The sequence below is a fragment of the Myodes glareolus genome, chromosome 9 (assembly GCF_982192425.1).
Source record: "Myodes glareolus chromosome 9, mMyoGla1.1, whole genome shotgun sequence".
Lineage (NCBI taxonomy): Eukaryota > Metazoa > Chordata > Mammalia > Rodentia > Cricetidae > Myodes > Myodes glareolus.
In genome coordinates, this window is record NC_142034.1 from 46,918,915 (window position 1) to 47,359,275 (window position 440,361).

The 440,361-nt window shown below is 46.7% G+C and overlaps 9 protein-coding genes, 2 long non-coding RNA genes and 1 pseudogene across 15 annotated transcripts; 6 read left to right on the plus strand and 6 right to left on the minus strand.

The window, feature by feature from the left end:
• Positions 1-11,262: 11,262 nt before the first annotated feature.
• On the plus strand, positions 11,263-155,299 carry Nxn (nucleoredoxin). The gene is made up of 8 exons (XM_085695345.2): positions 11,263-11,699; positions 136,110-136,227; positions 139,912-140,045; positions 140,675-140,775; positions 142,271-142,377; positions 149,291-149,470; positions 150,874-150,998; positions 153,744-155,299. The coding sequence occupies exons 1-8, from the start codon at positions 11,340-11,342 to the stop codon at positions 153,924-153,926; spliced, it is 1,308 nt and encodes a 435-aa protein (XP_085551471.1). The 5' UTR covers positions 11,263-11,339; the 3' UTR covers positions 153,927-155,299.
• On the minus strand, positions 82,177-82,539 carry LOC125390828 (small nuclear ribonucleoprotein Sm D2 pseudogene; annotated as a pseudogene).
• Positions 109,005-116,804, minus strand: LOC148120887 (uncharacterized). The gene is made up of 2 exons (XR_015738809.1): positions 115,467-116,804; positions 109,005-110,989 (listed from the first exon to the last, which is right to left on the minus strand). It is a non-coding gene; the product is annotated as an uncharacterized LOC148120887 (long non-coding RNA).
• Positions 155,300-163,060: 7,761 nt separating the features above from the next.
• On the minus strand, positions 163,061-170,947 carry Mrm3 (mitochondrial rRNA methyltransferase 3). Its single transcript, XM_085695346.2, has 4 exons — positions 170,613-170,947; positions 170,162-170,406; positions 166,805-166,972; positions 163,061-163,853 (listed from the first exon to the last, which is right to left on the minus strand). Exons 1-4 carry the CDS (start codon positions 170,924-170,926, stop codon positions 163,327-163,329), a joined length of 1,254 nt encoding a protein of 417 aa, XP_085551472.2. The 5' UTR covers positions 170,927-170,947; the 3' UTR covers positions 163,061-163,326.
• Positions 170,948-170,972: 25 nt separating this feature from the next.
• Positions 170,973-194,551, plus strand: Glod4 (glyoxalase domain containing 4). Its single transcript, XM_085695347.2, has 9 exons — positions 170,973-171,131; positions 175,734-175,783; positions 176,854-176,974; positions 178,568-178,712; positions 182,195-182,331; positions 182,721-182,807; positions 183,454-183,567; positions 183,656-183,742; positions 192,959-194,551. The coding sequence occupies exons 1-9, from the start codon at positions 171,042-171,044 to the stop codon at positions 193,022-193,024; spliced, it is 897 nt and encodes a 298-aa protein (XP_085551473.1). The 5' UTR covers positions 170,973-171,041; the 3' UTR covers positions 193,025-194,551.
• Positions 194,552-195,978: 1,427 nt separating this feature from the next.
• Positions 195,979-197,012, minus strand: LOC146893074 (diazepam-binding inhibitor-like 5). Its single transcript, XM_085695351.2, has 2 exons — positions 196,876-197,012; positions 195,979-196,419 (listed from the first exon to the last, which is right to left on the minus strand). The coding sequence occupies exon 2, from the start codon at positions 196,371-196,373 to the stop codon at positions 196,110-196,112; it is 264 nt and encodes an 87-aa protein (XP_085551477.1). The 5' UTR covers positions 196,374-196,419; positions 196,876-197,012; the 3' UTR covers positions 195,979-196,109.
• A 33-nt stretch (positions 197,013-197,045) lies between these two features.
• On the plus strand, positions 197,046-204,118 carry Gemin4 (gem nuclear organelle associated protein 4). Of its 2 annotated transcripts, none has more exons than XM_085695342.2 (2): positions 197,046-197,140; positions 200,775-204,118. In XM_085695342.2, the coding sequence occupies exons 1-2, from the start codon at positions 197,131-197,133 to the stop codon at positions 203,939-203,941; spliced, it is 3,177 nt and encodes a 1,058-aa protein (XP_085551468.2). In that variant the 5' UTR covers positions 197,046-197,130; the 3' UTR covers positions 203,942-204,118. The 2 variants fall into 2 exon arrangements, with proteins under 2 accessions (XP_085551468.2, XP_085551469.2); XM_085695343.2 differs by lacking the exon at positions 197,046-197,140 and adding an exon at positions 197,246-197,802.
• Positions 204,119-205,242: 1,124 nt separating this feature from the next.
• On the minus strand, positions 205,243-233,355 carry Tlcd3a (TLC domain containing 3A). Of its 3 annotated transcripts, XM_085695348.2 has the most exons (6): positions 233,067-233,355; positions 211,988-213,082; positions 211,634-211,717; positions 208,998-209,199; positions 207,392-207,487; positions 205,243-206,735 (listed from the first exon to the last, which is right to left on the minus strand). In XM_085695348.2, the coding sequence occupies exons 2-6, from the start codon at positions 212,107-212,109 to the stop codon at positions 206,466-206,468; spliced, it is 774 nt and encodes a 257-aa protein (XP_085551474.1). In that variant the 5' UTR covers positions 212,110-213,082; positions 233,067-233,355; the 3' UTR covers positions 205,243-206,465. The 3 variants fall into 3 exon arrangements, with proteins under 3 accessions (XP_085551474.1, XP_085551475.1, XP_085551476.1); XM_085695349.2 differs by lacking the exon at positions 211,988-213,082; XM_085695350.2 differs by lacking the exons at positions 208,998-209,199; positions 233,067-233,355 and having other exon boundaries at positions 206,598-206,735; positions 211,988-215,444.
• Positions 217,053-219,161, plus strand: LOC146893072 (uncharacterized). Its single transcript, XR_015003690.2, has 2 exons — positions 217,053-217,362; positions 218,586-219,161. It is a non-coding gene; the product is annotated as an uncharacterized LOC146893072 (long non-coding RNA).
• Positions 233,356-233,424: 69 nt separating the features above from the next.
• Positions 233,425-369,856, plus strand: Vps53 (VPS53 subunit of GARP complex). The gene is made up of 22 exons (XM_085695344.2): positions 233,425-233,646; positions 240,591-240,671; positions 250,558-250,607; positions 252,811-252,877; positions 277,153-277,239; positions 281,678-281,793; positions 286,162-286,281; positions 296,627-296,705; positions 300,220-300,363; positions 300,778-300,920; positions 302,076-302,217; positions 314,625-314,726; positions 321,625-321,719; positions 331,437-331,679; positions 332,837-332,984; positions 336,885-336,967; positions 337,420-337,498; positions 350,136-350,284; positions 354,086-354,155; positions 367,522-367,659; positions 368,967-369,071; positions 369,565-369,856. Exons 1-22 carry the CDS (start codon positions 233,560-233,562, stop codon positions 369,733-369,735), a joined length of 2,499 nt encoding a protein of 832 aa, XP_085551470.1. The 5' UTR covers positions 233,425-233,559; the 3' UTR covers positions 369,736-369,856.
• Positions 369,857-386,033: 16,177 nt separating this feature from the next.
• Positions 386,034-394,969, plus strand: Rflnb (refilin B). Its single transcript, XM_085695341.2, has 3 exons — positions 386,034-386,381; positions 388,822-388,931; positions 391,451-394,969. Exons 1-3 carry the CDS (start codon positions 386,172-386,174, stop codon positions 391,779-391,781), a joined length of 651 nt encoding a protein of 216 aa, XP_085551467.1. The 5' UTR covers positions 386,034-386,171; the 3' UTR covers positions 391,782-394,969.
• A 17,513-nt stretch (positions 394,970-412,482) lies between these two features.
• Liat1 (ligand of ATE1) lies at positions 412,483-416,729 on the minus strand. 2 transcript variants are annotated; one of them, XM_085695340.2, is made up of 2 exons: positions 416,438-416,729; positions 412,483-413,047 (listed from the first exon to the last, which is right to left on the minus strand). In XM_085695340.2, exons 1-2 carry the CDS (start codon positions 416,640-416,642, stop codon positions 412,569-412,571), a joined length of 684 nt encoding a protein of 227 aa, XP_085551466.1. In that variant the 5' UTR covers positions 416,643-416,729; the 3' UTR covers positions 412,483-412,568. The 2 variants fall into 2 exon arrangements, with proteins under 2 accessions (XP_085551466.1, XP_085551465.1); XM_085695339.2 differs by having other exon boundaries at positions 412,483-413,050; positions 416,438-416,726.
• Positions 416,730-440,361: the final 23,632 nt, after the last annotated feature.

The following is a 440,361-nucleotide window of genomic DNA, read 5'->3' on the forward strand; positions in this document are numbered from 1 at the left end:
TTATATAGTTAAACCTTTGAGGAGAAAGAAGGAACCAACAAATGAGCTGGGTGGTGGTGGCACATGTAATCTCAGCAGAGGCAGGTAAATCTCTGAGTTCAAGGCCAGCCTGGTCTGCAGAGCCAGAGCCACACAGAGAAACCCTGTTCTGAAAGAACTAACTAAATAACTAAATTAGTTGGGGGTTGTGGTGGGGTGAGGAGAAGGGGAAGGAGAGCATGAGGGAATGAGGGACTGTAGTAGCTGTAATTCTGATCCAGGTGCAGCAAAAGCTCTGCCACCACACTACACCTTCAGTCTCAGGCTGACAATTTCTTTCTCTGTCTTAGCTAAGACAAGCACTCATAAAAACAGAAATGATTACAGATGTGTGTTTGGTGTCTAAAATCCTCTGCGTTCTTGTTTCTGCCCCCACCAGGCCACCAAGCAAGCTAAGTCTGAAGTTTCCAGTGGTTTCTTAGCTGTCGAATTGTCCTAAATCTCTCACATCGGCCACTCTCTCCTTTGATGTCTTGTCAGGGCTATTTTTGAAACATTACAGTGTGTGTGCGTGTGTGTGGCGTATGTATGCGTGTGAGTGCATGTGTGTGTGCAGGTGCCCACAGAGGCCAGAAAAGAGTATCAGAACCCCTGGAGCTGGAATCCAGGTGGTTATGAGCCACATATTCGTGCTGGGGACTAAATTTGGTGGAAGAACAGTAGTTCTTCTTAGTTGCTGCGCCATCTCTCCAGCCTGAGTTCCTCAATTCTGATTGAGCTTTCTCTCCTACTTTTGCGGCAGCCTCTCCAGTTGCTCTTAGACTTCTTCGTACACGACTCGGACACTTTGCTATTCTTCCGGGTTCATCCTCTGCTGATTAGTGTTTAGTCACTTCTAAACAACTGTGAGCCGGGACTCCAGTTCATACTAAGATTTTAAAAATCAAAGTTGGAGCCGGAAGTGGTGGTGCACACCTTTAATCCCAGCACTCAGGAGGCAGAGACAGGTGGATCTCTGAGTTCAAGGCTAACCTGGTGTGCTGGGGAATATTATTTTAAGATATGTTACTTTTGTTTATGTTGTAGTTGCTTAACTCTGTGAAGCAGTGTTACTGTGCCTGTCTAATATACCCGATGGGCTACTAAGGAGCTGAATGACCAATAGCGAGGCAGGAGAGAGAAATAGGTGGGGCTGGCAGCCAGAGAGGATAAACGTGAGGAGAAATCTGGGAGAGAAAAGAATCTGGGAACGAGAGAGGAAGGTTGAGGACTTCAGGGGCCAACCACCCAGCTGCACAGCCAGCGTGGAGTAAGAAGGAAAGAAAAAGTATTCAGGAATAGAGAAAGAAAAAAGTCCCAAGCTGGGCAGTGGTGGCGTACACCTTTAGTTCCAGCACTCGGGAGGCAGAAGGAGGCAGATCTCTGTGAGTTCTAGCCCAGCCTGGTCTACAAGAGCTAGCTCCAGGACAGGCTCCAAAGCTTCAGAGAAATCCTGTTTCGAAAACCAAAAAAGAAAACCCAAGATGGTAGCTCAGGGACCATGTGCTGAATTAGGAGAAAGCCTAATTATGTCTTCCCCGGTATTTATAAACCCCTAGCTGATTTGTGATTCTCTCAGGTGCTGTCTGCTGCTGAGGCTCAGAAAGAAAAGAAATAGCTCAAGTTGCGAAAGTCCATGTTGGACCAGCTCTGGTGGCGCATGCCATTAATCCCAGGACTCAGGAGGTAGAAGCAGGTGGATCTCTGAGTTTGAGGCTAGCCTGGTCTACAAATTGAATTCATGCTTAAAATAAAAACAAGAGAGGGGGTAAGTGGGGAGAGAGCGGAGGAAAAGTCCAGGCTGAGTTCAGAGTATTGCATTTGGGCGTGAGCTGCATATGCCTATGCTATCAAGGGAAAGTTTCACAAGCCCCGTGACTGGCAGAAGGTATGTGCCAGCCGATGCTGCCTAGCTGATTGAGCTGTTGTAGACAGTTGGTACTGGACAAGTGCCTTTAGTTTTAGATTTTATTTATTTTAAGTTTATGCCTATATGTGTTTACTTGAATGTACATCTGTGTACCAAGTGTGTGTAGTACCCTGCAGGCCAGAAGATGGCACCAGATCTCCTGGGACTGGCATAGACGGCTGTGAAGCCAGGAACTATGGAAAAGCAGCTAACACTCTCAACTGCTGAGCCATCTCTCCAGTCCCTGGACAGATGAGTTTTCATTTAATGTCCTCTGACACTGGAGAAAAAAATGGGAGCTACAGGAGAACTAAGAACTTCTTTCTCTCTCTCTCTCTCTCTCTCTCTCTCTCTCTCTCACACACACACACACACACACACACACACACACACACACCGATTTTTTGAGTCCACTCCTTTGCTTTGGTACCCATTGGCATGGAAGGTGTGTTATCCCCCAGCATTTCATGGTCAATAGACTGCTACTTTCTTGCCTCCTGCCCAAGTCTTCAAACCATTCCCAGAAACATCTTTTAGCACCCAAATGAAATTGCATCTGCTGCCTTCAGATTCTTGTTGCGGAATATTTCTTTACACTGTGTGAAGATGTGTCACTGTGATTGGTTTAATAAAGAGCTGAAGTGGCCAATAGGTAGGCAGGGAGAGGTAGGTGGGACTTCCAGGGACAGAGAGGACTCTGGGAAGAAGAAAAATGGAGTCGTGGGTGAGACAGAAAGAGGAAACCAGTGGTTCAAGATGGAAAGGGGGTGATATCAAGTGGCAGAGCACAAATTAATATAAATGGTTTAATTTAAGTTGTAAGAGCTATGGGCTGGAAAGATGGCTCAGAGGTTAAGAGCATTGACTGCTCTTCCGGAGGTCCTGAGTTCAATTCCCAGCAGCCACATGGTGGCTCACAACCATCTGTAATGAGATCTGGTGCCCTCTTCTGGCCTGCAGGCATACATGGAGGCTGAACACTGTGTACATAATAAATAAATAAATAAATAAATAAATAAATAAATAAATCTTTAAAAAAAAGTTGTAAGAGCTAGTGGGACCAGCCTAAGGTAATAGCTAAGCTTTTATAATTAATAAGAAATCTCCACGCCGCTATTATTAGTAGTTTTTCGAGGCAGGGTTTCTCTGTGAAACAGTCTTGACTGTCCTAGAACTCACCAGGCTGGCCTCAAACTCACAGAAATCCGCCTGCCTCTGCCTCCTGAGTGCTGGGATTAAAGGCGTACTGCCCAACTCTCCATGTCATTATTTGTGAGCTGATGGTCCAAAGAAAAATTCAGCTACAGAACCTCTGCTGTGCTGTGACACAGATCTTAAGTCCCCGCATTCCTTTTATGATTTGTGTCCACAAAGACACACGCGCTTCAGTCCAAGCCCAGCTCTTACTGGAGCATTCCCATGCTCACAGCATGCTTTCCATATTCTCCCCACCTTGGCCCCACCCACTCCAGACAGGGTTTCTCTGTGTAGCTGTCCTGGCTGTCCTGGAACTTGCTCTGTAGGCCAGGCTGGCCTCGAACTCACAGATATCCACCTGCCTCTGCCTCCCAAGTGCTGAGATTGAAGGCATGTGCCGCTGCCACCTGGCTCCATATTCTTAATTAGACTCCATATTCTTAATTAGACTTCATATTCTTAATTAGAACTGATCTGTCAGAATCATTCTTGTCTTTTGCTGGGTGTCCCGACACTAGAGAGGCAAAAGCAGGCAGGTCTCTGAGTTCAAGGTCAGTCTGGTTACATAGTGTGTGCATGTGTGTGTGCGTGCGTGTGTGTATGTGTTGCACATGTGCTCTTAAACACTGAACCCCAGCCCCCTCAGAATCATTCTTGGGGTTTTGTTTGCTTGCTTTTGAGACAGAGTCTCACTGTGTGACTCTAGCTGATTTGGAACTCTCTATGTAGACCACTCTGGCCCTCAGCTCACAGGGCTGGGATCAAAGGCATGTGCCACTATGCCTGGAACTCAGACTCATTAATGTTCCGTGGTCTTTGGTGTGAGAGAAGTAAGTCTGAACTTCCGGATGCTCATTTCTTTGTAGGCTCCATTCTTGTACTCAGTCAATGGTCAGGTATTAGAAAATGATGCTCCTGCGACATTCTCCTTTTGGCACTGGCTTTAGCAGTGGATCCATGGTTTCCTCACTGGGAACAAAAGTTTCCTGGGCTGCTCAGTGACAGACCCTTAGATTCTAGCTTGTTTCTGGTGGGTAGTCTAATATTCCTGGATCAGAATATATCAAGATATGAGAGTTAGTCAGTAACTAACTCTCTAGAGATAATGGGCCAGGCAGTGCTTAAATGAATACAATTTGTGTGTTGTTATTTCTGGGACTAAGCTAGCCGTGTGGGAGCCGGGTGAGGCGAAAAGCAGGCCTGCCCGCAGCCCCTCACTACAGATGGCGCCAACGTGGATAACTGAATCCACAGAAAGCTTGAGAAAGCTTGGGAACGAATAGAGTAAAGCATGTTTTGTTGGTAGCAGCAATTTCTCAGGTCTGCTCTGTTTGCTAGAGGCAAGCAAGCACTCTCATCTAAGGAAGGCTTCCTGACTCAGCTTTAGCTGCAAAACTTTGTAGCTCATTAAGAGGTCCTGCCACGAAACACTTAAATGGTGTTGGTGAAAAACTGAATGCATGCTTTTCGTTTTTCAGTTGTAGCAGGAAAAAAAAGCTGTGCTGTTTTAAAATGCCGGCTTTCTGGACTGTCCTGCCAGGGCAATCTCTGACTCTTTCAGGCAGGCAGTCCGACTGAGTGTGGTCTGTGAGCAGAATGTTGCAGTTTGCTTGCTGGCAAGCACCTTGAAACGCCATAGAGTTGTGGCAGTGAACACAGCTCTGGCTGGTATCTCAGCCGTGAGGCTGGAAAGTTAAGAAATGGGCTGGATCTAGCTGTCAAAGTCATGGCTTTAATCCTCTCCTTAAAGACTCATGTGGTCAGAAAAAGCGAGATATACAGTAAAGAAAGATTCAAAGATGAAGAAAACCTCTAAATGTTTTACAGTGTGTTAAAAATATATGCAGTATAAAAGTTAAAGTTCTTAAAGTTAAAAAAAAGGAAGAAAGAAAGTAGTTGGGTGTGGTGGTACACACCTTTAATCCCAACACTTGGGAGTCAGAGGTAAATTGACCTCTGTGACTTTAAGGTGTGGTAGAACACGCCTTTAATCCCAAAGCCTGGGAGGCAGAGACAGACAGATCTCTGTGAGTTCAAGGTGTGGTAGCAAACACCTTTAATCCCAGCACTGGGGAGGTAGAGACAGGCAGATCTCTGAGTTCAAGGACAGCCTGGTCTAGAGTTATTCCAGGACAAAGATATACAGAGAACCTGTGTCAAAAAGTAAAAGTAAAAATAAAAGAAATAGAGGTTAAAAATAAAGTTGCATAAAGATGGAAAATACACAGAGAATCTTGATACTGTATGCTATTATGCTCTCTTTGAATTGTTTGAATGCTGAGGAAGGAGCAACAGTTGCTAAAAGATATTTGTTTATAAATGCTGCTGAACTAATCCAAGATAGATATTTTGAAAATACCTTGACTTCAGAATTTGGGTCTAAGAATATGATGCTTTGGAAAGGAGGTCCTTCTTTTGTTTTCACAGAGGATGAGACCCTGTGGATTGCTTCTATCCCAATGTGGTATGATAGACCACGTGCTCCTGAAAGGTTGCTGTGAACACCCTCAAAAAATTACTTCACTCAACTGCCGACTGAGATGAACCTGGCAGACAGGTTATACCATGAAAGACCTGATTAACTGTGCCTCTATACAGCAGGAAGAAGTTTGGAGAGAAATAACTACGTCCATATTCCCAAATATTGTTTATAAACGTTCTTTTACATTTAAAGGGGGATATGATATAGATATGAATAATTTCATTGGTATGGATTTTAAGGTCAATTTTGTTATATGTATATATATTTCTGATCTTGATTGATGTATTGTGATTGTATAGTTCATTTAAAAATGCAATGTATGATTAAAAATATAGGTTGTTAATGGGTAATCATCGATAATAGTCAAGCTTGTAGTAATGTTAGTTTGATTTTCTAGATGTGCATAGATATATTTCAGAGAGACATTCTTCATATCTTTCAAAGACTACAGAACATAGCATTTAATGTTTTAATAACTTAGGACAATGAGACAAGTCTGCTCCTGGCAGCACCAATCTACTTCAAGAGGAAGATGGGCATCGAAGAGACTCCTTATGGAGTTGGTTAGTCATTTGGGCAAGAAACTGCTCTTGCCTGGACTGTTATATAAACTGGACACAGAGAACTCGCAGAGAGAGGACTGCTGAACTTGCCTAAAGGTGAGATGATCTTTTGGGGTTCCTGATTCATGAAAGAGTCTGCGAGACATTCTGCAGGACACAGCAGATAGTGACTGAATTGCCTTGAAATTTCCTGCTTCATGGAAATGTCTCTGGATACTATGGGCCTGTAGGGTGAAGATGGATGCCCCAACGATACAGAGGAACTTTGGGTGACTGTCCAGGCAGTGAGATGTCTCTGTCATTTCTAGAGTTTTGGAAGTTGCTTACTTCTTGTTTACTTAGGTAATATTATATCCTTCTGGAGTCTTTGATGGAGTTGAAGAATGGATAGTCATAGTTATAGTTTTCCATTATTATGATAAAGATATAGTTATAAATATTGTGACTGTAATTCTTGCTTGATAACTGTTTTGTTATATGTAATTTTACTATGTTAAAATGAAAGCCTTTCTTTTTTGTTTAAATAGAAAAAGGGGAAATGATGGAGGAGGGTTATCTGTCTATTGTGTTATTTTCATTGGTCAATAAAGAGACTGCCTTGGCCCCTTGATAGGACAGAAAATTAGGTAGGCGGAGTAAACAGAACAAAATGCTGGGAAGAGGGCTATGAGCCAGACGCCATGGAACCAGCCACCAGGTCAGACATGCTGAATCTTTTCCGGTAAGCCACCACGATTACGCAGATTATTAGAAATGGGTTAATATCAAGATATGAGAGTTAGTCAGTAACTAACTCTCTAGAGATAATGGGCCAGGCAGTGCTTAAATGAATACAATTTGTGTGTTGTTATTTCTGGGACTAAGCTAGCCGTGTGGGAGCCGGGTGAGGCGAAAAGCAGGCCTGCCCGCAGCCCCTCACTACAAGAATACAAAAATGACTTGAGAGGTTTTTTTCTTCATTTCTTGTGTGTGAATGTGTACACGCTATGCGAATGTAGGTGCCTGAGAAAGCTAGAAGAGGGCACTGGATGCAGTGGGACATCCTTTAATCCCAGCACTCGGGAGGGAGGTCAGGAAGGGCTGAGTTAAAGATCAACCTAGTCTACCTAGCAAGTTCCACGCTAGCCAAGGATGCACAACAAGACCTTGATTCCAAATAAATAAATAAGCAGATAAATGATAGATAGATAGACAGACAGACAGACAGACAGACAGACTCAGAATGGTTAATTTTATGAGTCATTTGAGGAGGCCATGGAATCCCCGATCATTGGTTCAACTTGATTCTGAGTATTCCTGGATGAGATTAATATTTGAATTGGTGGACCAAGGACTGTCTTGAGAAAAAATATTATTTTTGAAATAAATATTTACTGACCTTGAACTCAGGATCCTCCTGCCTTGCTTTCCTAAGTGCTGGGATTATAGGTATGCGCCACCATGCTGATCTAGGGATCTTTAATTGTCTATTTTTTTTTGAGATAGGGTTTTTCTGTGTAGCCCTGGCTGTCCTGGAACTTGCTCTTTAAACCAGGCTAGCCTCAGACTCACAGAGATTCATCTATCTCTGCCTCCTGAGTGCTGAGTCTAAAGATGTGTGCCACCACTGCCCCAGCAGGATCTTTAATTTTCAAAAATTATTTTCTGTGTATGGGTGCTTTGCCCATATGTATTTCTGTGTACCACCTGTGTGCCTGGTGCCCGAGGAGACCAGAAGAGGGCATCAGATTCCTTGGAAAGGAGTTATAGACAGTTACGAGCCATAATATGAGTGCTAGGAATTGACCCTGGGTCCTCTAGAAGAGCAGCAAGCACTTCTATCTGCTGGCTGAGTCATCTCTCCAACCCCCAAATTTTAATGTTTTAAAAATTTGTGTGTTTATGTATGTATGTATAATGTATATATGCATGATATGTGTGTGTGTATGTATGTATGATGTGTGTGTGTGTGTATAGACATGCACATGCAAGTCAGGAGACAACTTTGTGGCACCAATTCTCTCCTTCCAGTTTTACATAGGTTCCAGGGACCAGACTCAGGTGTCTAGGTTTGTGTGGTGTGCTGGCTGGTTTTATGTCAGCTTGATACATGCTGAAGTCATTTGGGAAGAGGGACTCTCAGTTGAGAGATGGAAATCCTAACCAAGACACAAGGCAAGCTCCTTTACCTGCCGAGTCATGAATCAGCCCTGAGTTATGAATCTTATCTTTGCAGTACTAGGCAATGAGCCTACGTTCTCTGGCAGGCTGCACAGCCATTCTACCCCTGAGCCACCCCTTAGCCTTGAAGATGTACGGATCCGAAAGGTGGCAAACATATATTTGTTCTGTATGTATTCTGAATGATATCATACGCCTCCGACTGTAATTTTTCAAAAGAAACTAGTATACATCCCTAACAAAATCGGGCATGTTGTGGTTCTTTAACACAAAATTTAAAGCTTGCGGAATATACTTAGTCAAATCCTGGCTGCAACAGCTTCTTTAAGTGTGTCTCTTAGTCTCCACACAGAAGACAGTGGCACTTCCCTCAGGCCAGAGAACATCGGCTAATTCTTTACAGGAAGCCAAGTGAGTCTTGTTGGCCTTCTAGTAACAAACACCGCTGGAGTTGTGAGTTTGGAGTAATCTCCATTGCAAATCCCCTCCTTCTGCACTCTTTGAAAGGCAGCTGCACACTTTGGCTTCTCACCAATGCATGCTGCACCAACAATTCTCCAAATCAGATTCGTATTTCACGTGCAGTATGTTCGAACTCTTGCTTTCCCAGGTGCCAGATGCTGATTTGGACGCATTCCAGTGGAAACTGCTTTCCCATAAAGTAATGAAAGGAGAACCCTCAACAAATCACCTCTTCGCATCACCCTTGCACCTAGTTTACCCATGCTAAGCACTCAATAATGACTTCACTATTTCCCCCACCTCCCAGTCCCCCAGAGCCCCTCTACACCTGTGTCTGATCCTGATGCTCTGTTCCTTGGCTTTCATGAGAGGCAAGTGCATAGTCTTTTCACATTTCATTTTTTGAGTCAGGGATTCACTACGTCTCCATAGTAAGCCTAGACCTTGTTACATAGACCAGGCTGGCCTTGAACTCACAGAGATCAGCCTGCCTCTGCTTCCCGAGTGCTGGGATTAAAAATGTGCGTCACCATGCTTGGCCTCCTCACATGTTTTTAGAAATTGTCTGATGATGTCTGAGCATCATCATGAATTTATCTGTCTGTCTGACATGTTTTCAAAAATGTGAAACCATATACCCACTCAGGAACATTTCAAATATAACTCAGGTTGGAAGAGAAAACATTTTGATCCACAGGACTTATTTCAAAACAAAAGCTCCCTCTGTCACACAGGCTAGCCTGGAATTTAGGATCCTCCTGCTTTCGACCTCCAAAGGCTGGAATTAAAGGAATGCACCATCACATCCATCCATTTAAGGCTTTAAAAACAGGGTTCTACAGGTGCTAGAGATATGGCTTGGTGGCTAAGAGAATTCCTGTTTGGATCCCTACATTTACATGGGGTGGCTCACAGTGTCCTATACTACCAGACACATGCACACACACATGAATAAGGCAATAGTTATTTATTTAGTGTTTTGAGGCAGGTGCCCCTGCATAGCCCTAGTTATTGTAGACCAGGTTGACTTCAAACTCAGAAAGATCTGCCTCCTGGGTGCTTGGATTAAAGGCATGGGTCACCATTCCTGGCACCAGTATGCAGAGCATGCCAGGTCACTCTGCCTTTGACTTATTGACTGTCACTGGTTTGTGTGAAGACATTTTGTGGACCTGACCACTTTCACAAGTCTTCCTTCCACCTTCACACACTGAGAACCTTGGGAGCATTTGTACCAGAACTCAGGGTTGTGTTCTGACGTTTAAACGTCCTCCCGTCACGCCCTTTGGGGGGGGGTGTAGTGGAGGAAACCTGTGTAATTAAAGTATTCTTCTGTGGTGTTCAGCTGGTTAATCTCTGGCCCCTTCTGTGTGCTGTGCTGCGAGGAGTTTTCTCTTTCACTCCTCCATTAGATGGCAGCAGATGCGAAAGAAATAACTTCCAAAGCCTTGGAGGGTGGCCGGTGGTTGGGTTTTCTTTTTAAAATGCTCTTGGTAGCTGAGCTGATACACACCAGTGGTCCTCTTGTGTGTGTGTGTGTGTGTGTGTGTGTGTGTGTGTGTGGTGGTATACATTTTGCCCTGTGTGCGGTGCCTAGAGGTAATGGGAGGTCAGGAGACTTGCCATAAGGCCATTTGTTGAATCAAGGTTCTTCCCAAGCATTGGAAAGCATCTTTCAACATGGGGGGGAAAAATACTTAGAATTCCCTCAACTACCAGCAGACCTGAGATAAGCTATGGAGCCGAGTCAGGAGAGCAGCCAACACTGATTTGGAGACGCTGCGCCATCTGTTGCGTACATTTACGGAAATGGAAGAGAGCCATTTCCCATCAGGGAATGGTTCCAGCGACCTGTGGACTGAAATCCCACACTGGGACTTGTAATCAGCCCACAAGTATTTATGAATTCTCTCTCTTGTGCCTGGCACAAGAAACAGAGGTGGCGCCCACCAGTCTACTTATAGTAGTAGCAAGCACAAAGCACACATATGACTTGCTGAATAAGACCTAGCCTGATACAGTGATATTGGACGGTGAAGACGTTAAATACTACAAATTTTATACGAGGTCACTGGGGTTTGATATGGCTTGAGGGTTAGTTTAGGGATGGGAGCAGGAGAGGCGGGAAGAGAACTAGAACCTGTGCAGAACTCCAGTGTGGAGAGGGTTTAGAAGTGGAAGGCAAGAGAAATTAGGGGCCCGGATGCGGCAACCTCGGAAAGTGTCAGTTCGGGGGACCCTTCTCCTGCCTTAGGTCCGGGCATTCTGGTCCTGGTATAGAACCCGGGTCAGGTTTCTTACTTTGGCCACGTACCGGAGGCCCCCGCCAAGGCGCCAGCTGCTGCGGACCTGCCCGCTTAGCGCGGGCCAACCACGGAGGGGGCGTGGCTATGGAGGGGAGTGGTTGGGCGGCCCGGTGGGCGGGGCTCCCCTCCCAGCCTCCGCGGTCGTCTCTCTGCCTCCGCCCGCCGCGCGGACCAGCGAGCGGGGTAGCAGCCGTGAGCCTGCCCTCCCGCGCGCCCGCGTGCCGGGGCTGCGGTGGGCCAGGATGTCGGGCTTCCTGGAGGAGCTGCTGGGCGACAAGCTGGTGACGGGCGGCGGCGAGGAGGTGGACGTGCACTCGCTGGGAGCCCGCGGCATCGCGCTGCTGGGGCTCTACTTCGGGTGCAGCCTGAGCGCCCCCTGCGCGCAGCTCAGCGCCAGCCTGGCCGCCTTCTACGGCCGCCTGCGAGGGGACACGGCCGCTGGGCCGGGGGCCGGGGCGGGGGCGGGCGCGGCCGCTGAGCCAGAGCCCCCGCACCGCCTGGAGATCGTCTTCGTGTCCTCGGACCAGGACCAGCGGCAGTGGCAGGACTTCGTGCGGGACATGCCATGGCTGGCGCTGCCCTACAAGGAGAAGCACCGGAAGGTGAGTAGCGAGGGCCCGGCGGCGCCCCCGGCCTGCAGGCGCGTACCACGCTCCAGGAGCCAGCTGCTCGCCGTCCCCACCCGCTGTCCTCAGGCCTGCCTTCTCTCTCTTGGCTGCCTCCCCCCTCTTGCCCCATCCAGGACCCCGCCGGGTTAGGGCGCTCGTGGCAACTCCTAGGTGCCAGTGCCTCACTGCGCCCACGCTAGGAAGTTTGACACCCCTCAGGTCCACGCGTTGGGAATCGCGTAGGGGTCGCGGTGCTCTGCCCTCCCCACTCCCCGACCACCACCACCCTCCTCCAGCTACTTGACTCCCCGCAGATACCTGTAGTGTGTGGGGGGGAGGGCACTAGCCCCCTTCCCATAATGCCCACACCAGGAAGTTTCCTTTCTTTCCCAGAGAGATCTTGCCTTCCTAGGGCCCCCTCCCCTATGGCCAGGCACCCGGAGGCGTCTGCTGACGGTGTACTCAGGGAGAGAAGGGAGCTCAATCCTTTCCCCCTTTCTTCCCTTTCCGCCCCTGCCCCGCCCCCTGGGCTGAGTTAGTGGCCACCGGGGAGCTTTTCATTGTCTGGCTGTCCAGCGATCTTCCCAGGCCCAGAACAGCCCCGTCCTTGTAGATGCCGTAGTTTCGTGGTGGGCCGTTTGCTGTCTTGGTAGACTTCGAATTAGATGCAGAACTGATCCCATCCGTACAGATGAATGACAAGACAGCAAATGGCCCACCGGTTTGCTGATGAAATTAGTTTGGGTTTCAGGGTGTATTTGTTGGGTGAAGGCGTCTGTTTAATAAAATAAATTCAAGACGTTTTGTAATGAGTGGTAACTGGAAAAGTTTTGGCGTGCCTTTGCTTAATTCGCATGGCTAATGCAATGTATGAATCCGGCCCTTTCGTTTTCCGAGGGGTGTCTCAGTTTATGGGGCGCACAGGAGAAAGGCTATTCTGGGGGCATTTAGGTTCCTCCAGGGAGGGTGGTAACACATGCCACGTGTTCCTCTTATGTGTACAGAATCATGTTGTGATGAATGATTTAGATTTAGTGAGAGCAAACGGCTTATAATTTGACCTCAAAATGTCCTGAGTAAATCATTCATCTCAAAACAGTGTAAGGCACAGATGTGAGATTTAAAGTTTGAAATATAGTTTAAGAAATACAGTTGATAAATTTAACATTGAGAAAACATCAGCCCACTAACCACACAGAAGCAAGACTTTGCATCTTAACTATTCTTTTCAAGTTATTACACCCCTATTTGATTTATATGCCTGCTAGGCTATGAATATGCATGAATAGTACTTTTTGCTTAAAAATATGGAAATCCTTTGTTTTCTTTTGGGTGGTTGTTTTGATGATCCTTTAGGGAAGAAATAACACTTATTGAAAAAAATTTCATCATCATGGCGTGTTTCTGTTGTAGACTAAAATCTGTTTAAAACAATGTCTTTATTGGGCAATACAAATGATTTCTAGCTTTTGAAAATATACAGTGAATGGCAGAATGTTCCAGACTTACGGCCTATTGTAGTTTTCCAGAAGGGGAAATAAAACTGCTGGGCAAAAATACTATGGCGCAAACTGAGATGTTTTGGAAATGCCTAACGCTCCCCCTCCCCCCAAGTAGGGATATATTTGATATGACAGAGGCTTACTCTATGCTGGCTTGCCTCTTTGCATGGAAAATAGTGTTCCGTAGCCCTCGCCTGGTCTGCCTGGTCCCACTCAGATGAACATCTGGATGATACAGGCCTGCAGGCTCTTATTTGAAAATACAGTTCAGAATGCTGGATGTGCCTAAATCATAAGCCAGCATCTTCAACATTTAGTTTGATTTTATTTATTTATGTATTTATTCATGTATTTATTTTTCTGTGGTGCTAGGCGTGTAATCCTTGCACATGCTAAGTAAGCATTCCTTCTACCCCTGGGCTTCACGGACCCTGCTTCCCAAATTCATTTTTGTGCTGTTTTCCCAACTCACACCCTACAGTTTGTTTCTTTAGGGACCAGTCCTAAAGCCCTCCCATGGTGGAGAGTAGGCGACTCAGTGTCTGGCCCCAGAAATGTCTGTGTTGTGGTGATATAGTAGGTAGCAAAGGTCCCCCGTGGGTTTCTTGTAGAAAACATCCTTGGAGATTGGAAGGGCTGTGACCTCACAGTGGACGGGACCATGTCCCACCTTGGAGATTGGAAAGGCTGTGTCCTCACTGTGGAAGGGACTGTTTCCCACCTTGAAAGCAGAGAGGTTTAAATAAAACTCAATTGCTCTTCTGTGGCCGAGTCTTTGCCTTTTGCGGCTTGAAATCGAAGTGCACAGAAATCAGTGAGTTTGCAATTCCAATTTCACCCTAAGGAAAGTGGAAAATGAGGGTGCCCCAGCTCTGGACACTTGTGGGTGGACACTTAACTTTTGTTGAAGGACCCGGTCAGGCCGTTTCCCCAACTCTAAGAATAACTTTAAAGAAGAGTGCTTTGTTTTATACTGAAGGGAAACCCAAGTTCCAGATTACATTTTGTTTTAAAGTTCTCATTAACATTTGGTCCTTAAAACCATTTGTGTGTTTCTTCCCGTTGGGATAAGAAAGGATATGGTTCTAATTAGTTATTGGCTGGCATTTCTCTACAGAAAATTGAAAAATTATGGTGGGGAATGAAAATGCTGCATGGTATTTCTTTTTCTTCTTTTATTAATTTCTCCTTAATGTAGTAAGAAAGTCTGGGGCTGGCCATGTATGTTCAGCCTGCATTTCGCCTCGCTCCCTCACCTCCAGTGGAGGGGTGAGAACACACCATGTCAAGGAGACCGGCATCTTTTCTTCCTCCCTCCTTTTTCTTTACGGAAAGTTGTCTTTCCTGTTTCTGTTTGTTTTAGTGGTAGGACTAAAGCAATAGAAGCTTTTCTTTTTCCTCCCAGAACACACACATTATTATATAGCTGTATGGAAATTGTAATTAGATGATAACCAAACTTTGAATGCGCTTATGGGAGCGGCTGTGTCAGGAAGCCTGTAATCCTCACATTAAGGCGGTTGGGCTTGTTTTACTAAGTAGGCTAGTGGACGTCTTTCAGATTTCTGAAGAACCAGAACGTGATGAACAGTTGGAAATTGGTGATGATTTAGACTTTTAAGTTAATTGTTGAAACTGGAGATCTGGCTCCAGGATCAACTTAGTCATGCCAATAGTGAACACCAAGTTTTGGTTTTAAAGCCACAGGCTCTGGCTTTGCCTGGACTGGGTGTCTAGTGCAAAGCATTTGGTCATGGGTGTTCTGACATCAGGGGAGCAAAACCACTGATGTTTGGGCTGGGCAGATGTATTGGACTTTGATTTGATCTGAAAATTTTCTGAATGACAGAATCGTGTAGAGGAAGTTGGAATGGGGAAAAGGAAGTCAGGATGGTAAAGCGGTAGAGTTGTGGGTGACTCTGACCCAGCCTCCGACTTTACTTGCTTTAAACAGAGTCAGTCGAGTCGCTCTGCAGCCGTCCAGGGTGGGCCGCTTGCTCTGGCTGTTCTGGATGGTTCTTTTGGTGTTGTATAAATCAGAGCCATGGCCTGGACTTCTGCTGAACTCTGTGGGTACTTTGGACGTGACAAGATCTCGTGCCAACCCAGTCTCTAAGCGCCATGTCCTCTGGTCTTTCTGCTATGCCCAGGTGAGAGAATGCTGACACACACTTCCGGCTTTGCCTCTCAGCCCCTGTCAGGACAGCGAAAAATGTCCCCAAAGATACAGCTCTGCATGTTAGAGGCTTTTGCCTTGTTCCTAAAAAGCCTCAACCAGCCGGGACAGGCTCTCATTGGGGACTGTGTTTCCATCTGAATCGTTCTAATAACAGACAACAGTCCAATTAAAGCAATCAGAGGCATATTCTTGGAGAGGCTTTCCCCCTCTTTTATTATTTATCATGTGTGTTTTAATCTTCTCCGTGTAATGAAATAGTCTAGTGGCTAAGAATCGAAGTTCTTTTGCCTTTCTTCCTGGGTCCAGGGCCGAATCTGGTATTTATTAGCTGTGTGTCCCTGTGCAGGACCCCGCATCTCTGTGCCATCGGTTCCTTATTGGTAAAATGGGGATAATAGCACCTGCCCTATAGGATTGTTATAGAGTCTGTGTGACAATATGCCCATGCCTGACATAATGGTACATACTCAATAAATGATGCTATCAATTATTAATAAATTATTACAACATTGAATAATCCATTATACAGCTTGACTCTGGCCTGTGTCACTTCACAGAATTGCAAACCTGTTGTGAGGTCTTTCTTTTTTCTCCCTTTTTTCCTTTTTTTTTTTTTTTGAGACAAGGTTTCTCTGTGTAGCCCAGGCTGTCCTGGCACTTGCTCTGTAGACCAGGGTGGCCTTTTTGGTTTTTTTAAAATATTCATTTATTTATTATGCATACAATATTCTGTCTGTGTGTATGCCTGCAGGCCAGAAGAGGGCACCAGACCCCATTACAGATGGTTGTGAGCCACCATGTGGTTGCTGGGAATTGCAGGACATTTGGAAGGGCAGGCAATGCTCTTAACCTCTGAGCCATCTCTCCAGCCCCCGACCAGGGTGGTCTTAAACTCAGAGATCCACCTGCCTCCTGAGTGCTAAGATTAAAGGCATGGACTGCCATGGCCCAGCTTTTCTTCCTTCTTTAGGGTTCCACTCCAGCCCAGGCAGTTCTTGAACTCACTGTGTAGTTGACTATGACTCTGAACTTTGCACCCTCCTGCCTTGGCCTCCCTAGTTGGGATCACAGGCTTGTGCTACCCACCAGGTTTATGTGATGCCAGGGATGGAGGTGGAAGCTTAGTGCATTCGAGGCGAGCGCTCCGCGTAATAACTGCTCTAACATCTCCTATGATGCACTTTTTAAGCTCTTTAAGCCTCTCACTTTGGGGAGAGTAGTTTGAGACCAGGTTTCTCTGTAGCTCTTGCTGTCCTGGAACTCACACTGTAGAGCAGGCTGACCTCTAACTCAGAGATCCACCTGCCTCTGCCTCCCGAGTGCTGGGATTAAAGGTGTGCGCCACCTCCTCCAGGCCAAATCTATGCCTTATAACCATAGAAGGGGGATGTAGTGAAGGGATTGAAAGAATTGCCCTGTAAGTGCTAACAACTGAGGAGAAAGATTCGAAAGAATGAAAACTACAAAAACAAGTGAATGCCAGATTACACTTCTGGAAGGTACCGAGGGTCGCTGATCTCACTTCCTATAGTTGCCAGCGCCTGCGGTTGATCCCTGCAGCCTCAACATGGTGAAGGCTGTCAACTCAAAGATGACCAGGTTACCACTCTGGAAGAAAGAACAAATGTTGGTTTTGTTTTATGATTTACCAGAGCTGCTAGGCACCTCTTTTGGCTGGCTTTAGCCACCTAGTCTAGGCAGTGTGGGGATGCTCTTTCACTTCGGAAATGGACAGTGGGCCTCTGAGCTGTAGGAACTCACCTCCCCGGGAGTCACCTCCCTTCCCTGCTCTGGAATTCTGTAGGCTAGGTGTGCCCAGACTCCTCTCCATGGCTGGATCAGTCCCATCTTCCAGGTAATGACTGTGCACAGCTCTTTTTAATGGATTTGTCTTCCCATTTGGGTTGGAGCAGGAACCAGAGCACAGAGCAAGGCAGCGGAGGTTGAAGTTAGGACCACTGATTTCATTCGCCCTGGTTTCTCTCCAGCCCTCTGTGTCATGCTTCCTTTCCGTAGGAGGCTCATTTTACTATTTGCACAAATTGGAAGGATGCTCTGTGTTGTTTGTTGCTGGGGCAGGGCTTGAGAAGGTCCCGTGGCAGCCTTTTTTTCTAAATAGGGCTTGAGGGTTCTGAAGTTCCAGCTGCCCCTGTTCTGAACTAGGTGTGGTTCCTGGCCACACGGCTTCATTTGGGGGAGAGTGTAGACTTGGCCTTGGCTGTGTTTTTCTTTCTTCTCAGTCTGAATTCCCAGTGGTACCCTGTGTTATCCACCAGGGTGCTTAGGTTTGTGCACTTCATTAATTTGCCATTATGCTTATTCCAAGGCACTCAGGGGAAATAGTTCTGAATTTGGAATCCCACGAACCCTCGAGTTTTTACGTATTCTTGCTGTATATCTTGCCATGATTCTCAAAGTTATGGAGAAATTTTGAATACCCGGAGCTACCTTTCATTATCTTCTACAGTGCATACCCTGAAGGCATGGGCTCTAGCTAATCTGAGCTCTTTAGTCACTGACAGCTCTGACCCCGACTCCCATACCCATTCCTGCAGTCAGCAGGTTCTGAGTTCCCATTACCTACCAGCTGCCTTCTCTAGGGAACCCTGCTTCTACTCTTCACCCCTCAAATCATTTTCCAGATCAGAACATTTTACTTGGTCTATGCAAGCATCCTTTTTACATAAATACATTTTCAGTCGTTCATACACTGGTCCTACTTCACACAATGCATACCGGCTGCTGTCCTGTTTCAGTGGATGAGACCACGGATCACCAACTTGTACACCGATGTTTTGATGACATGCCGTACGCATTTCTAATCGTCTGTTCACCACTTCTGTACTTGACCTTCTTGTGGACCACCACTGTGCAAATGTAGTGGAACAAGCAAGTGCCAGGCCTCTGCCTCTATCTTGAGCAGGACCTCTCTAGGCTGTTCTAGAACAGAATGACAAGTTCAGAACTGCAGTTCCTGACTGGACCTGTATGGCTTATCTAACATTCGGGAGGCTCTGGGCTCAACTCCCCACGGACCCCTACAGTCCATGAAAAAAGAAACAGCTTCACAACGCCTCAAGTCCAAAGTCCGGCTGCTCATCTCTCACTCCGTGGTGCCCCAGGACTTCTTCATTTGCATTTCTGGGCTATGCCACGGTTTTCTCCAACCAGCTTGGGTTTGGAGCTTTCTGAGGTCCATCTTTTAGAAGCTTACCTATCCGTATCAATTTGTTTTAATGAATTAGTATCTTGTGGTATGCTTTGTAGCATGTGGAAGACAACTTGTGCCAGTTGGCTCTGGCCTTCCACTATGTGGGCCTCGGGGATGGAGCTTAGGTCATTAGGCTTGGTGGTCATCACCGTGACCCTCTGGGATATCCTGCCAGCCTTTATTGTGTCTTATAAGTGTTTCTCAGATCGATATATTTAGGGTTTCCATTTTTACTCAGTGATTTTTACAGGCTCCCCCTTCACTTCACTCAGACATCTATTCAGGGTCCTACATGAAAGGCGGTCATCTTGAATGGACCCCAACCATCACAAGATGGACCGCGAGTCATGGATTCTCTGACAGTGCCTCATTACTGTCACATGTCTCCAGAGACACATAGTAACAACACACATCCATGGGTGTGGTGTGATGTTCCCTGTCACTTTTCCCTCTAGGAAGACTGCTCTCCTGGAACTCATTATGTAGACCAGGCTGGCTTCGAACTCAGAGATTCGCCTGCCCCCTGAGTGCTGTGATTAAAGGCATGTGCCGCCACTTCATTGCGCCCATAGACCTTATGCATGGGTTTTTGGAAGATTTCCTAGTGTTTTCCATCAGACTATAAGCTCCACGAAGACAGGATCCAAATGAAGGAAGGGGGGGGTCATCTGTGCTAGGTGCTGGGAAACAGGCTGATGTCACAGAAAGCAGGTCTATGACTTTTCAGATTGATAGCTCATGGTGGTTTCCAGATCGTGTGAATTGAAATATGCTAGTTTGCCAGGTGTGGTGGCACACACCTTTAATCCCAGCACTTGGGACACAGAGGCAGGCGGATCTCTGTGAGTTTGAGGCCTGCCTGGTCTACAAGAGCCAGTTCCAGGACAGCTAACACAAAAACAACAAAAACAAATGTGCACTTATTTCTGCTACTATGTAACTTCATTCTTAGTATTTGATGTTGACAAGTGGGCCTTACCTGAACGAAGTAAACTGTGTATGCTCTACAGTTTGTAGTGGTTCTTGTTTGTTGCTTTGTTTGTTTTTAGTTTTTTGGGCTTTTGTTTCTTTCTCTTTTTTAAGGAAAACTGGCTATAAACTCTGGATCCTCCTGCTTCTGCCTCCTAGATGTGGGAATTCTCATTTTATTTATTTATTTACTTACTTATTTATTTAAGTCTCCAGCATCCCTCTTGTTAAAAAGATTTATTTATTTATTATGTGTACAGTGTTCGGTCTGCATGTGTGCCTTCAGGCCAGAAGAGCGTGTTAGATCTTATTTTAGATGGCTGTGAGCCACCATGCAGTTGCTGGGAATTGAACTCAGGACCTCTGGAAGTACAGCAAGTGCTCTTAACCTTTGAGCCATCTCTCCAGCCCTTGTTTTGTTTTTTTGAAACAAGGTCGCGTTGTCTAGCCTCAGCTGGCCTAGAACCTAATATTTAGACCAGGCTGGCCTTGCACTCATAAAGATCAGCTTGCCTCTGCTTCCTGCCTCCTGTGTCTGGGATTAAAGGCATTTGCCACTGCATGTAGTCTCTTTTTCTAATTTTAATGTTTTTATGTGTGTGTCTTAGTGTATATTTGTGTGCTGTGTGGATACAAGAGCCCCTAGAGGTCAGAAAAGGGTGTTGGATTCCCTGGAACTGAAGTTACAAACAGTTGTGAGCTGCCCCGTGGTTGATGGGAATTGGACCAGGTCTTCTCTACAAGTAAGCACTCCCTTCACTGTTGAGCCATCTTTCCAGCCCTTTTGTTTGTTTGAGTCTTCATGAACTTTAAAGTGTGTGTGTGTGTGTGTGTCTGTGTGTCTATGTCTGTTACTAGAGATCAGATCGAGGGCCTTGCTCACTCTAAGCAAACACTATCACCGAGATTTCAAAAAGTCTTTGATGGGCAAATAGATGACCCAGCTGGGAGAATCAGTAGCTTCTTGTGCAATTGCTTTGCCCTGTAATTCTGCGTTCAAAAATAGGAAAAAACATGACTCTCCCTTTTTGAAACGTTGACTTAATGCATTAAAATAGTCTCATATGCAGACCTGTCATTTGATGCTTTTATATTTCATAAATGCATTTCTCTAGTGCCGTCCTTCCCAGGAGCTCAAAATGCATGTCTAGTCCTCTGCCAGCTACTAGTAATCAGGGTGGTGGATACTTAGCTTTAAACATTTCCAAGTGAGTTAAGGATCGGAGAATTAAAGTAAAGAGAACCAGTGATGAGAACTGGGCTCACGGTGTTTGCCTGCTCTCTCTTCAATTTGAGTCTTTTCTTTCTGTTCGTGAAAATCTATCTTGTGAAACACTTGCCTCAGATGGCCCAGGAGGAGGCGGGCTGGACTGATGAGCGTTCACTCTGAGTGTGCACGGAGCACTCCTGGATGAGCCGGGCGCAGTTAACTACTTAACACATTTGCTAGCAGTTGGCAAGGCAGGAGAGCCCAGATGTCTCTTCCGCTGCTGCCCTTTCTGTGGCGGTGATTTCTAAGCCCCCCTCCTTCTTCCCCCTCTCTTTTTAATGATTTGGCTTTTTTTAGTTCAGCCAGTGAAGTACCCCCAACTCCCCTTCATCCTATGCAAAGCCTGCGGGGTGGCTTTAGTGCTTTTGTGCAGTGACAAAATTGAACTTGAGGTGTCCTGTGGAGATCTAGGACTAAATCAGTCCTCCCCTTTATGAGGCTTTCAGCAACGGCTGCTCCAACTTCCAGCGGAACCTCAAACATGCGCTCTCCGCTTTATGACAAGAAGTATAGTAATTGCGTGTTGTCCTACATGGTTCTTCTGGAGGGAAACCCTGCGATGGAGATATTTGTTCCGAGGCATCTGTGATTAAAAGTAAAATGTAAATATTCTGTTGCTCGCTGGCCATAACTCTCAGGCCAGAGAGATGGTGAATTTTTTTTTCTTTGTATGAGCTACACATCAGAAAAATCCCTTTTCAGAAACAGTTTAAACTTAACATTGAGCTTTCCCTTCTGTTGATCTGTCACCCGCACCCCTTCCTTCCCACACGACTATGTCTGTAAAGATGCCAATTTCAGATAAATCCAAGCACTATTTTTCACATTAAGGATGCCTTCGTCTGAGATCGGTCATGAAGAGTCACGAAGCAGGGTGTGGCGAGGTTCGCTGGACTATGTGGCAGGGGTCTTTTTTTTTTTTTTTTTTTTTAACTTTACTTGGAGAATTTTCTTCAAGTCCATCCTACTCTATAGCTTTTGTTTGTCTTTTTGGGTCAGTATCCCTGGGATAAAAATCTGAATGGATCTAGTCCTGCTTAAAATCCTGGATGTGTTGCCTTTTTTCCCCTTTAGCCGTGATCAGGTCAAGAGAACTTTCATTTGATCGTGGTGGCTCTGAGCGTAGCTGCCTCATCTCTTCATCATTTCTAGGGTTTGATGTAAAATCTAAAGATTGGGCCGAATAACTCACAACAGGAAAACAATCACGGCATGGCCCTGGGAGCTCTGGAGGGGGCGGGATGTGGGTATGAGCGAGGGATTTTCAGTTCCAGGTGTGACTTGCCCGTTACTTCCAAGGTCATTTATACCCATGGGCTTTCAGAAATGCCCCGTCACTATAAGTGAGCTTTTAAAGTATAATAGAAAGAATATAGACTCGGAATTCAGGTTCCTAAGTTTGTGTCCTGGCTTCCACTTTAGCTTAGTGACTTTGGGGCAGGTTACATGGTTTCTGTGTCTCATGTTTCCTGGTCAGTAAATGCAGTGAGTTGTAGCCATTGGGTACATTGGGTTGTTTCTGAGGGTTAAATGAATTTATGTATGGAAGGTGTGAACAGTGGCTGGCATGGAGTATTCCCACTTAGCGTGTTATCCCAGGCGTTTGATAGTTCTTTCAATACTTTATGTTTATTCTCATTCTAGACAGGAGAAATTCGTCTTTCCTTAGACACACTTCCTCCTTCCAAAGTATCCAGCGCTCTGTCATGGTACCTGGTTTCTCTCTAGTTTGGTGACTGGCTTGTCTGTTGTTGTTCTGGTGACATACTGATATGTTTGTGTGTGCTGGGGACTGGACTCAGGGCCTCATGCATGTCAAGCATAGACTGTATGTGTACTTACCCTATATCCTTATTTTAAAAGGAGATTTACTTAATCTTTACTTATGTATGTGTGTCTGAGTCTATGCCTCGTGAGTACAGTTGCCCTCCAAGGCCAGAGAGGACATTGGCTCCCCTTGGAGCCAGAGTGCAGGCAGTTTTGAGCTGCCCAATGTTCAGGGAGCTAAACTCCAGTCCTCTGGAGGGGCCACAAGTGTTCTTAGCTGCTGAGCCATCTATCTGGTAGTCCATATCCCTAATCTTGAATGTGACTATATTTCTAGACCAAGTCTATGATAATGCAGTTATATACTTCATTCTATTGATTGGGTCTTGTTTCCTCTTCCACACTGGGCATGAGCAGAAGAGACTCTGGACACATTTCTCTTGTTCTTTATTTGTAAACTTTCTGTCAAAGCAATCCTTACACATCACACAGGCAAGGAAAAGTGGGGCTGGAGAGATGGCAGAGTGCTGGCCTCGTAAGCGTGAGGACTGGAGATCCTTAGTAGCCAGATGAGGCCCGGGCAGTGGTCCTTGCCTATGGTCTCCATGCTGGGAAGGTAGGGACAAGAGGATCCTGGGGGTTGTGGGCCAATCAATTATAAGAGTTTGCAACCTCCAAATTCAGGGAGAGACTCTGTCTCAAAAAATAAAGTGTTGGGTCATTAAGGAAGGTACCCAGTGTTGACCTCTGGCCCCTACCTGGATGCATACATCCATATTGATACACAAGAATACACACACAAAACAGAACAGTGAATTGCCATGTCAAAAAAAGTTGTGGACGTTTTCATTGTGTATATTCACTGTATGTGGTGTTTATTGTGCGACCTAAGGAGGCTCCCATACATTCATTGTGTCCCCCACCTGCCTTCCCTTCTCTTCCCTTCCCCCTCCTGCCGCTTAGTCCCCTTTCTTCCCCTGGACTGTTTTACTCCCATGTCCATGTCCTGTGTACACAAGTGATTTTGTGTATCTCTGTAAAATCTAGGACGCACAAATGGGAGAAAGCATTCCATGCTTGTTTTTCCGAGACGGGCTTAATTCATGTAATGTGGTTATCTCCAGTTGCATCCACTTCCCTACAGACTCCATTCTTCCTGATGACCGAAAAAAAGAGACGTCCACTGTATATACAAACCACATTTTCTCCGTCCAGTCCTCGCTGGCGGACATCTGGGTTGGTTCCGTGACGTAGCCATTACGAGCAGTGTTTTCTCAGTGCTGCGTCTTTTGGAGCCCTCTCGGGGAATGCCCTCGCTGACTCTTGAATGGTGTAGCCACAATATCATTTCTCATAAGTCGTACCCTCCCCACTCTGCTTGTTTGACTCCAGGGAAGGTCTACGGCTGACATCTCATCAGTTTCCTTCGTCCCTTAACCCGTAGTTGCTCTCCCCCATCTTCATGCAGTTTGTTCGTTCTTCTCTTCCTCTTCCTCTGGCTCTGCCTCCTTGCTGCGCTCCTGGGCTTTTCAATACTTCCTTCTTTTTCTCAGGGTGGTTAGTAACCCTGGTTGGAAAGGATACTTCTTAGCCCCTAGAGCTGAGAAGTGCAGGTGTACATTGCTTTGCCGCCTAATGGCTTCCCACCCTTCCTCTTTGTTGTCTGTTTGAACTTTGGGCTTGGGTGGGCCGTTCCTCATAGTGACATCACGGCCACCAGCAGCTTGGCTATGCCGGGACATTTCTGGTGACCACATACCATCTCCTCAAGAAGCCTGTCCTCTCTCAGATGACCTCCTGGCCTGCAGAACCACAAGCACATCTTTAATCCCAGCACTCAGGAGGCAAAGGCAGGCAGATCTCTGGTTCAAGGCCAACCTGGTCTATAGAATTCTAGAACAGCCAGGGATACACAGAGAAACCCTATCTCAAGAAACAAAACAAAATGAAAAAGAACACAGGCAAATACAGAGGCAAGCCAATCACATCACCCTTTGTCCAGATCTTTCTAGACTTACCCAGAGCATGAAATACACCAACCTGACATCCTTCTATCTCTTCTTTTTTTGTGTGGATGTGTGTGTTTATGTGTGTGGTGTATGTGTCTGTGGAACATATACATATATGTGTGTGGGTGCATGTGTCATAGAGACCTGAGGAAGATGTTGGGGCTCCCACTCTATCACTATCTGCCATATTCTTTTGAGACAGGATCTCTCAGAGAATCTGAAGCGAGGCTGGCTGCCAGCAAGCCCCAGCAAGCCCCAGCAAGCCCCAGCAAGCTTCTTGTCTCTGCCCCGTACAGCACTAACGTTACAGATGTGCGGTTCCCTAGCAGCTTTTTGCATGGGTACCCAGGACTTGAACTCAAGTCAATATGCTTGTGCATTAGCACTCATACCTCATGAATGATCACCCCAACTCTTGTGTTTGCTCTCCTGACAGTCACATCTGGCTGGAGATCGACACAATAACCTTTCCAGGCGACTAGACTTCCAGAGGCTTCTCTCCCAGTCAGATGACTGGACAAATCAGGACCGAATCCAAACTCTCAGACCTCTCATTTCCAAGTCAGGGGAGATGTGATCCGTGTTCACAGTCTGTTGAGTTTGTTTTACATGCTGACGTGTCCACTACATGTTTGAATTATGTGTGATCCCCTGACCTTTATCCAGGGGGTTAATAACATGTTGGCTAAGCCTGGGTGATAGACTCCCAGGGCACAGAGACCACCCCCTCCAGGATAAGTACAGCCCTTTACTTGTTCAGCGGGTCCTCGGGTCCTCTTCTCCCTTGGTTAGCCTGTGTAGTAGAGAGAACTTAGAAGCTCTTTGCTCTCTCTTCAGGAAAGATGGTGTGAGAGGGCTTGCACTTGGTAAACCACATTTGCTCCTAAGTGATCGCTTATAAGCTGTCAGATCTGCTGAGGAGCACCCGACAATCTCCAGTCTTTGGTGTGCAGTGTCTCTGTCTGTTGGTTGCAGGTCACAACAATAGCTGGCGATCTTATCGCGCTTTTTCTTCCTCTTGGCCAAAATTCCCACCTTAAAAGGGCAGAATCGCTGTGTGGAGGGGCACGCAGGGTATACTGGCACATTCGTTTTCTGCGGAGGACCTTGTATCCCATCCATGGATACTCTGAGGGCGCTCCGTTGTCCAGGAGGCCCAGAGCCTGTACCTTCTGAGGGTCACGTGACAATACTGAGTGCCTTGTTCCGACCCCAGGGCCCCCTTCACCTGCTCATTACAGCCCTGAGAGAGCTTGAGGGAGTCTTTTCCTCACTGCTTCCTCCCCAGGGTGAGTTCTACTAGCTAATGAAGTGTGGCATTTCCTTTCAGAATTAACCGTAAGATGCTACAACTTACAGAGAGACCTAGGGCCTTGTTGTAGACAGATTTGTATTTTCTTAATATTTGACTTTGTAGGATAAATCAGTCCATGCATTTTAAGAATTTTATCTAATTCTGAAAAGGATTTGTTTTCTGCCAAACTATATCTGCCCCTTTTATGATTGCCCACATAATCACAGTATTTGGGAAAAGGAGACGGAAGGAACAAGAGTTTGAAACCACTGTGAGCTACTTAACAAAACCTTTATGCTAAAACAAAAGCAAAAGGATTACACACGAATTCCTTAGATTCGGTTCAGTTTGGCGCAGAAGAATCCTAACTGTTCGCACACACGTTAGGCTGGGGGTGAGCTGGAGTTAAGTAGCCCAGAGCACTTTCAGGGGAAATGAGCTTCCCTCGGTTTGCACAAGGCCCCCAGATCTCATCCTGAGACACGTTGTTCTAAGCTTGTACAAATGTTCTTAAGAGTAAAGTACTACTTAATACCACTTGGACGCCCTGCTTTTCTCTAGGATTTAGGGGAAGTATGCATTTGCAGAGACTGGCAGAACACTGGCTTTGCAGCGCTCAGCCACAGAGCCAGACTCAGTGGTTCCAGGCCAGTATAGATCCCTGGAAGACATGGTGACCGTCTGTATCCAGCACAAATAGCAGCTTTCTGCTGACCGCGAACATTAAAAGCCATGATATCCCTTGATTTAGCATATGAACTCCTTTCCATTTGCAAGGGAAAGCGTTTCAGCTTTTAATCATAATCCTCGTCCCCCAAATAACCCATGATGATAGTGTTTTGCACTCTTCCAGAAAAGATTGTGTGTGTGTGTGTGTGTGTGTGTGTGTGATGCAGATAGAAATGTGTGCTTAAGTACTTATTGCACAATGGATTTAGCATCTGAAATCAATATATTTTCTTTAAGGGTAGCACATTAAAAAATTCTGGTCTTGGGATGTGACTCAGTGTAGACTACTTTGGCTGGTATGCCCCGAGCCCTGAGTTCAGTCAATCCTCAGCACCACACAAATGATGATGATGATGATGGCACATGGACTCTGTTTTAAATACAACAACAATGGCGTTAATCACAGTTCAAATACAAGGAAGGACATACAGAGAAAAAAAATCTCAGCTGTCATTGCTGACCGTAGTCAGCCTCTCCCATGACCACTCCCACCATCAGAGAATGTCTCTTCAGTGGCCTTTTGGACACCTACAGACATGTATATGTGCATATAGCTATCCTATACCTACTTTTAAGTAGTTCCCATTTACTATTATTTATACAGGCTCTCACTATGCTTCCTATAATACTGGCCTAGAACTCACTGTGTAGTACCAGGCTAGCCTTGAACCCACAGAGATCTGCCCGCCTCTTTCTCCAGGATGCTGGCATTAAAGGTGTTCATTAGCATATCCAGCTATTATAATTCTTGACTTTACTAACAGGTGACAAAATTCTTTTTGGTGGTGGGGCATTCCTTTAGTCCCAGCCCTGGAAGGCAGAGGCAGGTGGATCTCTGTGAGTTCAAGGCCAGCCTGGTCTACAGAGTGAGTTCCAGGACAGCCAGGACTGTTTCACAGAGAAACCCTGCCTCAAAAAAACAAAACAAAAACAAAAGAAAAGAAAAAAAAATTTTTTGGAGACAAAAGATTGAGTCCTGTGTAACTTTGTATGCTGTCTGCCTTGGCACAGACAGGACTACGGACTTAAGCACAGAACCCCAGGATCACACTGTGCTTAGAAGTAAAAGATCTGGCGTGGCGTGCTCCACTGTGCAGTGACTGGAACGCTCGGTAGACAGTTTTTCACTCCTCCATGGAGCCCCCCCCCCCCGGACTGACACAAAGCAGGAAAATCCCCACTGCCCCGTTTGGATAAATTCAGAAGTTCGTTTTCTAAGCTGTCAGCCGTCTTCCCCTCTAGAAGCGTTCTGATTTATCCAGGAACAAAAGATTTCCCCATGCTGGGCATTTGTATTATGCCTGGTCTTTTGTGGTAACTGGTATCAGGTAGCTGTAGCTTGTATTTAATCCAGATTTTTATGTGCTGAAGTGTACTATCGTTTCAGAAAACCCAACACCCCTCAAATCTGAAGATCTGAAACAGGAAAACGCAGGGGCAATTCTTTTCATTATTGAAGGCTCTTGGTTTTAGGGTCTGGTGTTCATAGTGTAATTTCTTTCACTTAGAGCCCCTCTCCCCTGCCGTCTGAGGAATGCATCTGTTGCTTTGAGGAAAATGTGCAAGGGTTACATCAAAGTCTTCTCACGGAAGATTGAGCATCTTCCCCCTTCCCCAGGACCTTCCTTGTTCTCTTCTGCATGGAGTAGCTGAGAAAAACTAAGGTTAGTTTTCTTATGGGTCATGTAGTTAGGTTGCTTATGAAAGAACAAAAGGGTTGCTCTGGAAATGTTTGTTAAATGGATGGAGAATAGCAGTTAGGAAAGGTGAATTTTGCAAAGATCCAGTGAATTGTAAAATGGTATGTGCACAGCAAACATGTGAACCTGAATCCGTGTCCCAGCACCCCTGTGACTGCTGGGCTTGGTGGCCGTTTGGTGGCCACGCCTGTTGGCTTAAGAATGGAAAGAGTTGGACGGCGCTCACCTCAGCCTGCTGTAATCCCAGGACAGCAGAGCTCCTCTGTGAACAGCAGTAAGACACTGGAAACCTCACCAATGATCCCCAGCCACGGAGTAGCTCCATAAGTCACTCAGAAGGTGTACCTCAGAAGGTGTGGAACCGCCATTGAAGACACAACCTTTGGTGAGCCGTAGCGCTGGCAATACTTCTGCTGTGTGCAGAAAGGCAGGATCCCAAGTTACATATACAGCCCGATTCCAGCACAGTATTAAGCAGATACATAAAAAGGAAGATTGAAATAAATATGTCAGATTGATCGTTGTTACGACAATGGCATCTGTGAGCGGTAGGTCTCTGATTTCCATATGTGCCAAATAGAATCGGTTTTATGATAAAAATCCACGGTTGTGAGGAAAATGAAGTGTCTTCTGCTGGAAAGAGCTTGCATCTCATTTGTGGAGCTTGGCCGGAGTATTTGCTCCATCCGTCTAGTTAGCGGCTGAGGAGCCTCGCCCATCCTTGCCTCTTAACATGAGGACCGGGGGTGGGGGAGAACCCCAGCTTGAAGCCAGGGACTTCAAGAAAGCCTTCTGGGAAGAATAAATTGAAAGTGACCTTTTCAGATGAGGGGGCGGGTAGTCCAGTGGATTAAGAAAGAAAGATGTTCCAGATATAAATAAGCACGTGGGAACGGAGGAGAAAGCTGAGAAGAGACGGTTCATCCGATCCTGCTGGAGAACCTGAGTGTGGGGCGGAGGAGGTGATGTGGGTTGGAGACGGCTGAGTGGCGTGGCCGTCTGCCATCAGAGGGGACAGTTTTACCTTGTTAAGGAAGCATCAGCTCCTTTGTCAGATTATCTGGAAATACATCTGGGGAGGTGTGATTTTTGTGGGTGACGATGCTCAGAAGTAGGTGGCTGTGGTCTTTGGGTTTGGAAGGACAAAGGTCTAACTTGTGAACATGCTACAGAAGAAAAGCAGGTCTCTTTGGACCAAACTCCAGGGCTGTGAAGATGGCTCAGTGGACAAAGCCCTCCTTGTGCAAGCGTGAGAGCCCCAGTTCAGATCCCCAGCCCCAGTCAGAGCTGGGTTCAGTGATGCACACTGGACCTCAGTATTGTGGGGCAGAGATAGGCAGATTTCTGGAGCTCCTTGGCCAACTGGTGAGATGCCAACCTCCCACCTCCACACACTCCAACCAGTGGAGCTTGGTCTGGGCCAGATTGCAGGAATGTGTTTTTGCTTGTTTTGAGACAGGGTTTCCCTGTGTAGGCCTGGCTGCTCTGGAACTTTGTAGACCAGGCTGGCCTTGAACTCACAGAGATCTGCCTGCCTCTGCCTCCCGAGTGCTAGGTTTAAATAAGGTGTGTGCACCACCACTCCTGGCTATCAGCTCTTAGTAATAAATATTTGTCACAAGTACTTGTTGAGATAAAGTATGAAAGATTTGGACTGGCGCTTAAAGGAGCAGCAGGGCTAAAGTGAAAAGAAGAAAGGGAATCTCATAACTGAGTGTGGCGTGTGTCTGTAGTTCCGGCTACTTGGAAAGCTGAGGCAGGAGGATTACTTGAGTTTCCAGTTTGAGACCTGAGCAAACATACAACATAGACTTCATGTTTGGGGAGGGGAGTGAGTCTCAAAGTTTAATGACACAGACTTTGTCTATTATTTGTGTTTAATCAAAATTAACCAAGTGTATAGTATTGGGCAATGTGACTAAGGGGTGCTACCCTGGGAGCTTGTTGAGGGTTATGTAGTAGTCCTATGCCTTTACCAGTGAGGAAACTGAGGCTCAGAGGAGATGGCCGCCTGGCTGGGCTTCTCTTCTTATTGTCTTCTCGTGCTGTTGCTTAGCATCTGCCCTAACAGTCCTTAAAAATGTCCACCCAAGCCGGGCAGTGGTGGTGCACGCCTTTAATCCCAGCACTCGAGAGGCATACGCAGGAGGATCTCTGTGAGTTTGAGGTTAGCATGGTCTACAACAGAGTGAGTTCCAGGACAGCCAGGACTATTTCACAAAGAAATGCTGTCTCGAAAAACAAAAAAACAACAAAAACAGTCCACCCAGTATCTGTGAGCTGTTGCCAAATTTTATTTTGTTTGTAGGCTGGAGAGATAAGCGTGCTGAAAGGGGGGAAGTGCCACCGTGCTGTTTTCCCATGTGAGTTTATGTGTCCTGGTCTCTAGAAAATGGACCACTTTCCTGGTCCCAGGAGCCTGTTCCTGAGAGCCCAGCAGCCTTCCTGTGGCAAGGCCAGGGTCAGGCTGGGGACACAGGTCGGACCTCCTATGTGGAAAGCCTCAAGTGGCCATAACTCATGTAGAGAAAACAAACGTGATTCGCTTCCGCCCTGCAAGCAGCTCAGAGTTCGTCAGGCCAGAGCTCAGGCTGAAGCATGTGAGATGTAAAGCCAGGGATGGAAGAAGAGCCAGGTGCCCCACCGTGAGCCCACCGTGTCAGAGAGAAGAAATTCCCCTCAGACGGCCCGGCGGCCACGGTATATTTTTTCCTGTTGGCCCCTCAGGAAGGGAGAGGATGCGCTCTCGTGCTGCCTGTCCAGGCAGTTAATGTCCTTGCGCATTGTGTTGAGAGATAGCTGTGACCCAAGAGAGCCCTTGGCACTAGTCCCTGGGCCTGAGGTCACGGGAACTTGGCCTGTTGCTTTCAGGAGGTCTTTCTAACCTGAGCAGGAACATAGGAAAACAGGAATTTAGCACATTGTTGGCCTGAGCTCAGGCCTTTGAAAGGGGGACTGTGGGGTCACACCTGTGACTTTATGAGGGGCAGGGAATACAGATGGTCTGAAATTTAGGAGTTCAAATCCATTCCAAAGCCACTTACTATTTTATTTGTAGACAGGGTCTTGTGTAACCCAGGCTGTCCTCAAACTTGCCATATAGCTGAGTATAACCTGGACTCCCGTTACGTTACCTCTGCCTCCCAAGCACTGGGAATATAGGCATGTGCTGTTAGGCCTGCTTTATGGAGTGCTAGGAGTCAAACCCGGAGCTTTGCGTACACCAGGCAAGCACTCCACCAACTGAACTACATCCCTACCTCCCTAAAACTAGCTCTTTGTTTCTTTTTAAGAACTTATTTTTGGGCCAGGCGTGGTGGTGCACGCCTTTAATCTCAGCTCTTGGGAGGCAGAGGTAGGAAGATCTCTGAGTTGAAGGCCAGCCTGTTTAACATCCTGAGTTCCAGGACAGCCAGCTATATAGAGATGTCTTGTCTCAACACTGTACCCCAGTTATTTTTAATTGTGTGTGTGTGTGTGTGTGTGTGTGTGTGTGTAGATGTCTGAGTGCGTGGGTATGTGGACGGGAGTAGGTACACCTGCAGAGGCGGAGGTGTCACTTTCCCCAGAGTTGGAATTGCGGGTGGTTGTAAGCCGCTGTTTGTGGGTGCTGGGAACAAACTCGGGTCCTCTGGAAGAATCTCTGAGCCATCTCTCCTGCCCCTGCTGGGAGTTCTTGTCCATTGCTTATCCTGGTATATAGTTTCATGTACTCAATGCAACCCTAACACATCTATTAGGAGTGTGATTTGAAGTTTGCTGTACAGTATGAAGCCCCAAGACCACGTGTGGCTGTGGTTGTCTGCCACCAGGAGACCATGACTAGGCACAGTCGTCTCCTCCATTCTGGATTCTTTATGGGCACTGATTCCTTATGAAGTAATAATTACAATCTCCTACTTTACAGTTTGGCATCCATACAGGTTGATAATGTTGTATAGTGTTCAGCTGGAGAGTTCTAACAGGTTCACTGCTGGGGGATGAAATCACACAAAAGCTTAGCTTTGCCATACATCCATGAGAAATGGTACCCAAGGGGGTCGGGGGAGAGGCTGGTGTGCTGCATCCGAGATAGCCTGGCCCTCTTATGTCTGTGATAGAGTCCAGAGCATCTCCTGAGCTAGAGTGCACCATTATCATTAACGTTACCACTCACCAAGCTCCTACTAGGCTCCAGGGACCCTGATACTAGGTGCTGCATGCATACTATCTTATTGACCCTTCTAACAGTCCATGAAGTAGGTACAGTAATCCTTCCTTAGCCAGTTTTGCTTTGCATGGTTTCAGTTACCCATGGTCAGCTGTGGTCTGAAAATAACTAAATGGAAAATTTCACAGATAGACAATTTGTTAGTTTTAAATTACATGCTAGGGGCCTAAGGATATAGCTTAGTGGTAGAGTGCTTGCCAAGCATACACGAAGCCCTAGGTTCAACTCCTACCGAACAAAACAGAAATTACACGCGGTGAGTAGCATGATAAAATCTCACCCATGCTCCTCGACCCATCATGCTACCATCCTTCGCGCAGGGTATCCGTGCCATATTCGCTACCTGCCTGTTGGCCCAGTAAGTAGCCTTCTTGTGATCTATTCCACAATGCCCTGGAAGCACATGAGTGGTGGCTCAAAGGAGGGTCAGGGCAACCCACATCATACACACATACATACTATAAAGTGCTACCTGGGGCTTTAGGCTAGAGTCTCCAAGTGTGTCCTCTGTGGTTGAGGGACCTACAGAAGCACTCGAAACAGGTTCTGCATGGACCAATTGATGACAGCGTTGCAAATAGAGCTCCCAGGATGCTAGCCCTGAGATCCCCTGGGAGCCGTGCTCCACCCTTTGCTAATTCATGGCTGAGAATTAGGACATTTGTCCTCATTTGTACAGGAGGATGCTAGGTGACTAGCTTGAGTGTGGAACTGGATTTTCAGCCCCTGGCTGCGACCCCCGAAGTTAGCCCGCCAGTCTCTGCACCTACAGTGTGCTGTGTTCTGCAGCTCTGCTGCAGTCATCCCCACACCCAGGCTTCCAGGCAGGTGTCTGCTTGCCTGTGTATCCCTTCGTCCCCACAGATCTGGGCTCAGCGTTACACCCAAACTGCGTTGATTTCTTTTTCTCTCTAATTTTCTTGTGGCTTCTCACATTATGAACTGTGAAACCAGGGCTCACTTGACTGTTGTTGGGCATGGTACTTTTGTTGTATAAAGCCCTTGCAGACAGCGATTTATCTAACATTTTTAGGGGATACTTGTTTAGGATGTGAGCTCTATTCAGCGTTTTCATCAGTGACTCAAATATAACCTTGTTTCCTGTGTGCTTCTGTTTGGACACTTGGCTTTTGCATCTGTATGTTTCACTAACAGAAAAATTAACTAGCATATTTTTTTAAGATTTATTATTTTATTATGTATACAGTGTTCTATCTGCAAGCTAGAAGGCATCAGATCTCATTATAGATGACTGTGAGCCACCATGTGGTTGCCGGGAATTGAACTTAGGACCTCTGGAAGAACAAGCAGTGCTCTTAACCTCTGAGCCATCTCTCCAGCCCACTAGCACAAATTTTATATTCATACTTTATTTAAATTATTCATGTGTGTATAATTTATTAACATTGGGCTGAGCTCATCGCCAACAGCACTATAGCTCATGATTGAACAGAACTTATCTATGGGGCCAGTGAGACGGCTCGGAGGTAAAGGCACTTGCTGGGCAAGCCTGACAGCCTAAGTTCATCCTTGGAATCCGCATAGGGCGGAAGCAGAGAACTGACTTTAGAAGGTTTTCCTGTGATCTCCACGTTTGTGCTATGGCACATTCCTCTGCACACACATCATCTACATCTATCCAATGAAAATTAAGTTAATTATTGGCTAATTAATTAATGGCTAGATGGGGAAGATGTGGGTGGGAGATAAAGGGATGCTGGGACTTGGTGAGAGTAGCTAGGTGGTAGCCGTGTGCACAGTGGACTGGAGCCACACCGTCCAGTAGGGTAGCTGCAAGCCAAGTGCTTTGCCAAGTGACCAGTTGTGATTAGGGTGCGCAGTGATAATTACATACTAGACATCAAAGGTTCGGCGTGAGAATAAGAATATAAATAACTCATTAATGGTTTTTATTTAATTACATGTTGAAGTGATAATCTTGGGAAATGTTGGGATATTGAATTAAGTAAATTCCAGTTCTAAGACAGGCTTCCTTCCATTTCTTTCCCATTTATTTATTTATTTATTTATTTTTGAGACAGGGTTTCTCTGTATAGCCCTGGCTGTCCTGGAACTTGCTCTGTAGATCAGGCTGGCCCTAAACTCAGAGATCCACCTACCTCTGCCTCCTGAGTGCTGGGATTAAAGATATGTGCCACCACCACTACCCAGCTTTTTTTTCAATGAGAGTGTCTTGCTTGCTGTATAGCCTGGCTTTGAATTCATAATTCTCCTGCCTTAACTTTCTGAGTGCTGGGGTTATAGACATGTGCCAGTATTCCTGGCTACTTTCTTTCTTTTTTGTTTTGTTTTGTTTTGTTTTTCAAGGCAGGGTTTCTTTGTGTGACCCTGTTGTCCTGGAACTTACTCTGTAGACCAGGCTGGCCTCGAACTCACAGAGATCCGCCTGCCTCTGTCTCCTGCGTACTGGGATTAAAGGTGTGCGCCACCACCGCCTGACCTACTTTTTAAATTTTAATGTGGCCATAAATAGATTTTAGGTTGCACAGAGTTCTCGTGGACAGCACTGGGGAAAGGGGGGAAAGAAGGTGCTGAACGCCACCCAGAACAGCTGGGTAAAGACTGGTAAGAGGGAGGGAGTGGTTTGAGAACTGCTGGGGTATATGGTAGGAACTGTATCCTGGTTTTGGTGGGCGCTGCAAAGAAAGCCTTCATGACAGTGAGGTGTGGCACTAATGTTCCCAGCCGAGGAGGTTTGTGGGACAGCTAGGACAACGTCTGTATAGAGATAGGTCTGTGCCTGAGAGCATCCGAATCTTCAGCAGATGGAGCTCTGAGCTGGACTGAGAGTCCCATATAGTGGTATATTATTTGCGTTCTAATAAATAAAGCTTGCCTGAAGATCAGTGCACAACAGCCATACTAGTCAACCATAGAGGCCAGGCAGTGGTGGCACACACCTTTAACCCCAGCAGCCACACTGGTCAACCATAGAGGCCAGGCAGTGGTGGCACACACCTTTAACCTCAGCAGCCACACTAGTTAGCCATAGAAGCCAGGTGGTGGTGGCACACACCTTTAACCCCAGCAGCCACACTAGTCAGCCATAGAAGCCGGGTGGTGGTGGCGCACACCCAGCACTAGAGAGGAATTTAAAATGGGAGCAGACGGATCTCACTGTCAATCTCAAGCTGACGTTTCTTGGAGACAGGATTGCCCATTTTTGATCTGAGGTAGAGGTAAGAGCCAGTGACTGGTTGCTTTGCTTTTCTGATCTTCAGGTTGAACCCCGATATCTGTTTCTGAGTTTTATTATCCGTGCTACAGAGGAGAAGGCCTACCTGAGGGGAGGCTGCTGGGGAGTATGATGAGCCAGGCCCTGTGGCTGCACAGGGGCCGAGGCCAAGGGAAGGTGCTTCACGGTGCCCTCTGGTCTGAACGGGGACTGCAGCAAAGCTTGGAGTCACTTCCATTCTCAGTCTAAGCAGGGCAGCAAGGGTAGAAATCATTGAGTAATTTACCTGCTTGCTTTTTGTTTGTTTTTGAGTCTCACGTAGCTCTTATTGGCCCTTAGCTGAAGATGAACTTGAACTTCTGGTCCTTCTGTCTCTACTGCTAGGGTTACTGTGATGGGCAACCACGTCTGGTTTATGCGGTGCTGGGGCCCGGAACCCATAGCCTCATGCATGCTAAGCAAGCATTCTACCCACTACATCCCCAGTCTCCTAGACCTGTCTTTATACTTTATTATTGTTAATTAAACACCTGGCATACTGTTTCGACTCTGTGCCCGGCACATCTCTAAAGCCTCACAGGTACCTCCCCGCCTTACAGGTGTGTCCATTGAGACCAGTGTCACAAAGTGCCTTCAATAGCACCTGCATGGCTCTAACTTCATCTTCCCCAGCTTGGTAGTTTGACTTAGCCTTTTTGGCAGGCCTGAGACGTGCCCTGGCAAGAAGTAACTGCCTTGAGTTTCTCAGACCACAGAAACAAAACAAACCAGAAGCTCCCCTTCTAAGAGCTGGCCTTGAGGGAGTTCTGGTGATGGATGGTAAGCTGTGGGGTATTCTGCATTCCAGGGGGCTGAGGTCAGAGGCGTGTGCACGAGCTGTATGGCCCTGGCTTCCAGCGCTCAGCTTGGCTCCCAGCGCTCAGCCTGGCTCCTGCGCCCGGGACCTTCTGCGTCTTGGGCACCTTCTTGCTCGAGTGTTCTGTACCTGTGTTCTCCTGCTTTTTATCCTTTCAGCCTTTTCTACTGACGAGTCCTCAGTTCCCCAAGTAAGGAGAACCCCGTTGCCCACCCTTCTGGCCCAGTTCAGGCCCTGCTGGAAGGAACGCCCCCCCCCCCCCCCATTCCACCAGCCTGTTCAAGCTCCTGCCTGAGGTTTTTACAGTGTGCGTCCACTTCCATACATGGAAGTAGCTTGCCAGCTTGCAGAAGAGCCTGCAGCGGGAGGCTGTTTCGCCACTGCTGACGACCAACTTGGCTTACATTTTAAAAAAAATGTATTGATCGTAAAAGGCCCAGCTCTCACCACACGTGTCTGTAAGAAGAACTCCGCTATCTCACAGAGAGCAGGCCCTAAGCACTGTAACACTGCAAGTTAGGCCTGATGCTGAGCTTCCTACACTGACCTGCAGCTTGGGGCCCTAGAAGGATGTGCTGATGTGAGAGTCCTTTGGAGGGAAGAAGTGTGCTTGCATGCGTGTGTGTGTGTTTGTGTGTGCGCGCGTATTCATGTGTGTGTGCATGTGTGCGTTTGTGTACGTGTGTGTATGTGTGTGTTGTAACATGCATACGCTTTCTTTCCTCCAGTGTTTGGAGTGGAGCCCAGAGCCCCCCACATGCTGGACGGGTACTGTACCACTGAGACACAGCCCCAGTCCACCGGTGCTCTTTTGTTTTCCGATTTGATAGAGAAGAAAGTGTGAGGGCCCCGCCGGAATGCCATATGGGGTGAACTAACTGAAATGGCTAAGGCAGCGCAGACCCCAGCCCGAGTCTAATGTATGTAGACCGTGAAATTGCTAAGAAGTGTCTCTTTTGTTTGAGGACTTTAGCTTCTTCCCGGCCTTGCTTTCTGTAATGCAAAGAACTAGGATTTGTCCGAGTTTTCGTTTGCTTTAGGCCCTTGTAGAAGCTGAAGATGTAGGGAGAACCTTCAAGTACTGCACAGTGAGAGATCCCAGAGTAGCACGGGAAACTGGGTGCCCAGGATGTACCACGACGCTGAGGAGGGGATAAGTTTGAGAGTAGCCTGGGCTATGTATACACGTCGACACACCACACCATCTTAGAAAAGAGTAAAGAAAAAATAACAACGTGGATTTCTTACGCTGCCGTGTTTCCTGGTGAGAACCGGGCACTAACCCCCTCATGCCAGATTCTCACCATGCTGATGGCTCTTTCTCTTCATTTTCTGTCTAGTGGTGCACAGCTTGTTAAGGGTGGTCTCTGGGCTTCATTAGAGTGGAATCTGAATTATTTAAAAGCCATCATTCAAGACTGTAAAATTCTGGAAGTACACGCTGAACTCTGCTTTCGGGGTGGGAGGGTGAGGCTCCTGCTAGCCCAGCGGGTCTTGTCCACTCCGATACCAGCAGCAGTCTCTGCCTCCGATAAGATCTTGAAAGGAAAACCATACCTGCTAGACCTTTCCCTTCATGACTTATTTTGAGCTTAAAATAGCAAACCTTAAACTCCATCTCTCTGCCTTCTCCCTTCCCCCATTGGATCCTCTCTTTAATTGTATAAAAAGATTTTGAAATTCTTCCTTGATTTTTCCTGCCTCAGGGGAAAAGGGTGAAGCTACCAGCTTTTCTGTGGGATGTTGATCTGGATTCTTCCTCTTGCGCGCGTGCTCTCTCTCTGTCTCTCTCTAGTTAAAAGATTTCCCTGCTGTGACAGGTGTGGATTGGGGGGCCTTGGGTTTGTAAGGCAGTTGGGCCTACCTCCCAAGTTAAAAGGGTTCTTTTCAACAACCTGTTTTTCTTTCTTTCTCTCTCTCTCTCTCTCTCTCTCTCTCTCTCTCTCTTCTTCCTTCCTTCCTTCCTTCCTTCCTTCCTTCCTTCCTTAGAAATGACTTCTCAAGCATCAAGCTGTCCCCAGCCTGCTGATTGTTTTGACTCCAAGCAGGGCTGATACTGCAGCAGATTACTCCGGCTCTTGAGACTCCGCGTTCTCCCCACCGCAGAAGCTGCAGGCCAAATGGCCATGATCACAGGGTCTGTGGCCTGCATGCCAGAGCCGAAGGATGGATTATGTCTGCCTGTCAGAGACCTGGTGGCCACAACCAGGCTGAGTCTCAGAGTCCGGAGGCTGGCCAGGGGCTTGGAGGCCCTGCGGGGGTGGCGCCTTTCCAGCTTCAGTGAGGGAAGTGGGACCATGGCCAAGGAGGCCAGCGAAGGGAAGGAAGATGAGGCTGTCTCCACATCTGCTGTTTCTCCCTTTCGAGGTGTGACTTTAACACATCTATCGGGGAAGGAATACGGCTCTCAACCACAGAGCGAGCGCAGGGGAGCAGGGAGCAGGGAGCAGGGGAGAGGTGTGGAGCTTGTTCTGATGTAAATACCCTGGGGAGCTGTTCAAGTGCGCATTCCCAGGCCTCTGGCCCACTCATGTGCTCAGCTTAGAGCACGGTTTGGCATCACAGAGTTGCGCGCTAGGCTGCAGCAAGTCTGCTCACAGTGCTTAGGTACAGTCTCTAGCCGGTCTTGCGCAGCAGCAGCGTAGCAGCGTCGCCCTCTATGTCCAGGAGGCCCCTTCACACCTGGGAGCTCAGCCCAGGGAGCCCAGTGGTTACCTGTGTTCACGTGTTTCTAACTTGCTGCTGCAGGCAATGGGGGGGGGTACTGAGAGTGATTATGCAAATGAGTAGAATCCTAGGGGCTCCACCTTTCCTTGACTTGGGTCTCCTTCTCCTGTCAAACGCTACATACACATCCGCACCAGCTGACCTCACACAGCTCTGGAGGGAAGCAGTGTTGGACTGATTATTTTTTGCGGTCACTCTGACAAATGTTGGAGCCAGAATTTGAACTCTGACCCTGAAGCTGTGCTGGACTGTCTAATTGACTAAGGCTGTCATTGAAAGAGGCATCTTCTATGGGACAGGAGATGCTTTGCATACACAGTCTTGCTTATTCACCCCCATTTTACAGAGAAAAAAACTGAGGCTCAGAAAGATTTAGAGGTCTGCCCACTGAGCTAGTGCATGGTGGAATCACAGGGCTGTGGATCTTCCCTCCACATCTTGTTCTTCTCTAGGCACTGCCATGCTTGCTGGGAGCGTGGAAGAGGTGTGTTCAGGAAGTAAACGTGGGAGCCGGAGAGATGGCTAAATGGTTAAGGGTTCTTCCTGGGGACCAGAATTCAGTTTCTAGCACCCATGTCAGGTATGCGGGGCTCAGAATATCTGTTGTTCCAGTCCCAGGAAATCTGATGCCCTCTTCTGACCTCTGTGGGTATCTGCATCATGTTTACACATACAGAGACACATACGTGTAATTAAATTTTTAAATCTTTGATAGAAAACAAGAGAAGCAGGTACTTGGCCCCCGTGTTTTGGCAGGGGTTTCTCAGCCGGGTGTGGTGGGAGACGGGGAGAAGGGGAAATTGTGTTCCAGGCACTGAGCACACCAACGAGGGAGCTCAGGAAAGGGGCTCCAAAGCTCAGTTCCCTAAAGAAGGCTGCCCATATGGCCTGGGTGTTCCCTCAAAGGCTCCTGAGCTGGTGACTTGGTCCACACCGTTGCACAGCTGAGGGGGTGGGCAGAACTTTTAAGGGCTTGTTCCCGCTGAGCGCTGCTCAGGTCAGGGCTTGCCACAGTCTTGTGAGTGGAAGGTTGTTAGAAAGTGAGATCGTGCCTGGTCTGAACACTTTCCCACGTGGCTGTCTCCTTTTCTGCCTTCCCACCGTGCTGTGATTGGGAGTGGGGTACCATCAGAGTCGGCATCCGCCTGACCTTGTACTGTAAACCTTCCCTTTGTGAGGAACTCAGCCTCAGGTATTTCGTTATGGCAACAGAAATCAGACGCATACAATGGCCTTCTGAATCTTAGAATCCATCAGAGCCTTGTTTTCCACTTAGACCAGCTCCCTTCAACACATACCGTCTCTCCCTACCCCAGGGAGTGTCCCTGGCAGCAAAGAAAGAGCCCTTTGAGCAGCCACCAGGGTGAAAACAGCCAAGGTCCCAGGACCCCAAGGACATTTCCAGCCTGTGGTTTGCTGGCCTAACCTAAAGGAGTGCCTGATTGGCTGGTTATTGCTGACAGTGAGTGCTACTGTGCAAAGGCAGAATTGCCAAGATTCAAGTGAGAGATGGCAGCAAGAACAGGGAGAGAGTCACCCCAGACACTGTGGGAAGCGTTACTAGAATAGCTGTGCGCTGGACCCAATCGGTAGGCGGATGTTAAAGATATGAAACCTTCACCCCTGATATGTCCTCGTGTTTTTCGACCCAAAACCACCATCACCACAGCCACCACCATCACCTGCTCCTTCTCCTCTATTTCTTTTTTTCCCCTCTATTTCTTTTTAAAGACAGTTTCCTGTCTGCCAGGCTGGCCTCGAACTGCTACATAGTAAGGATGACCTTATGTTTCTGATACTCCTGCTGCATTGGTCTGTGTGGTACTGGAGATGGAACCAGAACCTCAGGCTTGTTAGGCAAGCTCTCTTCACACCCCAGCCAAGGGTTTAAGCCTATTCTTCAGGATTTCTTTAAAGAGCCACTGGTGACCCACAAGACCAATGATGCAGGTCAGTGTGCTTCAGACACTGTCATCCCAGTGCATGATCCCTGTGGGCATTTTGACACAGGTCTGTGTGTGCTTATAAAACAGGGCCAGTGGCTCTTCCACAACACAAACACACACACACACACACACACACACACACACACACACACACACACACTGTCTTTCTCTTACTGTTAGTTTTCCTGGAACACACAAACACACTGTCTCTCTCTTACTGTTAGTTTTCCTGGAAGCAGACATTCTTTTTAGTAAATCTTCTGTTGTCTAACCTTTGAGGGAGACCTGGGAATAAAAAGCAGCTCACTTGTTCAGCTCTCTTCTGGCAGACTCATTGGTGGGAGCGTAAGTCAGGAGGTGCCGGGGAGTGCACGTGCAGACTGGTACAGTCTTCCTCAATGGTTTTTCTTCTTTTTTATATGTGTGTGCACATGTAAGCGCCTGTGCGTGTGGATGAGGATGTGCACATGTGAGCATCTGTGCATGTGGGTGAGGATGTGCACATGTGAGCATCTGTACATGTGGATGAGGATGTGCACATGTAAGCCTCTGTGTGTGTGGATGAGGATGTGCATGTGTGAGCATCTGTGCATGTGGATGAGGATGTGCACGTGTGAGCACCTGTGCGTGTGGGTGAGGATGTGCACGTGTGAGCACCTGTGTGTGTATATGAGAATGTGCACATGTGAGCACCTGTGTGTGTGGATGAGGATGTGCACATGTGAGCATCTGTGCGTGTGAATGAGGATGTGCACATGTGAGCCTCTGTGTGTGTGGATGAGGATGTATAGAGAACAAATTCACCTGCTCTTGAGACAAGATTTCTGATCTTTTTCTGTTGCATTTGCCAGACTGGTGGGGGTGTGAGCTTCTAGGATTTTTCTGCCTCCCCCTCTCATTTTCCCAAGGAGTTTTGGGATTGCAACTGCTTGTGCTATGTGTCCAACCTTTCTGGGAAATGGGGATTTGAACTCAGGTACTCAGGCTTTCATGGCAAGTACTTCTATCCACTGAACTACCCTCCCCGCACCAGCCCTCTGAAGGAAATGTTTATGAGATGTGATATCTGATTTCTACATGTTATCAGCCAATTCCCCTTTCAGACAGTTCATCAGATGGCATGTTTGAGGTCCTAGCTTGTTCCTTGGGTGGCCTATTGGTGGTGGTGACCCTAAGCCCTACTTCTGTGTTTGTACCTGGTAATCTAGGTACCTATGGAGATTTGCACAGAAAGGCAGAAGCACACTCTGGAGTTGGATGTGGCTTCCTGGGAGTTCATGGGCTTGCTTACAGAGACCAGGCTCAGCCTGGTTGGGGAAGGTACTGAAGAGGGCTTTGGCCAGGCGGGATGGTATAAAAAGAGGCACAGGGCAGCAGTTTCTCAAGTTATCTGGTGAATCCTGTGGGCATCTGAGAGCATTTTGGAAAAGCTTGCTTCTGTTTCACACCCCCATTCCTCCTCACCATGAGTCCACAGTCGGCAGGCATTTTGTTATTGCTAATTTAAAATATCTCCCCAGTGCGGCGCTTGCTTACAAGGCGGCACAGACTCCAGGGGCTGTAATTTTTAAAATGTTGACCTCTGCCTGAACTTTTCTGGATTTTTCTATCGCTTCAGTGTCTAAGAGTGAAGAATGCTAAGAGTCCTAAAGCAGAGGTTGGTGTCTAGGGTGAGAGAAGGGATCCCCACCGCACCCACCAGCTGATGGTCGGAGACTTTCCCAAGATGAGAGAAAAGCTCTGACCGCCTGTAGCTATTTGCTACAAACACCAAACAGAAACAGTGTAGCACGATTCTGGTCCGTTGCCACACAGTGTTTAAGACTGAAGCAGGAAACAGGCAAGGAGAGCCAACACTGGCTCTGTGTGGACCCAGGGGAGCCCCTGACTGATGGACAGTAATCCTTCGGGAGGACAGCACAGGGGCTGTCTGCGGACCTCAGATTTTGGAGTCAGAAATCTGTGTGATTTCCTTGGAGTTTATGACTAATAAGGATGCGATGTAAATGAGAATGAGTTACCTTGCTGGATCCTGAGGTCTATTTGTTTATTTATTTACTTACTTACTTGTCTCACTGTGTAGCCTAGGCTGGCTTTGAATTCACAGAGACCCACCTGTCTCTGCCTCCCAAATCCTGGGATTAAAGGCTTGTGTGACCAGCTTGCTCTTTGCTCTTTAAGGAGGCGTAAGCAAGCTATAAAGCTTGTGAAATTGTATGTGTGTAACTTTCAGGTGAGTAGATAATTGAATTAAATGTTTTATTTTAAGGAGCCAGGCAAGGCTGGAGAGATGGCTCAGAGGTTAAGAGAACTGACTGCTCTTCCAGAGGTCCTGAGTTCAATTCCCAGCAACCACATGGTGGCTCACAGCCATCTGTAATGAGATCTGGTGCCCTCTTCTGGCCTGCAGGCATACATAGAGGGAGAATAAATAAATAAATCTTAAAATAAAATAAAATAAAATAAAGGAGCCAGGCATGGTGGCACACACTTATAATCGACACTAAGGAGGCAGAGGCAGGAGGATCATGAGTTCCAGGAAGTGCTGGCTACAAGGTGAGACCATTACCAAAACAAGTAGTACAATATTCATGGCCTAGTTTAGCCAGTTTTCATCTTCTTGTTTCCTTAGGCTGGCTTTGAGCCTGCAGTCCTCTGTCCTAGCTTGCAGCCTCCGATGCTGGGATTAGAGGCTTATCCAGCATAGTTGACCCCTTCTCAGCACAGTTCAGTGGCATCTGTAGCTGTCACCACTGTCATCCCCAAGGTGTTTTCATCGTAGTACCTGAAAGCGTTTACTCCTGACAGCGATTTGCCATTTTCCTCTGTTTAGCCCCTGATAGTCGCCACTTTCCACACACAGGAATCTGACTGCACTGCCAGCCTCAGACAACTGAAATCGCACGCTACTTGTCTTTCTGTGTTTGGCTTATGTCATTTAGCTGAGAGTCTCCAAAGTTGATGTTGTAATGTGTATCAGAACTCCCTTTTTATGGCTGAGTAGTATTCTATTGTGCATATAAAATATATTGTCCTTATCTGATATCTGTTGATACAGTATGACCTGACTTTTTTCCCCCCAGTTCTGGGGATTAAACCTTGATCTTTGTGTGTGCTAAACAGGAGCTTTGCCACTGAGTGCATCTCCGTTCATCCTCCCAGAAACAAGGTTGCTTTGTGGCTTTTGTGAATCTTATTTTCCTTTACAACCTCCTTTTCTTTTTTTCTGTACATAAAATGGACTAGTGGCTTATGTACTACCTTTTCTCTTTTCTTTATTTTTAATAGAGGGATCTTAGAGATTCTTTAGAAAACTTTTTAAGATTTATTTATGTATGTGAGTGTTTGCCTGCATGTATGTTTGGGTACCACATGCACACTTGAAACCAGAAGAGGTGGTCAGATCCCCTTGAACTAGAGGTACAGATGGCTCTAAGCCACCATGTGGGTGCTGGGAATGGAACCTGGGTCCTCTGTGAAAGCACCGAGCGCTCAACTGCCGAGCCATCTCTCCGCCCCCGCCTGTGAATTCTCCGCAGGCAGTTAACTAAAATGATCGTTAGTGATATTCTTTTGAGGAAAGAGCTTGGACTTCAGGACAAGGTGTGGTCGCCAGTGTCTGAAGACTGGACAGGGCAGCGAGACGATTTACACTGGAGGAGAACAGTCTTGCAGAGAGGGGGCAGTGACTCTGGACCCTGCTTGGGCATCTTTGAGGTCTTCATGTGAGCTAAGGACCCCCTGGCTGGCACAGCTCCATGGAGCCTCCCTTTCCCTATCTGTTACTTCTCTTGGAGGTCTTTGGAATTGGATTGCTAATGTAGGTTCATTGGGTCCCTTCCCACAGGACAAGTGCCTCAGTTGAGAGATGTAAAATCTGGAAACATTTTCGTCAAGAGAGAATTATGGTGCTGGAGAAGAAGCTAATGCTAATATTTACCTTTAGGCATTGACAGGTTGTTTTAAAGCAGTGAAGTATGCTGGTGAGAACAGGGAGGATGGGGCTAGATCGGCTAACCCTGGAGTAAATCCCAGGGTGGGGCGAACGGACTGTGGATTTACAGCTCGGCCCTAAGTTCTGTGTAAGGTCCTGAAGAGTCTTCAGGGTGTCAAGTGAGACAGGCTGTAAGGGGCCGCTCCCACGTAGGGAGGGAGATTGGTCCAGGAGTAGCTTCATGAGGAAAGCAAAGGCATTTGGTTTCTGTCCAGTTGGCTTTCCATAGACCTGTTGTATTTTAACAGTATTTTAAGGTTGCGCCAGGCTCTTTCCCTAAAAAAGAAAAAAAGAAAAAGGAAAAGAAAAGAAAAAGAAAGAAAAAAGAAAGATTTTTTAAAAAAATCAACACATTTATTATGATGTTTGCCTTTTAAAATCTAACGTTGGTGTTACTAACATAATGCCTTTAATCCTAACACTTGGGAGGCAGAGACAGGAGGATCTCTGTGAGTTTGTGGTAAGCATGGCCTATGTTGTGAGTTACAGTTCATGATGAGTCCTGTCTCAATACAAATAAACAAATAAAACCAAACACTAACATTGGATCATTGAGGAAAATTCACACACACACACACACACACACACACACACACGTCACTGTAGATCTCCACCCCCCACCCCCACCCCCCCGCCATGTAAGCTTTTCACTAAATGCTTGCCCGTGCACACAGAGTGTATTTGGAGCTTATTTCCATGTAAGGCTGTATTCTTCTGAAAGAGGCTCTCTGATGGCGACAGGTGTTTCACCGCACACATGCACTCTGGTTTATTTAATATTTCTCTGTGAAGGAAAACTAAGGCCAGTTTCGTACCTTGCTGTTGTCGTCAGGGAAGTTACAAACATTTCTGTAGACTCTCTGTGTGTCTTCAGTTTCTAGGGTAAGTTCCTAAAAGTGTTGCAACGTCAGCGGTCCAGACATAGCCCAGGGGTAGGGGATTTGCTTAGCATGTACAAGGCCCTGACTTTGATCCCAGCACGGGTGAAAGAGGATCACTTTCCTTCCTGTTTCCCTCTCATTTCTTCTAAACTTCGTCCTTTTGTTTGTTATAAACCTGCCCCCAACACTGTTACTCCTCCTAGTGTTGACCCTTGTGCGGCTTTGTTGCTGTTGTTGCCGAGTGCATGCTGGGCAGAGACTGTCTCTGAGTTACATCCCAGGCTCAATTGCATTCTTATTAGTTAACTGGCCATTATTTCTTTTTTATTTGGCATGTTTTTTGTTTGTTTGTTTGTTTGTTTGTTTTTTTAGGGTTACAGGCAAACATACATTTTCCCAGATTTCCTGGCGGTCTGCTCTGTATCTCAGCGCCACGTTTTGCTTTGTTTCTACTGCTTCTCGCAGCTTCACGCTCTTCACTGTGTCTTCTTGAGTGGAGAAAGTTTTGTCAGGTCCTGGGTCTGCCCACAGGCAGGGCATGTCTCTTCTTTGTCTCACTCCACCTTGGTGCACACTGACTTTTCTTTCAGATCTTTATTAGTTATTATATATTCACGTCAGCATCTCAGCTCCTCAGTGTCCTGATGGAACGCGCGTGTGCGTGCGTGTGTGTGTGTGTGTGTGTGTGTGTGTGTGTGTGTGAGTGTTTATGTATCCTGGCAGGACAGATGTGTGCTCTCTCTCTCTCTTCTGCGTTTGGGAGAGCTGCTGAGATAGGGTCATGTTAAGCCTTCTTTTGACCATGCCCACATGCCTACTTGTCACATGTTCTTTGCCCACCTGTGGACACATTACTCCCCTGTGCCCGCCCTACCCTTTCCAATACTGCTTTCAAAAGCCAAAGCACTGGGTGAGTGGTCTCTGTTCCAACAAGTCTGGTCTCCCTGTGCTTACCCCTCCAAGTCAGGGGACGTTAGTGGGGCCTCACTGGAGTCTCTGTGATCAAGCCACATCCATGGTTGCAATGCTCCCCAGGGCCCTTCTTTTTTTTTTTTTTTTAAATATTTATTTATTTATTATGTATACAATATTTTGTTTGTATGTATGCCTGCAGGCCAGAAGGGGGCACCAGACCCCATTACAGATGGTTGTGAGCCACCATGTGGTTGCTGGGAATTGAACTCAGGACCTTTGGAAGAGCAGGCAATGCTCTTAACCTCTGAGCCGTCTCTCCAGCCCCCCCAGGGCCCTTCTAAGCCTAGCCTGGCGACTTTCAAATCTGGTCCCAGCTACACCAGTTTTATCTAGCAGCAACTCCTTTTCCTTCCTCATGTCCTTAAACCAAGTGCAAGGCTTCTGGGTTATTATTTATCGAGGAGAGACCAGCCCACAAGCCAGTGTTGGATGCCTCTGGCTTTTTCCGCTGGATGCAGCGGTTTTCTTCCCTGGCTGTCTTGTCACTAAGTGCTGCCCTGGGCTGTGTGACTTCAAAGCTGTTTCCTGCTGTCCTTAAACTAAAACTAAAGCGCAAGACATTTCTGAGCTCTTTAAATAATAATAGTGGTAATAATAATAATAAATAGGAATAATAAAGTGCCCTGTGACTTCTCAGCTTTTCATGTGGCTTCTAGCGCTCCCCTGCCAGTGTGACCTGCTTGGGGACTGCCAGCTTTCCTCCCTTTGATGTCTGTCTCCAGGACGCTCTCCCTGGAATCTGCTGAGAAATTGTTGCTGTCAGTTGGAGGTGGCGGGGGAGGGGTCGGGGACCAACCCTTTGTGGGTGTGTGCTGAAGGAAGTCAGATTGAACCGGCCCTGACCCCTGGAGTAGCAAGTGTCGCTCCTGATTGTGGGGAATATTTCAGATCTTCCCTCCCCTTCGCCCATTTCCCCTTAAGCTGCTGCTGTTCTTGCTCCGGTGTGGAGAGCAGTGCCCAGTGACCTTGAGGTAGTCCTTGTCCCCTGAGTTTCTCAAAGCAACTTGTGGGTGATGTGGGCGTGGATTCCTCTGTTTGCTCTGGCCACTTCCTTCTTGGAACACTGTTAGTTGTGCCCCGCTGTCCTTTCAGGAAAACATAAGTTCAGAGACGTTAATCCACAGGCTGAGCACCCCTTACTTGAAAGGCTTAGACCGGGAAGTGTCTCTGGTTCTGTTTGTTTGGAATCGGAGAATACTTCCATAGACTTTGCTGCTTGGACATCCCAGATCAGAAAATACCAAATTCTAAGTACTCCAAAAGCAAAAGTTTACCAATCTTATAAAGGAGATGCTCATAAATGATTAGGATTTCAGATTTTATTAGAGATATGCCATCATCATTGTGTGAATTTACAAACGTGTTTTATGATCTCTGTACATATGTGTGGCATATATGTGTACATTGTGTGTGTGTGTGTGGTGCATGTACATGTGTATGTGTGCAGGTACATGAGGATGCTAGAGGAAGACGCTGGCTGTCCTGCTATGACTCTGTCTTACTCCCTGGGGACAGGATCTTTCACTAAACCTGGAACTGAGCTGGAAGCCAGCAAGCCCTGGCAATCCTCCTGTTTCTGTCCCCCACCTTCCCAGTGTTGGGGTTACAGGTGTAGCAGGACCGTGCCTGGCTTTTGACATGGGTTCTGCGGATTCAAACTCAGGTCCCCTTGCTTGCAGGGCACGTGTTCTCACCTGCTGAGCCATCGCCACAGTCCCAGTAGGCTGTTTAGTACATACATTCTGTGAGATGGATGTTACAGCCAAGCCCGTTAGCCCACACATTATTTTTCATCTCGACCATCTATTTTGATTAGCTTTTCAAATCATTTGTCTTAGTTAATCTTAAGCCTTTTTCTATTTGAAGAGAGCTGTAATTAAGCTTCACACCAAGTGAGCCAGACAAGTGCAGTGAAGGGCAGCCTATGGTGGAGGATGCTTGATTTGCTATCCGTCAGAGACCCTCAGGCAAGGCTCTGGAGGGATGCACGCTCTTGCAGAGGACCCATGTTTGGTTCCCAGCACCCATGTCAGGCGCACAGTCTCCTGGAACTCCAGCCCCACGGGATCTAATGTCCCCTTCTGGCCTCCATAGGTGCCTGACTCATGTGCACACACTCCCACACAGAGACACATAATTTAAAAATAATAAAAATAGCCAGGCATGGTGGTACACATCTTTAATCCCAGTCCACGGGGAAACAGAGGCAGGTGGATCCCTTTGGGTTCTAATTCTTTATAGCAAGCTCTAGGTCAGCTAGAGCTACATCCGAGGCCCTTTCCCAATAACAAAACAGTAACATAATAACAATACATTGTCAAAATAACCTGAGGCATGAATCCCCATGTCTCTCAACCAGACATCCCTGGCTAGAGCCCCAGCCTGCTTCTCCTCAGGACTGGGAGGCTCTGGATGCCATAGACATTTTCCTCATCAACCTTGAGTCAGAGGTCACAACAAATTTTGTTGTTGTTGTTTTCTTTTTGTATTAATTTTTAAAAATTTTGTCTGGGCAGTGGTAGTGCATGCCTTTAATCCCAGCACTGAGGAGGCAGAGGCAGGCAGATCTCTGAGTTCAAGGCCAACCTGGTCTACAGAGTGAGTTCCGGACAGTCAGTGCTGCATAGAGAAACCTGTTTCAAGAAAAACAAAATTTGATTTTATGTGTGTGTGTGTGTGTGTGTGTGTGTGTGTGTGTGTACTTGCCTTGATGCATGTGTGGAGATCAGAGGACAATTTGCCTGAGTTGATTTTCTTCTTCTACCTAGTGGGTCCCAGGAGTCAAATCCAGGCTTGGTGGCAAGTGCCCTTAACTACCGAACCATCTCACCAACCCTCTTTTGTATTTTGAGATAAAATCTTGCTAGGCAACTTTGGCTGGATTAAAGATCTCTATGTAGTCCAAACAGGTTGCAAACTCAGGGCAATCTTCCTGCTTCCCTCTATTCCCAGGGCTGGGATACAGGAGTGAGCCACCATAAGTGTGTTTTGTAGGGAACAAGAGATGTTACTCAGGGCCTGGGGAGAGATGACTTGCTGACTGCTCTTCCAGAGGTCCTGAGTTCAATTTCCAGCAACCACATGATGACTCACAACCATCTGTAATGAGATCTGGTGCCCTCTTCTGGCTTGCAGGCTTACTTGCAGACCAAACACTGTATATCCATAATAAATAAATCTTGAGAGGGGGGGAAGAAAAGGGAGAGAGAGAGAGAGAGTGAGAGAGAGAGAGAGAGAGAGAGAGAGAGAGAGAGAAGTCACTTAGTGGTAGAATGTGTTAATATACCCAAGGAAGGTCGGGGTCAATCTCTAACCCCAAGGTAACTAAGTTGTGTCAAACAATAGCATTTTAAAATGTTATTTTTGTTATTTTAAACCTCTTATTGTGCTCACTGTTTCTCGTAATCTTAGATGTTTATAAATATTAGTTCATTAATTCTCACAACAGCCTTTAAAGGTGAATTTCTAGTTTCCAGTTAGAGACACACCATCAGGCCTTCACAGCGTGTGAAGGACACTTGGGCAAGGGCGTCATTAAAGCCATCTGGGATGCTGTCCCTCGGCTCTTCTCTGTCGGTGGGCATTACGTGTTAAGTCCAAGTCCTGCAGTTTGGTAGAGATGCTCCCAATGCCTGAAACCTATGTTCTTTCAGTAAAAATGAAGTTGTAGGAATGCAACTTTAATTTGTTTATATTTGCAAGTTAGAAGAAAAATATCCACCATAAGCCCCAGATTCTGAAGACCTAGTCAGCCATGATTCTGATGCCTGATTAAAACAACAACAACAATAACAACAAACTATCTGGGCATGGTGGTGCACCCCTTTAATTCCAGTCCTCGAGAGGCAGGGGCAGATGGATACCTGTGAGTTTGAGACCAGCCTGGTCTATAGCGTGAGTTCCAGATGGCCAAGGCTACACAGAGAAACCCTGTCTTCAAAAACAAGCAAAAACAAACAAAAGAAGAAAAGCTGCTGTGGTGTGTGCATGTGAATGTGTGTGTGCGTGTAAGTTTGAGAGCATGTGTGTGTGAGCATGTGAGTGTGTGTGAGTATGAGTATGTGAGCATGTGTGTGAGAGCATGAGTTTGTATGAGCATGTGTGTGAGCGTGAGTGTGTGTGAGCATGTGAGTGTGTGTGAGCGTGTGTGTGTGAGCATGTGTGTGTGTGTTGTGAGAACATGTGAGTGTGTGTGAACATGAATGTGTGAGCATGTGAGTGTGTGTGTTGTGAGAGCATGTGAGTGTGTGAGTGTGTTGTGAGAGCATGCGAGTGTGAGCATGTGTGTGAACATGTGAGTGTGTGAGCGTGTGAATGTGTGTCTGAGCGTGTGAGTGAGTGTGAGCATGTGTGAGCGTGTGAGTGTGTGTGAACATGTGAGTATGTGTGTGTGAGTGTGTGTGAGCGTGTGAATGTGTGTCTGAGTGTGTGAGTGAGTGTGAGCATGTGTGAGCGTGTGAGTGTGTGAGCATGTGAGTATGTGTGTGTGAGTGTGTGTGAGCATGTGAGTGTGTGTGTATGTGAGTGTATGTGTGTGATGATGTGTTCATTGGTGGGAGACACCCAGAAGACGATTACAGGTGTCAGCACCCCCTCCCCTTTCACTTTCTTTGATTCAGGATCTGACATCCCTGCAGAGGCCGGACTAGCTGGCCCATGAGCCTTTGCCTCCCGTCTTGCTGTAGGAGTGCTGAGATTACAGTTGCACACGGATGACTCCAGCTTTAGGTAGGTTCTGGGATTTGAACTCAGGTCCTCACACTTGTGCAGCAAGCGCTTTACCCACTGGGCCATCTCTCCAGGTTTGTACCCCTGCATGTGGACGTTGGAGGACAGCCTCAGGTATCAGTCCTCTTCTTTAACCCTGCTTGAGACAGGGTCTCTTCTTGTTCTTCGTTTGTTGTGTCAGGCCGATTGGACCATAAGCTCTAGGCATTCTCCTGTCTCTGCCCCATCTCACGGTAGGAGTCCTGGGGTTACAGATGAACCCCTTTATGTGGCTTCTGAGGATCCAAAATCAGGTCCATAGCAAGTACTGTACCCCACCTCCCCAGTCCAGTCCTTGATTGATTGATTGATTGATTGTGCGTAACAGAAAAAGATTTGAAAAATCTTTCAATGTAAAGGCCCTCCAGTGGCAAATGTTCATACAGGGCTGACACCTGACTATGTGACTTCTGCTGTAGGCTGGATCTGAGTGACCTGCTGGTGATGCAGGGGGATGGGGCGGGGGCAGACTCCGGCCACCCTTTGGAGAGCAACATAAGCAAGAGGGAGATAGCATGGCCTGGTTTTATCTGGGTCAGTTTGAAGGATGTAGCTGGCGCGGAATGGGTGGCATGGAGTGGAGTGGCTTTGTTCAGAAGGGTTGCAGCGGTGAGTCCCCACCTGGTGTCTGCCCCTAGCTCTGTTAGACAGCTCCTCTGTAGCTCACCATTGCGAAGGGGTCCATAGGCAGAGCAAATGCACCGGCAGGTGCTTCACTGCCGAGGGCTCGACTGGAGCAGCCAACCTGAAGCTGCAACCATTCTCATTACCCCTCCCCCACCCCTGTCCTTTTTCTGCCTTCCCCAGAAGCTTCCAGGACTTTCTAGGCTTCCTGCGCCCAGATCATATACCCTGGCCTGATTTCATGGCTCTCTATTCCTCAAAATTGCCCTTTCGCGAACGTATTTGCCGGTTGTCTGCCCACAAGTAGCCTCTGGTTGACACTGTAATAATCCGGTGGTACCCCTGAACCCCACTTCTCAGGATTCATAAGCCCAGAGGATTCCGGCTTCTCCACAGACCACAAAATATAGACGAGGTGGTAACTTTTACAAGAGAATCCCCAGAAGCTTGGGAATTGGTGTGGAGCCCTGCGGTGGTTTTAAAGAACACAGCAGAAACGACGTAATGGTGAGTGACAGCAGCAGCGACGCCGTCCAGCTCTGGAGTCGGAGAGAAGAGTGTTCTAGCTTGGACTGGAAGTTGGCCAGCCATGGGGTTTTATTGACCATAAGTTGCTAATTCAAAGGCTTTTCCAGCCATGACCCCCGGTTCCCTTCTTACTGCACTTCCTACATTTCCCGGAGTCTGCATTTATGACTTTTATCATCATAAAGTTCAAAATGAAATACCTACTTAAAAATTAATTGAAGCCTGCGAACATCACGTCATCTGTTAACGTGCGTAGTGAGCGTGTGCCCCCCATCTCCCCCATCTGTTTATTTTGCGATTAATAAAGGCAAGGCATGTTTGTGCTCGAGGCTGGAGGATCTTGGCTGCCTGTGTTGGAATCTGTGAATTTAGTCCAAATTGATAATGTCCTGGTTTTTGTGGAAGCTTTTATTTATTTATTTTAGAAAAAGAAGCTGCTTAAATGAAGGCACATTTTTCTAAAGCTGACCACATAGAGTTCAGGATAAACAGCTTTCTAGTAAGGCGTTTGTGAAGAAGAAGGATATGGATTTACCGTAGGGGTCTCGAGTGTGTTTTCAAGGCATTGTTTTAAGTTGGTGGGAGGCCCAGATGAAAGCAGGGTTTCATGATAAGCCCCCCATGAGTCATTTTGCGCTGCAGTGAGGAGCTGAGACACGGGGTTTGTTCATGGTCCTTCTGCTGAAAGTTCCTGTCGGCTGAAGGGTATGAAGGCTGCCCTGCCCTGCCCTGCGGCAGTACAAGGCCTTCATTTGGCCTGGGATTTGGGGGAGGGAGCCTACAGGGAGGCTCACACTAGAAAATTAGTCCTCCCCTCCATCTTCTTTCTATGCCTGTCATAAGGTGGGCATCGCGTCTTTCCCCCTCCTTTCTTTGTGCGTTTTCCCCCCTTGTGAACAGTCATTTAATTTATTCCTTGCTGCTTATCATTTTATTAATCAGACTTTTCTCCCTGGGCCAGGCTCTTCTCCCAAGTCCTTGTCTCTGTTTCGTGGTGTGCATTCATCAGCAAACATTGGCTTCTGTGACGGCCAGCCAGAATCTGGAGTACAAGATCAGAAAACCAGAACTTTCTGTGGGCCTGGTCATTAGGGTTGGAGCCTGTTCCCTGGGAGCCCTAACATGCTAGGCTCAGCCTCCCTTCCTCAGTATGCCAGTCAGACAGCCAAGTAGTAGCAAGAAACAGAGAAAGGAGATTGATTCAATGTGGTCACATTTGGAAGAGGAACCCCAAGCCCATCTTCAGGATCATTCTGTGGGAGTTAGAGGGAATGTATAGCCAAATGGTCCTGGTCAAGATGTGGTCCCATCCGTTTCTGTCTGGGTGGACCATAGTCTTTCCTGCAAGGTGGTCTAGTGTTATCAGGACCGTGAGCCTTTTTCCTGAGACACAATTTCCCCATCTGACTAACACTAGGCTTAGCCATTTCATCCTCTCAGCTTGAGATGTCTGGGAGACATCCAGTCTCTCTGGGACCATTGTTTTATTAGTCTGAGGCACAAGTGTCCCTGCCAGGACAGTCACACCTGGGTTCCAGACACTGATTGCTCTTGAAGACTGAACTGAGCTGGTTTAACTGAAGGGCCTTGGCTCTTCCTCTCTAATTTCCTTTACAATCTTAAGTATTTCCTGATAGTGACAAGACAGTGTTTACTGTGTGCTAATGAGGTAAGCCAGGAATGCCTGCTGACCTGGTACACGCGAGTCAGAAGAGTCATGAGTTTGAGGCCAGACGGCATAGATTGGAAGGTGGAAGATTCTTCTGTGGAGTTGGGAAGAATGAAGAGAGTTGGAATAAATCATTCTTATTGCACTTTAAATTTTTATAGGAAAAATCAGGTTGTTTTTTATACACCTGATGACTGTGTAGATGGACAGACAGTGGGTCGCTAGGAAAACTGGCCCACTAGATTATGGAGATTGAGAAGACCCTAGGATGCTGCTGGCATGGTACAGTCCAGGCTGGAAAACCTCAGAAGCTGGGAATACAGATCTCAGTCCAAGGACAGAAACTTCAGAAACTGGTGGGTCATGTGTGAGGGTCCTAGAGTCCAAAGACAGGAAAGCCTAGAGTTTGGACCTTCCAAAGACCGGGAGAGATGGAGACAGCTTTCTTCCCCGTCAGTTTGTTCTCTGCCAGGGCCCCTGATGGGCTGGTACCTGCCCTCACCGAGGGTGGCTCTCTCCCACACAACTCACTGGCTCGCATACCAGACTTCTGAAACCGTGCAGAGATGTGCTCTGTTTGTTATCTTCATGCTTCTTACTCAGGATGGCCACCAAGCTAACCATCCTTGTCTCCCTAGGGTCCCTCACCAGTTTCACAGCCTGAGGTAATTGGCTGACTTCTCCAGGTGCTCGGCTTGATTGGTAACACAGCAGGAGGAGGTAGGGTGCGTGGATCTTAGGCTAAGTACTTAGCAGTTGTAACAAAAGCAAGTGAGGGATGTTGGATGGCTAGTGTCCGAGGCAGCTTGACAAACATTTAAAGTCACTTGGGAGGTAGGTAGGCCTCCACCAGCGCCGTGAGGGCAGCGCCATTTCCCTGGCTGGGATCCTGGGCCGTGTGGATGGAAAAAGGAAGCTGAGCAGCAGTGTGCATCCATTGCTGCTTCTTGACTGTGGATGCAAGGTGACCAGCGCGTCCAGATCCTGTCATCCTGGCCTCCCCGCCAAGATGGACTGTATTCTGAACTGGGAGCGAAAAGAAACCCCTTCCCATCATAAATTGCTTTTCTCAGAGTTGGTTTTTGTTTGTTTCTTTTTTATCACAGCGAAAGGGAAAGAGACTAAGGCAGCTTTGAAAAAGACTGACAGAGATATAGCACCAGGGGCATTCATTATTTAAGAGGTGTGGGAACAATTTGGGATATGGGATAAAAGACACAATGCTGAAAGTGGTGGCTTTGAGGCACCTGGAAACCCAGAATTCAGGAGGTGGAGGCAGGAAGATCAGGAGTTAAAGGCTAGCCTGGGCTACCTAAGAATCCGTTGGAATCCTACCCCCCAAAACAGTGGTAGCTTTGGGAATAAAAAGAAACAGAAAAGGACCCCCACTTTACTACATTTCTATATGAACTACCTTGTTTGTTTTATACCAAAGCTATTAGCTAAATTATATTATTTTAAAATACATTATTTTTTAATACAGGCAGAGGCACACATCTGAGGTCCCAGCGGTCTGGAGGCCGAGAAGAGGATGGGAGGTTCACTTGAACCCAGTAGTTTAGCAGCAGTGTGAGCAGTTCAGCAAGACCCTGTCATAAAACAAGTACTCCGGGGTGGTGGCGCACACCTGGTGTCTGGCGTTTAGTCGAATGCCCTTGTCACGCTAGATCCCGACCTCGAGTTCCAGGCCGTGCTTTACCCCAAAACCAAAACCCAAAACCCAACAACAACCAAACCAGCAGACAAACAAAACATTTTAAATCTATTTGGAAGCCTAATAAAGGAGACCGGGAAAGGTGAACTGAAAGGTTCATCTCCCTGTGCGGCAGATGCGGTGCTGGCACCGAGTGGTCCTGAAATTCTGGACTCGGCACCAACTGAGAGTGTATTCAAACTGCAAATTCTTGAACTGCAGCCCAGCCTGCCTTCCCTTCTGAATCAGAAACTGCCTTGGGACCCAGGAACTGTCATCTTAACAAGCTCTTCAGACTTCCTCTTGCCCCACGGTGCTGGGGATGGGGGGTGGGGCTCAGACATCCTGGGCAAAGTGCTCTACCACTGAGCCGCAACTCCAGCCCTCTAGGTGACTCTGATGTGGATCCGTGTTGAGAGGAACAGGCCTTGAGCAAAACAGACAAGGCTGGTTTCCAACACCAGCACGTCCTGAGATAAGTGCTAAGCGCCCGGGACCCTTCTAAGAACAAACAGACAGGGCCAGTGAGACAGCTCCGTGGGTCAGCAAAGGTGTTTGCCATCAAGCATGACCTCCTGAGTTTGATTTTGATCCCTGGGACCCACAAGGTGGGAGGAGAGAAGTGACTCCCCAGAATTGTCCCCTGGCCTCTCCACGTAACACCCTGACACATGTGTACCCACACCTCACCTACTAGTGTGCACAGACCACATAAATAAAATAAAAAATTTTAAAAGAAAACGTAAATTAAGAATCTCTAAAGCTAGGTAACTACTCTGGGGTTAGGACCAGAAATAAAGGCCACCTCCATGTGAGTGCTAGGGTGGGGGCAGCAGAAGGGAGGGATTTCTGGATGTTATCCACCTGCCACAACCATGTGGGGCAGTGGGTAGGCGGGGTGACTCTTGGCCAAGCAGCTGAGGTAGGGAGCGTCCGGCTGTGGCTGGCTTGTCATAAGTCATTTGCTATTATAGGGAAACCAGGAGTCCTTCACTCCTGGCCTTTGACAGCGCTCAGTGGGGCTCTCAGGTGTCCTTTGGCTATTTTTGACTTAGAAGGAAGAGCAGGGAGGGAGTATCTTGCCTCCTGAGTATCTTGGTGGTGGGTAGCCAGGTCTTAGCCAATGGCTGGATCTTCACTCCCGCTTCCACTTGAAACTGACTGAGAGGACCAACCTCATGTTGGATGACAGGTCCAGAAAAGGTGGTGATCCTTACAGAATCACTACCTGCCCTTCCGCAGAGTGAGCAGGAGACACGGTGACCAGCCAGCCTCAGAGTCCTCAACACAGCTCACAAAGCCACTGCTAATTGATCACTGTTGGCAGGCGAAGTGAAATTTACCACACCCAGCTTTGTACATCCGATGACTCTGTTATTAGCAGACACCCCGAAGGACAGCGAAGTACCCAGTGTCTTAGTGGGAACAGCTGCTGTCACTAATGACTTACAACAATGTTAGCTGCTCTGTAGACAGACCGCCGATAGCATCCCCGAAAAAGGAAGGGAAGGGAATTAAAGCCTGAAGTTTCAGGAACTGAGTTGAAACTGGTCCTTCTGCCAAAAAGAGAAGGTAGACTGTCTGTCTCCTCTCCTCTGAAGCGCCTGCCATGCGGGCGAGAAAGCAAAGTGGAAAATACAAACATATAGGGTTCAGGGTGGAATCCAAAAAGGAAAGCCACAGAGGTCTCCCTGAAGCGGGACCTCCAAGAGTGCTAGAGAGGATTTTGTGGTGGTTGGATTGGCCCTGTTTGGCCAGGTGCAGAGGGAAGGTATCCTGGGTGCTAAGACGGACCAAGAAAGAGGAGGTCAAAGGAAGGACCTTAGGTTGGGTCTCCTGAGGAGATGCTTCCAGCCAGGGCTGCCTTCTAGAGAGCACTGGGAATGGAAAGGAAGCGTGGCAAGACGGAGTGGTGTCCAGCACTGAGGCTTCGTGTGGGAGCTTGAGTGTAAAGGTGTTTGAGAAAGATTAGTGTCATGGTGGAAAAGGAGGAAGACTGAGGAACTGAAATGGGGCAGACAAATCATGTTCTTTTTTCTTCTCTCTCTCTCTCTCTCTCTCTCTCTCTCTCTCTCTCTTTCCTGGGGGGGGCGCTGGTTTTTTGAAACAGAGTTTCTCTGTGTGACAACCCTGGCCATCCTGGAACTAGCTCTGTAGACCAGGCTGGCCTCAAACTCACTGAGATCCACCTGCCTCTGCCTCCCGAGTGCTGGGATTAAAGGCGTGCGCCACCACCGCCCGGCTCATTCTTTCTTTCTTAAGGTAACATTAGGTAGGTCTCCCTGTCTACCTTCGACACTTAAGTCAAACCTCATTCTCCTTATCCTTTTGATGACTGTGTCGCTATTTCTAGTTTTCCTGGTTAGACCTGTGTTGTTTTGGGGCATGTGGTGTGTGTGGCATATGCACACCTATGGGTGCTGGTGTGCTGGATATGGAAAGCCAGATGACATTGAGTGTCTTCCTCTACCATCTTTTTCTTCCTTTTTTTTTTTTTTTTTTTTTTTGAGACAGGGTTTCATTCTGTAGTCCTGGCTGTCCCAGAACTCATATGTAGACCAGGCTAGCCCCAAACTCACAGAGCTCTTTCCGCCTCTGCCTCGCAGGTGCTGGGACTGAAAGTGTGCCACTATGTCTGCCTCTACTTGCTCTGCTTGTTTTATATGGCTGTGTCTCTAGTCCTCACCCTTTCTTCCCCTAACACTTGCTGTTTTGAGAGGGGGCTCTCTTTGTAGGGGAGTGCTGGCCTCGAACTCATAATCCTCTTGCCTCTGTTTTCAACGCTGAGATTACAGGTGTGTGCCATTGTGCCTGACTCTTCCTCTGACCTTAAAATTCAACCATGTGTTTTACTTAGTCTGCTGGAACTTTCCAGTCCTCCACCATTCTAGATTGGACCTGCCTGCCACACAGCTGTCATCCTGGAACGTTCTCTGAGAGTTTTCCTGAGCTGGCTTTCCAGTGGGTTTCATTCTCACCCCGGTCATTTGGTTCAATCATTTTTCTTTCTTTTTTGCCCGTGTACTTAAAAGCGTTACCAAGGAGATCTTACAGAACAGAATGCGTTTTTGAAGGCAGGACTTTAAATTTTAGTGTGTGAGCTCAGCGTAGGTTAAGTGTAAATGAGGATCAGCTGTCTTTGGACGACAACACTACTACACAGTTGTTTGCTTTTTTGGAAGATTAAAAACGGAAATGAAGCCAGGATCCCAAATGTGGCTTTTTCCAGAACGGCCCAGCTGCTTTCCAATCTGCATGACAGCCTCTTCCGTTTGGGTCACTCTGGAATCGGAGCTGCCTGTAGGGACTGAGGGGTACAGGGTATGGTGGGAAATGCTCCATCAGGATTAACGCAGATCCTGAGTTGAAATACTGGCTTTGGTTCCTGCTAGTCAGTTGATCTCCCTCACACTCTGCTCCGGAAGCCCACCCCTGCCAAACTGTCAGGAGGATTAAGTTAACCAGAGGCTAGGGAGGCGCACTGCAAACACAGCGACAGCACCTGTGCAGGGAGCCACACTGCAAACACAGGCGGTGCGTCTGCGCCTGCGCAGAGAGGTGCCCTGCAACTAGGATGGTGTCTGCCCGGGGTCTATCAGGGCCGGCCGGGCGGTGGCGCAGGCCTTTAACCCCCGCAGTCGGGAGGCAGAGGCAGGCAGATTTCTGTTAGTTGGAGGCCAGCCTGGTCTACAGAGCTAGTTCCAAGACAGCAAGCCAAGAATGAGAGAGGACTGACCTGGAGCTTATGGCACAGATCAAACGGGTAGAATTGGATGTATCTAACCGTGAGAACCGGCATTTCACTACAGGGCTCACCAGCTCAAAAGCCAAGAGAGGGGCAGATAGGTTAGGTGAAGCAAAGGAACTGGCCATGTGGCCACGGAGAGTGTGTGAGACATACACGTAGGGGCATGTGTGTAAGGGTGGCGGTCGGTCGCAGGGCCCACACCTGTTGCTGATCATTGCCCTGGGAACCCACGGTTAGGTTCTCTAAGCTTTAAAATCTGTTGTTTGCTTTGTATCCAAATGTGAAATCAGCTAATTTTTACATCCTGTTGTTCAGGTTAAATATTTTTTTCTCAGTGTCGTGCAAGCCCGACAAAGCTCATACACAGTTCACCAGTGCGCGGCCTCAGTTTCGCTTCATGAAAATTAAATGTAAATGGCAAACAGATCCTAAAACTGAGTCTTCGTGTTGCCTTTACCCAGCTGGTCTTAAGGCAGGGTGGAAGCGGTGTGCTCCTCTCTCCTGGATTAGTGGTACCTGCACAGGTAATCCATGTACCTGGCACCTTTCTTCCCAGGGGAATTAAGGATAACGCTGAGCTAGCTGAGCAGTGACCAGCATGAAACCTGTTCCTAACACAGCGAGAAAGTTCCCTCTGTTAGCAGAAACTGAGGTTTATTGCTTGATCTGCAAGAGTGCATGGGGTTCAGCTAATTACCGGTTCACCCTGCCTTCTAAGTCTCTGTCTTCCACAGGGACTCCGTGGGAATCTTATTGCCAGCTTCCTTTATGAAGTCAAATATGACAGGAATCCTACATACTCCGAAAAGGAGGCAGTTAGATGTCACTTGTACAAGAATTGTTAAGGCACCCTCTCTTCCCGCCCCACACTCACTACACCCTGCTTGGGTTCATAAACACATTCCTCCTAAGCAGCAGGGCTTCCCTGGAGGATGCTGGTCCTCTGCACCCTCTTCACCCGCCCCCCGCAGTCCTATGCACCCTCTTCAGATCCCCCCACAGTCCTCTGCACCCTCTTCAGCTCCCCCACAGTCCTCTGCACCCTCTTCAGCTCCCCCACAGTCCTCTGCACCCTCTTCAGCTCCCCCCACAGTCCTGTGCATCCTCTTCAGCTCCCCCCAGTCCTGTGCACCCTCTTCACCTCCCCCCACAGTCCTGTGCACCCTCTTCAGCTCCCCCCCAGTCCTCTGCAACCTCTTCAGCTCCCCCCCAGTCTTCTGCACCCTCTTCAGCTCCCCCCAATCCTCTGCACCCTCTTCAGCTCCCCCCCACAGTTATCGGCACCCTCTTCACCCCCCCAGTCCTCTGCACCCTCTTCAGCTCCCCCCACACAGTTCTCTGCACCCTCTTCAGCCCCCCGCCCAGTCCTCGGCACCCTCTTCAGCTCCCCCCACAGTCCTCTGCACCCTCTTCAGCTCCCCCCACAATCAGTCTTTCCAGCAGGGGCTGGGTACCCAGTACTTTAGGCTTCCGGTCCGTGGTTTTCCTTGACTTGTCTATCCTCTTCTCTCCCCGTTCAGTTCCCAGCAGCCCAGCTCTCAGAGAAGGTAACTTTGGTAACAGGATGGTGGGTGATGCAGGATACATGCAGGTGTGACCCTGAGAGGAGGCTGGTGAGGGGGCAGCTGACTGTAGGTGTTATTTTAGTTGTCTTACTTTGGGGATTGAGCCAAGAGCCCTGTGCTAGAGACATTCTGTTGAAGAACCGATCCCTCTCCTTCTAGACTGTTCCTTCATTTCCCCGTTGCTTTTGTTCTCTGCCTCCATGAGTCTCATGGCTCCAGACTGGCGTGCAGAACCTCGGTGTAGCCTGCCCTCCACGGAGCAGCCCTGGCCATCATTTCTTTTATTTTACTTTTGTTTTGAGACAGGGTGTCTCTTTGTAGCTTTGACTGCTTTGAACTCACAGAGATCCACCTGCCTCTGCCTCTCAGGGCAGGGATTAAAAGGCTATATTTTATTGTTTTAAATTATACTTGAGCATATGTGTGTGTGTGTGCTACAGCGTGAGTATGGGGGTCAGAGGACATCTGCCAGGATGAGTCCTAAGGATGAAGCTAGGCTGTCCGGCAGTGAATACCTTTCCCCACGGAGCCATCTTGCCAGCCCTTCCTTGCCTTTGTTTCTTTCACCTTCTCTCTGCCCCAGGCTCCCCACCCCCACCAGATCACACGTTCACCTCCTAGTGTCTCATAAACAGTTTTCTTGCTGTGCCGGGTAGAAGACGACGAAGTCTGGCTCAGCACACCTTCTCGTTGTCCAGAACCAGGTTCTGAAGATAGCAAGGATTTATGGGGCAGTGCTGTCGGCAGAGGGGGAGGAGGAGGAGGGATGAAGTGCACAGTTGACAGACAGCATGTGCCTGGAATCTGCAGCTGCACCACCGTCTCGCCTCGTGGAGAGCCTCAAGCGTTCCTGAAGGGTCCTGACAGGTAGTCATTTGTAATTTTGCTGAGACAGGTTTGAGCTGTGGCCCTGTTGTAACTCCTAAGTAATTAAAACCTCCTTTGTGGAAAATGGCTTTTTTTTTCCTTTTCAAAAGAGAAGCTGCTGCCGGTATTCAATGGGGGTGGGGGGTGGGGGGTGAAGCAGAGATATCCAAAGAAGTTATCGGTAGGAGCCAGAGAAAGGGAGTTTGGTACACACTGAAAACTAGAATGATGGATTCTGCTGTGTTGGGTATCAGGGCCACCCTCATACTTCCTCCCTGGGGAATAAGGGTGTTTATAAAACTTGTTGCAGTGGCTGGAGCCAGGGAAGAATGTACTGGGGGGTAGGGGGGAGCTAGTTCTAGAGAAAGCTTAACATGGGACTGACTTATGATGGAATATGAACATGCTAAAAAAATCAGTAAAAGCTGATTTATGTGATCTGAAGAGAAAGGGTTGAGAACCCAGGAGACCATGGCCCACAGAATCAACTAAGCAGGGCTTCTAGGGGCTCACAGGGACTGAGCCAACAATGACAGAGCCTGCATGGGTCTGCATTAGGTCCCTGCATATGTTTTGTCGCTTGGTGTTCTTGTGGACTCCTGACAGTGGGAGTGGGGGCCGACTCTGGCTCTTTTGCCTGCGCTTTGGACCTTCTTCCTCCTCCTGGACTGTCCTGTCCAGCCTTGATGTGAGGGTTTGTGCCATACTGTAACTTGTTATGCTGTGTTCGGTGGGTATCCCCGAGAGGCCTGCTCTTTTCTGAAGAAAAACAGAGGTGGAGTGGATCTGGGGGAGAGGGGAGGTGGGAAGGGTGGCTGGGAGGAGTGGAGGGAAGGGACACTGTGGTCAGGATGTATGAAAGAACCATAGTCATAAAAACAAACAAACAAACAAACCCAGGAGGCCGGAGCTACTGTTCAATGATAGAACTCTTATGCAGCATGCACTAGTAATGAGGGGGGTGGGGGCAGAGGTCTCCACAGCTTGTTCTGAACACGGAGATTCGGGAACTTCCAACGCCATCTGGATGCGTTGCTTGGGAATGTCAGGCTCTGCATGCCCCCGTCAGTGGACACGTTCAGACAGGTGCGGCGTGGCCAGCTGTCAAGAGTACTGTGGGGGAAATTCCTCCTTTGAGTTCCGGGGGGCCTCGAAGCCAGGGCAGGTGTTCTGCCCCCGGACTCCATCTCGATTTCGCTTCCCCCTCTTGTGCCCTAGCTCAGTCAGAGACACTGTGGGGCCGAAAGCAGTGGAGGGCCTCACCTGAAGACCCCGGCTGTCCCCACAGCCCTGGGCTCTCTTCAGAGCAGCCCATTTCCTTCCCCATCTCTGTTGAGAGTCACATCGCCCGCCCCCGCCAGTCTTCAGCTCTGTGTAACTGTAGCTCTTGCCTGCTTATCTCAGGCAGGCTTTTTTTGCGTGCTAGATGGTTAGCAGGTGAAAGTAATTGACGCCTAAAGTGTGAATGAGGCTAGTTCTTTGATGAATGTTTGTGTTTTAAAATGAACGAGGCTTGAGGGTTGCTAGGGGCCAGGGAAGCAGGGGAATGGGAGTTAGTGTTTGATGGAGACGGGGTTTCCGGCTGGGAAGATGGGTCGCTCTGGAGCAGATGGCACTGCCAATACACAATACACAATGTCACTGGGCTGTGCACATCTCAGTGGTGAAAATTGCGTTATGTGTATTTTGTCACAAAAATTTAAAAAATCAGCCAGACATGGTGGAGTGTGCCTGTCATCTGGCAGGAGGATTCGGGGTTTCAGGTCATTTCCAGCTACAAAGTGAATTTGAGGTCCACCTGGGATATATGAGATGTAATCTCAAAAAAATGAGGGGAGGGGAGGAAGGGAGAGGGAGGGGGGAGAGAGATAGCTCACTCACATTATCAAGAGATCACAGAATTGTGGGGAGGCAAGCCCTCTTCAAACACCTGTCTCTAACACCCCCTCCCCATACATCGAGCTGTGGAAGTAAGCAGGTAGACGCAGCAGCCAACTTTACGGCTCAACCTTGGGTCTGAGACCCTGGGCCCTGGACTGTCTGGACTGCTGGTGACCAGGGCCTGCAGATGGTCCTCTCTGGTTCCTTCCTGTCAGCTTTCCACTCTCCTGTCGTCTCTGCGTCCACCTCCTTTCTTCATGCCCTGTCCACGTGTGAACTGCTCAGCAGTTCCTCCAGGCATCAGCAGCCACGGCTAGGTTGCTTGGGGATTCTGCCTCTGTCAGATGGGACCAGATTGGGTGTCAGGATACTAGGGTTGGGAAATAGGCTTTGGCTATATAGGCCTGGCTTGTTCCATGGCAGGCATCTCGCCGGTAGGAGGGTCCCTGGGATAGATGGGGTAGTGGCACCACACTTGTGCTACCCAGCAGGTTCAGGTGCTGGGGGTGAGTGGGTCTGAGGCCGACGTGGGCTGCCACCCCTTTAACTGATGAACAGGTGCACCCAGCACCTGCCTTACTGATTCTTCAGCAGGCAAACGGTGGTTCCTTGGAGGCCAGGGCCTGGAGCTCAGGACTGGATGCGGTTTGCAAGAAGGGCTGTTTGGGTACCTGTGTTGGGTCCTGGGAGCCAGGCCCTAGCAGCCAGGCCTGTGCTGCTGGTTGACCTCCCCAGCTGTCAAGCAGTTGCAGATTCTTTGGTGCACTGGGTTTGGGAACTCATCCCGGGCTGTTGAGAAAGCTCAGTTTTGGGGTCAGGAGGTGGGCCCAGAGTGGCTGAAGCAGCAGTCCCAGCAGGGAGGAGCTCACACCGTACCAGGCCATGGGCACTTTCCCTGGAATTCAGGCCCGGGGATGCCGTGCATTCAGGTTTGCCCTCGGCTCTTGTTCAGTGGCCACGGCGCTGTGATGCCCTTGGCACCCTGCTGCCACCACCTCCACTGTGTTTCCCGTTCAGCCTCCACTGCTAGTGAGGGTAGGCAAGGAAAGACCACTTTGGAGTCTGTAATGGTCCTGGTTCTAGTTTAATTTCTGTGACTGTGATGAGACACCCTGGCTAAAAAGCAGCATGGGGAGGAAGGGCTTATTTGCCCTGCAGTTCCAGAGTGCCACCCATTACTGCGGGGAAGTCAAGGCCAGGACTTAGAAACGTCACGTCACAGTCGACAGAATAAACACGTGCATCCTGGCTTGCTCTGCACTCCGCTAGCTAGCTTCGTTTACTAGCGTATGCATGCGTGCGTCTGGGGGTGGGTGGGTGCGTGAGCGCACACGCGAGTGCATGCATGTGTATTCATACATGTGTGCATGGGGCGTAGAAAAGAGAGAGAGAAAGGTTAGGGGACAGGTAGATCAGATGACAACTTGGGGGACTCAGTTCTCCCCTTTTACCACTTGGGCCCTGGGGCCTGAACTCGGGCAGTCACACTTGGCTGCAAGGCTTTTTACCTGCTCAGTCATCCTACTGGCCCTAGCCTTCTTCACTCTTACACATCTGGGGCCCTAGCCGTGAAATCATGCCACCAACATGCTGGGTGGGCCTCCTTACCTCAACCAACAGTCAAGAGAATCCCCACAGACCAAACTGATCTAGATAATTCCTCAGAAAGCCTTTTCCCCAGCTGATTCTATGTTGAGTCAAGTTGATAGCTAAAACTAACCAGCACAGCTCCATTGCCGCTACGCCAGGGGAGGTAGCATAGATTCCTTCCAGCTGACCCGCAGGATGAGCCTAAGCAACCTGCTTATATAGCCCAAGAAGAGCTATTTGGGCCACACCGTCATTTGTTTGCCCAAGCACAGTTCAGCATCTAGCACCAATCATAGCAACTGAGGCTTGTATTATGGACCGAGCATGGCCTTGCTACCGGCCATAGCACTCACTCAGCCAGTGGGGCGGGTTTCTCTCTACTAAAGTGGGCATGGTTCATGCAGGCTTGTGATAGCAAAAAGATTGTTTAGACTGTTCAGACCGTCCTGGCTGGGGCTGTGCTTCAGGGGCCTGGGCAATCAGCTGCAGTGTTTTGCATAGTTGTCTCAAAGCGCTGGTGTGGTGCTCCAGACGGCCGGTGGCATAGGGTGGCCTGGCTGGCTATTGGACTGATAACTCCTTTTGCTCTAGGTCGTTTGGGCAAGAAGGAAGAGTCCAGTAGCTGCTGACTAGGGAGCCAAGGTAGCCAAGGGTTTTCTTATTTAAAGCAAATGAACATCGAGGGTACTTGCAGTACACACAGAAGGGGCATTGTTAAGAGCTGTTCTGACAGATTTTAATGCTGTTTTCCCAGTGCCTAACACCTGCTCAGTGCTGGGAGAGTAGCGTTTCGCCGCCATATCTCAGTGGTGCTTCCCTGGAAGGCAAACCTCCAGCATATGGGCCTGTGGGAAGATATCCCAGATCCAAACCTCAACAATGACTCTTTAAAAATTCAAGAGCAGGGCTAAACTACACAAACTATTGCATATTTTTTGTCTGCTGTACATGAGGATCCTGAGTCATCACATATGCATTGGAATCGCCATTAGTACACATGGCCGTATACTCGCGTCTGATCCCAGTGCTGAGCAGACCTGAAGTTCTTGGACAGTTCTCTTGGGAGCGTCTGACAGTATGTGTTGGAGGTAGTCTGGTGTCTCTCTCTGGGTGAGAGTGTAAACTCTTTGAAGATAGGCATCATGGGTCCCTAACTCTCCGTTTTATCCTTGGGGTACCATGCAGTATCCAGAAGGCTGTAGGTGAATTCTTAAACAATGAATTAGAGTACATTGTTGAATGTCTCATTTTCTGATTTTCATTCAGATACAATGTCTCTTAAAATTGCAAATTCACAGTTGTTTCCTTTAAAGTCGCTAACTGGGGGTTGGAGAGATATCTGAGCCAGACCGGCAGACCCTTTGGATTCCCAGCACCCACATCCAGAGGCTGACAGCCACCTGGAACTCCAGCTCTAAGGATCTCTAGATCTAGGGATCTCTAGGCACCCTTCTCTGGTCTCCAGGCATCAGCATTCACGTGCATGTACACGCATACAGCTGCACACATATACACATAATTAAAAACAAAACAAAATAGAAAACCAAGATACATATTTTTTAATACTCCCCAAACTGGCCATTGTGGTACATGCCTGTTTTTCCAGTACTAAGGTAAACAGAGGCAGGAGAAATTTGAGTTCCAGGTCAGTGTGGGCCATGGAAAATGTAAATGAATAAATATCCCTAAATATATACAATTCCATGTCAGCTACAAATAACTATATATCAAAAGGGTAGTGGTACATGCCCTACTCATAGCACTCCCGGAGGCAGAGGTAGGAGTTCAAGGCTAGCCTGGGCTACATAATGAGTTCTAAGATAGCTGGTCATTGTCATCTTCTTCTTTTCCTCCTCCTTTTCCTCCTCCTTTCCCTCCTCCTTTCCATCCTCCTTCCCCTCCTCCCTTCTCTCTCTCTCTCTCTCTCTTCTTCTTCTTCTTCTTCTTCTTCCTCTTCTTCCTCCTCTTCCTTCTCCTCCTCCTCCTTCTCCCTTCTCCCTCCTCCCTCCTTCTTTCTCCTCCTCCTTCTACTTTACTTATTATGTATATAGTGTTCTTCCTGCATGTGTTCCTGCAGGCCAGAAGAGGGCACCAGACCTCATTACAGATGGTTGTGAGCCACCATATGTTTGCTGGGAATTGAACTCAGGACCTCTGGAAGAACAGGCTGTACTCTTAACTTCTGAGCCATGGATAACTAGTCTTTTTAATTTTATTGTAAGTCGGGTATGGTAGCGTACACTTTTAATTTCAGCATTCAGGAGGCATAGGCAGAGATGGAACTCTGTGAGTTTGAGGCCAGTGTAGTCTACATAGCGAGACCCAGTGTATTAGTCAGGGTTCTCTAGAGTCACAGAACTTAGGGAATGATCTCCCACTCCTTCTACACATATATATGTATATATATACATATACACACATATATACATATATGTGTATATATACACATATATGTATATATGTATATGTGTGTATGAAATTTATTGAAATGACTTACAGGCTGCAGTCCATCTAATCCAACAATGGCTAGCTTTGAATGGAAAGGTCAAGAATCTAGAAGTTGGTAGTCCTATGAGGCTGGGTGTCTCAACTGGTCTTCTGAATATGCTGGAAGCCCGAAGAAGTGGGCTCAATGCCATTAAAGAAATGGATATGGCTGGGCAGTGGTGGTGCATGCCTTTAATCCCAGTATTCAGGAGGCAGAGACAGACGGATCTCTGTGAATTTGAGGCCAGCCTGGTCTACAAAGTGATTTCAGGACAGCCAGGGCTGTTACACAGAGAAACCCTGTCTCAAGAAACAAAAAAGGAAGGAATGAAGGAAAGAAGGAAGATAGGAAGGAAAGAAAGAAAAGTAAAGAAATGGATGCGCTAGCAAGGCGAGGCCAAGCAGGCGAAGAGCAAACCCTTCCTTCTTCCCTTGTCCTTACATCGGCTTCCAGCAGAAGGTGTGGCCTGGATTAAAGGTGTGCCTTCTCACCTCAAAATTTGGAATTAAAGGTGTGTGTCATTCCACCTCAAGATCCGGGTCAAAAGCCTGTGCTTTCCAGTCTCAAGATCCGGCTCAAAGGCATGTCCTCTTTCCGCCTCTCATCCAGATCACAGGTGTGCCCTTCCTTTCTGGATTGTAGTTCATTCCAGATAGAGTCACGCTGACAGCCATGAATAGCCAGCCTCAAAAACAAAACAATTATTTTATTTATGTGAAAGAGTGCTTTGCCTAATGTGTACCATGTATGTCTGGTACCCATGGAAACCAGAGAGGGTGTCAGATCCTCTGAAACTGGAGTTACAGATGGTTGTGAGCTGCCATGTGGGTGCTGGGAATCAAACCAGGTCCTCTGGAAGAGCAGCCAGTGCTCTTAACCACTGAGCCATCTCTTCAGTCCCCACCCCCTTTAAGTGTATATTAAAAGATGCGACTGGGGTCAGCAAAATGACTCAGTGGGTGGAGATGCCTGCGATCAAACCTGATGTCCGCAGTTTCATCCCAGGAATCTGTGTAAAGGACAGAACTAACTCCTTCAAGTTGTCTGCTGCTTTCCTTCTGTACCATGACATAACACATATGCATGTGCATATGCCTACACCCAAATAAATAAATACATTTAAGAAATCAGTTGTCTATAAAAATACTTTAGGGGCTGGAGAGATGGCTCTATGGTTAAGATTACCATTTGCTACTCTTCCAGAAGAACCAAGTTCAGGTCCCAGCACCCGTGACGAGTGGCCTGACATCACTTGTAATTCCAGTTCTAGGGGATCCAATACATACATGTGGTATACAGACATACACACACATAAATAAAAATAATTTTAAAAACCTGAAAGTTAATACATTTAGTATGTTTTTAATTTTTGAAATAATACATACTTTCTGTAGAATTTTTTGGGGGGGCTTTAGAATCATTTAAATAGCATGGTAATTATTGTTTCTTAGAAACTGGAAAGAAATTATCCATGGACTGTCTGATCCTGGTGCATTTTTCGGCAGGTGATAATTTGACATTGTGTGGACAGTCTGTGAATTTTTATCCTTAAGTTTTTCTTTTTCCTCTTAAATTAGTTTTGTTTTGGTTTTTGGTTTTTCAAGACAGGCTTCTCTGTGTAGCCCTGGCTGTCCTGGAACTCACTCTGTAGACAAGGCTGGCCTCAAACTCAGAGATCTGCCTGCCTCTGCCTCCTGAATGCTGGGATTAAAGGTGTGCACCACCACCACCCAGACAGTTTTTATTCTTTTATATTTCCTTCTGAGATGATCCAGTTCATCCAAATGAACCCCTACTGGTAGAATTTTGAGAATAATTTTGTGAATTTTGAGAATAGCTTTATAAGTGGGGGTTTTCAGGCTTAGCCAGGCTATGAAAGAAGGGATTAATGTGGCAGGGTGCCAGGTGAAACCCAGGTGACCAGAGATGCAGGACCCTAATCCCGGGGGGGCGGGGAGTAAAAAGGGATGTGTTAGGAAGCACATCCCACATAAGAATCTGAGACTCTTCTGGAATGAGGTGCTGAATAGAGTAAGGCTTTAGGTCGTGTGTGGAAATGGCCTGGAGCTCCCGTTTCCTCCAGCCTTATCTAAAGTCTCCTTAAAGGCTGCAGTGCAGATAGCCATTGCTGCTACGTCATGCCAGCCTATCATTTGGGAGGTGGAGCTATGCTGCTGGCAGTCTTGCTTAACTCACTTAGGTAATGGTGATTGCTAGTGCGTACCTCAGGGTTCTTGGGATTAGATGAGATGGGCCTGGCAAAAGTCCTCACGCCCACCTAATGGCTATTGACATGACTTTCCCATACTGAATACTGGAAAAGTACCCATTGGGGATACGTTAAACAACTGGACAGAGGCTCCGCTTTGAGGACTCCTTGCCTGTGGTGAAGACACAGAGGCAGAGTGAGTTCAGGGAGCCCATAACTTGGAGAGTCCCCTGGGTGTAAGCAGGCAGAGACAGTGGGGCGGACTGAGTCCAGAAGAGACACCACGTGAGCCGTGTGTGAGGTCATGAGCGATCCAGGTATTGTCTGAGTTGGGGCGTAGATGAGTTCACCTATAAATAAAAAAAGGCCAAGAGTGCCCCTGGCAGTCTCAGCCTTTGGGGATGGGCAGAGGCACAAGTGTGAGAGCCAGGAGAAGTGAGGGGGCCATTCCCTGAAGAGTGGAGGGTGGTGCTTCCAGGTGGCAGAGTGGACTTTGCCATGAGAATGCATTGGTAGCCTTATGGAGAGAAGATGACCATTAGGCCACATCACCTAAGAACAGAAATCCACCCGCAAGGAGCAGCGGAGAAAGCTGGGGAGAGAAGAGGCTGTGGGGAAGGAGAAAGAAAACTAGAGGGGCCCAGGTCTCACCAGGGCTTTTCATCCCAGCGTTGCCTTTTCTCTGGCTGGATTTAGGGAGTATTTAAGCTGCCATCTTCTCTCACTTTCCCCCTGACGGAATGTAACAAAAGAAAATAACCTTCATCAAGACCAGCCGTCTGGCCCTGAGTTTGGCATCTGTGTTTGTGGCACAAAAGACCAGGTCCAGCACAACCCCCTTTTCATTCTTTGATTACAAGAAAAGAAAAGGCCCTGGTGTTTGAGGAGAGGTGACAGTGTGTTTTCTGGTGGCTCGTTTGTTTGCTTTTGGCTCGTCTTTATATAGGCTGTTTGCTGATTTAGACACGAACCTTGTTTTGTTTTGTTTTAAATGACAGCGATTCTTCACTTAAGCTATAAGTGAATTCCTGTTGTGTGCCAGGCCCTTTCCATGAAGCAAGAGCTCCATAAACTTTGTCTTATTATTCATGAAGAGCCGATGCCAGCATGTCAACATTTTCCACCACTTGCGTGCTCTTCCCTTTGTTTGGGATGTGAGTTCCACCCTTGTCTGTTCTGTGTCCCTGAGACTAAGCTTAGCCATCATGTTCTTGCAGCCTCAGAAGCTGGGCTTGGTGGCCTCTGCCTGCAATTTTAGCACTCAGAAGGCTAAAGCAGGAGGATCTAAGTTTGAGGCCAGCCTGGGCTGCATACTGAAGCCTTCCATAAGATAAAATAATATAAACAATTTTTTAAAAAGGAACATTAGCCCCTCCTTCCTGTATCACCAGTGACATTCTCTTACAGAGGTGGGACCTGGGTCTTTTTCTCCAGGACATTGAACAGAGCAGGAAAATCCTTCTACAGTAGGTGAAATAGTGAGGTGGGTGTGTGCCAAGTCCTTGACGGCCTGTAGTCATCATCAGCCCTCAAGTTCAGAAAGGACAGAGAGTGGCATACCTCAGAAGTAAGATGGTGGCCTGATCAGAAAGAGTAGGGGCAGGCTCAGGAGGGCCAGTCAGAGCTGGGCGGTTGCCACAAATGTCACCTGGGGCCTGACTTTAGTTTCAGGTATTCAGAGACTTGGAGCCACAGACACGGAGCACCCCGTCGCCATGTTCACGCGAACCAGCCATTCCGTTGGAGGCAAAGTCGGTTTGATTTGTTACTCCGGCATGTATCTCAGAATACACAGGAGTGTCTAATAAATGTGATTCATGGCCAAAGATAAAGACCACTGAAAAGATCTGCCTGCAGCTTGGTTTGCAAACTTCCAAGGAAGAGATTAGAGTGGTGACCAGCCTTGACGCCTGTTGGCTGCTATAATTTATGAGCGTACTGTAGGCCTTCCTGCTGCGCAGTGCTCGGGACAGTGCAAACTGGGGGGTCTTTGGGTGCTTGGTAGCTCAGGTAGCTGGGGTGTAATTTCGCGGTCACCAGGAGGGACTGTCTTCTGTCCACTTCCTGGAATCCTTCTGGTTTGATTTGATTTGTAGGGGTTTTGTCATAGAACAGGACTGAGATTTTAACCCAGGACCTTGCACATGCGTGCATGCTCCAACACTGAGCTACATTCTCGGCCTTCCTTAGTTTTAAAGTTTTGGATGTTTGTTTCATTGCCTGTTTTTTTTTTTTTTTCAGTTCGGTAAACTTGAAATTTAATACGTTGATCTTACTTAAAACAAGAGCGTTAACCTTTAGTCATTTCCAAAAGCCCCTGCAAGGGAAGGTTGTGTTCTAAGCTCATTTCACTTCAGCGGGGTGAGAGCAGAAAAGGCTAAGACGCATCCCGAGCCACAGGGACCGCGGTGCTTATCACTCCTTGTGGTTGCTTCTGTTTGATGCCGTGCTTTCTGGAAGATGCAATTTTCTGCTTCCATTTCTGTTGTCGACATGCCAGGGTTTCCAGCAGAGTGGGCCTCGAGTTTTGCCGGCGGTTACTTTTCTTTGGAAGCAATTCAAATAAAATCACCATTCTGCTTCTCCCCTTTCATTTGACATTTGACTAAAACAATGCTCTGGCAGCTAGACTGGGGCTCTTAAGAGCGTCAGTATTTCTCCTCCCGATCTTTGCCTTTCAAGAAGTGCTTTTTTTACAATGCGGTTTAAAATTGAGCATAGAAATAAAAACACAGAGCTGATTGCTTGGAGACCAAAACTCCAAGGGACAAGGATAAAACAAGTTGTGGGTATGTGGATGAGCCTGGACGTCAGCTCTGACCTGTGAGTGCTCACTGGCTTGGGCCTCACTTGCTTATCCTGGAATCTGTCCCCTTGCTTAGCTTATTGTCATGTTCAGTTTCCAGCCCTGGGGGTACCCGTTATCTAATTGAGTGCAAGTTCGTGTTTTTTCAGCAGGGACTTTCATTTAACCATATCCTGAGATCTCTTTAATTTTATTTTATATTAATATTGTAATAAAATCCAGATAGATGGCAGACACTTAGGAAACTTTTCTTTCTTTCTTTTCTTTTCTTTTCTTTTTTTTTTTGTGTGTGTGTTTGTGTGTGTGTGTGTGTGTGCGTGCATTGGTGTTTGACCTGCATGTACGTCTGTGTGAGGGTGTCAGATCCCCTGGAAGTGGAGTTAAAGACAGTTTTGAGCTGCCATGTGAATGCTGGGAATTGAACCTGGGTCAAATAATTAAGTAAAATTAGGAGACAGGGATCTGGTTAAAGTGCTTGCTGCTCAATATGGGAACCTTAGTTTGATTTCCAGTACTTGTGCAAAAGCCATGTGTAGCCGGGCAGTGGTGTGGCACACACCTTTAATCCTAGCACTTAGGAGGCAGAGACAGGTAGACCTCTGAGGTCAAGGCCAGCCTGGTCTACAGAGTAAGTTCCAGGACAGGCTCAAAAAAAAAAAAAAAAAAAAAAAAAGAAAGAAAGAAAGAAAGAAAAAGAAATGCCGTGTGTGGCGGTAAAATCCCAGTGTGGGGAAGTGAAGACAGGAGGATCCCTGAGACTTGCTGGCAAACTGGTCTAGCCAAATCTGTCAAACCCCCTGTTCAGTGAGAGACTCTGTCTCAAAATTAAGATGGAATGGGCCATCAAGATAGCTTAGTGGAAGGCCAGGCATGGTGGCACATACATGCTTTTAATCCCAGCACTCAGTAGGCTGAGGCAGATCTCTGTGAGTTCACTTACCACTAATCCTGACAGCTTGAGTTTAAACCCCAGGTAGAACAAGATGGACCGTGAGAATTGCTTCTCGTGTGTACATGGCATGTCTCTTCCTCCATTTTTCTCCACCTCACCTTTTGAGACAACCTATGAAGCTGGCGCTAATCTTTTTTAACTACATTGGCTGGCCAGGGCCCCCCAGGATCACCTGTCTCTACTATGTAGCACTAGGATTCTCACTGAGCCCTGACATGCCCAGACTTTACATGGTTTCTGGGGACCCCAGCTCGAGTCTTTATGCTTGCACCCACTTGAGCCATCTCCTGGTTTGCCACTGTTTTCGGTAGTAGTGGAAGTAATACCTGTTCCTACTACTGGAAGGACCAAGGAAAAGATGCCAGGCCAGAAGAGTTCTGTGACGACGTCTGTCATCTGCTCAGGGTGCGTGGACATCGTGGGCATTAGAGCACATATTCCATTTTACTTTCTCCTTTGTTTTCGTGTTGAGCCGTGGTATCGCTGGCACCCTGACCAAATCTTCCTTCCCCATGTGTACTGGCTTGTGTCCTACAGTCTCTAGAGGCAGGATAAGGGCCAAAAGCTTTATCTGTAATCACTTCTGTTTTGAATCAGCTAAGCTAAGGGCCAAGGTCTTGAGGCAAAGAGAGCACTGGAAACCAGAAAGCTGATAAGCAAATGGATTTCCAAAATGCAGCCAGGAAACCTTGCTGTTCCAGAGGTAGGTCTTCAGATGTTATTTTTGTTTTATTTGATTATTGTTTTTAAAAACTATTTATTTTAACTATTTTTAAAAACTCTTTCTTGATTATTTATTTATTACATATATAATGTTCTGTCTGTATGTATGCCTGCAGGCCAGAAGAGGGCACCAGATCTCATTATAGATGGTTGTGAACGCTGGGAATTGAACCCAGGTCCTCTGGAAGAACAGCCAATGATCTTAACTGCTGAGCCATCTCTCCAGCCCCTTGATTATTATTTTTAATAGATGAGGTCTTGCATAGTCCAGACTGCTAACTTCAAACACCCATTTTAACTGAGGATGACTTGAACTGATCCTCATTCCTCCACCTCCAGAAATGCAAGTGTACTCCACCACATCTGGTTTTATGTGTTGGGAGATTGAAGCCAAGGCTTCATGCATGCTCGGCAAGCAGTTTACCAATGGGAGCTACATACAGCCTTCGGATGTCCTCTTGATGACTGGTCTTACAGGGTCCTGGCAGTGTCTTGATTAGTAGCTGTTTGCTCTTCCGTATTTTATAAAACCAAGGGAAGGATTTTTGGTGATTCTACATTTTCTCTTCAACCACTTCTCTCTGAAAAGAAGTTAGCGCGTACAGTCTTCACATTCTTGATTCAACAAGTGTCAGGTCGAAGATGTGTAGAGACTTACTGAAGGACCTGGTAGGTTTTGTTTTGTTTGGAACATTTTTTGTTTTCTTCTTCAAGACAGGGTTTCTCTGTGCTATCCTGGAACTCACTCTGCAGACCAGGCTAGCCTTGAACTCACAGAGATTCACCTGCCTCTGCCTTCCAAGTGCCAGGATTAAAGACGTGTACCACTACCGCTCGGCTAAGGACCTGGTAGTTTTTAATCTGTGATCCCAGAATTTGAGAGGCTGAAGCAGGAGGATTGATGACAGTCTATGGCCAGCCCAGCTACATAGTGAGTTCTCAGCGTGAGACAGTGTCTAGGAAAACAAGGGAAAAAAAAAAAAGATAAATGGAGAGAAAATCTCATCTGTACAGCATGAACAGATTTTTTCTTACCAGCATTTGTTTAACAATAAAACCACATCCATAGTATTTTCCATTGTATTAAGCATTGTAAATAATTTAGAGAGGATTAAGGTATTTTGGGAGATGGGAGATTAAAGTATTTTGGGGCACGTGAGAGCATGATGTCATTTTATATGAAGCACTTGAATGTCTCCAGAGTTGGGTATTTCCTGCACTGGGGAATCCATCCCCTGTGGATCCCGAGAGATGATGGTATTTGTGTTCAGAACGTTTATCCAGATTGTTCTGGTGACCATAAACGGGGTAACTCCAACATAAATCTTCCATATGTTCAGAATGTCAAAAACCAGATCAAATGATAAACCAAGGGTTGGGAAGGATATTTCTAACATATATGACAGAGATTGGGACTGCTTGGTTTTCTGTTTTTTTTTTTTTTCCTTGAGGCATTGAAGGCTTTTAAAGTCAATTTGAGTAAAGAATTTGAACAAAGAAATATAAACCTACTTATAAAAGATACCTGGTTCCACTTAGAATGAAAGAAGTGTAACTAATGAAATACAATATGTGACTATTGGGTTGGCAAAAGGAGCATTTGATGACATACAGAGCTGGCAAGAGTCTGTAGAGGCAGGCGCGCACGGGTAGAGCATAAACTGACACGAATTCTTTGGCAACACTGCTCAGAATTAAAAATCTATGTAATCTGAACTACTAGTCCAATTTCTAGGGGTTTATCCAACACATCTTACAAATATAAACAAAAGTGTCTACAGCAATGTTCATAGATGTGGAATGTTCAAAGTGTTTATGGAAGCAACATTTGCAGCTGAAAGAAACTGTGGAGCAGACGTGCCTGTTAGTAAAGGATTTGCTAGTGAGCTGGGGGTGGAACACAGTGCTAACACGCTTGCACCCCATGCAGAAGGCCTTGGGTGTGGATTTGCTAGTGAACTGGGGGCAGACCACAGCGCTAACGCACTTGCACCCCATGCAGAAGGCCCTGGGTTTGATTCCTGAATTGAGAGAGGATAAAGAAGTCTCTTTAAATTATAGTGTGTCCACAGAGTGGAATCCTGTTTGTTCAGTAAAAGATAAGCATCTCTCAGCCCTAGATACATACTTTGTTGTCTCACCTATATATGCAAATGGTTTTGTGACCTTTTAAAAAATTTTTTCTATCTGTGGGTGTTCTGCCTGCATGAGTGTTTTACCTGCTGTGTGTGCCTGATGCCAGACGGGTGGAGAAGAGAGCTTTGGATCCTCTGGACCTGGAGCTACAGGTGCTTGTGAGCTGCCATGGGTGCTGGCAGCTGAGCCAGGGTCCCTCAGCAAGAACAGCCAGTGCTCTGAACTACCGAGCCATCTCTCCAGCCCTAAATCTGTGATCTTTAAATGTTTTTTCTTTGTCAGCCTAGCAGTAATAAGTTGGTAACTGGCTTAACTATTTAAAAGGTTAAGGCAAAGGGTAATTATACGCGCGCGCGCACGTGTGTGTGTGTGTGTGTGTGTGTGTGTGTGTGTGTATGTGTGTATTTTGTATGCAGGACCAGCTATATAAGAAGCTAATAAGGGGGTTGCTTCTGAGAGTTGAACTAGGATCTGGGGAGACAAAAAGAATTTAACATGAAAATTTTTGCCATGTTTATTTTTGTGTTTATAATTAGGAAAAATTACAAAAATTAATTAATTTATAGACTTAATGTAGTCATAGTTAAAAAAAATCTCAAAGAGAAGGCAAGGCCTGGCTTTTATTGTTAAAAGTTTAGGGTAGGTGGGGCATTGGTGACTCGTGTCTTTAATCTCAGCACTTGGGAGGCAGAGGCAGGCTGAACTCTGAGCTCAAGGCCAGCCTGGTCTATAGAGCAAGTTCCAGGATAGCCAGGGCTACACAGAGAAACCGTGTCTCGAAAAACAAAAACAAAACAAAAATCTTGGGTACCACGGGGGAGACAGAAACATAATGTTCACAAAAAAAAAAAAAATGCCTTGAACAGTCTCAAAGCTACATACCGAGTGCAGAGCAATAAAATTGAACACACATGTATGGTGGGAACTCAGAGTCCTTTGAGAGTACGCAGAATGGAGTTAACTGGCAATATACTTTAAAAATCTTCTTTAAAACTAAAAACGATAAGCGTGAGAAGGGCACTTTCTTTAGGTCCAGAGCCCCTCAGAATGTGAACGCTGACCTCCCCAGGACTTCTGCCAGCCGGGGAGCTTTTTGTTTTTTTTTTTTTTTGTTGGTCTGCACTAGCGCTCAGTGAGGCTGTGTGGGAAAGACTAAAGGCCCCGCCTACATTGCCCATTCGACAGCGGATCAGAGGCGCCCAGATGAACCCCCTTCCTGTTTCTACGTGAAAAAGCCAGTCTGAGTTTGCAAGTGACTACAGATGAAGTAATCGAGGGCAGAAATGATTGCCCTGACCCTCACAGGCAATAGGATTGCCAGAAGAATCTGGAAACAATACTGGCCACATTTGTTGGCCTCCATTCATCAAAGCAATATTATTGTGTGTAGAAAGTATTTTTTGAAAAAAAAATCATCAATTCTGAGTATTTGTAGCAACTGAATGCTTAACTTGGAACCAATGATAAATTCCTTAAAAAGAAGAAAAAGAAAAAAACAGCATCATGCTCTGGGGGCTTTAAAGACATTCCCACAGCATTTGGAAGACATTTCACCATCGATCCATGCCACTTAGAAAGATTAGAATTGGAGTCATGGGTTGTTTGATTTAAAAGATGTGGCATGCGGTTACAACCTGGAACCGGACTCCTTAGAAGAAACACTGGTTTTTGTTCATCTTCTCTGGGAACGCTTCCCAGTGGGTAGGTAAAATGCCATTTAAGATGATTTTTCTCTTATCGAGTAACCTGCCTGCATGGTGGGAATATCTCAGAGATGCTGTTGTACAATATCTGTAGAGATGTAGCCCTTGGAGGGGCATCACTTGCTAACATCTCCTAAGACAGGTGTCATTTGCTGTGAGCTGCTTTGTGTTAACCCCCTTCATCTGCGGTCCCCACGGGAGTTCAAGACTCGTGTCCTTTGGAACCTAGCTATCAAACCTTCGTGTTTCATCCCCGCCAAACCACAGCAGGAACAGAGCAGCGCTGGGTTCTGTGTGCAGTCAGTTTCACAGCAGGGTCTCCATGCCTTTATTGTTTCTCTCTTGAGTGCAGGGCTGTCAAAATGTTATTTAGAGGCTGTATTCAAAGGCACACAATAACTCCGTCCCTTTGGTATCACTGAGAAAGGAATACAATGTCTTCTACTCTTTGATACTGAATAGTGGCGCATTCTAGGATTCCAGTAGGATCGGGAGATATTTGTATGTGAGTATTTTTGTTGTGGCTAGTTTAGTCTTGTTATGTAGTGCTGGCTGGTCAGGAACTTGCTGTATAGACCTGGTTGGCCATGAACTCATAGGGATCCACCTGTCTCTGCCTCCCACAGTGCTGGGATTAAAGGCGTGCACCACAGCCCAGCCTCGGAATTTGGTCCATAGAGCTCAGGTTAGCCATGTTTTCATAATCCTCCTGCCTCTGCATCCAGAGAGCTAGGAGCATAGGGAAGGAGCATTTGCATTGTTAAATTTTACCATGCCTTAAAGATGTTAAAACAGAAAGACAAAAATCCTCCAGGATGTTTTAAAATGTGTGTGTGTGTGTGTGTGTGTGTGTGTGTGTGTGTGTGTGTGTGTGTGTGTGACAACCTGGGGGAATTGGTTTTCTCTTGGGGATTGAGCAGGTCATCAGCTTGGTGGCACTTTTAACTACTGAGCCATCTTATTAGTCCCAAATCTGAGACTTGTACAATTTCTTTTTTTCTGTGACTTAAACTATTTTGATATATGTTCTCTTCTGAACAGCAGAATTGCTGGCAGTGAATTCATTAAAAGTTCTAGACTGGTTTACAATTTTTAAAATGTGATTCCCCTCCCCCCCTTTCTCTCTCTCCCTTTCTTTGTTTTTTGTTGTTTTTAAGACAGGGTTTTTCTGTATAACAACCCTGGCTGACCTGGAACTCACTCTGTAGACCAGGCTGGCCTCAAACTCACAGAGATCGGCCTGCCTCTGCCTCTCAAGTGCTGGGATTAAAGGTGTGTGCCACCACCTCCTGACTAAGACGTGATCTCTTTTAACATCCAAAGATTTTCCAGGCTTTCTAGACCCCTTTTGCTTTTGAGGTTTGGTTTACTCACAGTGTTCTTCTGTTCCCTCGTGACTGAAGGAGCTTTCTGCTGACCCTGCAGGCCTCCCCAGGGAGTGACCTGTGTTGCGGACCACTCTGCCCTGTACTATGCAGGTTTAGCTGTGAAGGTTTCTGCTGAAGGTTTTGTCACATAGGTCACTGTGACAAAACGTGAGAAAAAAATGAAGAAAGATTCATTTTGGCTCCCAGTTTCAAATAATTCATTTGATGGCTATTTGGCCCTGTTGCTTTGGGACCCGCTGTGACGCAGCATGTCCTTGAGGGAAAGGGGACAACCTGTATGATGGAGGCAAGCAGCTCACCTCGTAGCTGCCAGGGCGCAGGCAGAGAGAAGGGAGAGGTGAGGCGTTGGAGACAGACCCAGCTCCTGTTATAGTTTATGTCTGAGTTGTCCCCACAGGTTCATGCTTTGGGTACATGTTCTTCAATTGGGATGCTCTTTTTGGAGGCTGTGGAACCTTTAGGGGGTGGGACTTGGCCGGCAGAAGTAGGGATGGATACAACATGACCAGCTGCCCCATCTTCTTATCACCATGCTGTCCATGAGGGACTCTACTCTCAGACTGTGAGCTAAAACAAACTCGTCCTTCCTGAAGGTGCTTTCTTAGGGTGTTTTGTCACATTAGTGAGAAAGTAACAAATGCACCCTTAACAGGTACTAGATAAACCTGGAGAAGTTCTGTTGATAAGGATTCCCCAACACGGATCTGGATGTGCAAGCTGCATTCCCTCTTCCTCCCCTTTGTGAGACACTGGTGAGGATCCAGTGGGCACCCGCGAGGATCCCGTGGGCACCCGCGAGGATCCCGTGGGCACCCGCGAGGATCCCGTGAGACACCCGTGAGGACCCCGTGGGCACCGGTGAGGATCCCGTGGGCACCGGTGAGGATCCCGTGGGCACCGGTGAGGATCCCATAGACACTGTTGAGGATCCCGTGGGCACCGGTGAGGATCCTGTGGGCACCGGTGAGGAAGGGTGATTTTGGCTGTAGGTGAGGATGCTGTTGTTGACGGTGTTCATGAGCTCCTCTAGAGCTGGTGTTCTGTCCTCCTCTTCCTGGAGGGCGTTAGTGTCAAGCACTGTGTGTTCTCTAAGCTACAGCTAATTCTCCCCTTGTGGTATTGGGGGCCCCTGTGCATGCTGGGCAAACAGTCTCCCGCTAAGTACACTCCAGCTCTACGGTTAATTCTTGGAGACAAAAGCTTTTTTTCTTTCTTTAAGTTTCCCTTCATAAAATGATCACTAGGCACTTAGGCACTTAATTGCTGCTCCAAGCTTGCATTGCTGTCTCTATTCCATAAAAGATGGGGAGGGTATAATAGGTCTTTTGTTCAGTTAGTAAGAAATATTTAGACTTTCAATTTTCTTCCCCAAATTTCTTCCTAAAATATTGCAGGCAGAAACAATCATCTAAATTAATAGGTAATTTTCTGGGTGTCGTAGATGCAGAGGCAGCAGGAAGAGGATGAGTAGGGGTGGGAGCGGATGTCTTCCTCCTTAATTAACTCCTTTCAGATGAGTCCTTTGTACCGTCATGTCCCCTTTGCTGGCTCCCTCCAGAATTTGCTGACCATGACCAGTGGTATGCTTTTCAATCAAGATGCTCTTCTTTGTTTTTTAGACAAAACAACAAAAAAACACAGGGTTTTATTTCCATCCCATTGGGCAGGGCTCGACAGGGCAGGGAGAGCAGGCTCTCGTGGAAGGAAGAGGCCTCTACTCTACTTGCCGGCAATGAGCGGGTTCCGTAGCACCACGATGACTGAGTCCCCGTACAGGAACATCTTGGAGATGTAGTGGTCCTTGTTGACAGGCTTGGACTTCTTCTTGCCCTTGCTACTCTTGGGGACCTCAGTCCACATCTCCTTCACATTCTCCAGCATCATGTTGCAGTGCCTGTCAAAGGCCTTCACCCGCCCCAGGAGCTTCTTGTTGTTGCGACAGTTAGTGAGCACTAGTGTGTTGTTCTTGACTGACTGTGTGAGCACCGAGAGGGGGCCTGTGTTGAATTCCTCCTCGTCCTGCTTCTGCAGCTCCTCTGGGGTCATCTCACTCTTGGGTTTATTGAGGAGACTCATGGTGGAGGTTTCATTAGCAGATCACTCCCGCCGCCACCGCATTGCTCAGGTCTCAAAATAATGTATTTTAAATTTGGTGTGGGTGTGTGTGTGTGCATGTGCGTGCACATGTGTGTGTGCATGCTTGTCTGTATGTGCACCATATCAGCATACGGTATCCTGGGAGGCCAGAAGAGGGCACCAGATCCCCAGGAACTGGAGTTACAGGTGGTTGTAGGTTGTCCACATAGGTGCTGGGAGCTGAAACTGGGTCCTCAAGAGCAGCAAGTGCTCTTATCTGCCGAGCCATCTTTCCAGCCCCTCCCTCCCTCCCTTCCTTCATCTTTCATTGGTTTGTTGGTTTACTTGCTTTCTGAGACAGAATTTTGCTATATAGCTCTGGCTGGGATGTACATTATTATATAGACTAGGCTGTTTATGATATGTAGAATTTGTAATGGTCCTAATGCTTCTGCCCACAAAATGCCACCATACTCAGCCACCACAGCACTTACAACTATCCAACAAAAAGCAATTTGAAGGTCTAGAGAGATGGCTCAGTGGCTAAAAGCTGACTGTTCTTCCCAAGGACCCTGGTTCGGTTTCCAGCACCCACAGCAGGCAGCTCACAGGAAACCTGACACTTCTTCTGGTTTCCACAGACACCTGCACTGACATGCACATATGTAAGTGCAATTTAAAAAAAAAAAACAGTTTGATTGTCACTCAGAAACTATAGTGGATTTTTTTCTTATAATGAAGGTTTCTGGCTTCTAATATGACACCAATACTAGGGATTTGTTTGTTTAACAGGTTCTTACTAAGTTGCCCAGGCTAGCCTTGAACTTACTCTGTAGCTCAGGCAGACCTTGAACTTGAAATCCCCCTGCATTGGGTGTTCAAGCCTCTGTTTCCAAGCCTGCTTGCTAGGGAACTACTGATGTTGGTTCTGTTTTTCCACCTCAGGGAAGGAAGGGCAGGTGTCTGGGAAGTGTTTGTAGAGCTCAAGGGTTGGGCACTACTGCTCTGTGAGGATAGTGCCCTCACGTAAGGCAGCCATAGTAACCGTCATCAGCCGTGCACAGCCCCGCAGCCACTTTCGTGGCCAGTGCTGTGTGTGCCCCTGTAGCAGCTCTGAGGGGGACGACGTCCCCTGTAGCAGCTCTGAGGGGGACGACGTCTTGGCAGATTTTACTTTCCTTCAGCTTTGCATTTGAAGAAGCTGCAACTCAGAGCTGTTGAGTAGCAAATGGGTAGGGATGAAGTGTGTGTGTGTGTGTGTGTGTGTGTGTGTGTGTACCAGTACTCAGGAGGTAGAGGTAAGAAGATTGTGAATTTGAGGCTACTCTGGGCTACCTAGGGAGACTCTGTCTCAAAACCAAAAATGAAGCCCCTTTTATTTTTGCTTCTCGGTGCCGGAGATGGAATCCAGGACTGTGCAGATGCTACAGAAGCACACTGCTACTGAGAGCCACGCCAGGCCTGCTCTTTATCACTTTACTATAATCCCTGTGATATGAGTAACGTAGCCTTTCGATAACTAGTCCACACTGCAAGTCACTCCCCCTTAACAAAATGCCATCACATGGACAGGCTGGCTACCCTGTGCTGTACCAGCATGGGGACAAGGGCTGAAGTGACCTTAAAATAAATACGTTACACCCACAGCTTGGGGTAGAAAGACTGAGGAAAGGTCTTTTATGATTGACCCTTCACAGTCCCTTAATCTGCACGTCCCTCCCTCTAGTCCAGGTAGCTGTGGGATAGGACGCAGCCAGCCCAGGTGCTGCTGGGCCGAGGCTGTGATGCAGGTAGACAGGGGCAGGTGCTCGCAGGGCTGACCTGCAGTGCATGGCACTCCCCAGGTCCAGTTGCCCTTCCCAGACTCGGCACAGCTCCGGGGTCCCTGTCAGATCACCAGATGTTGCTGGGCACGTCCGGACAGAGGTTGAGCTAATTCTGTCTAATTATTAAAATTCTTGGCAGGAATTCTATGTGGATCACGTCCAAAAAAATTTACATTAAAGTTAATGTTACAAGTCTGACTCGAGCCCACAAAACTGAGAAAGCTTGCAGTTCTGAGTCTTAACTCCTTATTGTCCAGGGAGAATGAACTCTTCCACAGACGAAGAGACATGAATGTTAACGGGTAGTCGTTAGGGGGTTCTGAGGGCTCAATCCAGGAGGGAGCTATCCTAACCTTTGAGTTAAGGCAGATGTCTGACTCTGTGACTGTGGCAACAGCCTGAGTTCAGATCCTGCCAAGCCACTCACAGGCTGACTTTTAGTCAGGGCCATCCTTCTCATCATCATTTCTTTGGTATTTGGGGCCTTGTGCATTTCCCCCAAGAAACCCATTAATTATTCACCTCTTTGAACCTGGTGTCCATCTAGAAAGTGGAGCTCACAGAGTTCCGAGAGTTGGCCTGAGTGTTAAACGAGCTATTAGTCAAAAACCAGGGACTGGAGAATGGTGCAGGGGTTAAGAGCGCTTGTTGCTCTTGCAGAGGCCCAGGTTCAATGTACGGCACCCACATGGTCGCTCACAACCATTCATACCCCCAGATACAAGGGATTTAATAGGCACATACTTTCATGCATGCAGATAAAACATTCATATACAGAAAATAAAAATAAACCTTAAAAAAGAACCAAACACCTGATAGAGGAGAGGAGTAGATAGCTAATATCTATGATGCTTTTCCAGCCTGGAGCTCAGCGATTAAGCTGGCCAGCGAGTTTCAGGAATCCTTCTGTCTCAGCCTCTTTCCCACTGGGACTACAGTGTGTAGCACCACACTCAGCATCTTACATGGGGTCCGTGGGTTGACTTCAGGTCTTCGTGCTTGAGAGGCAGGCATTTTTCTGACTGAGCTGATACAGCCCCAGTGTTAATTTTTTTCCTTAAGGGGCCATAGTTGTAGCTCAGTGACAGAACACTTACCCGGTGGGTGCGCGGCCCTGGGTTCCATCTCTGGCCTGTGAGAAACTTTCTGTTGCCTTCCTGCTCCGGAGTTACTGAGCTAATGGAGAGTTTACAGGGGCTGGGAAACAACTATTGCTCCTTCGTGTCTGTGGGAGCTGCAGGTGAAGTCAACGAGGAGTGGGAAGACAGCAGAAGTGCTTCCTTTGGTCTGGGTTCAACCTTGACTCACAACCTTGAACTGAAAACTTAGGGATGTGTTGGGAGATGGCAGGAAGGGCCGGAGCCCCTGCTGGGTATCACTGCCCAGCTTCCAGACAGCTGGCGATGCATGGGGACACCAAGTCCAGGGTAAAACTCGTGCTGAATATTTATAGGACCCTGAATTGATTCAGATCAAACCAGTTTTGGTGTGTCCACAGCCTCCAGGCACTGAGTCGGCTTCCCCTGAACACCACAACTGCTGTTGAGGGGCGGGACTGCTCTCCGTATTTTAGCATCAGGGAAGCTGGAGTGCTGGAATTGGAGTCTAGGCAGAGCTGGCTGTTGATCTCGTGTCTCCATGAGAGGTGTAAGTCAGGCCAGGGTTCTTTCCTGGACTAAACTGCAGAAGGAACGGAGCTGGCATGTTTAATTAATGCATTCCCGCCTACTTTCCTACATTTTATGGGTGGTGAGTTGGGTTTGAGGTTAAGTGCACCAGAGCAGGAGAAAGGGTCCATCTCTTCCTGACTGAAGTGCATGTGTGTCCTCCTGCCTCTCAGAAGATGTGTCCAGCCCAGCAGCTGGAGTCCTGTGAACACGCTGCAGAATGAGCCTGAGTGTTTAAACACCCCAGGCCTCTCTGTCCTTTAAGAGAAAAAGCATGAATTCGTTGGCCACCTTTATGGACGTCAGTTTTTGAGTGATTTTTGACCTTGTTAATAAAGTGCTAATGTTGAGGTCCTTCCCAGTGGCAAGGATCTGAAAAATGAATGCCATTTGTTTTCCTTCTCCTTGAACCAGCAGATTCGTTTGGCTTGTAAATAAACCCACCATCTTCCCTTTCCCTCCGAGGGAGACTCTCAAGTGCTAGCCATGGCCTGCCAGCAGCCTTGGGGGAGGGGCAGAGAGAGCTCTCTGGAGGCTTTTGCCTAGGCTATGTCTGTTTCTATAGGAGACAGTATTGTGTGGCGAGAAAAACATGGACCCAGGAGCTCATTGTTCCCAAGCCTTGGTTTCCCTATTTATTGACTGACTAATGTACTTAAAATCTCTCTCTCTCTCTCTCTCTCTCTCTCTCTCTCTCTCTCTCTCTCTGTGTGTGTGTGTGTGTGTGTACGTGTGTGTATGTGTGTATGTGGAGGTCAGAGGACACCGGAGTCAATTCTCTCCTACTTTTATGTAAGCTTTAGGGATTGAACTCAGGTTGCCAGGCTCCTGCAGCAAGTGCCTTTACAGGGAGCCTAGTCATCTCACCAGCCCCTCTGTTTTCTTTGTGGCTCTAATAGCCACTGCTCTCTTGTATGCTGTTATTGACTCTCGTCTCTGAAAACAGGAGCCCAAGTGTCCCCAACACTTCACCATGTGTTAACACCGTGAGCTAACAAATGGGCAGATGGGCTCTTACATGGAGGAAGGAGGTGTTGGTGACGCTGTGACCGAGGTGCTGTGGCAAAAGCACATGCAGAGCCAGGTGCGTGTGGAACCAGTTGCACGCACTGAGCCTGGTGCACGTGTGGAACCAGGTGCATGCACGGTGCCAGGTGTGTGAGCCGAGAGAGCCGGGAGCATGTGTAGAGTCGGCAGCCCAGCCCTGCCCATCGTTTGGAAGGGAGAGTGGAGAAAAAAAAACGTCTTAACAGTTTCTGTTGACTTGAGAGTCAAAGGCAGAACCAGCCTTTGCATTTTATGGGTGGTGAGTTGGGTTTGTCCCAGGTCCTAGGGGACTGGGAGGAGTGTCTTTTCCTAAAGGAACATAATGTGCAGGACCAGGTCAGTGCCTCTCAAGTTGCTGCTTGGGGATGTTTGTCTGGCTGCTGGGAGGCAAGGGTGATGAACGACAGGAGTGCTCTAAATGGCCTACAATGTACAGAAAGCCACTGCCATCAAGGAATGGAAGCCCTGGGTGAGGGCAACAGCCCACTCAGAGAGGCTTAGAGGGGCTGATAGGCACACAGATGAATGTCAGGGAGGGAAGAAATGCCTGTCAGTAGGTGGGTAGTTATCTGAAAATTACATATTGCCTAGCAAGCAGAGCACTCGGAGAACTTTCTAGATGCAAAGTGTCAAGTTGTCCTTAAGTAATAGTGAACAGGAAGTCATTTAACACCAAGCTGAAAAAGTCTTCGCTGGTCACCAGGGACGAGGCATTAGGGAGCTAATAGGTTGCACTGTCTGTAATTTCTCTATTCCCCGTCCATGACAGCAGAAGCATGCAGGATACCAGCGAGGCTGCCTGGCACTTTCTTTCCCTTGTTAAGTCATAAGCTAAAAATGCTGCTGACCCTGCAAGGTGCTTTGAAGAAGAAATTGAGCCCCCACTCCCAATCACATGATTCCTTTTGTTAGTTGTTTGTCCTTTGTTAAAAGCCAGCCCTAGGGGGCTGGAGAGATGGTGGGGGGCTGGAGAGATGGGGGGGGGGCTGGAGAGATGGCTCAGCAGTTAAGAGCTCTGGCTGCTCTTTCAGAGGACCCAGGTTCAATTTCCAGTACATATATGACAGCTCACAACTGTCTGTAATTCCAGTTCCAGGGGATCTGACACTCTCATACAGACATACATGCAGGCAAAATATCAATGCATATAATAAATAAAATTTTAAAATTATTCTGTTAAAAAAAAAAAGCAAGCCCGAATGTTACTGTTTGCCTGCTTTCCTCCATTGCAGCGACAGAATTTGGACTCAGTCACACACGTGCTAGACGAGTACTCCCTCGGAGCCACATGCCCAGCCCAGTGCGACATCTCTGAGTCCCCTCCCAATTGCCCTTCCCATCAGAACCCTCACTTCTGCCTCCTTTTCTCAAAGACTGAACATTCCTGCTCTCAGGTGAGCCTGGCTTGGGCTTGCCTAGGGCCTGCCAGGAGCTGACGGGCTGTTGTCATTCTCCACAGCAGTTTTCCTGGCCACAGCAGCCCTGGGTTACCAGTGGCCTCCCTGAAAGCGCATGTGTGTGACCATGGTGCTATCGTAGGTTGCAGCTTCCATGACTGATCAGTATTTATCTACGGTGGGAACTTCTCCAGGAGAGGTATAAGTTAAACAGTCAAACCTAGAAAAAGACCAGTTTGAAGACAGGGAGAGAATGTTCTGCGGTGTGTGGCATTTGAAGGTAAGAAGACTGCGCGTGAACAGTCAGGACAGGTGTGTTCATCATACTATCCCAGTGGGAAAGCCCCGTGTCTGCTGGTCAAAAGGCATAGAGTTTGAAACTGGGTGATAAATTCGATCACTGGGAAACAGTGTGCCCCGCAAACAATGCCAGTTCCATAGAAACGTCCTGGGCTAGTGCAAGGGAGATGTGAAGCAGAGGACGGAATAGCCCAGCAACTCCAGATTTCAGTTGAAAGTGAAGCTGAAACAGCAAGACAGCAGCAAACACTGTCTGGCTTTAAGCCTGTTCTGCGTGCCAGACCCCGTGTTAAAAGGTGTGCACACATAAGCCGACTTAACCTTCCCAGCAGCCCTGGGAGGTGTAGGAATAGCTTATGTAGGTCTGCTACCCCAAAAGTTTTGTGTTGGAAGGTACAGACAATGCTGTGAACAATGAGTGATCTTGGGGAAGATGAACTCTTTCTGAACCCTGTGTTAGCTTTCCATTGCCGTAACAAAGTGCCCGACAGAATCAGCTTAATGGAGCATTGTTGCAAATGTTTCATCTGTGGTTAGCTGGTCCATTTCTGGTCCTTAAGAAAGGTAGAGTGTCCTGGAGAGGGGCGGGGCGCCCTGGAGTGAGGCAAGGCATCCTGGAGAGAGGCGGGGTGTCCTGAAGAAAAGGTGTGGCAATGGGAAGTACTCAGGCTACCAGGGAGCAGAATGGGTGTGCCTTTGCCGGTGGGCCTCCTCCTTTTCCTTTCAGTCCACAATATGGGGGTGGGTGGGTACTGGCCCACATTCAGGACTGATCTTCCTCCCTGGAATTGCTTCTACACCCACACACATCTCATCGGTATGTCAGCATGCCTTACTCATCTGGGCACGTCTCCGTGCAGTTGGGTTGACAACCAAGATTAACCATTAGGAGCTGGGTCCTTTCGTTGTAGCCGCTTTAGGCAATGTTTGCTGGTCTGTCCTCATCCCTGCCTTGTATGGCGGTTAACGACCCTCCATGTTTCTCCTGATGTGTGTGCTGTTGGCCCTCACTTTTTCTTCTTAAAGAAACGTCTTCTTTCTTTCTTTAGAGGAGGTAAAGTTGTAAAGGGCCCTGGAAAAAGGAAAGGAAACCAGGCAAAAAGAAGAGCAAGGGTTTGGGGACAGTGCTCGGGGGATCTGTTTGGCTGTCAGTGAGACCTTTTAGATGGATTTGAGCTTGCTGTGGTTACATCTTAACTGTGAGTTCTGGAGGACGGGCGTGTGTTCAAGCAGCTCTTAGAAAGCAGGAGTTGGTGTTTGTTGGGGTGCTTGTCTTAGAGAGACAGAAAAAGCTGTTACCTCAGGCTTTCTCTTCTCCAGATCCTGTGGATAACTGAACACAAAGCAGCATTCTACTACAGAAATATCCCAGTTCCATTCTCTCTGGAATGTTCCCAAGGGCCCAAGTGTCAAAGGCTAAACCTCAGCTGGGTACTAGGGACTGTGGGGAAATTTTAAAAGGAGCCTTGTAGGGAACCTTCCTGCCCTGGGCTGTGGTGGAGCACCCTTCAAGGGCATCTTTGTACTCTGGTCCCTCCTTTTTCCTCTGGCTTCCCAGGCACCCCAAGGTGAACTTTCTCCACTATCCACTCCCACTGTTGAAGTATTGCCTCCCATGGGCCCAAAGCAAAGGGCCATCTGACGATTGTGTAATACCTCCAAACCTGGGAGCCAAAGTAAACTCTCCCCTTTTTAAGCTGATTATCTGAGGTGCTTTGTTATAGCAACGGAGAGGCACCAGCACAGATAACATGTACTCACTGTGGTCGCATACAGAGGCATGTCACTGTTACAGCCACCTGTACTTCCAGCACCACGTTTGGTTGTCACAAAGTATCACAACCACAGCCCATCACAGCACAGCATCCCCAGTGCCAGCACTGTGAGACCTTGCAGAGCAAGCACTGGCTCAGGAGGGTAGGGTGCGCGGTGGGGGCGGGAATGAGCAGCGCGGCCCGTAAGGCCACCTCCAATCTGGATTGCAGAAGAGAACCTGGGGACAGACGAGAGAATCATCGTGGAGAACGTGACTGATTTGTGGGCAACACTCCAGCTGCAATCTGCCACGCATTCCTTTAAGGTTTTCCCTTAAAGGAATTCAAACCCAAGGTCCTAGGTCAATGAAAACACCCAAATCGTAATGAACGAGTTGCGCTTGGTGGTGTCTCTTAGGTTACTTTCAAATGAAACGCACTCTCTGGTCCATTGAGAGCCAGAAGCCCACATCATCAGATCAGGTCCCCCATGTTTAAGCACCCTAGTCAGTTTCTCATTGCCTGGGCTCCTTTCCCGTATGTGTGTCACCATGTCAGGCATGACCATTAACTTTCCTAGTGCCAGCCTTGTGTTAGCGCTGGATATGGTGAGTAAAACTATCCAAGAAGAGGTAGCTTTTCTGTGTCGGGAATGGGACACTGAGCTGTCAGATGAGTGCTGTCAAAGCAGCTTTAGAGGGGACAGTGCAAACCTTCCACGTCAGCACATGGAGCTGCCTTGTGCTGGGGGAGGCAGCAGCCTTCGCGTCGTCAGCCCTAGACCTCTCATTGCTCCGTGAATCTTGTCAAATGGGAGCAAGGATTCCATTCCCCTGATAGGCATGGGAAGAGAGTCCAGAAATCAAACTCACTCCCTCATAGAATGTAAATATGAATAAAAAGAAATAGCCCTTTTCATAAATTACCTCCTCCACCCTCATCTGTCTCAAGTCATAAAACCCCAAATGTAACCACAAAAATATTCTTTTGAGAGAGAAAAAAAAATCCTTTCTTTATGGGCTTCTCTTTAAACCGGAGAGGGAAGAGCTTTGTGGAACAGAAAGGTTCCAACTGAGGCATGTAAAACAAGTTTTATGAAAACTTTAATTATCTCCCACCTGCTGGCGCTTTGTGAAGTTCACAGGAAAGGGGGATAATTGAGAACAGCTTCCGATGCGCACGGGACTCGCCGAGTTCTTTGCTCTTCTTAAGAGGGATTTGTTCTTAATCAAGTTTATTTCATAATAATCAGGTCTAGACACTGAGTTTGCGTTGGCATATTTGACTCTGCTTAATGAAGCCACTCTGCACACAAGGTGTTGACTTCTGTTGTTTTGAAGTTCCTGTCCTCCGGAGCTTAGGGCATTTAGTGAGAAGGATCATGCACTGGCCATGTTCCTGCATGCCCTTTGTGTGTGGGGGCTGGGGTGGGGAGTGCATATTCTATGTGCTATGTGGTGAAGCAGAGACGGAATGTTCTGGTGCTCTGCTCCTCGCTGGCCTTAAACTTGAAATCCCAGGCACCACCCTCCTTCTGCCTTCTGCAGCCCCCGCAGATGGAACTGTGTGTGTCTTTCTTTCCGCCTTCAGTTGCTTTATCACTACAGCCGTCATGGCTCAGGGCCCCTCTGCAGCAACAGTGGTAGCTTCATCACGGATTCAGCATTTACACGCGTGGGCAGCAGTCACAGCGCTCGGTATTCATTTAGTCCTCCAGAGATGCCTAGGGTCACCTCGCTGGTGAGCTGAGCCGAGACTTGAACCCAGTTCTTACCCGAATCCGTCCGTCATTTGTAGCAATGCTGCTTTCCTTTTTGTCCTCCAAGAAGTAGAATAACTCGTAACCTTCTGGGTTTCCATTTCTTTGGTTTTAATTTTTTTTTTTTTGAGTCTGAAATTTCAAATAGATGTCAGTGTTTATGTGAGTATCAGTTTATCTGGGAAGTCCTCTGGCTTTTTGTCTGTATTTTTTTTTTTTTAGTATGAATGGTCATAGAACCAACCACTCTATGGCTTTCTTGACTTTTTTTTAAAGTAAAAAAAAATATTTTTAAATCATGCTGGTCTTCCCCGATCCATCCTGTTGTGAGGCACATTTACCTTGCTTCTTGCATTTGAAATTCCTTGAGCCCAAGCCCCTGTCACTTTAACAGCATTGCAACATCCTCCATGTTTCCAGGGAGCCCAAGTTGAATCACTGAGACCATTCCTAAATACATATGCTGTGGACCACATGCTTTCTCCCCCGGGATGCCCCCCCCCACCGCCTCCGTAGTTACCTTGGTGACCTCAGTCAGGGTGACTGATGTGTCTGATTTGTGAATGAGGGCACCCATGCTTAGAAACAAGGGTTCAAACCCAGGCCTCTGTGACATCAAAGGTTCTTTTTCGCTCTTCTTCCTTTCTGCCGAATGGGAATTAGGTGAGAAGGAAGCCTGCATTTTTTTCCCCATGCAGGAGGTGCGGTGGGCTTGTCGCAGAGCAGGGAGAGCCTCCTCCCCAGGCAAACGCAGTCAGGGTGGCTCTTGCCCATGCAGTGAATGGAAAAACTGGGTCATGTCTCTGCCAGAGCCTGCATTCCTGCTTAATTGGCCAGCACACACTTTCTTTGTATTTGTTTACCTTATGGCTAGTTCTGACAAATAAAAACGGATTCTTTTCTTGGCCTCTTCACATAGGAGAAGCAAGCTCCGAGGATTTACTTACTTATTTTGGAATAAAGTCTCACTGTGTAGACCAGGCTGACCTCAAGCTCACAGAGATCTGCCTGCCTCTGCTTCCCAAGAGGCGGGGGTTAGAGGTGTGCGCCACCACCACCCAAAGACTTTTAGTAAAAGGAAGACAGGATTGACAACTGCCTACAATTTAGAAACTCTCCAAATAGATGGTGCCAAAGAAGGTATGGCTGTTGACAACACTTGCAGGCCCTGCCTTGTTGCTGTGCAGCTCCGTGCCATCTTCCCCAACCTCACTCCCAGCACTTCATCACCATGGTCTTTCCTGGAAAGGTCCTGTCAGTCAGCCAGCGGGGTGGAGCTTCTACCTCATTGAAGTTCAGTTGTTGCCCCGAGATCACTAGGCAAAAATGTTAGAATAAATAGAAGGAAATCAAGTTTGTTCTCCTGCCTCTCCCTCCTGTAGCTCTCTGTGTTTGTTGTGTCTCCCGCCCCCGACCCCACCAGTGGAACCCTAGGCTTCATGCACACAAGGCAAGTGTTCTATACCTAGCCCCACCCAGCACGGGTCCTTTAATTTCTATATCCCTTTATTCCGATTAGGATTATTGGAAAGAGTTTCAGTAATACCTTCTAGAACTGAAGCTTTCAACAGCCAGCCATCACTCTTCAATCTTTAAGGTTGTTGTTCAGGTGGCTTTGTATTTCCTGTCCCACTTTCTGCTGATGTCTTTCCCCACCCCCACATCCCATGTCCCTGGCTATTCCTTAGCCACTTTGTTTGCTGGTAGCTTAGCAACATTGATTCTCATGTAGCACAGGCTCCCTGGGCACCACTGGCCTCCCAAGCAAAAGCCATGCGAAAGTGTCAGGTATCCAGCAGGCTGTGTCTTCTTGGACTGAATACTCCCCTTGGCTCAGGAAAGGCCAAACCCTTTAGTTGAGCCTGGGTGTTAGGGGAACTTCTGCTTGCTGTATTTATTGACTTTCTAAAGCCAAAGCAATGTGAGCAGAGCCAAGAATAATGTTGGCAAGATTCTGTACAAGACCATAGCCTTGCATAGTTTTCATGACTGCAGTCTGGCCAGCCTGACACTGGGGACCCGGGAGCTGCATTTGTTGAGAAGCTGGGCACTCTGGTCAGATGGGATGGGTCCTTGAAGCAGATGCTTTAGGTTGGGATGGGCCCCACCTTGCCCCAGCCTCTTTCTGCCTTTCGTGTGATCCTGTGCCAGAATCTTGAGCTGTGTTTGCAGCTTTGCTTTAAAACTGTCCAAGAGCATCCAAGGCCAGCATTGTCCCCCCAGGGGGCAGGGAGCCTTTTCTTCAGAATGGGCATGAGCAAAGGGAAAAGGAAACAGCCATTCATTTCGAATGATGGCTTGTGTCTTAAGAAGTGAACAGGCGAAACAGAGGACTGGAGAAGAAAATAGACTGCATCCTTAACCCTTTCTAGAGCTTTCCTCCCACTCTGACACAAAGGACTGGATGTGTAGCTCAGGGACAGAGGAACACTTACTTAGCACAAGGCTCCGAACTCCATCCCCAGTACCACACAAAAGTGAAGTCACACATTTCTTGTTAGTATAGCTTTTATGCAAACCTTGCTCAGTTGTTATGGGACATGTTGTCCTGAACAAACCCCTAGTCCCAGAATTCTCTCCCTTGTCCCTTTTCAGCCCACCAGGAGACATGGTGCAGCGCTGCTTGAGTAATGCTATCCCTTATCCTTTATACATTTCTTGGCATTCTTAGGGGTCCTCAGCTAAATATATGAGAAACCCTGCAAGCTTTGCCTGCCCCCTCTTCTTTTAGATCAGCAATTGGGGTGTATGTGCTTAAGAACTGTTCACATTTTAGAAATGTGTGTGACCAGGACATCCAGAGGTGCTGAGACACTTGGGGTCACACGTGAGTTTAGTTTATTAATTCTTGTGGCCATGGGGGTGTTTCTCCCATTTCTACTCCTCCTCCTCAATGACATCACGTTTCCCCTTTAGCTGGGTGAGTAGAAAGCCAAACTAAGAGCCAGGAAGTGAGGCTAGAGAGCCAGCTCCGTGACTAATAACACCCGTTCTCCCTGAGGACTCTTATTGGGTTCTCAGTGCCCCATCAGCTGACTCACAACTGTCTATAACTCCAGCTCCAGGGAATCCCACACCTCTGGCCTTCAAGGGTACCTGCACTCCTGTGCACATGCACATAATCAGACACACACATACACACACACACACACACACACACACACACCTGTATATGATTAAAAACAAAAAAAAATCATGAAAAAAGAACCAGAGAATATTTTTCGCTGTGGACGGGCCTATTTTACTCAAGTCCCTGGGTTTGATTTCTCTGCACTTAAGAAAATTTGGGGTCGGGATAGGGGGTGCTGCAAAGGCAGCTCAATGGGTGTTGGAAAGGCATGGTTGAGAGCACCTGCTGCTGCTATTCCAGAGAACCTAGGTTTGCTTCCCAACACCTATGTATCCTGTAACAACAAATCCAGGGGATTCAGTGCACTCTTCTGGTCTCTGTAGATACATTATGTACATATACACATGGAGACAAAATACCCATACATATTTTTTAAAAGATTTAAAAATGGGGAAGAGAGAAGGAGTCAGAGGAGGAGGGATTAGGAAAAAAGGAAAGAGAGAGAAAGGAGAAAGAAGCCAGGCATGGTGGCACCTACTTGTAAATCCCAGCACAGGAGAGGCTGAGTAGGGGGAATCTTGAGTTCCAACCCAGCCTGAGCCGCATAATCAGAACTTAGCTCATGCACTCCTCCAGAAGGAAGGGGGAAATGAGAGCCAGTGGGTCGATTCCATCCCAGTCTATCTCCTGCTTGACTGACTCTCCAATGCACGTCCCTTCCATGTTCATCAAAAGTGTTGTCTCTGCCTGGAACAGTGCCCACCAGGTGCCCGCAATCTACTTGCACAGCCCTTGGTATCTGTCATGTTTTGCTCACCATGTCTGCCATCATCACCGGCACCCCATAGTCTGTCTTTAGGGTGCTCCTTCAGAGGAGGTCTTGCTGTCTCCATTCCATTTCAGTACTCTGACCTTTTTGGGACAGCTGCCTCTGTGTCTTTGGCAAGTGAGCCCCTCTGGATGCTTGTGGGCATATCTTGTTGCCCACCCCCCAACCCCTACTGTGTCTAACTTTTTGGGGAATCCAGCAGAAAGTCACCCCCGTAGAAGAGATCCCAGGAGAGGCACTGCCTTGGCTGAGATGGCCTGCCTGGCCTGTTCCTCTCTCTCTTTAGCCTGAGGTCACAAAGGTGGGGTAGGAAGCATAGAGGGCTAGAATGGAAACTTGAAGCCTGTGCTGGTTAAACTCCAAGAACAAAGGCTACTTATACCACAGCCAGCAAGGAATAGCCGCTTCTTCTGCCAGGGTGTTAAGGGCAGGCAGGGGAAGCCTGGGCCAAGATGTGGTGAACATGAGTCTGCCTCAATCCTTTTCCTCAAGGCTTTATCTCTCCGGCTTCAGTGGTCAGTCCTGCCTGTGCTGGTGTGCCGGCGGAAGGAGCAGAAAGGAGAGACACATGGCAGCTTCACGGCTATTTTTTGCTTTGTTTTGTTTTTTAAATTTTTAAATCTTTGATCTTTTCCATTTAAAAAGATTTGGGAAGATTTGTGTTCTGTAGGTTGATCCAGCCAGCACTGTTGTTGAGGAAGAGGCTGGGCCAGGCAGTAGCAATTCTCACCCCACCCTTCCTCAGGAGAGGGGAAGGGTGGGACCCACACACTCTCCAGTTTTCTCCTAGTGCTGCGTGGCCCTGGGGACCCTGCTGGCTTCCATCCTGCAGTACTCACAGCTAAGCAGAGTCCGTGTCACTCCGCTCCCATTAATATGGATTTTGAGACTCCGCGTGCCTCATGGTTTCCCTCGCATTAGCACAGACCTCTCCAGCACCTCTCAGGAGGCTCCAAGCCCATCACGTCTCCTCCATGTCCCGGATGGCTGTCAGCCCAGCTCTGAGCTAAAGGCTTCCTGCGAGGGTCTTCCAGGTCCTGTCACTTTGCATTCTCTCTCTGGAGAGTCGCCTGTGGCACACACACACATCCATCACCCAGGGCATCCTTCATACAGCATACCCTAGTCGCAGCCCTGCGCGCTTTCACTGCAGATAGTTGGGTTTTTAAAGATTTTGTTTTAGCTTTATTTTAATCCTGACCCATTGGAGATTATAAACACACCGAAGTCTTTGCCCCCATTCTGAACATTAAGATCAACTCTCCTTGTGTTTGAATGCCCCTCCCACAGAATGGATCTATTCAGATAACAGTGTGACTTGTGCGGCCAACTGTTTGGTAGCAGGCTCTCTTGCTCCATTGCTGGCAGCTCTGCCCTTTGCCAGTTATGTGACTCTGTAGACCCCGGTTCTGACTCTCTGGCTACATGGAGTAGCCACTGCCACCTCCTCTCCTGCCTCTGAGTTGCCCCAACAGGAATGGAGTCTCTTGAGTCCTGGTTTCTATCCAAATCTGTTCTGTACTGTGATGAAATACTTGAGTACTTGCTATGCCAACGTGAGAACCTGATGAGGGAATCACGTGATGAGGCAGACTGGCAAGTATCAGCCCAGGCTGCATCTCTGTTTATTTGATAGTTTGTTTGTTTGTCTGTTTTCAGGCAGGATCTCAGAATCACAGAGATTCCCTGGCCTTTCCTTCCTAAGTGTGTCACCACACCCAGCTTTTTCTCCTTTTACAAGCCACAAGTACATCAAGGATGCCCTACCCTGATGACCCTGTGGCATCTCATTCGCAGCAACGTGTGAATTTTTAGGCTAGCATTCTGGTGTGCAGTTTGGGGGGATATGTTCCAACCATGGTAGATTCCCACTGTAGGAAGTGGGCATGTCTCTATGCCAGCAGCTCAGAACACAAGGATCAGAGCAGTAGGGGAGGTACTTTGGGATGGGAGCATAGCTTTCAGTCTTTTCCGGAGGAGGACAGAGGCTCTGACACCCTCATCAATGACCGAGCCTCTCTTTCCTCATGTGTGAAGCCGGGAGTGATGATGACGAAGATGCCTCCTTTGGGGACACTTGGGGTTTAAATGTGAGAGACCTGGACAGTGTGTGGCTGGCTCTTCCTAAGAGGTGGTGGGCGGAGCTTTACAGCTGCAGAGGAAGTGAAGGCAGCAGAGACACTGGAGTGACCTAGCCCTAAGAAATAGTTCTCATGCAGCTGGGTTTGCTGCACCTGCTAGGTAGAAACCTCAGTACATCGCCTGTCTGAGATGGCTACTTTGCTTATTGAAAAGTAAAATGAAACACAGGCCGTTTGGGGCCTGAACCATCATGACCCTCATTCATCCAGCAAATATTTGTTACGCTCTAGCACCTTCCATTTTCCTAGTGTCTGAGAAAATACTAGAGAAACATTGAACAAAATGGTCCCTGCTTATGATGTAGGCAGGGAGAAAAATAGAAATCTATCTGGTCATTATTCTGCAGAGCAGTAATTGCTATTAAATAAGCTGACACCTGTCATGTGGTTGTATCCGGAGCTTGGCCCTGTCACAGAAAGCCATCAGTTAAGTGTTTGAGCCTTCTCTTGAGTGAAGGGGTGTGCAGGAAGGAGGGAGGCAGAGGGCACCTAGGAGAGAGACTTCTTAAAACAGGTCATGCCGATTAAAGTCCCGAGGAAGGTTATGAGGCAGGTGGGATGTTTATGGGGTGAGGAGAGGACAGTAAGGGGAGGGTGGTTGGAGGGTGCTGTAGATAGCTTCAAGAGAGGGAGAGCACAGCTGTTGAACATCTGGCTAAGGAATTTGGTCATTATCACTGAAGTGATAGAGAACACCAGAAGGACCTTAGCAGGGAGGCTGTATTCTGTATGATGGATGTGACGGTCAATGGCCAGGACAGCAGCTTGGGTCCAGACTGGGATGAAGATGAGAAGGGTAGATTTAGGAGATGCCCATGGGATTGCAGATGTGAGCAAGAGGAAGGTCGAAGGAATCCTAATTTTCTGGTTTGGGCAACTGAGTGGAGTGTCGTTGGTGTCATTCACTGAGACAAAGAACAATAGCAAAGACAGACAGGGAAGGAGGTGGCAACCCTTGTGGGAACAATACCCAGGAGACAGGCACCCTGGAAACACTCTAGAATTCTTAGTTACCTATATTCTCGGAGAGAGGGACAAAAGTTTTGATGTTGGTTTTAAGACAGGGTCTCATGGTCTGGAACAGGCTATGTAGACCAGGCAGGCTCTGTGCTCTTGCCTCTCCAGTGCAGGAATTAGGGGTATACTTCCCCATACCTTACAAAATCATAGTTCTTCAGTGAGTACAGTATATTCGGACAACTGGTATACCTATAGAACTATCCTAAACAAGATGCAAAATGTTCCATCTCTCTGCAAAATCCCCTCATGCTCCCTTCCAGTTTACTTATAAGATTCATTTTGAATCTTTTTTATAGCTCGTGTCCATCTAAAGATAAAGTAGCCTTTCATCCTTGCCTGTCTGCCCTTTGTCCTAACTCTGGCCCCATGTGCGCTCCCCAAACACAGGCCAGGGTGCAACTCCCTTGCATCTGCTGAGTAGAAAGGAAGGGAGAGCTCTGGGCCACGAGAGCTTGGTCCAGCCAGCCTCTCGGAGCTTAGGCTCAGGCTGTGGGGTTTGCAGACAAGAGCCTCGCTTGATGTCTCTTCTGCTGTCAGATCAGCAGCTCTGCTCGCTTTCAACTTGGAAGTTAACTGCCCTTCACAGTCAGCTTACTGCACACTCACTCACCGTTCTCCCCCCTCCTTTCTTCCTTTTGAGAAGGGTCTTGCCATGTAGTCCCGGCTGCTTTGGGACATACTCTTCCGCCTCAGCCTCTCTAGTGCTGAGATTGTGGGCCTGCACCCATGCTTGGCACAGTCAGCCTTGACCATTGGGCCCCAAAGATGTTCTGCTCTAAACCTGTATAAAGAAGCTGAGTGACAGATGCCTAGCCCCGCCCCCTTAGTGATTCAGGCCCTTCCACTTCCCCACTGTTTCCTTTGCTTCCAGTAGGTGGGGGTGGAAGTGGAGGGGAGGTCTTGCCAGCTTGGGTCGCTCCTGAAGAGTCTGGGTTTTCTTTCCGTGGCCTCTCTATTTTGAGTCTGGTTCGCTGTACTCAGAAAATACTTACATTTAATTTTCTTCTGGCTCAGCTAATCTAGATTCTTTTTTTTTTTAAAGCTCTTGCATGTATGAATGAAAGGAAATGCTGCCCTGTTGGGGAAATGGGTCATTTCCAAGATTTTCTCTGAAGGAAAAGTGTAACTCATTAGTTTACTAAGAAAGGCTTTGAAAAGCAGCGAAGACCTGATTCCGAGGTGCTTTCCTCCCTCCGTGTTCCTAGTCAGGGCTGTGGTGGACCACAGCTTTGGTAGTCAGTGCAGTGATGCCTGTTGCTCTTGTGTGAGGACGCAGGAAGACCCTTCTCCCCGAGAGAGAGGAATACGCTCCAGGGAACAGGATTTGTGCCCTAAGGAAGCTGAAGACATCTTGAGTTTCAGTACCAAAATCACTTCTTAGAGGTGTGGCGGGGCATTAGCCTGTGTGCGCAAGGCCCTGGGTTCCACACCAGCACTGGAAAAACCGCTTCAACAAAACCCACTATGATCTCACTGCTTTTTATTTATTGGATTAAAAATAAATAAATTCCTTCAGCGAAACCTCACCCTTGAACTTGGTACTTTTGAAAATGTTTGGAATGAGAGTAGAGTTCCTTTTTAACCAAACCAGACGTAGCTTGGAATTCTTTTGCCAGCATCGATCATCCTTGGTGTCTTTGTTCGTCGCGTTCTTCTTGGCTCAGCACAGTACTTCGCCACCACAGGCATTGTGGTTGGATTCCTTACCTGTGAGAAGTTTCTAGAGACCTTTGGCTTGAACTGCACATATTTAGCCAGGCTTTCTTTGAATCATTCTTCTGCCCCCTGCTGGTTGCCAGGAAGAGCCACCTACAGAGCCGGTCTCTACTGACTTAACCAGGAACCAAAGACCAAGTTCAACCAGCTCCAGCCAACTGAGGTGAGACTTTATTGTTGGGTGTCCCTGTCATCAGTTAACAAGTGATGTCTTGTCAGCTTGCCAGAGGGACCTCGAGTTTGCTGAGCCCCAAACCCAAATCATTTCCCACCACTTTTTTCCCTCAAAACACTTTGCTCACTTTTTCCCTCCTCCCTTCCCCCTCATTCATTCATTCATACATTCCAGAAATATATGAGGCCTTGACTAGTGAACTGATTCTTTTTTTATTTTTAAAAATTTAACGTTTATTTTTATTTTATACCTATGGTTGTTTTGCCTGCGTGCATATCTGTGCGCCGTGTGTGCAGTGCCTGCGGAGGCCAGAAGAGGGCTTTGGATCCTCTGGGACTGGAGTTAGAGATGGTTGTGAGCTGTCATGTGGATGCTGGGGATCTAACCCTAGTCCTGGAAGAGTGGCTGGTGCTCTTAACCTCTGAGCCATCTCTCCAGCCCCTGGTTAGTTCCTATGAACTAATGCACTGATGCATTTAGCAGAGCTACATACTGTACTGTTTCTCCCCATGTTTTGAACAAAACTAGGTCAGGGCACAGGTCATTCAGCAGTCCCTTAATGAATCCACCAACCTCCACTCCCTCCTCCTCTACACTGTCTCCAAATGACCTTTCTCTACCGTCATCTATTTTGTGGCTTGACATAGATTTCACTGTGGTAGGTTTGAATACCAACCTCTTGGCTGAGACTTCAAGGCCTCCCACCACCAAGCCTACCTGGCTCTCTGCCGCTTTTCCGTGGACACACCTTTGCATTCCATTCTTAGCACACTGATCTCCGGGGCTCCCTAAACACACCGCCCACTCTCGCACCTGTGGGTCCTGTGCAGATGGTGCTGCCCTGTGTGCTGTCCCTTCTTTTTTTTTAAATATTTATTTATTTATTTATTATGTATACAATATTCTGTCTGTGTGTATGCCTGCAGGCCAGAAGAGGGCACCAGACCTCATTACAGATGGTTGTGAGCCACCATGTGGTTGCTGGGAATTGAACTCAGGACCTTTGGAAGAGCAGGTAGTGCTCTTAACCTCTGATCCATCTCTCCAGCCCGTGCTGTCCCTTCTTTGTCTTGTGAGGTTGTGCTGTAGACAGTGGTCCTTCAGACGCCCCGTTCGTTACAAGACCTTCTTTCCACCGTGCAGTTGTCACGTGGCATGACATCCATCACTGATATTGTTATGATTATTTTCACTTTTGCTTTGGTTCTTTTTTTCCTTCTTCCCCGCCCCCTTCTTTTGTTTTTTTTTATTTTTTTCTTTCTTTTGAAACAGGGCCTCATGGTCTCACCCAGGCTTGCCTCAAACTCCTGATCCTCCTGCCTCTGCCTCTTGAGTGCTCAAAAACAAAAACTTAAAAACTACATTTATTGCCAAGCATGGCGGCACACGCCTTTAATTCCAGCACTAGGAAGCAGAGGGAGATAGATCTCTGAGTTCAATGCTAGCCTGGTCTACAGAGCCAGGGTTCCAGGGAGAAACCATGTCTCAAAGACCAAAAGTAACCAAAAAACAACAACAACAAAAAACCCTGTATCTATTTTTGTGTGTGTGTGTGTGTGTGTGTATGTTGTGTGTGTTGTATTGCATGTGTACACACACATGCTACAGCACATGTGTGGAAGTCAGAGGGCAAGTGGCAGGAGTCAGTCCTCCCTGTCCACTGTCAGTCCCGGGGATAGAACTCAGGTAGTTGGGCTTAGGGGCAAGCATCTTTACCTGCTGAACCTTCCCACTGGTCCAGCTTCTGACTTTTCTGTCTGCTACTCCAGTGTCCCCAGGGTCCAGATCAAGTTTTCTAGTCTAGGTCTAACCTTGTTTCCAATAGTTCTATCAACAATGTCACAAATCAGGCACAATGAGCAGGCCACATGGCTCCTGCGTCGCCATCTCCAGAGCTCCCCTGCCGTATCTGACAGCCCAGGTGTTTTATTCCACAGTCCTCGAAAGTATGCGGTTTCCTGAGTGCACGGGGCTCCCTGCCCCTTGCTCTGTCTTGGATGCCTTCCCCTTCTCTTTCCTACCTTCAGATCTGTGCAGCTCATTCTTGAAAAAGCAGTTCAAATGCTGCGTCTCCCTTCTTGCTTGCCCTGACTTGCTTCGGATTGAATAATGAAAAGAGCTGGAGCCTATTTAGCGTGACTCATAAGCCCTAGACATTGTTCTCGGCATTTTAGGTGTATTAACCGATTTCCCTTGCCTTATTACAGCATTATAATGCTTACATTCTCCTGTATCCTAACAGTTTATTTACACATATCTTCCTTACCGACTCATGGCTTCCTTAAGGGTAAGACCCCCCACCCCCATGTATCAGTTGTTTATGACCCAGCATTTCACACAGGGTTTCACATGAAGGAAGAACCTGGAAATGCTTGATAAAGCTATGTTTTAATGCAGTCCCTGGTCACCTTGCTTTTGTTTAGCATGGATGAAGTGTTTTTGATTGTGTAGAATGTGCGGTGGACTAGAATTATCCCGTGTAAATGAGGAACAAAGGCAAAATCAATGAACGAAGCTGGCAGGAGGTGCTGTTGTAGGCCTAGCCAGTGAATCAATTCTTGGGCCTAAGTCGTGACTTCAGAGGACACAGCTCTTATTTCCTATCTTCATGTACCTTCTCTGTGGAAGGAGAGCTAGGCATAAAGCATGTCTAGAGAACGGGACATGCAGTATGTGAGCAGTGGCCAAAACAAGACGTGCTCAAGAACCCACCAAGGCCTAGAAGCCTTGCCTGACCTCAGAGTCTCAGCATTCTGTCGAGTCTGTTTGTCTGTACCTCCATTCTTGTCTACAGCTCCCCCCGCATGAAAACCGTTAACCCCATGTTTGCCCACTGATGTTTAATTCCCTCATGCCCCTTTTGTGTTTTCACGTGGACTGGCTTATATTTAAAACTTCCGCTTGAGTTCTGTGAGCCACTGGAGCAAAATAGTTGACTGAGTCCAAGAAGAGGAGTTCCAGTCATTAGAAGCACAGGTAGAACAATGTGGGGTTCTCAGATGGCATGGAGGGGTGGTCAGTCTTCTCTGCCCCCCCCCCCCTCTAGTGGTTCAGTGTCCTGGCTGTGAGTGCTTGTCAGCATGGCTGAAAGGCTACACCTCAATCCTGGAACTTTCCGCCATGCCTGCTTCCTCTGCTTGCAGCTGGTATTACTTCAGGCCCCCTTTGTTCTGCACTGGAACCACAGCTCTCAGCTCATTTGCTCTTTCCCCCCTCACGGCACACATGGCATATAGAATTCCATGCATAACATACTTCTATGGGCATGTTCAGATCTTCACATTCCTCTCTCATACCCCGCCCCCAAATATCATGGAAATAGAGCAAGCAGCACCACAGATGCTTTGAGGCGTGTTGGTTGGAAAAGCATTTCCAAGCCTGGGGTTGGCTGCTATGTGCAGCACGGCTAGCCAGGCTGGGGTGCAATTCTGGATTAGCCATCGCAACATCCTCCTTTTCCAATCTAAGAAACTTCCCGAAGAAAGTCCACGTGTTAGGGTTCGTCAGAAAGCTGAGTGATGTTTAGACTTCCCTTTAAGTGATGTCTTGTCAGCTCTAGACTTGTCCCTCAGTTATGGGTGGCTCATGTGTGGCTGTGAAGATTTCCGTGTTTAAAATCAAAACACACAGCCTGAGAATTCTTTCCTCAGAAGACGGTGGAGAGAGGAATTTGTATCTACTCAGCCCTTCTCAGCCCATGATGTTTCCGCGGGATGATGGTAATAACGAAAAGAAGAACTGGTGAGGTCGCCGTGTGTATCTTCGGAATGGCACAGGAAGTTCAAAGTGCTTTTGGCATCCCTGGGTCCCAGCTCCTGGCTGAGTGAACTTCCCCATTGTCTCACTGATCTCTCATTATTGAGCCCTCAGGTGGAAACCAAAGAAGCGCCTGGAGGCTGAGCGAACCAAGAACTCCAGGCGCTTAGAGCCACTCTTGAACCTTAGCACTGCTGACATTTTGAACCAGATCATTTTTCACTGTGGGTCCTGTGCTTTGTAGAATGTTTCCCAGCACCGCTAGCTTGTGCCTATTAGGTGCCAGGAACAGCCCCATCTCCAGCTGTGGCAACCAGAAATTGCCCCTAGACATGGCCAGATGTCCCCCGGGAAGCAAAATCGCCCCAGCTGAGAACCAGTGACTTAAAGCGTGCATCTAGGACAGTCCCTCGGCCGGGACATCTGAACGAAGCTACAGGGCAGCAGCTCGCCAGTTCGTGGCTGAGATCAAAGGTGAAGCATGCGCTTCCAGAGTCCCTCGGAGAATTGGAAGGACTCAGACTTCATTGTCCATGGAATGTAAAAGCCTCCAGAAATTTAAAAAAAAAAAACAAAAACAAAAAAACCAAAACAGTGTTTGATCTCAGCTTGCTGACATGTTTTTATGTTTTCTTCCTTTTCACTAATTTGTCCAAGTCATTCACAGAGCGGGTATCATCCCAAGTAGCTGCAGTGTTTCTGCTAAAATCTGCATATGTTCTCGTTCTAACGGATACCGTTCAATGCTGCAGAAATAGAGCTCTGAGGAAAAGATACATGAAGAGGGTCAGGGCCTTTGGCCAGAGTTCCTTGAGCACATGTCACATTGGTAACTCGGGTACCTGAGGCTCCCACCAGCCTGTAGTCGCTATGGGTTGGTGGCCCTTGCCAGAGCAGAGCAGAGCTATGTCGGGAAGCCTTCTAGAAACCTAAGTTGCTCCCAGAGCTCCCTGACCATAGAACATGAGCTGGTGTGTGCTGAGTCCCTTCTGGGTCAGCGTAAAGAACCACAAGAGCAGCCGCCAGTGTCTGTCCTGGTGGCCTCTGCAAGGCATTCTGGCCTTTGATGTCACCCCGTGTGCCTCATGACTGCCTGCCCTTTAAAAAGAAGCAGATGTGTGCCGGGGAGTTAACAAACAATGGGATGGGGGAGAGATGAGACAGAGGGGGCTCTTTGGATGGGACACTCCAAATGCAGACGTTCATCTGTGAGGAGGCCAGACTTGGCCGATGCCTTGCTTCTGGGGAGACTGAAATGGGTTTGGCAGGACCCTCCACTTCCGGCCTTTGATGCAGTAACTTGGGCCTGTATGTTCCGTACTCTGTACAGAGTGCAGTGCCTTCTAAGATAAAGGAAAGTGTCTTCCTGACGTCCTTTCTCAGTTCAGTTATTCCCACAATCGCTGTACCTGCTCCAAGCCAGTAACAGCCTGTGTCTGCAGCACAACCGCCGGAAATATTCTCAGATGTTGTCATCCCCTCGTTAGCAAAGTCGCCCTATTGAGGACCATTGGCTTATAGCATGCCCCAAGTGCCCACCTTTGTCCCTCTGGAAGACCTCTTCCCAGATAGGCTAGTTGGATGGGGAGCCCAGCACAGGGCTTGTGCTGCCACTGGGGTGCTCTTCTGAAGAGGGCTAAAGACTCTAGGTATATGGGGGGTGGATAGGGGCACCGTTAGTCTGCAGGTGTGATGAGAGCTGGAGGAAGATGTGGGATGGGCTAGTCCCTGAAAGGCTCAGCAAGTCTTGAGGAAGAAGGATAGTTTGGGAAACAGAGCAGGGTATTTAGGTGGCAGACAGAGGGAGAAGGCCCAGCTGTGAGGCCCCTTCAGTCCCTGCCTATAGCACACACACATCCTCACTGTGACCCCCCAAATGGGTCAGGTTCCTAGAACTCTGCAGGTAATTAATGACTAAATAGGACGTTCACTTGTGCAGTTTTAGTTGGTTCTATTTACCACAGAAGCTTACTGTATAGTCTTGGCTGGCCCCAAACTTGGTATGTTGCCCAGGCTAGCCTTTAACGCATGATCTTCCAGTTCCGTAATGCTGCAAGTTCAAGCCTGCACCAAGTCTAGATTCACTGACATGATTGTGTTTTGTATTTTCTTTTTTTCTGTTTTGTTTTGTTTTGGGGAGTGGGAGGAGTCAGGACTGGGTGTCTTCCTTGACTACTTTTCACCTTTTAAGAATAATTTTTATGACATTTTATTATGACAAGCATATTGGTGTACTCCGTTAATCCCAGCCAAGCTCTGTGAGTTCAAGGCCAGCCTAGCTTACATAGAGTTTCAGGCCAGCCAAGGCTATATCATAGACCTTGTCTCAAAGCAACAGCAGCAACAATGTTATTTATTCTTTGAAATTTCCATCCATGTATATAGTGTATCTTGATCATACTCATCCTTCATTGCCTCCTTCAGCTCTTCCTGAGACCCACCAACCCATCTCCGTCTTAAATTCATACTTTTTTTTTTTTGGTTTGTTTTGAGTTTTTGAGACAGAATCTTTCTACATAGCCCTGGCAGTCCTGAAAGTCACTCTGTAGACCAGGCTGTCTTGAACTAACAGAGATCTGCCTGCTTCTGTCTCCAAGTGCTAGGTAACACCTGGCCCATGTCTTCTTTAAAAACCTTTGCTATTATTTTTAATAATCTCCTGGATCCAATTATTCTACCAATAATTCTCCTTCCATCAGCCATCATCAGCTGCCAGTTCCACAGCTGGGAGTGGGGCCTTGGGAGCGCCTCCCTCTCCCATGCTGAAATTCTGATTTGCTTTGCTTGATTTTGTGCAGCAGCTAAGGCTGCCATGGGGTGATGAGTATGTCACCTATGTTGTGTTCTGAAGAGTGTTTCCTAACTCTCCTGCCCACCCCTCCACTCTTACATTCTTTCTGCCCACTTTTCTGAGATGTTTCCTGAGCCTTGGATGGGGTAGGCTGACAGTGAGCTGTCTACCACTGAGCACTCAGTCACCTATTCTCGGTACTTTAACCAGTTGTGAGTCTCTGCAGTAACCACTACCCACTGCAGACAGAAGTATCTTACCAAGGTTGAGAGCAGTACAGCTCTGTGGATCTAAACCATAAGAAGGCAGTTTGACATATGGCCCTTTGTTGAAACGACACCAGAGTACGTTCCCACATTGAACCTATGATCTCCTTAGTCAGGGGCTTTTGATCAGGTTTGTAGTACTAGACATCAATTCCCTCCTGTGGAGCAGGCCTCAGAGCCAATCAGAAAGTGGTTGGTTTCCTTCATGACCATTATGCCACTATTGCACCAGTGGGGACGACTTGCTTGACTTGTCAGTATTATAGCCCAGAAGGTTCAGTGCTGATAAGACCATCACCCCTCACAGGGTCTCACTGAGCGTAGAGCTCATGAATTCAGCGAGGCTGATTGGCCAGTGAGCTCCAGGAATCCACCTGGCTCACTCTCCCCGTGAGTTACAGACACCCAGCTTTTGCATGAGTGCCGGGACTCCAACCTCAGGTCCTCGAGCTTCCTGATGAAGCCTTTTCCCCAGCCCCCTTTCCATCTTAAAGGTTCTGCCCACCATTTCCCACTTAATTGGATGCTTAGATACTTGTTTAGACTCTTTGGCCTTCAAGTATTTAAATTTGTCTTACTCTTAGGAATCACAAATTTGGGATTGTTTTAAAGATCAACTTTCTGTTCCCTCAGGCTTGGAGAAAAACTCTTAGTGTTGCTTAGCTGTGTGGGTTTGTTAGATTTTCCTGCCAAAGAGGGGAGCAGGCAAAGCCCAGTGCTGAGGATTGCGTTAAGGACCTGGAAAGAATGGCCCAGCGCACCCAGGGAGCTTGCTGATGAGCCTGGCATCAGCTTTCTGTCCTGTGAAATGTTTCCACTCCTGTGTTCTGACTGCAGCCTGAGGCTGCCCGCAGCTGAGAGTTTACAGAAAAGCAGCGTTCAAATGCTGCCCTTGCCCTGACCCATGCTCAAATCATTTGTTTCGCTAAGAACATGCATTTTGAGATAGCAACCAGATTAGTTCACATCCAACCTTTAATTGCTGATTCAGTTAAGGAGGGAAAAAAAATTTACTTGCTAAGGCGTGGGCTGAAATGGAGTGACTTGAGGTGGTCAGGGCCTTTCTTAGAGAGTCCGTCCTCCTATCCCAGTTTTCCCTTAATTATAAAAACAGAGCTACGTGTACATGGTTACACAGAGCAGAAGCTGTGCAAGAGGAATAACAAGGCTTAACTTCTCAGATGCCATCGCTCAAGTTTCCTCCACACCCTTCTGATTATTCTTTTGCTATATACAGATAAATGGTGTCTGTTCTCTTTACAAAAACACTTAATTTTTAAAAAAATATTGATGTAGTGCCAGAGAGATGGCTCAGTGGATAAGAGTATGAGCGGCTCTTGCCGAGGACCCAAGTTCAGCTCTCAACACCCACAGCTGCCTGCTACTCTGACTCCAGGGGCATACGATGCCTCTGCCCGCTGCGGGCACTGGTACTTAAGCATACAGGCACACATGCATATTCACACACAAAAATAAATCTTAAAAACATTAATGTAAAGGCTGGGGAGATGGCCTAGCATTTAAGAGCACTAGCTGTGCTTCCAGAGGACCCAGGCTCTAGTCTCAACACCCACGTGGTAGCTCACAACCTCCTGTAATTTCGTTTCCAAAGGATCTAATGCCACCCTCTGACCTCAGTGAGTACCAGGAGATTACATGGTACACAGATATACCTTCAATAAACACACACACACACACACACACACACACACACACACACACACAAATAAAATGAAATAAACCTTGAAAACGCACTAGTGTATTTTGCTGATCTTTGTCTGTCAGTGTGCAGTGATCCGCTTCCATCCTCACAAGGCCAACGCGTTTCACTGGATGGACGTAGTATAATTTTCCTATCTGTGGCTGCTTCACCCTTTCCCTAGGCTTGCGCTATTTTAAATAATGCTACAATAAGCATTCTTGCACAGCCGTGCATGCATGTCTGGAGACTAGCTTTGCAGAGTTGAAATTGCTAACCCAGAGGGTGTGTACATTGTTAACTTTGAGAGACGCTGCCAGGATGGTTCTTGCAGGGGATGAGTTTCTGCGTTACAGAAAATGTGTAGTTCCTGCTTTAGACAGCCCGTGTAAAATGCGAGAATTTCTTGTGACTCCATAACACAGAAGAAATAAGCAAATGTCATATCATGTAAGGGAACACAGGACACGGACCATGAGTGGCATTTGGGAAGGTAGGACTTCTGGGCACCTCAACTTTCTGATCTTCTCAATAAACAATGGGCAAGATGACATGTTTAATCCTATCGAGTAATTTTATATAAACTGATATGGCTGTACATCTGAGACTTAGGAGAAGCAGGAACCAGGGGTGAAATGCTGGAAAGAGCTTTTGAGTTTCTAGGTCTTTGTCTCTTCATTGCACCAAATGTGGCAAGGCTTCAGGGCACACAGGCCTCCCAGCAGCAAGCCGACTGACCAACTCCTGGCTCGTGCCCATGCTCGAGACTGTAGGGCAGGTTGGTGGCTGTGCCTCCTTGCCTTTGCTCCATTAGTGCCACCTGCATTTCTTGGGTGCACAATTAATTAATTAGAAGAGTCTGCTTGGGAGAGATTGGGAGAATCTTAGCTTCTTTTGCAAATTCTCTTGTAAATTGTTTCTGGTAGAAGTGTGGTCAAAAGTCTTCTGAGATGCTGGACCAGAGAATTCTCTGGAGAGGGATGAATTACAAGCGGTGTCCCTCTGGAGCCTCCCACTCTCCTCTAACAGACACTTAACGAGGGAAGACAGCCCGTCCCAGAGGCGGCAGCTCTCCTGTTTTGTTTCTTCTGTGCAGCTAGCCACACTGACCTGATTCCTTTGAGGTTGATGTCATATCCCATGCCGTACAGAGAACCAGAGAACACAGATGGCTCTAATGTAGCATTCCCTTGTGCTTTTACAAGTTCAAGAATCAGCATTGTGATGAACTGTGTTTAAGTCCCTGAGAAGGAAAATAGATTAAGATTTATTCTGTGGGCTGGCAAAATGACTCAGTGGGTAAAGGCTTTTTCTATGCAAGCTGGATGACTTGAGTTTGACCCTGGAACCCATGCAAAGGTGGAAGGAGAAAATTTACTTCAACTTACTTCAAAAAGTTGTCTGCCCGGCAATGATGGTGCACACCTTTAATTCTAGCACTCAGGAGGCAGAGGCAAACGAATCTCTGTGAGTTCAAGTCCAGCCTGGTCTACAGAGTGAGTTCCACAGGCTTCAATGCTACAGAGAAATCCTGTCTCAAAAGAAAAGAATGAATGAAAGAAAGAAAGAAAGAAAGAAAGAAAGAAAAGAAAAGGTCTCACTATATAGCCCCGACTGGTCTGAAATTGAAAAGATCCACCTACTTCTGCCTTCTGTGTGCTGGGATTAAAGGCACGCATCACTCTGCCAACTTAAATTTTTTAAAATTTATTGTTAGTGTGTATGGGTGGCTTGCATGTGTGCATGAATGCTGTGTATTCAGGCCTGTGTGAACCATGTTGTGTATATGGAGGTCAGAGGACAACTTACAGAGGTCATTCTCTTCTTCCTCTGCACCTGGAAGATTGAACTCAGATCTCAGGAGTCAGCTCTTTACCCACTGAGCTATCTTGCCAACCCAACTCCCAGCTTTTTCATTTGGGGAACTTTCAAACCTGAGCAGTGCAAACCCACAATGTGCCCCTTGCTTCCGGTCACCATCTCTAAACGGTTACTACCCTGCTTTCTGAGATGCTGCTTTACCAGCCAGGGAACACACTCTCTGAACCTCTGGCTATGGCTTCCCCCCAAAGTCTGTGAAAATGGAATGCGTACTTCATGATGTTTTCCTCATAAACATTTCAGCATGTAACTTCCCAGAGCAAGTGTGCCCCCTTCACAATGTCCTGCATATCCAGGTAGTTCAACATCACATGATGTAGGTCAGTTGTCTTGTAGAATTTTCCACATTCTAAATTTATTATGTTGTTTCTTTGAGATTGGATTCAGGTCAAATGCTTTTGTTTATTTTTTTATCAAGAAGATCAGAGGGGACAACCCTCCTGGCGGGACACACTTGTTATCCCAGCCCCTGAGAGGCTGGAGCAGGGTCATGAGTTCCAGGTCAGCTTGAGCTGCATAGTGAGAGCTTGTGGGCTTTCTTACTTTTCAAAGGGTGTGGGGCGCTCTGACTTTAGGTCATAGGATTATCCCAGCATCTAGGAGGCAGAGTCAGGCAGATATCTGACTTCCAGGACAGCCAGAGCTACATAGTGAGACCCTAGAGGCAATGTGTGCATCTCACGGTGTTTCACTGTTCATCGGTGACAGCCAGTGGAAGCGCTCGGTTGAAGTGTTGTCTCTGTAATCACGGGCAGTCGGTGCTGTGGGACTTTAAACCACAGAATGTTCCATTCCCAGTGTGACCCTCCGTCTCTTTTCCGTGGGTCACTGCAGAACGTTGCTGCTCCCACAAGCATCAGCCTGCGTTTTACAAAGGCCTGTGGGCCCCTCTCTTGTCATTTTGGACTCATGGGTTTTGTTTTTTGGTTTTTTTTTTTTTAACTAGTATTATTCAGTTGCTATAGCCCATTAACTTCAATATATTTTATTGCTCTAATTATCTCAAATTTGGACAGAAAGAGTCTTTTCAGGGTGGCCCTTGAGCCCTTTAACTTGTCCCTAGCAGTCTCAAAGGACTGTGCTTTTCTGGCTTCTCACACCCAGTGGGACGTTCTTGCCCTGATCCCAGCCTGGGAATCAGCTCCTTCTCTAGGAAAACCTGCATGGTTTGATGAACCTGTTTTTAACCCAGGAATTTCATAGGCGTGGGCTCACTGTTAGGTTCGCCGCTGCTTCCAGATATGGGAGAAAGTGCTAAGAAAATGAAATATTTTCTCAAAGCTTAAACCCATCCTGAGATGTACAGTTCAGAACCAGCACCCCAGGGGCTCTCCTTGCTCCCCATTCTGTGTTTCTGTGCTCCTTCTGCCATGGTGAGAACCTTGAACAGCACCCGTCAGTAGCCCAGCTGGCTAAAGTGCAAGACTCATTTAGCTCTTTGTGCTAAATGTCATGTAAACCTAAGAGCAAGCATTAGAGCGGTGTCCACAGGACCCCCTGCTCTGTGCATTCTGCGGCGGCGGCGACTTTCACAGTCAGGTTCATAACAACGCTGCTCTTACTCGACTTTACAATTCGTTTTTCTCCCTCATGATTTTATCTTTGTTCTTATAACACTAAATACCCATGAAGTTCAAAAGCCAATGGGCTGGAGAGATGGCTCAGTGGTTAAGAGTACTTGCTACTCTTCCATGGGTCTCGGGTTCAGTTCCCAGCACTAACTTCAGGCATCCTACAGCCACCTGTAACTCCAGCTCCAGGCAATCCAATGCCCGCCACGTGCATGTGCACATGCAAGGCAGACACACACATGGGCATAAATCTGTTGTTTAAGTCAGAGATGCATGCAGCAATACACTGATGTGCTAAGAGAAGCTTCTCTTCTCCTGCACGACATAGATCCGACCACTGCCCTTAGCTTCTGGTTTATCTTTTATGACCTTATGTGTTGGTCGATCTCTGTGTGTGTGGGTCCATTCTTTGTGGCACACACAGGTTCTGTCTTTTACTCAGTGGTGACCAGAGGAAACTTGCTAGAAGCAATCCCCCGTGGTCCCCCACTCAGTCTCTTCATTAGCATGGTAACTGTTTGGATGGTAGACAATCCTGCAGGACAGTTGGAGAACGTTAGGCAAGCGCTTCAGGTCGAGCGACGCTTTGGGGTCGGGTTTGGATGGTCTCTTCGGTCACCTGTGATGAACGGACTGCTGTGGCCCCAGCAGATCTGCGAGGCTGGTGATGGATTGTGGCTGAGTGGGGAAATGGCTTCTCCCGAGGGTTGGAGTGCAGCTGCTGGTTTGTGTTTGAGCAATTTAGGTTTCTCTTTCCTCCCCCTCCAACGTCTAGTTTTAATTCCCTCCTGCCTAAGTGTTACAGGGAACAAATTTTTATCTTTTGAATAAACATCTCAGGGAAGTTAACTTTTCACATTCTTGTTCTTTATTTGACATTTAGGAGCTCTTACAAGCAATTAAAACTCAAACCAAAAATCCCCTAAACTCCAAGTGACCTCATTGGAGACTGCCTCTTGTTCTGATCTTGGCTCTTTTGGTGATTTAGGGAGTGTCTTTATCCTCTTTCCTGTGTCTTTTCCAAACAGCAGTCCACGTGGTTATCATGTGTCCACACCTAAGCTATCTAGCTGCATCTAATCAGGTTCTATTAAATATGGTTCGGGGCCAGCTGAGCATGGCGGTGCTTTAATCCCAGCACTTGGAGACAGAAGCAGGTGGATCTCTGAGTTCCAGGACAGCCTGGGCTACATAGTGAGACCCTGGGAGTGGGGATCACATTCAGGGGTTCTCATCTTAAAGGCACGATGGAGATGAGGCACTGCATCTGGACATATTTCCTGGAATAATTTGGTCTTTTTCTTGAGTGACAACTTTTCTTTGTTAAAAACAAAATAAAACAAGAACCCAAACTCTCCCTCTTCCCTTAGAGAGGACTAGGGACCCTGATTGCTTTCCCACCTCTCACTTCCCGGTCCCAAGTTGACTGGCTACGCTCTGCATGTGCTCCCAGCTTCCACTTAGACAACATGATATAAAGCTGAACAGATTCTGAGTGTGGGCCACCAAGACGACGCAGTGGGTTAAGGTGCTTGCCATGCAAGCCTGGTGACCTGTTTAATTTTCAGAACCCATGGGAAAAGAGAAGGGGAGAACTAGCTCCACAGAGCTGCCCTCTGCCCTCCACAGTGCCCCTGCCCCCAGTAATAATTAAAACAATGTAGAGGGGCTGGAGAGATGGCTCAGAGGTTAAGAGCATTGCCTGTTCTTCCAAAGGTCCTGAGTTCAATTCCCAGCAACCACATGGTGGCTCACAACCATCTGTAATGGAGTCTGGTGCCCTCTTCTGGCCACCAGGCATACACACAGACAGAATATTGTATACATAATAAATAAAATAAATATTAAAAAAAAAAAACAATGTAGAGTGTAAAAGCGTTCGGTCACTTTCAGAAAGAAAGAAAACTCCTCTGATCCTGATTCCCTGTGGACTCTTAGAGATAAATTATTTATGGTGTGATTAAAGGAAGTAGTGGGCCCAGAAGGTGCTTCAGTGGATAAAGGTGTTTGCGGCCAAGCCTGAGGACCTGTGTTCAATACCCAGAGCCCACATGGTGGAAGGAGAGAACAGACTCTCAAAAGCTGTCCTCTGATTCCCACGCACGCACGTGTATGCATGCACACACATATTCCCCCCACACACACACTTACATGCAAAAGCTGTCCTCTGATTCCCACGCATGCGCATATTCCCCCCCTCCCCACACACATGCAAAAGCTGATTTTTAGGCAAAAGAAGGAGCTTGTGGGGGTTGTTGCCTCACTTACAGATTAAGCCAGTATCAAGTAAAAGTCAGGCAGGTGTCAGGTGAAGGTCATTACTCGTCTTTAGAATACTGGCGGCGACCCTTTCGGACGTAGTCAGCAAGCTCAGTTGTTCCCCTGGAGATGCCAAACTTTTTTCACATATGACAGGATTTGCCTATACATTTGGTTGTTGAATGGTGCCAGCTCTTGGGTCCTTACAAACCAGTTTCGAAGAAGAGAAACTGGGATGGAAACCTGTTTGAATCTGTTTGAGGCCTGCCCTCCAGGATAAAATCTGTGTGCCCACAGCTCTACAGAGGATTGCATCCTGGGTCGCAGCCTCAGTAGCCTTGAGATGAAGTCATACCCTCTGCCCATGACCTTTCCCTGCCCAAAGGTGCAAAGAGCCATAAAATCTACAGCATAGCCACGGGTATCTGGTGGGTTTCCCCAGTGTAGTTAAAGGCGGTGGGCGGGGTTGCCACAAAAGCATGAGGTAGCCTGCCCCACATAAAACATCAGCCTGGGAAGCCCCCACTGACAAACCATGTGTCAGGCCAGCACCTGGGAGGCTGAGGCAGAAGGATCAGGACTTAGAGGCCATGGCTCTTAAAAACAATGACGAACTCACCAAAATAAAGAAAAACCCAAAACAAAAACACCCCCACCCCCAAAAAGAAGGAAAAGAAACAATAATAAAATGAAAAAGAAACTGTTCCCATCAGGCAGAGTAGCCAGTCAGCATTACTGGCATCTCTTCTGTCATCCCCCACCTTAGAGAAGTCCTGGGCTCCTGTGGATGGTGTGGCTGGGCTTCATAGACTTAATTAGCTAGCGTCTGCCTTGGTCCATGTAAACTTGACCACCCAGAGGCAGGGCAGGCTCAGTCGCAGAAGTGTGAATTGCAGGAAAAAGCCACATCTGTGGCGCTGTACTTCCCATCTGGTAGGTTCCCTTCGGAGACCCTGTCCTACAGTGACTTTGGATTCTTCAGAAGACGAGTCCAGTCAGAGTCCCAAGCTTCCCTGGGGCATCTCGTGTTGGCGTTGTGCTCACAAAGCCAGAGCCTTGGGCTGTCCATCTGCTGCTGGTCAGGATTTGAGGCCTTGCAATTCCTTGGCCTCACAGGGAGGAACTTTGGCAGATGCAAGGTGAGGTTGGGCCCGGTGTCTGCATCTCCCCAAGAAGCAGCCTCGAAGCTGTCTGCCTCTCTGACAGGAATCATTTTCTCTGGTTTTGATTGAGTTCTCTGGCTCGCTGGATGTATCTGTTGTAACACACACATTCTCCCTGCCAAGGTACACAGTCTGTAGGCGCAGAGGCTTGTTTTATGATTTTCCCCCCTAAACTTAATTTATTCTACATATCCCATGGCAGAGCTAAACATTTGTGGGTATTTTGGCTGCCAGAACTGGTGGTGGATCCGAAGGGACCAGGCCTGTACTTGTTGAAGAATGAGAGGATTGCTTTCTTCTGGGACATATTTTCAGAAAGAAAGAAACAGACAGACAGACAGACAGACGAGACTAATTCAACAAAGCTTATGGGATCTGGGGAAATTCTATCCATGTTTCAATCCTGAGGTAATAGGCAAGTTTTCACTAGCCTTTGAGAAGCTGTCTTGGGGTTAGAGAGAAAAATGTTCCCTTTCCGATTCTTGACCTCGGAGAGTGAGCTCCCAGGTCATCATAGGCTGCTAAGATTGAACCAGGCGCACTTGTTCCGCAGACTCTGAAGCCCTAGTGCACAGTCAGACCGGAGCTAGCAGGGGCTGCCTCTCTTTTTGTTCTTTTAGAATGTAAAACACCTTCAGTGCTTGAAACCCTGCTCAGGCAAGCATGGGAGGATCGGAACTTTGTGGGATTCCAAACTCCCTCTGCAGCAGGGCCGCTTCTCTCGGGGACTCACTACCGCAAGGACTTTTCAGACACCCCCAGAACTTCCCTGACAATGAGGTGTGCATCAGCATGGTGGCTCATACCTACAGTCTGAGCTCCTCTGGGGGCAGAATTGGGGGATCACAAATTTGAGGCCAGCCTGGGCCACTTAGCAAGGTTCTGTTCAAAATCAAGGTTTAAGGGGTGGAGAGATGGCTCAGAGCATCCCTGTGCACGTAGAGGATTGGGTTCAGTTCCCAGCACCCACATGACAGCCCACAACTGTTTGTAATCCTGTTCCTGGGGAGCTGATGCGCATGGTGCGCATAAAATATATGCCCACAAAGCATTCTTATGTGCAAAATAAAAAATAGATCTTTGTTTAAAATGTTTAAAAAAAAGTACAGATTAAAATATGAAATAAAATTTTCACTGGACATGGTGGCGCCTGCCTTAGTCCCAGCATTCAGGAGGCAGAGGCAGAGGCAGGTGGAACTCTGTGAATCCGAGGCCAGCCTGGTCTAGACAGCAAATTTCAAGGCTACACTGTGAGACCCTGTCTCAAAAATAGAATGAGAATTTAAAAAGGAGCCAGCAGAGTGACTCCGCATAAAGCACTTTGCTAGGTGTGTGAGTGCGAGGTGCTGGGCTCGACTCCCTGCCCTGAGCAGAAAGGGAAGGGAAGAGGAGCGAGGCGGAAGCAGGGTAGAAATGGCCTCTTGGGTCTCATGTGCAGGCATTTTCGCTGTCCCCATGGGCCGAGGCTGGGAGCTAAGAAACATGGGTTCTGTAGTCCAGCAAGGAAGACCCTGCCCGCCAAGTGACACTGAGTAGGAGGTAGAACTGCTATAAACCATAGACAACAGGGCCTGCGTAGCCAGAGGGGCCTGATCGGACTCAGCACAGGCAGCAGGCCGAGAAGGCTGCCCCAAAGAAGAGGTGCCTGACCTCAGATCTTCAGATGGGTAGAAGCTAACCAAGGGACAGGAAGCCAGGAACCATTAAAGGGGACCATGCACCAAAGAGCCTATGGGGCTCAGACTTAGTGGGTCTGAGACTCACTTGGGACATCACTTAAATTTTATAACTTTGAGATTCACCCTGGCCACAGAATGAGATTATGGGGAATTTAGAAATCTGTGTGCCCCATTCCTGGGGATTCTGATGTGGGGACCTCTACGGGAATACGGTGTTAAATATTGTTAGTGAAACATTTTCCTGCTCTTTTGTGCCAGAGATAATGCCAAAGCCTTGGGGCCAGGGTGCACAGTATAGACCAACTCCAAGCTCTGGAAGCTCCCTGAGGGAAGAAAGGAAGTGGGGTTTTTGCTCCTCAAGTCTTCTGGACTTCAAGTAGAAGTTGGTCTGCCTATTCCCGCCTAGATTTTTCTGGAGGTAGAGAGAACAACAAAAGTGTCAGGAAACAAGACACAGCTGTGCGCAGGAGGGACCCTGGCGCGCTTCCTGACGGGTGAGTTTATCAGGTCCCTTCATGGTGACCTGACAATGGCTGTGATGGACTCCAAGTGACGTGGGGAGGTGGTGGTGGGTGCCCCAGGCGGGCGGCAGAGCTCAGACTGATTCCGCAGGCTTCACTCCCTGAGCAGCCCACCAGATTCTTCTTCCCTTCACCACAGCCCGGGCTGGCACCAGGCCTCAGGAGTTTAAGGTGGAGGGCTATTACTGGGATTGGCACCCCCGCCTGGACTACAACGTGCTTTTTCCACTCTGCATTTCCAAGTCTCTGCTTCTATCACCAGAAAATCTCGACGAGCTGCTTCATCGTTAAAATCCTGGAGAACTCAGCAATCTCTCCCTGGTTCGGAAAGGCAACTCCACAGTGCCTTCTGCAGGCGACAGGGCCAGCTCTCCTGTTTTTATTTTGGCATTAACCCTCTATTTAGGGTAGAGTTTTCTTAGTGCAAAGTTTTCTTTCAGACAAATTTTGTACTTTAAAAAGAATCTATTTAAAGCAAAATAAACAAGTGAGAGTGAGGGTCGTGATGCAGACTGTACATGTGACTGTGCCCGGGGAGGGTCGTGGTGCAGACTGTACATGTGACTGTGCCAGGGGAGGGTCGTGGTGCAGACTGTACATGTGACTGTGCCCGGGGAGGGTCGTGGTGCAGACTGTACATGTGACTGTGCCCAATGACTGGGGCACTAGAGTAGCGGCAGTATCTGGATTTTGCATCTGGTTTAAGTGGCACAGTAAGCCAATAGGGATGATGGTTTCCCCAGCTGACTGGTGTGGGGAGGTAGGAGGAGCACTCTCAGGGAAGTGAAAACATATTGAAGTCCAGTGATTTTACCCCTCTGTCCTCCTATCTGCCCTTCATGAAGTGGGGACAAGGGACTCTGTTCTTATTTATTTGAATTTTTAATAGATTAATTTTATGTGTGTGGGAATTTTGTCTGTACATACATATGTACACCAGGTGTGTGCCTGGTATCTGCAGAGGTCAGAAGGTTTCAGAGCCTCTGGGACTGGAGTCATGGATGGTTGTGAACCATCATAGGGAAACTGGGAACCAAACCTAGGTCCCCGGCAAGAGTAGCGACTGCCCCTACCCACTGAGCCATTTCTCCAGCCTCTCACTGTTGTTTTTTAGTTACAGTCTCTCTCCTTGCTACCAGATTTCTAAGTACTCCTTGTATGAGGGCCTCCACGGGGCTTAGCTCACCCCACTTCCTGCCTGTTGGCATTGCTCTCTCAGCTTGAAAGCCCGGAGGAGCACAGGGGCCCCTGCTGTTCAATCAACAGAACTCGAGGGTACCAGCGCCTGGCTTTCCCACCAAATTTCCCTACTTTTGGACACAAGACGCTAGTATGGGTGGTCCGGAGAACAGTCTGAAATGCGTTGACATTTAACAGTTCGGTTCTGCTGAAGGCTGACAGGATTATTGTGCTCTTTAAAATGACCAGCGTGTCCCAGAAAGCCAGCGCTCCTCATGGAGAACTCATTTGTGTGTGGTTTCTGCTCAGAAGGCCACAGTACTTGGTTTGCTAAGCAGCTGATTTGCGGCAGTATCCAAGGTCTGATTCATGGGGACGTTCCTCTCATGGAGGAGAAAGTGGCTTCTGTCTCAATATCGGAAACTATGTGCTGTCCGTGTGGGTTCTGTGTCACCCGTGGCTTCTAGAAGCAACCTACAGGAAGGTGCTGGCACACTTGGCCTGGACCTTTAACACTGAAGTTGGGGACCTGTCGTGCCTGCCACTGGATGTCCTGCATGCTGTCACATGTTGAGCTTACGCTGGGCTGGGGATGTACCTGAGGGGTAGAGCGCACCCTCATGATACGTACAAGACTCTGTAGTCCATCCCCAGTGTCACAACAGAAGCCATCTTGCAAGTGTGTTGTAGAAGACATGCATTGATTTGTTTGTTGGTTGGTTTGTTTGTTTGTCTGTCTGTCTGTTGAGGAGCAGTCTTTCTAGACAGTGCCTACTTACCTGGTACTCACTATGTAGCCCAGGTTGGCTGAACTCATGGTTATCCTACTTTGTCAGCCTCTTTGAGTTGCTGGGATTGTAGGCATGTGCCTCTCTCTCTGAGTTTTTGTTTGTTTGGTTGGTTGGTTTTGTTTTATTTTTTGTAATTGTGTATTCATCTTGTCTGTGGAAGAAGCCCCAGCCTTTCTTACCTCCATCCTCAGTGTTAGGGTGGCACACCTTGGAGACAGAGCTGTCTGGAGGAGGATTCACAATTGGGGGACATAAAGGAATAGTTTTTCTTGGGAAGTTGGGGTTTGTTCACAACCACCTTCCCGTGGAGCCACAGTCTGAGAGGAGGCTAATTTTTCTCACATCTGCACACATATGACATGCAAATCGTATTTTCAGCTTACATTTTAAAAGTACTGCGTTTCTAGGGCTGGTGGTTGGCACAGAGTGAAGTGGTCCTGGGACTAATTTGTCCTGTCGTCTTAGGCAAATCATCTTGCACCCCCAGCATGAAGAAGGGAGTCTTCCTTAGAGCCCCAGGCACACAGAAGAATAATATAGTGGTCCTTCATATCTGAAGTTTTGCCTTCCGTAAGTTTCAGTTACCCACAATCTGAAACATTACATAGAGAACTCTAAAAGGGAGCAGCTGTCTTAAACTGCACGCTCTTCTGAAGTTGCGTGATGACATTTTGCACAATCTCATCTGTTACCTCACATATCCACGTTGTATATGCTACCCTCCTGTTAGTCTCTTCAGAACCCCCTTTGCCAGCAGGCAGATTGTTGGGGACAGCCGTGCTTTTGTTCAAGTAACCCTTACTTTAGTTAATAACTGCCCTAAAGCACCACAGTACTAATTCAGATACGCCAAGGAGAAGAAGCCTCATGGTACTTCTTTTAAGTGAAAATTTGTTAATAAGGAAAGACAAAAGCAAATCCCAAAGTCGTCAAAACCCATCACGGGAGTGAGTCTACTCTTGGTGAACTTTTGAAGGGAAATGAATACAAGGTATGCTTTGGAACCTCAAATTGCAAAACTGTGGACAAAGCATATGATAAATTATTAGTTAAGATGGAGAGGGCGTTACATTTGTGTACTAAAAGAAAAATATAACAAAAATCTCATAGTATGCATAGGGGCTTGGTGTGTTTAGGATGGGTCTGCCCTGGATGGGGGAGAAGGGCTGCTTTATGCCAGAAGGGCCTTTGAGAGCTCCCAGAGTGCTGGTAGTTTGGGCTATCCTTCACCGCTGCGTGAAGCAGAGAGGACTTCTCCCTCCACAGATATCCTCCATGTCTGTCTGAGGACTTCTTCCTCCCTCCACAGACATCCCCCATGTCTGTCTGAAGGGTTGTTTACAAGGAACAGAAACTCACTCTGGCTGGCAGAAGCAGATTGGGTTAGACTGGTCGTCGTTAACCCCACGGGTATCCAGATCAGGAAATGGAGTGCAGCTGGGACCCAGCAGGACCAGACACCAGGTCTGGTTTCTACCCTGTTGGGGCTGCAGTCACTGCCCTCTGCTGCTCTCTGTTCTCTTCCTCTCTAAGGTCTCGATGCCACCCCTCCCTCCTGCTGTTTCCTCTCTGTACTGTCTGCTCTTGCCCTGAGCGTTGGCCTGTCTTCCTCTTCCTGGCATCTACCAGCATCTCCCTTACTCCGGTGCCCACTACACTTAGGAAATGATCATTCGCTGGAGATAAACTCGCTGCCAGAGGCCAAGAGCTTGGAGGGAGAGATTGTCCCAAGGCCTAAGAGGATCAATGTGGTGTCCTCTGGCAGCCTGCAATACCTCTGATCTTTTTCTTTTTAATTTATTTTTGTGTCCTGTGTTTGAGTGCTTTGCCTGCATTTATGTCTGTGCACCACCGGCAGTCAGGGAGGGTGCTGAGCCACCTGGTACTGGAGCCAGAGACAATTGTGAGCGTCATGTACATGCTGGGGACTGAACCCTGAGCCATCTCCCCAACCCCCACACCTCTCATCTTACTGAATTCATCTTTGTTTCCTTGTCTACATTCCCAGGAGAGAGAATGATCACATTTAAGTCCAAGTGTCCATATGTACCTGCTGGAGTCACCTGTGGCCTGGGCTGGAGCTCAGGGAAGAAGTGAGTTGCTGGCGGTGTGACTTGTAGCAGGAAGGACACCTCATAGAAAGTGGCTAAGAGGAAACTGGCTTGCACACTTATTAGGCTCTACTCTTCCCTTAAAAGCTGAGAGTCCCGTCTAAATTTCTGTCCCCTTACCATCTGGTGCAAATAGTTGGATTTAGTTGTTCATTAAATACCTATTGATGGCAAAGCACAAGGCGTTTGCATGGCACAGACTGGAGTTTCCGCCAACCGCATCCTGAGATGAGGTGCTCGATCGTCCAGGTGAACCCAGTCCCATTCTCGTCACCTTCATCCTAAACAGAGAGACATTAACCAGGGGGAACTGGCTACTTATGTCTCTCCATGGGGCATTTGTAAGCAACTGTATGTGTGTGTGGCAGGGGGGTGGGGTGGGGGGGAGGCTTTGAGTTAGCTGTTTACTGCATTGTAAAAATGGCTTTCCGGCCTGAGTCTCAAATGTTTGTGTCTTGATGGAAACGCCCATTTAAATTTCCTGTTTGGTCATGGCTAGACATGAACCTGGCAAATACTATTATTTGCATCAGTGCCTTTTAGAGATTCAAAACAACAACACTCAGTAATTGGAAATAAATTGTTGGTGGTTGACATCCTTTTGAGAGTGACAGGGACTGAGTCAACCTCTGCTTCAGTACTAGTGTTTCGTCGTCGATCCTTCTCAGACTCTATTTTTAGAACGGCATTATTTAGCAAAAAGAGAGAAGTAAATTGATGTTTCTTTGTGAGAGGAGGGGAGCGCAACACCACGTTCCACGCTTACTCCTGTCTTTGTTTCTGTATTTATTTCTGCATTTCGTACATTGCTCTTTTCCCCTTATTCTACACGAATCCCTTGGATGCATCAATTTGAGGACATATGTTTGTGGCTCACACACATCTGTCTTGAATTTCATCTTTTCCACCCTGTCTTCTAGTTTCTAAACAATTTACCTCCCTCTCTTTCTCCCTGCTGTTCCTTATTTCATTGTGCTGTGGAACCCTTTCAAGGACTGGTAGAGGGGAACAATGCAGGCCACAGTCTGTTTCTATATAAAGGCATCTTGGGACGTGGCAATCACAGCTTCTTAGGATGGGATCTGAGCTTTTCACTCTGGACACAGCTGGCCCGTGGCAGTGTGGCTGACGGTGTTTTCAGAGCCGAGGCGGCGCCTAGCATGCTGGCTTCCCAGTGAGGTGATGTTACCATCTTGGACCAATCCAGCCCAGTTTATGGAGGGCCTTCACATGCCAGGCTCCTTGCAGACCCAGTGTTTAGGATTATCTTTGATCTCCATCCCTGCAGACGGGGGAATTTCTCACATCATTGTAAATGCTTCCCCTCCTTGTCATTTGGCCTGTGCTCAGTGGGGACTTCCTGAAGCAGGAAAGTGGTAACAAGGGATTTATAACTGGGTACTCAGAAAGTTCTGCCAAGAAAACAGAGCTCTGTAAGCAGCCAGAGAAGGCAGAGGGGACAGATTTCGTTCCCTGGTGACATACCAATCAGGAAGGAGATTGGAGAGAGTGCCGCGCTGAGTGCTAATGGCTCCACAGTGGGACAGGTATGGGTGGCGCTGAAATGATAAATCTCGCCGCCATTCACACAAACCACGCTTCCTGCTCTTATTTTCATTTTGAAGAGCCGACATGGAAAAGCTGGGCCCGCTGGCTTGTAATTTATAGCATTTGGTTTCGGAGGCGTTATGCAATCGCATTCCTGATCTCCTGGAAGCTGCACAACTTTGTGAGGCTATCTGCTCCATTTCTGGTTTGGATTGCAGCTCAGCGAGTAGCTGTTTAGGAACCGTGGTGAATGTGTGAAGTACAATAGTGGCTCGCTTGGTTCTCAGGCTTCGTCTGTGGAGTCTGTGCAAAGCAGCTAGCACATTCTGTTGGCCTGAAGGCGACATCTCGGGTGTTTCTTAAGCACCTTCCACAGAAGGCACTAAAGATGGAGGGCTTGGTCCCGTGCAGGTACTTGTTCTGGTGAAGCTTCACTCCAGCCCCAGGCACCCAGATACCCAAAAAGTCTGGAATGTTTGGATGGAAGTTTCACCACGAGCCCCTGGCATCCATATGCCCAGAGTCTGGAATGTTCTAGTGGAAGTTCCACCCTAAACTCTTTTCCTGTCTCCTCTCAGGCGGGGGTGGGGGGGGTGTTGAAAAACCATTCGGGAGCATTTTACCCATTAAACCTGGGCTTTTTCTAATTTGGTCAGTTTGGATTGCTGCATCTGCGGAGAGGCTTATCAGGGCGCGGAAACTTCTCAATATTCATTCAGTGAGGGCTGAAATGGATTTACAGTGGTAAAGCCCTGTGTGGTGGTGGGTGCATTCTGGAAGGATGGGAATTCCCTCTTGCTGTTGACTTGGTGGATCACAGCTAAAGATCCCTCACCTCCAGTTTGCCCCGTGTCTCTCTCCCATCGGTGTGGAGTGGCTGGTGCGCAGCAGCATGTGAGAAATGCTCCCTGCAAGTGCTGGGCTCTTTGAAGGTTCCTAGGAAATCAGCCTGCGGCGGTGAGGCCCTGTCTTGTCAGCGGGTGAGAACTGAGGCATCTGGGAGAGCCCTGTGGTGCTGTCCCCAGAGCTAACGCTGTTGCTGAGAGGAAACAGATGGGTGTCTGTTTTCAGACACAGGTTTCTTGGTATGATTTATTTTTCAATTTAAAATGCTGGAGGGGCTGAAGAGATGGCTCAGTGGTTAAAAGCACTGGCTGCCTTTCTAGAAGATGAAGGTTTGATTCCCAGCACCCATATGGCAGCTCACAGCTATCCCTAACTCCAGTTCCAGGAATCTGATGCCCTCTTCTGGCCCTTGGGCCACCAGGCACACATGTGTTTCTTAGACATACATGCTAGCAAAACACCCATATACATAAAATAAAAATAAATCTTAAAAACAAAAACAGCTAACAGAGAAGCCTCACTGGCCCATTTTTTGCAAAGCCTTTTTTATCTGCTATGGTAAATGCTTGCTGTATACTTATTATGGAGCCTCAAGAGCTGGGTCAATTGGGGTAAACTGGTTCCATCTACCACCTTCTAGCTAAGGGGGAACAGGTAGGAGGCAACCTTGCCTGGACAAGCAGATCCCCAAATCTGCAAGGCATGGTACTCTTTCAAAATGGTCATCTGTCATTCTCAGGGTTTCTCTGTGTAGCCCCAGCTGTCCTGAAACTCGCTCTGTAGACAAGGCTGGCATCAAACTCAGAGATCCGCCTGCCTCTGCCTTCCAAATGCTGGGATTAAAGGTGTGCACTACCACCACCCGGTGGTGACATGTCTTTTAAAGAAGGGTACAGATCAAGGTCCTCATGTCTAAGCAAAAGAATACCGCTTGGTGTGAATGTCGGGAAACATGAACACTCTTCCAGTGCTATCAGCAGATCCACAATGACCAAGCCTCAGAGGCTCTATCCCCCACTGGACGTGACTGCCTTTGGGGCCTCAGATTGGCTATTTGTCCTGTTGTCAGAGGAAACTTATAGCCATTTCTTAAGCTTTTCCAGCCTGTTATTAAAAGGGTGTTCCAAGCCACTCTGCCCAGCGGAGGTTTTGGGACCAGATGGGCTGTCGGCCTTCCCTCTGTCAGTTTGTGGGAATTGCAGCATGGGGAAGCCCAGCCACTTCCCCTAGGCTGCATCTGCGGTGCTGACTGCTGGCGGGGAAGATCCTGGAAGCCATATGCCCCTTTGTAGTCTCAGAACACTGAGCCTCCCCAGTCATCGAGTTGTTCAGGCAGGAAATCGGACAGCTTGGTAAATGACTCTCCTTAAATGCTGGAAATGATGCCATATTCCAAGCATTAGGTGCTGAGTATTCCAAGCTAGCCCCAACTAGAGGAATTCAGAGAGGTTTGAATTTTAGCATCTTTATTTTCTTTTCCTGAGAAGCGGCTTCCTATATAGCTCTGACTGTCCTGGAACTCGCTTTGTAGACCAAGATGGCCTCAGACTCATGGAGATCTTGTGCCTCCTAAATACTGGCATCAAAGACTTGTGCCACCATGGCCCAGCAACTGTTAGCACGTTTAAAAGGGGACCTTTAGCCTAGCCAGGTGTGGTGGCACAGCCTTTAATCCCGGCACTCTGGAGGCAGAGTTCGAGGCCAGCCTAGTCTACAAAGTGAGTTCCAGGACAGCCAGGAGTGGCAGACAGAAAAACACTCTCTCCACATTCCAAAAGGTGTGTGTGTGTGGGGGGGGAAGGGGGGATTGTAGAATCTGAGGCTTCCTGGTGAAGTCTGAACTAAGCTGCTTTTCACATGGTTCTTGAAGAAGTCTGAGGAGGGCTGCATTCTCAGTGTGCCTCACTTCCTTAGTTTTCTCTGCCTAGTTCTTCCATTTCTGGGCTACAGAGTCCCACCTTTCATTGAATACATAACACACTGAACACTGTTCCTGGCTACCAGCTCTACCAGGCAGCTCAGATTTCACCCATCGTCCCGATCACATCCTGGGGATCATACTGTAGGAACAGGGAAATCAAAAATCTGCTCTGAACTCCAGGAACTTGAGTAGACTAGAACAAAGTCTCCAGGAGCAGTTAGAGGCGCTGTTGGGGTAGCAGCAGTGAGATCCGTGTGAAGTCAGGTGTGAGCCTCCATCACTTCCACACCCACTCACCTGGGCCAGGCTGTGGTCTGAGCACTCGGCGTAATTTCACCACGGTCCGTGCCTGCAGGCTCTGCTAACCCATTTTACAGATGAGGACGCTCAGGGAGAGATTAGCTGCTTTGCCCTGAGATCACTGAGAGGCTGCAGCTGCTTCAGACACAGGCATCTTATCTCGAGAGTCTGTAAGGTAGGTGGGAGGAGGGGGATCTTACTCTTGGCCATCTTTCCTAGCCTTGGGTTGTGTTTGTTTAGGAAGGTGGGTCACGCAGGCAAGGCTGTGTTTTTTGAGTGCTGCCCTGAAAGGGTGGGCTTGACTGCAGTCAGCATGGGGTGGAAGGGCAGGGGGCGGTTGCCTGAGAAGGCTGCAGCTGACCTGACCACGCAGCTTGCTGATTAATCCTACATCTGTGTTAGCTTTGGCTTCATCCCACAGATTTGCAGCAGCTGTTGAGAAAGAAAAGCCTCAGCCCCTCTGTCAAGTGCAAGAGCCGGTCCTCAGCTTAGCAGATCCGGGGTCACACTGTGGAGGTGGGCCTTCTCCGAAATCACCAAGTCACATTTCTGAGAAGCGTCTTCAGCGCTGACTAATGGCGTGGTTTAAATGAGCTCTGCTTCCCGCTTGCATCTTTACAAACTGACCAGTCCCGAGCCTGCCCCTTGTGATGGTTACTGCATTGCTTCACGGCTCGCTAGCATAGATTTTCTGGCCAGCATCCCTGGGCTGATAGTTCCAACCACAACCTTGGAACCAGAACCTGCCATCAGGCCCAGGATTGGAATTTTCTAGAAACTGGATCGCCTATTTTGTCATCCCTTGTGATTTCTGCCAAGTTGAGCTAATGTTGCCTCTTTGTTCCTTTCCTGCATTGCTTTTTATTTCCTTGCTTCTGAGTTTGACAAACAATCATTGATATTTGTTTATTTGTGTGTGTGTGGGGGGGTAAGGATCAAGTCTTCGGGCGATGTTTATATGTGTGAGAAGGAAGGGTTGCATGTGCCTGTACACATGTGCATGCGTGTGTGTGTGTGTGTGTGTGTGTGTGTGTGTGTGTGTGTGAGTAGGCCAGAGAAGGATGTCAGGTGTCCTGCTCTATCACGTCCCACCTTGCTCTATTAATCAGGGACTCTCACTGGAATGGATCGTGCAGGTTTTTTGTCTAGACTGGCTGGCCAACATGACCAGCGATCCTCTGTGGATCCCCCCATCCCCGGGCTGCAACTACACCTGCCTGTAGTCCCAAGGGTGCCAGGGGATCCTGTCGCAGGTCATCATGCTTATGCATCAGGCGCTGTCACTCAGTGAACCATCTCCCCAGTCCTAGTCATTAATGTCTCAGCATTTAGATCTCTAAGGGTTAGGGGTTTGCTGTGACCTATTCTATTGCAGTCACCTGGTCTTTAGGAAACTGGAAGGAAAAGATCCTATGAGTGGCAGACGCCACTGGAATGAATCTAGGGTGGACTCTTTGCCAGGATAGTCACCAGAGAGAGGGCAGGCGTGTCTGTGAAAAGTCCCTTGCACTTTCCAACTGCAGCAGTGACCATGGATGTGACCCTTTCTAAATTCACAAGTTGCCTTGGGGATGTAACTCAGGAGTACTGTTGTCTGACATAGCTAAGGCCCCAAATTTGACCACCAGCACCAACTTAAAAGCATTAAAATGCTTTCTTTGCCATTGACTGGCTCCAAAAATCTCCCGAATCCAGTGGAATGTGAGCTCTTACCCTCCATCCAGCCTTCAGGTTCTGAGGCAGCTGGACTGGGAGAACCTGACTCAGCGCCCTCCCTCCTACGCCTGCCTGCATCAGATTGCGCTTTCCATGCCTTTAGTCATTCGAGCCAGAGGCAGGAAACCAAGTAGGAATTCCTTCCAGAGTCAGATGTGGTGGCAGGGTTCACGTAGCAAAACCACAGAGACAAAAGCCAAAAGGATTCCAGCAGGGCATGAGGATACACGCCTGTAGCTACGTGGGAGGATGAGGCAGGAAGATGGCTTGAGACCAAGAGTTCAAGGTTAGCCTGAGCAACATAATATCACTCTGTTTGTTTGTTTGTTTATTATGTATACAGTATTCTGTCTGCAGGCCAGAAGAGGGCACCAGATCTCATTATAGATAGTTGTGAGCCACCGTGTAGTTGCTGGGATTTGAACTCAGGACCACTGGAAGAGCAGTCAGTGCTCTTAACCTCTGAGCCATCTCTCCAGCCCCCATCACTCTGTTTTTAAAAGAAAATCACACACACACACACACACACACACACACTTAGAAAATCTGAAAGTAAGGCTGAGGAGTTAAGAGGCAAACTACAAATAGCTGACGTAAAACAGGGCCTCCAAGTGCCTCCTGTTGCCTAAGGTGCCCCTGGCAGAATAGCCACTTTGGGAAGAGACCTCCATCCCATAAGTCATCTGATTTACAGCCCACTAACTGCGCACTCGATTGATGAACTGTAAAGCAAAGCTGATGAGGCGGCGCTCTACGAAGAGGACACTGACGAGACAAGGGGAAGCGAGCATAAATCGGATCCCAGTGTTAATGAAGCATCACATGTGGATCCGGCTCTTACAATGAAAGTGTTTCCACATACGGCATCTTCCTTGGGCCCACACAGCCTGCGGTGAGGGTATATGGTGTGCTCTTAGGAAGGTGTGACCTGCCCGCTGAAGAGGAGTGAGGTTCGGGGCCAGCAGTTGGCTGTTTTCTTTCCATGCTGACATGTTTCCTCCTCAGATGAAACTTTAGATGATGAACTACTGAGGATTCAATCTCGGGGTTCTGGGGGTTCTGGGGCTCCGTAGCAGGGCCCTTGGCCTGGAGTAAATGAAACCCTCAGTTCAGTCCTCAGCACACATACACCCCGCCAACTCAGTTGTAATACGGAGAAGAATATGAGCTCACTTTTGGAGGTGCTTTCTTTGGGAAGATGGGTTTGGAGATAGGGTCTCTCTTTGTAGCCTTGGCTGTCCTGGAACTCTGTGTAGACCGGGGCTGGTCTCAGACTCTCAGAGATCCACCTGCTTCTACCTCCAGAGTGCTAGGATCAAAGGTGTGTGTCACTATTCATGGCTGCCAGGGTGCTTTTTTAAAAGTGCACTTAGCTCACCGCAGCAACGTTATCTAGATAGCACCACTGCGCTGAGACAAGGAGCTAGCGGCATGTTATCTAGATAGCACCACTGCGCTGAGACAAAGGGTGGTCTGGGCGCTCTAGTCCCTCATTAGGCACTGACAGCAGAACCTTGGCATTTACCACCCACCTCACCATGCTGGCAGCTTAGGTTTTAGGCAGGTGCTGCTTCTGTCCGACATTTGAATGGTGGGCGTAAAGGTGGTCCCTGCTGTGTCAGAGTCAAGATCGGTCCAGTATGAACTCTGCTAACACAAAGAGTCTTTATTGGGGCCCCACAGACATGCTGTAGCTCTGCAGGTCCCACCAGTGGACTTCAGGATTCTTGAGCTCCGTGATGTCACCCACAGACGTCCAGTGTGTGCACTTCTTTTTCTCTCTCTCTCTCTCTTTCTTCCTTCCTGCCCTCCCCTACTCCCTCATTCCTCCCTTTCTTTTTGTTTGGTTAGTTTGGTTTTGAGACAGGGTTTCTCTATGTAACAGTCCTTGCTGTCCTGGATCTTACTCTGTAGTTCCAGGCTGGCCTTGAACTCAGATCCGCCTACCTTTGCCTCCCAAATATATATTTTTCTACAATGGAAATGTATGCGTAACCTCCCCTTCCAAGAAGCCTGTTTTTAAGAGGCTTCTGGGAAACCTTTAATGGACTTAAAGGCACAGTAACAGTAAATGGTAATTCTTTTTTTTTTTTTTTTTTTTTGACAGGGTTTCTCTGTAGGTTTAGAGCCTGTCCTGGAACTCGCTCTGTAGACCAGGTCGGCCTCAAACTCACAGAGATCCATCTGTCTCTGCCTACTGAGTGCTGGGATTAAAGGTGTGCACCACCACTCCCTAACAAGTGAATGAGTCTTGAAGCTCAAGTTTTTCTCATATCCTTCAGTGTGATAGAGCCCTCAGCATAGGCAAAGATGATCACTTCAACCTAAGGGCCAGCTTTCTGGTCAGGTATTAAGATCTGATTCAGGTATGGGGGTGAGGTGCTGGAGAGATGGCACATTGGTTAAGAGGGTCTTCTAGAGGATGTTGAGTGTGGCTCCAGCACCCACATCTGGAGACCCCCAACCACCTGTCCTCCAGCTTCAGAGCGTCCGATGCCCTCGTCAGGCCTCCATAGGCATGGCACACAAGTAGTGCACAATCACAGATGTGTGCATGTGTGTGGAAATTTAAAAAAAAAAAGAAAAGAATGGCTGGAGAGATGGTTCAGTGGTTAAGAGCACTGCCTGCCCTTCTAGAGGACCTGGGTTCGATTCCCAGCACCCACGTGGAAGTACACCACATTCTGGAACTCCAGTTCTTAGAGATCTGGCACCCTCTCTGTTCTCCAAGGGGAATCAGGCACACATGTTGTACACAGACATAAACGGCGTCCAAAAAAAAAAAAAAACCCTCGTACACAAATTAATTCATTAATTAATAAAATTTAAATATTAAAAATGAAAAGGTCAGACTGATTGTTTCTGGGCCTTCTGCACTGTTTCTAAGCTGAGGAACCTTGGTCTGTGACCTGAGAAAGCCTGTGCCGAGCCACAGACAGAACTCACCAATGAGTAAGTTCCTAAATAAACACTGTCCTAAACTACAGCATGATGGGTTAGGCTGTGAAAGGATCGACTCTTCAGTCCCTTCTAAGCATGGAAGCAGCAGATGTCCCCCTAAGCCAAGCCTGCACTTGGAAGAAAGACCCAACAATCAATGGGAATAGGAGTCATGACCTGCTACCCTCCTGCCCTCCTGAGACCTGAAGAAGGAACACTCCCTCTAGGTAGGAGGGAAGACTAGAGTTATCGGAGTCCTTAGTTCCCCATGGTGGATCCTTCGAGAAAAACTATCTGTGCTGAAAGGGGGTAGAACAGTGTGCACTGGGTCCTCGTCTGGCAGTGCACCATCTCTAAGCATTTAGAGCCTAGGTTGCCTGGACACTGATATCACTCTTTCTTCTTGCTATCATTGTTAGTTTTTTTTTTTTTATACTCCTCTCCCCCCCAAAAATAAAAACAACTCACAAAGGTAGGACTGGGGAAATGGTTCAGTAGTTAAGAGCACTTAGTTCTTAGCACCCATGTCAGGCATCTTACAGCCACCTGTAGCTCCAGTTCCAGGAGACCTGACCCCCTCTTGTGGCTTCCAAGGGTACCTGCATACGTGTGACACACATACAAACACATACACAAAATAAAATAAATATATAACTAGACTCCAGGTGGTTGGTCAGTCAGCCTGTCTGTCTATTACCACTGAGCTATACCCTGGCCCTGTTTTCTTAAGATACCTAGGTAAGGGACTAAGTCTGTAGCTCTGACTGCATCTCCTCTGGGCTTTGCAGCAGCCTCCTGCCTTTTGACAGGTTCCTTTGTCTACAGGCGCCTTCTCTATGCGTGTAACTTCTTTTGTTAGAAGTCTGTGTCCCCATGTCATTCATCATTCACGTGTGTGTGTGTGTGTCTGTGTGTCTGTGTGTCTGTGTGTCTGTATATTGTATATGTATGGAGAGAGTGCCTCTCACTAAAATGTGGCCCATTCTTCTAAACTTGCCTTTTCTCTGCAAGGGTTTCTTTCTAGTCCCTACAATTACTGTTCCGTTTCTAGTCTTATTTATCATCTTTTTCACTCATGAGAGCAGAAGGTCTACCCAGGGCAGTAACTTCATCGGCCTTGTTCTTTCTCATGCCTCCTGTGTTTAGAAGAGGCCTAGCACATAGTAAGCACTCAGTTTATAGCTGCATAGTGAATCTCAGCCTTGCCAGTTCTAAAACATAGAAAAAGAAAGCCCAATGTGTCGTTAGCTGTACGTGAGCTGACAGTGTGTTAGTAGCCACGTGCGTGCTAACATCAGTGAGTATAAGAGAGCTGTAAGCAGGCTTTTCTGTCCTGCCAGCCAGTTCCCAAATAACCACATAGAGACTATTTACTAATTATAAATGCTTGGCCGGTAGCTTAGTCTTGCTGCTAACTCTTAAAGGTTAAATTAACCCATGTTTCTTACTACCCTCTGCCACACGGCAGTACCTTCTTTCAGCACAGCACATTCATCTTGGTTCTCTCCCTGCCTGATCACGATTCTGAGACTCCTCCCCTTCTTCACGCTCTTATGATCTGCAAGTCCCGCCCAACCTCTGCCTGTCCAGCTGCTGGTCAGTCAGCTTCTTTATTAACCCAGTCACAATGACACATATTCACAAGGTGTAAAGGAATATTCCCCAGGTAGCCAGGAAAGTGAGGTGCATTTTCTCTATCAGATTGGAAAAGCTGGCATCAGTGATAGCACTGGCACAGGAGCTAGGAAACAGGCTCTCTCCCTTGCTGCTGCCAGGAGCAGAGCATGGTCTCAGCTTTCCCAAGATCCTGGGTTAACTCTTCACTTTTGTTATTTGATGTTTTCCAATTTTTTGAAGTAACTACTTTCCCCCCCTCAAAAATTACATTTTAAGCAATAAAAAAATTTAATTCAGTGATCTCAATCTTTCTGTTTAAATTTTTCCCCTCCTTTTCTCCCTCCCTCCTTCCTTCTCTCCCTCCTTCCTTCCCTCCCTCCCTCCCTGTGTATGTATGGGTGGAGAATGTGTGGGTATGTGTGCCCACAAGGAAGAAGCTATCGTGTGCCCTCCCCGGTTGCTCACTTATCTCTTTGAGGGAGGGCCTCTCTGTATACCTGGGGCTCGAGCCTCATCTAGGCTGAAAACTAGCAAACCCCGCCATTCTTCTGTCTGCTTCCATTGGAACTGTGGTTACGGATCTTTACCTAAGGATAGCAGGCTTTTCACATGGGTGCTAGGGTCTGAAATCCAGTCCTCATAATCGTGAAGCAAGTACTGTAAACTGCCGAGCCATCTCTCCAGCGCACAACCGTCCCCTGCCTTGGACATCTTTAAGGAACCTGGTTGGACTCTGGCACAGGAAGTTTAAGTGAATAATCCCAGTGGAATGTCTTGTTTGTTGTCAAATCTCTGAAGTGTTTCATGAATATCCTGGGTGCCACTTAGAGGCAGAGGCAGGTGGTCCTCAGAATTCCAGGTCAGCCTGGTCTATAGAGTGAGTGCCAGGACAGCCAGTGGTACACAGAGAAACCCTGACTCAGAAAATCGGGGTGGGGTGGGGAATCTCATCAAAGGCTAGGCTAGGACTGGTGCGGGAAGATCAGAGTTCAAGGCTAACCTGAGTTTCATCACTAATGCTGTCAACCTCAGCTACGTGCTGAGACCTGGTCTCAAAACAGTAACAATGAAAGGATGCTCCATCTGAGCCCAGGTCAGGCTTCTGTGCAGTGATGCAGTGGTGGTCGGGAAGCTGCGCACAGCTGCTCACAGCCACCCTTGTTAAGAGATTGTTTTTGAGCCCCCACCGGAAATGTGGGGCTGGTAAGCAATCAAGCACGGCCACCCAGTTTGAAGCAGGATCCAATAACCCTTCCGCCAAGCCATGTGTCTCTATAGGCTGAGAAGCCTCGCGTTTCTTGGCAGATCCTCTGCCTGCAATTGCATTAAATACTATCTGAGCCCCGACCACATGCCCCTTTCCTTGCTGTGTGCAGCCACCTTCACCTCTGGGCCCTGTTACCCTTCTACACATCACTGTCCTGTTTGGCCAGTGGCTAAACCTCCCTGCCTGGACTCCCAGGTCCCCCAGAAGGGAGTCCTACAACTCTCGTGCACCTGTCTTTTGCTTCCTTCTGTTTGGAGCTCTGTAGCTAACCTAATACTTCCCTTCATGGTTTTGGTGCTAGGGCTTGGTAGTTACATTTCAGAGCATGCAGCGGCCCACTGAAGGGTTGTTCACCCCATGGCCATGAACAAGTAATAGAGCCTGCAAAAATCTGGCTTCTTTCAGGGCTTTGATGTTCCCAGGTTCTCAGTGTCCTTCTTAGACCTCACAGTTCTCCCTGCCAACATCAACACTCTGCCAGCAACCTGGAGGCTGTTTGGAGTGGCACTGAGAGCTGAGGGCTGGGGCCGACTTTTTGCCTGCGTTCTGCAAGACAAATGGTACACATAGATAGCAAGAATGCTATTCCAATCACAGGCCTGGACAAGTGTAGAGAGTGCCATGTTTGAGCGATTTGTCCTTGCTGGGAAACCTATTCCCTTCTCCTTGGCTGGTGATTGCCTGCTGCTTGCTGCCTGCTGCCCAAGTCACCTGGAAGAAGTACCACTGCTCTCCGTAGATGGCAGTTCTTTATTATGACTGTCAGATGTTCCCTGAGGACCAATAAGAGACTAAATGTCCCTCTATCAACCACCTTTGTCACGGCACAAACCTTCTAGGTCCCCACACCCTACAAGACCATAGGGGCCCGTGGGGTTATAATTTAACCCAGCCCTGTTACCCGGCAGCTCTGATCCGAGCCAGTTATTCCCGTATCGTTTTTCCCTCCTAATGCTTTTCCACTCATCTCTTCCTGGGGCCGAGGGACTTGAAAGAACTCTGCAATTAATTTGGGTTGGGTTTAACCACCTTATCCTGCTTTTCTTTTTATAGCTTAAACTTTGGAACAAATACCGAATCTCCAACATTCCATCGCTAATATTCCTAGATGCTACCACAGGGAAGGTTGTGTGCAGAAATGGGCTCCTGGTGATCCGAGATGACCCAGAAGGTAGGTTGGTGGTGCCTGTCTCCCCCTCCCCAGCCCTGCTCTATCCCCTCCTGGACATCAGTACTAATGAAGTGCTGTAAGTAGGTTTACATGACTAGAGAATATTGTCGGGACGAAATTACTCTATTCTCCAGGTCATGGTTAAGATTTTTAAAGGCTCAGAATGTCCCTCCAGGGTGACATTAATTCCTGGGCCAAAGCAGATGGGCTCTGGGAAGGAATGCTCAGCTGGAGGGCTGGGGAGACAAGAGCTCAAGGGAGACAAGACTGACCCCTAGTGCTGTTTCCGTGGCAGCAGCCACGTTAACAAGAAGAGTCTGCTATGTGCACATGTGTAGGAGGAGTCCTCTTTTAAAATATAAGAGTAGCTGGACGTGCCAGTGTGTACTTTAATCCCAGCACTCAGGAGGCAGAGGCAGGTGGGTTTCTGTGAGTTCAAGACCAGCCTGGTCTACACAGCAAGCTCCAGATAAGCCAGGGATACACAGTGTCACCCTGTCTCAACAAAAACAAAACAAAACATATAATACACAATATATATAGGTGTGTACACACACACACACATCCACACACAGAAAAGGGCTCTCAGCTTAGTGGGTAAAGGTGCTTGTTGCCAAGCCTGACGCCCTGAATTCCATTCCTATGGTGAAAGGAGAGAAAACCGCCATAGTGGAAGAAGAGAACCAACCCCTGTTAGCTGTCCACTGTCCTTCTACTCACACGATATATAGATACATGGAAATAAAAAATAAAATATAGAGTGTTCTTTATCCAAAGTCCTTGAGTGTACAGCAGGCGCCTTTACCTGCTCAGCAATCTCACTGCCCCCCAATTGAGAATCCTGGGATGGTGCGGTGGAATTGAATCCATCCTGGGTAGTACCCGAGGCAGGTACTCCTAGGCTCAGTCCTCAGTTGGGATGGGAATAGAAAGACTTGAATTTTGGGATTTCTTAGATGTGGGGATATTTGCATATATGTCTCTAATGACTGTCCTTAACCTCCAAATCTGAAACTTTTTGTTTTTATTTATTGGGGCTTTTTTTTGTTTTGTTTTGTTTTTTTGAGACAGGGTTTCTCTGTGTAACAACCCAGGCTGACCTGGAACTCTCTCTTTGTAGACCAGGCTGGCCTCAAACTCACAGAGATCTGCCTGCCTCTGCCTATCAAGTGCTGGGATTAAAGGTGTGCCCCTCCACCCAGCATTCATTCATTTAGTCAAGAATTCATTGTTTGCCCAAGCTACCTTGAAACTTGCTGCATAGCCCAGGCTGCTCCAAATCTGTGCCCTTTTCCTGTCTCAGTCTCTTGATCAATGAGGCCTGAAATCTGAAATTTCATGACTGTCAAAAAAGTTTGGAGCCAGACAGAGGTATCACATTCCTTTAATCCCAGCACTCGAGGTTTTGTTTTGTTTGTTTGTTTTTTGTTGGTTTTACTTTTTACTTTTTACTCTGAGGGCCCGTCACTCAGCTCCCAAATAAATCACACACGGATTCTTTCTTAGGAATGCCCAGACTTAGCATGGCTTATTTCTAGCCAGAATTTCTTATCATAAATTATACCGGCCACCTTTTGCCTCTGGGCTTTTTCCTCTTCTTACGTTCACTCTTACTCCGTGGCTGGCTGAGTGGCTGGCCTCTTTTTTTTCTCGCTCTTTGTTCTCTCTTCCTCCTTCTTCCTTTGCTCCCCTTTTTCTCCTTCTGTTTATTCTCTCTGCCTGCCAACCCCACCTATCCTTTCTCCTACCTCACTATTGGCCATTCAGCACTTTATTAGACCAATCAGGTGTTTTAGACAGGCAAAGAATCACAACTTCACAGAGTTAAACAAATGCAACATAGACGAATGCAGCATATCTTTGCACCATTAAAACAAATGTTCCACAGCATAAACAAATATAACACATCTTAAAATAATATTCTACAACACTCAAAAGGCAGAGGCAGGCAGATCTCATGTGATTTCAAGACTAGCCTGGTCTACACAGTGCCCTCCAGGACAGCCCAGGCTACACAGAGAAACCCTATCTTGCTGGGGGAGGGGGAAGTTTGGATCTCAGATTTGGATTCAGAATACTTCACCACATCACCAACAACTCCATCTCTGTATTGTTCTCTTGGCCTCAGTGGTGAGCACACTGCCTTGCCTGGTGTGATTTAAGTCCTAGTTCCCAATGGCCCTGCTCATGCTGACCTGCTGGCTGCTGGCCATGCACTGGAAAGTTTGCCTGGACCACATACTCGGGGTCTGGCCAAGGTCGGCACTTCTCTTCTTGTGCTACCCAAATATGAGCTGCAAGACCACCACCTTGCTCACTGGCCCAGCTAGAGGATTCATCCTTGGTCACAAAGTTTTACAATAAACCCCCATCCCCCTTCCCACACACACACACACACAGAGAGAGAGAGAGAGAGAGAGAGAGAGAGAGAGAGATCTGGATATAGTGGTGTATACCTGAAACCCCAACATTTTGGAGGCTATGAAGATTCTGAGTTTAAAGTCAAAGTCAGCCTGAGCTACTCCCAAAAAAATGGATAGCAAGGCCCGTGTGGTGGGGCACTTTTTAAATTCCAGCACTTTGGAGGCAGAGGCACATGGTGGCACTCTGTAAAATGAGGCCAACTTGATCTACATAGTGAGGTCCAGGCTAGTCAGAGTTGTGTCCTGCGGCTTGAGATAGGAAGGGGGTGGGTAGAGGGAGATTTCCTATGGAGAAGGATTGCCCTTTGTAAAAGTCAGAACACAGTGAACTCATACCCCACCAACTCCCAAGATTAGCAGTCTTGGCAGCCTAACCACAGGCTCCTTGAAGTTTTGTGTCCTCTGGTTTCCGGGTGGGCGTGGACACCTGCATTTTTAACTGGGCTCTCATCCCTGGCCCCTCAGGCAATTTTGAGGCAGTGGGCCTTGGACCACCCTGTGAGCTGGGAACGTGCTAGCTCCTCCTCCTGCTGGGAGCCTACGTGTCAGGTCTCCATTTTTATTACATTTCAGTTTTCAGCCCAGGCTGTTGTTTTAGAGTCTCTGGGGGTGTGGCCTACAGTGGGTTCCTGTCTACATTCTGGGCTGGGAACCATGGAGGTGGCAGGATGGGATTGAATTGCTATCTGGGTGGGGTAGTATCTGATGTAGGTACCAGAGACTCAGCTAGCTGTCAATTACCTAGGAGGTCGACTCTGGTCTGGTCTCCTTTCTGTTCTGCTTGTCCTTCTGTTACCTTGCTTCTGCATCTGCAGCTAGCCATCTGGAGAGGGGCCTTCTCACCCTCCGGGCGCAGGAACCACTGCTTGGACGGTAATGAGGCTGTGCCATGGACGAGTTTCTAGTTTTTTAATTACATTTCCTAACAGCTTGTTTGTTAAATGTTTGTATTGTGTTTGTTGGCGCACACATGCCCCTGCATACATGTAGCAATCAAAGGTTATTACTTGAGAGCCTGTCCTCTCTTGCCTTCACATGTACCAGGGATTGAACCCAGGCTGTGAGGCCTGGTTCCAGACACCCTTAGCCACGGAACCATCTTGCTAGCCTGAGTTCCTTTGTTTCTGGTTGGCTACAGATCCTGTGGCTAGGCTAATAAATACTTTATGGTGGCAAAGCTGTGCCTATAGCTCTGAGGACTCCTAGCTCCCAGGCCACCGCAAAGAGCCTTGACATTCTCGCAATCTGTTACCTGTTTCAGGTCTGGAATTCCCTTGGGGACCTAAGCCCTTCCGGGAAGTCGTTGCAGGGCCCCTGCTTAGAAATAATGGGCAGTCACTGGAGAGCAGCAGCCTGGAGGGGTCTCACGTGGGTGTCTATTTCTCTGCGCACTGGGTGAGTGTTTGGTCTCTCTGTTTAGACTGAAGGAAGCGAGCGAGTCACCACTGGGCCTACAGTGCTTGTCTTTGCGAGCTGGGGAACTCTGACAGACTTTCCTGTCTTTGCCTGTCCTTGCTCATAGATGACAGCTATGGATGGTGGCAGCAAGAAAATGACCTCTTGGGCTGGAGAGGTGGCTCAGTGGTTAAGAGCACTGGCTGTTCTTCCAAAGGTCTTGAGTTCAATTCCTAGCAACCACCCGGTGGCTCACAACCATTTGTATTGAGATCTGGTGCCTTCTTATGGCATGCAGGCATACATGCAGACAAAACACTGAATATGTAATAAATAAATAAATCTTAAAAAAAAAAAAGAAAGAAAAGAGAAAGAAAACGACCTCTCAGCAACCATCCTGGTGAGATTTCTCAGGCTCCCTAAGGGGAGGTATCTCACAGCTAACTGGTGCACACTGCCTAGGCTGGCCTGTGTGTGTGCCTACTGATTGCCAAAAGGAGATGCAAGCTTACTTAGCTCTTGCATAAACTGGATTTTGCTGTCCCAGCCCTACCCTTCTCAGCTGGCCCCCGGTGGCAGTGCTGGAAGTAGAGAAGACTTGTAACATGGCAGGGGCGCTTGTCTTTCAGTGTCCACCCTGCCGGAGCCTCACCCGAGTGCTGGTGGAATCCTACCGGAAGATTAAGGAAGCAGGCCAGAAGTTCGAGATCATCTTCGTCAGCGCAGACAGGTACTGTGTACCCCTGAAGTGTCCACGCTATGCCGCATTTCTGATAATGGCTTCTCCCCATTTCTTTTATGTCATATTTTTTTCTCAGTGTGGGCCATAGAGTAGGGTCCGGGAAAGACAAATCTGGAATAGTAACTCAGGTAAACCTTGCAGCAAACACTGAGGCACGTCTCAGTCCAGGTTGTGGTCAGCTGAAATCAAGATTGCAGTTTTGGTTCAGCTTTCTAGATCGTAAAGGGGAAATATAGGGTGGAGGATGGAAGCAAGCTAGAGACTAGCACGATGTGATTGTTTTGTGTGGATATGTATTCATTTTCTTCAACCTGGCCACACACTCTGTCTAAGGCTACTTTAATGCGTGTGGAGAAGAAATCACGTTAAGTCAAGCAGTAGTGGTGCACGCCTTTAGTCCCAGCACTCTGGGATGCAGAGTTCGAGGCCAGCCTGGTCTACAAAGTGAGTTTCAGGACAGCCAGGGCTACACAATGAAACCCTGTCTAGGAAAAAAAAAATGAAAGAGAGGGAGGGAGGAAGGAAGGAAGGAATCAATCAATCAATCACCCAACTGAGGACGGTGTAATTTTTTATCCCAGAGCCTTGCCTTAGCCTCAGTGGTTTCTGCGCTCACCAGTCCATTCATTGATACATAGACTTCAGCTTAGCGCTCCCGTCAGGATCCAGACAGATGTTAGGAGTTTCTGCCTGCTGAAGTCCTGGCCACAGAGACTCTCAAGATGCCACATTGTAGCATTTACATTGTACTTCCTGTGCTATTTCTTGGCTCATGGTCCCACCCCACAGTTCCTGGTCTCAGTGCAAGGGACTGGAGACAAGCCTGAAGTCATTTAAAGCTTTGAACTGTATCATCTTCATTGAAACACGATTTTTATACAAATAAATTGCATCCATTTTAGGTTTGCAGTTCCCTGGGCTTTGCCCCACATGTTTACCCAATGTCACTATTGTCAGAGAGTCAAGATACAGACATTTCCATCACGTAGAAGGCTCCTTTTTGCCCTGGTCATCGCATATCGCCATAACCAGCCCTAATGTGCTTCTGTAACTTCAGTGTCTTTACCTTCCCTAAAATTTCTCGTATGCACAGTCATAGGTTTCGAGTGTGTAGTTCTGTGCGCACCACAGCTCTGCATACAAACTAGGAATACACGGGAGCACAATCGTGGTGTGTATTCAGTCTGAACCTTTTAAAAACCAAATGTGTCTGTGTTGACGATGAAAAGTGGCGCATAGGCGTAGTTGGTAGAATGTGGGCATGGCCTGGCATGGTTTGGGAGCCACTTTGTGGATGGACTCATTTGCTTCTTGGTGAACAGCAGAAGGGGCAGAATAGCAAACACCTGTATCCTGGTGCCTGAGGCGCTAGGTTAGGAGCTTGATGTTAGGAACCTCCACCCTGTAGTGCCACAGTAATGGCGGGAAGGATCGAGTAGAAATACACACAAGAGAAAGACATTTTCTCCACATCTTTCTGTAGGTCGGAGGAGTCTTTCAAACAGTACTTCAATGAGATGCCATGGCTCGCTGTCCCCTACACTGATGAGGCCCGACGGTCGCGTCTCAACCGACTGTATGGAATCCAAGGTAAGCATCCCAGGCCTGAACTCTGTGCAGCCTGGACGGAAACCTACCCATCTGGGCTTCCACATCCTGGCCTCCTTTTTTAGCAGAGAAAGAACATCTTTGAAACAAAGCATGGTGGTGCATGCCTGTAACCCGAGCATCTGGAAGACAGAGGCAGGAGGGGCGCCAGTGCCATGGTAGTCTAAGCTAAATAGGGAGACTCAGTTTCAGTAGGACCAAAGCAACCAAACAAAACTCTAGGTTTTACTTTGTGAGTGTTCATGTTCCTCACATGTTCTAAAAATTACTTGGACCAGGCAGGGGTGGTGCACACCTTTAATTCCTGTACTCAGGAGGCAGAGGCAGGTGGATCTCTGGATTACTTGGGGACTAGGGAGTCAGATTCTGTGAAACCAGAGTTATGGATGGCTGTCAATCGCCATGTGGATTCTGGAACTCAAGTCTGGGTCCACTGGAATTATGCCAGTGCTCTTAACGCTGAGCCAGCTCTCCTGCCTTTGGTTGTTTTGTTTCAGTTTGTTTTGAGACAAGGTATCACTCTACAGCTCAGGCTGGACTGGAATTCACCACATAACCCAGGCTGGCCTAAAAATCAGAGTAACCTTTCTATGTCAGCCTTCCAGTGAGATCACAGGCACAGGGCACACAACTCTATTATTTATCTATTTATCTATCTATTTATTTATTTATTTATGTTTTGTTTTTAAGCAGGGTCTCATTATGTAACCTTGGCTGGCCTGGAACTTGCTATGTAGACCAGGCTGGCTTCAAACTTGTAATAATATTCCACTTGCTTCTGCCTCCCAGGTGCTAGGGTTATAGGTATGTGCTGTCATGCTATGCCAGGCTGATGAAGTAGCTTTACAGAGAAGTGCTAGGAACATTCCCTAAGCTATACCCAGGCTGAGCTACCTCCACCTGGTCTTTGTACGTTGGAGAGAGAGAGAGAGAGAGAGAGAGAGAGAGAGAGAGAGAGAGAGAGAGAGAGAGACTTGATCTGACAGTCACCCAGGTCCTCCCTATTGTCTTGAGTGGCTTGGGTGAAAATATATAATGCAAAAGGAGTATGCCCTCTGAGTGTCCCTACACCAGAGAGTCTTCCTCCAGAGTGGCCTTACCAAATGCTGACAGTTAGCTGAGGTGTCACAGGCAGTGAGGTGCTCTGTTACAGAGTAGCTATGTTGCAGGTCTTGACAAGTTTGCCCTATGCTAGATGGACCAAAGTCTGGCAGCTGCCAGTGGCCTGGTCACTGGCTCCCTTTAGATGCCTTGGACTCAGCCCTGGGTTTGTGTGAAGTCATCATGGGGCCACCCCGGCTCGCTGAGGATTTGGCATTTGGCTTCCCTCCATCTCCTTTGTCTCTCTGAAAGAGCCGGGTTCCCCACAGGCCTCCCTGCTCCCAGTGCTCTGTACAGTCTGGGGAATCGGGGGCCTATAAGCTGTTTAAAAATGCCTTTCTAAGGGAACCATTTAGACACACTTGGCAAAAGGCAAATCCCATTAGCCATTGTCTAAGTAACCCGGGGCTGCTGGAGAGTATCGCAGAACACCATGTTCTTTTGCGAGGAGGCTTAGGGGCCCTTCTGTCTTGGGCGAGGGACCCAGGCGCTTTTGTCCTTTCCCTCTATCCTTCATCCCCAGCCTGTGGGAGGCAGGAACTGGGTGGCTAATACGTAGAGCCTTGCTGTCGCCAACATAGAGCGTTCTGTTTCTTTTTCCCCTTGCTCAGGCCATCTTTCACTCTTCCTTCCTCTCTCACTTCCCTCCTCCCCTCTCTGCCCCTTACTTTGCCCTCTTCCTTACTTCCTTCAGAAAATGGACTTGAAGCATTCTATAAACATAAAAACGACATTTTCAGAGCTGTGTCTTTTCAATCAGTAGAGGGCAAGTGGCTGAGCTGGCGGGTTTTTTTTTTTTTTTTTTTAGACAAATCTTCGTATTCAAAAGGCTGGCGCCTCTGTGTAGATCTGCCTGTCTGCTGGCAGAGGGCAGCCGGGGCAGCCTGGGAATCCACCGAACGGCCTTGGTGTTCTGTTTTGTTTGTTGCATTTAATTGTGAGCACAGAAAAAGAAAAAAGATAGGGGCAAGAACAGAGGACAATGCAATAAACACCCATACTGCACTATGACTTGGTTCAGATATTTAGAATAGAATTCAGGTCCTGTGTCTATTCCTCAGCATACCCAACTCTCTCAGAAGGAAAAAAACAGAGGAGAAAAGAAAGAAGGAAGAGTAAGGGAAGCATTATAGACAAAGACAAGGCCCTTGCACTCCTCTGCCTCCCTTCCCCTGGGAATCACCACCCTGTATCTACTTCGTAACCTCATAAACCACTTCCGCATTTCCCTGCATGCATATGAACCCATGAATAATGTATTGCTTCCTTAGTGCATCTTTTAGACGCATACTCTAAATGCCGTCATAATGTAATTTTCCAACTTGATTTTTTTCACTTACATTATGGTCTTAAAGTGTATCCCCACTAATATTCATATCTAGTTGGTTTGTTTTCAGGCCTGGGAAGGGCTCCATCGGTTAACTGTGCTGACTGACTTATCTGCTCCTGTGTTGATGGGCAGTTTGACTGAGCTTGGCACTCTTGACTGACGGTTGTTTTCTGGATTTCTTTTTCTTCCTTCCTTCTTTCTTTCTTTTTTAATTTTTTTTTTTTTTTTTTTTTTTTTAGGTTTTTCAAGACAGGGTTTCTCTGGAAACTAGGTCAGGGTTCCTGGAACTGGTTCTTGTAGACCAGGCTGGCCTCCAACTCACAGAGATCCGCCTGCCTCTGCCTCCCAAGTGCTGGGATTAAAGGCATGCGCCACCACTGCCCGGCTGTTTTCTGGGTTTCTAAGAACATAGCCATACATGTCTCTTGGTGCAGACTGAGCAGCTATCTTCTAGCCCAGTCCTAGTTGGGCCAAACCCATCTCTCTAACCTGAGTTGAGTTTTTCTGGGTTTCGCCACCTAAACCAGATGCTCCGGCCCTCTCCTTTGCCCTCTGCTGAGCGAAGGAGAGCTTTGGGGCTGGGCGCAGGAGAGACATCTGATGAGCGGAACTGGCTGGGGGTTTTGCCAGGGTTTGATTTGGTTTGTCATCCCCAGCCCTACTGCCCTTCAGTTCTGATTTCTGTTTTAAACATAAAGCCCACCTTTTACGTCACTTAAACTCAGCCTATCTCCCATCTCATCTGGCCTCCTGTTTTACTCTGTAACTGTTCCCACGTTGCTGAGTCCCTTCGGCCACTGTTCCCATACTTACACATAGCTGCAGTGTACTCGCACATATAGCCCTGTGCCGTCTGAGTTTTTCTCTTAGTGTATCACAACCCTTTCCAACTGCCTGCACCCCCGGCAGTCATTTCCACGGTCTCTCAGCATCGTGCCCTGCAGTGTGCCCTAGCTTGCATTTCTTCTTTTTCTCCAGTTTCTCCTCCTGCCTCCCATTGGTCTTTAGGGTCTGGGAGCCCCTTTGGATGCTGCCATCCAGATGCAGACAGAGCTAAGTGCTTCCCCTCCTGGCTCCTTTCCTCCTCCAGTACCTGGACCCCTTCAGCTTCTTTGTCCCACCTCTATCCTCCCATCCCCACAAAATGTTTCCTTAGCAACAGAGAAACAACCAGATTAAACTGTAGGATGGACTCTATGCATTGTTTTGAGGTGTCTTAAACTCCAGTGTGTCTCCCTAGGAGGAAGGTGTAGGCCTTGTTCTTTCTCTGTGCTTTGAGAGAGATTGTGGAGGGGACTCCAGCACCAACTTCCTAGAGCTGAAGGCTTAGGCTGAGTCCTCTTTGGGAATGGTGGTGTGTGTGTGTTCCCAGCTCACAAGGGGACCTCTTGCTTGGCAGACATTGCTGTTGCTGGGACTTTTACTCATACCTCCCATTCCTTAGCTAACATTCTCCACCCTGGTGGAGGTTTCTGCTTCTCTCCCACCCGGCTCCTACCCTCTGTGCCTCTGCCTTCTCTGGGAAGGTTTTTTAAACCATGAGTGGGCTTATAGTATTTGCTATTACTTATGGAACACGTACAGTATCCCCAGGACTCTGCTGAAATGTTTTACATTTCCATCTTTTTATTCCTCCCTATAATCAAGTAAGACAGAATCTGACATCCCCATTTGGCAGCTTTTGGAAACGAGGTTGAAAGAAGTTAAGGGAACCCGGGATCTTCTTAGAACTCCAGGAATCTGCACCTTTCCCCCAACCCTCCCAGCTGGCTTTGCTGGGAAACAAGTCTGGGCCCAGCAGTGATAAGCTGCCTCCTTTGTTCCCCTAGAAGCCCCTAGCTGGGGTGGGGATGGGAGTGGGGGATGGGGAAGGAATTTTGCATGACCGCATTGATGAACAATTTGATGTTCCCTTGAAGTTTCCCAAAGCTGCACCCTGTTTTCTCTGAAGTAGTGACTTGGGAAAGCCTGATTTAGGAACTGAATGCCCAAGAGGGGAAAAATGGAGTGCTGACACCCCCAGCATCTGCCACCACTCCAGAGAGTGAAGTAGAGAGAGGAAAGTAGTTTGGGAAACTGTGGTTCTCAGAACCTCCCTGGCCCAAGCCAGGTGCTGGGAGAGGAGCCCTTGGCAAAGGCCATGTGTGTCCTGGAGACAAAGCCACAGCCCACTGGGAATGGCTGGGTGGTCTTGTAGTGGTCCCCACTGCCTGTGAGGATGACTAAGTAGGTGGCAATTATGTTGTGCTGGGCAGAGCAGACACCTCAGAGGCAAGCTCCCCTTCTCTAAACCAGCTCTCTGAGTCCATCCTTAGAGGAGTCTAAGGTCAAGCCCAAGGTCACCAAAAGGGAAAGGTAGACACAAAGGTGAACAAGGGAGCACGGTTACTGTCCGGGTCTGATTAGGTGTGTTCCATGCCCCGTAGTCACACTCCTCACACTGCTCTATCCCAGGACCTCATGGCCTTGGGTTCCTAGACATGGATTTTGGTGAAGCTCAAAGATCCGAAGCTAAGAGAGGTACTTCTTAGTTTTTCAGAGCTAAGGGGATGGAGAGGAGGGAGCCTGGCCAGAGGGCTCCCCTGCAGCCAGCCTGAGTCCTTGCTCTCCTGTGCTGGTCCCCACAGAACTCAAGAGAGCAGCAGATGAATCCCACCACAGTAATTCCACGGAGAGACAGAGGAAGCAGACTCCCTGCTGGCAGGCTTGTCTGCCCTTCCCTTCCCCAGCTCTGCTCCTGCCTGCCCTTCCTAGATCCTGAGTCCAGGCTAAAAACAGGGCCACTGCTGTGTTTAATCATAGCAGTGGGCGGGCTCTGGTTTACCCAGTGCTCTGAATTGCCCAATTTCCGAAATACCAGTTCAAATTAAAGACCTGTGCCAAGGCTTTTTAGGGATGGGGACGTGGCAGTGTGGATCACTCATGTGTCCCAGACTGTCCCGTGTGGCCTCCAGCTCCAGGCTCCCTTTGGGCCACTGACTTAAATCCTCTGTGTGGAGACACAGCCAGCATAGGTCCAGGCCTCTGGGTAGTCATTAGGACAACTTCCCAGGACTCCTGTTCAAGACTTAAAAGAACAGAGGAATGGTAGCCACAAGCTGGGCTCTCTTCACCTGTTCCCCGTCACGCCCATCCAGCTACCGCTTCTAATAGTTGTGAACCAAATGGACCGTTTATTCTTGTTGAAGACAGTCCCACCACTGCGTGCCCACTGGGCCCACGGCCACAGCAGGTTACAGAACACCAGGGACATACTTCTGGTACCTCGCTGCACACCCCATGGAGGAGTAAAATGTCAGTGGAGCAAATTACTGACCAAATACTTCAGAGCTTATAAATATTAAATTGCTGTGGCTTTCATATAAAATTCAGGCTCTGGTCTGCCCCCAAGGGGGGTTACCTGGAGAGCTCTACTAGGGAGGGGACCAGATACCAGTGGAGAGACAAGTGTCCCCGAAGGTCAGGGCAGAGGCAGACTCTGTGTGTGGGGTGGCTCTGGCCAGAAGAGCAGCAGTGGGGAGCGGGGTACAAAGAGCAAGGAGGTGGCAAGCCCAGATGTAGCTATAAAGCGGGTTAGGGTTCCCCCCAGGTGTTCATTCGGGGATTTATAGGGAGAGTGTATGTGCTACAAAGGCTAGCGGTCTGTGTGTTCGCTGCTCCAGTCCAGACATGCACGTCCTGTTCCTTCTGGGGACTGCTCTTAGCATGTATTGGATTCTCCTCAGGCAGCAGGGCTGTGGCCCAGCTGTCCTCTGCCTCCTAATTTGGGCTGTGGCCTGAACCAGGCTCTTCCCTTTCCTTCACATCCCTGCTCACTGGGACTCTTGGGGTGGCCCTGGTGACTGTATAAGGACCCTGTTCACATCTTTTGTCTTGCTCTGTGTGTATCCATGCACTGTGTGGGAGGGTCTGTGGATGTCTTTATGCCACCTCTGTCTGCTTTAGACTCTCTGCCAACCTGGGGGGCCTGCTCTACCTTTGGGGGTCTCTTTAGGGTATGCCCACCACTGACTGATAGGCTGCACCTATGTGCCAAGACCCTATGCTCAGTTCCCGTGTGTGTGTGTGTGTGTGTGTGTGTGTGTGTGTGTGTGTGTGTGCGCGCGCGCATGCGCGCGCGTCTTTGTGCCTTTGACCCCAAACCTTGTGCACACCGCAGGAGTGCTGGCTCCTGTGTTTTGTCGCTCAGTTGCTGTTGCTGGAACTGGGAAAGATGGGGGCTCCAGCTCCTTCACAGTATTACCCCCAAGAACTCGCAAGACCCAGGCTTGGCTCTGCATTCCATGGAGTGACCCCACACAGACCCAGAGCTGTTCTGGAGCTAGTCAGCAACCGTGCTTAGTTTCAGCCCAGGGCTACCCAGGAATCCTGCTGTGACTATGTATGTGTATGTCCCCGGTCTGGAAGACAGGCTCTACCCTGGCTCAGGACAGCGGCCACATAAGTGCTCTGTCTTTCTTGCAGGCATCCCCACTCTCATCGTGCTGGACCCCCAGGGGGAGGTGATCACTCGGCAGGGCCGGGTGGAGGTGCTCAATGATGAGGACTGCAGGGAATTCCCATGGCACCCGAAGCCCGTGCTGGAGCTCTCGGACTCCAACGCTGTGCAGCTCAACGAAGGCCCCTGCCTCGTCCTTTTTGTAGGTACGGAGCAGTGGGGGACAGGTCAGAATGGACCTCTCATGGGTGGTGGCTATCCCTGCAGCCTCTGTCATTAACAGTGCTGAGCTAGGGTCTTTGTCTCCCCAGGAGCCTTGCTTTTGACCCCAATGATTTATTCATGGCTATGCCCCTGCGGGCGGTGATCTGGAGCAACTACTGCTCAGTTTTCCCTCTGTGCTGCTCCTGCTGCCAGCTGGGCAAACAGGTCAGGCAGGAGGATGCTCCCAGCCCCCCATGAACAGAACCTTTGTTGGGAAAGGAGGGGGGTTGCTTGCATAGCAGCTGCAGGGGGTGGGGCCCCCTCGGGCTAAGGCTCATCCCAAGCTGTTTCTGCCACTCTTTTATGCTCTAATGAACAACTCCAGGGGGCCACTAGAGCTGGCCCAGGTTCACTGGGCTGGGGAGGGGGGTGCCCCTGTTCCTCCTCCAGCCTCAGAAGCTATGCCTCTTGACCAAGTAGAAAGACAGAAAAGTATCCCTGCATTCTGGTAGGATGACCCAGGATGCTTTCACACCCTATGTTCAAGAACTACGGGACTTTGCTGGTCACCTCCAACTGAACTGCTCCATTAGGTTCATGGTTAGAGTACCCTCAACAGCTTCTCTGAGGGAGGACACTCACACCCTATTCTCTGGGGTCTGGTTGGTCCCTAGCATGGGAGCTGCTAAGCAGACTGATCTGGTATTGGGTAGGAAGGCCGGCTGGGAAGAAGCAGCCTTGGGAAACCTTTGCTGTGGGCAGTGGAGCTGTCTAGCCTGCTGTGGGTCTTCACACCCACATCCTGGACCGTGTTTGGAAAGTGCTTTGAACTTGGGGGCAATTAAGACCATTTTGGTCTTCTCCAGAAATGTGGAAACAAAGTCCCGGAGAGGCAAACAAGTTGGGTAGTATCACAGAGTGAATTAGATAGGGTCTCTTGGGCAGTACGGCCTTTCTGGGTAGACTCCTGTTCTCCCCCTGCTTTACCACTCGAGGAAGCCGCACAGGCTCTTGACCACAGACTTCAGCAGCCTGAGCCTCGTGTGTGGCTCTTCCTCGTATTTTTCTGTGCCCCCTCTTGGGCAGGCCTGGTAGCAGTTGTGGTGTCCCAACACCACCAGAGCTGCAGAGGGGACTGTGTCCTCGCTTCCTTGCTCCAGTCATGGTTCTCTTTCTGGGAGTGGGAGAAAAGCTGCCAGGGACTCAGGCGATGGCGTGGGAGCAGCACAGCTTCCGGGATAGCTTTGTGAGAGCTCCACCTGCGTGCTGGCAGGTGGGCTTGGACCCGTTCCCAGAGCCTGTCTGTGCCTGTGAGCCCAGTGAGGACCAGGCCCAGCCCTGGGGTCATCCCAGGTACCACTTGTTGACAATCCAGAGTTTCTCGTCCTTTCCTCCCGTGTCACAGATTCTGAGGATGATGGAGAGTCTGAGGCAGCCAAACAGCTGATCCAGCCAATAGCTGAGAAGATCATTGCCAAGTACAAAGCCAAAGAAGAGGAGGCCCCTCTGCTGTTCTTTGTGGCCGGGGAGGTAAGTACAGATAGGCCCGGTCCCTGGCAGGGCTGGCAGTGGGTACTTTCAGGACATGAGTAATCTTGGCCTCCAGAGGTTTGAAGGGACCTCTGGGTCTGAGCTGATTGTGCCCCATAGGGATGTAAGAGGAAAGGTGTGTCCTTAGTCATCAGACACCTAGCCCTGCTCTCTCCTCCCTCCCTTCCTTCTCACTCAGCAGCCTCGGAATATTAGGAGACCTTCCCAGGACTGTTCCCCACGCACTGGGAGAGAACAGTGTCACAAACATCAGCCAGCCAGCCTCACTCCCATCGCAGTGCCGGGTCAGAACCAGCCCCCGTGCTTTGCCGAGTGTCAGCTTGGCTAGTCCCGCTGCACCACCGGCTTGAACACGGACTTAGGCATCCCAGGGCTTAGGCTTAGGTCACTCACGCAGCTGAAGGTGCTTGCGGAGGTGGGAAGCTGCCGCTGTTTCTCATCTCTTGCGCCCAGGCATTAGCCCTTGAAGGCTCTCACTGTGCCAGACTGAGCAAGGGACTTTTCCAGGGTCAGAAAGTGGGTTCTTAAAGAGTAGAGAGTCCCTGTGTTGGTGCCTGACCACCCTGGAGCGTGGGAGCTTGCATTCTATAGGCACCCGTGTTCTGCAAGATGGCCGTCCGTGATCAGCAGCGCAGGCGCTCTTCTGGCTCCTTCTGCACATGCTCATTATCTCCCTACCCCACCCCAGCACCCCTCTGAGGCTTACATCAATGGACTCTATGAGACCACCCCGCAGCCCTTTCTGCACAGGTCTGAACCTCCAGTTGGCCAGAGCCTGTGCACTGTGTTTGGATCCCAGGAGAAGCCCAGAAAGACAAACAGGAGAAGCCAGACACCCTAAGCCACCCATTCATCATCTCCTCAATAGCTGCCCCTGGCTGCCCTGCTGGGCCCCTTGCAGGCAGCTCCAGTTGCCCTACTCAAGCCTGGGGTGGAGGGGAACAAAGAGGGTTCACAGGCTCTTGCCAGGGCTCCCAGCCGCTCCACACAAAGCCCAGCAAGGCTGCTCTGCATGTCTTAAACTCTAACCCCTGGAGAATGACTCCTAAGAAAAGATGGGTGCAGAAGAGAAAGGGCCAGGCTGGGGGCAGGGCAGGGATTCAGGAGCACAGCTGAGAAGCTTTTGTGAGTGTTCTGTGCCCTGGGCGCCTTGCCAGGAACTTCACCTGCTAGTCTCCGTTGTACCTCACCTCTCTGACGAGGACCATACACTTACTATCTCGTTTCCTAGATGAGAAAAGGGAAGGACACTCTCCCCAGGCAGGACTGGGAGCACAGAAGACTAGTTTCTTCTAGCATCCTAGGCATTAGGGATGGGGCCTGGACTCCATGATGCCCCTTGCCAAGGCCACATAGAAAGTAGTAGCAGAGAAAGAATTGGTGAGGTTGCTGTGAGTCCAGGGGCAGATGGACCAGTTGATGTCTAGGACAGGTACTGGGGGCATTATTCATGGACCAGAAAGCTAGGCAGAGCCCCCTGTGTCACCCATTGCTCCACCCAGGCTCTAGTCCTGGCTGACTTGGTCCAGCCCTCTGTCCTTATGCAAGATAACCTGGGACGGGGGGCGGGGGGCACAGGACAGGGAGATGGAGCATATGGGACACGGATATCAATCAACTGAGCTGTGGCCCGGGGCTAAGAGAGCCCTGTTGTTGTTTTTCTGTCCCAGTCCTGTCCCTTGGGACAAGGAGTGGTTAATCTGAAGCCTTCATGGACATTAAACTTCATCTCTCTGGCTTGTTCCGAAGGAGCCAGAGGAGGCACTGGCACTCTTGGCTTGGTCCAAGCCTCCTACAGGGGTGAGGTGAGCAGTATTTGTCCAGCTGCTTCCCTCTGTTTATGATGACGGATTTTTATTAAGATGAGGGCTGAATCCGTGTAAGTACCCAAGATGTGGAAGCACCCAGCATTACTGGGAGGCACATGCTATTTTATGAGGAAGGAAGATGTCACTGACAGCCCTCCTTGGGGTCTGGGCACATAATGGATTTTATCTGAGGAACCAGTAAGCTTACGTTTTATGGCTCCTGTTCACCCCCATTTAAGGCCAGGAAGACCCCAAGTCCTTTCTCTGCAGGGCAACTCAAAATTTTTCCTTGGAATTAGAATATTATATGTTGTACAGTGTAAGTCCCGTGTCCTGTTAGCCACCACCTGTGGTCTGTAGCGTGAAAGAAAGGTCTTCTCAAATAGTTGCTTCTCCACAAAAGCGTTTCCTTGTCTTCTGTGTTTGCCTGTCTGGATGAGGGGTGTCTGTTCCCAGGGAACTCACTGGGACAGCAGCCGGGGATGCATGAAGTGCTAGCTTTCTTCGCAGAAAATGCAGTGCCCAACCAGGCTGACTGGGCACCTCTGCCTTCCTTCCATGTAGGGCCCAGGAGACAGTCAGCTGGTTTTGTTGAGATCCTGCCTGGCCTCAGATAATTCACAGTCGGGCAGCAAACGGTGGAGAGCCGATTGCAGATTAGGATTTGATGATCTTAAAAAGCAGAGGGCATGTTAAAGTTCCCTTTGTGCTTGTGGAGGACGGTGGTTTGCCTCCTGGCTGGGGGTACAGGAAATTGACCAGCTTCTGCCCAAGGCTGGGTGGAGCCCTTATCCTTCCCTAGGACCCATCACTCCAGGATGCTGGCACTGCTCGCTTCCATGCTCTCTGGCGACTGGGTTCAGGGAACTCTCCTGTTAAAACTTTCTGGTTTTCTTGCCCCTCTGGTGACTTCCAGGATGACATGACTGACTCCCTGCGAGATTACACCAACCTGCCTGAGGCGGCACCTTTGCTCACCATTCTGGACATGTCAGCCCGGGCCAAATACGTGATGGATGTAGAAGAGATCACCCCAGCCATTGTGGAGACTTTTGTGAATGACTTCCTAGCAGAAAAGCTCAAACCAGAGCCCATCTAGTGGGCTCTGGCCTCCTGAGACAGTATTTAAGACTCAGTCTTTTCCTCCCCTTCCTCCCCTCCGCCCTCGGACTGTTCCAGCGCGTCCTGAATCACACAACCCAAGTGTCCAACCTCTGTGGTGCCTTGTTTCTGCATTAACAACTCAGCTAGCACCCAAGGGTGCACATCCTCACGATGGCAGCAGAACCCATGTCTGGAGACTGCTCGGGATATGTGAGGCTGGCACGGCCGGCTAGCACAGCCAGCTAACACCAGGACAGCCACACTCTCGTGGTCACTAGCTCCTGGTGAAGGACCTTCCAGTGTTTTCTGCTAAGTGAACAAGCAGGGACAATGGATTGGGGCTCTGACTCTGGGGTCAGTACACACACCCCAAGCCAGAGGGGACCTCCCTGTGACACTCGTACCTATGGGAGTTACAGAAGAAGGCCCATGGCCTCAGTGGACATCAGCTGAGAGCTGTTGGTGAAAGCATGCTTTGGAAGGACCTATTCTTTCTTGGTCTGAGGGAAAAACAGTGTGTCAGTGGGTTCTTGGGCAGGGGGCCTTCAAATCTATAAGGAAACTTATGGGTGTTTGTTTTGGTGGGAAAATGACTAGCTACGCTAACAGTTCATAGAGTGCTTACTGTGTGATTAGTTTTTTCATCTCCCCAACCTTCTTCCTTGCTCTTGACCATCCCCACGTTTCTGCCCATATGAACAGCTCCCACTGGCTTGGAATTTTGGTAATGGATTCTCCCCTTTGGACATCTTCCCAAGACTGAACCCCGAGTTCCTGGAGAAGTGCTATCAGCTGTCAGGGGTCTCTCTGTGGGCTGGTTCTGTCCTTGGGGCCACTGGCCCTCTGGGGAGGCACCTGCAGCTCCTTCCTATTCCATTTTCTTTTCAAATGGATCCAAAAGGCAATGAGAATTTTCTTTTCCCTAGGAACCTGCAGAAAAGGTTGTGCTTTAGTGGAGTGAGGGCAGAGGGCATATCAGCTGGGGTCAGCCTTGACCTCCCTTGCTCAGTCCAGGTAGCTGAACTCACCACAAAAATGGAAGTGCCAGCTGTGTCCTTAGAATCTGGGCTTTCACCTAGAGATCCCCAGGAGTTTAATCTATCACAGTTGGTTGCCGGGGGCTTTAAAGCCCCTGGGCCTCACCCTCGGCTCCACTCAACACTTTACCAGCCCAAGCCATTTATTTTGGAAAATCCAGCCATCCTCTCCCAACAAGCTATTCACACAATTGTTCCTTGCTGAATTGGATTGTTGATTTGTAGTTCAGAGGTACAACATTAGTTGGTACTTAGTCGGTTGGATGTTGGCAGCCTGAAATGCAATCACCTAGAAAGAAATAAAGCAGGCCCTTCTGGACCTTAACCTTCACATCGTTCTTCCTGTCCCTGGCCTTAATGAAGATGTTCTCAATGAGTGCTCAATTTGGGATGGGAGGGAAAATATTCTAGAACTTTTAAGAATCTAATAAACTGGGACTGGGGACAGAGTTTGGTGGTAGGATGCTTGTCAAGCCTGTGTAAGGCCCTGAATTCAACACACACACACACACACACACACACACACATCCCTTAAACATAAACGTGGCTGTCTGTTTCTCTAATTGTTTTTTAGAAGGCAGGAAGCTGATTAGAGGCTCAGTTCTCCAACTGAAGACCTTTCACAGACTTTGCTGTGTCCTTCCTAACAGGGAAGCTGAGCACTGACCTCTCCAAGGGGAGATATGGGAAGAGTAGAGCAAGGGATGGGATGCCCAAGCCTAGCTCTTTCCTGGGGTTAGGGGCTTCTCTGCCAGTGCTCCTGAGAGGGGGATGAGGAACAAGACAAACTCTCTCCCTTGGAAAATGAACAGGCTTTCTGTCTGTGCCCTGTGTCCTGATTGCTTGGAAGGAAGGGATGGTGGCCCTCTCGTCAGCTAATTACCTTTGAGGGCAGAAGAAAGGTCTGTCAGGAAGCCCTGCCAATCACTGTTGTCTTGGTGGCCTGTGCTGGACTGGCTCCCCGGAAACACTAGCTCCTCCTGTCAGTTGGCTGCACCAGCAGAGCTCCCTTTTAGAGTGGACCACTGGGAAGGCTTAGCTCTGTGCGGCTGCCACAGTGGGAGGAAAGTGCCGTGGACGGAACCTTTCGTACGCACCAGTGAGCAATCCCTAAAGGTTACTGCAGCAGACCAAGTGGGTGGCATGCTAGCTCCCACCAAGCAGCTCCAAGATACCTCCTTGCTAATTGGAAACAGGCTAAAACACCAGCTGCGACACATCCACAGGCTTCCGCCGGCAGCCAGGGAAACGCCATGCCCTGCAGTTCGACGTGGAAAGGTAGCTATAAAAATGCCACTGTATAATTCCCAGGTTTGTGTTCAAAATGACCTCCAGAGCCCATTCCCACAGTAGACATCCTTTTTTCCTTTTTTTTTTTTCTTTTTTTTCTTTTTTTGGTTTTCTGAGACAGGGTTTCTATGTGTAGCCTTGCTGTCCTGGAACTCGTTCTGTAGACCAGGCTGGCCTCAAATTCACAGAGATCCACGTGCCTCTGTCTCTTGAGTGCTGGGATTAAAGGTGTGCACCACCATGTCCTGGCACACTTTTTCTTTATTTTTTGAGACCAAGTCTTACTCGAAAGCCTAGGCTGGCCTAGAAAACACCTTGTAGCTTCAGCCACTGTGTAGGCTCGCCTCAGATTCACGGCAGTGTTCCTGCTGCAGGCTCCCAAGTGTTGAGACTAGAGGCATGAGCTACAATGCCCAGCAAGAGAAGACATTTCACCTGCCTTCATACATAAAAGATCAAAGGATAGCCTGGAATCCAAGCACTAGGGAGGGAGAAAGGAGGGTCATAAGTTCAAAACCAGCCTGGACTTCAAGGCAACACTGTCTCAAAATGCCAAAAATAATAAACAAATCCATACAAGGAGAAGGACGTGTGAGGGTAGTGAGGGAAAGGGGCAGATGGAACCAGCTTCCTCTCCAAGAGTCAGGTGGTATCTGTTCTGTCCTGCCCCACCGCATGGTTTTGAAACCAGTGGCCATCGCATACTCCAGCATACGGAGCTTTTTGGCAAGCTTCAAGTAGTAATTTTTAGCCAGACTTTGTTTTTTCCTGTTGCCTAATTAAAGGCACTAAAAAGCTGTTCCCCTCCTGCTCCCCTACTCAGAGCGGCAAGCTGAAGCCAGCAAGGAGAGCGACAGCAGAGCAGGGCTGGAAACAGGTCTATGGGACTTGCAATGGCAGTTTTTAGGGGGAGCGGAGAGAAAACATGGACATGTGAGGACATGTGAAAATGCTACACAGGGAGTAGCCTGAGCTAACATCTGGCCCCATGTGCGGAAGTGGTCACATTCTATACCCAGGGACATTTCTTCTGCCAGCCTGGGCAGACCCGTGCCTGCCTCAGCACCAGAATGCCACTGAGGTACAAATGGTAGGGTGGCAATGCCCGGGGCTGCAAAGGTTCACGAGTGCCCTTCTCCACTCTCACTGTGGGGCCAGGGACTGAGAGGAGACCCCAAGCTCACCAGGACCTTACAAAGTTTGATCCACAATGGTTATACTAACGGGATTACCTCATCTGCATCCTTATTGTTAAAGCCTCTAAGCAGGCTGCTTAGGGAACTTTCTCGGGATCACTGTTTACTGACTTCATTATTAACGGCAGCGGCCTGTGGGCATATGTGGTAGGCTTTCCAGTAACAAAAGATTGTACGTGCAATTATATAGTGTTTCTGCTTTGTGGCTGTGAACTCCACTTCAGGGGAATCGGAACATAAGAGTTCTCCATACCCTTTATGGTGAAAAGGTGAAGGCAAGTTTCCTGGTTTCATTCCTGTAGCTCTGATAAACACACCCCGACAAAACAACTGACAGAAGAGTTTCCCAGATGCAGTCCGTCAGAGTCAGAAGTCATCCCTACAACACAGGATCCCATGCGGACACCCATGGGCGGGTCTAGACATGCACATAGGCCCACCTTAGCTGATGTGGGTAGAACTCATTCTGAAGAACAGTTGAGGTTTTATTTATGAGTATCAACTCTTAAAAGCCACCATCCCTACAAGCAAATGTGCTGCCCGAAGAAGGCCTCGGTGGTGCTAGGGCTGGGTTCTGGATGCTCAGACATCAAATATCAACCATATGGACTACAGTTAAAAATGCAGTCTTCCCCCCCCACCTGCCGCTACTCAGGGTTTCATCAGTGTGTCTGTCCCTCCTCAGCCCAGATGAGCAAGGAAGGTGGAGTGACTCCTGCAGTCTTCCCTTCCTACTTAGGGCTTTGGGCCTGTGGTCTGTCCCTCCTCATCCCAGATGAGCGAGGAGGAAGGCGGAGTGGAGTGACCCCTGCTGCGGCTCTGACTAGCTCCACCTCCCGACCTTTGATGGATTCCATTCACCGAGCAGCAACCCTGGTGAGGGACCACCCCAGCTCTGGGTGACACAGCTGGGAGTCTCTATACAAAGAGGAGGAAGCCCAGGGCCAAGCCCCAGAACACGGGGCCCCTGAGCATCAACAGTGTCTCCGGACTCCGGCTTGCAGCTGTGACCTCAGCTGCTCAGATGGGACATGGCCCCATTCACAAACAGCTCATCTGTTAATCTGTCTCCTAGGTTATTTCACTTGTGTGTTCGCTCATTCATGGAGTGAAAGGGAGAAGAGGACAGGGTTGTAGTTTAAAAGCAACATACGTCCTTAAACCAAACAAGATGAGCCCAAGGGACAGGAGCTCCACAGAGCAGCTGGGGAGGCAGCTGGGTGGAGGCTGGGGCCTCGTGGCCTCTAGTACAACCCATGGTCAGAGAATCCTGGGTAGATGCTGTTTTTGGGACTTTGGCCCAAGATAAGTTCAGCTTGGGAGGCAGAGAATCGGAAGTTTCTGTGAACTCCAGAGCAAGCGGTGGAAGATCTGCAGTGGTGTTCTACCCCATGCCCAGGTGACCAGATTCCCACCAATCAGCAGCTGGATGAGGGCAAGGATGAAGGAGAGTGCCCCCCCTCCCCCGCAGCACTGGCCAGCTCCCCGCGACCGAACGCACTGGTACACCAGTGTTCTCCCAGAGACTAGAATTGGAAACTGTGCCAGTTTTGCCTCTTCTTGTTAATGTCCACATTCTCTTGAGCTTCACACGAGCTGAGATCCAAGCTTTCAATGATCTTTGGCAAAGAGAGACAGGACTCCATTTAACAACTTAAACCCAGGGCAAGTCCCAACTCTTTGGTTTGAGAAACACTTTCTGAGGTCGTGCTCGCCACCTTGTGGCCAGAGCCACTGCTACAGCTAGGCTCACTGCAAAGCCAGGCGGGAGCCTTGGCCACATTGTCACAATGCTTCTCTTCCAGCCACTGGCAGTTTTCATATCATGGACTGCTGCTCAGTTTTAGTCCTGTTTCCCTGGGAAACAGTGATAGAACCATTCCTTGTTCTCAAAAATGAGAAATAATGATAGTGATTTACCACTTTCAATCAGCAAGAACTAGTTGTTTTTTTCCAGAAAGACAATTTTGTTAATGTTGTTTTGTTTTTCTAGACAGGGTTTCTCTGTGTAGCTCTGGCTGTCCTGAAACGCGATCTGTTGAACTGGCTAGCCTCAAACTCACAGAGATCCACTTGCCTCTGCCTCCCGAGTGCTGGGATTGAAGGTGTGTGCCACCACTGCCTGGCTCCAAAAGACAGTTTTGTCTAGACAGAAACCTTTAAAGAACACAGAGAAATTGGGCATCATTAAAATGCATTCCTGCCAAGTGATTTAACATTAGAATATAATGGAACAGGAAACAGCAACTCACCGATCGCAGGGTAAATGAGGATGCCATGGTGGGCAAAGGTTAACCTTTCCCCCCAAATTTCTACCTCTACCCATGTCTACTCTTCCCCAACACCCTCCGGAGCAAGAAGAAAAACAGATGGCACCCAGGCCATTTGTTCTACCTCAAGTGCCAGCAACAGACTGGATCTGTGATGCCCAGGTGCTTTGGGCCAGAGAGGTCTGTGGCAGCAGGAAAATTACATGGACAGACCACTCTGGGGGAGGGGGAATATCTAAGGCCTTTGGCTAGCAGTATCCAGAGAAATCGGCAGGTACAGCAGCCAGTGGTGATTCTGGAAGCCATAGTAGACACCCCTTCCCCATATTCAGCAAGAACTTAGCCATACGTGCTCCCCTGTAGTCACAGTCACTTAAAAGGACAGTTTGCCCCTCCTCCTCCTAACTTCTAACAGTGACTGCGGTGACCACAGAGCAGATGACAAGTACACGTCTCACCCCTCCTGTCCCCAGGATGGCAAAGGGCCTCATGTTGCGCTGAGCCAGTGCTTCTGCATTCTCCCATTCTTTTTTTTTTTAAAAAAATTTATTTGTATTTTATGCACATTGGTGTTTTGCCTGCATGTATGTCTGTGTGAGGGTGTCAGATTCCCTGGAACAGGAGTTATAGACAGTTGTGAGCTGCCATGTGGGTGCTGGGAATTGAACCCGGGTCCTCTGGAAGAGCAGCTAGTGCTCTTAACCCGTGAGCCATCGCTCCAGCCCCCTCTCCCATTCTTCTTGAAGATGTAGGGCACTATCATTGATTTTTGTTTTGTAACACAACACAGGGAGACAAAGTGCAGGAAAGTGGCTCTATGCTGGCGAGATGTACTGCCTTCCTGTTAGTGCTTCCCGCTTTAGCAGTTTCTAAGGTGCTGAGAGGGAGACTAAATGTCAGCAAGCTTGGTGGAGTGGGGTGACTCCTCCCAGCTGCCTTCTAGACCCAGCCTGCTGTGACAGCCATTACAGTCCTCCTCAGCTGCTATTTCTGCCAGTTGTGTTCAAGCCTTTGTGGGCAACAGTAAAGTAAAAGGCTTTGTATTCTTCTGGTTTCTAAAAGCAGATTGGACTGAGGGCCTCGGAACCAAACATGTGTGCAGTACCCTGGGCAGGCAGGGCTAAACAGTGTTCACCCTGAAACGGAAAACTGCTGATACTCTCTTCTGAAACACCCCAAAGCCAGGCCTCTGCCACTGAGCACATGGAATCTGCTTGCTCACTTGGTTTTCCCAACGTTTTACTAGAGCTGAAGGGTCAGAAAGGGGCGGGGGCTGCAGCTAAGTCAGTGGTGGCTTGGATCCATGGTACACCTTTTCCCTTACCTGGGGCAGATGAGAAATCTTCACATGCTTATGCTAGAGGGAATTCAGAAGTCCTTAAGGTTTGCTGCTTCTGCAGAGCACGAATTTGTTGTCAGAAGTTTCTGTCTCACCTGGTCCCACAGCCATTTAGTCCCAAAATAAACACACAGAGGCCTACATTATAAACTATTTGGCCTATTAGCTCACGCTTCTTATTAACTAATTCTAACATCTTACATTAACCCATTATTCTTGTCTGTGTTTGCCATGTGGCTTGGTACGTTTTGGCGAGGCAGTCACATCTTGTGTCCTCTGTGTCTGGGTCATGACTGAAGACCAAGTCTTTCCTATCCCCAGAATTCTCTTGTTCTTGTTGCCCCACCTATACTTCCTGCCTAGTATAATCAGCATTTTATTAAAAATAATACGTGATAGGATAAAAGACCATTGTCCATTGCCCCACAGCAGGAATTGGTAAGCATGTTGCTTTCTCAGTTCTCCAAACTCCCCTATCTCCGGAATCTCTACATAAGTGATTGCTACTTCTTATAAGGCCACCTTGAAGAGTGGCTCAGGTGCCGAAGACCCCTTTAGAGACCCTGCCCATCACTGGCTGCTGCCTTTCACAGTCAGACTTGGGTTACCTGAGCAAGTGCCTGAACATCTGTGACTCAGACATCTGAACCTGAGTGGTGTAGTGCTATCTGCTTTATGCCCTAAGCCCCTTGGGGTTCTCGCTGAGAGAATCACAAGTACCCTGCAAACCCTGGAGTTGGATGTAGCATGAGGGGCTGCCATTTCAATGTGATCGAGCCTGCCCTGAGCCAATGCTCCCAGCTTACCAAGGTCAATTACTATCACAATGATCTCTCTCTACTTGTCCCGAAGAACCTTCTACATCACACAGCCAAGCTGAGCAAGCTGACCCATGAGCTGTATCCCACCCCTCTGGAATGCTATGTATGACTCCATGACAATACTTAGAGACAGATTCAAGCAACTTTGTCCTGAGCTTTGGATATACTCAGGGCCAAAAGGCAGGCAAAGAAAGTTTCCTTTGCTACAAGAACCTGCTGAGTCTGTTTTCAAGCCTGTTCCTATGACCTGGAGGACAGACTTTGCCTTTGTCATTACGGATAAGGTTGCTTCTGGTACTGGGAATTAAAACCCTAGTGTAGGAGTGTATGTGCACTGTGTGCATCCTTGATTGCATATAATAAATGTGCTGAGTTTGTGGGGTTACCGGTGTGTCTGCAGCACACAGCCCACTTATTCCCAGTATTTCAACACCCATTTCTTTCCCCATCACCCTAATAAGGTACATGTCATGGAATCTTATGCACAGGTTTCTCATCAAGAGGATCTAGAGCACATGGTTCACAATGTTCAATATATGTGGAAAGGATTCAGATCAAAGGGACTGTGGTTGACATGCAGAACAATAAAATGAAGGGACAGGAGACTGGTGGAGTAAGAGACAATTATGCATTTCTAAATGATCTGACATCAGAGAGACAATTCTTCTAAATGCTTTTCTGGTGACTATTAAGGTACAGTGGGAGCCTCGAGGAGTACTGTCTGGTTTGTTTCATAATTAGTGATTGTTGGGGACACAAAAAGGATGTTTTGTGTTCACAGAGCATTAATAATATCAGGAATTTAGACAGTCAGTTGTGGTGCATGCCTTGGCAGAAGCAGGTAGATCTCTATGAGTTCAAGGCCAGCCTGGTCTACAGAGTGAGGTCCAGGCCAGCCAGGACTGTAACATAGAGAAACCCTGTCTCAAAAAACAAAAACAAAACAAAAAGGAATGCCAGGAATCTTAATCATGCAGGGGTGTCTCCTCAATGGAGATAAAAAAATCAATGCCTGCATTCCATCTAGAAAACCCAGAGTGGAGTTTGTTAAGGACTTGGTGAGTTTTTTGCTATCCGTGTAGGCAGATGTGCTGGGATCGAAATAAGATTTCAGTGGTTTTTCCTTACAACACTGAGGACATAAAATTAGTGTACTTACAATTTTAAATCCACAGCTCATGGGGAAGCTATTCAAAACTGTTTGTTTATTTACATTCCAAATAAAGGCAAACACCCTTTTCAATTAAAAAAAATTATTTTGACCTTTGTTAGTTAATGAGGATCAGCAGAAACTAATAGAAATTCCTATTTTTCCAGTAACCACATAATGGCGGCAATGCCTACCTTCTAGCTCCTATGTTATCACCTTGGCTGGCCTCCTAACATCATTCCACTGCAGCAGGTGCTGGAGACACCCTCCCACTGAGGATTTCTGTGGTCCTTCAGTGGTAACTTCTGTTTCTGCTCAAGTCTTCCACCTTTATCCTCAGCTGCCTTTTCCCTTCAAAGAGCAGGATGCTCGCAGCCATGGCTGAATTCAGGCTGTCCACTCCAGGTACAACAGGGATCAGCAGTCTCCTGCCACCAGTACTCTCCGCCAATTGCAGGGATTCCAGGCTCACTCCATGTGTCTCCCCACCTATCACCACAGCTGCTGGTGCTTCTGTCCAGTCCAAGTCGTAACTCTGGACCTCGAGTTTGGGAAGCCAGTCTTTTCTGGTTTCAGTGTCTAGGTCCTCTTCCTCATACTTGCGAAACTTCAGGAATCGTCGATCACATGTCCAGTCACTAGCTTCATTAGATGTCTGAACCTGAGCATAGAGACCACAGTTGTCGGCCACATAGACTCGGGTGTCAGGGGGCAAGTGATCAGGCACCGTTTCCCACTCCAGATTGTTTACAATGGGCACCTGGAAATGTGCTCCCATGCCTGCCCGGATCACTTTAGGCTCCCAGGCATCCACACAGCCTAGAAAACAAAAGATACAATTGTGACTTTACAAACCCTTCCTAGACTACAAAGGGAACTCTGAAGTAAATCCCTTTAATTCTAACCAGGAGATAAACCAAGAGTTTTCCATTAGAGCCTTCTGCATTGCTGGGAGCAAGAACCTCCCATTCAATGACATTAAGCAGCAAAGGGACTAGAAGACTGACTGCTGCTAGTGCTGGAAATAGACTCTGTTCATCCCATCGTGCACAGTGCCGGGCACTGCAGAAGATGCAACAGGGACTAGAATATCACCACAGACCTCTGGGGACTCGAGATGTCAACTGGGTGATGGTACTGGCAAAACACTAATCAGGTGACTGCAGTATCAGTGAGAAAGCATGAATGGGGTTAAAAGCCAACTCTATACAAAGTCAGGTTTACCAGAAAAAAACACTAAACATCTAAGAGACCATGACACTGAGCTGGCTCCTACAGGACAGAGGATCTTGCTGGAGAGAGGTCCAGGCAGAGGACAAAGAGACAGGAGGTGAGCAAGCATGCCTCTGATAGGCAGGGTGGGGTGGAATAGGAAGCAGGAACCAGACAGTGGCCAGCATAATGGAAGTAGAGTGTATTAGACTGAGGAGTACAGAATTTAGTAAGAGTATGCCACCAAAGATTTAAGCAAACCAGTGACAGAATCTGACTGTTTTTTTTTTTAAGAAATACTTTGTCTTCAGTGTTCAGTCTGGACAAGAGCAGACTCCTTCTACTAACAATGGGCAAATCAAGTAGAAAGTTCATGTCGCAATCCAGGAGAAAGCAGGAGCCCAAACTAAGTGGTAGCTCTGTCCCTGCCTCAGGCCCTCCACATAAGGCAGTGAGGCAGCCAGAGGAACCTATTCTGACAGTCACATCCAGTAAGGGCTCCTCTGTGTTGGTTGCCCAGCAGATACTGACTTCTTCTTGTGCCAATTCTCACCACAGGCACACTAAGGAGGGCATCTCACCATCTCATAAGGTTTCCCTGTGACAAGTTATTTTAAGAGTAAACTTAAATACAAACTTAAGGTAGTATCACTCAGACTAACTCTCAGAGGAGGCTAAGACACAGAGAATGTACCCAGGCCTAGACATATCCCCCACCATGCATTGCAGGGAACCAGGGATGGGAGCTGGGCTATAGGCCAAGGTGAAGAAAGGGACTAGATGGGCCTAGATTTGTGAGAGCAGCTGTCTAGTTTCACTCCTTCATCCAGTACAGAGTAAGGAAAAGATGAGAGCCCCCTCCTCATAACCTTGATGCCAGGCATCACACCTGGTGAAGAATATCCTGTTCTTTCCTCACCTCCTTCATACCAGCCAATGGAAACAAGTGAAAACGGTATAGGCTATATGAACACATTCCCAAAACCACAACTGCTATCAGAGCACTCAGCAGCAGAGTGAGTGGGGCAGTGAAAATGGAACACCAGCAACTAGGTCTCACACTGCAGAGAACCATACTTGGACAGTGTGAGTCACAGGAGAGTTGAAAGGAGCAATTTAGGCAGGTCTCAGCAATGGCTGTACTATTAGTTTATATTTAATAGTAGCTTGGGTGTTTCTGATGAGTGATATGCTCCCTCCCCTCCCAGGGTATAACAGGCATTTTTGACATGTCTCAACTGCTAGCCAGGTTTGTTTAAAAACAAGCCTATTAATCCCTCCTGGTGAGAAAAGACACACATGTAATAAGGTTAATTTGTGTGACTTGTGTAACTACATTTCCCCAAGGCTAAGAAAGATGTACCAGGACACAAAATCACTCTGGTGACAGCTTTCCTTCCACAGGACTCAGAACTCAAGGGTCAGGAAGGGTGTCGTGGGGTACTTGTACACCATATGAAAATGTATTGCTATGACTGGTGTAATAAAAAGCTGAATGGTCAATAGCTAGACAGGAGGTATAGGGAAAAAGAAGACAGAGTCATCAGCCAGATGCAGAGGATGGAGCATGGGTAGCACTGAGAGATGAGGTAGCAAGCCATGTGACAGAACATAGATTAAAATAAATGGGTTAATTTAAGTTATAAAAGTTAGTGGGACAAGCTGAGCTAAGGCCAAGGTTTTGTAATTAATAAGTCTCCATGTTGCTATTTGTGAGCTGGATGCCCCCCACCCAGAGGGCTCATATACCCAACACTTTGAAAACTTAAGATAAACACAGGATTTGAAACCAAGTGCTAAATTTGGCATATAAACAATTAATGTAGATTATAGAATTGGAATCTATTTCTTCACCCCAATGACTTAAAACTCTGAAACAGTTCAGCAGGTCTCAAAATAATTTTAAAAGAGAAGCAACATTTACTGAATCCTTATTTGCATCATTTCAAGAAATCTTAAAAAAACAAAGACCAACGATGAGGAAGATTTTATTATTCCCACTTCACAGATGAGGGATTGACATTTAACGTATTGCACACAGTTAGCCCAGGGCTGATCAAAGAGCCAGAGCCACGAGTGTCTGTCAGGAACCCGAACTCACTTAGCAGCGAAACCACTGGGGAAGAGATGCTTTCGCCTTGCTGGAGAGATGGCTCAGCAGTTAAGAGTGCATACTGCTCCTGCAGAGAACCTTACAAGCGGGAGCTTGACTCCCAGAACCCGAGTGGACAGTTCACAACTGCCTATCTACAGCTCCAGGGAATCCTGTACCTCTCACTTCTGCAGGCACCTGCACTTGCCCACACACAGACATACACATGATTAAAAATAAAATAAACCTTAAAAAAAAAAAATAGAGGTGGCTGGGCGGTGGTGGCGCACGCCTTTAATCCCAGCACTCGGGAGGCAGAGACAGGTGGATCTTTGTGAGTTTGAGGGGCCGATCTGGTCTACACGAGCTAGTTCCAGGAGAAGCTCCAAAGCTACAGAGAAACCCTGTCTCAAAAAAACAAGAAAAAAACAAACAAAAAAACAAAACAAAAAAAAGGTGTCCTTACCTTTGGTGAGTAAGACTTTACTGCAGCCTGCTCCAGCTGCAGATCTAAGAATTGTCCCCAGGTTCCCAGGGTCACGGAGATTGTCACAAATCAACATTAAAGGCAGCGAATGGTGAAGCTGAGTCTTTGGATATGTCATCTTAACAGGGTCAGGTTTGGCAAAAATCCCTGAAGAAACAACATAAGAAATTTGCTTGTCTTGAGTGGGCATGAGAATGGCTTGACTTTTTGTTTATTTATCCTTCTTTATGTAGTCACAATTACCTAGTGAAGACAGGAATACACTATGACTGCAAAATTTCAAACAACAAAACTTCTACCAGTGTTAACCCCATCCTATTTGATCTGCTTCTCAATTGTCTCCTTTCTGTACTCTATGCACCCACCTACATCATCGGCACTTCTACCAGCACTTCTACCACGCTTTTTCAACACTGACAAAAACCACTGTGGGTGTGGTGGCAATGGCTGGAAGCAGAAGAACTGCAAGGCCATCATAATCTACATAACAACACTATCATAAGAACAAGGGTTTGGGGCATCCTCAGTGGTACAGCACTTGCCCAGCATGCAGACAGCTTTGGAGCTGATTCTAGCACTTCGAGAAGCAACAAAAACAGGATGCCAAACCAAATGTTAAAATTGGCTTATAGGGGTAGGAGAGTTGGCTCAGCAATTAGGAATACTTGCTGCAGCCAGGTGGTGGTGGTGCATACCTATAATCCCAGCACTTGAGAGGCAGAGGCAGGTAGATCTCTGAGAATTCAAGGCCATCCTGGTCTAAAGAGTTGAAGCCAAGGCTATTACATGTGGAAATCCTATCTCAAAAAGAAAACTTGCTGCTCTTGAGAAACTGAGTTTAATTCCCAGCACCCACACAGTGGCTCACAAGTTTAGTTTCAGGAGATCTGACACCCTCTTTTGACCTCAGTAGCCACAGGCACACATATGGTACACATACATACATTCAACAAAGCACTCATACATATAACATTTTAAAATTAAAACTGCCACCTATATAACCTTTATCTATAAGCAAATAAAAAAACTCTCATTTTGTAATCTGCTCACCTTACTCAATGTATCTTTAAAAATTTTACCATGTCAGTATATTTGTAGCTACTGTATTTTTTTAAAATATTTATTTATTTCCTTATTATGTATACAATTTTCTGTCTGCAGACCAGAAGAGGAGACCAGACCTCATTACAGATGGTTGTGAGCCACTATGTGGTTGCTGGGAATTGAACTCAGAACCTTTGGAAGAACAGGCAATGCTCTTAACCGCTGAGCCATCTCTCCAGCCCCCGCTACTGTATTTTTCTAAATGTTGTATTATTTTGTAATATGATGTGTCAAAGTTTAGCTCTTTTCATATTGACAGTTAAAGATTTAAAATTTTCTCCCTTTCAACAAAACCACTAGAGTGAGTGTCCACAGAGGACTCTGTAGAAGTCTGGAAACTTCTCTGGGACAAACTCCTATAAGTGAAATGGACAAACAGTGCATGTATTCTCTTAATGTTAATAAATAGCATGAACTGCTATTGTACTCTATCCCTATCAAATGATAAATATCTGCTGTCTCGCTCAAAGCCTGCTTAACAGAGGACATATTTACTTTCAACTCTTGCCACTTTGATAGGAAAAACAGCACTTGACTATTTTCATTTGCATTGCCCTGATTACTAGGGAGGTAAACTTCTTCTGCATGCACTGGCTACTTGTGACCCCTTTACATTAGGTGTCTTTATGTTTCTTTTTCCCAAACTGACTTGATGCTGTTACCTTTCTCCATTTTCCCACTGGGGTTTTGTTTTACTTAATTTGTAGACTTACCCTAAATATTTAAACATTAGCCACATAGATGTCTTTTATTGCACTGTCTTAAAATTTAAAAACTATTCGCAGGAAATAAGCTCATTAAAGTAATGACTCTCCTTCTAAACAGCCCAGCCCAGCCCAGAGAAGTACTGCCTCGAAGACACGTGCAAGGGCTGCATCCTGACGGAGCTGTGAGCTCGGAGGACTGAGCCATTTGTGAGGTCTGCTGAGGTCAGAAGCATGGCAAGCTTAGATAGAGTAGAATCGATTCCTACAGTGACCGTTCTAGCCTCACTCTAACACACAGACACAAACAGCTAGGGAGCTTAGAAAAAATGAAAGCCCCGAGTGGTTTCCTTGATGAAAATTCTCTCATTTAGTGATCTCTGCACTGCCTATGAAAGTGTACAGTTTTGAGGGCAGTATCTGGGGGAAAGAGAGAAACTAGGCAAGAAGCGGAAGATGAACCTGCAGTAATTCTCCAAGATTGCTTAGCAGGTAAAAGTACCTGCTGTCATGCCTGATGACCTGAGAGGAATGCCTAGGACTCACACAGTGGAGAGAAAAGCTGATTGTCTTCTACCCATGCACATAGAAACACAAAGTAAGTAAAATGTTTTTTGTTTGTTTTTCGGGTTTTTTTGTTTTGTTTGTTTGTCTGTTTTTGAGACAGGGTTTCACTATGTAGTCCTGGCTGTCCTGGAACTCACTCTGTAGACCAGGCAGGCCTCAAACTCACAGATTCGCCTGCCTCTACCTCCCGAGTGCTGGGATTAAAGTTCATAAGGCAAACAAACAAACAGCTGGGCACATTGGTACACACGCCTGTGATTCCCCAGGAAGGAGGCAGAAGCAGCAGTATTAGTGTTTCAGTTATCCTCAGTTACACATGTAGTCTTAAGCCAGCCTGGACTACATGAAATTTTGTCAAAAATAAACAAAAAGCACTACAATAAAAACCAGTGAGAAAGTAGGGTGATGGTGATGCACACCTTTAATCCCAGCATTCGGGAGGCTGGGGCAGGCTGATCTCTGAGTTCAAGGCCAGCCGGGTCTACAAACGTTCTTTTCCCGAAAAGACCTGGACTTAACTATTGTCATGACACTGCTGCAGATAGAAACGGAGAAGAGCGATTATTAACGTTCTCGCCCTGGAACACATGTAGTTCTAACAGAAACGCAGAGCTTGGCGGAGGCACAGACCTCAAAAAAGCCTCCCCCCTTCTTTTCCACAGTAGAAACCTACAAACAGCCAGGGCTACACACACACACACACACACACACACACACACACACACACACACCAAAAACAAAACAAACCAGTGAGAAATTGAATCAGTTGTCAGTAAAAATACAATTAAAACACAAGCCTGAGAATGCCTATATTTTCAGATATCTAAGATTAGCCAATATCATTTTAAATTTGATTTAAATAAAATCTGTTGCCTTAAGACAAGTATGGAGAAGAAAGTCTAGAATAGTACACTTGTACGAAAAAGAAATTCTGGATATTCATATACTGTAAATCACTGACCCATTATTCCTTGTGGCGTTACTAGGTCGGACCAATCCTTGATATCTTCAAATTTCACTTTAATTAGGCTGACACCTTTCAGTTTATCCACCGGCAACTCCTTGATGTATTCCAGACGGCTGAAAAAGAACACCTTCGGCACAGCTCCAGCCTTGAGAGCGTCTGCAATCAGCCTGCGACCTTCCAGGAGGATCTTCCCTTGCTTTTCCCGAAAAGACCTGGACTTAACTATTGTCATGACACTGCTGCAGATAGAAACGGAGAAGAGCGATTATTAACGTTCTCGCCCTGGAACACATGTAGTTCTAACAGAAACGCAGAGCTTGGCGGAGGCACAGACCTCAAAAAAGCCTCCCCCCTTCTTTTCCACAGTAGAAACCTAAGAGCCAGAGGCTCCACTGTGGTGCAGGAAGAGAAGCGGGAATGGTCGACAAGCCTCAAGACACATTACCTTAGCCTCCTGTCCCCGGGAAAGGCCTTGTCATAGCGAAGCCCTGTTTCTTCCCAGGAGTGAGGTGTCTGGGATGGGGATGTCTCAAGAGGGTGTTTAAGTCGCTGCTCCTGAGAAGTGGCCTCAGGGACCGCCTTGCGAGGCTGCTTGTCAGGAGCACGCTTCCGTTCCTCCACCTGTCCAGAGGGAAGCAGCACTCTCACCGGGCTGCGCCGCAGCGCCCGGACCCAGCGCCGCGCGTCGAGGTCCCGAGCCTGGACCACCCGCAGCAACGGTCTCATGGAACACCACGTAACCTTCGCGGGCGCGGCCATCTTGGCTACACCGCGGGCGACCTCACGCAAGCGCGCTGTCGCGTACTAGTGACGTCACGCGACGGTGTGAGCTGGGTGGTGCTCTGCATGGGACTCAGTCTTCGCGGTGGGAGTCATGGCCACTCGTCGAGCTCTGCATTTCGTATTCAAAGTGGGGAACCGCTTCCAGACGGTGCACTTCTTTCGAGATGTCCTGGGGATGCAGGTGCAGAGCGGGGCGAGCGGGGCTGGCGCGAACCACACCTGGGAGGGAGGACGCGATGTGTGTGCAGCCACTTCAGCTGACTGGCCCACGGCTAGGGGTCGGCACTGCAGGTTTTTCAACTTTTGGAAGCCCCCATTTTCGGGTTGGGAGGCCTTTCAAGGATACTGATCTACCAGCTGTGTTGTCTACGCACGTTCCATCGTCTACAGGCCGTCACAAATATGTGTTAAACTCCTGTCTTGGGGAGCTTGTAGTCTGTCGTGAAGGAGCATTGACAGGCAAAACGTTATTAAACTCCCCTCCAGTTCACGAGAGTGTTAGGACAAAACCCTAACACGAGCCGCACCGCTGACACAAAGAAATCCAATTAGGTCAAATTAAACCGAATTAAAATGCCTATGTTTTATTAAGCAGAGCTCTTTCAGGACCCCCGGAGCGGGGTCAGGACCTGGCATGCTGGGATTTGGAGTCCAGACCAATGCAACTCCCAGGCCAGGGGGCTGGGAGGGATGCCAGGGGCTAGGGTGCCCAACTTAACATTCCAGACTCTGGATATAGGGGTGACAGGAAGTTGAAGTGATAATTATGACCAACATTTTAGGCTCTTTTTAGAAAAAGGGCATAGACTCAAGTCTGGCTACTTAAAAAAAACTTTATTTAACTTTATTTCATGCACACTGGAGTTACAGACAGCTGTGAGCTGCCATGTGGGTGCTGGGAATTGAACCTGGGTCCTCTAGGAGGAGCAGTCAGTGCTCTTAACCACTGAGCCATCTCACCAGCCCCAAGTCTGGCTACTTTCTGCGGCATGGAACTACATGTGAGAGGGGAGAGCTGAAAGTTGGTGGGTTCACGCCCAGCGGGTGGTGTGGCTGGAAAGGAATCCTGTTCACTGTCATCCTGGAGATGCCAGGCATCTGTTTCTTGAGGGAGGTAAGACGGCAGGTGTCTAGGAGAAAAAAATATTGTTATTACTGGCCCTATGAAGTGGGGCTAGCCATACGATGAGACACAATAGCAGATGAAACCAGATTTTAGTTGGCAGGTGTCCTTGATCTAGGAGAGCTGGTACCAATGGTGAAGTCTCAGGAGCTGGTACAGGTGCTTTTGATGTTGTCCAGGGAGCACTTTGTAGCTTGATCTTGGCTTAGGCAGCAGGAGTGATCTACAAAATATGCTTAAAACTGGCTGGGGTTAGTGTAACAGTCAAACAATTAAAAAATTAAAAATCCTGGATTTTTATCAGATCTGAGTCTTTTGTAGCATTAGAACTTTCCAGGAACCTGTAAGAGAACTGAAACAGATTTTCTGTCTTGGTGTCAGAGCAAAAGGCTACTGCTTTAGGTTAGAAGGCAATTAGAGGAAATTGGAACTCTGAACCTCTGAAGATTGAAACCTGTTAATCTTGGACTATGAAGCCTGTTAAAGAACAGTGCCTTGAGTTGTCAAATGCCTTTAGACAGATCTGGGAGGAATAAATGAGCAAAACATGAGACAGCTTTTTAGCTAGCAGGCGATCCCGAATCCTCTCCTTGTCCTGGGAGAACATCAGCCTTAGAAGCAGTGCTTGCCAGGCCCAAAGATTTTTCCTGTGAGGGGGAAGATTTAGTCTCCCTGTCTTGGCAGAATGAGCAGATCAATTTCCCAGGTGAAGCATCCAGGAAGCTGGAGTGGTAAAAGGCCTCTTTTGCTTCTGTGTGGGTGGTTTTGCCAAGCCCAGAGCAAGCCTGGAGACAGCAGATCTTCTGTCTTCTTGGAGAAGCCAAGGGTGCTGCAAAAGCTGACATGTCTCTGTTAGAAGCTCTATTATTATTAAGGTGCCATGATCTCAGATCTATGAAGGCACTTGAAAACCAGGTACCATTACCTGGTATTTTAAACTGGGAATATAAGCTGAATTTCTAGAGCTGTTGTAATCTGGAAACACACATGTACATAAAACTTAAATTCACAGAACGAAAACACAGTTACACACTTATATAAACATATTGTGGTCACATTATTTTAACAGAGAAACAAATAGGACATTCTTAGAGACCTGTGTCAGATGACTAGGCGTTGTAAGAGGAAATAGAAACATGCAGATGAAACATTTACAGAGTTTTAGAGTGGAAGAATGGGGGCAGCAGGAGGGGGGAACGACAGACGGACTTGTTGTAGAGACTCAACAGGAAAGGGGCGGGCAGCAGCGGAGGTGCCATAGTGGTCCCTGCATAGACGGCAGAGACCAGGGAAACAGCTGTGGAGAACACAAGGCTGAGTGTCCCGCCTGTTCTGGTTTGACACATTTGGGTGTGATCAGCAAATTCAAAATTTGGCTTGGGTCAGGGCTGGTGATTTAAAGTTTAGGTTCTGAGAATAGAACCCATGGTCTTGCGCATGCTAAGCAAGCACTCCACCATCTCACTACATGAACGTCCCATGTCAGGGCAAGATCGAATGGTCTCTTTCATAGTTACTCAGGCTCTCTGTGTCGATATCTGACTGTCCTCTGGACAGCCCAGATTTAAGCATGAGGTCAATAGTAAGTCTTCTTCTTAGTACCTGGAAACATTCTGAGACGCTACGGTTCTAAAGGGGCCACTTAGCTGAAAATGTTGTGAGGTTTATGGAAGAGCTCTTGGTAAGTCAGGGAAGTAGGGAACACACCAGTGCAGAATACTTTGTAGGCACAAGAATCCAGCTTAGTGCAGAGATGTTACAGAAGGTGAGGAGTACAAAGGGAGTTACACAAATTAATCAGTCAACACGCATAGGAATATTGCTTTGTATGGGCTGGAGAGATGGCCCGGCCTTTCTGAGTGGTTACTGTTCTTCCAGAGGATCCAAGGTGGGTTCCCCACGCTGGTGTTGGGTGGCTCACAATCATCTGTAAATCCAGCTCCAGGAGATCTGACATGTGGTAGACAGACAGACAGACAGACACACACACACACACACACCCCTACCCCTTCCTGCTGTTTCAGAGTACCATATTAAGGTTTGTCAACAAAGGTACAAGTGACTTTGGTGTTTTTTTCCCATTTAGAGCACATGGTGTGGGAAATGAGATTTGTAACTAACAATCCTGGAGAGTTAGTGGCACTAGATGTCATAATTCTGTTTCTTCATTGATCAAAAAGTTATGAGGATTAAACATGTTATTGTGTAGTGGTACTTGACTCATATATAGTTCTGTAAAGTATTAGCAACCTTTATGCTAAAATTACAAAAGCAGAGATTTACCAACCTGGGTTATCAGGAAATAATTAATGGGGGCCTTGTGTTCAAGATGACCTTGGAAGGTAGGGTTTCCACATACCAAGATTAGGGGGAGGAGTTACTCAAGGAGACCTGAATAGATGTGAGACATTTGGGAACTGACACTGAGTTTATTTGCATTTAACTAGCTGAAGAGATGGGATGTGAGAGCGTACAGGTTGGGATTGTTCCTGGTTTTATCTTGAATGTCGTGCATGCAAAGCACTTTGAGGTTTGTGCTGAAGTGAGGGGAGGTGATGCCATCAAGCCATGCTTTAGGGCTAGATTTTTATGGTAATATTAAGAAAAGAAATCAGTAAGTTTTATGGGTGTTTTTGGAGTGAGGGGCAGTAAGTAGCTCAGGTTGCCTTCGAACTTGATATGCTTCTGCCTCAATGCCTCCAGAGTGCTGGGCTTACAGGTGTGCCACCACTAGCAGCTCATAAAGTTGATTTTGTAATCTTTGAGGGAAGTGATGGAACTTCAACAGGAGCAGTAGGAATCAAAAATGAAAAATAGCTGAGTGTGTGGTGGCTTATTCCTTCAATCCCAGCAGTTGGGAGGCTCAAGGCCAGCCTACACTACACACCAAGTCTGAAGCCAAATTGTGCTACATAATGAGTCAGTGTCTCAGGGGGAGAAAGCAGGGCAGGGAGCAGACACTGAGACACTGAGAGCCTTCTGTATTCTAGGTTCTGTCTTAGGTGCTCAAACAGGTTACCCATTTTCACCAGGTAGTTGTGCTCACACTCAGTCTGAGACTAGGACCTAAAACAACTTGCTCAACATTACACGCTGCAGTCAGACTTCTCTCGTGCTGACCACGCTTTCCTAATACGGGTGGCTTCCTACCCCAAAGAGGTTTCATACCTGTTTGAGAGTACAACTCTTTTTGGGGGAGAGGGTCACAGGATCTCAGTATGTATCCTTGGCTGTCCTTGAATTCACCCTGTGAGTTCAAGCTGGCCTTGAACTCACAAAGATCCTCCTGAGTATTGGTATTAAAGATGTGTTCTACCATGCCCATCTTAAGATGTTTTACCTCTGCTACATCTAGTCTGAAAGTTCTGTTTGTTTCTCTTAGTAAAACTGGCAAATTATAATATTTATGTCTGCCCTTTTAGTTTGTATAAATGCATCATCTACAATACTAATACACCTGAAATCCCAGCATGTAGATAGCTGAGGCAGGAGTATTATAGTTGGAGACTAGCTGGGCTACAAGCCTACTACAGTGAGGCAGTTTTTAACAGTCAAGGGCTAGGAGTGTTGCTCAGCAATAGAGCACTGGTGTAACACATTCCTTGGATCCCCAGCACTCCAGAGAAGTAAAATTTACAATTTAGTCTATTTCTTTACTAGGTTCTGCGCCATGAAGAATTTGAAGAAGGCTGCAAAGCTGCGTGTAATGGGTATGGAACCTTGTGTCTTAAAATCTTAGGTTCTCAATAGCTCCCAAGCAGAACACACTTTCACAGAATTGAATATACAACAGTGGGATAAATTTTGAAATAAATAAATAAGTAATTTTTAAGAGGAAACAAGAAATAAAAGAAGCTACCTGAACAGCGGTGGAGACTCACTTGCCCTTTGTTTCTCAGTGTTTCACACAGCACTTCACATCCAGCAGGCAGTTCTCCAGTACTCCAAATTCAGCCAGTTATCTGTTTAACTCGGCTCCTTGTCTCTGGAGGTGTCTGAGTCCAGCTATAGATCGTAGTCGGCCCTGTCCCTGACCCCAGGGAAACACTGCTTACATTCGCTGACGTATTATAGAGGAGACAGCTCAGAAAGCAGAAGAGCTGTGTGCAGAAAGGCTGAGAGAGAAGAGGGACAGCACTTCCAATGGCTTCCACGATCCCAGCACCTCTATGGCTTCAACAAACTTATCAAATGTTGTTGAATAGCTTTTACACAGATTTATAGTGTTTACTCTCCACCCCTCCCTTTCCCAAAGGTGCGTGTGGCTGAACATTATAATCTTTTGGTCTTTTTGGCAACCAGGCATCCCAAGGCTTAATGAACTCTATACCAGGAGTTGTAACAGAGACATAAATTTTTTCATATTTTACTACAAGCACAAATGAGTACAAGCAGTGGGTAAAGCAATGGCTTATTACCTCCTGAGCTAAGTATCCACGGCAAGTTGAAAGCTTCCAAGGTCCCTTGGGATTTGTATGCTTACTGATATGCAACGACATTGTCTGAGGTTAGACTCGAGAGCTGCCTTTAGAATTCCTTTCCCTACATTTTTTTAAAGGTAACTAAATCTTTCCCTTAAATATGTGCCAGATGGGCAGTGTGTGGAGTGTGCGGTTGTGGTCTTGAGTGCTGTCCATAACTGCTGTCAGCACCTGTCATCTCATCCTGGTTTAGAATTTATGGGACCCAAGTGACTGGCTACCTCTCTGTATCCAAAAGTAGGAAGCAGATTTTTCCTGTGGCCACTGGGTTCATTTACTTTCTTTCTTTTTTCCCTCAGGCCTTATGATGGGAAATGGAGTAAAACAATGGTGGGCTTTGGGCCTGAGGATGATCATTTTGTTGCAGAACTGACATACAATTATGGCATTGGAGACTACAAGCTTGGCAACGACTTCATGGTAAATATCACTCTGGCCCAGTGCATATCTAGATGAGACAGAGACAGTTTAATAGTCCAGGTTAGAAACAAAGTTGGCTTTTAAAAAGTGAGCAGCAGGCAGCTTACAGCCACCTGTAACTCTAGCTCTTGGAGGGATCTGAAACCTCCAGCCTCCACTGGTTCCTGTACTTGCATGCACACACATACACACAGACATACACATCTATACATAATTAAAACTAATAAAAATAAATCTCAAGAAAATAGAAGAGTGTTTGTCTTCATGTATGTGTGTGTACCATGTGCATGTAGTACCTGAAGAGGTCAGAAGAGGGTGTTGGATCCACTTGAAGTTAAGGTTGGTTGTGAGCTGCCAACTGGGTGCTGGGAACTGAATTTGGGTCCTATGCAAGACCTGTCAGTACTCTTAACTGCTGTGCTATCACCCCCGCCCTAGATGGCTCTTTAAATTTGAAGTTGAGAAGGTTGTTAGTGAGAAGATGACAATGGAGCAAGAGTTCAGATAAGGCCAGGAGGGGGTGGGGTGGCACATACCTTTAATCCCAGAACTCAGGAAGCAGAGGCAGGCAAGTTTCAGTGAGTTCGAGGCCATCCTGGTCTATGAAATGAGTTCCAGAACAGCCAGAGAACCCTTGTCTTAAACAAACAAACAAAAAAGAGTTCAGAGGAGGGAAGGGAGTAAGGCATGTGGAGAGAGGAGAATTCTAGGTGGAGAGGCCTGTTCAGAGGCCTCAGACAATACTTGCTTTGAGAAAATACAAAAAAACGGTGTAATAGGGAGGATGAGGGAAGGTGGTAGGAGCTGGGTAAGAAATGACATGATAACTGGATATGACAGCCCATGACTGCGATCCCAGCATTTAGAAGACTAAGGCAGGAGGATTATGATTCTTGAGGCCAGTTCTTGAGGTCTTACATAGTTAAGACCGTGCCTCAAAGGGGAAGAAAGTACACAATGCTATGTTTTCTAAGAGCCGTCAAGGGAAGACAAAGCCTGTGGGCTGCTTGAGAGTAAGTTGTAGGCTCCTTTTGATCCATGTACTCTGGCTGCAGAGTGGAGGACGGATCGACAGGACAGAGGCAGTTAGGCCACGGTGAACAAGGATGGCCTTCCCAGAAGGCAGAATCATATGCTATCGGGAACTTTGATTAAAGAATGCCTTCAGAGTATAAGTGTTTGTGTTTAAAATCCAAAACTGGGCTATTGATATAGGTAGACACTTACCAGAATTAACAAAGCTCCAGTTGAAGGTCAGCCTAATAAGTGAATAAATCCAAATTGTCTCAAATGGTTAGCTGGCCAGCCCAAGGAAGACCAAGATTTTTCTGCTTAGTTCTTGAAAGCTGAGGAGATTGTCTTTGGTATTAAATGGATCACATAACACTGACATTTAAATTTTTTTTGCTGTAATTTGTAAAGTCTGAATCTGGGGAATTTGGAGAAAACATCTAAAAACCCTCTTTAAAATCACTGTAAGAAAGTGCCAATTAAATCTTTGGTGGTTTACCAAAGGCACTGGGGTTTTTGGCTCCTTATCTTGTCCTATAAGAGCTCTGTTGTAATGATGTATGTGGATGCTGTTTGTCACAGGGAATCACACTTGCTTCCAGCCAGGCTGTCAGCAATGCCAGGAAGCTCGAGTGGCCACTCAGTAAAGTTGCAGAAGGAGTTTTTGAAACTGAGGCCCCAGGAGGATATAAGTTCTATTTGCAAGATCGAAGTCTCCCCCAGACAGGTAATTATCCTAGGCCCGGCAGAAGCCTGGCTAAAGGCACATTTGATAAAGATGGAAGGGAGCAGGGGCACAGTTCTTTCTCTTTGTTGTTTTTCTATATTGATAGGATGTGTCTTTCCCAAGCCAGTGTTCTTTATCTCTATTCTGGGTAAGGTATACCCTTACATATACATTAGGTATATATTAGTACAGAGCTATAGAGAATCTAGACTGGTTTTGTTCTGCAGATAATGCATCATCTTAGGGTTGGTTTTTTGGGTTTTTTTTTGGTTTTCTGTTTGATTGTTTTGTTTTGTTTTTCCAAGAGCAAATAACCCAAACAACAAACCCAACTCACACTAGTTTGAACAATAAGAATGTTGTAACATGAGGGCCGGCTTGTTGGGGTTTCTGTCCCACCCAGTACCTAACAGCCGGCAAGTCCCAAGGGAAATCAATCACACAGAGATCTTTATAAGTTATAAACTGATTGGCCCACTAGGTCAGGCTACTTATTAGTTCTTATGACTTATCTTAACCCATTATTCTGATCTATGTTAGCCACACGGGCTCAGTACCTTTCTCAGTGTGACAGCTTACATGTTGCCTCTTCGGTGGTCTGTACAGGAATGGCAGAGGAACCTCCTTGCTTCCCAGAATTCTCCTGTTCTCATTGCATCACCTCTACTTTCTGTCTGGTTTTCCCACCTATACTGCCTGCCTGGCTAATCAGCGTTTTATTAAAATATGATTGACAGAATACAGACAATTCTCCCGCATCAGAATGTGTTTCAAGTTCACAGAGCAGGTGGTAGACTGAGCAGATCAGCCATAGCGAGACCCCAGGTTTTCTCTCTGTGTTGTCCTCTCATGCTGTTAGAGCTGGTTCCCAAACCAGTATGAGATGCTGGGAGCAGGTGAGGCTCCATGCTTCCATATTCATTTTGGGAAGGAACCTTCGAACAAACCTTTCCTGGAGTCTACCAGATGACTCTCTGATCAGATTTAATATACTCTGTATGCTTAATCCAGGTTGAGTGTCCCTGTTCCAAAATTCAAAATTAGCAGATTTAAAATTTTTTTTGTTTGTTAAGACTGTCTTAGAACTGGGTATAGTGATACACACCTTTACTCCTAGCATTTGGAGGCAGAAGAAGGCAGATCTCTCGGTCCTTGGACAGCCAGGGCCACGTAGAGAAACCATGTCTCAAAACAACAACAAAAATTATGTCTTAACCCATAGTTCTGGCTAACCTAGAACTCAGAGATCCTACTGCCTCAACCTCCCAAGTGCTAGAGTCTCAACCTTGTGCAACCATGCTCTGTAAGCTTGACATTCTAGTGTTTGGATTTTCAGATTAGGGATGCTCAACCAGGAAAATCCATGCAAGGTTTTCAAATTCTGAAATACTTCCGGTCCCAAGCTTTTCAAATAGGTACTCAGCCTGGACTTTAGAAATGGTGAGTTCTACATTCCAAAGATGCTTTTGTCCTTTACCTTGCTAAGTCCTCTAAGGCATTAATTTCCTGCTGATCCATTTGGACCGTACCTGTGCCTGTCCTGAAGGTTTTCTGGCTCTGGGGAGAGGTTGTGCTGTTTGCTCAAGTCTAAGGAGTAAACTGAAGGTTTCGGGCATGCTAGGCAAGTATTTTATCGCTGAATTCAGGTTCTTGATGAACTTGGATTTGGTGATTTTGCAATCAGTGGAGAAAAATAAACTTGAATCTGCCGGGAGGAGACCTTGTGAGAAGCACCTTGGTTAGTCTTGGCATTGCTAGTTCTCGGTGGAGGTGATGAAATCCACAGGAGAATACACTGAGTTTGTCATAGTTAGATGAATCAGATGTAGTTATAAACTGTTCTTTAGACAGACCTATAATCACAGCTAGTAGGAGGGCTATAGGCTAAGGTAAGGCATTAAGGCCTACTTGGGCTACAGAGCAAAGCCAATCTGGGCAACTTGTTGAGAGCCAGTCTCAAAATAAAAAGTGGACAAAAAAGTTTCAATTATACAATGCTTGCTTAGCATGTGTGAAGCCCTAGGTAAAGTTCCTGTATTACAATAAATAAAAAAGGAAGGGAAGAAGAAAGAAAGAAAGAAAGAAAGAAAGAAAGAAAGAAAGAAAGAAAGAAAGAAAGAGAGAGGAAGAGAGAGAGAGAGAGAGAGAAAGAAAAAGAAATAAAGAAAGAAAGAAAGAAAGAAAAAAGAAGGAAGGAAAGAAGGAAAGAAGGAAAGAAAAGGAAAACTACTACACAGGTGGAGAGAGTACTTGTCAAATGTACAAGGGCCTGGGTTCAGACTCTGGCACCAGCGCTAGGGTTGGGATCAGAAAATCAGCACACAGGATGACATGTTTCCATGATATACTCGCTGCTTGGTGGATTTTTTGTTTTTGTTTTTTAAGTTATAGTGTGTGTGGGGGGGGGATTTTTTAACCCTAGAATAGAAGGTAAGTAAACAGGGTGGAGGACAGTAAGGAGAAAAGGAGAAAAAAGTAGTGCCCATGTGTCCAAAGATATACTGTGAACATTCTAGAGTCTGTCTTTGAGATCTTTTACAAAATAATACATACATATATAAAAAATATATATAAATGTACCCTGCATAAGCTGTTGCAGGAATTCCATGGCAGCATTTCATTACAGAAAATAAGCAGCCTCTGTTGTTGGGTGTTCTGTTGTTCCTAGTGTTTCATTGTTCTGGGCAACACTGTTGAATGCCTTTGTGATAAAAAGCCCTTCACACAGCCACAGTTGCTTTCTGAGTTGCTGAGAATGGACTTGCTTTTTCAGTACATTTTTAAAACTTTTGGTACATTCTGTCAAATCCTTTCCCACAAATTTTCTAATTTATACTCTGTCAGTATTTTTTGTTTCAATTTCCTTCCCTGCAATAAAGCAGTTAACATTGCTTATTTGTCGAGACAACAAAAATTAAATAATGAGAAACAAATTATTTGTAAGTATTTCCTTAGTTTATTCTTTAAATTTAATTCTTTAATCCATCAGATATACATTTTGCTATTTAATTGAAGCATGTAGCTTTTTTCCACCAAATGATTATCTTATTGCCATTTATTTGGATCATGTTGTTTCTCTTCATATTGATTTAAAATTCTTTCCTTATAAACTAAATTCTTTTTTTAAATATTTTTTTTATGGTTTATTTAACTTTATTTTATGTGCTTTGGTGTGAAGGTGTCAGATCCCCTGGAATTGGATCTTCAGACAGTTGTGAGCTGCCATGTGGGTGCTGGGAATTGAACCCGGGTCCTCTGGAAGAGCAGTCAGTGCTCTTAACCACTGATTGACCCATCTCTCCAGCCCCTAAACTAAATTCTTTAGCTAAGAAGAGAGTTGCTGGAAATCCAACGGAAAGCCTTGCTAGGCACACCTCCCCCCCCCCCAGCCTAAGCTGAATTCTACATACACTTTACCCGTTTGCACCTCCTTATCCCATCCCACTGAAGTGACCTCATTCATCCATTTCCTTACTTTACAGATCCTGTATTAAAAGTCACTCTAGCAGTGACTGATTTCCAGAAGTCTTTGAACTACTGGTCTAATCTCCTGGGAATGAAAATTTATGAGCAGGACGAGGAGAAGCAGAGGGCTCTGCTGGGCTATGCTGATAACCAAGTGAGTGACCTTGCAGAGGAACAGCTTGCCTGCTACCCTGAGTTTGGTTCATAAATCGGGTTAACATGAAAGCAGCTCCATGGTTTCTTCATAGTGTATCATTGTTTACCCAGATGAACAGAAGAATATAAATCCCACTAATAACGTTTACTACTTGATACTGCCTACGTTTTTATTTATGGTAGCTAACCTGTAAACTTTGGGGGTTTTCCTGTCTCTGCCTCCTGACACACTTTAGGAATGGTAGACCCAGCTACCATATCCAGCTTTATGTGGGTGCTGGCGTCTGTACTGAGGTCCTCACACTTGCATGGCAAGAGCCTTACGAAGCATGGTAGACATGTGTGATATGTCAGAAAGCATCAGCCCACTTTCTTATTTCTCTGCAGTGTAAGCTGGAGCTGCAGGGTATCAAGGGTGCAGTTGATCATGCAGCAGCCTTTGGAAGAATTGCCTTTTCTTGTCCTCAGAACGAGGTACAGTTTAATAATTGCTTGTTTTTAAAAATTCATTATTTTTAATATGTGTATGCATGTGTGTCTGTATGCACGTGTGTCTGTATGCACGTGTGTCTGTGTGCACGTGTGTCTGTATGCATGCTGGTGCGGATGTCTGTCAGACGCCCTGGGCTTGCACTTCCAGGGAGTTGTGAGATCTTGAAGTGAGTGTGTAGCCATCTCTCTGGCTCCTTTTCTTTCCTTTTACATTGTGTGTGTGTGTGTGTGTGTGTGTGTGTGCGCGCGCGCGCGCGCGCGCGCGCGCGCACATGAGTGCAGGTACCCACATTGGATTCCTCTGGAGCTGGAGTTACCAGCTTTTATGAACCCTCTGACATGGTTGCTGGGAACTAAACTTGAGTCCTTTATAGGAGTAGTACTTGCTCTTAGTTGTTGATCCCTCTCTCCAGCCCCTGACCTGATTGTTAAAGCTCTGTCACTGTCTGGTTTCAACCCAGCTAAGAATCTTGGACTTCCTTTCTATGAGTTCATTCTGATTGTGGCTTTGTTATCATGCTTACCCCTTCTTTTAAGAACCACTGAGATAATAAAATAAAAGTGGTACCTTGGTCAGATGAGAAGTGGGATGTGACTCCTGCTCACTTGCCTTTTTGTGTTTTTCAAGTTGCCGGACATAGAAGCCTTGATGAAAAGGGAGAACCAATCGATCCTGACTCCACTGGTGAGTCTGGATACCCCAGGGAAGGCGACGGTACAAGTAGTCATCCTGGCTGACCCGGTAAGTATCGCCTAGCGAGGGGACAGCTGTTCTGGGGATTTCTTCAAAGATTTTTTTTTTCACATTACTTTTCTCTTTTTTGGTATAGGATGGACATGAAATTTGCTTTGTTGGGGACGAAGCTTTTCGAGAACTTTCTAAGAGGGATCCCAAAGGAAGCAAGTTACTGGATGATGTGAGTATTATTTCTTTTCTTTTCTTCTTCTCCCCCCCCCCTTTTTTTGTTTTTGAGACAAAGTTTCTCTGTGTAGCTTTTGAGTCTGTCCTGGAACTTGTTTTGTAGACCAGGCTGACCTCCAACTCATAGAGATCCTCCTGCATCTGCCTCCTGTGGTCTGCCTCACACCACCACCTGGTATGAATCTTATTTTTATATTGATGTCACTATAGGCCACAGCAGAATAGTATAAAGGATGTACAGGGTCCAGGTGCTGTTAAGCATGTCCTTTTCCTGTTGCAATGACTTTTAATCAGAGACCAACATTTTTAGTATCACCTACGTTACTCCTTAGGACTTTCCATCTTTCCTCTGCCCCAGGCTGACTAGAAAGGAATCCACTACTGCTGTGAACACCACTGTTCAGCTCAGCAGATGAAAGTACCTGGGTTCCATCCCCTTTTGTTTCCTTGGCCATTTGGTTATTTGGTTTCCATTTGACGTCATTTTTTTCCTTCTTCCTTTCCATTTGTTCTTGTTATCACATCAAGAAATCCAGTAGCTCTTTCGCCGGGTGGTGGTGGTGCACGCCTTTAATCCCAGCACTTGGGAGACAGAGGCAGGAGGATCTCTGTGAGTTTGAGGCCAGCCTGGTCTACAAGAGCTAGTTCCAGGACATCCAGTAGCTCTCGTCTCTTAAAAGCTCTTCTTGGGAGGCAGATGTAGAGGATCTCTGTGAAGTCAAGGCTAGCTGGTCTGCATAGTAAGTTCCAAGCCAACCAGCGCTACATAGTGAGACCTTGTCTCATAAAGACAAAAAACAATTGCTGGAGACATGGGTTAGTGGTTAAGAGACCTTACTGCTCTTAGAGAGGACACAGGTTCAGTTCCCAGTACCCACATAGTGGTTTGCAACTGCTTCTGACTCCAGTTCCAAGGGAACTGACGCCCTCTTCTGACCTCCACATGCTCTTGCATGCACACGATGAACATGCATACACTCAGGCACACACATGCACAATAAAGTAAATAAAAAACAAAACACCAAAACCAAACCCTTTGAATTCTATATTCCATTAGCAGATATTTGTTTATTTCTGTTTTTGAGATATGAGTCTGTCTCCAAACTGACTACAAACTACTGATCCTCCTGCCTCAGCTTCCTAAGTTTTAGGACTGTATCACCAGGTTTCTTTAATTAGATTTCTGTTTGAGAGATCTGTGTACACATAGTTTCTACTTCTAGTCTGAAATGCGTACTTCATCTGTTCTGTGCTAGATGTTGGCAGCAAATAGTGCTCATGTTGACATTGTTGGTGATCTCATCTTGCCAAATGCAGCTTCTGTTCCCCTCAAACCTGATTTTTCATCAGGAAGCAGGAGCTCATTCTTGTACTCCATCTTCTAACATAGACCTAGTGTGAAACAGACATTCTCTGAATTCTTTGGACTTTTGAGGCAGGGACTTTGTTGTCTTAGTTGTGCTCAAGTTCCTGGGCTCAAGTGACCTTCCTGCTTCAACCTTCCGTGTAGATAGGACTGTGGGCGTGGCCACTGGGCCTCACCCACTGCTGAATACCTAATTGAGTGACAGAAGGAATCCATCTATCCCAGTTCCATTATTAGCCTTTAAACAATTTGTTAAAATTCTCTGAATTTCTAAAAGTTCATTTTGAAATTTATCTTAAAATGGTGAAAAAATGAAAATACTCATTTCTTGGGACTATGATGTGCTTTATGGAAGATAATTAACTATAAACATAAGAGCAGTCATTGTGAATTAAAACAAAAATATATAGAAGATACCTTTTGAAGCTTTATCATGAAGGAAAATAGAATGTTGAGTGAGCTTTTGATTGACAAATATGCTGCTCTTTCCTTCTTTGCTCTTTCATGCACTGGTGCTCCCCATCCTGAGCTCTTCTATGGAATTGAGACCTTGTGTTCTTCATATCTCCCTGCTGCTTCTCCCAGAGCCAGCTGCCGTTCTAATTTCCAGCACAGTAGATCAGTTTTGTTTATTTTTGGATTTCAAACATTGAATCCATTAAGTAGGTATTTCTCTGTGCTGGGTTTCTTTCCTCAAGATAACATTTTGCAATTCCACTGTGTAATTGCATGCATCACCTTTTGTATTGCTTTTATTAGATAACACCTGGTTTATTCATTCCCATGGTAGCAAACATTTAGGTTATTTTTATCCACTTAAGGAAGAGTGCTGTGAGCATTCTTGTTTAAATATGCTTGTAGCTACATGTTTCATATCTCTAAGATCATAGGAGAATTGCTTTTACTGTACAGGAAAGTGCCGGACAGTTGACAAGAAGACTTATATTGAAGTGAATCTCTTAGCCAGTCTCTCTTTTCATAGTTGGTTATGTATAGTCAACCATGTCTGAAAATATTAAATGCAAACTTCAGAAGTAACTCATCCACTTTAGATTGTACCCTGCTTTGAGTGGCATAATCAAATCTCTTGTTTTCTTGCTCTGTCTCCTTGGGACAGGAATCATCTCTTGGGGGCAGTGTATCCATACTGTGTGCACAACTGAATATACAGTCCTGGAGTCACCTAGTAGCTAATTGTTATTAGATTAACTCTCAGGATCTCAGTGCTTGGGTTCAAAACCTTTACTTGCTTAATAATGCCTCCAAATGGCAAAAATAGCAGTTTAACTATGACAAAGAAGAGCTGCGGGCTGGCAGGATGGCTCAGTGGGTAAAGGTACTTGCTGCCAAGCCTGACAAACCTGAGTTCAGACCCTGGGACCCACATGATGAAAGGAGAGAATGGACTCCTGCAAATTGTCCTCTAATCTACTCTTGCACTGTGGCATGTGTGTGCCCACACATACATACACTCAATAAATAAATAAATGTAATGGGAAAAAAGAGGAGCCACAAAAGTTTATCTTTTAGATGAGAAGATGAAAGTTCTTGGCTTAATAAATCAAACAAAACTAGTTAAGGGGACTAGAGTATAGTCACATTACCTTAGACAGATTTTTCTATTTTCTTCCCTTCTCCCCCAACAAGGTTTCTCACTGTAGTCCTGGCTGTCCTTTATCCTGGAACTGGCTTTGTAGACCAGGCTGATCTCAAACTCACAGATATCCTCCTGCCTCTGCCTCCTGAGTGCTGGGATTAAAGGTGTACACCACCACCTCCTGGCTAGCCTTTTCTATTTTCATATAAAGTAAATGCTAAGTTGCTAAGATCAAACATGAGAACAAATCTAAGACATTGGAAAGAAGGAAAGCTATGTCCTGGGTCACTACTGTTGCTTCAGAATGAGGAGAAGGTACAGCACGCGGTGAGTCCTTAGCTAAGATGAGCTGCAGCGCTGCGGGAGGCTCAGTGGGTGAGCTCAGTCCCAGGGTCCCCTAAAATCAAGCTTGGAAGGCGTCGATTACTAGACTGGGCTATTCAGGCCTCCTCTGGAGTACTGGAACCCCTCTCCAAGGAACATGGGGAGTTGCTGGGTCTGTGCAGGTGTACTTGTTTACTTTCTCCCCGGCATTTTTTGTTATTGCTTCTTTGATTCTGGTAACTGTTCTAAGAAATGGAGAATAGTTTCTTGTTGTGGTTTGAATTTGGATGTCCCTAATGACTAATGGTGAATAGCACCTGTATATAAACTTCTTAGTTTATACTTTTATAAATTAAATATTCAAGTCTTGTCTATTTTTTGCATAATAGTTTTGATTTATTTGATATTTCTTGGATAAAATTTCAAATACACATCAAACAAGAGCAGAGCTTCCGTGCCATACACTTTGAGCGTTCCTTCCCATCACTCCAACTCCTTCTTCCTTTTTCTTCTTTTTGCTTGGGGATGCTCAGGAAAATCTCAGGCATCATAACATTTACCCTAAAATACTCGAGAGTATTTTGTATTTAAAGCCATTTAAAGGAAGTAAGAATTAAGCAACTTCCTTATGTACCATACACTTTAAAAAAAAACAAGAATATATATGTATGTATGTATGTATATGTATATATATACACACACGTATGTATAGTTTTATCTTTGTGTACTATGTCTGGTGTATGTTTAGATGTGTGAGTGGAGTGTGAGTACGTGCTGCACATGCCACAGTGCATATGTGCAGGTCAGAGGACAGCATTCAATTTTCTGCCTTCTTTGAGATATGGTCTTGTCAAAGCTTCTTCAGCAGTTGACTTTGAGCTCCCAGACATTCTCCCTTCTGTCTCCATCCCACCGTAACTGGGGTTGCAGATACCTGATTGCACCAGCTATTTCACAGGTCCTGAGGATTTGAACTCTTTCTTGTCCATCAAGCTTACATGGAGAGTGCACTTTAACCTCTGAGCAATCTCCCCACGCCCAACCTCTCAAATTTTTGTTTCTTTTGTTATGTATTGTCTTTTGAGGCAACATTTCTCTGTGCAACCCTGGCTGTCCTGGAACTCTCTACATCATGGAGGCTGACCTTGAACTTGATATGTAGCTGAGGATGACCTTGAATTTGATTCTGATGCCCCTACTTAAATTATTGGCATAAGCCACTATGTGTAGCTAAAGAAGCAAGATCTCTCTCTCTCTCTCTCTCTCTCTCTCTCTCTCTCTCTCTCTCTGTGTGTGTGTGTGTGTGTGTGTGTGTGTGTGTGTGTGTGTGTTAGATTCTGCTTGTGCGCATGTGAGAAGCCAGAGCAGCCAAAGCAGGACACTGTGTGTCTTCCTCTATCACTCTCCACCGTATTTCCTTGAGACAGGTTCTCTCACGGAACTAGAAGTTTGTAATTTCTGATAGCTGGCTGGCCAGCCTACCAGCCAGCAAGTTCTTTTGATCAGCCTATCTCTGCCTCACAGCACTGTGGGAACAGCAAAGTGCAGCCATGCTTTTTACTAGGGTATTTGAATTCAGGTCTTCATGTTTGCAGAGCAAGTGGTCTTATCCATTGAGTTATCTCCTTATCCCTGTTGGCTTGTTTCTTTAGACAGGATCTTAGAACTCACTGTGGTTACTAGGTTGTTCTCAAATCCTAAGCATTCACCATGCCTTAACTTCCCAAGTAGTAGGATTGCAGGTTTGAGCTACTATACCTAGCTTTGGCATGTTCTCTTGTTCTTTGGTTTTTTCAAGACAGGGTCTCAGTATGTAGCTCTGGCTGTTCTGGAACTCACTGTTGCTGTGGGGTATTCACACACTTTGAGGACTGCTCAAACACGGTTAGTTTAAGCCAATAGAAAGTCTTTATTAACTGGCTGGCAACTACATTGAGTGTTCGGAATCCCAGTATAGCCCCAAGTCTTTCTCAGAATGAGAAAGACATGTCCTGGGTTGGCATACTTCATTGTCAGTTAACAAGAACAGTTATCCAGAAGCAGAACTGCAGAAGCCAAAAAGCAAGGATAATACATTTAGAGACTTTCTCAGAACCATGGACTTTGATGGATTAGGCCTTTGTTTTAGTGTTGGCAGGTGGTGCTGTTTGCTGAGTTTTACAGCCTTCTACCATGGATTCAATTGTGCTAAAGTCTCCAGCCCTGTTATATTGTGTAGACCAGGCTAGCCTGGAATTCACAGAGAACCACCTGCCTCTTCAGTGCTGGGACTAAAAGTGTGCACCATCACACCTGGTATGCTTTGGGATGTCGTTAAGTGTTGTGTGTATATTCTCCAACTCTAGATTCTGTAAGTCACATCCTGTAAGGAATCTAAGGCTCAGACAAAGTGGTCACTCATGGCTATCAAGATTTTATAATCAGTTCTTTCCTTTCTATGCACCCTGGTCCTTCCTGTGGGCAAAAGATATCTTACTGGGTATATTCCCAACACTTGGGAGGCAGAGATAGGAGGATCGCTGTGAATTCAAAGCCAGCTTGGTCTACATAGCAAGTTCCAGGACAGCTAGGGCTATATATAGAGATCCTTTCTCAAAAACAAACGAATAAATAAAGAATATCTCCTAATATCCCAGCTGTTCAAGCCAAGACTTCTTAGAGCTGTTTTTGTTTTACTTTGAATCTACTTTTTACTCTACAGTAGTTTTAGTCTTTTGAAGATTTTTTACCTTTTATTTATTCGCTGCACATGCAGGCCATGGCGTGTGATAGAGGTCAGAGACAACTTGTGGGCGTCAGTTCTCTCCCTCAACTATGTGAGTCCTGGGGATCAAACTCAGAAAGTATCTTTACCTGATGAGCCAGCTTGCCAGCTCTAGGATAGTTTTCAGTTTCTATATACAGCCACTTTGATGTGGCCTTCTTATCACTTGTTTTGATTTTCTCTTAAATTCTGTTAGCCATTATTCACCAAGAGCTGAGTTCTATTTCTGAGATATCTCTCATCTTTTGACACTGCTTTTGAAATCCAGTGAGTTTTAAACTGGAAAGCACATATACTTTCTTTTGAAAAGCAGAGAATCTCCCAATTCTCTGCTGCCTCCCAGATACATTCTTCATTGACTGGCCCTTATCTACTCTCTGACCTGCCTTTATCTCTTGAAAGCCCTGATCTCACTGCGCTGCTTATAGTAACAGAAATACTCATGTCTCCACCCAAAGTGTTTCTCTCTTCGTAAGCTGGCCCTTCAGAATGGAGAGGTTCTCTTGGATCCTCTTAGTCAGAGTTAATTGTTCTTTCCCCCATTCTTTATGGCTGCTAAAACAGAAACATCTCTTCCAGCTCTCGGGAGGTTGTTGGGTTATTTGTTTGGTTTTGATTTTTTAAGACAGGGTTTCTTTGTGTAACAGCTCTGACTGTCTTGGAACTCACTATATAGACCAGGCTGACCTCGAATTCCCAGAGATCCACCTGCCTCTGCCTCCTGAGTACTGGGATTAAAGGTGTGTGCCACCACTCCTGGCAGGGAGTTGATTTTTAATATTGCTTTAAGGTTTAAGTTCTTTATATTTTCATTCAAATAGTAAAAAATTGATTCTTATTTAGGCAGGGATTTATGAAGTAACTGGCAATTTTCCTACTCCTACCCTTGAGTGCTGGTATTGCAGGTGTCCACCACCAGGCTAGCTAGATCTAAGATTTCATGTAAAGAAACATAGCCATGTCTTAGCCCATTTTTTAAGTCCACTGCCAAGGTTAGTCACCTTCTGCTTCACTATTGCTAAATCACATACATTTATTTATTAAGTTTTTCTGTTATGTTTCCTAATGTTAACATTGTCTTGTCATTTCCTACTGGTGTAGATGAGTATTTCTGACACACTATTTCTACAACTATTTATTGTCTCCTACCCTTTAATCTCATAGAACTTTATGGGTCTTTTACAGTAAATACCTCAAAGCACATATACTTTCTTTTGAAAAGTAACTTTTTAAAAATAATTTATTTAAATTTATTTATGTGCATTGGTGTGAAAGTGTCAGATTCCCTGAAACTGGATCTTCAGACAGTTGTGAGCTGCCATGTGGGTGCCGAGAATTGACCCAGGGCCTCTGGAAGAGCAGCCAGTGCTCTTAACTGCTGAGCCATCTCTCTGGCCCCCCAAAAGTAACTTTCTATGTGATTCTGTAGCTGTTCAGTATAGTTCCCAAAATCTAGATTGTCACTCCTGTCATACCTGGACTCAGTATATTACCTAGTGCATGATTAAAAACTCAATAAAAAAAAGATTTATTTTTATTACCATTTCCTTGTGTGTGAGAGAGAGAGAGAGAGCATATGGCACACATGCAGGTGCCTCTGTGGTGCAGGATACAGTGTTAGTTCCCCTGGAGTTAGAGTTACAGGTGGCTGTGAGCATCTTTACATGAATGCTGGGACATGAACTCCAGCCCTCTAAGAGCAGTACATATGCTTAACTTCTGAGCCATCTCTCCAGCCCCCAAAAGACAGGGTTTCTCTGTTTAACAGCTCTGACTGTCCTGGAGCTCACTTTGTAGACTAGGCTGGCCTCAAACTCACAGACATTCCCCTGTCTCTGCTTTCTGAGTGTTAGGATTAAATGTGTGGACCACCACTACTTGGCCCATATTTGCTTTTTTACTGAATAAAAGTTTTCTTACCAAACATCTAAATGACTTATAGAGACAAACTTTTTGTTTTTTTCAAGACAGGGTTTCTCTGTAGCTTTTGAGCCTGCCCTGGAACTAGCTTTTGTAGAACAGGCTGGCCTCGAACTCACAGAGGTCTGCCTACTTCTGCCTCCCAGCACTGGGATTAAAGATGTGAGCCACCGCCCGACTTTGTTCTGTTTTGTTTTTTGTTTGTTTTGTTGTTGTTTTGTTTTTTTTTTATTTTTTTAAATGACCTTTTTTAAAAAAATATTTATTATGTATACAATATTCTGTCTGTATGTGTGCAGGCCAGAAGCGGGCACCAGACCTCATTACAGATGGTTGTGAGCCACATTACAGATGTGGTTGCTGGGAATTGAACTCAGGATCTTTGAAAGAGCAGGCAATGCTCTTAACCACTGAGCCATCTCTCCAGCCCCTGTTTCTTTCTTTTTTTAAAAAATATTTATTTATTAATTATGTATACAATATTCTGTCTGTGTGTATGCCTGCAGGCCAGAAGAGGGCACCAGGCCCCATTACAGATGGTTGTGAGCCACCATGTGGTTGCTGGGATTTGAACTGAGGACCTTTGGAAGAGCAGGCAATGCTCTTAACCTCTGAGCCATCTCTCCAGCCCCCCCCCCCCGTTTCTTTTTTAAAGACAAGGTTTCTCTGTATAGCCCTGGCCATCCTGGAACTCGCTTTGAAGACCAGGCTGAATTTGAACTCAGAGATTCCTCTGCCCCTGCTTCCTAAGTGCTGGGATTAAAAGTGTATTCCACCATGCATGGCTGTGACATTTTTTGGTGGTGATTCTGGGACTTGAACTGGAGGTAAGTACTCCACCACTGAGCTACATTCATTTAGCCTTGGTCTCATAAGCATTGAAGCTCATAAGCATTGAAGATTCCTGTTCTCCCCAGGACGCCATTATCTCTCTCACACACACAGTCCCTGCTTTCTCAACAGACACACACACACACACACACACACACACACACACACACACACAGAGAGAGAGAGAGAGAGAGAGAGAGAGAGAGAGAGAGAGAGAGAGAGTCCCTGCTTTCTCAATAGCCAGTCCCTATTGCCAGCCGTATATGAGAATCACCAAGTGACTGCTTGGTACTCACTAGCTCTCCTGTTACAGTGAACAACACTCTCTACACAGATGAACTTGCTTCAGTGCTAATATCTCGGTGGAGAATGCAGACTTTTAGTGATGTCTGTCCATCTGTTTCCATAGGCAATGGCTGCAGACAAAAGTGATGAGTGGTTTGCCACGAGAAATAAACCAAAGGCTTCGGGTTAATGGAAGACATGTGAGAGCAGCGCTTAAACTCCAGTCTGGCGTCTGAGTCCAGTGCAGCTGTTTAACATGAATACTATGTCCAGCACAGACAAGAGGCTCATGGGGTAGTTTCACTCTTCAAAGCTTTGTTATGTTCTAGAAATGAAATATTTTTTATCATTCTCAGTAGTGGTGAACTCTTGTAATTGTATGAAATTTGGTAACAAATTATTGTCCAGCCTGAGATAGCTCTATGAAACATTACCCTTGGCTGAGGGTAGTGGAAAATTTGATTAGCTGTGAATCATGTAGATAATATTGGAACAAATGTTCAGATGAAAGCCAAACTGGCTGGGCATGGTGGCGCATGCCTTTAGTTCCAGCACTTGGGAGGTAGAGTCGAGGATCTCGGAGTTCAAGGCCAGTGAGGACTATAGAGAGAGACCCTGTCTTAAATCCAAAAAAGCCAAGCCAACTGCTTAGAGTGCTTGTGTTTCCAGTTCTTGATGAATCTTGCTTTAGAAGTCTTGGCATTTAAAGAAGCTTTTGCTTTCCAAGACAGTCTCTCCTGATACACAGGAAGACACATAGTGTCACTTCACCATGGAACTCAAGATAGCTTTTAACTTTGTAGCCCTGACTGACCTGCAACTATGTCAGCTAGATGGCCTCAAACTCATAGAGACCTACCTGTCTCTGCCTCCTGCTGGGATCAAAGGCACAAGCCACCTTACCCTTTGAACTTTTGATCTTCCTACCTCAGCCTCCAGTGCTGGGATTATAGATGTGTTACTAGTCCAGGCTTGATCGACTAATATCTCTCTCTCTCTCTCTCTCTCTCTCTCTCTCTCTCTCTCTCTCTCTCTCTCTCTCTCTCTCTCTCGTTTTTAAGAAATTTTATCCTGGGACCGAAGAGATGGCTTAGTGCTTCAGAGTACTGGTTACTCTTCTAGAGGACTGAGTTTGATCCCTAGCACCCACATGTCTGTTCTTTCTGTAATTCTAGTCCCAGGGCTTCCAATACTCTCTTAATGCCTCTGAGGCGCTGCTTATACATGTTAACAGACATATATGCAGGGGAAACACCCATAAAGTTTAAGAAAAATTACCCTTTGGATAAAAAATATCTGGGAGTTGGGTGGTAGTAGCATATACCTTTAATCCCGGTACTCAGGCAGATCTCTGTTTGAGACTAGCTTGTTCTACAAAGCTAGTTCGAGGACAGCCAGGACTACACAGGGAAACCCTGTCTCAAACAAAACAAAGTAAAACAAAAAAACAGATCTAGGTAATGCCCTCACTTTGATTTGATTTTACATTTTGAATAACCAGAGGAAACAGGAGATGTTTAATGAACAAAGTATTCAATGAGTCACATTTCTGTATGCTTGGGTCTGTACTACTTTATAAAGTGGTCTTAGTTCTCTTTTAAATGGAGTAGATTATTTCTTCAGCCTGGAAAAATGTTTTCTGTTTGGGCTAATATCATTATATCATTAAAAACAGTTTTATTGAGTACATTTGTCATTAAAGATTTTTGGAAAAGGTTTTGTTTGGTTTTGAAACTAGATCTCATGTAGTTCCTGCTAGTCTGAAATTATGTAGACCATCTAATTCATAAGAAAAAAAATGTGCTGACTTATCTTGGTGGTGCATACCTTTAATCCCAGCACTTGGGAGGCAGAGGCAGGCATATCTCTGAGTTCAAGACCAGCCTGGTCTCCAAAGCAAGTTCTAGGATAGTCAGGGCTGTTACACAGAGAAACTCTGTCTCAAAAAAACAAAAACAAAAATTAAAAAAAAAAAACAGCAAAAAAACCTTTAGGACCCACAAGATAGCTCTGTAGGCAAAGGTGGCAGCACTTACCACAAAAACCTGGCAACCTGAGTTTGCTCTTATGAACCTATGTAAAGGTCAGAGGAGAGAACCAAGTCGATAAAGTTGTGTTCTGACCTCCACGTACACTCTTAGCAAACTCACTCCAGCCACACCTACACATAGTGCACACACAATAATAAAATATTTTAATGATAAAAAATATATTTTATAGCCATCATGGGTGGTTTATACTCTTGTTATCCTAGCACTCAGGAAGAAGCAGCAGATGGATCTCTGAAAGTTGAGGCCATCCTGGGTTTACACAGTGAATTCCAGACCAGCCAGACCCTGTCCCAAAAACCAGAATAATCAAAACACAAAACAAAACTCACACACACAAAACACCTTTAGAAATCTGCTGTTATGTGAATAGATTTGCCAGGCAGTGACTGTATCTCAGATAGAAGACAAGTGTTAAAGAAAAGTATTGGAAAATGCCATGCTGCTACTGTAGAGTCCTTTAAGAACTCTATTTAGCCCTTCATATGTGAGCTTCCAGGCACCGTGGTAGCATACTGATGTCTCTGAAATGATAGAGTACCCTGGCACTTATATGACCCACACGTGCCTATGTACATACTGTCCAGCAGGGCCTCAAGCAGAGACCTAGGTTAAGAACATTTCGGTTGCTAAGCCTCCGATGAGTTTGTGGAGCCTAAGATTCTGAAACCATCTTGCTCCATTGTCCCTCAACTGCTGGGTTGTGATGCACGAGCTACATCATCACTGTGTCACTGACGTTTAAAATGCTAACTTCACTGGGCCTATGTTCGAGATGAGCACTTTTCTGTTTCAGTCTTTAGAAGACAGAGCCCCTTTCTCCTCTGTATTGTTGGGTTCTTGGTGAGGTGACAGCCCTTGGTGTTACAGATCCAAGGTCCTGCCTCCACTTCCAGCCTTGGTCATTTTCATGGCATGACGCACCCCACCCAACCCCACGTCTGTCAGCTATGCATCCACATAGGTAGAATGGGTATTGGTGCCAGTCCGACCACACAGATTAAAGGAGCTTTACCCAGCAGAGATGCTTTTACACATTTGAACCCCTTTCCAGACCCCTCACAGAGTTTCTTTTTTGCAACAGACTCCACTCTCGTGCAGTTAAGGTGATTTATTGGTGTCTCCGCTAACCTTGCTACCCTTTCAGTGTGTTCCAGCCATCAGAACTCTTAAGCCCATTCCCTACCAGTGAAGCCATGTGACTTCCTTGTGTTGGCCAACATGTCCTTAGCCACCCTCGTTTTTCTTCAGCTCCTCCACTTTGGCAATATAGATTCTCATGGCATCCATCTTGGACATCCCTTTGTTCACATTCCACGCCTCCCATTTGGCCTTTGCTCTCACATCTGTGGCTGGAGGGACAGGGATGTTACAGTCGCCCTGGGTGGCCTGTTTGTAGAAACTGTACACCAGCAGTTTCTCCTGGTCGCTTACGGGACCCTTCAGCTGCTTGAGGGAAGCGCAGGCCATTTCAAACTCCACTTGGCTCATTGGCGTACCAGAGGCTGAGCCTCTCTGTTCTAAGTGATACCTGGTACTAGAAGAGAGTTGGAAATAAGCAAAGCAGGTGATTGATTATTAGACCTTGGAAAGAAAGGGCAAAGTGATTATGTGTGTGTCTGATAAAGTACAAGTTGCAGCCCTGGAATCCATTCTATTGGTCCTATCCCACAGTACTTTTTCCAGTGTGAGTGCTCTTCAAAGTTACAAAGGCGCCTATGAGCCCTGAAAATGGACGTTGCTGTTGCCTATAGAAGACAGTGCAGCATGAAAAGCATTTGGGTATTTGTGCGTGTCTCAGAGGCTGGACAGGGAGGGGTGAGCCCTGTGGATCCACTGCTGGTTAGCGGGCAGCTCGGGGAAAGGCCATTCAGTAGGGATGAACTTTGGGCGGGAGCTGTCCGGGGTTCCTGGGTGAAGGTGAGAGGTCTGGACTAAGAATTGGACTAAGGAATCAAGAGGACCGATTCCGCCAGGAGCCGGAGTATAGTACCTGAGAGTAGATGGCTGGGAAGCCTAGGGCCGAGAGGGGGCGCTGTGGGCTTGGGCGGCCCGGACGCCGCGAGTTCGTTGAGGAGGAGTACGAGGGGCGCGTGCGCACGGAGCGGCAGCGGGTCAGCGGAGTGCCGCTCGGAAGCTGTGGGCGGGGCTTGTGACGCGCCTGTAGCCCCGCCCTTTATGCCGTGGCGCTGCGTTCGCGGCCTCGGAGTGGGAGGGGCGGTCTAGTCCCGCCGCCAGCTTCGCCGCCATGGACCTAGGTGGGTTCGCGTTTCCCTACTACGGCCCTCGGGCCGCGCCCCGCAATGCACCTCCACGGTGGGCCGAGGCCCTACGCTCCTCCAGTGGCGCTCTTCAGAGCCCGCTCTGGAGATTGGGGGTCTGAGGAGTCTTTGGAGTCCCGCTGCCGCGAGGCCGGCCTCCAACCCGCAGCCCCGCCTCGTGTTGGTCCTCCGTCCCTCGTGGTCTCTTCCCACTGGAAAACAGCGAGCGAATGTAGCCTTGGCGCCCCTGACAGTGCACAGGGCTACTACTGCACGTGTTTCGGAAATGCCGGGCTGGGAGGGACGGACGTCCGGACCGTTCTTCCTTATTGGGTGACTGACGAGTCAGTGAACAAATTTCTTATCAGGGCTCCTGGTCCACGCAGCAGAGATGCTGATACTGCCTTCCTCCCAGAGGCTTGGAGTTTCTTTTTAAGATCACGTGCATAACTGGGCGTCTTATGGTGCCTTGTGCACACCGGTGACCCGCAGCCCTCGCTTGCGCGTGGGGTTGCAGCAGCTGAGGTGGAACTTTTGAATCTGAGTGCTATTTGGTTTGGAGTCTCCTCCCAGGCGAGGACTGGAAGGAGAGCTGTGTTGATAGAAATCTGTGGCCATCTGCCAAGCCTCCCCACCCTGCGAGCTGTACTCTTTAGAGGGTAAGATGGGGAGACTGTCCTGGGAGATACTCCAAGATTTGCAAATAATACACCGTGGAGAAATGTCTTCGTCCCTAGCCAGCTCTTTAGTGTGGAATGGTAGTTTCGTGCCCCGCAGCTGTGAAGTGTTCTGCCTTGGCTTGACTCCGCTGGTTCAGACACCCAGCACAAATTGTGTCTGGGCCCCGAGGATCCCGCTCTAAAACAGGATAATCCTCAAGACATTACTTTGATGATGAAATGATTTTATAGGTGTAAAACTGGGTGTGGTGGCCTATGTCTTAACTGGTACTCTGGAGGCAGACGCAGGAAGATCTCAAGAGTTCTAGGCCAGCCTGGTCTATATAGTTTTGAGCCAGTCCTGGCTACATAACAAGATCCTATCTCGAAAAAAAATGTATGCCACCAAGCCCAGCCCAGTGCCTACCAGAGTAAGCAGTCACTTCCTAGCACCAGCTACTGATAAAGCCTTTCAGTTTCCCCTAGCTATGAACTGAGCCTGCGACTTTGTCGGGCCGCATGTACACAAGTGTCGGAAAGGTACATGTTTGGCGGCAGACATCTGTTCAGCTAAGCTGATAAATACAATAAAATTGAGTTTACAGTCATAAGGGCATGGTGTTGGGGGTAGGCAGAACAACCTGAACCAGAAAGAACCCTGCCACAGCAACCTAGCTCTGAGCCTGACTGCTACTGTGGAAGCCAAGGTGCCCTGCCTTCAGGCCTGGGTTAATAAGCGGGCTGATCCTTGACTTTTTTCTTTCTTTTTCTATTTTGGGTGTGTGTGTGTAAATGGTTATTGGCCAAGAGATTTGCTAGTTGCCTGGAGTCAATATTCCCTCCCCCCCACCCCAGGGGTTGGGAAGGTTTGAGACAGTGTCACCATGTACCTTGGCTGGCCTCACAGAAATCTGCCTCCCTCGAGCTGAGATTAGAAGCATTGGCCACAACTGGCCACTGGAGTCAGTGTTTTTGCTGCTGACCCCGTGGCCAATGAGAACAGGGGAGAGATGTTCCTGGAAGTGTGAGGGACTGAGGGAAGGGTTGGGCATCTCTGGGCCCTGGGAATGAGTGGGGGTTATCAGGAACAGTGACCGTGACCTGTTAGTTGTTACACTCTTGCTGTAGTTTCTAGGCCAAATTACAAACTTTGATAAAGACCTGTGCCCTTTTGTTTCTGCACTGGAGGAGACAAACGAGTGAGGAGACTGGCCCTGCCAACAATTGTGCCTTTAAGTCAGGCTCTTGGTAGTCTGCTTATTGTTGAGATTTCTTTTATAACCCTTCCATTCTCCCATCCGTTTCCAGAAGGTAACAGTTCCAAATTATTTCCAAAAGTGTGATTAGTGTATGTAGTGTGTCATGTGTCATGGTTATACCTTGAAGATTGTAGTCTCACATATGCAGACAGACTCGGTAATGTGTAAAGTCACATTTTTGAGTGACTGATCTTGAATTTAAACCCACTGATTAAACTCTATTGCCTTACTTTAAATGTATCAGTGAATGAATGACCTCTTTCTTGATTCCTTCCATAGAGCCAGAACCTTTAGTAGCTTGTCCTTTTTGACTGGAGGAAACCACTGGGTGAACCTTTTCCCTGTAAGATCCAGAATGGTGAAACCCATTAGCAAGAGTGTACTTAGAAAGAAGGAAGGCAGGGCAAGGGATACAGCTCAGTGGTAGAGCTTGCCTAGTATATATGCAAGGCTCGGCTGGGTGTGATGGCGCATGCCTTTAATCCCAGTGCACAGGAAGCAGAGGCAAGCAGATCTCTGTGAGTTCAAAGCCAGTAAGTTCATAGTGAGGCCCTGTCTCAAACAGAAAAAGTAAAATAAGATAGTAAACAAAACCCCCAAAAGACTGCTCATCGTCCAGTGTTGGTCCTTCCGTCTGTGTCATCACATACAACAGAGCTCAGGTTTTGTTTTGCATTTATTACATTCTGTGTGTGTACTGTGGGTACCATCAGTGGGGGTCAGAAGACAGCTTCTAGGAGTTGGTTCTTTTTTGCTGAATTAGGCTTAGGGATCAAACTCAGGTCATCAGGCTTGGTGCAGATGGTCACTGAGCCATGTCACTGCCCTTTGTCAAGTCTTCTAATGCATACTTGGTGGCACTGTCACCTCAGCAGTCCGGCTTTCCTCGTCACTTTACTGAGGGACCTTAATCACTTCCCTGGTTTCCATCAACTTGTCTGTGTTGGCACTGCCTATACTCACATCAGGCCTTTTCTCCTCAACTCACTCCATTGCTGAAGGACATCACTGTCAGATTCCAAGTAACCAGAACTGAACCTTTCTCCCCTTTAAGTCTGTCTTGGGGGTGGGGGGGCTGGAGAGAATCTCAGTGGTTAAGAACATGTAAGGGTCTTATAAAGGACTTGGAGCTTAGTTCCCAGCACCTGCACCAGGTGGCTCTCAATCACCTGTAACTCTAGCTCCAGAGAATTCAGATAACTAAAATACTTAAAAAGACATTTAGAAGCCTGTTCTGAATCCCTCTCTGCCTGTTTTTAATTTTTTATTTTTTGGGGGGGTATTTTTATTTGTTTTTGTTGTTGTTTTGTTTTGTTTTTTGAGACAAGGTTTCTCTGTAGCTTTGGAGCCTGTCCTGGAACTAGCTCTTGTAGACCAGGCTGGCCTCAAACTCACAGAGATTCGCCTGTCACTGCCTCCAGAGTACTGGGATTAAAGGTGTGCGCCACCACCACCCGGTTCTCTCTCTCTGTTTTTTAGTGGTACGATTGTCCTCCTAATTTTCAGGCTAGAGATCTTGGAAACTGGGTTTTATTCCTCAGTCAAGTTCTTATGACTCCAGCCCTTCGGGACCTCTTACTAACCACGTCTTCTTCCTCTCCCATTGAAGTCAAGTCATCCTTAACCTTGATAATGATAGACAACCAGTGGCTGTTTCTCTTAGCCTCTGCTAAACTTCTGAAAACTTCATTAGCTCTTGGCTTCTCTGTGCAGGACCCGTGAATATCTGTGAGGAAATGACTATTCTGCATGGGGGCTTCTTGATGGCCGAGCAGCTGTTCCACCCTAAAGACCTGGTACAGCTGACAAAGTCTGATTGGGAACATGTGGGGCAGCCCATTGTGGAGGCCTTGAAGGAGATCTCCTCAGCCACAGCACATTCCCAGCCGTTTGCCTGGAAGAAGAAAGCCCTGATCATCATCTGGGCAAAGGTTCTTCAGCCCTCCCCCATCAGTCCTTCTGACACTGACACTCGGTGGCAGGAAGATGTGTTCTTCTCCGTGGGCAACATGATTCCTACCATCAACCACACAGTCCTTTTTGAACTACTTAAGTCTCTGGAAGCTTCTGGACTCTTCATTCAGCTCCTAATGGCCCTGCCTACCACCATTTGCCGCTCAGAACTACAGAACTTTCTGGAACACATGACTATTGATACTTCTTCCAAGGATGTCGCCTTCTTCCTGGATGTCTGGTGGGAAATGATGAAGCACAAGGGTGACCAGCAGGACCCCTTGCTTTCCCAGTTCAGGACAATGGCCCATAAATACTTACCGTCTTCAGACGAGTTTTCCCATCCTCCAAAGAGGTTTAAGTCTGACCCAGATGTGGGTCCCACTATGCCACTGTTGGCCATGCTGCTCAATGGGCTGAAACAAATCCAAAATAGAATTCTGTGCCTCGGCATGAAGTGTTGTGCATTAGCTAACTTGGCTGACATGCTGAATGTGTTTGCACTGATGGAGGATGACCCCCAGGAGGTATCTGCCACCATGTACCTAGACAAACTAGCCACAGTGATCTCTGTATGGAATTCGGACATGCAGAACCCATACCATCAACAGGCCCTGGCCGACAAGGTAAAGGAGGCAGAGCGGGACGTGAGCCTCACCTCACTGGCCAAACTCCCCAGTGAGACTGTTTTCATGGGGTTTGAGCTTATGCACAACCTGCTGCAGGAGTGGGGTACAGAACTGCAAGACATGCTCAACAGCAGTCAGGGGACAAACTATGACACCTACCGGCTGTGTGACAGTCTGACTTCCTTCAGCCAGAACTTGAAGCACTACCTGGATACTGCCAGCATGTCCAAGGAGGAGAGGCAGGTGGTCTGTGAACTGGCTGAGTGTGTCAGGGACTTCCTGAGAAAAACCAGCAGAGTCCTGAATGACAAGGGCCTCGAGGACATCACTGCCTCCATTGCCATGGCCATCATTGAGCAGAAGATGGACCGGCACATGGAAATGTGCCACATTTTTGCTTCTGAGAAGAAGTGGGCCTTTTCAGATGAGTGGGTCGCCTGCCTGGTTAACAACAGGTCTCTCTTCAGAGAACCAGACTTGGTCTTGAGTCTGCTGGAAACAGTGATGGAAGTCATCAACTCTAACAGGGTTATCTCCCAGTCTCAGATCAAGCAGGTGATCTGCTTGACCTTGGAATGTTATGCAGAACTCTCTCTACCAGACAAAAATAAAGTCCTTTCTGGTGTCCTGCATTGTTGGGGACCAAAGGGCCTCTCAGACAGGTTGTCTGTTTACGTGGAGGGTTTTCAGGAAGACCTCAACACAACATTTAACCAGCTCGCACAGAGCAGCTCTGAACAGGGTCTAGCCAAAGCAGTGGCCTCCGTAGCCCGCCTGGTGATCCTCTACCCAGAAGTAGTGGTGAAGAAGATGTGCAGCATAGCTGTGACCAATCTTGGCACTCACAGGTTCCTGGCTCAGATTCTCACTGCCTTCCCTGCGCTCAAGTTCACAGAAACACAAGGGCCAAAGCCACATACCAGTTTCATGGTGTCCTGCCTCAAAGAAACTGTCTGGACAAAGTTCTCTACACCCAAAGAAGAGAAGCAATTTCTGGAGCTGGTGAGCTGCCTGACGAACCCCGTGAAACCTCAGGGAATCCCAGTTGCTGCTCTTCTGGAGCCTGATGAGGTGCTGAAGGAGTTTGTCCTGCCCTTCTTGATGCTGGACATGGAGGAGGTAGGCCTGAGTCTGAAGCTCTTCATCCAGACCCTTGAAGCCAATGCAGGCTTGGAGGAGTATTGGCTGCAAACCTGCTCCCCATTTCCGCTTCTCTTCAGCTTGTGCCGACTCCTGGATAGCTTTAGCAAGTTCTGGCAGCTCCCCCGGGAGAAGCGCTGCCTCACTCTGGACAGCAAGGATCTTGTGATCCACATCCTGAAGCTCCTCTGTGAGATCGTGCTGGCCAATGCAGAGACCTTCTCCCCAGACACCTGGGCCAAGTCCCTGTCCTGGCTCCACCGTAAGTTAGACCAGCTAGACTGGACTGTGGGCCTGAGACTGAAGAACTTCTTTGAAGGACACTTCAAGTGTGAGGTGCCGGCAACTCTTTTTGAGATCTGTAAGCTCTCTGAGGCCCAGTGGACCTCTCAGGCCCATGAAGGGTATGGGCCTGGCACGGGGCTTCTTGCCTGGATGGAGTGCTGCTCCATCTCCAGCAGCATCTCTGAAGAGATGCTCTCCCTCTTAGTGGTGGATGTGTGCAATCCCGAGGAGGTCAGATTATTTAGCAAGGGCTTTCTGGTGGCGCTGGTACAAGTCATGCCTTGGTGTAGTCCCCAGGAATGGCAGTACCTTCAGCAGCTGACAAGGAAGCTGCTGGAGAAACAGCTCCTTCATGTCCCTTATAGCCTGGAGTATATTCAGTTTGTTCCCCTGCTCAACCTGAGGCCCTTTGCCCAAGAGCTCCAACTCTCTGTTCTCTCATTGAGAACTTTCCAGTTTCTCTGCAGCCAGAGCTGTTGTAACTGGCTTCCTATGGACGGTTGGAGCCATGTGGTCAGACTCCTCTGTAGCAGTCTGACCAGTATCCTGGATGCAATCAGGCTGATGCAGTTGGAGGGCCCCTGGGCCCAGGGACAAAAGGGGGACCTGACTCAGGAAACCCTGTTTGTGTATACCCAGATGTTCTGTCATGTTCTGCATATCATGGCCATGCTCCCCCAGGAGGTCTGTGAGCCCCTGTACGTGCTGGCTTTGGAAATCCTTACCTGCTATGAAACCCTAAGCAAGACCAACCCTTCTGTCAGCTCCTTGCTCCAGAAGGTCGATGAGCAGCGCTTCCTAAAATCTATAGCGAAGAACATTAGCCCCGAGGAGCGGCGTCAAACCCTATTACAGAAGATCAACAACTTCTGACCTGTGGAGGGCAGAACAGATGCTATACCTCCAACATGGTGTTTCTGCGGGGCCCAGAGCTGAGAACAGACCTGACGGTTACTGAGGTGTGCACACGATGAAAGGAACAGAGCACTGTGGAGAAAGTAGTTTCTTAGGGATTTGCCACATACTACAATAAAACTCTTTTGGGTTTCATCTTGTCTTGAGCCTTTCTCAGAAGTTTGGGCTTAAATATGCTTTAGAGTTAGGCTTAGGTAATCTTTAAGATCAAGTCAAGCCAGTGGGGCAGGTGTGGGAGTGCACACCTGAGACATCAGCCTTTGGGAGGCTGAGGGTGGCAGCCTGGACGGCATAGTAAGATCTGAACGTTTAAAAAAGTCCAGCTGGGGAGGAACATGTTTGTAACTGAAATTCTCCACCTAGATTTGGCAGTAAGCCCAAAGGTGGAGCTACCTAGTAGGAAAAAAAAAATACAAGGTTCTATGTTCTTTTCACTGAGGCCTCTCAGTGTCTTTTCAGCTAGGCTTGGTAACAGTACACTCCTATAATCCCAGCATTTGGGTGGCTGAAGTAGAGGGATCTTAAGTTCAAGGCCAGCCTGGGATTGCTAGTAAGCATTTTAGTATTTCATCTTTTTTTCCAAGGTTTTCTCAAAAAAGGGACACATGTGGAAAGGGACTCATTTGGCACTGGTTCTAACTTATGTGCCAGAGAGGCCTGTACCTTTGTGAGAGACTCTAACAAGAAACACTGTTAGGGTTAACCATCCATTCAGCACACCCAGGTGAACAGCTGATACCCTGGAGGTGGGGTGTAATTATCTTCTGCCTGGAGAGGCACCTTGGTTTTGATGAATGAATGGCAGAGGTAACAATGCATGTAGAAGCATAAAAAAAAAAAAGAGTTTCTAGGGTGGTATTACACAACTCTTAAGAACTGGTTAGGGAGGTATCATTTAGGGGGATGAGAGAAAAGGTCCCATCACCTCCTGCATATCCACACCCTCATTTTAAATGGCTTACTACTTTTCTCCCACCTAAAGTAAACTGTTCTGTGGTTAACAGGTAGGCTTCTGCCCTCCCAACTCCTAATTGGAATTCACCAGGGGAAGAAGTTACAAGTGAACACTGAGCTTGAACTCTGGGCACACTCTGAGTCCTTTGGTACCTTGAACCAACATGTTGGACTAAGGTATGAGTAAGGCCTGCCTGGAGTCAGTCACATTCCATGATTAGACTAGGAAGTATCCCACACAGCAGTCAGTCCGGCTGGATCTCAGGATGTTTGAGGAAGCCAGTGCCAATACACTTAACAATAAACAGAATTTAGTGCAATTTAATCACCACATGGATGACTTACGGATACACTGACAGTAAACAAAACACAAAACAGCATTTTTATGGTTTTTTAAGTGGCACCTATTAAAAACTGAAACTCAAAATTTGAGACAACCATCCAGTCCTTTAAAAGTCCATGGACAGTGAATTATAAGGCACTTGTAGTGTTTTTGCTGCCACTTGGAAGTGGTAGCAGGTCCTCTCATACCCAGCCTGTGGCGAGGGATGATCCTGCTGTACACGGCTACCACGTTGGTCCACAGGACATGTTCTGGCCAGCTTGGCTGCCCTCGTGTCCTCTAGTCTTCTGTGGCTAAATGGCTGCACATTCAACACAGAAATGGGTCTCTTCAGGAAGTGCTAGAACACTGGCCTGGCTGAGACCTCAAGGGTCAGGGTGGACATCTGTATCAGCTTTGAATTAAAAAGGCAGTGTCAGAGTGGGATGACCCAGTAATCCACTACAGAAGCCATCACTCTACTTTGTCCCTGGAGTTTTAGGCCAGCTTTCTATGTGGGCACAGAAAACTGGGTATGAGAGGCTGTGCGAAAAGGGGAATGGTGTTGGTGAGTGCTTGCAACAAGCTCCCAAGTTTGTGCTACTGGTCTTTATACAAGTCAGCCAGCAGAGCTACAGGCCTCTGCTGGCCTCCTGACCTACTCAAGTGCTTCAGGTTCCCAGCCCTGCCTCTTGCCCATTGTCAGTGAGCCCTTCTGACTGGAAGTCAGTAGGATGAGAATTCATTGTTATATACAGATGAGAGGACCAGGGCTGTCTGGTAAACAGTAAAAGACTACACACCCACAATGGTTTTCCTAGTGTTGGAAAAAATGACACTATTTCAAGAACCAAGCTGTCACTTGCTTTTGGCCCAGTATTATGGATGTTGCCCTGAGTGAGGATAGCAGTGCTTCACCTCCCAGAGCTCTTACCATAGGCCCAAGGAAGGCTCCTCAGGCTTGCATTAAAACTACTTTGCTGCAGTGGAGGTTTGACAGGATCCAAGTTACCACTGGGGGGAACAGGGGAGTGCTTTTGCAAAAGGAGCAGGTTAGAAGGGGAAGGAACCAGGGATTCTTAAGAAAACCTCAAATCCAGAGGCTCATCAATATCCAGAAGGCAGAAGCTCCGCCAGGCACAATTTGGTCCTTGGAATACTGAGTACAGGCAGCAGCTAGTGTGAGAACCTGACTCCTGGGAGTAATTAACCATTCTTTTTGGCTTTGGCAGTGTCAAAGAGCCGGGCTGCCTTCCTGCACAGCAGTGAGAACCAGTAGAGCTGGGGAGAGATGAGGATGGCATTGGCCACGTTGCAGTGTAAAGGGATATTAAATGGTACTCGGAGCAGGCTTATTCCTTTGTGTTGGGCATAGGACCAGTACATGAAGGGGAAAAGAAGGATCCGGCAGAACAGAAAGGTGGTCAGCGTGAGGATTCCGTTGACCTTGTAAAGGAGGGTATGCTGCTGCTTTAGCTGCAGAGAAAAACAAGGAGAATGCAAGGTCACCAAGAGTATGGGTCATCAGGCATGGAACCCAGCCTCACCACAGTCAAGCAGGTTCTTGCACTAGTCAAGGCCCATGGTGCTAAATTGCTGGACACTTGGACACACAAAAGCAGGTATACAGGCCCATGCATGTGCTTTTGGTGGCCAGATGTTGGGTGCCATCCCCTCACTCTGTGGACAGGGTCTCTTACTGAACCCAGAGCTCACCCTTTCCGCCAGGCTGCTCACACAGCCATGCCGGCTTTTACAAGAACCAAGCTGTCACTTGCTTCTGGCTTGGTATTAATGGATGTTGCCCTGAGTGGCTGGAGGGGGATAACACTGCTTTGGTGCAGCAAGCTGTCTTGCCCACCGAGCTGTTTTCTCAGTCACCATCTACAGCTTCGTAATTTTACCAAAAGTGATGCTGGATTTGACCTAAGCTACCCTCTTATAGGTGTATAAAAACAAGTGACTAAATTGTTGCCAGGTGCCTGTGTAACTCGGGTCAGATCAAGTCTCATCTGCCTGGTTTGGATGACGACATAACCTGTCTCCTAGCACTGAGATCTCTCCACGGCAGTGCAGGGTCTCTTCCCCCCCCCCCCCCCCCGCCTCACATCTGCTGCTTCACTCATACGCACCTGAATCAGAACTCTGCCCAGTGACACAAATGGAGTACTCAGTTCTGCCGTGAAGATGCAGCCGACAAAAAAATCTCCAAGTTCTCCCCTGAGCTTCTGCAGAAAGAAGAAAAGGCACTGAGAGGTCCTGGTTAAGAAAGCACCAGTAGGAAAATCCTAACTAAGGCTATAGGAAAAAGAACCACGATACCCTGAAGGGAGAAAGCTGGTAACAGGCAAGTGGCCATCCAGTTAGTAACCTGTTGCTTCCCTGGCAATCACTTGGAGAGGATCCAAAGACAAAGGCAGACAGGCTCACTGAGTCCTACAGCAGGCTTCATCTGATTTTAGCGATAACAGGGAGGAACTCTGTAGCCTGCTTCTGTGTGTCAAAGGCACTGGGCTTGTTCAGCACAACAAAGTATGTGCTGGAAGGCAAAGTCCTTACCAAATGGAGTACTTTTTTTTACTTCCTAAAGTAGCAGCCTACCTGATGGAACAACCTCTCAATAGCACTGGGATAAGAAGACTTGGAGCAAAAGAGATGGCTCAGCTGGTAAAGGCAATGGTCTGTAAGCCTGACGACTTCAGTCTGACCCCCATACCACCTATTGGACCCATATGGTACGAGGAGAGAACTGGCTCTTCCAAGTTGTCCCTTGACTGCCACCCTTGTGCCAATACATAGACATACAAAATAAGAAAATAGAATGCTGGTTGTGGTAGTGCATGCTTTTAACCTCAGCACTCAAGACACAGGAAGATTGCTACACAGTTGAGAACAGCCTGGTCTGCATAGTGAAACCCTGTCTCAAAATTAAACAGATAGGGCCGGACAGATGGCTCATGGTTAAGAGCACTTGCTACTCTTCCAGGGGACAAGTTTGGTTACCAGCACCCACGTCAGGCAATTCAGAACTAATTAGATTTCTAGCCACTTCTGACCTCCACAGGTACTTGCACATTCACTTAAATGAAATAAAGCAAGTAATCTCTAAAAGAAATGTTGAAGCCTCTTGGTAGTGCAGGCCCATAAAACTGGAGTGGGAAGACTACAAGTTCAAGGCCAAGCTGAGCAACTTAGACTGTCTCAAAACAGTAAAGAGAGAGCTGGGGGTAGAGATGAGGGGAAGACCGCTTTCCTAGCATGAGTGAGGCGCTAGTTTAATTACTTGTACTAAAAACAAATAATAAAAAAAAACAAGCCTGAAAACAGCTCAGGGGTTAAGAGCATTGGCTGCTCTTCAAGAGGACCCAGGTTTAATTCTCATCACCTATATGGTGGCTCAAACCATCAATAACTCCAGTTCCAGGGAATCAACAGTTCTGGCCTCTGCAGCCTCCAGGCAAGCAAGTAGTACACAGACATACATGCAGGCAAAACACCTATACACATACAATAGAAACAAATCTTTTAAAAACTAACAGTGATGGCCAGGAGTCACAAACATTTCAGGTGATATGGTTTTCCTCCACTACTTGCATGGAAGACTGAACCCAACGAAGTAAAGGAGGGCCAGCATAGTACGAAAGGGAAGAAAGGGCTCCCCAACTCCTACGGAATGACCAAGGCACCCGGCTCAGTGATGGAATGGCTGGCTGAGGCTGCTGTCCTGAGAGGCCATACCTGTGAAACAGGTACAAGGACAAACAGGATGACCGCATGATGTGTGACCATTAGGCGGTTTTCAACCAGGAAGTTGCGGAAAATGGTGGCACGTCTGAGTTTCTGGTCTCTGGTTCGGCACCATTCACAGAGGTACATGGCATAGCAGTCATAGATCATGTATGGGATCAGAAACCAGACATACTCTCTGGCAAGCCAGTGCCTAAAAGAAAGCACAGGGAGAGAGAATAGCCCGGATGTCAATGCAGCACAAAGCCAGTCTCCTCTCTGGTGCTCTTCTCTTCTCAGTCGACCATTACTTTGGACAGTTCACAGTGACGAGGGTGAGACAGTTAAGGAGGGGGTCTCTAAATTACAAAGCAAATTTATGAGGGTTGAGAGTAGAAGCAGGAATCCACTCTGCCTGTATACACGTGTGGTTTACTGTAACCAGGTGCCTGGCTCAGCTACTTATCTACAGTAGACTTCAAGCATTTTGATAGAAACTGACTTTGATGGAGATAAACTTCCAAATGATTCAGCAGCTCCACCAAGGAACTGGTTTGGAAGGCGTTTTAAATCACAAGTCCAACCTTTCCAGTTTAACTCCTCAGTTGCTCAACAACTGGAGTTTCAGAGTTCTCGATCTACACATTTTCTCTTTCTTCTCCATGCCCCACTGTAGAGTTTGTAGGAAGCACCCGGCCATGTTATTTCCTTTCCTATGGTTAACCCTGAGTTCCATTCATTCATAAAAGGATGCCTGGGACTAGTTAGATGGCCTAATGGGCTAATATGCCTGATGACCCCTGAGTTCAATCTCTAGGACCCACATGGTGGAAGGAGAGAATCAATTCCTGCAAGTTGTCTGACCTCCACAAGTACAACATGGTTTGCATGTACACATTAAATGAATAAATTTACTTAATTTTTTTTAAATGTATGTCTAGAAATGGGCTTGGACTGCAAGGACCACATTACAGCAACTAAATAGCAAAAGAGGCTGAGACAAAAGATGTTAATTTCCTCGACTGATTTGGAACATATATGTGTTCCTATTAATTTGCCCAGTATGAGTGAAGCATTTGCTGAGCTAAAATGATTGTGTTACTGTTCTAGCATACACAGGAAGGACTATGCCTGTACTTACCAACATCATGCAGAAACTTAAAGAAATACTTAAAGTAGAATCTGTCCTATGCTAGAGAGGATTAGATCCACATAGTACATTTTTGAGCGATTGTATTAGAAGAGGAAATGCGCTGTACAGTTCTCAGACTACCTAACCCTCAGGCCACTTGCAGTACTTGTGAAGCGCTCCCCAGAGAGTCTAAATCCATGTCTAGGATCCAGTCTGTACTTTTTCACCTTGTCTCGGGTGATTTCCCAAGGAGCCAGTCCACTGAACAGCAGAACTGGGAATCTAGGGAGGGTACCATGTGAGAGTCTACTCCTGAACTAACTCCACACTTATCACAACATGGCTCAGTTAAAAAAGAATGGAATAAAGGCAAGTAAATAGTAATGGCACATATACTACACTTGTAGGCAAACTGATTAGCCAGCTTCTATCTGGGCCCAGATATCCAAGACCTATTCTAATGCCCATCAATGGACTCATTGCTTCTTAGAGCCATTTCAAGTAAAATAACTACCAAGAGCAGGCATGGTGGCCCACGCCTTTAATCCCAGCACTGAGGAGGCGGAGGCAGGTGGATCTCCATTGAGTCTGAGGCCAGTCCAAACTACAGAATGAGACCGTGTCTCAAAAGGAAGAAGAGACATTGAGAGGACAAACTGGAAATGGTGACAGCGCGATCAATCCCAAGTAAGATCCCAGGCCACCATGAGACAGTTTTGTTCTCTCTGGTTTGCAGGGTAGAAAATCAGGAAAAGCTATCCAACTTTCTCTGGACGCCTGCCTGTCCTTTAAACTTCTCTGGAAGAAAAAGAGTGGTTCAAAGAGCCAAGTGGGAAGATAAATAAATAAATACAAACATCTTGGTGTGGTGGCACATATCTGTTATTCTGCCCGTGGGAGACAGATGGAGGAGGACTGCCACATGTTCCAAGCTAGTCGGGTCTACAGAAAAAGTGAAAGCACTGCCACTACTCATGCTTAAACTGGATAGCCCACTCTGATCTTAATTTGTCTCACTGAAGCGCCATAGAAGCCCATTTTTCTGGCCTGACTTTGGGCACAAATGTGTCAGTTTTCTGAAGGTACCAGAAACCGCTTCATTATCTTGAGCAAAGGAAAAGCAAGAGCAGCATCTGCAGGGAATGCGAGGGTGGACTTAGGCTGCCAATAGAAGGGGTTGGCTACAGTCACTGCTACTCTCTCTGCTAAGAATGTTCCAGAGAGAGAACCCAGTGAAAGCATTTAAACGAACCAAAAGCCATATTCCTCCACACTGCTCTCTAACACGACAGTCTTCAGTCAGGCCCAGTCTCTTGCTCTCTAGCATTTTTCCACACTCCCCTCCTTCCCCTAAGCTGGAATGATGGAAGCAGTAAGAGGAGGACACTAATTAGGGTGCACAGGTTTTTCCACCAGGCAATCACAGGCAGTGCCTGTGAGCCACTAAAATGTGAAAATGCCGGGGAGGGGGTCCTCAGCCCGGGTATTTATGCTTCCACCTGGGATGAGACTTTACCTGTCTGAAACCACGTTGCTGCAGGAGCAGATGATGGTGAGCCCCGCCCCGGTAGCCAGCACTGCCTGCACGGAGGACACCAGCCTAACGTGGGGCAGAGAAGAGAAAGCAAAGAAAGCGTTCTTACTCCAGGACTGCGGATAGCACAAAGCCCCACTCTCCAACCTGCCTCTCCCGGGCGGTCATGGCGTCGCGATGCCCCGAACAGGAGCAGCAGGCGGGGAGAAGCACACGCCCTTCCCGACCAGGCCCGCCCCGCATCGAGGGGCGCTTCCCGTCGCCCCCTTTCCACCCTACGCAGGCCCGGAGCGGAGGGCAGCGCCCCGCCAAAGCGGGTGGCCCGGCCTGCGGTACCTGGTGCCGACAGTCAGGCAGTCGTCGTCCGTCCATCCCGGCCGCGAGCGGCGTAGTGCCCAGGTGCTGAGTGCGAAGAGCCCCGGGAAGAAGAGGGAGCCGCTGGCCAGCGTCAGCAGCATGGGTGCGGGTGCGGGTGCGGCGGCTCGCTGCGCAGCGTGCTCGGGGCTGGCGGCTCGGAGGCTCAGCCCGCTCTCCCTATTTCTAACCTCCGCCGGCCCCGCCCGGCCGCCGCCACCCGGGCCCCGCCAGCACTGGCCGCCAGCCCGCGGCGCTCCCCCGCGTGACCAGCGCGCCGGCCGCGATAGGCGCGGGCAGGAGCTGGGGCGGGGTCTCGCCGTGAGGCTGCCCGGTCCCCTCTCTGTCACCGCGGGCGCGTTCAGGGGCCTCCCTGCAGGACGTGCACCAGGGCGCGATGAGTGCCACGGAGCCCACGACTCTGGCCGGAGGATCGGGCGGGTTGGGGCCGTCTGCCCTCATCCACCGAGCATCGTCGCTTCCTAAGGGAGTCCTGAGTGGCCTTCCTGCCCATCAGGGAGTGGCTTCTCGGGAATCGCCAAGAAGGCTTGGAAGCCTGCGTTCCCTCCCTCCCTGTTGTGCTACTTGTAGACCTCTTGACTTTGGGTTCAGTTACTACGTGAATTTTGGCAACTGTGCTGAGGATAACAGCTGTGCCCTTTTCTTAACAGTCCTTGGGCCAGATGATTCCACTTTCGCTTAGCATCTTGAAACTCGCTGGACAGTCCAGTCGTTTGAAGAGAGAGTCGCTGAAACGACTCTCTCTTGGGAGAGACTGCTTTGGTTTGTAGCTTCTAACTTAAATGTGGGAATGTATGGGAAGGAGGGGGTGAGAAGGTGGGTGTTATGACTCATTAATGCCCAGGACAATCGGAAGGTACTACAGGTCTCTTCAAGTCACCAGCATCAAAAATGCTCTCCAAAGTCTCATTAGAGAGATTTGGCAGGAACAGCTGAGCTCGGCCTCTCTCAGCTGGGCCACGACTTCCTCAATTGTGGAGTGAGGAGGAAGCTGGATACAAACCCTTCAAGGCTTTTCCAACTCTTTCGATACCGGGATCTCTATAAAACAAATAGCTAGATACCAATAAATTAACATTCAGTTAATGATGTAGAAATACAGCGAACATAGCTTTTGCTTCTTTCAATTTGTATATAATTGATTAATGAGTCTGAGATTTTCTTAACTTTAAAGGTAATTTCCCTAGCCGGGCAGTGGTGGCGCACTCGGGAGTCTGAGGCAGGCGAATCTCTGAGTTCAAAGCCAGTCTGGTCTACAAGAGCTAGTTTCCAGGACAGGCTCCAAAAGCTATGTATCGAGTTCCCCCACCCCCCAAAAGGTAATGTCCCTTTTTACTATTATTTTTACTATTGCTAGGCCGTGATCATTTGGGAGAAGACAACTCTTCATATCTCCCTACATGTTGCTAATGTGAATTTAGTTGACATTAAAGTAACAAAGCTCAAAGGGAATCGGGAGTTTTGTCCACTTAGGGGTAGGCTGCATCTCTGCTTCCCCAGTTTACAGCTAACATAAATGGTAAATAAAAAGGACTCCAGTTTGGTACCAGGGTGTCTCACAAATAAGACTCTCGTGTGAACAAAGAGCATCCACTGCAAACTTTCCATTCTCTACAGAAAACACCTTTCCGCATCCCACTTTCTATACCCTCTCCATGCATCCTGCTCACCTCCGCTTGCCCGGGGACAAGTGGACCTAAGTCCTCCCTGCCTTGGCTAGGAGAGATGAGCACAAGTAACAAGTATGCTAGCAATGTCCAGTGGTGAGGACAGCACACCACACTGGAGGCTGGCCACTAAACCCTTAGCATGCCTTCATGAAATCAATACAAAACAACAGGTGTGTCATATGTAGAAATAGGAGAAAAAGAAGTTTCCAGCATTGTGCCCACAGAAGCCACCACAATGTTTAGATTGATTTGGTATAGAGCCAACAAGCATTGATTTGAACTTGACTTTCCAGTAATCAAACTCCTGTGAGAAAATGATAAAGCTGAACCGAAAGCACCAAGCCCTAAGGGAAGGGGGGAGGGGCACCAAAGTATAAACAAAGGAACAAACAAATAGATCTAAAATGCTCTTCATCCTTCAAAGGATGCTTCCGTGTTGTGTATCTAACCCACTTGTCAGGCGAATGTTTTACCACCAAGCTACACTCCCAGCCCACTTCAAGCCTTGCCAGACATCTCCTCCGCAAAGGTTTCTGTTTCCTTCCTGGAAGATTTATAAATTCATTTTCTCATGGGCTTTTCTTTCCTCTTAAACAAGGTCTCTCTAAAATGTAGCCCTGGCTAGGCTGGCACTCGCTATGTCGACCAGGCTGGACTCGCACTCAAGAGATCTACCTGCCTCTGCCTCCCCAGAGCTGTCTTTGTATTTCATTGCCCAAATTAAGCCTGGCACCTTCAAGGGCTCCACAAATGATATTTTAAACTGTATGTTGAGAACTATATTGTATGCCAGGCACCACATCAAACACTTTGCATGTGTTAATTAAATCCTCAAACCTGTTGCTGTGTGAGAGAGCGGAGGGGAAGAGAGAGTCAGACCAGAGCAATTTAAAAATTACTTCTGGTCACATTGCTGGCAGCAGAATTGGGATTGAGTTTAATACTTTCTACCTTCAAGGTCAATGTGCTTGATGACTATTTGCTTTCAAACTTGATAATGAAGAGTAATATCCTTTCTCAATATGCTTTCAGAGTAAAAACTATGTAACTACTGTTCCTCACTGTTTACTTGCAAGTTTAAGCGTGGGATATGGAATTTATAGGCTCAAATGCTACTTTTTAAAAATGTGCATATGTGTAGTGTATTTGCTTGCATGTGTACCCACATAACACATAGGCGCAGCCAGAGGAAGTACAAAGTCCTGCTCTGTCACTGTCTGCCATATTCCTTTGAGACAGGATCTTTCATTGAACCTGGAGTGAGGCTGGCTGCCAGCAAGTCCTGTAATCCTCCTGGCTTGCTATGTGGGCACTGGGGATTCGAACTCAGGTCATCATGCTTGCACAGCAAACATTCTCAGCCCCTGCGCTTTTCCCCCCAGCCCTCATGTTACTATTAACAGCAAAGGTAAGCATATGATTAATTACTTTTTCTACACAAAGAAACCTCAGTGTGGATGGGAAGCTGACTTGCCATCCTATGAAATGAAAGGGCTCCACTTAAAACCTGGACCTTCTGACTTGAGTTCTAGGGTTATTTCACACCACCGTGGTAGGGTTTCTGAAGTTTACAATTTGCTGCTTGTATGGGTTTCCAGAGTGAAGTTTGGGTCAGATGTTATGGTACACACTTGTAATCCTAGCACTTGGGAGGCTGAGGCAGAAGGACTGCAGTAAATCTGAGACAAGCCTGCAATACATAGCAAGTTCCAGGTGAACTGGGGCCATAGAACAAGACTCTGTTTCAAAAAAAAAAAAAAAAAAAAAAAAAGCAAGGCCAAAACTCAGATGCTAGATGCTAGGTTAAGACACCTGTACCAGATTCAGAGTCTCACAGCAGCTGGGGAGACAGCTGGGTAAAGTGAAAAGCACCCGTTGCATAATTCTAAGGACCTGAATTTCACCCTCAGAACCCCTGATCAAACATCAACTAGGCAGGTGGTGAGCTTGAAGCCCAGCTCTAGAGAGGCGGGGCAATCAGAGAGGCCTGGACCAATGAGAAAATCTGTCTTAAAAACACAAGCTGAACTTGAGCAATGACATTCGAGGTTGTCTTCTGGCCTCCACAGACAGACAGACAGACAGACAGACCGAGACACACACAGTCTCCCTCTTTGAACAGGAAATTCATAAAGATCTAGTTTGGGAGGGCTGTGTGAGGAGTCTATCAGGGAAGTATATGGTCTTCTGTTTTGGATTTTCTATCCCATTCCTTAGGCTGCTCGGACATCATTAACAGATAGGATACAGAAACTCTCCCCGCTCTCCCCATGACTGCTTCCCAGATATAAACTGAAAATATCTGCTTCCTTGTGAAATATTTGTGAATTCCCAGGTGACTACTGTATATGTGCTGTGTGGGCTACTCCCCTTCATCAAAGAGATCAGCTTCCTGTCCAGGAAAATGTTCCTACAAGGAAACAGTTGAAATACACACACAAACATCTTTACTTTGAACTCCAGAATGAGAACTTAGAAGTCTCATCCATACATATGCTTTTTGTTGTTGCTTTGTTTTGTAGCCCTGGCTGTCTTGGAACTCACTCTGTAGACCAGAGTGGTCTGGAACTCAGAGATCCACCTGCTTCTGCCTCCCGAGTGCTGGGATTAAATGCCTGAGCCACCCCTGTCTTCATATTATCCTTTTAAAACCCTGATAGAGAACATGGAATCTTGAAGTCAGTTACTTTGTTTGGGGCCACATTTCTTTGTTACTTAGGGACTGGTGAGACAGAGAAAGAGTAGGAAGGGGGACCAGGAGATGAACTGATGGGAAGAGGCCAGGAGATAAAGGTACAGGAAGACGACCAAGAGAGACCAAGTTAGGCTGGAGAAATGGCTCAGTGGTTAAGAGCACACACTGCTCCTGTAGAAAACATGAGGTCAGTTTCCAGAACCTACACAGGGCACTTCACAACCACTGTACCTTCAGTTGCAGCTCTTTTGGCCTCTGAGGGCCCCTGCATCACATGCACACAAATGCACACGCACACACACATACACACACAATTAAAATAAATATATATTTTTATAGAGAGACAAAAATAGAGTTTTAGGGAATAAACCAAGATCTGTCTCAAATCAAGGGCAAGTAGATATGGAGTGACAATTACAACAATTAAGCAAGCAAAAAGGGTTGAAGCCACCAAGAAAGATGCGGTGAGGCACACAAAGAGGAAGAGGGTGACAGCCTTTTGTAAAGCATTGTTTCCTTTAGGTGAACACCCACAAGAGCCACATGGCAGAAATGAGGTGACTTGCCATTAGGGCTGAGGGTGTGGCTAGGAAGAAATTAATCACTCTCCTCTTAGTTTCTCCTGTTCTGTGCACTCAATAAACAGCAGGTCAGTACAGCCCTGCCCTGATGGACGCCTGCTGTTTGCGCAGGTGGTAGTAACTATCTGGGAGGGATTCACAGCAGACGCACTGAGGCTGGGTTCCGGGAACCTGAATCCTATTCTGGCTGTGGAACTAATAAGCTGTGTGATGTGGAGAAAACAGCTTCAGCCCCACTATAACATGGTGTGTGTGTGGGGGGGGGTCTCTACCTGCTCACAGGGTGGTGTGGACAACCAAGTGAGTCAGGAATCAGAACTTCATGTGCTGGGCACAAGGGATTATTGTTCTGGCTGCCCGAAGCACAGTTCTCTGCTGTTAAACTTCTCAGTAAGTATTCTGGTTTGAGTGTGGGATGCCGTGAGAGGGCTTGTGTGGAAGGCATGGTGCTTAGTACAGTACTGTGGAGAGGTGGGGACCTCCGGCTCTGACCTTACCCAGGGATTAATCCACGGATGAACTTAGAGCTTAGTGGACTGCTGGGTGTGCTGGGAACTTTAGGAGGCAGGGCTTAGATATGAGGTCACCATAAGGCTGTGCTTTATTTGAAAACTCTTTCTCTTTCTCTCCCTCCTTCCCTCTCCTTCTCCCCCTCCTTCCCTCTCCTTCTTCCTCTCCCTCTCCCTCTCTGGACACCCCCCCACACCTAAAACAAGCAGCTTTGTTCTGTTGTGTGCTCCCTTCCTCTCCACAAGCCCAAGCACAGTGGTGCCAAATGACCCTGAGTGGAAACTCTGAAACTGTGAGCCAACACGAATCCTCCTTTAGGATTTGCCTTGACCCTTTGGGGGTTTTGGTTTTTACAGTGACAGAGGCTGACTAACATAATAAGCACCTGTTAGATTAAAGATATCTTTGATTGGCCTTAACCTGCCTAAACCAGTTCCAGACTTCAGCTTTCCTGGGTTCTAGTCTGGTCTATTTGCAGAAGCAAACAGCAGGCCCTCTAGGAAGCACGGTCACACCCCAGGCCCATGGTTTCTGTAAACAGTGTCCAGAGCCACACACCACAGGCAGTCTTGGCTCTTGTGCACCGTGATACCGATCCTGTCGATAAAACCATAACTTCCACAAGGAGCTGGCTATAAACTGCTTGACTTTGGGTATTATTTCCTATTTTGGGAACTTTCACATACACATTTCTTTGTAAAAAGTGAAAAATGTAGATTATCTGTAGGTCACAGGGACCTAAAAGCAAGCACTTCTGAATCCATGCTTTAAAACTGTTCAAGGACATTGAGCCAATAGGGAAATTACCTTGAAGTGAGAAGAGCCAGAAAAATTCCTGTGCACAGATTCAGCTGCCTTTCTGAATTAGAAAAAAAGACTAAACAGATTGGATGTCTTCATGTTTCACAGGTAGCTCCACGACAGGGTTGTTGTTTGCTTAAGCCAGATGACATTTTGTATTGTTTTCCGATTATAAAGTGGATTATATTTAAAAATAAAACATTCCCATTACAGATAATAATAATAAACGCAAACAATAAAGCCATATTTTAGTAGAATTCCCCACAGTCATCTTCCTCATTTTATTTATTTTATTTTTTCAGACAAAATCTCTCTATGTAGCCCTGGCTGGTCTGGAGCTCTCTGCATAGATCAGGCTGACCTCAAACTCATAGAGATCCACTTGGCTCTACCTCCTGAGAGCGGGGATCAAAGGCGTGCGCCACCACCTGGTGTGGTGTGAGTTCTGGAGCTGGAACCCAGGTCCTCACGCCTGCACAGCAGATGCCTGATCAGCTGTGCCTCTCTCCAGCCGTTTGTTTCACCGTGCAGTCAGGTCGACCCCAAACTCTTAATTCTCCTGATTTAGCTTGCTGAACACTGGAATTAAAGGCACCACCACGCTGAGCTGACCGACTTCCACATTTATTCACAGACTGACAGAATTAGGCTGCTTCTGTCTGGTAACTTTAATCTTAAAAATAGAGTCCCTTCCTTACGAGCATCCGGCAACTGAGTGAGCATCACAGTGCCTACAGAGAGCCAAGCTTCTTTATAAGTACCTAATTTGTTCTTTATACATGCAGAACTCCACTAATGTGTAGGAATCAAGTGGTATATTTATTTCAGCACTTGATATTTAATGGAGAAACGAATAAAGAAAAAGCCATTCTTTATAAGGCAAAGTCTATAGCTTTTGCTATATACAGCTAATTTCAACCATAAAAGTCATATTTTACCAAAACTGCAGGTAAATGGCTCAAAACTAAATACAGGATTGAGAAAGCTGATTAGCTAGAAATACTTAGACATCTTAAATTTTCTTTTGTGTTTGAGTGTTTTGTCTGCATGAACAGGGTACCACATATATGGCTGGTGCCCATGGAAGTCAGAAGACATCGTTTCCCCCAGAACTGGAGTTACAGATGATTGGGAGTCACCATGTGAGTGTTGGGAACTGAACCCAGGTCCTCTGCAAGAGCAACAAGTGCTCTTAACCGCCGAGCCATCTCTCCAGCCCATAAATACTCAAACATCTTATTTGGGGATGAACCATCATAGAGAGTGGCAAGAGCCTCAGCAGCAAGATCACCATGGGGGGGGGTGTGAATGTGGCCACGCTGATGGGCCTCAGAGAGTGTTAAATGATCAGTTCAAAGATTGAACTGTGAGGCATGAGCCAGGCTGAAATACCACATTGCCAGAAAACATGAAGGAACTGTCTGGCAGAGGTCTTACAAAGATCTGGAAAGTTTTAAGTAGTAATTAGTGCAGGGTGCAGGCCAGAGAGCACGCACTAATTAAGGTGTTGCCCCCCCTTCAACTCGTGGTGTATTTTGTTTTTATCTGAGGTTTTTATCTTTGCCTTTATGGTACTTCATGTTTTCCTATATTATCATCATGTGTGTGAACCACGCACACACGCTAATGTGCGTCACGAGGTCAGAGGGCAACTTCCAAGAGTCTGTTCTCTCCTTCCACTGTGGATTCCAGGGATGGAACTCAGGTGGTTAGGCTTGTAAATACTTTCTTTACCCACTGAGACATCTCACCAGGCCCTGTATGTGTTCTTCCATGTTGACTGTCAAGGGCAGTACTCACTCTATCGACTGCTGTTTAATTTCTACTATTAGCACTTTTGAGGGGAGGGTATTTAGATACATGGTTTCTCTGTGTAACAGCTCTGGATGTCCTGGAGTTCACTTTGTAGACCAGGCTGGCCTTGAACTCACAGAGATCTGCCCTGTCTCTGCTTCCTGACTGCTGACATTAAAGGCGTGCACCACTACTGCCTAGCTACTATTAGCACCTTTATAACTATTACAAAACTATAATTTCTACTATAACAGTATATGTATAAACTCTCAGAAGAGAATGAACATTACAAAGAAAAATATGTATTGAGATCACTGTTTTCTACTACACTTAATTTAGCAAGAAAAATGAAAAATCAGTAGGATAAAATAAGGTGGCTAGATACCAGATCAGTATACAAATATAAATGACTTTCCATATGAGCAATGAATATCAATTAGAAAAATACAATGGAAGAAGGACTATTTAAAACTTGGTTAGCTGGGCTTAGTGGTGTGTGGTGATATTTTGTTTGTGCTCTAACAAATAAAGCTTGCTAGAAGATCAGACAGTGGAGCTAGCCACTAGTTAACCACAGAGGTCTGGAGTTCTATACAGACAGACAGGAGGTGATATGGCTTGGTGGAGAGAGAGAGGAATCTAAGGTGGGAGGTGACAGTAGCTCGCTCCTTTTATCAGCTGAGGAGTTAGCAAGGTAAGAGTTGGCTGTGGCTTGCTCCTTTGTCTCTTTCTGCATTTCCCCCATATCTGGCTCCGGGATTTTAATATTAAGACCAATTAGAACTCGTGCAACAGTGGTGTGTGCCTTTAATCCCAGCATTTAGGAGGCAAAGGCAAGCAGATTTTTGTGAGTTCAAAGCCAGCCTGATCTATATATATTGAGTTCCAGAAAAGCCAGGGCTACATAGAGACACCTAGCCTCAAACAAACAAACAAACAAACAAAAAATGGTATAAAACAGTCTAAGTGTGGCATCAAACACTTATAATTCTAGCACCTGGGAAGCAGAAACAGGAGGATCAGTATTTTGGGGGGATTATAATTACATTTCTCCCTCTCCTTTCTTCCCTCCAAACCCTTCAATAGACTTCTCTCTACTCTCCTTCAAATTCATGGCCTCCTTTTCCCCTTGGAGGATCAACATCCTAAGATCATCACTGGTTACATGTTGAGCTGAAGACCAGTCTGAGATACCTGAGATACCGACCCAAACTCCCATGCATACATATACCATATATATGTGTGTATGTATACTGTATACACACACACACACACACACACACACACACACACACACACACATATATATATATATATATATATATATATATATATATATATATATATATATATATATATATATATATAGAGAGAGAGAGAGAGAGAGAGATACCAGTTTTAGGCCTAACAGAACTTATGCGAGATTTCTATGAAAGCAACTGTGTAACTTCACCAAAGAGATGCATGCCTGAGCAAATAGACAGCGTGGCCCTATAACAAGATTCAAAATTATAAACATTGATGTCCCATAAATTGACGTATAAACTTAATGTGATCTCAATCAAAACCCAACTTTTGCAAATTAGAGATAATGAATTTTATTTTTAAAGCCAAGAAATACTTGAATTGAGTAAAAGGGCATGGGGAAAGAAAAGTTTGGCTAGAATATATCAAAACACTCCACAATCAATCATCATTGAACCAGTAAGGAAGAAGCAAAGACATCAAGGAAACAAGACAACAAGACAGTCTTGTCTTGTGTATCTTAGATTGGCCTCCAACTCACTATGTAGCTGAAGATGATTTTGAACATGTCACCCTCCTGTCTCTGCTCCAAGATCACAGCCTGTCCCACCAGGTTTCAAGCCAGCACTTTACCAAGTGAGTTACATCTCCAGCCCTGTTTTTTTTTTTTTTTTTTTTGAGACAGGATCACAAACGGCCCATGTTGGTCTGGATGTGTAGCCAAAGATGACTTTGAACTCCTGATCTTTCTGCTTCTACCTCCTGAATATTGGGATTACGGATATGGTATGCTACATCCAGTTTATGGGGTGTTAAAGACTGGGCCCACAGTTTTGTACAATATATGCAGTGTTCTACCAACTGAGCTACAACCCCAGGTCCAAATGTATTTGTGGCAACTATGTCAGAAATAGCAAGAAAACTATAGAAATCATTAACTTCCCATCTGGAGAACTCCTAATTCTAACATTACAAGCTGAAAATTGTTTGAGACATAGTTTCACTCTGTAGCCCACGCTGGCCATCCTCCTGCCTCGGTCTCTCGGGTGAAGAATTGTGGTATGAGCGCCCTAGCGGGACACATTTTGTGGTATCAGGGATTGAACATGAGCCTTGTGCACACTAAACAGGTGAGCTATAGCCTCAGCCCTGGAAGCTCATGTCCCCCCAGAGCCTCTAGTGGGCACTCCTTGGGAACTAAGGCAAGGACTAAGACGAGGCCATATTAATTAAAGTGGAGCCTACCCCTGAGACATGATTAGCCTGAGAGTCTCCTTGGAACAGACAAGGATGGGAAAGTGGTGTGAGACAGGAATGCCAAGACTGTAGACAGTCGAGTCCCAGAGCTGCTGCTGGCCCAGAGGCTGGGGAGGGATGCCATAGGAAGGCATCGCCCTCAGAGCCTCTAAGATGGAGCCAAGCCTCCAACATGCTGTTTCAAGGCTCTGGTCTCTAGAACTGTGAACAAATGTCTATAGTCATTAGCTCCCCAGCTAAGGCCATGCATTGTGCTGCTCTAGGGAACAGATGCAACACTGCCACACACCAGGCAAGAAAGAAGTTCCCAGTGTACTAAACATTGAACACTAAAGACAGTTGAAGACATTTCAAAAATTATTTTTATAATTTATAGGCTTGAGAAAAAATTCCCAAGAAAGACATAAAACCCAGATGTGGAAAAACAAAACAAAACAGATGTGACAGAGTAGGACGAACGGATTTGTACGCATCTAAAGTCAAACAGTGGGGCCAGGGAGATGGCTCAGCTGCTTAACGTGCTTGCCACCAAGCCTGGCAACCTGAATTCCACATGGTGGAGAGAGAACCGACTGCTACACTGATTCCTCTACACACACACACATGCTTGTATGCAAGCAAGCACACTCACACACACACACACAAACACACACTCGCTTGTATGCAAGCAAGCACGCATGCACACACACACACTAATAAATATCTTTAAAATTTTTACGAATAGTTATTCAAATTATAAAGACCAGAAATAGAAGAAATGCAAACAAGCTAATACAAACTTTATAATATTTAAACAATCGATACTATCTGATATGCTAAGGATTAAAAGATATAGGCTATTATAGTGCTAATATAAAATAAATATACATTAAAAGAGTTTTTGTGCCAGGCAAGTGGTATGTACTTATAATTCCAGGAGCAGCACTTGGAAGGCTGAGGCAGGAAGATCATGAATTTGAGGCCATCTTGTAGTAAATAGAAAGAACTTGTCTCAAAACAAAAAAAGAATATTGCTGTAGTAGCAAAAATATTTTCAAAACTCTAAATAACTAGTAACACGGTGATTAAATATTTTTCAGTATGTTCTAACTATGGAATACTATATATTATCTGTAGATATTAAAAAGAGAACTGTGGATAGGGTGTACCTCCGTGGTACAATGCTCATGTAGCATACATGAGACCTTGGGTTCCACCTTCTCCTTTGGAGAGAGAGAAAAAGAGAGAGACAGACAGACAGACAGACTAGGCCAACTATACAGAAAAGGATTTCCAGAATATACTAAGGGGGATAAATGGATGAGAACAAATTACTGAACAATAAACGTAATGCAATATAATTTGTGGCCATAGTGGTTAAAATGTGATGGGCGCCCGCTGTGGTGTATAATCATAGAAGGCTCACCGGGAAGAACGTCTAACTGCTGGCAGTGTTGCCTCTGCAGAAGGCTGCACACGCGCTGGTACTGAGTGTGTATGCGTGATGGTGGAATAGGGGAGGACTTCGTTTTCTTCCATGTTGCATGAGTTTTTCCAATGAATGCGACTTGCTGTTTATTACGTAAGTAGGAGGGAAAGACAAAATAAGCCAAAGTGATAGAGCTAATTGCAGGTTAGCAGGGTGCCGGAAAACACTTTTCAGTATCGTGTCTATGTGTTTTGAAATCTAGTTAGAAAATGGACTTTAGCACTTCCAGAATAGACACACGCATAGCATGCGCTTTTGCCAGCCATGAGGGTTCTCATCATTTTCTGAAGTGTGAAAACATCATATAAGTGCCTATGAAGCAATCATTCTGATTTTTTCCAAGAAGGCTGTAATAGGACACTGAAGTTCAAAAAGGAACAGTGCTCAGACAGGCGCATAGCCAACCTTGGTGTCAGGCCCCTCATTTTATTACCCTGTCTCATCTCTGGCACTAGGGTAAAGGCTAAGGAATAATATACATGGAAACATTTAGTCATGCACTAAATACTGTCTGCACTCACTCTATTGTATTGCTCCCAAACCATTTGCTATTGAACAGTGTAATGTGCCATCATATCTGCCCACAAGCTGCTAAACTATAAACACAACATATTAAGTGTGCGAGGCAAGGCAAAAGCAGAGAGAACAAAGAAAAACTCAGAAAAAAGCAAAGCAAAGATTTCATAGGTTGTTGAGAATGTGTGACTGTCACGAAGAAGCAAAGCCCGTGTTTTCTGATATTAAGGATTGAGAAACCAAGTGAGATGGATGTGAGAATGGCCTCTTTTCTTTTTTTTTTCTTTTTGAGAAGGTGTCTCATGCAGCCTAGGCTGGCCTCAAATCCATTATGTGACTGAGTATGACTTAGAACTTCTGATCTTCCTGCCTTGGAATTACAGGTCTGTATCACAGTGCTTGGCTTTTTGGGCTGCTAGGGATCAGACACGGCTCAAGGAAGAAATGTTATCAGAATCCAGCAGGCACTGGGCTGGAGACATAGCTATACACAAAGGTCTGAATTCAATCTCCGGCATCCCGTAGAACCAGATGTGGAAATGCACACCTGTAATTCTAGCACTTGGGAGGAGGTAAAGGTAGGAAGATCAGCGGGCCAAGATCACCTTCAGTTCCATGGGGGCTTTGAGGCCTGCCTAGAGTACATGAGATATTATGTTTTATCTTTCTGTTGTTTGTTTGTTTTTGAAGAATTCAACAGGGGGGGCTGGAGAGATGGCTCAGCGGTTGAGGGCACTGACTCTTCTTCCAGAGGTCCTGAGTTCAATTCCCAGCAACCACATGGTGGCTCACAACCATCTGTAATGATATCTGGTGCCCTCTTCTAGGATGCAGGCAGAATACTGTATATGTAATAAATAAATAAAACTTTTTTTTTTTAAAAAGAATTCAACAGGTAGAAAAAGATCCAAAGAAACAGAAAGGAAAGTCTGAAATAGCCATAGTACTGGTAAGAAATTGAAGGGCTCATTGGTTTGTTTGGTACTGGGGACAGAACCCAGGACCTCATGCATTCCAGGCAAGTGTTCTACCACTGAGCTACCTCCTAAGGTGAGCTGCCAGCCCAGCCTGTAAGTGATTTTTGTAGAAGAAACTACTGGTAGCTCTACTGCAATGATTGTACTAATTAACATCAATTTTATGAAGCAAGTGTTTTTTATCCTTAAGTCTACAACTTGCACAAATGGGCAGTCATTCTCATCTATACAACTGTTACTTGAATGAGCAAGTGATGGGACTGTGGAAAGTGATCTCAGTGTAGCCAATGGGAAGGCTATGTTTGAAACATCTGGGAGCTTGCATATATGCATAACTGAGTGCTTCTGTTGTGACCGTGGGAATGGGAGCTGCTGAAGCTAACTGGAGATTATGATCTGCTTTGCAAGAATGGGCATGCACAGTGAGCCACAGTACCAATCAAAACAAGACTGGTGTCTAGGATATAACATTTGGAACTGCCCAAATGTCAATCAAAACAAATGCCAAGGTGTTACACTGGATTCAAGAATAAGGGACAGAAAAAGAACCGGTTATCATGACAAGCCATGAACTAAAAACAGCTGGTAAAGACAAGAGATTGGCTGGGCGTGATGGGTTGGGCATGATGGCTCACACGTTTAATTCCAGCATTCAGGAGGCAGAGGCAGGCAGATCTCTGTGAGTTCAAGGCCAGTTTGGTTTATGTAGTGAGTTTCAGGACAGCCAGGGATACAAAGTAAGGCCCGGTCTAAATAAGAAAGAGAGAGAGAGAGAGAAGAGAGAGAGAGAGAGAGAGAGAGAGAGAGAGAGAGAGATAAGAAAAAGAAGCATCAAGAGAAGGCTGGAGTGTGCTTGAGAGATTGGCTGCTCTTCCAGAGGCCCTGAGTTCAATTCCTAGCAACCACATGGTGGCTCACAACCATCTGTAATGAGATCTGATGCCTTCTTCTGGTATGCAGGAGTACATACAGACAGAATACTGTATACATAAGACATAAATAAATCTTAAAAAGAGCGAGCGAGAGAAGGCTGGAGAGATGACTCAGAGGTTAAGAGCACTGGCTACTCTTCCAGAATACCCTGGGATCAATACCTAGCACCCACATGGTGGCTCACAAAGGTCTGTAACTCCAGTTCCAGAGGTTCTGATGCCTACTTCTGGCCTGTTCAGCTACTGTATGTGCATACATGCAGGCAAAACATCCACACACATAAAAATAAAACACCCTTTTTTTGGTAAGCACTAATTAAGAATAAGATTTGGCATAAGAACTAAACTACAGTATATTCTGTGCACCCTAGCTATATTGGAACTTGCTCTGTAGACCAAGCTAGCTACAACTCAGCTCTGTCTGCCTCTTCCTCCTGAATGCTGGAATTCAAGGCATGGGTCACCACCCTGGATCAATATATTTTTCTATTTCATGACTATTGTAGAAAACCGGGTATTGTGGCGCGTTTTCCAGGATGGAAGCGGGAGGACTGTGGATCTGTGCCAGCCTGGGCTACATATCTAGTTGCAGGCCAGGCTAAACAATATGGTGAGATCCTACCTCAAACAAACAAACAAACAAACAAACAAAAATGCTAATATCACCTACTTCTAACACTAGTATAGCCAAAGGCCACACACCATTTCCATATAGGTCCTTAGGACTCTTAAGTAGCATCATATTCGATTTTGTCGTTAGGGGTGATAACACCTTCATAGAGACCCACATGCCTCGTGCTCCTGCATTCTGGGAATAAAGGCTTGTACCACCCGCCCAGGGAGGAGGTGCTATTAACATTTAATGGGCATAGACCAGTAATTTTGACATCCTGTGCTTTTTGTTGTAGTGCTGGGCTCAAACCTTTAGGAGGTTATAGAGAGGGGAGCCGTCATGGAATAACAAGTCTTGGTCGAGTCTAGTGGTATAGGATGATAATTCCAAATACTCTGGGGGCTAGTGTAGGAAGACCACAAATTCAATGCTTGCCTGGGTTGTAGAGAGAGATCAATGCCAGCCTGGCAAATTAATGAGACCCTGGCTTAAAAAGTAAATACAGGGCTGGGGTGTAGCTCCATGGCAGAGTAGTGGCCTAGCATGCATGAGGTTCTGGATTTAATCCCCAGAGTGGACACTGGGCTCACTCTCCCTCTGTGTGTGTGCTTGGAATGTGTGTGTGCAGTCTGCATGGGTGCACATGGAGGCCAGTCAAGGACTTCAGGTGGCCTGCCCCAACACTTTCTGCATTCTTACCTTGAGACAGGGTCTCTCACTGAAATGAAGCTTGGCATTTCATCTAGGCTGGTTAGCCATTGAGCCCTCACTCAATCTGCCTGCCCCAACCCCACCGTGCTGTACTGGCATGACAGCCATGTCCAACTTTTTCCATGGGTGCTGGGATTTGAACTCAGGTCCTCATGTTTGCATAGCAAGTGCTCTTACTCCCTGAGCCATCTTCCCAGCCCAAGACCCTGTCTTGCTCTTATAAAAAGAACACAGGCTGCACAGGGTCTATTAATAGAGTATAGCTCCCTCAAAACAGTAGGACTTCGAAACACTAAATTGGCAGGAAGGGGTTAGCTTAGCTCACCAGTTTTCACCAGCAAAGACTGTCCAAATCACTTCCTGGATCCTTAGCACCACTTTATACTGACACAGCAAGAAACATTATGGGGATCTCTCTTGAGGGGTTTCTGATATCTTTTCACCTCACTCTTACGTTTCCTCAGAGGGAGACCACACAGTTCCCTCACAGCCTGCTGGCCCACTCCCTTTATTTATGTCTCTTTTGAAATAGGATCTCACAGTGTAGTTCAGATGAAGCTCAAATTGCCATCTTCCTACCTGGCCCTCCCAAGTCCTGAGAGGTTACAGGTGTGCGCCACCACACCGAGCTTCCAGTCACCTGTCAGAGGGTATGTTCCTCGAGCTTTAGTTTTGCTTCATTGATTGTCTTTTATATCAAAGACTGACTTTAAGTTCAGTATGCAGCTGAAGGTGACCTTCAACTTCTAACCCTCCTGCTTCCACCTCCCAAATGCTGGGATGACAGTTATGTACCAGCACACCCAGTGTGTGCTGTGCTAGCGATCAACTCCAGGGCTTTGTGCTCCGCCAACTGAGTTACATCTCCATCTCCTTTTCCGAGTGCATGCCTTGTGTGTGGGATTTGCGGTATTATTAAGTTCTCTCTAATATCTTGTATCACCTGTACCCCATGCCACAGAATAGCAGGAAATTATCTTTAAAAGCCCAGTTCATTTGTGAGAGTATCACAAGCTCATTTGCATATCCAAATCCCTCTCTCTATAAACTTCCGCACTATATTTCTATGAAGAGCATACCACCTGTTTTTCTCCAGCCAAAGGTATTTTTTCCTCTTTGCTTATTATAAACAGCTTGGCCTGTCATTGCTTATCCTATTTTTTTTTGTTTGTTTTTGAGACAGTGTTTCTCTATATATCTTTGGCTGTCCTAGAACTTGATTTATGGGCCAGGCTGGCCTTGAACTCATAGAGATTCACCCACCACTGCCTCCCAAGTGCTGAGATTAAAGGCATGTGCCACCACACCTGGCTATCCTAATTTATTTTTTAAAAAAATTATTACATTAATTTATTTATTTGTGTGTGTGTGCACATAGGTCAGAAGATGGTAATCGGAGCTCCCTAAATTGCATGTCGAGGCCCTGTCCAATGGATCAGCAGGCCATCGGGGACTGTGTGCAGCCTGTCCTTGAAGAAGTGTAAGAGTGAGGTGGAGGAGTGCGTGGGATTAGTTTTTCTCCCTTTACCATGTGGGTGCCAGGGACTCAGGCCATTAGGCTTAGTGGCAAGTGTCTTTCCCGCTGAGCCATCGAGCCAGCCACAATGCAGGTTTTAAACTATTATCTACCTGGACTCTTTTAGAGAGCCCACATTTTTTGTACTGTACAAATCCCCTAAGTTGAACTTGCATTTAATATATTATTACTATTGGAGTTGGGAACTTCAGAAGGAAGGATGGTTTTGAGTGGTAGCAGATAGTGACCACAGACAGTGGATACGAAGGACAACCAGCAAAAAGTAGACAGTATGAATCTGGCCTGGACACGGACACCTGGGCTCTAGATTCTCTGGAACAATACAGGCAGCTCAGAAACAAAGACAGGAAAATAGAAGGACAAGTGTTGATGACAGCAGGGAACCTGGTGTCACCACTCCTCTGCCTCTAGTCCTTCAAAGGCTATCCTTTTCCTATGACAGCTCTCAACACTAAAGCACCTGGCTCCACCCAATTCACTACTTGTACCACTCTGCCCCTGACTTTCAAAACCCCACATCCTAGCCAGGTCCTTTCTTCCTCACGGCTCTGCACACACTATTATTTTGGTTGCCATCCCTTTGCTTCCGCATCATTGCAGCTTAAGAATCACTTCCGGAGAGAAGGCTTCCCCAGCGGCGCCCACACCCATGATCTCTTAGTACATCTCTCAGTGTGCACTGTCATTGTCTGGCTTTGGACCTATCACAATCACATCTTCATTTGTATGAATATTATCTCCTTCCGTGCAGTTAACTTTATGGTGGCAGGCACTTGGTGGATCCGGTTCTTCGCTGAACTCAGCACCCAGCCTAGCTGCCTGTCACCAGTAGGAAGAGGTGTTGAATAGTAATTGAACGTGGATGAATGACAGAAACACTTAGCCATAGGATCTAGGTTGTTTTGTTTGAACCAGCCCTCTATTCCCTCAACTGTTAAATTGGGATTAGGGTAATTACAAACTTCAGAATTGCTCTGTGGATTAAGAGTCAAGGTATGTAGTATGCTTGGTATGTGTATGACATATAGTAAGCATTAGGAAACATTAGCTATTATCATCATTATAAAGCAACTCTCTAAGTAGCCGAAACTCTTAAACATTGTCAGTAGGAATGTGAACATAATACCCTTTCTTACAGCTGTAAACACAGGAAGATCAGACCACTTAGCAATCTTACTTCTAGGTATACACTTTGGTGAATTAAAAACTTACACAAAAATGTAGACAGGAATGTTTATAGCAGCTTTATTCACAACTCCTCAGAACTGAAAACAACCCAAATGTTTTCAAATTAGTGAGTAGATAAATCAGTGGAGTACTCATGGCAAGAAACAAATTGAGGACACAAGTAATAACACGGAGGAATCACAAATCCACTATGTTAAGTGAGAGAAGGAAGACTCAAAAGGCGACATACTGTATGATTCCACTTATATGGAATTTATATGACATTCTGGAAAAGTCAAAACTCTAAGACTAAAACTCAGGGCAGTGGTTTCCAGGCACTAGAATGGATGCAAAGCAAAGTAGGGGGAAGATGGCAATGTCCTAATTGGATTGTGGTGTGCTTATGTGACTGTGCATTTATCAAAGCTCATGGCACTGGAAACCGAGAAGAGCTAATTTTACTGTATGCAAATTATACCTAATTTGCAATAGAAAACTAAATCAATAGGTAAAGCTGTGCTTTCCTTCAGGAATGGCACACATGGTTTCCTTTCTCTTTCTACTCATATTCCCTTTCTATCTTTTTTGTTTTATCTTATTGTCTTAATTTTATGTCTATGGTGTTTTGCCTGCATGTACACCTGTGCACCATGTGCATGCCTGGTGTCCAAGGAAGCCATAAAAGCCCTTGGAGCTGGAGTTTCAGACTATTGTGAGCGGCCACGTGGGTGCTGGGACTTGAATCCAGCTCCTCTGGGAAAGCAGTCAGTGTTCTTAACTGCTGAGCCATCTCTCTAACCCCTGTACTTGTTTGTTTGTTTTTTGTTTTTAAGATAGTGTTTCTCTGTGTAGTCCTGGCTGTCCTGGAACTCACTCTGTAGACCAGGCTGGGCTCAACTCACAGAGATCCGTCTGCCTTTGCCTCCTAAGTGTTGGGATTGAGGGCATGTGCCTATACTACCACTCCAGACCTAGCCCCTTTATTTTCTAATTATGTATATGTCTGTCTGCCTTCTGTTTGTGAGAGCTCTTGGGAGGCCAGAGAGGATGTTTTATGCCTTGGAGCTGGAGTTGCATTTGGTTGTGAGTTGCTCAATGAAAGTACTGGGACCTAAACTCGGGTCCTGGATCCTCTGGAGGAACAGAAAGTACCTTTAACTGCTGAGCCATCTCTCTTTTTTTGAGATAGGGTTTCTCTGTAGCTTTGGAACCTGTTCCAGAACTCGCTCTGTAGACGAGGCTGCCCTCAAGCTCACAGAGATCTGCCTGTCTTTGCCTCCCGAGTGCTGGGATTAAAGGTGTGTGGCACCACCACCCAGCTATTTTTGAATTTTGAGTTTTACCACATAGTCCAGCTGGCCTCAAACTTTATCTTCCTACTTCAGTTTTCAGAGTACAAGTATTTACAGGCATGTGCTACCACAGTCAGGTGGCACCTATATTTTCTGGTAATAAAAGCTGGCACCTAAAATTTCTGATAATACTATATGTTCATTGTAGACATGTGGAGAAATGCAGAAAAAAATATTTCTTTGTCATTGACTTTTGGTTGAGACAGGGTCTCATGTAACCCAGGCTGGCCTCGAACTCACTTCTTGTCCTCCAGACTCCACCTTCATCCATCTGGGATTATAGGCTAGTGCCATCACACACAGTCAATTTTGCTCTCAGAAATATATATTCTACTTTCTGAAACACATTGTGTGTACATTCCTATGTCATTAAATAATTTTCAAAACCATAATTTTATGAGTCAATAATATATGTGTGTGCCAAATGCATGGAGGTTAGAGGACAACATACGAAGAGTCAGGACTCTTTCCACCATGTGGGTTCCAGAAAGAATTTAGCCATAGTGCTTGGGGACAAGTGCTCTACTGGCTGAAACATCTCACTGACCTCCACTCTCCTCCTGCAATGTATATTTTTAAGCATTTCTTTGTGATTAAAATTTATATTGCTTACACATATTTTTTGGCAAACTAAAACTACAATCAAGTTCCATCCCCAATACTACAACTTTTTTTTAATGAAAAAAGCAAATTATATATATATTCCTGAAGCAATTTTGAAAAATAATAGAAGTTCAAGCAGGGCCAGAGACTCCTCCATCCAGGGTTTCACAATGTTGAACTGGCAAGGCAACCTTCCCTTGGCTGCAACTCCCTCATTGTTCCAGAGGCTGCTGGAAAAGTGGTTCCACAGGGTGATCTGGCTCCTCTCTTTGTGATGTACAAGGTTAGACATCCTAACATTTCCTGTACTACCAGCTTCAATTTGCATAATACTTCCAATATTTAATGCTCACCCCACCTAACGTGGCGGTAAGCTGGGCAGATGGGAATACTTTGTTCAAGATCATAGGCTTATCAAGAATGTAAACACAGATGTACATACAGCCCAGATATTATTCAGTCTCAAAAAACAATTCCCAGTGTTGGGTCGCTTTGTCCCCAAACCCCCACCCTAGCGAGGAGGCTTCAGACCAACTCTGCCCAGTGGATCCTTATCTAAGGAGCAGGCGCTCTCCCAACCTTCAAATGTCCTTGGCAACGCTGCCACTTACCAGCTGGGGTCATTTCACTCCCGATGGCAGGGGGACACATACTGTCCCTTACCAAGGGGGCCCAGCGAGCGGGTGGCACGGGGAGCTGGTTTCGTGGCCCACGGGGCTTGCTGCCCATCCGTCGCGACACTGCTGGGGCTGCGGCTCTCTGGGGCGCTCCCACGACACAGAGGCGCCGGTGGGGGGGGGACGCGCCCTGGGCGAGGTGGAGAAGGCCTCCACCGGTGAAAGGACCGGCAACGGGCGACCAGGAACCTGTGGTTAAGGGCTGTCTGGGAATAACCCTGGGACTTGACAGCCATGCCTCCAGAGGTCAGTCCTCCGCTATCCCAGAGTCCCCCGGTTCCCGGAAGTGCCCGGCTCTCCGGAAGTGCCCGGCTAGCTGAAGGAGTAGCGGCTTTCTCGAGCGCTATACCTGCTGGGTTGCAGGTCTGGGGTCCTGGTGACAGCGCAGGAGCAGGGTTGGAGCGGGCCGTCGGGACTGAGCGGCGGGATGATGGAGGAGGAGGAACTGGAGTTCGTGGAGGAGCTGGAGGCCGTGCTGCAGCTCACGCCTGAGGTGCAACTAGCCATCGAGCAGGTGAGCGCTCCACCCTCTTGGAGGGAGCTCTGGAGGACCGGGCGGCTTTGGTCCGGTCGGAACCCACCCTCCTAAGCTGGAAAGGTGGCAGCCCAGCGCACAGAGAGTGTCTGGATTTTGGTGGAGGTGGGAACGGGTGTCTCAGCTCATGGATCAAACGCGTCCTCTCTAAGCTCAGGTTGTCACTCTCTGCCGGGTTTGGGCCGAGATGCTGTGCTCTTTGACAAGGGTGAACCTAGGAGAAACTGCGTGACTGGATAATTCAGATTATGGGAGATTGTGAGATCTCATTCATTTTTTCAGACTAGTCTTCCTTCTCTCTTTTCTCAAGCCCTTGCAGTGGTTCGGAATTGGCAGCAGGAGACATTCATTCCAGAAGCAAATGACAGAATGGGGTAGGGGGCGGTCATACTGGAAAATGGCTCTTGTGCTGGTGTGTGTGTGTGTGTGTGTGTGTGTGTGTGTGTGTGTGTGTGTGTGTGTAAGAGAGACAGAGCGAGAGAGGCACACGCTGGAGTTATCTGGGAAGAGGAAACCTCAGTTGAGGAATTACCTCCATCGGATTGGCCCATGGACAGGTCAGTGGGCATGTCCTTGATTGATGATGTAGAATGGCCCAGCCCACTGTGCAAGATACTACCCCTGGGCAGTTGGGCCTAGGCTGTATAGAAAAGCAAGCTGAGCAAGCCATGGAAAGCAAGCCAGTAAGCAGCGTTCTTTATGGTTTCTGATGAGATGCACTGTAACTTGGAAGGCAAATAAACTCTTCTTTTCCCAAGTTGCCTTTGGTCATGGTGTGTTATCACAGCAATGGGAAAGCAAACAAAGACAGACCTTTACCATAATTAAAAGGTTGAGGGCCAGCGATATGGTCCAGTGGGTAGAGGCACTTTGTCACCAAGCCTGATGACCTGAGTCTGTCCCCCAGGAACCCCAGAGTAGAGGGAGAGAACACGTGTGCGTCAGTTGCCCTGTTGTGTGCCCCCCCCATCCCAACACACATAGGCCACACACATATAATTACAGTAAAAATGTCAAAAGGTTAAGAATATCTGCTATTTTGGCTTACGTTGGAGAATATTTCTAAGAGTCCTTTCTTCCTGACAAGAAATTCTCTTGTTGACTAAATCTCCTTGTTCAGTTTATTAAAATATATGGTAAAGATGTTAGAAATAATTGTTTAGGCCCCATATAGGTTTTGTTCTTGATAAAGGGAGAAAGATCTTCCTTAAAGGAACTGTCATGGGGGTTATGATGGAAAAAAGGCACATTCGAAGCTAGGGCTATGGCTCAGCGCAGAGCACATCTCTGAGCGTTGTGCCATGTGCCGAGGAGCTAGGTTCAATCCAGTACTGGTGGAAAAGAAAGAAGAGGAAGAGTATGCCCCACTATCGGGAAGTTTGCCCAATAACATTTTAATTCTACACCACTAATTAGTATATATGGACAAGTAATGCTTTTTCTTTGTTTTTTTCAAGGTAGGGTTTCTCTGTGTAGCCCTGGCTGTCCTGGAACTTGCTTGGTGAACCATTAATAATTACTAAATATAATAATAATAATTAGCCTTTAGTCCAGTAGTCTGCCACTGTACTAAATACTAAATACTGTGCTTATATTGTCCCACTTACAGATTTTCTATGTGTGCTCTGGGTGATGCTGGTCTTACTCCTATAAACCACATCTTTACATCCCAAGGTTGATATCCCATTGGGTAAGACTTGGGGTGCTGGGACCATGCTCCTGCACCACCTACTTCCTTCAGCCAGGAAATGCCTACATTCCAGTGCTTTAGACTTCCTGGGCTCTGATGGCAGAAACAGTACAGTTGAAATGGATTAATAAAAATCCTGCAGGATCCCCAGCGGTAGGCAGCAGAAACGCTGCAGGTCCCCAAGCAGTGGCAGCAGGCCATGTGATGGCAGGCAGCAGGGCCCTGAGAGCAGCCAGTCCCAGGCAGGGATGGCTGCAGGCCCCCAAGCAGCAGGGAGACACACGGTGGCAGGCAAGAGACAGAGACATAGATAGGCACACCATGCAGAGTAAGGTTGGATATTTATTCAGTGGGTTGTGGAAGGGAAGAGGGAGAAGGAGAGAAGAACAGAGAGAGGAGCAGAGAGAAAAAGAGAGAGAGAGAGAGAGAGAAGGGAGAGATGGAAGCTGCCTCTTTGAGAGGGAGATGGAAAAGAGAGGGAACTCAGGCTGGAAGCTGAAGATCAGCCTGTCTCAGCAGACAGGGGAGGGAGTGGGCGTGGCTTGTCTCTTAAAGAGACAGAATAGATCATTACATCAGTCAATTACTGTCTGAACTGGCAATGTCAGAATATCACATTGTTGTTATTATCATGTTATGATACATTTATTTATTATTATTATTATTATTATTATTATTATTATTATTATTATTATTATTTTTTTGGATTTTCAAGACAGGAATTTTCTGTGTAGCTCTGGCTGTCCTGGAACTCACTCTATAGACCAGGCTGGCCTTGAACTCAGAATTCAGATAGCTGCCTACCTCTGCCTCCTGAGTGTTTGTTAAAGGCATGCGCTACCAGTGCCTGGCTACATTTTCTAGCCTCACATTTTCAAGGTTTAGTCAGCAGACACTTGATGTCAAGATGAATTTAGATTTTTTCCCCTTACTTTTAATTGTTCACAATCCTAAAAATTCTGCAACTAGTTAAACAATAGCATTGTTATAAAGAGTATCAAGTTAAGGGTTGATATAACAGAATCACATTTTACCCGGAGGTGAGTTCCAGAGGCATTGCATAAAATGAATACCACCACAGCCATGTTCCTCTTGAAATCCTCTATATGACCCATGAAATACAGTGTCTAAATAAAGGTCGTCTGATAAGTCTGGTGCTTTCTCTGCCAACACTGGGGCCAGGCATTTTCTTTATAGGTGTCACCGGATGAAGGAGCTTAAGTCAAGGACAGCGTTGTGTGGAATCTATTAATGCCCGGGATGACACCCAGGGATAGGAAGAGAGGAATGAAGAAACAAACTGGGAGCAGTTAGAGGAAGTGGATAATTCATTTACTTCCTCATACCCTTTTACAATGGCGGGTGCTGTTCGCAGCACTCCCTCTGCTGAGTGCGTGTAATTAATTGTGTAATCACATTTACGTGTGGTGTATTCCCACCATAGGTGTACAGTACGGAAGTGAAAATGCTAAGCTTTTAAGGAAAATACTAAGCTTCATCTCTCACTGACTTTGCCTCCTCTTGGAAGTCATAAATTCCTTTCTTAGCAAGACGTTTTGATTCATTCAGTTTTATTCTTAAATCAAAACAATTACTTATTTACTATTTTGTGTATATATGTGAGCCTGAGTGAGTTTATGTGCACCACAGATGGCTTCAGATTCCCTGGGACAGGAGTTATAGACAGTTGCCAGTAGCTGCTAGGAACTGAACCCAAGTCTTCTGCAAGAGCAGCAAGTGCTCTGAACTTTGGGCCATCTCTGTGATTCTTTTTTGTTTGTTTGTTTTTGTTTTGTTTTTTGAGACAGAGTTGCTCTGTGTACCCCTGGCTGCCCTACAACTCACTGTGTAGACCAGGTTGGCCTCAAACTCACAAGTGTGTGTCATCACCACCTGGCCATGATTCTCTAACCCTTCCGTAGGACGCTGTTCCTCTGAAGATTGCTTTGCGGAGTTTTATGTCTTGAGCTGGTAGAATTCGGTTCCCAGAGGATCACTGACTTGTTGTTTTTATTGTTATTGTTGTTTGTTTTTTAATTATTACATTTGTGTGTGTGTGTACATCTGCACCACAGAGTGCTCGTGGAGGTCAGAGAATACCTTGCAGGAGTCAAGTCAGTTCTCTTCTGCAGCATGTGGGACCTAGGGACTGCGCTCAGGTCATCAAGCTTGGAGTAAATGGTTTTACCTGCTGAGATAATCTTGCCAGTCTCCGCCCTCACATACTGTGTTGGAAACAGTCTTCTGTAGCTTTCACTCACTGTCCAGCTGATTGACCTTGAGTTCCGGTCCTCCCAGCACTCTGGTAGCGGGCACACACTCACCACCTCTCAATTGCAGGCTTATACCATGCCCCGGCCTTTTATAACCCACCTGTTACTTATTTTTCAAGTTGTGACTTTTGAGGAGACTTAGTTATATTTCTTAGAAGACAGTTTTCTTTTACTAACCTGAATGCCGGTTCTCCATCTTTTGATACTATCTGAAGCATAAAGATTCCTTCAGGGCAAGCTGAGCTTGTAGAGGATTGTCTAGCACAGATGAGGCACTGGGGCTTGATCCCTAGCACCGCAATATATACATATATATGCACATACATATTGTTTTTGTGTGCAGAGGTCCCACATTTTTTTTCTTTCTTTTTTTTCCCCCTTCTTTGTAGTATTGGGGATTGAATCTGGAGCCTCTGGGTAGACAACATTTCACCAGAGTTATATCAAAAGAGAGTCTTTTCTTTCTTTCTTTCTTTTCTTCTTTTGGAGCCAGAGTCTCCTATAACCCAGGCTACTTCAGACTTGCTGTGTAACTGACGGTGACCTTGAATGCCTGATCCCCTTGCTTGAGAGCTGGGCTGCAGGCTTTGTGACACAACACGTGACTGCACAGACATAAATAAGAAAATAGTGAATAGGTGAAACTTCACTCACGTGACTGCAGCTGCCCAGGCCAGGGTTTCTGAGTCCTCTACCGTGGGAGGGCTGACATTGCAGTCTTTAGTGGGTAATACCCAGCACTGCAGGTGTTAAATGAAATCATCATGTCCACATCCCAGAATCGGTTTCTTCTGACAAAAAATTGTATATATGTATATATATGTGTGTGTATATATATATTTTTTTTCTGTCGCAGTTTTGGAAGTCTAAAATCTTTTTTTAAAAATTTATTTATTAAAAATTTCCACCTCTTCCCTGCCTCCCTTTTCCCTCCCCCTCCCCACCTCTCCCTCCCTCTCTAGTCCTAAGAGCAGTCAGGGTTCCCTGCCCCATGGGAAGTCCAAGGCCCTCCCCACTCCATCCAGGTCTATAAAGGTGAGCATCCAAACAAACCAGGCTCCCACAAAGTCAGTCCATGCAGTAGAATCAAAACCCAGTGCCATTGTCCTTGGCTTCTCAGTCAGCCTTCGTTGCCAGCCACATTCAGAGTGTCCAGTTTGATCACATGCTCCATCACTCCCAGTCCAGCTGGCCTTGGTGAGTTCCCATTAGATCAGTCCCACTGTCTCAGTGGGTGGATGCACCCCTCATGGTCCTGACTTCCTAGCTCATGTTCTCCCTCCTTCTGCTCCTCATTTGGACCTTGGGAGCTAAGTCCAGTGCTCCAATGTGGGTCTCTGTCTCTATCTCCATCCATTGCCAGATGAAGGTTCTATGGTGATATGCAAGATATTCATCAGTGTAGCTAGGCGACAAGGCCAGTTCAGACACCCTCTCCTCTGCTGCCCAAGGAACAATCTGGGGACCTCTCCTTGAACCTGAAAACCCCTCTAGAGTCAAGTCTCTTGCCAACCCTAAAATGGCTCCCTTAATTAAGATATTTACTTCCTTGCCCCCATATCCACCCTTCCTCTATCCCACCCATCCCATTCTCCCAAGCTCTCCTGAATCCTCCCCTTCTCCCTTCTTTCTACCCATCTCCCCTTACAAATATTTATTTATTTATTTATTTATTTATTTATTATGTATACAATATTCTGTCTGCGTGTATGCCTGCAGGCCAGAAGAGGGCACCAGACCTCATTACAGATGGTTGTGAGCCACCATGTGGTTGCTGGGAATTGAACTCAGGACCTTTGGAAGAGCAGGCAGTGCTCTTAACCGCTGAGCCATCTCTCCAGCCCCAAGAAGTCTAAAATCTTGAATCAAAAATATTAGCAGGAGCTAGGCATTCTAGCATACCCCTGAAATCCAAGTATTTGGGAAACTAAGGCAGGAGGACCAGTTCAAGGCCAGCCTGGGCCTTATAATGAGTTGCAGGGAAGCCTGAACTACATAGTTCATCACTCAAAGACCAAAACAACAAACAGCATCAAAAAACAGCATCTGCAGGCCTGTACTCGCTCTGAAGACTCAGAAAGACTCTTGCATTGGCTCTTCTTGCTTCTGATGGTTGCTGGCACTTTTTGGTGCTCCTTGACCCTTGTCTTCTTGTGGCTTTCCTCTCGTTTCCTCAATTCCTGTGTCACATATTTTCTTTTTTTAAATATTTATTTATTTGTTATGTATACAATATTCTGTCTGTATGTATGCCAGCAGACCAGAAGAGGGAGGGCACCATACCCCATTACATATGGTTGTGAGCTACCATGTGGTTGCTGGGAATTGAACTCAGGACCTTTGGAAGAGCAGGCAGTGCTCTTAACTGCTGAGCCATCTCTCCAGCCCCCCATATTTTCTTGAGTATCCATTGTATGTGAAGCATTATAAAATGAAAAAGTTGGAATTTTTGAGCCAGGCGGTGGAGTGCTCGCCTTTAATCCCAGCATGCGGGAGGCAGAGACAGGTGAATCTCTGTGAGTTTGAGGCCAGCCTGGTCTACAGAGCAAGTTCCAGGACAGACTCCAAAGCTACAGAGAAACTGTCTTGAAAAATCAAAAAAAAAAAAAAAGTTGAAAATTTTTTTGTTTTTGTTTTGTCTTCAAGAACCTACTGTCTAATACAAAGATTGAATTTTAAATCCCTATTTTGATAATTTTGTTCCCTTGTTTTAGTAGTATTCTCTGTGTGTACGTGATGTGATGTGTGGGACAGCATTTGTGTGGAAGTCAGAGGACAACTTTGTGAAGCTGGACTCGGGGGTCCAGCTCCGGTTGCCAGGCTTGCTTGACTAGTGCCTTTGCTCCTGAGTCGTCTTGCTGGTCCTGGTCCTTCTAATTGGAACAAAAACCAAAATGAAAAAAAGCCCAAATGGACCTGTGTTTATCCATTTTAACCAGCAACCTTCTGTTATCACGTAGGTATTTCCAAGCCAGGATCCTCTTGATCAAGCTGACTTCAATGCCGTTGAGTACATCAATACTCTGTTTCCAACAGAGCAAGTAAGTAAACAGCTTTAGGTTTTCCTTCTTCCTGATGGCTTTGGCTCGTCCTGTGTGTTGTGATTGGTGTGATAAATGACATTAAGTTCAAATCACTTAAGTTCAAGTGTAACTAACTGGGTCAATTAGCCAAGTGAAGCAGCGTGGGGTTCTTTGTTTGCCGAGCATAGTTTTAGAAGTTTGGCACCTCTAATTTGTGAGAGTCTCCCTCAAGCCTTCACCGAAGTCTGTATTATAAATTGGGACTTATAACAAAGGAGGAAAAGTGGGAGCAAGGCAGGCAGGATAAACCTTACTCCACCTTACAAAGCAGCATTTAAAATGTAAAGTTGTAGACATTTTGTTTATGTTCTCTGTGTAATTTGCCTAGAAGGGGTTTTCTTACAGTAATCCAGAGTTAGAAGCCAGAAAATTTGAGGGAAGGCCAGGTAGACTTTGGCCCATACGCCCACCTTCTCTCCCTCCCTTCTTCCTTCCTGCCGTCCTTTCTCCCCCTCTCTCTTTCTAGACAGGGTCTAATATAGCCCAGCATGGTCTTCACTGTATAGCCAGCGTGCTCCTATTGCCTCTGCCTCATTGGCACTGGGTGACAGATGTGTGCCACCATGCCCGACTTCGGGTTTTTTATTTCTTCACTAAGCAGATGTTTACTGGGCTCCTGTCATGTGCCGTCAGTCACTGTTCTGGGCACGGGGACTCATCGTTGCCACTGAAGTGTGTGTGATCACAGCGGAAGGGATACTTGAGTGCGGTGAGGAAGACAGGGAAGGGAGAGTGCAGTGCAGAGACAAGAGCTTTCTTAGGAAGATCAGAACCCAGGTGCTGTCAGGTGGTTCTCGAAGGGTCCGTTTATTCAGTCAGCCAGTAAGACTCCCAGTCATTTATGAAGTGTACCAGGTACTGGAGACTGTTTAAGAAACTAGAGAGAAATGGGCAACATGCACATTAGTTCCGGTCTCATGGGATGCAGTGTGGGAAGGAACACAAGGAATAAATCAACGAGAAGTGATCCAGTATAGCTGACGATCTCCTGGGATGCCAAACACGGCATGGTCGGGGCCTTTTGAAAGAGCATAAAGAAAGGCTCGCTCTGAGCAGCTCCTCTTATACCGAGACCTAAGAGACAGAGGAGCAGGCCTGTGGCAGTCTAGTGAAACACTGCTCTAGCCAGCGGTACGGGCAGGAAGACAGGGAAGCAGGTCATTCTACAGTAGGAGCAGGAGGACAGTGAGGAGTGATGCAGAGACCATCAGAGATGCTGAGAGCCTCATGCAGAGGCTGGATGGAGAGATCACGGCCTGACAGGGAGCCACCCAGTTTGTGCGTGAAGGAATTAAGTAGAGGCCTGTGTAGATAAAATGCATTCATTCATTTACTCAGTAAAAGTGCCTCCTCTGCCTAATTCTTTGGGACTGGAGGAGAGAAGTTTATCTGAAGATGAAAGAGTCAGCCACCAGAGATAGTCTTTATAAACTCAGAACTTACAGTCTTCCTTGATAAGGCTTCATAGCATTTACATTTAAAAGGAAATGTGGATTTGTCTGTGTTAGTAGTGATTATAGTATTGTACCTGAGTCCTAACTTCTACCACTAGACTGTTAAGATTTAGCATTGATCTGGTATTGATTGCAGTAGGCATTCTAAACTTTTAGCAGCACTGGATTCTCCACTGCGTTGGTGGTCTTGGCAGTGAGATAATGAGCGGAATAGTAAGTAAACATGGCAGAATGCTCAGCTGAAATGCGGGCTTAAGAATCCAGAGGCTTAGTGGGGTGCTGATGGCTCACGCCTTTAATGCCAGCACTCGGGAGACAGAGGCAGGCGGATCTCTGTGCATTAGAGGCCAGCTTGGTCTATAGAGTGAATTCCAGGACAGCCAGGACTGTTTCACAGAGAAATTCTGCCTTAAAAAAACAAAACCAAAACAAACAAAAAAGCCAGAGGCTTCCCTGAGGAATGGCACATAGGCTACGTTAAGGAGGCTAAGCTTTGGTTGTAGCCTGCTCCACTTGGCAGGTGTTGGCACCTTTACTCAGTGTTGCAAGGGGGAAGAACATGTCAGTGGTAAACAGGGTCAGAGTAGGTGTGAGCGGCAAGAGTGGCTCCCTTGCGGTCGTCGTGTGAAAATATGCGGGTGCATCTCCCCACCACTGTTCACACCCTAACAAACATGCCTTCACACTGCCTTTGCCAACGTCATTCCATCTTCTCCTGACTTTAATAATAAAGTTCTCTCTCTCTGGATTTGTTTGACTGTCTAGTTTTTAAAAATACATTAATTTTTAAAATAAAATTTGAAAAATGTTATAGTGTTAGATTGTCTGTTTGGAGGTTCTGTAAGTAGCCTTCATTTCTCAACATTTCTGTGAAGGGCAGTTAGGGCTAGCTGGCGATAGAGGCTTGGTACCAACTGCCTTAGATAGCCTCTTCCTGTTTATCGAGAAGGCTGACTTGCTGGAAGGTGGTGGCACACACTTTAATTCCAACACTCATGAGTCCGATGCAGGAAGGTCTCTGTGAATTTGAGGCCAGTCTGCTCGAAATAGAAGTTCTAGGACAGCCAGGGCGATATAGCAAGACCCTGTCTCAAAACAACAGCAAGAAGATCGCCAGTTCAACTAAACAAACAAACAAACCAATCAGTGTTGGAAGTTATATAGGAAGCTGCCAGGTTTTCACCTCTTTCTGTAATGGTTGTACACACATACATGCACACACACGTGCGCGTGCGCGCACACACACGCTTTTTAAAGTGAAAATTTGTTTGTCCCTAGATTCAGTTGTGTCTTGTCTGATCATGCTTCCACACGCATGATAGTACGCAGTGATGTTTGTTCCAGTAAATCAGAAAGTGCAGAACACAGGGTCAGGCCATGCTCTATTTTGCTGGTCCTAGAGTTATACTCAGCCAGGCATCTACTAGCCCAGATCCCCACGGATCTGAATGAAAAAGCAGTAGGAAGTAGTGGCCTAACTTACCAGTTCTTTTAACTCTTGGACAAAACCCATCTGTATATACCGTGGGCCTACAAAAAATAATTTCACATTTAGATTGTTTCTGTAGATGAGGTGATTAGGCTGTATTTCTCTTGAATGTCTTACATGGCTGTGGATGCTGCGGCTGGAGTGGGGGCCACAAATCCTTAGATGTCTTCCCTTTGTCAGATCTGGGGAATCTCAGCTCTCTGTACTTAACAAAGTTCCATACATGGTGACGGAGAGGAGCCAGATTTACTAACAATGATCTGAAAAACATTTTTAGCTTCCTAGAGGTGAATTCAAAACATCATTTGTCATGCTATTGGAGATTTGAGAGGAGATGCTTTAAAACTTATGAAACCAGTATAATTCTTGAGGATTGATTATAAAGCACTTGAGGATTGATTGAGTCTGGTAGTGCAAGACCAGCCTGCCTTTATGCCAGAAGAGAGTATCAGACCCCAGTATAGATGATTGTGAACTGCTATGTGGCTGCTGGGAATTGAACTTGGGACCTCTGGACGAACAGTGAGTGCTCTTAACCACTAGCCATCTCTCAAGCCCCAAGGTTCAAGTCTTTTTTTTTTTTTTTTTTTTTTTGAGACAGGGTTTCTCTGTAGCTTTTGGAGCTTGTAGACCAGATCCGCCTGCCTCTGTCTCCCAAGTGCTGGGTTTAAAGGTGAGCACTACCACTGCCTGGCTCCAAGGTTCAAGTTCCTAATGCTGGAAAAAAGAAAAGGGGCAAAAGAAAAAAAAATACGTATAATCAAGAAACTTGGGGGCAGAAAAAGAACTTAGCTGGCCATGGTATCATTTGTAACTCCAACACTTAGAGGCAAGAGGATCAGGAGTTCAAGGCCAATGTGGATACTTAGAGAGTATAAAACCATCGTGGCCTACTTGAGACACTCAAAATAACCCAAATAAACGCTGGAGATATGGCTCAACTCTTAAGAGCACTGATCTTGTAGAGGACCCAGGTTCAGTTCCCTGCACCCACACAAGCATCTGAAAGACTGAGTCCACACATTCCAGTCTCCTCTCACAGCCTTGTCAGGCACCATACACTTAGCACACATACATGCATGCAGACACTCACATTAAATAAATAAACCAAATAAACAAACTTTTTTGACATTTTAACTCTGGTACACACCTGGAACCCTACTGTAGGAGGGTCATGAATTTAAGGCCAGCCTTGTCATGTCTAATGGCAAAATCATGTCTAAAAAATAATTACAAAAAAAGAAGTCTTACTGATCTCAAGATGCTCTGAGTCTTTGTTATCAAGAAGAAAGAGAAAAGGAAAAAGAAGGAGCAAACAAGCCCAGGTGATGACAAATTCCCCGGATTTGTTTCTTAAAGCATCAGTTTTCCTAGAAGAAGAGGAGGACGGAGACGCACAGCACGGACACCTTCCTGAGGAAAGGGCCATTTTCCCAGATTATCAAAGTGAAGGAAATGCGTTTCAGTAATGGATACATTTAGCAATACAACCCCATTACCGTCAAACCAGATGAGTCGTTGTCAGAGAAGATGTGTAGCTTCCAGTGACGTGCACAGTCGCTGCATTCCCTCGGGCCTTTCCTCCAGCTCCAGGGAAGACTCCCACATCATTGAAGGCTGTGAAGGCTGCGCTGAACTTGGGGCTTGTCAGCTCCCTCAGGCATAGGTGGAAAGGAAGATCAACCTTTGCAGAGAGTTAGCATGGCCTGGGGGTGTAGCTCAGTGGTAGACCTATGGCCTAGTGTGCACCAGGCACCAGCCCCTAAAACAAGCCCAAGGGTGGTTCTGTCTTTCCGTCCAATCGTCTAGATATTGATATCTAGAGATCGGAATATTAGATATATATGAACAGTGACTAGAATCAGACAGATCTCCACAACCTTAGACAAAGATCTGTCTTGTCAGAATCGACTTCCTGAATTTTAGGAACCAACCTGAAGGAGGATGATTGTGTGCCTCACACAGCTCAGGGGGTTAAGGAAAAGAATTTCTGTGAAGTGACCACACTAAACGTTAGCACTCTTTCCTCTCCCTCACGTCTGTCCATAGGAAGACTGCGAGTCTATCAGCTAATGAAGTGTAGGACCTTTTTGAGTGAGTGACAGAGAAAGGGGGCGGGAGAATTAGGGATTGAATCTAGGGCTTCATGCATGCTAGGGAAGTGCTCTACTAATGAGCTATGCCCTGAATCCTCTTTTCTGTTCTTTTGATGACCTTGGACTGCCAGGTCCTTGTTGCCTTCTTATCTGCCTGTCCAGTGTTTCTAGGGATGGCAGAAGGGCCATCAGATAAATAGGTCTTTATGACCTAATCTTTTTCCTATCATTGGGCCTTGTCTACAGGTCTTTGCTGTTTTATTTATTCTTGTATGCATGTGTGTGTGCAGGTTTATTTGCTCCACAGTGTGCTCCTGGAGGTCAGAGGACAGCTTTTGGAGTTAATTCTCTCCATCCACTGGAGGGGCCGGGAATCAAACTTGGCAGGCTTGCACAGCAAGTTCTTTTACCCGCCTAGCCGTCTCACCTGCCCACTCTGATTTTTAAGATGCAGTTGTATATCTGCATAATTATTTTGGGTGACGCTTAGAAAACAGTGTTATGGTTTAACCAAGACCTTCCGGTCTCAGGACTATCAGATTCAAGAAATGGCACTGTGGTGCAGTCAGTATCGACTGGTGTCCTTCCAGCAGGTGGCTGAGTGAAAAGGCACGGCAGTCTACCCTTGGGTGGATGTGCTCTTTACTCAGACTGTCTGAGAAAGTGGAGAAGCTGCAGTCAGGTGGCACGGGGCAAGCGGAAGCCTGCGTTCACCGCACGCTCTTACTGTCTAGATTTTTGGTCATGTATATTGTTTTAACAATTTTAAATACCTTATAAATATTTTATATTTGTAATTAAAACAATTTTATAACATATAATTATATACACTATATACATAATTATACATGAGTATATAAACCATATTAATTTTGATAGTATCCCTGATTTAGAAAGGTGTGATGACAAATTCCTAACTGCCATCATTCAGATTTCTCAAATACTATAAAAACATTTTTTATTTTATGTATATAAGTGTTATGCCTGCATGTAAGTACACCACATGTGTCAGAGCCCCCAGAACCCAGAAGACAGTGTTGAAAGAAGGGGTAGGATCCCCTGGAACTAGAGCTACAGATGCAGGGAGCCACCATTGTGGATGTTGGGAACCAAATCTGGGTCCTCTGCAAGAGCAGCCAGTGCTCTTAATCACAAGTCATCTCTCCAACCCCTTAGTACTAACATAAATTTTTGTTGTTGGTGTTTTCGGTTTTTTGAGATAGAATTTCTATGTGTAACAACCTTGACTGTCCTGGAACAGGATTTGTAGACCAGGCTGGCCTTCAACTCACAGAGATCTGCCTGCCTCTGCCTCTCAAGTGCTGGCATTAAAGGCATGCACTACCTCAACCAGGTTTTAAAACATTTTTTAGGGGCTGGAGAGATGGCTCAATTCCCAGCAACCACATGGTGGTTCACAACTATCTGTAATGAGATCTGGTGCCCTCCTCTGGCGTGCAGCCATACATGAAGGCAGAATGTTGTATACATAATAAATAAATAAATCTTAAAAAAGTTTAAAATGTGTGTGTGTGTGAGAGAGAGAGAGACAGAGACAGAGACAGAGAGAGAGGCAGAGAGAGGCAGAGAGAGACAGAGAGACAGAGAGACAGAGAAAGAGAAGAGATTATATACATGGACTGGTGAAAAGGCTCAACAGGTAAAGGCACCTGCCACTAAGTCTGAGGACCCACATAACAGAAGAGAACAGACTCACAAATTGTCCTTTGACCTTTATGCTTAAGCCATGGTACTTGTGCTACAAGTAAATTAAATTTAATAATGTTTATTTTTTATTTATGCCTGTGTGTGTGTCTCTATCTGTGTATATTATGTGTGCTCAGTGCCTGCAGTGGTCAGAAGCGAGTGTCAGAGTCCCTTGAGTCGGATTTACAGGCAATTATGAGGTGCCTGACATGGGCTGGGAACTGAATTCAGGTCTTCTGGAAGAACAGCAAGTGCACTTAACTGTTAAGCTATCTCTCCAGTTCCACCTGTACAAAATATTTTAAAGACTATACACGTTTCTTGAATGTGATAGTCCTTTGACAAGAAGGTCTTGGTTAAACTACAACATTGTTTTCTAAGAATCACCCAAAATAATTATGCAGATGTACAATAGCATTTTAAAAACATAATAGAAAGAATATATACTTAAAATATATATTTTAAACATAATATAGTATATATATTAAAATATAAAAATATTTTAAAGAATATATGCACACCTAATCCCAGCAAGAGACAGTCATTGTTGTTGTTTTAAGAGTGAGTTCCAGCAGAGTTAGTAGGCCAGGAACTGTTACACCCATTTTTTTCTTAGAAACTCGGGGAGGTTGAAGAGCTGCCCTTGAGCGAGTTGGCAGTGGCAGAGGTGGGCCAGGCACAAGGTCCTGGGTAACTCACTGGCTGTTCCTACATTGATGTAAATCACACCCAGTCACAAACGTCCCAGTTTGAAGGGACGAACCTAACAATAGGACTGAACTCACCCCGTTGCCTTGGATTGCCCATTTAAAGCAGCTTTTCTTTTCTGAATTTCACCTTCTCTCTCTGACTGCTTTTGGATTTCTGAAAGTTGAGAGTAAACCTTGGCTTACAAGGAGAGATGTGGATAGACTACTGTGGCGCCTCAGGGCTATTCCTGGAAGGCTTCTGGCTTCCTCCTGTCAGCAGAGAGCCAGACACAATTTATAAGCATAGTTCCTCCTGAGAAAGTTTCTGTTGGGGAAGAAGAAAGGGGAATTAGAACATTGCTGTCCTTTCTATCTTCCACTAGGGGGCACCATTTCACCACATTTTCTCTCTAGGTTCATTCATTTCACTATTCTGCGACAGTCATTATAGCTGAATTAGAATGTAGGCAAATACTCAGAGGCAAAAAACAAGAAACATTGAAATTATTCCTTCCCTTAAGCTACTAATTCAGATTTTCTAGATTCCATCCACTGGCATGTTCCAGCATATGGTTTTCCAGACATTTTCCTAACGCATATACATCCATAAAAATAACTTAATTTTTTAGTGAAGGATAACGTATTATAGAGAGGTATGCCATTTGTTTGTTTGTTTGAGACAGGGTTTCTCTTGCCACTCTGTCTGTCCTGGAACTCACTCTGTAGACCAGGCTGTCTTTGAGTTCACAGACTCACCTATCTCTGCTTTGAGTGCTGGGATTAAAGGTGTGTGCCACCGTGCCAGACTGTATTTTCCTTTTTTTTCCTTTGAGAAAGGGTCTTATTGAGTACACTGGCCTCAAACTTGTGATCCTCCTGCCTCAAAAGTCCTGAGTCCTGGGATTGCAGGTGTGTACAATTATGCTTAGCCTTAGCAAGCAAATACTCAGTGAGCAGCCTGATGCGTTTCCCAAGTGAAGGACGCCATCACTCCGGCAGGGCCTGGAGGGCTCAGGGCCTGGAGGGCTCAGGGCCTGGAGGGCTCAGGACCTGGAGGGCTCAGGGCCTGGAGGGCTCAGGACCTGGAGGGCTCAGGACCTGGAGGGTTCAGGGCCTGGAGGGCTCAGGGCCTGCAGGGCTGACATGGTGCTCGGAGGGCTCAGGACCTGGAGGGCTCAGGACCTGAAGGGCTGACACGGTGCTCGGAGGGCTCTCGCCTCTCTGCAGTCACTGGCTTCTTCAGAGCGCCATTTTTCTAGCTTCTAAGGTGAGAAATAATTGCACCTGTTCTAGAACCACATCAGTGGGGTTGTGCAGTCCATACCTTTGCTCCTGGCTCTCCCCAGCAGTGGTGTGTGAGTAAGAATTAGACATAGTTGAGGCTGGAGAGATGGCTCAGCGATTAAGAGCATTGACTGCTCTTCCAGAGGTCCTGAGTTCAATTCCCAGCAACCACATGATGGCTCACCACCACCTGTAATGAAATCTGGTGCCCTCTTCTGGCCTGCAGGTATACATGCAGGCAGAACACTATATACATAGTAGATTAATTTAAAAAAAAGAATTAGACATTGTCATCCAACTATCTTCATTCATCCCATTTCTTTGCTGTAGTTTATTTTATGATTTTGTCTGTCTTTTTTTCCTTTTTTTGAAACAGAATCTTTGTAGTGCTGGCCAGCCTTGACCTACCTGGCTCCTCCTCCTGATGCTGGAACTAAGAGTGTGCCACCACACCCAGCCCACAGCCTTATATATTATGTGTTAGTAAACTTTCCATAGAGGTCCAGACAGTCTCTTAAGCTTTATAGGTTTGCAGTACCTGTCACAACTCCCAGCTCCTCCTCTGCAGTATACAAGCAGCCATAAACATGGGAGTTGACTAATGTGGCTGTGTTCCAACAAAACTTCGAAAGAGAATGGGTGTATTGTCAACTACTGCTTAGTTTTAAAAAGAATTGCACTGGGAAAGTGGCTCACTGCCGAGGGGAAAAAGTGTGGGGACCAAGTTTGGATCGTTAGCACCCATGTAGACACTGAGCATAGTGGTTTGCCTGTAATCTCAGCACTCAGGAGGTGGAGACAGGGGTCTCCAGAGCAAGCTAGAAGAGAAGACTAGATAAATTGCTGAGCTCTGGGTCCAGTGAGAGACCTTGCCCCAACACGTAAGGTGGAGAGTGACTGAGGGAGACTGCACATCTGTGTGCTCGTGGGCTATGTAAACATGCATACATACATATACACATATGTGCACATATACACAAAATGAAAGTCAATTTTTAAAATAGGATGATTTTTAAAAGAATTAACTGTAGGATCAAGATTAAACTTTGAGGTATCATCATTTCCCTGTGAAAGAGAACTTCAGGAAGTGGACTAACAGCCAGCACTCTTTCTTCTTCATTGTAGTCTCTGGCAAACATAGATGATGTCGTGAACAAAATTAGACTGAAAATAAGGTAAGTAATACCATATGATTGTTAATTAATGAAAAGCATATTAATTTATTCATATCTGAATCGCTTTTTTGTTTTGATGAAAGCACTAAAATCTCAAATTTAAAAATAATTCTTTCTTGTGGGTTTTCTGCAAACTCTATGGCAAGGAGCTCAATTCTTTGGCCAGTATTTAACTTCCCACACGCAGTGAAGGAAACTGGAACAGACTGTTAAAAAAAGTGGTCATCAGACAGGCTGTGGTGGTGCACACCTTCCACCCCAGCATTTGGGAGTAACTGCAAGGGGATCTCTGAGATTCAAGTCACTCTGTTTTATATAGTGAGTTCCCAGCCTGCCAGGACCGTACAGTGAGACCCTGTTCTAAAACAAAACGAAACAAATCAGTTCATCAGGGCTGGTGATGTAATTCAGAAGAGTGCTAACCCAGCATCCATGAAGCCCTGGATTCAATCCTAAGCATGCCACAAACCCATAAACCAGGAGTGGGTGCACACTCTTCTAGTCTTAGCACGTGGGAGCTAGAGGCGAGACAGTCAGAAGTTCAAGGTTTGAGACCTGCCTGGGATACATGAGACCTTATCAAAAAAAAAAAAAAAAAAAAAAAAAAGAAGAAGAAGAAGAAAGGAAGAAGAGGAGGAGGCAGGAACTTTTCTATAATATTTAATAGTTTTATTCTTTACTAGGCTTACCTTTTGTAGTGCTATGACTCAGAATTGGAGATGGGGTTATACCTGTTAGTTACCCGGAACAATGATACTGAATTTGCCGGTTGACTTGAGTGTGGTCCAGAATTAAAGACTTTGGTAACCCAGAGCCTGATTGTCCATGTTATCATCAGGTATTTCCTTCCCAGTGGCCTTGTTCTGGCTTATCCAGGTCTAGGTTTAGGAATTCGTATTTTCATTATATAAGTATGCTTCAAATATATTTTGGAGTTTTTTTTGTTTTTTGTTTTTTTTTTTTTTTTGAGACAGGGTCTTTTTATGAAGTTTCTGGCTGTACTGGAACTCACTCTGTAGACCAATTCAGAGCACTGCCTGCTTCTGCCTCTCAGATGCTGGAATTAAGGTGTATGCCACCATGTTCATCTTATTTTTGTTTGATTTTTGGTGAGAAAACTCATTTTGAAAATGGAAAACATTCATTTTGAGTCTGGAAGATAAGTTTGTTTCCCTACCATTCTTTAGATCTTTCAGTATAGGGCACTGCCCTATAAATGTATTTTCCTAGTGGTGCCTTAGGAAACACAAAGGTAAGCTAGAGAGAAGGCTCAGGGGTTAAGATCACTTGTTGCTCTTGCAGAGGACCTGGGTTTGCTTACCAGCATCATCGTTGCTACTCACAACCATCTGTGATTCCAGTCCCAGGGATCTGACACTTTCTGACCTCTAAATGCCCTAGGCATGCATATGGTACACATACATACATGCAGGCAAAACATTCACACACATAAAATAATAAGTAAAATAATGAAAAAAAAAAGCCTTGTTTTGTTGACTTCAGCTATAATGACTCTAGAGGAGACCTGAAAGTTACCAGAGTTTATGTAGAAAGTAGAAACATCCTGGCAGTCCAGAGAGCCCTGTCAGCTAGCTATTTCCTGCATTCCTGCTACCGTACCTTAAATAGATTCTTCAAGTGCAAAATGAAGCCGGCTGATAGAAGTTCATCTGGTGGAGGCGCCACGCAGGAGCCCTTGCTGAGCCCCTGGGAAAAGACATCCCGGAAGCCATAGATCTGCCTCTGACAGGCTGCACCACCAGGGCATGAAGAGCAAGCACTGATCTCATGAATCACACCAGCTCTTTGACTGCTTTAAGGTCACCAAAGCAGGGATTTTGCGGTTGCTAATTTGAATTTGCTGGCTTGTTTCGCTAAAACATCTGTAACTTTGTCTTTGCTGATTTATTCTGTGAAAACCATTTACAGTTTTATTGGTCCTTTCAGCCAGCTTCTGAATATGAACTCACCAGTTTTTAAGCAAAGGTAATCCTAAATCTGCACTGGTGGTGACTCCTTGTATCCGTGTTGCTCTCTGGTCCGAGGCCTCATTCTTCTATTGCTTGTGCTCGTGTGGTTTCCTGCATTAAATAGGTGCAGTCAGCAAAGTTGATGAGTGAATTAATGATTTTCTGTTTCTTCTGGTTTACCCAGAGTTGAGTTTGTTTGAATGACTTATATCCTACCTTTTTTTTTTTTCCAGGAGACTGGATGACAATATCCGGACTGTCGTGAGAGGTCAGACAAATGTGGGGCAGGATGGAAGGCAAGTAAGTGACGCATCCCTCTGCATTAGTTACCATCCTGTAATTTCATAGAGACTAAAACCCCACGTGACCAAAATGTTGGTCAGTTTGTTTGCACTTTATTAGTCTGTCCATATACAGCAGGAAGCATGAATGACCTGCCTCACCATGACATGGGTAGTATCTCCAGCCAGCCATGATCTCTCACTCAGTGTCCTCCAGATCAGACCATGTATTAATACACAGCTCACTCAGGGGCCAGCAATCTGCAGGCTATAATGGACAAACTGAAGGGTCCTAGTTAACAGACATGGCATGTCCTATGTTCCAGGCCTATCTCTAGCCCCTGCTTTTGTCTGTCAGTTTGGTTGTTGGGGACTCAGTGTGATTGCTGTGGATGTTGATGTGAGGCAGCTATGGTTCCTTATGCCTGTCCCACCATCCAGCAGGGCTGCGTGCATTTCAGTGTGGTGTAGTTCCTTCCTCCTCATTACAGAGGACCGTTGTGAGGAGGTGAAGGGGGAAGAAACCTGTGGAGAGGAGGTACTCTTCTCTACCGAAGGCAGATGTTATCTGGATTCTGTTTAGGCGTCGTATGTCAGAGGTAGCCGTCATGACAGCGGTGCTGAGCGCGCCTTTCCTCTCTACGGTGTCAGCCATGCACTGTTGGGATGTCCACTCCTCTCGTTTGTCCTCCTCAGCTTTTTACAGTGCTGGGGATCAAACTCAGGGCCTTGTGCATACTAGATCACTGAGCCACGGCCCAGCCTTGGTGTTTTTGAGACAGTGTTAACTGCACCGCCGAGGCTGGCCTCAAACTCCCAGTCCTCCCACTTTGGCCTGCTGAGTTCTGGGATTACAACTGCAGCCTGCCGTGACCAGCTCTGTGACAGTTTATAGTACAGTATAGTATAGTACAACTTCTGAAAACTTCTTAGGCTGCTCAGAGTTAGAGTGTAAGACAGGGTCCAATTTTAGGTACACGTTTTCTCAGCGGCAACACCCCCGTTCCTGCTGCTAAGGGCTCAAAGGTGTCCACGGCAACATCCCCGTTCTTGCTGTTAGGGGCTCAAAGATGCCTTGACTCTTATATTTTCCAGTTGGTTTTGTTGTTGTTATTATTGTTGCTTTTTATTTATTTGAAGTTTTTTATATTTATTTTTATTTTATGTGCATGAATGTTTTGCCTCACATATGTGCATCACGTATGTACCTGGTGCATATGTGTCAGTCAAAAGAGAGTGTCAGACCCCTTGGACCTGGAGCTACAGATGGTTGTCAGCCACCAGATGGGTGCTGGAAACTGCACTCAGTGAAAGGGAAAGTATCAGCTCCGGACCCCCACAACCAAGTTCTCAGCACTAAGATTTATCTGTCCCAGAGGGACAGAGGGCAGGAAACAAGAGAAAAACCAGGAGCTAGAGGACAAGGGAGAAGGGGAGGGAGAGACAGGGCAGGGGTATTTGTCCCGAAAGACAAAGAACTGTCTGGATAGAGAGGAGACAGACATAGCCCATAGGCAAATGGTGGTTTATAAAGGTAAAATGGGAAGCCCCGTGTCAGGATGAGGTTTTTAATTTTGATTGGGCATGTTAATTAGATGAGTTGAAGGAGGCTTTTGATTGCTGGACTTTAATACATTGATTGCTGGCCCTTGGTAGTCAGCCTCAGAAGAAGGAAGTGGCCAAAGAAGGGACAGACCTTGGTGACTAGCTCCAGGACTGTGACCTAACTGTCTAAAACAGGCAGAGGGAATGGGAGAGAAGGACAAGACCTGTCGGAGCCATGTTTGCCAGCTCCAGGCTGGCTGGAGGCTCTTCACTAGGGTCCTCTTCAAGAGCAATAAGTGTTCCTAACCTCTGAGCCATCTTCCAGCCCCCTTATGTGGCAGAGCAGCTCACTGAACCTTGAGCTCACCAATTTGACTAAACTGGCCAGCAAGCCCCGCAGGGATCCTTCTGTCTCTGCACCCCCAGTGTGGGGATGGCAAGTGTGCCTTGCTGCACCTGGTTTTTACGTGGGTGCTAGGAACTGAACGCAGGTCCTCATGCCTGAGAATCAAGTACCTTACCTGTCGAGCCATTGCCCCAGCCCCGTTGTTTTATCCATCTATGCTTTCCTACATTTTATGGCTGTCATTCTTTTCGCTCTTGACATACCCTTCTGTTATCCGTCTGCATGCAGCCCGTCTTTGTCCTTTTTCTCATCACCGCTGTCTGTTGCTGTGTTAACGCCTTAAGACATCCTGTTTCCTGGACTCTCCCAGGATCTTAGTGTTCACTACTTTCTTCTCGTCTATCAGGTCCCATGTAAACAGGACCTTAGGAGTATAGAGAGGAGGAAGGGTCCCTCATTGTGCTGATTAGCTTCCATTTCTTATGTCTGGTCATGGCATTGGTCTCTCAGAACGTGCTATCTTTTGACATGCCAGTGAAGTCGGGCACATTCCCTTACTTGCTGCTTCAGGCTGCCGTCGATGGTTCCAACTCTGTCTCTTTCTTTGTTCTAAGCACAGAAAACTTCCTGCTCTGCCACACGCCACATGCTTTCTGACCCATGCCTGTGTAGTTCTTTGTCCCTGTGTTCGTTATCACCACTGTGGCGAAACACCCAACAGGGAGCAATTTAAGGGAGGAAGGGGTTATTCTGACTCCAGTCAGAGGGGATCCAGTCCATCCTGACCCGGAAGCCTTGGCAACAGGAGCTGAGTCACATTGCACCCACAATCAGGCAGAGAGGGGTCAGTGCTGCTACTGAGTTCAGTTTCTTCTCTTTATTCAGTCTAGGACCCCAGCCCATAGAATTTAGGGTGGGTCTTCCTGGTTTATTAGCCTGATCTAGACAATCCCTCTCAAATTTGCCTCACAGCAGGGAATCCAGACCTGTCAGATCAATAATCACTTCTCACTACTAAGGCCTGAAGTGGGCTTTTTTTGTTTTGTTTTTTGCCTCCCTTTCTTCCAGTTTTTAAATTTCAAAACTTTACGCATTAAGAGCTAACTAAAATGCTAATTTTTGTATTATTTTATTTATCCCATCTGAAAAACACCAAAGGATTCAGAATTTTGGGCCCACGGAGACATGACCCTCTCTTCATCTGCAGAGGAGAAACAGATGTGTGTTCTTCCCGCTTGTCACTTGTCACTCCCCAGCCCTCCGCTGTGCCTGGCCTCCTGAGTTCATGGTCTCCCTTCACTTACTAATGAATAGCTCTTGACCCCTTGGCTAGTTTGTAGTCTCCTGGAAAGCAAGAACCATCTTTTTCATCTTGAGTCCACGCAGGCCTTCATGCAACTGCAGTGAACATTTGGTATGTCTTAGATCATTCATTGCGAGTAGACAAACGCTCTTGCCCTTGGCTGCAAAAGCTTCATTTGAGTCATGTTTGAGGTGGTATAAAGTTTGATTTGGTGAGGGGGTGTTCAGTGCTAGGGATAGGACTGGGGGGCTTCCTGAATGCTAGGCAACTGTGCAGAGTTCTATCACCGAGTTGTATCTCCAGCCCATAGTTTGTATGTGAATAGGCCCAGGTTACTGCTACGTGGAATAACACTGCTGTATTTTGTGATTCATCCTACATTTAGAAGGACTTGCAGAAACCTTAAAACACTTGGGAGAGTTCCGGGTGTTGAAGGTCCTCAGAATGTGCAAAGAGAGCTGGTGATTCATCGGGACTTTTTGTTGGGTCATGCTATGTCTGTACACGTCCTGGCTGCTTACGTTTTAACTTGTGGGCCATGAAAGAGCAGCTTGGGGGAGCAATGGGGAGCAAGCCCCAGAAGGGGTAGGCCTCAGGAATGCCTCTCCCCACCTTCACTTGGAAATGGGTCACAGGTTGTCAGCCGGGCAGTTCGTGTTTCAGAGAGCAAGATCATGTTTTCAAGAATGTTTAGATCGCATTTCAGTCTGTGATGGAATTTTGTGTTGTTTCCTTAGAATCCAGACAGAGAGGAAGCCCAGAAGAAATAATCGCTTTTCCTGTCATCCCCTCCATCTGTCTCTTCCAACAGATTGAAATGCCAGCTCAAGTGGAGACTTTCTTCAGCAGAGTGCGCTTGGTTCTGTCCTTGTCAGCTCCTAGGGATGACAGCTTGACTCCAGCGGGTGGCTTGCTGAAGGGAGTCTCCAGCTGACCGGCCCAAACCAGGGGATTATGGATGTGCCAGAATATTGGGTTTTATAGGTCAGGAGGCCCCATGCTCCTCTCTTCCATGGAACATGAGCAGTTTGCTTTCAGAACTTGTTTCTCCAGAGGCTGAGAACACTCAGGAGAGCAGCAGTGAGAACAAAGGGAAGCTTCCCTTCCTAGATGGAACCTCTGCATCCCCTGAGCAGCTTGTCAACCTGTGTAAAGCAAGCATTCAGCTTTATTGCTCTTCGTGGAGTCTTCTTTGAGCTTGTTTGCCTTTTTGTTATTTGGGTTTTTTGTTTGTTCCTTTGTTTTTGTTTTGTTTTGTTTTGTTGAGACTGGGTCTCATGCAGTACTTTCTTAAAACTCTCTTACTTCCACTTTTCAAGTGCCAAGATTACAGATTCATGCCTCCAGACGTGCCTTTCATGATCTCTTAGAAGATATTTTCAGTGGTTTATTGTTGTGGAGGAGAGTAGTGAGCATGCATGCCCATGCACACATCACGGTCAGAGAACCATGTTTGCAGAGTCAGTTCTCTCTGCACTTTTCTCTGGGTTCCAGTATTGAACTCAGCTCGTTAGGCCTTCGTGCCGCTGAGCCATCTCTCAGGCCTTGTAAAAGACATGGTTAGCAGGAACGTTCTTTTGTGTTGGTGTATGTGTTGTACATGTGTGTGGTATGTGTGCACTACTGTGTGTTGGTCTTGCTTTTGAGGCAAGGTCCTCTCATTGAACCTGGAGCTCATTGATTGAGCTAGGCTGGCCAGACAGCAAGCCCTAGATAGCCACCTCCCCAGCACCGGGGTCACAGATACATTTTCGGGAGTGCTCGAGGTCAAACTCAGGTCCTCATGTCCCTTCACTGAAACTTTACCAATGGAGTCATCTCCCCAACCCTGAGAACACTTCTTTTTTATTGTTTGGGGCTGGGCATGGTAACACACCCTTTAATCCCAGCACTCAGGAAACAGAAGTAGGATCTCTGTGAGCCAAGACCAGCCTGTTTCTGGGCCAGTCAGGACTACATAATGAAACCTTGTCTTGGAAATGAATACATAATAAATAAATAAAATCATGGGCTGGAGTGATGATTCAGTGGTTAGGAGTGCTTGTTGATCTTTCAGAGGACCCGAGGTTCCTAGTACCCAAGTTGGGCAGCTCACAACCACCTGTAACTCCAACTGTGGGGAATCTGATGCCTCCAGCCTTTGTGGACACTGCACTCCCTATACAAACCTACACATAGACACAGGCATATGCACATAAATAATTAAAAATATTTGGACAGATTTTTAAATTGAAGATCCAATAAGGCTTTTTTTTTTTTTTTTTTTTTTTTTTTTTTTTTTTTTTTTTAGTTTCTGGAATACCAGCTGCTTGGTTAGCAATGTGCTAACTAAACATTTTGGAGAGCCTTTGGTTGTTGACCACCTCTCCTGTGGGCCAGCATGTAGTGATCTAGCCTGTGACCTCGTCTAACCAACTGCAATGCTCTTACAAAGTTCCTGTGGCACTTAATCCTCCCCATTTTCATCTGTCGAAATCATCAGTCTAAAACCTTAATTCGATGTTCACATGTTGGAAATGTGTGGATAAAGTGAGCCAGTTCATGCTCTGATATGCTCAGAAATTCATGTAGCTTCCCAAGAATGGAAACAGACAACTGGAAGGTAGCTAGAAAGAGGTGAATTTCAGAGCAGGTTAGAGGAGGGAATGGTTGGCACTGAAATCAAGTGGGGCCAAAGCTTGAACAGTTCCCAGGAAGCTCACTGAGAATCACCGATGCTGGGTCAGCCTGTGCTATTGTTTCTTTGTGCAGCTTGGCTACAGCATGGCTGTTTCTTTGAGCAGAGCCTGGCTGAGGTTTAGGAAGGAAAGAGAATTATTACCACCCTCCCCAATGTCTCTGCTCACTGACGTTCACATGTGGAAAAAGCTGTAGACAGTTGTGGTGTGAGCTTCCACCCAATTGAAAATACTTGAGATAGCTCCTCTGACAGTTTCTGACTCTGCAGAAGTATGACTGTTTGTGAGATGGGGAGACACTATTCCAGATGTGTTCAGCTTTAATTGGAATAAACTTTTCTCTCAAACTGAACTGAATATGGAAGTATATTTGCTGTGGCCCTCATCAGTTTCAGTTCTGCCAGCTGGACCATGGTACACCTAATCCTTGTCTCTATTACAGCTTCTGCCTTTAGAATGACTGTCCTGTTCCTTTTCTAACATAGCCTTCCTGAACTTCCTTAACTCTGATGTAATTTCCAGAGCCTTCACTGTTCTGGTTCTTTGCTCTGAATGGGGTTTGTCAGCATCCCCCTTGATGTGTGATCCCTAGAAGTAGACATTGTGTGAACATGCAGAGGCGTGCTCTATCTCCCTGTTGTGAGAATTCCTCTGGGGAGGCACAGGCCACAATCTACCTCTCCTCGTAAGACCCCAGTGACTAAAAGTACGGTTTCACCAGAGTTCACAGATGAGTTTATTGAATTTACATACAGTGCATGGATGAGGGGTTACTGGCAGGAGTGTGGGTGACCCCAAAGCATCCACACTTGAAAGTCTTCATCCAACATAGACGATGGTTTTCCCATAGCAACACATATGGAAGCACTGCTTTAATTAACCTTCACCAGCCTATATTCTCTGCTTCCTCCTGAGATCCTCAAGCCATGTGCAGTTGTGGCAGAATTCCAGGCAAATGGCTGGGAAGACCAGCTAGTCTCTCAGGTGAGGGTGATGGAGTCTAGCAGGCAGCCACGCCCGGCCTGATGCAGGTCGAGGGTGTTTCATTCAGATAACTGCTTTCTGTGACCATCCGGGTCCATCAGTGCCCTGAAATTAACTACTGTTTTATATGGATAGACATGTTTCTGGAGGGAAGACAGTGATTTTTCTAGATTCTCTGGGGTGGGGGGGGTGTTGTAGCTCCTCAGAAGTTAAGTGGCTTCTGTGAAGATACTGTTCTCCTGCTCCCTGGGGTTTGATAGGCTTTCCAGCACCACATCACCTTGTTGATCTCCTTGATTGTCAGTCCCTGCAGCCCGCATGTTGAGGGTTGCAAGAATGGCCTTCCTTGAAGATAAGGAAGCAGCCTAAGCAGAGTATGTGATTCATGTCTTTCTCCTTTGGGAGAGTGAGTGCCAGGTCTCAACGGGACAGCCACATGCCGATTGTAGCCTACTTGTGGTCAGGTCTGAATGTAGACTCACAGTTGCCAGATCTATCAGTTTTTCAAGAGAGGCCAGGAATCTGGGTTTTTCTGTGCCTCTTCTAGCTCTTAAATGTTGGCTTGGTGTTTTTCCTAAACACTGCAAAGGCCAAAGCAAACACATCTGTGGCCCAGTGCTCTGCACCACTGCCCCAGGTCTTTTTCTTTTCTTTTCTTTTTTTTTAATTTTTTATGACTTATTTATTTTTATTTTATGTGCATAGGTGTGAAGGTGTCAGATGCCCTGGAACTGGATTTTCAGACAGTTGTGAGCTGCCATGTGGGTGCTGGGAATTGAACCTGGGTCCTCTGGAAGAGCAGTCAATGCTCTTAACTGCTGAGCCATTTCTCCAGCCCCCCAGGTCTTTTTCATACGAGCCTCATTTAAACTCTCTTCTCTATTTGTGCAATAGATTCTTTAAAATCTGCACCAGGCTTTATGTGTCCCACCCTTAGTTGTATCTTGTGTTTTGCCTGATCGTTTCAACCTCAAAGGCTTCCCACTTTATCACCATCAAACCTGCCATGTGTGCCCTCTCTCTCTTCATTCAAGCTGTAGATGAGAAAGTGGAACAGGTTGGGTTCAGAGCCGTGTGCTTTGCCAACAGAGACTTCTGTTCTCCTCATCCTGACTCCAGTCTAAAGTGCCAGGCCCAGAAAACATATGGTTCTTACGTTCTTACCTGTTCTTGGTTATTTTCAAGCTCTCTCTCTCTCTCTCTCTCTCTCTCTCTCTCTCTCTCTCTCTCTTTGTGTGTGTGTGTGTGTGTGTGTGTGTGTGTGTGTGTGTGTGTTGGTTTGCTTGCTTGTTTCTCTTTTTTTAATATTTATTTATTTATTATGTATACTATACAATATTCTGTCTGTGTGTATGCCTGCAGGCCAGAAGAGGGCACCAGACCCTATTACAGATGGTTGTGAGCCACCATGTGGTTGCTGGGAATTGAACTCAGGACCTTTGGAAGAGCAGGCAATGCTCTTAACCTCTGAGCCATCTCTCCAGCCCTTGTTTCTCTTTTTTAAGATTTATTTTTATTTATGTGTATATGTCTGTGTAAGTGTGTGCTCTGGGAATTGCAAGCAGTTGTGAGCTTCCTGGCATGAGTGCTGGGAGCTTAACTCAGGTCCTCTGGAAGTGCAGCAAGTGCTCTTAACTACGATCCATTTCTCCAGCCCCTCCTCCTCCCCCCCTTTTTAAGACAATATCTCACACTATGGACCATGCTATGCTAGAACTCACTATGTAGCCTAGATTAGTCTTGAACTCCTGATCCTCCTGCCTCTGCCTCCTAAATGCTAGGATGACAGACAGGCAAGACAACACCTCACTGGTACAGGTCCATGTTTCCTAATCATTCTGTTTCTGTTTTCTCTAGAAAAGGCAATTAATAATACTTCATTTGCCATAGGGATATCATGAATACATATGAACCAAATCAGGAAAGTGTATTACTTTCCAGGGAGAAAATATTCACTGCTTTTCATCACAAAAATTAGCACCTCATCTAATTCAAGTATTAGAACAGAAACTTTCCCAAACTGAACCAGGTTGGGCTTAAGGCTCTACCGTATGTGGCTGAGTTTGTTCTCAACAGTGTAAAGGCAGGAGTGTTTATGTTTTACTTTCTACCACTTTTAGTTTATAAATTCTTTCATCCTTTCTTAGGAAGAAAATTGTCTTAATTGGGGTTTCTATTGCTGTGAAGAGAGACCATGACCATGGCAACTCTTATAAAGAAGAAGATTTAATTAGGACTGGCTTATAGCTCAGAGGTTTAGTCCATAATCACCATGGCAGGAAACAAGGCAGCATGCAGGCAGACATGGTGCTGGAGAGGTAGCTGAGAGCTCTGGATCTGGGTCAGCAGGCAGATGGAAGAGAGTGACCCTGGGCCTGACTTGAGCCTCTGAAACCTCAAAGCCCACCCTCAGTGACATACTTTCTCCAACAAGACCATACCTCCTAATAGTGCTACTCCCTATAGGCCTATGGGGACCATTTTCTTTCAAGCCACCACAAAAATTAAGCCCATTGATTGATGAAGTGAATTAAGGAAGTAAATGGCAATAGTTTCAAGGATATATACATACACAAGCACACATCGTGCCAGGGGGCATGCCAGTGCACATCTGCAGTCCCAGCACTTGGGAGTCCGAGGTAAGGAGACCATGAGTTTGATGCTAGTGTGGACTATGTACTGAGAATCTGGCCATAGTAAATAAGTAAATGAATAAACAAATAACAACTGCTATTTGTTTTCTCCTCCTAAATATACCACCTTAAAAATGATAAGTGTTTTGAAGTTTAAGCTATTATTTCCCATTAGTAACTAAGAATGGCTGAACATTTCTCTGCTTCAGCCTCCCTAGTAGCTGCGACTACAGGTGAAAACCATAGCACCTGCCTCCACCTTCTGGGGTGTGTGTGTGTGTGTGTGTGTGTCTGTCTGTCTGTCTGTCTGTGTCTCTTGTTTGAATTGTACTTTTCAGAATGTTTTCAGGCAAAAATTGCTGTGGTCTGAGCATGTCCCTGGAATGCAGACAACACTGACTCATGGAACAATCTGGCTGTCAGCCTTCTGTAAGCACAGTGTCCCTCATATTGCTTGAGCCTTGCTGCCATTTCCTAACCAGGACTTTTACATCTGGTGCAGTGGCTGAGGGTGCCTGTCTTTAGCTGACAAGTCAAATCCATGTGACTATTCTACTTTGCTTGCTTCTAGAACACTTAGCTATAGCTGAAGCAAGGGTTCTTAATTGGCTTGTAGTGTGGCTGGGATTAATCTGATTATGGTAAGACGTCCTCTTACTGCACCTGAAGCTTGATTGCACATTGTCTTCCTCTTTGGTGTTTTGAGACTGCGTCTCTTTAAGTAGCCCAGGCTGGCCTTGGTCTAAGTCTCCTGCCCTGACTTCTCACATGCTGGGATTACAGGTAAGGCCACCATGCTTGGCCTATCCTGGTGGTGCTGTTTTGTTTGTTTTCACAGACACTGCTGCCTCACTGGAGCTCTGCCCTTTGTCTGTAAAACCCTCTGTCTCAGGGAATCTGAGTAGCTATCGCCTCTTTCCTCTGTGAGGAAGAAAGGCAGTGTTGCCTGTGCAGCAGTGGATGGCAGCCTGGTCACACGAAAGGGCTGAGTCTTGAATTGCTTCTTTCAGCCCCAGGTTCTCATATTCTCTCTCTCTCTCTCTCTCTCTCTCTCTCTCTCTCTCTCTCTCTCTCTCTCTCTCTCTCTCTCTTGTTTCTCTATATCCCTGGCTATCTAAAGACTGGGCTGCCCTTGAATTTAGAGACCTTTCTGCCTCTGCCTCCCTAGTGCTGGGATTAAAACTGTGCGCCATCACAGCCGGCCTTTGCCCCAGGTTTTCATCTGAGCCATGAAGACAATGCCTGCTGTAGGGTTGTGAGGATGAGAAGCAACGTATCTTGCACACCCCTCACTGCTGGGCTACTCAGGTTAAGAAGTGGCAGTAAATGCTTCAGCTGATGATTGTGTGGTCCAGACTGACCTCAGGTGTGTGTGTGTGTGTGTGTGTGTGTGTGTGTATGAGAGAGAGAGAGAGAGAGAGAGAGAGAGAGGGTCTTTCTCCCTGTGTGGTTCAGTTTGACTTCAAACTTATACGTGTGTGTATTGTGTGTATGTGTATTGTGTGTATGTATGTGTCTGTGAATTTGAGGCAGGATATCTCTATGTGGTTCAGGCGAACCTCAAACTTGTAATCCTTCTGCTTCAACCTCCCAGAAAAACTGGTATTTAAAAAAAATTACCTTTTTAAAATATAATCTTTGAATATAGTTTTTTTTCTTAATTTCACCTGAGAACAGAGCTAAGTGTTAAGGAATATATTTATGATCCTCTTTAAAATTCTTACTAAATTTGGTTAGCAAATATGGCATATAGAGGCAGGCAGGGTGGAGAGTGACTCATGCCTGTGACACAGCACTTGTGAGGCTGAGGAAGTAAAATCTCAAGTTTAAGCCCTCTGGACTGCATAGCACAACTCTGATCCAAAAATTAAACAAAGATATAACTTTTGCTTCTTCATAAATATCACTCCATTTAAAAATCATTTTGTACCAGTGTGTGTGTGTGTTTAAAAGTCCAGGGTATGACTATGGCATTCATATAGAAGTCAGAAGGGGGAGGTGGAGACATGGTTCAGTGGTTAAGAGCACTGGCTGCTCTTCTAGAGGTCCTAAGTTCAATTCCTAGCAACCACATGGTGGCTTACAACCATCTGTAATGAGATCTGGTGCCCTCTTCTGGCGTGTGGGCATACATGGAGGTAGAATGTTATATATGTAATAAATAAATCAATCAATCTTAGAAAAAAAAAAAAGAAGTCGGAAGGGGTGGAGTTGGCTCTCTCTTTCCACCTTTCTGTGGGTTTGAGAAATCCACCTCAGGTTATCAGACTTTACCTTCTAGGCTTTCTTGCTAGTTCTATATCATTATATTTAAACAGTTTTAAATTCACATACAATGTAATTTTTTAACTCTCTTTTTATACTATTCAGAATCATTTGATATAGCACATTGTTAATGTTGAAATTTCATAGAATGTATGCAGCACCATCCAAGCATCACTACTCTCTGTATTTCATTCACCCCTATCAGAAACTCTGTAACCATTAAGCAAAAAGCTCCCATAGCCTCCTGGGGCCTCTAATAATCTTTCGCTATGGAGTTCCCTTTTCTAGGTATGCCATGTAAATGGAATCCAACAATATCTGACCTTTTATTTCTGACGTATTTCACTTACATCTGCAAGTGTACTGGCCGGTTTTGTGTGTCAGCTTGACACAAGTTAAGAGTCATCAGAGAGGAAGGAGCCTCAGTTGAGGAAACACCTCTGTGAGATTCAGCATTAAGGTGTTTTTAGTGAGTAGTGGAGGAGGACCCAACCCATGGTGGGTGGTGCCATCCCAGAGCTGGTGGTCCTGGGTTCTGTTAGAAAGCGGGCTGAGCAAGCCAGAGAAAGCGAGCCAGTAAGTAACTCCCCTCCATGGTCTCTGCATCAGCTCCTGCCTCCAGGATCCTGCCCTGTTTGAGTTCCTGTCCTTACTTCCTTCAGTGATGACTACAAATGTGGAAGTGTAAGCCAAATAAACCCTTTCTTCCCCAACTTGCTTTTCGGTCATTGCTGCCGTGAGGACCAGCCTTTATCATTTCAGGAATTGAAGGGGAGCCATGGGATTGGCCAACTAATCACTCACCTTGACTTTTCTGAGGGAATAAAACTTAATTCTCTGGGACTGATGAAAAAGGGAAACACACACACACACACACACCATGCCAGGATCTCACCTCGGGTGCTGTACATGGTAAACCTTCAGAGGATCAGAAAAAACTGAAGATGAAATGTAGAGTAGGCAAGCTACTTGGACAGACAAACACACACATGAGGCCTTTTCTGAGGGCCAAAGTTTATCCTTCATTTTATTATTCTTTCTGTTGCTTGTTCTCTCTATTCTTTTTCTGTTCTGTTCTTCTTTCCTCATGTTTTCCTCCTGTATCTTTCCTGATGACTTCCTTTCACTACTTCCTGGTGAGTTCCTTCTCACTTCTTCCTGGTGACTTCCTTCTCACTTCTTCCTGGTGACTTCCTTCTCACTACTTCCTGATGACTTCCTTCTCACTACTTCCTGATGACTTCCTTCTCACTACTTCCTGATGATTTCCTTCTCACTACTTCCTGATGATTTCCTTCTCACTACTTCCTGATGATTTCCTTCTCACTACTTTCTGGTGACTTCTTTCTCACTATTTTCTGGTGACTTCCTTCTCACTACTTCCTGCTTGCTACTTTCTGGTGAGTTCCTTTTCACTACTTTCTGGTGACTTCCTTCTCACTTCTTCCTGATGACTTCCTTCTCACTACTTCCTGATGACTTCCTTCTCACTATTTCCTGGTGACTTCCTTCTCTCTTCTTTATTTTTTCTCTTACAGCTTATATACTCCAGCAAAAATCTTTTAAGCAATATAAAAATTAAAATGTGGTTACATTCTACCTTTTAAATAAATGATTACAATGAATACAGTTAAAAACCTATATGTTTTCCTTTTCCCTTACATGATTAAACATTTTATGTATTACAGGTGAAAAATAATTATCCCCAAGAACCCACATACATTCATGCCCAAACAACTTGTTATAGATTAACAAAGTGTAAGCAAGCAAGGCACTTTTCTCAGCCAGTTCTTTTACTGGCAGGTTGCATTTTGCAGCTATAAAAAAAGGACCAATCCTTTTATTATAATCTTATAAAAAATCTTAAAAGTGTCATAAATCTAAACTTTATGAAAAACAATCAGTCAACTTTACTTTAAATCCTCAGGGTGCATACCCATTCATCAACAGTTTTATATATCAGGAAGCTGAGGGCAGAAATGGATACAAGGAATTAATTACCAACCCATCCTAGCAAGAAAGGTACATCAACCAACAATAGCCAGGCTGCCATTGTTTTTGTTCCCTGACCTCAATGAGTCCCTCACTCAACTATTAAAAGTGTGCCTTTTTAAACTTTAAATTGTTCCCCAAGATTTTCTACCTCAAAGTCATTAACAAAAACATATTAACTCAATCTTAAGTCATATTTAAAGCTTTATTTTAGCTATGATGCACACCAAAACCTGTGAACACATCTCTCAATATTAAGATTAAAAGAACTTGAGCTAGCCTAGCTTCTGGAACTCAGTTGTTTTCTTTAATCATTAACCTAAGCCACAGTCCAAATGGCTCCTCAAGAGAAACTCAAAAGTTCTAGCTGTGTGACACTTCCTTGTTTTTATTTTCTCTCCTCTGCAGCCCCTGCTTTACCAGGGGCAGGGGCAACACTATAGCCTACCTTTGTCTATAGTAATTTTCTTACTAAACTAGCATCTATCATAATCCCTTATTATATTTGTTTAAAACCCTCAATCATCAAAATCCTATTTAAACTAATACTATTATTATATAAAACTAAACCATTACTTCAATTAAACAGTATAGTTTACGAGGAAATTATCTTCATGATAATCCATAGGTAAAAATGTCCAGTACATTGTGATAGTTCCATGAGATAATTGTACGTTAAAGTCAGTGAGAATTCTGCCACACCCTTCACACCATTGCAGATACCAGAGAAAAATGGCAGAGGCAAACATGTAAAGATATAGCAGTAGCAAGAGACATTCTGGAATCGAAACCCTCAGGGCCTTGCTTATCTGAGAAAGATTCGCCCATCAGTGCCTTGTGATCTGGCAGGCCGATCAGTTGCCACCTGCTGCTCCACTGACATTGCTATCAGCATAGTGTTTTGTCGCAGCAATATAAGACATCCAGGGTTCATCTGTATTAATGCCATGTATCAGAACTTCATCTCCTTTATGATTGAGTAATGTTACATTGTATGGACCTACCACATTTTGTTTTTCCTTTCTTCTGCTCAGGGATCTTCTTTCAATTCATTTCAGTAAATACCTGAAAGTAGAACTACGGATAATTTACCTTAATATTTAAGATCTTAAAGACATTTTCCATATTGCTCAAAATGTTAGTATTTTTCTTTTTGTCTAAACACAAAGTGCATTAACATGAATGTGCTATTTTGCCTTCATTTAATACATGAAACTGTGTTTCGGATAAGCCATACATAGTTGTGGTAGTTTGAATGAAAATGATCCACATAGGCCCAGAGGAAGTGGCACTATTAGGAGGTATGGCCTTGTTAGAGTAGGGTGTGGCCTTGTTAGAGGAAGTGTGTCACTGGGGATGGGCTTGGAGATTTCAGATGCTCAAGCCAGGCCCAATGTCTGGCTCTTCCTGCTGTCTGCCTAGCTGGATGTAGAACTCTTCAGCTACCTTTTTAGCACCATGTCTGCCTGCATGTTGCCACACTTCCCACCATGATGATAATGGGCTAGACCTCTGAACTGTACGTCAGCCCCAGTTAAATGTTTTCCTTTATGAGAGTTGCAGTGGTCATGGTGTCTCTTCACACTATTAGAAACCCTAACTAAGCAATAGTCTTAAACTTTTGTGTCTGTGCCTAATTACAGAGATGCTCTCCTCACACCAGCTAAAACCACCCTGCATTTTGCTTTGACTTAGTTAACAAGTCCAGCCATCAGGCTGTTTTGTTCATGAGCATCAAAGCACAAGTCCTGCTTGTCTGGGATGTGGTTATTAAAAATAGCTTTAGAAAGCCACTATGCCAAGAAGGAACAGAGATGTTTATTCTTCCGAGCCACCCTCATAAATTGACACTTTTAGGGAAGCCTGCAAGAAAGGCCCAGCATAACCGTTGCCACCTCTCCATTTCCACTTTGAAAGCACTCAGGTCCAGGTTGAAACTGGAGTCTACATCTAAAGAGGAAACTGCCACTCATCACTACTGTAGCTGCCACTCTTGCTGTGATTGCTGATAGCTAGAGGCTTTGTAAGGGAAATTTTACTTTCAGGTTGAAAATTTCAGCTTTGCCTTAGGAAAAAATGGAAGTAACTCTGCCAGCAGACAGAGCTTTCCTGGGTCTCAAATCTTTGACACGAGAAGTCATTCAACTGTGTGAAAACAATGGGTGGGAATTTGAAACCCTGTCTTCATGTAAGAACTTGGCCTCATTTTCCCTTCCCCGTTAGCCACAGAAATACAGTACTCAGAGCAGTCTGGGCTGCCTGCAGCTCTCCTGTCAGTCTTTCCTGATTGTTCGGGGTCTGCAATAAAGCTGTAACATCTCCTTTGCTCTGATTTGTACTCCCTGGTCTCCTCTGGGGAGATTAATTTGCAGAACAGAAACAATGCCTTTCTAGTCTGTTTTGGTTTGGTGTTTTGAGTTGTCTTTATTAAACTTTTTTTAAGAACAAGAAGTTTGTTATCCTCTCAGTAGTGTTGAATCACATGACAGGATTCTAATTTCTTTTACATTTTTATTTACTTTTTTGAGACAGGGTTTCATGTAGCCCAGGCTGGCCTTAAACGGAGGATTGTGTAGCTGAGGATGACCGTGACTTCCTGGACTTCCTGCCTCCACATGTCAAAATGCTGATTTCTGTTTCCCTGTTGTATTGTGGAGAAAAGAAAGATTCTGGGTTCCTCTTTGGTTCTGATTCTGATACCTACATTGTGAGTATTGAGCAGTATAGTTGAGTACACTCACTTCATAGCCTCCAGTTAACATACACGTGCCTATTGACAAGATTTAATGATTCCTTGTTTTGTTTTGTTTTTTAGTAAATCAGGAGAAGAGAGTAAAGAAGGGGAGATGGCTCAGTGGGTGAGAGTTTGCGCCGCAGGCATGAGGACCTGAGTTCAAATCCCCAGCACTGATGTGAAAAGCCATGTGTGATCATGTGCATGGTGTAACCCTAGGGCTTGCTGTGGCCAGTAGAGGATGGCCGGGACTTTCTGACTGCAGCCTAGCTACGTGTTCGTGGGTGACCATGTGGTGCTGGGAACTGAACGTGAGTCCTCTGAAAGAGAGCATGTGTTCTTCTTAACTGCTCAGTCATCTCTCCAGCCCCTCATTCTTTATTTTTATAACGATGAGTGTGGTACACACGGCCTCAATGTGCCAGGCAAGTGCTCTGCTCTGAGCTATGACTCTGGTCCCCAGTTGTCTTTTGAAATAATAACAAGCAGATTTGGGAGTCACTTTTTCTTGCTACAGAGCCCGAGAAGCTAACTAGTACGTATGCTTGTCCCAACAGCAGCAGTGACTATGATGACATTCCCCAGACTGGGGTCTGCCAGCACAGTGGAGACATGACTGAAGGAGAAACCCTAGGATGGGAAGAGCCCTGTGGCCACTGGATGCCCCACTAGTGGTACTAAAATAACAGGAATTGCTGAGTTCCCAAAGGGAGTAAGTGAAGCAGGAAGAGTCTCCAGGACATCACAGCAAACCCTTCGGCAGGATGACTAGGTGTTGCCACAATATGTTGCTTTCTCCTGAACAAACACCCATAGCGTAGATGAGAGTCACACAGTAGCTAAAATTAGAAGTAATGGTAAGATACAGGGAATTAGGATGAAGTAAGGACCCTGACTTGGCACTGGAAGTCTGGCTGTTTGTGGGAAGCCATCCTTTGTTACACTTGGACAAGCCGTTCTCTCAATGCGCCTGTTTCCTAAAGTATGGAATCTCTGTACATTTTATTCAACAAAAGCAGCTGAGGTTTTTTTGTTTTTTTTTTTTCCTTAAACATTTCCTTTTCTTTTGCCATTTGACTGGCTGCTTTGAATGCTTTTCTCAACAAGGGTTACATGCCATCCAGGGAAGCTATGCAGACGGCTCAGGCCACGCCTGCAAGTTCAAGACTGGTGTGTTGTGAGCTGTGGGCGCTATAGAAACAGAACTTGAAATGTAAACGTTTAGTCTTGTTGGGGACTGCTGAGTGGGCCCCAGCCTTGTCTCAGGATTTTAACTTCTGGCTTGGGTCCCAAAAATAATAAAAACGATCTCATTGGTTCACATTTTTCAGTGGATGTGGTTTGCAGAAATCGTAAATAAAAGTAACTTATGTGGAACAGAGCATTTTAGCAAATAAAGTGAGAATTACTCCCTTTGCTCGGCACATTCTTTTGGTTCACAGACCTGGAAAGAAACCTGTGCCGTAAATAAAGCCCCTTTATACTCTGGGTTTCTGAATGGGCTACAGAGGAATCAGTGTGAACTCCAGTGACTCTCATCTGATGGGTGCCCCCATGGCCCCTGACCAGTGCTGCTAGCCAGTGTGTTGTAGGATGCAAGGCAAACACAGTGCTATGGGGCCGGGGCAGCAGGAAGAGTTTTGTAGCCTCTGCAGCTGTTGAACGTCTTTCTGGAGGAGCTACGCTGTTACCATCGCTGAGGCTTCTTGGAGCACCTCTGCTCCAGCTGAGGATGTCTTGTTTCCATAGCAACAGGTCTGAATGGTACAGGGTGGCCCACAGTTTCAGAAAGGACTTTCTATAAATAGAAGCTACTTACTTGGATGTTTCTACCACCAGTGGATGTCATCGGGGCCTCTGTGTAGGGCTCAGATGTATCCCTTGCCAGTTTCTGCTTTCTAGAAGGTTATCTTATTAATGCTGAGGAATGATTCTTTTATTCGTACCTCCATGTATCATTTTTCTCTTCCAGTTACATTTCTGTGGGGTGGGAGTGGGGTGCACATGTATGTACATGTGCATGTCTAGACCAGATGTTGACGCCTGGTATCCCTCAGTAGCGCTACAGTTTTTACAAAATGAGTTAATTTAGAGGTTAGAACATGAAGAACAGAAGATAAGTTGTGAGAATCAGTTCTCTTCTTCCACCTGGTGGGTTCTAGGAGTCAAACTTGGGGTTAACATGAGCTCTTGTTGGCTTGGCAACATGAGCTCTTATATGCTGAGCCATCTTGTAGTTCCCTGGTTTTTTGAGGCAGAGTCTCTCATTAAACCTGGAGCTTAACAGTTTGAGTTAGGCAGCTGACTAGCAAGCCCTAGGGATCCTTTCCTCTCTGCTTCCCCAGTGCCAGGATTATAGTTGCAGCAGAGAGATTTTCATTGTTGTTTGTTTTGTTATTGCCATTTGGCTTTTGAGATAGTGTTTGCAGTGTAACCCAGGCTAGTTCAAGCTTGAGTTCTTCCTAGCCCAACCTCTTGAGTGCTAAGATGATCACCATACCAAGCAGGCACTCAGGTTTATTAAAGATAATAAACAAGCAAACAAGAGTCAGACTTTCCTGAAGCACGCCTGACTTTCAGCATTCTTGGAAGATGCCATTCTTCTCGTCCTTCCAGGACACCTTCAGGTACTAGACTTTGCCTGCCTATTTGCAAAGCTCTTTCCAGAAAGATCACTGATGACCTTTGTATTCCATCAGCGCAGTCAGGGACCAATGTTCTGATTTCCCTTCTTTGAGCATGGCACTCATATACCCTCCCAGGTTACAAAGACAAAGTCCTGATTTAAACTGTCTTAAACAAACAAACATGGAGGAAGAAATGCTGGGGAGAGCCTCATGTAGCTTGTTGTGAAGGGAGTTGAATAGTTTGCCCCGGGAAATGTCTCCATAGACCTTGTCAAATAGCCAAGGCTCAGACCTGGAGTAGTGCCTGTGTCTGTCTCTCTGTGTTGGCTTTGTCTCTCCCAAGAGGCTAATCTTCCTTTACTGGAGAACCTTGCTGCTGTCTAACTTAGCCTCACATCTTCCAACTCTCCTTCCCAATTTCAGTTCTGGAAAACTCATAATTGCAGCATAGAACCAGTCTGCTTCTTTAACAGAGGACTCTGTAAAAATACCCTGAGAGGGAACCTGCAGGTTTTGGGATGTATTGGGTCAACAATTCCAAAGATTTCTTCCCCAATCCCAGGATTCGTCCTAACAAAACTCAATGGAAGGGTGCTATTATTTCTGTTCTAGTAATGGTAAAACCCTGCCTCCTGGAGGTCACGTGACTTGACAGAGATCACGTGGTTAAGGCCAAGCCTCCAACTTCAGTCTCTGGCTCTGGCTCCAGAGCGCATGCTTTTATCCAGTACAGCTTGTTTATTTCCCATGCACTAGAAAAGAAAGGGGAACCGGCAGATAAATGTCAAGGTAAAATAGCAATGGTGGCAAAATGGCAGGAAATCTGATTTCCTTTCCAGAAACCTTAAATGTTACCACTTTAAGTGTTTCAAAACAACCTAAATCATACAAAATCAACCCCTCCATCCCCAACTGTGTAGCCCTAGCTTCCTGGAACTCATTCTATAAGACCAGGCTGGCCTCAAATTCGGAGATCTGCCTACTTCTGCCTTCCAAGTGCTGGGATTAAAGGCGTGCACCACCACTACCTGGCTTTTACAAGATCTTTAAAAAATGGACAGCAGCAACAAATGGTAGCAAATGGGATTTCAGTTTCTGAAGACTGTCTGTGGGCTCACCAGAAAGTGATAGATTTCTCTGGTAAAGCTAACTGCCCAGTTAGATCCATCCTCAAACCAGAGGAGGAGCTTGATGACCAAGAGCATTGCCATGGGATCCAGCCCTTCTCTCTGTACTGGTGACACATGACTGGTCTGCAGAAAAGAAACAGGAAGGGAAGGAAGAAAGTAGAGACAACTGTGCAGGGTCCCTGCTGCTTCTCTGCTGTGCCAGTGACCTGGCGTGGCCAGGACTTGGCTCAAAGTGTATCTCAGGAGACAGGACACTTGAAGGTCATGGCTAAAGTTTGTGGTGTGCAGAAGCACAAAGATACTGTAATGGCTTTTGCTGAGTCTTGGAAGCAAACGCAGTGGGTCACTTTGTGTCTCTGAGTACAGGTGTTGAGGTGCCAAAGAGGGTCACAGTAGAAACTGCTGTCCCATGATACCCCAGGCTCAGCCTGCCACCACACTGCAGTGTTCCGCTCAGAGACACCAGGCAGAGGAAAGGTTTTGGGCGATGGAAACAGACATTTTGGGTGATTCATTCTGCTTTTAATCCAGATCCAGTTTGAAATGGGAAAGTGCCATCTTTAAATGGTGTCCAGGAATGGAACTAGAAACTTCCAGGGCATGTTCTAATTATCTGTGTCGATGTGCATGTTAGTGTCTTTATTTTAAGAAGAATCTTCTCCTTCATAGCCCTTGCACTCTTCCCAGGAAAGAAATGTTCTTCTGTGATGCAGTTGACTAAACACTGGGTCTAGTTGAGAAGGGACTTCCTCTGTAGAGTGAAAACTTCAAAGGGAGCATTTTGACTCTGGAAAATGAATTACATTAACTTTCATGTGCTTCAGTACATTCTTATAGCAAGCAAAGGCTGAAAAAAATCTGGCAGACCATTTATCTTTCTTGATGTCTGTGAAATATAAGATTGTGTGGGTCTTGTTTTTCTGGAAAAGGAAAGCGATGCCCTCGGCAGAAGCAGACTGGAGAGGATACAGGACAGGAGCCTCCTTAGTGTCTAACCTGTCCTTTTGTCTTCGGTTTTAAGGTGTTTGGCTATATCCCATTAACATGTCACTGTAGCATAGCACACCTTAAACATCATAGAACGCCACACAAGCCATGACCAAGAAGGAAAGTCCTTTTTGACAGGCTGTTGCCTGTAAGGTATACAGAATACTCTATGGTATTCTGACATCATGACTCAAAAGCATGTTTAGAAGCCTCCAATGAGCTTAGGGTGCACTGACCCCTCTCCTGGAGTGGCACCTTGATATTCGACTTGGTTACCCAGGCAGATGCTATCAGGCTGAAGTATGGTACTTCACATCAGGTGAAGTATGGTTTTGAACCACTGCTTGTGGTTGTTCCTGAAGTTAGGGACGGTGGACAGCAGCACCCTGATGCAGGATAGTCTTAGCACTGTCACTCAGGGCTGACATTTTTAATTATTTGGGAAAGATTTGTTGAATTTTAGCTGTGCTATATATAGCTTTGTCTAGATGCTCTTGGTAAAGTGACCACATGACTTATCACCAGGACCATCTTTATTTACTTATTTATTTCTGCGTGTGTGTGTGTGTGTGTGTGTGTGTGTGTGTGTGTGTGTCTGTATGGGTGTTTTGCATATCACCTGGAACTGGAGTTGCAGACAGTGTGAGTTGCCATGCTAGTGCTAGGAATTGAACCTGGGTCCTCTGCGAGAGCATCCAGGGCTCAACTGCTGAGACATCTTGCCAGACTCACTAGGGCCACTTTTGAGGGTGAGAGTGAGCTAGCCATAATTACACTGAGCAGTACTATAACCCCCACACTTGGGGGCAGAGGTGGAATCATAGTTTAAGGCCAACCTCAACTGCATACTGAGTCTATGTCTTAAAAATCTAAAGTAGGGGCTGGGGATCCGGCTCAGTTAGTAGAGTGCTTGCCTGGCATGAGGGAAGCACATGCATGGTAGTAATTACATGTCTGTAATCCTGGCACTAGAGGCAGGAGGATTAGAAGTTTAAGGTCCTCCTAGGATACATAGTGAGTTCTAGGGAAGCCTAGGCTCCGTGAGATCATACCACCCTCCAAACAAACCAGTGCAGCCAAACTAAAATAACAATAACAGTAATAACTTTGGCATTGTCACGTGATGCAGTCATCACATGGTGGGACTATCCTAACTAACCCTGAATGGACAGTTGCCATGCGTATTCATGGCCTTGGGTGTGTACAACTGTTAGACAGCTAGTCGTTCCAAGGTAAAGCAAGAACTTTATAAAGGTCCTGGGCTCTATTCTTAGCACTACAAAAACAAACAAAAAATTATAAAAGCAACAGTCCTCCTCTACAATTATCCCAGTACTCCACAGCCTGTTCCTCCCCTTCTGAACTATTTACATAGCAGAGTGTTCAAGCATCTCACACTTTGGGAATTCCTCCGTTCATTTTTTGCTGCATTTTCATGCTTCATCAGTCATAGCAAAAACTTGTCAAAGGTAGTCTGTTGGAGTCCAACAAGCCTTTTCCTTCCTTCCTTCCTTCCTTCCTTCCTTCCTTCCTTCTTTCTTTTTTTTTTAAAGTCTCCTTAAGTAGCTCAGGCTCACTTCCAACTCATGGCAATCCTCCTGCTTCAGACTCCCAAGTACTGAGATTATAGGCATGTGTCACCATGTCTAGCTCAATTAGCTAAGGGCCAGATCGCAATTATTTTCATTTTTGTGGGCCATGTGATGTTGCAGCTGCCCCTTGCTGGCATTGTATGATGAAAATGAGCACGTCAGGCTGTGCTCCCAAACCTCATCATTTACCTAGACAAGTGGCAGACGAATCCAGGCCATTGTTTGCCAGCCCAGCTTTGTGTCACTCTCCTCCTGACGTCATCCCTGTCTGCTCCCCTCTCCCTGTCTCCTTGTAATCTGCTTCTGCCACAGTTTCTAGCATCTTCCCAGTTGCTGGGGCAGTCCTCTGTCGTAATTTAGTGTAAGGAGTGAGTGCTCTTTCTCATCTGTATGCACTTGTTTGGTTCTGGTGATGTCATAGTCCTTGGTTTATCTGCTGATGGTGGTCTCTCTCTTGAAACCTCTCTTTGCCGCCACCTTTTCTTCTAGACAGCTGGAATATACAAGGGCTCAGTTCTCTCCTTCACCTCTCCTTCCCTCTCCCCTCATACAGTCACCTAATCAGAATGTGGGTGAGTGACTGAAAGACTGAGTGAAATTCTGACTGACGTGACTGAACAGCTGTGGGTTATCACAAACCCCCGTCCTCCACATGTAGCTGTAGCGCTCTTCCGCCTTCCCTCCTATTCCCTCCTACAGGCCATGTGTAAGCTATAATGTCTTTTGTGTGTCCCATCCATCTTGGTGGGGGCTTATTTCCTTAGAAACATTTGGCTCACTACTACCTTCTGACTTCATTTCATTGGTTTCTAAGTAGGGCACCATAAATGTCTAAGATTTGCCACAAAATTGGAGTCCCCATACCAGTCTTGATTTTGTTGGTGGTGGTGATTGTTGACATAGTCTTTTAGAGTCATTTTGTAGACAAGGAAACTGATACTCAACCAGTACCCAGAGCTTACCTCACTTCTAACTTGGAGCCACTGCTGTCTTCACAGGTGTGAAAGTTCATGCAAACATTGAGAGACAGATGTGTATCTTTTTGTTATCAGTAACATGCATAGTAATCACCAAAATAGTGGGAATAGTTTAGTTTTAAATTGAAACTTTATACCTAGCACAGTAGCACTGGGAAAAGCAGAGGCAGAAGGATTACTGCAAATTTGAGATCAGCCTGGTTTGCAGAGAGTTCTAGTCCAACCATGGCTACATAATAAGGCTCTGTCTCAGAACACCAAAAACCGACTTTAAATTTTATGGTGTAGATTGCAAATTCTAAGAGTTTTTAGAATTTGCTTGTACTCACATGCAAGGCTTTATCTCACTCTCCTGTTCTGGTGCAGTGAAACCGTAGTGCAAGAACAATGAATCAAGAGAGTTTCTGATCAAAATTTTTGGGAGACTGAAATTAATTATAACATAATGACTGGCGCCTCCTCTCCTTGCTCCTCATTTTTTATTGACCTCTCTTTTTCTAGGCACTCGAAGAGGCCCAGAAAGCCATTCAGCAGCTCTTTGGTAAAATCAAGGATATCAAAGACAAAGCAGAAAAATCAGAACAAATGGTGAGTTTAGGTTTCTTCCTTATGTGTTTCCACCCAGAATGGGAAGTTAGTGTCTCATCCAGTCCCAGTAATTAGGTTCGTTCTCACCCTGCCTGCCAGCTGCAGTCATGCACTCCTCCCTGTGAGTGCACCCTGACTGCCTCAGGGGAGCCGCTAGACAGGGTGACTCACGGGCCTTGCTGCCCTACATTTGCAGCCGCTTTCAAATAGGAAACAATCCGCCACCACCCCTCACCACAAATAGTTTCCTAGTCATTTTGGTTGTCTTTCTCTAGCGTGTTTCTAGCTTGTGTTCCCCAGTTAAGGTATCTGCGATGTAATCTGGTAAGTACTCACTAACACTGGTCCCAGGTCTGGGGTGAGGGAATCATGCCCAGGATGCATGCACACAGTTTTCATGAGTTCCCACTCTCTGAATTTGTAAGTGATGAGCTCAGAAGCGCCCTGATGATCAGGAACCTAGCCTTTATCACAGCTGCTCCTCAGGAGCCACCAGGCTGTGCTGGGTTTCTGGGCTGAGATTCTGTCATCTGATACATCTAAATGACAGTTTTCTCAGCTATGAAATAATAATGTCTACCTCACAGGACCTCTGAGCAGAGTACCCAAGGATCTGCATTTTCTCAGGAGTACAGTGCATACCACCAAGCAGTATAATTATCAAGTGATACTAGTAGAGATGACATTTGCTACAGTTTGTTGTACTTAAGTTTGTTTGTTTGTTTTACAGACAGGGTTTTACTATGAAGCTCTTGCCTGGAACTCTGTGTAGATCAGGCTAGCCTTGAATTCACAGAGATCCACTTGCCTCTGTCTCCCAAATACAGCAGTTATACTCAGCTTTTATGCTCAACAATGACATTATGATTCTACGCTGCTGTTCTGGACTATGCACCCTCTTCCAGCCAAGTGGGACACAATGATAGGAGAATTAATACTTGGCAAAATCTCTCAAGGTGCCAAGCACAGTGCCAATTCCTTTATAAACTGATTTGATGTAGCCCTCTTGACAATCTTCCAGTGAGATTTAGTGTCATTGCTCTTATTCTAATTATTTATTTTGATTACTCATTTTGTAGATGAGGAAACTGATACTCAACAAGAAAGTTGCTCTAAGACACAGAATGTGTAAGTGGTAGAGCTGTGAGATTCGGCCTTACATTTGTCTGAATCTGAACCCAACTATATCTTGCTCTGTCCTTTTCGGATGCGCATGAGTGACCTTTGCAATTAATTTTAGCAATCTGTTTTGCAGAATAGCCTTTCATACATTTACCCTGAGCACCCCTTGCCATTAAAGTTTCTGTTTAGGGAACTGGAGAGATGGCTCAGCGTTCTTCCAGAGGACCTGGTTCAATTCTCAGCACCCACATGGCAGCAGCAACTTACAACTACCTGTAACTCTGCCTCCAGGCGATCTGACACCCTCACACAGGCATGCATGCAGGCAAGATACACATAAAATAAAATGCACTTAAAATAAAAATAAATAAGTCATTAAAAAGAAAGACTCTGTTTAGAAAATAACAGGTAATTAGCTTGCCTAAAGCAGCATAGGGTATTTGATAGAAGATCCTGGGAATGAAAAGATTAGTAAGCTGTGGTATGGAGCCATGAGATAGGATAGTGTCAGAGGAAGAGGATTTGTTAACCCTCGAATGCAGGGGTGAGAAGAGGCATAGATGACTGGTTTAAAACCCAGAGGTTGGGTTGGAGAGATGGTTCAGAAGTTTAGAGCACTGGCTGCTCCTTCAGAGGACCCCAGGACTCCAGTTTGATTCTTTTAGTTTTTTGAGACAAGATTTCTCTATATAACCTTGGCTACCTTGGAACTTGCTCTATAGACCAGGCTGGCCTCGAACTCAGAGATTCTCCTGCCATTGCCTACCAAGTGCTGGGATTAAAGGTAAACTATACCACTACCCCACCCCAGTTTGATTCTTAACACCTGCATGGCAGCTCACAACTATCTGTGAATCCGATGTCCCTTCTAGGCATACAAGTGGTACACAGACATACATGCAGGCAAATTGTTCATACACATAAAACAAATCCTCCCAGATCAGAGCCAGGTGTGGTGTATATACCTGTAAACTCCACAGGGGAGGCTGAGCAGCCAATCAAGAGTTAACGTTTGGGCTGGAAAGATGGCTCAGTAGTTAAAAGCACTGGCTGCTCTTCCAGAGGATCCAGGTTCAATTTTCAGCACCCTTATGGCAGCTCATAACTGCCTGTAACTCCCATTTCAGGAGATCTGACACCTTCACACAGATACCTGCAGGCAAAAAGCTGAATGTGCATGAAATAATAATAAAAATTATTTTTTTTAAGAAAAGAGTTAAAGGTCTTGGCTGCGTGCTGAAGCTCTCTCTCAAAAATAACGGTAGGATTGAAGCAAAGTAGCCCAGAAAGAGACACAGGGATTGCTTTCAGAGGATGATAACTTCAGTGTTAGAAGTGCATGATCAGATTACTGGGCCAGATGAGTTTCTGGTATGCTTTGTCATTCCACAGCTTCTTTTGACCCACACTCAGTTTTTTTCCTGTAGTGGTAATAGTGATAGACCCCAGGGTCTTGTGCAGTAAAGGCTTGTGGCTTTGCAACAGAATTGTCTTTACCAGTTTGTCTAGAGTCTTTAAACTAAAAACCAGGTTGTATGAGCTTAACTCACTATAGGGTTTTCCACCTTACTGAGACATGTATGTATCTAATGATTAAAATGTTTGTGCCTGGTATCCATGGAACTCCTTTCTTTCCAAGTGTCATAAAACCTGGGAAACCAAACCAAATTGCTATTAAGAAGGTTTCGCCTGGGCTAGTAAGTAAAGATGCTTACCATCAAGCCTAAGGGCCTGAGTTTGATCCCTGGGACTCACAAGTTGGAAAATGATAATCCCACAGGTTGTCCTTTTGGCATTCATATACACACACACTGTGGCATGTGCACACACATATACACACACTCATACATATACTCATGCATGGTTCTTGGTCGTTGTAGATTCAACCTAGTGAAAGACTGTATGTTAGTGAATTGGAGGGCTTCCCCCAGCTTCTTTGTTGCACCACTTCCTCTAAATGGAAGACACTTGCGTTCCCACATCATGCTCCATTCATTCTCTTGGGTCCCCCTGAAAAACTGGCAGTTTTTGCTCCCTAGACTGCCCTTCTCCTCTTAGGAGGTTACATGTTAAGTTTGCCAAAAGCACTAAATTTTTACCCTTTTTAAAAAAAAAAAAACAAAAACTTGAGCCAGTCTTTTTTTGAGCTGGACATCAGGAACAAGCTATATCTTCATTAATAAAGACTGCCTCAATGCAGCAGGCCGAGCCTAGCACCTGTCGTGGCAGAAGCATGCTTACTGCAGAGGGTTGTGCTGGACTTGACTACTCTGCCCTATGCTCAATGCTTATGTTCTATCAGGAGCAAAAACCAAAGCAAATTTCTTTCTCCGAGGATTTTTTTTTTATGACTCTAGGTATGAAATCTGAAGAGATGCCAAATTAAAAAAAAAATTAAATAAAAACATTTGAGGCAGGTTTTGCTAAGTAATCCAAACTGACCTTAAACTCAATGTGTAGCCCAGGCTGTCTCTGAACTTGTGATCTCATGGCTCAGCCTCCCAAGTGGTATACTTGGATTATAGGCATATGCTACCACACCCAGCCCAAAAGAATGACTTTAAGAAAGGGGTCATTTACATGTAGTAGATCTAGACCAAAGGGACAGAGCTGGGTACAGTGGTACATGTCTATAATCTCAGCACTTGGCAAGCAGAGGCAGGAAGATTGCCACAAATCAAGACCAGCCTGGTTTACATAGCAAGTTCAAGGACAGCCAGAGCTACGTAGCAAGACCTTGTCTCTAAGAAGAAAGAAGCTGGACTGGAGAGATGGCAGTAAGAACACTTGCTGCTCTCGCAGGGGACCTGATTTGGTTCCCAGCTCTCGCCTCAGGCTGCTCACAGCCATCTTAACTCCAGCTCCAGGGACCCAGTGCCCTCTTCTGGCCTCTATGGGCTTTAGTATACACACATACACATAAAATAAGGAAAATAAATCTTTTCTTTTTTGCTTTTTTACCCTTAAAGACAGTGTCTCTCTACCTAGCCCTGGCTGTCCTGAAACTCACTATGTAAAACAGGCTTGCCTTGAACTCACAGAGATCTGCCTGCCTCTGTCTTGTAAGTACTGGAATTAAAGGTGTGCATGTGTCGCCCAGCCCAAAAATATATCTTTAAAAAAGAGAAATAAGCAAACAAAGCATGAATTATTGTAAATTATTTGAGTTGTATTTTATGAGGGTATTTTATTTTCTCTAGGGACTAACCTGAGGTTGCTTTAGATGATTTTATGTGTATGATTTTGTTGAAAAGTAGCTTAGAAGTTTACAACTTCCTTACCTTCCCCCTTTTTTCCTGTTGTTTTCAATGTTTAGGTGAAGGAAATCACCCGAGATATTAAGCAGTTAGACCATGCCAAGCGCCACCTGACCACCTCAATCACGACACTGAACCACCTGCATATGCTCGCTGGTGGGGTCGACTCCCTGGAGTAAGTGAGAAGTGGGAACTTTCTCAGGGGCCCATGGGAAATGCTCCACGGATGGACAGTGACCTCATGGAGTTATTTACTTCCAAACCAAGCCAGCTTCTCGATTCTGCCCCACCTTTGGAGCTTTGATCACAAGTGTTCAGTCACTTTTGATGTTCACAACTTCAGTAAGAAAAGAGCTGGGGATGGATACAGCCGAGCGGCAGAGTGCCTACTTGACATGCTCAAAGCCCTGGGTTCCACTCAAAGTCCTGGGTTCCGCTCCCAGCACTGCAAAAGACGGCAAACATCTGCCTTAATGAAAAAAAAAAAAGATGGGTGGGTGACCTGAGGAGGCCACAGAAAGCCCATGAGAATGACCCTGAGAAATGGGTCGTTTGGTGTGGTAGAATCTAGACCAGTAAGTCAGACGATGAGTCAGCTCAGTCACTCCCTGGGACTTCTGCCTTGGCAGCTGCTTCTCCTTCTCTTGGGTTGAGTTGCACCAAACCAAAGAGACCATTTGTAAACAAATCTTTGATGTATCATTCAACCCACTTTTTTCTGAAACCCATGTTTCCAAGATTGTAGCTTTCTGTTTAGCACATTTAGAAACAGTATTAAAAGAAGTTACTGGTTATTCAGCACAAAGCCCTGATTCAAAGCCTCCTCCTCTAGCAGTCCAGCTCCTGTCTGGTGGGGGGTGGGAGTTCATCTGATTCCCCTGCCCTAGTCATAGTGGACAGACCAGCCATCTTCACAGAAATGTAAATGTGGCAGAATATCCCCCAAAGGAAGGAGGAGTGCCTATACCATGCCTAGCCTCTGCTGTGTCTACCGTGGGGAACAGAGACTCCCTGGTCCATTGCAGGACAGCCAGCCAGTGGGACTGGAAGAATCCCCCTCCTCATTCCTTCCCACCAGGCATTTTGGATTAGCAGGTAGAGATGGCACTGGAGCACCATGGATTGAACTTGAGCCTTTCCTTGAAATGTCTTGTAAGGGAAGTCATGAATTACACAGTTAATGTGAAAGCCAACCCAGGATTTCAAGGTGTCAGCTGCTATCAGGAGGTTGTCCACATACTGTAATAAACTGACGTTGGGGTGGGCTAGTCGGTACTTACCCGTGTCTTCATGGAGTGCTTCATCAAAGATGGTAGGAGAGTTCTTGAACCCTTGCACCCAGGATTGTTTGGTGACATTTTGCCTAGGGGTTGTTTGGAATGGAGTGTTGTGCTCCCATATCTACCAGAAAATCTATAGGTTTCTCCTCCCCCTTTAGGGTTACCCAAGGCTCAGGGAGGGGCTCCGATACCTGTCACCTTTAATCGCTTATTTCTTTTAGTTTTAGTACTTTTACTTTTGAGCCCTGTCATTTAGGACCTTTGTTCTTTCAGTGACCCAACTTCCTACAGTAGGCTCATTGGCCTTTTTGCAAACTAGGCCTATCCCTGCTTTAGACCTTTCCCTTTACATGGTGAGTCTCCAAAGACCAGTGACTGTCTTCTAACCTCTGGACTGCCTGCGCTTCTAGAAGGACTTTGGTGAGTCCCTGTAATTATCTTTGTAAAGCTTTTGTGAGCTCCTTAGTCTGTCTGTCTTCTGGGATCTCCCTATTATTGAATACTGTCTCAGCAACCGCAATGAGTTCAGCCAACCCCTTACCTTTAAAACCTTCTAGTCTCTGCAACTTACAGTGGTTATCTGGTGCTGACTGGTTGTCAAAAGCCAGGCTGATTGTAGATCAATTTTCTGGTTCTTCCTGATCCAAGGGTATATAGGTCTTATAATCTTCCATCAGCCTCTCTAGGAACACTTCTGGTGTTTCTTCACACCTCTGGCGTATCTGACTAACTTTGGACCAATTTGTGGGTCACCTGTGGCAGCCCAGAGCCCTCCCCATGAGAGTCTGGTAGTAGACTTTCAGCCTCTTCCTACCTTTCTCCTTGTTGAAATCCCAGTTGGGTTACATCATAGGAAAACCAACATTTATGAGGTCTGCATTGGTGGCTGGTCTTCCATCTGGGCCTGGAACCAATTTCCAAGCCTCTGTTCTGATTCGGCCCTTTTCCTCAGTAGTCAAGAGGACCTGGAGCCTTTGGAAACAATCATCCCATGTGGTCTGGTGAGTGAAAAGGACAGAATCCAACAGGTCAGCTAGCCTTGCAGACTTCTCAGAAAATTTAGGATTTTGTAATTTCTAATTTTAAAGGTTGCTAGTGGCAAAGGACCAATGGACTAGCTGCTGCCTGCCCTTAACCTCAGGGTGGCCCACAGCGCACAATGGAAGGACCATGGAGTCAGCCCTGGCTGACAGCTCCTCCCTCTGAGAATGTGTGTTTATTCCTCCCCCTCTGGCCTCCAGGACTTCTCATCCTGGGGAGCCTGGGGGTAAGGTGGTGGGATAGAAAGTAACTCCTCCTACAAGTCACCTAGAGAAAGAAAGACAGGGTACAGGGATGCAGTCAGCAGTGTTCTGTTCCCCTCTCTCCTTTTAAAAGTATGACCCCATTCCTAATACAAACATTTTGTAGTGAATCATCAGCTGTTGACTAAGGTTTCTGTCCCACCAGGTCCCCCAGTCGTTAAGTCCCAAAGAAATACACAGAGATCTACATTAATCATAACCTGATTGGCCTATTAGCTCAGACTTCTTATTAACTCTTTCTTACATCTTATATTAGCCCATTATTCTTGTCTGTGTTGGCCATGTGGTACCTTTTTTGGCGAGGCAGTCACATCTTGCTTGCTCTGTGTCTGGATGGCAACTGTAGACCAAATCTTTGCTCTTCCCAGAATTCTTCTGTTCCCCTCGCCCTGCCTATACTTCCTGCCTGGTTGTCCCGCCTATACTTCCTGCCTGGCTACTGGCCAATCAGTGTTTTATTAAAATACAATTGACAGGGTATAGACCATTGTCCCACAGCAATCACAAAAATTGTTTGTTTTTTTAATGAAGAAAACCAACCAGAATTAACATAATAGGATCAAATCTCATACTTCCTTTGACCTTCTACAACTTACTATACTCCTGGGGCTCCTATTTCAGCTCTTCTGATTTAGCCAGACATTCTTACTCAGACAACCTTCTCTTTTCTTTCTCTTCTCTTTATTATTTTAGTTTCCTGCATTTTTTCAGATAACATGAAAACTTTTATCAAAGTCCTTCTTATGGTTTCCTTTAGTAGTCTAGAATGTTGTATATCTATAATACTTTAAACAAGGAAGGCAGTGTCAGAACAGGAAAGGGTTAAGGCGAAGTAACTGGCAGCAAGGACCTTGGATCATAGTGAAGAATTTGGCTCAGGAAGGAAGGGAGAGGGGAGCGCAGCAGTTATACCAGCTTGCAGACAGAGTGCCTGCCTGGCAGTCAGTATCCTGCAAATAAAGATTGTCAGCTTCCTCGTATGGGCCACCACAATGATCAACTACAGGTTCTCTGTCAGGCCCCAAAGCCCTGCCATGTCCTTATCAAACATGCCTCCACCCCTTCAGACAATGAGCCCCAAGTCAGCAACTTGGGTTTGAAAGTCCTTGGAATGCTTCAAAATAAGATTCACAGGAAGAAGTTGAGTTTGACTGACCTGCTCCTAAAAGAAGTAACAAGGTAACATTACAAACAGATAGGAAGCCGGGAAAATAACACTGACAGAAATGTACCATGAAAAAGAAACCAGGAACCAAAACAGGCTGATGGCATTTCTTGTTTGGGAGTTCTGTGGGTGCTGGGAATTGAATCTGGGTCCTCTGAAAGATCAGCCAGTGCTCTTAACCACAGAGCTATCTCGCCAGCCTGTAGCTGTTGATTTTATCAGCATCTTTTACTTAAGCTTCATGTTACCCTTGGCAGTAGGGCAAGTCGACCTCTCTGGTACCGTTGTTTATCGTTGGCTTAAAACTGCAGATTGTAATTAGCTTGGAATCACAAACAGTCATTCCCTTTTGTAATCTAGAAAAATGGTTTGGTTCTCCCATATACCGCAGTCCTCAGTGATATTTTATACAATGCTCCCTTAAAACCCTGCTCCTGACACAATGCCAGCTCAAACCAATAGTCTGCCCAGAGTCCCCTCTTGCCACCCAATGAGCACCCAACAGACACATTCCTTTGTGCCCCATGACATATAACTTACATTGCTATTTAGCACATAGTTTACCTTCCTTCAGTGCTTACTTGACACTCCTTTACTTGAGTGATGTCACCTGGAGAGCTGGAGCTAACTCCTTTTGTTTTTCCTTCCCTGGTGCTCAGCACCATGTATATCCAGCACTTGGGAAGTTTCATTAAATCTGGCTGCTGCCTGTTTTAGAGCTATCGAGGTTATCCCACATCTCTATCTTGTGTCTTCAGTGTTTGGTTTCTAGTTCTCAACTTCTGTCCTTGCAGAGCCATGACCAGGCGCAGACAGTATGGAGAAGTTGCCAACCTCCTTCAGGGTGTAATGAATGTTCTGGAGCACTTTCACAAGTACATGGGAATCCCACAGATCCGACAGCTTTCTGAAAGGTAAGATGTCCTTACAGACAATGCTCTTTCCATAAGAAAAGATGGTTCCACATGTTTTCCCCTTTATTCTGGGAAGCAGCTTCAAATGTTACGTGAGCTCACTCTCATACCCTTTAACTCGCCTTTGGAGGCTGCCAGAGTCAGAAAGTACACTCATGTATGTTAATATATACAGCTGTCCATTGTCCACAGAACTTATTGGACTAAAGCAGTTATTTTGCTCATGAAACTTGGCCAGGCTTGGGTAATAATAATTCATGTCTGCTCCATGCACCATCAGTTAAGGCAGCTGATGACGGGACCTGAGGAGCCATTGACTGCTATGGCTGGCACCTGGTGTTCACTGTCACCTCAGCCAGGCTATGGACCGTGATCCCTGTTCTCATGGGCTACTCAGTCATTCTCGTAGTAAGGCAGCTGGGGCCTAAGGATGAATGCACCAAGAGGCTTTGCCTCACACGGCTTCGCAAAACCATTGAGATTCAGGAGAGAAAAATAAAAAACAAAACAAAACATGTCTTCCATTTTCTCTCTGATGAGAAGAATGCCAAAGGCACAGTGGTAAAAGCAGCATGTGGGGTGGTGGATCCCACGGCAGTTTTTAGACAATGCACAGTGTCACCGGAACTTGATTCTCAGACCACAGTGATGAGTTTCTTTCTGGACTTATTCTTTCTTCTTACCATCCTGGAGGTTTCCCTAGAATTTCTTTTAGTTACTTATTTGTGTTTTATGTGTGTACGTGAGTTTTTTATGTGTTGTGAGTTAGACATACATATATGCACAATGTCTGTGGAATACATGTACCTAGTGTCCACGGTTGTCAGAAAAAGGCACAGAACCCACAGAACTGGAGTTACAGATATTTGTGAACCACCACGTTGGTGCTGGAAGTGGAACCTGAGTCCTCTGCAAGAGCAGTTGGTGCTCTCAACCAATGGCCATCTCCCTGGTCTCCACCTTTAAGTTCTGATCTCAGATTCAGGACCAGTGAGAAGACAGATTCCTAGGAGGAAGAAGAGGCTCCTGAAGAAGGAAGGGGACAGTGAGTTCAGTGTCTCTTTGGCCCTTTCTGTTGGAGATAACACCAGGAAGCAGAGGCGGTGTGAGAGGCAGCCCCTAGCAGCACTGTTATTATCCCGTCCTCTTAGGAAGGTCTGTCTGTTACGTATTTCTGTTCTCTTATGTTTCTTTATCTAACTATACAAGTAATATAAATATGCATTTTCTTTTATTTAAAAAGTCTAAACTAGATGTGAGTGGCTCACATCTATAATCCCAGGACTCAGGTGGCTGAGCTAGAGATCTGGCCTGAGTTTGAGGCCAGCCTAGGCCTTAGGATGAGAACCTCTAACAAAACACTTGGAGTGGGAGAATTGTCTGTATTCTGTCAATCATATTTTAATAAAACACTGATTGGCCAGGCAGGCAGTATAGGCGGGAAAGCCAGACAGGAAGTAGGGGTGGAACAAAGAGACTGGGAGTTTTCTGGGACACAGGAAGCTCTCTCGCCACTCCTGTGCAGACCACCGAAGAGGCAGCATGTAACTTGCCCAGCTGAGAAAGGTACGGAGCCATGTGCTAACGTAGATAAGGATAATGGGGTAACATAAGTTATAAGAGTTAACAAGAAGCCTGACCTAATGGGCCAATCAGCTTTATAACTTATAGAGATCTCCATGTGATTTTCCTTGGGACTTGCTGGCTTGTTGGGGTACTGGGTGGGACAGAAACCCCAATAAGCTGGCCCTCATGCTACAAACACTAACAAAGAAAAAGACTAAAAGTAAACAAACAGGTGTGTCTGAATTCTTTAGCTTCAGTTCGGATCCTCTGGCACTTCCTGGGAGGAGTAACTGCTATCAGCTTATTGGGTCTCCCTTTAGATTGTCGCCTGTACATTATGCTGTGTTTGTAGAACTGCCTCTTTCCGTGTGTGGACTGCCATAGACTAGTTAGCTGTTTCCATATCCCTGGATTCCTTATTCTGATTCTCAAGAAATGCCTCCTTTCACACATGTGCAAGCAGAGTAGCTTCTAGGTCCTAAGGTTATATGCATTTGAAGTTTTAAGAACCACAGCTCATTTTTTTTTCCCAAAAAAAAAGATTAATAGGTAAACAGAACCATCTGGAAGTGCTTGAGGACCTGTTTCTCCATCCCTCACCAAATTAGGTGTTGTTCATTTTCATTTTATTCAGTCTGGTAGATGAAAGTCATTACCTGCTCCCTTTAATTTTAATTTCCTCAGTAACTCATGATTGACTCTTTCTATTTTCCCTGTGAAGTATCTTTCTCGGTGCTTTGTTTTGTTCGGTGTCTGACTGAGCATGTAGGGTAAGGATGCAGAGACTGCTCCTGGCAATCACATTACTGTGATTTGAGTCAAGTAGAGGTTGCCTTCAGAGCTCCCTCCTGCTCCTGGTATCTACCACTTCTTGTCTTTATATTTTCTTAGGTTTTAGATTTATTTTTTTTCATTTTATGTGTATGAGTATTTTGCGTCTATCTATGTGTATGCACTATGTGTGTTCCTGGTACCCGTGCTGGTCAGAAGAGGACTTTGAAAGTATGGGTAACTGTAAGCCACCATGTGGGTGTTGGGAACTGAACCCAGGTTCAATGCAGAAAGAACAAAGTGCTCTTAACTGCTGAGCATCTTTCCAGTCTCTGTCTTTTCATTTTTGAGTAGGCTTTGTTATTTTCTCCTTTAGTCTTGTTCTACCAGGAAACCCACAGACTACTAGTCTATCACCCACTTTCTTGTCTGACTTTTGACTTCTGTTTAAATCTTTTCATAATTTCTAAGAATATGAGGCAGGCAGGCTGGATGGTGGGGGCACATGCATTTAATCCCAGCACTCGGGAGGCAGAGGCAGGTGAATCTTTGTGAGTTCGAGGCCAGTCTGGTTTACAGAGAGAGTTCCAGGACAGGCTCCAAAAGCCACAGAGAAACCTTGTCTCAAAAAACCAAAAAAAAAAAAAAAAAAAAAAAAAAAGAAGATATGAGGTATGAGGCAGGCAGGGGAGGTTGCTGCATGTGCTGGGTATACTGTCTTACAGTGGAGATGTCGAGGGATTCTTAAGGAATGTCGGAATAGGTTGGCAAAGCGCTAGGGAAATCACCACCCTTTCCCTCATCCTTCCTAACCCCTTTACACTTAGAGGTGGCTGATTGCCATATCAGACTGGGAATGTGAACAGCCAGGAATGTCCATGAGCAAGACTTCATAAGCTTAGGAAAGGACCCACGGATGGAGAAAGCAAGCCTGCGCTCAGTGGGTAGGGAGGAGCAGGAAGGTAGCACAGCATGCTCTAGTCTTGGGGTGACTCAGAGTGATCTGTTGCCGTTCTTTTATTCTTTCTTTCTTCCACCTAGCATACATGTACTGTGTGCTTACTGTAGCCTAGGCCCTGCGGATGCTAAGCACATGCTCTTCCACTGAGCTATAGCCCCAGTTCTTACAGTTCCCCCCCCCATTTTTCTGATACCTAATTAGATTAATATGGCAGTGCAGGCCCGTGGACACTGAGAGCAGCTGTATTTGACTTTAGATTTTAAGAGCCTGCACCTAAGAGAGATCACACCAAATTTATCTTTCTGTGTCTGGTTTATTTCATTTACTCTTAAGTCCTCCAGGTTTATCCATGTTGTTGCAGATGTCAGCATCTTCTTTTAAAAAGCTCTTTAAAAGCTGGATAAAATCCCACTGCATGTATGCACCACAGTTCTTTAACCCATATTTGTCCATCAAAAGACACGTTTGTTTCCACGTCTTAGCTGTTACAAACTTAATGCTGTGAACCAGGCAGGGCAGCTATCTGTAAAGAGAGTGGATTTCATCTCCTTTGGGTATATGCCCTGTGTAGATTCATTTGGGAGTTTTTGAGAACTTCATATCATTTTCCATAATAACCTCACAATTAAGGTCTCTGCCAGTGGTATTGAAGTGTTCCCATCCCACACCCTCACCGACACTCACCGTTTTTCCTTTTAAGGTTAGTCATTCTGGTGACCTGTAGTCTCAGATTTGGAGGCAAAGATGGGAAGGTCAGGAATTTGCCACAAGTGAGGCTTTATCTCAGCAAGGCTGGTTTTCCTAAATTTATTTGTGTGTGTGTATGTCTGTGTGAGTGTATGTGCACATGCATGCGTGGGTACTTGTTGGATCCTTTAGAACTGGAATTAATGATGAGCCGCCCAGAATGGGTGCTGGGATCTGAGCTCAATCCTCATGATTGAGCAGCAAGTGCTCATAACCACTGAGCTATCTCTCCAGCCCCTCATTGGTTTTAATTTTTATTTATTTGCTTATTTATTTGCTTGGTTTTGTTTTTTCCTATTTACTAATTTTTTTATTGCTTTTATTGTACTATACATTTTTCTCCGCTCCTATCTCTTCCTCCCCTTTCCCCTTTTACCCTCTTCCATGATCCCCATGTTCCCAATTTACTCAACGAGATCTTGTACTTTTCTCTTTCCTGTCTAGATCCTGGTTTTGGTTTTTTTGAACAGGTTCTTTCTATGTAGTTCATCCAGGAACTCACTTTGTAGACCAGGCTGACCTCGAACTCACAGACATCCGCCTGCCTCTGCTTCCCAAGTGCTGGAATTAAAGGCGTGCGGCACCACAGCTGGCTTCTTTTTGGGGTTTTGTCTTGCACATCTCTGAAGATGAAATAATGTTGAACATTTTTTCATATACCCTATTGATTTTTTGTGTCTGCCTTGAAAACAGTGCAATCCTTTATTTAGATCCTTTGTCTGGTTTTAAGAATTACATTTATTTTATTTTGAGGGTGGTGGTGTTTGTGAGTCATGGCATGCAAATGGAGGCCAGAGGAAAACTTTTGGGAGTCAGTCCTCTTCTTCCATAGTGTGAGGTCCTTGGTCAGACTCAGATTCTTAGGTTTGTGTCAGAAACCTTTCCCTAAATGTCTGACCGGCCTCTTTGCCTGCGTCTGTCTGTCTGTCTGTCTCTCTCTCTCTCTCTGTCTCTCCTTCCTTCCTCCCTTTTTTTTTTCTTTAAGACAGGGTCTTGGAAATTCCAGGATAGCCTCAGACTCCATGTAACTGAATATGATCTTGAATTTCTGATCCTCCCCCAGCACCTTCTGAGTGCTGCGACTACAGACCTGTGCTTCCACACCTGGTCATGAGGTGCTGGAGCCTGAACCCAGGAGCGCGGCTGGCTCCTTCGGCACTCCACCCACCAAATATATCTGTCTTTATTTGGTCATACTAACCTTAGTGAGCTAAACAGTTCCCAATGTTTTCTCCTGATTCTTTGGCTGCCTTTGCATTTTGTGGATTCTTCCCTTTGCTGTACACAAGCTCTCTTTAGTTTGAGACAATTTCATTGCTTTGTTCTTCTTCCTTTTTGCCTGTGTTCTTGGTGTACTATTTACTTTTCCAAAGAAAGGAAAGTTGGTTCAGTGATTAAGAGAATTTATTGCTCTTGCAGATGACCTAGGTTCAATTTCAAGTACCCACATGGCAACTCACAAACTCTGAGGACACCAAGCATGCATTTGGTGCACAGATAAACATGCAAAAATAAAGAAAAAGAAGAAGAAAAAAAGGAAAACATGTACACACAATAATAATAAACTAAACAAATCTTTAATTTCTCAAAGGTATAGTTTTATAAATTCGAAGAAACTTAGGACTGTTAGAGTGACATTTTCTTAAAACAGTGGTTCTCAACCTTCCTAATGCTATGCTCCCTTAATGCAGCTCTTCATATTGTGATGACCCCAACCATAAAATTATATCCATTGCAACTTCATAACTATAATTTTGCTAGTGTTATAAATTGTAATGTAAATTTCCAGTGGTCTTAAGCAACCCCAATGAAAGGATTGTTTGAAAACCCCTGAAGGGGTCTCGACCTACAGGTTGAGAGCGATGTCTTAAAGCAAGGGCTGGAGGAAAGGAGCCCTTTAATCCATCCTGCAAACATTGTGCTTGTTCTTAGTTTAGAACCTGTGTTTGTGATAGTCTGTCAGCGCAGCACGCCCTAGTCTGCAGCTCTGAAAGGAATGCGGTGTGAGAGCTGCTTGTTTGCAGTGCTCCGCTGCCATCAGCATCAAAGAGGTGCTAACATTTGGAGCGAACTCCAGACTTCCTATTTTTAGCATCATTCTGGTGAATTGTCCTCCCTTTTGTTTATATAGTGATGGTGGAACCATCTGGAAATAATCAAAATAGCTGTTCAGAGGGAGGCAGGAAAGCTGAGTGACCCTGTGCATTGCTCAGTGTGATGCCTTCTGTCTATAAATCGCAGAAGTCATATGCAGGGTTGCATTCTCAAGTCTTTGCCTGTACATTTGAAATATGAAGTTTATGGGTCTTGATTTGCAATTTCTTTCAACTACCCTTCTGGCAAATGCCTAAATATTTAATGTAGTATTAAAGGAAAAATTTTTTTCTTTAATATCTTTACATTTCAAATCCTCTTGGCTTAAGCATATCCATGAGAGCAAATGCTTCTAGTCGGTCAATATTTCCTAAGAAAGAATGGGAGATTCTTGCATTTCTTTGTAAAAACAAAACCCACCCGACCCTGCCCCCAGAGCTATGTCTAACCTCTTATTTGAGAGAGAAGCCTGGCAGGTTGGGAAGTCACATGATATGGTGGAAAAAAGAATGGAGAGGTCTGACTGGTGTTTGAGAGTTCTGTCTGGGCCTCCTCAGATTAAGCTGTGAGGGCCACATTACAGGATCTCAGCGCCTGCGGTCAGGTCTCTGTGTCATTCTAGGCTGAGAGTCTTGGTAGCACTATTACGTTATAGTGTTTGACTAATCCTTCCATTCTGTAAAGGCATCAGGTGGGAGTCAGTCCACTTATCTCAGGGCTGTGGAGGGGATTTCTTTGGACTGTGAGAAGATAATGGATATATCCTGCTATTTCCTGCTCTTCTTTTCTGTAAAACTCTAGCTTTCCTACTTTGTTGGCCTTCTGTCACCACGTCTTCCTTTTTTGTTGTTGTTGAGTTTTTTGTTTTGTTTTGTTTTTCGAGACAGAGTTTTTCTGTAGCTTTGGAGCCTGTCCTGGAACTCACTGTGTAGACCAGGCTGGCCTCAAACTCACAGAGATCCGCCTGCCTCTGCCTCCTGAGTGCCAGGAGTAAAGGTGTGTGCCACCACATTCAGCTGCTGGAAGGACCTTTTAATCCTTCCTGCTACACATTAGTTGGTGGGCTGATGATGAGTCTGTTAGCTTATTTCTAGGATCCTGTTTAGACAATTGATTGTTGCATTAGTTTCTATTACTGTGAGGGAATAACAAAGAAAAACAGCTTAAAAGAGATAATGGTTGCCGGACTGGTGATGCATTTCTTTAGTCCTAACACTATGAGGCAGAGGCAGGTACATCTCTTTGAGTTTGAGGTCAACCTGATACACATAGCAAGTTACAGACCAGCAAAGGCTACTTGGAGACCCTATCTCAAAAAAAGAAAAGAAAAGAATAGAAGTAAGGCTTATTTTGTTTCATGGTTTCAGTCCATGGTCACTGACTATGATGCTTCTGGGCAACATAGATAAGGCAGAGCATCCATCATGTAGGAAGTACACAGTAGAGCAGGGTGGCTCACCAAGGATCTGAGGACAAAATACATGCCAATCATACTGGCTCAGTGGGTCCAGATGCCTGTCACCGAGCCTGACATGCCCACCCCAGCCAGAGACCAACTTCTTCAAACCATGTTCCATTTCCCTGTTCCATCATTTCCCAATAATCCTGTCAAACGGTGAATCTGTCAATGATTTAGTTCCTTGGTGAAGTTCATCTTCATGGTCCAGCACCTCTCAGTAGCACTACCTGAAGACCAAGCCCTCAATACAGGAGCCTTTTGGGACTCATTCATAAGCTGTAACCATTATAGAAGCTATGGCTCACCAGAAAATATCTGTGCATGTGATCTCTCTTTGTCAGCAGTGTCTCCAGGGGAATAGCTGCTCCTTCATCTCAGTCACTGAGAGACAACTATGGCTGCAAACAGTTCTAGGCGGAAGCTTGTTTTTCTGCCCTAATGTTAATTATAAATCCCTCTTGCCACCACTTGTAAAAGTGAGTACTATTGCCAGCTAAAACAGTAAGCGGGTTGTTGTGAAATTATCAGTACTGGAAACACACTGAAGTCGTCTAGCACAGGCCTCTCTCCTCACCCCCTTCTCTCTCTCTCTCTCTCTTTCTCCCTCTCTCCCTTCCTCTCTCCCTCCCTCCCTCCTTCTTTATATATGTGCCCTCAGAGGTCAGAAAAGACTGTCGACTCCCCTGGAATCATAGTTACAGACAGTTGTGAGTCACCTGATATGGGTCCTAAGAACCAACTTGGTCCTCAGGAAGAGCAGCAGTGTTCTTAACTGCTGAACCATCTCTCCAGCCCACTTAAGGAAGTAACTTATTCCATGCAGTTTTTAGTGGCACAGCTAAGTCTATCTGGTCTCAAAGGTGACTTTAAATATTAGAAATCATTACAGGTGGGAACCTGGAATTCCTTTTCCTTTGTACTCTGGTTGTCTTTCCAGCCACTGTAAGAACATAGAAATTGAGAACTGGAGTAGAGTAGAGGTAGCAGAGACAGAGCTGAGCCCAGCAGCCTCATGGGGGCCAGTGGCCCTGACCATGCATACCTCTAGTCAGGGGTGACCTCACCTACACGATTTGTCCTGTGCCTCAAGAAAGAAATGGTGCTGTCTTTACAATTCCAAGAAGAGGATCAGAAGAGAGGGGTGTGAGCATCCGGATCTCTGCCTTGTGACCAGGCCCACAGGAGACCGCCTGCTGGCTCACTCTGGGGAGTGGCAAGATGCTCTGAGGAGCAGTTTTATGAAAGCACATTCTTTTCTCTCGCATCAGACTTTACACTCAGGATGTTTCCAGATGTCTCTTGGGCAACTGCAGGTGGGGGTGGGGTGGATTCCAGCACAGCCTTATCTTGAACACAAACTTAGAAGAATACAAACTCACCTGTAGGAATGGTTTGGAACATTTGAAGATAGTGGAAAACCCTGGATAGTATTTGGAATCAGGCCTGATTATAACTATGCCACAGGAAGAAACTGAGTGTTCTGGGTCATGCCTATGCTCTCGTTAAAAATAAAATCTCAGCCACTTGCCAGGTTCTCCTCAATAGCCAAAGAAATTGTGGTTTTAGGTTGTTCGCTATTTCTAGAAACTTTATAAAATCAATCCAGAAGTTGCAGGGTGGAGTCCAAGCAAGGAGGCATGCTATTTCATGGTGCTTTTGGCAAAGCACGCCTTTACGTCAGGCTCAGGGAGGTCCAGCGCTGCCCGGGAGCCTAGCTCTCTAGCTCTGTGCCTGGACAAGCTGGGTGTCACCAGCAGAGGCAGCTGGCCGGTACAAGGAGGACACGACTGTTTCGTCCTAGCTGCTTCTCCTTTTCTCCTTTCAGTCAGGCTGTTGGTCCTGCAGATGCCGTCAAGCAGCAGCCCACCCCAGCCTTCTACACGTTTTTCCTCCCAGTCGCTCTTTCCCTCACGTTCTTCTGAAGCTACATCTCCATCCAGTGCCCATCACTTGTTTTGCCTGTCTTGTCTTGTTTTGCTGTGTGAGACATGGTCTTGAAGTTCATCTCCTTGGTCAGGCTTTGAACTTGCGACCCTCCTGCCTTGGCTTTTTCAGTGCTGGGATTACAGATGGTGTCCTTTGCTCTTAAACAATAGTTTATTGATCAACTGACTCTTTTTCTTTCACCTTAGGAAACATTCTTTTTGTTATTTGCTTTAAATATTAGATTTCTGAATTAAAATATTATAAGAAGCAAATGTAAAGCTACTTGAAACAGTCTGCACCACTCTTCCCACTCCGTACCTGTAGAATGGGAAGCAATTGTTTTAGTAATCCGACAGATTTGTGTTTACTCGGGGTGCTGGTATATAATATTTCCCTGCAGTATAACCACCCCCAAATGAAATTTTATGAAGATCAGCATATATACAGTTACACATACATATTACACAGTAGGTAAAGGTGACCTGGAACTGTATCCTGAAGGGCTGAGAGCCTAGCTCAGTAGCAGAGCACTTACCTCTCATGCTCAAGGCCATAGGTTCAATCCTTAGCATTGCAAAAAGAAAAAAAAAGAAAGACAATCCATCCTGAGATGCCTGTATCCAAGTCATAGCCCTGCTCCTGTGTGACCTCTCTTGCTTCTGCATGACCTCTCTTACCTAGCTGTACATCTCTTTTCCTTCCTTCCCAGGTGATCACCTATGGAGTCCTAGAGACTTTAACAGTTCCTGACCCCGTGGATCCATTGTATACAGGAATTTGAAAATGTTGCCAGTCGTTAATACAGTCCCTTTTTTCCCCAGGGTGAAGGCTGCGCAGACTGAGCTAGGACAGCAGATCTTGGCTGATTTTGAAGAGGCGTTTCCTTCACAGGGTACCAAGGTACTAGTCTGCATTTTCCCTCCAATCTTTAGGTTTCCCACTGTGCTCATCCTCCATCCGGTGAGTGTGAGATGTGTGAGTGGTGGTGCACATGGTTTCATTCCAGAGGTGTTGACCGACACAGGCCACTGTCTGCCGACTGGGTTTTAAGTATCACGATGCAATGCTGACCATTGATCTGTGTCCTTCCAGCCTCAGAAAGAGGACTTGGGTTCAGGAGTGTGATTTGGGTGGTAGACTACCTACCTAAGCTCGCATGAAGCCTGAATTTGATCACTAGCCCCACATAAATTGGGTATGGTGATGCATGTCTGTAATCTAAGCCCTAGAAAGATGGAGGCAAGAGAATCACAAGTTCAAGTTCATCCTTGCCTACATGCTGAGCTTGCCTGGGCTACATGAGATCCCCCCTCTGGGGAGGAAAAAAAATGAAGATTCTTTTGGTTTAATTTAATGTTTGTCAAATCTTGCATTTTGTCTGCTCTATAAACCCACATTTTTTCCCTCATAGCTGTGTTTAAAATAAAAACAAAAACCTTCGAACCACAGTGTTTTTTAGAATTGTTATATAACACTGGCTTTGTGGTGAGTAGACAACTGGGAGGCGTGTCTAGGAGCTTATGTAACTCTCATGACACAATCCAGAGGTCGCTTTTAACGATGGGAATCCTCTTCTCTGGGATCTTCGAGCTTGCTGGTGGTGGAACTGTCTCTGTTGTGTCTGCGAGGCCTTCGCTTTCGCTTGGGAGCTGTTGGGTGCATGTCTCTCACACAGGCTTCCCTCCCTTGGCTGTCATTGTGCTGGGAAACTGCTATTAGCTCCATCCTTCACATTGCAGCAGATGTCATCTTAATGCCTTGCATGTGTTGGGGAGGGCAGAACCCGCAGAAGCTTGTTTTCTCTATTATTTGAGCTGTTTCAAGAGAAAGCATTGTTAAAGGCAAAAGCGAAGCCGAGCACATGGCCAGCAGCGTTCCTCACCGGGCTCCGTGGGTGGAGATGAGATGGATATACGTTCACTCGTGAGCCAAGGAGCATTTCCTGCATTTGCTCCAGAATTCAATAACTGGAAATATCTTAATCGCTTTTCCTTTGTGCTCTGTATTAGGAAGTAGGTGGGGATGGCAGCCCTGGCTTTGATAGATTGCTTTCTGTAGGCGACCAGCTCCTAACCTTAATGCCTTGTGTTTTTCAACTGACTGCCAGGAATCTGATATTCATTTGTGAAGCACTTTGCTTCGAGAACTGCATCTTTTAGTCACCTGATGAAACTCAGGAAAGGCATAGATTGGAAAGCCATTATTCCTCATGGCCCTCTGAGGAAAATGAAGTTCTCAGAAGCAAAAAGGGATTGCCTGGCTGGTGGCTACTATTTTAGACTAGTACTAGTTGTAAATAGTAGTCTTCCCAGGCAACTGCCTTCCTGTGTTCTCTGCCCCATCCCATTGCATCCCATTGCACGATGTTTCAGAAGGATGTGGGTGAAGGCTGTCTTTACTGTTTGCCTCTCATCTAACTATGGCCTACTCTCTACCTTTCTCCCAGGTCCCAGGGGCATATGAAGTTAAAAGGGTTTAATGACCTGACTTCCTTTTCTGACTGTTACTTAATGGGATATTGTTAAGTTTTCTTTTTCCGTTTTTAAAGGCTTTTGATTTTTCTAAAAAGGCCTTGTGTTACTAATCCTGGTTTGCAAATTTGAACCAAAACTTTTTTTTTTTAAAGTATTGATTAGTGGGTGTGCCTATCACGCCAGCCAGCATCCTAGAGATTGAGGCAGGAGGACTATGAGTTAGCTCAGACTATACAGCAAGTTCTAGGCCAGTCTGGGCTACACAGGAAATATCCTGTCTTAAGAAAAAAAAAAATTAACAATTCAAAATCAAGTATCCAAATGTGGTGATTTGAAGGAGAATGGTCCCCATAGGCTCATGTGTTTGAATACTGGTCCCTGGTTGGTAGAAGTGTTGTGAAGGATTAGGAGGTATGACCTTGTTGGAGGAGATGTGCCCACTGGGTGAGGGTTTTGTGGTTTTAAAAGCTCATGCCATTCCTGGCACCCTCTCCACCTCCCGCTTTTGAATGAGGATGTAAAGTCTGAAGCACTGCTCAGTGCCCTGCCTTCCTGCCTGCTGCCATGCTGGAGCCATGCACACCAATCAGCTTTCTCTTCTATAAGTTGCCTTGTTTATGGCGTCTCTTCACAGAAATAGAAAAGTACTAAGACACCAAGATAATTTAGTAATTTTTTTTTTGTAAATGAGAAAATTTGAACCTCTGAACCTCTAAGTTTTGGTCTCCATGACTTGTCAGTGAGCTCAAGCATTTTCATCTGGAAGCCAGAGTTAAACATTCTATTGGTTCAGAGGGCAGCAGAGCAGTGGTTCAGAGTAGAGCAGGTCACATTGTAACAGTTTGGGTCCAGGCACCTTGTCTGATATTTGAACATCAATTGAGATGGACAGACTTGATAAAAACAAACAATCAGGAAGGCTTTGGAAGAACTTCTGCTCAAAAACAAACAATCAGGAAGGCTTTGGAAGAACTTCTGCTCATCCTGATTTAAGCCCATTGCTTTTCAGGTGAGGCTGAGTAACTTCTGCCAAATCACCAGGCTATGTATCAAACCAAGAGTTTTCAAGGGTTCTTTGTACTATAGGGATCCTGGTCAGCACATATATTCAGTGATGCATTAGCAGCAGGCCAGTGAGAAGCAGTTGCTCTAGTAGTAAACAAGGCCCTTCTTAGCTGCTGTATCCTTACAGCCCCTCCCCACCTCCACCCTTCAGGTCAGGGACCTGGTGTTTCAGTATTTCACCTTTGGCAGTCTGTCTGGGTGATTGGCCATCAGTGAAACGAGTCTGCTGGTTTGGAATTTAGTGTGGGTTTTTAAAACCACCACCCTCTTTGTCACAAATATAGCTCTTTAAGAGCAGGAATGACAGTTGGGCATAGTAGGGCATGCCTGTGATCTCAGCACTTGGGAAGCTGAAGGAGAAGGACCCCGAGTTTGAGGCCAGCCTGGGCTACATGCAAGGCCTTGTCTCAAAGTTGGCAAGCAGGCAGGTAGGCAGGCAGGCCAGCTGTCAAGTAAGCAAACAAAACAACAGGGATCCTAGGAAGGTTGGAAGCAGGAAAAAAAATGGTACATGTGAGAGACAGTGACTTTTGGGCCTCTTCAACATAATCTCTGTTGTCATTCTGGCTCTTTAGGTCATTTCGGTTTTGATACACGGAAAGTAAACTTTTCTGTGATCTTTGCTGGCTCTGTTTTCTTGAATGTCTCACTATTGAGTCACAGGCTAGCTTTTAGGTTGGCTACTGCAAAACTAGCTTGCTGTTCTTTTCTCAAAGAACCAGTGACTAAGATATCAGTCTACTGCAGCAAGACCAGATGTCCGAGGAGAGGAGTAAGAACAGTGAGAGACAAGGAAGAAGCAGCTGTTACAGGCCAGGAGAGAGGTATAGGCACTTCTGCCATTTATGCTGTTTGTTTGCTGTTTGTTTCCCCAGAGGCCAGGAGGACCCAGCAATGTCCTGAGAGATGCGTGCCTGGTGGCTAACATCTTGGACCCCCGAATCAAACAGGAAATCATCAAAAAGTTTATTAAACAGCATCTATCAGAGTATCTAGTACTTTTTCAAGAAAACCAAGATGTAAGTATTGGCCAGATGAAACGATTTAATTTTACTGAAAAAGAAACTAATGCTGCCAAGCCTCCTGACCTATACTTTACTAGTACAATTAACTATTTGATAGCGTTGTGCCCTGAGCCACAGATCCCCAGGCTGACTTTACAGGCTAGAGGATCTTCACCATATTAAGTCACTGACCATTTGGGGAAATTAATGAAAGCTGTCCTCTCCCCCAGAAGAATGCACTTGTGTGTAACACTTTCCATACAGAAAAAACACTCAGAGCTCTGATGCCCAGCCATGGACCAGTTCAAGTAAATAACATGGTATAGATTCTGTTAAGTGGGAGAAAGATGGAGGTTGGCTGCCTCTCTTGGGTCCTAGTTTTTGCTTGTGATTCTGAGCATTGAGTGGTTTTGTTCCTCCCTTCATGAGGTCGCCTGGCTGGACAAAATTGACAGACGTTATGCCTGGGTGAAGCGCCAGCTTGTGGACTACGAGGAGAAGTATGGCCGGATGTTTCCGCGGGAGTGGCACATGACAGAGAGGATCTCAGTAGAATTCTGCCATGTGACAAGGTAACTCTCAGCTGTCTCCTGCTCACAGGCCTGATGTACGGTTTCATGTGACTGAAAATTTGAAACTATAATAGGCCAGATATTGGTGCCCACCTTCAATCTCAGCATTTGGGAGGCGGAGGCAGGCAGATCACTAGGTTTGAGACCCTGGGCTACATAACAAGTTCCAGGCCAGCCAGGAACTTTTTTTCTTTTGTCTTTTTTTTTTTTTTGAGGGGGGTCTCAGAACAAACACATAGAGATGTAAATATAGTAATGACCACATTATCAGATTTGTATTGTAAATCTTGATGTATTTTTACTGGAGAATAACTTCAAAATTTTTACTTATGGTCTGTATAGTCTCCCTATATGTCTCTCCATGGTTGATGCTAGAAAGAAATAGTTCATGAGTTTTACAGTAACTTTTATTACAATTTATTGTTATAATTGTTGTTTTATCATAAATTATAAATTATGCTCTTATTGTGCCTAATTTATAAATTAAACCCCTCCATAGAGACATGTGTGGAAAAAGCACAGCATGTGTAGGGCTGTGTACTACCTAGGTTTCAAGTGTCTGAGGAATGTTCTTAGACTGTGTCCCCTGCCAGGAGGAAAACATTTCTAGTCCCAAGGCTTTGACTGAGTTGGTAATAGACCTCAACGTTTGAAATGATCTGTACATTTTTTCCTAAATGAAAGATATTTCCTTTCACACACATATACACACGCTTGTATTTTGTATTTTACTTTAAATTTTATTATGTTTTATATTTTTGGTTTCTCTGTGTAGCCCTGACTGTCCCTGGAACTTGCTGTGTAGACCAGACTGGCCTCAAACTCACAGAGATCTGCCTGCCTCTACCTTCTAAGTGCTGGGAGCATGTATTTTTTTAAATACATATTTCTTTTTTATTTATGTGTATATGTATATCCTGCGTGTAATATATGCTCATGTGCATGCCTGGTGTCATGGAGGCCATAAGAGGGCATCAATTCCTTTGGAACTGGAGTTACAGATGGTTGTGAACTACCATGTGGTGCTGGCAACTGAACCGGGTCTTGAGTAAGAACAGCAAGTGCTCTTAGCTGATGAAGCATCTCTCCAGCCCCTTTGTCATAAATAAATAAAAGATGTCTGTTTGACTGCAGTCTTCTCTCTTTACTTTGAAGGACAGAACTTTCCAAAATCATGCGAGCCAGAGCTAAGGAAATTGAGGTGAAATTGCTTCTTTTTGCAATTCAGAGGACAACTAACTTTGAGGGGTTTCTTGCAAAACGCTTCTCCGGTTGCACCCTGACAGATGGAACCCTGGTAAGACTTTCCTGAGGGAGCTGGATCTGGGTACCAGAGGCTGCGGTAGCCCGATTTCATTCACTGTTTCTCTGTAAAGTGTGAACATCATCATCCTTGGCTCTGGTCTCTAGTGACCCTTTCCTCTCCGCTCCAGAGGAGCTAGGGCCACAGACACATGCCACTGTGCCCAGTTTAAGTTATTTTTAACAAGGGACGTGGGCCATATAAATGATTTCCAAAACTCCTAACGAAACGATGGGGAATCTAAACTTGACATGATTGTTTTGTTTTGTTTTTAATTCCTGCCATATGTTCCACACTGAGCTATGTGCATTTCTCTGCCATCAGTTACTCTGATTCATCCCTGTAGAAGATTCCTACCATGCTCATTTTACTTCAGAAGTCATAGAGATAATAATGCAAACAGAATTGCAGCCACTCTGGTGGAAGAATAGAGCTGGAGTCAGGCCACTCACCTGTTCATCCCCCACCATGCAATGTTCTCTAGCTCCCAGGTTTCCCGTCTTAAGGTCCTGGCACTTTGGTAGAATCCTCTGTAAGTGAGTGCCGCAAAACCACTGAAGAGGACCACTCTATGGGTAGAAAAATTATTATTAGGAGACAAACTGTGAGTGTTCCATGGGAGTAGAGAGCAGCAGTCCAGCTGGGAAAGCAAGTCGGCTTTATGGGATTCTGAAGGCTTAGGGTAGACCTTGCCCTCTCTGTCAGGGTCCCTGGGCCACGCCTAGCAGGAGGGCTCTGTGCCGGTTGCAGTCGGGCAGTTTGTGGACAGCAGATGTCCTCCTGCGTGTGGAAGGTGGCCATTTAGGGAGGAGAGGAAATCTGAGTCACAGAGTTTCTGAGAAATGCTGGGGCTTAAGTTTCTGTTTCCTTATGGCTGTCTCCCCCAGCTAAGCTCAGGGAGCCATTGTAGGGTATTGGCAACTATGTGCCATCTTAGGAACCCACTTGGTCATATAAAAATGATGACAGTCCTATTTTAAGGCAATAGCTCAAGCCTCTATCTGCTTATACTCACTCATGATCTTATTGAAGACAACTGTAATCACAAAATAGTTTCCATGCTGAAGATGTGTAGAAACTGGGTGTGGTGGCACAGACCTGTGATCCTGCTTGGGAGGTAGAGGCAAGAGGATGAGAAGTTCCAGGTTATTTCCAACTACAAATTAAATTTGAGGCCATCATGGGCTCTATGAGCTCTGACTGAAAAACAAGCAAGGAAAGAATAACACAAAACCTTCACATTGAATAAGCAAATAAGGTATATAGACAGTCCTCTGCATACTAACTCATTTTCAAAAGTGATTTTATTTTAGTAATAGAGTAAAAAAATAGGCCACAAATGGATGAAAGTATCCTTGTATTAGTTACCTTTCTATTCCTGCGATGAAACACCATGACTTTTAGAAGGAAGGGTTATTCGGGCCTATGAGGGGGATGAGAATCCATTGTCATCCTGGCAGAAAGCATGGCAATATGAAGGTATGGTGGCTGAAATAGTAGCAGACGGCTTCCAACTTGAAGCAGAAGCAGAGAGCAAACTGGGCATGGCCTATGACTTTTGAAACTTTCAGGCCTGCTCCCTGAGACACACTTCCTCCAGCAGGGCCACACACCTAAAACCTATTCAGACAGTACCACCAACCAGGGAAGAAGTATTCAAATTCCTGAAATTATAGGGAACATCTCATTCAAGCCACCATAGTCCTTAAAGAAAGCAAAAGTCAGAAAAGCCACAGAAAGAAGTGTGTGACTGGGGCAATGGCTGTAGCTAGGTGATAGAGTGCTTGCTTTATAAGGCCCTGGGTTCAATCCCTGGTACTGTCAAAAACAAAAACAAAAAAACAAAACCCCAGGGAAATGTGTGTGCCTGCTGAGAAGCCATTGCTTGGCGTCACCTGCCAGACCCTCATGTCTGCGCTCCTCCCCACAGTGCTGCCTGAGCCCTCTTCTCAGCAGCAGCTTAGACAGCCTGCTTCAGCCTCACAGGACAGAGAATTTTCAGCACTGAGTACCAGGCCCACCCTGGATGTAATCCCTGAGCTCTCATGGTTTCCAGCTAGCCAAGCTGGGTAGCACACAAGGATCACTTCTGTGGATCAGAAATCCAACTATGTGAACAAGACACAGGCCCCAGAACAGATTCTGGAATATCTACCCACCCCTGTCAACAGGACCCCACTCCTGGTGATTTCTGCTACTGTTAGATCACGTAAGGATCACAGATGACTGTGCTGTAACTGATAACCAAGGCAGTCTGCAAACCTAAGTCTGTCCAGGACACATGACATTGTCACCAATCCAAGAAATCCCCGAGGGGTCAACAGTGCTAGGGTGGGGGCTTGGAGGAGGACAAGACAGGAAAAAGCAGTGTGGAGTGGATGTGGCGAAAGTATGTGCAGATACTTGAACAAGAATGTCGTTCTGAAACCATCACTTTGTAGAAGGAGTATGCTGTAACTAGGAAGTAAATAATATGGCTAGGCTTGTAGACAGGCTGATGCTACTGAGCAGGTCAATAAGCAGAGACCCTGGGAAGCCAGCCTGAACTCTGCTCCTGCTTGTGAGGATGGTGCCCTTTTTGGTTTGGTTTTATTGTAGACAACAGAGTAGCAATATCACGGTGGCACTTGACTGATTGCCAGCCACCTCTGTCTGGAGGGGTAGGCTGGGGCGCTTGTTTCTCATAATCGTACTGCACTTCTTCACCTTGATTCCTTTAGCGGGGGCATGAAACCTTGTCATCCTGGAGTTGCTCCTCAGATAAGAGCCCTCTTCCCCAGACCTTGCCTTTCTTGTCATGTGATTTTTAAATTTTTTTGGCAGAACTGGTTTGTCAGTCTCCCTTCTAATTATTCAGACTTTGCTTCTCTCTCCTGTCAGATTCCTAAGGGAGTTTCAGATCACAATCCTTGACCAGGGAGGTGCGCGCGCGCGCGCGCACACACACACACACACACACACAGAGACACACACGAGCCTGCAGAACATCACAAGCTCTTTATTTACTTTTCTTCTCGATGGTCAGCTGCCCCCACACACTTCTTAAAGTCAGTCAGCTTCTAACAGAGTTCACTGTCTTCTTCTGGACCGTTGTCTCTTGCAATTACCAATCCTCAGCAGCCAATCTGCATTTGACAGTGGGGGTCCTGTAGTCAGCAAGGATTTTTCTCTTTAACAAGACTTTTAGAACACCAACAGGCTGCCATGGCCTCTTCAGCTCGGTTCCCAGTGTCTAGGCCAGGTTCTCAGACCCCTAGCTTTGGGGTGCTGGGAAGGTTCTTACTTTAGGTGATGTTCACACTGGGCCTGATTCCTGCCATCACCTCACTCTGGACCAGCAGGGGCCATCCATTCTGCTTGTGTTCTGTCATCCTTGATGGGAAGGACTCTAGTGAACCAGTCATGACTCTGACAATACTTGTAGCAATGACACTGGAAAGAGGCCATAGCTCCCAGGCTGAGTGACCTGGCCTGCTGTTCCCTGGTCCTGTCCCTCTTCCTTTGCTGCTTGCCTCCAGGGAAGACCTTTTGAAAAAAAATCTTTTTTTGACTACCATTTTGTTTTAGGATCTCAGAATAAACTACAAAATGGATCCAGGTATATCTTAACACTATATAATACACATCAGATTTTATAGAACTTTAGCAGACTCCTTGGAAAACAAATCAGGGAGACTGCCTGCTGTTAGTTTGTTATGCCACCTCTAACTCTCTCTCTTCCTCTCCCTCTCTCTCTCCCTCTTCCCACCCCCACTCACACACACATACACACACTATCCCTGGCTTCTCTGTATCACTTTAAGCCCTTGGTGACTTTGACAGTAAAGGGGGCATGATTTACTTTTGACTGGAAGAACCGTGAGAATGGACTTGCTTTGTCTGTCTGTACTAGTGCTCCCAAGTTCCATCCCCATACTTCCTTCAGCTCTTTCTGCAAAACGTGAGCAGCCAGTGTGTTCGCCTCTTACCTCAACTTCTGACCCTGCAGGAGGGATTTAAGAAAGTCTAAGGCTCACTTGCCTTGAAATTAAAAGCAAATGTCTGTATGTGGTTTAACTGTATCCATATGCATTTTTAGTGACCTGATGATTAGATTGAAGGTGAGCAAATTCTATCCAGCCTTCTGCTGAAAGCAGAGTAGATTGGGGTTAACTGCCTCTCTGAGTTTGAGTTTTCTTTTTCTTTGTCTTTTTTAAAAATACGAATCCTCCCTACATCCTGCTGCTGGAGTCCATTTCCTCTTGACCTTTCAAACAGAATTGTCATTTAATTTAGGGGTCATTTTAACGTAAAGTGTATTTTCTCAGCTTAAAAAAGTAACATTTTAAAAACAGAAAGTTGTGGAAACAGTGTTCTGTCTTGCTTTGGGTTTTGGGTACAGGGTTGTATAACCCAGCCAGACCTAGAACATGAGGTCCTCCTGCTCCCATCTCCCAGGCTTGAGGATATAGACATGCACCACTACACCCACTTGCACTTGTCAGCCTTGATGCTCACACACAGAGCATGCCACCCCACACCTCAGCCTTCTGGCAACTTAATGCCTACCTTAGGAAGACCGTCAGACATGGAGGGGAGCTCAGGGCTCCCCAGGGATCTGGTGTAAGCAGGGAAGTAGTTTTGTCATGTCCAAGGAATTCCTGTCGGTGTTTGAAAATATTTATGTGTGGTTTCTTTTTAAAACTTTTCTGAAGGTTTAGTAGGTGTGTGTGTGCATGTCTGTGCCTGGTACCCAAGGAGGTCAGAAGAAACTGTCAGATTCCCCGGGAACTGGAGTTAAGGATGACTGTGAACACCACATGAAGTTGGATTGAACCTTGATTTTCTGTAAGATCAAAAAGAGCTATTAGCCACTGAGTAATTGTCACTCTGGCCCCTATAAATGATTCCTTGTTGCTAAAAGAACATGTTCTTCCATTTGAATAGCATCCTCAAAGAGAGTTAGGTTGTGCCTATTCCTTTTTTTAATTAATTATTTTTTTAAATTTTGTTATTGATTTTATTGAGCTATACATTTTTCTCTGCTCCCTTCCCTTTCTCTCCTCTCCTCTTAAACCCTCTCCCTTGGTCCCCATGCTCCCAATTTACTCAGCAGATCTTGTCTTTTTTTTACTTCCTTTGTACATTAGATCCATATTTGTCTCTCTTAGTGTCCTCATTGTTGTCTAGGTTCTCTGGGAATGTGATTTATAGGCTTGTTTTTCTTTGCTTTATGTCTAAAGGCCACTTATGAGTGAATACATATGATATTTTGTCTTTCTGGGTCTGGGTTACCTCACTCAATATGATGTTTTTTAGATCCATCCATTCATTTGTCCACAAATTTCAAGATGTCATTTTTTTTTCTGCTGTGTAATACTTCATTGTGTGAATGTACCACATTTTCCTTATCCATTCTTTGGTTGAGGGGCATTTAGGCCAATTCCAGGTTCTGGCTATGACAAACAATGCCCTTATGAACATAGTTGAGCACATGTCCTTGTGGTATGATTAAGCATCCTTTGGGTATATACCCAAAAGTGACATTGCTGGGTCTTGAGGTAGGTTGTCTCCTAATTTCTGAGAAATTGCCATACTGATATTCAAAGGGGATGTACCAGTTTGCACTCCTATCAGCAATGGAAGAGTATTTCCTTTACCTGACATCCTTTCCAGCATAAGTTGTCATCATGTTTTTGATCTTGGCTATTCTTACAGGTGTAAGATGGAATCTCAGAGTTGTTTTGGTTTGCATTTCTCTGATGACTAAGGATGCTGAGCATTTCCTTAAGTGTCTTTCAGCCATTTTAGATTCCTCTGTTGAGAGTTCTCTGCTTAGATCTGTACCCCATTTTTTTAATTGGGTTATTTGTTCTTTTGATGTCCAATTTCTTGAGTTCTTTTTATATTTTGGAGATCAGCCCTCTGTTCGATGTGTGGTTGGTGAAGATCTTTTCCCATCTGTAGGCTGTCGTTTTGTCTTGTTGACTGTGTCCTTTGCTTTTCAAAAGCTTCTGTTTCAGGAGGTCTCATTTATTAGTTGTTTCTCTCAGTGTCTGTGCTACTGGGGTTATATTTAGGAAGCAGTCTCCTGTGCCAATGCATTCAAGTGGACTTCTCACTTTCTCTTCTTTGAGGTTCAGCATGATTGGTTTTATGTTGAGGTCTTTGATCCATTTGGACTTGAGTTTTGTGCATGGTGATAGATATGGCTCTATTTTCATTCTTCTACATGTTGATATCCAGTTATGCCCGCACCATTTGTTGAATATGCTTTCTTTTATCCATTTGATATATAAAATCTTTCACCTTTTTCAAACTCACTATGTAACAGAAGCTAACCTTGAACACTCGATCTTCTGCTTGTCTCCCAAGTGCTGGGATTAATTACATGTGTGCACCTTCACCCTCAGCTGTTACCTACATGTTGAACGTTAGTAGAGAATATTTTTAAAGTAAGTTCTTTTTCTTCTTACCTGGAGCTTTCCTGTCTTTTTCCTTATGAACACACACACAGTATACACATTTTCTGTACAGAAAACAAAAACCTGTGTGTGGAAAACATTTGTGAAGAAGTGTTAGTTGGACAAGAAAATCCTCAAGTGTGTTCTGTGCAGAGGCTCAGAAAAAGATGAGAAGTTGGGTCAGACAGATGCTTACGGTTTATCAGGAGAAAGAAACCTGTAATACCTTCAATGTGAGGTACGAACATGTGGCAGCAAGAGTGGTGGAGGATAGTAAACACCAGGTGTGAGCAGCCCCTGCCTGCGATCTTGATTGTCAGCTAAGGCCCACAGGCTGCCTCTTAAAGTACCAGTCAGGAACTGACCTGGTGCAGTGTTTATGGAATGAGAACTGCGGAGAATGTGGGGCTTTCATCTCATAGCTGAAGGCTTTCTTCTTCAGGGAAGGGGAAAATGGCCTTAAATTTCAGTGTTCTTTCTTTGATAATGTAACGTGTCCAGCCAGGGCCTCCAAAGAGGATTTGTGTGTGCAGGCCCAGATGCGGAAACACACCTGGCTGAAGCCACACTCTTCTCACAGTAAATGAGACAGCTTGGCTGGCCCGTGTGTGGCCCCTTCTGTTATGAAGGTGCTGGGAATCCCATGTGAGCCAATCAAAGGCAATTAAGTTGCTATATGAAGAACTTTAGCTTCCCATGTGGACTTGAGACACTGTCATCATCGCCAAAAGAATGGATTCTTTTAAAATTGGAAATCCTTTCCCTTCTTGGCAAATACTTCATTTCATCTAGCCCCACAGAGTTTATAGGATATGTCATTCCAGTTATTTAAAATCCAAATCCAGACTAGCAGTTCTCTCTGGTCTGCACCAGCTGCAGAGCAGGAAGGAGAAGTGTGACCCTGATGGCTGACAGCAGGACTGTCACCCAGAAGCTATCCTGTGCCAGTGGTTGCTGTTGGCAAAGACTTGTTTTCACCATAGCAGATGAATATGAGAAGCAGCATGGCCCTCGGCACCCGCTCTTGGGCTTAGTACAGCTGCATTTTTCAGCCGGGTAATGAGTGCGCAGTGGTGGGGCTGGGAAGAAGGAAGCATTTTGCTGTGCCGTTCACACTTGTAAACTGACAGCCCACTGCTTCCGTTTCTTGGAGAGATCCCAGAAAGTCAATGGGGCAGGCTGCCTGTGTGGTATTGGAAAGAAACCGGTTTCAGAAGACTTTCAGTCTTGTGCCCCTGCTTCTTTCTTTGCAGCGAAGTACATGCTATGCACACCTGTGATCCCAGTGCTGAGAAGGCAGAGGCAGGAAGATGGCAACTTTAAGGCTAGCCTGGCCACCTCTTAAGACACTGTCTCAAAAGGAAAAAACAAAACCTGAGGCTCTACTTGAGCCATCATCCCTATTTATGTTAGTGGAAGCTGCTGCTTCTGAGCCTTTCCCTGTGACCTTTCCCAGTGTGCCAGATCACGCATCAGGTGCTTGTCTTCCATCTGATTTGGGGCTGAGGCTTGAGAAGCTAGGCAGACCCAGAGGTAGAGCCTGGGCTGGAACCAGGTATGTCAGATCCAGAGTCTATGCCCTCTTCAACTACAGGGTCTCCATTTGAGTGAGTGTCCATACCAGCCAAAGTATGTGATCCTCAACCTCTTTCCTTCCTTCCCTTCATTCACTGGGTCCCCTTGGCCCCTCCTAAATCCTTCCAGAATCCATGTCTCCAGCTTAGTCCCGTCCTCATCAGCTTTTGCTTGCAGCACTGTGACAACCTCATACTGTTTCCTGATTCTATTTTACTCTGTTCTCCTAAAAACAATGAAAGAATTTTGTCCTTTTTTAAATTAAGTTCATTCATTCTTTCACTTATTTTGTGTGTTTGTCTGTGTGCAAGTGTGCATGTGTTTGTATTTGCTACATACATGTGGAGGTCAGTACAACTTTGAGGAGTTGATTCTTTCCTAGTATGTAGGTTCTGGGGATCAAACTCAGGTCATCGAAATTGATAGCAAGTACCTCTTCCTGCTGAACCCATCTTGCTGTTATATATTTTTGGAATTTATATTGGAATTTATATAGGAGAATATTCAAGATGGTGGCAGCTGCCAGCACCCACAGTGCCATGGTGCTGCTCCAAGGAGCCTGAGAGAGCCAGGGAAGCGATCACAGGGGAGACATGGATGAGCCTGTGGAGTGCACAGGATCTCCAGAACAACTTTCTAAAAGACAGGTCTTCCAGGAAGATGCTTTCATAAAGGAGTTTCTTAGAACTGGAAAAAGAGAAGGTGGAATATTGACAACAGGTATGGGAACTGCACCTCTGGCCCACTTCTCCCCATTGTCGCTGCTTGCCTGATAGGCTAGAGCTGCCACCCAACCCCCAGTGAATCTGCTGCTGCTGCTCAAGCTGTTTGACCTGCTGAGGGGAGAGAGCATGGAACCAAGGCACTGCCCTTGGCCTGCAAGTATGCTACCCAACTGCATGATCACTCTTGCTCTGAGAGAAGAATGGGTCACTTTCTGGATTAAGTCTCCTTGAGAGACTTCCATGCTTCATGCCGTCGTCAGACACCGTGCTGCTGCAGGCTGTATTGATGTCCATAGTCCATATTGCGGTCAGAGGCCATGTTGATATCCATGATCCATGCTGCCACTAGGGACCAGGTTGATGTCCTTGATTTGAGTTGCTGCTGGAAGCCATGTTGAAGTCCATGATCTGTGCTGCCCCTGGAAACCATGTAGAAGTCTGTGATCCATGCTGTTGCTGGCTGCAATAGTCCAGGAAGTTTCTTTTGCAGTGCTATCTGAGAATGAGAGATATTGAAGGCTTCTATGACCACCACCCCCACCAAAAGAAAAAGAAAAAGAAAAAAGGAAGCCGTCAAAGAGAGTCCTTAAAAACTGTGATAGAGATGCTGAAGTATATCTAGCTCCTCACAGTTGATGGCTTCTGCAAGGGTGGAGTTGGGGTGGGGAAGGACTCAGTTTTCTTTAAGGGGCTTGCTACTAAGAATTTGACCATGCTCCAGGGAGTGTATAGGCAACACAAATTGAACTTGGTGGGTTTTTTGGGGTTGGGACACAAGGATGGGAGGGTGGATCTGGGAGGAATGGGAGTGAGTGTGATGGCATACATTGTATGAAATTCCCAAATAATTAATAGGAATATTATGTTTTGGGGGAAAAGGTATTTATGATTGTAAAAAAAAATTTTTTTTATTAGTCCCAGATACTTGAGAGGCTAGGGAAGATCATTTGAGTCCAAGAGTTCACAGCTAGTCTGAGAAATAGTAAAACCCAGTTTAAAACAATCCAAATTAATATAGGCAGAGTTTTTCTGTGTTCTGGCAGCCATTCCCAAATTACCACTTAGAGACTTAATATTAATTATGAATGCTTGGCCAGTACCACAGGCGTGTACTAACTAACTCTTATAATGCAAATATAATTTTCAATATAACCCTGAGCTGTGTCTCCAACTGAGGATCTGTGATTTGTTTTGTATTTACTTTTGATTTGATTTTGTTTTGTTGACATGGACTCTTTTATTGTCCAGTCTGGTTTCAAATTCTTTGGCTCAAGAGATCCTTCTGCCTCACTTTTCCAAAAACCTGGGACTTCAAGTACCCACTAGCATGCCTAACTTAACTAATTTATTTGTTGACATTTAGGCATGGTAAATACTGTTTTTCCCTCTTCCTTTCCCCCTAAAATCAGCAGTGTTGTTTGTTTGCTTGTTTTCAGATAGGGTCTTACTAAGTTGCCAGGCTGTCCTAGAACTCACCAGATAGCTCAGACTGGATTCTAACTGAAATTCACTAACACACATCCTAGACTGCCCCTGAACTTGAGATCCTGCTACCCGTGCCTCTAGGGTATTGTGACTATAGGCATGTACCACCATGCCTGGGCAAATACTAGCAACTCTTAAAAAGATGATGAAAGCTTAGGAAAGATATATATATATATATATATATATATATATATATATATATATCATATATTATATAAATACCACACACACACACATATAAAAATAAAAACCTCACACATATAAATAACCCACAGCAGGTCAAGAAGCTAGTATGTAAAGGGTGAGATCTGAAATGCTTGCCTGGCCATTTGACTGCACTGCTTCTCATCAGTTTTGTGCAAACACCATTGTCTTAGAAATGATTGCCTTAGGCTAATACAGTTGCCATCAGACTTTCTTCATGTACAGAAGCCATTGTCTGACTACAAAACAGCACCCCAGTATTTTGGATAAGAATTTAGTAGTTTAAATGTGAGTAAACAGAACTATCTTAAAGTTGATAGCAGATACCTCAACGGGGTTGGTTTTTGTTGTAATACATTTGGATGATGTGGGCAGCCATTCACACAATCGTCCAACTGTGGCCATTCTCCTGGTTTTAGGAATTATATAAACTTGCGCTACTGGTAGATGCTAAAATATCACAAATACATTTTGTATTAAAAAATAAAACAGTTCCCTTTCCACTTAGCCTCTTGTCTTCTTTTGTCCTGCTTGCCGTTTGACTTCCTTTCTGCTGAAACTCTTAGCCCCTAAGCATAAAAGACTCCTCTGGTTCAGAAATCCTCAGATGTTCCCAAGCCTTGTGTGGGCTCTGTACCTGCACTGGAGTTGGCATCGTCGGTGAGCCCGCACTCATGCTTCTGCTTGGCTTTCGCACACTGTTTATGTTTGATCCTTGAAGCAGTCTTGTGACTGTAGCCTCACTCGGAGATGCAGCTCCTGGGGCTCAAAGACGCTAGATGGTTTGACCATCACGGCACAGTTGGAGCTAAAACGCACATCTCCTGCCCCCAGCTTTCCCAGAGCCCGTGGCTCCCTCCTTGATGTATTTGAAACAGCTATCTTATTCCAGAGACGAGGAATAGTTGTTCTCAAGGAACTTTCTGTTGTGATCATTATAATGGGACTTGCCTTGGGAATGGATTTCTGGCTTTAATCTAGAACATGTGAGGTTAGCTCTGTAGTTCTTGAATTCAAACCCATCTGGCATTTGGATTCATCCATATTTATTGAGCACCTATTACATGAAAGGCACCAAAGACACAATGGAGACCAGCACCTACATGATTCTAGCCATCACAGTCTCTCTCTCTCTCTCTCTCTCTCTCTCTCTCTCTCTCTCTCTCTCTTCCCTCCCCCTGTCCTCCTCCCCCTCCCCTTGTGAGTTTGCAGGTGTATGTGTACTTACATGTGGAGGCCAGAGGAGGATGTTGGAATTCTTTCTAAGCCTTATTCCCTTGAGAAAGGGTTACTATCATCCAGACTAGCCAGCAAGCTCCTGTGATCCACCTGTCTCTACTTTATAACATTAGGGTTACAGCACAAGCAACTTATGCCCAGCTTCATGTATACCCATAAAGCTTATACATGTTGCAGGGACATGTAGCCCAAACTTGGCAGATGAGGAAGGCTTCCCAGAAGGGACCTCTCAAGTGAAGACTACAGGATGAGTGAGAGTTCTAGCCAGCTAAGAATTGGAGTAGGGTACCTGGTCTACATAGTGAGTTCTAGGACAGCCAGGGCTACATAGACAGACCTGTCTTTAAAAGAAAGAATTGGAGTACGGTGGGCAGTGCAGGTTCTAGAAAATGCAAGAGGAAGTTGGGCAGTTGTGGCACACACCTTTAATCCCAGCACTCGGGAGGCAGAGGCAGGCAATCTCTGTGAGTTCGAGGCCAGCCTGGTCTACAGAGCTAGTTCCAGGACAGCTAGGGCTACACAGAGAAACCCTGTCTCAAAAAGAAAAACAACAACAACAAAAAAAAACGTACAAGAGGAATATGAAGACATGCAGATGAGAATGTGGCCCCTATTCTTCTATTCTTTTTATGAGGACAGAACCAATGATCCAGCTGTTAAGAAGGGTTGAATAAAGTAGGTCGTTGGCAAGGCTCATGCTCAGAAAATAACCCTTTTTCTTTCTTAATAGAAAAAGCTGGAGTCCCCACCACCATCTACCAATCCCTTCCTGGAAGACGAGACAACACCAGAGATGGAGGAGCTGGCGCTGGAGAAAGGAGAATTAGAGCAAGTGAGTCTGCTTGTGTTGTAGTGTGTAACTGATTTGGTCTGCTGTGTCGTAGTGTATGACCGACTCGGTCTGCTGTGCCGTAGTGTGTGACTGACTCGGTCTGCTGTGCCGTAGTGTGTGACCGACTCGGTCTGCTGTGTCATAGTGTGTGACCGACTCGGTCTGCTGTGCCGTAGTGTATGACCGACTCGGTCTGCTGGTGTCATAGTGTGTAACAATTCATGCACCTTTCTGGAAGCGAGCTGGCTCACTTCACATGGGGTCTTTTGCTAGAGACCACACTTAGAGATCACAGTGGTGGTGGGCTTTCCAAAAGACCTGGCATGAGGGCCTGGTCAGATAAGAGAGCAGTTTGCCTGCCCCTGATCTGTTGTAGAAGAACTTTCCCTTAGCATTGAGCACCACACCCTGCTCAGCCCACGTGGCAGCACTGCCCAGTACAATTCTTCCTTGTTCAGCATCTGGGTCTGTCAGGAAGCTTTCCTTCCTCTCATCCAACACCATGACGATGTGAGACACTGTGGGGTTAGCAGTGTCATGGGCTGGGAGAGGCCTCCACACAGCAAGCCAACATGGAAACCACTGGAGAGGCCTTGGAAACATCAGGGTAACCAGCAGTGTCTTTGGAGAGTTCTTTTCAGAGCACACCAGTACTTTAATTTCCTTCAGCACTTTCTGTCTAGCTTGAAACTTCCTCTCCCTTCTTCCTGCAGAATGGTGTTTTTGTTTCATTGCTATTTTATGTCAAGAGAGGTTGAGCAGTAAGTCAGCCATTTCCTTTCTGGATTAGTGCTCCTTTTTAATTTTCTGCACGTGGCTGCTGGAGGATTATTTGGTGGCATTGTTTCTCTCCAGACACCAGCCAGAGGGAGGTGGCTGGGACACCAGCCTGAGGAAGCCCCCAGCCACACACTGTGCTGCTGCTAGAACTGTGTTCCTAGTGTGGCGAGGTTGTGTGAATTCTGACAGGAGTCAGACAGCAGAATTCCTAAGGGCCATAAAAATGTGTCTGTTCCGTTGATTAAATAATTGTAATAACACAGATACCTCACATTTAAGGCACTTTATAATTTCAGAATCTTTACATGCTGTCTTTCATTTTGCTTTCACAGTGGCTCCCTCTGGTTTTACAGGTGATCAAAGCACAGCTCTGAGAAGCTGAACAGCCTGCTTCGGGCTGCGAGTTTGGAAGTGGGGGGGCAGGACTAGCAGCCATGTCTAGCAGATTCAAGCTGGAATTCCTTACCTAGCCCACACTGATCCCCAACATGCACACACTTTGTGTCTTATTAAAAAGTGGAGGCCATAGAAATTAAGTTTATGGGTAAAAGTAAATGGGCAGAACTGAAGGGTTGCTGTGAGGCTGTCCCAGGAAAGTGAGGCTAGCTGTAACTGACTTACAGCCGCTGAATCATTGAGCAGTACAGAAAGTGGAACACTGCTTCTGACCCCAGAGCAGTTCTCAGTGTGGGAGCAAGGACTCGGGCTGGAGGGACTTCATTCTCTCTGTAAATTCCCTCTCACTGGGCTGTCCTCCCAGCAGAATCATGCCTTGTAGTCATGCCTCGTATGGGCCCGTGCAGTCTCCCCATGCCTTCATCATGATTAGAAGCATGCGGTTTGAGCACTCAGGTGCTCTGTGGTAGCTGGTCACCTCTGAGTGTCACTGCACTGAATTAGCAGAGTCCCTTCATACCTTTGCACAATCTTGCTAGGTAAAATATGATCTTGTTTTTGTCTTGGAGCTTTTCCTCTTTGTGAAAGCTTGAAGTGATTGTGGTAAGACCAAGACCTGCTGGATCTAAGGACAGTGAACACTGATCTGGACAGGCAGGTGTAAAACAGAGCTTTGTGGTGAGGAAAATGCTGGACCTGTATCTGCTACTCAGAATCATGTGGTCTCAGATAGGTTTAGGTTCTGAGTTCCCTGCTGTCTGCATCATGATGCTGTATTCTTTGATGGCCCATCAGACATGGGGAGTTAGGAGAGAAAAGGTCCAAGGTCCCTTTAGCCAGAGCAGCAACATTCTGAGTCACTTTGTACATGGACTTTCCAGACCAGGCTTATTTTAAACTTGAAGTTTTATGTGTGTTTAAATAAAAAGAAAACCTAATAAAAAAAAATCCCTGATTTAGATGATGTCCCCATAGGTCAAGGCTGTTCTTTTGTAGTAGTAGCACTCACACAGTGACTAATGTGCCCCCACGTGTCACTCTCAGCTCTGACTGACTAGATGGAGTCTCAGATCTTCCTCACAGCAGCCAGTTGTCTCCTGGGGTCTTGTGTACCAGAAGAGTATGCTCTCTTGGAGTGCAGAGAAGAAGCCCAAGTGGGGTGGGGAGCCCCTACCTGTTGCCCTGGGTTACTCTAACCATCTCCTTGCTACAGCCAGTAGGCAGTTGGCCTCCAAGGTCAAGGTCATCCCTTGCTCCCTGCTGCCGCAGTTTGTGCCTAGCTGCTGGGAAGGGAGTGTGAACTTGAAAAGCAGCCTTCACTTCTTGAGGAAGACATGAGTGCTTAGTTGCCAAGATATTCCCAGCGATTAAAAAAACAAGGGACTGAGGGCACAGGAGGAGAGAGAAGAAATCAGGAGTTTCTGGTTTAAAAATGTACCCTTCTGGTGATCCGAGCAGTTAGATTTAATCTGTTTACATTGGATAGTAATAAAAGGAAATGGGGCCAGCTGCAGACCTCCTTACTGTGACAACAGTAACCTTTTATTATTCCATCAAACTCGAGAGGAAATAGCTTAAACATCTGCAGCGTTTGGACAGAATTCACACACTCAGCAGTCCAGCCTGAATGCTACTGCTAAATGACTTAGTGTGTTCTTTAAGCTACAGAGCAGCTCTTTGGGGAGCTGCCTGGTGCAAAGGGAGACACCAGTGTGAGCTGAATTCCAGCACCTACTCACTACACATGAGCACATCCATAGAGGAGCTGTGGGCATGGGCATCCCTGTGAACAAGAAGTAAAAGAAAGAAACCTGGGCAGTCCCTCCTGTTATCTCCATCTTGCTTCAGCTCCTGATAAAAATGCATCAACAGGAACTACTCACTGAACAGATACCTGGCGACAATAGCCATGATTTCCCAATCTACAGCCAGGGTATCTAGTCCTACAAAGACAAATTGAATCACATTTTTCTGTATTATTAATAAATCACCTTATCAAAAAGAATATATTAAGAAAACAGATAGAATAGGGTCTGGAGAGATGGCCCAGCAGGTAAAATTCTTATACAATAACAAAGACCTGAGTTCAGATCCCCAACACCCATATAAAAGTGAGACGTGGTGTACACACCTTTAACTTCAGCACTGGGGAAGCAAAGACAGTGGAGCCAGAGACCTTGCTGGCCACCCAGTCTAGATGAAATGACAAACTCAAGGTTCAGTGAGAGGTGACTCTCTCAGAAAGAAAGTAAGGTGGAGAGCAATAGAGGAAGACATCCAAAATCAAGCTCTGCTACCCCCACACACAGGTGAACACGCTCCCCCACTGGTGAACACGCCCCCCCCACAGGTGAACATGCCTCCCCACACACAGGTGAACATGCCCCCTCACAGGTGAACACACTCCTCACACGCAGGTGAACACGCCCCCCCCCAGGTGAACATGCCCCCCCACAGGTGAATATGCCCCCACACGCAGGTGAACACACTCCCACACACAGGTGAACACACCCCCACATGCAGGTGAACATGCCCCCACACAGGTGAATACACCTCCACATGCAAGTGAACACACCCCTCCACAGGTGAATACGCCCCCCCACATGCAGGTGAACACGGCCCCCCCACAGGTGAATGTGCCCCCACACTCTGGTGAACACGCCCCTTCACGCAGGTGAACATACTCCCACATGCAGGTGAACACACCCCCACATGCAGGTGATCACGCCCCCACATACAGGTGAACATGCTCCCCCACATGTGAATACACCCCCACACGCAGGTGAACACCCCCCCCCCCCCCCGCAGGTGAACATGTCCCCCCTCACAGGTGAATACACCCCCCACACACACGCAGGTGAACATGCATAGACCAAAGTGGTGAGAATTCCCACAGCCTTCATTCTTCATGGCGTGGATGGCGGGTCATCTGTGTTAAACTAGTGGAAGCCGAGAGCAGCGCCTGGCACCCGTGCTCTGAGGGGAGCAGCTATGGACTGGATAAAGCCTGGTGCTTTCTCTGAGGTCCTCTCTTCATCCCGCCCAGGGCCCAGCCTTGGCAGTAGTTTCCAGGTGACAAGATACACAGGCACCCACGCGTGTGTGTGAGTTTGTCTAAAGAAGGGCCAGAATTTTGAGCAGGTGTGGTGGCATGTCCTGTAATTTCAGTACTTAGGAGGTAGAGGACTTCTGGAAAGCAGGGTGAGACTGTCTTAGAGAACAAAACCAGAAGGGCAGTTTCTAAAAATCTGACCTCAAATTTTAAAACATGAAACTCATGGAAGGTGAAAGAAAGGTGAAATTATAGGATGCATGTAAAGTTGACTTTTTTCTTTTTTTCTTTCTGTAGCCTTGGCTAGCCCAGAACTCAATAGAGATCCCCCTGCATCTGCCTCCCAAATGCTGGGATTAAAGGCCTGAGCCATCACACCCAACAACATTTAATTTTTGTAGAAAATTACTCATTTTTAAATGTTTGGAGATTTTTTTTGTTTTTGTTTTTTGTTTTGTTTTGTTTTTTTATTGGAGACAGACACTCTCTGTGTAGCCCTGACTGGCTGAGAGCTTGCTCTGTAGACCAGGATAACCTTGAACTCACAGAGATTCGCCTGGGATTAAAGCCACTACATCAGCTAAAAGACAATTTTAACCCATTACAGTGGTTTGCAAGGAACCAGATGCTAAAAAGAAGGTAGATGTGTATTTGTATATCATTGGATGGTAGCTTTCCCAGTATTTGGCAGTTATTTTAGTCTTAATATTTTTATTCTGTTTTAATAAATAAAACAAATATAAAATAAATAGAGTGGAGGGAAGTGAGCACATACCTTGATGCTTGTCTGGAGGTCAGAGGACAGCTTATAATAGTTGGTTCTCTTCTTCCACTGTGTGGGTTCTGGGGATCACATTTAAGTTGTCAGGCTTGGTGCTAAGTGTCCTGTCTGCTGAGCCCACTCACTGGCCCCCCTCCTTTGTTTTTTTGTTTTGTTTGTTTTTTGTTTCTTGTTTGTTTGTTTGTTTTTTTGAGACAGAATCTCACTGTTGCCAGGGTTGTTCTCAAGTTGTGAGCTCAAACTATTCTCTTGCCTCTGTCTCCCATGTAGCTAGAACTACAGGTGTGAGACAGGTAGGAGCCACCACACCTAGCCTTTTTTAGTGTTCATTAAAATAGAAGCAGTCTAAGAGGGTAGGCTTACATAAAATATCCTTACCACTAATCATCATCATCATATTCATGGAAGGAGGAGCTTTGATGGCAGTATCAGTTTCACAAGCATATGCCTATCTTTGAATTTAGTGTGATGTGTATATTATGCACTGTGTGTGTGTGTGTGTGTGTGTGTGTGTGTGTGTGTGTGTAGAGCTCCTCTGTATAGGTCTTCTGTTTTGTCTATTTTGTTTTTGTTTTAGTCTTTGTTTTTTCGAGACAGGGTTTCTCTGTAGCTTTGGAGCCTGTTCTGGAATTAGCTCTTGTTGACCAGGCTGGCCTTGAACTCAGAGATCCTCTTGCCTTTGCCTCCCAAGTGCTGGGATTAAAGGCGTGCGCCACCAGCACCCGGCTCTGTTCTGTTTTTTAAATATACCAATGGAGTCATATCTCTAGCCCCCCCCCCCTTTTTTCTGGAATGGTATCTAGTTATGTAGCCCAGGCTGGCCTGAGACTTCAGCTCCTGGAGCTCAGGAGTGCTGAGGCAGCAGGAGTACAGCACAGTGCCCTGCTCAGGCTGCTGTCCAGCGCTCGTCCCTCATTAAGCTAGTTAATGGAGTGTGGCGGTAGAGCGCTTGCTGGGGTGCAGCACCTTGGGTTTGATCTTTGCAGAAAGAAGGAGGAAAGGACCTAAGAGTTCTGATCAGCAAGGATGTTGCAGGCATGACTTATGTTAAATTTGAACTTCACATCTTCTCCTCAGAGTCCTTTTGCTGACGTTTGGCAGTAGACAGAGGAACACTTTTTTTAAGGAGTAGAAAGTAGGAGGGAGATTCTTATCTTTTAGGTACTTGGAAATGAATCGGGAAGAAAATATAGTTTTTAATCAACTACTGCCTAGTAACCTGTTCGCCAATGGTTTTCAAGTATCAGTGTCCCCGCCATAGTTTGCCAGCCTTGCTTTCCTAGACAAGACACCCCCAAGCCAAAGCACTGTAAATGGTGAGGCCGGAAGGTAGAGAACAAGGTGGCAACCCCCTCTTGGCCTCCTGCTCCTCTCTTCTCTTACATTATTTGTTAATGGAAGTCCAAAGTCTGGGGAGCTCTGCAGGAGAAGCCGGACTGACCACGTGCCTTGGGATTGCTGGTAGAGGAGCTCGGCACCTCACTTTCCTGGGCTGCGTAGTAGTAGCAGGAAGACCACCGTGAAGGAAAGATGAGAAGGTGTCTAGTATGAAGATGAATAGCAACAAGCAGAGACTACCAATACAAAGTGTTCTTTAAATTCAGCCTGGACTTAATATTTGAAAACACCATGATGATGAGCTTCCAGATCAAAGATGCGTGTAATATCAGAGTAGCAGTAAACCTTCCGGCACACACAGCAAGTCAGAGATCTGGACAAGGGCTGTGGTGGTTCACTGGATGGTCATGGCATGATGCGGCCCTATGTCCACTGCTCCTATGAGCTAGCAGTGAACTCTGATGTTTTCTTTGAAATTGCTTAAAATCTTGCAGAGGTTGCTCAAGCATAGGGTTCATGTTCACTCATGTTTTTCCCTCCTCTCTTTCCAGCCAAAGAAGCCAAAAGCCCCAGACAATCCATTTCATGGCATCGTTTCCAAGTGTTTTGAGCCTCATCTCTACGTGTACATTGAGTCCCAGGACAAGTGAGTGGCAAGCATTCTGCTGTTTTCTGTCTGTGTTTCTAGCCTCTGATCTGTTGGGTCCTACACAAGGACAGCTCGGTCCAGAGCTCATTAAGGATATTGTATCTTCTGCTTGTAACTGTTTATTTTGCCTATAACTTGTTCCTTTGAGACAAGATCTGTAGCATTGACTAACTCATAGAGATCCGCCTTCCTCTGCCTCCCAACTGCTGAGACTAAAGGTGTGCGCCACTATGCAGGCATATTTTCCTTACCAGTCTAAGCTGCCTGAGCTTGCTGTGTAAGCCTCCATGTGGATCTGAATACCTCCCACCCCACCCCCATGTGGGTACTAAGCTTTGAGCGCTGGGTGTCAGGCACCCAGACATTGTAAGAAAGCCTAGTCCCTGAAATATATACTTTCAATTATAATTTGGCTTTTCATTGTGAGGTAATTTTGACTGTCAAAAAAGCTTTAAAACAACACAAAAATTCTCCATTAGCCTTCCCCAAGTCCATGGACATCATAATGTAAACATAATTATCAAAATCAGAAAGTAAGATTGATCCCTTTTCTGGTTCAGGGCCTAATAATTGCACAATCAGCTGTGCTCTCTGGGGTCTCCTTTAATCCTGCTTCCTTATTGTTTCTTAGTCTTTCTGACCTAAAGGGTTGATCAGATGTTTCAGATGCTTTATGAGATGCCACCAATTTCCATTTGCCTGATGTTGCCCCCCACATGTCCTCTTTTGAAGCAGTTTCTATGTTGCCCAGGCTGCTCTCAAACTCCTGGGATCAAGCAAGCAATCCCCCCACCTCAGCTCTCTGACTACTGGAAATACACACACCCTATCGATTAATGTCTTTCTGAAACCCATGTTATGAGCTAGCGTAATAGCACACACATAGTCCGTCACTTAGGTGGTGGAGGTAGGACAGTTTCAGGTTCAGAGTCAGCCTGAGCTGTGATGTGACCATGTTCCCAAACAACAAAATCAGTGCTGCTGTATCCTTCTCGGTGCCGGTCAGCTGCTGGTGTTGACTCTGTTGGCTAAGGTGAAGCCTGCCAACCTTCTCCACTGTCAGGTTACAGTTTTTTTTTTTCTTTAAGTATCTTGCAGGGAATGGTTTGAGGTGGTGGGATCATCCTCTTTCTTGCCATTCTGTTATCTATTTTAACAGGGTTTGATGGTTCTTGCCTGTGGTTCTCACTGCCTAAGGTTGACTTTCTGTTTCCATCATTTCTTCTCCACTTTCTAATTGGAATTCTGCTTTAGGAAAGTTCTTTCTTCTTCCCCATTTGTTTGTATCAGTTATAGACTTGGAATTATCCTTGTAACACACATGCTTTTTCACAGACTTACAGACGCTATACATTTTCTCAAACCATGCCCCTCCCCACCCAGTTTTCTCACAGCCAGAAGTGGATGTTGATGGTCCCTTGTTCACAGAAAGCTAGTCACAAAGGAGGGAGGCCCCACCTCCTTCCCAGATCTTTAGACATGGCCAGAATCACTGTTGGAGTCACTTCACAGCAGAGTTTGGAAAAGTTGGGTTTCTGGCATAGGGAAGGTTTCGAGGACACAGGCTAGACAGGGTACAAGGTCTCCAAGGGAGACAGACTGCAGCTCAGACAGGAGAAACTGGCTACAACTGAGAGAAAGCCTTGTGATTCTTCTCTGGGAAACACTTAGACCCATTTGCCTTTATTCTCTTTTATCTTTCTTTTTCCTTTCTAATGCTCTGTCCTGGGTGAACAACTCCTGTCTCCAGGCCTGTTTCGGGGTGAGCAGTAAGAATAGAAGAATGTTGAGTGGATCATTACAGGGGCACACCATATCCACATACTTGATCTTGCAGGCACCAGTCAAACCCCTTACCTTTTTTCTATCCGGAATATACACTTGGTGAAAGACCTTCCCTGTTAATAAAAATAAGTCACTCCACACCAGGAAACAAAGCTGCTTTGAGAGACTTGGCTTCCATCCCTGCCATTGGGCTGTGCCCTATAGGTTCACAGAGGGTACTAGTTACTATTGCTACTGTGTGTGTGTGTGTGTCTGTGTGTTGGTGTCATTTCTCAGGAGATGTCACCTCAGTTTTTGAGGCAAGGTCTCTCACACTGACCTGGGACGTAAGCAAGTTGGCTTGGCAGTGACCCTAAGGGTCCTCTTGCCTCTGCCCCTCCAGTGCTGGGATTATACATGTATGCTACCACACCTGGATTTTTTTTTAAATATAGATTCTAGGGCTCAAGCTCAGGTCCTCATGCTTGTATGATAAGCATTTCATCAACTGAGCTGTCTCCTTAGCCGTCAACCCATATGTCTATAATTCTTTTTTCAAAGAAAACTGAAAGCTATCGGCCCAGACCTTGCTGGTCTAAAGAATCACTTTTCTCTCTTACAGTTCTGTTGTCTACTTTTTGCATGGACTTGATTTGTCAAATCTGAGCATTGCTCATGGTGCTTTGGCAAAGAGCCAGCCTACTTCCTCAGGGCCTCTCGGTCTCTGAAAGGCCCAGCACTGGCTGCTCGGCTGGCATAGTTCCTCATAGGATGCTTTCAGGCCCTAGGGGAGCAGCAGCCCCCGGGGTAGGGCTGCAGAGTCTGACTGCAGTTACACAGTAACACAGAGCAGTGCCTTGAAGCAGAAGAGAGTGAAGAACTTCATCTCCTCTCCTGTCAGAGCAGAGTCAGACAAGATGCCTGTCGTGGTTATTAAACTTTGACAAGCCATAGATCTTTTCAAGAATCCTGGAGACACGGGCCTATAATCTCAACTACTCAGAGGGCAGGGAGATAGCAAATTCAAGGCCTGTCTAGGCTACAGAATGAGTTCACATCCGGCCAGGACAACTTAGTGAGGCCTTGCCTCAAAAATACAATGTAAAAAGAGGCTGTGTTTATAGCTCAGTGGGGGAGTACTTTCAACATGTATAAGGTTCTGGTTCAATTCCCATTATCATAAGTAAGTAAACAGACAAATGGTAAGCCATAGATAGACTTCTTACAAAAAGCTATACATACATGATAATTTGGAGTATGATTTCAAAGGACTTTAGGAAAACATTTTTTCCTTTGTTAGAGGATCTGCCACATGGCTCATTTACCTCAGTATAGTAGTACATCCTACTTCCTCAGTGTCTTGCTGGCAAATCCTGCCTCTTTTCTTCTCAGAGTTCTATCTCTGCCTGAAAGTCCCACCTGTCCTTTCCTGCCTAGCTATTATTGGCCATTCAGCTCATGATTAACCAATCAGAAGGTGCGTAGGCAGGTGAGGTAAAACAGTGACACATCTCCACAGTGTGATCAAACGCCCCCCAGCATGCATAGGTCTTTTGAGACCTTGAGGTTTTCAAAATATATAGGTTGGTAACTCATTGGAGTCTAGTTTCCTGTGTTTGGATGTCTTGCTGTCACTGTGTGCAGAAAGCTGCTATGTTGTTCACCATTTGGAGAAAGGGCTCGTCATGTCCACTTGCCCCATAGCTTGTTACTTGTTTTAGTACTTGGTATTGATGTTATTCTCCAGGCTTACTTATTTATGCAAAATGTTAAGTGATAAGTGGGCTGAGAGAAACAGCGCATGCACTCAGCTCCAGAGCCAGGGAGGCAGAAGAAGGTGGGTCTCTGTGGGCTCCAAGTCGCCTGGGCCATGTGGTAAGACCCTGCCTCAAAAGAAAAACAAAAGCAACATTAAAACTATCAGTGGACCCTTCATATTTTTCCCTTAACTGATCTAACTGCTCATTAATAACTCCTGCCTGAGTCTTTTATTACTAGAATGGTTTCAAATAGTGATAATTTCAACTTATTTCTTCTAAATTTGTCAGTATTCTCCTTTTTTTGTTTTTGTTTTTTTGTTTTTTTTTGAGACAGGTTTTCTCTGTTCAGCCTTAGCTGTCCTGGGATTTGCTCTGTGGATGAGACTAGCCTTGAATTCACAGAGCCCCACCTGCCTCTGCTTCCTGAGTGCTGGGATTAAAGGAGTGTGCCTTCACCTCTCAGTTGGCATTTTACTTTACTTTAAATAAAAATTTTTTACTTCTTCCTTTTCTTCCCTGAGGCAGGGCCTCCCTGGCCTCAGACTTAAAGATCTGTCTGCATCTTGTATTCTGAGTGCTGGGATAAAAGGAGTATAAGGAGTATGCCACCTGCAGGCAAACGCTTTTATCCTGATTTTATATATATACAAATTTTATATATGTCATAAATTTTATGTCTGTGTATATGTGTGTATGTGTGTGTGTGTGTATGTGTATGTGTGTGTGTGTGTGTGAGAGAGAGAGAGAGAGGATATATAAACATAGCTCACAAATTCTGATTTTATTCAATGGATTATCTCCCACCCATTTTTATTCATATTAGAATTAATTATACCTTTAGAAAGATTATGTAGATTTCCCATATTTCATACCCTACACTCTCTTTAATATTAATGTCTTACATAACCATAGCAAAGTTATCAAAACTGGCATGTGATGTGTGTGATGGCAGGTTCTTATGATTCATCACTCGGTACTGAGACAGGAGGATCATAAGTTCCAGGCAGCCTGGGCTACATGGCAAAGTCCTGTCTCAAAACCTAAACAACAAAGTCTGGAAGTTGAAAGTCGGTCCAGTACTATTACCAGTCTCCAGGCCTTCCTTGGCTCCTGCCAGTTTTCCCACTGTTGCCCTTTTTCTCTGTGGGATTTGTTATTTTAATGCTCAGGTTACCTGTAGTAAGACCAGTGTGAGCCTCTTGAGCTGGCCGTTCATCTTCTTATGCACCACTATCATTTCCTGAGTATGCCCCTTTCTTCTGGCACAGTAAAATGCACCAGGCTTATCTTGTGTTCCAAGTCCAGCCCTAGGGTTATGCTTGCAACCAGGCTCCCCATTTCCTCTGTGTGGAGCTACTGCAGACACCAAGTTCTAGTGTGACTGAGCTGAATGCTGCTGGGTGCCATTGCTTGCAGGCTCTCATCTGAGACAACTAGGAAACGTGTGTCTGTATGAACATTATGCATCCACACACTGCTGTACACTAAAGCTTGTGTGTTCATGCCAACAGCTCCATTCTAACCTAACAGCACAGTAGCTCCCATGCTGATAACTGCCTTTCAATAACACAATAGTAAAAGTTTGCTTGGCTCCTGACATCCTTGCTACATTTACTAGCGTTGTCCATTTCTTCATATATAGCCCATTTCTCAGTTTCCTTCCAATCCCACTGCTCATCCCAGAGCCAAATCCATAGCCCCAGGCCAAAAGAAGTGAAAGGGTGAGTGTTAGTGGGTGCAGCCGTGAGAGCACACGTGCTGAATCTGTGGGGCTCCTGGTCCGTCTCCCCTAGTGTTATTGCTACGTTGCTTTCCAGTCTGACTTCCTATTTCTGGTGCTCACTGCAGATCCATCAGCAGTACCATGCTAAGCCCAATCTGCCATGAATGATTGTTTCTCCTCCACTGGCTTAATCCTACCCACACTGATGCCACCCTGCAATACGCTTTACTCCTCATGCGTTTTTAACTTAATCTGCAGAACTTCCAACAGTGTGTCATGTGAAACCAGCAAATGCTCACCCAGTTCTTGGGGACAAAGCTCAAGCTGCAGAGAAGAGACAGGAAGAAACCACATATCCCTGATGCTTCTCTCAGCTAGGGAGTCAGGAATAGCAGTATGGCATGTACCTGTTTAGTGCTCTAGGGACCAGAGGTTAAAACGTGGGGTAGAGGAACACCAGGAGTCAAGTCAGCGCCAATAAATCTATGACCTTTGACAAAGGCACTAACCTTGGTTTCTTCACCTTTAAAACAATGATAATAGGGGCTGGAGAGATGGCTCAGTGGTTAAGAGCACTGACTGCTCTTCCAGAGGACCTGGGTTCAATTCCCAGCACCCACATGGCAGCTCACAACTGTCTGAAGATCCAGTTCCAGAGGTTCTGACACCTTCATACCAATGCACATAAAATAAAGTTAAATAAACCATAAGAAATATTTAAAAAAAAACAATGATAATAACATCTCTGATTTAAAGCTTTTGGGAGGAATAAATGAGATTGTATTTATAACACATTTTATAAGCTAAAAGGAGAAAAAGACCAAAAAGAAAAGAGGACAAAAAGTGTGTTGTGCAACATTAAAGATACGAGAGCTGGAGAGTTGGCTCAGCAGTTATGTATTGGTTACACTCACATGGGGGCTTCCAACATCTATAATGATAATCCCAGGGGGTCCAGCACCCTCTTCTGGCCTTTCCAGGTACTGCATGCACATGCTGCACAGACATACATGCAGGCACTCATTCACATAAAATGAATAAAATCTCAAAAAAAGATAAGGCTCTGAAGGGATTGCGGTGAGAATTAAGAGGAATGTTGCTGCCACACTCAAGGTTAGACTTTTTTTCTTTGCGTCTCCACCCTCAGCCAAGTTCTTTCTCTCCTTCATGTCTTCTCCCTCACGCGTTGTCTGTACTCCTTTGTTTATGGCTTCTGGAAAGAATCTCATAAGAATGACCTCCCAGTCCCCCTGGTTCTACGTCTCACCTCTGACTGCCTGCTCTTGTTCTCTCCCCGAACCTGCTGCAGTCTTTCTCTGCAGCAGACTTTCTCTGCAGCCTGCTCTGCCAGCATTTTCTCACTATCTTGAAATGTGAATATTCTAAGCATTCAGGGATTATCAGCTCTCCACAGCCTTCTGATCAGAACTTGATCATTTGTAAAACTCTTACTTGATTGTACTTACTTTGGGGTTTAAAAAGATTCCCTTGTGGTTCCAGTGTATAAATCATTGTGCAACAAATCCGTTTCTCCATTAATTCTGCACGAAGATCTTGCCAAAATGTCTGGAAGCAGTGATAACCTTTTTGAAGTTAAATTTACTTGTATCTTACTCGTACAGCCCTCAAGCCTTGCACACAGTGAGTGTGTGGTTAGTATTTGGTTAGGCTGGTTCAGCCCTTCATGAGCAGTGCCCCACAGGTTCCCGCTGGGGCACCTTCTACTCCTCCGCAAGGCTCATTATCTCGTGCCTTTATGTCTTGTATGGCATGGATGCACGTGATGCCAAAGATGTAGGAGAGAGCACAGGGAAGCGTCCTCACCAGGCTCCTTTCTCATCTGCCATGGAGAACAATGTCAAAAGTAACTTGGTAGATCTTTAGAGGGTTTTTTGTGAACATTTTCTCCATGCTGTATGATCGTAATCAACTGTGATCTTACTTATCAGGTGGACTCTGAAATAGGAAGTGGGTGTGGATAGTTATGGTGCCAAGGGACGGTAAGCAGTTACAGTACATCACTGCAGAGCCCACCTGCCGCAGTTGGCGGCGTCTGTGTGCAGATTAGACTCCTCAGCAGACTCTGGGGCATTCTTTGCCTACATTTTACCTCCTCCTCCACTGCCCCAGCCCCTGTCCGTCATTGCTTCTTTCCCACTTTATTCCCATCCCTAGGAACAAAAGTGGAGGATGATCAACTAAGCATGCATTGGGTACCGACATGAAGGTTAGCCTGACACACCAGCCTGCACAGAAGGCTGAGGGAGCATGAGCAAATACACCCCCAAAGGGAAACCCCGTAGTGGACACAGGATGAGGTCTTCCTGCTATAAAACAGTAGCTGTCTCTACACCAGGTGCCTGGAGTACTGTCCCCAGCACTGTGCACCAGAGCAGGCAAAGCTTGGCACGTCACACACCATGATAAAGTGTTAACTCAAGGGCCAACACCAGGTGCAGTGCCGCATACGTGTCATTCCAGCCCTGGGGAGACTGAGGCAAGATGTTCACAAGTTTCAACTCTATCTGTAAAAAAAAGATAGTAAGATCCAGTTGTATAGAACACACTATAATCCAACACTCAGGAGGCTAATACAAAAAGAAAGTCATAAGTTCAAAGACAGCCTGGGCTATAGAGTAGACCCCATCTCAAATTAGATGGACAAACCAAAAACAAAGCATGTAGCAGTGAGTGGCTAGTGATGACAGTTCCAGTTGAGGGGGCAGGTATTAGTGTGAGTTGTGCAATGAAGCCTGGGATTCCTCTGAGAATCAAGAGGAAGGTGCTTTGACCTGGAGGCGACAGGTAAAGGCCGAGCAAAGGAGCCACAGAGTGACTGGCCTAGGCACCTGGCTGGCACAGAGGCCTGCCCTGCAGGAGAGTTGTGAAGATCCATGGGAAAGTAGGGCAAGAAGAGTTTGTACAGAGTGGGGTTGTGGCCAGGACAATTCCCAAGGTCAACAAAAGAGGCCCTTCTTTCCATAGGCAGAGACCTAGCCTGGGTGAAGCAGCCACATCTGGATGTCATAAACTTCGACTAACAAAAGCATTGGAGTAAATGTCAATTGTTTCCTATCCCTGCTAATCAATGCTGTGTGTGGTTCTTGCCTTTTTCTTCTTATTATATAAATATAGTTTTAAAACACAGCTGGATTCTTATAGCTTTAGCCAGCAAATTAACAAGGTGCTGCATGTCAAGAATGGGGCCTCCCATTGTCCACACTGCACAGCTGTGCAGAGGACGGTGGTTATGGCCCTGCTAGATTCCAGCTCCTGGTGACTCAGGGTGATTGGGAAAGTGGAGACAGATCACAGCCACCACCACCACCATGACCAGGCCTAGAGCTGTTCCCAGCCACTCTTATTCCAAGATATTTTTGCATCTCTGATTCTGGAAGTTATAAGAAAAAAACTGTTCTTCTTAAGGAAGGCATTTGGTCTTTAAATAGCAACTCTTTATCCAGGCATTTGTCCTTTTACACATTTAGGTTTACAAACTCACTAAATGTATTAGAATTTATGAGATTATCAAGGTTTCTCTCTGTATAATAAACATATGAATTATTAGCCTTTATATCAATAATCGTGTAAAGTATGAGAGAAAAGAACATTATATTAAAAAAATAAGTTCTATGAAACAGCCTGATAAATACTAAGTTTCTCACATAGGAAGAATCCTTTCTCAAAAGACTAAAAACAAGTTAGTTTTTAGTTAGAGTTAGACTATGCTTTTCTTCTCACTCTTCTTGCTATTGTGAGAAGATATTTAGCAGAAACACCCCAGGAAGGAAGGACTTATTTGGACTCAAGGACTCCGGGGACTTCCAGCCATCATGGCAGGCAATGTCCACATCTTTGCTGCCATCAGAACCTTTGTAGAGGCTGGTGAAAAGCATGAAGCTTGGGTCCAGGCTGCTGGGGTTTGCATCCTGGTTCCCCAGCTTGTTTTGGACAAGGTACTTAACTTTTCTGCACCTGGTTTTTGGAGAAGGGGGAATATAAAATTGGTGCCTCCGAAGGTTACTGTTGGAAACTTGATTATTTGATATTAACATGACATGATTATACAGCACAGCCATGACTCCTGGGCCACGACAGTGTTTAGGGCTGTGGTTTGGGAAAGGGCCGCTGGTGCTTAGCATTCTGGGGTACACGTTATATGACAGGTTCTCCACTCAGTTTTGTGACAGTTTTAGGTGTCGGTTTTCTCACCTTCTAGAGGAGCAGGAGTGCTCTGTCTCCCGGGGCCCTGGGGGCAGACATGCTGATGAAATGCCTTGGAACACATCAGTGTACAAATGTCAGACTTTATTGCTGCCATTTTTTTAAGCAGGGAGGTGAGTAGTGACATGGATAAAATGCACCCACTTGTAAGTGTGGGTAGCACTTGTGGAAACTGCTTATGTCCACTGCAGACAGCACCCCTGCCTGATCTCTCCACGTGAAACAGCATTTCTGCTCTTCCAGAAACCTCAGCGAGCTGATAGACCGGTTTGTGGCAGATTTCAAAGCCCAGGGCCCACCGAAACCGAACACTGACGAAGGGGGTGCTGTACTCCCCAGCTGTGCTGACCTCTTTGTCTACTACAAGAAGTGCATGGTGCAGTGCTCACAGCTCAGCACAGGCGAGCCCATGATCGCCCTGACCACCATATTCCAGAAGTACCTCCGAGAATACGCCTGGAAAATCCTCTCTGGCAATCTGCCTAAGTGAGTCCTTTTCCCTCACTCTCAGCAGGAAAGCGAGACTCTAACATCCCTAAATATGGGAGTCTTTAAGGAAAGCCACTCTGGGCTTGTTTACTGAGCCACTAAGAATGTCGAGGAGGAAAACACTCCTTCTGGGCTCCCAGGGGCCTGACACACTGCTGTCTTCTTTAATGACAATCCACAGCTACCATGACTGTCAGCAAGCATGTTCCCTGTCCACCAGTGAAGGTCATAGTGCATCACTGAGTTGGGCCTATTATATGTACGTACGCAGTGCACATGGGCTTAACACAGAAAGAAAGTTACTCAATAGAGAGTCACCCCAGCCTGAGCAGTGTTTCCATGCCTTGAGTTCCAGATAGACAAGCCCCACCGCCCATTACCTTTCACAGCCTCTGATGCTGTGTGCAGTCTATGTTTAAAGATAGGGATGAGTTGGGGCTGAGGAGAAGGCTGAGTGGATAAAGTGTCTCCTTCACAAGCATGAGGACCTGAGTTCAGATCCCCAGGACGCACATAGAAAGCTGGATTTGGCAACACTCACTTGTAATCATAAAACTAGGAGGCAGAGACAAGAGGAGTCCAGGGCCTCAATAGCAGCCAGTCAGGCCAACTCTGGCAAGCTCCATCTTATCTTAATGAGAGATAGTATCTCAAAAGCAAGATACAGAACGATAGAAGAGGATACCCAGTGTCCACCTTTGCTCTCAGCCGGTGTGCATGGGCACACATGTGTACTGTCCGACTGTCTTCCTCTGCTTGTTCACGTATGAGCTGCTCCACCTGTACACATCTTACCTGAGAAAGATGGGTGGGGAAGCAGCTTTTATGACGCAGATGCCCTCCCATGTGAGAGTTGCACTCAGGGAATCTCAAGTCAGGCACTGGGCTGAACAGCCTCCCTGGTGAGAATGGGGCCATCCCGGGTGAGGACTGCTCACCACCGCCTTTCTCTTGGCGTGTCTCTTCCTGTTCCTGTGGTGAGAGGGTCTAACAGATGACAGTCAAGGTAAGGGCTGGAGCAAAGGGCCCATTGTATGTTGATTTATTTGTACTGTAGCCAGCCTTTCCTCCCCTTTCTTCTTCGTCATAAAATACACAGCTTCAGGAAGTAAATGGGCAGCCGCAGCCTGACTATTTCCTGTCCTTTTCCTCAGGACCAGCAGCAGCGGCGGGGGGCTGACCATCAGCAGCCTCCTCAAAGAGAAGGAGGGCTCCGAAGTGGCCAGGTTCACTCTGGAAGAGCTGTGCCTCATCTGCAGCATCCTCAGTACAGCCGAGTACTGTCTGGCCACCACCCAGCAGGTGAGCCCCCAGCTGAGCCTGCTGCCTCCCTGGAGCTCTCAGCTAGACCTGGAGCGGGCCGAGAGCGCCACTAAGCTCCACTGAATTCACCTGCAGCAGGCCAGTTGGCCTCACAGGAAGAAACTCACCATGTAGTCAGAGATGCCCCAGCAGCCATCTAATAAGAGAAGTATGGCCAACCCACACCCTCAAGTTATGTAAGCTACCAGCCAGCCAGGCAGGACCTCTTAAAAGTAGGTCAGTAGCGCAGTGTCCATAATGAGAAGAACAGTGATAAACTCCTTTGGTGGGTGAGTTTCCCAGTGGCTCCATTCTTAGCATGTTAATAAGCAAAGTCCTTCAGGATTTTATGTGTCTCCTGACATTTTCTAGCGTTCTCTGTTTCTAGGTTGTCCACCGTAACAACCATTGTTTGAGATATAGCCTGTGAAGCAGAAAGGGTGGGGCCTCTGCTGGAGCCTCTAGAAGCTGTTCACCAACCAGCTTGCAGGAGGAGGAGCAACTGGCCACTCAGCCCGCCACAGGATTGGAGGCTCTTTTCCCCCCCATTTGGCCTGGGGTCCCCCTGAGGCTAAGAGCAAGAAAGTGACCATGGAGAGAGAGAGCTCTGCTCTTCCTGATGTTGATGCTTATTTCCTAAGCGTTTAAGAAGTCAGTCACAAAGAAGAAAGGGACAGTTCAGACATGACAGCTTGGACCCCCTATGTGCTAGGGGTGAACATAGGAAGTGTCCAGCAGCTTCCTTGAGGGTCAGACAACTGGGCCCAGATGCCAAGACCAAGGCTGTAGTAGCACGCTCTGCTTTGGGGCATGACATAGACATACTTGAAGACCACTTTGGCCTTGGAGCCAGAAGTACATGCATGCGAATGCACGCGCGCGTGCACACACACACACACACACACACACACACATCTCAGGCCAAACATAGGCATTTAAAGCATGTGAGAAAGACATATAATGTCTCTTTGATTGAGACAGGGTCTCAGTGTGTAGACCAGGCTGGTCTAGAACTCAGAGAGACCCATCTGCCTTTGCTTCCCAGTGCTGGGATTAAAGGCGTGTGCCACCATGCCAGACTTTTAATACAGAATCTTAAAAGCAAAGTGACCAAAGTAGCATAAAACAAAACACTGCACTTAGGACTCCTTTAAAACCTGGCCTACATTCTCAGCTGTGTCTGTCTCACTTTCTTCTTAAGCACTTTGCTTAAAATACGGAATAAAATCTCTTCATAAGCACAAACACACCAAACCAGCAGCTTGAGTTATTTTATAAACATAGTTTTGTATGCAATTAACTTAGTTCACTTCTACATCCTCTTGTTAGTGTTAGTGTCTTAGCATTCTCCTGTTACTAAACTATTTTTATTATTATTACTTATGGTTATATAATATTCCATTAAAGGATTAGTAGATATTTAATAATAGCCCTGGTATTTATTTATACTGCTTTAAAGTTTTGCTTCTTTAAATAATCTTACAAAATCATCTTTCTGAATATAGTAGCTTGCAAGTTTTATATTGTGTTTCTAGGATAGATTCTTAGGTATTTTAGAAGGATGAATAAATCAAAGAACATTTTGATGACTTGTATAGCCATTTTTTTAAATTTAATGAAAATCATCTTACTGATTATAAAAGCGTGTGCATTCTTAGTCACCTATGAGATGTCTGAATGCCGTGTTCCTTTAGAAGAAGCAGAGATTCCTGGAGAAGTGATTAGTTCCAGGGTGAGGGGGTAGGGTGGCTAGGGATGCAGCACAGTTGGTCCAGGCCTTGCCTAGCGTGTGTACAGCCCTGGCTTTCATCCCTAGCTCCACATAAACTGGGTGTGGTGGTGCACACTTGAACTGAAATCCCCGCCTTTGGGAGTGGAAGAGGAGACTCAGAAGTTCAGGGTCTCCCTGAGCTTCAAGTGCACTTCACTAGACACTTCCCATAGCAGGCACTGCCACGGGTCATGGCACAGTAAGGTGAGGACAGGCATCTGTCTCTCAGGAGACTCAGACTGATGAAAAGCAGAAAGCAAGCAAGCAAGCCAAGGTTTCGCTGCCGTTTTGTGTTAAGTGGGAGAGAAGAAGCAGATGCCAAGAGAGGAGTTGGAAGGGTACGGAAATAGGGGTCTGGTCAGGAGGATGAGCAGGGGCATTTTAGAGGGAGGATTTATGGAGTAAGAAGGTCCTGAGAGACAAAGACCCTAAAACTGCAAATGCCAGAGGCAAGGCAGGAGTAACAAGATGAAACCAGAAAGTAGACAGGACCCGTGTCGTGCTTAAAGTTAGCATTTATCTTTAATGAAATGGTAGAGGCCACTGGAGTATGCAAATGCTGTCTCATCCTCCCTTGTAGGTGTCCGTGTAGACTGCTCCCTGGTTTCCAGTAATAAAAACCCCTTCTGGATAGAACTTTACAGATACAGGATCTTTGAATGGCCCCTCACCCCTTTAAACAGCCTGGCACAAAGCAGGCTTCCATAAGTAGTGGTGGAATTAATGCTACCTAGAGTCCTTGCATGGCTCTGTACGTTATTCTCATGATTTCAAAAAAATACATTTCTGGGCTAGAGAGACGGCTCAGTGGTTAAGAGCATTGCCTACTCTTCCAAAGGTCCTGAGTTCAATTCCCAGCAACCACATGGTGGCTCACAACCATCTGTAATGAGATCTGGTGCCCTCTTCTGGCCTGTAGACATACGCACAGACAGACCATTGTATATATAATAAATAAATATTTAAAAAAAATACATTTCTAATTGAAATTACCAGATGCCGTTTATAAATTGCCTTCTAAAAAGGTTACCCACATTTGCACACATTTTAAGAATACTTTTGTTTTTAATACGTGTGTGTGTGTGTGTGTGTGTGTGTGTGCGCACGCACGCGCACCTATGTTACTTATGTGCACCACATTCATTCAGTGCCCATGAAGGTCCGAAGAGGGTGATGGATTCCCTTAAGCCATAGTTACAGGCTGTGTTGAGCCACTCTGCAGGTGCTGGGAACTGAACCATCTCTCCAGTTCTCTAAGAGCACCTACGTTTTAATGTAGCGCATTCATCTTCTTAGACTGAGTGTGACTGATTTATCAATTCCCAGGGCATGTTTAGGTCCTTCCATACCCTGGCCAATTGTCTTTTTCTCCAAGACTCAGGAGTATGTCAGCGATCCTGCCCTGAGCCCTAAGCTGACCGAGGTGAAGATGTATTTCCAATCCACCGCTTGAGACATCTGGCACCTTGGCAAGCTAGTGACCACAGAAACACTTGGCAAAGATCCGCTGATTTTACTGTCACTCAGAGTAGAAGTTCCCGAGACTAGTGAGTGAGACTAAGGCTCGTGGGGCACTCGGGGAGACCATACTTGTTACTTCTCACAGATACAACAAAGGCAGGAGATGTGTTTGCAGTCTGCAACCATGGGGAGGAGCCCAGTGCACCTGGCTGTGAGGTCATGAACAGAGGCTTCTTGCATGCTAGCGGCCGGGAAGCAGGGCTTTCCTGTAACTTTGAAAAGCCCTCACTCACCCAGCTTCTGAGATCTAGACTCCGTCTCATAAAGGCATCACAGCCTCCAGAACAGCACCACCACTAGGGGGCGAACACTCCAAGCATGAGCCTGTGGAGGAGGAACCACATGATCTAATGCTATGTGGTTAAAAGTAAGCCCAGTGTGGTGTCAAAGGGGCTGGGTCCTCAGAAACTGATTTTGGCCCTACCACCTGCTGGGTGGGCTACTGCAGTCTTCTGTGAAGTGAGGGTGGTGGGACTTCCCTCACATCCTGATGAGAAGGAAATATGTCTCATGTTCTGTCTGGCTCATCCCCTTCGAGCCTCAGTTAGTGTATGGAACACCTTTGGGTAATCATTAAACATGCTTCTGCTTTATCCCCTTCCTAACAGCTAGAAGAAAAACTCAAAGAAAAAGTTGATGTAAGTCTGACTGAACGAATTAATCTCACTGGAGAAATGGACACATTCAGCACGTACGTACCTTCCAGGCGCTTACTCCAGGCCAACCTTCCTTTTTCACAGGCGGTGTGTGCTTTAGTCCCTACAGAACCTAAGCGTTCCCCAGGCATTCTCTACCAGCCGTGAGGAGCAGTACCCTGATCTCCCTCCTCTTTCTCCTCCTCCTCATTCTACTTAAATAAGTTTTCAACACAGATGCTTTTGGAGGAGACCTCAAAGATACTCTAGGGTTAGCAATTATGGGAGTAGCCATGGAAGTTTGGGTCCTTACTGGATAAGACACACACAAATAAGAACAGGGCATGAAGAGCCATTTCTTCCTCCACTATCAGTGATTAAAACCCAAGATTTTATAAAGAAATGACAAATTTCAATTTTGCACACATGCCAAAAACACCTGAAGAGGCCCATAGCCGTCCTCCCGTCCCTTCCTGGAGCAGTGACCGCAGCGTCCGTTCCTTTGCAGTGTCATCTCCAGCAGCATCCAGCTGTTGGTCCAGGATCTGGATGCAGCCTGTGATCCTGCCCTGATCGCCATGAGCAAGGTGAGGTCGTAGGAGCTGGCCTCCTACCAGAGTGACTGATGTGCCTTTCCTGTGTGTCTCCAACCCTGCTTAGTGTCAGCTGAGGGGGCTGGGGATTCCTCCCAGAGTTCCCGCTAGGCACCTGGGGCTGTTGCTGACCCTTCTGTGGGGTGGGGATGGGGTGAGTCTGAAGGGGATGGGTTCGTGGGTCGGCATCTAGCTCCTGCTGAAATCTGTTCGTGCTCTTGAGGATGAGCAGTTTCTGAGCTCTGCAGCACTGACTCTTTGCTTCATCTTGCCCACCGAGAGGTTCTGGCTTTTCCTGAGCTTTGGCGATGAGATAATTTGATCACATAGTGGACTCTGGTTTTAATGTACCCTCAGCCCTATGGTCCTTTCACACTCACCATGCACTGCTTTTTGGGGTTTTGTTTGCCTGTCTTTTCTTCCCTAGAGTGTAAATTCCTGAGAAATGTGATGGCTTTGTGTATAACCTCGGGATTTAGAAGGCTGAAGCAAGAGGATTTTAAGTTCAAGGCCTGTCTGTACTACACAGGAAGACCTTATCTCAGCAAAGAACAAGAGTATTCCCTACATGTCTAGACCATATTGGAGCCTTCATGTTTATCGATTAAGTAAGAAAGTAGGCAACTCTTTGTTGACTTTTAAGCCCAGCAAGCCTTGTAGAGCAAGGGATAACAAACCATAGCCTGCAGCCAAATGTGGCCCGCCACTTGTTCCTGCAAGTCTTAGTGGAACATAGCCATGTTCGTTCGCTTATGCACCCTTATGGCTGTTTCTGTGCTGTGACTGTAGAAATTAGTAGTTATAAGGAGACCTTATAGCCCACAACACAAAAACACTGACTAGCTGACCCTGTCCAGAAAAAGCTTGCCAGCATTTATCTAGTCCCGGGCTCTTGGAAGACTCACTTGTCTGGGGAAAACTGGACAGGATTTATGACAGAGGGCAGTGGGAGGAACCTTGACACTGGGTCAGGCAGACCTGCATTCTCTGGTTTCTTCTGAGCACTGCACACATGACTTAGCCTGTGCAGGCCCGTCTCCACTATGTGAAATGCCTCTGGCTGGCTGCCTCCCAGAGCTGTGAGACTGGACAGCAGTGAGTGCCTGGTGGTGCCAGTCAAGTGCTCAGAAAGCCTCGGTTCCTCCCTCTTGACAAGAGGAATGCCGTCTTCAGGAAGCAGACATTTGGTCTGAGTTTGGTTTTATAGTAGATTATAACTATTTAACAAAAGTAGGATTAAAACCAAAACTTTGACTTTAGGGTTTAAGGAGTGAAGTAGGAAGTTATGAAGCAGCGGATGTACCAAAGCTCTTGTTCCCAAAGCCAGTCCTATGCCCAGCCCGGATCCCCAGCCATACACTGTAAGCAGGCAGCTGGAGGCTAGGCTGTTGTCTTAAAGAAGCAGGCTGTGAGGATTCGTTTCCTGGGCTCTGGCTATTCCCTCACTGCTGGCAAACACTCTACACATCCTGAGTTTGATCCGTTCCAGCTGCCATCTCCTGAACTGCCACACACCGCAGCCTGGAACACAGCTGCCAAAAGATTTTCACACTGACCAAAGGAAGAGTGGAATCTTTTTCTCTCTCTCAGTAAAATAACAGATGGAATGGGTTTAACACTCCAGGTGTTGCTTATATGAACTGTCAGTTCATTAGGCAGACTGCCCTCCAGTTCCCCTTCCTCACATCCATTTCTCCCTAGATGCACACCAGCAAATATCAACCATACCTCCAGAATCTTGTGTTTATATCATAGGAAAATCCTAGGTTTGGGAGCATAGCAGTTGGAAGGCTTTTTTTTTTTTTTGTCAGAGTCTTCTGGAGTGCTAGTAAAATGAGATCCGTGTGATTAAAGTAAACACGGCAGTGTTCTCGGGCTGCCTCGGTATGCACCCCATTAGTGTCTGCCGCCTGTTTCATGGAGTTTCTTCTAGGATTTCTTCAAATCTTTGTGATGGCGATTATTTCCACCTCTGATTCCATCATTGTTTGCTGCTGGCTGACTAGTCCAGCTTGGACTCTGCCTAGCACGAGGCTGGGAAAGGCGTAGGCATTGTCTCCAGGTGTTTCATCTGGTGGGCGGAGAAGGAGATGTGGGCAGAGTATGCGGAGAATTGTGGTGGGGGTGAGAGGAGAAGAGCAGAATCCAGCAGTCAGCATGAGAAACGATGGGGGATGGACCTGGTCCGGTTCTCCTGAGGAGTGTGTGATGAGGAGGCTGCTCCCAACAGGACTGCAGTGGGAGCAACGCTTCTTAAGTTAGGAAAGTCAATTTTGTCAAAATTACCAATCCCACTCACTGCCTTAGAAAGTTACAGAATACTCTGGACTCAAGCAAGGCTGTTTTCAAGTTTATGCTGTGCTGGGAGAAAACTCAAAGCAACAGTCGAATAAATAGATGTATTTCATAATTAGTGAGGACAGTGTGGAGTGGGCTCCTGGTGTAGCGGAACCCAGGGCTGGCTCTGAGGAGAGGGAAGGAGGCTCCCTGACAAGGTGGATGGAGCCCAACAGCTGGTCACATTGTTGTCCTGGGAGGCGAAAGCAAGCTCTAGATCCTTCTCAGTCGCCATATTTCCTGTCAGTCCCTCGGATGGCTCTCTTGTCTGCACAGGTTATACTGCTCCTGTGCCAACACCTTGCACCCCAGGTCCCAGCCGGTCCCACTGACCTGGATGTGCTCTGCCTGCTGGAGATGTCCTTGCCCTCCCTCACTCTGACCTTTTTGTGTAGAATTCTCTTCCCGTCGTGGTCTAGCCAGAAAAAAGTGCGACCTTTTTAAGAGTGAGCTTGACTATCTGTCCCCCTTGTAAATCTTCCTTAAGGTTTCTGTTGACTATCTGTCCCCCTGTTCCCCAAGTAAAAGTTACAGTGTAATTCCTGTCTTACTCCATTACCGAAGGAAGTCAGTACAGGAACTCAAGGTAGGAACTGGAGTCGGGTTGACAAAAAAAAAAAAAAAAAAAAAAAAAACCTAATCAGAACAAATCCCAGAGCACAGTTCACTCCTTAAAGTGTCCAAATTAATAGAATTTAGTACAGATATGAGGCCACACATCCACCAGGACTGTCTCATTCCAGGGTACCTTTATCACCCTAGAAAGAAGCCCATCCCTCTCAGCAGCCCCCCCCACACACACACCATATCCCTAAAAGCCATTAGTCTACTTCCTCTCTGTATAGATTACTATTCTAGACACTTTCCATGTGGTTGTGTGTAGCTTTTCCTGCTGGGCTTCCTTCACTGCACAGTATCTTCAAGGTTCATTCATAGTATGCCATGTGTCCATAGTGCATATTTCTGGTTTTTGTGAATTTTGTTTGTTTTTATTTCCAGACAGGGTCTTGTTATATAGCCCTGGCTGGCCTAACACTTACTATGTAGACCAGGCTGCTCTGAAACCCACAAGAGATCCACCTGTTCTGTCTTCCTCGTACTAAGATTAAAGATGTACACCCCACACCTGGATGTACTCCATTTTAAAGCAATGGTAGGGCTTGAACCCAAGACTTTGCAGAGGCCAAGCCTCTAGTTCATTCCTTTTAATGACTGATATTCCATTATTTCCTTGTTAGAGTTTTTTCCAGCTAGTGTGAACAATGATGTGAACATCTGTGTGAGTGTATATTCTCAGTTCTCTTCAGTGCACACCTAGGAGAGGAAGTGCTGAATCTCAAGCTAGCTTCCATATTACTACTCCCGGCACTGCCTCATGGTTTCCCATATCTGCCAATTTGACATTCCCACCAGCACAGTATAAGCTTCTAATCTTCCCACATTTCCACCAGTATTTACTTTGCTTTTATTAAAATCATGGCCATCCTTGTAGGTATGAAGAAGTACCTCCTTGTGGCCTCACTGCACTTCCCTGATGACAGAGATAAAGTGACAATAGGTATCTCTTTGGGGTTGGCAGTCTGAGTGTCCTCCTTAAAGAAATATTAACTGAACTGTCACCATTGCAAACTTGGGTTTTCTATTATTGAGTTATAGAAGTTCATCATCTTCTCTTTCTCCTCTTTATTTTTTAGTGTTTTGCTTTGTTTCGGTTTTGATTTTCTTTTCTTTTTTGTTTGTTTTTTTGGGTCTTGGGGGGTTTTGGGGGATTTTGTTTTTTCAAGACAGGGTTTCCCTGTGTATCCCTGACTGTCCTGGAACTTACTCTGTAGATCAGGCTGGCCTTGAACTCAGAGATCACCTGCCTCTGCATCCTGAGTGCTGGCATTCAGGGTAGTGTCAATCTATCTATCCCGCTGCTGCAGCCTCCTAAGTGATGACAGTTCCTTTTAGAGCCTATAGCAGCTCTTGTTGTGTTCACTCGTTCTGGGGACTGACTTTTCATTCCTGCATAATGTCTTCTTATATCGCTGAAGTCTAGTTTATCATCTTTGTTCTTATTCTTATGCTCTTAGTGCCATAACAAGGATAGATTACCTAAGGACAAATCAAATACTTGGTGTTTTTCAAAGAGCTTTATAGATTTGGCTCTTATGTCCAAGTCTTCAATCCAGTTAGAGTTAATTTTGCGTGTGGTGTGAAGTGAGCACTCACTGCATCCCTCTGCGTGCAGGTATCCAGCTTTCCCACCCCGTGTGCTCAAAGACAGTTTCCCTTATTGGATGGTCTTGTTACTCTTTGCAAAAATCATAGGAGAGGCTGGAGTGGTGGCTCAGCATTTAAGCACTTACTGCTCTTGCAGAGGACCTGCATTTAGTTTCTAGAACCCCATTGGGGGCTTACAACCACCTGTAACTCTAGCTCCTGGCACCAGGCACACACGCAGTACACATACATGCAAGCAGGACTTTCATACACATAAAATAAGTGCATCTTTAAAAAAAAATGAGAATAAGCCAGGTGGTTACTACAGATCTTTAATCCCAGCACTCAGGAGGCAGAGGCAGGTGGATCTCTGAATATGAGGCCAGTCTGGTCTACAAAACCAGTTCCAGGACAGCCAGAACTGTGAACTGTTACTGGAAGAAAAAGACAGAGCAGGGAAGCAGTTCAATGTAGATGCATGGGTTTTTGCAGACTTCGTTAAGCCTGTCCTTGTGCCCTGTTTGGGTTCTGAGCTTGTCAGAGTGATTTTAGAGTAGGTTGCTGCAGGTCCCCCAGCGTTGTTCTTTCTTGACATTGTGTTAGTTATTCTGAGTCCCTTACCATGTAACCATTTCTTATCTTGGCCAGAAAATGTTTTTCTCCCTCAAAATACTTAGTACCAACACTCCCTCTCCATTACACAATTCTTTTCTAATCTCTATCTTCCTCTTAATCTTTAAACACCTCGAGGTCTGGGTCTTGTCTCTTGTAGAATGCCACGCATAGGCCAGACCTTGCGCTATAGCAGTGCACTGCAATGGCTTCAAAGGCAAAGAAGGGAGGAAGAAAACAGAAATAAGGACCAAAGATTCCCATTTGACCCAAGGATGTGGAGAAGTGGAGATGATATTGGGATGATTGAGCTGTGTGGAGCAGGAGGTTGTATATCTCTGTGGAGGTTACAGACCACAAGCCCCCTGGTCTCTCCAGCTGAAAATGAGACCTGGGTTCTTCCCCCATGCTTAAATAGCTGAGCCCCCTCAGTGCAAGTGACTGGGAATGGGCAGAGTTGGGAACATACTTTCACGCTGGCTTTCACCATCCTTCTGGGTAGGTGAGAAAATACAGAGTGACCAGGTCAGCAGAAATCTTACAGGTGGTAATCCCAGCACTGCAAAGGCTGAACCAGGTATCAAGTTCCAGACAGCCTGGCCTATTTAATGAGACTCTCAAAGATGATGGATGGAGAGATGGACGGATGAGTGGATGGACGGACAAACAGTAGGTAGCTGAAGTAACGTACATCGTGAGTGTGTGCCGGGCTCTGGCTTATCATTGGTCATGAGTGCACCGGGCATTCAAACTCACCTTTTAGATCCATATCCAGCTTTTCACAGGGATGACTATCCTGTAGAACAAGATACATGTTGAGTAGCCAGACCAAGTGTTTAAGTATGCCTGTATTCTCTCCTGAAAATGACGGAACTGTCCTGACCTGCTCATCATCTGTTTGGTTTTCGTATTACGCTCAACATACATGGCTCTTCAGAGCAGTTTCATGACCAGAAATCCCCAAGCCCTCTTCCCACTCACGATCAAGATGCATCTTTCTTTCTCATGAAAAATATGAAATCATCCTCTGATTCTTAGGAAGGGGTTATTTGGGGAGTTTGGGTGGAAACATGGGAAGTTTGTCTTCTAGCTGTAAATTCCACAGATTCTTAGGAATCAGTATGTCCAATTATAGTCTTCCAACTAGGGTTGAGATAAAAATCTGCCTCCTTAAAAGGGTGCCCACTTTACTGGTTTTTGGGTTTGTTTGTTTTGTTTTTTTTTCCAGAACTGATCACTGGGTTGAAAGAATTGAAGTTTCTATCCAAGGTCAAACACACTTAACTTTTCCTGTTAATACTAATTTTAGAAAAAGCAAGGAAAAAATAGATTAAGTTCAATTTCTTTCTAGTCCGGCATGTATCTTCTATTAGGTTTCAGAATTGTGACCTTGCACTGATTTAGGAAACTGAATTGCTGTCCCCAAAGACAGTTTGAGGCAGCTAGCACTGGCCTCAGATCTGCTCCCATCTCATTAAAATGTTTCCTGTGTCAGCAGGCCTACAGAGCATCACCACCAGAGCCCTCCCGACTCACTTTCCACGTCTGACCACGTAAAACCAAGACAAAAGTAAAAATCACTTTCCTGTTGATGGGCCATATGTACCTTACATGCCTATCTCCTTAAGACCTTCATGAATATCTTCCTCTTCATGAAAAATATTTTTATTATTATGAAGGCAAGTCATCCTCATTATTATTAGAAAATACAGATTTATTTATTTATTCATTCATTCATTCATTTTGAGGAGAGGTCTCATGTGTAGCTCTGGCTGTCCTGGAACTCACTATTTTGAACAGGCTGGCCTCTCATCTCACAGAGCTCCACCTACCTCTGCCTCCCAAGTGCACCACACCTGGCGCTTATTTTTATTTATTTTGATTGATGTATGTATTAGTGTGTGTGTGTGTGTGTGTGCGTGTGTGTGAGGAGAGAGAGAGCGCACAAGTATTACACGTGGAGGCGAGACTCCCTGGATCCTTTTGGAACTGGGCTTATGTGCAGTTGTGAGCTGCCCAACCTGAGTACTGGAAACTGGCCGTGGGTCCTCAGGAAGGAAGAGCAGCGCATACCCTTAACTCCTGAGCTACCTCTCCAGCCCCCCACCCCCAATATTTAAAAGAAGACGGTAATTACCTGTAATTACAATAATCAGATTTGTTCACTTTTTCTTTTTATGCTGATATGTTTATAAATAAATAAGTAGAAAGATGGCCCAGCAGTTAAAAGAGCTTTCTGCCAAGCCCAAGGGGCTGAATTTGATCCTTGGGACTCACATAGTCGAAAGTGAGTTGCAAGTTGTCCTCAGACCTCTACACATATGCAGCGGCACACTCAAACACTCATACATACCCAACAAACAAACGTGTGGTGGTGCAGCCTTTAATCCTAGCGCTTGGGAGGCAGAAGCAGATGGATCTTGTGAGTTCCTGGCCAGCTTGATCTACATGTCAATCTCCAAACTAGCAAGGGCTGCGCAGAGAAACCTTGTCTCAACTCCCGAAAAGGGCTATGTTATAGCTGAGTGGTAGAGTGATTGATGGCCTAGCACATATGACACCCTGAGTTCTAGTCCTAGTACCACTCACACCAAAAACCATGAAAAGTTGTATAAGTCCACCCCCTTCCCAGTCTGGTGTGGTGTCACCACTGGGGAAGTGTGTGCCAGCACTTGGGAGGCGGAAGCAGGAAGATCGGGAGTGCACAGTCATCCTCAGCTCCATAGTTTAAGGCCAGCCTGAATACATGAGCCCTTGTCTGAAAAAAACCAAGACAAAAGTAAAAATCAATTCCCTGTTGATGGGCCATATGTACACATACATGCCTATCTCCTTAAGACCTTTTGTGCTCCACTGTCTGCCCCAGGTCATCCTGCCTTCCCCTGGGAGTTATCTCTGAGCATAGTTGCAGTGAGTTATCAGTTCTTCCTCCCCTGCACACCCCACCTCTCCCCAGCTATCTGCATGTCTGCACTCCTAGCCGGGAGTACATTTTACTAGGCTAAAGTCCCCCAACTGTCCTCATGTTAACTGAAGATAGTCTTTCTAGAAGTAACATGGTAAAGTGGGAAGATCATGGGCTTTGGGATGGGACAAGCCAGAATCTGTCTCCCACCTGCCAACTGATTGGCCTCACCAGACAGGTCACCACTGTCCTGAAGTTCATGTTCCCACTTATGAAGTGTGGCAATGCCATCATACGCAGGAGCTGGTGTGACAGTGTCAGTCACAGTGCTGAGAACTGTGATCATGAGTGTTCTCCCTGTCTTCTCACCAAGGCTTACTCCAGTGCTGAGCATGTAGTAGGTGCCTATAAATAATGCAGAGGCTTGCGGGAGTGAGTGGCCGGGTGTGTGTATGAAGTCCAGGACTTGGTGCCCATGGCTCGGAAACCCAAATCACAGCCCTAGACTACAGCTGCTGGAGTCCAAACACGTGGGGCTGTGCTCCCTATCAATCTAACTTGGGGCAGGGGATTTAGGTTTTCAGTTGAGGATCAGGTTGTCAGGAGGCCTTTCAGAGCCTTGTGCAGAAGAGGAAAGGCAAGGTCTGCAGTGAGCTCTCTGCAGGGCTGCAGCGGGCCCTCTGTAACAATGTGACGATCTAGCCTGCTGTGGGAAGTAGCAGCACGGACCACACACCTCCGACAGCAGAAGCAGAGCTCCACAGATGGGCTGGGCTTCACAATGTCACCTTTGGTTAAACACGAGTCCTGGGCACTTCTGTCATTACTTTCTTCATTTTCTTGCTTGCTCTTTCTGTCAACACTACATCTGATGTACAAGTTTTTTGTGAACCATTTCTTGTTATTTATATAGTACCAGATGGTATTCAACCCAGTTCACCTCACCACCAAACAGAGGGCACAAAAGAAAAAAATCTCATTATAAAAGGGTAGCTTAAATGCTGAGTGCCAGAATTTAGCTGGAAGTGCTGGAATCTTACTTTTTGCTGTGCTCATTCTAGCACAGACGCCATTCGTGCCCTCTGCTGAGAGATTTGCCTGACAGCCGCACGCACCCAGGCGGAGGTGCCTTTCTGTGTCACACAAGCACACTTGTGCAGTGCTTGGCCTGTCGCAGTGCTGTCATTTGAGTGTCCTGTTCTATCAGACTGTCAGAACTAAATGACATCACACTCAGCTAGTAAGTGAAGTGACACCAGGCAAAGTATCACCTACGGGAAGCCATACACACACACACACACACACACACACACACACCCCACGCACACAACACACGCACAGCCATCAGACTACTCATACTGCTGCCTAGTTTGTTTCTTGTTTTGGGGAGCATGGTCTTGATGTATAAGCCAGGATACCCTTTAGTTTATGGTAGTCCTCCCATGTGTTACCACACCCAGTTTTTTGACCATTTACGTTACAGCTAAGACCAGAAATGGTGGTTCAGGCCTTTGAGCCCAGCACTTGGAAGACAGAGGCAAATCTCTGAGTTCCAGGCCAGCCTGGGCTACATGATAAGACCTTGTACCCACAAAATAAACAGTAACCTCAGCCATAACCATCTGGGGTAGTTGAGGGCAGGCGTCAACCAACTGGAGTGGTATCAAGGCACAGGCACTGCTGACTGTATTTTGTACATTCTTTTTTTTTTTTAGTAATAGAAATGGGCTGGTTGCTGGGCATGGCGGTGTGTGTTAGTGATCAGCACTTGTGGGGCTGAGGCAGGATTACCAGGAGTTCAAAGCTAGCCTGGCCTAGATAGGAAGGGCTACAGGGTGAGACCCTGTCTCAAAACACCAGAAAGCATGAGGTTGAGAAACAAGGACTGGGACGGAAGCTCACAGATAGAGCACAGAGATCCTGGGTTCCTTTCCCAACACAAGAAAATAAAAACAGGCTGAGGAGATAAATTCAGTCAGTAAAGTGACTGCCATGACCCTGATCCTATGCGCCCAAGTAAAATGCCAAGTGCTGTGGCCCTGGGGAAGTAGAGACAAGCAGATCCTTGGTATGTTGTGGCCAACCCTCCCCCACCCCCCGACTAGTGAGAGATCTGCCTCAAAACAAAGTAGACTCCTGAGAAACAGTACCCAGGGTTGACCTCTGGCCTCCACTCACGCATGCACACACATGTACACATACATACACACATAAAATAAGAACAATGTCAGTTCTTATTTCCCAGTACTATAAATTATTTTCTTCATTAAGCTAACTAAAGTTTAAAATCATAAATACTTGCTAATACTTCTTTCAATTTGACCGTACCTGACTAAAACTTAAAGCAAGGGGGATATCCTCACATATATGACGCATGTGAACATCAGTGTGATATCCATCCAGCTAACTAGCAAGAACTTGAAGCAGCCATGCAGCTACAATCTGCCTTGCATCAGAGATGCTTTATAACCAGTGACAGAACATGTCACCACTTCTCTTTATAGCTGTGTTCTGCGAGTGTGGAGCTGTCATCTTTAAATCATTGTTTATAAACTGCATTAAGATCGTGAACTATCCAGTGCTGCCAGCCTGGAAGGCTCTTGTCATTTGTTGATTCAAGGTGGGACATGAAATTCTTTCTGCCCAATTCCCCACATTTGTTCTCCATGTTTGCCCATGCCTGGGTCCCTGTATTCCAAGCTTTGCTATAGAACTGGGAGGAGGAAGATGAAGGGTGGACTAATACTTGTCAGTTTGGGCCTCACCCTATGAGTTCACTGGGAATCAGGACGTTCATTGTTTGGTAGAATCAGATTTTTAAAATGGGATGAAAGAAAAGCCTCTCAAATAAGGTAACAGATAATGAGGAAAACATTACACATAGCTCACTGTACAGGCAACTCCTGTTGGAGCTTTAACTGTTTCTCCATTGTTTCTATTTTTTTCCCAGATATTTTTTTTTTCTTTTACTACCAAACAAGGCTGTACCTCCAGCTACTGGAGAGGCTGAGGTGGGAAGAGCTCTCAAGTTCAGAAGTCATGAGAGCAGCCTGAACAACACAGTACAGTTCTGTCTCTGTCAATCAACAGATCCATAAATAAGATTTCCTTTTTCTTTTCTTAGAGATTTTTTAAAATGTCTTTACTTTGTATGTGTGTGCACACATGTGCCATAGGCATATGTGGAGGTCAGAGGACACGTTGCAATCATCAGTAGTCTTCTCCTACCACATAGGTCCCAGGGAGCAAACGCAGGGCATCGGGCTTGGCAACAAGTGCCTACACTTGCTGACAGAATTCCCCTTCTCTATCTGGAGCCTGTGTTTGTTTACTTGGTTTTGTTTGTTTGTTTTGGTAGAATCAGAGTGCTACTTATGTGGTCCAGGCTGGCCCCAAGCTTACAAACCTCCATCCTCAGCCTATAAATGTTGGGATCACAGGCATACACTATTGTGCCCAGCATCAAAAGCTGATCTGAAGTTTTGTAAGAGGCTCTTCACATTATTTGTAAAATGAAGAGGGGGGGAGGCTAGAGAGCTAACTCAAAGATTAAGAGAACATGTTGCTTTTGAGATAACCTAGATTCACTTCTATAAAAATGAGTGTTTTCTTGCCAGAGACATGAAAGCCTTAGGGCTGCTGACCTCCCTTCTGAATGGATCCAAAGGGTTGGTTTGGCTTAAGAGGGCTTTGAACAGGCAGCCCTGTTAGGCTGTGAAGGGCTCCTTCAAGACAGGGTCAGAAATGAGTACATGATAGGTGACATAGGAGCCCCCAGCCCTCCTGCGTTCCACTAAATGACAGAGTCTACACTGTTATTCTTCCTGTCTTCCAGGCCATGCCCCTGCTTCTCCCTTGGGTGTGCAAGCTTAAACTCCATTTTATTTGTTTATTTGGGGGGGGTTGTTCTGTTTTGTTTTTGTTATTATTTTACTTTGTTTTGTTTGAAACAGGGTCTATCTAGCCCTGGCTGTCCTGGAACTCACTTTGTAGATCAGGCTGGTCTCCAACTCATGGAGATCCCCCTGTCTTTGCCCAGCACTCAGGAGGCAGAGGCCAGCCTGGTCTACAAGAGCTAGTTCCAGGACAGGCTCCAAAGCTACAGAGACACCCTGTCTCAACCCCCCCTCCCAAAAAAAAAACAACAAAAAGCTATTTTTGTTGCTACTTTATAACTATAATTTTGCTAGTTATGAATCATAATGTAAATATCTGATATGCCACCCTTGTGAAAGGTCATTCAACCCCAAAGGGGTTGCAACCCACAAGTTGAGAACCACTGTTCTATGGGTTTAGACAGATTCTTACCCTCTGCCTAGTGATGTGGTGAGCGTCCCTTACACAGCTTTGCTTGGGTGGGAACAGAGCCTGAACTCCATGCCACCGGTGAGGTGGCATGCTTGTTTTTACTCAAAGGCAGCCTCTGTGTCACAGAACTAGTATGCTGGCAGAGGCCAATCCCTGTAGCACCAAGTGACCTAATTTCCACCCCCACACCCCTTCCTTGGTAATAGATAACACTGTTCCCCTGTAGGATCTCTAAAACCCGGTCCTGTCCTGTCTCTGTTTCAGATGCCATGGCAGAATGTGGAGCATGTTGGTGACCAGAGCCCTTACGTCACTTCTGTTATTCTTCACATTAAGCAGAATGTCCCTATCATCCGTGACAACCTGGCTTCCACACGGAAATACTTCACGCAGTTCTGCATTAAATTTGCAAAGTAAGTCCTGAGTTGTTTCTTGATGTACTTCTTGTTTTCATCTCCCAGGAAAAATGAGCAGGTGATGCCCATGGCCATATCCCTGCCAGGAATTGTGCAGTTGACGAGCCACACTGGCAGTCGACCCCAGGATTGCTCTCCAGGTGTCCCTCTCTGAGTGGGGAGAGATCTGTGATGGCCCTGACGTTGTGCTCAGTGGACTTACTTTACTGCTCTACTTAACTACCCAGCATGCTCAAAATCCAGGTGGCCCAGTTTCTAGCTGGGCTCGTTCTGGGGCCTCCAGGAAAACTAGCGTTCTTCTGTCCTCCAAAGGGCCCTAGTGGTAGGAGCGAATGGACCACTTTAGGACACGTGCATGCTTAGAGCAACAGGCATCAGCCATGGCAGACAGGAACAGTTTGGGGTATCTTGCTTTTCTCAATTCTATACACGAAACCTCTCCTTGCTCAGGTTTTTGTTTTTCAGTAAGTTCATGCGAACATTTTCTCTGACTAGAGTCTGAACTTCTCAGGAGTTGGACGTCAGTTGTGCCTTTGAACCTTTACTTCTTCCTCCTCCTCCATAGGACTTGTTATTGTAGCTGCCAGAAATTATCCACTCGCGGATGTCGTTACATCCGGGCAGAGAACTAGAAATCAGGAGCAGCAAGTTGTTGAGCTCCAGAGCAAGCACCACGTTGCCTGCCTTCTGGTCATGTCCTCGTGTGTGGCCATTTCTGCCTTGAATTTTGAAGCAAGGAAGTAGTTTGGTTCTTTGCCAGTCAACATCTGGCTCCGGCCCTGTTTCCCGAGAGGCCAGGCAGTGATGAGGGCCAGTGTCTCCTTTGACCAATTATCAGACACACAGTTTGGCAAGTTGCTTCAGGAAGGTCAGTGCTGTCCAAGCTACCGTATTTGGATTGTTCTCATCCAGGTCCCAACTGGTGACTCAGGCTTCTGAGTTTCTCTTTCCCCCAGATCTCTCCCGGTTTGTATTCAATTAGATTCCCCCATCTGACATAAATAAACCCCAAGGAACAACAGTGACAGAGTAGCTGTAGAGTTAATTTTAGTTTCAAGCTCATCAGCAAGGCTTGGGCTGACTCCCCAGGGAGCATTTATGTTTGCAGGCCGCAGATGGACCAGAAGCTGACATTCCCTTCCCTCTCTCTGGGTGCTCATTAATGTGCACTAAAAGCACTGCTGATAAATCACATGTGACGTTCCCTGTAACCACTGCTACAATGTCTCTATAAAACTCTACTGTGACTCAAAACCTCCACTGTGGGCACCCAGGGGTCCGATTGAGCTAAGGTTAAAGTGAGTAAGGAGTCCATTGCTCAGCCCGTCCAGTGTCAACCTCACATTCTGTCATCGCCTTTTAATTTTATTACTAAGCTCATTCTGAGTGATCTGGGAATAGGGTGCCCATCCCCCACACCTGGAAAAGTTTGGCTGTAGACCTAGAAAGTTTAGAAAGTTTTGTGCTTTAACTCTTGGTACCTTCCCATCGTTATAAAATCTCAGCCCAGACCAGTAGCCACTATTTTCATCCTGGTGACCCTTGGCAATGACACATCACATTTCTTCTCCAAAGACTTGTGCCTGGATTATCCCCATGTTTCTCTTGATCACCCAACATGGACTAGTCAGGGCAAGGACACAGCCTCAGCACTCCAGTGTGAAGGAGCTTCCATTACAAGCCGGGTGTGCAGGTGTGAGTAGTCCCAAGTTTAACCTCACCTTACCTGGCTGGCTCAAGAACCCCTCCAGACCCTCTTATTCACACTCCCTCTAGATTAGTAGGCCCAACTCCTCCCTGGGCTGTGGGTCGTCTTCCATTACCTTCTTTCCTTCTCCACAATTGTTAGTCCATCTGTGGCTGCATTGCCTCCAACATAATAACTTAACAAGGCCACTCCTGGTTGAAAATGCAGTTTGGATTACAGATGACTTCTCTCACCCACTAAACTAGTACACCTCTGTTCCGTGAAATCGTCCCAGAAGTCCTTAGTTAGCAACGTGATTGCAGTGTGAGGAGAAGATGTGGTGAGATTGAAGGACCCAGACAAAGCATGGAGGAGGGAGGATACAGATGGCAGCCAGCCTTGGTAGAAACCTTGCCCCTTTCTGCCTTTCCTCCGTGGTCCTGAGCCTGGGGGCACCGCCTGCTCAGCGCTCTCTTTTGAACTACAGCAGCACAACAGCCTCCTTGACTCGGGCCCTGATTTGCTGGGCTGTCACTGTTCTTCACCCTAAACAGCATTACCAGGCCACCTGGCCTAAGTTGTCGCTCAGTGCTTGGCAGATTTTTTTTAAATCTTGTAATTTTTGTTTCTTGGTAAGAGAATTTCTCCTTAGCTATTTATTTCTTGGTTTTGCTTTCAGACACCCTTACAGTGCCCATGTAGCCTCAGCTCTTGCCACTGCTCAGATATTTCCAGTTACTCTACTCAGATGGGCTTGAATGGCAAGGTGGATTTTTTTTGTTTGTTTTGTTTTGGGTTTTTTGTTTGTTTGTTTGGTTGGTTATTGAGATAGTGTTTCTCTGTAGCTTTGGAGCCTGTTCTGGAACTCTCTGTAGACCAGGCTGGCCTTGAACTCACAGAGATCCGCCTGTCTCTGCTTCCCAGTGCCACCACTGCCCAGCGTGTTTTTGGTTTTTTTGAGACAGGGTTGCACTATGTAGCTCTGGATGTCCTAGAACTCACTGTGTAGACCAGGCTGATTTTGAACTCATAAGAAATCTGCCTGCCTCTGTTTCCTGAGTGCTAGGATTAAAGGCATGTGTCACCACACCTGGCACAAGGTGGATTTTTAAAATTTCATATAACTTCAAGTCTAGGGTAGGTAGGACTCGAGAGTGGTTGGTTTAGGCTGGAGAGATGGCTTAGTAGTTAAGAGCACATGCTGCTTCTGCAAAGACCTCCAGTTCAGTTCTCAGTACTCACATGGAACAGCTCACAACAGCCTGTAACTCCAGTTCCAAGGGATCCAATGACCTCTTCTAGCCTCCCTGGAACCTGCACACATGGTTACATGCACACACACAGAGACACATACACTAAAATAAAAAATATATAAACTTTTTTTTTAAACAAACAATTGCTTTAGTGTTTTGATGGCTTCGTGAAGACCTGGGATATTCTCTTTGACACTGGCCACCTCCTCAGAATGATGGTAGAATGACAAGTGTAGGTGTTTATCTAGCGTAACAGTGCCCTAAGCGGGAAGAGGAAGTCTCACACCAGCCTTGCCTTGAGGTCCTTCCCTCCAGGTGATTAGACTGCCATAGGGTAATTCTCCCTCTTAGGACCTGAAACAGTCACCTTTAGAACTGGCTGAAGCTCAGTAGTATTGACCTCTGTAGGACTAGAGTGTGGTTCAGCGCTAGAGTTCTTGCCACCTGAGCTCCATCCCCAACACCACAAACAAAAATAATTCACCTCTCCAGCTTAAGATGGGGTGAGCTTTCCGCCGAATCCCAGGCTGTTCTTCCTAAACAAAACTGGAACTGAAGTTAGAAGGAAAGAGTAGGCTGTGTGGGGGTAGGGAATGGAGTGTCCACCCGGAGTCTCGGTTTCCTCCTGAAAGGAAGTAGAGCCTTAAAAAGTTTCTGCCACTTGCCACCTTTAATCCTTGCACTCGGGAGCAGAGGCAGGCAGAGCTCTGTAAGTTTGAGGCTAGACTGGTCTACAGAGAAAATTTCAGGGCTACACAGAAAAGCCCTGTCTCAAAAAAAAACAAAAATAAATAAGAAGTTTCTACAGCCTTTCACTACAAGGAGAATAAGCGTAACTTGTCACTTTTCTATCAACAGCTCATTCATCCCCAAATTTATCACCCACCTCTTCAAGTGCAAGCCAATCAGCATGGTGGGAGCAGAGCAGGTAAGGCGAACTTCCTGCAGGACTTTATTATGGATCCAGCCTATGGGTTCAGGCAGATTCAGTCTTAAGAGACCACGATAGGTTTCCCTGAAGTACAGAAATATGGTTGCTTGGCCACTCTTTTTGTTTCCTTGCTTTGATTTTTGAGATAGGTTCTCATATTGTAGCCCAGATGGGACTCAGATCGGTTAGATAATCACAACCTCAGTCACATGTACGGAAGGTCACAAAACAAGTTAGGGGAAACTGTCTTAGGGGCACAAGACTGAAGACTTCAGATTTCTCTGAGGACTGGTACTGGAGGGATAAGGGCCAGTGTTCTAAGTCCAGCAGAGGCTCTGAGTGGCTGGGCAGAGGGCCTGTGAGACCGAGCAGGGAGAGTCAGAACTCACCTCCCCAGGAAGCTCCTCAGCTGATTCTCTGCTGGAGCATGATGACACATGCCTGTAGTCCCAGCTCTTAGGAGACTAAAACAATAGGATTTAGAGCTCATGGCCAATGTACAGTATATAGTGAGACTCCGAACTACGGAAACAAAGACTTAGTTCATGTCCTCTGAGCCCTGATGAACTGAGTTGTGTGTTACGGCAAAGTCACTTCTTTTCATCTCCCATCTCTTCAGAACTATTCCCACCTATTCTGAAATTTAGGCATTTTGAGTTCAGGGAACACTCTGATTGATTTTGAAAATAAAAACAGATATTAGAAATATCCTTCTGTGGTAAACATTAACCAAAAGCAACTTGAGAAAGAAGAGGTATATTTGACTTATGCATCATCAAGGGAAACCAAGGCAGGAATTCAAGGCAGGAACTGAAACAGAGACCATGGAGGAAGCTACTTACTGCCTGGCTCTCTATGGCTTGCTCAGTCTGCTCTTCCATACAACCCAGGACAACCAGTCCAGGAGTGGCACCACCCACAATGGTCTGGGCCCTCCCACATCAATCATTAATCAAGAAACACCCCCCCCCAACATGCCCATAGGCCAGTCTGTTGGAGGCAATTCACCAGTTGAGATTCCCTCATCCCAGATCACTCCTCTATGTGTCAAGTCAGAAAACTAATTAGCACACCCTGCAAGGATATGGATCTGAGTTTGATCGCTATAAAAATCACCCACTTAAAAAAACAAGAATAAGGGAATAGAGAGATGACTCAACATTTAAGATCATTTTCTACTCTTGCAAAAAAAAAAAAAAAAAAAAAAAAAACACGGGCTTCTGGTCCCAGAACCCATACTAGGCAGTTTACAACTGTCTTTAACTCCAGTTCCAGGGGGATCTGACACCCTCTTCTGTCCTCCTTAGGCACTGCACACACATGACATACATATAGACAAGCAGAAACACACACAGACACACACATACACAAACACACAAATAAAAGCAAATTTAAAAAAACAAGCAAGAACGGTAATGTGTTCTTATACCCCCAGTAGTGGGGAGGCAGAAACAAGAGGATCCTTGGGGCTTGCTGGCCAGTCGGCCTAACTGGATTGGCAAGTCCCAAGTTCAGTGAGAGACCCTGCCTCAAAAATAAAGTGGGAGAGCAACTGAGGACGACACTCAGTGTCAACATTGGCCTTTTTTCACACACACACACACACACACACACACAGAGAGAGAGAGAGAGAGAGAGAGAGAGAGAGAGAGAGAGAGAGGCATGCACATACATGTACATGGGCACACACAAAATAAAATATTCATTTCTCCAATCTCTGAGAATACCACTTAAGGTATAAATTATTCATAAAATGTCTTCCCTAGACCTCTATCTGTAAACACTTAGACAACATGTAAAAAGATCATCTAATTCATTTCCATAGATCCTGCTCTGTACCATACGAGACAATGCAGTAGAGGCTCAGGTCTTTGCCAGCTCAGTTCCCTGTCTTCGTGGCTCCTTGGCTGTGTTGACATCCCCTCTGCCCCAGTCCCCACTCCCCTCAGTAAGATGGTTAGTTAGCATGTCCTGGATGGAGTACCTTGTAGTCACGCATGAAGTGTCAAAGGCACATAGGAACATCGTGAATAGTAAGGTTTCTTGAATCGAAGTGCAGTATGATTTGTCCTCTCTATTAGCAAGTGCAGGACAGTGTGAGTGCTCATGTCCTGAGCTCTGGAATGCCATGGGCAGAAGCTAGATCCTGTGCCTGCAACATTGCATCTGTTTGTCCACAGACGAGTTACTCTGCAGGACCTCCATTTCCTTGTCTCTGAAATAGGAATTCTTGGTGCCACCTCAAGCTGTTAGGATTAAACAAATCAGAGAGCCATGTGTGGTGGCACACACACCCAGTAATCCCAGCACTTAGGAAGCTGAGATAGGAGAATTGTAAGTTCGAGGCCAGTCTGAGCTACATAGCTAGACATTATCTCAAAATAAAATAAAATAGAAATTGTAAAAACCAAGGCCAGTGCCCATAAGTAATATACATGTCTGGCACAGAGCCAGCCCTCATTAAATACCAGCTCCTGCTCACTGTAAGCTTCCTGAGACCTGGATGTGACCTTATTTCTGTTTCATTGCTCATCTTCCCTAATACTTCTTCCACATGCCGCCTGCATAAAGACTTCTAGTCAGTGCTTGCCCTCGGCTGTCTGCCTGACCTGCTCTAGCTGGAGTCAAAAATGTTGTCTTGGAAAACTCCCTGGGAGGTTGCACGACTCAGACACCAGCTGGGCCTGACTGTAGCAGTCAGTGTTCTGAAACCCTGACCCTGGCATGTCTAGGGTGTGGATCTCATTTTCTCCATCGGAAGTGGCAGAGTGATGCCCTCACATGCCAGCTCCAGTTTCATTAGTGCGTGTTTACCGGGTGCTCCCTCTGTTCACCTCATTACACTGTGCCATCTGAGAGGATATGGAGAGATTAAGATCTGTGTCTGGAGCAGCCTTAGAGTTCTCAGTTACATTTCTGTCTACAGACTTGACCAAGCCTGGAATCCAAAGCTGACTCATGGGAACACAGTTCCATGTTTTTGGAACCTTGCTCAGGCTTCCAAGACTGTTGTAGTATCTGATAGCCATGAAAGTTTTTATGTCACATAAGTCCTATATCATGAGTGTTTTCCTCAAATTTTCTCTTTTATAAACAATGTTAGCCAGTGGAGAGTAGGGGCACACCTGCCACCTGAGCATTCAGCAAGCAGAGGCAGGAAGATCAAGGCCAGTGTGGGCTACTTAGTAAGACCCTGTCTCAAATAACAGAACAGAGTGGAACACTAGCAGAATCAGCCCAGACCACGGGCTTCTATCTAAGGAACAGGACCCATCTGCTTTTAGATGTCAGGGAAAGCCCATTTTCTAGAACTAAAGCTTCGCTTCCCAGACCCTATGCAAAGATGAGTGTGTAGTAGGCTATCTAAAGACTCAGCCTTGTGGAAACTTCAAGGAGGAATGAAGGGCAATAGAGTCCTTGATTGGTGCCCCTGTAGTTCAGGTTTATGTGGGTAAAGTTAGCCCTGGCATCTGGACTCTGAAATCTAAGCCATGCTGTAGCCAGAGGCCTGTGCACATCGGCAGCAGAGTCCTAGGAATGAAGAAGTTAACAACAGGGAGGCGAGAGCCCGACGGCTTGTGTAGAGGACCCGAGCTGTTCACAACCACCTAGCATTCTAGCTGCATGAGTCTGAGTTCTGCTCTCTGTGGGCTGGCTGGCGCGCTCTCTCGGTCGCTCTCTCTCTCTCACTCTCGCTCTCTCTCATACACACACATAAATAATATAATAAAATCAGTTTTTAAAAGAAAGTCCATAAAAAACTGCTTTGAATACAAACACATTCCAACGCATCACACCCGGCCTTGCGTCATGTCCCCTAACCCAAGCTTTACCTAGAGCTGTAGAACTCAAAGCTGCGACTGTGCCTCATCTGGGCTGCATCTCTTCTGCCAAAAGGTGCTCGATGCCGAGTTGAGGTTAGGCTTGAATACTGATGTGAAAATTAAAAAAGGAGGCTCTTTCTGCTCTTTATTCCCACCGTGATTAGTACATACAGTGAGTTATTTGTCTCCGGGCCCCAGAGTCCTCTTGAGCAGTTGCGAGGGCACGTGGAATTGAAGCATTCCTGTATTGTAATGCCTCTTGCTAGTTTGTGATTTTTCAGAGGGCCTTGTGGGATCGCAGGGTCATTAATTAGTCTTACAACTGAGGTCATCTCTGACTGAACACACGGCAGAAATAAAATCCATTTGCCTAAACTTACCCTAGAGAAAACAGCACAGTGTGGTGCTGGAAAAGATTCACAGCCCAGTCCTTGCTCTGCTGCTGACGGCCCCTTGCTCACAAACAGTGCCTGCCTACTCCGGTGCTCAGTGTCCTCTTTAAATACAAGTACTAAACCAGGCACACTCCAGGTGCCTTCTAGACCTTTCCTATGGCTCCAAACTTCATCTTTGTCAAGTTACTTTTTTCCCTTCGTGTATTTTCTTCCTTTAGTTGTTTAGTTTGGTCTTGTTTCAGTACCCTACTGTGTAACCTATGGGTGTCTTCAAATTCACAAACCTTGCCTGGGGGGCAAGGGGAGACAGGTTCCAGGCCTTTAAAACCAGGCAGAGGCAGGTGGGTCTCTGTGAGTTCAAGGCCAGACTGATCAAGAGAGCTAGTTTCAGGACAACCATGGCTACACAAGAAACCTGTCTTGAAAAACAAAAGCAAACAAGCCAACAAATTCACTGTCTGCTGGCTCTGTCTGCCGGATGTGAGACGATAGCGTGCACTAGCCCTGTGTTCAGTCTCTTGTGTTATCTTTATATAAATCGTGGGATGGGCAGATGGCTTAATGCTAAGGTGCATGCTTTGTGTATACAAGATCCTGGGTTCAATCCTTAGCACCTTAAAAAAGGAATATTTCTAGATATGTACATAGGAACATTTTGAAGTTGCATAACAAAATGTGTCAATTAGCCGTCTTCTGGTGTGCAGTGCGTTGGCTTTAAGTATAGATGCAGCTTCGAAACAAACCTCTGCACCCATCTAAATATTGCTCCCACCACAGCCCTGGGCAGTCATATGTTACTGTCTGTCTCCGAATTTGACTACTCTTCAAATATCAAATAAGTGGGGATTTGTCTTTTGTGTCTGGCCTCTTTCACCTACACTAATGTCATCAGAAATTCCTTCCCTTTAAGGCTCAATAATATCTCATCATATGTATTAAAATATACTACATTTTTATCACATTGGCTTTTAAACTCTTCTAGTTCAAAATCATCTGGATTAAAGCAATTTGGGGGCATGCAGGGGCTTGTTGTTGAGACAAACTCTCACTATATATAGCCATGACTGGCCTCAAACTCACAGAAATCCATCTTCTTCTGCCTCTGCCTCCTGAATGCTGGCATTAAAAGTGTGCACCACCATGCCCAACATTAAAGAAAATTTGAAAGTACACTCATCACTATTACCATGGTCTAGTGTGTATCATCACAGTTGGAAAAGAGGAAAAGTAAGACAGTTATTCTTGGGCACACCTCTTCTATGTAACCTTTAGACGGCAGGACTTCTTCATTAAACGCGAAGGGGGCTAGAAAGGTACCTCAGTGGTTAAGAGCACTTACTGCTCTTGCAGAGGACCCAGGTTCAGTGCCCACATAGCAGCTCACAGCCATCTGGATCAGATGCCTCCTCTGACCTCTGTGGGCTCTGTGTGCGTGTGGTGCATGTACACACACTCAGGTATGCACATTCACATAAAATAAACAAGTACTTTTTCAAAAAGAGGCCAGGGATGGTGGTTTACCTTTAATCTCAGCACTGGAGAGAGGGGGCCGACAGAACTCAGAACTCAAGGCCAGTCTGAACTGCATAGTGAATTATAGGCCAACCAGAGACCCTGTCCAAATAAATGATAAAACTGATTATTTAATAAGAAAAATTCAAACTATATCAAAAATAAAAATGGGATAACTGCTGAATGTGATTAAAAGGTATTTAAAATATGATAAAACATGCATAGTAGCAAATTCTTATAATTGTAGCCATCTAGAGTAGAGACAGGAGACTCAGTTCAAGGTTATCCTTGACCAACTAGTGAGTCTGAAGCCGGCTTGGGATACAGAAGACGCATTTCAAAAGGTTGTGAAAGGTAAATGTTATGTGTTATAAACAGCTCTCAAACTACAGCTAAGAACTATGTTAGAAGGCCAGGCAGTGGTAGTGCACACCTTTAATCCTATCATTTGGGAGGCAAGGGCAGGTGGATCTCTGAGTTCAAGGGCAGCCTGATCTACAGAGTAAGTTCCAGGACAGACAGGGCTACAAAGAGAAACCGTGTCTTGAAAAACAAAAAATAAATAAGTAAAGAATCATTACCATGTAAATACCTACATATTTTTAAGTATTGCACATTTCAGTGTGTGCACATTGTCTTAGGAAGGGAAAGAAGCGAGTGCACGGCTGGGAGAACCTGGCAGGATTCCACGGTGCCCATGTCCAGGCTAGGCAGCTTTGATAGAGGCTTAGACAGCACCCACTACTTCTGCCCCCTAGAGGCAAGTGACAAGGTCAAATGTGACAACCAAAGACGTCTCCAGATGTGGCCAGATGTTGTTTGTTGTAGGGTAAAAAACAGAGATTCCCCTTGTCTGGTGCCCCTGGAATCAAGCAGTAAATGAATGAGGATGGCAGGTGTAGGGCTGTTGAAGCTCAGTCCTGGTCTCATGATACCAGTCTGTTACCCATGTATGTTTGACATACACCTCATGGACGAGATTTTAGCAACAGTGCTCCACTCCTACATGTACCCACTCATGAACAAAGTAAGATTTCATTTTGGGAATTGATAGAACATTCCATGTTTCCTGAAATTAAACTAGTTTCCTTCCAGGGTTTTTTTTTTCCCCGTTTGTTTGAGGACTGAACCCAGAGCCTCACACATGCACTCTGCCATCAAACTGCACCCCGGGCTCCTGTACCTCACTTCCTGCTTTCCTGAGTGCAGACTTGTATTCAAAACAGCTGAGTATGCTCCCTCTTGTATTCACATGGGTGCTCCTGCCCACGTACCTGGCTTTTGCCCTTCTGCACAGATCTTTGTGAAGAGCCGCCCCTCCCTCCCTGGGCACTCATTCCCACCTCCTTTGCAAGCTCTGACCCACCACCTTCCTGTGAAGCCATCTTTCTTACAGAGAGTGCCACCCTACCTGTCACTCAGTCATAAAGACTCCTTTTGTACTACACACAAGGAAGAGGCAGTTCCTGCTACACCCCAAGGAGTCTCACAGCACAGAAGTGAGAAGACTGAGCAGCACTATCCATCCCCTACTATCCATGTAGGGAAAAGATTACAGCAAACGTCAGACACAATGGCCAGATACAGAAATCCCCACATCACAGATCAGATATCTGATATTACTATTTCTATCCCTTATTCCCTGTTTGCCCTTTTGAGGGGCACCTGCACTCACATGGTATAAACACATGTGCGTGCACATGCACACACGTGCGCGCGCGCACACACACACACACACACACACACACACACACAGAGGGAGAGGAAGAAAGGGAAGGAGGGAGAATTAAAAATAAAATCTTTGCCAGACATGATGGTACACCTATAATTGCAGCTCTCAGGAGGCAGAGGCAGGAGGTTCCCTATGAGTTCAAATCTGACCTAGAAATGTGTTTCTAGTGCATGGGGATGGACTTAGTAGTAGAACATGTGAGCACTTGGTAGACCCATAAAAAATGTTTAATTTTTAAATGAGTGTGGTATAATGTGTGTGTCTGTGTGCGTACACATGCACGCACCTGCACACCTATACTTACAGCTACTTGGAACACTCAGACAGGATGTTCATAAATTCAGGGCTAGCCTAGGCAACAGACCAGGAACCTACCTCAAGAAAGTAAAACCCACTTCTGGTAGCACTATAAAACATTGACTCTCTTGAAGTAAATTTATCAAAAACTGTACAAGCACTCTGCAGAGGAAACTGTAGAGCACTAAGGAGCCGTTTTAGCTGGGTCTGTGATAGGGCCTACAGCCCCAGGGCTCAGGAGGCCAAGGTGGGAAAATGAAGAGCTTGAGGCCTGTTTGGTTTTATAGGGAATCCCAGTCAGCCTAGGCCACAGGGTAAGACCTTGCCTCGATCCATCAATCAGTCCAGAAGAAAGGAGGGGAACTCCTTCTGAACGTTTCCTTTACTCGATAATCTGTCCTAGGCATAGCTACTTGGCCAGTCTGTAGGCCCCCAAAATTATCTCTGAAATGCAAATAAATGTGGCATTTCTCACCCAGTGCCTCGTGCTGAAACAAATGGACTGTGATCAGTTTTCAAAATGAAACCAGAAGGTAGTGGTGATCAGTGGGGCCTTTTATTCCCACAACACCAGTTCTCATCTTTCCCGATCTCTTCAGCTAGCTAACAAAATGGATTTTCTGGTGAAAAAGGTGTCATACCCCTTTAAAATATGGAATAAACTAGAAAATTATGTCTGGCTCATCCACATATATCTCTCGGAAGCAGAAAAAGTAGCAAATATCCCCAGTTCCTCCCAACAGATAAATGCTAGGCCATGGTTTTGATTTTGTTGGCCCAGGCTCTTATAACTACTATGTGGTAGATGAAGTTGAATCTTTGCCAGGCCTCAAAAGACACACCTAAAGAAGAAAGAAAGATTGGTTTCCTGTTAACAAATATATAGAATATAAATCAAAAGAATAGTGACCAGTTAGTGAAATTTGTACCATGTTCCCACGTTTGCCCTACATCTCTGCAAATTTGAAGTAGGTCATTATGGTTTTGCTGAAGCCCCCAGTGGATTTCCACCCTTCCCTCAGCCCCTCCCCATTCCCAGAAGTGAACACTATTCTGATCTAGGCTTCTAGGTTGCCATATGTATTTGGGTGTTCCGTAGATGTATATATCCCCAAGTGATACACGGATTGTTTTGCTTGTTTCTAAGCTTTATATAAATTGTACTATACATGTCATTTCCTCTCTTGCCTTTTCCCCCTACTCACCATTTTTTGAGATTTATTTGTGTTGATATATGTTATTTGTGTCCGCTCATTTTGGCTTCAATATCATTTCCCATTGCATAAATATGCCATCATTCGTTTATTCTTTCTTGTTTTTATGGACAGCGAGCTGTTTCCAGTCCTTGTTTTTGCAAAGAGCAGGTACAGGGAAGTTCTTTTTAACGTGAGTGCTATGAATTAAATATGAAAGTCACCTTTGGCTTGTGTATTAAATGCTTATTAGTTCTTAGCTGGATACACTGTTTTGAAAGGTTCTGGAAAGTTCAGGAGGTACAGGCTAGTTGGAGGAAACACATCACTGGGGGCATGAGTTGAAGACTATATCTTGTCATGGCCTTCTCTCTGCTTCTCTGTAATGAGGTGAAGAAACTTACCACACAATGCTGTCACCATAATGTTCTCTCAAAACAAACGGGGCCAGAAAACTTAGACTGACCACTCCAAGACAGTGCTTCTAAACAAATCTTCTGTCCCTTACGTTTAAGTATTTGGTCATAGCAACCAAAAAGTTAAAAACTGTCAGCCAAGAACCTGTGATGTAAATAAAAGGAGCCATACCATAGTTTAGCCATTATACCTTGTGCTTGTTTTGAACAGTCTCTTTATGTAGCCCTAGTGCTGTTCTGGAAGTTGTAGGTAGCCCAGGTTGGCCCCATATTGCCACAGTCCTCCTGCTTCTGCCTGCCAAGGGCTGCTATAAATGCCCAGCACCATGCCATATGGGTTATGTAGCTCTTCAAGGAAGAAAATGCTCCTGAGCTTCCCCCAAAGGAACCAGTTCACTCTGTCTCCACAAGTTCTTAGTCAGCACCTCTGGTGTGCATGGTGCTGGCGTTGGAACCCAGGGCCTATAGCATACTAAGCAGATACTCTGCACTAAACTACACCTGGCCCTGGTCATCCTTTACATTCCCTTGTCAGAGCAGCACCAGTCTACGGCCGGTTTGGGTCTGTGTTTACTGTGAGTCTCGTGTAACTTAACTTAGAGTAATGTAATTTTCAATCTTTCCCATATTTGACATTCTTTTCTACCCACAAGAAATAAAAACAATCCCTGTGTTTTCTACTAAAAGTTTGAAAGTCTTGGGCTGTTAGAGGTTGCTCTGCAGCAGAGCACTTGCCAGAGGACTGGGCTTGGGTTCCCAACATCCGTGTCAGGCAGCTCACAACTGCCTGGAACTCTAACTCCGGAGGCTCTGATGTTTCTCCGGCCTTCGTGGGGACACACACACACACACAAAGTAGTAAAATCAGTCTTTAGTCATGGTACCAGATGGCCTCCGATCCCAGCAGCTGGGAGGCAGAGTCAGGCAGATTTAAGTTTGCAGGCAGCCTGATCTCTATAAGTGAGTTCTAGTCCAGCCAGAGCGACATAGTGAGACCCTGTCTCAAAAAGAAGTTTTAATTTTTTCCTTTTTCATCTCTTAGATTCGAGACAAAGTTTCTCTGTAGCTTTGGGGCCTGTCCTGGAACTAGCTCTTGTAGACCAGGCTGGCCTCGAAATCACAGAGATCCGCCTGTCTCTGCCTCCTAAGTGCTGGAATTAAAGGCATGTGCCACCACCATCTGGCCTTCTCTTAAATTCTAAGCGATGTTCATTTTCTTTAAGACAGGGTTTTGCTATTTCACCCAGCGTGGCCTTGAACTCTTGGGTCCAAGTGACCCTCCACTTCAGCTTTCCAAGTCGCTGGGACTGTAGGGTACACACTATGGGGTATGGATCCAGCATGCTTGTTCTTTAGGGGTATGGGGGCACAGTGCAAATTCCATGGACTTTAGGGAGTATGCTAACCCTGGGCTCTTGGTACGGGCCTTTGTATTCTGTGCCATTCTCTCAGATGCTAAACACACTTCTGGGAACTCATGGCTTTTCAAAAACCAAACACTATGGTGGTAAGATTTCATCTTGAACCTGATTTGGGATCCCCAGAACGCACATAGAAAGCCAGCATCCTTGTAGCCCCAGTACTAGGGTTGGAGACACAACAGACAGATCCTGCAGACTTGCTAGCCAGCCAGTTAGTGAGCTCCAGGTCCAGTGAGAGATTCTGTCAGACAAGATGGGGAGCAACAGGAAAGCATCTAAGATTGACATCCAGCCTCCACAGTCATATGAGTGCGCACACAGAAACCTGGGTACATGTACACACACCTGACTTCAAAGGCCTAAAACAAGTGTAATAAGATAGCTGTGCTGCCCGCGGCTGAGTAGTTTAAGGAGTTTAGACTCTGGGGGCTGGGGAGATGACTCAGAGGACAAAAGCACTTGCCCTCAAGCATGAAGGAGCTGAGTTGAAATAGCCAAAACACACATAAAGCTGGGGATGGTAGTGCACATCTCTAATCCCAGCACTCCGAAGGCAAGAGAAAGGAGATCAAGAAGGGATAATCCCGGGAAGTTCACAGGCAGCTAGCCTGGCACCAGGTACACAGTGCAGTGGGGAAAAATCAAAGAGGCCCTGCTTCCAAGCAAGGTTGAAGGTGAGAACCAACACTCAGCGTTTTTCTCTGGCCTCCACACACATGCTATGGCATACACATGCCATGTGCACACATACACATTATACACAAACAGAAAGTGTAGGCTTTGACTAGTCACATTCCTTCATGAAATTACTGTCATCAGGATAGCCTTCTTTGCCAATCATGTAATGTGTCTTAGTTATTTGAACCAAGCATTAGCATTCCCCAAATCTCTGTAACATTGTCAGAATTCTACTCACCATAACCATTAAGCTGATTGTGTCTTTCCTTAGCTAGTTTGTCTTTAACCATTAGTTCTCCCAGCTGAAGTCCAGGGGGAAGTAAAGGATGCAGTGTCAGAGCCTTAAGGACACTTGCCAACTAGCTGTAATTGGGAAAGGCTGTCTAACAGCTCATCCAGCCTTGTCCTGAAAGTCTTGATCACTATCGTCTGAATTTAGTGGAGTTGAGAGATCTGTCATCTCGCTCCTGGCTCTATCTTATTGGTGCCATATGTGATTCTATTCTCTCAAACCGCTGGAACAGACCAAGACATACCCTATTTCAGCCATTTCGTTCCTAGTTCACTTGTTCTTTAGCTTTCTGCAGTGCCTGAGATCAAAGTCAGTCTGGGACTGAGTAAGTGCTCTTACATTGAGCTGTAACCCCAGCCCCTGGCCTCAGGCATGTCTGTGCCCTGGCCATCAGTGCCTGGAGGCATCTAAACAAGCACCCTGAACTACATGTGGCTGCTTATTAAACCTCCGGAGCACTGATGTTCTCTTCTGTAAAATTGGGAGCAATGAGCTCATGAGGGTGGACCTCAGAGAGACAATGTGAAAAAACTTGTAGTATCCCTTCTAGCCATTGGTGATCCATGGGGAAAGCTGATCTCTTTCCAGATAATCAGCATTCAAGAAGTCCAGAACAAACAAAGTGGGTTGTTGCCAAGATATGATTATACATGGTTAAAATGTCATCAAACAGCATCTAGAGAGGTCCTAAGTACAGCAATAACAAGTTACCAGTTTTTTGCCTTATGAATGAGTAAGGTATTTTGTGATAGTTTTTTAGTGCTGATGAGGGTGCAGTCTGCAATTTCTGTGATGCTGATAGCTATGTGAACATTGTGGGTGGAAAGAAGTTCAGACATGTCCTGGGAACATCCAAGATAAGCTATGCTTTGACCTGTTCCGGAGACTGTTCCTTAAGGAGATGCCGCTGATGAGGCCAGAAGCCATGAAGAGGCCATCTGCCTCAGCATCTGCCCTTTTGGTCTTGATATTGTTTTATTTTTTAAGATTATTTTTCTCATATGTGTATGAGTGTTTTGTCTGCATGTATGCATGTGTACCATAAGCATGCCTAGTACCTGAGGAGGTCAAAAGAGGGCATAGGATCTGTAATTGGAGTTACAAATGACTGTGAGTCACCTAGTGAGTGCTGGGAACCAAACCAGTTAACTGCTGAGCTGTCCCTCCAGACCCTCAGCATCTGTTGCTAACAACCAAAATCTAAGGAGTGAATTACATGGGAGAATGCTACTGTAACTTAAACAATAGCCTGTATTACAAAGCCATTAAAAACAGTAATTTTTTAAGACTGTAATGATGGGAAATAAAATGCAAACCTTTCATATGTCTACTAGAAAGGGCAGGATTTGAAGCCATACACACACTCAGTATGAGCCCAGCTAGGTGTTCATGTACACACACTGTTTAGTAGAAACTATACCCACATTTCACTGTGGTCTCTTCCTGGACAGTGGAAACTGTGGTTTTCCTTTGAAGTACTATTTTCCAAGTTTTCTGTAACGGGAAAGGATCACGTGTACAGTGAGTAGCACACACCTGCTCAGAGTGGACACGCTAGGTGCTTCGTGCACAGCGTGGCCATAACGCTCTGCTTGGTCTGCAGCTGCTGCTGGACACGCACTCCCTGAAGATGGTCCTGCTCGACCTCCCATCCATCGGCTCCCAGGTGGTGAGGAAGGCACCTGCCAGTTACACTAAGATTGTCGTGAAAGGCATGACCCGGGCTGAAATGATCCTCAAGGTGTGTCTTCTCTGGGGACTCTGTTCACAAGGGCTGGCCCCATCTTAAATCCGTTGTTCCAGAGAGTTTGGCTTTTGCAAACACAGAGTCTGCCCTGTCCTCTCTAACCCCCGAGGGCTGCCCACACTCTGTGATGTTGAAAATCAGTGCACGGTTACCTGGGGATCAGCAATCCTTTCTGACAGGTGAGTTCTGTTTAATAAGCTCTAGCAGCTGAGAGCCAGATGGGAAATCAGGAGCGAAGCCCAGGGATCCCTTGCCTCTCAGCAGGAATTTTAGGCCCAGATGTCACTCCCTTCCCCAGAAGCCTTTTGGCTTTCCATGTTTTGCACCTTTAAGTGAACTCTGAACAGATGTTGTAGTAACTGAATCTAATTGGCAAATGGGCTTTTTAAAGCCTTTTTTGACAAGCGATTGGATGTGGTGCCCTGGTGGAGCAGCGCCTGCCTCTGATCTCCACCCCAGCCTGTCAGAAAAGGCTGGCAGTGGGGAAGCAGAGGCTCCGTTCTCATGAGAGCTGAGAGTTCAGCACCTGCGGGCTCCTCAGGCCCGTTTCCCAGGTGACTCAAGTGATAGCAGGGAAATAAAGCTGCAGTGGCCTGGTCTGGCTGCAGACCTCAGGATCTGGACCACATGAGGGGCCTGGGAAACCTAAAGCCTGTGCCTGAGGAAACGAGGTCCTCCCCAGCTGGTCTGCTCAAGAGAGGAGAGCTGCATTCTGGGAAATAGCTGCAAAGGCCCTTTAAAGGAACTGCTCCTTGCCACTTTCTGGTACATTCCCAGGAATTCAAAACAAAACCAGCCCATGAGGGAAGAAACATCAGCATATTCCAGAACCAAATGAAATGAATCTGAGGCTGGTGCGGCCATCTGTCTGTGTACTGATTGTTAAATGAATGTGGCCACACAAAGTGTCAGATTTCAGGTCTTCAAAAGAGTAAGGCCAGTTCAGGATTTTTGTTTCTGAGGATATCTATGGGCTTCTGCCCTTTCTCAGTAACAGACAGAAGGAGTGGATGCCCCACCACCCATGAAATCTCCGGCAGATGGTCTCTTCCATGCTTCCTGGGGGAATTAGGAGTCTCGGGTGTTGGGGGACCAGGAATCCATATGTTAAAAGACAACCTGGGTAATAATGGTGATTCAGCCACTCTTGGGAATACTGTAATTGGACATCAAGTTGAAATGAACCATCAGAGCATTTCTGAGCACAGACTTGGGGTGGCAGTAGGCGTCTTCGTGGTCAGCTGACCCTGCCCTTAGCCTGAGGGCTCCTAAGGACCTATTCTTGTTTCCTCCGTTGGTAGGTGGTGATGGCCCCTCATGAGCCATTGGTGGTATTTGTTGACAACTACATCAAACTCCTTACGGATTGCAACACAGAAACCTTCCAGAAAATACTGGACATGAAGGTGAGCCCTCTTGTTATTTATAGCCCATCCACCCCAAGGCATGGAGTGTGGATATAGAATGTGGGGGACTGCCTCAGAGTCACCCTGAATCCCAGATTGCAGAAAGCCTTTCCTGAAGGCCGATCCTGACCATGCAGGCTGCAGCATCCTGAGGACCACCCTGCCCAAGGATGGCCACCCCCCAGGGGAGGATGGAGTGGGGCAATGCATGGAAGAATAAGATGGTCCTTCCCTCTGCTGTTTCTCTCTTCTCTTTTCAGCCCTTCTTTCTCTCCTGTCCTGTTAGCCCCTTTTCTTGCCTCGATTTTACCTTCCAGGCTGCTCTCTAGGACCAGTACTTGCCCTGGAGAAATCAAGGTCCTTGGGTTCTAGCCATTAGGCAGTTAGCCCAGTGGAGCTCAGGCTGGGCAAACTGCAGGACCAAAGTGTGCTTTGTGCCCCTGCCATCGATTGTGGGACCACCCCTGACCACCTTCTCTCCCTCTCCTCTCAGGGGCTGAAGAGGAGCGAGCAGAGCGGCATGCTGGAACTCTTTCGACAGAGGCTCCCTGCCCCACCCTCAGGGGCAGAAAATTCCAGCACGCTGTCCCTCATGGCTCCAACACCAGAGCAAGAATCATCCAGGATCCGCAAACTTGAGAAATTGATTAAGAAGAGACTGTAAGGAATATACAGACATTGCCAGGGACCCTGAGCGACTGATTTCTGGAAACCCTCACTCAGGACTCTAGGTTCTCAGTCTTGAAACCTCTAGGGGCATTACGGTTATTAAACTATCTCTCCCATTCCCTGTCTTCGCTCTATGCCAGTCAGGGAAACTGAGTGAAACTGGGTTGTAAAAAGGCATTTTTAGATTACCTACCTTCCTGAAGCTAGGGCAGCACTGGGTGAAAGGTCCCTGTGGTCACTTCTATCTCCAGGCTGCCGTGATGGTTGGGTTACCATGTCACCTCCCCACAGAGCCCTCCCCACCAGCTCTGGGCCCCACCAGCCTGTACCTGGAGCTTGACTGAGGAAGCCTGGATCTCACCCCTTCCTGCCTCTGCAACCAGGGGTGCCTTTTCCCTCCTTGTCTCTGGAATTGGCTTGCGGGGGGCTGAGTGAACTCAGTGTCAGATGGCAGAGTGGGATACTGGCCTCTCTTTATCAGGATTGGCACATCCCATGTTACTTGCTGCTTTCTAGGGCCTAAATCTGACTTCCATGACATGCCCAAATTACCCTCGTGTCCCCCCACGTCTCTGTACTCCCCAGGAGAGCATTGCACACTGCTCATCTTACACATGGCGAGGCAGACTAAGGATGCTGGCATGCCCAGCCTGGGCATCAGGTGTCTTGCCTGTGATGGGCTTCTGAGCTGGTGTGGAGGCAGACCTAGAGCTGACTTAGAGACACAGAGTCTGCATAGCACTCTCCCTAAACATGAACACATTGTCCAGCCATGCACTTTGCTCCTGGATCCGAGGGAGGGGACTGTCTTCTGAGACACCAGGAAGTTCCCTTGGAAGGTCTTTCTTTGGCTTTTTTGGCAGAAGCTGTGAGAAGAAAGACACAGGAAATCTGGCCGCCTGACTTCCCACTCCCTGGTACATTGCAAGTCTGGAATATTTCCCAGAGTCCCTGAAACATGGTGGCCGCATGCATCACCTCAGTGGTGCGGCACTACCAGCAAGAGAGACACCTAGGAGTGTGATTATTGACCTTGCACCCCAGGCTCAGAACCTGGAAGAGCCCAGAGCATAGCTCAACCCTGTCCTGACCATGCTGCCGACCACTAACTCCTGAAATCAAGCCCTGCACTGGGGAATCGCCCCACCTCCAGGGAATGGGTACCTCACGAGGGAGGCCATACCTGCTCTCTTGGCTCATTAGAAACCAAGGTTCAATTACATGAGCACTACCTCAGTGTGACCACCATTAGTGACAGCTTTTGGCAGGTGTAAACATGTCGTCCAGTAGGACAGTAAGATCCCAGATCCCAGGGCCACCCCTTCCATCACCACCACAGCAACAAACCTCATCTGGCTAGTTCTGGATACCCATAATACTCCGCTTGCATCCTGGGCCCTATGTCTCTTCTCCTTTTCTTTTTCATTCTTTTGACCACAAAGCTACACCCCAGTCCTAGAGCCTCATTTCTTCATCAGCATCTAAACTAATCTTACTAGTCACTATAACTCTTATGTATTGAGCATTCTGAAACTCTAAACAGAAGGAAAACAAGTGGCGAGAAAAAGGCATGTCACCCTTGGCCAAGACGTGTCATAACTTAGACAAGCGCAGCCCACTGGCGCTCCGCAGAAGGATTCCGTGCTGCTCTGTGCGTCCAGTAGCTGTGTGGCTTGCCCTGTTTTGGAAAAGAAGGGCTGTCTCAAAACAGCACAACCAGTTCAGCCACCTGCCACCCACCTAGGGGAGCCGAGGAAGCCAGCGGGCTCGTCCCACACCAGGCCACTGTCACCATACTCGCACAGCTCACCGCGCTTCTCTTTCTGGTTCATTCTGAGAGGCTGGGTTTCCAGCCCTCTCTGTGATGGCATTGAGATGTCAAGCTGCCATTCCTCCCAGTCGGTGGTCACAGCCAGCGAAGTGACTTCCTTGATGTATTGCACTGTCGGTAATCACCGAGGAGCCAGCAGATAGATGTCAGTAGGAGTTATGTTAAATGTCTTCTTGATGAGGACTGAATACGGTGTGTTCTGAGAGACAGCCTATTCCTCACCTGGGGAATGCATTAGAGTCCCCTGGGGCCCTTTGAAAAATGCAGATGTCTGAAGGCTTAACTCTGTAAGTCTGCAGTGAGGCCTGGCGTGTATATGTTTAGAAGCTGTCAGCATCCGCAGGAGACTGGTTCCAGGACCACACACACCCCATGCAGATGCTCTGTCCCTTCTGACAGTGTATGTAAATAATCTAAGCACATCCTCTCACTGACACTAAATATTCTAGAGTATGCATGATGCCTCATATGATGTAAATACTACATAAATAGTTGGGTTGTTTCGGGCGGTTTTATTGGTTTTTGGTTTTTGGTAGTGGTTTTATTTTGTTTTGTTTGTTTAAAGATTTATTTATTTATTACACAGTATTTTGCCTGAATATATGCCTGCAGGCCAGAAGAGGGCGCCAGATCTCATTACAGATGTTTGAGAGCCACCATGTGGTTGCTGGGAATTGAACTCAGGACCTCTGGAAGAGCAACCAGTGCTCTTAACCACTGAGCCCTCTCTCCAGCCCTTTTTGTTTTGTTTTTAAGACAGTCTCAGTAGCTATGTGGTCCAGGCTGACCTTGAACTCATAACCCAGGCTGGCTTCCCAACCACTGGCAGTATAGGTATGCACTGCCATACCTCAAAATCAGGAGTTGTTACACCGGATGGCTTAGGAACCAGTCACAATTGAGAAACTAGTCTGTATGTGTTCGAACAGGTTTCTTCTTATTTTTTCTTGTTATTGCCTTTGATTGAAGCACCAGATGCATGACCCATAGATCCAGAGGATCGCCTGTAAACTGCTCACTCCCTGCTCTCAGCCCTTGCACTGAAAAGAGAAAGGTCATGTCCACAAATGTGTGTTTCTCTGACTGTCTAACTCAAGGCCGTAGCTGTGCAGTTGAGCCGGTACCAGCCTGGCCTTTCTAGAGGCTGGCGGCTCTCGTCTGAAGCCTGTTTAGATGATGAGGACTCTTCCCATGGTGACCAGGGATCATTCATCAGTCATCATAATGTTTTTGTGCCTGTGGCTCAGCCTTTATTTATTATTGTCACTTCAAAACGATAGACATAACTAGGTGTTATGTCTCTTTAATTCTTTAATTCCAACACTGGGGAGGCAGAAACAGGCAGACCTCTGAATTAGAGGCCAGCTGGGTCTACATAGGGAGTTCCAGCCAAGGCTACACAGAGAGAGATGCTCTTGAAGAACAACAGGACAGAAACAGCAGCACCAGATGTGGAGAGTTCCCTGCGACTCTTGTTAGGACAGATAGCTGACTCCGAGGGGCCAGGCTAGAGAAGGCTTTGTTTAGACTGTACCTGCAGAGCAGAAACCATGAAGAACCTCTAGCCTCTTGGAGAGCCTTGCAGGTGCAAGGCCTTGGGCACACACCCTATCATGGAAAAGAAAATTCCTCTCTGGCAGAACAAAGAATAAGCACCAAGACTCTGCCCAGCACTCAGGAAGGTGCCCACTTCACATGCATCTCAAGTGGCCCCTAGGTGCAGATGAAATGACAGAGAGCGGGGAGCACAGGTTCCGGCTGCTGCCTGGTGTGGGCGTTACACAGGCCCATCCTGAGTCGCCGGTGGACAAGGAAGCCTGGCTCCCTGTTTACAGCAGGCTAAAGGAAATTGCCGAAAGTACGCAGCTGGAAATGTCATTCCTCTGCCTAGGAAGAGAAGTCTCAAAATAACCTTAGCTTGCTTGAGAGGGAAGGCAAGTTCCACACATATTGTCTACTCCAAGTTGGATTCCCAAAAATAAAATTGTTAGGGCTGACTGCATCGGGCCATTTAAGCATTAACCTTGGAAACAGGCTTGTGAAAAGCCAGCAGACAGGGAGAGAACCATTACATTTTACATATGAAATAAAAATTTCCAGTCCCATCCTAACTGTCCATCAACAAAGCCTGTTGGACCCGCCGAGTTCCGCACCTTGGGGAGATGTAAATTTCTTTCAAATAAAAGAATCATTCTTTTGTGTAAGTGTCTTTCGTTTTCCCCATCTGGAATTGATTTCTTGCTGCATCTTGAAATACAAAATACTGCAGTTAATTAAAGCATTACTGAATGTCATTTGCTAGGATGTCTTTGCCTACTGCTGACAGAAAACAGAAGGAACCCTAAGAAGGAGCCTGAGCTTCCCTCCCTGCCGCCTCACTTCTCACCGAGGCAGGTGGAGGGACATGCTCTGCTTTCCTGACAGTCTAAGGAGGTTGTGCCCAAGGAGAACGTGGCAGCCCGGGGCCGCCACCAGCTGTCCAGCCGCAGTGGCACCCTCGGTCTGAGTGTGTGGCAAGTGTACTGCTCCTGGTTTGGATTCCACTTGGCGCTGAGTTTCCATCTGTTGGCTCTCCCCTCCCCTTGCCGGTCCACTCTCAGCCCAGATTCCCATGTGGCTGCCCAGAGATCTCTCGCCTCTGGACAGCAAGTTACTCCTGCTTCCTTCACAGCTGGGTGGGCATTTTGCAATGAGATCTTTGAGGGAATTCTGCTGTTTCTTTCAACAGTGGAAAATCTGCCGTAGCACTTCCATTAGGCTGGCCTGAGAGCTTTACCTAGTTTCCATCCATCGTCACCGGCTCCTGCTTCCAGGGGATAGCCAGGGATGACTCTCATGAGAAAAGAAGCACTTCCGATTACCCACCCCAGAGGGCCGCATGCAAGATGATTTTCCTACCAGCCCTCCGCCTTCTCACCTCCATAGCCAGGCAGAGGAAGCTTTGGTGAGCAGTGGCCTATGAAGAATGTGTCCACTGGAAACAAAAGCAGACCGGGATGGAAACTTCCACAGAAGCCCTGCTCTGCAGGTCTGGTCCTAGCACTTTGACATGGGGCCAGTCATTGACTCTGAGCCTCCTTTTGCAACATCTGTGAAAAAGGATTATAAACCTTCCCAGTAATCCTTGTGGGTTTTTTTTTTAATTCATTTTAATGAGACGGAATCCAGGCTGGCCTCGAAGTCCTGTTAGTCCTGCTTCTGCCTCCCAAATGCTGGGATTGCAGGTGTGTGCCATTAAGCCTGGCTCTCCCCAGTGACCTGAGGCAGAAGGATTTCTATGAGTTTGAAGCTGGCCTGGACTCCATAGTCCAGACCAATCTGACATGCAGAATGAGACTGTCTCAGACACAAAGAGTCAACGAGGCTGTGCAATTCTCACTGGCTAAAGCGTGGGTCTGTCTCTCTGGGCTACGGGAAATGGGGAAATGTCGGCCGAGTCTGACTGGAAGGCCTGACAGTGGGGGCGTAACCTCCTGGGACCAACCCGCCTTCCCTGGGCAGTGTGTGAATCCTGCTTCTCTGTCCCAGCTGTATCCTCTGTCCAGCTGAGCAGCAGAATGTCAGCCTTGCCCTTTTTAGGTCGTGATGGTGATGTCCATCTCACTCAAGGGTCCTCAAATTCTGCGCCCCTCTTGCCCTGGCAGCAGCTACTTCCCTAGCCGTTAGGAATAAGCCTACAGACGCGGAAGAGAGTTTCCTGTCCCAGTGGTGTTGGCCAGGCCGCCCACTTTGGAGAGTGGACACATTTCCTGTGACTGCTTGGCAAAGGTCCAAAAGAATGCTTCGCGTATGGTGTCCAGTCCGAGGCTCCACTCTCCAGTGATTCCTGCCTGAACGCCTTCTGTTGTCTTCTGGGGTTTTATGAGGTTTGTTTTTTGACCTACAGTAACCCCCAAATTATGGAGAGACAAGCAGTCCTAATTGGGAAAGCTGTGGTTGGCTCACAGAATGGAATCCATTAAATGCCTGTCAAAGAATCTTAGATTTCTTTTCCCAAGGCTGCCTAATTACCTGCATTCAGGGGCAAAGTTCCTACCTAGCCCTGATGACTCAGAGATTGTGAAGAGGTAAGAGTGATTATAAATTAAAAATTGTGGTGGGTGGGGTTTACGGGAAGGCTCCTAGAGCCCTATCACTGGGGAAGCAGAGGCAGGGCGATCAGGAGTAGCCGCTGCCCTATGGCTGGGGATATGGCCTAAGCAGAATGCTTGTCTGGCAGTGCAGGGACCCAGATCCATCTGCAGCACTACTAAAAGCACTGCCATAGCTTCGTTTGTTTTTTGTTTTTACCAAAACAAAACAAATTGTGAGAGAAAACCTAGTTTGAAGTGCTCAGTCGGCTAAGATTGCCTCCCACTTAATCTGAGATGTCTTTCAGCTTCTGCTCCCTAATCAAGGGGAATTTGCACAATTTCCACGCCTCCTTCTGTTCAGGATAATTTTTCAACGAGACAGAAATTAAGACCAGCTTCTCAGCAAACTCCCTTCTCTTTCCGAGGCCAAGGAAAGTCTTTACATAGGGTGCCAAAGCTTTCCAGGGTGGAGTGGCGAGCAGCTCGCTGCTTCTGCCCCTTGGTGTGTGTTAAGGTGCAGGTAGACCACATTCTGCGGGTGCCCTGAACGAAGTACTGTGGCTGCCCAGCCGAGGCAAACGGAAGGATAGCTCATCCACAGAGAAACAGCCATTCACAGACACACCTGCCTCCACAGACGCAGGCCCGGGGGAGGCCTGACTCCATGTTTAGCTGTACTTCTAAGATTTATTTTGGGGTGTGTATGTGTGTGTCCAGACAGCACATTGTATCCCCTGGAACTGGAGTTAGAGATGGTTGTGAGCCACCATGTGGGGGCTGGGAATCTACCCCAGTTCTGTGGAATAACAGCCAGCGCTCTTAACCACTGCGCTGTCTCTCCAGCCCTCCCTCCTCTTTTTGAAGTAGAGTTTTTTATTCTGTAGTCCAAGCTGGTCTCAAAGTTGCGTCAATCCTCCTGTCTCAGCCTCCCAAGTGCAAGGATTACATACAACAGCCATACCTCTCTTGTTCTCTTTTAACTTAGAATTATATATTATATATTTTTCAAATTTATTTTCATGTGCACACACAGAGAGTTCAGTAGTGCGTTGTGGGGGTCAGAGGACAACTTTGAGGAATTAATTTGCTCCCTCTGTGTGGGTCCTGTTGACGACTCAGACAGCAAACTCCTACCACTGAGCCTTCTTGCCAGCCCTTGTCCCAGGTACTGGCTCTGAGGCTGGCAAGCTTTGCTGTCGGAGGGGATGCAAGAAGTAGGTCCCAGCTGGCTTGGTCCTGGCTCCTAGCTATGGGGCCAACGTGTCTTCCGCTGTGAAAGGGAAGATGGCAAGTTCAGGCCAGACAGGCCATGGAGCAAGACCTACTCTTAAAACTGTTTAAGTAGGTTGGTCCTTTTCATGTAGGGGACCAGGAGGCTCAGAGAGCAAAAACAATGTGCCCAGGTATGTGGTGGGGGTGGGGGATGCACTGCATTTTGACCACTGCTGCTTGACAGAGTTCCAGCATCTTGACACTGGGGACCACACCCAGGAAGGGATGGAGCCAGGACCTGACCAAAGCCTCCTTCCCTTTTCCAGGTCCCATGTACTTCAGCAGTGCTTTTCACATTTATAAGCTGTAAGAGTCTTGCTATACAAAATAGGCATGGAGACTTTACTATAAATAACATGTTTTGAGTTGAAACTTTTCAAAGAAAATCAGCATGTTGAAAATGTTTCAGTAAGTGGAAAATATTTTGGGGATCAGTGGCACATAGCTGCAGGCAGGAGGGTCAAGGGACACCCTCCACTGCCTGGCAAGATGACCCAGTGGTCAAACTGCTCTTCTAGAGGATGCCCTGTGTTAGCTTTCCAGCACCACTAGTTCCAGAGGGTCTGATGCCCTCTTCTTGCCTCGTTGGGCACCAGGCATGTGAGGTCAGCCTGGTCTACATAGTGAGTCACTGAGACTGTTGTCTTTTTTTAAAGGCACGCCTGGTGCACACTCAAGAGGCAGAGACAAGTGGATCTCTGAAAGTTCGAAGTCAGCCTGGTCTAAATAGCGAGTTCCAAGGGAGCCAGGGCTACATAGTGAGACACTGTCTCAAAAAAGAAGAGGAGGAGAATGAAGAAAGGGAAAAGTACTTTACATCTAAGATCATAATGATGATTTATAATTTATGTTTCAGCCCAGCATCTACTCTATTGCTCTGTTGCTATTGCAAGAATCTAGAAATCTTGATTTGAAAATTTGTGAGCAAGCCAGGAGGTGGCGATGCAGACCTTTAATCCCAGCACTCAGGAGTCTGAGGCAGGCAGATCTCTGAGTTGGAGGCCAGCCTGGTCTACAGAGTGAGTTCCAAGACAGCTGGGATAGACCCTGTTTGAGAGAGAGAGAGAGAGAGAGAGAGAGAGAGAGAGAGAGAGAGAGAGAGAGAGAGAGAAATTGAAAACAGTGTTCTTCTTCCAACCATAGATATTCTCTCTCCCCCTCCCCACTCCGTCTGTGTGTGCACTAGCATGTGTGTGCCACAGAGTGTATGTGACGGTCAGAACAGCACTCGGTGCTGGTCTCACCTCCCACCCTTGAGACACAGTGTCTCATGCTGTTCACTGCCGTCTACACCAGGCCAGCCAGCTCCCCAAGCTGCCTGTGAATCCCATACCTTTGCCCCCATCCCCTGATAGGGCCATGCTGGGACTACAGATGCAAGTGAATTCTGCTGTGTTGTATTTTTATGTGGGTTCTAAGGATCTCAACTCAAGTTGTTAAGCTGGTACAGCAAGCACATTACCCATCAAGCCATCTCCTCATCCCAAATATATTTTAGTACACACACACACACACACACACACACACACACACACACACACACACCACGTCTACACATATCATTTGTTTGCTTGGTCTTTTTTGAGCTCAGGCTCACCTCAAACCCTCAATCTTCCTGCCTCACAGCCTCCTATTGCTGGGGCTGCAGCACGGATACTCTAATTAAACAGAAGTCCCAGGGGCTGGAGAGGTGGCTCAGAGGTTAAGAGCACTGGCTGCTCTTCCGGAGGTCCTGAGGGAGGGACAGGCTGCCCTGAGGCAGACATGGTGCCCATCTCCATCTATTGATCCCCTGAGGTAACAGCACACATCATCATGCCTGTTTTAAGTCCTCAGAAAGCTGGAAAGTACACGCTCAGGCTTTGGTTATAAAGCCCCGAGGGGAGCAGTCGCTGGGCCCCTGCTACCCCACTGCAGTAAATCCTTCCTCCCTCCAGGTGGGAAGTTCTGAATTGGGGCACCAGGGTTCAGTGTATGGTTTTGGTTTGGGGCTTTGGCCAAAGTCCCTCATTTTGCAGAGAGGATACTAACCGAGGTCCTGTTGAGATCAGGCTGGTCTCTAAGCTACCTCTTATTGTGTAGAACGGTGGTTTTCAGCCTGTGCCTTGTCTGGAGGAACTCCGTTTTGAGGGTGGAGGATGACTCTGCACCCAGGTGGACTTGTGACCAGCTGACCAGCAGTGGGTGTTCAGTACCGTCCACCAGCACAGACTGATAAATGGTTTATTCCCAGTGGACAAAGGTCACCACCCTATAAATGTATCAGGGTGAATTGGGGCTGTAGGAGCATGAGGGAGCCATGCCCAAGGATTTATAGGAAAAGAGCCGTTTCCTCATCAGGGCCACCTCAAGAGGAAGATGCCTAATACTTTCATGGTGAAGGATCCCACTGATCTGTCATTGGGTCACCTCGTGTGCACATTAATCAAGTGACCAGTAGGCAGAGAACTCCTGGTTGTCCCAGGGACATCGGCACCTCTGAGTCCCAGCCTATTCAAATTGTTGTGTGTTTTATTCATCTGTCTGGACCCGCTGTCCATCCACTCTCTAGTTTGTTCCTGCCCTTTCACCTCCGCAGCCAGACTCAACTCCGCAGCTCCTCTCAAACCTGTGCCTGGGCCCTAACGACAGCAACAGACCCATCGTTCCTTCTCTCACTGGCTGCTGTTCCACAAGGGCCAGGGCCTAATATAGCTTCGTTTCCATTTGTTTCTAATTTTTTTTAAATCTATTTTATTTATTCGATTTTTGTGCATGTGTGGGTGTGTTCCTACTGTGTTACGGTCGATGGATAACTTTCCTGAGTCAGTTTCATTATCACCTGTGGTACCTGAGGGATCAAACTCAGGCTACCAGGTCTAGCCTTGGGCACCTTTACCTGCTTGTCCAGCTCTCTGAGACAGAGATTTACCAGGATGACCTTGAACTTTCTATGTAGCCCAGACTGGCCTCCAGTTCCCAATCCTCCTGTCTTAGCCTACCCTGCGACTGTAATTACAGATTGTGATTCAGCAGGCAGAGACAGACAGATGTGTGTGGGTGGGTTGGAGGCCAGCCTGGTCTACATAGTGAGGTCCAGGGCAGCTGGAGCTACATAGTGTGTCCCTGTCTCAAACAAGAAAACAAAACAAACAAACAAACAAAACCTCTGCTCCCAGGGCTGGGGAAATGCTTCAGCCTGTAAAACACTTTCCTCCCTGCATGAGGACTAAAATTAGGATCCTGGGTGCTCACACAAAGCCCAGAAGGCATGGAGGTTTGTCTGTAACCCTAACTCTCAGGAAGTGAAGTAGAGGATCTTGGGAGCAAGGTAAATACAGAGAAATCCAGGAAGAGATATATCTTCCACACATTTTTTTTTTTTAAGGGTGTTGCCTGTTTCTTGCATCCACAAGGTGGTTTTACTGACGCTCCCTTTGATGGTGTGTTCGTACCTACTTCTCCACATCCCCATTGGCCTCGGCCATGATGTTTTTTCCGGCATTGTGGGCTAGAGGATGTAATTGTAGCTCTATCTGTAGAAACCCAGGCAGAAGTTCCTCTTTTATTTTCATTGCACAAAACCAAATGTGACCCAACCTATGCTGCATCTTGCAAGAAAGCTTGCTTAGTCCAAGTTGGTTGTGTAAAAGACCCAGGCCCTTCTGCCTGGGGCTTCCTTGGTTCGACCATGAAATCGGTGGTCATGCTTTTTTTTCCCTCTTTTTCTTTTTCCTGGGAAAGGGTCTCACATAGCCCAGCTGGCCAGAGACTTGATCAGCAGCCAGCAATGACCTTGAACATCTAATCCGCCCGCCTCCACCTCCCCAGTGCTGGGAGAACAGGCACATACTTCTGTGCCCAGTTGTCTGCAGCACGGGAGATCGAATCCAGGGCTTCGTTCATGCTAGACAGGCAAGACGGGCAAGGCTACCAACTGAGCTGCATCCCCGCCCCGGTGGTCTTCCTTTCTGCGTGCAGTGTGGTGAGGTAATAACAATAAGTGAAGTAGTTCTTCCTCCACTTCCTGGCTACCTCTGCTCTTCCTCCCAGTGGCACAGGTCAAATGATAAGAGATATGGGGACTTAGATGGCTGCAGTTCTGTAGTAGAGGTGAGGTTTTGAACGCCTGGCTCTCCATGGAAGAGTCCGAGAGTGCTGTTTTGGTTGCTCTGCTTTGGGTTCTTATTCAAAAAGTGCTTTTCAGTTTTAAACCCCACATTCCTGGAGGACTTTGTAACTCCACTCCCAACAGACCTGGCACCCCTTCTAACCTCTGAGGACACACGTATGGGACACATACATACAGGAAAAATAATCATATAAAGCAAATAAATCTAAAACTTTCAATTAATACATAAAGCCAAGCATGGTGGTGCACACCTATAATCTCAGCACTTGGCAGCTGGAGGTAGAAGGATCAGGTGTTCAGTTTAAGGTCATTCCCAGCTACGTAAGAACTTTTAAAAAGAGAGAAAAAATATAACAAAGAAAAGCCTGAGATAAGATATGGGGGGTGTTCGGTGAGGTCTACTGGATTGGAGGTGCCAGGCCATAGAGGATGCCTGATCCCGGAAGACTGGAGACACAGAAAGTTGTGACACTGTGGATACTGGGAATCAAACCCAGGACTTCTGATAGAACAGCCAATGGTTTCAACCCCTAAGCCATCTCTCCAGCCCCAAACAATTGTCATGAGGTGCACCCGAAGACTCCCATTCTCCATCCTGTCTGGGACAGTCCTATAGCGCTGGATCCTCTGTGGTCTTGAAGCACCTTGGAGACCTCTGAGGTGGCCTTGCCGTGTGGCCCCACAGGCCAGCTGCTTGTCTAAGGGACAGCGACAGCATACCTTTCTATTTGTCAGGCAAGGAACCAACAGTCTGACCTTCAGTTGCTTAACCAAAGTCCGTTTTCCCAGCTCGCAAGCCGCTGTCCAGTCTGAATGTGCCAAACAGAGCCAGAAGTACAAAGGCATTGATGTCAGCCCACAGAGGCCATGTGCCCTAGCCCTCTGCAAAATCCCATCTGGGTGTATTTTGCAAAGAGCAGGAGTGGGCCTTTACAAGTGTAACTAGGGAGCACTTGGGAAAGTCAGCTCTGCGTTTGCAGATGGGGGCATCCAGGTAGAGCCAGAGTTCACCGGGCTTGTGGGGGTTCCCTACTCAGGGAACATTTGCCTGATTACATACCAGCCACACTTGGTCTCTGGGTTTATGTTGCCCTCTGGCTTGAGCAAACCTCCATCCAAACTGGGAAGCTTCCAGACGAGAGACTGGAAAAGGGGCCTGCTGATGATTCTTCAGGCCTGTCTAGCTCTGAAATTGCCAAACAAGCCCCTGGATATTCCTCTGGCTCTGTGCCACCCTGTGAATCCCAAGGGCTCCTGGATATCAGCCCATCCCCGCCCGCAGCACCAGAGCCCACACTCGGGTGGGTTGTGTTGGGTCACTCACCCTTAGAGCATGTCTTTGTCCTGCGTGCTGTGATTTTACAGGTATGCACCACATAATTCCTGGCTCCTGGCTGAAGCACATCTTTTTCATTCTGCCCTGCTCCCTTAATAAAAGGGGGGAGGGTCGCCTCAAACTGTCTAGGTACTCAAGGATGGCCGTCAATTCGTGAATTCCCGATCCCTGTGTCTCCACCCCACCAAATACTGATACTGCCAGCCCGTGCCACTTACCCTTCCCTTCTTTACCAAGTACGGCAGATCCCTTTCAGTGTCCTTTGAAAGAAAGGACTTTAATCTTCAGATACTTAAAGAACAAAATTAAATTCTATTTTTGAAAACATTTTGTTGGCACTAATACAAATGAAGAGGAAGAGATCTGCAGCGGGGCAGATCCTCTGCACTGTTGACCAGAGAACAACCTGGAGCCCTGGGGCTGGAGACTGCAAGGTGCCACAGACATGGGCACGAGCCAGCAGACTGAGCCAGGAGTGGTTTTAATCCTCTGGCTGGCCGTTGCTGAAGACAGGCTGTTCCACAGAAATAGGTGGCAGCCATGAGGGGTCCGGCCTTGCCCTTGTCTGACTTAATTCCCAGTTGGGCATCGGTTTACTTCAGTGCAAAAACCCCCCACAAAAATGCAGGATTGGCCTCCATTGTCAGGCAGCTTTTGTTCCTGGGCCCTGCTGGGAGAGGCCTCAGGCTGGAAGCCAAGCTCTGTGAGGACATGGTGCCTCTAGGCCTAGGGGTGATGGCCTCTCTCTGAAAGGACAGCTTTGAGATGAAGCCATTCTCTATCTGGGCTCTGTGGTCTCTCTAGGCTATGCTTGTTTTGTCTAACTTACCTCCTGATTTCTACAGACACCACAACTACTCCTCAAATAAAAGCCTGTCTCCAAAGCCGGGATAGGGTGGCTTAGGGCAGAAGCAGGTACCTTCTCCTCTTCCCTGCTGGCTTTACTTTAATTTTTAAACAAGGCCTTGTTATGTAGCCCTGACTGACCTGGAATTTCCCCCCAGCTTTAATTAGAAATTTCTGAGCAACATCCTGGGGAAAACATCTGGAATAAAATGTAGGATCATGAATTTGCGTGGTGAGCTCTTTGAAGGCTCCAGTAAGTGTACAATTTGAAGCTGGGTATTTGGTTCATACCATAACCCTAGCACTTCAGTGTGGTAGGCTGAAGCAGGAGAATTGTCTAGAATTTCAGGCCAGCCTCTAAGACTTTAACTTAAAAACAAAACAAAACATTCTAAGTCTAAACTCACTACTCAGGCCTCCAGAGACAGAGCCCATTTCCAGGGTCTGAGCATCAAGGTTCACACCTGGTTACACTAGAAGTCCCCTTCTGGGGGAGTGGGGCTGAGCCAGTGGTTTGGCTCTCTCTCTTTCCAAGAGCACCTCTACCCCCACCCTATCGCAGCTTTGGAGACAGGGAGGGAGGGAGGGAAGAAGGGAGGGAGGGAGGGAAGAAGGGAGGGAGGGAGGGAGGGAGGGAGGGAAGGAGGGAAGAAGGGAGGGAGGGAGGGAGGGAGGGAGGAAGGAAGGAAGGAAGGAAAGAAGGAAAGAAGGAAAGAAGGAAAGAAGGAAGGAAGGAAAGAAGGAAGGAAGGAAGGACTGCAGACTGGTGGGTCACTCAGCTTATGCTTTGAGAGTCACTTGGTAGTTCTCCAGAGGCAGGAGAATGCCCTGCTTGGTCTGTGCCTAAAAGAGTTGGGAGAGGTTATTCTTGGTGGTCAGACAGAACCCATACAGGTTGTAGTCCAGTTTGATGACTGCTACTCCTGGGGCCCAGAGCTGCTGTGACATCCTGCGCCAGCTGCTGCTGCTGATACTGGTGCCAGTGAGGATGTGGACCAAAAGGAGTGCTCTGGATTCACTTGAACCCCCAAGGCTGGAAGCTTCATCTTCTCTGTCTTATGCTGGCAGCTTTGCTGTCTCCACGGGTCTTCTGACAGAATGTAGATAAGTGTTCAGAGTACAGCTCAGAGGGTGGCAATGTGGCTTCTCAAGCTCTGGAGTCAGCAAGTCCCCAAGCAGGCAAACTCCCCACAGCAGTCTGCACTGAGATGGAACGTGGTCGTCAGGGCCCAGCATGCTGAGCTTTCTCCCGTCCTCCAGCTCTTCTGATTTGCCATCTCCTTGGAGCGATTGCCATCTTCCTGGTCATCTTTCCCAATATGACCAGCCCACCTTTCACACCCTCGGAAAGTACAGGGATTCCTCCTCTAATGCCAGGGGCGCAGTACTGCTGAGGTGTGCAGGTGTTGGGAAAATCCGGAGTGGGGAAGTGTGACAGCACAGAATGTCCTTGCCATAGACACTTGTCGGGTACCATATACTGTGGATCTTGTAACCTATCCCCACCCCCCCACCCCCGTGCCCTGAACGAATGAACAACGTCCTGATATAGCCTGCTCCTTCATCCTCTGGAGAAGGGATGATGCTGGCTTCCGGTTCAGAGCAAGCTGCCTTCTCCCTACCATGTGACTGGAAGCAAGGCAAGTCTCTCTGTCTCCTTATCTGAAAATGATGGGCAGAGAGAAAGGAGGACTGAACTGAGCCACCCTGGATCAGATCATCAGGACAGATGGTCTTTGTCTTTGCAGAGTTGTGGACAGGCCTGCGAAGGTGGGCCAGGGGTGTCCTCTGTGGGGTATGTGACACTTGCTCAGAGCTGGCACGGGAGTAGGTCTGGCAGAGGTCACAGTTCCAGGATCTCAGAGGAGCCTCACACTCCACAGCCAGGGAAGTGTGATGACTGTGTGGACTGTGTGGACTCAGTGGTGACTGTGGACATCGAGATAAGAACAAAAGGAATGAATTTGGGCAGCCTCCCCTCTGTCCCCCCCCCCCTCCGCCCGTGCAACTAGTTCCCACTGAAGAAGGAAGGGTCTTCTCTGTCAAAGCTTTGTTGTTGTTAGGTTTTTTGGTTTTGTCTTGTTTTTAGAAGGGATCCCCTCAGATGGCATGGCAGGAAAGTTCCTGTGAGTGAAAAACAAAACAAAACAAAAAAACAAAAACCAAAACCTGCGGCCTCCATAAGGGAATCTTGGGCCCTAAGACAGCCAACCGCTGGGCAGCTTGCTTGCTAGTCTCTCTCGGAAATCCAAACCTGTGACACCCTTAGAACGTTCCTGCCTGGCCTGGCCACAGCCTGTTCAGCTAAGCACCGGTCCAGGGAGTGATCAACGCCTCCCGGGAGTCCGGAGGAGTAGGCCGCCCCTCCTTCGGGGCAGACGTGAGAGCCAGAGCCGGCCCTACTGAGCCAACAGGAGGCTGGAGCCATACGAGGCGCATTAAGTATTAATAATTTCCAGTTGTTTGCTCGTTCCCCCCCCCCCCCCCCAGGCCTCTGCAGGCTGGGACTCGGCTCTGGCTCTGGGCTGCCAGATCTAGAGATATTAGCACCTCCCGGGGTCCGAGGGACAGGGCAAGGATCCCCGTGCACCCCAGAGGCAGGGTGGGGGGCTGGACGGAGGCCGGCAGCCTTGCCAGCGGGAGACGCGGCTTGCCAGTAAAGGGGGGTGCGGAGGGGGCGTCGCTGGAAGATGGGGCGCGGGGACTCTAGGCGGCGCGCGGCGGGAGCGCAGCGGCCCCTGGTGCACGGCCTCTAGGTGGTCACCACGGCTGGGCCGGCCCCCGGGGCGGGGCGGAAGGCGGGGCCTCGAGCGAGCGCGGCCGCAGGCGACTCCCGGACAACGCGCCGGCGGCGGGGCAAGGAGGGCGGCCCGAAGGGCAGCAGCCCTGGCCCGCGTGTGCGGCCCTCTCTCGCACTCCAACACCGAGCTGGCTGTGCCCCGGCCACGCCACACGCGCAGCCATGGTGGGCCGGCTGAGCCTGCAGGATGTCCCCGAGCTCGTGGACACGAAGAAGAAGGGCGACGGCGTCCTGGACAGCCCGGACTCAGGGCTGCCCCCAAGCCCTAGCCCCAGTCACTGGGGGCTCGCGGCGGCGGCGGGCGGCGGTGGGGAACGCGCTCCGGTCCCGGGGACGCTGGAGCCCGACGCGGCGGCGACCCCAGCCATCCCGGTGAGTTGCCTCGTGCGCAGACTTCTCCCCGTGCTGGCCCACCCGGAGCCCGCCCCAGGACTCCCCAGCGCTCACTGTCGGTGCAGCCACCCGCCCGTCGAGACGGCGTGGCCATAGCCGGGAGCCGGGGCGGGAGCGCAGCGAGAGAGCCTGGCCAGCTGGAGCCAGTGGCTGGAAAATTGTCATCGCCTGGGAGGCGCGGGAGCCCCGGGAGAGGCGAGCCGCGGTCTCCTCCCTTCGAGGTGGTGGCCCCCGGGGCTGCCAAGCTGCGGCTCGACCACATTCCTGCCGGGGCGGGCTGGGTGGGGCTCCCGGGACACGGACAGGGAACCCGGCCCTCCCCACCCGGGGGCCTACGCCCCGAGGCTTTGCTCCCAAGGCAGCCTCCCTCAGCCGGGACCTGGGAGAGGGGTGTGTTCAGGGCTCCCGGCACAAGGCAGGCCAGCCTTTGGGAGACCTGAGGAGTCACGCCATGAGCCTTCGATGTGCTGGAGGGCCCCTGTCCTGAATACCTAACTCAGCCAGAGTTCTGATTTCAGTGATATCGGAGTCCTCCAGGTGGCCAAGGCTTTGAAAGCTTTAATCCTTTTACTCTCAACTTTTTGTAAGAAAAACTCCAAGTCTCTTTTGCCCTGGGATCTGTCTGTTCAGGTGGTGGTTTGCAGGCGGGTCTCAGGAGAAGCCACATCCTGCCTGCAGTTGAAACTCATATATGACTTAGGGATGGCAGTTGACTGGAACTCCAGTGGGGTGGCCAGTGGCAGTGTTATTCTTAAGGACCAAGGTGGAACTTTGGTGATGTGGGCTCTCTTGACCTATTGACCCTGTCTCAGCAAGCATCAGCACCTCATACTTCATTCTGAGGTGAAGTTTGCTTCAGCTCGGCCTTTTGGCCTTTCAGCCTCATCTTACCTGCTCTAACCACAGACCAGACATTCACGGCTGCTTCGGATGTCCCTTCTTCCACCTGACCTGAACCTTGACCCTCCTCACCTTTCCCATCCAAGTCCTGATGGCCTTTCCATGCTTAGCTATGTCACCTTCTCTGAGAGCTTTCTCAGACGTGTTCCAGAGCCTGTGGCTTGGTAGCCATCCTTTAGTGTCTCCTTGGGCATTTGTCTCTGTTACTACTAAGCCTCCTCGTCTCCCTCCCACACCCCAGGGAGTGTCTGTCTGGTGGGCAGGAATGAAAAGTGGGGAAAGGGAAGCCAAATGTACCCTGAATGAAAGTTGTCTTGAGAGTGGGGGAGAACAAACTGGGGTGACCACATAACCCTGCAGCTTCCAGGGCTGCCTGGGATGTGCCACCCTGATGGGGAGACTCTGGCAGCCAGAGAGCGGAGCAGGACCCACTGTTTCTACTCCCACTGTGCCCACCCCTCATTTCTGACCTTGGCTTGAACTGTATCCGTTCCCCCAACCCTTAGTCACCAAGCTCCATCCTAACTCTGGAGCAGTACCCCAGGACTCTCTGCCGGTCCTTTTGGCTTTTGCGTCTTGTCCTGGTAACACAGTAAAGATCTCAGCCAACCTTCTAGAAACATTTGCCTTCTTTGTCTTGGGGGTGGGTCGGTCTGCCACTTCCACACCCTGGCACGGATGTAGCTCTTGCTCTTAAATTAAGCAAAGAAAATGACAGATCTCAGAAAGTCAGAGAGCACAAAGGGCTGTGGAGGTCCCTCTGCACTGTGTTTATCTCTGCACATGAGCACAGAGGGCCGGTTCTAGCAAACTGGGTGACCAGAGACTGTCTGTCACCTGAGCTTCCCTGATGGACTCAAAGACTGCGCTCTGCCCCCGAGCTTTCTGGCTAGTGGAAGCCAATGTGGGGCAAAAACATCCCTGAGTTCCACTGCCACAGAGTTGTAGGAGCCTCTGTCGTGGATGGCTGCTGCCCAGTCAACCCCAGAAGCAAAGGAGGTAGGGAAGTAGGAGTGGGCTTTTACCTTAAAAAAAAAAAAAAATCCGGAAGCTTTTCTTCCTTGCAGAAGTCCTGGCCGTTTTCTAACTTTTGCGGAGACAATGACAGTGGGGGAGGGGCGCTCTGCATAATTGAAGGGTCTGAAGAGTTAAGCTTTTTACCGCAAGGCTCTTGTGGTACAGCAGCCTCTGACTCTGGCCTCTGTCTGCTTGCTCTTCTGCACACAAGCCTCCCGCAGTGTGAAGCTAGAGACAGGACCTGGGAGAACTCCACTGAGCACAGAGCACACTTGGGATGGACCTCGCCTAATGTGTTCATGAGTGCAAGGCCCACCCCTGAAACATGGAGGGATTTGAACCCCGACCTTTCTGCCTTGTCTAGTGCACTTCCTGTGCCAGTGGCCAGGCTCCAGTCCCCATGTGGGCCCTCCCTGGAGGCGCAGAGGCTCAGCCTTATGTGAAGTGTGTGTTTTGGCCAGTCAGTCGTAAGATCTAACCACTCTCTCCTCTCTCCCGGAAGAACCCAGCACCTCTGACCCATTCTCTGGCTGCCGGCTGCCCACCACGGCTCTGTCCCCTGTCCTTCGGCGAAGGAGTCGAGTTTGATCCCTTACCACCGAAGGAAATAAAGTGAGTGTACTGACCCTGATATTATTTCTTAAAATTCCAGGTCTGATTGCTGTTGTTTTAACAAGTTAACTATGAAAACGTCCCAAAGACTGTCAATAGTTTGACTTGTTTTCTTGTGTGATGTCTAGTTAAATATGTAGGCACACTATTTATTGATGCAGGTAGTTAGTTAAAATTTCCGGACGGGATTTTGCTATGTCGAGTCAGCTGCCTTGACATTCATTATGTAGGCCAGGTTATCATCCAAGCTTCGGATGATATTTCTGTCTCAGCCTCCTGAGTGTCAGGATTACAGGTGTGTAATACTTCGTCTACTAGAAACTTTATAAAAGTGAGATTTTGGGATGAAGTTCTGCCGCATGCATTATCCATTTCATACACCATAGCTTCGGGTGCCAAAGATTTTGTTGAACATCCCTTCTTTCCTGAAGCCACTCATCCCCTCTGTCCCACCTGCAAGGTGCTATGACCCTGTCTCATGTTATGTCACTGGACAGGTCCTCTGGGAATGGTCTCACCCGGGATGATTGGGGGGGCAGAGTCCTGGAGAGGTTCCAGCAAAGGACTCCAGCAAAGGGCTGTCTTTTTAGCAAAAGGAATTTTACTTTTGGCGACTGGGGTTTTGTAGCTGGAGTTTCAGCTGCCCGAACACAAAGGGGCCTTTGATATGGAACAGAGGGAGGTTCATCCATTTCGAGGTGAGCAGGTTAGCCTTTTATTCCCCGGGAGCTTGTGTTTCTGACAAAACTGGGACATGACTTGGTGACATCGGCTCCCATCAGCATCTCGTGACTCCAGGGAGAAGAGACAAAATGCTGGGTCTCACCCACGTGATGCTTGTGGAGATGCTAACATCTGTGAAGCTGCAATATTAATGTAGCCCTGTGATGCTTCCAGAACACACGAACTCCCAACCATGAAGAGTGTGCACACCTGCAGTCTCAACCAGCGCTCAGAGGCAGAGGCAGGAGCGGGGAATTCTAGGCTAGGCTGGCCTACTTAGCAAGACCCTGTCCCAAAACAACAACAACAATAATAATAGTAATAGTAGTGGTGGTGGAGGAGGTGGTGGTGATAGTGGTGATGGTGGTGGAGGTGGTGGTGGTGGAGTTGGTGGTGGAGGAGGTTGTGGTAGTGGTAGTGAAGGTGGTGGAGGAGGTGGTAGTGGAGGTGATGATGGTGGTGGTAGTAAAGCAACTGAGGGATGTAAATGGCGAGTTCGTTTGTGGTCATCAGGGATGCACTTGGCTTTGATTGATAGGGTCAGATTCCTGGTCCCCCAGAGTTGGGAGGTTTCCAAACCATAGTTGAGGCCATGGCATAACCAAGCTTCTAGAGCCAGCACTTGGCAGTTCTGGAATTCTTCCTCTTCTTATTCAAGAGCTGGCTGGTCGTGGAGCGGATGGAGAAGCTCTTTACCCCCAGAGAGCATCTGACTCCACTTTATTCCATGACTCAGCTCTGCCCAACGACAGAGCCGTTCAGAGAACAGGTCCTCAGGTAATGTCATCGCACAACGTCTTAGTGAGGTTTCAGTTCACATCATAAAAGGAAGTCAAGGCAAGAACCCAGAGGCAGGAACAATGGAGGAGCGCTGCTTACTGGCTCACTCCTCCGAGTTTGCTCGGTTTGCTTTTTACATACCCTGGGACCACCTGCCCAGGGATGGCTCTGCCCACGGTGGGCTACACTCATCCCCCATCAACCACCAGTCGCAAAAATGTCCCACCGACTTGCCCTCAGGCTAAACTCTGGAGGCATTTTCTCAATGGAGGTGTCTTCTTCTCAGATGACTCCAGCTTGTGTCATCACATGCCAGCATGCACTTGGGCATATTAAGAAGGTGCTATGTCACTGGATGATACAAGCTGTGGGACCTCAGGCGTATATGTGGCCAGTCGCCAATGACCAAAACCAAAATGTCTCTGTGCTGTGTGTGACTTGATTACCCCGGCCGCACTTGGCTGCATGTAGATCCTTTGTCATAAGAGAGGATTCGAGCTGTAGGCAAGTTAAGTCGTTAGACTGAGGGCTTCTAGCTTATGTAAATGGGACTAGAATTCAGGGCTGTGGCCTGCTGTGGGAAATGGTAAACTTCAGAAGTCTGTGTGTTGCATTTGGGTCTCAGCTCAGGCCTGGGTGTTTAGCTCAGGGGTAGAGTTCTTGCTTAGCGCTCAAGACTATGGTTTGTATCCCCAGCCCTGCAAATGCATCAGTCAATCCATCCATCCATCCATTCATCCATCCATCCATTCGTCCGTCCGTCCACCCACCCAGGTCCATCATTCAGGGACACTGAGACCTTCATCTCTTCACCTCTCTTTCCTCTTCCAGGAAGTTTGGGAAGATCCATTTAGGTCCTGAGGTAGAAGTAGCTGGAGTAACATGCCTCCCATAAAATACTCCCGTAGACTCTTGCTGCTTCTCCCTGATGCACTCCAGGAGAGATGAACCATCACACTTGGAACCCCATGCTCCTAGCATAGGACAGCTTCATGCTGGCTTGTGTCTCCCTACAGGTATACTTCCTCGGTCAAGTACGACTCTGAGAGACACTTCATTGACGATGTGCAGATGCCCCTGGGCCTGGTGGTGGCTTCCTGCAGCCAGACAGTCACCTGTATCCCCAATTGCACTTGGCGAAACTATAAGGCTGAGGTGCGCTTCGAGCCCCGCCACAAGGCCACGCGCTTCCTCAGTACCACCATCGTGTACCCCAAGTACCCCAAGACCGTCTACACCACCACTCTGGATTACAACTGCCACAAGAAGCTGAGGAGGTTTCTGTCCAGCGTGGAGCTCGAGGCCACAGAGTTCCTGGGTAGTGACAGTCTCTCAGATGAATGCTGACTCAAGCTAGCTACTCGGGGTTGGGCCAGCTGTTCATACACTGCCCTGGCCCCCAGACCATCCTGGACAAGCTGGGTGACCTTTGCTCTTGCCCGTCATCCCAGCCCCAGGGGAGTCTGACCTGGAGATACCTCTAAGCCTAGCCAGGGGAAGGAGAAAAAGCATCACTGCATCTTAAAATAATAGAGGAACTTGGCGTCGTTTAAAATTTTTCAGATAGTTTCTTTTAAAGGAGCAGGTATATATATGTGCTGGTTGGTTGATGCAGTTTCCCCAAAGTCTCTCTTTGATGAGAAAATAAAGATTTTCAAAAGGACGATGCCATCAGGACAGGCGGAGGTGAGCTTGTCCTCCATTTTCTGATGAAGAAAGTGGGAATGTCTCCGGCATGCAAAGAGTGAATTCCAAGAAATTCCAGCCATGCACATCTTCATCGCGGAACAGAAGAAAAGGGAGCTGCCTCTGGTGGGCTGTGATGCGCAGATGTGCCCAGCCTGGGGAGACTCCTGTGCTGGACCAGTTTTTTGTTTCCACTTCCTTTTTTTTTTCTTTTTCCGGCTAATCCAAACTCTTAGTATTATCAAAATCTTTTTCATGATATTAGAGGAGAAAAACAAAAACCACAAAAGGAGATGCCTTTGAAATATAAGCTCTCTGCCCGTTCCGCCGTCGTTGGATTGGGTAAACAGCTAGCCCAGTCTGGGGCACTACCCGCCGTCTGGTTCTCAAAGGTTGGTTCCAGGCGCAGGCTCTGGTGCAGCCGTAGCATGCTTGGCATCTGGTTAACATCTCCCTAGACTTGTGTAATTCTGCTCATAGGTATTTTGGGGTTTTGAAATACTTTCCTTTTTTTTTTTTTTTTCCACAAGGCAAAAATGCAGCAGAGGGCTCTTTTTGAGAGGAACTGCCTTTTGAAAGAATGCTTTGGAAAAACGCATGTTGGAAGTACATGAAAAGGGACCCCACTGTGGGCCGCCATGCCTAAGAGCAACTGCAGTAGGAGGAGGCAGACTCGGATGTGACTGGGGTCATCATGATTATTTGTCTCAATGGACTGATTCTTAGGGCTTTGATGGTGTCAAAACTGGGGGAGGGGGGATTGGGTTTAACCCCCGAAAGCAGGCATATTGCTTACCATTCAGATTAAGCTAAGATGAATTCAGGAATGGGAAAGTGACACTTCAAACATCAGCCTGGTTTCTGTGGCCATGGGGGACACTTCTTTTGTACCACTGTGACTATCGTGGAGTCGGGCACGAATCAAAGGTGTTTCCCGGCCAACGTAGAGAGTCCAGCTGAGCCAATCACAGCAGCAGGGACAGTGCTGGCCGAGTGGGTGCTGTGCACCAGGCTGCCCCTGCTCCCCTGCCCCTGCTCCCTGCCAGGCCCACAGTGCTGCAGAAAAGAAAGTGGCAAACTGGGTTTGATTCCAGCACTGGAAAGAACGAGTTGTACATATTTCCTCTGAATACATCCAAATCATGTCAAGTGGGTTACAGCGGCTCTGACTTCTGTGATGTCTCTGGGTCTCTGAGGATGGTTTCCATCTGTCCGGAAAGCAGAACTGAGAACACGCTGGCTCCCCTGGGGCTACAGCAGAGACTTGTTAGTATGGTGAAGAGGTGCAAAGATAATCACTCTCGTTTGAAGACTGGGGAACTGTCTAGAACCGCACCACCTAGTCCGTGTCCCCTGCAGACAGCAGTGCCGGGTCTGTTGTACTTTTAACTCATCTCGCTGGGCAGAGAGGTCGCTGGCTTCAGGGTTTCAGCTCACTAGGGTGCAGCTCAGTTGGAAACACACTGGGGCACACAAGGTCCTCAGTTGAAGTCAAAGTAGCAAATGCTACTTGGCTTTGGAAAAGCAGTTATTGGCAAAAGTGGGTTTTCTATCTTGACTTTATAATGTCACTGAAGTGGGAAGTATAATTTTTTTGCAAATACAATTTTACCCAGCACTCAGGAGGCAGAGGCAGGCAGATCTCTGTGATTTCGAAGCCAACCTGGTCTACAAGAGCTAGTTCCAGGACAGGCTCCAAAGCTACAGAGAAACCCTGTCTTGGGGGTGGGGGAGCAAATACAATTTTTTGGGAGAGTTGGTTTTTCAAGACAGGGTTTCTCTGTGTAATAGTCCTAGCTGTCCTGGAACTCGCTCTGTAGACCAGGCTGGCCTCAAACTCACAGAGATTCACTTACCTCTGCCTCCTGAGTGCTGGGATTAAAGGTGTGCACTGCCCCCAGGCGTAAATAAAATCATTTTTTTTTTTGGTTGGTTTTTTGTTTTTTCTGAGACAGGGTTTCTCAGTAGCTATGAAACCAGTTCTGGAGCATGCTCTGTAGACTAGGCTGGCCTTGAACTCACAGACGTCCGTCCGTCTGACTCTGTCTCCTGAGTGCTGGAATTAAAGGCATGCGCCACCACTGCCAGGCGCAAATGCAATTTTTAAATTAGGAAAATCACCAACGCTTTGCTCTGTCCCTTTGGAGACACATGTTTTGGGTTCAGAATGATACCTTAGGAATTCTCTCTTTCTCTCTCTCTCTCTCTCTCTCTCTCTCTCTCTCTCTCTCTCTCTCTCTGGTCTTAGTTAAGCTGGATCATGTTAAGTTCAGGCAGAACATTCTAGGTGTGACTGGAACCAGAACCGTATCAGTAAGTAGAAGCAAGCAAAGGCGGATGTCTACTGGGGATGGAAAGGCGTGTTTTGCGCCGTGAGGTTATTCTCTAGAAGGCAGCTCTCATTCTCCAAACCTGCCCCACAAGCTGCAGGCCCGGAAGCTGGGTGGCATCCTGGAGCACCCTGATGAAGGTGTCACCAGCCGAGAGCAGATTCCCAATAGTTGGCAAAGTGGAAGAGGAGATTCTTAAAACTCACTCACTTGACATTCCTAAGTGTGCGTGAGAGACCGGGTGTGCTCATTATGAAGTTTTTTTTGCTCTGATTCTTAAGTTATGGCTGTTGAGGATGCTGTGTGTTTCTGGAGAAAGGTAGTCTTTCTTTCAAATGTCGAAAAACAGACTTCATCTGAACAAGTATCTTTCACTTGATGTGTTCCCTGTTGTTAAAGTTAGAAAATATTTGACACAGCAAAAGACAAAAAAGTTTTAAAATTACCTTCGGCTTCTGTCCCACTCCATTTTTGCTTTGTGACTTCTCCATTTAACAATAAATTATCTAAAACATAAAACCTAGGGATGCTTGCTTGCTTTATTTATTTTTTATTCATTTTGTCTTTTAGTTGGTTTGTGTGTGTGTGTGTGTGTGTGTGTGTGTGTGTGTGTGTGTGTTTGGTGTTTTAGGTAGTTTGTTTTAATAAACAGGCTCCTTGTGCAACCCTGGCTGGCCTGGAACTCACCCTGTAGACTGGGCTGGCCTCAAACTCACAAAAACAAGCCAGTCTCTGTCTCCCAAGCTAGAATTAAAGGCTGTGCCATCATGCCTGGCCTGCTTTTATTTTATTAAGTAAAACTATGATGTTGGAATCAGCATACTGAGGAAAGACCCTCATCTTGAGACCCTCCCACCCCCGCCTCATGAGCCCTGTTCATCGACCCCACAGCTCTCCGGCCCGTTTGTCTCTTGAAAAGAAAAATGACACATTTTTTGTTTGAGACAGGTTCCCATGTAGCCCAGGCTAGCCTCGGATGTGCAGCCAAGGGTGACCTTGTTGGGATTATAGGCATGCTCGAGCACACCCAGCTAGACGTGATTTTATTTGACAGCTAACATGCAGATGGGAGGAGCCTTTCTTGTGGGGGAGGGATATTGATCGCTGGGCACACTTTTAATAAGGGAATTGGATTCCAGAGTCAATGTGTACTCTTCCCTGACATTGACCCTCCCAGAAATGTGGCCGTGACCTGGGATGTCTCTTCACCTCTCTCCACAGCACCTCCCACTCAGCCACTTTACAGGAGAAATGCATGCCTGGGTGGAATCCACCTTGCTTTCCTTGAGGTACGAGGCTCTGGGCTGGAAATCCCTGCAGGTGCTGGACAACACACAAAGTAAAACCTACTGAGTTTAGTTTGCTCCCTGAACAAAACTACGTAGAGTAGAACCTACAAAGAGCCCTCCGGAGGCTTTAGGTCCAGGACTGTCGGATGGAGGGAGTGTCGGGGGCACAGCAAGTCTATCTTGAGTTGAGATGTCGCCCTCGCTGCCAGTATCTCTAAATGAAGTAGTGGAGGCAATGACGCTTTCAAGTTAAAAAGAAAGATTCACACAATCTGATGAGGTAAAGCCCTACGGAGAAGGAGAGTAATGACTTTCTCTCACCTGTCTCCGGCTGACCCTATAGCAAAAGATGACCGATGAGCAAGAGGAAACATCCAGATTGATGTAATATGTGCTTTCTAAGATGTAGGGTTTGTAGGACCCAGTCATGAGAAGCTCAATAGAGGCCTGAGTCTCGGTAGTTTACCCTGAGGCCATACTGGTTCCAAGAAAGATCACAAGCTGAGATTACTCAGAAACAGACCATCCAAAGGAAATTCCTAAAGTTCCAACCTTTGTAGATAGGATCACCTGCCAGCACACACCCACCGCTTTTCACCAGGACACCCCTAGACAAATATCAGTCAATCAGGGGTTCTGAACCTTAGAAATCCCTCACCCCTCTACTATAAAACCCCAACCCTAACTGAGCTCAGGGCTCTCTGACCACTCCAATACGTTGGACACACGGAGAGTCTGAGTTTGCAGACCTGTGTAAGAATAAAGGCTCTTTGCTTTTACATATAGGACTCGGTCTCCTAGTTGGTTTGGGGGGCACTCCTTCATCTGGGCATAACAGGGCTAGCAGAAGTAAAAACCTGAAGGACGGCTGCCCATTGCCCTGCACTGTAACCTCAGCTCACAGCTGATGGCAGCAGGAAGATTGAGACTTTGAGGCTAGCCTGACTTCCACAGTGAAGACCAAGCCATCAACCCTGAGTGATACACACACACACACACGCACACGCACACACACGCACACACACGCATGCACACACACGCATGCGTGCACACATACACATACACCAAATGTATTAGGAGTGGAAGGTGCTTGGCATTCTACGTGGCGTGGCATTCCTTCCTAGGAGTTTAGGGCAGGATACATGCCCCAATAAGGGCTTAAAGAAGTGTTTCTCAACCTGTGGCTCAGGACCCTCTGTGGAGTTTGAAAGACTCTTTCACAAGGGCTGCCTAAGACCATCAGAAAACATGGGTATGTACATTACTTTTCGTAGCAGTAGCAAAATTACAGTTATGAAGTAGTAACAAAAAATGTACAGTTCCAACATGAGGAACTGTATTTAAAAGGGTCGCAGCGTTAGGAAGGTTGAGAACCACTGGGGAGAGAGGTCAGAGGGCAGACTACCTAGGGCTTTGTTTGCTGGGTCTTCTGAGACAGGGTTTCCAGGTGTGGCTCAGGCTAGCCCTGAATCTATAACAATCTCTAAGTGCCTCCCAAGTGCAGGTATTCCAGGCCCTCCTTGGTTTTATGGCTTGCCTCTGGCCAGAAGGTGAAGGGAAGGAGTTTCACAGTTGGCTTCAGGGGAGGGCGAGGAGCCTCAAGAAGAGGCCATCCTTCTCTTCCCCATTCCTACTGCCACAACTAGGTGCCAAAGTTCCACATTTTGGGATAGTGTTTTCTCTAACTCATCAAAGCAGAGGAGAGAGGAATAGGAAAGACTGAAATGGAGGCCCTTTAAGCCAGGTCTGGTGGTTCAAGGCTGCAATTCTGTCACTTGTGAGGCTGAGGCAGGGAGATCTTTGGTTCAGGGTTGGCCCGGGCTGTGTAGCCAGTTCCAGGCCATGGCAAACTACAGGTTGTGGAGAAGACTCGGTCAAGTGGGAGGAGCTCCCCAGGACCCATGTGAAAAGCTGGAAGCTGGGGTACCCACATCTGTAATCCTAGCTCCAGGAGCCAAGCAGGACATCTCCGGAGCTCGCTGGCCCCAAATAGGTGAGCTCAGTGAGAGATCTTGCTTCCAAAAACAAGATGGAGAACTGACTGAGAAAGACGCTCAGTGTCGACCTCTGGACTCCACACACACATACACACACATAGACAAATATCTCTAAAGGACACACAGAGCGTGGAGGCCTTGTGAGCTTTCCTACTCACGTGAAAGAAAGCCTGAGACTTATCTATTTGCCTATGAGCTATGACTCAGAAATAAACACTCAGGAATGCATAGTATCATTCCTATGATTCTTTTTCTAGTCTCTCTTATTATTTTAAGAGCAGGAGATTGAACTCAGGGCTTCCCGTGTGCTCATCTATTACCATTTACCATAAGCTGTGCCTCTAAAAATAAAATAAATGTTAACATTGGACGTAAAGCAGAAATACCACTTTCATCATTGTCTAAAGGTCTTCACCAGAGGGATAAGGCAAGAAAAATAAAACAGCCTTGTTGTGGGATATCTACACTGTGTGAGGATGTACTGCTGGGATTGGTGTAATAAAAAGCTGAATGGCCAATAGTTAGGCAGGAGGTATAGGTGGGACTTCTGAACTGAGACCGAAACAGGAAGGAGGAATCTAGGCGCACAGCAGACTCAGAGCAAGTCAGATGTAACCAGGCCATGCGGAAGAATGTAGATATTAAAAAAATATATGGATTAATTAAGTTTTAAGAGCTTGAGGGCTGGAGAGATGGCGCAGAGGTTTAGAGCACTGGCTGCTCTTCCAGAGGTCCTGAGTTCAAGTCCCAGCAGCCACATGGTGGTTCACAACCATCTGTGGTGAGATCTGGTGGTGTCATCTTCTAGTGAGCAGGCAGAATACTGTATACATAATAAATTTTTAAAAATCTGTAAAAAAAAATACGAGCTAGTTGGAAAAAAGTCTAAGCTAAGGACAAGCTTTAATAATTAATAATAAATCTCTGGGCCCAAAGATAGTCTGACGAGAAAGCTTTCTACATGGCTTGGTATGGTAATCTCAGCACTAGCGAGACAGAGGCAGGCTGATCTCTCTGAGTTACAGGCCAGTTAGGGCTACAAAGACAGGTCTTGTCTCATAGAAAAAAGAGAGAGAAAGGAAGGAATGAAGGGAGAGAGGAAGGGAAGGAGGGAGGGAGGAAATATGGGAAAGAAAAGAAAAAAAATGAAGATTAGAATGAAAGCAGTAAAACTGTCCCTATCAGAGGTGTTTACACAGAAAACTTTGTAATGCCTTTAGAACTTTACCAGGGATTGTTGAGTGAGAACGGAATACATCAAGGTCTCAGAATATACATAGCTAAGAATCAGTTGTGAGCCAAGCTCGGTGGCCCACATCTTTAGTCACAGCACTTGGGAGGTCAATCTCTGCGAGTTCTAGGCTAGCCTGGTCTACATAACAAGTTCCAGACTAACCAGGGCTATATAGTGAGAAGAATCAGTTGTGATCAAATAGTGGTGCGCACCTGTGAGGCCAGCACTTGGGAGGCCAAAGCCGGGTTTTGAGTTAAGGCCAGCCTGGCCTCCGTAATGATGGATGTCCTTCACAGCGTATGGCGTTAACTGTGCTGGAATGCTGATTCTCAGCTAGTGACAGGCTTCAGTTTTAGGGGCAAGGTCCTTCATTTCTTCTCTATGTCCCCACGATTACCCTTGTCTTTCTATCCTGCTTGAAGTATTAGCAAAAAGAGAAATTCCCCGGACAAAAAGCACCAGTAGAGACCCCTCTTTGGGTGGTGAGATTTTGATTCTCGCACATAGGAGTAAGAGTGATGGGGCTGAAGACAGTTTAGTGGTTAAGGGAACTTGTTGTCTACCCGAGGACTGGATTTGGGATCCCAGTACCCACATGAAACAATTCACAAGTTTGCACACACACACACACACACACACACACACACACACACACTAAAATAAAATATCTTTAGGCCAGGAGGTGGTGGTGCATGCTTTTAATCCCAGCACTCAAGAGGCAAAGGCAGACAGATCTTTGTGAGTTCAAGGCCAGCCTGGTCTACAGAGTGAGTTCCAGGTTGGCCAGAGCTACACAAAGAAATAAAAAAAAAATGTATTTTTAGATTTGTTCATTTTATTTTACGTATGAGTCTTTTGCCTGCAGGTATGTGTGTGCACCATGTTCATGCCTGGTGCCCTTGGAGATCAGAAGAGGCCCTTGGATCCCCTGGAACTGAATTCATGGAGGTTGTGACTCACCATGTGGGTGCTAGGAATCGATCCCAGGCCCTCTGCAAGAGCAGCAAGTGCTCTTAACTGCTGAGCTGACTCTCCAGTCTGTCAAGATTTGTGCTTTAGAGGCTGGAGAGATGGCTCAGCAGTTAAGAGCACTTACTATTCTTGCAGAGGACCTGAATTTGGTTCCTAGTACCCATATCAGATAATTCCCACCTGCCTGTAACTCCTGTTACAGTAACCTGTAACCTGCCTGTTCCAGTGAATCTAACACCCTCTAGCCTTCCTGTGCACCTGTACATACATGTGAATTCATACACACAAACATACACACACACACACACACACACATCAATAAAAGGATCTGGAAAGCAAGAAGAATGATTTTTGCACAGAGCACGGTAGCATATGCTGGTAACTCCAGCGATGGAGAGATGGAGGCAGGACCATCACAAGGTCCAGACCAGTCTGCACTACACATGGGTTTCAACACAAGTTTCATTCACATTAGCTGTGGTGGTTTGAATATGAATGACTCCTATAAGCTCCCGTGTTTGAATGCTTGGTCTCCAGCTGGTGGAACTGTTGATAAGGATTAGTGGGTGTGGCCTTGTTGGGGAGGTCTGTCTCTGGAGGTGGGCTTTGAGGTTTTAAAAACGCATGACATGCCCCACTAGCTCACTCTCTGCCACCAACCTGCTGATAAGATGCAAGCTCTGAGGTACTATGCCAGCGCCATGCCTGCTGCCACCATGCTCCCTGCCATGATGGACTCACCCTCTGGAACTGTAAGCAAGCCTCCAATTAAATGTTTTCTTTTTATAAGTTGCCTAATGTGCCTTTTTGTGTTGCCCCTTCACAGCAATAGAACTAAGACACTGTGTGTGTATGTTTGTGTGTATGTGTGTTTTGTGGGTCTGTTTTCTTTTTGGCAGTGTTGGGGATTGAACTCAAGGCCTCACACATGCTAGGCAAGGCCCTGCTTGTAAACGGTGGGAGCATGAACAGAGGCTTTAGCCTTGCAGAGCAGGCGCTGGACCGACATGAAGTGTGAGCAGACAGCTTCTCTTCCCTTTCGCAAGCCGCTCGTTCAGAATGAGTATTCGGGGATCTTGGCTGTGTCAAACCCATTGCTGCTGCTGACAAATGACTGTCCTCCTGCGCTGCCTAAGTGCTTTGTTTAGGTAGTTAAGCCAGGCAAAGAAAATTAATAGGATCTTCCAAGTGCCAGCACCACGCCTCCTACCGCCACCACCAAAGAAGTCTCAGAGCGAGGAAGGCCCTGCAAAGTTAGCTTACATGAACTTTCTTGCTCGTACTTATTTAGCTTTTGTTTGGACCCAGTTGTTTTGAAGAAAGGGTAGGCATGACTATATTAAAAGGCAGCAGGTGAAAGAGTAAAGGCCAGCTGGAGAGGGATGCATTGTGGGTGAGGCCATCACCGAGAGCCACACAACAGCTAGCTGATGTGAGAGCAAGCTTCGGTCCTGAGCTTCACCATACGCACGCCAGAGCAAGGAGCAGCGTGGGCAATGGTATTTAGTAAAAGGACCCCAGCTTGAAAGGACAGGTTTCCAGCTGGCATTAGCTTCCCAGAGGATTCTACTAGCACCTGGCGGTGGAGAGGAGCGGAAATCAAAGGCACACAAGTTCTTCCGGGCTACTTCCGGTTTGACTCTCAGGAAATCAGGAAGCCAACTAGAGGGAGCAGGTAAGTCCACGCAGATGCTGAGCCAGAAGGCCTGGGTTCAAATTGCAGCTTCGTCACTTGTTAGCCATGCCACCTCGTGTCCCTCAAACTCTATAAACTGGAGAGAACAAGAGCTCTCCCCCTCAGAGATGATGCCAGGATTAAAGGCACCGATGAGTGAGAAGAGCCTCCAACAGTCCCGGCCTGAGTTAGCAGCTATGCAACGTGTTTGTTTTAATTATCTTTTGGCTTGTAATTTTACTCCCAAGAATGCATCCAAAGCACTGGAACTTTTCATAAAATGTGCATATAAGGGTATTCACTGCAGAGTTGTTTAGAACAGCCAGAAAAACAGGAAACCAACCCAATGTTCAGAAATGAGGGGGAATGAACCTTCTCTGTAGTGATCTCCAGTCCCTAGCAAGCGGATTGTAGATGTGAGTTTAGTGGCTTGGGGAGATGATCACGTCGTGTTTTTACTGTTGCTGTCGGGCCACTTGTTGTTTGGTTGGTTAAGGCAAAGTATCCTGTAGTCCAGGCTGGCCTTGAACTTAATATGTAGCTGAGGATGACTCCTGGCTGGTCTGAAACTCCCTATATAGACCAGGCTGGCCTCAAACTCCCAGAGATCCACCTGCCTCTGCCTCCCGAGTGCTGGGAATAAACATATGCCACTAACCCAACTTTACCACATTTTACAGACTAAGCCATCTCCCCAGACTCCTGTGTTTTCCTTTACATTAGAAAATGTATTTATGTGTATGTGTGTAAGACTCCAGAAGAGATTCCAGAAGAAGGCATTGTGTCTCCAAGAGCTAGAGTTCCAAGCAGTTGTGAGCTGCCCAACATGAGAGATGGGAACAGACTTGGGGCCTCTGGAAAAGCTGCCATCACATTTAACAACTGAGCCATCTCTCCAGCCCCACCCTCTATATTTTTAACAGAACCATTTAAACACAGTATCTGTGTACCACCCATTAACTTTATAAACAGAAAAAAATAGACGGATGGGCAGCAGATGTTGCTAATTCCCTCAAGTTAGTATTTTACAATTGTTTTCTGAGATAGTTTCTCTATGTAGCTCAAGCTGTCCTTGAACCTCAAACTCAGAATCCGCCTGCCTCAGTTTCCTGAGCACTGTGATATTGATGTGCACCACAGCAAAAAAGAATTTATAGCTGTATTTCTTGTTTGTTTGTTTGTTTTGTTTTTCAAGATAGGGTTTCTCTGTGTAGCCCCAGCTGTCCTGGAACTCACTCTATAGAGCAGGCTGGTCTCCAGCTCAGAGATCCACCTGCCTCTGCACCCTATCCACACCCCGAGTGCTGGGAGTAAAGGTGTATTCTACCACATCTGGTTTGGTTTTATTTTTTGAGACAAGATCTCCCTATATAGCTGTGGATGTCCTGGGACTCAATAAATATGCAGACCAGGCTGACCTTGAACCTACAGAGTTCTGCCTGTCTCTGCCTCCCGAGTGCTGGACTTAAAGGCATGTACCACAATGCCAAGATAGACATATTTTCTAATTTGTTTGTGAAACTCAGGTATTTCTTGAGAAAAGCCTGTGGTTTTATGCCACTTTCAAAGTGACAGCCTGTGAGACTTAATTTTGTCAACTTGATCAAACTAAGAAACACCTAGGGAGGGCTGGAGATGTGGCTCAGCTGGCAGTGTTTGCCAAACACTCATGACGCTCTTGGGTTTGGTCTCTACCTCCTCGTAAAATGGGCCTGCTTGTGTGGTGAAACCAGAAGCTGAGGCCATCCTCAGCTGTACAGTGGGTCTGAGGCCAACCTGGGCTCGTAAAACCACATCGAAGCAAACAAACACCTGGGAGATTCCCAGGGTACATCTTGGGCTGTATATGTGACGGTGTTGCCCTGAATGTTGGTGGCACCATCCCAAGGGCTGGAGTTCTACACAGAATTTTTAAAAAAAACAGAGAGAGGAGGAGGCCAGCTTAGGACCAGTGTTCATCTTTCTCTGCCGTCATCAGGCGTTTGTCACAGCGCTGAGACGAATAGCTAGCACACAGTCTGCCCTCGCTGCATGATGTCGCCCGCAGGAGGCTCAGTCACAGCTGCAGCAGTAGCTGGCCCGAGAGCAACTGTCGGGTTCCCCAGCCGTGTTTCCCATAGGAGATGCTAAGAACTTCCGGGTAGCACGGAGCCATGAGAGGCTGTCATAGAACGGCCACTCCGACCAGGACAGCAGGAATCTTTTATAACGAATAGCTGTCAAACCTGCCCTTCGCTCTGGAGACACGCCATCTCCATCCCCTGAGGCTGCCTGTCACACACACGTCCTTCAATAGATACTTTGAGACAAAGGTACCCTGTGACTGTCCTCAGTAGACCTCCTGAAACATGAGAATTCCTGGGAGACCAGTCAGCCACCATCCAAGCGTCCAGATCAGCTAGGGATCTTTATGCTGCAAATCCTGACCCAGCAGCTTCAGCTGGGGACAGCAGCCAGACACTGTCTGCTTCTAAGTTGTGCCCAGAGCCTGAGAGATGACTCAGCGGTTAAGAACACTGGCTACTCTTCTGGAGGCCCCAGGTTCTATTCCCAGCGCACACGTGGTGGGGCACACTCACCAATAACTCCAGTTCTAGGGGCTCTGAGGCTCTCTTCTGACCTCCGCAAGCACCACGCCTGTCTGTGGTACACAGGCATACACACATTCGGAGCCTGAAGTTTGAATTGTGATTGAGTAGGGTTGATGCAATGAGTTAGGATCCCTTTCTGGTGGCAATCGGAAGGGAACAAGGCAATGTGTTCAAAGCCTGAATGTGCCCATGGACAAGTGCATAGGGAGCTCAGGAGACACCTGAAAACTTCTAGCACCCTAGGGCCCCTCTGTTGCTGGTTAACGGATCTTCCCAGACAACTGTCCCCACCTCCAGGCAGTCACAGTCCCAGGAAAGACCCCCTTCCTTCCAATACCACCAGTCCCAGCGACAAGGCTGGCTAGGACTAGTGGGTGCCAGGCCACCTTAGCCCCTCTTCTGTTGTACTCCGGAAGTGTGTGCATGCGCCCCCCCCCACCCCCGCTTAGAGCCCCGGGATCTCTGGGACAAGCCACACCTGGGCTGGACATCCCAGCACCTCCTCTTCCACCCTGGGTAAGTTCCTTTCCCTCTCTGCCAGCTTCCTTGTGTATAAATGGAAATCACAACACCCTCCTCCCTCAGAGATAACTATGCAGAGAAAACAAGATCGTGTTTGTTGAATGACTAACACTATGCTGGGCAGTGGAGGTGCCTGATACACCTTATGGTTGCTATCAGGATTCTGGCAATTACCTGAAGTGAACCCCATCTATAGCAGTCGTTTGACTGAGGTTTCCTCAAAAGACTTTGAGTCCTTTTATCCAATCTCTTAGGAGCAGTGTGAGTTGAGCAAGTCGCCTCGTGTCGCCAAAGTGCAGTTGTAGAACGGATATAATTCCCATTGCTCAGGGAGCAAACATGCAAGAATTTAGAAACAATAAAGTTGCTATAAAGTGTCGCAATTATAACTAGGGTGGGACCTAGAACGAATACACACACACCAGGGTGGCAGCTCTGGAATGCACAGAGAGAACAAAAATGTTCAGGCTTTTCCTCCTTCCCAGCTTTATTGCCCTGTAATTAATGAAAACAGGGAAGCTGGAGGGGTCCATTCAGTCTTATCTTAAACCACCCAGGAGTCACCACTGTCACTGTTGTCACTGTTAGCACACAGCACTGTGGTAGAATTGTGAAAGCCCTCTTAGGACTGACATGGCTCTGCAGGTGAAGGGCCTTAGCGTCAAACCAGGAAGATCTGAGTCTGACCACTCCCCCACCATGGAGAAAAGAAAGAACCCACTCCGAAAAGTTGGCTCCTCACAAAAATTCAGAAGGGCTCATGTGCATCCCCCAACAAAAGTATATATTAAAAAATAAAATTAAATAAAAACGTTCTGGGCTTGTGTGTCTGTGATGCCCAGATAAAATGTCACTTTTTTAAAAACAAGATCTTTTTCTTTTGTGACAGGATCTCACTGTGTTGCCTCTGACTGTCCTGGGACTAAATTTGTTGTAGACCAGGTTGACCTTGAACTCACAGAGAGCCACTTGCCTCAGCCTCCCAAGTGCTGAGACCCACCCAAGGTGTGCACCACCACCCCTGGCTACTGTGTGTGTGTGTGTGTGTGTGTGTGTGTGTGTGTGTGCACGTGCACACTCGCAGATGTTTGGGGAGGTCTTACGAGGGCATCTGATCCCCTGGAGCTGGAGTTGCAGACACTTGTGAGCCACCTGATGTAGGTGCTGGGAACTGAAGCCAGGTCCTCCAGAAGAACAGCCAGTGCTCTTGACTCCTGTGCTCTCTGTCTGGCTCCTGGGGTCACTGCACACACATAGCGCACACACACACACACACACACACACACAGACACACACACACAGACACACACACAGACAGACACACAGACACACAGACACACAGACACACACACACAGACACACACACACAGACACACACACACAGACACACACACACAGACACACACACACACAGACACACACACAGACACACACACACACAGACACACACAGACACACACACACAGACACACACACACACAGACACACACACACAGACACAGACACACACACACACACACAAGCAGACCAAACACCCATACACACAAAATAAAAAAATAATTTAAAAACACCCTTCCCCCTTCCCACTTCTCAGGATAAGTTTGGATATGGGGTTTTCAGCCTTTGATAAGGGTAAGGTAGGTGGTATACACAGAAAGCTGAGGATGGTGGGAGGCTGGCTGTCGCCACACAACACAGTTATCACTAAATGCAATGACTTAAAATAGCCTTACGAAGGGCTAGAAGAATAGCCCAGAGAAGAGCTCTGCCTGTCCTTCCAGAGGACCAGGGTTCGATTCCTAGCGTCCACATGGCAAATCACAACTGTCCCTAATTCCAGTTGCAAAGGATCCAAGGCACACCCATACGTGCAAGCAAAACATATATACTAAAAATAACATTAAAAAAATTACAACCTTAGTGGGCCGGTGATGATGCACAGCTTTAATCCCAGTACTCAAGAGGCAGGGGCAGGCAGATCTCTGAGTTCAAGGCCAGGTCAGTCTACAGAACAGCCAGGGAAACACAGAGAAAACCTGTCTTGAAAAACCAAAATCAAGCAAACAAACAACAAAAACATACTTATTAAGCCTAGCTTGGTGTAGTATTAAGCCCAGGCCTGCAGTTCCAGCTACTTGGGAGACTGAGGTGGGAAAGTCACCTGAGTCTAAGAGTTTGAGGCAACACATCAAGATCTTATCTCAAACACACCTGAGGAGGAGCTGGGGAAATGACTCAGTAGATAAACATTTGCCAACAAGCCTGAGACCAGAGTTCAGATCCCCAGTGGCCACGGAAAAGCCAGCAGGAGTGCTTGGGCTCAGTGAGGGCCCCAACTCAGGAGATAATGGGAAAGCTGATTGAAGAAGACACATGACATCGGCCTACACGAGCACATGCTCTCACATGTATGTCTATATGCATGCTTATCACATGCACATGCAGGAAAAGCAAAACAAAAAATCTCAAGGAGCAGAAACCATCACCTTTAGCAGGGTAGTGGTGATTCATGCCAGCACTCGGGAGGCAGAGGCAGGCAGATCTCTGTGAATTCGCGGCCAGCCTGGTCTACAAAGCAGATTCCAGGACATCCAGGAAGCCAGGAAGCCAGGACTGTTTCACAGAGAAACCCTGCCTTGAAAATCGAGAGAGAGAGAGAGAGAGAGAGAGAGAGAGAGAGAGAGAGAGAGAGAGAGAAAGGAAACCATCACCTTTACTGCCCATGACTCAGTTTCTAGCCTTGACTCAGCTTCTGGTCTTTGGGCAGTAAACACCAGCCACAACTTCAGGCTTCTTATGGCTTGGCTGTGGTGACCTGTTTCCAGGCTCACTTTGGGTACCATCGCCATTGGTGGAGACATCAGCTCCCTCCCATAGTGCCTGCCTCTCCTTAGGTGGCCAGCCACACGCCAGTTAGTGTTCCCCAGAGCTGGAACCTTGAGAAAGAGCATGTGTCCCAGCTGCCACAACCTGCATATATATGGCTCCTAAGATTTTATTTTGTTTTTAAAAGTTTGTAATTACATTTATTTGTTTATATGTGTATATACACAGAAGGTAGGAGAGATCAGAGGACAACTTCAAGATTTGGTTCTCTCCTTCTACCACGTGGAGCCTGGGAATTGAACTGGGGTCTTCATGTTGAGCAGCAGGAAGGAACATTTTCTCACTGAACCAAATCACCCACCCCATTTTCTATTCTTTAGACAGAGCCAAAAGGTTTAGTCTGGGTTGAAGTGTTTGATAACTCAGGTCAGAGGGCACAGGGGGGCCACTACTATATACAAGGCTGGAGATGAGTCCACTGTCACCCTCAAGATGTGTGTGGGGCTCCCTTTCCGGGGCTTGGTCCTAATACTCGTGTGCCATAAAGCACTGTCTTCTGCCCTGTGAGTCACACGGCTGTGACCTGTCTTAAAAGTTGGGGCACTCCCTCCACCCAACTGTCAGTCAGTCATTCTGTGGACCCAGGCAGCAGAATATTCCTCTTTGGGAGATAGACTCCTGGCGTTGGTCAAGGGTCAGTCACTCAGGAGTTAAGCGTGTTATGCAAGCCACTCCCACAACCCTTGATTGGGCCTTTAAAGAAATCAATCTTTCTGAGCCTGAAAGGCCCTGGATCCCAGGACTTGGAAAGCAGAGGGAGGAGGATGGTGACTTTGAGGACAGTTTGGGCTGCGTAAGGAAACCCTGTCTCAAACTAATGGAAACCCTGTTTCAAAGTAATAAAATAAAACAACAACAATTGTTCTTTATTGGGAGGTTAGTAGATGAATCTCCTTGGCATCTCTCTGGGTTCCACTGTGTATAGATGCTCTGACCATCTATTTAGATCATGCAGTGGGCCCTCCCCTTTTCTATCCTTCACCAGCTCCTCACCATACTCTGTGTATCCATCAAATACTCCTTTGACTGTTAGGGTTCTCCCAGGGATGGATCTATGAGCCCGCCAGGCCAGAAACCATAAAGATTGGTATGAGAGTGGGTGGGGACATAGCAGTCAGTCTTTCTCCTTCACACCACTATAAAGATAGCAGAAGTTGACTTTGCTAGCCTGTGATAGCCCACCTAAGCATGAAGCAAATACAAAGCGGTGGTGTGGTCAGAGAGAACAACTTCCTGGATCCAGCCATGCCTGAAGCCATCTAACCCGTACTGCTGATGGCTGTCACCCCGTCAGCTGCAACCTAGTTCTGCCACTGGAAGGGTCCTCACTGAGACAGCCTAGGTGGTTTGAATTGGAGACACTTTTAGCTGCTGGCAGCATTAATCCTTACCCTCTTCCTCTATATCACCAGCACAATCTCCTATGAGGCACCAGTATACATGCTGGCAATTCCCCATCTGGTCAAAAAAAAAAAAAAAAAAGACAAAAACCAAAAAACCTCCGCTTAACAGAACATCACTGAGGAAAGGCTAGCCCTGAAGCAGAGGCCATGGGGGCGTGCTGCTTACTGGCCTGCTCCCCACAGTTTGCTCAGTATGTCTTATAGGCACTCAAGGACCACCTGCTGGGGGTGGGGTGGTACCACCCACAGTGGGCTGGGCCCACCCACATCAATCACCCGTGAAGAAAATGCCCTATAGATTTGCCTACAGGTCAATCCTATGGAGGAAGACTCCTTCTTTCCAGAGGACTCTACCTGTGTCAGGATAACCTAAGAATCACAGCAGCTCACACCTGTGGTCCCAGCACTTGAGAGGCAAGTTCAAGGCCAGCATGGACTGGTAGTGGAGAACTCTCAAAAAACAAGACATTCTGCCAGGGAATAATGAATTAAACTACAAATAAAAAGCCAAAGGACTTTGGCTTCTTTGGGGAGGGTGACAAAGGTCCTTTGTCAGCCCAGGCCTAGCAGGGACGGAGACAGGCATAATCTGTGAGGGTTGGTCTTGTCTTCTCCAAACCATTTTAATGCCTCAGAAGCAAAAGGTCTCCTCAGATCCTCTCTGTGTCTTGCAGGTGGCCGATGCTAACCCAGAGAGCGCTCTTGCAGCCAACAGGCTATTATCTGTGTACTCCTGGGTGATTCCCAGAACTGAACTAGGCTTCAGGGCCAGGTGGTGTGGCAGGCTAGAAGTTTAGTGCCTCTTAGAGAAGATACCTTGGCGAGCATAAAGACCACTCCCTCACCTTCAGCTGCCACAGACAGCAGAATCTGTGTTGGTCTGGAGCGTTTTCCCAGGGCTTAGGGGAGAACAAGCGCCAGCTGCCCATGGTGGCAGGGGAGTCACTCTCCCAGGACTGGTTGTCTCTCTTGCCCCGTTCTTCCCTTTGCCTCCCAACTAATCTCCTTGTGTTCAGTCCTTGCTTCAGCGCAAGTTTCTGGGGAATGCCAAGGAAGACAATAAGCAGCCTTCACTCAGCTGGTATCTGGGGAGAAATATGTGGGTTAAGCAACATAGAAAAAAAATAACAAAAACATATAAATGCATATATATGCATATATGTATATTTAGTATGTATATGTGTGTGTGTGTGTGTGTGTGTGTGTGTGTGTGTGTGTGTGTGTGTGTATCAGGTCCTTTTGCTGCCACCTCCCAAGTGTTGGAATTCCTGCTAGCAAGGCATTTTGTAATGTTCCAGAATTTTGCTTAAAGTTCAGCCTGGTGACACAGACCTATAATCCCAGCTACTAGGGGGGCTGAAGCCGGAAGAACTGCAAGTTCAAAGCCCACTTGGGCTACCAAATGAGTTCAAGGTTAGTCTGGGCATCTTAAAGTCTCTGACTCAAAATAAAAGCTAAAAATGGGCTGGAGAGATGGCTCAGTGGTTGAAAGTGTGCTGACCTTGCAGAGGACCTGGGTTCTGTTCCCGCATCAGGCAGCTCACAGCCAGTGTAACTCCGGCTCCAGAGGATCTGATGTCCTCTTCTGGCCTTCATAGGCACCCACACCCACACAAAGAGACACAAATATACATATAATTAAAAATGTATCTTTAAAAAAAGTAAAAAGATGGGACTGGAGAGACTGCTCAGTTAGCTCTGACTGCTCTTCCAAAGAATCTGGGTTCAGATCCCAGTGCCTATGCGGTGCTCACAACTGTCTGTTAAATCCAGAAGAGGCTCTTACACCCTCTTCTGGCCTCTGAGGAGGACACCAGGCACACATGTGAAGCACAGACAGACACACAGGCAAAGCATCCATACGCATAAAATAATTCTTACAAGATTTTAAATAAAAAGTAGAAAGAGGGCTACGGGCAGAGATTGGCAGTGCGGTGCCTGCCTGGCATGCTCAGTTTCAATCCCAGTACTGAAAAACTTGAAAAGTAAAAGTATCTTTTTAAAATTAAAGAGAGAGAAAGAGAGAGATACTCTCTATATGTTCTAGTGCTTGCTTTGTAAGCCAGGCTGGCAAACTCAGAGATCTTTGTGCTTCTACCTCCCAAGTGCTGGGATTGAAGGTGTGTGCCACCACAATTGGCTGATATATCTATCTATAGCTATATATCTATATATATAGCCACAAAAAATGTTAACTGGGGATATTATCTCGGTGGCAAAGTGTATACATGCATCAGATCCTAGCTTCAATCCTCAGTAAAACACACACACACACACACACATACACACAGAGCACACACACAAATGTCTGTTAAAAGAAACAACCTTGCTTTGGGGATCTTGCATAATTACTTCCCAGGGATGACATTTTAGAACCTAGATTTTTTTATTAATTTTAAAAGCCAATATTGTATATGCATGGGTGTTTTGCCTGCATGTAAATCTGCGCACCACAAGCAGATACCCGAGGTTGTCAGAAGTTGTTGAATCCCTTGGAACTGGGGGTACAGAAGTTGTGAGCAATCATGTGGGTGATGGGAATCAAGCCCAGGTCCTCTGTAAGAACAAATGCTCTTAACCACTGAGCCATCTCTCCAGCCCCCTCCTTTTCTCTTAAGATTTATCTGTTTGTTATTTTATGTGTGTGTATATTTTGCCTATAAGTATGTGCACCATGTACATGCCTGGTATCTGTGGAGCCCACAAAAGAGCATTAGATCCCCTGAAACTAGAGTTACAAAGGGTTGTGAGCATCCATGTAGGTGCTGGGGATTGAATCTGGGTCCTCTGGAAGACCCAGGCCCCAAGGACCCAAATTTTAAGCAACACATAAGAGCAAGTAGTGTATTTCGTTAAAAGAAAAAGCCCCCCAGCTGGGTACAGAGCTGCACACCAGTAACCCAGCCCTTGGGAGGTAGAGGCAGGAGAATCAGTTTAATGTCAAACTGGGCTGCATTGCCCTGTGGATGAGCACTCTGTAGGACTTTTATTCAGAATCAGCTTACGATTCAGGATATATGCAGCTACACATACTCTGTTTTTTTCTGAACAACTTACAAATGTCAAACTGTGTTGAGAAATTAAATTACAGAGATGATGGCTTACTTAAGAAAAAGGAAATTCCGATAGGCACAGCACTGTGCTCACAAAAGGAATGCTTTCCTTTTAAATTTATTTTTTTTTTACCATTTTAACCCTGTATGCGTGCGTGTGTGCGTGTGTGCGTGTGTGCATGTGTACCTGCTTATGAAGGAGGCCAGAAGCATCGAATTCCCCTGCTGCTGAGGGTTGTGAGCAGCCTGATGCGGGTGCTGGGAATAGAACTCGGGTTCTCTGGAAAAGCAGTACACATCCTAACCGCGGAGCCATCTCTCCAGTCCCAGGGGTACCTTTCTGCACGGGGATGGTGACTCCTTGGTACCTGGACACCAACCCCACACTACAAGCATAGGCTTCCTTTGGGTTCTGGTCTGATTTCTTTTTATTATGATTCTTTTTAAACATATAAACGCGTGGCAAGCAGGAACCTGGGAGCCGGGTGGACAGATGTCACTCTGCTGCAGTGGTGGCTAATTCGGGGTGCAGGAGCTTTGTGGCCTCAAAGTAGCTATGCGCGTGGTCGCCCTTGGAGCTGGGCTGTTTGCTGCTCGGACCACAGTCTTTGTCTGAGAGGTAGGGCAGGTTTTCCACGCTCTCCTCCGTGCTGGGATCCGAGTGGAAGCCCTTGAGGGCCACAAGCCGGTACCGCTTCCTCCGGTTCATCTTGTAGATGCGGATCCTTTCCTTTTCTGCCTCGGGGTCGGTCAGAACCCCATCCCAACGGAGACTCTCATTGATCTGGTTCGAAAGGTTCTCTTCTATTTCGGTAAAGTAGGGGTGACTCATGCCGCACGAATAGGGAATGCCGTGCCGAGTTTCTTCTTTATCTCTGGGCTCTGCTCTTGAGCCATGGTCTTTGTGGGGATTTAGGATGTCGTGGAAAGATGAAGAAAGCGGCTGACTCTTCCGGCCTCGACTGTGATGCTTATCTGCTGAGGAGGTGAGGAGACAAATGTTTGTGCCTGCTAGAATGCCCTTGTGCCCGCTAGAACGCCCAATGAACCAGTGATGTTAGGGACAGTCCCGCCCTTAGCCAGGGGTCAGATGGCAGGAACCCGAGACATCGCCACTGCCTGGATGCTTTCATCAAGTATTTTAGTGCCAGAGGCACCTTTTTCTTTTTGTGGGTACACCACATCTTGTGCATGCTAAATATAAGCTCTGCCACAACCTACACCCCAACCAGGGAACCAAGAGACTCTAAAGAGACCCTAAAGTTTCATTAACTGTTAGTGTCAAGCAACAAAAGGCGAAGCCAAATCTGAAGGCCCGTATGACTCCTGGTGTCCTGTTCTTCATACTGCATCTGCTCTCCCTCAACTTAACCTCATACCTGCACACCAAATACTCTTCCCATGTCTGTGACTCTACACCTGTTCAGACACTGTATGGTAAACGGGAGGGGAAAGGTGGAGAGGGCACAGGGGAAATACAAATAATGCAATCAGTAGTGCACTGAACCAGGAAATGCTCTTTATTTTCCTTAAAATGTTTTTAAAGATTTATTTACTTTTTATATGTAAGTGTTTTGCTTGAATGTTGTTTGTGTACCATGCACATAACTGGTGCCCAAAGAAGTCAGAAGAGGGCATCAGATCCCCCGGAACTGGATCTCCAGATGGCGGTGAACCACCATGTGGGTGCTGGGAATTGAACCTGGGTCTCTGCAGGAACAAGTATTCTTAACGATGGAGCCATCTCTCCAGACTCTTTTTTTCTTGTCCTTTTTTCCCTCTCCTTCTTTCCCCCCTGGTTTCTCAAGATAGGGTTTCTCTGTGTAACAGTTCTGGCTATCCTTGGAACTCGCTCTGTAGACCTGGTTGACCACCTCGACCTCACAGAGATCTGCCTGTCTCTGCCTTCTGAGTGCTGGGGTTAAAGGCGTGAGGCATCACTGCCTGGCTTTTTTTCTCTCTCTCTCTTTTTTGAGATGGATTCTCACATATCCCCAAGCTGGCTTCATGCTCCCTAAACAGCCTAGGATGACCTTGAACTTCTACTTACACCTCCCAATGATAGAACTGCAAGCATATACCAGCACCCCTGGTTTCTGGTGTGATGGACTCCAGGGCTCTGTGGGTGCTAGGCAAACCTTCTATCACCTGAGCTACAAAAAGAGCCCAGGGACACTTATGTGCCTTTGCCGCCCCTTTCTTCCCCTCCCTCTCCTTCCCTCTCCCTCCCTCCCTCTCCCTTTTTCTCTTTTCACATCTCTAGCACTGTAGAACTGCTTGTAAATGCTATAAATGCCGATTCTTTCATCAGCTCCTTTTTCAGTTTTATATCTCCTCAAAAAAGGCAAGCTGTGGGAGGATTAAGGTAATAATAATAATAATAATAATAATACAGTTCAGTCTCGACATTTCCTCACCCTCCTATTCTCTGAAAACTATCTGGTGTCCTCTGCTAACAGTTTGATTCCTACAGTCAAAAGTTGCGCCAAAAAGACAAAGCGAACTCCGTGTTTTGCTGGTACACTGAGAATCTGTTGCCTTTCCCTCCCTTTAGCTCCATTCTGCCTGCAGAAGTCATGATAACCCCCATTGCTCCTTTCCCAAACCACAGCACTGTGGGAAGCCTGCAGCCCCTTCCACTACCCACACTGCATGTGCAGCCAGTGCCCAACACCTGAGCCCATGTCTCGCCATGCCAGAGGTCAGGGCCACTTTCCTGCTGGCCAAAGCCACACAGGTGACACTGGAGTCACATCGCTGCCAAACGGAGTCATCCTGATTCACTGCTGCATTCCTCATTAGCGTGGGCACTAGGTGTCTTTGCTAGGATATCTGGGGGTTCTATGATTGAACTTAGGGAGAGGCAGGGATTCTGGGTTCCTGGAAGGTGCTGGTGTATGTGCACGCAGGTGAAGGTCTTGGTGAGCAAGACTAGAGTTACCTGTTGTGGGTGTGATGTTTGTGCACGTCTATGAATGTAAGTGCCTAGAACACCTGTGTGGGTATAATGTTTTTTGGGGGGTATCTGGTAAGTATTTTTTGATATCCCCAGTTGTGGGTTTCTCCACCTATGCAATAAACCAAATCCAGCCGAATTAATAAAACCAGGTTTAATCCAAGCAAAGCAACTCCTGGTGACTCTCGGGGAAGAAAGCAGGAGAGAAATCACGTGGCTGGTCTTTGGGCAGGGTCTTAACTACCCTGTAGGTGTGATCTTGAGCATCTCAGGGGAAGGAGCCACAGCTTGGTGGGCTTAATCTGGGGTGAGAACTGGAGAGAGAGAGAGAGAGAGAGAGAGAGAGAGAGAGAGAGAGAGAGAGAGGTGGGACCAAGGTGGGGCTTCCACTTAAACAGTATCTATGCATGTGAGTGTCTAAAGTACCTGTATGGTTATGATTTAAGGGTATATCTATGCATGAAAGTGTCTAGTATCTAGTGCAATTTGTGTTGGCATCTATGCATCTACATAAGTACCTAACCAAATCCACATGTGTGTAGCCTACATGTGTATGCATGAAGGTGCCACCATACTTTAGATTAGTTGGATAGTGTCATATTGCTATAAGAAGGCAGTGTAAAGAGTGTTAGTAACGCTAGGTGGTGGTGGTGGTGGCACACACCTTTAATCCCAGAATTTGGTAAACAGAGGCAGGCTGATCTCTGAGTTCAAGCCCAGCTTGGTCTACAGAGCGAGTTCCGGGACAGCCACGGCTCCAAAGAGAAACACTGTCTTGAAAATCCAAAATCAAAACAACAAAAAGTGTGGGAGGTGATGGCAGGATGAGAAGGGACCGCCATGAGTTAATGCAGTATATGGCTGTCCCTTGGTGGAGTCCATTCCCGGAGGATTCTGTCTACATTTATTTACATGGGGTGATTCCTACTAGAGAGGAGAGAGCCTGAAGTCTATCTGTTCCTGTGTGGGCGTGTCAACTAGTAGCTTTCCTTCTGGGCTACTCTCTTTGAGAAGTCTATTTGGAAGGGTTTGTTTGTCGGAGGGGCTAGGAAGTTGAAAGGACGTGGTATACATAAATTAGGTGTACGGCTCTTGGTGTCGGTATCTGTGGGGGGTATCTGTGTGGGGTGGAGGATACTTAGATATTGAGGGTTTCAGAGGAGGGGGCCTTTGGATATATTGGGACTAAAATTGGTAGAGACTTCCTTGGTAATTAAGGGGTCTCTGGTGGTGAGCATGTAGTCTTATGGGTAAGGCAGGGCATCTCTGGGCTGTCCCAAAGTGTCCTGTGTCACTGTCCGGGTATGGTGTCTGTTTCTGGCCTGAGGTGACTTCCAGGTAGAAGGGGCATCTGTGAGAGGAATCTCAGGTCCAAGAGCCAAAGCAGCCTCGCTAGCTGCTCCTCTTACCGTCGCCCTTGCCCGAACCTTTGGTCTTTTTCTTCTTCTTTTTCTTCTTCAACTTCCGTTTGGCCAGATCGGAGGTGGTGCCCACGATGGGGGGCAGCTTGGACCCCGGGGAGCCCTCAGCGCCTCCTTCCCGCGCCTCCTCCTCCTCTTCGTCCTCGCCCTCCTCGCCATACTCCTCCGCTCCAGTGCCACCGCGGCCGGCCATCCGCCCGCGGGACCGCGACCTGCGCCGGGAACAGCCGAGGACCCGCGCCGGGCGGGCTCCAGGCGCTCACTGCCCGCCCGGCCACGCGTCTCCATGGCGACCGCCCCTCGCCGCAAGCACACCACGAAGTCGCCGCCAGGGGCCTCTTGTGCCTCTAGCCGTACGCATGCGTGTTTCGATTTGTTTGCGATCTGGTAAGTCAAGGTGAACAGTGAGAAGCAGGATAGAGGTTGTTAATGCTTGAGCTGACAGTGATATATCTTAGTCACTTCTGTGCCATTTTAAATGATAGCTCTTTTTTTCTCTTTTTATCTCTTTTTCTATTTTATCTTATTTTATTTATCAAAAGAGGGATTTTATCTGTTTTGACACATGGTCTCATAAAGTTCAAGCTGGCTGACCTGGAATTAATTCCTCATCCTCTTGTACCCGCTCCCAAGGACTGGGATTACAGGCATGGGCTCTTGCTGTCTGCTCCCCGCCCCCCCCCGCCCCCCCCCCCCGCCCACTTTAAGAAATTGTCCAGGGTGGTCTGAAACTCTCACTGTATCCCAGCAGGCCTGAAACTCCCGGTTTTCCTGCATTAGCCTCCCAGTAACTAGGATTACAGGTATGAGCTACCAGTCCTGGCACCTTATAAAAAGAATTTTCTGTCGGGCGGTGGTGGCATTAAAATCCCAGCACTCGGGTGACAGAAGCAGGCGGATCTCTGTGAGTTCCAGGACATCCAGGACTGTTACACAAGGAAACCCTGTTTCTGAAAAACAAACAAAACAAAATTTCTTTTCTTTAAAAATAATAGCATTTATTAATGTTTATTTTGTGTATGTTTCACCTGAATGTATATGTACCTCTTGTTGAGGTTGTATGCATGTGTTTTTAATTTACTGGAGCTCTGCTGTGAGCCGGAGTACACAGGGCAAGACCAAGTAGAGATGGTTCTATCTCCTTCACGCCTATGCTGTCTCAGAGGTAAGAGGCACACCAGGCCCCCGGGAACGGAGCTGTGGTGCTGGGAACCCAGATTGGGTCCTCTGCGAGAGCATCAAGTGCTGCCAACTGCTAGCCACCGCCTCAGCCCCACCCCCACCCCACGGCAATTCTTATCAAGACTGTACTAACAGGCTGGGGAATGTAGTTCAATGGTGGGGCGCTTATATAGCAAGTGGGAGACCCAAGTGTCCCGTCATCCAGCACCACAGTTTTAACAAGACCAAGCTCATTAATATAATTTGAAAGGCCTGATATGCTCTGTTGCTTACTTTTCTTTCAGGTTTAGCCACCACAGGTCATATTATCCAAATATGACTGCCAAAAGCCTGAGGTGTAGCTTGGATGGTACCATGCTTGCCTAGCATACATCAAGTCCTGTGCTTGATCACCAGCACCTCATATACTGGGTGGTTTTTAAACATAAAGCAAAGAAAACCAGTCTACAAACCACAATCCCAGAGAACTTAGACAACAATGCGGACACTAAGAGAGACTTACATAGATCTAATCTACATGGGAGGTAGAAAATGACAAGATCTCCTGAGTAAATTGGGAGCATGGGGACCTTGGGGGAGGTTGGAAGGGGGAGAGGAGAGGCAGGGAGGGGAGCAGAGAAAAACATAGAGCTCAAAAAATATCAATTAAAAAAAGAAGCAAGGGCTGGTGGAGTGACTCAGCAGCAAAGGCACTGAGCACCGAGCCTGGCAAGTGGAATTCCATCCCAGGACTCACACAGTAAAAGGAGGGGACAGACTCTAGAAAGTTGGCCTTGGACCTCCTCGTGAATTCGCACGTATGCAGGCGCACACACTAAGTAAATGGCATGGAAAAAGAGCCACGTGAAGATAAACGACAGCTATCCTTTGCTCGCAGCTGACCACTGCTAGCTGTGTCTGGGGTTTGCTTACAGATCTCCTTCTCTACTCAAAAACAAACATCTCAGCATTGGAAAGCTGAGGCAGGAGGATTTCCACAAGTTTGAGGCCAGCCTGGGCCACATAATATGTTCCAGGCCATCCTAAACTACAGAATGACACCTGTCTCAAAACAGCAAAATAGGTTTCAGAGGTTTAGGCCCAGAATCAGAAGGTACATAGCTCTGGGCCTGTGGGGAGACGTCCCATTGTGGTGCAAGCCCAAGGTGGGTAAAATCTCCCCTTATGGCTGGGGAGAGGAAGAGAAAAGGGAAGGAAGTGGCATCTCACAAGCCCCTTGGGGGAAGCTAAAGGCCTCACACTGGCCCCACCTCAGAGTTTTTGGCACCTCTGATTAGTGCCACTCTGGAGAGCAAGTCTCTACCACGTGGGGCTGGGGGAGACAATCAGCCCTGAGCAGCATTGTGGTTCGCAGGCCACTCACTGCAGATTCGTCCTCCCTTCCCAGCCACCAAATCCTGGGCTTCTTCAGTTCTCGAGGCTCTCCCTAAATATTTTCTTTTTCTTGTCTCCTCCTCCTCGGTTTTTAAAGACAAGATTTTCTTATTACCCCGTGTGGAACTGCTGTGGAACAGTCTTTTCGTACAATGTGAATTGGTACTACTCTCATTGGGGAATAAAGAGCCGACGCCCTGATAACTAGGCAGGATTTTCGGAGCAGAGGAATGCTGGGAGGAAGGGAACCGAGTCAGGAAGAATCGTGAGGATATTGGAGGGAGATGAACTTGGCGTACTGAGAAAAGGTAGCAAGCCACGTGACAGAGGATAAGAAAGAAATATGAGTTCATTCGAGTTATAAGAACTAGCTAAAAATAAACAAGCTATCAACTGAGCATTTATAATTAATATTAAGTCTCTGAATGATTATTTGGGATTGGCTGCTGAGACACAGAGAAACTCCGCCTACATGGAACTATCTATGTAGCTCAGGAAGGCCTCAAACTCGCAAAATCCTCCTGCTCCAGTCTTCTCTCAGCTGGGATTGCAGGTGTGGACTTCTGTGCCCAGCATAGCTTTCCAAACCATCCCAGTCTCCTCATAAGCTTACACCATTCTCTCTGTGCTGTGGACTTCCAGTGGTTTTTTTTTTGTTGTTGTTGTTGTTATTGTTTTTCTTTATTCGAGACAGGGTTTCTCTGTAGCTTCAGAGCCTGTCCTGGAACTCGCTCTGTAGACCAGGCTGGCCTCGAACTCACAGAGATTCAGTGTTCTGTCCTTAGCCTGGAGCCCACATCACCCACTTATCCCACATCCAGCATCCAGCCTAACTCCCCACTGCACAGATTCACCGGAACAGGCTGCATCAGTTACTGGGTTGCTTACTGTGTCGATCTGAGATCTCCTCAAACAGGCATCAAGGCAAGAAATTGAGTGGGAAGACTTTACTTGGGAGGTAATCTCAGGAAATACTGGTAGAAAAGAAATGAGTGAGCCCAGAGGTGGGACAGATAACAAAAGGCCACTGTCCTGTCAGGTACTTCTGCACAGCCAGAGTGCAGTCCTCCCAGAGAACTCTGGGTAGTGCTGTAAAAACATGCCCAGAGTGATCCCAACTGAGACACCAAGAGGCAGCTGGAGATTATTCACCAGTGCCAGGAAATGGTTCGATTTCTAGTGAGTCTGGCTTGCTTTGGCAGGCCTGATTTGCTCCATGCAAGATAGAGTTGAGAGGCTGGAGAGATGTCTTGGTAGTTAAGAGCGCAGACTGTTCTTCCAGATGACCCAGCTTCAATTCCCAGAACCTACCTGGCGGCTCACAACCACCTGTTAACTATGCATGTGGTACGCGGACGTATATGTTGGCTAAATACACAGATACATAAAATAAACAAAAAAAAATTTTGAAAGTGTCCACCGAGCCCTCAGGAGGCTGAGGCAGGTGGATTTCTGTGAGTCTGAGGTCAGCTTGGTCTACGGAGTGAGTTTAAGATACCCATGGCTACACACAGAGAAACCCTGTCTCAAAAAAAACAATTTAAAAAAAAAGTCCAGGTAAGAAGTCTTCGGCGCATGGAAGTAAGGGGTGGAGGGGACAGTCTGCTGCAGTGGCCACTCCTCTTCACCCCCACTCCTGCCTCAGAGTGCACCAGTCTGGTTTGGGTACCTGCTGCAAAGACCGTCTGTTTCCTGACCTCAGGGTGGAATCCAGCAGGGCCACTGTGACAACCCTAGCTATTTGCCTCATAGAAGGAATTTGGGACCCACTCCTGGCCTCTGTTGCCAGGCCCTGTCGTGTGTGACTATGGGGCCAGGTCATGGCCAACATCTTCCATGTGGTGAGCGTTAGCTCGAGGACAAACCAATGCTCCAAATGGGAGAGACTGTTTGGGAGCCCAACCTTTGAGATATGCCCAGATTTAATTTTTAATGATCGAGGGGTGGGGAGCAAGGGGGAGCATTGTGCATGTGTGTGTAGGTGTGCTCAGAAGCCACATGTGTTAGGTCCTCTCTGTGCTGGGATTACAAGCAACTGTGAGTTATGCAACATGGATACTGGGAACGAAACCCAGGTCTTCTGCAGGAGCAGCAAGTGCTTCTAACTGCTGAGCCATCTCCAGCCCCTCGAGAGAAATAAATCTTAACAGCTATAACTTGGGAGGTGGAGGCAGGGGAGGAGTTCAAGGTTAGCCTCAATGACATATAGAGATCAAGCCAGGTCTACACGTGAGCCTGTCTATTGAAGGTGAATCTAGTGATGGTCCTTGCTCTCTCCTTTGTCCCTCTAACCTGTCTTCTAACTCATTTCTTCATCCTGGCTTCCTAACAGCAGCCAGGTGTCAAGAGCAGAGACATGGCTCCCTCATCAGCAGTGGCACTCTGTAGGGTCCCCAAAACAGACCTGTGAGCCTGTGAGGAGGTTGCAGCCGAGACAGGGTTGAAACTACTGGGCATGTGCAGAATTCTGGGATGCCGACTTCTGTTCTTGTTGTTCAGTCCTGGAGCTGTCTTCAGGCCGTAGCCCTCTCCCCTGGCGGTAGCCCTCTTCCCTGGCTAGCCAGAGAGAAATAAAACCCCCTGCCTGCCTCGCTGTCTCCTGTCTCTCCACTAACTGGATTCTCGAGGCTGCAAGTGAACAGACCTGACCCGGTTCCTCAGTACAGGGGTGGATCTCAGAAATATGCTAAATAAAAAGGGTGGTTTCAGGGAAGGCGGTGTGGAGCTGAATGGGGCTGGAGAGATGGCTTGGGGGTGCAGAGTGAACACTGCTCTTCCAGAGGACCCGAGTTCAGTTCCCAGCACCCAGCTCAGGCTGTCACAGCCGCATCTAAGTCCAGCCCCAGGGGAATCTGATGCCTTGGGTCTTTAGTGCTCTCTTAGTGTTGGAATTATTGATGTATAGTCCATACCCAGCTTCACTGCGCAGCCCTGGCACACCTGAACTTCTGTAAACCAGGCTGGCCTTGAACTCACAGAGCTCTACCTGCTCTGCCTCCCAGGTGCTGGGGCTGCACCTGGCGTGATCTGACTTTTTGAAAACTGTAATTAACTGACATTTTGAAAACTATAACTAATAAGTTTTATTTATTAATTAATTTTTTGTTTTATTTACTTGGTTCAATTCGGTTTTATATCCAAGGACGAACTACTTACTGATCCTCCTGTGTGCCTGGATTAGAAGCATGTGTCATCATATTTGATTTATGCAGCTCTGGGACCTCACCCAGGACCCCCTACAGTCTAAGCAAGAATGCTACCAACTGAGGTGCATCCCCTGCACTAAGTTTGTTTCTCTGAGACAAGACCTTGCTGGATCCTGGACAGGGTCCGGGCCAGTCTGGAACTCTGACTCAGAATGTCCTGCCACCGAGCCTTACCACCCGAGTTCAGCCCTTGGAACCCACGTGATGATCAGAGAAAACTGACTCCCGAAAATTGTCTTCTGAGTCCCTCTCCCCACACACTGGTTAAGTAGAAATTCGGGAAGATTTAGCTGGGGTGGGTGGCACACGTTATCAGAGCTGCTTAGGAGGTTGAGGAGAGAGGCTCAGCTGAGCCCACAATTGCAACATGTAAGACTCCAGCTGAATCAACTTGGCCTTAGCTCCCATTTATCTGTCTTATAAATAATTCCCACCCCGAAGAAGGGCAGTGGGTAATGGGCAACTCTCAGAGAACCTTTCTTGCGTGCCTCCTCTGCCTGGTCAGGTTCCTTGAGGTCAGAGCCTGTGGTGTGTTTAACTGTGCTCTCCCTGCAGAGCCCAGCTCCTGGCAGAGCTGAAATGCTGTACGTGAATAAATGATGTAGGATAATGGGGCTCGGTGTCGTTCCGTGAGGGACTGTACCAGTTGGTGTGTCCCTGTCTGAGAGACACAGAAACAAGCACAGACTCAAAGTGACTTGCTCAAACTTTTCATGTTAATCAAGTGTTCCTGGAACCCACTGTTCCAGATCTACATATCTATGTGTTTGTCTGTCTGTCTGTGTGCATGTGTGTGGGGGCAGTGGTGGTGAGGAGTTGGGATCCACATGTTCAGCACGCTCCCTGCCGCTGAGCGCCCCCTCCCCTGCCAGCCAGCTGCTCTGTGGCTGCTTTCAGAACACAGTAGGCTTCTCAAGTTCACTGACCCCCAGGGGAGCTGGTGGATGGTGTTTTCACGGTTGCTGTTGGCTTCCTTGTTGACACTTTCTCCCCGAGGTAAGTGGCTGAGAGTCTTTCTCTGCGAGGATCAGGTTTTCCCCCTTTGGCCCCGGGTTGCCATGGGTAGGGTTTGTGGCTTTGTGGCTTCCTGTTGCCTGCACAGCCTGGCTCCCTCAGCAGGCTGCTATGCTAAGCGTTGTCCTGCCCAAGCTCTCTGTGTTTTCCCCAAGGAGGGCAGGCTGTGCCCAGGGTTCATCAGTACCAACCCGAGATTTGGGTCAAAGGAGGCCCCGAAGTGGGTCTCGTGTTTCACAGAATCCAGCTCAGTGCCACTGCTCCAGTGACCTCTCCCGAAGGGCCAGAGATGCTGTAGCCCAGGATCTTGTCCGCCTGCAATTGTCTCCCCTCCTAGCCTACTGCCTGAGTACCTGGGCCTTTCTGATTTCTTATCCACACAGCCATGGTCTGCTTGGAGAAACCATGTGGGCCTCCTTCCTTGGTCCACCTTCCTGGGCCCCTCCAGGCCGAAGGCAACATGGGTAGAACCTGGAAAAGCAGGTCAAAGTTTCCAAACTTGTGTGCTCAAGGGACCATTTCAGAGTAAGCTGGGAACAGGAAGGGAGGGGGCAGGCGGTGGGATGGCACAGAACTCCCACGAGCTTGAGATCCAAAACTGAAATCTGGCCTGCCAGATTGGCGTGAAGGTACATTTGTCAAGGTAGGCGAATAGTACGTATTTTACTTAACACTTTGTCAATTTAATTTCTAACATTTAATATTTACGCATACGGTGCGTGGGTCCCCGTGTCTGTTCTTGCCCTGGGGTTTGCAACTGTTAAAGGCAGGCCTGGGGCTAAGGATGTATCTCAGTGGTAGTATGCTTGCATAACACATAGTATACCCTAAATTCAACCCCTCATACAAAATGGGGAAAGAGAAGAGGGTAATGTTAGTATTCATTCTGGGGGCTGGGGTTGTAGCTCAGTTGGCAGAGTGCTTACCTACCTAGCGCGTGAAGCCTTATGCCCCAAAGTCCTGAGTTCGATCCCCAGCACCTATGGTGGTGCACACCTGTAATTCTAGCACTTGGGGGGTAGAGGCAGGAGTTCAAAGTCACCCTTGGCCAGCATGGGCTATAAAAGGCCCTTTCTGAAAAATAAAAGAAAATGGGGAGGGACTGGAGAGATGGCCCACAGGCTAAGAGTGCTGTTCCCTTCCCAGCCAGCACTGGCACTGGATGCCCCCAGCAGCCTATAGCTCTAGCTCCAGGGGTCCAATATGTCGGGGTCCAATGCCCCAACATAAAATATGGGTCTACACCAATACCCTCTCCTGGCCTCCAAGGGCTCCTGCATTGTCCTGTCCCCCTGGATCCCCTGCACAGACACATGGGGAAAAATAAAATCTTTAAGAGAAAATTTTTTTTAAAAAGTAATAAAAGTAACCCCCTCCTGTTACAATAGAAAGAAAGGCTGCATGTTCTCGTCTGTCCTCCCACCGTTGCGCCCACCTCTTCCAGGGCGTCCTGCATTCCTCACAGACCCTTTAATAGGGGAAAGATAACAGGAAGGTAAGTTACACCGTGTCGGGAGGGACGGCAGCAAGTCTGGCAACTTTTTTTCTTTTCCTTCCTCTTCCTCCTCTTCTTGAGAGAGGTCTCACTCTATAGACCAGGCTGGCCTTGAACTTACGTGTTCTGCCTGCCTCTGCCTCCTGGGTCCTGGGGTTAAAAATATGCATGGCTACACCTGGTTTGTAACTTGGCAAAAAGCGGTCAGCCTGATTTAGGTGTTGGGGGAGGAATGAAGGGTCGGCAGCGTCAGGCTGGCTGTCCCTGTTACCGCTGCTTTCACTCCGCCTGGTCCCTCTGGTGCCTTCCCCTCACATTGTTCCTCCAACAGTGAGCACTTGTGTGCAGGTAGGGAAGCCAGGGCCTTTTGTGTTCTGGGCAAGCAATCTGCCGGGCAGCTGCAGCCTCAGCCCCGCTTGGGCATCTCCATGTAGCTTCTCTTCCTCACCCAGAGGCCTCCTTTGTCTGTCGTTACTGCAGCATTTGCTGCAGCTCTTAGCTCTGAATCCCCAACCCTCACAACTGTGCCCAACGTACGAGTAAGCAACAAAGAATGCGGTGGCTCACATTTGTGATCCTAGCATTTGGGAGGCCGAGGCAGGAGGACTGCTAACAATTAGAGGTTGCTTGAATTTCACCTTAATTAAAAAAAGAATTGGTCCCAGGCAGCGGTGGCACATGTCTTTAATTCCAGCACTGAGGAGGCAGAGGCAGGTAGATCTCTGGGAGTTTGAGCCTAACCTGGTCTACAGAGCTAGCTCCAGACAGCCAGAGTGGCACAAACAAACCCTGCTTCAAAAACCAGGAAAGAGGTTGGAGAGATGGCTCAGCAGTTAAGAGCATTGGCTGCTCTTCCAGAAGTTCTGAATTCAATTCCCAGAAACCACATGGTGGGTCACAACCATCTTTAATGATATCTGGTGCCCTCTTCAGGCCTGCAGGCATACATGCAGACAGAACACTGTATACATAATAAATAAAATGTTTTAAAAAAACAAGAAAAAAGTATATGAAATACAAAGACTTAGGGCATATAAAACCAGTTTCACATCTGGTTTGAGCAAAGTTCCAGTAAAAGTATGAATGACTGAAAGAAGCTAAAAACCCTCAATTCATTCTTCAATTGAGACAGACCTTGGTATCTGACCCAGTCTAACCTTGAACTTTTGATCTTTCCACTTTATACTCCTGAGGGCTATATATAGCCTTGTGCCACTGAGCCTAATGAAACCCTCAATTCCTGCTTTTTTGCGGGGGAGGAAACACTCTTCTGTAATTCAGGCTGACCTTAAACTTGCTTTGTAGCTTAGAATGACCCTGAATTTATTTTTAAAAATTATTTTGCCAGGCAGTGCTGGTGCACACCTTTAATCCCAGCGCTTGGGAGGCAGAGACAAGTGGATCTCTGTGAGTTTGAGACCAGTCTGGTCTACAGAGTGAGTTCCAGGATAGCCAGAGCTGTTACACAAAAAGACTCTGTCTCAAAAAACCAAAATATATTTTATATGTATAAGTGTTTGCCTTCATGCATGTCTGGATACCACACGCATGCCTGGCGCCCGTAGGGAGCCAGGAGAGGGCGGAATGGAGTTACAGACCATTGTGAGCCACTGTGGGTGCTCATAATTGAACCTGGGTCCTTTAGAAGTGTAGCCAGTGTTCAACTGCTGAGGTATCTATCTGACCATGAACTTTTGATTTTTCTTCCTCTACCGCCTAAGTGTTGGAATTACAAATGTGTGGCTCCAAGCTTGGATTAAAAAAAAACCATTCATTTTTCTGTGGGGATGAGTGGGGATTACCTGTACGTAGGTCTGTGCACCGCATGCATGCCTGATACTGGAAGAGGCCAGAAGAGGATGTCAGATTCCCAGGAACTGGAGTTGCACATAGTTGTGAGCTGCCGAGTGGGTTCTGGAAATCCAACCCCGGTCCTCTGGAAGAGCAGCTGGTGCTCTTAACAGCTGAGCCATCTCTCCAGGCCCTGGATTTTTATTTTTTCCAACTTATACTCCTGATTAATGTCCTCTCGTGAGCCAGATTTTTCCTCTGCTCTAATTCACATCTCCTAACCCCCAGCACTTTACTAAGCAACCAAGTTTGGATGTAGGACCCATGAAGGTTTATAAAAGCGAAATGCTGTAAGATGCACCACTGATCCCGGCTATTTGGAAGGCTGGGGTGGGAAGATTACCAGAACCCAGGAGTTTGAGACCGTTTGAGCGATAAAGCAAGAACCTGCTTCAAAGGGGATGGGGGCTGATGATAAGGTTACTTCATGGGCCTGAATCCTGCCAGGTGTCCTAAAAGAAAACGATTAGACCCAGGAGACAAAAGGGCAGACAGCCATCAGCAAGCTAAGCAAGGCCTCAGAAGAAGCCAGCCTGTGGCCCCTCCATCTCAGGCTTCCCGAGTAGACTGCTCAGAGTCGACATAAAACTCTTGTTTAGCAAGTGCTGTCGCTCTCAGCTATGCCCAGTCTATGGGGCTTCCTTGTGGCAGCCCCAGAAAACAATACAGCTCCTTTTGCCCTCCTCCTCTACCGCCTGGGGACCACACTTTACTTGCTGTTTCCTGTTCTCCACCTGAGACCTGGCTCACCCCGTGACTTCCTGGTGTATTGAGTCACCAGAGCAGAGACGCTCAGCATAGGTAATGGTGGGTACCGAAGGATTCAGTCACCTCTCTTCATCTCTAGATTTTGACATTTTTCAAACCCCATATTTGAGGGTGTGGGTCTTAGCTATGCAGGAGCTGGGGTTCCAGAAAGCAATGGAGACAGTAAAATTTGGCAGGGCCAAGCAAGGGTTTGTTAAGAAGGGGTGGGAGTGGGTTTGTGGGGGACGTCACCCAGCTGCCCACTGTCCCATCTGGAGGCTGCCTCCTGCTCAGCTAAGAGCAGGTTTGAGTCTAGTTCTGCAGTTTATTTGCTATGCTGTTAGGAATTTAAGGCTACTGGGGACCAATCACAGCATTCCAATAAAAGGGATAACTAGTTGGGATTGTTGTGAAAGTAAATCTGCTGGTACCTGGGTACCCTGTCCCTTTAAGACACAAGCCCTGCCCACCCCCAATCTACCCCTTCCTGCCAAGGCAAGCAGATCTCCTGCCTCCTCTTTCTAACAGTCTCTCTCTCTCTCTCTCTCTCTCTCTCTCTCTCTCTCTCTCTCTCTCTCTCTCTTTCCCCCTTAGATTTATTTCTTTATTATTCATATAGTATTCTGTCTGCAAGCCAGAAGAGGGCACCAGATGTCATTATAGATGGTTGTGAGCCACCATATGGTTGCTGGGAATTGAAGTCAGGACTTCTACTCAGTAGCCAGTGCTTTTAACCTCTGAACCATCTCTCCAGCCCCTCAGTCCTTCTTCTGGAGAGGCAGCTTCTGCCTCTCTCCCTTCTGCTCCCTCTTCTCCCCTCCCCCTTTCTTTCTTCTCTCTTCCTCTCTCTTCTCCCCACCCACTAAATAAACTCTATACCCACGCTCTCTCCACAAGGCACATGGTGCATGGCATATCTATCTGTCTCCTGCCCGCTACAGTCTCAGGTCAACGGCTGCCCCCTCTTGGGCCCGGCCTTGAATCACCCGTGATATGAATAATAACAGGGACTGAGGAAAGGGCTCAGTTAGTGCCTTCCAACCCTCAGTACTCAATAAAAGCCTGACTTGGAGTCTGGAACCCCAGGGCTGTGATTGGGAGACAGACAAATTCTTGTAGTTCATTGGCCAGCAAACCCAAGGAATTGATGAGCCTAGATAGAGATCAATTAAGACACCTAGCATTAGCCTCTGGCCTCTGGTAAAAAAAAATGTCACCTCAAAACAAAACAAAACAAAAGTGTCACCTCAGCCCCTAACATCCTTATCCAAAAAAGTTTGGAATGTTTGGGTGGGACTTCACCCCAGGCCCCTGGCACACATCTTGAAATGTTGGGTGGAAGGTTCCATTTCAAAGCTCCTCCCCTGGGAGTTGCCTCAGTCCAAACTCTGCCTCCGAGAAAGCCCGCTAAATGGTGACCCCTCCCCAGGGAGGGTCAAGACCACTCCCACAGGCTATTTAAACTGCCCCCTAGAGAATTAACATGTGGTCTCCCCCTTCTCCTCTCCGGTGGTTGTTCCAGTTCTCCTTCTTCCCCTCTTCGTGCTTTTCTGGGGGCCACCAGGAAGCACTGGTGTCCATTAAACCTGGACATCTTCTAATTCGGTCTGATTCGGTCTGATTGGGATTATTGTATTGGCGGAGAGGTTTGTCAGTCAGAAAACACTTAACAGCCTCCACACACAGATATCCACATACACATATATGCACATGTGCACACACACTATTTTAGTTAGGGTTTTTATTGCTGGGAAGAGACACCATGACCATGCCAACTCTTATAAAGAAAAGCATTTTAATTGAGTTGGTGGCTTACAGTTTCAAAGGTTCAATCCATTATCATCATGGTGGAGGAGCATGATGGCTGGGAGTATGGCAGTGTGCAGGCATACATAGAGCTGGAGATTCTACATCTTGATCCAAAGGCAACAGGAAATGAACTGAGTCACTAGGGGTGACTTGAGCATATATGAGACCTCAGAACCTGCCCCCACAGTGATACGTTTCCTCTAACATGGCCATATCTACTCCAACAAAACCACACCTTCTAACAGTTCCTCTCCTTTTGGGGACCATTTTCTTTCAACCCAACTGTTAGATGGAAGTTTCACTCAGTCCCTGGCATCCATATATCCAAAGAGTCTGGAATGCTGGGATGAAAGTTTCACTCTAAACCCTATCCACTGGGAGTTGCCTCAATCCAGACTCTACCCACAAGAAAACCCACCAAGTGATGACCCCTCCCAGAGATGCTCAAGACCACTCCCTCAGGGTATTTAACGGCCCTCTCCAGAGAACAAACATGTGGTTTTCCTTTCTCCTCTCTAGGGGGATGGAAAGCCATTTGAGAGCATTTGTAACCATTAAACCTGGACTTTTCCTAATTCGATTTGATTTGGTCTGATTTGGATTATTGTATTGGCAAAGAGGCTTATGGGTGCAGAAGCTTTTCACCATCATACATACTTACATGAAGCCCCACATGAACACATGTATACCACACACACACACACACACACACACTAATGGTAAAAAAGAGTGGAAGCCTACTGGGTGGGCCTAATGGGTGCAGTTACCCCAAGTTCATATTCAGAGTACTGATATGAACTTTAAATTGAAATTGAGGAAAACCTGGGACAGAAGTGTGGCATGATTTTAATTGGTCTTCATAAATAAAATCCGGAGTCAGATATTAGAGGGTGAAAGCTGAAGGGTCAGAGGACAGTGTGGCCAGTCACTAGAGAGACCTTTTACCTCTACTGATGCTCAGAGCAAAGGGGCGATCCTGTCCTCAGACTGCAGCTGTCTCCACCAAACCTCAGCTGCATCTGTCTCCTCCTGCCTTATATTCCTCTCGCCACCCAGCCCTCTCTCTCTCCTGTCTCCAGCTCCCTAGTGCTGGGATTAAAGGCGTGGGATCCCAAGTGCTGGGATCACCTTTGTGTGATCTCCATTTTTCTCTTAGACAGATTCGACCTTGTGTAGCCCAGGCTGGCCTTGAGTTCTGGGATTAGAGATAAGTGCCACCACTCCCTGGCCTCTAGTGGTTTAGGTCTGCACTCTGGTTTTCAGGAAAGCTTTATTTGTTAAAACACAAAATATCACTCCACAGAGAGAGGAGAGCTGAGAAACTGAGCAGTCTTAGTTACAGTTATAGAGGCCTCTGCTACACTGTCTCATCTTACTACCAGTTCTGCCAGGTGTTGGGAAGTTGTAATCACTGTGGTCACCCAACCAGACAAATTAGTTCCCAGGAGAGCACACCTGGGTACAGACTAGACCGCATCATATTTTGAGGGGCAGGTGTTGTCCTACCAGGAAGCTTCCTGTCCCTTGCAAGTATTTTCTGTTTTTGTTTGTTTATGTATACAGTGATCTGCCTGCAGGCCAGAAGAGGGCGCCAGATCTTATTGTAAATGGTTGTGAGTCACCATGTGGTTGTTGGGAATTGACCTCTGGAAGAGCAGCCAGTGCTCTTAACCTCTGAGCCATTTTTCCAGCCCTGGTAATTTCTGTTTTTAATGATAAAGCTGTGCTGCTCCGTCAGCCCTGATGCTCCTTAAATCTAAAGTGACTGCAGGTTTAGGGCAATGACTGAATGCTAGGCCTTTAGCCAATGTTTAGTGGCCTGGTGGGCCAAGTGAAAAGCAATGCTTTTTATCAAGAGCAATTTCTAAGTGCACATTTGAAAGTGAACTTGGGCAAATTTATGCCTGTCTGTTATTTTAAAAACTGTAAAAGATTTGCCGGCAGTGGTGGTGCACACCTTTAATCTCAGCTCAGGAGGCATAGGCAGGTGGATCTCTGTGAGTTTGAGGCCAGCCTGGTCTACAAGAGCTAGTTCCAGGACAGGCTCCAAAGCTACACAGGGAAAAACTTGTCTCAAAAACAAAACAAAACAAAACAAAACAAAAAAACGAACAAACAAAAAACTGTAAAAGATGTATTTATTTTTATGGGTATGAGTGTTCGCTTGATTGTGCACCACACACCTGGAGCGCCCTTTGAGGCCAGAAGGGGGTGTCAGATCCCCTGGACCTGGAGTTACAAACTATTGTGGCCATGTGGGTTTTGGGATCTGAACCCAGGTTCTCAGCGAGAGCAGTACCACGTGTTCTTAACCACTGAATCCTCACGCAGGGACTCACTGTGTAGCCCTGGCTTGCCCAGTTCTATCTCCAAGCCAAAGTTTTTATAATTCTGTCTGTCTACTTGCAAAACATCATAGCTGGGCTGTCTGACTGCTGACATCAGGCATTGTTTCATGCAGCTGTATGCAATTTTGCCCTAATTCTACATACTTGTTTGGGCGGCTGGAGGAATCACTGTCTATGTGATGCAGAAAAGTCATCATCCATGCTGGGTAAAGACTCTCCAGAGTGCTGCTTGGATCCACCTAAGCTCTGGTGAGCCCTGAGGTGAACTATGGTGGAACTGTCCCTTAGTTTGCCCTTGGGACCCTCCACTGAAAGAATCTGAGCAATAACTACCAATTTAGCCACCTCCCCATGTCTGTTTTTTTTTCTGCTTTTTATTTCTTTAATTTTATTCTTTCTTTCTTTTTTAACCTTTTAGAACTTTATTGTGAGACACGAATTCCATGGGTTGGTCTGGCTAGACTGGAACTGTGGAGACCAGGCTAGCTTCAGACTTCTAGAGATCTGCCTGCTTTTGCCTCCTGAGTGCTGGGATCAAAGGTTTGCTCCACCAAGCTGAGAAAAACCAACATTTTCTTTAAGCGAACATTTTGTGCCATCTGCCGAAGTTAAAGATACTGACACTGGCCTCCAGGTCCCAGTGCCATGGTGTTTTTGTGGGGACCTTGCCTCAAACATGCAACGACACGTTGACTTTTGCTAGGGTCTAGAGTGGTTGATTCCCTTTGTGTAACTGTGGGGAAACTAAAATGATGCCTGCCACTCTTTCAGTAACCCAGGAAGCCCTCACATCAGCCTGTTCTGCCCAGGGAGGGCAGGGCTGGGAGGGTCTAGATGAACAGACTCTTCCCCATCCACGCCTAGACCAGTGCAGGAGACAGGAGCCACACACATCCGGGAGTGCCCCGGCTCTGATTGGGCTGTTGCTGGAGAGTCAGGAGCCATCCTGGAGACTTCATACTCGGAATCCAGAAACTAGCATTTATGAGCTTTGTGACCTTGGGTCAGTAACCTCAGGAGACCTCAGCCTTGCTTCCTCTAAAATGGGGAGGATACTGACTCATAAGGTGGCTTTGTGAGGTTGAGATGGGGTCATCCAGAGTGTCATCCAGAGGTTCTCACGCTGCCATCTGGACCATTTCTGGAGGCCTTTTCCCACTGTGAGTTCCAGGAGGCTGGGACTCACTCACCTGCAGTTGGGTTAGTTGTTTACTCCAGCCTACTTCACTGTGTGGTTGAGAGGAAGCTGGGACCTCTTTGAACCTCAGCTGCCTTCAGCATGTGGGTTGCTGTGCCCGCTCCATCACCCAGCCCCCACGGAGGTGGCTTCCGGAACACTAAACTCTAACAGATTTATCTCAAATAGTTGTTATTGATTTATGGATCCTGTTCCCATAGGATGTCTCCAGAGGAGGAAATAGAATCAGGCCTTGCTAGGGACAGCTGCTGTGTGCCTAAACCCTGCAGGTTGTTGGTTCTTAGGCAGAGAGGGAGCCCTAAAACGCTTGTTTCCCAGGAAAATTCCTGGAAAGTGTTAAGAAAAACAAAGCAGAAGGCTGGAGGCTCCAGGTGCCATGCCCTTCATAATCTCTAGAGTGGGGAGAGGGAGGATTGGGGACTCAATACCTATAAAGAGTTGAATGCCTTCCCAGGATGCAAGAGATTCTGTTTGATAAAACCACACACACACACACACACACACACACACCAGACCTGGTGGCATAGGCCTGTAATCTCAACTACTTTTGAGACTGAGGCAAGAGGATTACAAGTTCAAGGAGCCTGCTTGGGTACTGAACAAGATCCTAGCTTAAAGAACACTGGTTGCTCTACTCTTCCAGAGGTCCTAAGTTCAATTCCCAACACCCACATAGCAGCCCACAGCTGTCTATAATGGGTCTGATGCCCTCTTCTGTGTGCAGGTATACATGCAGACAAAGCACTCATGTACATAACATACATAAACAAATAAACCTTTTGAGGCAGAGGTAGTGGATCTCTGTGAGTTTGAGGCCAGATTGGTCTACATAGGGCGTTCAGGGCTACATAGAGAGACCCTGTCTCAAAACAAACTAGTGAAAACAAAAGGAAAAGACTCCGTCTTTACATTTTTTGTTTTGTTTTGTTTTGTTTTGTTTTTTTGAGACAGTAATTCTCTGGATGTCCTGGAACTCACTCTGTCAACCAGGCTGGCCTCGAACTCAAAGAGACCCATCTACCTCTACCTCCCAAATGCTGGAATTAAAGATGTGTGCCACCACCGCCTGACCTGTCTTCAAAATTTTAAAAGTTAATAAATAGGGTAGGGGTGGAGGCTGAGGTTTTAGCTCGGTGGTACAGCACTTGTTTAGTATAAACAAATCTCCATCAATGACAAAAGAAAACTTAGGAAGAGAGAATTTAAAGCATAGACAGTCTCTCAAACAGATATGCTGTGGAATAATCTTGTACACTGTAAAGATTTGTCACTCAAATTGGTTTAATAAAATGCCGATTGGCCAGTAGCCCGGCAGAAAGTTTAGGTGGGTTGACCAAACTAAGGATGATGGGAAGGAGAAGGGCAGAATCAGGAGTCTGCAGGTAGATGTAGAGAGAGCAGGAGATGCACATGCCATGCTAATGAAGGTACCACCATGTGACAGGATGTAACTAAAGGGATATGGGTTAATTTTTTAAAATGATTTATTTGTTTTTATTTATTTTTATTTTATGTGTATTGGTGTTTTGCCATGTATGTCTGTGAGAGTGTTGGATACCCTGGAAGAAGAGTTATAGGCAGTTGTAAACTACTATGTGGGTGCTGGGAATTGAACCCAGGTCCTCTGGAAGAGCAACCAGCACTCTTAACCGCTGAGTCTTCTCTCCAGACCCAGAATAGGGTTAATTTAATAGTAAGAGTTCGGCCGGGCATTTATATTTCATATCCAACCTTTGAGTCGGTTATTTGGGACCAGGCAGGTGGGATAGAAAGTGTCCCTTTACATAAATTCATGCACAATCAATAGGCATCCTCAGCCAAGCACATTGGCTCGGTGATGTCACACCCTAGGATGCCTGTGGGCCCTGCTGTTTTCCTCCTGGGATCACCTATCTTCAGGCTCTCCCCTTCTGCCCTCTCCAACTGGATGGATGTTTGTGGCCATCTCAGAAGCACCATACCTTTATCCTGGCCCAGATGATTACTCTGACTGCCTCTTCAGCATGCTGGGAGACTGAGTCCATCTTCCCATTCCGTACTTCCCTTTCAAGGCCTGATTCCAATCACTGATCCCCAAGAGACAAGACCATGTCCTGGGCAGATTAAACCTGCCTTGGCCTGCTGTAACTGATGATGGAAAGCAGACAGGGCTGGGCTGTAGCTCCCTAGGGGGTGTGCTGCATGTGTGTGCATGAGGCCCTGGGTTTGGTCCCCAACATTGAGGAGTAAAAGTAGATCCACAAGGGAAAAACACATCCACGCTAGTGTCATTCTCCAATAAACGAATCCCAGCTCCTTGAAAATATGGCAGATTCTAGAATCAGGGAAGGAGAAGGAAATGAGCCTCAAGCATCTTATAATGCCAGAAAGTAAAGAAGTTGCCAGGATCCCTTCTTCAACTCCAAGTCCCCACAATGATAAAGATGAATCAAAGGCCCATAGGAACCAGGTAAGAGACTGCCTCATGGTCAAAACTGGAAGAATAGGAGCAAAAAATCAAAACAGAATTGGAATAAAACCCAAACTACACGATAAATGTCCACGAAAGTATGCAGATACACACCAGTGACTGAGTAAGTGAGCAGAGAGGGGAGAGAGGTGCCAATAGTTTGTGTGGATCCTCCCTTCAAGGAGGAGAACACCAAGCTGGGTATGGTGGTGCACACATTTAATCTCAGCACTAGGGAGGCAAAGGCAGGTAGATTTCTGTGAGTTTGAGGCCAGCCTGCTCTACAGAGCGAGTTCCAGAACAGTCAGGGTTACAAAAAGAAATCCTGTTTCAAAAACACAAAGCAAAACCAAAACCAAAAACATATAAAGCAAATAAATTAGTAGGGGAACACTTCTGTTCTCTCAATGTAGGTTTCTTTCCAAAGAACACGGCATGGAAAGTGGGGACAGAGTGATCTTGGCAAAGCCTGAAAGACATCCCTCAGCCAGCAGATCAAGTGATCAAGGCCATCTATAGCAAAAACAAAAACAAAACCCTGCACTCTTTGTTTGTTTGTTTATTTGTGTGTGTGTGTGTGTGCACACGTGCGCACGTGCGTGTATGTGTGCATGTGTGTAGGAGTGTGTGTGCAGTGCTCATGGAGACCAGAAGAGGGCATCAGACCTCCTGGGATTACAGATGCTTATGAGCCATGCAATGCGGAAGCAAATTCAGGTTTTCTGTAAGAGCAATACCTGCTGCTAACCATTGAGCCATCTCTCTAACCCAATAATGTGCACTTCTATGATACATATAAAAAAAAAAGGCTGTTAACTTCTAAATCTGTGTTTCTAGTCTAATGATGTGAGAGCTCTCAGGAGGATTCTAATAGAGACAGCTCTGCTACATCTCAACCAGGGAAGGGCATCAGAGGCAGCAAGTTTAAGAAACTGTCACAGCCAGGAGGCCACCAAGGAGACATGATGACTAAATTAACTGATATCTTGGAAGGGATCCTGGGACAGAAAATGGAATGAGGCTCCATCAAAGGAAATCTGAATGGCCTGTGAGTTCCAGTTAGTAAACATGTTTCAGAGTTTGAATCATTCATCATCGCAAATGTGAACTGGGCACCATGGTCCAAGTCTGGAGTCCCAGTACTCAGGAGATGAAGGCAGGAAGATCAGGAGTTCAAAGCCAACCTCGGCTATGTAATGAGTTCAAAGACAACCTGTACTATATGAGACACTGTCTAAAACAAAGCAAAAATGGTAACAAATGTGCCATCCTAATGATAGGGAGTTCTTAATAAGGCTCTCTCTCTCTCTCTCTCTCTCTCTCTCTCTCTCAATCTCTTCTCTCTTTCTCCTCTCTCTTTGTGTGTGTGTGAGTGTGTGTGTGTGTGTGTGTGTGTGAGAGTAGGTGGTACATACAGAAGTTCTATGCTGTCTTCTCACTTCTTTTCTTTCTTTTTTTTAAATATTTATTTATTTATTATGTATACAATATTCTACAGGCCAGAAGAAGGCACCTCATTACAGATGGTTGTGAGCCACCATGTGGTTGCCGGGAATTGAACTCAGGACCTTTGGAAGAGCAGGCAATGCTCTTAACCACTGAGCCATCTCTCCAGCCCCCCTCACTTCTTTTCTATATATTCACAGCTGTTCTAAAAATAAAGATAAGCTGGAAGAAAAGCCTGGGATTCCAGCTGTACCAGGACTCCTGGGATTACAGGGAAAGTAGGCGAGGGCCGCTCTCCTCACACCAGCTCTACGGAGAGCTCTACACAGTGCCCTGGGCTGCCTGCACCCCTGCTGCTCCAAGGCAGCCTAAAGGGGCTTCTGAGGCCAGTGTGCCGGGGACTGAGTGGGGCTACTAGTCAGTGCGGCCCTGTGTCATTGAAGGTCTAGAGACTCCCACACTCTTGCGGTGTCCTATGTCTGCCAAGTCGCCTACCCTGGCTGCTCCCACCTCCAGTCTTCTGGACAGGGAAGCCTGAGCCCAGGTCCATTAAGGGATTAAAGGATTTCATTTCCCTGGGTGTCACTCCTTGTTCGCGCGGGGTAGAAACTGAAGTTCTTTTCGTAGGAAGAAGCCAGTGTGCCTCCCGTCTTTTGGTCTGCAGCATCTTGCTATGGTGTGAATGGTAGTTGCAGGATTGTAGTGGGAGTGCAGTCTCTTCTGTGTGACAATTTTTAAAGATTTATACTGTTATGTGTAATGTGTATGTTATGTGTATGTGTGAGTGCTTGCATATATGTAAGTGTCCATGTGCATGCCTGGTGCCTGCAGAGGGCAGAAGAGGGCTTCTCATGCCCCAGGATTGGAGTTACATGGGAAATCGTGAGCCTGCATGTGGTTGGTGGGAACTGAACTCTGGTCTTTGAAATAGCTCCAAGTGCTCATAACTGCTGAGTCACCTCTCCAGTCCCTCTGTAACAACTTTCGTGCCGTTTTTTTTTGTTTGTTTGTTTGCTTTTTTCTTTCTGAAGGCTCGCTGTCCTTGTTGCTGTTGTGGTTTCTTCTTCATTTTTGTTTTTTTATAAACAGGGCCTAAGGGGCTGGCAAGATGGCTCAGAGGTTAAGAGCACTGACTGCTCTTCCAGAGTTCCTGAGTTCAATTCCCAGAAACCACATGGTGGCTCACAACCTGGTGCCCCGTTCTGGTGTACAGGCGTACATGGAAGGAATGTTGTATACATAATAAATAACTAAATCTTAAATAAATAAATAAAATAAACAGGGCCTAATAGCTCAAACAGAATCTGAACTCACTATTTAGCTGAGGATGGCCTTGAACTCCCGATCCTTGTGCTGGGACTCCAGATAGGTACCACCGTGCCTGGCTCTGACTCTTGCTATTCCTCTCCCTTTTGTCCATCTACTAAGCCAGAGTCCTCGAAACTAGAGAGGAAGGCGGCCCCTGAACCTGGCAGAGCAACTGCTCCATAGAAGATGCTCCAGGAATGTTGTAGAACAAATCGGCTGTCACAGGCGTCGCTTTCTGTCAGCCCCAAACGAAGACAGAGCTTGAGCCAGTGGACTGGAGACCCAGTAAATAGGCAGCTTCACCTGACTATTTGATATGTGAAAAAGAGATTACTGATTTCCTTCTACTGTTCCATTGTGTGTGGTGTGGTGTGTGTGGGTGTGTGTGTGTATGATGTGCCACAGGCAGCATATAGAAGGAGGCTTATTGTTTACTGGACCAAAAGGGTGTCAAGTTCCTTGAGGCAAGGTGAAGAGAGTTCAAGGCACAATCACTAAATTCTAAGTGTGTCTCTGCTCATAGGAGCATGTCTATAACCTGACGTCTGGGTATCTGTACACAGATTGTGTGTGACATAAATCAAGAGCTCTTGGGAGTACATGAAGCTCTACAATGAGGATGTGTTTGTTACACATGAATATTCATGGTCTTAGCAAGAGTTAGCAAGACATCCCACCTGTGGGATCTGATATGTATTTATCTACATAATCTGATAAGTATTTATCCTTGTCTTGTGGATAAATTCAATAGGAAAGAGGCAGCACACACACACACACACACACACACACACACACACACACACACACACACACTGCTGGTTCTCTTCTTTGAGACAAGATTTTAAGTAGCCCAGGCTGGCCTCCAACTCTCTAAGTGAAGATGACCTTGGACTCCTGACCCTCCCAGGTCTACTTCCTGGGCACTGAGATTACAGGCACGTGCCACCATGTCTGGTTTTATTTGGGGCTGTGAATGAACTCAGAATCCTGTACACAACAGGCAAACATTCTATCGGCTGAGCCTCAGCCCTGATATTTTTCGCTGGCACCTCAAACTTGAAGTGTCTAGGCTAGAGGCCATTGGCTATTAGGGCCTCTCATATTAGCCCCCAATAACCTCTTTTTCTACTCTGTCTGCCCATTTTCTACAACTTTCCAATGTTCTCTTGGCTTCCTCTGTGTATCCCCGATATTTCATGTCCTCCCCCACATTCTCAGACTCCTGTTCACCCTTCATGTCTGCCCCAGGGTTCGCTAGGGGAAACTCCTCGTGTCCTGCTACACTGAGGCTTAGATCTGTGCCTTTGTCTCTGTCCCCCAGCACTAGGATGGCAGGAATGCACTGCCTCTGCCAGCTTTTACGTGTGCCATGGGACTGAACTTCTCACGATTGTGTGGCAACGTCTCCCTCACCACCACCGCCACTTAAAATAAAAATACATTATGTGTAGATGTGTGTGTATCTGTGTGGTTCTACGCATGTGAGCGCCGGTGCCTTCAGGGGACAGAGCCATCAGGTGTCCTCGGAGTAGTTGCTAATCTCTCCTCGTCGTTGTCGTGTGTGTGTGTGTGTGTGTGTGTGTGTGTGTGTGTGTGTGTGTGTGTTTGTTCTCCCCCACTTACATTTTGAGAAGGGTTTTACTCAGCACCTCAGAATGGCCTTGAACTCATGGCAGCCCTCCCTCATGCTGAGGTTACAGGCATGAGTCACTTTCCCGGCTCTTCCCAGCTCTTGGTGGTGTCTTCACCCCTTGAGTGTCTGTCTCCCCTTTACATGCAAGGCCCTCACATGTGAGCCTTCTCATGGGGGTCAGGGCCTATAAGATACTGACGATATCTCACTGTGAAATCCTTAATTTAAGGTCTGCTAAAAATGTTTTTGAAACAGGGTTCTCTATGTTGCCCTGTCTGTCCTGGAACTCACTCTACAGACCAGGCTGGCCTCAAACTCAAAGATCCACCTGCCTCTGCCTCCCAAGTGCTAGGATTAAAGATGTGTGCCACCACACCTGGCTCCTTTTTCTTTTTTGATATATATATTAGAAAACAGGTCAGTCACAGATTTGACATGGACATTTTTTTCTTCCCCAGATCCTCACTTAATCCCACAGATCTGTAAATCTAAGTTCTGTTGTCTTCCCATCCATTTCTTTCCCCTGAAGCAGAGGGAAAGATGACTTGCCCCTTCCTCATCCTTTTGTCTCCTCCAGACTTGAGCTTTCGGGAAGGCTTGTCACGAGCCCCTGAGACAGCTGCAGGACTCCTTCTGGACACTTGCCTGTAGAGGTCATCCCTCTACAGCCTGGAGTTCCCTGGGGCCCAGGCACCTTCTTGACTTGGGGTCTCCCAGGACTGCTGGGCCCCCAGCTACGGTTGGCAGATCTTTCTTGGTCTCCCCTGCCCTGCCCTGCTCTGCCTTGCTCTGCCCTGCACTGTGAGCTGCCCAGCTCCTCGCCTTCCCTTTCATGCTCTGCTAGGCTGGAAA

Excerpts from the sequence above, each read along its gene's own strand:
- Nxn (XM_085695345.2), top strand. The coding sequence starts at position 11,340 with ATGTCGGGCTTCCTGGAGGAGCTGCTGGGCGACAAGCTGGTGACGGGC. Across the intron at positions 136,228-139,911 it reads GATCCGAGATGACCCAGAAG|GTCTGGAATTCCCTTGGGGA; the intron begins GTAGGTTGGTGG and ends TACCTGTTTCAG. Across the intron at positions 150,999-153,743 it reads TGTTCTTTGTGGCCGGGGAG|GATGACATGACTGACTCCCT; the intron begins GTAAGTACAGAT and ends GGTGACTTCCAG.
- Mrm3 (XM_085695346.2), bottom strand. The coding sequence starts at position 170,926 with ATGGCCGCGCCCGCGAAGGTTACGTGGTGTTCCATGAGACCGTTGCTG. Across the intron at positions 166,973-170,161 it reads AACGCCACAAGGAATAATGG|GGATTTTTGCCAAACCTGAC; the intron begins GTCAGTGATTTA and ends TTGTTTCTTCAG. Across the intron at positions 163,854-166,804 it reads TAAAGTCTTACTCACCAAAG|GCTGTGTGGATGCCTGGGAG; the intron begins GTAAGGACACCT and ends TTTGTTTTCTAG.
- Glod4 (XM_085695347.2), top strand. The coding sequence starts at position 171,042 with ATGGCCACTCGTCGAGCTCTGCATTTCGTATTCAAAGTGGGGAACCGC. Across the intron at positions 182,808-183,453 it reads TTTCTTGTCCTCAGAACGAG|TTGCCGGACATAGAAGCCTT; the intron begins GTACAGTTTAAT and ends GTGTTTTTCAAG. Across the intron at positions 183,743-192,958 it reads GAAGCAAGTTACTGGATGAT|GCAATGGCTGCAGACAAAAG; the intron begins GTGAGTATTATT and ends CTGTTTCCATAG.
- LOC146893074 (XM_085695351.2), bottom strand. The coding sequence starts at position 196,373 with ATGAGCCAAGTGGAGTTTGAAATGGCCTGCGCTTCCCTCAAGCAGCTG.
- Tlcd3a (XM_085695348.2), bottom strand. The coding sequence starts at position 212,109 with ATGCTGCTGACGCTGGCCAGCGGCTCCCTCTTCTTCCCGGGGCTCTTC. Across the intron at positions 209,200-211,633 it reads AGCAACGTGGTTTCAGACAG|GCACTGGCTTGCCAGAGAGT; the intron begins GTAAAGTCTCAT and ends GCTTTCTTTTAG. Across the intron at positions 207,488-208,997 it reads TCCTTGTACCTGTTTCACAG|AAGCTCAGGGGAGAACTTGG; the intron begins GTATGGCCTCTC and ends TTCTTTCTGCAG.
- Vps53 (XM_085695344.2), top strand. The coding sequence starts at position 233,560 with ATGATGGAGGAGGAGGAACTGGAGTTCGTGGAGGAGCTGGAGGCCGTG. Across the intron at positions 286,282-296,626 it reads ATCCGACAGCTTTCTGAAAG|GGTGAAGGCTGCGCAGACTG; the intron begins GTAAGATGTCCT and ends TTTTTTCCCCAG. Across the intron at positions 336,968-337,419 it reads GAAATGGACACATTCAGCAC|TGTCATCTCCAGCAGCATCC; the intron begins GTACGTACCTTC and ends GTTCCTTTGCAG.
- Rflnb (XM_085695341.2), top strand. The coding sequence starts at position 386,172 with ATGGTGGGCCGGCTGAGCCTGCAGGATGTCCCCGAGCTCGTGGACACG. Across the intron at positions 386,382-388,821 it reads CGGCGACCCCAGCCATCCCG|AACCCAGCACCTCTGACCCA; the intron begins GTGAGTTGCCTC and ends CTCTCCCGGAAG. Across the intron at positions 388,932-391,450 it reads TTACCACCGAAGGAAATAAA|GTATACTTCCTCGGTCAAGT; the intron begins GTGAGTGTACTG and ends GTCTCCCTACAG.
- Liat1 (XM_085695339.2), bottom strand. The coding sequence starts at position 416,642 with ATGGCCGGCCGCGGTGGCACTGGAGCGGAGGAGTATGGCGAGGAGGGC. Across the intron at positions 413,051-416,437 it reads AGGTTCGGGCAAGGGCGACG|CAGATAAGCATCACAGTCGA; the intron begins GTAAGAGGAGCA and ends TCACCTCCTCAG.